This window comes from Erpetoichthys calabaricus, chromosome 2, assembly GCF_900747795.2.
Source record: "Erpetoichthys calabaricus chromosome 2, fErpCal1.3, whole genome shotgun sequence".
NCBI lineage: Eukaryota > Metazoa > Chordata > Cladistia > Polypteriformes > Polypteridae > Erpetoichthys > Erpetoichthys calabaricus.
Window position 1 is genome coordinate 85,632,300 of NC_041395.2, and position 505,575 is coordinate 86,137,874.

At 37.8% G+C, this 505,575-nt stretch overlaps 5 protein-coding genes and 1 long non-coding RNA gene across 19 annotated transcripts; 5 read left to right on the forward strand and 1 right to left on the reverse strand.

Moving 5' to 3' along the window:
* The first annotated feature begins 3,638 nt into the window (after positions 1-3,638).
* Positions 3,639-31,127, forward strand: LOC114642671 (membrane-spanning 4-domains subfamily A member 12-like). Of its 2 annotated transcripts, XM_028791528.2 has the most exons (7): positions 3,639-3,763; positions 13,571-13,751; positions 19,917-20,024; positions 24,784-24,840; positions 27,637-27,816; positions 30,035-30,148; positions 30,665-31,127. In XM_028791528.2, the coding sequence occupies exons 2-7, from the start codon at positions 13,590-13,592 to the stop codon at positions 30,812-30,814; spliced, it is 771 nt and encodes a 256-aa protein (XP_028647361.2). In that variant the 5' UTR covers positions 3,639-3,763; positions 13,571-13,589; the 3' UTR covers positions 30,815-31,127. The 2 variants fall into 2 exon arrangements, with proteins under 2 accessions (XP_028647361.2, XP_051778430.1); XM_051922470.1 differs by lacking the exon at positions 19,917-20,024.
* A 33,505-nt stretch (positions 31,128-64,632) lies between these two features.
* LOC127526608 (uncharacterized) lies at positions 64,633-110,415 on the forward strand. The gene is made up of 7 exons (XM_051922492.1): positions 64,633-64,936; positions 84,853-84,951; positions 87,484-87,689; positions 88,245-88,352; positions 96,220-96,276; positions 109,895-110,005; positions 110,135-110,415. The coding sequence occupies exons 1-7, from the start codon at positions 64,633-64,635 to the stop codon at positions 110,282-110,284; spliced, it is 1,035 nt and encodes a 344-aa protein (XP_051778452.1). The 3' UTR covers positions 110,285-110,415.
* A 2,811-nt stretch (positions 110,416-113,226) lies between these two features.
* Positions 113,227-325,696, forward strand: LOC127526521 (uncharacterized). The gene is made up of 2 exons (XR_007934021.1): positions 113,227-113,542; positions 325,136-325,696. It is a non-coding gene; the product is annotated as an uncharacterized LOC127526521 (long non-coding RNA).
* Positions 135,222-322,512, forward strand: LOC114646048 (membrane-spanning 4-domains subfamily A member 15-like). Of its 12 annotated transcripts, XR_007934020.1 has the most exons (8): positions 135,222-135,338; positions 137,111-137,316; positions 139,258-139,365; positions 225,188-225,244; positions 232,909-233,034; positions 236,731-236,841; positions 236,977-237,342; positions 322,281-322,512. XR_007934020.1 is itself a non-coding variant. In XM_051922113.1 (7 exons), the coding sequence occupies exons 2-7, from the start codon at positions 137,134-137,136 to the stop codon at positions 322,036-322,038; spliced, it is 735 nt and encodes a 244-aa protein (XP_051778073.1). In that variant the 5' UTR covers positions 135,222-135,338; positions 137,111-137,133; the 3' UTR covers positions 322,039-322,512. The 12 variants fall into 12 exon arrangements, 11 of the variants coding, with proteins under 11 accessions (XP_051778073.1, XP_051778077.1, XP_051778070.1 ...); XM_051922113.1 differs by lacking the exons at positions 225,188-225,244; positions 236,977-237,342 and adding an exon at positions 147,243-147,299 and having other exon boundaries at positions 321,889-322,512; XM_051922117.1 differs by lacking the exons at positions 225,188-225,244; positions 232,909-233,034; positions 236,731-236,841; positions 236,977-237,342 and adding exons at positions 147,243-147,299; positions 317,404-317,529; positions 321,644-321,754 and having other exon boundaries at positions 321,889-322,512.
* A 7,584-nt stretch (positions 325,697-333,280) lies between the features above and the next one.
* LOC114645289 (membrane-spanning 4-domains subfamily A member 4A-like) lies at positions 333,281-356,897 on the forward strand. Of its 2 annotated transcripts, XM_051922729.1 has the most exons (6): positions 333,281-334,191; positions 338,085-338,192; positions 338,565-338,621; positions 347,820-347,996; positions 351,077-351,187; positions 356,115-356,897. In XM_051922729.1, exons 1-6 carry the CDS (start codon positions 334,066-334,068, stop codon positions 356,172-356,174), a joined length of 639 nt encoding a protein of 212 aa, XP_051778689.1. In that variant the 5' UTR covers positions 333,281-334,065; the 3' UTR covers positions 356,175-356,897. The 2 variants fall into 2 exon arrangements, with proteins under 2 accessions (XP_051778689.1, XP_051778690.1); XM_051922730.1 differs by lacking the exon at positions 338,085-338,192 and having other exon boundaries at positions 333,284-334,191.
* A 35,668-nt stretch (positions 356,898-392,565) lies between these two features.
* On the reverse strand, positions 392,566-458,427 carry il6r (interleukin 6 receptor). Its single transcript, XM_028794028.2, has 10 exons — positions 457,877-458,427; positions 426,739-426,993; positions 415,237-415,360; positions 414,093-414,265; positions 413,568-413,728; positions 407,542-407,683; positions 404,661-404,707; positions 403,643-403,679; positions 396,255-396,363; positions 392,566-395,314 (listed from the first exon to the last, which is right to left on the reverse strand). The coding sequence occupies exons 1-10, from the start codon at positions 457,959-457,961 to the stop codon at positions 395,053-395,055; spliced, it is 1,395 nt and encodes a 464-aa protein (XP_028649861.2). The 5' UTR covers positions 457,962-458,427; the 3' UTR covers positions 392,566-395,052.
* Positions 458,428-505,575: the final 47,148 nt, after the last annotated feature.

Here is a 505,575-nt window from a genome sequence, read left to right on the forward strand (position 1 = left end):
AGTGTCATGGTTGGGTGGCACGGTGGTGCAGTGGTAGCACTGCTGCCTCGCAGTTAGGAGACCCAGGTTCGCTTCCCGGGTCCTTCCTGCGTGGAGTTTGCATGTTCTCCCCGTGTCTGCGTGGGTTTCCTCCCACAGTCCAAAGACATGCTGGTTAGGTGGACTGGCGATTCTAAATTGGCCCCAGTGTGTGCTTGGTGGGTGGGTGTGTTTGTGTGTGTCCTGCGGTGGGTTGGCACCCTGCCCAGGATTGGTTCCTGCCTTGTGCCCTGTGTTGGCTGGGATTGGCTCCAGCAGACCCCCGTGACCCTGTGTTCAGATTCAGCGGGTTGGGAAATGGATGGATGGATGTCATGGTTCAAATTTAGCTTGAGTGAAGTCAATTCGACCTATATATTTTGTATATAGTATTTTCCTCTTTAACATGTCCTATGGTCACTTCTGTCGACAAACAGATCCCCAAGCAGCTATTTAAATGACCAAAAAGTTGATTGATTTTGCTGTCTGTACACCCGTGTCAACAGCAATGTGGTGGTCCGAGTAAACCTCCGTTACACACCTCATGACAAAATATCTAACAAACAAAAATGAAGTATATAAAGAATAAAAAATTTTCCAGCTTTCCACCAATTCATCAACCCACTTATCCAGAGCAGGGATATGAGGAAGCTGGAGCCTAATTCAGCAAACACACACCACGCACAAACATCACAGGAAAGTTTTTCAAAACAGTTAACCCAGTCCAAGAACACATTACGCAATTCATACATATTCCAACTTGTTTAAAAATAAGAAAGTCTGTAGTTTGCCTCAAGTACAATAAGCACATAAAAAAGTTTTTTTTGTTATTTCAATATCGTTAACAGAACTTGTGCATTTTTTCATCATTTCAGACTTTTAAACGCGTTAATGTAAGTGAGATTTAGGTTATAATATAACTTTATATTACGAGTAATTTATATGTGACTTGATACATTATGCAAATATGTAGCAGCACGGTTACGACTCTTTAAAATGCATATGTTTCGTGTGCCAGCCCTCCCCGTATCCCCCATAGAGCTGTCAAAGTGCTACCATTAGCCACTACCTATACCAGGGGTACTCAAAGTTTTTGAATGCCAGTCCACATTCAGTTAGCCACCAACTATCGGGGTCCGCTATAGCCAGGTTTACCGTGTAGGTCTGTAGGACTGTAGGTGTAGGTCTGTAGGAGGCTAGTAATAGATTCAACGCAAATGATAAAATTTTTACAGAAGACCAAGACATGCACAAAACATGGAAAACAATTCAAAAAAGTCACATGACTACTTGCAATTAACACACCAATTACAACAGTTAGTACATAAATGATTGTCACTCAGTGTGAAGTGTGGAACTGTTGTTTCGATTTCATAATGGCAGCATAGTTCGGTGAGTAACCAGTCAGTGCAATTCTTACTGCATTCCTGAGGTTCTGGTCGGTAAATACACTTCTATGTTTCGTCTTGATAGTGTTCATAGTGGAGAATGCACACTCACAAGAATATGTTGAACCAAACATAGTGAGCACGGAAATCGCCAGTTTCTTTGCAGCAGGATACTGAGAATCTGGAACAAACTTTGACCAAAAAAATTGTTATGCCGACTTCGTTCAATTTTGCTTTCAAAACGTGAGAAGCTTGCAAATCAACTGCTTCCATTTGCAACAGTGACAGGTTTGAGTCCATTCACCGTCAGGCTGGACAATGAAAGGATCAGCAACAAACAAAAACACAGGCTTCAGTTTTTTTGAAATCCTTAAAACGTTTATCAAACTCGACCTTCAAATGATGTAGAAATGTGGAAATCAACTGAAAACATGCCTGTTGATCAGCTGTCATGTAGCTCCTCAGGTTTGGGAAATGCAGCATCTTGCCACCTTCCATGTCATTGATGAAAATGCTGTTTTGTTTCAAAGGCACAACATTTTTCTTGCAATTCGACAACGGTTTTGTCTGCACCCTGAAGTGACAAATTCAGTGTATTTATATGTCCCATAATATCAACAAGAAATGCCAGTAGTGCGACCTTGTCACTGTCTTGAATAAATGTTAAAAATTCTGCAGCTTCTTTGTATTCAAGGACTGCAGGAAGTCAGCTACATCTTCACGGAGATTCCAGAACCTTTCCAACACACGACCCTTGCTTAACCATCTGACGTCATTGTGAAGCAGCAAATCTCCAAATTCTGCAGACATCTCTTCAAGAAAAGAACGAAACAGACGATGCTGCAGAGACGAATTACATCGTAAAAAATTCACTAATTTCACAAGAGTTGACATCACTTCCGCCAGTTCGTCACAAAGTTTTGAACAGAGGGCAGACTGATGAATGATGCATTGATAAGCAACAAGGTTGGGCTGAAGTGCCTTCATATGAGTGACAAGTCCTCTATCTTTACCAGTCATTGCTGGTGCCCCGTCTGTTGTAAGGGAAACCATTTTTGTTACATCCAATCCAGCTGCGTGCATAAACTGCGATAATGCTGAAAACACGTCCTCACCGCGGGTCTGTTTTGCTAGCGGTAGTAATGTCAGAAACTCTTCAACAAAATTATGGCCATCACAAAATCTTGTGAACATACAGAGTTGAGACATGTCAGTTTTATCAGTGGATTCATCGCACGCGAGAGCAAACAATTCAGCCTGTTTAAGATCTGATATTAACTGACCACCGACCACATGTGAATTTCCCATTGGGATTAATAAAGTATCTATCTATCTATCTATCTATTGTCAGAAAGGTCATCTGCACGACGACTAGCAGTACTGTCTGATAATGGTATCTGCTGAATCAGTTCAACACACTTTTTGTCGCTAAACAGAACCGAAGAAGCAGACATCATGCATTCTTTAACAACCTCTGCATCAGTAAATGCTTTCTTATGTCTGCCAAGAACCCAAACAATGCGTAGCGAAGCTTCTGTAACATTTGATTGTGTGGTGGTCGCTTTCGTCATCAGTGATGAACTCGCTACCAACGACGACTTAAGGGCGTCGATCTTATGCGAACGGAGCTCTGACTTTGGTGGATAATTCGCATTGTAAAAAAGACCAAAAAATGCCAGTAGACCAAACGCAAATTTTATATGCCAAACAGTTTTCAAAAATGCCAGATTTCAGTTATTTGGCATAAAAAATGCCAGTTGGCAACCCTGCTACAGAGTAAATAATAAAACAACAATAATTTTGGTGCTTTTATATTCGGACTTTTGACTTACGCAGAAGACAGTCGCGGTCCGCCAAAAACGTCTTGGCGGTCCGGATTGTGGACCGCGGTCCGCCGTTTGAGTACCCCTACCCTAACCTATACTATAGTGCACCTAGCATCTGCTCCTAAACTGCCAATGCTGATCCTGAAATTGCAGTCTTCTTATACTACCGGTTTAACAAGTAATACAAGTAATTCTTTCTTTCTTTCTTTCTTTCTTTCTTTCTTTCTTTCTTTCTTTCTTTCTTTCTTAAAAGAGCAACAATAACAGTCACCATCTGTTTATCGTAAATTTTTCGTGCCATTCTGTATCGTCTTTATCAATAAACTTTCTAGGGCTGTCACCCGCTTCCTCATTCTAATCATGTTTCTTTAATTGCAGAAAGAAAAGAAACTTTCTAGGGCTGTCACCCGCTTCCTCATTCTTATCATGTTTCTTTAATTGCAGAAAGAAAAGTGAGAAGTCTAGAAGGAGTCGAGCAGCAAATTATCTGCACAGAGGAGTATCTGCGATTCCACCTCATTTTCATCAGAGGTAAGTAAACTCTATATTTTTTTGTTCAACCTGGCGCCCTATGCTAACTGGAATCGGCTCCAGAACCCCGCGACCATACTCAGAACGAAGCGACTTAGAAAATGATGGACGGACTCTTTTGGCATTTTCCAGTTGCTGTTCATGAGGACTCGTCACATTCAAGCCAGGTCTGCATATCGTGTCTAATCCCCCAAAGCTAAAGAAGGATTTATTAGGTAAACTCTGAACTTGAGAAACATTTTAAGAAAGAAAGAAACTTCTTATTATTGAAATATAACAAGTATTAAATGCATTTGAAAGTCTCAAAAAGAATGTTTACGGCGGCGGTAAATTGCAGTTTAACAGCCAAGTATTAAAAAGAAAACTTAACTGCTTAACAAAAAACTGCTTAACAAAAAGATGATTAATAGAATTAATATGCACCTAATAATGCAGAATTATTCACCAGGTCAATAAGCCTATTTTTAAACAGTTTTTCTCGTCATTCTTCAGTCGACCCATGTTTTATGAATTGCTTAGATGTCTTGACTTAACAACACGTTTTTCAGTTTTCACTTACTATATATTTTTATAATTAAAATCGTAAAAACACAGGAGTGGTGTCATTATAACAGAAAAAAATTATACTCACTCATGTAATCACTTTAGAGGTGCCTGTAAACTAATATTGTAGGCATGTTTTTGGGGATGTGGAGGGAAACCCACAAAAAGTAAAGGAATTTACCTTTTCACTTCGATGTTACACAGTTTATTAAATGATTATAAAACGATGAATGCACTTGTTTGACAAAATCAGAATAATTATATTGACAAATAAAAAGGATAGTTTTCATATACCTATAAAGGATTATTATAAAATTATGAGGACAAATCAGTGTTTTATGAAATATGTGATTACCAATTATTGAAACATGTTTAAAGCTGAGGTACAGTACTAATCAAAGTCTAGCAAAATTTGAATATTCTTTTAAAATGCAGTTACACTGCATCCGGAAAGTATTTACAGCACATCACTTTTTCCACATTTTGTTATGTTACAGCCTTATTCCAAAATGGATTAAATTCATTTTTTTCCTCAGAATTCTACACACAACACCCCATAATGACAACGTGAAAAAAGTTTACTTGAGATTTTTGCAAATTTATTAAAAATAAAAAAATTGAGAAAGAACATGTACATAAGTATTCATAGCCTTTGCCATGAAGCTCAAAATTGAGCTCAGGTGCATCCTGTTTCCGCTCATCATCCTTGAGATGTTTCTGCAGCTTAATTGGAGTCCACCTGTGGTAAATTCAGTTGATTGGACATGATTTGGAAAGGCACACACCTGTCTATATAAGGTCCCACAGTTGACAGTTCATGTCAGAGCACAAACCAAGTATGAAGTCAAAGGAATTGTCTCGAGGCACAAATTTGGGGAAGGTTACAGAAAACTTTCTGCTGCTTTGAAGGTCCCAATGAGCACAGTGGCCTCCATCATCCATAAATGGAAGAAGTTCGAAACCACCAGGACTCTTCCTAGAGCTGGCGGGCCATCTAAACTGAGTGATCAGGGGAGAAGGGCCTTAGTCAGGGAGGTAACCAAGAACCCGATGGTCACTATGTCAGAGCTCCAGAAGTCCTCTGTGGAGATAGGAGAACCTTCCAGAAGGACAACCATCTCTGCAGCAATCCACCAATCATGCCTGTATGGTAGAGTGGCCAGATGGAAGCCACTCCTTAGTAAAAGGCACATGGCAGCCCATCTGGAGTTTACCAAAAGGCACCAGAAGGACTCTCAGACCATGAGAAAGGAAATTCTCTGGTCTGATGAGACAAAGATTGAACTCTTTGGCGTGAATGCCAGGCGTCACGTTTGGAGGAAACCTGGCACCATCCCTACAGTGAAGCATGGTGGTGGCAGCATCATGCTGTGGGGATGTTTTTCAGCGGCAGGAACTGGGAGACTAGTCAGGATAAAGGGAAAGATGACTGCAGCAATGTGCAGAGACATCCTGGATGAAAACCTGCTCCAGAGCGCACTTGACCTCAGACTGGGGCGACAGTTCATCTTTCAGCAGGACAACGACCCTAAGCACACAGCCAAGATATCAAAGGAGTGGCTTCAGGACAACTCTGTGAATGTCCTTGAGTGGCCCAGCCAGAGCCCAGACCTGAATCTGATTGAACATCTCTGGAGAGATCTTAAAATGGCTGTGCACCGACGCTTCCCATCCAACCTGATGGAGCTTGAGAGGTGCTGCAAAGAGGAATGGGCGAAACTGGCCAAGGATAGGTGTGCCAAGCTTGTGGCATCATATTCAACAAGACTTGAGGCTGTAATTGCTGTCAAAGGTGCATCGACAAAGTATTGAGCAAAGGCTGTGAATACTTATGTACATGTGATTTCTCAGTTTTTTTATTTTTAATAAATTTGCAAAAACCTCAAGAAAACTTTTTTCACGTTGTCATTATGGGGTGTTGTGTGAAGAATTCTGAGGAAAAAAATGAATTTAATCCATTTTGGAATAAGGCTGTAACATAACAAAATGTGGAAAAAGTGATGCGCTGTGAATACTTTCCGGATGCACTGTATGTAATGTAGTGAACAGAGCCAGCCAACCTAAATGATAAATGCTTTTATTATTATTATTATTATTATTATTATTTATTATTATTATTATTATTATTATTATTATTCAGTATTTATGATCTCATGCCATTTTATTCACTTGGTGACTTAATGATTACCTCTAAAGCTTTACAGGTACAAGAGACTTCAAATATTTGTCTAATAGCTGTGTGAATTTTACACATCATTCCTGTGTGTGTGTGTGTGTGTGTGTGTGTGTATGAAGCTTTTTATTAGGTCTTATCTCCACATTACAGAAACATGTATGCTACATTAGTTGACAAAATGTTAGTATCTGCAGAAGGAGTAGGCCCTGTCTTCAGCCCAACACTGCCTTGTTATGATATCATCCCTTAATTCAAGACTGTATCTTTAGACTAAGCAGATTTAGAAAATTAAGTCCTGGACTAAAGTAATATCCTCATTTATAAATGGCACATTGTTTAAAAATGTGTAGTGCCAGCATAACACAGTTGCCAAATGTTTTTGTTATTAATTATTTAAAAATAAGTGACATGTGAGACAGAACAATGCTGGCAGCCTTTGCACAAAGCAATATTAAAATACTTTTGAAATGCCTATAATTGCTGGTAAATCCAGAAATTCCAGTTTTCTGCTTAACTTAAAGCATGAAATAACATTTATAATAACTTTTCACATTTCAAAGGTGTCATTAAAGTCATCAACCATGGCAATCAAGTGAATTAAAAAGAGAATGCATACTTTTCATAACAATGTTGTTCTACCAGCTTCAAAGAGCATAAAATGGATCTCAGCATCATCATTAGAGAAGAATATTTTTGCCACAATGGAGACTATCCTTACTGAATACATAATCTTTCTAAGAAAGATTTAAACACTCTGACAATAGATACAAATAATTCCATTTTAAAGTAAGTCTGAGATGATGAGACTGCTCCACTAGACATGTACAAATCAGATTTACTCCATATCTATGTATTACACACATCAAAGATCTTGTTCCTGCTTAAGGACAGCGCAGCTTAGCCTTACCAAAGATCAAACAACCGCTAAAATAATTATCTATGGACCTAATTCTGTCAGTACACCATAACAAGTTCACATGTTAAACATTATTATCACCAAAATTAAGCTGATTAACTCTTCAGATATATTTTAATAAGAAAACATTGTGGGTTGAGTGTAGACTAGTGTTTTCCAAAATGTGTGTCTGGACAAACTGGTGTTTCAATTTTGACTTTTATTACAGAACAAACAAATCTGCAATAGGGCTACCAAATTAGCCAAATATTAACCATTGAATCCTCATATTGAAAATAAGTATTGTATTGTGAACGGTGGTTCCAGGAAGATGGACAAGAGGCCATCACAATGAATTGACAGTAAGAGATGGCTTCCCTGAGATGTCTTCCCCTAGTACACTGTGTGGTAGCATCCCTCTGATAGAGCTCTCATTTGTGCACCTGCAGGGCAACATGGGAGCTGTAGTCGCAATGTAGGCTCTTTTGGGATATTTCAGTGCTGCCAGAGGGTTGCTATCCTGTCCTAGGGAATCTCTGCCTGACCTCAGAGCACTTCTTGGTGACAGTGTCGCTGCACTGGAAGTACTCCCAGGTTTAGATTGAAAAGGAACTGCCCTGTATCCCCATAGTAGTCAGAGTTGGGAGTGCAGTAGGGCAAAGCTCACTAAGTAGGAGTAGAGAAGAAAGAAAAAGATAAAGTTGTATTGTGGAACACAAACAAGTATGTTCAAAGTATTTTGTCAAATAAAAAATACTTGAACCTGGGACCTGTGTGGGTGAAGTTGTATCTGGGGTTTGGGGCTCTGCTATGCCCTCTAGGGGTGATAGTATATATCCGAGCATAGATTAAATATTCTGGATACTGCATACCGTTAGTATCAAATGTTTTACTTTTTTGCTTGCTGTGCATATGAAAAGCATGTGATGCTTGCAACTCATGAACAGCTGCTTAAAATAAGCAACAGAAAATGGCAGCCTTCAAATTAATGTGACGCTTAAAAACACAGTCCTTCACAAAAAAACAGGAGTCTCTGTGCATATAAATGGTGTGATCAACTGGCAATGGATGCTAGCTTGAGTGCTGTGGGAGTCAACACTCAACGAATAACAAACAGGACAAAACTACAGTAAATTCAGTTTCTCTTTATTCACCCTTTACAAGTTGCTGCAAAAATATAGTACAGATTGTTATATATATTTTTTTTTATCACGCATTTGTTTTAGGCATTGTGTCTCAAGCCAGCAGCCACATATGACACAGGCTGTGTGTAAAACAGTTTGTTGCCCTAGGTAGATAAATGAGCATTGCTGACATTAAAACAACTCTTTGTAACTGTAACTTTGAAGCTGTTATAATGACAAAAAAATGAGAAATTTGGTACTGTATTACAGAATTAAAAGGCAGGCAGTTTACACATGTGTAATGAAGGAATGCAATTTAACTTAACTCACATAGTACACACTATTAGCAAAATTTGTAACTCTCTCCCATCACATGTGAATCACTATAGAAAATATTTAATTAAAAATTTATGAATGTAAACATGGCAATTTTCTGCTTCCCTTCTGAAACCTAGCTATGCATGTAAATCTACAGGCTTCTTATGCTGGGTGTCAAGCAGTAATCTGGTGGGATGCTGGCGAAAAAAAAGTTCCACGGGTTCCAAGTCCAAAGATTCACCCAGCCCTCGGCATTCTACCAAAAATAGATGTGCTAATGTAGTTCATTACTGTTATGACGCAGTGTCCTAAATGACTGGTATGTCTACATTCCTTCCAGTTTCACGAGGCCACAGAGTACGTTGATCAGATGAAAGTGTTGTGTTAAACTGGAAAAGTAAAAAGAACAGCAAAGCTTAGTAATGATTGCAAATGTATGAAGTACTTGATATTGCAATACATATTATTACCTAGCCAACTTTAAAAAGGTTTTAGGAGATTTTTTAGAAGTCTTCCATGATATTAGCCTGGTGTATCTCTTTTGGTAAAGCATTTCAAATTTTTGGTGTTTAACAGCACAAGACTGCTTCACCACTTTTTTATGTGTAGCTCTTTAAAATAATAAGCAAACGAGCATTGTAGGATCGAATATCATGACTGGGAATATAAGGGGTCAGTCATTCTAAAATATAAGGAGTGGAAAGATTATTCAGAGCTTTATATATGACTAAGTATACTGGCCTCACTGAATCTGCTGTTCAGTTATCCACCAAGCTAAACACCTTTATGCAATAATTCCCAGAACCACAAAGTGATGTTGAGAATGTTTAATCACCTAAAATACAAACAAAACAGTAATAAGTACTTGTATAAGAGTCATATACAAACTTAAGGTAAGTACAGCAGCATTTACAGTATAACTAAGAGCTTGCAGCTGAAAGCTCAGAAAATTACATGTTGAAATATGACATTTACTTTAATATTCTCTGACCAAAGTTACTTAAATAAAAAGTATATAACTAGAAAAAGGTTAAAACCTGCAGGGAATGCCTTCACAAGAGCTAACTAAGCAGGATGGCTAAGGATTGTTTGAGAGAACAAACACTGTGATAACAAAAGCACCATGCCTACTGCTGCTGCACTCACTTACTAATTTCTGTCAGATTGGCTTCCTGTTTCCTGCAGCTGTAGCTGCATAAGTATTAAGATTTACATGTTAAAATTACAAAAGTTAACCAAACAGAACATATCTGGTAGTGCCAGAACTGTAAGAATATTTTAAAATAATCTCTAACTGACACAGGTAATCAATGTAATGATGCTGTGGGATGTGTTTACACTTACTTTAACTGGATAAGATTCTTGCTGCTGCATTTTGAAATAGCTGCACTTAATTTATGTCCATAGGTAGTCCTGTTTTAAAGTAAGTACCGACATAAAATTGTCTAAAACAAAACCATGAATAAATTTGCTGTTTTATGAAGAGTTATCTTTACATAAAGATAAGAGACTGGATGTTGTATGTTTCTAGCTAAAAGTACTGAATAGTCATATACCCATTTTCTGAAACTGGTTGGTTACTTAGAGCATTGTGAGCAGTGTTTGCCTAGAGAGGCAGCCCTTGATAAGCAACAGACTATTAAAGAGTATATTCAAGTACACTAATCCATTGGCAGACATCAGACCATCTTTGAGTTATCTGTTTGCTTTAACCTGCACATCTTTGGCATGTAGGAAAAATGCATTGTATTCACAAACAGCAATGAAGCCGAGAGCTGAATGAAGCACTCTTGAGCGTTGCAGAAATAGCATTAGCTGCCTTGTCACTGTGCAGTTTAAAGGTATGGAAATAAAACTGTCACAAATGCAAGCCTTATCAATGAATGCAATTACGATGCATTTTTTTATTCAACCTGTGCTTCTTTTTGCTCAGCAGAAAACTCATCACAATGGGTATCACATGACACTATCCAGAGTAGCACAATATAGCATATACAGTAATATGAAAAAGTTTGGGAACCCCTCTTAATTCTTTGGATATGTGTTTATAATTGGCTGAGCTTTCAAAGTAGCAACTTCCTTTTAATATATGACATGCCTTATGGAAACAGTAGTATTTCAGCAGTGACATTAAGTTTATTGGATTAACAGAAAATATGCAATATGCATCATAACAAAATTAGACAGGTGCATAAATTTGGGCACCCCAACAGAGATATTACATCAATACTTAGTTGAGCCTCCTTTTGCAAATATAACAGCCTCTAGACACCTCCTATAGCCTTTGATGAGTGTCTGGATTCTGGATGGAGGTATTTTGGACCATTCTTCCATACAAAATCTCTCTAGGTCAGTTAAATTTGATGGCTGCCGAGCATGGACAGCCTGCTTCAAATCATCCCATACATTTTCAATGATATTCAAGTCAGGGGACTGTGACGGCCATTCCAGAACATTGTACTTCTCCCTCTGCATGAATGCCTTTGTAGATTTCAAACTGTGTTTTGGGTCATTGTCTTGTTGGAATATCCCACCCCTGCGTAACTTCAACTTTGTGACTGATGCTTGAACAATATCCTGAAGAATTTGTTGATATTGGGTTGAATTCATCCGACCCTCGACTTTAACAAGGGCCCCAGTCCCTGAACTAGCCACACAGCCCCACAGCATGATGGAACCTCCACCAAATCTGACAGTAGGTAGCAGGTGTTTTTCTTGGAATGCAGTGTTCTTCTTCCACCATGCAAAGCGCTTTGTTATGACCAGATGACTCAATTTTTGTCTCATCAGTGCAAAGCACTTTGATTCCAAAATGAATCTGGCTTGTCTAAATGAGCATTTGCATACAACAAGTGACTGTTTGTGGCGTGAGTGCAGAAAGGGCTTCTCTCTCATCACCCTGTCATACAGATGTTCTTTGTGCAAATTGCACTGAATTGTAGAACGATGTACAGATACACCATCTGAAGCAAGATGTTCTTGCAGATTTTTGGAGGTGATCTGTGGGTTGTCTGTAACCATTCTCACAATCCTGCACATATGCCGCTCCTGTATTTTTCTTGGCCTGCCAGATCTGGGTTTAACAGCAACTGTGCCTGTGGCCTTCAATTTCCTGATTACATTTCTTATGGTTGAAACTGACAGTTTAAACCTCTGAGATAGCTTTTTGTAGCCTTCCCCTAAACCATGAGACTAAACAATCTTTGTTTCCAGATCTTTTGGGAGTTGCTTTGAGGATCCCATGCTGTCACTCTTCAGAGGAGAGTCAAAGGGAAGTACAACTTGCAATTGACCACCTTAAATACCTTTTCTCATGATTGGACACACCTGTCTGTGAAGTTCAAGGCTTAACAAGCTAATCCAACCAATTTGGTGTTGCAAGTAATCAGCATTGAGTAACATGCAAGTAACATGCATTCAAATCAGCAAAATTACAAACGTACCCAAATTTTTGCACAGCCAGTTTTTCACATTTGATTTAATTTCATACAACTAAATACTGCTTCACTAAAAATCTTTGCTCGGAAAACACCCCAGTACTCAGATGTTTCTAGGAAATGAAAGACATATTACTGTTATCTTTTTTGTTGAAAGTACAGTAAATTATTATGCAGGCTGAGAGGGGTTCCCAAACCTTTTCATATGACTGTATATATAATATAGTAGCACAATACATTCAATAGCATTAAGAATTATATTAAATAGCATATAATAAAATTATATTGAACAATATAAAAGTATTTAATAATGATTTATTTTTGTTTTGATTTAGATTTTTTTTAAATAACTTTTTTCCAGTTTAGAAGCATTAGCAGATAATAGTAAAACTTATTTTAAATAAAGAGGCAAAACATTTCATACCAATATGACTATACTTCCTTAGAATGCTGGTGTCTTTCAACATCTGCAATAAGATGCTGCAGATGTTCTATCAGACAATTGTGGCGAGCGCTCTCTTCTACGCGGTGGTGTGCTGGGGAGGCAGTATAAAGAAGGGGGGTGCCTCACGCCTGGACAAACTGGTAAGGCTCGATTGTAGGCACAGAGCTGGAAAGTTTGACATACGTGGCAGAGCAACGGGCGCTGAGCAGGCTCCTGTTAATCATGGAGATTCCACTGCATCCACTGAACAGTATCATCTCCAGACAGAGGAGCAGCTTCAGCGACAGACTGCTGTCACTGTCCTGCTCCACTGACTGAGATCGTTCCTCCCCCACACTATGCGACTCTTCAATTCAACTAGGGGGAGTAAACGTTAACATTATACAAAGTAGTTGTCTGTTATACCTGCATTTTATCACTCTTTTAAGTTAATATTATTTTTTATCAATATGCTGATGCTGGAGTATGTGAATTTCACCTTGGAATTAATAAAGTATCTATCTATCTATCTATCTATCTATCTATCTATCTATCTATCTATCTATCTATCTATCTATCTATCTATCTATCTATCTATCTATCTATCTCGTATAGGCCATCACAAGATTGTGGGAAAAACAGCTATCCTGACAGCATTGGCCACAAGCCCAGAACCTTATGTAGATGGGACAACAATTCATAAAAGGATACACACTTACATTTACTCTTGCTGGGCCATTTTAAAGAAACCTAATATGCAGTATGTGATTTTGAGAAAAAGGCATGAAGAACAGTGTCTATAATAAACCTGCACCCAGACCGAACTATACTTATAAATAATGTCAGATAATTCTTGTTGCAATAAACTTGTGTTGTTTTGTTTCTCTCAGCCATTAGCAACTGAAGAAAATGATTCCATCAGGCACCCCAGCTAATGGAATGTTTGTCATCACTCAAGTCCCCCCCCAGAATAATACTGATCGTGCTAATGCTATTACAAAAGGAAGTAACTTTGGCTCGTTGTCACAACAATTAGAAAGGTTTCTCAAAGGTGAACCAAAGGCATTGGGGGTAAGTCTGTTTAAAATTATGACCTTTATTTAAGTCTGAAGACCTGTCTTGTTTTAAAATAACAGAATTTCTGTGTGATATCCGTGTAAAATTACAAGATCTAAATATTCAAAATCTTGCTTTGTAAAGGAAATTATATATATATATATATATATATATATACAATAAGCAATACCTTATTAAATATATTCAGTACTCTTTGTGGGTTGTTCTAATAGTCATTCAGTAGTATAATTGTTTATATATAATCCAAATGCCTCATATGTCTTTAACAAAATCATATATGGCAGGATAGGCACTGTAACTCAAATATAAATTATTTCTACCAATAATTTTGTCTTACACTATAATCTTCTAAGTAGTCTTAAAACATGCTGCCAATCCATCTTTTGTTTATTGACTAATGAATATTTCTAATTTTGCAGTCTTTCCTAATAGTTAGAAACAGATAACATTCCATACAGTCAAGATACATTTAACAAATCAAAGCAAAATTCAACCCTCACCCAAGAGAAAGAGAGAGGAGCCAGCAACCAAAGCTACTCTATAACAGGAACAAGAAAATAAGGGTATACTTTTCTTCAAAATGGAAGCTTATTCTAAAATGTTATTGATTAGATCCTGACATATTTTTAAAAAAGTTTTGAACAGATCCTCTAAGTGAGAATTTGATTTTTTAACCAGTTTCAAGTAGTATAGAACATTGGTTACCTATAGACTTAAAAGAGTGGTGGGGAGGGATTCTTCCAGTTGAGCAAGATAAGTCTACGTGCTAGTAGACTGTTTGTTTGTCCTTCTCCACTTTAAGGCCATCTGGGAGTACACCAAACACAGCTGTTAATAGGTAAGGTGTGATTGTGACATCAATTCTGTCTCAGCGGCATGCAAAACATGTGGCCCAGTGAGGCTGGAGTTAGACTGCAATGTTCATGGGTTGAATCTTGCCATGGAAACATTTTGAACAATGTTAAAAGTGTTTAAATGCACTTGATAAAAGATAGAGCTCGAGTGCATGGCTGCCTACTACTCCTTTTCTGAAATATTAAATGACAGATCCTTTCTCCAATGTACTCTGGGGTCTTTGAAAGGAAGAGACTTTAAAATATTTTTATAAATTGTAGAGATTCTATCTGTGTCTTTAAAACTGATCATGAATTATTCTGGAATAGAATAAGGAGGAAGGTGAGGAAAATTGGGCAGGTTCTGTTTAGCAAAGTTTCTAGCTTGAAAGTAGTGGAGGAGAAGTTGTATTTGAAGGGTAACTGTTCGTAGGATGTAAAGACATTACCTATGTACAAGTCTCTAAGTGTTTTAATCCCGGACATTTTCCAGACATTGAAGAGAGTATATGTTTGAGAGGGTGGAAAAACGTGGTTATTATGTAGAGGTACAACAGATAAAAGCTTTTCTATCTTAAAGTGCTTCCCACATTGGTTATATATTCTGAGAGAATGAAGGGTATTTGGATCTTTAGTGTAATGATGGTAGTTTGTATTAACTTCAGCACAGAGCAGGGAATATAAAGAAGTACTGCAAGATTTTATTTCTATTGCTTGTTAATATTCATCAATGTGTGTCAATGTCCAGGTCTTTATTATTGCATCCGGCGCCGCCGTGAGTGGCAGCCTTTTCAGCAGCTCCGTGTATGACTGTATATGTATGTGTACTTTTCTACTTTTATTTTTCTATTTTTATTTATTGATCACTCCTACCACTTTATTTTATGTGGATTCCTTCCCTGGACACACTTACTTTTACAACGTGGGCATGGATTTTAACACGCCGAGACTCGCTTTTTTTTTTCTTATTATTTTATGTGAATTTCCCATTGGGATTAATAAAGTATCTATCTATCTATCTATCTATCTATCTATCTATCTATCTATCTATCTATCTATCTATCTATCTATCTATCTATCTATCTATCTATCTATCTATCTATCTATCTATCTATCTTTATAGCTTGTATATTTACAGCCCTGTAATAAAACTAAAGGTTGGGTAGTGCCATACCCCCTTCTGCTTTAGGTCATTGTAGAGTTGCCTTTTGGATGTGTGGATGTTTCGAATTCCAAATAAATGAAGATATGATTGAGTCAAATTTCTTAAAAAAATATTTTTTTTACTGTATATGGCCATGCTTTGAAATAGGAAGAGTAGCTTGGTAAGGGTGGTCATCTTAACAATGTGGATTCTCCCTGTTAATGTAAGGTGGGGGGTAGACCATCTAGTTACATCTTGTTTAATTCTTTTCATGTAGACAGCAAATTTCTGTTGAAAAAGAGCGTTATATTTACTTGTAATATTTACATCTAGATATTTAAACTGATCTGCTAAGACAAGTGGGAAGATGTCCAGTCCGATATCACATACTAGAGAATTCACTGAAAAAAGCACATTTGAGTCAAATTGATTTTAATACCAGATCTCTTTTGAAAATATGCTAATGCTTTTAGGATTGCTGGCACAAAATTTTGTGGATCTGATATATACAGTACCATATCATCTGCATATAGTGATATTTTCTGTTCAAGCCCTTCTCTGAAAATCCCCTTTATCTCTGATGTGTTTCAAAAGTATACAGACTGCAGTTCAATGCTGATTGCAAAGAGCAGAGGTGCTACTCAACCATATCAAATGCTTTTTCTGCATCTAAAGATAATTAAATCTCTGGGGTGTTAGATATAATGAGTGAATATATTATATTAAACAAACATCGAGGGTTAGAAGTTGAGTGTCACCCTTTAATAAATCCTGTTTGGTCTTGTGATATTACAGAAGGAAGCACTTTCTCAATCCTTCTGCCTAGAACTTTAGAGGGTATCTTAACATTGTTATTCAGAAGAGAGATTGGTCTGTATGATGCACATTGTAGTAAGTTATCCTTGTTCTTCTTAGTAAAGATTGTAATTAATACTTGGCGAAAGTTTGAGGAAGAATTTTTTGTAGTGTTGCTTATAATAATGGAGCTAACTTATCTGAGAATTTTTTTATAAAAGTCCACTGGGTAGCCATCAGGGCTGGCTGCTTGGCCAATATGAAGTGATTTTGTAGCATCTAGTAATTCTGAAAGTGTCAGAGGTTTATCCAGTTCCACAGCACTAAGAGTATCTAGCTGTAGTATCTCTAATTAATCAAGAAACTCATTAGATTGGGTCTTATCTTCTTTAAACTGAGAGTAATATACAGACTTATGGTATTCTCTTAATGTGTCAGTTTTATTTTATGATCAATAATTTTATCTCCATCTGTGTTGTTAATTGCTGTTATTACATTACAAACTTCCTGCTTATGGATTTGTTGGGCTAAGATCTTATTGGCCTTTCCTCCGTGTTCATAATAATAATATCACAATTTAAAGATAAACTGTTTAGTTTCTTTAGTAGTCAAGAGGTTAAATTGTGATGGCAAAACCTGTCTCTTCCTATAGAGTGCCTCATTTGGAAACCTGGTGTATTCTAGATCTATTTTGGTAATTTTGCTGATTAACTCTGACACTTTCTTGGTTTCCATCTTATTTTTGAGAGGAAGATATGAAATAATCTGTCCTCTTAAAAATACGTTCAGAGTTTCCCAGAGTATACCTGCTGAGACCTCTGAGGATGCATTTGTCTCAAGAAAATAATCAATTTGCTTGGATATGAACTCTGTACAGTTGTCATCAGCTAATGACAGTGGATTAAGACGCCAGCTACAAGATTAGTGTGTAGGATGCAGTAATTTAAGATACATGATCAAAGGGGCCTAGTCAGAGATTACAATAGCGTTGTATTTACAAGATTTGATAGTGGGCAAAAAAATATTGTCTATGAGGAAACAATCAATTCTTGAGTAATAATGATGTACTGGTGAGGAGTATGCACTTAGGTTAGGATTTAAGAACCTCCATGGGTCAAATAAGTTATGAGAGTGATTAGAGATTACAAACTGTGTCATTGTCTTTGCAGTATTAGATGTTATCGCTGTTGTATCTGAGGATCTATCCGAGGCTGGATTTAAAACAATTAAAGTTTCCGGCCATTATAATTTTGTGTTTACATTAGGGATAGATGCAAATACATTTTGGATGAAAGGTCTATCATCCATGTTAGGTACATAGATATTAATCAAAATCATTTTAGTATTAGATAAATTGCCCGTCACCATGATATACCGCCCTTCAGAATCTGAAATTGCACCTGACACTACAAATGGAATAGTTCTGTGTATTAAGATTCCCACACTCCTGGTTTTCTTTGTATTGCTAGATTAGAAAATTTGGCCAGGCTCTCTTTGCAAACGAAACTAGTCTTTGCTTAATAAGTGAGTCTCCTGTAAAAATACTATCTTGGCATATTATTTGTTAAGTGTGAGAGTACTTTCTTTCTCTTTAATTCATGATTGAGTCCCTTGACATTCCAGCTCACAAAGTTCACTATTTGGTCATGGAAATATTTCTTCTGAACTTTTGTTGACATTTTGTAGTCTTAGGTTAAAGTAGTACAAAGTACATACGATTACTTTGACATAGATTTCATATTTTTGCCATGTGATACAGCTCTGAAGCGTATTGTTATATTATCATTAACAGTTATTGGGGTATAAGGGATAAAATAAAAATAGCATCAATCTCTTTCTCTCTTATTTACAAAAATTATCTCAGCTTTCTCTCGGAGAAGGGACATGAGATTTTGTTTGGCTTGTAGTTTCTAGAAACAGACAATTAGGCTTTTTGGTTTAGAGGCATTTGATCCGTGTATACGGTAGAGATCTCAATGTCCAATTTAAAGTCCTCTCCAGTTATTTTAGAGTATAGTTCATTGGGTTTGGACTTAGACTTAGACTTCAATTCTGGTGTTCGTCCTATATCTATCTTCCATCTTTGACAGTTTGTCCATGAACACTTTGCATTCTGATTTTGCAGCCGTTGCTTTTTCATTCATGGTGGAAGCCAATTGTTCAATTATTTCAACACGGGCTATGAACGTTTGCTTAACATCTTCAAGCTGAGCAGCAACTACTTTAAATTTCTCTTACTCGTATTTTCCTGTATTTTTGTAGCATTTCTGTCTTTTCTAATACTTAATGTGTTTTAGAACACATATATCATGTGTTGAAATATTTGGAGGCATTCATGCATTTTGCAATAAGTACAGGTCATTTTTATGGATTTCTCCTTCTCTCTATAATGTATGCAGACTGTACACTTAGGGACACTTGGTTAAAATGACTTTCAAGAAGGTCTCATCTTAAACAGCAAGAACTTTAAAAAGTCATATTTTGAAAAAGATACCAGCAGTAAATCCACTAAAATGAAATTTCATTCCTTTTTCAATGCTCTTTTGTCATGACAATTCTGGTAGGGCCAAATCTTAATTAAATCATTGTTATACCTTCTGGTATGGTAATCTTCTGATGAAATACAGCAACATAGGTTTAACTGTTAAGTAAACTGAGAGCCTTTATTTATTTTTGTAACTTCTAAAATTTTAATTTCCTCTAATTTCCCCTAATTCATTTCTCCCTAATTTTAATTTCCCCTAGGGGACAAAGTAATGTATAATCTAAATGGTTTTGAGGTGTAGAAGTACCAGTCAGAATAACATGGAAACAACAAGCAGACTGCACACACTGACATATGTAAGCACAAGTCTCTCGGGTTACCTGGTAGCAGCACTAACCTCTGTGCAGACAGGAGATTTCTGGACAGTGCAAGGCCAGCAAATAATTGAAAAAAATATATTTTCTACATACCTGTCATTTCCATACCAGGATGGAGCACATGTAAGGTTTCTGACACACAGTCCTCCTTAGTGGTGGGTTGAGATCAAGATAACACTCAACTTCATCAGCATAATGTATTGTTCTTGCTATATTCCTTATGGAACTGCTTTGTGTTCTAAAAAATTGCTCTGGTTATCTTTAAGAAAGAAAATCGTGACTCAGTGGCCTTTACTGCAGAAACACTACTGCATTTATTTAACTTAAGTCTTTATAATGATAGATTTTTTTTCCTTTTTTGTGCTATATAAATTGTCAGTTTTTTGCCAACAAAAGAATATAAAAAAAAAATAAAGAACAGTGCAGTAAAGAGACACTATCATTTCCTGTTCTGTTAAATACAGACTTGACTTTTTCTTTATTAATGTCTGTCACCTGATGTTTACTATTATGCTTTCTTTACAGACTGTTCAAATCATGATTGGACTGTTAAGTATTGCATTCGGGATAATCTTGGAATTTTATGATTCAATTGCTGCAACAGCAGGAATTGTATTTTGGCCTAGTATCATGGTAAGATTCTGCCTTCATGCTGAATTCTCACAATTTTTAGATATTAAAAACCTGTAAGAACTGAATTTTGTTTTATGTAATCTAAAAGAAGTACATACAGTGGTACCTCGGGTCACGAACGTCTCGAAACACGTACAAATCGGGTTACGACCAAAACGTTCGCCAAACTTTTGCATCTGTTCACGACCACACACTCAGGTGACGAGCAAGCCAGTTTCCCTTGCGGTTCGTACGCTCCAATGATTTCCACACGTGTTCAGTCTCTCCCTGTGCATTCCCTGTGCTGCAAGCGCGAGAGAGAGAGAGCGCGCGAGTGAGTGAGTGAGAGAGAGAGAGAGAGCACGAGCGAGCGAGAGTGCGCGAGCAAGCATATATATATTTACATACAGCTTGTACGGTCCAGAACAGATTAATTGTATTAACATACAATCCTATGGGGTAAATTACTTCGGGTCACAACCAAATCGGGTTGAGACCAGAGTTTTGGAACAAATTACGGTCGTGACCCGAGGTTCCACTGTACATCAAAAGGTATTTCAGATATGTAAGATTAAAAAACTGTGACCGTTGCTCTGTTCAAATGCATATATATCATATCTTTATATATAATATGCTACTGTGGCTGTTCATTTGTCTGTCCAGGATTTTAAATCACCTATAGCTCACAAACCGTTTAACCTATTAACCTGAAATTTGGTACACATATACTACGTGACCCCTACTCTCCGCTTTCAGGGTGATGATTGACCTCCAAGGTTAATCCTCTTTTTATGTTTATTTTATTGTAGAATCAACTCTTGGCAGCAGCCAGCAGGGCGGCCGTGTGGTGAATGCATAAGGGCGCCGTTCTCATCCATACCACCTTCGCCATAACTTCCCCTACCTCTTCATATCTTAAATCATTCTTGAGGCAGATTGAAGACTTAAATGCTAGCTTAAGTGAAAAATTAATGAAAATGTAATAAGTAATTGCAAAACAAACACTGAGTTAATCAGTTTTAACATGAAAAGATGCCGACGAAAGAAGAGAAGAAGTGGACCACTAGGGTGGATAAAAGAAGAGCTGCTCAGGAAACAGCAAGCACATCAGCCTCTGAGCAAATGAATGCTAAACGTACACAGAGAGTATGAACACTATGAATGCTCAAGTCAAGTGTATTCACTGCACTTTATCATGCAGTGCAGTGTTACTGGTATTGTATATTCTTATGAGGTGCCCTACCTAATTTAGAGTGTCTCATTGACCTGTCTTTCATGTTTTACAGAAAACCATGAGTTAATCTTTCAGCCTGAAAGAGGAAAGAATATCTTACAAAAAGGCTGTAGACACAGCTAAAGGAACAGAGGGGAGGGAAAGTCACTAATTAGACTGCAAGCTATATGTATGCTTAGGTTGTGGGGCTCATGGAAAATATATGGGACATCAGGAAGGTCAAACTGCTTTTCCTATACTACAGGATAAGGGTGTCCTTCAAAAATTTCCAGTAGCAAGAACTAGTAGGAGCAAGACTGGCCTTACCCTTGAATGCCAACTACTTTAAATGGGTTCATGGGCATGGAGACACTAGTTTGCACACTGACCTGATCATTCTAATACTTTCAAGAGATGATCCTAAATTCAAAGCACAGGAAGGTGCTGTTTAGCTCTGTGTTTAGGAAGAAGGGAATAACTGCACTATGACAGAGAGAAAGTTTGGACAGATAGAAAGTAAAAACCAAAAAACATGTGAGAAGTGAGAAAAACAGCAGGTACACTTGGAAAACAAAACACAGCACAAAATTAAAAAGGGACCCTAATACTTGTCCTAGCAGGCCCTTACACTGTTGATAGGTTTTGATTTTTGTGTGTGTGGTTATTCCCCTCTTCCTTATTTTATGCAATAAGAACTCAAGAACATTATAAATTTGACAACACAAGATATTATTCAGTCCATCGGATCTATTTAATTAAACAATAACTAAGTCATACCAAAATATTTGGAAAGTTGTCAAGATTTTTGCCTTAACTATTTAATTAAATAACTTGCTCCAAATTCCTATGAGTCTTTAATTTCCACAAATGAGGATGTGATTCAATATCTAACTGGAAGATTGTACTGGACCAAATTTATTAATGTGTCTGAGAGAACTGAAGTCCTAGATTTAGACTCCACACAATTGTCTCTGTCATAAAGAGATTTAATTCCCTTAGCTAGTCAGAATGTGACAAATCCTTTAAACCAATGATACACACGGTTCCTCTTTCACAAGTTTATTATGTAAAAATCAATGTTAGTAATGTAAATTAAAGCAAAAACCAGTCAGTGAACACAGCCCTGAAGGATCCTACCTCATATGAAGACTTCTCCTAAGTGGACTCTTTTTTTCCCTTGAAATCCAGTTTCATTAGTTAAGATTAGGTATGTTTTCCACTTATGTCAGTAGTGGACATCTCTCATCTTATGGGAGTAAGCATATATTCTTATGTATACCTAATTTAATAGAATGAGAGCAAAACTGGGCTGTCTAATTAAAAAAAAGAGTTCAGATTATGACTGTAGTGGCATCTGATTATTACAATGAAAAAAGTAAGAGCAGAAGCCATTGAGGTGGCTCTGAGGCTAAGGATCTGCACTGGCAATCGGAAGGTTGCCGGTTCAAATCCCATAAATGCCAAAAGGGACTCTGCTCTGTTGGGCCCTTAAGCAAGGCCCTTAACCTGCAATTGCTGAGCTCTTTGAGTAGTGAGAAAATCGCTATATAAATGCAAAGAATTATTATTATTTAATATTTATGGCTTAAGGCATGATGTACTTAAAAGGCACAATAAATCAGAACAAACATAAAGATAATTTGTGTTCTAATGCTATGGTATCAATAGAGTTCCAAAACTATTAGTAGGGATTGTGGTATTTAAGAACCTGAAAGGTATTTCCAAGAAGATCTTACTATTAGGACTTGGATTTTCAATGTTTCCTGCTTGTGTGACAGGTCTTGCCTTTTTGTATTGTCTACTATCTCCCTGTCTCTCTCCCTCATTCAAATCACATACAAATTATACATACCGTACACTATGAAGTGAAATCTTTTCATTCTTTCCCAGCTTGTCCATCATTGTTTATGAGTTTGTTTGATTACTAACTCTGTGTCTTTCTTGTGTGTACTTCTGTTCTGTTTTCTTGCAGAAACTGTATTTAGAAGAAGATTTTGATAGCCAATAGAGGAGAAATGACTACCTGTGTGGAGTGTTCATGACAATTTAGACAATATTCACTTCAGCTTAAATATGTAAATAAAGAAATAGTGTCTAAAGCATTATGACATAATTTTCCTGTTGCAAATATGAAGTCATATGTGTTCAAATATAAATGCTAAATTATGCTGTATAACAGTTATTGTGACTAAGAGTATGTCACACTCTATATGTTTTTACCCATTATGCAATTATTAATGAATTTAACATTTTTGTTAGGTATTGGGTAAACCTGTATCTCTCATGGTTCTAATCACTCAATTAGTGTCATCCTCCTATATGAAGACAGTTCTGTTTCAAGCAAGTAGACAAGCATCTCAAGTCCTGCTTTGGAGAGTCAGGGAAGAATGGGCATGTAGTGATGTGGGGCATGTTTTTCCTGCAAACACTGGATTTTCTGATATGAGTACAGCAATGTTTGAGTGGACCCTTGACATAAAGATCATTGCCCTCTGAGTGGCTAGGTATTTGGGTTCAAATCTGGACATTTCATATTAGATTTTTATATTTTATGCCTGTGTCCATATAGGAGTTTCTCTAACTATTTCTGCACCTTCCATTTCACATATGTTCAGGTTGATTGTTGTCTCTAAACTGGCTTGGTATAAATAGCCAAGTCCTGTAATCTGTCATACTGTCCAGGGCTAGTTCCTGTTTTGTACTGAACCCCGAAACTGCACTGAAATAAGTGAGTTAAATTTAAAAAGGAAATCAATTAACAGGTAAATGAATGGATGTCACTATTCATTATCATTTTGACAGAGAATCCCACCATTTGCTGAATGGATGTCACCATTCATTATCATTTTGACAGAGAATCCCACCATTTGCTGATTATGTGTTCAATTTTTTATTAAATGACTTGGCTTTCCACAATATAAATAAATGCATTTATCTGTAAGAGCTATTTGATTGTAAAGCTTGCTATACTGCATTTTTAGGGAAGAATCTTCCATTTATTCATTTTCTGAACACAGTGTTATCAGTACAGGATTGCAAAGGGCCAAAAATAAAAGATGTAAAAGATGTGATCTTACAGGTCCCATCATAGGGTACCACCAACACACAAACTAACACCTAGTTATAACAACCCAGTTTCTAGTCATCATTATCCTAACCCATACTTCTTTGACATGTAGATTGAAATGGAAATGCCTGGAATAAAAAACATAGACAAAGAATAGAAAGTCTAAGGACTACATAGACAGTGATTGGACTCTGATATCAACACATCTATATTGAGCTTTGAGCTAGCTGTGCTAGCTAATACTATTTTTATTATTGTTTTTAAAAGCTAAAATTGGATCAGTAAAAATAACTAACTAAACAGTCAGATTTGGGAACTGAATCAGTGCATGGTCCAATAACTATACTGAGGTGTAAAGTTAATGCATCACTTCAGTATTATACTTAATTTGAAGATGTTTTCCTTTGCAGTAATTTGTCACTTAATTATCAGGAAGAAATTTACTGTACACGGTTTTTCTTCAAATGATACAATCACTTTTGCCTTTGATCTTTCTACAGTACATAATTTCTGGAAGCCTCTCTGTTTTTGCTGCCAATAAGTTACATCCTTGTCGTGTAAGTATTAAGATCCTTTCATCTTTCTGTTTGTTTAGAGGACAAGTGTCAAAAGGCACTCTGCTATTACAATGACTATGTCTATCCCTATACTGCAGATACAACATCTAGATTATCCTTCATGGAGTACTGGCCTTACCAGATTTGTTGTTATGTTCTTTAAACTAGCCAATAATCAGCTCGTACTGTATGTGCCTTGAATGATTCTTTTTCTGAAGATATTCAGAAGCTTGTCCACCACTGGACCAAGTAAATTCAAAATTATCTCAGAACTTTCTAAGTTCATAAATGGTGCACTTTTGAATTCAGTTACTGTAAGTAAATGCAATGCAGATCATTTTTGAATTACACTCTTGAGTATGAACAATGATCATTCTGGAGCTCAAATCACCATAGGATAGGCCTACAACTTGGGGATAGATCTTTTTTTAAATTTATATTTAACAGCTGTTGATGTTGCAAAATAGTAATAATTATCAATAAACAAGGAAGCAGCATCATGTTCAAAGAGAAAAAGTGAGTTTTTATTTCATATAAACCTGTATTGTGACTATACAGTTAGGTCCATAAATATTTGGACAGAGACAACTTTTTTCTAATTTTGGTTCTGTACATTACCACAATGAATTTTAAATGAAACAACTCAGACGCAGTTGAAGTGCAGACTTTCAGCTTTAATTCAGTGGGGTGAACAAAACGATTGCATAAAAATGTGAGGCAACTAAAGCATTTTTTTAACACAATCTCTTCATTTCAGGGGCTCAAAAGTAATTAGACAATTGACTCAAAGGCTATTTAATGGGCAGGTGTGGGCAAGTCTGTCGTTATGTCATTATCAATTAAGCAGATAAAAGGCCTGGAGTTGATTTGAGGTGTGGTGCTTGCATGTGGAAGATTTTGCTGTGAACAGACAACATGCGGTCAAAGGAGCTCTCCCTGCAGGTGAAATAAGCCATCCTTAAGCTGTGAAAACAGAAAAAACCCATCCAAGAAATTGCTACAATATTATGAGTGGCAAAATCTACAGTTTGGTACATCCTGAGAAAGAAAGCAAGCACTAATGAACTCAGCAACGCAAAAAGACCTGGACGTCCATGGAAGACAACAGTGGTGGATGATCGCAGAATCATTTCCATGGTGAAGAGAAACCCCTTCACAACAGCCAACCAGTGAACAACACTCTCCAGGGGGTAGGCGTATCCATATCCAAGTCTACCATAAAGAGAAGACTGCATGAAAGTAAATACAGAGGGTGCACTGCAAGGTGCAAGTCACTCATAAGCCTCAAGAATAGAAAGGCTAGATTGGACTTTACTAAAGAACATCTAAAAAAGCCAGCACAGTTACGAGATACTGAATTTGGGACTTTCATTAGTTGTCAGTTATAATCATCAACATTAAAAGAAATAAACATTTGAAATACATCAGTCTGTGTGTAATGAATGAATCTAATATACAAGTTTCACTTTTTGAATGGAATTACTGAAATAAATCAACTTTGTCATGATATTCTAATTTTATGACCAGCACCTGTATTTGATCTCTTTTCGATCTCTTTTCTCTGTTCCGTTATTTCACCAAGTAATATTTTCCGTTTGTTTGCGCTAATGCGATCATTACTATCATTTTTTTGAGACTTGAATTTGAGTACTTTCATTATCTCTAACCTGCTCTGCATGTGTATCACACCAACATTTTTGAATTCTTTACGATGTTCTACTTTGTCATCTACTCGGGTGTGGTTAAATCTCTTGGCACAAAGTCTTGTGAAAGTATCTCTCTGAAAAGGTCACGTCTCATCCAAGGCTAAAAAGTCTCGTCTCGTCCCAGGATTTTATTACTATAATACAGAGATATAAAGCTGTTGCAATTCCTTCAATAATAGGTAATCAAGATGCAGAGTACATCAAAACTGAGCATTACATTGATTTACAATTTATAAGTATGACGAGGGAGAAAAACAGCAAAATAACAAACATGTAGTACCACCTAACAAGTGATGTGAACTCTAGGCATATTGACTGTTTCCCAATTTTATATTCCTTTTATCAAAGATCTTTAGACATAATACCAACTTTTGTACTTGTAGGCATTTCTGCAGTTGCAAATTGCTTCCTATATGCTGGCACTTGGGTGTTGAATACGAGTGACTGCTTTTGGGCCCTTTCACTTATTCAAAGGATGCAATTCCTCTTCGTGGACCTAAATAATGTAATGGGTATAAGACCCAAAAACAGAACCCTCTATGAATGTCATCTATGACATTTCATTTTTTGTAGGGTTATTGCGGGCACTTAAATCTTCCTTTGCTCAATTACAATTATGTTCTTTTAGCTTTATTGTATTTATTGAATATAACTACAAGATGATTTATTTAATTGGTAACATTGTTCATTTTTTAAATAAATATTTAATTGTAAAAGTTGCTGCAAGAAATTAACATTGGTTCAATGAGGTAAAATATACTTGTATCAATACTTGCCAAACTTATTAGCTCACGTGCTACATGTATCTTATAAAATCCAAATAAAATAAATTACATAAATACAATTTATGTGCAGGTATGTCATGTTTAATCTAACATAATACCACAAAATAATGTGCACATAATCAAAATTATATATTTATTCAATTAACAAATGCTTTTCATGTGCATTGTCTAAAATACTTTTTAAAAAGCAACAGTGCAATTAAAAGTTACATGACCAAATATAATTTGTTAAATGTAACTACAACCTGAAGCTACTTGAAGAGCCAAAATTATATAATCACTGACAAATATTTGTATGTTTTCAGGTTAAGGCAGTCATAGCCATGAACATTATCAGCACAATTTTTAGCTCCATTGGAATCATCATATACGCCATTGATCTGCAATATTCTACCTACAATTTAGAAGATATTGATAATTATAATTATACTTACAATTATGATTATAATTTTAATTCTGATGGTTATCTTGGAAACACAATCCAGGTAAGTTTTGTTTATGACTATACATTGAGAATGTAAACTGTTTTTATGATGCACTTTCTTCTTGAAGCCAAATTAAAAAGCCACAGTATATATAACAGTAAAATCTTTTTTTAACTAGACTTAAAATATTCATGTTTTCCTTTTAACCTTCTGCTTTTTTTTGTGAATTGACCATGGATAACAAGGTATTCTGTCTTTGTATATGGATATTTAAAACTGACATTTTTGACAATGCTAACACTACAACAAAATGAGAGCCCTTCCAAACCATCTAGAATAGGGGTGCTTAGTTAAGGACCTGGAGATTCACAGTGGCTGCTAGTTTTCATTCCAACCACTTTCAGAATTAGAAGCCAGGCCTAACAGATCATGAAACTTGGTATTTAATTATATTCCTTGTTAGTGCTTTCATTCTTCCAAGACAATTCTTTACCACGTTGTAGATTTTTTGTTTTCTGAGAACATTACCCATAAGAATCTCTTTGTCCTTCCCTTCTCTCTCATTTATTTCAAGCAAATGTATCAACACACTTACTTCATGAAGCACATTCATAGGTTTAAATGGAAGCACATTGACTGGACAGCTGGTGGGTCCTCTGTCATTTATACCTCATTATTAACTGATGGCTGGTTAAGTAGATGGGCAACAATTAAAACCTTAATTGAAAGCTTAAAACTAAAATAGACAATTAAGGGTTCTAAATCATAAAAAGGAGTTAACTAAAACTAAGCCTAAAAAACATAATGTTTTAGTAGTAAATAAATTGATTCTAATTTAGTTAAACCAAAAACCTGCAGCCACTTGGAACCAGAGATGAGTAACCTGATCTAGAAAAAGTACATACTTGATAAAACATCTGAAGCATAATATTTTTTCACCTAACAAAAATAAAAGCAATCAATAAACAGTCAACATTTGACAATGTGAATAGTGATAGTGAACTTGGACTAAAACAGACAGTCAGAAATCATTCAGAAATTAATGTGTGAAATAAATAAAAATCCAAGAATAACAGTTAATTAGATAAAAAGTGAAAGACTTCAAAGACAAAGAAAAGCTTTGATGCTTGATTGATGCCAGCTGTAGAACGCTAACTGTTTTTATGAATAATTCAATGTGGATTGTGTGGGTATAAAATTATGGGGTAGTAACTGTGGCATGAAAAAACAATGATTTAACAAGATTATGTTTATCAGTTTAGTTTGAGTGGCAAAGAGAAGTAACAGGATGAAGAGAATGACAATGAAAAGAACTAGTAATCAACCAGAAACTATTTTAAAAGGGCAAGGCAACCCTAATTATCAAAAGTACAAAACAAAGTTGAAAATCTAAATTTCTATTTTTTTATTTAGCATAGTGTTTGATAATTATTTTACCTTATTTTCTGGTGAAAAGACACTTTAGGTCCTTTAATTATATGGCAGCAGGTAACATTGCTTGTGAGTGACAGGACTTAAGAGCATTGTCAAAAAGAAATGAAAGCTCTAACCAACATCAATGAGCATACAATAACAAAGAAATTATTTTAAATATGTGTAAATATGACAGAAAGCTGTCCACTCTGTCTATCCATTAACTCACTATGTGACCCTGTGTAAGTCACGTTAACCTGCCAATAGTCCAGTAACAGGAACTCTGTAACAATGTACAATCAATTACATTTTGTGACAACTGTAGTTTAGCACTACTCATATGTTACTTGACAAACTGAAGCCTTTCTGTTCCTCGGCACAAGACATGGTAGGCTCAATAGGCTTCTTTAAGCAAATGCTTTCCTTGTACCACAATCTGACTGTTGGCTAAATACCAGATTATGATCTCCTTGTGCCAATCTAAGATTTTTGAAAAATATCATAGTCATGTATTATGTCGTTAGTGATTAATGCAATGAATTATATGAAAACTTCAAGTAAACAGGTGATTCAAACAAATTTGCCACTCACTGATTTATGGAGAATATCTTCCAAGAATTATTTGTTGTAATCAATCATATTAGAGTATGTTTCCTTATAGAAAATGAGTGATGTAACAATTCCTTTCTCAGCATTAAACATGTCCTTTGTTTATAAGCTGGATTTCACAAGCAATAGGTGATGGGGGAATTATAACAGTATATTTGTTTTGTCTTAAGCATTAGTGCCTCCTGTTTATTGTGGGTTTCATTAGCAATACAATTTATAATGTAGTGTACACAGTATGTTTTTGTTATTTCCCTAGAGCACTGGAGAAGGACTCAAGGTCGTTCTACTGATTTTTACCGTACTTGAACTCTGGGTGAGCTTAATTACAGCAATTGTTGGATACAATGCAACCTGTGGAAACACAGAAACGGTAAGCCAATATTCCACATTGCACAGAGTGTTGTAAATAGGCTACAAAACACAAACAGAAAGATATGGTGGATCCATTCATTTTATCCCCTTTACTGGCTAAAAATGTAATGTTCCAGAATTCAAAGTCACAAAAGCAAACTGCAAAGCACAATCCATATTCCTAATGTGGTCTTTTTGCTCTCTCTCTCAGAAGGCCCTTATGTGATACTTTGTTGGGTTGGTTAGTCGAGTTAAGCCATGAAGACTTTCCTTTATGAATATCAGTGAGGCTTACTTAAAAGGAAATGGACAAATATATTAACTTTCTGACTTGAGATTCTAGTTCCCCTCTGTGCTTCCTTGTTTTCATTCCTAGTAAAGGCAGCTCCATAGTCACATTTGTGACTCATTTCATATAATTATAAATAAGTTTGACCATCATGTTTGACCTTTTATTCAATATTTTATGTGGATAATTTAGTCTTTTTTCAAAATTCTTAGCATCCTTTAAATTTTGTTTTCTGTTTTCTTTCAGACTGTAGTTAACACCAGGCAAAATGAAGAACTTGCAGGCATTCCTGTGCAGAACCCACCATATAGTACAATTCTGGAGAATGTACCTGTGACAATGCCTTACAATGAAGTTACAGTGAGGTCAACTTTTCCACCTCCATACACTTTTTAAAAGCTCTCCTATTAAACATTAATTGACAATTAAAGCTTTGGGCAGTTGTGGAAAACTTTCACTTACATTACATGTTCTCAAACAGAAAAATCTACTTTAACATTGTTACCCCAAAAAAGGGAAAAAATATCTTTTGTCTTATGTGTTTCAATGATTGAAGCATCTCCTTATTGAAATCTCTGCTTCTTGTATTCAGACATCTGTATCTTTGTGGATCTTTTTGCATGTTATTACTTCTTTTTTCTGAATAAGAGGTGTTATACTATAATCGTATAACTACATTATATTTTACAAAGACTAATATAGTTTTATAAATATATTTTACAAAGGGTAATTCACAAGATATTAAAGTTTTTTCAGTACTCAAGGAGTAATTTATGCCTTTTGATAAATGCTGATAAGCCAGCAGCAGCAAAAGAAATATATGATGCATTTTTTCTTCCATTTATTTATACCTGTAACTCTTCATACTAGTCTCTGTATATTTAAAGCTTTTTCACTTGATTGACTTGTACATTTAATATAAATTCTGTTATTTACATTGAAGTCCACAAAAACTGAGCTAAAAGAATGTTGTTCTTTTTGTGAAATTGAAAAATGTAATAATACTAGACAAAATTGAAAAAAAATTCCAGAATGTTCCTTAGCATTTGTAGTTTATATATATATTTGTAACAATACAGTGATTTCATCTCATTTCTCATCTGAAACACTAAACTTTTCTATCAAACAAATAAACAAGTTTCAATGTATTGCATCAATTTTATTATATTATCCATCCCAAATTCTAAAACATTCTTAATTTAAGAAAATGTTTAAGATACAGGTCATTAAGACAGGTTCAGTTTTTTTTTTTTTTTACAATTATAGTGATACACTGCAAGTCAGTTCAAGTGCTGTCTCTTAAAACATTCATAGTCAGAGAGTTGCTGTTCTTATGTCCGGCCGGTGTGTAAGACTGATAAAGAATAGAGGCAGCACATGCATTGAACTGGTGTCAGCTTCACAAAGGAGAATTAGTTAATTAAATAACTTTCACATTAAACATAAAAGTGTAAGACAGACAGGTGTTTAAACTTGCTAAAACTCTCTTGATTGCAAGGTCTTCAAAATACTTTGTTAAATTATTGATAATATGTTGGATTTTAACCTACATTCAATGGATCAGAAACATAACATTAAACACATTCTTGAGGAAATGCAGTGCACTACATTAAAGTCAAATTGACAGATTAAGCCAAATTTAAATATTTAATAAGCTAAACAATGTCATGGGACTGCATTAAAGCTAAGCATATAGCACATGGACATGTCATATAAGCACTTACAAAATCCCCATAACACTAACCAAAATATCATTAAATAAATACAACTTTCAATGTGAAATAAACAACATCATGCACATGCAACATTAGACATAAGAATTAATTTAAAATATGTATTTTGAGAAGAAGGAGGAACACAGGGTGACATACAAGAGTGGAGGAAGATGCACACAAGTCGTTTATATTTTATGCATTAGGGTCAGTCTGATGGAGAATGACACTGCAAAGTGGTGGCAGGGGAAAGAATAGTTAGGCAGCATAGGATTGTAGTTTGTAATATGAAGTTGGAGATCAAGAAGAGAATGAGAGTGAGGGAAGAGCCAAGGATCAAATGGTGGAAGTTGAAAAAGGAAGACTGTAAGGTGCAGCTCAGGGACGAGGCTACAGCAGAAACAGTAAATGAGACAGCTAAAAAGGTTACTTGGTGTGACATCTGGACAGATGAAGGAGAACAAGGAAACCTATTTGTATTTGAGAATTATAGGAGAGTATACAGAGGAGGAGATTGGCGAAGAACTAGTGGGATAATCAGAGAAATAAAGAAAGTAGACAGAGTACAGGGAGATAAGGCATAAGGTGAACAGAGAGGTGGTGAAGGCTAAATATGAGGTGTATGATGAGTTGCATGAGAGTTTGGACACTAAGGAGGGAGAAAAGGACCTGTACTGATTGGCTAGCCAGAGGGACTAAGCTAGGAAAGATAAGCAGCAGGTTAGGGTGATAAAGGATAATGACAGAAACATACTCACAAGCAAGGAGAGTGTGTTGAGCAGATGGAAAGAGTACTTTGAGAGGCTGATGAATGAAGAGAATGAAGAGAAGGTTGGATGATGTGGAGATAGAGAACCAGGAATTGCAACAGATTAGCAAGTAGGAAGTAAAGAGAGATATGAAGAGGATGAAGAATGGGAAGGCTGTTGGTCCAGATTACATATCTGTGGAAGCATGGAGGTGTTTAGCAGAGATGTCAGTGGAGTTTTTAACCAAATTGTTTAATGCAATCTTGGAAAATGAAAGAATACCTGAGGAGTGAAGAAGTGTACTTGTACCGATTTTTAAGAATAAGGGGGATGTGCAGAGCTGTAGTAACTACAGAGGGATGAAATTGATCAGCCACAACATAAAGTTATGCGAAAGAGTAGTAGAAGCTAGGTTAAGAAGGGAGGTGATGATTAGTGAACAGCAGTATGGTTTCATGCCAGGAAAGAGCACTACAGATGTGATGTTTGCTCCGAGGGTGTTGATGGAGAAGTATTAAGAAGGACAGAAGGAATTATAATGTGTCTTTTTGGACCTGGAGAAAATATATGACAGGGTGCCTAGAGAGGAGTTGTGGTATTGTATGAGGAAGTCAGGAGTGGCATAGAATTATGTAAGAGTGGCAGAGGATATGTACGAGGGAAGGATGACAGTGGTGAGGTCTGCAGTAGGAGTGATGGATATGTTCAATGTGGAGATGGGACTACATCAGGAATCGGCTCTGAGCCCTTTCTTTTTGCAATGGTGATGGACAGATTGACAGACAAGATTAGACAGGATTCCCCATTGACTATGATGTTTGCAGATGACATTGTAATCTGTAACAAGAGTAGGGAGCAGGTTGAGGAAATCCTGGAGAGGTGGAAATATGGCCTAGAGATGGGAGGAATGAAGGTCAGTTATTTTAAATAAATAATTGCACCCTGTGTAGGTGCAGGCTCCAACTGGGTGCAAGGGTGAATAAGTGCATTTCGCTCAGTGGATAGTGGAAACACTGGCTGGCCATGGAGAATATGCTTACGGGGGGGCAGTCAGGTACCTCAATAATGCCATAGAGGTAGTGGCTTCTCGCACCTGCATCCAATTAGGCAGCAGGTTTAAAAAGAGCCTGCACGAATCAGGGGAAGAAAGAAAAAAGAAGAGTCAAATAGAGTGGAGGTTAAAGGACAGGAGAAGAGGCAGGCAGGAAAGAGAAAGAGAGACAGAGAAAGAAAACAAGCTGGTGTAGAGAACAGAAGCAGGTGGACAGAAGTAGAGCCCCTAGGAGGAGGAGCGTGCAGCCATCGCTCAGGAGGGGGCTGTGGGTTGCTCCTGTTGAGGGACTTGGGAGCAGGAATGACCATTGTGCTCGGGAGGGGCTCTCACTGGGTAGACCCAATGGCACCGGTAGGAGTATAGAGCACCCACGCTGGGTGGAGCCAGAATCAGCAGCGGTTTGGGTGGAGCATGGCTTGGAGGGTGCCTGCGGACGCCGTGGGATTGGTGGCGGGGACATGGGCCGTATGAATTGGGTGTATGCACCTGTTGGTTAACGTCTTTCTGGGCTGCAAGATCCGAATAGGATAAGCTGGAGAGGTGTCAGCTTTAAAGGATGGCACCAGGGCTTGTGGATTTTAAATTAATTTCCTGCACTGTGCTCTTTTTAATCTTGTTTTTAATGGATTTTGTACTTATTGGATTTAAACCTCCACAGGTTATTTATTTATTGACATTTTGAGCACAGCACTTTTTGAATATTTTGATTTTTTAACTGTTTTTAATAATAGCACTGAGCACTTTTTACACCATACCCTTGCTTTGTGTGTGTTTGTCCTCATCTGCCAAGCATATCCGGTTACGTTATCAATGGGGTTGGGTTCAAGAGGCTCGAAGACCAATGTGGGAGCAAGGAGCCAATCCGCACCATCACATACAGGGAGTGGAGTTGACGAAGGTGGATAAGTTTAAATACTTGGGATCAACAGTATAGAGTAAGGGGGAGTGTGGAAGACACATGATGAAGTGAGTGCAGGCAGGGTGGAGTGGATGGAAAAGAGAGTCAGGAGCAACTTGTGACTGATGGGTACAAGCAAGAGTGAAAGGGATGTTCTATAACCATCTATGTTATATGGGCTGGAGATGGTGGCACTGACAAAAAGACAAGAGTTAAAGCTGGAGGTAGTAGAGGTAAAGATGTTAAGATCTGCATTGGGTGTGATGAGGATGGACAGGAGTAGAAATGCGTACATTAGAAAGTCAGCTCAGGTTGGATGTCTTGGACACAAACCCAGAGAGGCAAGATTGTTTTGGTTTGGACATGTGCGAAGGAGAGATGCTGGGTATATTGGGAGAAGGATGCTAAAGATAGAGCTGTCAGGCAAGAAAAAAAAGGAAGGCCTAAGAGGAGGTTTATGAATGTGGTTAGAGAGGACATACAGGTGGTGAGTGTAACAGAGCAAAATGTGGAGGACAAGAAAATATGGAAACAGATGATCCACTGTGGTAACCCCTAACATGAGCAAATGAAAAACAAGGAAGTAGAAGAAGATCAATGGCAACAGTCCTCATTTGCCCAAAAATGTCAATATTATGCTGTGTTCACAAGAATGTCTAGTTACTCATTATCGTGGGATCACACTTTAATCATGTCAGTACCACTGTCAACATTGTTGTGTAGAAATATATCGTTCCATCATTTGACTGCTAAAAGAATGGTTACACTGTCAGAATATTATACTCTATATCTTTTGATACAGAAAAAATAAAACAACTTTCAGTCCATGTCAGTTGCGTAGAGTTTCAATCAATATAACATTTAAAAGCAGCATTTCAAATAAAACAAATGTAAATAAAAATAAATATATAAAAAATAAATAAAACATGTGAAAAAATAATTAGTATTCATTTAATAAAGTGGCACTGGTTAAAGGCAAAACTCACTAGAAGTAGAGTTTTTCTTTCATGTGAGAAAGTTGTGTGTTGTCAAGCTCTCCCGAGTAGTCTTGCAATTTGCTATTGCAGTTTTTCACAAAGGCGTGCAATCTAACCATCATGCCAAATCTCTGAATCACAAATAAAACTGACGCAAGCAGCCATGGTTCCCGCCTTGAGTTCAATCAATGTGTTGTAAATATGGTATCCACATCTCACAATGCAATATAGCATAACTAGGGGGCTCTGCCCCCTGCTCGCTTCGCTCGCCAACCCCTGGCGTTGGGGCATGACAAAGAGTGAGATGTATGAATTAGATATAGAATAGTGTGCAGGTTTGGATGATGCCTATATAAATACAAAATAGAGTGTTTGGCAAAGAGTAATGTTTTATTGGAATATTTCTCTGTATACAACATTAGTAGTAAAGATGGTGTCTTGTCTTTGAATGAGTCTTCCTTGGCATGGATCATTTTTAACTTTAAGTTTAATGTGAGATGAACGTTGAACACATGAGAAGGCAACATAAAGTTGTTCATGTCCAAAAACGGGTTCAGAGAGGTAGATGCCAACTTTGTCCATGGTTTGTCCTTGTGATTTGTTGATGGTCATGGCAAATGCAGCTTTAATGGGGAACTGTCGGTGTTTCATTGTAAAAGGTAATTCCAGGTCAGAACTCGTAAGGTCAATTCCAAGAATGAGAACAGTATTGTTAGCATGTGAATCTGAAAGAACTGTTACTTGAATAACATTGTGTGTCATGGTGTTGACGACTAACCGTGTGCCATTGCATAAACCCTGTTTAGTGTTAAGGTTTCCTAATAGCATGATTATTGTTCCGTTTTTAAGGGTAAGGTTGTGTTGTGGTCATCCGTCCGGGTTAATAGTGTTCAAATATTCTAAGGGGAAATTCAGATGTTCATTGTCGTCATCAGAGTCAACTTTGTCAGAGCTTAGAAAGAGCCGTGTATCTCCAGGAAGTAATGAAATGACCTGGTTAATAATGTGATTAACATTAATATTTTTTGGACATAATATAGTGCGTTGTGTTAACCACATATGCGAAAGCAGTATGGGCCATTGCCTTTTGGTGGCCTGATATGTACTCCGGTAGATGCAAAAGCAAATGAACTATTGTAGGATCTAATGCAGTTCATAAAGTTTTTACTTTCAGGCACATCCTTAGTTAGAAGCTTCTGTAGATATTCAGGATATGAATGTAAAGGAGGCTTTCTAATCTGCCCCTTTTGACAACAACGTGTAAATTCATTATTTGTATTGCCAGTTGTTTCTTCTGTGAAGTTAAGTGAATGACAATGATTGCAAATGACATTCATTAATCCCAATGAATTTTCCTCAATAGTGGACTCATTATTGAAAGCGTTGTCAGCCAACTGGCGTAATCGTTTAGCCGGTGTCTGGTGTTGATGTCCGCGACGGGCATGTTTTGCTTGTGGCGTTTGAGTGCCGCGTTATTGCATGTCCATTATTTGTGACGCGCTATTTTTGATTTTTAATTGATTCGCCTCCGCTTTGCGCAAAGTCCGTTTCACTCTACGTCGTGCATTGTTTGTATCGTGCCTTGTCCGTTTTTGCATGTCGGTCAGTTGAGCTTTCTGCTTTTTGAGTCCCGCTTGCTTGTTTTCTGGCCGGTCATATGCGCGTTGCTTTGCTCTCTTTTTTGTATGTCTGAGTCGCGAGCTCTTTCTTTTGAAATCGTGCTTGTTTCGATACAGCACTTTGAGACGCGCGCTGTATGCATCTACGTTCAATGTGTCTGTTCATTTGGGCACGTCTCTGTAACGGGGTTACTTGAGCTTTGCGTTTTTTGATCCGAGACATTTTTTCTCACGTATTTTCCGAAGCGCGTTGTATGCGCCGCCGTGTATTGTTTTGGTTTCATTCGTGTTCGTGTGTTTGGTCCTGTTATCCGATCCGAATCGTTTTGTACCCGTGACCGTGTATGCATGACTTGTTTGTTCCTCAGCGTGCGAAATATGTATAAGTAATAAGGAGGATCGCACTCACTGTTAATATGGAGCCTTTTCTCCAGTTGAATGGTTAATAGTGCTTTATTTTAATGAGATCCACCTATGCTGCCTAGTGTGAAGGTTTTGAGATGACGTATGTTTAATATGGACGTTTCCTTTAGATATGTGGCTTTGGGTGTCACTTATTATTGATTTGGGGGGGGGGGTGAGGATTGTTGTTGCGCGAGCGTCTTCTTTCGTTTTGTGTTCCAGGGGCTTGTTGAATCCCCCACTTGGTGTGTGTCCCGTCCGGTGCCTGTAGGGGGGAGAGCCTTGCCGTTGTGCGCGAGCGTCTTCTTTTTTTTTGTGTGCTAGTTTCGTGTGCAATGGGTTTCGTGCGGTGCCTGCCTTTGACTACATTTTTCTTTGCCTTTTCCCTTTTTCTGTGCTTGCGGCGTCTCATTTCTTTGTCCTCTTGTTTCTTTGCTCACTCCTTTTTTCTGTGGTCTTGTCCGCCTCTCGCGGCCCCTCATCCGCCTCTCGCGGCCCTTTCTTGCGCCTGCGCAGTACGTCTTTTTGCAGCTACGGCCCATGGCCGGATGTGCCTGCGTCCATCATCCGGTTTAGCATTCTTTCTTTGCTCACTCCTTTTTTCTGTGGTCTTGTCCGCCTCTCGCGGCCCCTCATCCGCCTCTCGCGGCCCTTTCTTGCGCCTGCGCAGTACGTCTTTTTGCAGCTACGGCCCATGGCCGGATGTGCCTGCGTCCATCATCCGGTTTAGCATTCTCGGTTAGTAATATGGATGTCCACTGCTCACTCAGTGTGCAAGAGCCGAAAAAGAGTGTGCATCTGAACTGGAATGAAGCATCAGAGTATAATCTTAATTTCTGGTCAAGATCGTTTCTCATATGTTAAAATAGTACTGTCATATTTAATATTAAAGTCATGGTGTGTTTTTTTTCTTCTTCAAAAATAAACTTTTTATAGTGCTGTTTTTAGATTAAATTAATATACTACTTTATTGGACCTGAGAGGAACGTTCAAGTGAAACAGCAATTTAAACCTAAGCAACATGGAAACATATTGACATCTGAACTTGCTACAGTGATCGAAGCAGGCAAGTGTCACTTTCACCGATGAAAATAAGACTTTGTGTTGCAGGTTTAAAAGGTCAAGTGGCAGTAAGAAAGCCATTGCTGAATAGTCAGATGTTTTAGAACACTGTGATGGCCCAGGTTAGCTGCACTTAGAACATAGGACTGTTGATAGTCATGTCCGAGGATGAGCTATGCAATAAGGACACATAAAAAGCAAGGGTAGGCAAAAAACAGTAGTTTCTGCTTGTATTCTTTACAAAGTACAAAAGTGCAAAGAATAATCATTACATCAGTAAATAAATAATCAGAATAACAAAAACAGTGTCTGGTGGATGATAATAATCTAATAAATAAGTTAAAATCCATACAGGAGAGGTAAACCCCATTTCATTCCTTTTTTCTCTTTCCTTGTCCTTGTCAGGATTCCCTCAGATACAGCCCATCACATACCCACGATCCACCACCTCTGTCAGCACTTAGAGACCCAAACTGTCTCCTCCACCAGTACCTGCAGTTCTGTGGGTGTCATGCCCATCCTTAAGTACCACTGTTTCAGAACCTCTTCCTACCTTAAATCAGCTCCCATGGCCTTTCTCCCTCTTGCCAGCCCACATTTCAGCTGTTCAGCAAACAATAATAATTCCACCTCTCTGGATGCTCCACTCAGCCCTCCTCCTGCTCTATGCAACTTAATTTAATCAGCAAGATGCATGCCTCGCAGTTCATCCTCCTGCAACTCTACCTCTCCTTGGCAGTGATTGCATTGTCTCTCTTCTTTTTCCTTTCCCTTTTGTCTGCCAAATTAGTCCCACATAGGCTTCCTTTAAAACACAGGTGCCTAATCATGCACCCCGGAGTGTTAATGAGGAAACTGGCCAAATTGCAAGTGTCTGCATGTGAAAGCTTGCTTCACCAATACCCCTATCAACACCTCAGGGCTCCTTGTCCCTGTTACAATATGTACTTACACCCACCCTGAACCTAAGTGTACTTTTTTAATTAAAAACCAGCACACTGCCACAGACCCAAAACATACATCACCCCTCTTTCCAGTTTTTATTGAAATGTACACAGTTTACCGTCTCAATATACTTTGAAATTTAAGCATAGAAAGTGAGACTTGTTTACATTGACTACTACAGTATTAAGCTGTGCTTGAAGCTGTTATCCTGTGAGGCACCTAGCATGCAAGCAGATGACTCTCAGATTCTTATCTTTTGATTCTGTTATGGTTTTGGTCTATCAGACCTGTTCCTGTCAGAGTTTCCTCCAATTTCTAAATTCCTTTTGATGATGTAGAAAGCTGAATTCACTGACACATTTGCTTTCTTTGCAATTTTTCTAAAAGTAAGAGCTACACTTTTGTTGGTAATAATGGTCTGTGTGTCTTCCTTTGTTAATTGTCTATTTCTTGCAATTATGATAGTAACATACAGTGCAACAATGAGTCCAAACAATGCTTCAGAGGGTTGAGTAACACAGTTTTTTTTTTAACATTGCTTTTCAATGCAGTATATAATTAAATATGAAACAAATTTTTAAAAAAATGTACAATCGCAAAAATTACCAAAAATATTTCAAATACGTAATTTATTAAATTAAGAAGAAAATTCAGAATCTAAATCAAGAAAAAAAACATAATTAAAAAATAAGGTCTAAAATCTACAAAGTATAAAACTCAAAATTCAAAATACAAAAATCAAAAAGAAAAGAAAAGAAAAGAAGAATCAAAATGAAAATTTCTTAATGTCAAAATACAAAAATCCAATATCAAGAATCTACATATTGAAAGTTGAAAGTCAAAACCTTAAATATGTTCCAATCATCTAAATATATGGTGTATTTTATTTATTTTAAGAGTGATGGCTAAGAAAGATATTTAACTTCAAGTTCTCTCCCAATGTTTCTAATAAAATATACTTCAAAAGGACCGTAGGAGCAAACAATATTAATAGCTTCATGAAACCTATTAAATCCATTTGAATGCTCACAATGCTGAAAACAATTAACTAATTTTGCTCAAGCTCCATTAAATACATACTTCCTGTTAAGGACAATATTGCATGAAAGTGAAACACATTCAAGCAAATTTGACCCTTTGAACTGAAGACAGGACTCTTGTTCGGCCAATGAGGGGGATATCAAAAGTCCTCAAAATTGCAAAAGGGAGCCAGAGAACACTGTTGGATACAACAAGCAAATATTACAGCAAAGAAATTGTGATTGCAGATGAATTCAGCAGTTCTTGGGTAACTGCAAGTTATTGGAGCACCTGACAGCTGTAACCAGATTAAAGACAAAGCCCTAGCAGATAAGAGACACAATAAGGGGTGAAATAGTGAAAGATTTGGGTAGGTCAGAAGAAAACAAAGCAAAATGTAAAAAAGCCAATTGAGAAAAAATTATAAACAGAAAGGAGAGATTGTGAGAGATAGATGTCTAGGATGGAGCTCCATTAGGAGTGGTGTTACTTTATTTTATATTTATTATCATCCTGAGGTATCCTGTATTTACTCACCAGAAAGGATTTAAGAACATTATATAGAAGTATATATAAGGAAAAGGAAAATCCGTCTAAAGCATTGTTAAAATTTAAACTGGACACAAGTTCACAGTACAGTCTGCCAGAGATTTGACATGGAACAGACAGGCAAAGGAAGAGATTTGCCAGGACATGACGCTGCAGCATCGGCTTCACCTGAGAGTGAAAGTAGGAGTGAAACTGTGAGATAGATAGATAGATAGATAGATAGATAGATAGATAGATAGATAGATAGATAGATAGATAGATAGATAGATAGATAGATAGATAGATAGATAGATAGATAGATAGATAGATAGATAGATAGATAGATAGATAGATAGATAGATAGATACTTTATTAATCCCAATGGGAAATTCACATTTTCCAGCAGCATCATACTGATACAATAAATAATATTAAATTAAAGAATGATAATAATGCAGGTGAAAAAAAAGACAGTAACTTTGTATAATGTTAAATGTTAATGTTTACCCCCCCGGGTGGAATTGAAGAGTCGCATAGTTTGGGGGAGGAACAAGGGGAATTCGTCGATTCCAGGAGGATAATTGGAACTAAGCATGGCCTCTTTATCCCCACTGTCAACTACAGCTAATACCCCCCCATGAGTCAGCAGCATCAACCCCAGCTCGATTCACAACTCTGCCTACAAAGCATGGAGAAGACTCAAACACACTGTCCGAGCTGAAGGGAATGATTGCCGCACTTGTGTGGGAACATAAATAATATAAAGAGTGATATAAAGAAGAATATAAGTGATATAACGAAACATATAAAGGATATAAACAAGACAAATGAGAAACAGATTCAGGATATAAAAGACCTGGAGGAACATTTAAGTACTAACTTTACTGCAACCTTTAAATAAATTCTAAAAGGAATTGATGAAAACAAACAGGAAAATATGAGTAAGTTTGAGAATAAAATTGGAGTACTTGGTGCTCAGCTTGAAGATATTAGGCAAATGTATACGACTCATATTGAAATAGTGGAACAACTGACATCCGCTGCTGACAAAAAAGCAACAGATGCAAAATCAAAATGCACAGTGCTCTGTGACAAACTGGTTGTGCCTGAAGATAGATATAAAATGAACAACATCAGAATCGAAGGTCTCCCTGAAAATCGTGAATATCCAAATCCAGTGAAATTCAAACCTGAACTGTTCTCTAAAATATTGGAGAGAACTTGAATGCCTTAAAACTGAGAAGCCCGATTGTCCATTTTGACAAACTACAAGTTAAAGAAAACTTGATTTCACTTCTCAAACTGAAACAGGAGATTATATTTGAAAATATCCACATTCGAATATTCCCAGATTTCTCCCCTTCAACAGCTGCTAAACATGAAGCATTATACAGCATTAAACAGTGGTGACACAAAGCCAAAATAAGATACAGCCTCTTGTTTCCTGCCAAAATGAAAGCGGGTATTGAAGACCAGTTTTACATTTTTGCATTTTTAGTTCTCCGCATGAAACAGAAAAAGTGCTGAGAAGTCTGATCCCGACATCCTTTTGAAATGTGATCATTTGTCATATCTTGTCCTAGCAAGGCAAAAAAGATTCTGTTTTGCATTTGTTCTATTTGTAATGTGACATTTCCCATAACATCACATTATATTTCCTTTTCCGCCACTTTTTTTAAAATATGTACATTTTTGGTAACCACAAAGTAAGTAGTTACATGCAGATTTCTTTTTTTTTCGTTAAATTTCATACCCTTGGTTTATTGTATCGAGAATGTACTATCATATGTTATCTCAGCCTCCATGGGAACAGTTTAACAAAATTCCCTAGGTTCATTATATTGGGATTAAGATCAAGTCCTAGGTTTATTGTATTTGGACTGTACTATCATAAGATATCTCAATTTTAATTAAATCTACACTGATGTTGATGGGTTTGCTTGTTTTGGATGTGCTCTGTCTCGTGGCATGTCCGAGGACTGGGACTTCGTCAAGTGTTGTCTAGCCTCACTTGGGAAGGCAAAATGCTGGGTTGGGGAGGAGAGAAAGAGATCAATGCTATTTCTTATTTATCCTTTCTAATCCAATAACTGTAAGTGGAAACATAACAATAGGTTCCATACCTATAACACCTAGCAATAATATGAAATTAAGGTCAAAGCTATCTTATGTAACAAAGTACTACCTTAACATAAGACAACAAAATGTCAACAAAATTTCAGAAGCAATGTCTCTATGACCAAACAATGAACTTAATGAGCTGGAATATAAAAAGTCTCAATCACAAATTAAAGAGAAAAAAAGTATTCTCTCATCTAACAGGTCTAAATGCCAAGATAGTATTTTTTACAAGAGACTCACTTAATGAGTAAAGACCAGTTTCAGTTGCAAAGGGCTTGGATTGGCCAAAATTTTCACTCCAGGTATACAAAGAAAACTAGAGGTGTGGGAATCTTAATACACAGAACAATTCCATTTGTAATATCAGATGTAGTATCTGATCCTGAAGGGTGATATGTCATGGTGATGGGTAATTTATTTAACACTAAAGTGTTTTTGATAAATACCTATGCACCTAATGCGAATGATAGAAATTTCATCCAAAATGTATTTGTATCCATTCTAAATGTGAACACTCATTAAATTAAAATAGTCTGAGACTTTAGTTGTGTTTTAAATACAGACTTGGATAGGTCTTAAGCTACAGTGGAGATAACATTTAATACTGCAAAAATAATCACAGTTTGTAACTGATCATAACTTATAAAAACCATGGAGATTTTCATATCCAAATTTAAAAGCATGTTCCTTCTCGCCAGTACATCATTGTTACTCAAGAATTGATTATTTCTTCATAGACAATCATTTTTTGCCCACCATCAAATCTTGCAAGTACAACACTATTGTTATCTCTGACCATGCTCCTCTGATCATGGAGCTTAAATCATTGTGCCTTACACACTCATCTCATAGCTGGAGTCTTAACCCAACATCATTAGCTGATGAGAACTGTATAGAATTTATATCCAAGCAAATTAATTATTTTCTAGAGACAAATACACCCTCAGAGGTCTCTGCAGGAATACTCTGGGAAACTCTAAAGGCATTTTCTCATATCTTTCTCACAAAAAAAAACTGAAAACCAAGGTCAAAGTTAATCAGTGAAATTGCTAGAATAGATCAGAATGCCAGATCTCCAAATCAGGCACTTCATAGGAAAAGACAGGTTTTGCAATCAGAATGTAACCTCTTGACAACAAAAGAAAGGGAACAATTCATCTTTAAATCATGACATCACCACATCACCACAGGTCCGCCATGCCCTCAACCCTCTGCAGTTCGCATACCAGGAGAAGGTGGGAGCAGAGGATGCCATCATCTACATGCTACACCGATCCCTCTCCCACTTGGACAGAGGCAGTGGTGGTGTAAGAATTATGTTTCTGGACTTCTCTAGCGCTTTCAACACCATCCAACCTCTGCTCCTTAGGGACAAGCTGACAGAGATGGGAGTAGATTCATACCTGGTGGCATGGATTGTGGACTATCTTAAAGACAGACCTCAGTATGTGCGTCTCAGGAACAGCAGGTCTGACATTGTGGTCAGCAACACAGGAGTGCCGCAGGGGACTGTACTTTCTCCGGTCCTGTTAAGCCTACAGTGGTGTGAAAAACTATTTGCCCCCTTCCTGATTTCTTATTCTTTTGCATGTTTGTCACACAAAATGTTTCTGATCATCAAACACATTTAACCATTAGTCAAATATAACACAAGTAAACACAAAATGCAGTTTTTAAATGATGGTTTTTATTATTTAGGGAGAAAAAAAATCCAAACCTACATGGGCCCTGTGTAAAAAAGTAATTGCCCCCTTGTTAAAAAATAACCTAACTGTGGTGTATCACACCTGAGTTCAATTTCCGTAGCCACCCCAAGGCCTGATTACTGCCACACCTGTTTCAATCAAGAAATCACTTAAATAGGAGCTGCCTGACACAGAGAAGTAGACCAAAAGCACATCAAAAGCTAGACATCATGCCAAGATCCAAAGAAATTCAGGAACAAATGAGAACAGAAGTAATTGAGATCTATCAGTCTGGTAAAGGTTATAAAGCCATTTCTAAAGCTTTGGGACTCCAGCGAACCACAGTGAGAGCCATTATCCACAAATGGCAAAAACATGGAACAGTGGTGAACCTTCCCAGGAGTGGCCGGCCGATCAAAATTACCCCAAGAGCGCAGAGACGACTCATCCAAGAGGTCATAAAAGACCCCAGGACAACGTCTAAAGAACTGCAGGCCTCACTTGCCTCAATTAAGGTCAGTGTTCACGACTCCACCATAAGAAAGAGACTGGGCAAAAACGGCCTGCATGGCAGATTTCCAAGACGCAAACCACTGTTAAGCAAAAAGAACATTAGGGCTCGTCTCAATTTTGCTAAGAAACATCTCAATGATTGCCAAGACTTTTGGGAAAATACCTTGTGGACTGATGAGTCAAAAGTTGAACTTTTTGGAAGGCAAATGTCCCGTTACATCTGGCGTAAAAGGAACACAGCATTTCAGAAAAAGAACATCATACCAACAGTAAAATATGGTGGTGGTAGTGTGATGGTCTGGGGTTGTTTTGCTGCTTCAGGACCTGGAAGGCTTGCTGTGATAGATGGAACCATGAATTCTACTGTCTACCAAAAAATCCAGAAGGAGAATATCCGGCCATCTGTTCGTCAACTCAAGCTGAAGCGATCTTGGGTGCTGCAACAGGACAATGACCCAAAACACACCAGCAAATCCACCTCTGAATGGCTGAAGAAAAACAAAATGAAGACTTTGGAGTGGCCTAGTCAAAGTCCTGACCTGAATCCAATTGACATGCTATGGCATGACCTTAAAAAGGCGGTTCCTGCTAGAAAACCCTCAAATAAAGCTGAATTACAACAATTTTGCAAAGATGAGTGGGCCAAAATTCCTCCAGAGTGCTGTAAAAGACTCATTGCAAGTTATCGCAAACGCTTGATTGCAGTTATTGCTGCTAAGGGTGGCCCAACCAGTTATTAGGTTCAGGGGGCAATTACTTTTTCACACAGGGCCATGTAGGTTTGGATTTTTTTTTCTCCCTAAATAATAAAAACCACCATTTACAAACTGCATTTTGTGTTTACTTGTGTTATATTTGACTAATGGTTAAATGTGTTTGATGATCAGAAACATTTTGTGTGACAAACATGCAAAAGAATAAGAAATCAGGAAGGGGGCAAATAGTTTTTCACACCACTGTATATACAGTACATCAGACTTCCAATACAACTCGGAGTCCTGCCATGTGCTGACGACACTGCTATCGTGGGCTGCATCAGGTGTGGGCAGGAGGAGGAATATAGCAATCTAATCAAGGACTTTGTTAAATGGTGCAACTCAAACCACCTACACCTGAACACCAGCAAAACCAAGGAGCTGGTGGTAGATTTTAGGAGGCCCAGGCCCCTCATGGACCCTGTGATCATCAGAGGTGACTGTGTGTAGAGGGTGCAGACCTATAAATACCTGGGAGTGCAGCTGAATGATAAATTGGACTGGACTGCCAATACTGATGCTCTGTGTAAGAAAAGACAGAGCCGACTATACTTCCTTAGAAGGCTGGCGTCCTTCAACATCTGCAATAAAATGCTGCAGATGTTCTATCATACGGTTGTGGCGAGCGCCCTCTTCTACGCCGTGGTGTGCTGGGGAGGCAGCACAAAGAAGAGGGATGCCTCACGCCTGGACAAACTGGTGAGGAAAGCAGGCTCTATTGTAGGCATGGAGCTGGACAGCTTGACATCCATGGCAGAGCGACAGGCACTGAGCAGACTCCTGTCAATCATGGAGATTCCACTGCATTCACTGAACAGTATCATCTCCAGACAGAGGAGCAGCTTCAGCGACAGACTGCTGTCACTGTCCTGCTCCACTGACAGACCGAGGAGATAGTTCCTCCCCTACACTATGCGACTCTTCAATTCCACCGGTGGGGGTAAACGTTAACATTATTCAAAGTTATTGTCTGTCTATATACCTGCATTGTTATCACTCTTTAATTTAATATTTTCTTTATCAGTATGCTGCTGCTGGAGTATGTGAATTTCCCCTTGGGAGTAATAAAGTATCTATCTATCTATCTATCTATCTATCATTATTATGAGCACTGAAAGAAGTCTAATAAGATCTTAGCTCAAATAATCCACAAGCAGGAAGTCCACAATGCAATAACAGTAATTACCAACAAAGACAAAGTTAAAATCATTGACCATAAAAACATAACCCACACATTTAGAGAGTACTGTAAGTCCTTATATTCTACTGTTTAAACAAGATGAGACACAATCTAATCAGTTTTTTGATGCATTACAGATACCACAGCTAGATATTCTTTGTGCAGGGGAACTGGATAAACCTCTGACATTCTCAGAATTACTAGACGCTCTAAACTTACTTCAAAATAGTAAAGCAGCAAACCCTGATGGCTACCCAGTGGAATTTTATAAAAGAAATTTCAAATAAGCTAATGCCACTCTTATTAGCTATATTTATAGAAGCTAGAGACAGCAAAATTGTACCTCAAACCTTTTGCCAACCATTAATTACGGTCTTTCCTAAGAAAAATAAGGACTCACTACAATGTGCATCATTCAGAACAATCTCACTTATGAGTAATGATGTTAAGATACTCTCCAAAGTCCCAGCTAGATGGATTGAGAAAGTGCTTCCTTCCGTAATAAGTATGCAAGTGTGTCAGCCATCAGTCAAAAGTGTATAGTTCTGCCCCATAGAGGAGGTTCTGTGGCGATACCTTTACTTCATTCTCAAAAATATTAAATCAGACAGTTATTTTATATAAATAGCATTTTTGATTGTTCTACTTGTTCATCAGTCAGCACAGATGGAATCACGATTACATTTTGTAAGTCCATTCAGCCCTTTTATCACTCTACTGTTGATGTATTTATACACTTCACACTGTAGTTTGTTATATATCATTTTAATTTGTGTATAAACAATTTTTTTCATTGGGTAATGAGTAAAGTTGCTGCACATTGCACTTTTTTTTCATTTACAGGATGTTTTTGGTAGTTCAATTTTTAGATGAACAAAAATCTGTGTCTGTTATATCACAATTCTGGTCTAGTGATGGCACAACCTTTTGGCCAAATTATAAGAGTGATCAAAGACTCAACAACGCAACAAGATATGCTGAGGAGCCAGGCCCAGACTGGACCAAGCATTATGTTTGGTGTACTAGAGTCCTACGGTAATTGAAATGTTCAAGGTATGTCCCGACTTAATCCCTTTCACCAGAGAAATATTGCTGTAAAATATTGGTTTCTTGCTATGTTCATTTTTTTAAAATAGAAAAGCAATAAATATTTGTCTAAAGCTTTATTTTCATGTTGCAATCATGTCATTTTTCACTGTCTCCTGGCCTCTTTTCCAACAACCTTCATCTGTTCATACTAGTGTTCATGAGAAATCAGGGACCAATTCACACCTTTCATTAACATGCATCTCTAGTGATTGCATTTATCCAAATTGAAATCCAATCTTACTTTCTCATGTAGGTCTCTTACAATTTTTCCTAGTTTCACTTTGGTGGTTAAATACTATCCAACTGTGATGCGATTACAAAAAAAGAAAATACAGTGGAACCTCGGTTCACGACCATAATTCGTTCCACAACTCTGGTCGTAAACCGAGTTAGTCGTGAACCGAAGCAATTTCTCCCATAGGATTGTATGTAAATACAATTAATCCGTTCCAGACCGTAGAAACTGTATGTAAATATATACATTTTTTCAGTTTTTTAAGCACAAATATAGTTAATTATACCATAGAATGCACAGCGTAATGGTAAACTAAATGTAAAAACATTGAATAACACTGAGAAAACCTTTAACAACAGAGAAAACTAACACTGCAATAGTTCGCGCTATAGTGCTAGGAACCCATCCATCCATCCATTTTCCAACCCGCTGAATCCAAACACAGGGTCACGGGGGTCTGCTGGAGCCAATCCCAGCCAACACAGGGCACAAGGCAGGAAACAATCCCGGGCAGGGTGCCAACCCACCGCAGGACAGTGCTAGGAACCGCTCTCGCTAAAAACACTTTTTTTAATGAGTTTTAAGCACAGGGGGAAAAAGGAACATTTGAAAAATCCGTAATTTAATAAACCACCAAGAAAAGTAACACTGCAACAATGCAGGCTACGAACCGATCACCGGAAACATAACTGAAAACAAAAACAAGCCTTCTCTAACTTATGCGTCCCTCAATCGCTCTGTGTGTGTGTGCGTGCGTGCGTCTCTCTTTTGCGAGCCTGGAGCGCTCCTGTGTGTGTGCGTGCGTCTCTCTTTTGCGAGCCTGGAGCGCCTGTGTGTATTGTCACGCTTGGGTCACAGATTTGCACAGAGACACAGGAGGTTGTAGAAAAAAAGGAACTTTATTCAAAGCACTGCAAACAAACATTTGTCTCTTTTCAACAGTTTAAACGTGCTCCATGACAAGTCAGAGATGACAGCTCCGCCAGGAGCACAGATTGTCTGAGAGAGAAAGAAGGAGAAGCAAGCAACCAATTTAACAAACTGAAAGAAGCCCGTGCAGGCTTTTTAAGAAGGCGGAGCACCGCACGAGAGGCATATTACGCGACAGAGCCGGCAAGAAGGGAAAGGAGGAATGTGAAGGTAGTCTGTCCATGTTTCTTAGGGGTTTTCCCAGGGGCGTCTGTATTCTCTGGGGGTGCGATCAGCTTTGCAGCTCAAGCGCTCCTGTGTGTGTGCGCACACGCCTCTCTCTCGCGTGTTCCTGTGTGTGTGTGTGTGTGTGTGTGTGTGTGTGTGTGTGTGTGTGTGTACAGCCCTCTGTCTCTTGCGCTGCCTCTCTGTGTGTGCGTGTGCGTGTGCGCGCGCGCTCTCTCTCGCTCGCTGCACAGGAAATGCACAGGGAGAGAATGAACATCAACAAACCGAAAGGGAACCTGGCTTGTTCGTAAACCGAGTGTTTGGTCGTGAACCGAGGCAAAAGTTTGGCGAACTTTTTGGTCGTAAACCGAGTTGTACGTGCACCGAGACGTTCGTGAACCGAGGTTCCACTGTATGTGAATGCTAGGTGTAAATGGGGCCTAGGTCATAGTGATTTAAAAGATCACAGAAGTGATAATGTTATATTGCACATTGTTTACATCACCTGACGTTAACTTTTTGAAACACTTTTAGAAGATTACATATCTGCATGGCAAGAGATGAAGAAGTCTTTGACGTGTCAAACTTCAGACTTGTATTCAGATGATGAGGAGGGTATAGGCAGGGTAAAACCAATATAAGTTTGATTCGACTTCACCTGTGTTTTGTTGAATGTATGAAGCCTTTGTTTTGAGTAATATGTACACATTTAATCTTCTGTAAACAGCCACTACTATGGTGACACTGACTATGAAAGTTAACACAAAGACTTAGCTAATAAAACAAAAGTTCCCTTGACAAGATCTTCAAAACCTCAACAGTCAACTGGACCTCACATGTTATCCCCACATTCTGCACCTCAGGTGCCATCACCACCTCTACCATCTGTGCCACCTTGTCGCTCACCACCACATTCTTCGCTTCAGGTGCCACCTCCTTACCAGTCACTATTGCTCTTTGAAAATACATCTCAACAAATATCCAGGAACCTTCCAAAAATGCAGAATACTTCTGAACTCTTCAGGCCTTCTTACAGAGCAGGTCGATATGGAACAGAACCAATACCTTGCACTGGTAAGTTATGATCAGACTATTGATTGTACTTGTTTCACATATTCAACAACCTTTTGAACATATCGGAGCATAAGTCAACAAGTTATTAGTTATGTTACGGTATTTGTTGTCATGTTCATTTTGTGCCAGTATATTCCTTGATTTTTAGTGTTTTGCTTTTTAAGATGTCAAATTTCATATACATATATGAAATACTTTAACCATTGTTTGCATAAAGCTGTAGTATTTACATAAGCATTATCACAAATTTGCACTAATATAGTTGTTTTAGCTGTTAGGTTAGGTTATCTGTTACAGGATGTTTATTGTGTAAGGAACCATGTTTAGGAAAATACTTAATAGCTCTACAGTGTCCTACAGTTACAAGAAAACTTCCTTGTACAATAACAAGAGTTGCAAAAATAAATGATGTCAATTGAGCTTTATGAACATCACAATCCATGCATTTTGTACTTCGTTATATACTATTATTATTACAAAATTAATGTCTACTGGATTGAATTACGGTTAACATTATGCTAACATTATGCTTATTTATGAAACAAATATTCAGCTGTTTTTCTTTTTTTACTTTGGAAAATGTAACTTTTTAGCAGTATTTGTCAGAATGCCAATCATCACATCAAAGTCAAAAGACATATGTTTCAGAGTGACCATTGATGCTGTTTCTGCATATATTTTAGTATTTTAATTCTAAAGCCACAGCCTGTATATTATCTTTTGTCCTTGTAGATTTCTGTACTGGCATCTATTGGAGGACAAGATACCAAGCGTGTCACATGGAATATTCTTTCACATATCTTTGGAGATGGATGTTGCAAAAAATATAAACTGGAAGGGAGTGAATGAAAAATGGGCCTTCAGTCAAATGGCAAGCAAAACTCTTATTATGCGTAAGTATCCATCCATCCATCCAAATCCAATTTCAGTATATGAAATTAGTCTAATTGTATTAAGATATTACATTTTATGCCTTTGGTGTCTCAGTGGTAGTGCTGCTGCCTTGCAGTAAGGAGACCAGGGTTTGCCTCTCAGGTCCTCTCTGTTTGGTGTTTGTATGTTCTCTCTGTGTTTGCTCTGGTTTCCACCCACTGTCCAAAGGCATATAGGTTCAGTGTATTGTAAAATGGCCTTTGTGTGTGTTCACCCTGCGATGAACTAATGTCCTGTCCAGGGTTTGTTCCTGAATGTGCCCCAAAGCTAGCTGGGAAAGCTCCAGCCCCCCATTACCCTGGTCTGAATTAAGCAGGTTAGAAAATGACATGACATATTATTTTAAGATATAGCCTAAGTATTACAGATTTCTGGAAAATAGCAATTATTAAATAAAAGAATTTTCCAGGTCTCTCTCTAACACCTTCTGCTCCTCCTAAAACTCTTGCCACATCCTTAGGAGTACTTGGAGTTTCCTCTATAGCAAGAAAGAGCATTAGTAGTGGGTTTCAGGTTTTTATGCATTTATAACACAGATTCATGTATTTAACATGAGCTAATTGTACTATTTTATCCACAACCCCAAATAATAAGTAAAGAATAAGAGAAAAACTGCAACCTTAATTCAACCTTACAATTGAATTGTTGTCAATATTTCCATATTAATTATTTTTACACTTGCTCCACAAAAAAAATCTTGAGGGTGTGAGTAGGTCAGTCCACAACCTGTTCATAGCTTTTATCGATCAGTATTAAAAATAAGTTCACTTAAATCAAGCATGAATGCTTTCTTATTATTAGTAAAACTTTTGCCTATCCTGTATTAAAAAAACTTTGCTGTGTGGTCATTATGCAGTAGTGCAAGTCCCAACCGTTATTTCACCATTTCTATTACTGTGGGAAATGCCTTAAAGCAACTGTTTGCCAATTAATGTTTCTGATAATTATTTTTCTGTGTTTGCCTGTAGGTGCAGTTCACCACAGTCACGGGGCAGCCAAAGCTACAGATGTGGACATTAATAAATTTGCCATTAGGTGGTTCAATTTGGCATCTGACCGTGGTGGTGGCTGCAAGGAGCGCTGCAGGAGAGTGCAGGCAGCAGTGCCTTCTGAATCAGGACTGATGTAAATACACTTTAGTAGTCGAGCTTATTACTGTTTTACTGTTTTGGGTAGATTTCTTCATTTTTGTACTTGCATCCTACACTTTTGTGCAAATGTGTTAATTTTATTTTTCTATACTTTAACCATGTTACTGGATATTTGAACTGATAAAATACTCAATATATTAATGTATTATGTTTGTTTGGAATTTAATTACATGTCGGGAGCTTTGATCCATACAACTGCATTGAGTTTACATAACATGGTAATAAATTAACCAGTTATATACTGAAAGTTGTCATTCAGTTATTTTTCTCTCCTTAACTTTTCATACTAGGCACTTAAATTTTATGTGGGAGATAGATAGATAGATAGATAGATAGATAGATAGATAGATAGATAGATAGATAGATAGATAGATAGATAGATAGATAGATAGATAGATAGATAGATAGATAGATAGATAGATAGATAGATAGATACTTTATTAATCCCAATGGGAAATTCACATTCTCCAGCAGCAGCATACTGATACAATAAATAATATTAAATTAAAGAATGATAATAATGCAGGTGAAAAACAGACAATAACTATGTAAGGGAATATGGACAAGAAAATACTATTTAACTCAACAGGACATGTAGGAGACATTGCTATAAATTAAGTATGTCATGAGTTTTTTTTTCATGCTATGTGTTTGGAAAGTGTCACCAGCAAAGGTATATACTCTGCCAACTCAACTGGAGTTGAAGTAAGCTAGCATCTCTGTAGAATGCTATTGAGACCTTGATTAGCCCATTCCTTGATTTCCTAAGGCTGTTCTTATCGACCATGGCATAATTAGGTATAATTAAATATTAGAAGGATGACCCTGTATTACTCATTCATTAAGGCAAGGTCATCATTTCAACTACATTTTTTTCAACAATTCAGCAGACGTTAGCCCTATTTGCCTTATCCAGATTAGAAGCTGAGGTAATTTTAAGAACTTGGCTGTACGGGGGCCAGATTTCGCACAGAGTCAGTCTGGGGCTGTAATGGATGTGTGCCAGAAAAGGCACGGATTTTAAAAAAATTATTTGATGCTGGCACAGCTCTGGTATAATTCTGGCCCAGGTAAAATTCCTGATCTGTGAGGGTATTGGGCCATTGTGCAAAAAGACACTGGACCAAGGTCTGTATGCCAGATCTGGTCCTGATCTTACAGTATATCCGGGCCATATCTGGAACTGTGTCCATTTGCTGCCCGATTCACCATTCTTATAACTGCACTGTTGTTGTCAGTTCCCTGATAACTAAGCTTCCAATTTGGCTTTTAAAAGAAGTAAACACGCATAAAGTACAAGTGCAGAAATATACTTTCGTGAGGATAGTTCTGTCATATGATTAAAAATACTATTCAGTGCATGAAAATGTAATTAAAATATAGTATCCAATCTACAAACGATACATTTTGAAGTCGAACAAATTGTTATTTGTATTTCTTCAAAATCTAAAATCCACCAGCAAAACTAAGTCGAAGCATATTTGCATCAACGTTAAAAAAGCAAGAAATTATGCGGCGAATCTTCAGACTACCTATCTAGCAGTACAGTAAGGAGGCTTTAAAGCTAAATAATGCCATTTTATTTTATCTACCTTTACTGTTATAAAATATGGCTAGCGGTATAATCTCTTAACATCGAAATGTGCCAACTAACACCCATAATGTAACACACACCGATTTCGACTGTGGTACAATTGAAATTGACAATACCCATAAACACCTTTATACATTATAAATAAGGTGACAAAGAAACTAACCATTTCCCAAAATTTGCTTCCGAATACAGCGATCTTTCATTCGAGTGGACGAACCGCTTCAAGAAAAAACTTCATGATTGGCTGTCTCAGACAGAAGCATGCTCATTGCTCCGGATATTATTGTTTGAGTTATTTTCAACATTTTTTTGCAAATGCATTATTTTAATTTATAACACAGCATGTCCTAATTCAAGTCTGTAATGCAATTCTTAGGTGTATTGATTACAGAGGCCCAGCATTACCAAGCGATCACTGGCCAATGAGGAGTTTACTGATCAAGTAATACCAGCAATTAACCCATCTTGGGACGCTAGAAGACTTGTAAAGGGGCCCCTTGTATCAACCTCCACACTGGCCCAGTGTTATATTTTATTGGAGGCTGTCCTGGTCCACACTGCCCATTGGCTATCCACATTGTGACACTGTGTGCATGTTTGGTATTTCCAAAATGCGCGTAATTTTCAGATGAAGAAATGAAATCTCCTGTTGATATTAGGATTGCCGTTGTAGTGACTCATAGTCACGTGAATCGAACCTCTTCTTGCATTCCCTCGCGACTTCCGTAGTTTTGTAATTCCTTATAAGTTTACTTGAGGTAGTGAAACTGCGACATAATTCATTTAGAGTTGGATAGTTCAGTTACAGTTCCATTTCAGTCGGACAGGGTAAGAAAAAAGTTAACAAACGGTATTTTTATTTTTCTATTCAGAGATAGAGTACCGACGATGTAATAAGTGACAATTTTCAGTTTACACACTGATAGAATAATATATACTAAAGAGAAAATAACGAAGGAAACATTTTAAATGAAGACATTTTTGGAACATTTATCGTACATTTAGCTGTGCAGAAAACAAAATGAATCCACAGATCACCCAGAGAAAGTAAGCACCACTACTGTCCCAGATTGTTTAAGCAATAAATTAAAGGTATTCCATCGTTTCAATATATGGCTGCGCCAGTCTGCCCTGCACGTCCTTACGGCTAACATCTATACCTGTTTTAAACATACCTTCATTACTAACATCTAGTGGTCATTATACATATCAATACAGTCATTATAAAAATTAATGTCATGTATTAAAATTAAGCAAGAGTTCGTAATTTCTCTCTGATTTCTCCAGGAATCGAAGCAAACTATCTTTATCCATTAACATATACTAGAGTCATCAGCGAGAAAAAGAAAGGCTTTTTTAATGTCGGTTTTATAAATCGGCAACAGAAATTTGATATTTTAAAAAGACAAACGGAAACATAGTTTAATATACAGAAAGTGGTCTTAGTAGTTAAAAAAAAGACTTGTTTTGAAGGTTCTGTGCCTTCCTTTACAGTTAGGTGCTACTGAAAAATATGCAGAATAAAAAAATGTATAAGATCAAATGAGGCTCACATCTCTTCCTCTTCACAGACATAACGTTTGTTTATTTCGCAGGCTTTTCGACGGTGGAGTTGGTTACCTCCATTATATCCATCCATCCGTTTTCCTAACCAGCAGCGAGAAGATTACAGTGTAGTAAACTTAATTTCTAAAATTTAAGTAAAATGCAATACTTAGAGTTGTCAAGGCAGAGTAGGGTTTAATTCTGTTGTATTTTACAGAAAAACGTCTTATTATTATCTTTGAAACTGCAATGTCTTCTGTTGTCCACATAAATAAAAGATAGAGTACTTAAACAATACCCAGAAGGCTATCAGCAGACATTAATCTGATCAATAGCTCGGAATGTTCCAAATGTTGAAATCAGCAAGTTTTGTCAAAGTCGCTAGAGAAAAAAATAAGCCGTCAATAAGAGTACAACATGAAAATCATTAAACTGTTGTATAAATATATGCACAACATTTACTGTAAAAGGCCCCCTAATGAGAGCTGGCAACATTATTACCCATGCCTTCAGCAGGTAATTTGACTTGTTAAATACTGATATGAATAGCATGATCTCAGCCCTGTCACTGCATGAGGTTTGCATTTTCTCTCTGTATATGCTGTTTTCTGTAGTAACACATCCCAGAGAATTACAGGACAGACTGATCATCAACTATAAATTGTGTAAAACGATAGTGACTCATTCAGGGTTTAACCTCCAGTGTTTGTGCCCACTGCTGAAATTCTTTCACTCTTAAAATAATGGTTCCTTATTGGCATTTTATTGGGCTGTGTGGCTCCTTTTAGAACCACTGCTTGAAAAAGAACCATTCATATCTTGGAAGGGTTCTTTGTATATGAACTTGGTTATTTGATCTTTAAAAAGGGCTCCTTGTACACTGAAAAAAGGGAAATGGCAGGTTGTTACATTTACAAGAATGTATTTACTTTATATTACACGTATTGTTTATGTTCCACTTTTGAACATAACTCGATCATGTTTAATTTATTGAATCTTGTGGGATGTGCAATATACTAATTTCAGTCATTTATGTAGAATTCAAAATAGTTATATTATAGTGAGGACACCGGAAATTACGCACCAAGCGGATTTATCATCAGCAGAGGGTGGATAACTTGACGGTAAAGTCATGTGACTTTCAAAGACGCAACAGGTTTTTCGTTTGAGTTATTGTAGGTGGTTAAGAGCAAAAGGTTAGTGAAATAAAAGTTTAAAAAAATAAAAAACACACACAACGAGAAATATTCAGATATTCATTTAAAATACTTAATCACACAGACCAACGTTATTCCGTTTTGCGTTTTTCTTGTGTTCTCTTTTAATGGTACAATGAGAGTGGCGTAGTGGTAACGCTGCTGCTTCGCAGTAAAGAGACCGCGGTTCGTTTCCCAGGTTATCTCCTGCGAGGAGTTGCTTTATTAACATGAGCAGGGGTGGTCGTAGCCTGTTTGGTTCCCTGGGCGAACACCCCCTCTGGCGCCCCAAACACACACACACAGACACATATTAAGGATTGTACATTAACATATTTTATTGTAAAAAATGTTGTCGAAAGCATACTGAATTTAACCACATAAATAAATAAATAAATAAATATATATATATATATATATATATATATATATATATATATATATATATACAAACATAATAACTTACATATAAATTGGAAGAAATAGAACTTTAAATATAAATCAAGCACACACAGAAGTCAAAATAACACATACATATAACAATTATTATATTAAATAGTTATAAAATGCAAATTCAATTAAAATAAGGCATTCCTAAATTGCACAATTAACATGATTGCACTTCGCACAACACACACTAATATGGAATAATTGTCATCTAAATCAGGACCTTTCTTGCCTTCCTTGATGCAAAGTCATCAATAATGTCATCATGTGAAATCCGGTCAGCAATTGCATGATTGATGCTGATGATGGCAAGGCCAGTGAGGCGTTCCTGAGACATAGTGGACCTCAGATATGTCTTCACAAGTTTCAGCTTTGAAAAGCTCCTCTCTGCTGGAGCCACAGTTACAGGTAGAGTAACTGCAATTCTCAGAGCAGTCCACAAATTTGGGTATATTTCTGAGAGTTCACTGTCATGCACAAAGTTCAGCAGCTCAAGAGAGGTCATAGATTTTGATGGTAAGTCAGGCAAATTCTTAATCTCCTGTGCAAGCTCTCTAGCATCCAAGTCTGATTGGTCCTGAAAAAGCAAAGTAGCACTGAGGGCCTTACACTGTTCAGTGAGGTCATCATTTGAGAGATTTGGAAAATGTGTCAGTACTCCAAATTTCTCTCACATTTTCCAATGTGGTGAATCCCTTTTGGATGGAAGACACTGCAGCATCAACAATAACATTAAAAAAGGTCACCTCCAGCTTCTTTAGGGCATCACTCAATGGCTCATCAAATGATTCGTAAGAGAAGTGCCGCTTTGTAGATCTCAGTCTTTTCTGTTGCAGAACAGCCTCTACGTTCATGTCCTCACACATATCCTTGGCTGACATTTGTGCAGATGCAAAGCCTGTTGCCCTTTAGTTGCAGAGACCTCTCTCTGTCTTTTTGAGGAGATTGACCGCTACATCCACAAGCATGTTGGGAGACTGCATGAGCTTGCTCACATGGTGGGTTTGGTTCAGGATGTCATACCACACCACTGTACAAATGCTGAATCTGTATGATCCCACCTCCTCAGACAAAGACTGGGCCTCAATATTTATGACTGAGTCTTTGGTGTGGTCTTTCACCTCAATCAAAGCCTCTCTCACTGTAGATGCTTGGTACCTCAGGGGCTCAACGCTGTTGATCTTACTTTCCCACCTTGTTTCAGACCACTTCTTCAGTGTAATGTTAGCATGTTTTTTTCAGGATGGCCCATCTCTGAGTGGAGGCTGAAAACAAATTGTAAAGTTTTTGCAAAATCCCAAAGTAACTTGTGGCATCAATAGATCCCTTTGCAGCATCAGCCACAACCAAATTCAGTGCATGAGCTCCACTGGGAACAAAGAGAGCTCTAGGATTCAGTTCCAGGAGCCTGGCTTGAACGCCCTTGTTTTTTCCCCTCATGTTGGCCCCATTGTCATATGACTGACCTCTGCAGTCCTCAAAAGGAATTTTCAGCTCTTCCAGCCTGTTTAAAATCATGGATGCGAAATCTTTCCCTGTGGATTCGTCAGCTTCCAAAAAACCTATAAAATACTCCTTAATATGGGGCTCCTCTTGTAATGACACAATCCGAATCACAACTGACAGCTGTTCAGTGTGGCTAATATCTGGAGTGCAATCTAGAATTATGGAGAAAAACTTTGCCAGTTTGATATCATCAACCATTGTTGAAGTGATCTTGCTACTCAACAAATCAATGAGTTCATTTTGTACATGGTGACCGAGATAGCTGGTGTGACTGCAAGTGCCTTTCCGGACACGGTTAATGTGCTCTCGCATTATGGGATCAAACCTTGCCATGAGTTCAACTTCTTTTAGAAAATTGCCATTTGATGGAGAAAACAATGTTTCTGTGTTTTCCCTTAGTGCTAAATCTCTGATTGCGAGAGACTGAATGATAGCAGTGAGACGAGTCAGCACCGCTCTCCATCTTATTTTCTCAGCCTACAGAAGTGCCATCTCTTGTTTGTCAATTGTTTCACCTTTTTTAATCCTCACTACCAGTTCTTTCCATGCTTTCATGGAGTTGTGGTGTTCAGGACTATTGTCATGTGAGGTGAGAAGAGAACTGGCATGCTTCCAATCTGTCAGTCCAGAACTTGTTAAATTGATGTGTCTTTTAGAAAACAGCTTGCAGTAGAAGCAAAAAAAACTGTTGTTTTTCTCAGAATATACTAGCCAACTTCTAGGTATCTTTTCACCGCTAACTAGTGTTTTCTTAAAATACTGGTGGTGGCAAGTTCTTCCATCACCCTCATTTCTAGGGAAAACAAAGTCAGGTGCTACCTTACTTGGTCCTTTGCAAACCAGCTGTATTCGAATGCTGTCAGTGATATCTGAAGGCCAGTTTGCAGGGTCCGTAGGCAGGGGCTCATCCTCAGGGGGTTCAGCTCCAGGCATTCCTATGAGCATACATTTGCATTAGTATACACAAGTTATTTGGAATACACAGTATTCATAGTGGTGGAACAGTCTTTGCAAAATATTATGCGACACACACTCAGGCTACACACAATCACACCTGAAGTGGCCACAATTGGGTCTTAATCCTCGGGATCAGACATTTGTGGAGACACATATGTGGCTGAGGAGGTGGATGGCTCCTCATCTTGGGCAGTGGCAGTGGCAGAGGGTGCTCCAAAATATTTCAGTAGTGCCCTTGAATAGAAACTCAATATAAAACTCTGATACATGCATGCATCATTTTCATAATTAAAACAAACATATAATTTTGCCCAATTTATCAAATATTCAGAATTATATGTATAACAAGCATTTTATTGAATAGGCTATCACAACATCAGTATTTGGAAGTAATGCATTACTCTGCAATTACAGTAAGATAACTTTCCTAAATAATGTAGCCTAATAGTGTAAAGGGATTTTTTTTTTTGCTAAGTCAGCTAGACCAGGGGTAGGCAACGTCGGTCCTGGAGTGCCACAGTATGTGCAGGTTTTTGTTCCAACCCAGTTCCTTAACGAGAACTTAATTATTGCTGATGAAGCACATATTGCTTAAGTGACATTTTGATGCTTCATTTTAGTGGTCTTGCTTGTTAAGGTTCTCCAACCTTAATTGCTTATTTCAATCTTAAACTGCTGCATTCAGTGTTTTAATTGCTCCTTATTAGCAATAAGATGTAAAAGACAAAGCAGCCAGCAGTTCTCCAGCTAGCTTTTTTCCAATTGCATCTGTGTGTGTTCATCATGCACGGTTTGATTTAATAAAACACTTAACAGAAAAATGTGACAGACTGAAAATGATCTGTTTTAGGCTTCAAATCATTTGGATGATATCCTTGGAAAGGAAAAAAATCTACGATATAAGAGCTTTACATTGCACAGACTAACAAGCCATAAAATTAAATAAGGTCTGAGATTTGCAAGGATTGGTTTCTAATTAAGCAATTGGGTTGGAATGAAAACCTGTAGCCACTGCGGCTCACCAGGACCGACATTGCCTACCCCTGTTTTACATCTTATTGCTAATAAGGAGCAATTAAAACACTGAATGCAGCAGTTTAAGATTGAAATAAGCAATTAAGGTTGGAGAACCTTAACAAGCGAGACCACTAAAATGAAGCATTAAAATGTCACTTAAGCAATATGTGCTTCATCAGCAATAATTGAGTTCTCGTCAAGGAACTGGGTTGGAACAAAAACCTGCACATACTGTGGCACTCCAGGACCGACGTTGCCTACCCCTGAGCTAGACTACAATAGAATACTATCGTCCGGTTTTAGCGTAGCATAGTATGCAAACGGCTAACAAACAGCCATTATAATTCGTCATACATTGAGAATAGGAGACAAATCAACAATACACCTCTTCCTTAATGGCTAATTAATATTATGCTGAACACGGTCCAAAAGATTCAGTAAGTCACATCAGTGTTTACTGTCTGTCTACTGTTTACTATCATAGCCAAGTGGCTAACAAACGTAAACAGAAGTTTTCCCTATCCCTACTAATTAATGTTATCTTGTTTCAGGATACATGTCATGCATAATACCTGCCATTATCCAATGACACATCTGCTTATCTTTATCTTTTGCTCGTTTCTCCTCCTCTTCTTTTCTCTTTTTTCTAAACTGTGCACCTGGTGGCTTTGCCCTTTTCTTGTCCATCTTCCATCGGTGTTAATTTTGCATTCCAGTATCAACACCTATCCCCCAACCCGAGAATCACCACAACGTGAACTAATAGACCTACACCTTAGTGCGCAGATTCGGTTTGTATAGGGATTTTTTTCTGCGATTTCGCACAACCCAGGAAAAATGAATTGTGACATAATGGGCTTGGATTGACAATATTATGGATGAAATCTGCCTTATTTGGAAACACCCGGCCCCCCTGCCCTTTCGACAGGTTGTGTGTGAGACTTCAGCACAGCAGCAGCAGCAAGCCGGCACACCGAGGGCCCTCGCACTCACTTCCCACATATATGGGTGTGATAGGATTTAGAAAACACATCGGTGCAAATTATAAGTCTATATCATAATGTCTGGTGCACTTGTGTTTGTTTTTATTTTGTTTTATTTTGCGAGCTGGTTATTAGATGCCGCTCCAGCCAGCCAGAGAGTCCCCTGCCGCCCCGCCCCTCTCCGCAGCCAGACCCTTTTGGCGGCAAGCAGCAGGCGCACCTTGCAAATGGAGGGCGCCCTTACTCCCCGCAAATGGGCAATAGAAAACCGATCGGTGCCCATGCAATCCCAAAAATGCGCTGACATGATGTCGGGGCAGCATGGGCGCGCGCAAAAAAAAAAAAAAATTTCCGCCCCACCAAGATGCCGCCCATGTCGATCCATATCAAAAACCGCCACTGGATGAGCCATGTTTATTTAACGTAACATAATTAATTTAACAGAGAATGAAAAAGTTACATTAATTTTATATAAAAATAGCATGTTGTTTCAGAATATAATAATTTAGTGCATTAAGCATAATTAAATTTTTTTTCATTAAAACAATTTTATTATGTGCAACCAATGTACATATTTTTTTATTTTAATCTGACATGCCATTTTTTCAGTGTATATGGACAAAAAATAAATATATGGTGTATAATAGAAGACCTTGCAGGGTACCAAGAGATCAAGAAAACCTGAGCTTAGCCTGTGTGATTGTATGCAGTAAAATCATTTAAAAATCAGAAACCCATTGGTATGGCACACATCTGTTATTGTCTGTTTATTTTTATTGAACCTGTTAGCGATTTAAATTAATAAAGGTTCTTTCTGGAACCTTCATGTGAGTACTATTAGGAATCAAAATTTTTTCCACTATGGCACTGGTGTGAAGAACCATTTCAGCACCTCTATTTTTAAAAGTGTGTGTGCTGATATAATTTAAAGTCACCACTCAATGTGTACAGGATTACACAACCACGCGATCCGACTAGGACAGGGCTACAGCGGAGGCGTGACCACGGGGGAGCTGGGGTGGGCACTGCCCCCCAGAGACAAGCCATGCCCACCCTGCAAAATGAAAACTCTGGAGAAGAATAATATTTGATTTTCAAAACTGAGTTGCTTTCCAATTGGCCCGTTTGAATTTGGGGCATATCCGTCAGTGCCTCCTGCACTAGACAGGCACTGTGCTGCTCACAGTTCTCTTCGCCGCACATTTTGCAGCACGTTTTGAACCTGTTGACTGCATTCTTTAATTAAAACAGCGTATACGTTCCATTCTTCTTTTATTTTCTGGTTGGTAACACCAAAGGCTATGCATAGGTGGCTTATTAAAAAGCAGACATCTTCAACCTCTGTCCCTCCGCAAGCTGCTGGCTCCATGGTTGAGCCCAGCACCGCTGCTACCAACACGGAGCACAGCGCACCCACGTCAGGAACTGAAACTCCAAAAGATGTAGATAAGCCTACACAATCCTCCAGCTCTGCACCCGTGTCGGGTACTCCAAACCTCTGCCTTCAACAAAATATACAGTCCGGTCTGCCGGACTTAAATATGGATAGCCCATCCCAGCCCATTTTAATTAATGATCCCAAGTGCGCATTCGGAAAGACCCTCAGATGTCTTAGTGCAAGCTGGTATCAGTCTCGACCATGGCTTGAATATTCTGTTGTCCGAGATGCCAGCTTTTGCTTTGCCTGCTGCAAATTTAGTGTTTCCAATTCGGACCGCGGGGACATTTTCACCAAACACGGCTACACTAATTGGAAAAAAGCTCTAGAAAAAGACGGTGGCGGCCTCCACAAACACGCGTCTAATATCCCGCACGTCAGAGCCATGTCTACATGACAAGAGTATCGGCGCCGGGCAGAGACGGGTGAAAGCATAGTTCAACTACTGGGTCCAATAGAAAAGAATAGATATTATGTGAAAAGCATTGGGGGCCGTTCAGTTCCTTGCAGTCAATGAACTGGCTCTGCGTGGTCACAATCACGAAGGTGGGGAGGAGGGACTTTTCCTTAAGTTCTTTGATTACACGATCAAAAAAGATGCCAAGCTTGCAGAAATTGTAAAATACATCCCAGACAACGCAAAATACACATCCAATGTAATTCAAAATGAAATAATTGAGACTCTTGCCAAAATGGTGGTAAAAGATATCAGGACCAAATACGAAAATGCTGACTCTCCTGGACTTTGCATTAAACGTGATGGTACCAGAGATCGCTGTAACATTGAGAATTTGTCTGTAGTGATTAGACTTGTCCAGAACTCCATCCCTGAAGAACACCTGATTGGCTTAATTAAACTGAATCAGCTTGATCCTGAATATATTTGTAACCAAATTCTGTCACATTTCTCTGAGCTAGGTTACAGCCCAGACAATTTAGTTTGTTTTGATAGTACTTCTGTCATGTCTGGGGCAAGGGGTGGTGTTACCAAAGTTGGTAAGTACACTCCCACTGCTACAACCACCAGCTCCATTTTGCAGTGATACATGCAACGGAATCAGAACCTCTGGCTAAGAAGTTCATTGACTGGTCAAATTCATTGAACACATTTTGTCACAGACATTATGTTTCACACACATACAATACACACACACTGAAAAGACTTCTAGAAATACGATGGACCAGTCATTATGATGTCACAAAGTCCATTGTCAACAATGAGGAAGGTATAAGGGGGCTTCTCTCAGAGGTAGCAGAGGCTGGCACTGCCCCTTTTGACATTTGCATAGAGGCATGTGGTCTTTTGACCCAATTAAAAAAGCAGAATTTCTTCAATACAGGAAAATTCCTCCTTCATGTGCTTGGTGTGCCGAAACCAGCCAATGCAATTCTACAGGCACATGCAGTGGATTCTATGTTGCATTCACTATATGTCACAACACTCATCATTGGTGTGTCTTGAGTTGCATGAGAAAGCTCTTTCTCTACTTTGAACCGCATTCTCACTCCACTCTGCCGAACAATGCTGCATTCAAGGAAGAGAAATTTAGTCTTTCTGTCACATGAGAAAAACATCACAAAAAATCTAGACATGAATGAATTTATTTCAGAATTTGTCAAGAGTAATGGCAGACTGGTCCTGTAGATAATATCCAGGTTAAACACTGGAAACTGATATCCTATAGCCTCCCTAATGACTACAATGAGCCACGTTTCTGTTCTTGTTCTCATATGTTGTATACATTTGACTTTATTGATATTTACCTTGTAGATGTAGTTCTATATTTGTTCACAAAAAATAATAATACAAGTTCCATTGCCTCTGTTAATTTTATTGAAAAATAGGTTATGATTTATGCCACAATTTTTGCTTTTATATGTTATATAAAACTATGTTATTATTATTTGACCCCCAAAAATAGGGAAGGATGGATGGATGGATGGATATTTTTTGCCCCAATACCCCCCTAACACCCCCCCAAGAGACAAGCCAAATGCCCATCCACACATGATGTTCTGGTCACACCTCTGGGCTACAGTATGAAGATTAAATAACTGCTTGGTTCTTGACCCAGGAACTGGGGACCCACTCATTTCTTTTTTGTAGACCTTTTGCTATTACCAGGGCTGTTATCTTCGCCGTTTGCTTCCGTTTCTATTCTGCTGCATTAGAATTTCGAAATAAGTGTATTCCACAATTAATCATTCAGTATTCGATATATCCTAATCGTGGGAAGTAAGCAATTTCGGCATTCCATTTAGTGCACCCCATCTTAAACTGCTCTAAACAACAAACGCATGTTGTGATCAAGCATGAACACTAAAGGCGAATGCACTGGCGGATCAGTAGGACCAACGTGCTGTTAATTTACTAAACGCATTATTTAGTCTGATCCCGAACATAAAAACGTGAGTGCATTTTTTTGTTTGCAGCAGCATTACATTAAAAAATTGAGAAGTAAAATGAATTGTTAAACCAAGATTACTTGACACTTTTTAGATGTTAAAGAACCAAAATGAAGATAATTGTCCACATTTTGGACATATTTTGTTTTCTAAAGATTACTGTGCAAACTGTTAAAACACTGCACGCAGAAACGTATATGACCATTTAAAATTCAGCCACATGGTCTAGTATGAAAAGTGCATGAAAGCTTGACTAAGCAGCACAAAGTCCCAGTAATGTTTGGTCTGCGACAAGACTGATAATTAACTGCGTATGCTATAACGCATGTCCGTGAAGCAGGGTATCGAAAATAAAATCAGATAACAGTAGTAATCGTGTTTTATTTATCAGAAGGCAAGACTATGATTAAAACTGTGCGGCAAAGATTTTAAGAAATGATCAGCACTTAAGGTCAGATAAGTCATCAGTTCCTGTTTACGCTTCCGAAGTTACGTTGCCTTTAAAAACAGATACAAGTGTTGCTTTAAGTAACCACGAACGATCTGCAGTTCAGTAGAACTATACACAAATACTGTGAAATGTGAGCATAAATAAATGTGTCCTGAAATATTTTTTTTGTTATTTATTTATTTTTGTCCATAATATTCCTCCAAATGTAACCTTGAAATAACTAAACAGAACTTATATTTTGAACTGACTATTTCACCCTTGTTTTACAAGTCTAAAGTCAGGTGCATACGTATTTGCAGCTACTTTTTTGAACAACTTTACAGCTCCAATCAATGGCAAACAAGATCAGTTACAAAATATTAGTTGGTGCTGCTTTGGGCTTTTCGTGTCAAAGTGTCTAAACTGATACAGGTGCAGCTCAACTTATCTCGCACTGGCTCATTCACCTTGTCTTCTGTGAGACACCATATAGATCAGCAATCTGTCATACTTTTAAACTGCTTTAAGAAATGTTCAATTGACTCAGCTGGAATGCCAAAGGATGGGCATCCAGGGCAGGTAACTTTGTCACCTGAACTGGCGTGTAGCCTCGTCTGTTGCACTAGTTCTTTATGGTTTCAAAAATAGTTTAATTGATATTGTAGTCTAAAAGGGCCACCAACATTGTAATTTCTTCTGATAAATCTTCAGTTTTTCTTTCTGAAATATGTGATAACTTCAGCAAAATCCATTTCATCAGCAATAGTAAGCATTTTTCTAATTAATGCCTGTGCTGTTTCATTTACCTCCATCTTCTGTACAGATGTGTTGCATTAGGCACGAGCAATCTACAGAGGACGATTCACTAATCAAAACATAGTATGTGCTAGTGCCCACCCTCTCAACTTTGACGAGTGAAAGTGCCAGTTTTATTTCAAGCCGCATTTCATGATGCGCTTGGGGGAAAATTATGGATAAAATTAAATAAATAAGCAACAAAACAACATGTTTCATGAGACATTTACTTATGCTCATGATTCACAGTACTTTTATTTATTTGCACATTTATTTTTGTCCAAAATATTCCTCCATAGTAGACGCCTAGACAATAGCAACTAAAAAAAGATTGCTTACATTATTTAACTATATAGGAGCTTTTCTGGGTATTTGGCAGAGATATTGCCTGCTGCTGTAGAATGAAAATGTACATGTTTGCATTAGTGGTCTATATTCAATTAAGTTTTATTCAGGTTGAATTTAATAAGTTTAGTATGGAATGTTTTAGCATAGACAGAGTGGTACTACAGAGCTGTCTTTCCTACCTTACAATACCAGTTTCTGAATGGAGTTTGCACATTCTCCCCATGTTTTTACAGATTTATTGGTATCAGTGAGCATCAGTGAGTTTATTCAATCAACAATGTTGTCTTTGGTTCTTTTATTTCCATCTCCTCAACAAGAGTGATTCATTATGTGTTGAACAATATGATAGTTGGCTTGTGGCGCTTCATTCAGTATGGTTTGGCTCCATCACACACTCTGCTTTTTTCATTTGCTGATTTTTTTTTTTTTTTACCTTGCGTGCACACTTTAAAAAAAAAACAGTGTGCAGTGTAATCAGTTCATTTCAGATTTTGTTATTTGTACAAAATGAAACTGTGATGTGCACTTTTCATTGCCACACTGTAACTCTGCATAAATTTCATTCTATAGGTTATGTAAAAGAAGGTAATAGATGAAAAGTAGGTGCCATTTAGGAAAAAATTCTATGATTTGAATGCATGTTTAAGTTATTACAAGCAATGTGCATTATTGTGATATTTGTGAGACTTACCAGGAATGTTTATTTGGTTTATCTACTCTTGCCACACATAGATACACACATAGCAATCCTATCCAGATAAAGTCTTGAGTGGAGCCAATTGCCAATCATTATGTAATATTCCACATATGTCACAGTTACATACACATACATATAGCAATCCTAGCCAGACAAAGTCTTGAGTGGACAAATTGCCAGTCACTCTGCAATATTCTGGGTAAGATTCTCTATACAGGGACTCTAACAAACATGCGGGTGTCATTTTGACACACATACAACCACAACTGTTTTTTTATATGCTGCTTACTAACCAAAAAATGTCCTGCTTTTACCACAGTTCTTCTAAAAATTGACAAGCGACTTCAATCACCTTGATAAACCCTGTGAATAGAACAGTAACCATCTAACTCATTTACATTTATTTGCTTAGCAGATGCTTTTATGTAAAGCAACTTACACAAGAGGTAAACAATCGAGTAACATTAGACTAGAGTCTGTTTGTTTAGCAAGTGTAACAGAATGGGTAAAAAAAGTTGATTGCCACAAATGTAAAGATGTAATAAATAATACATTTAAAATCATAGGTTACAATCAATAAAGCAATTAAACAAACAAATTAACTAAGAATATAAAGTATCGCAGACAAAAGTTTTTTTTTCCTTCATCAGTTTCACAGATAATCACAGAACAGATGGGTAGCTCATTTCACCAACTACTAACTACACAGGAAAAGAGTTTGGATTGAGACTTGATGCTATGTAGTGGTTACATCACCAGATGCTGTTCCATAGCAGACCTGAGTGGTCCAGAAGGAATGTAGGACCAGTGTCTCCATACACTCAGGTGGTGACTCACTGACTACTCTAAAGGCAAACATCAGGAATTTGAACTTAATGCATGCTGCTACAAGGAGCCAATGTTGTGACCTGAAGAGAAGAGTGTCATGTACCCGTCTCGGATTGTTAAATACAAGATGGGCTGCTGCATTCTGCATCATCTGCAGCAGCTTGATAGCACACGCGGGTATTCCTGCCAAAAGTGAGTCGCAGCAGTCCAGACATGACAAGACCAAAGCCTGGACTAACAGTTGTCCTGCATGCTCTGCCAGATAAGGTCTGATCTTGAGGATACTGTACAGTGTGAACCTTCATGAATGTGGTCAAAAAAGATAGCTGCTCATCAGTTACCACCCCATCTTTGCATACTGACTTGGCAGGTATTAGCAACAGTGAGCCAAGCTGTATGCCAAGCTGTATAGAGATGGGGAGATGAACAGACTGGCTGGCCGAGATCACAAGAAGCTCTGTTTTTGCCAGGTTGAGCTGTAGATGGTGGTTCTTCATCCAGGTTGAGATATCAGTAAGGCATGCAGAGACTCTAGCTAATACAATATTGCCCTCTGGCGCGAACAACAGGTACAGCTGTGTGTCATTGACATAGCACTGATAAGAGAACCTGTGGGATTGGATGATGGAGCCCAGCGAGGTGGTGTACAGAGAGAAGAGTAGAGAACTCAGCCCCATCCCTAGGGTACACCAGTGCATGTCTGGTGTGCCTTTGACAACTCTCCTCGCCAGGTGTATCCAGCAGGGGTGTTCTTTCTCCCTTGGGATGTGTATCTTTTTGATGCAAAATTGACTAGAACCAAATACTATACCTGTTGTACCCAGGTCGAAAATAATTACAAGAGAGAGAAATATGGTACAAAAATAGATCCATCCATTCATCCATTATCCAACTCACTATATTCTAACTACAGGGTCACGGGGGTCTGCCAGAGCCAATCCTAGCCAACACAGGCAGGAAACAAACCCTGGGCAGGGCGCCAGCCCACCGCAGGGCACACACACACCCACACACCAAGCACACACTAGGGACAATTTAGGATCGCCAATGCACCTAACCTGAATGGTTTTGGACTGTGGGGGGAAACCAGAGCACCCCGAGGAAACTCACACAGATACGGGGAGAACATGCAAATTCCACATAGGGAGGACCCAGGACGCGAACCCAGGTCTCCTAAATGTGAGGCAGCAGGGTAACAATTCATTCCTTTGTATATATAAAATCATATACATATATAAACATGCCGGAGAGAAGCAGAGGGAAATCCTAGCCAAGTGGAAGATTTCAGATGTCCCTTCCAACTGGGAATGTTGGGAACCTAGGTTAGCTTCTGAAGTCATGCTGGATCCCTGTCCTTATAAATACTCACATGATTACATATTCATAGAATTCATGTTAGAAACCAGAATAACTAACTTGTTATTAATACCCTCACCAGACCCCAGGTTCTTAGCCATATTGGTCAAGCAGACATCAGCACTTTAAAATAACTTGCTTGTGTGCCCCTAATACACCTTCTGTCAATCTAACCTAACTTGCAGCTGTCATTTGTCCATCTCTGGCCATCTCTCTCTCAGCTGAATTGCATTAAATAATTTTCATTTTCACAAATTAAATTTGCACAATTAACCTTCTTATTACACCAGGACACACTGTAGGTAGGCTTGCCCACAATGTAGGGCTTAAACCATCTGAGAGCAGTACCAGTTGATGCCAATTTCAGGGAGGGTGGCAAAAAGGATGTTGTGGTTGACTGTGTCAAAAAAGAGAAGTGATGTAGCAGAATCAGGACTGATAACATGTTTGTAGCTCTAGCATTGCGTATCTGATCGACCACCATGAGTAGATCCATCTTAGTTGAGTGATTCCTCTTGAAGCTAGACTGCTTGGTATCAAGTATGTCACTCTTTACAAGAAAGGAAGATATCTAATTAGAAACAGCACATTCAAGTGTTTGGGAAACAAAGGGAAGGAGAGAGACAGGTCTGTAGTTTTTAACTTGGGATGGATTGAGTGTTGGTTTTTTGAGAAGTGGGGTAATCAGAGTGTATTTGAAGATGTTAGGGAATGTTCCTGAGCTGACTGAGGTGTTAATGATGTATATAATTGCAGGAATGAGTGAGGGGAGATGGTCTGAAGGAGATATGAGAGTGAGTATGTGTCAGTGGTGCTGTTAATTCTAGTCTGGTAGAACCGTATCTTCGCATTGATGGTGGCATAAGAAAAGAATGCAAGAAGCACTTGATACTTATCCAGATACCTGTGGAGTGCGATAAACAGCAATAATCTTCATGTTAATTGGGAGGGAAAAAGTAATAGCATGGCATTCAAAGGTAGTGAAGTTGCATACATTACCTAGAAGGGTAAATTTCCAGCACTTTAATATAAGAATACCCGTCCCCTCGCTCATACCAGTGGAGCAGCAGAAGTGGGAGAAGTTGAAGGTAGAGGATAGTGCTGTAGATGTTATTGTGTTTTCTGGCTGAATCCATGTCTCTATTAGAGACAGCTCTTGGAAACGCCTTTGGGTGGTGAAATTTGGAATATAGTCTGCCTTGTTGACATTAGACTGGCAGTTCCACAAGCCAAAGGAGAAGAGAGTGTCAGAAGTGGTGGCTTGACCTGGTTGACAAAGGTTGTCTGGGTTTCTCCCTATCCTGATAAAGGGGTGAGAGAAACATCATGTGTTAAGGACAGGATTGAATTGTTGACACTTGCTTAAGATATTAAAACGTGAATGTGAAAGGTACTTTAGTCAAGTAGGAGTGTCCTTTGCCTTGTCCTTGCCTTGTCCTTGCTTGGCAGACTTGCGGTCTTACCTGTCTTTACACTACTAGGTCTTCACACAAGGGCTGATGTTTGCACAACAGTGCCTTAAGTCTCCTTAAGTAGGGAGCAGCAGTGAGCACAGCTGCCACTGACCAAGCAATTAGCAGGACAAGCAAGTTGGTGGCCCTTGTTAAACAGAGCGAACTAGGCATTAAGCCGGCAGCAAACAAAGACATGGGTCGATCGTTAGATTTAATGCAAAATGAGAAGTCGAGAATAAATTTAGTAATGCTAAAGTAGTTATGCTCAGAGAATGATAAGTTGAGCACATGTACAATAACTAAAAGAAACCCAAACCTGAAAACACTTACCTCTTCAGAAACAGATACCTACTGTAGGAACCCAGAAGTAACTCACATTTGGTACCCATTTATTATTTCAGTCACTCTATAGAAAAACATAAAAGCAATATGGTATTTATTAATATATATCAATACCAAATAGAACAAAATATAATAAATAGAAAACAAAAAGAAATAGAAAATAAAATAGATAGCAAAGTCTGGATCTAAACAGTTTTAGAAAAACTTACTGAAAATCAGAAATGTCAAGTGGTTAACATCCTGGGCAGTTTTAGGTTTAGCGATCAATGTTATTTATAGGTTATGCTTTCTGATGTCTGAATCAGATGATCTCACATCATTTGATCTCTGACGTTGCCCTTCTGTCATTGATTTTTCTTCTTTCTCTTCAGTTTATCAGACGAGCCATATTTATGTTAAAATGCACACATGGTATTTCAGGACATGTGACATTGCAAACATTTGATTGACTTATCTTATCCTGATCAAAGTGTTTGATTTTTTAAGTACCACAGCACTCCTTCCTTTCTTAAGCTATAAACTAATTTAGTAATTCCTAGTCCTGTCATCTGTTCCCTGGATATAAATGAATTAAAACAGTTTCTGTGGCTCTGTAGTATATACTTGCCTTCTTTTCTCTCCACCATTTAGTTGTAAACCAGTCAACACAGACTAGTACAACATAGGAAAAGTATAAAAGAAAGGAGTTTGCAATGCACCTAATTAAAGTCCTATGAATTCAGTTCATCTTGGTTAGCTTAAGCAACATAACTAAAATTTAATACTGTATAAACAATTTGCGGTTTGAAAAATTGGAAGATTTTTCACACAAGAACACCATGGCGGAACATAACTGCTGAAGAAACAGAATTACAGTAGCAAAAGTGGTATAATAAGCAGAATATAGCTTGATAAAGGAGGGGAGGGGGAGTCGTAACCCCACCCTGGATGCCTGTGGTAAGCTTAAAGTCTGTGGATGTATTTGGTAAGTTTAAAGGCTTTTCTTCCACATGGGGTCCCTGTTACCCATTAGCTCCATTATTATATAAAATGCAACAGCAGGCTAGGTATTTTTTAAAACTGACAAAATATGCTTCACCTTATTGAAAAATGTCATATTATAATTTTTTATGCCATGACTGTAAATAAATAACATCAATTTGAACAATACCAAACATATCCTTTAACTCTGCACACATTCTCTAATTGGGTTGGAAACATTGGAGGTATAGGTTTCACTTAAGTTTGACATTTCCTTTCTGTTAGAGTTTGTCACGTTATTATTAGAGTAAGGCATCAAGATATAATGGGAGTTAGGAAGATAAAGTTTTGAACCATTAGCAAAGAAAATGTTACTAAGCAACACAATGGTTTAAAGGAGAGGTAAGAAGTACTGGAAGGGGGCCAGGGTGCATGATAAGTCATTGTAACTGCTTTACAATTAGTATTACTCATTATATTCAACTCTTTTAGCATATCCTTAATTGATCATTTTATATGAAACAACAGCTCAGAAAGTGTCAGAACTGAGCAAACACTTGGAAAATACAGTTTAATGTAAGCAATGTGCAAAAAGTGTTAGGTTATATCATAAAAACTGCAGAATATAAATCAACGGACATTATGCTCAGACTATACTTAACACACTTGTAAGGCAGCATTTTCAGCCTTGTGTACAATTCTGGTCACAAGAAAGACATAGCAGCACTTCAAGTTGTGCAGAAGAGATCAACCAAGTGCATCTCAGGACATAAGGAAATGTCATACTCTGGCTGACTCAGAGAGTTAAACCTATTCTGTTTCGAGCAGATGAGACTGTGTGTGGACCTCATCTAGGTCTGGACAACTCTCAAAGGTGCAGATAAAGTTAGTCCAGCAGTATTCTTGCAAGGGTGCAGGGTATTGGCAGTTTAGATATGGGTTAAAAGATAGCCAAAACAGAAACAGCTTTCAGTTTGTTAAGTTTATTTATTATTTTTTTATGTATTTATTTTTTGCAAAATGAAGGCCACTCATGTATTCCTAAACAGGGAGACTACAGTTTCTATATCTGCTATTGAACAAATTAATGTTGCAATTTTGAACTAAGGAAGTAATGTATATGTTGTATAGTGCATGATCTTAATATTACTAAAGTCCTGATATGTGATTATGATGATCATTTACTTTGCCCTAGGCCAGAATGAGTGTTTGTCGAGATTTGGAAAACTTACTGAATACTTCGAGGAAGACAAGCCATCAGACGCCATCAATGATAGTGTGGTGAAACTCACAAAAGGTGTAGTCAGCCTATCATTCCCAAAAATGGCTGATTGTCCAAATACATGTTTCTGTATATATATATATAAAAAAAAAACTTTCTTGGTCTACAGGTGTGAACTGTTTTTGTCCATTCACAATTAAAATAGGATGAGGGTTGGAAAGTTGCTGAGGCATCATCTATAAGTGCCTTATTACAAGATTTGTTCACTTAGACCTCATCCTTAGTAAGGGTACTGATTCATTTCTTTTAGCTCTCAGAAGATTCATCACTCATCATGGTATGTCTTATAAGATTAATAGAGGAACCCACTTCCAAGGTGGAGACTGAGAACTTAAAGAAATGTTTGCTGCCATGGAGCTTGCACTTTTGAAACAACTTGGAAGGCAAAGATAAAGTTTTATCATAATCTGCCCCATGAACCTCCTTTTGGAGGGGTATGGGAATAAGAGGTTGGATCAGTAAAGAATTCCTGTGATGTTGTCCTCCAAGTACAAAACTGTGTCAGAAGAAGTTCTCCAAGCAGTGATGTTTAAAGCAGAGGTAATACTCAACACCAAAACACTTGGATACTTTTTCTTTTCTCATATAGCTGATCCAGATCCAGTTACCCTGAATCTCTTGCTCATGGAGTGACGGGATGCTTCTCTAACCGCAAATAGTGTATGCAGCAAGTGATTTGTTAGGATGTTGTCATTGGGATTATAGCCAAGTTCTGGTTGATCGGCTTTAGTCCAGCTTTACCATGTGCTATTTACATGACTTCCAATAAGACATAAATGGAAGAACTCATCCTCTCTGAGTGTGGGGCAAATTGTTCTAATCATTGATCCAGAGCTACTGTACCTAGAGCCTTTAGGCCTATTGGAAAGGTCACTAAGCTTATACCTACTGATAATGGAAAAAATTGTGTTGATGAAGTTAATGTGAAGGATCATATTTAGTAAGCTTATAGAGCTGCCAGAAATACCAAACAAATGACACAGACTCATCTGTTGACATTTTAAGCATCTTGAGATTTGCTGCACAAATTTGAGGATGGCTATACAAAAGTCCAAGCTCAACGTCTTTTATGTCATCACAAACACAAATTAATATTTATCATTACAATGATCCTCATTTTGAATATGTTCAGCAGTTAATTCATTTGTTATACTGCAACTCTGCTTCATCCGTCTTACTGGGGATTTGGATATGACACAACACACAGCAGTATGACGCACACATTGTTCAACAATCTGTTCAGAGTTTTGAAGACTACCACTTCAAACTACAGTATATAATAAAAACAATGTAAAAGCTCAGAAAGTTACAAATTTCTTCAGATAATCACTGAACTGCTTCATTGGATGTACCCAATGGCATATACTATTAAAAAAAAGCCATTGTCACATTACTGATGTACATGCTTGCTGTATATAGTTCATCTTCAGTTCTCACTAGCTATTTAATAAAAAATCAATTTAATATATGCACAACAGATTAAGCTTTACATTAGTAAATATCATGGGGTTTAGCATATCTATCAAACACCTTTTTTAAACATTTCAAGTGTCCAAAGTGTGTGTGATCAGGTCCCAGTATAAATGAGAATATATTCTTGGTTAATTTAGTTTTTCCATGATATGGCTCTTATAGAAGTGGACAATTGCGTCTAATATTTCAGAGATCAAACTTCTATTTTTCTTAATTCAAACATCAAGCATCAGTTTTATTATTACCTAAAAAAAACAATTAAAAACTGGAGAAATAATTATGCAGTGGTGCTAACTATGATGAGACAGTTTGAAGATCCACAAACCAAATATTACATTTTATGGTGCCCTACGCTTGCTGTGGGTATGGTAATAAAAGAACATGAACTGAGAACATCTTTAAATGAGTAAAAATGATTAGTTGCACTGTTTCTAGTACAACATCTTTGACATGGGGGAGTTTAGGGGGGGCTCACATTAGTGGCTGAACAATGACACTTAAATAAATCTCAAATAAGGAGCATTTTTAATCAAATAATTTAAAGACCACAGCTACTGTAAATAGGTTAATAATCCTCAAATACAATATGATGATTACATTCTTTGCTCCCTGTCTTGCATGTCTTTTGTATGGCTTGCAGGAAATATGTGTTTAATAGTCAAATCTGCAGCTAACAATTGTGAGTATTTGAAAGTTTATTATCATCCATCTATCCATTTTCCAACCCGCTGAATCCGAACACAGGGTCACGGGGGTCTGCTGGAGCCAATCCCAGCCAACACAGGGCACAAGGCAGGAACCAATCCTGGGCAGGGTGCCAACCCACCACAGGACACACACAAACACACCCACACTAGGAACAATTTAGATCGCCAATACAGTAATCCCTCGCTATATCGCGCTTTCCCTTTCGCGGCTTCACTCCATCGCGGATTTTATATGTAAGCATATTTAAATATATATCGCGGATTTTTCGCTGCTTCGCGGGTTTCTGAGGACAATGGGTCTTTTAATTTCTGGTACATGCTTCCTCAGTTGGTTTGCCCAGTTGATTACATACAAGGGACGCTATTGGCAGATGGCTGAGAAGCTACCCAGCTTACTTTTCTTTCTCTCTCTCTTGCGCTGACTATCTGTGATCCTGACGTAGGGGGTGTGAGCAGGGGGGCTGTTCGCACACCTAGACGATACGGACGCTCGTCAAAAAATGCTGAAAGATTATCTTCACGTTGCTACCTTCTGTGTGCAGCTTTTAAGTATGCTGCAAGGTGCTTCGCATACTTAAAAGCTCAAAGGGCACGTATTGATTTTTTTTTATCTGTCTCTCTCTAACTCTCTCTCTCTCTCTCTCTGCTCCTGACGGAGGGGGTGTGAGCTGCCGCCTTCAACAGCTTTGTGCCGCGGTGCTTCGCATACTTACAAGCCAAACAGCCCTATTGATTTGTTTGCTTCTTTGAAGAGGAAGATATGTTTGCATTCTTTTAATTGTGAGACTGAACTGTCATCTCTGTCTTGTCATGGAGCACAGTTTAAACTTTTGGAAAAGAGACAAATGTTTGTTTGCAGTGTTTGAATAACGTTCCTGTCTCTCTACAACCTCCTGTGTTTCTGCGCAAATCTGTGACCCAAGCATGACAATATAAAAATAACCATATAAACATATGGTTTCTACTTCGCGGATTTTCTTATTTCGCGGGTGGCTCTGGAACGCAACCCCCGCGATGGAGGAGGGATTACTGTACACCAAACCTGCATGTCTTTGGACTGTGGGAGGAAACCCACGCAGACACGGGGACAACATACAAACTCCACGCAGGGAGGACCCGGGAAGCGAACCCAGGTCTCCTAACTGCGAGGCAGCAGCACTACCACTGCGCCACCGTGCTGCAGTTTACTATCATTTAAATACTATTCACTAAAATTTGTTTAATCCACTCATTTTGACATAGGCTAAAGAGAAACAACGTCCTACTTCTTGTAGTCACATTTTTTTCCAGTAATAACTGTATGGACATATCACTGTTTTGACCTTTTTCTTGATTCTAAGAAAATAGACACATTTAGTGATTTCCTAAACATCCATCATTGAGTGTGACTTGTGAAAACAATGCTGCAACTGCAACCACATCATCAAGTTTGCGGATGATACGACGGTGCTGGGACTGATAAGCAGGGATGATGAAACAGCATACTGAGATGAGGTGGAACGGCTGTCTGCATGGTGTGAAGACAACAATCTATCTCTCAATGTCGACAAGACAAAAGAGATAATCGTGGACTTCAGAAAATCACATCCTGCCCACATCCCACTTAGCATCAACGGTTTAGATGTGGAGACTGTTAGGAGTACCAAGTTCCTCGGTGTGCACATAACTGAGGAACTTACGTGGAAACATAACACCTCATCACTAATCAAGAAAGCCCAGCAGAGACTACACTTCCTGAGGCGACTGAAGTGAGCAAGTCTTCCCCCTTCCATCCTCACCATGTTCTACAGAGGCACCATTGAGAGTGTTCTGACCAGCTGCATCACTGTCTGGTATGGCAACTGCAACATATCCGACCGCAAGTATCTGCAAAGGATAGTGAAGACAGCAGAGAATATTATTGGGATGCCTCTCTCTTCACTACAGGACATATCTTACAGACGTAGTGTCCGCAAGGCCTGCAGCATTGTGCAGGACCCCTTACACCCCTCACGTGGACTTTTCACACTTCTGCCATCCAAGAGAACACACTGCAGCATCAGAGCCAGATCTGCCGCATGCAGGAGAGTTTTTAACCCCAAGCTGTTAGACTCCTTAACACCAGGCTGCCCCCTGGAACCTTCCACACGGCCTCAACCACCTCTAAAAACAGAACTTTTATACATGCAAGCCACTTTCCTGCAAAGATGAGTGTGTATGTAGAGAAGAACTGAAAATCTCATACTGACCTTTAAGTATTTCGACACTCTTGTTATCCTTCTGCTGTGAAACATTCTGACCTGTCATTGTTTACACATGTCTTAAACAACTATCATCATACACTGATAATTTCTGTATTATCTATATCTATAATTTTTATTTATTTATTATATTATATATCTTACACATCAATATTGCTGCTCCTTCTTTGTCTTGTCTTTGCACAAGGTCTTGTCTTGTTTGTGTTTTAATTTTAAATTTAAATTTTAATTCTATGTTTAATTTATTATTTGCACGTCATGTTGTTACACTGTGGACCTTGAGCTTCACAATTTCGTCTATCTGTATACTTGTATATGGTTGAAATGACAATAAAGTTCACTTTGATTTGATTGATTTTTATTTGATTTGATTTGAACTGTAAACCAAGGGCCATTTGTGTCTGGATCAAGCCAAGTACATATGAGTAAATAAATAACCAGTGTTGTTGCTGATCATTCTTTCTGTCATTGCCCATGTTTTTAAAAATGACACATAGTACTTTTACATCATTTTGATATTTACATACAGTATGTTAATGTAAGTGATATTTACTTTAAAATTGTAAATGTATATTACAAAAAATTAATGATATCTGACTTGGGATGTAATGTAAATATTCAGAAGTATGGCTTGATTTTAAGAAAAAAAAATGCAATTTTTTATAGTTCATCTGTATCCCCAAGCTTAAAAACCAAGCTTTGCCCATGGTCTTTGTGTTAGTAACAATTACTAGTTTTGCTGTTTTTCTCAGTAGACATTAACAGAAACCAATAATATGATCTGAGTTGTGACTAACTGCAAATTTAAATTAACTTTGAATTATTTTTAATAATCATTATTGCATAATGAACATTGCTGCAGGTGCTGTCCTATGTTCCATCTTGCACCAATATCTACATATCCACAATTGCTGCCCGGCTGAAATGTCTGTGATCTTCTTCATAACATGTAGTGAAAGACTCTGAGTGATTATAAGCATGATGGTTTTCTGAGATTATTGTCTAGTTGTCTACAAAACAGAGATAGAAATTCAAGTAAACAATGAATAACAAGTTTAAAACGGTTTTCCATTGTTTTATCATCAAAACTATCATATTGACACAAAAGGCACCTTATTAGCTAGCCCCTTAGGTTCTGTTTAATTGATGACCAACAGAAAATTCTGCTATACTGTACCTTAGCTTCATAATCATATTTTACATGTATGCCGCATAATACTCCCTCCTGAAAACCTTAGCAATGACAGACTGAGGTTTTCAGGAGTAGATATTGCAGGGTCTTGCTGGGAGCAGTTAATATTAATTTGTTTTGTGCAATTACAGAGTTTGGTGAATATTACAGGTGTCAAAAGCCAGAAAAGACCACTCTTAAAAATAAATGTGCCACAGTGTTCCTTCAGAGCAATCCCATAGGGGAACCATCTTTGGTTCCAAACAGACTCATCCAAATAAAGGTTCCAGAAAGAACCTTTATTTATTTAGATCAGAGGGTCCACATATTAAATAACCTTGAATAGATTATAACATATTCGTAAAATACCAATAGGTCATAATTTTAAAAGGATTTTTGCTGCATATAATAACGCAGGCTAAATCTCGATTTTCTTAATCTGTTAGTACCCTACTAAGTAGATTACCATACATTAAATAATTTAGTTTTTTTTATCTACAACCCCAAATAAGAAAAAGCTGGGCCAGTATATGGAAAATGCAAATAATAATAAAAAAAAAACTCAGTGATTCTTAAGTTTACTTTGACTTTAATTTCATTGCAGACAGTATGAACCCAAACATTGCATGTTTTGTCTGGTCAACTTCATTTAATTTGTTAATTTAAAACCATTCCTGCATTTCAGGTCTGCAACACGTTCCAAAAAAGTTGGTACAGTGTTGCCATCACAGAAGTATAAATTATCTTTGCCAAGGGCATTGACACAACCCATACCATGACATGCACTGGCTTTTGGACGTGTTGCTGATAACAGCCTGGATGGTCCTTTTCGTCTTTGGGCTGGAGCACACAGTGTTCATTTCCTACAAAAAAGATTTGTAATACTGACTTGTCTGACCACAATACACATTTCCACTGTGTGATGGATGGTCCTTCCCAGATGACTCTGAGCCTAGAGAAGTTGACACCACTTCTGGACATGTTTGGCAAAAGGCTTCTTTTTTGCACAGTAAAGTTTTAAGTGTCATTTGTGATTACAACTCCATATTGAAGTGCGTGACAAAGGTTTGCCAAAGTAATCCCTTGCCCATGTGGTTATGTCAGCTATTGATGAGTGATGGTTCTTGATTCAGTGCCGTCTGAGGGATTGGAGATCATGTGTGTTCAGCTTAGACTTGTAACCTTAGCCCTTTACGCACTGAAATTTCTCCAAATTCCTTGAATTGTTTCATGATATTATGCACTGAAGAGGATGAATTATGGAAATTCCTTCCAATATTTCTTTGATAAATATTGCTTTTAAACAGCTCAATAATTTTCTTATGCATTTGTTGACAAACTGGAGATCCTCTGTCCATCTTTGCTCCTCAAAACCAAAGACTCAGCCTTTCATGGAAACTGCTTTTGTACCAAATCATGATTTCAATCTCTTGTTGACATCACGTGTTTAAAATCACAACATTATTTAATTATTTTACCTTACCACTGGTCCTAATTTTAAGGAAACAACAAAGAGGTGAGCAGACTGTTTAAGGTGGCAGCATTGTAGAGGGCAGTAATTGTCTTTTGTTGGACTGTTGTAGTGATTTAGACTTTTAGCACCCCTCATGAGGTAGGTGACATACTGATGATATTTATGGAAATGTATCTTAAATTTGCTTCAGGTAAAAAAATCTAAAAAGTGAATTAGAGGTCTGACATTTTCATTCTGGTTAAATGGATTTAAATTATAAACATTATGGAAGTATGTGAAATTATAAAGAAATTAATCAAACTTAGTGCTTGTTCTTCAGTTTCAATATTTTTTTCATTAAGGACACATCAGTACAATTCAAATCTGATTACAGACAGATTTACATACGTTATTGGAAGTTCTTTTTTAAAAAAAAAAGATTTGGAATATTATTGAATGAATCACAAAGTAGTGGAATGTAATGCAGTAGTAATATTATCATGTGCAGAAAGTACAGTGAAATTCTTACTTGTATGTCTGAGCAACCGTTATCACTGTCTGGGTCCATGATAAACAACAATGTGTTTTTTAAACTTACAAAAATTTGTTTTACTCTAGGACACAGTTTCATGTGGTAAATTGGTAAATTTCATGAATGTGAAAAAATTAACTTCAACATTGAAAATATTTTTTGTAAGACAAATCAGATCTTACACAGATCTGCAATCTGTAACAAGAACCAAAACACCTTGCACTTTTGAACAGCATCACGAAGAAGAACCACTTTTTATCAAACACACAAATTTGGATGTTGTGTGTGCAATACTAAAAGGTCTGTTTCATCATCTTGATTAAGATAATTCCCTGCAACACTGCAGCAGACTAATGATGGTCAGCAATCTCTGTCAGTTTCTGTTGTCCATCATCACCCTCTTCAGCATCATGGGAAAAAAAGCACTAAAGGCTGTGTTGGGCTTCTATTTATACTTTTTCTCTAAAAGTCTCTGCCTTCTCTATTAAATCCTTGTCTTGTTAAATGATTCACTTCCTTCACTGCTGGATGGACTATAGCTTCTGAAGCATCAAGCTCTGCTTAGCCTAAGTGAATCTTTTTGGAAATGACTGGGAGAATGCCATAAACCAAAGGCGTGCAAGGTTCGAAAACCAGGAATCAAAATGATCTTTTGTCAGAACAAGGGCAAGGCAAGAATCTTAACCAAGAGTTCAGAAAAGTAAGTCTTGAACAGTAAGGCACTAAAGAAATTATTGCAGGTATTTTAACAAGGTTTATCCCATTTTGGATAAAGAGTAAATAGGGTGCCAAAATACATATGGTCAAGTCAATGACATCACATGTAGCACAACCCCATAAAATCATGGGACCCGTTGCCATAGCAACCATCCATCCATCCATTATGCAACCCACTATATCCTAACTACAGGGTCACGGGGGTCTGCTGGAGCCAATCCCAGCCAACACAAGGCACAAGGCAAGAAACCAACCCCGGGCAGGGCGTCAACCCACCGCAGGGCACACACACACACCAAGCACACACTAGGGACAATGCAACCTAATCTGCATGTCTTTGGACTGTGGGAGGAAACCGGAGCACCCAGAGGAAACCCATAGCAACCATCGACAGAATATTTGCGACATCCACAAGAAAAACCAAATGCCGATGCGGTATAATGATAAAAAAGTAACTTTCTCAGAAGACTTGAATCACATAATAAATGTCAAAAATGAATTCATTGGGTATTAAAACCTCTTCAATGATGTGTAAATTGACACCGACATTTCAAAAAGATGATAGAAAAATTAAATAAAATAAAAACTATCACAACACCTTGCCACCCAGCTAGCCTGCTGAGAAGGATCTAACTCTTCAACATTACTCTCAATCTGGCCACTGATATCACAACATTCCTGCTGATGTTGTGTCTGCCAACTGCTGCAATACTTTCCCCCAAACTAAGTAATGAGCGACACTAATTTAAATATCACAAAACGGAAAGTTTTCAAACCTGCTTTATCCGATTCGTGAACTGAAACATCGAGCGCAAAACACGGAAGGTTTAATGTAATATCTAACGTGCACGCCATTGCGACGTGAGAGAAATATTCGAGTACGAGAAAGAAGCCACTCGGGAGAACGTGCAGTTTGCACAGACAAGGTGGACGGGGCAGGACTGGAAGTAGGAATCGGGGGTGCAGCACCTCTAATCTCTCACCACGGTACTGTGTTGAGTAATTTCAATGTCTTTACTGCTCTTTCAGTCTCCCCTTCGTACCTTTCACAAAACCCGTGTCATATGTTCCAGAGTTTCATAATAACACTTTGAGAGAAGAAGGAAAGGTTACTTTTGGCTTAATTTTTAAAACAGAGTGATCCAAAATCAAGATCGAGGATGGAAAGGCGCTAAACGTTACTTGTAAAGGTTTGGTATTTGTTAAAATTTACCTATTCTTGTATGCATTTATATATCCTTATCCCCGAACGATGGTAAATAAGGAGGGATCCCCAATTCCATCCATCCATCCATCCATTTTCCAACCCGCTGAATCCGAACACAGGGTCACGGGGGTCTGCTAGAGCCAATCCCAGCCAACACAGGGCACAAGGCAGGAAACAATCCCGGGCAGGGTGCCAACCCACCGCAGGGATCCCCAATTCGCTGTTAAGATTTCTGCATTAAAAAGGGAATTTATTTTCTGTCTCGCCCATGAGACGAATTGCATCTGTGTCCGAGCAACACAGGTAAAATCCATAAATCACTTGTGCCGCCATGCACCTAGCTTTGCAAACAGGCATATCGAAATCGACTGTCATAAATTTAAATATGTTATGAATTACGATTTTTTCCCTGTTGAAGAGATTGAATAATAATTTTCCCCATATTTTCCCTTTAGCTCATAAAGGAATAGAAACGCATGTGGATCCGGAATTCCGTTTCGATTTTTTTTTTAAGCTACAGAGAAATGTAGCCACACCTGTCTGCTCGGAGTCCGTCACGTACATTTAGTTGGAGTCGGACAGGACAGTACCAGTTCCTCGATTGTCGGAGAAGGTACCGGAAAACTTTACGTAAGGTATCTAATGAGTACATAGAAATGTTTTCTTTGTTTTTTTTTTTTTCTTTTTTTAATTTGTGTACTGAAGAATTGAGAGTGTAACGGTACATAATTTCGTTTGATGCATTGACTTTAAGGTAAAAGTATACATCGAAAAGAGAAAAATAAAAACTGGAGGACATCGTTTTCACTGTGCTTTCTGGTAAAGTATACTTCTGCAAACGAGAGAATTAACAAGTATCAATATCTTAATCCAGACTATCTGGCATCAAATTTAGATTTATAACACACTGCTGGTACGTGAAACTAAACATAACGATATCGTACCGTGTTCTAAAGATATGTCGGTGGATTTCTCCATGCAGGAACTAAAAGCATACTGTGCATTGTACTTAAGAATAAATGAACAAGATAGATAGATAGATAGATAGATAGATAGATAGATAGATAGATAGATAGATAGATAGATAGATAGATAGATAGATAGATAGATAGATAGATAGATAGATAGATAGATAGATAGATAGATAGATAGATAGATAGATAGATAGATAGATAGAATATCAAAGCATTATTCTTTTTGATGATTACAGATCTCTTTCCACCCTCACAGGAATAGCAGATAATGGTAAATCAGGTCAAGCAACTTAAGTTTCCGGCACAAATCGCTGCAACATCAGTGCGAACAGATATTGTCATTCAGTCAGAAGTCTCAAATTAACTTGCCTTGTTAGAATTGACTGTGCCCTGGGAAGATCGTATAGAGGAGACTTTTGAGAGGAAGTACAAGGCTATAGGTACCAGGGGCTTCGGAAGGATTGCCGGAGAAAGGGGGGGCGAGCACATATTTTATTTATGTAGCGAGTTTATTTAAAGATTACAAAAGACTGACTGCCTTATGGTTATATTAAAAATTCTCAGCTTTTTCACACAAGCATGCTTTTTTTGTTTTGCTGGCTTTTTGCTAAGGTTAAGTTAGGCTTCATCTTAAAAGGTATAAATGATTAAGGAAGAAAGACAGTTCTGTGATGTTGGAAATTACAGTATTTTACATGAATCTCTCAATCTAAAAGGAGAAGATACAGATTACTTAAATGACCGACTAAAGGCTACCGAGTGAAACCAATAGTCTCAATGACATAACAAAGATAAAACAAATGAAGAAAGAATATTACGATAAAGAATATGGAAATTTAAGTGTGTTAAGCAATTTTTTAATTAAACTTTTCTTTATATGATGTAACTAACTTCATGTTGTAGTATACAAGCAGATAATGTAAGTAATAAAAAAAGAGTCTCTAGAGGTTTGCATGTGTTTTAGTTCTGTCGCCAGATAATTCATTTAACATGATTTAAACATGCAAGGAGGAATGTGAAAATTATACAGGTTTGTCTTTATACAGATTCATATGTGTTTAAAAGTGCTATTCAGTGATGGTCAGTTTGCTTGTATTTACAATATGGTTATTTGTGAAGTGAATAATTTTTTTAAAGAAAGAGCTACTGTATGTTGCATATCCCAATGAAATAGTGGATCTTATACACAGAAATTGAATAGTGGGTAACAAAGACTCGAGACACTAAAGTTGAGTCTCTTGGTGTTTGGCCACAGTGGACAGTCACTATGGAGTCACCCAGTCTAGACTTTTTTTTCGGTCAAAAGACCAGAATTGAACATCACAGCAGCATTCAAATAAATTTGCAGCATCGTCAGCAAACGTGAAAACATTTATAAAGCAACTGTCTTCATCTGGGCAGAGGATTCCAATCATTGTATTTGAAAACATTTTAACATAATACCTTTTTACCTAAGGAAACATACCCTAAGTGAATGTTATTGCAGAAGTAAATGCATGCATGTTGTTTTAGTAAGTCTGTCCTCACTGTTCTTACAGTTCTGGATTCTAAAACAAAAGTTAAAGAAGCTACCTTTTAACCCGTTCCATTCCAGGCCACAGACACACACTGAACGAGAGTGTATCCCCTGCTAATATTTCATCTCTTTGGCTATTTAATGTCATACATTTGCATTGCATTCTGCCTATTGCTGTGCACTTTTGTATGCTGTGATTTTTTTATTCTATATTTTATGAAGTTCATGGCAAAGAGCTGAGCCTTTGCTAACAACCAGATTTCATGTAGATAATAAACAAGAGAAATACATTATCTTTCAAGAACATAACTTCCCCATACACCAATTACGGAACTGTTCACAGAGACCAGATTTTTCACAAAAATACATAAGAGCATTTCCAGAGAAAGTTTATGTTTTGATCTCCAGGCAAATGTATAATGGATTGTCCGACAATAAAGGTTAGCATGTGAAGAATGGAGACAAAAAATGTAGTGATTTTTTTTTTTATTAACAATTAAATAATTAATGTTTGTATATGTTAATCTCCTTGATATTATTCTGAATTAAAAAATCACTATTTGAGTATCCACTCCAGTTCACAATATAAAATAAATCAGCATCTTTGTATTTGGAAATGACTTTTTATGTTTGTCTTTTTTGTATTTCATTTTAGCAAACCAGCAATATCTGAGAAAGATGAGCACATCATTCACAACTGCTAATCGGATGCTTGTCATCAACCAGGTCGTCCCTCAAAGTATTTTGCAGGGTGCAATTACCACAACTACGGTACCTGTGCAAGTTGCCACAGGAACTAACTTTTGTCCAGTGCCACAGAAATTACAAAGGTTTCTCAAAGGTGAACCAAAGGCTTTAGGGGTAAGAATATTTAAAACCACATCTTTTACTTTGGTTAAAAAAATACAACTAAAAAGCAGTATCTTACCTCACAAGAATGATTTTTTTCATGATCATGTTTTAAACATTTTTACTTTTTACTTACTAGAACGTGAGAACATTTTGTAGCAATGTTAAACATTTAAGCGTGGTATGGTACAGTGATAGCTCTACCTGTCTGGATCCTTGGTTCATTAAATGCATTATCCTGCCTATTGGAAAAATCTTCTTTATTTTGAATCTTTGAAAATTAATTTTATTTTGTTAATGTTCCTTTGTTTTCTTGATGATCTCATGTTGCAATTCACATTACCTTTTGCAATTCAGTTTTTTATGACAGCATTTCACTGTGCATACTTTAATTAAGGGCATACTGAAAGCAGCCCTTTCTCTACCACAGTTAAAAAAAAAAAGCTGAAAAGTCTCTTTTCAAAAATTCTTTCAAAGAAAGGCTTTTGTTGAGAATGTTAACTTTCCAACTAAAAGAATGATGTTTCCACAGATGTCAATCCATATTTTTGGTAATTTTTATTCCAGGTGGTTCAGATCATGATTGGAGTGATTAACATTGGCTTTGGGATAGTCCTGGCATTTTCTGGATCACTCGCTGCAATTTCGGGAATTCCATTTTGGGGAAGCATAATGGTAAGATGTTGTTTCAATGCTTCCTACCTTATTCTTATCAAAGTTGTTAATTCTGCATCATTTGCTTTAGGAAAGACATGTCCTCAAAACCTTCAAAACATGTACATATCAGAAATACAGGCCAAAAAAAAAACTGTCAGATTCATTCATTTGCAGTTTCTAAAGATTTTAGCTGCTTCAGATAGATATTGTAAGCTAATTTGATATGTCATGAGAGGAGTTCACTTACAGTCAAAGTGAGAGTATAGCTGTGCTCTGAAACACTCCTTGAAAGCATTTATAATCCTTCTTGCTCCCTGACACATATTTTCTTAATCCCTTTCTAAACTAATTGCACACTGACAGTACAAAAAGAAGAAATAGAACAACATTAATCAACTAAATAGAAACACGAAAATGGACATGCAGGGCCCATAGTTAACACAAACCAGGGATTGATCCTAAACTATATTGAAAATGAAGCAGCTTGCAGAATGAACTTTGAATGTCTTGTACGTTATGAAAAAGTATTACAGTGTAGGTGCCATGATGGTCTGCACTGCTCTCCTCACAGTCTGTGTGGAATTTCCTCATTTTCTTCTTGTTTGTATGAAATTCTTCAAGGCACCTGATCTTATTTAAACATTCTGGAGATATTCATGTTAGTTTAACTAGTGACATTACGTTAGTCTTGTATGACCAAGTGTGGGTGAGTGTGTCATGAGATCAGGGCATACCGCCTGGCTCCAATGGTGTATACTGTGCACCCAGCAACTTTGAATTGCAATAGGAAAATTTTTTAAATAAATGAACAAACATTCAACATTGGGTGGCACGGTGGCGCTTTCCGGGTCCTCCCTGTGTGGAGTTTGCATGTTCTTCCCTTGTCTGCGTGGGTTTCCTCCAGGTACTCCAGTTTCCTCCCACAGTCCAAAGACATGCAGGTTAGGTGCATTGGCTATCCTAAACTGTCCCTAGTGTGTGCTTGGTGTGTGTGTGTGTGTGTGTGTGTGTGTGTGTGTGTGCACCCTGCCCGGGGTTTGTTTCCTGCCTTGCGCCCTGTGTTGGCTGGGATTGGCTCTGGCAGACCCCCGTGACCCTGTAGTTAGGATATAGCGGGTTAGATGATGGATGGAACATACTCTACATTATTAACTTTATGTATATGAGAAAATAAAGATCTGTAAAATATTATATCCATTTTTGAAAATCTTATTTCACCTCACGGTATTTAGGTACGAGTATGTACAAAATTGTTGTAAACAAAATATTTTTATTTATATATTTTTAATGCTATTTCCTGAGTTCACAACTCAACTTGTTTACACTGATGAAAAGGAAAATTCAAGATGATCAGTGTTGCCAGTTAATGAATGAAGAGCACTGTAACATCTTTCATTCCATTCTGATTGAAATACCAAATGGGACTAAGCATAAAGCAAGGCCACTTTGTGCTCTACAATCATGGACAATAGCTGCACCTTCACGTAAGTTCAGCCTGCATATAAAATTCAAGCTGAAATCATCAGTTCATTGTATAGCTGCATATACCAGTGCAATTATTCAGTGCATTTACTTATGGAATTAGTTATTTAAATTATTGGTGGACATTTAGTAATACCTGTAAAATCTACATCTCTCTATTATAAATGAAAATCTTGAGATGAGACTATGGCCAAGAGATTTTTTCAAGTCCCGCCCTCTTCTCAACGATTTTTCAACCACGCCCACAGTCCTCTCACCTCTCATTCATATAAATGCTTTTGTCAGACACAGTTCCTGTGCTCTCAGCTCTTATAAATTTTTACGTTTTCTTGACTTTAAGTTCCCAAAATAAGAAGACTTATTACTTCCTAATCTTATTGAAGAATTTCATCCCGAAGGGTTTTCAACAGAAGAAATGAGTACACAGGCAATCCTAGCACTGAGAAACAATGAAGTCAAATGAATTAACATGAAAATTGTCGATTGGTTACATGGCAAATTGGTTAAATGCGTATCAATAGACTATGCTCAAACAGTTGGCGGTGATGTTGCGGAAGATAAAAACATCAACTTACAATATCCCGTAGAATATCTACAACCATTAACAACATCCGGTCTTCCTGTTTTAGTTGTATTCAAAATTGGTCGAATAATTCTGACATGTAAAATTTTAGCACGCGACAAGAAAGGTAATGTACTACATCTGTCACAGATAACATTTGATGCCAAAGGAGATCTTGATATGCCATTTGTATTAAAACATTTACAGTTTCCTGTTCAAATAGCCATTGCTATGACAATGAACAAATCACAGGTACAAACATTCGAAAAAGTCGGTTTATTTATTAGAGAGAAGGAAATGATATTCACTCACGAGCAGTTGTCATGCGTTGTCATGATGTAAGTCCAAACACGGAATCAAAATTCAATGCGATATTGATGAAAAATTAATTTAAAAAATTGTTTTTACTGAAGGTTTACAGTAAAAGTGTAAGTTTAAAAAGTATTTGCGTATTAATTTCAAAGGCAAACAGAACAAAAACGTATAACGCAACATGAAACATCATTTTCTTTCAATTTATTACGTTTTACTATTTTTTACTATGGTTAATTACTCGCTGTAATGTAAAATAGTTAGTTCTATTATGCATATGTAACAACTCCCATGAAAATAACAATCTGTTTAAATTGTACATCCGCTTCCCCATACGTGAGCAGCAGATCCGCGAAGTGACTAACACGTAGTACCCACCTGGGGGTTGGCAAGCGAAGTGAGCAGGGGGCAAAGCCCCCTAGTTTATTTAGAAAAAAGTTTTTTTTTTACTTAACTTTATAAAAAATGAACATATGAGAGAGCATGAATATTTGCAATCTGTAAGACAATGTGCCAAAAATATAAAACATCTTTCAATATGTATTATTTATCAATTAACAAACTCTTTGAGCCAGTGGTATAACATAATAAAATCCTAACAATAAGAATCACAGAACAAATAAGACTGATAGTATAAAATTCTAATTAGAAAGAGAGTAGAGAACAACAATATAAAGATGTTGCTTATAATTTAGAAGAGGCATCACAGTGCTAACAGTGTGGTTGATCAAGTTCTTTTCTGTTTTTTTGATTACTTATCTTTTGGGTTCACTATTGATTCTTAGCTGATACAAGAATAGGTTTTGGTTGCCTGTGACTCTATACTTGGATTATGTAGATGTGCTGTGGATATACTATTATAAAATAATAGTATTTTATTAAGGAAACATTTTAGACTGTTTAATGCATAATCCAATCTGCATAATAGGTGCCAAGATACTCTGTTAAAGGTACTTCCTGGAAAATAGCAGTGAGGAACTTTAGAAAACAAAAAAGCCTGTTTCTGTAATTGGGAATGCATCTGATGGGCACAGATTCCAAAAACCCTGAATTTGTTTAGACAGGATTGTTAATGGATGGATGGTTGGACAAAACATGTAATAAATAAGGTGGATAAATTTGCAGATTACACAACACAAAGTGGAAAATGAAACACAAACAGTAATATCTATTTAGATGGTCCTGAACATAATTCAGATTTGCACCATTCAGATACAACTAATTCAATATAGGTGTGCAGTGATTGTGTAGAAGAAAAGCACATCTTAAGAGAAACACTTCAGAGATGTACACGTAATATGCAATAAAATATCACTGTCCTTAACGAGGAACTTTATAGAAAATAATTAGAAGACTAATTGTGTGTTTGCATAAGCAAGGTTACACTCAAACAGGTCACATCTGGAATACTGGGTATAGCTTTGATCTCTGTATTATGAAAACATCCTTACAGCTTCACAGTTTGTCAGAGAAAATAATATACAAGATTTTTATCCCTGTCACTGCAGGGTGTGTCGGCTTTACAGATTTATAGGGTCATTACTCACAGTGTACAGAGTACATGGAAACTCTTAGTTTCATGTGCTTATCACTGTTCTGAGTCATGATTAGTGAGTAGAACTACCTTATCTCAAAACCTCTGTCTTCCTTAACTGAAAAATTCAGAGCAACGTTGAAATCTTGAAGGATATGAATATTTTCTGCGTAAGCACATGAAGTTAAAGAGGTGACTTTAAACTTTGTTTAAAATTTTGAAGGAGTAGGATGAGTGGATGCCAAGTTACTTAAAAAATAAATAATTGAATTTTATTAGAGGTAAAATGTATGGAGTTGTTAAGAAGTCCTTCATATAGGACTGAAGTTATCTGTAACACTATCCATGTACAGTAGTGTAACTGAGCAACTTTCAAATCTCAGCTCACTTATGTTTTGGAAATTATATGTGAATATCAGATGCGCTGAATGGCCTGGTCTTTTCTTAGATTAATAATTCATTGGTTAGATTCTGTTAAACTCGCTGTGACTGGCAGATGCCTATGTAATCTCTTACTGTTTTTGTTGGTTGTGGAGTCATACAAAAAAAATGAAAATCATCTAGGATACTTTTTAATTCTTCACTGGATGATGTTCATTTTTATATTTTTGACACAAGCTTGTAACACGAACAGGAAGGAATTATTTCTTAGTGACTGGAAAGTTTATGTATACAGATAAGCCTTTTACTGGTTTCTAAGTGGTCTCCCTAACAAGGAAGTACTCTTGAAAATGAAGTATAGTCTACGGGAATTTACAATGAATCTAATCAACAAATTCATATTACACTTGGCAAAGAACCTCAAAAGATAAGATGTGAAGATACCAAAATCTTATTGTAACCGTACAAAAGACTTTCTGTTACATATCAGTAACATGTATATTCAATTATAAGTGCCAATCATTCCAAACTATGTATGTACATGTGTGTATGTGATAAGCAAAGGCGTACTTTTAGGATCAAGTCAATTTTACAAGCATTATTTACTTTTCAATGCTGCCTTGAATAAAACTCAATCTGTCCCCCAAATGCTTTTTAGGTGTTCATATGGTCCTTCCACTCTTTTTTGCCCTGTATAGGAATATCCTGGTGCTTACATTTCTAGTGCAATATTTACACTGAACAATACAGTAACACAGAAACTGCAGTTCTCAACTTCTGCTTTAGTGGTCTGATTGGTGTCGTGTGGGTAATATTAAAAGCATTTGTGAATGAAGGTTTGAAATCTGATATTTGAAATGATGAGTTTTTTATACATTTTAAAAATTCCTTGTCTGTTTGTGCTTCTTACAATGGGTCCATAGGTAAATGAAAAAGCCATAAACTTAGCAAATATATCCACTTCGAAGCAGCAAACATTTCAGTTTAGGGAATTGTCTTTTCCATTTATGAGGCATCCTTCTGATAACATATGAAACTAGAAATAATTATTTCATTACGGATTCTTGCAACTATTTTTCTTAAGATAAGAATACATTTTCTTTTTGCTTGTCTGCTAACAGCTTCCACTGTAGGTGGAGTTATAATAATGCGACAAGCACCAAACTATTCTCTGCTCATAATCCTACTTTTGTGTCTGCAATTTTACTCTTTCAACAGTTATATTCTGCTATAGCTTTTAATTACAGACAGATGCGCAATCACATCATATGATTATTTTTTCCTAAACTACACCTACTTTTCTCCCGTTACAACATAGTCATTTTACATAGCCTACAGAGTGAGATTCACACTAAGAGACAGCGTAGTATGCAGAACAAATAAGAGTTTTATTGTATTTTATGCAAATAACAATCAATCTGTAAGTAAATGGGGAGGACTTCCAAAACTCAGGCAGACCTTAGTACTATGAGACAGGAATGACAGCTCTGTGCTATCTGCAGAAGCTGGCATAAAAGGAGCGCTGCGAGCAGTGAGGACAGCAACAGTGCTGACAGTGAGGGGGCAGAAGTGCAGACCACAGACAGCACTTGCTGAGCCTGTAATTCATCATCTTGTTTGGTGGCTCCATTAACTGTATCTCACTTGACAGATTACTAGTGCTTGCATGTCTGGTAGAAAAATACACACTAAGATTGTACTCTTCATGCATAACCACCGACGAAGAGCTGGGGGAAAGAGTTATGAGGGACGTTCAAAAAGTTTCCACATTTCTTTTTAACTATTTATTAGGAATTTCAAAAACAAATTACATCACTTTTCTACATAGTCACTTTCATTTGTGATGCAATTTTCACAGCGTCGTATTAACTTTTTAATGCCCAATTACTACTCCTCCCACCTTCACTATTTCCAACAGAAATATAAAAGTGCAGAACATTTTTTTGAACATCCCTCTGTGATATAGCTGGTCCATGGCTCAGAATAAAAACCCCATTTTTAAATAAATAATTGCCGCACTCACGGCTTAAAGAGGGGGCATGGTAGTGTGGTCGGAGCAGTTCTCGGACACTACGTGAGGCGGATGTTTCCTCGCTTAAGTGCATAGGTGAGGAATCGTCCGCATCTGTAATTAAAGCCGGGAGCCACAACTGAGCCATGTTCCCAGGATAAATAGGAGAAGCGCGAGGTGGAAAAGGAAACAGTAAAAGAAAGGAAGATGCAGAGAGCGAGAGAGCAGCATTGGGGGGAAATAGAGTGGATGAGCCAGCCACCTGAGAAAGAGTAAGGTCAACACAGTCAGGGGTCCCAGATAGAGCGAATGATCGGCACTGTTGGAAAAGGGTTGTATCCACTGAGTTAATAGAAGAGTGGGTACAATCGGAGACAAGTCTGCCCTAGGGATCTGAGGGATGACTTCAAGTGCGAGAAGGAAGATGGGAGGACAACTGACCCTGAGCGGACAGGCAGATTCAGTGATGACAGAACAGATTTAATATGGTCTCTTTTTCAGCCATGTCTACATATCCTGCCTTCAGCATTTTATTTATGCTTCAGATTTTTTGGGCAGTCTACAATAATTCAGTTCCAATCCTCCAGATGAGAGAAGAAAAACCCTGAATCAGCAGGCAAAATGAATCAGAGTAAATAACATAATGTCTCTAAAATGAAAGAAACCAGCCTTAGTGAAACCATTAGTGTTTGATTTAAAATACAAATCAGATTCCACGTCTAATTTCTATTGTACAGGTCTGAATTGTAGAACCATATTTATTGGCAGATCATTGTGTTTCTCTTTATATTTCAGCCAAAAATGTGACTTTATTTAGTTTTTTAAAAAGTACTACTTTACCAAACTAAGAAGACAGTTTATCATTGTATTTATACAGCCAGTGTCATTTGGCTATTAGCAGGCTGAATAAAGGCAGTTAAACTGGGCAAAGTATAGATTTCTGAAAAACAACAAATAAAATATTCATTTTTCAAACACAGTCATCATCTCTTAACTGAATACTTTCTACCAGTTCAGGGTAGTTCCATAAAGGACAATCCAGACATACAGTCTGTTCAGAAACGTGCTGTGGTCTATATTTAAATTTCACAAATACAAGTGCTGGGGTATATTTCTGGTCGCTGTTTTAGTCACAGACCATTTAACCTACACTCTTATTCCTTTGTTTTATGATTTAGCTGTACTTCATTCCTATAATCTTCATTTCCACAGTGTTGCTCATGAAACAGAAGGCAAGACAAAGATTTACAGTATTTGTCTTTAATTGTTCAGATCCTCATGTAACCACTGCCTTTTCTACTATTAAATGACTGATACAGCAAACATGGAGCCCTTTGAGTACTGGAAACTGTTTTGCTTATGTTAGTTGTAAATAGTTCAGAGACTGATATATTCTAACAGTAGGAGAAAGTATAAACGTCACACATGCAGTGACCCAGTAAAGGATGTAAACCCAGGATGCTAAAGCTGTGAGCCAGCAGAATAAACCACTGTACTAAAATGATCCCTAATGTTAAATTAAGAATATACTAAACTTTTTGTTTTCAAGTCATGCCTTTCCATTAATTGACTTTTTCAAGTTTCACTTTTTCTCTTTCCACAGTACATTATTTCTGGAAGTCTCTCTATTTGTGGTGCCGATACGATTCAACCTTGTCAAGTAAGTATAAAGATCTGTCTAGTTCTTTATTACAAACTGGTCATTTATGTCTTATCAGCAACTATAGGATTATCCTTCTTCTGCTTTGTTTTACTATTAATAGTACAATACACAGAATATATAATAAGAGACACACTCAGCTCTTTAGAGATTTTTATTTGTTGTATTTTCACCCATGATTAAACCTTTCCTACAGCTTTCGAAATGCCACTTTGTTTATAAACCTTCAAATCAAGGACCAGGAGATTTGTAGATTCATTAAGGTTGTTTTTTGTTAAGTAATTTTTCAGCATTTCTAAGATAAATGAAAATGGCCTTTAGACAGTTTGCACATGTAATGTGCAGTACATCCACCACATCTGGTCTTAGGTTCTAAACAGCCTCATTCATGTCATAAATTGTGACTGTATCTGGTTTCACATTTTACACAAGCGTTGTGCTTCATGTGATTGATTTTCACATTATTTGGTTTTTGATCTAATATTGTGTCAAGATGGAAATTATGTGACTGGAGTGTTGTTGTCACATGATCATTGTATTCTGAATAGTATGAAGATCAAAGTGGTAAAAAGACCAAGAAATGAAAATGTGGGTTAAAGGGAGATCCAAAAGATTAATAAAAATAGAGAGCCTAAGGTCAAAATCAGGAAATACAATACCGATTGACAAAACCAAAACAAGAGACAGGAATCATGGTCAAATTGCAAAGCGAAAGTCATGGCTATGCAAAGAGCCTTTCTTATTAACTAAATGCGAAACAAAGATTTGTAGTTTAAGAGTTTGTATCCCGTAGATGCCCCAGAGGGTGGATGGGCATCCCACCCAGGATTGAGATGAATCCCTCACCCAGCTGAAATGCCATAACAGAAGGATGGACTAAGTACGGACAATACCTGGCTGGGATGCCTTATGATTCCCATCCTAAGTGGGATGCCTGAAGGCTACATGAATCAGTAAAAGAGGATGGCAGGGAGCAGTTCATCCCCCACTATAATAGCTGGCCGTATCCCTCATATACAGTCCCTGTTTGGAAACCCACAGGGCCGCATGGTAGTTTGAGTCCAGAGGTGCAGCTGTAGAGGTCCGGGCAGACAATAGAGGGCACTTCTGAGGGCCTCCCTGGCTTTCTTATGACTCAGAAGTACTTCCAACTGGCCATGTTATGCTACCGTAAGTGTTCCTGGGCCCAGCATAAAAGGAACCCGCTGCAACACATGATTGAGTCAGAGGGCTATGCTCTTGAAAGAGAAAAATAGAGAGAACTTAAAAGTCTGTTCATTGGCTGTAATTGTAAATGTATTGACCTGTCTGGATTAAAAATCTTTACATTAGCACCCAGAGTTGTGTTGAGTCATGTGTGTCTGGGGTTTGGGGCCTTAATGGTGCCCCCTACTGTTCACAATTGTATAGCAGCAGTATCATGCAGTCATAATTTATAGGCATGCATTATGATATCACATATATCAGCATGACTGGTAACAAGTTATATTGCCAACAAGAGTATTGCCATAATCATGAGGAAATTCCACAAATCAAATTTACAAAATGGCACTGAAATGATGTCATTAAAAAAGTGATATAAAACAGTGGTTCTCAACCTTTACTGCCCCAGGACCGAGATTTAACTTTCTAAGTTTATTGATGACTCACACACAGCAATTGAGGAGTAGGGTGGTTGTCCTTGGTGAAACAAACACTTAAAAGAGAGGGTGAGGGTGCTTGCCCCATTGGAGAAATAAGTGATTATAAATGAGAAAAAATATCAATTCTTGTTGATTCCTTGTAACCGTGAGAAACTAAGTTGATGAAACAGCTTTTTTTTTTTTCTTGCATCCATCCAAAACAGGGATGGCCACTCTCTATCCAAGAATGGCAACCTGCAGCCCAAAGTGGGTCGTGACATACTGATTGAGAAAGACTGATATAAAACTTTACTACAAAATACATAGAATAATGAACCAAAAATAGATAAAACAAAGTAGAGTACAGACAATAAAACCAGTATTCAAAACAGCAGTGTCTTGGTGGCCAGTCTCACAAAAGTAATCATGCAGTAGCTTTTCCAATATTTGTATTATTTTTGTTTTAACAAATAAACAAGTTATTACCTTAAAAACACATTCTTCTTCCTCTTCATCTTTTCCCACTTCTATGTGGGGTCAATGTGCTTGATCAACATTCTCCATACAGCTTCGTCAATCAAAACCTTTACCTTCAAATTCTTCTTTTACATAATTAATCCACCTTCACTTTGGCTTCCCGTATTTTTTCTTCCCAGGTACTTCCTTTCCCATTACTCTTTTGCTCACATATTCATTGTTTCTCCTCATCATATGTCCATGCTATCTCAACATACTTTCTTGTACTTTCTTTCATATTTGTCCCACTTTTGTTGTATCTCTGATTGTCTCATTTCTTATTCTGTCCTTTTTTGTAACTCCACACATCCATCTCAATATTCTCGGTTCTGCCACATCTTCTGCTGTGCTTCATTTACTGCTCATGTCTCAACTCCATACATCATTGCTGGTCTTACCACTGTCCTAAAAACCTTACTTTTAACCTTCAATGTGAATCTCCACAATGCTACTGATACCTTGCTTTCAATACAAAAGAGTTTAGTTTATATAACAGGTGCCAATGTTGCTTATGCCCACTGCACTGATTGACTTGGGTGAAGTAATCCCTTGGAAGCTCATCCTAGAAAAAACAGATAATTACTCTTTTCCTTTGAAGTTAATATTAGTATCTCTGAGGACATTTTACACGACCTGTTATTAGATAGATAGATAGATAGATAGATAGATAGATAGATAGATAGATAGATAGATAGATAGATAGATAGATAGATAGATAGATAGATAGATAGATAGATAGATAGATAGATAGATAGATAGATAGATAGATAGATAGATAGATAGATAGATAGATAGATACTTTATTAATCCCAAGGGGAAATTCACATACTCCAGCAGCATCTTACTGATAAAAAAAACAATATTAAATTAAAGATTGATAATAATGCAGGTAAAAACAGACAATAATTTTATATAAATTTAACGTTAACCCCCCCGGGTGGAATTGAAGAATCGCATAGTTTGGGGGAGGAACGATTTCCTCAGTCTGTCAGTGGAGCAGGACAGTGACAGCAGTCTGTCGCTGAAGCAGCTCTTCTGTCTGGAGATGACACTGTTTAGTGTTTGCAGTGGATTTTCCATAATTAATAGGAGCCTGCTGAGCGCCTGTCGCTCTGCCACAGATGTCAAACTGTCCAGCTCCATGCCAACAATAGAGCCTGCCTTCCTCACCAGTTTGTCCAGGCATGAGGCGTCTTTCTTCTTAATGCTGCATCCCCAGCACACCACCGCGTAGAAGAGGGCGCTCGCCACAACCGTCTGATAGAACATCTGCAGCATCTTATTGCAGATGTTGAAGGACGCCAGCCTTCTAAGGAAGTATAACTGGCTCTGTCCTTTCTTACACAGAGCATCAGTATTGGCAGTCCAGTCTAATTTATCATCCAGCTGCACTCCCAGGTATTTATAGGTTTGCACCATCTGCACACAGTCACCTCTGATGATCACGGGGTCCATGAGGGGTCTGGGCCTCCTAAAATCCACCACCAGCTCCTTGGTTTTGCTGGTGTTCAGGTGTAGGTGGTTTGAGTCGCACCATTTAACAAAGTCATTGATTAGGTCCCTACACTCCTCTTCCTGCCCACTCCTGATGCAGCCCATGATAGCAGTGTCATCAGCGAACTTTTGCACGTGGCAGGACTCCGAGTTGTGTTAGAAGTCCGATGTATATAGGCTGAACAGGATCGGAGAAAGTACAGTCCCTTGTGGCGCTCCTGTGTTGCTGACCACAATGTCAGACGTGCAGTTCCCAAGACGCACATACTTAGGTCTGTCTTTAAGATAGTCCACGGTCCATGCCACCAGGTATGAATCTATTCCCATCTCTGTCAGCTTGTCCCTAAGGAGCAGAGGTTGGATTGTGTTGAAGGCGCTAGAGAAGTCTAGAAACATAATTCTTACAGCACCACTGCCTCTGTCCAAGTAAGAGAGGGATCGATGCAGCATATAGATGATGGCATCCTCCGCTCCCACCTTCTCCTGATATGCAAACTGCAGAGGGTCGAGGGCGTGTTGAACCTGTGGCCTCAGGTGGTGAAGCAGCAGCCTCTCCATGGTCTTCATCACATGTGATGTCAGAGCAACAGGCCGGAAGTCATTCAGCTCACTAGGACGTGATACCTTTGGGACTGGGGTGATGCAAGATGTTTTCCAAAGCCTCGGGACTCTCCCCTGTTCCAGGCTCAGGTTGAAGATGCGCTGTAGAGGACCTCCCAGCTCCGATGCACAGACCTTCAGCAGTCATAGCGATACTCCATCTGGACCCGCTGCTTTGCTGGCACGAAGTCTCCTCAGCTCTCTGCTCACTTGCGCTGTTGTAATTATGGGTGGGAATGTCTCTCCTATGCGGGTATCAGCAGAAGGATGTGTGGAGAGTGCAGTACTCCGAGGTGAGAGTGAGAGTGGGTTAGGGTGGTCAAACCTGTTAAAGAAGTTGTTCATTTGGTTTGCTCTATTATCTTTTCATTACTGAATTCCTTGGAGCCTCAGCAGCATGTTTTAAGCATGAAAATATTTTTATGAGTGTGCTGGTCATGACAGCTTAATTGTTACATGTTGTTCTATTTCTGCATAAAAAAACTTTTCTTCATAGTATGACTGTCTACTATGTAGTGCTGGTCTTTCTCCTTCATGTTTATATTTCCTTCAACTCAGTGACTTTGAGCTGAGGGAAGAAATTCATATGATGTATTTCTGAAGAGATTTTTTTTCTTGTATTCAAAAGCTTGTGCTACAATGGTTTGCAAAACCAAAAAGAATCCATTTTCATTCATCCTGTAATCATAAATTTGGTTTCTAAAACAATAACCCCCTCTGCTTTATCATTCCAGAATATTGGGGTGAAAAGTGAAAAAAAAAGTTTATAAAATCAGTTGATAAAACATTTTTTAAATATTATTTCACACAAGAATGTATTGTTCAATTTAAATGAGTTAATTGGGTTGAATATCTTTTGTTTTTAGATTAAAGGAGCCTTGGCTACAAATATCATCAGCACAATTTTCAGCTGCATTGGAGTCATCATGTATTCAATAGATTTAGCAGTTCAATGTTGCTGGTATGGTCCATATTGCTACAATTGTTCATTTGAGGTAATTTTCTTTATGTTTTTTCTGAAGTATTGTCTGGTCAGGGCTTTTTCAAGAATATAGTAGCATTTGCATTTCAAGAAGTAGCGCTAGCCATCTGAATTTTTTATGTATAAGAATTTTCTGCACTCTTGAACTCTTTGCCCAAAAGGTAATCCATAACTGTTAATGTTACAATTCTATAGATTTTTTCTTTCTAAAGCACTTGGATTGAAAATGGAAACTGATGGAATCAAAATAAAATCAAAACTAGGATGGGTGGTAGATTTCAGAATAAAAATAATTAGCATAAAATATTTAAGGATTACTCTAAAATTGTCATTGAAAGAACATATTATTAAATATGATACTCAGGAGAATAGAGAATGACAAAAGAGTGCTCTTTAAACAAAGTCCAGGAGTACTAAAACTTCCAGTGCCCACAAGTATTTTTTTATAATAAAAATAAAAATCCACACAGCAGTTAGGTATTCTCTTGTGATACAATCTACAATGTAATCAGAGCATAACATATATACAATTTCTGAAAAACCTAACATAGCTTAACCTTCTCTACATTAATCTAATTCATCTTTCTTAATCCAGCTACCTCTAATAGGAAAAGTGAAATGCAACACATATATAGCATAATCAGTCTGAATGCTAAATGTTTTGAAAAGGATCATTCCATGTTTAAACATTGATTAATATAATTTGTACAGAACATAACTAAAAGTGGGTCCATTCAATGTAATAATGTATGCTACTCAAAGGCAAACCAGATACCAACACTGAAATCAAAAAGAGAAAGATAAAAACAATAAAAAAACAATCACTGAGATTAATTAAACATCAACACAAAATGACTAGTGTGGGATTCATACCCAGTACACTGAACTCATGAGGTGGCAGTGATAACTTCTGTACAATCCTCACTAAAACATATTGTACTTAAAATGTCTATGAGTACAATAGAAGGGTAAGCATGTATGTTTATGCAAAAGTAAGAAAAAAAAAGAAAAAGCATTGTATTTTACAGGAAAACACAAGAAAAGCCCCTAACATCAAGAGAAAATAATATAATTCTTCTATGTTTAAAACTTGTTATGTATGTATGCACAATAGCTATGAAGCTTTTTTCTTCTTTTAAGGTGACAAATTCCTGCCCCATCTCTCCTATAAATAAGAAGAGAAAATCCCTTTGCAACCTACTATGGGAAAAAATATTTAGATTTTAGCAGCAAATGCATTGACCTGCAAATCTAAAGGCTATCAGTTCAATCTCTTCTGCTGTCACTAACCATGTTAACTAGGGAAAGTCCCTTTGAGCCATTTATACCATATGTGTATAAATTTGCAAAAAATTATACCTGCTCAATAGAAGAGAGGCACAGATTCATTTAATGCCACAGTGATCAGTCTATCAAAGGGTTGTTTCAGTGATATGTATGTAAACCACAAAGCAATCTGCCAAACCCTAAAATAAGGAACACTTTAGTTTTCTCATGTGCTCATAACTTTAAGTTAATTAGCTGCTTTAGTGCCCTATGTTATCTGGAAAAGGGCAGATTTGGCATACTGTTTGTAAACTGCTTTTGGGAAAGAAAGAGTCTAGAGCTTTAAACTTAAGGTGAGTATTTTACTTGTATACTGGGTGATTGTGGAATTGTTAAGTAAGACAACATATTGGAATTTCAACTTGATTTGGGAAATATTATGAATAATGGGTAATTTACATGAATAAATTACATGAATCTGGAGACCATGTGACACACAAAGCTCACTGAGAAAGAAGGCAAAGGAAAGTGGGAGAGGTTAGGTTTGGTGCATGCCAGACAATGGCGTAGCTGGGGGGGATAAGGGGGGACATCTGTCCCCAGGCGCAGCATCTAGGGGGCACCAAATTGATGTTTCTTTCCCTTCCCCATTGCATTTTGGCAAACAGGAGGGGGCGCAAAATCTTCAGTTGTCCCCGGGCGCTGAAAACCCTAGCTACGCCTCTGATGCCAGAGAGCAGACATGTGAGGCACAGACTCAGATGTACAAATCTATGAGCAGTGAAACTGGCTTCTAGAATGTGGACTATTAATTTACTGTTGAAAGAGGGGGCCTTGGCTTACATCTGTTGAGATATGACCATATAAAATGAAACTTGTATCTACATAGAGCATTGAATTGGAAAAAAGGCTTTTTTTATTTGAGGTAGTCTCTTTGGTACTTTGCAGCTTCTGAACATGAAGGGCTCTATTCAGTGGTGCAATAAGGAGTATATTTGGCTGTCTTCAGGCTACAACTGGGAATATCATCAAGAACTAAACAAAACACTTTGAGGAATCCCAGTGCAATTAAAAAGTTGGAAAGTAGTTCAACCTTTGACCCAACAAGAATAATATGAAGTCTGAGCCAGCCATAGAGTAGATGAATTTGAGTGGTTAAGCATTTGACAGTCCTTCTCACATGCTTTGTGAATTTGGAACAGGCATAACAGTGTGTAGTCTGTGGTATCTTGTGGGAGATGTTACATTGGATTCTAGGACCACTGCTGTATTCCAATTAGTCCTTGAATTTGTGGAGGGCAAGTTGTATTTGTATTATTAACATTTGAAAAAATATATTTAAAAGTTGATGTAGAAGAGTGCAACACATGCTTTTGACATTCTTCCAGACATATTGATAGATGAACAGCAAGCTATTAACATGATGGGCCACCTCCATCTTTAGACAGTGTGGTAACTCTCCCAAACTTAAAAAAATAATACACCAAAGCAACCTCAATCATATGATTTCTTTTTTGTCTCTATGTTAGACAGACAATGTGGTGTAGTGATTAGGAATTTTGCCTTCACACCCTGAGGCTGTAGGTTCAAATCCCGTTACTGACATAGTGTGTCCATGGGGAAGTCTGCCTGTGCTCTGATTGTAAAAACAAAATGAATGTTGCCAATTGTATCTAAAATGTCAAAGGTAATCTTGGATAAAGGTGTCAGCATAATAATATTGCCATTTTGATTAAGTCCTCCTCCCACCTCTACACTCTGTGGTCACTTCTGAGCCAAGCCCTTTTGGGATAGTGGATGTCCCACTTTGGTTACAGAGGCATCTTTGTTTAACAACAAATTTTATACTGTAGTGTCAACAATGATCCAGTTAGTGTGGAGTCAAGATTATTTTAAGCATCAGAAAGACTGCTGATAAATCTTATTGCCTAAGTAATAGAACAAAACAAAGTGTAAAGTCAGAATACAAATCCAAAAGTCAGGTACCAGAAAATTAAAGATAAAACGCACACAAATATTTTATACTTAAAAGTTCCAACAACAACAACAACATTTATTTATACAGAACATTTTCATACAAAAAAGTAGCTCAAAGTGCTTTACATAATAAAGAAAAGAAAAATAAAAGACAAAATAAGAAATTAAAATAAGACAACATTAGTTAACAAAGAAAAAGAGTAAGGTCCGATGGCCAGGGGGGACAGAAAAAAAAAAAAAAAAAACTCCAGATGGCTGGAGAAAAAAATAAAATCTGCAGGGGTTCCAGGCCACGAGACCACCCAGTCCCCTCTGGGCATTCTACCTCAAATAAATGAAATACAGTGATCCCTCGCTATATCGCGCTTCGCCTTTCGCGGCTTCACTCCATCGCGGATTTTATATGTAAGCATATTTAAATATATATCGCGGATTTTTCGCTGCTTCGCGGGTTTCTGCGGACAATGGGTCTTTTAATTTCTGGTACATGCTTCCTCAGTTGGTTTGCCCAGTTGATTTCATACAAGGGACGCTATTGGCAGATGGCTGAGAAGCTACCCAACTTACTTTCTCTCTCTCTCTCTCTCTCTCTCTCTCTCTTGCGCTGACGTAGGGGGGTGTGAGCAGGGGGGCTGTGTGCTGCTGCTTCCTGAAGGACATGCTGCACGGAGCTTCGCATACTTAAAAGCTCAAAGGGCACGTATTGATTTTTTATCTCTCTCTCTAACTCTCTCTCTAACTCTCTCTCTGCTCCTGACAGAGGGGGTGTGAGCTGCCGCCTTCAACAGCTTTGTACCGGCGGTGCTTCGCATACTGAAAAGCCAAAAAGCCCTATTGATTTTTTTTTTTGACTGCTTGCTTTGCACTCCTTTGAAAAGGAAGATATGTTTGCATTCTTTTAATTGTGAGACAGAACTGTCATCTCTGTCTTGTCATGGAGCACAGTTTAAACTTTTGAAAAAGAGACAAATGTTTGTTTGCAGTGTTTGAATAACGTTCCTGTCTCTCTACAACCTCCTGTGTTTCTGCGCAAATCTGTGACCCAAGCATTACATTCTAAAAATAACCATATAAACATATGGTTTCTACTTCGCAGATTTTCCTATTTCGCGGGTGGCTCTGGAACGCAACCCCCGCGATGGAGGAGGGATTACTGTAGTCCTCTTTGTATTTAAGGTTCTCACGGAAGGACTTGATGATGATGGTCACGCAGACTTCTGGATTTTAATCCATCACTGTTGGAACATCACGGTGCTTTAAGTAGATGGTGGTGACACAAGGCACCACCAAAAGGACACCGGAAAAGGAAACAGAAGAGAGAGTAGGGGTTAGTACAGTTTTTAGAGCCACCATGAATAGTTATTATAATGAATTGGATATACAGAGTATCAGGATTAAATTACAGTGAAGTTATGTGAAGGCCATGTTAAAATAATGTGTTTTCAGCAGTTTTTTGAAGTGATCCACTGTATTAGCCTGGCAAAATCCTATTTCATCACCTTCTTTTGAAAACACAGTGCTTAGATTTCCATGGCACAAACAATTTCTGCAATTACATAATTTCCAGAGCAAAAGAATGTGTTACAATGCTCTTCATCTAAATTTATTAATGATATTAATAATCAAAGGAAAAGGCTTTCTGATTATTAATTACAAGAGTGCCGAGTGTTGCACAAAATTCATCTCATTAACGTGTGTGGATCCATGTAAAAAATGTGAACATTATTTTAAAGATAATATTTAAAAAGTCATAATATGTTAAACAAGCCTCTACACACATGGTGTGTTTATTCTTTACATCTAAAAAGTACCTTCGTTGTAAATAAGGGTAACCAAAGGCATTCATCCATTTTATTAGAAGACTGCTTGTGAAAATGAAATGGTACTGACAAATCACAAACCAGCACCAAATATCTTTTCTAGATTTTGAAATATTTAAATCTGCCACCCACTTAAGGTGGTGGTGATGTGGTGAAGGGAAATAGTGAGTGAGAGCACTAGAAATTACCTACAGTATTTCAAAAGGGATATGTAAAAAAATAAATAAATGCATAAAAAAATTAAAAAAGGTAAAAAAGCATAAAACTGCATGCATTAAGGGCAGCACGGTGGCACAGTAGTGCTGCTGCCTCGGGGTAAGGAGACCTGGGTACACTTCCTGGGTACTCCCTGCGTGGAGTTTGCATGTTCTCCCCGTGTCTGCATGGGTTTCCTCCCACAGTCCAAAGACATGCAGGTTAGGTGCATTGGCGATCCTGAATTGTCCCCTAGTGTGTGCTTGGTGTGTGTGTATGTGCCCTGTGGTGGGCTGGCACCCTGCCCGGGGGTTTGTTTCCTGCCTTGTGCCCTGTGTCAGCTGGGATTGGCTCCAGCAGACCCCTGTGACCCTGTAGTTAGGATATAGCGGGTTGGATAATGGATGGATGAAAGAACTTCCTATGCCTTCTGACTGTTACCGTAGAGGGCAGAATGGTGGCTCTCTGGCTAAAGGATCTGGGCTGGTACCTCAAAAGTTGCCAGTTGAAATCCTGGCAGTGAAAGAAGGAATGCTCCTCCATTGGGCCCTCAAGCATGGCCCTTAACCTGCAATTGCACCAAAGGTGCTGTACAAACAGCTGACCCTTTGCTCTGAACCCCAACATCGTGTGCCTCTGGAGAGTAAGTTGAGGTATGCAAGAAATGACAAATTCCTAATACAAGAAATTGAATGTGGTGAACATATAGGGTTTGAAAATCACTTAAAAAACAAAATAAAGTGGATGCAAAATGTGGTTGGCACACAGGCAGTGCCAACGATGGAAAAAGGCTCTTTTTTAATATATTAGACATTTTAATTAATTGATATTTTTGGCAGTGTACTATATGAAAGTAGCAGTCTGACAGTCAAAAAACAAGTTAAGTAGCCACTTGCTGAGTTTAAAGGGAATTGGGGGCTGGGGTGCCAGACCCATCAATATATATACTAGTCAGGGGTTTCAGAAGACCAGTCCACAAAAGAGTCATCTGCCGGGTCTGCAAAAAGATGGAAAGATCTACTATTTTATTATGCTCTTTATGTTGTCAAACTTGAATTGTATGCAACTCACCTGTATGTTAAATTGTTCAGAAATTGTAACACAGTATGCTGCTTTAAAGTGTCATCATAAAGGCACAATCATTATTACTGGCTTATTTAATTTTGTAGCACCAGGCCACAGCGGTGCTCACCAACAGCAACTCACAGTGGACAATTAGTCTTCTTACATTGCTTTTTTAGGTAACTTGCTTACCGTTTCCGTATTAGTTAGAATTTTAATGTGACTTGCCATTTTTATTGGCTCCTCTAGAGCTAGCACATAACTGGAATGCCAGCTCATACAATGGACAACTCATCCGTCAGCAATGTAAAGAAACAAAACAATTTTCCTTCATTTCGCATATTAAGGTTAATTTATTTGTTTGCACACAGCACAATATTGGCACAAGCCAACTCTGAGATGTGGATTTAATAACAAATGCTGGTCAGTGAAATGTGTAGTTTTTCATATAAAAGTAGAAAAAGTAATGTTTGTAAAGCATTACATTTTATAATAGCTAACTATGTAATAGATTTAGTTTACTTTTTGTGAGTAACGAACAATGTAACTAAGTTCCACAAGTCTGATGGGCATTACATCAAGAGCTGGTTTATGGCCTGATTTGTACAGGGAAAAGTACATTTACTAAATATATTAATATCAGCCAAACACTTTAAAATGTCAAAGAAAATATACAACTTAATTTTTACAGCTGTATAACACATTCTGAAGATGATTACAGACAGATCTGCAAAATAATACTCGTATCAATTTCCAGTGATGTAAAGTCACAAATTACATTCACTTCCGTTATGGTTCTTCTGTAGATTATATACAGATTTTTTTTTTTTTTTTTCAAGCATTTTTAAAATCATACATAAGTACTTTTACTCTTTAATTATGTTTAGTTGTGATTCTGCTTTGTTACTTTTTTTCCAGGTGGATTAATAAAAAATAAAATTAATTGACCATGTTCAAAATGTAAAATTCATAGCTCAAAATAAGACTGCACAAAAACTATTTTCGGGGTTGTAGGTCATGATCTTGCCACACAAATTGTTTTAGTAAATAATGCCATGACTGTGTAGTTCACCCCAGTAATATAAGTGGTTGTATCTCAGTGTATCAGACCCTAGTGTATCGTCCAAGAGCTCAAACTTATGAACAGACATGGAAGTATGTTAATTTTTTAAACTAAGCAGTGGTATTTAATATAAACACAGCAAAAATGCTAAAAATCACAGCTGATTGCACAGAAAGATACCACAATAAAATATTGGTTACCTCATGCTGTTACCAAACAAGTTTCCAGTTTTCCAAAAGCATAAGCCACAATAACAGGCAGCATTATTTTTTTAAAAAGATGTTTCCCTTCAGTTTATAAAACATAAGTCAGCTGTATACAGCACATACATCATTTCCTAAATCTGTACACATTTTCTTAATGTACATTGGTAAGTTCAGCAAATTCAGCAGACATCTTCTGTATATGAATATGGGCACTCATCTATTGAGAAAAGCATTTGTTTCCCTGACCAGAACAAAATAGTCCCAACAGAGAACAGTAATGGTGAGGGCAAGGAGAGCTGTTGGCCATAGCTGCATCCCCTTATAAGCAATTTTTTATGTTGATAATACAGTGCTGTATATGTCTAGGCATATATTTCAAATGAAAAAAATGTACAAGAATTATACACTCTAAGTACTTCAAGTCAAGAATGATCAGTGACCATTTTTGTCTAAAACACTTCCTGCTCCACCAGAGTACAGATTTTTTGTTTTTCATTTTCAGCTCTTGCATGTAGTTGAAGATGTGTGGCACAAGCTCCAGATTCTGAGTTTTTTAAAATTTGCTTTTATAAGCTGTGCTATTCTGATTGTAATTGCCTAATATTTACTAATTTTATTTTTGTTTTTCTGATATAACTAAATAGTATTATTTACTTGAGTAATTTTTTCACAGACCACTTTTTTTACTTCTACTTGAGTGGTTTCCACATTTTAAACCATTACTTTTACTGAAATTAATTTTTGACTAATTAATAATACTTTTACTTGAGCAGAATTTTTCAGTGCTCTTTTTATCTCTGTCAATTTCCAATAAGGCTACACAAGGAATAAAGGGTATCCTGTTGAGTTTTACTATTCTCGAGTTCTGGTTGAGCTTGTTCACATCAATCTATGGCTGCAAAGCAACCTGTGGAAACCCAGACCAGGTAATACTTTTACATAATATTCCTTTTCATTCAGTTTTACATTAAATTTGTATTTGGCACCCTGCACTAAACACCTTATCGATGTGTCCAAAGTTCTTTCTTGTTAATTTGTTTATTTTTTTCTTACAGCCTATAATTATCATCCAGCAGAATGTCGACCCATCAGAAATTCCAGTGCAGATCCCACAGTATAATGTTCCACTGCAGACTACTCCTATCACACAGCCATATGATCAGCCTCCAAATATGCCATCTTACCCTCCTCCATATGCTAAGTAAAAGAGTGATTCAGCTCTACAGCACATGACATTGACGAAAGTGACTGTGGAAAGGGTTTTGCCATCAAAATGCAAGACTCAGATCTTTATTTTTATTAATCAACATTTAACTCAAATATCTTTTATGTTTCTTTGCTTAAAAAAGGACTGATTTAGTTTATTTTGATTGACACTGAATTCTCAAGAATCTCTGGATGTGAATCTTTGTGTTTTCTGTTAAGAGATATATAAAGTACAGTGAAAGTGTACATTTTTTTTTACTAATATGACAATTTCCTAGATAAAAAAAATAACGACATTGTGATGAAAATGATGATAATAATTTGGTGCTTTTGTAAGTCTTTTAATATCAGAAGGGATTATATTTTTGCCTAGAAATGATTTAATTATACATTTACTCAGTTTCCTGTAATTTATTAACTACCCATGTCAACTCAAAGAATTTTGATTTGCTAATTATTAACAAACATTTTTATTTCATCTTCCTCGACAACCAGATGACGTGAACAACAGGGATTTTCATTTTATTTTTTCTTGTTCGCTCAAGGTCTAACTGCTCTGCTCTGAGGTTTTTGAGTGTGCACCAGTGAAGGTACAGTATAGGCCTCTCCTTCACCATGACATCTCATGTAATTTCACACAATACAACACTCTTAGTCTCTCTGAAGTCAGACATTTTATATATATACGTCTGGAGACAATCATGAGTGAATGTTGAATAAAATTGGATGGGAACAATTCAAAGGCTCATTGAGTATTACATTTCTAAATGAATCCAAAGCCCCATGAACGTAAACTTCAAAGTAGGTACAGTGATTAAGAACTGCAAAGAGCAGCGGTGCTCTTGTTAATCTGGTCTGACAGAGAGTAAGCTGCTGATTATGCGAAAAGTTGAAAAGTCTCCAAAAAACCCTATTAAACATATAAATGTGCATTGCATGTGCAAAGAGCACATTGCACATGTTAAAAATATACATAACCTGATGTAAGCGAGAAACCTTTCTGTAATATCAGATTATACATTGGCATTTGAAGACATCAATGGACAATTTGTAAATAAGAATGATACCTTGTTGCAGGTGATGTGTGTGTCTCTGTTATTCACTGTTACAATGATAGTGAAGGAGTCAATGTGAGTTTAAAAGAACTGGCAGCTACAGTATGCTTGTGATAATGTAAACTGCAAAGTATGCCTTTGAAATAAATGGTGTGTCACACCTTGTCAAATGGACTGCCGTTATGAAGTGCATAGCAAAAAGTCAGAGCAGACACAGATTTCAGTACTCAAAACACACAAATCAACAAAATCTGCCTAATGACAACAATAAAGCATGGACAAGGCTGCACAGCACTCATCTTCTGACTGTACATTCAAATGAGTAACTGAAGGAAGTTAACATTACTGTCTAATTGGGAATGCAAACATACTGTACCATGCCAGAATATAGCCACTGAATTTTAATACACAGTTGATATCTAGGCCACAATGCTTATCTAAACTCTGCTGTTGTTATGCCACATAGTGATGCAGTACTCAAAATGACAGAAAAATATGACAGCAAACAGAGCTCTTCTCAGATGTGTATAGCTATGGTGGTTTACATATGTGTGTATGTTTGCATGTGTGTGTATCTGTCTGTCTTCACTGTGACATTACAATGTACAAATTAATCATTAAGCTTTGACTACCTTGTGTTACTGAGCCCCTGAATGAATAAGGGCAGTTTTAGCTTCTATTTCCTTTCAGCATCAAGTCTTTTTCCAATTTTCTTTAATCAGTCCCTGAACCCCAACAGTTTAGATTAGTGCATGGACTGAAGGAATTAGGGGGTGAGTGTTTTAGGAAGAAGCCCTGTGGGTGTAGCTATTTGCAGCGCTGGATTTCATCACTATTCGTTACAGATTTTGGACTGGGCTGGCCCCAGATATGTATTCTCATTTGAGAATCATATCTGGCCCTGTGAGACTTCAAAATTTCTATCACAATGTTTGGGCTCTGGAGACAAGCACATATTTTACTACTAATTTCTTACTTTGAATTTGGATTGGGGTTAAATACTTAGACTAATGTGACTTTTATAAATTGTTCTGTCCTTCACATTTGCTCCATCTTTTGTGAATATATAACCTGCTAATGGAAAAATATCAGTGTACTCCAAACTTAAAATGTAGCGTAGAATGCAAATAGAAACTGTTACCTGAGAAACCTTGTAGGTTGATAACCCAATTTGAATGTCTGTTTCTCCAATAAAATTAAAAATACAGCAACTATTGTTTGCTGGTGCTTTAAGATATGTTCCAAATATATTATATTCAGTTGGCAAAACTTCATAATTTAAGTTCTCTAATTATGGCTGAACCATCCTTTGAAATGCTTAAATAACATTTTTTTCACAATATCCAACAATTCTTCATTAGTAAGCCAGACAGAGTTATGGCTAAAGGAAAGAAACCCTTCAAAATAACTGAAGAGAGCCTTTGAGTACACAGTATACATACACACTTAAATCACACAGACATGAAACTGTGCAAAAATGCTAAACAGTCAACTTCTTTATCATCACGGAATGTCCTGGTAAAGCCTATACAAACATTGGTTTACCAAGAATATGTCATGTTAGATTATATTATTAACACAAATGCTATTTCACCCTGTCATTTTAGTTTGTACATTTTTTAATAATCCATACAACCATGCATCCATCAAGTCAGTCAATCTGATTTTTCAATTTATGAGTCAAGGACAACCAGAATAATAAAAGGGAGGCCAAGATGAATGTAAAGAAACTATCTATGCAAAAGAAAATAAAAGATGGAGGAATCAGCAAAAGGAGAGCAGCCTTAATTAATTACCACAAGTTGCTGATTCCCTTTTCCACCTTCATACTGCGTCCTCTGCTCTGTTTTATTGAACTCCCATTCCTTACTCTGTTTTTTATTTGGCCACGTTTTGTCCTGCCAGTCAAATGACTTGTCTCCAGCTCTGCTGCTGACTATACACTCTATAAGCCTTTAAAAATGTATGGTTGAAGAAGAAGGAGAATCCCACAGTAGTATTAAAGACACCGATGCATAGCTTAACCCAGGTGCCACTGCAACCATTCTAAATAAGGAACCATATACTGTGTTATACCCATATTTTGAGCCATGCACACTCTAGAGGTTAGGAAGTGTTTTCACAGCTTCTTTCTTCTTTTTTAATGTGTGGTTTGGCACTTCTGCCAGTTGTTGAGGCTGCCCAAACCTCAGAGTACAGAAGGTGTTATTTATAAAGTGGCCAGAGATTTGAAACTCAGGCTTTATGTGATGTGGATTTGCCTACACCTGTGCTGGGACAAAGTAGTGACTGCTTGTGTGTCATCCACCAGTACTCATTTTTCAAGACCCTAATAATGCAAAGATGAGCTACCTGTGCATTATTTAGAAATATCAGGCCTTGCTGTACCTGTTTGGGGCCACATTGCTCTAATTTTTCTAGGTTTGTTGTTTCATTAACAAGCTACAATGGGTATACTCTTCTACTCATTGAATACTTTTGTAAGTGCTACAAGAAGGAAAGGAAATATTTAGAAGGTACAAAAAAAGAAAACTTTGGTAATGTAAAGAACTGGAGAAAGGCTGAGAACATGAATATTTCATGTAAACAAGAATGCAACATATAAATACACATCTGAAAAGAATTTAGATATTTATGTTGATATACCTTTGGGCAGTATGAAGAAACTTATAGTATATTTTAATGTCTGTAAAATATAAATCAAATAGTATCCTGTGTTCGATAGCCAATTCACATTTAATGTATTGTGTGTAGTTCTTCTCATTGTCCATAATACATGACACAATTGCAACTTCATAGAACAGCAAACAGGCACATCCCTGTAATAAAAGTAATATCCTACTGTAGTAGATTTAGAGCAGTGGTTCCCAAAGTAGGGGTCGCGACCCTCTGGGGGGTCGTGAGACATTGGGGGGGGTCGCGAGATGATTTCCAAGAAATCAAATACTTTTTTAAAACTTTTTAGAAATTAATTAATCCACCCATCTCATTAGGTGAGGTGTTTTGTTGAAATTAAACGAATGAGTAAATAAGAATTTTTTAAAAAGTTATATGGTTGTTAGAGCGTTATGTTCTTTTTTGTTGTCATGCTCTTGTTTGGATAGGATATTTTGTTGAAATTAAACAAATGAGTAAATTACTATTAAAAAAAATTATATGGTTGTTAGACCATTGTGTTCTTTCGTGTTGTCATGCTCATGTTTGGATAGGCCTATTGGCGCATGTGCACCGTTGCGCGCAACATTTGTATATTTTAACCACTTCCGAGGATAGTGGGGGTCACGAGTCACTGGCACGGTTATTTTGGGGGTCATGAGCTGAAAAGTTTGGGAACCCCTGATTTAGAGAACATATCATTCTTGAGCATAAGCAATTTGGGAAGTGATCACGTAGCTCTCCTATTCAATGACAATGTGAATCAACAGTCTATAAAGCATGCATCACGTGCAGTACGGGAGGCCAACAGAGGATGAGTGAATGTACATAAGATTTCACCAAACGTTCTACCTGCCAAAGCTTGCTAGGCTATGAAACAAGCAAATGCTTGAGTAGTACAGCTGACTGTTTATAGTATACAGGCATAACAGATATTACAAGACCAAAAAATGTAGTTGTTGCATTTTTTTTTAATTGAAGCACTCTGATCTCTCAGCTAGAAAACAATTTCACCAAATGATATATCAGTCATAATTTTCACGGACCATCAACTGACTTTGTTACCTGGCAAGTTTAAGGTTAACAACACAAAAGCCTGGATGCAAAATAACCAGCAGATGAGGAAAGGGAAAATACTGCAAAAATCAATTGATTTAAGAACTGATGAAGCTTTAAAGCTACACTCATTGACCCTTTTGCAAATGACAACTTTTTAGCAAGCCATGGTTTTACTCTCACAATTAAAGCCAGTTAATGGTTAATAACAGAGTTTTTGCTCAGAGCATTTGTGCAACAAAATTCATTGCAGTTCCCTCGTAACATGCTAAAAGGCCAGGAAGGGATGAAAGTCATCATCTTCACAAAAGGAACATGGCATAACGTGTAGTAATGTGTTGCAAAGAAAGATGTTTGCCTTTACATTTCAGATGACTCAGGAAGACTGGTGTAGTCTCTGGTCTTTGTATTATTAAAGGAGAGAGGATATCATTCAACAGAAGAAAAAATGGCTGCTGAACTTTCACATTGACCCTTTATAAGCTTTAGTTAGGGGTTCCTTACTTTATTAAACAGGCAAGAGTTACTGACCTCCAGTTTTGTGTTATTTTTTTTTTTCTTATCTCTTTAGTGTGTTTTACGATGAAATAATCCCAGCAAAATATCAGCCTGTGTTGTTCAGTAAATATCTGAGGTTGTTTATACTTTGTTGTTTCTATTTTTTTTTTTTTTGCTTTTATATTCATGTTTAGGTATTGCTTTGATGCTAACTACCAGGTTGTTTTTAAACTGTTACTGATGATAAATTGCTTTTGCACATTTTTCTTCAACATATAAATTGGTTCATGTTTCTGTTATTTGATTCAGATTACCTACCATTTTTGAAAACATTTTACATTTTTCCATACTACACTGTGGAGGTGAGACCACTGATGCCTTTTAAAATTCAAAGATATGCTATAGTATCATGCCTGGATCTAGACTGCTCAGGTTGGAGGGGGCAATAAGAAATTTTGAATGGGCAGCTTTTCTTTCAATTGACTATACAACAGCTCAGTAGCAGTTTGTAACCAGAGAGTGGGGCACATGGACATAAATATTTTTAATGTTTATGTTTTAATATTTTAAACTCTGCATTATGCTCATAGTTATCTCCATTCAAGAAATACATATTATTATTATTATTATTATTATTATTATTATTATTATTATTATTATTATTATTATTATTATTAATATTATTATTATTATTATTATTATTTAGTGATTTCTCAAAGGTAACTTAGATAGATAGATAGATAGATAGATAGATAGATAGATAGATAGATAGATAGATAGATAGATAGATAGATAGATAGATAGATAGATAGATAGATAGATCCACAATCACCAAATTCTTTTTCCTGTTATGTAGCATGGTGCAATGGAAAGGGGTCAGGACACGTGACAGTGAAAAGAATTATCTAACATGCAGCTGAGGATACACTCACCAATGTAGTTACAAACATTGTATGAAGTTAGGAAATGCTTCCTTTTAAACCTACATATGGTGGCACACAGTTGAAAGGCTTACATAACTGTCAGGGCAGTTCTGTTACAGTAGGAGTCTGACAGGCCCACTGACATAGACACACAGCATTATTAGTCACTTGAATACTACTCTCCATCTCTTTCATTACGGTGGACAACTTTCACAGTAAAGGGCCCAAAGCAATTCACTCCAGTGCTCTAAAATGCTGCTTTTAACAAACATAGTCAGGCTAGGGGCAGATCAGCCATCTTAGGAACTTGATTTCGGCAAATAATATTCTGGTCCAGGCTAACTAAGTTGTTCATCAAATTTTTGAATTTGCAATTTTGTCACAGGGTGAGAAGGATCCAGTTCAATTGGATGCATTGCATCACATTCCAACTACTCAACTCACCACAGCCTAACACCAACTTCGATAATTCCACTGGAATGGTCAAATTCTGGATCAGTCTGCTAGTAGAAGAAGTAGATTTGCCTTCTTGTACTTGATTGAATTCATCAGGAAAGCTACCTATTTGAGCTCTTCGCACGAGTAGCAATTCAGCTTTTAGGTAATCAGAGGCACAAGGTTGATGATCTTGTCCACCTCCTTCAATTAATCTCACAGTGGCTTCTACCAGCTCACTAAAGGTGCGAAACTGACTCGTATCTGGAACAGCTGGTACTGAAAGTAGGAGGACTGCACAGGGTCTAGGAGGCTATAATTCGGCTATATCTTCAGTAATATTGGTGCCATTCATTTCAGGCCAATCTTTTTGGTGTTGGAAGAGAAAGGGTGGTCCAAATCTCCAGCGACTTGGTTTTGCTATCTCTACTAGTGTCTTCCATATAGTAATGTCATCTGTGGGGCTATTAACCGAGTCTACGTAGCACCAGGTATCATGTTCTGTTAGCTATTGAATCTTGGCTAATCTGGTGCCCACAAAATACCTTAAATTGGCATGAATTAGACTGTAAGCCAATTAAGTACAGGTGTTGAATTTGTCCACAAAGTGACACTGCTGATCGGCATAGATATTTCTGTTTTGAGTAGCTTGCAAATTTGAGCCCCTGTCATAGCAGCACAAAATTCTAACCTTGGGATTAAAAGGTGATGTTTTGGGGCTACTCTGGATCTAGCAATTACAAAGAAAACCTGCCGGTTGCCTTTATAGTCTTCCATTCTGAGATAGGCCATTGAGCCATAGGCCCATTCTGAGGCATCACAGCATATGTGCAGCTCCTGTCTGGATTCTGTGACATCCATATCAGTTGTTTGGTAGCACTGGGGAAATGTAAGCTTTGATAGGTGAATAAGCTTTGCCTCCCATGAGCACCAGGCCTGAAGATGGTCTTCAGGGAAGAGGGGGTCAATGTCACTCTGTTTGCCATAGCTGTTGAACTAACACCTTTGCTTGAATAGTGAATGGAATGGAACCCAAGTGGGTCATACTGGCTTGCTAAAACTCTATCAATGTTCCGTAGTATTGGGCCTGTTATACTTCATTGCCTGTAGCCTAAAGTGTCGGTAGAGCAATACCAGCATATACCCAATGTATGCTTTGGAAGATGTATTCAATCCTGAGCCAGCCACAGTTCACTCGTTTCAAACTGTGCTTCCTTTCTTAGGTGGTCTATTACAATAGGAGTGCTACTGGCCCACTGATGTATCTGGAAACTTCCAGAGGCAAGAAGGTTTATTAATTTATCCACAATGTCCTTAGCTTCTGCAAATGTGAATAAACTCCATAAAAACTGTCAACACAGAAATGCCTTTCAACTGCTAATTTTATGTCCTCAACAGGTTCAGTATGATTATGAACGTGAGTCTGCAGGGCAAATGTAGCACAGCACGGGCTACAAGTTGTGCCAAATGGCAAAACTTGCCACTCATAGATGTCAGGATCCATCTTTTGTCTAATATCTCACCAAATGAATCAAAGGAGGACCTTATCCTTTGCTAACAGGCATACCTGGTTGAACATAGCCCTAATGTCCCCACTGTCAGTAACAGTATGTTCTCTAAACCAGATTAGCATTCCTAGTAGTGATGGGCCTAAAGTGGGTCCAAGCAACAAATACTCATTTAAGGTTGACCCTCTGAACTGAAATGAGCAGTTGAAAACCAACCTATTCGTACCATTAAGATGAACCATATGATGAGGGATGAACCACGATTCTTGACTAGTCACTACTTCCTTTGTTATTTTAGTGACATATCCTGCTTGGTCCAGTTTCTCTTCTTCCATAGTGTAGATTGCTGCAAGTTTTGGATTCTTAGCTAGTCTTTTCTCTGTATTTCTGAGACTTGGCATCACTGCTCCCAATGAAGAGTACAGGCAAGGCATGTCACTTCTTTGTAAGAAGGAGGTTGCATATCACTGAAGTCCATCCACTTCTATCCAAATAGTTTGACTTTGAAGGAGTATGTCACTGCACACTCTGCCAGCTTCACATGACTGTTCCCCAGCACCTTAAAGACACATGAGCATTTTTCACAAGAGCATTTTACTGATGTGATAAACAAAATTATTGAAATGCATCACACAGCATCATCATAGCACCCAGACTCTTAATAGTCCATCCCTCCAAACTAAACATCAGACTGAGACACTGACTGGTAGGGGAGGATACTAGAAATCCAACCGTTCCTCTCAGACATTTGCAGTGCTCTTTGGCTGAAACTGAAGTGAAGGTACAGGGGTCCACAATTTCAAGAGTTCTCCATAAAACAGGCCTCTGCAGGAGGGTAGCAAAAAAGAAGCCATTCCTTAAGATGGTCCTCATAAATGCATATGTGGCATTTACCACAAACCATGAGAAAGACACAGTTTAAGATTTGGGAGAAGGTTTTATGGTCAGATGAGACCAAAATAGGACTTTCTGGCCAGACTTCACAGAGGTATGTGTGGCATAAAGTGAACAGTGCCTATGCCTCAAGAAACACAAAACCTACAGTGAAATATGGTGGTGGCAGCATCATGCTTTGGGGATGTTTTTCATGTGCTGGGACTGAAAATCTTGTCACAGTTGAAGGGACAATGGATGGGCACAAATACTGCACAATATTGCAGGATAATTTGTTCCAGTCTGCTATGAATCTAAAGCTCGGGAGAAGATTCAGCTTTCAACACGACATGACCCTCAACATTATGCCAAAGTAACACTGGGATGGCTCAAAAACAGAAAGTTGAATGTTTTGGAATGGCAAAACCCTGATCTTAACCCTGTTGAGAATCTGTGGCACTATTTGAAAACTGCTGTTCAGAGGTGCCATCCCACCAACATAGAGGATTTCTAGAAATCCTGCCAAGACGAATGGGGAAGAATCACTCCTTAACAATGTGTAGAACTGGAAGTTCCAGCCAACCCACATCTTGAGTTAGTCCCGTTTTGTACTCTGCCCAGGGAGTTACTCTGTGCTTTTTATTTTGCAAGGAATTGTTTTGTGTGTCAATATACGGGGTGGATACCCAAATCTTTTTGCTCTCTCCCTCTCTTCTTTAACAATAGATACTTTATTAATCTCCTCAGGGAAATTCAGGTGTCCAGTAGCTCAAGCACATCAGTAAAAACTGTTATAATTTATGAAAAAAAAGCAAGGAGAACAAAACAAATAAATAAATAGTAATAAGTTCAAACTGTCAGTTTTTACAAGTTTGGAAGGTAGAGTGGTGACGAGGTCATGAATCACTTGCATTTACAATGGAGTTATAAAATCTCACAGCAGTAGGAACAAATGATCTTCTAATGCAGTGGTGGGCAACCTTTATTCGCACTAAGGCTACTGACGACTGCTTTAACTCAAACAAGGCCGCACCATTATGAAGTCATTAACAACATATATAGGCATGCTTTTATTAATTATTTATTATTAAACTTTATACTGACCCCAAAGTGTGTAAAAGTGTAAGAATAATCCATACTCGTGAAAATCTACAGTGCGCGTGCACTCAATCCACAGTAAACATCTAGCTTGACTGCTATTGGCATAACTTCCATTCAGTTTGGCTGTATTTCGTTAGCTGTCATTGACCATTCCATCAGGTATGAATGCGGAGACCAAACAAATCTTCGTTTACATTGTTTGTTTCGTTGAACATTTTCGGCTAGTGTGAACAATCCAAAAGGCCGCAATCACTTGTTTCACTGATACCTTCATGACGGCCACAAAAAAAGACCTTGAAGGCCGCACTTGCCCACCTCTGTTCTAATGTATTCTGTTCTATAGTGCAGTGAGAGAAGACGACTGTTAAATTTATTTCTCTGACCTGCCAAAATGTTGTGGAGAGGGTGACTGCTATTGTCAAGGATGGCCTGTACCTTCCTTCCCATACACGTTTCCACCACCATTCCCAGTGAGTCCACAGTTCTACCTAGCACTGAGCCAGCCTTCCTCACTAGCTTGTCCAGCCTCTTCATTTTCATATATGTCATACTGCCTTTCCAACACATGGCAGCAAAGAACAGGACACCAGCAAAAACTGTCTTATAGAATAGAGACATTTCACTACATACGCTAAATGATCTGAGGAAAAAGAGCCTGCTCTGCACCTTCCTGTAGACGACATCTGTGTTCACAGATCAGACCTGTCTGTCATCAGTGCTGACAACTAGATATTTATAAGTCTGCACCACCTCAATTCCCTCCCCTCAGATGTTAACAGGCTGAAGGGGGAACTTAGACCTGCGGAAATCCGCAATTATCTCTTTGGTCTTCTTGGTTCTTATTGCTCTAGTCCAGTGTTTCCCAAACTCGGTCCTGGGGGACCCCTGTGGCTGCAGGTTTTTGTTCCAACCAGCTTCTATATTTAATTGAACTCCTGGGTTAATTAAGTGAACTGTTATTTCCCAAGGTCTGTGTTTAGGGAACCATATAGAAATTAGAAAACTAAGTTTGCTAAAAAAAAAAATATTAAAATGTACCAAGCAGTTATATAGGAATAATGTATTTTTTCTTTTTAACAGTATTTTCATCTTGATTTTCATTCTACTTTTCTAGGTCTTCTAATTGTTTAATTAATCCATTATTTACTAATTAGTGGGACTGACTGTAAAGCAGTTGCAGCCTTTGATTATTTAATGTTGTTTGCCTTGGTGTCTGATCTGCTCGTTTTAAATTGTCATTATTAAGATACAATGAAGGGGGAAAAACTGCACAGAGAAATGGCAAAGTAAAATGAAATCAACAAAAGAGAGTTAAGCATTTAAATCTATAGCAAAAGCAGAAATATTTCTAAATGTCTTATAAATGTAAAAATCATGCTGCTATGCTTTTCTGAATGTCAAATAAAAGAATAAAAAATACCAGCTAATTAAATGAGATCAGTGCTATCAGGGTGTTGTCACTGATTAGGAATCCGGTTGGAAAAGAAGCCTGCAGCCACAGGGGTCCCCCAGGACCGAGTTTGGGAAACACTGCTCTAGTCTCTGAAAGAATCCAATCAGATCCCTAAATTCCCCTTTCTGTCCATTAATTATGCATGCTACAATAGCTCTATCATTAGAGTACTTCTGAATGTGGAAAAATTCCAACTTATATTTAAAGTCTACTGTGTATAATGTGAACAGGAATTGAGCCAGAACAGTCCCTTGTGGGGCCACAATGTAGCTCACTACCATCCCTAAGACATGGTTCCCCAGTTTGACAAACTGCAGCTGTCTAGTCAGGTAGTTATGAATCCAGGAGGGGAAAGTGGAATCCACAACCATCCTCTCCTGCTTATCTTTAAGAATGGAGGATTGGATAGTGTTGAATGTACTCAAAAAATAAAAAAAAACATAATCCTCACATAACCACCCGATTCATCCAAAAAGGAGGGGGTCTAGTATAGCATGTAGAGGACTGCATTCTCAACACTAATGTGCTCCTAGTATTCAAATTGCAGGGATTCCACCACTGTTCATCCCTTTATGTGAAATTCTAAACCTGGCCTGTCATAACCTTTTTGACTCCTAATCCTTGACTACCCTACTCATATCCTTCTTCAATATATTGACACAACTTCTCTTTAAATGTGAGCCATTACAGAGGAAAAGGTGCTGTCTTTTCTAGAAAGAGTCCCAGTGTTCCATAAACCTATACTTTTCTATCCTACTCCAAGGTTTAAACCATGTGTTAAATGTTTTAAGTCTTCAGTCTTACATGGATGGCTCTGCAGCACAGGAAGACCTTCAGAGAAATCTACTTTGTCAATTCTATACCTCAGCTTGGCACACCTACATTCCATTTCCGTTATTTGTTCCAACATGAACAATGACATCTAGATCCATCCCTACTCTGACCAAGAGCTTATCCATCCTTTCAGAAGACAATACACCATACAAATGTCTGCTCCTGGAGCAAACCTTCATTTCGATACATCTACAGACTAAGTTCACCATATACCTGCCTACCACCTCAGAGTTTTCAGAGTTATTGTCCAGTTATGGAAGTTCATGAAGACGGTTTAACATTTCCAATTCTGGGGTTCATGCGCAAGAATAGGGTGCATCCTTTACTTGTGCTTATGTCTTACTGTGACCCACCTAGCTCTACCTCAAATAAAGAAGGACTAACTCATCCAAGCCACACTACAAAAGCTCTGACATCAAACAGAACTGGTCAATAGACTATATGTGGTACTGAAAGGAAATTTTCATAATGTTCAAGGAAAACAGTAAAAGTAATTAATGAATTAACAACAAAAATAGTATAACATATTCCAAATAAGGTCCTATTCAGAATATAAATATTCAGAATTAGGTAACTGGCAATGACACCTCAAACGTGTGACTATTTCAAATGCTTACTCCGAATCTTGCATGCTATTACGTTGTGTCTGTGTGAGACTTCAGAAGGACCCCTGGAAATGCAATGTGCAGATCTGTGAGAACATAAAGTGCACAGGCAGTGAGCTACAAAAACTGGGTGGCTAAGAATACAGTAACTCATCTTATATTCAATTTTTCAGTAAAGTGCTTCAGGTCAAAATCCTCCATCTGTCAGAACCTTCCTATAAACAATATTTTTCCCAGGGCTGGCTCTAGCATTTTTATTGACCAAGGCACCTCAGTAAATGGCACCCCATTCTCAATCATATGACCCATTGTATAACATAATATCTCATAAATGTAGCATTATTGCTATTTATGGTAGCACTTTACAGTAAGTGTCCATAATTAAACTGAAATTACTATGTAATTACCTGTATAAGTACAATGTAACTATGAGTTATTACTCTGTACTTACTGTGTAATACAAAGTAACGCTGTAGTTAATTACTCAGTTGTCATTGTTATTCCACAGTTTATATAATTACAATGTAACAAATCACTGATCCAGATACAAGTGTACTTACATAGTTTCACTGTAGTTGTATTTTAAAAATGTAATTAAAAATCAGGGTATGTGACTATGGGCAGCACGGTGGTGCAATGGGTAGCTTCCCGGGTCCTCCCTGTGTGGAGTTTGCATGTTCTCCCCGTGTCTGCGTCAGTTTCCTCCCATAGTCCAAAGACATGCAGGTTAGGTGCATTGGCGATTTTAAATTGTGCTTGGTGTGTGTGTGTGTGTGTGTGTGCCCTGCCTGGGGTTTGTTTCCTGCCTTGCACCCTGTGTTGGCTGGGATTGGCTCCAGCAGACCCCCGTGACCCTATAGTTAGGATATAGTGGGTTGGATGATGGATGGGTATGTGACTACAACTATGTAACAGATGTTCCATGGTCTGTGCAAATTTAATGGAGAATTGCAGTCATAACTGCATAGGTTTTCAATGATATTTCAAGATCTATTTTAAATGGTGAAAACACCTTTGCAAAGTGGTTAAGGCTTTTGCCTCATGGATCCATTATCCTGAGATGGAATTCTGTCTGAAAATATGTGTGTGAAATTTGTACATTCTACCCATGTCTCCCTATGTCTTCTTCATGGGTTTATCTTTCACATCCCAAGGACATGTAGGATGGGTTACGTGACCATATGTGTGAGAGTGTGAGTGTTGGTGGGTTTGTCAGTGTGCTGGCAATGGGATGGCTCTCCATCCTGGGTTGTTTCCTCCCTTGTACCTGGTGATGCTTGGAATGGCTCTGCGACCTGTGTACCTTAATTGGATGATGCAAATTTGGCAGTATTATAATAGGGATGGGTATAATAATAGCCCAGAAATATCAATAATAAATAGTGTAACAAGAATGTGAATAATGCTTGTTTAAGCAGAATATGTTAAGGATGATTTTGCACCTTTCAGCAATAAACACATCTTTTGGAAGCAATTTTACCAGCAGGATCAGTAACCATAATATAATTGCTTTCAGTCTTTTGCCAATATTACAGTGGAAAAGTATATTAAGGTCCATAAGAAATCACCAGCCATCTGATTTATGATTTTGTCACTTAAGATGCCATTAACAAAGCACACAATCCAAAAGGGCCAGAACCTTACATTCCATTGGAGTGGCCATTATTTTTCATGGACTTCTCGGAAACATCATCAATTTAAGTAACAGTTACTAATCTCATGACATTTTATAGCAGTGGTCAGAACGAATTACACACTAGTGGAATGAGAGGTGGAAAACTATCCATATGTTTAAGTTACCAGTAATCTTTCATGATGCACTAAATAACAAAATATAATACAGGACATATAATGAATGCCTGTGTGGTTTCTAACTGTAGTTACATATGGTAGGATGCACTGAGCAATGGATTAGGCAGGAGTTTTGGGAGATGACTGCAACATATTTGCAAGAAAATAAATGTCTGATTTTTTCATTTTGATTTTCAAGTATTTTTGATTAGTTATCTCAAATGTGGATACACATCCAGGTGAATTTATTTTTCCAGAGGCTGGTAATCAAAGGCAAAAAGTCTACAAGCAGAGAGGCTCCAAACATAAAATGGTTTAAGCACATGCCCCAGTGTTTAGACTCAAAAAGGACATTAAGATTGCTGACAATCAGGGACTGAGGACATCTAAAACACACAGCATAAACAGAAACAGCTGGACTGGAAGAAAATTCAAGTACTCAGTGGTTAAATGATACTCAGAAGGGACTTACAGACTGAAAGGTAAATGTCAGTATGTTGTGCGTATACATTACTTACCTAGGAACTGCCTACTTGTAAAATGTAACATCTTTGGGAACATAATGTACTTATGTATTTACTCTGTACTTGCACAGGAATTGCCTACTTAAGGTGAAGTGTAACTTGTTTAGGAACAGAATATACTTAACATGTAGTAAATGTGTACTTACACAGAATGAAGCTACCATGTTTTTATTTAATGCTTAGGCAAGACAGATTCTCGTTTCCAACTTGGTCTTCTCTTAAGCTTTTGGGGAAAGGACCTAAGAGTTTGGGAAGAGACTAGTGAGAAGAGCACGAGTGAAACTCTCACCGTTCATTATCAAGAAACTGACCATAAATCTAAATGTCTACATATAATGTTTACATTGGGCTCAATTACACTGACTGCCCAGTGAGATGCCAGCTTTATAACGTAACACCTGAAGAGGTCAATAAACTGTTGCTAAAGCAAGTCTAGGTTTAGGGTATAACAGTGTCTTCAATTTCTGTAATGTGAAGTGAGGTAATTGCAGCATATCCTAAGAAAATATAAGAAACTAGGTTGACGTGGTCTGGACATGTAATAATGACAGACAATGAATATGTGGGAAAAGAGTGATGAGAATGGAAGTACAGGGGAAGAGAAAGCAAAGGAGACAAAGCGCAGGTGGATGGATGAAGGAAAAGGGTGTGACCTGGGAAGAGGTGCAGGACTGAACTATATGGAGAATGGTGACCAAGCACATTGACCCAACATAGACATAGGAAAAGATGAAGAGGAAGAAGAAGAACAAGTAGTAGGATATACTGTACAGTTATTTTTGAAATGATATACTGTGCGATAAGAAACACATTATTGTATTAAGGTGTTTGCATTGAATTGTATTAGAAATTTGGTTCATATGGGATAGTTGATTTGAACATTACACAACTGCACATATAACTGCACTGGTTCCAGCATGACAAAAAACATTTTGGGGCTATGCATATAAGCCAGGAACACTATTATAACTGTTGCTTTGGTTTATTTCCCATTTTCTGGAAGTGCTTTATTGTCTATACCTGGTCACATTTTATAAAATCATTTATGGTCACATATGCACTCAAACTTGTACAGTTCATCTTCAGGTCTCACAAGCTATTTCATCACAGCTTACTTTTATAAATGTATATATAATCTACAAAAAATTATTTCAATGTTTATGGCTTTTCTACTACATCCTAAAGACATTCCATTTAGTATGATTGCTGACTGTAAATTAGTTTGATGCACATAAAGGTATGTTAGGATTTGGACCCAGTCTCCTGGTCCTGTGAGACTTCCCAAATCCTTAAAAACAGAGTATGGCAAAAAAGTATACAGTGGATTCAGAAAGTATTCAGACTCATTCACTTTCTGCACATGTATTATGTTGTGGATTAAATTTTAAATGGGTACTTTTGTATTTTTTGCCCATGAATCTATGCTAAAAACTCATAATGATAAAGTGAAAACATGTTTTCAAAAACATTTGCAAATTTATTTAAAATAAAAAAACAAATTCCTCATATAAGCATTTGCTGTATACCCTTTAATTCAGTTGGTTGGGTAACCCTTTTGCAGCAGTTACAGCTTTAAGTCTTCTTAGGTAAGTCCCTACAAGCTTTCCACAGCTAGATTTGGGCAGTTTATTACATTCTTCCTAGCAGAGCCTCTCAATCTATATTAGATTATACGTGGGAAGAGTCTGTAAAATTACAATGTTCAGGTCTCTCCATACTGCATATGTTTGATAAGGTTTAAATTTGGGCTTTGGATGGGACATTCCAGGACTATCAGAGACTTTTTCTGAAGCAACTCTAGACAATGCTGGAGTCTTCTGGTCATTATCGTGGTGCAAGGTGAACCATCACTCCAGTCAAAAGTCACACGCACACTGGAGCAGATTTTCTTCAAGGACCTCTTTGTATCTGGCTGCATTCATCCTTCACTCAATTCATCTCGCTGTTTCTGCTACTGAGAAATACCCCTATAGCATGATGCTGCCACTACCATGATTTACCATAGTCATAGAATTAGGTGGGATGATGAGCACTGCCTGGTCTTCACCAGACATAGTGCTTAGAGTTCTCCCCAAAGAGTTCAATTTTTGTCTCATCAGAACAGAGATTCTTTTCACTCATGGTCTCATAGTCCTTTAAATGCTGTCACACACCTTTAACACTTATGTCTAGTCACTCTGCCATAAACACCAGATTGATAGAGTGCTGCTGAGATGTTCATCCTTCTGACAAGGTTTTCCATCTCAGAAGAGGACTTCTGAAGCTCTGTTAGAGTGACCATTGGGTTCTTGGTCTCATAAAAAATCTATGGACAGACCAGAAGATGCCATTTTACAGACGCTTCTTATCCAATCTAATAAGAGGATCTGTCAGGATGCATGGAAAAAACTGCTTAAATCCAAGTGTGCAAAGCTGGTAGAGATTTACCCAAAAAGGCTTGAAGCTCTAATTGCTGTCAAAGGGGTTACTACAAAGTACTGAATTGAGGGTCAAAATACTTACATGAATTAATTATTTCTCTTTTTGACATTTAATAAACTTGCAAATCTTTCTGAAAAAGTTGTCACTTTGTCATTTTTGGTTGTTGAGTGTAAGATGATAGAAAAGACTTATCCATTTAAAATTAAAACTATAGCACATCAAGGTTTGCAGAAAATGAAGCGTATAGTCAAAGGCTAAATCTCAAAAAATGTATTGCATTTTGCTTTTTTCCTTTCTAAAATAACATGTATATACTGTTTTACAGTATGTGTACAAAAAAAATACTCGATAACACTCTTGGCTAAAAAAGATAGATGTATTCAGTAACTTTAAGGCCTTTGTTTTCATGTTTGGACCCCAGTACCATATACCTCCCTCAACAGGCTAGGTAATTTTTAAACTTAAAAAATATGTTTTACTTTAGAACACAATCTCATGTGGTAATTGGTATATTTCATGATTTAGAAAAAATAACTTCAACATTTTTTTGTAAGATAAATCAGATCTTACACAGATCTGCAATCTGTAACAAGAGCCAAAACACCTTGAACTTCTGATTAGCATCACGCAGAAGAACCACTTTTCATCAAACACTCAAATTTGGATGTTGTGTGTGCAATACTAAAAGGTCTGTTTCATCATCTTGATTAAGATAATTGCCTGCAACACTGCAGCAGACTAACGATGGTCAGCAACCTCTGTCAATTTCTGATGTCCATCATCACCCTCTTCAGCATCATGGGAAAAAACAGCACTAAAGGCTGTGTTGGGCTTCTACCTTTTCTCTGAAAATCTCTGCCCTCTCTGTTTGATCCTATCAAGTCTTGTTAAATGATTCGCTTCTTTCCCTGATGGATGGACTATGGCTTCTCAAGCATCAAGCTCTGCTTAGCCTAAGTGAATCTTTTAGGAAATGACTTGGCAGAGTGCTATAAACCAGAGGTGTGCAAGGATCAAAAACCAGGAATCAAAATGATCTTTTGCCAGAACAATGGGCAAAACAAGAATCTTAAATAAGGGTTCAGAAAAGTACAGTATGCCTTAAAACAGTAAGTCAATAAAGAAACATTTGGAAGTGTTTTAACAAGATTCATGTCATTTTGGATAGAGTGTAAAGGGAGTGCCAATATATATGTGGTCGAGTCAATGACATTATACGTACCACAACCCCAGAAAATCCTGGGACCAATTGACAGAATATTTGTGACATTCACAAGAAAAATAAATGGTGGTGCAGTATAATGATAAAAAATAATTAAGTTTCTCAGGAATACTTGAATCACAAAATAAGTGTCAAAAAATTAATTAATTGCACATTAAAATCTTTTAAAGTGTAAATTGACCCAAATATTTCAGGAAGTGATAGAAAAATAAAAAAAAACAATCACAACACCTTCCCACCCAGCCTTTCTGCTAAGAATGATCTAACTCTTCAACATTACTCTCAATGTGGCCACTGATGTCTCAACATGCCTGCTGATGTTAAATAATAACAATAATAATAATAAGTTTATTTATGTAGTGCCTTTCACACACTCAAAGACACTTCACAATTCAACAAAAACACATTAACAAGACAGTAGAAGTTACATACCAGAAAACAAATAATACTCTTTGAAAAGATGTGTTTTTAAGAGGAGTTTAAAATGAATAATAGATTTTTCCTTGTGAAGAGTGAGAGGAAGAGCATTCCAAATTTTAGGGGCCATCACACTGAAAGCTTTGCCACCTATTGTTACTAACCTGTATTTAGGTACAATGAGTTTGTTAGCGTCCAGTGATGCATGGGCAGGAGTATAAGGAAGCAGCAGCTCAGACAGATAATGAGGGGCTAAACCATGAAGGTCTTTAAGGGTGATGAGAATAATTTTATATTTGATTCTTGAAGAAACTAGTAACCAATGCAATTCACTGAGGACAGTGATGTGAGCAGATTTTTTAGTGTGTGTAAGTAAACGAGCAGCAGAATTCTGAACACACTGTAATCTATTGATATATTTAGTCGGGAGGCCATAAAACAATGCATTGCAATAGTCCAGACGGGTAGTGATGAAAGCGTGCATGAGTGTCTCAATATCCTTCACACTGAGCAAAAAATGCAGATGAGCGATGTTGCGGAGATGAAAAAAGCTGTCCATGCTCTATTGAGCTAGTGTGTGATTGAATTGTTGTGTCTGTTAGCTGCTGTAATACTTTCTCGTAAACCAAGTCATGGGCACAGAGTGTTTTATAACAGCGTAACATGATTTTGAAATGTTAATGATCACCCATCAGTTTTGATTTTCAGGCATTCAGGAAGTGCAAAGAGTTAATTAGGAAGTCCTAGACCCACCAGTACTCATTGTAGTTTGGACTATGGCAGCGCTATCTCACACTGTTATGAGATCTGATCGATGTGCATTGCATGGTCTGTTTGTGTTGGTTTGAGCTTTTCATCAGGTTCTCTCATTTCCTTGCCACAACCCAAAGATGCGTATGTTAATTTAGAGCTGAGTGTAGGGGCACCTGAATATCCACAGTGATAAACTGACACCATGTTCTTGCCCGGATTCGGCCACTTCCTGGTTATGTTACAGTTCCACAGCCCTGAAATTAATTTAACTGCTTTCAGGATAGATGAACTTTGGATTACCAGACGTCCCTTGGACATGTCCCATATTTGATCATTTTGTCCCCTGTGCCGTACTGACTTTTCAGGGACACCCAAATGTCCCGTATTTTGTTCATTTTCAATTTTCGTAATAAAAATATACTTTTACTACCTTCTTATGGTACTTAGTTGTAACTTTATAAGTAATTATATTTTTTTTCTCAGATTCTCTTGATGAAAATAACCCAAATGTAACAAGGAAACTAATGTTTGCTGCCTGTTCGCAACTCATTCAGTTGCTATGGTTGGCTGAGGAAAGCGACACTGTTACCGTTTAGGTCTCCAGCCGTGCTGCTGTGCAGTTCTGTATCAGCATTTTAACATACAGCATCAACAAAGTGTGTTGTTACTACTTGCCATGGACCACTTTTTTGTTGAACTGCCTGGTAATAATAATATTTCTTTGTTGTCTATATTAAATAAATATTTTCAAATTATTTCACTTTTACAGATTTTTTTAGCTTGTATTAAATAATTTTCAAACGATTTTAGTTTTGTTTTCCTTATAACCCATTAAAATCATTGCTTTATGTTTTTAACTTATGTCTCTACTTTTATATAATATATTGGTCTGGGTGTGTAGGGGGCATGTATAAATGTATATACTGTATATAGTAATACTGTATAGAGAGAGATTTCAAGAGTGTCCCGTATTTCTAATTTTCTAATCTGGTAACCCTAGATGAACTGAGGTGTGTAGTCACTAATTCAAAGTCAAAGTCAAAGTGAACTTTATTGTCATCTCAACCATATACAAGTATACAGATAGACGAAATTGCGAAGCTCAGGGTCCACAGTGTAACAACATGATGTGCACATAATAAATTAAAAATAGAATTAAAATTTAAATTTAAAATTAAAACACAAATAAGACAAGACCTTGTGCAAAGACAAGACAAAGAAGTAGCAGCAATATTGATGTGTAAGATATGTAATATAATAAATTAAATAATAAATAATAGATATAAATCATACAGAAATGATCAGTGTATGATAAGTTGTTTAAGACATGTGTAGACAATGACAGGTCAGAATGTTTCACAGCAGAAGGATAACAAGAGTGTCAAAATACTCTTTTAGTAGGTTAGTATAAGATTTTCAGTTCTTCTCTACATGCACACTCGTCTTTGCAGGAAAGTGACTCGCATGTATAAAAGTTCTGTTTTTAGAGGTGGTTGAGGCCATGTGGAAGGTCCCAGGGGGCAGCCTGGTGTTAAGGAGTCTAACAGCTTGGGGGTAAAAACTCTCCTGCAGCCTGGCAGATCTGACTTTGATGCTGCAGTATCTTCTCTTGGAAGGCAGAGGTGTGAAAAGTCCATGTGAGGGGTGTAAGGTGTCCTGCACAATGCTGTAGGTCTTGTGGACACTGCGTTTGTAAAATATGTCCTGTAGTGAAAGGAGAGGCACCCCAATAATGTTCTCTGCTGTCTTCACTATCCTTTGCAGGCGCTTGTGGTCAGATATGTTGCAGTTGCCATACCAGGCCGTGATGCAGCTGGTCAGAACACTCTCAATGGTGCCTCTGTAGAACATGGTGAGGATGGAAGGGGGAAGACTTGCTCGCTTCAGTCACCTCAGGAAGTGTAGTCTCTGCTGGGATATCTTGATTAGTGATGATGTGTTATGTGTCCACGTAAATTCCTCAGTTATGTGCACACAGAGGAACTTGGTACTCCTAACAGTCTCCACATCTAAACCATTGATGCTGAGTGGAATGTGGGCAGGACATGATTTTCTGAAGTCCACGATTATCTCTTTTGTCTTGTTGACATTGAGAGATAGATTGTTGTCTTCACACCATGCAGACAGCTGTTTCACCTCATCTCTGTATGCTGTTTCATCATCCCTTCTTATCAGTCCCCGCACCGTTGTATCATCCTCAAACTTGATGATGTGGTTGGTGTTGTGCGTGGCTGTGCAGTCGTGAGTCATCAGGGTGAACAGCAGTTGACTAAGCACGCAGCCCTGTGGTGCTCCAGTGCTCAGTGTGATGATGCTGGAAGTGTTGCAGCCCATCCAAACTGACTGGAGCCTCTCTGTCAAGAAGTCCAGGATCTAATTGCAGAGGGTGGTGTTCAGGCCCAACCTGCTCAGTTTTACAACCAGCTTTTGAGGGATGATTGTGTTGAAGGTGGAGCTACAGTCTATGAATAGCATCCTGACATATGTGTCTTTTTTATCCAGATGTGTCAGGGAGAGGTGAAGGGCAGAGCATACGGCATCCCCAGTTGACCTGTTTGAGTGGTATGCAAACTGAAGAGAGTCAAGGGAGGCAGGGAGCTTAGTCTTTATGTGTGACATGACTAACCTTTCGAAGCACTTCATTATGATTGGCATGAGTGCAATGTCACTGATTCATTCAGGCATGTCACTGATGACTTCTTCGGCACTGGTATGATGGTGGTTGACTTGAAGCATGCTGGGACTGACGACTGGCTCAGAGATGTGTTGAAGATGTCTGTGAGGACACCAGCCAGTTGACTGGCACATTCTTTGAGCACACGACCAGGTATGTTGTCAGGTCCTGCAGCCTTGCGTGGAATGACTCTGGATAGAGTCCTCTTCACGTCATTTATGGAGAGACAGAGTGCCTGGTCAGTGGAGGGAGGTGTTGCTTTTCTCGCCGGCTCTTTGTTCTGTGCCTCAAACCGTGCGAAGAAGTTGTTCAGCTCATCCGGAAGGGAGGCATCACCATCGCTGCTGTGTGGGTTGGGCTTGTAGTTTGTAATTGTCTGAACGCCCTGCCACATACAACGTGTGTCTCTGGTGCTGCTGAATTGTTTGTTGATCCTCTGCACGTATGCCCACTTAGCTCTCCTTATAGCGCGAGACAGGTTGTCTCTGGTCATCCTGAGGACGGCCATGTCTCCAGATCTGTAGGATGCATTTCTGATCTTGAGCAGCTTGTGCACTTCTCTTGTCATCCAGGGCTTTTGGTTGGCTCTTGTGGTAACATCCTTGGTAACAGTAACATCATCTATGCATTTGGAGATGTAGCCAGTCACAGAGTCTGTGTACTCCTCCAGATTGATGGAGTCACCATTCATAGCAGCCTCTCTGAAAATGTCCCAGTCTGTCAATTCGAAGCAGTCTTGGCGAGCTGAAACAGTACCATTCTGCCACACTTTGATGCTCTTGCGGGCTGGTTTAGTGCACTTCAGCAGTGACTTGTATGCAGGGACCATAAAAATGCTGATATGATCAATTAACAGTAAGTCCAATATTCTGCTATAAAACTTGTAAGTTAACAATTATCTAAGTAACATTTAGCGGAAGCCATGCAATCTTTGAAGCAACTTCATTAAGTCTAATATGCTTTTCTTTCGTTCCTGCCTTAACCTGAGCCCACACTGGACAACCCTGGACTGAGTTAAACGGTTGTGATATTATTTTATATAAATGCTTATGTAAGGTTAATATACTACAAGACTTACCAACACTACACAGCCCAGTTGGGGCTTAACTTAGATCTCAAAACGTCAGGTTTGGACCCTTTGAGAAAAGTGTTTTACACATACTGTAATTTGCACTGTATTGTTAACGGCAGTAATTAGCACTTGTTACACTCCTACCGCGTTAATTCTTATTGGCGCCACTAGTTTAAATATCACAACATGGAACGTTTTCAAAGCCGCTTTATTAGATTCGGAAACTGCTGCATCGGGCGCAAAACATAGAAGGTTTAATGTCATATCTAAGGTTTAATGTCATATCTAATGGGCACGTCTTTGGGACGTGAGAGTTAAATTCGAATGTGAGAAAGAAGCCACACGGGAGAACGTGCAGTTTGCACAGATATGGTGTACGGCGCAGGACTGGAAGTAGGAATCGCAGGGCAGCACCTCTAATCTCCTGTACTGTGATGAGTAATTTCAATGTCTTTAATGTCTTTACTGCTCTTTCAGTCTCCCCTTCGTACCTTTCACAAAGTCCGTGTCATATGTTCCAGAGTTTCACAACAACACTGTCAGAGAAGAAGGAAAGGTTACTTTTGGATTAATTTTTAAAACAGAGTAATCCAAAATCAGGATCGAGGATGGAATGGCGCTATAAGTAACGTTGTAAATGTTTGATATTTGTTAAATATGCCTTTATATGCATTTATATATCCATTTATATATCTATATACACGGACGATGGTAAATGAGGACGGAAGCCCCTTTTCGCTGTTAAGATTTCTTCATTAAAAAGGGGATTATTTTCTGGCTCGCACCATGCGACGAATTGTATCTGTGTCCTTGCAACACAGGGAAAATCTATAAATCACTTGTGCCTTGTAAACAGGCATATCGAAATTGACTGTCATAAACTTAAATATCTCGTGTATCATTTTTTAACCACTTTTGTTGAAATTGTATAATAGTTTCCCCATGTTTCCCCTTAGCTTCGTAAAGATATGCTAACACCTGTAGATCCGGAATTCCGTTTCGGGTTTTTTTTTTCAAGCTACAGAGAAATGCGACGTCATGTGGATCAATATCCACACTTCACCACCTCCCTGAATCAAAAGAGTTTGTGATCATAACTGCGCTTTTTTTCTGCTCGGAGTCTGTCACATACATTTAGTTGGAGTCGGACAGGACAGTACCAGTTCCACAACAGTCGGAGAAGGTAATGGAAAAGATTATATACTGTATTTATACAGTACATAGAAATGTTTATCTTTGTGCTTTTTATTTTTTATTTTAACTTGTGTACTGAAGAATCGAGAGAGAAGCGGTATATTATTTCGTTTTATACAGTACATTGACTTTAAGGTAAAATTATACATCGAAAAAATAAAAATAAAAACTGGAAGGCATTGTTTTTCACTTTGATTTCTGGGAAAGTTTACTGCTGTAGAGTAAAGAACAAACAAGCATCAATAACTTAATTCAGACGATCAGGCTTCACTTTGAGAATAATAACACATTGCTGGCACATAAAACTAAACATAACGATGTCGTACCGTGTTCTAAAGATTAATGACTATGTCGATGGATTTTTCCCTCTTCAGAACGAACGAACGAACGAACGAACGAACGAACGATAGATAGATAGATAGATAGATAGATAGATAGATAGATAGATAGATAGATAGATAGATAGATAGATAGATAGATAGATAGATAGATAGATATCAAAACATTTTCTTTTTGATGGTTACAGATTTCTTTCCACCGCACAGAACTTGGCAGATAATGGTAATTCAGGGCAAGCAACTTAAGTTTCCGGCACATAAAGCGGCAAAGTCACTGCGACCAGATATTGTCATTCTGTCAGAGGTCACAAATCAATTTGCCTTGATAGAATTGACTGCCCTATAGGAAGATCGTATAGAGGAGGTGTTTGAGAGGAAGCTGGCTAAGTAGCAGGTACTTCAGGAGGATTGGGTGGCTCAGGGGTGGCAAGGACACTGCCATCCAGTGGAAGCAGGCTGCAGGGGCTTCGCAGGCCACTGTCTCTACAGATTCAACACCCTGCTGGGCATGAGTGAGCCGCTCAGGACAACCAACAGCCGACTGCGAACGGAGGCAACAGAAAGAGGTTCCCGGTGGCTATGGATTGCGAGGGGTGAGCCGTGGCTTAAAGCTGCTGGGGCGCAAGTCGGGGCTTGATCAACCGGCGGTGGGTCACCTGGGCGAGGTTGTATGATGTTGTGAGACCCGAAGCACCCTATTAATCCGTAGGGCGAATCTTCCACTTCAAAGCATTATTCTATTTGATGGTTACAGATTTTTTAAAAAGTTTAAAATAAGCAAATTTGAATACATAGACAATGCATCACCTAGTAACAAAAAATGGATATAATTCAGTAAAATTAAACCATTAATTAATTAATTAATTATTATTATTATTATTATTATTATTATTAATAATAATAATAATAATAATAATAATAATAATAATAATAATAATAAATATCATTTATATAGTGCCTTTACTTAAAGATTACAAAAGACTAACATGCCTTATGGTTAATATTTAAATTTTCCAGCTTTTTCCCACAAGCATGTTTTTTAGTTTTGCTGGCTTTTTGCTAAAGCTAGGTTAGGCTTCATCTTAAAAGGTATAAATGATTAAGGAAGAAATAAAGCTCTGTGATGATGGAAATTCCATTATCTTACATGAAGCTCTCAATCTAAAAAAAGTACAGATTAGTTAAATGACCAACTAAAGGCTAAAGACTAGCAAGTGAAACCAATAATGTGAAAATTACACAATTTTGTCTTTATGCAGATTCAAATGTATTTAAGAAGTCAATATTTTCTTAAATAAAGTGCTACTGTATATTGCATATTCTGAATTGAAGGATCACTATTTGAGTATCCACTCCAGTTCACAACATAAAATAAATGAGTATCTTTGTCTTTTTTTAAATTTTTTTTTGTGTTTCATTTTAGTAAACCAGTAGTAGCTGAGAAAGATGAGTACATCTCTCACAACTGCTAATGGGATGCTTGTCATCACCCAAGTCGTCCCTCAGAATGATGGGCAGGCTGCAAATACCACAACTACGGTACCTGTGCAAGTTGCCATGGGAACTAACTTTTGTCCAGTGCCACAGAAATTACAAAGGTTTCTCGAAGGTGAACCAAAGGCTTTAGGGGTAAGAATATTTAAAACCACATCGTTTACTTTGGTAAATAAAAACAATACTGCTAAAAAGCAATGTCTTATCTCAAAAGAATGATTTTGTTCATGATCATGTTTTGTGCAGCACTTTTGACTTACTAGAAAGTGAAAAGTTTTGTAGCAATGTTAGACATTTGAGCGTGGGGTATAGTGATAGTTGTACCTGTCGGGATGCTTGGTTCATTAAATTTATTATGCTGCCTATTGAGAAAATCATCTTTATTTTGTATGTTTGAAATTTTTTTTTTTTTATGTTCATTTGTTGTTGCTCATTTGATGACCTTATGTTGCAATTCACATAAACTTTTGCAATGAAGCACAGTTTCTTATGACAGCTTTTCACTGTGCATATGTTAATTAAAAGCATATCAGGAGCGGATAATTTAAGAGATGCAAAACAACTCTTTCTCTGTCACAGTTTAAAAAAAAATGGAAAAGTCTCTTTCCAAAAATACCTTCCAAGAAAGATTTTTGTTGACATTTTTAGCTTTCCAACTTAATACTCCATGTTTTGATTTCTAGTTTATCCTTTAAAAGAAAGGTTGCTTTAATGTTTGACCCTCATTTGTCCCATACTATGTTTGTTTAGAATTTTGAAAATCTCAGACACCTGAGGCACCTTTTTATTACAAATTGCTGTTCTGTTGAGGAAAGCTGCTGTCTCTGATCAGACTACCCCTTAGAGAACATATTTTTTTACATTGTACATTTTTGTAATAAAAAAATGTGTTTCTTTGGTGTTTCATGATGCTCTTGTATATTCACTTTTACCCATACGTTGGTTTTGTCATTTGGTGTGGACAGCAAAGAAAGAATTTCATTGTACAGGGAAACGGGTTTCCTTACTGTGAACATGACAATACACTTTGAAACTTTGAATTTGAACTTGTGATGGCCACTGCAGTTTTCTACACTGTGGTGTGCTGAGCTGGTAACATCACTTCAGGAGAGGCTCGCTGAATCAACAAGCTAATTAAAAGGGCAAGCTCAGTTACAGAACACACTCTGGATCCCTTGGAGGTCATAGCAAAGGAGAAAATTAAAACAAATCTGAGTGCCATTATGAACAATGCTGCATATCCTCTCTCTGACACCCTAACACTGAGGACTTTCAGCCAACAAAGTATTCAGCAGAAGTGTGTTAGGAAACGCGCCTGGGACTCCTTTATACCAACAGCAATACACCTGCATAATGTCTCACTGTGACAGCCAAGTCAGAATTTTTCTTTCTTTTGAATTGTTTTTCTTTACAGTCATGCTGGTGTATGTTCAGACCAAAGTGTGTGTATGTATTTATTTATTTACTGACATATCTACCCATATATGTATTTATTTATTTAAAGAGCTTCTGTAAAAAGCCAAATTTCTCCCTTGGGACAAATAAAACATCTATCTATCTATCTATCTATCTATCTATCTATCTATCTATCTATCTATCTATCTATCTATCTATCTATCTATCTATCTACGTCTCCTAGAAAAGCATGTAACTTGTGTGGCTGAGGCTTAAGTAAATAAAATAAAATCAATTTAAAAATCTGTCAAGATTAAATAATTGTAATTCAAGAATTTCTAAAGAGGTCTCATTAAATATTGTTACCAAAAAGATTGGCCATTTTTCAGTTAGTAATGACTCTTTAAAGACAGAATTATAATGGGCCAACAATTAGTAGAATATTGAATGTTTTATTGTTTTTGTTCTTGATGTCACCTACATTTTTTGTTCTATTAGTGTAAAAGCTGGACCCATATTTCCATGAGTGTTTAATCTCAATACAGACAACATCTAATGGCCAGGTCTGTGATGGAGGTTGAGAATGATTTGGTGTCCCCATCTGAAAAATCAAGATTAAAAAGAGAATAATTAGGTGTTTCCACAGATGTCAATCCATATTTTTGGTCATTTTTGTTCCAGGTGGTTCAGATCATGATTGGAGTGATTAACATTGGTTTTGGGATAGTCCTGGCATTTCCTGGATCACTCGCTGTAATTTCAGGAATTTCATTTTGGGCAAGCATAATGGTAAGATGCTGTTTCAATGCCTCCTACCTTATTCTTATCAAAGTTGTTAATTCTGCATCATTTGCTTTAGGAAAGACATGTCCTCAAAACGTTCAAAACATGTACATATCAGAAATACACACCCAAAAAAAAAAAACTGTCAGATTCATTCACTTGCAGTTTTCAAAGGATTTAGTTGCTTCAAATAGATATTGTAAGCTAATGTGATATGTCATGAAAGGAGTTCATTTACAGTCAAAGCGAGAGTACAGCTTTGCTCTGAAACACTCCTTGAAAACATTTAAAATCCTTCTTGCCTCATATCTTGGTAATCCCCTTTGAAACCAATTACACATATTAAAGAATTAAAAAGAGAAGTAGAACACCATTAGTCAATTAAATCGAAACACCAAAATAGACATGCAGGATCCATAGGTAACACAAACTAGGCATTGACACCAAACTATATTGAAAATGAAGCAGTTTGCAGAATGAATAATGCATGTAGGTTACAATATGAAAATGTATTACAGTGTAGGTGCCATGATGGGTCTGCACTGCTATCCTCACATTTCCAAAAGACTGGAATCTAAGCAATGCTTTGTCACCACCTTTGTGAAATGTCCTCTTGTCTGTATGAATTTTGTGCAGGAACCTGATCTTATTTAAACATTCTAAATACATGCAAGTTAGTTTAGCTGATGACATTACATTAGTCTTGTATAACCAAGTGTGGGTGAGTGTGTCATGAGATCAGGGCACACCGTCTGGCGCCAATAGTGTAGCCTGCAACCAGTAATGCTGAATTGAAGTAGGACAATTTTTAAAATAAATGAGCAAGCATACTCTACAACATTAACTTTATGTACAGTATATGATATAATAAAGATCAGCAAAATAAATATTTTAATTTTTGAAAAGCTTACTTCACCTCAGGGTATTAAGGTATGTAAAATATTGTTGCAAACAATATATTTTTATTTGTATATTTTTTAATGTTATTTCTTGAGGGGCACAACTCAACTTGTTTACACTGATGAAAAGGAAAAGTCAAGATGATCAATGTTGTCAGTTAATGAATGAAGAGTATTGTAACATCTTTCCTTCCATTCTGATTGAAATACCAAACAAGAGATAAAGCAGAAAGCAAAGGCCACTTTGTGCTCTACAATCATAGAGAGCAGCTGCACCTGCACATAAGCTCAGCCTGTGTATAAAACAAGGACATTATAAATCATCAGTTCATTGTATAGCTGCATATACTAGTGCAATTATTCAGTGCATATACTTAAGGAATTAGTTATTTAAATTAATGGTAGACATTTAGTATTACCTGTAAAATCCATGTTTATTTAGAAAAAAGTTTTACTGTTTTTAACTTATCTTTATAAAAAATGGACACATGAGATCACATGAACATTGGCAACCTGTTAGACTATGTGGCAATGATATAAGATAGATAGTGTAAAAGTCTACTTAGAAAGAGAGTAGAGAACAACAATATAAAAGTGTCATTTATAATTTAGATGAGGCATCACAATAGTGACAGTTGGTTCATCAAGTTCTCTGTCTGTCTTTCTGGATTTTTTTTTTTTAACTTAACTTTTGGGTTCACTGTTGATTGTTAGCTGATACAAGCATAGGTTTTAATTGCCTGTAACTCTATACTTGCATTATGCAAAGGTGGTGAGGATAGCCTGTAGTATTTTATTAAAGAAACATTTTAGACTGTTTAATAAAAAAAAAAGCACTCAGGCAATTTGTGCTAAGGAACTCTGTTAAAGGTACTTCCTGGAAAATAGCAGTGAGCAACATTAGAAAACAAAAAAGCCTGTTAGTGTAATTGGGAATGCCATCCATAAGTGTTTGTTAAAATAAATGAAATGACATTTGTCTGCTTACAAATGTGTGTTTTGCACATACTATGTACATTACCTCTTGTAAGGGTAAAAGGTGAGAACCACTTATTCACCACACTTTGCCCAGCCTCTTGTTCACTTCTACACATTCCCCTGTATTATTTACGGTAAATATGAGGTAAATATGAGGTTACAGCAGTCAGGTTATACTGTATTTGACAAATATAAAATACATTTTATTAGGAGGCAATAAATGTGTTTTGAGTACAGTGCTGCATGTGACATTGTTGACCATGCATTTTTTATGGGGGCCTGTGACTTATTACCATACAGGTGGCATGGAATAAAGATTTTATGTAAATGTTCTGAGCAAAGAAAACACAAGGTTAGGTGCTAGCAACATTTTCAACATTAGGTTAGGTTAAAAGTGAAATTTCACAGAATTCACAGCACAAAATGTTCATCTTTTTTTAATGGGCATTGGCTTATTTGAATGTGGATGTGCCCTGCAATGGACTGCTTTCTAGCTTGCATCTGATGGGCACAGGTTCCAAAAATCCTGAATTTGTTTAGACAGGTCTGTTAATGGATGGATGGTTGGACAAACATGGAATAAATAAGGTGCAGAAATTTGCAGATTACAGAAAACACAGTGGATAATCAAACACTATAAAGACAGTAATATCTACATAGATTAAACTGAACATAATTCAGGTTTGGACGTATATACAGACAGAAAGCCCCTGTGTTACAAACATTTTCCATTCCTGATGACATTCATAAACACATTTTGTATGTAAATTGGAACCTGCACTGAAAATGTCCATTTAATAGAAATACTGTATTGGCAAACATGCAAAATGCTTTATTAGTTGCTTTACACAAAAACATTTCAAACTTATTAATAAAATGATAGTGTAGCAATATTACTGTACTTTAAATCACAAAACAGGAATAATGTAAACTATAATGAACCATGTGTATGTATGGTTGATTTTATGTTTAAAAAATAAGTTTGGTATTTTTCAACTCAAAGTTATTTCTTCACAATCATAGTATTTATTCATTTTCGATATAAAATTTTGTTCTGAAATGGTGTTTTTTATACATTTTAAAAATACCTTGCCTGTTTGAGCTGCTTACAATGGAATCAAAATCAACAAGTGGGTCCATAGGTAAATGAAAAAGCCTTAAAACTTAGCAAATATATGAACTTTGAAGCAGCAAAGTTTTCAATTTAGGGAAATATGACTTTTCCATTTATGATGACGAAGGAAACTAAAGATAATTATTTTACCACAGATTGTTGAAACTATTTTTCTTGAGATAAGAATACATTTTCTTCTCACTTGTCTGCTAACAGCCTTCATTGTGGATGAAGTTACGACATACCAGCAAGCACCAAACTATTTTTTCAAGAGTTATCCTCCACACTTGCTGAGCCTGTAATTCATCACCTTGTTTGGAGGCTCTATTAGCCATACCTCACTTGACAGATTACTAGTGCTTGCGTGTTTGGTAGAAAAATACTGACTAAGGTTGTGCTCCTCATGAGTAACCACCAATGAAGTACTAGGGGAAAGAGTGACAAACGGGTTGCCTCTGACCCTGGGTTAGTGTAAGGAGGCAGCTGTGTGTGTTGCCACATGGTAGAAGCAGCCGCTGACATAATGAAATCAGCTTCCATATAGTGAAAGAATCTAAGCAATCTTAAGTGTGAATTTTTCAGTTATTATTGTATAGTAGTCTACAGAATAGAGACAACAATCCATATCAGATCATCAACAGCGCTTGGTGATGACTTTCTGAGGTGAATCCCTGCCCCTGGCCCTGAAAGATGCTTTTAAATGGCTGAATGTCACAAAAGTGTTTTGATTTGCACTTTTTTTCCTTTATAAAATGACATGGATACCCTGTTTTGTAATATGTATGGAATCTCAAGAAGTGGATCAATACTCAAAAGAATTTTAGCTTGAAAAATGGACATTCTGTACGTTTCTAGACTTTTTCATTCATCTATGGACCCATGGATCTATTAGCACCATTGTAAAGTGTAAGAAGAGACGTGGAATGTTTAAAATGTATAAAAAAAAATGCCTCACTTTACAGCACAATTTTATGTGGCAAATTAATATATACTATGATTGTGAAGAAATAATTTTGACTTGCAAAATACTACACTTATTCTTTAAGCATCCAACAGTCTTTGATAAAGACACAGTACCTCGAAGAGATGAAAAAGCTTAATAATGGCAGGTAAAGCTACCACTAACTGATGATTTGACAACTAATCCTTCAGCAGAGTCGTGTTTTCTTTGCTGAGGGCCTGCGGGTGTCACATCCTCTTCTCAGTAGGAGATATTCCCTGGGATGGCACAGCTGGGACGTGTACTTAGAATGATGGGAAGTACAAGTAACAGGATCTGCCTCTCATCAGCTAAACAGACAGCTCTCTATCTACCTGCTTAGCTGTAAAAGAGCATTCAAGTATTGCACAGACACGCCTGCTGCAAGTTACATTCAGTGACATGTGCACTGTAAAAGCCTTCTCACTTTGCACTAAGGAATATTATCAATTTGTTCATTTTTATAGCATTTCACTTATGCTTGTGTTAAGATGGCAGTTAAAAGTGAAATACTGGCTACAGGAACACTGACAGAAGCTTGTCATATCATACAAACATAGGAACATTTTCATTCAAACATCAGAAAATATTTTAGCGTGCAGTCACAGGAAACTTTCATATGTACACATATCAACTGTTAATAAAACACACTGCCTAACACACTGTTTGATGTGACTACACAGTTACACTCTACAAAAATGGATATTGGGTAGATTATAAAAGTATACATTGAGACCCATGTCTTTGGATCTGTGAAACCGCAGCATTAACCATTTCACTACCTTGAAGTAATGCTCAGCTAGCTATCCACAGCTACTTATTAGCTCTCAGCCAGCTTCTTATTCGTACAACATACGAGAGTTGTACATATACCACATTTTGACTGCATGCAAGTTTTTCCCAGTCCAATGTAGGTACAGTACCAATGCACTGTGGTATTTGCATAACTAAGGAGTAAAATAACATTAGGCCACTGAAATTGTCATTGTTTCATGACAAGAGACAATACCTTTGTTAAAATGAAATTAATTTTAACTAGCCAAACTTGAAAATCCCAGTCACAAATACTGGCAAACCTGGCACACTAAGTCATCCATTACCCTATACAGACAGAACTGCAATACATAATAGGTAGAGCAGAGAATTAAATTGTTTTGTCACTGCTTTTTCTGTCATGAGATATTTTTGCTTGCACATGGGATATCTAATGATGCACATAAGAAGTAAGATTTTTTTTTGGGACCTTGTTCTTTCAGGGGCTTTATCACATCTCCTTTGATAGTGGCATGGTTCAGAATCCTTCTTGGTGAATGTGATTAGCTTCCAAGACCCAGCTGATTTAATTTTCATTAGGGCCTCTCCTGATGACAACAAGAACTGTGAACCTTTACAACAGTCATCATGCAGTCCTCCTGTATCTTATGTAGACACACCTTGCAGCCACTACAGTTTGATAGTTTTGCATTTCTCTAAGGTCAGCAGCATGTAGTCTGTCCCTAACTGTCTCGTCACCACTGCAAGAGTTGTGTCTGCTGTCAGTTTTGGTAGCAGTACAGGTTTTTGATCTGAAATGACAAGTCTGATGTATCTATTCTGCTTTGTTGTGGCCATTTGAGCAGATTTTGGACCTTTATCTGTCCTTGTCTGCAGTTGGAAGTGATAGAGTGGAGAAGTTTAATCTATAGTGCCTGGCAACATTGCCACATGACATTCCAGAAGACACATTAGTCTTCTATAGTAAAAATCAGGTATATTAAAAAGTAAGTTAAGTTACTACAAAGGGGCACAAATGGATGTATGAATAATTATAATAAACAAACTAAATTTCAAAATTGTGAATTTCATATCTCTAGGGACACAGGCATTTTTCAAGGTCTGGCCACACTACCTGTGTGTAGTTTGCATGTTCCTCAAACATCACAGAGACGTTTAAGTTAAGTTTATTGGTATCTCTAAACTAACCAAATATGAATGAATTTGGGTTTGTGCATAAGTGTGTCCTGAAAGTGGGCTGGCATCTCCACCAGAGATAGTGCCTTTCCTGTGCCCATTCCAGCTAAGACAAGTTCTGGTTCTTTCCTGGCCACATAATGAAAACAGGTGCGTAGGAAAATTAGTGATGGATGGATGACTAGCTATGCAAAATGCAGATGAGCTACAAATAATAACATTGGACAGGCATATGTCAGAACAATATTGCTTTACTTGGTTGTGCTATCAGAAAGAAGTGAGCTGAAAATAACTGTAACATCATGAAACTGCTGTAGCAGCATTAATCTCTGTGCTACAATACCTCCAATGAATCATTTAACTTTATTTTGTATAGAAATGTGTAGAGTGCATACCATTACTGTTTTTAAAATGTGCATTTTGTCACAAAATCACACCAGGTCAGTGGTGCACTGTAATACCAATACATTTTCAATGTACTGTCATATGGGACCAACTAGTGTCCTGGTATCCGTTGGCAGAAGGCAATTATCAATCTATCACAAAGCACACTCATGGATACATTTATACTTAAATGGTGTTAACTTGGAGACGCCAAGTCCTGCCACCTCACAATTATAGAAAATTAGATTAGACATCCAGGCTAGACACTGTTTGAGTAATAGTTGCATGTTCTTACCATGTTTGTGTGGGTTTTTCTGTTGTTACTCCAGATTCCTCTCTCTGTCCAAAGATGACCATGTGCTGAAATGTGTTCACCAAAACCTGTTGGTATGCTTTGTTCACTGTTGTAGGAATGCTATGTTTTTGCAGTATTTTACCATTTTCTTTGTTTTTAATCAGAAGGGTATATAGGGATAAAGAGCTGAATAGTCCCAAATGAGACAGGAATTTAATGCAGTGATGACATAACAGGTTTAATATGGTCTCTTTTTCAGCCATGTGTACATAGCCTGCCTTCAGCATTTTATTTATACTGTACTTCAGATTTTTTCAGCAGTCTACAAAAAGTCAGTTCCAATTCTACAGGTGAGAGAAGAAAAACCCTGAATCAGCTTGCAAACTGAATCAGAGTAAATAATGTAATGTCTCTAAAATGAAAGAAACCAGCCTTAGTGAAACTGTCAGTGTCTGATTTAAAACACAAATCATACTCTATGTCTAATTTCTACGGTACAGGTCTGAATTGTAGAACCACATTTATTGTCAGATTACTGTCTTTCTCTTTATATTTCAGCCAATAATTTGACTTTATTTAGATTTTGTAAAATTACTACTTTACCATGCTACTGTAAGAAGACAGTTTATCTGTGTATTTATACCGTCAGTATCATTTGGCTATTAGCAGCATGTTTAAAGGCAGTTAAATCGGACAAAGTATAGATTTCTGAAGATCCAAAAATAAAATATGAACACAGTCATTATACATTAACTGAATACTCTCTACCAGTTCGGAGTAGCTCCATAAAGGACAATCCAGTCATAAAGTCTGTTCAGAAACATGCTGTGGCCTATATTTAAATTTCACAAATACAAGTGCTGGGGTATATTTCTCATCGCTGTTATAGAGAATCTTCATTTCCATCATTACTCATGAAATGGAAGGCAAGACAAAGATTTATTTGTCTTTAATTGATCAGATCCTCATGTAAACACTGCCTTTTTTACCATTATATGATATAGCAAACATGGAGCTCTTTGAGTACTGGAAATTGTTTTGTTTATCCTAGTTGTAAATTTATCCTACATCCAGTCCAGGACTGATATATTCTGACAATGGGAGAAAGTATAAACCCCACACATGCAGTGACATGGTAAAGCATTTAAACCCAGGATGCTGAATTTGTTATACAGCAGAATAAACTACTGTACCAATATGATACCTAATATTAAGTGAACAATATACTAATATACAATTTCCTTTAATTGACATTTTCAAGTTTCATATTTGCTTTTTCCACAGTACATAATTTCTGGAACACTCTCTATTTGTGCGACCAATAAGATGCAACCTTGTCAAGTAAGTATAAAGATCTATCTAGTTCTTTGTTTCAAACTGGTCATTTAAGTCTGATCAGCAACTATATGATTCTCCTTCTTTTGCTTTGTTTGACTATTAATAGCACAATACACAGAATGTATGTCAAAAGACACAATTCGGCTCTTTAGAGATTTTTTATTTGTTGAATTTACACCCATAATTAAACCTTTCCTACAGCTTTTGAAATGCCACTTAGTTTTTAAATCTTCAAATCAAGGAACAGGAGACTTGTAGATTGATTAAGGTTGTATTTTGTTTGTAAGATAAATCAACATGGACTTAGACAGTTTACACATTGTAAGAGCTAACCCGGCCACAGACAGATACGACACCGTAATGTACAAAGACACACACGTTTATTCCACTATTTATAAAACTATTTACACGATTGGACTCAGTCCTTGGTCCTTTGGGCCGCCTCCATTCCTGCCTCACAAACTACGTCCTCTTCCAACTGACTCCGGCTCCTCGAATGGAGTGAGGCGGCCCCTTTTATAACACCCCAGATGTGCTTCAGGTGCCTGATGATGAACTTCCGACAGCACTCTCCAGTGTTGGGGAAGTGTTGCCCTTGCACCCGGAAGCACTCCGGGCATACAACATCCCTGGTCTGTCAGCACTTCCTGGTGTACCGGAAGCGCTGTCCCCCAGGGATCAAGGACCGTCCAGGTGCCCAGGGAAGAGAAGTGCTGCTCTCCTGGTCCCTCCTTCCTCCAGGCGTCCTGGCGGGGCAGGGTTCCTGGCCGTCTATCACGACATATAATGTAGAGTACATCGGGCACATTTGATCTTAGTTTCTAATCAGCCTCATTCATTGCCATTGTGATTGTATGAGGTTTCATATTTCACACAAGCATTGTGCTTTATATGATTCATTTCCACATTATTTGGCTTTTGATCTAATATTGTGCCAAGATGGAAATTATGTGACTGGAGTGTTATCACATGATCGATGTGTTCTGAACAGTATGAAGATCAAAGTGGTAAAAAGACTAAGAAATTAAAATGTGGTTTATAGGGAGATCTGAAAGATTAATAAAAAGATAGAGCATAAGATCAAAATCAGGAAGTACAATACCAATGGACAAAACCAAAAAGCGATACATGAGTCATGGTCGATTCACATAGCAAAAATCGTGGCTATGCAAAGAGCCTTTCCTATTAACTAAATGTGAAACAAAGACTTGTAGTTTAAGAGTATGTATCTTGTAGATGCCCCAGAGGGCATCCCACTCAAGATGGAGATGGTTAATTTATCTGGCCGAGATACCATAACGGAAGAATGGATTAAGTGCAGGCAATACATAGCCTTATGATCACTGTCCTGAGTGGGATGTCTGAGGGATACAGGAATCAGTAAAGGATGATGGAGGGAGCAGTTCATCCACCACTATAATAGATGACAGTGTCCCTCAAGTAGAGTCCCTGTTTGGACACCCATAGGACTGCATGGGAGTTGGAGTCCAGTGATGCAGCCGTATAGGAGTACTTGGCGGATGATAGAGGGCGCTGCAGGGGAGGACCTCCTTAGCTTTCTTATGACCCGGAAATACTTCCAACTGAGAGCATAAGTGCTCCAGGGCCTAGCATAAAAGGAGCCCGTTACAACACATGGATGAGTCAGAGTTGGGTGGCAGAGGGCTATGTACTTGGAAGAGAGTTGAGAGAACTTAAAAGTCTGTATATTGGCTGTAATTGTAATTGCATTCAGCTGTCTGGATTAAAAATCTTTATATTAACACCCAGAGTTGTGTTGGGTCATGTTTTTCTGAGGTTTAGGGGATCAGTGGCACCACTTGCTGTACACAATCCATAAACTGGTATAGTAGCAGTATCATGCAGTCATCATTTATAGGCATACATTATAATGTCATGTATATAATTCCACAGGTAAAATTTACAAAATGGCACTGAAATGATGTAATTGAAAAAAATTAACATATGAAACAGTGGTTCTCAACCTTTACTGCCTTGGGACCTAGATTTACGTTCATTGATGACTCACAGACAGCAATTAAGAGTAGGGTGGTTCTCTTTGGTGAAACGAACGCACTTACAAGTGAGGGGGGAGTGTGCTTGCCCCATTGGTGAAACAAGTGATTAAAAATGGGTAAAAATATAAATATAAGTTTGTTGATTCCTTTTAACTGTGAGCAACTCAGCTGACGAAGCAGCTTTTTTTTTCCTTGTGTTTATGCAACCCAGGGATGGCCACTCGCAATCCAAGAATGGCAACCTACAGCCCAAAGTGGGTCATGACACACTGGTTGATAAAGACTTATATAAAACTTTAATGCAAAATACAGTAAATAATCAATCAAAAATTGAGAAAACAAAGTAGAGTTCAGACAATAAAGCTAATATTTAAAAAAATGGCACTGGCTTTGTGGCCAGCCTCATAAAAGAAAGCCCGCAGTAGCTGTTCTAATATTTGTATCACTTTTGTATTTAACTAATAAACAAGGTATTACATTTTAAAACTCCTTCTTCTTCATCTTTTCCCACTTCTATGTGGAGTCAATGTGTTTGATCAGTATTCTCCATACAGCTCCAACCTGCACCTCAACCTTAGTCAAACCCTTTCTTTACCTTAAGATCTTTTTACTTTAATAATCCGCCTTCACTTTGGCTTCCCTTGCTTTCTCTTCCCCTGTACTTCATTTCCCATCACTCTTTTGCTCACATGTCCAGACCACCTCAACCTACTTTCCTATACTTTATTTGATATCTCGTCCACTTTTGTTGAACCTCTGTCTCATTTCTTATTCTGTCCTTTTTTGTAACTCCACATATCCATCTTGACATTCTCACTTCTGCCACATCTTCTCCAGTGTTTCCTTTAATGCCCATGTCTTAACTCCATACATCATTGCTGGTCTTACTACTGCCTTAAAAACCTTTCCTTTAACCTTAAGTGTAATTCTTTGATCACACAATACTCCTGATACCTTCTTCCATATGTTCCATCCACACTGCATTCTATGGGTCATTTTCCATCTTGGGCTACCACTGATCCTAGATATTTCAATTTTTTCCACTCTTTCCAATAGCCTTTCCTGCAGGCTAACTTCTGAATGCAGATCATCATTAAACTTGAAATATTCTGTCTTCTTCCTATTTATGTTCAACCCTCTGTCTTCCAATTTCCTCTCCACTTTCTTTTTTCTGGTGCAACATAACACAATGCCAGCAGCAAAAACATACACCAGGGGTATTGGTCTTTTATCCTATGACTCATGACATCCATAACGAGATCAAAGATGTAAGGACTTAGAGGAGACCCTGCTTCTCTATGAGCTATATTAATGCAAAAACTGCATCAGTTGTCCCTCTCTCTGGCATTAAAACCAAACTGCTCCCCCCAAATGTTGTTATTTTTTCTATTAAATATCTCTATAACCCTTTCTCAAATTTTCATTCTGTGCGACATTTTATCCCTCTATAGTTTTCCACAATTCTTAATATTGCCCTTCTCCTTATAAATGGGTGCAATCACACTGTTCCTCCACTCCTCTCATATTCTCTCCTGTTCATAAATACTCTGCATTAGATACCACATCTACTCTTTCTTCTCCTAGACTCTTCCACACTTCTAGTGGTATTTCATCCTTTCCATTTTTCATTCTTTTCCGTGCCTTCTTTATTTCCTACCTCCTTATTCTTGGTACTACCACTTCATTTGAAATTCCATCCCCAAATACTACCCTTTCCAAAGTACCTCTTCTATCCATGTATTCTTGATTCTTTGATGCTCACTCATATTGTTCACCTTTTATCTGCTTTATCTGGCAAAATCCTTCCCAGCCTTGTTCCAAAGGTATTCTAGAAAACATTCTCACTTCATCATTTTCTGCAATTTTTCATGCACTTCCTTCAAAGCTTGAGCCATTGCTATTGCCATTACCCTCTTTGACTCTAATATTTCCCTATATTCCTCCCTCCCTGATTAGTACCATGTCCTCTTTGCCTCCTTCTTAGCCTTTACAAGGGGGCTTTGCCCCCTGCTCGTTTCACTCGCCTACCCCCGGCATTTTGAACCCGTGCCCGCTGGTCAGCCGTAGTTTCAGACGTGCGTTGTAGGAGCTTGCGTTGTTTTGAACCTGTGCTTGACCTGCTTCTGCGGTTTGAGACGCGCGTTGTAGGCGTATATCCGTCAGTCGAGCTCGTTCGGTTTGAACCCGTGCCTGCTTTGCCTCCACAGTTTCAGACGGTGGGTCGCGTTCGGCGTTTTGTACGATCCCAAGCAGCACATTATTCCTAACTTCACTCCGCAGTAGTGCCACGCACAATATGGCGGTGACGTCTGCGCCTTTACTACGCAGTAGTGCCACTCACAATATGGCGGTATCGCCTGTGCCTTCCGTATTATGTCGGGTTTTACTATGCTGTGTAGGCGCCTTTGCCTTTCGTACTTTCCCGCGCCTTCCGACGCGCGATGTAGGCGCCTGCACCTTCCGGGTCTGCCTCCGCTTTGTGGTGTGGACGTTTAACTGTCGATTTTTCTGCCTTTATATTCTGTATCTCGCTGTGCATGTGTTTCGTGCCTAGGTTTTTTTGAAGCTGTTGCATTCCAGTTTTCATCATCTGTAACCTGCTCTTCATGTGTTTGGCCCCGTTCTTTAACCTCTTTATGACGTTTTACTTTGTTTCCTACTCTGTCTTTTATTTCTGACCTCGCTTTATCCTGCTTGTGGCATGTCAGACGGTTCGTAGTCTCTCCCGTTTCGCTCTGGGGCGGGAGGGTTTTGTGTGGCGCCTGCGCACGTTCGTAGTCTCTCCCGTTTCACTCTGGGGAGGGGGGCTTTGTGTGGCGCCTGCGCACTATGTCTCCTGCGTCCACGGGCAGGTCCCTGCATCCATATCCGATTTACCATTCTCGGTTAGTAATATGGATCACATCCTGCACCTCTCTGTTCTACCACCATGTCTCTTTGTCCCCAGATGAGCTCCTTCCTGTCATCCTACCCAACACTGACTTCACCTACTCTTAATACAATTTTACTATTCTTCTCCCACCATTCCCCCACTTTCTAAAATGACTGCACTTCATTTAAAAATGTCTCCCTAAATCTGTTCTTAAGCCCTTTTTTAATCTCCACTACTTTATCCTTGGTGCTTGCTTTCTGCTCTGGTTTTATGCTCCTATTGTTTCTGATCACTCACTTCCTCACCAACAGCTGTTTTGTTTTATCAGCACTTGGATTTCTTTTCATGCATTAGAGTTTCGTTTATATGGACAGGTGCCAATATTGTTCAAGCCCACTGCACAGGTTAACCTGGGTGAAGTCCCTTGGAAGCTCGTCCTAGGACAACCAGATAATTACTTTTTTTTTTCTTTGAGCTTTAGCATGTGAGGACCTTTTACACCACCTGTTATTTACTTTCATTTCTGATCCTTGGAGCCTCAGTAGCATGTTTTAAGCATGAAAGTATTTTTATGAGTGTGCTGGTCATGACGGCTTAATTGTCACATGTTGTTCTGTTTCTGCATGAAATGTCCTTTCTTCATAGTATGACTGTCTAATATGTAGTGCTGGTCTTTCTCTTTCATGTTTATATTTGCTTAAACACAGTGACTTTGAGCTGAGGGAAGAAATGCATATGATTGTTTTTCTTGCATTCAAAGGTTTATGCTAAAATGGTTTGCAAAACCAAAAAGAATCCATTTCCATTCATCCTGTAATCATAAATTTGGTCTGTAAAACAATAACCCATCCATCCATTATCCAACCTGCTATATCCTAACACAGGGGTCTGCTGGAGCCTATCCCAGCCAGCACAGGGCACAAGGCAGGAACAAATCCCAGGCAGGGCACCAGCCCACCACAGGACACACATACACAATTTAGGATCGCCAATGCACCTAACCTGCATGTCTTTGGACTGTGGGAGGATACTAGATGACCCGGAGGAAACCCACACAGACACAGGGAGAACATTCAAACTCCACGCAGGGAAGACCCGGGCAGTAAACTCAGGTCTCCTTACTGTGAGGCAGCAGCGCTACCCACTGTGCCACCGTGCCGCCCAACAATAACCCTCTCTGCTTTAACTTTCCAGAATATTGGGAAGAATAGTAAAATAAAAAGTTTATAAGAGGAATTGATAAAATATTTATTAAATAGTATTTCACACAAGAATGTATTGCTTAATTTAAATAAGTTAACTAGGTTGAATATCTTTTGTTTTCAGATTAAAGGAGCCTTGGCTACGAATATCGTCAGCACAATTTTCAGCTGTATTGGAATCATGATGTATTCAGTAGATTTAGGAGTTCAATTGTGCTATGATGATTGCTATTACTATTATTCATTTCAGGTAATTTTCTTTATGTTATGTTTTTTCTGAAGTATTGTCTGGTCAGGGCTTTTTCAAGAACATAATAGCATTTGCGTTTCAAGACGTTTTTAATTCAGTATATCTAGCCACCTGAATATTGTACATATAGGAATTTTTTGCATGTTACTTTGAACTCTGTGCCAAAAGGATAACCCATAACTGTTAATGTTACAATTCTCTAGATTTTTTTCTTTCCAAAGCACAACAGAAACTGATAGAAACAAAACTGGGATGGATGGCAGATTTCAGAATAAAAATAACTAACATAAAATATTTAAGGATTACTCTGCAATTGTCATTGAGACAGCATATTGTTAAATCTGGTACTCAGGAGAGTACAGAATGTCAAAAGATTGCTCTCTACACAAAGTCCAGGAGTACTAAAACTGCCAGTGTCCACAAATTTCTTTTTATAATAGAAATAAAAATTTACACTGCAGTTAGATATTGTCTTGTGGTACAATCTAAAATGTGATCATAGCAAAACACATATAGAATATCTGATAAACTTCACATAGCTTAACCTTCTCCAATTACATTAATATAATTCATCTTTCTTAATCCAGTTACATCTAAGAGGAAAAATGAAATGCAACACATAAAGAACATAATCAATCTGAATGCTAACTGTTCTGGAAAGGATCATTCCATGGGTAAACATTGATTAATTTAATTTGTACGCAAGATAACTAAATGTGGGTCCATCCAAAGTGATAATGTATCCTACACAAAGGCAAACCAGATACCAACACTGAAATCAAGAACAGAATGAAAAAAAGGATCAAACACAATCACTGAGATTAATTAGACATCAACACAAAATGACTAGTGTGGGATTCATACCCAGTACACTGAACTCATGAGGTGGCAGTGATAACTTCTGAACAATCCTCAGATAAACATATTGTAATTAAAATGTCTATGAGTACAATAGGAGGGTAAGCATGTACATTTTTGCAAATGTAAGAGGAAAAAAGCAAAAGCATTGAATTTTACATGAAAACAAGCCCATAACATCAAGAGAAAATAATATTATTCTTCTCTGCTTAAAACTAGTTATGTACTGTATGTATGCAAAATAGCTATAAAGCTTTATTCTCTTTTAAGGTGACACATACCTGCCCTATCTCTCCTATAAATAAGAAGAGACAATCCCTTTATAATCTACTATGTTAGAAAATATTTACATTTTGGCAGCAGGGTCTGGTAGCAAACACATTAACCTGTAAATTTAAAGGCTATCAGTTCAGTCTCTTCTGCTTTCACTAACTGTGTTAACCAGGGTGTTGTACCGTGTTAGCCATTACAAATGTGGTGAAAAGTCAAGCAGATAAAGGGGATTATCAGAGAAGGACTTGAACAGAAAATTTCTCTATATGCAGATGATATGGTACTGTATATATCAGACCCACAAAATACTGTGCCTGCAGTCTTAACAGCACTTACAGAATTTCAAAAGATCTCTGGTCTCAGAATTAATTTGAATAAAAGTGTGCTCTTTCCATTGAATTCACAAGCATACAATATTAGATTGGGCACCTTCCCTTTTATTATTGCAGATCAGTTCAAATATCTAGGGTAAATATCACAAGTAAACATAAAGCTCTTTATCAACAAAATTTTGCCGTCTGTATGGAAAAAATTAAGCAAGACTTGCATAGATGGTCAACCCTTCATCTCACTCTAGCTGGAAGAATTAATGTTGTTAAGATGAACATCCTTCCTAAGCTTCTCTTTTTATTTGAAAACATTCCAATATACATCAATAAATCATTTTTAAGCAATTAGATTCAACCATAACCTCATTTATTTGGAACTTAAAACATCCACGTATTCAAAGAGCGACCCTACAAAGACCTAAGGCAGAAGGTGGCATGGCTCTACCTAACTTTCAGTTTTATTACTGGGCAGCAAACATACAAGCTATAAAAACCTGGACATGGACACAAACTGATGAACATACACAGGCTTGGTGCGCAATAGAAATAAAATCCTGCAGTACTTCTTTATATTCCCTGCTCTGTGCCCCTATTAATACAAGTTATCACCGATATACTAATAACCCAATTGTGCTTCACTCACTCAGAATATGGAACCAATGTAGAAAGAATTTTAAGATGGAGAAGCTTTTATCTGTGGCACCTCTGCATGAGAACCACCTTTTTAACCCTCGCAAACATATGCAGTTTTTAATATCTGGAAAACATTTGGGATTAAATTACTTAGAGATCTTTATATAGACAACATCTTTGCATCCTATGAACAATTACATTCCAAGTTTAATTTTCCAGCAACACATTTCTTTCACTATCTTCAAATTAGAAACTTTGTTAAACAGAACCTGCCCGATTTTCCTCATCTCCCACCTTCCTCTATGCTGGAAAAAATATTGCTCAGTTTCAAGGACTCAGACAGCATTTCTGCAATATATAAAATTATTTTACAGTCCCTCCCTTTCAAAGATCCAAGAGGACAATGGGAAAAGGATCTCTCACTCAACATATCAGAAAAGGAGTGGAAGGTAGCAATGCAAAGAATTCATTCGAGCTCCATATGCACAAAGCATAACATTATTCAACTCAAAATTATATATCGAGCACATCTCTCTTGTTTAAAATTGTCCAAAATGTTTCCAGGGCAAGATCCAACCTACAAACGCTGCAATCAAGTTCCAGCCTCACTGGGTCACATGTTTTGGGCCTACACCAAATTAACATCATTCTGGACAAAAATTTTTAAGTGCCTTTCAGACAGCCTTTGTGTCACAATCCCTCTTAACCCATTAACAGGTGTGTTTGGTGTTCTTCCAGATGGGCTTAAAGTGGAGAAGGACAAACAAACTGTGATTGCCTTTACTACACTATTGGCACGCAGCCTTATTTTGATAAACTGGAAGAATCCTAACTCTCTTCTTTTAAGTCATTGGGTAATTGATGTTTTAGATTATTTGAAACTGGAAAAAATCAAATTCTCACTTAGAGGATCAGTGCAGAACTTTTTCAAAACCTGGCAGGATCTAATCAATAATATTTTAGAATACACTCTTAAAGCACTGAGGAAGCAGATTCTCTCTCCATTTCTTTTTCTTCTCCATTTTTCTTTATCCACCTATTAAACTCATCAATTTATTTATTTTTACTAGCTTTAAGTTTTACTCCATTGGCCATGCTCTCTTTCTCAGGGGTGGGGGTTGATTTGTTTTCAGTCCTATTTTTTGTAAAAATTGATCTATTTGTATGGAATGATTAAAATAAAATCAATAAATTTAAAAAAAAATGACACCTTTTATTAGCTAACTAAAAAGATTACAATATGCAAGCTTTCGAGGCAACTCAGGCCCCTTCTTCAGACAAGATGACCTGACGGGCAAAAGTTATTGTCATTGAAACTAGCTACGATGACATTAGGGAAATACTTGCTTCCACTAACTCAACAAGAAGGAGCCGTGCTGAGGGATTAAAATAGTATGTTATAGACATTTTATCAACACTTGCTTATGATAAATCAATGAATAATATTTATACATTCTACAAAATTTTAATATAACTAAAATAATGTGTCGTGGCCAGAGAGAAGTGAGAGATCCAAGTCAAAGTAGCTTCTTGCAGATTCTCATATTTTGACTCATTGATATTTTTAAATGTTAAATAAATGTAGTCACACTAGGCACGTTTCTTCTGTATTATACCCAAGCGTGATTGTCCTTCCCTCTCTACTCCCCCACTGGCCTGTTCTCACATTACGCTTAATGTTGTGGGTCCAGGCTCGCTTTCACCATGACCATGTGACTTTGTGTAAAGCCAAAACAAGATCCAAACACGGAGTGACAGCAAGCATGTCAAAATGGTTTTACTTATTTTGTGGTTTAATTTTTTTGGAGTCGTCTAGGGCAAGATAACACTTTACCCTTTTCCAGATTTATTGAGTGTGCAGCACAGCGTTTTGCTGTTAATCATGCTGCACAAATCAGATTTTTACAGTGACAAGTGATGTTAAGGGAGGAATTTGCAGCTTTTCTTGCCAACTACAATTCACATTCATGTGTAAGGTGAGAATAAAAACATGTTTTTAACTCAAATGGTATTGTTTGAAATGAGAATTGCACTCTCAGACTTGATGTCATGTCTGTTTTCCATGCTCAGGCACGTTCAGCAATCACACTATTTCCGAATTCTACTGAACCATGCTCAGGCGTACCTCTTCCAAGCAGGCCAGGGCAAAGCAAGCGATTACACTATTAAAATGAACTAGACTTTACAGGTATACATGCGGACAAACATGCTAGAAGAGCGTTGCTGAATGGCCCGTTGTCATCAAAATTGTTCTTATACTCTTATGACATGTACATGAAACAAGGCATGCGTTATCTAAAAAGTTGCCACTAGAAGGTCCATTACAGACAAACTGCATAAATTAGAAATCTATTTAATGTGTAACTTTGAGTGTCACTGAAGAAGGTTCATAAAATCAGAAAAGTGCTTTACAGTGAATCCTTTCCCAATTAAAAGCATTTCAAATTACTGACATATTTGTACCGTTGTAGCACAGATCAGGTAGGTTTAAGGTGTTCCATTTGTAGTTCAAAGTGATTGTTATGTATACATTTTTCATTGAATATTTTATTTGCATAGCTCTCATAGACTAGTAACAGTTATAGAATCTACGATGAACAAAAACGTAAAAGAGAAATGATTTGAGGGGAAAATTAACAGAACTTAGTAAGCCATCTAAGTTTCGTTCCTGATACAGAATCAGATAGGTGCTACACTTTTATACCACCATTGTTCTATATGGAGGATTATCATCTGTTAACACACACCTTTAAATATATTGTTCTTATAATTGTATACTATTATTTACATTAAGAATTGACAAATAGCTATTGTGATATTGTTCTTAAAAATAAATATGACTAAGTTTGGATCAAGTCATCGTTCTTAAAGAATCAGGTCAGGTTGGGTAAATGAACATTTATTTGTGGACTGCAGTTGAGTGCAGTTTTATTTTTGCAGGTACATGTTGGGTACAGATCTTTAAAAAGACACTCTATGACACATTGCATGCCATGAGATTAGAAATGCCAAAGCAACTGTCAGTTTTAAGACCATGAGTGTCTCGTGGTTGAGAGGCGTATTCATTGCAGTGGCCCTTAGATATGATGAAGGGTTTTGGACCCTTACACTCCTGGTAACATTACATTCGGCAAATCTGCCTAGAAGGGGATGTAAACTAAATGATAAAATATAAAACATCCGGTTCACACTGAAACTAATCAAACATCACCCTGAACAGTGATAGGGGAACCCCTTTTGGATCCACACCTATTGTGTGGTGTTGGAAATTGAACATATGGAGGCCATGTGACACACAAAACCCACTCAGGTACAAGGCAAAGGGAAGTGGGAGAGGTTAGGTTTGATGCATGCCAGATAGCAGACATGTGAGGCACAGACCCCGATGTACAAATCTCTGACCACTGAAAATGGCTTTTAGAAGGTGGACTATTAATTCACTTTTAAATGGGGGAGCCTTGGCTTACATCTGTTGACTAGATAAGACAATATAAAATGTAACTCTTGTCTACATACAGCATTGCCTTGGAAACCAGGCTTTTTTATTTGAGGTAGTCTGTCTGGTACTTTGCAGCTTCTGAACATGAGAGGGTCTATTCTGTTATGCAATTAGGAGTATACGTCATTTGGCTGTCTTCAGGCCACAATTGGGAATATCATCAAGACCTAAATAAAATACTTTGAGGAATTCCAGTGTAATTTGGGAGAAACAGTAATGAAAGGATCTTCGGCTAGAGATGCAAGCCTTCAGCACTGGAAAAGATGTCACAAACATGTTACAAACACTGGATACTTTGGGAGTATCCTTGTTAATGTCCTCATCAATACTGCACGGAAGGTGATGACAGTAACTGCAGATTTTCAGAATTGGATGGTGCTCTACATTCTTAACATGAGAGAGCAGAGGTTACATTTCCAATTATTGTGACATCACTTTGTTTACAATCACTGACAGATCTTATCTTTATTGTGCTATCAGTGCAATAAAAAGTAGCAAAGTTCAACCTTTGACCCAGCAAGAATAATATGAATTCTGAGCTAGCCACAAAGTAGATGAATTTGAGCGGTTAAGCATTTGACAGTCCTGCTCACATGCTTTGTGAATTTGGAAAATATATAACACTGTGTAACCTGTGGTATCTTGTGGGAGATGTTATATTGGGTTCTAAGGCCACTGCTGTGTGCCATACAGACCTTTGAATTTGAGGAAGGCAAGTTTTATTTGTATAATTAACATTTCAAAGAATCTGTTAAAAAGTTGATGTAGGAGAGTGCAACACTTGTTTCTGACATTCGTCCAGACATATTGGTAGTGCAACAGCATGCTATTAACATGATGGGCTGCCTCCAGCTTTAGCCAGTGTGGTGACTCTCACAAGCCACTAGTCAGGGGTTTCAAGACACCAGTCCATGAAGAGTCTTCTACTGGTCTGCAAAAAGATGGAAAGATCTACTATTTTATTATGTTCTTTATTTTGTCAAATTTGAATTATATGCAGCACACCTGTATGTTAAATTGTTTGTGCCATCACAAAGGCACAATCATTATTACTGGCTTATTTCATTTTGTAGCACCAGGCTGCAGTGGTGCTGACTAAAGGCAAGTCCCAGTGGATTATTGCTCTTCTTAAATTGCTTTTTAGGTAGCTTGTTTAACATTTCCATATTACCGGTAGTTGGAATTTTAATGCGATTTGGTCAGGCTTGACATTTTTATTGGCTCCTTTTGAGGTGGCACTGAATTGGAATGCCAGCTTATACAATGGGCAACTCATCCTTCAGCAATGTAAAGAAACAAAACAGGCTCCTTCTTTTTGCATATGAAGGTTATTTATTTGCTTGCACACAGCACAATATTGGCACAAGCCAACTCTGAGATGTTGATGTAGTAACAAATGCTGGTCAGTGAAATGTGCAGTTTTTCATACAAAAGAGAAGAAAGTAATGCACTGTTTGTGAAGCATTACATTTTAAAATAGCTAAATATGTATTGGATTTAGTTTATTTTTTGTGACTAACAAGTAATGTAACTGAGCCATTTTTAAAAGTTGCACTCCACAACACGGATGGGCATTAAAGTCAGGAGCTTGTTTATGGCCTGATTTGTGCAGGTTGGAGTACATTTATTAAATATACAAATATCAACAAATCTTAACATTAAAGGTACTTAAGAGTCAAATAAAATACACAACTTAAGTATGTATAATGCGTTCTGAAGATGATTATAGACAGATCTGCAAAAAAATACTCATGTATCAATTTCCAGTGATGTAAAGTCACAAATTACATTCCCTTCTCTTATAGTTCTTCAGTAGATTATATATGAAATTGTAGTTTTTAAAGTATTTTAAAAATCATGCATAAATACTTTTACTCTTTAATTATGTTTAGTAGTTGTTTTGTCTTGGTAGAGTAATACATTACTCTGCTTTCCCCTTTTGTATTATTAATATGTAGCCTTTGTAAGAATGCCTCAGATTTCTCAGACTTACCACTGTTTATAAGGTATTGTACCATATAACTTCTCCCCACCTTCCTTTCTACATGTATAACCTCAGGCAATTAGGTGTAGTAAAAGACAAGCAGGAGTTAAGTTACAATTTAAACAATGTATTATTGATAATATTCATAAATAATAACAATATGCAAAGTACATTTGAATATTTGCAACCATCAAGTCAAGTCAAATCGGGGAGCATGCACTGGTACAATACGTTGCTGCACCCACTACACGATAAAACAACTTGGGATCCCAGTTGGCAACCCCCCAGGCAGTCACGTGGTCCAGTCCCACCCTCCAGAAATGACCCTCTTTCTGCCGCAGCCAGGTGTAACATGGGTGACCCCTTGGACTGGTCCAGCCCCTCAGGTCCCCAACAATGAGGACCTTACGAGCTGGATCACCATCATGGAAACACGCCACATGGCCGTAGTGCCGTAACTAACACTCCCTCACAATGCAGGTAGTGTGCCTCATTCAGGACTCCATGAGCAACCGCTCATTCGACACAAAGTCAAACCAACAGTACCCAAGGATTTTCCAGAGAGACACAGTACCAAAGGAGTCCAGTCTTCGTCTCAGGTTACTGGATAGCGTCCATGTCTCACAACCATATAGCAAGACAGGAAGCACCAGAACTCTAAAGACTTGGACCTTCGTCCTTTTACATAAATATCGGGAGTGCCACACACCCCTTTCTAGCGACCTCATGACCCCCCATGCTCTCCCAAACTATCTACTGACTTCATAGAAAGAGTCACCAGAGACATGAATGTCACTGAAAGGTAAGTAATCCTCTCAACAAGGTTGACACTCCGCAAACTGACACACTGCTAATGGCTGTGCCCAAGAGGTCATTAAAGGCCTGGATCTTTGTTTTTATCCAGGACACTTGCAAGCCCAGGCACTCAGACTCTTCACTCAGTCTCTCGAGATTGGGTGGTTCACAGCTAATTGGAGGATCAGCCTCAAGGACCGTGGACCCAGAGATATCCAACGTCCTAGATGGAGGACCAGCTTTGAACAATTGCTCAAAGTAGCCAGCCCAGCGGGTCATAACTGCAGTGTCATCCATAAGGACTGTTCCGCTCTGACTGCGACTCTCCGAAGAACAGATTCGATTGTGCGTAATGCTTCGATTCCTCTGTAAGCAGGACATGGGTCGCTAGACCACAGATGGTGTGTCACTTGCTCACAGATTCCTCTAACAAATGCCTCTCCTAGAGCCAATAGGGCGTCATAGTACTTAAAGGCTTTTGATACAAGCCAGTTCCAAACAGCCATACTTCAGACCAATGGGGGGATAGAACACCTTCACACTTACCCCCATGAAGCTTGCCAGTTAGGCAGTCTGACTTTCCTGTGGGGGTTGACTGGGAGTCCTGCAGAGAAATATTAATCAAACTTATTTGAGGCACTTCCCCCAACCCTGTCGTAAAATTACAAAGAGACTCATTCCTAAAAGGGGGAAGGTGTTCTTAAACCATCAAACCATTGCTGTTATTATCAATAATGTAACACTAATATTACATTGCTTTGTCTAAGTTACAAAATATGTATCAACTTGTATGCAAAATTTCACATCACAACAGTAGTGATTCAGCTTTGTTACTTTTTTCAAGGTGGATCATTATAAATTACAATTGATTGCCTCTGTTCAAATTGCAAAGTTCCATCCATCCATCCATTATCCAACCCGCTATATCCCAACTACAGGGTTATGGGGGTCTGCTGGAGCCAATCCCAGCCAACACAGGGCACAAGGCAGGAAACAAACCCCGGGCAGGGCGCCAGCCCACTGCAGGGCACACACACACACACACACACACAGATCAAGCACACACTAGGGACAACTTAGGACCGCCAATGCACCTAACCTGCATGTCTTTGGACTGTGGGAGGAAACCGGAGTACCCGCAAGAAACCCATGCAGACACGGGGAGAATATGCAAACTCTACGTAGGGAGGACCCGGGAAGCGAACCCAGGTCTCCTTATCTCGAGGCAGCAGCGCTACCCACTGAGCCACCCCAAAATGCAAAAAATATTGTTGGGGATGTAGGTCATGATTTTATAGTACAAATTGTTTTAGTAAATAATGCCATGGCTGTGTAGTTCACCCCAGCTATATAAGTGGTTGTATCTCAGTGTATCAGAACCTAGCGTATTGTCCAAGAGCTCAGACTTATGAAAAGACATGGAAGTATGTTGATTTTTTTAAACTAGCAGGGTATTTAATATAACACAGTATAAATGCTAAAAACCATAGTTAATTGAAAGATACCACAGTAAAATACTGGTAGCCCCATATTGTTACCAAACAAGTTTCCAGTTTTCCAAAAGGATAACCCATAATAACAGACAGCATTATATAGAAAAATAGATGTTTCCCTTCAGTTTGTAATGCATAAGTCAGTTGTACACAGCACATACAGTCAGTCAGTCATTTTCCAACCCGCTATATCCTAACACAGGGTCACGGGGGTCTGCTGGAGCCAATCCCAGCCAACACAGGACACAAGGCAGGAACAAATCCCAGGCAGGGTGCCAGCCCACCATGGGACACGCACACACACCCACACACCAAGCACACACTAGGGACAATTTAGGACTGCCAGTGCACCTAACCTGCATGTCTTTGGACTGTGGGAGGAAACTGGAGTACCCGGAGGAAACCTACGCAGACACGGGCAGAACATGCAAACTCCACACAGGGAGGACGTGGGAAGCAAACCCAGGTCTCCTTACTGCGAGGCAGCAGCGCTACTCATCTTTTGAGCAATGCATAGGTTTCCCTGAACACAGCAAAATAGTCCCAAAAGAGAACAGTAATGGTGAAGACAGCTCCCATGGACATGGAGAGCTGTTAGCAATAGCTGCATCCACTGTCAAGCAATTTTATATGTTGATAACACAGTGCTGTATATCTAGGAACAGATTTCAAGTAAGAACTAAAAAAAATGTACAGGAATTGTACACTCTAAGTACTTCAGATCAACAGTAATCAGTGACCGTTTTTGTCTAAAAAACTTACTGCTGCACCTGGGTACAGATTTTTTGTTTTTCATTTTCAGCACTTGCATATAGTTGAGGAAGTCTGGCACAACCTCCAGATTTTGAGTTTCTAAAATTTGCTTCTATATGCTGTACTATTCTGATTGTACGTTCCTAATATTTACTAATTTTGTTTTTATTTTTTAATATAACTAAATAGTATTATTACTTGAGTGATTTTCTCACAGATATTTTAAACCTTTACTTTTACTGAAATAAGTGTTTGACTAATTTACAGTATAATACTTTTCGTTGAGTACAATTTTTCAATGCTCTTTCCATCTCTGTCAATTTCCAATAAGGCTGCACAAGGAATAAAGGGTGTCCTGTTGATTTTTACTATTCTCGAGTTCTGGGTGAGCTTGTTCACATCAATCTATGGCTGCAAAGCAACCTGTGGAAACCCAGACCAGGTAATACTTTTACATAATATTCTTTTTCATTCAGTTTTACATTAAGTTTGTGAAAGTATTTGGCACCCTGCACTAAACACCTTATTGATTTTCAGTCCAAAGTGCTGAGCTTTCTTGTTTATTTTTTATTTTTATTTTATTTTTTATTTTCTTACAGCCTATAATTATCATCCAGCAGAATGTCGACCCATCAGAAATTCCTGTGCAGATCCCACAGTATAATGTTCCACAGCAGACTACTCCTATCACACAGCCATATAATCAGCTTCCAAATATGCCATCTTACCCTCCTCCATATGCTAAGTAAAAGTGTGGTTGAGCTCTACAGCACATAACATTGACGACATTGACTGTGGAAAGGGTTTTGACATCAAAATGCAAGCCTCAGATGTTTAATTTTATTAATCAACATTTAACTCAAATATCTTTTAATTTATGTTGCTTTGCTTAAGTAATAATTTACTTTACTTTGTTTGACACTCAAGAATCTCTATGGAAGTGAATCTTTGTGTTTTCTGTTAAGAGATATATAAAGTACAGTGAATGTGTACATTTATTTTTTTACTGATATGGTGATTTCCTAGATACATTCACTATGCTGATATAATTTGAGGTTTTTGTAAATCTTTCAGTATCAAAAGAGATTATATTTTTGCCTGGAATTAATTTCATTAAACAGTTTCTCAGTTTCGTGTATTTGATTAATCTGAGGTAGAGTTATTGTAGATATAAATAAAGATAGCCTCGCTACCCACATCAACTCAAAAAAACATTTTTATTTCACCTTCCTCAACAATCAGATGGCTTGAAGAACATGGATTTTCATTTTATTTTTTCGTGTAACCTCAAGGTTCAACTACTTTTATATATATATATATATATATATATATATATATATATATATATATATATATATATATATATATATATACAGTATCTTCCATACGGCTACGATACATGATCTTCACATTAAGATCATGGAAGACACTTAAAAGACCCGCGAGACTAGAGAGATTGGCCACGGAGCGTCTCGCGGGGACCTTAAACATGAGACTTTGTGCCAAGAGGTTGACCCAGGACCATCTCGCAATGACATAGAACATGAGATTCTTGCAAGACACGCCCCACTTACAAATAAATAAGAGCAAGGGCAGCCAGCATCACACTCACTCGTGTTTTAGCTTTGAGCACACACAGATCCGGGGCTCTCAGCACATATAAAGCGTATAAGGACAATACGTTATTAAATGAAACATAGACGACAAAGCGAAGAAGAAAGCAGCGTGGAGAAAAGAGACTCCAAAGCGTTGAAGAGACAAAAAAGAAAAAGAATAATCAAGGTGCAAATTCAGAAAATAAGGAAAGCAATTATCAGCTCGGAACAAGTGGAATTGAAAAAAAAGTATGTCCAATTGGGATATTGACGCTATACACGTGCAAAGCAGGTTAGAGATTATGAAAGCAGTGGAATTCGAAAGGCAGAAAAAAAGTAGTTTGCACATGTGGAGAAAGTTAAAGAATATGAAAGTAGGAAAATTAGTAAGTATAAAAAAAAAGAAAGTAAAGATCGCAGGAGCGCAAACAAATGGAAAGTATTACTCGAAAAAGGGAAAATAATCACCACAGACCAGGTGTCATTAAAAAAAAAGCAGGATAAAGCGAGGTCAGAAATAAAAGACAGAGTAGAAAACTTTTTTTTTCTTTAGTGTGTTTTACGGATAAAATATTCCAGCAACATATCAGCCTTTATTGTTCAGTAAATATCTAAAGTTTTCATGCTTTGTTGTTGTTTTTTTTTTTTTTTTGCATTTATGTTCATGTTTAGGTATTGCCTTGATGCTAACTGCCAGGTTGTTTTTAAACTGTTACTGATGATAAATTGCTTCTGCACATTTTTCTTCAACACATAAATGTGTTAATGTCTCTGGGGGGGTTGTGCAATAAGAAATTTTGAGTGGGCACTTTTTCACTCATACAACAGCTCAGTAGCAGCTTGTAACCAGAGCATGGGGCACACAGACCTAATTATTTTAATGTTTTAATATTTTTTACTTTGCATTATGCTCTTATAGTTCTCTATGATCAAGAAAGATATACTGTATTATTATTATCATCATTATTATTATTAGTGATTTATCTAAGTTCGCTTAGATAGATAGATAGATAGATAGATAGATAGATAGATAGATAGATAGATAGATAGATAGATAGATAGATAGATAGATAGATAGATAGATAGATAGATAGATAGATAGATAGATAGATAGATAGATAGATAGAGCCACCTTAGAGCCAAAATCACCAAATTCTTTTTCTTGTCATGTAGCATGGTGCAACGGAAAGGGGTCAAGACATGTGATATCGAAGGGAATTAACTTACATGCAGCTGAGGATACACCAAACACCAATGCAGTTACAGACATTGTATGACGTTTAGGAAATGCTTCTTTATAGTCCTTTATATGGTGGCACACAATTGAAAGGCTTACATAACTGTCAAGGCAGAATTTCATTAGCAGCATTGCTTTTGCTAATGGAATTTCATGTTGCAGACTATTGGTTAAAGCATCGATGTCAGTGAGGGTTGGGGGGCTAAGAGTGCCAAATCTAGAAAAGAATTTGACTGAAGAAGGAGACAATTTACAACTCGTATTAGGTCAAGATTTTGTTTTCTTTGAAAATCTATTTCTATTTCTTCAATAACTCTATCCAGAATGTTCAGAAGGAATTTCTTCAAAGACTGGCTAGGAGTGCTTAAAGAATTCGAGTCAGTCTGACCAAAAGTGAAGAGAACAATGCTGTCTGTAAGTAGTTTGGTCATGTTTCTCTTTCTGTGTGCAGCAGGGGTGTATCTGCTGATATTTCAAAATCCTCATGAACCATCTCCTCGGATATCTTTCAGTGCTTCCAGTGAAGTACTTGTGGCAGTGCTACCACTGGAAGGACTCCATTTCCCAACAACCACGAAGGGTATTGTGTTCATTGGATGTCTGAAACAGATGCAAGGGATGCTGGGGACAAGAAGGGCCATCGGGAAACTTGAAAAGGGGCAGACAAACCAGCAAAAAGGAGGTTTGTGTGTCTGTGGATCCCTGTGAACTCGTTTAAACCCTGAATCATTTCTCACAAGGATGGATAGTCTGTCTCGTGCCTGCCTGTCATGTGAATAGTGGTGGATTAGCTCCCACAAATCTCACCCCTCTCTGACTCAGGACTACCAGTCAGACTGTTTAATTAATTTCTTATGGAATCTGTTCCCAGGATCGTCATTATCATCTTTACTCCATATCATTATATTTGATTTTACACTCAATATTTAAAAAAAAAAAATCACCATCCTATCGACAGTATGAATCTGAGCAGCACTGGACTGCTACACACTGATAACCTCCCAGCATTTACGGGCTTTAATAAACTAAGAATTTTTAAGGAATTTTCCAACATCAAAAACAAAATGATGCAAATATCCATCGTAGCCCCACTGTCTTCAGAAACCTCAGACAAAATGTACAGCATAGCCTCCTGATTCTCACCAAATGCTTTGTGTTACATCTTAGTGACTTGTCCACCACATTTCCAGTAACCTTTTTAGTGAAGGGCGATTATAATTCTGGACTACATAAGAATGAAGTGACCCAGAGAGGCCAAAGAAGTTTTTTGTACATGGCTTTCCCTGAACTGCATGAATCACTGTTAAGTACAGTTGATGGTTATAGCAGTGCACATATGGAATGTGCCTACCAAGCTTCTGTTGCAACAATGCCTGCACCCCACCCTTGTCCTCAATCAGGACTGAGGCCCCATCATAAAATTGGCTGATTATATTATTGGGACAGTAACGCTCAGTGGACATGTGCTTGATTATTTCTGTGGTTATATTTTAAGCATATACTGTAGCTGAGTCAAGTCCAGCAAACCATTCAAAAACGATATCACTATTGACAGATAATCTGTTTCATCTACAGTTAGGTCCATAAATATTTGGACAGAGACAACTTTTTTCTAATTTTGGTTCTGTACATTACCACAATGAATTTTAAATGAAACAACTCAGATGCAGTTGAAGTGCAGACTTTCAGCTTTAATTCAGTGGGGTGAACATAACGATTGCATAAAAATATGAGGCAACTAAAACATTTTTTAACACAATCCCTTCATTTCAGGGGCCCAAAAGTAACTGGACAAATTAAATAACTGGAAATAAAATGTTCATTTCTAATACTTGGTTGAAAACCCTTTGCTGGCAACGACAGCCTGAAGTCTTGAACTCATGGACATCACCAGATGCTGGGTTTCCTCCTTTTTAATGCTCTGCCAGGCCTTTACTGCAGCGGCTTTCAGTTGCTGTTTGTGGGCCTTTCTGTCTGAAGTTTAGTCTTCAACAAGTGAAATGCATGCTCAATTGGGTTAAGATCAGGTGACTGACTTGGCCATTCGAGAATTTTCCACTTCTTTGCTTTAATAAACTCCCGGGTTGCTTTGGCTGTATGTTTTGGGTCATTGTCCATCTGTATCATGAAACACCGCCCAATCAATTTGACTGCATTTAGCTGGATTTCAGCAGACAGTATGTCTCTGAACACCTCAGAATTCATTCGTCTGCTTCTGTCCTGTGTCACATCATCAATGAACACTAGTGTCCCAGTGCCACTGGCAGCCATGCATGCCCAAGCCATCACACTGCCTCCACCGTGTTTTACAGATGATGTGGTATGCTTTGGATAATGAGCTGTTCCACACCTTCTCCATACTTTTTTCTTGCCATCATTCTGGTAGAGGTTGATCTTGGTTTCATCTGTCCAAAGAATGTTTTTCCAGAACTATGCTGGCTTTTTTAGATATTCTTTAGCAAAGTCCAATCTAGCCTTTCTATTCTTGAGGCTTATGAGTGGCTTGCACCTTGCAGTGCACCCTCTGTATTTACTTTCATGCAGTCTTCTCTTTATGGTAGACTTGGATATCGATATGCCTACCTCCTGGAGAGTGTTGTTCACTTGGTTAGCTGTTGTGAAGGGGTTTTTCTTCACCATGGAAATGATTCTGCGATCATCCACCACTGTTGTCTTCCGTGGACGTCCAGGTCTTTTTGTGTTGCTGAGTTCACCAGTGCTTGTTTTCTTTCTCAGGATGTACCAAACTGTAGATTTTGCCACTTGTAATATGGTAGCAATTTCTCGGATGGGTTTTTTCTGTTTTCGTAGCTTAAGGATGGCTTCTTTCAACTGCATGGCGCGCTCCTTTGACCGCATGTTGTCTGTTCACAGCAAAATCTTACACATGCAAGCACCACACCTCAAATCAACTCCAGGCCTTTTATCTGCTTAATTGATAATGACATAACGACGGACTTGCCCACACCTGCCCATGAAATAGCATTTGAGTCAATTGTCCAATTACTTTTGAGCCCCTGAAATGAAGGGATTGTGTTAAAAAATGCTTTAGTTGCCTTACATTTTTATGCAATTGTTTTGTTCTCCCCATTGAATTAAAGCTGAAAAGTCTGCACTTCAACTGCATCTGAGTTGTTTCATTTAAAATTCATTGTGGTAATGTACAGAACCAAAATTAGAAAAAAGTTGTCTCTGTCCAAATATTTATGGACCTAACTGTATCTCAAGTCCCATCACGTTTGATACAGAACCCAGGAATGTCTGCCTTTTCAAACTGGCAAGAGTGTCAATAATCTCATTTTGTATGTTTTTTGATATATACTTTGTGTTTTGAGGAATGGTTTTTGCTATTTCAGCAAGTTTGGAATCCTTGGACAATAGATATTCAAATAAATTAATGAAAATACCAGCAGAGATGTCTACATCATTACTTGTGCCAGACTGGATGGATTCAGTGCTATCACAAAAAGAATGCTCATTCACACAGAGAATCTGTACTACTTCCCCTGTGCTTTTAATGTAGTATTGATTTTGCTCGACCAGTGTTTCTCCCAATAAGCACGATATAGTTTCACCAGCTTTTCCTCTGTATTTCATTTGCCCATTTCTTTCCCGCTTTTAAATGCATTGACAAAATGTGGGCTTTTGGAATATCCTTTCCTTTCCCAGTGGGCATTCCAAATAGTATACCTTGTCTTGGTGAACACCACGGCTCTTGTTCAAAAAGCGGACACTACTTGGTTGTTTCACACGGACGCCACTTGGTTGTTTCACAATAATTAAGATTAGGTATATAAGTAGGTTTCATATTTCTGTTATCATTTTAGCCCTAAAATAGTGACTTAACATCAGGGACCTATTTTATTGACCTTAAGGTTAGTGTTTGGGAAAGGGGAAGGCCGTCTCAAGTGGCGTCTGCTTTCTGAACAAGACCCTTATTTAGATCACTTAGATAATTATCAGCCCCAAGCGCAATACCGCTACCTGCACTGTATTAATACCAAATGGGCAGGGAAGTTGTAACATTACTGCTTGAACTGCCCGCTTGATCTGAAGGCATCGGTCCTGAAGTCTGGGTGTTAGAGCTAACAGGAGCAGTGCCCGAATTGCTGGTAACAAGCTTTGGTTTGGGAAAAAAAATCACTGCATGGTGTTTATGGCTTCTTTAAGAGACGGCCAGCATGGGCTATTTTCTTTAAACTGGGCACTAATATCTACGGAAGCTCTGAACCGCACAGTGAAAAAAATTATGGGATAACCCTTATCTTGTACGTACGTAAAACTATCTTGTACGTACCTGAAAATATTTTGTAAGTATGTAAAAGTATCTCGTACGTGTGTGAAAACATCTTGTACGTACGAGATAAGGGTTATCCCATAATTTTTTTCACTGTGTGGTTCATTGCTTCCGTAAATATCAACTTTTGTAAATGTATTATTTTAAATACTTAAATGTCAATTAGTGTCATTGTGAGCTAGAAAGCTAACAATAACTTTAAAACTTAAAGCAGTGGTTCTCAAACTTTGTTCCGACCCCCCCTAGGGGGGCGCTAAGTAACAAAAAGGGGGGCGTGAAGATGTGAAAAAAAGAAAACAAGAATCGAAAATATGAAAAATACATCTATTGAAACCAAAACAAATTAACTTAATCTATATTCTGATACTAGAACAATAAATATAGAGTTAGATAAATGTCGATTGCTATTAGTGGGCTCCTTTCAAAAAAACGTTAGGGGGCACGCGATTAAAACTGTTATGAAAACTCGGGTCGCAAATACTTAAAGGTTGAGAAACACTGACTTAAAGTAAACAATCTTATTCAAGTCATACAAATGTAATGAATTATTATTATTATTATTATTAAAAATAAAACAATACACAGCAACAATAACAGAACTTTTAACAAAAAAAAAAACACTCGATTAAGAACAGGCGCCCACTCGTGCTCTGCAAAATGACGTGGGAGGATCAAGGCAGCTCCCTTATTTATTCTGTTCAGTCAGCAAGAACAAGACTAGAAACAGGAACTCAAGGACCGGTAGAATGGTGGAGCGTGAAGAGAAGCGGATAGATCTGCATTAAAACAAGGCAGTATTTTCTTTTTCGCACAATATGGTTGAGAAAGGACTTGGTGATAATTATCACTATTTAACAGAATCTACCCTTGAGTCTGTAATGAACACAAGGCTGAAGTTAGGTTCATATTTGGCCATCTTCTTCATGTTCATGTTTGCTCGCATCCAGCCACTGTACTTTTACACACAGCTTTTGAAACCAGTTACTTATTCTAAAGGCAAAATATTCTACATTTACGACTGACGCCTTTATCCAACATACAACATTTAGATACTACTGGTTACATTTCTTTTGTCCAGTGCCCCCTACACCGCACAGATTGATGAAGTAACTTGCCATTGGTCACACTGTGTCAGTATCAGGACTTGAACCCACGAACTCACGGCTTCAAAAGTACATATTTTTAAACACCACACCACAATGCTTTGTTAAAGTCGAGCTTAACTTTCAACCCATGCAAGTCCAACATCTGGAATATTTATTTTTTTCAAATAATGGATCAGTTTGCCGATTAGTGTACGCAATGTAGAATATTTTTTGCCTTGCTATTAACACAGAAGAAGAGCATATATGTAGCTAGGAGTGAAGAAAAAGCCAGCTGAATGCGTCCCGTGATCATTTCAGATATTAAAAATAATTACCACCAAGCCCTTTCACAAACATACAGTGGCATGCAAAAGTATTCAATCCCTGTCAAAGTCATAATTTTCTGCAAGATAAAAGATTTGTACACATATTTATTCATTATTTTTTCTTATGCAGTAACAAAACATTTACAAAGTTAAAATAAAGCATTTTCTGTAGACATTTAACTGAAGAAGAAAAACTCCAAAGTTAGTGTTTACATAATTATTTAAACCTCTGTGCTTTGGAAGCTCCAGGTTTACACCAATGACAAATGAATTACAAAGCTGACAGTCATTTCACAGTCACAATTAAACATAATGAGGTGCTACTTATGAGTCCTTTCTATCTTTCTGAATATAAAAAGTCCCCTTTTTAAAGGCCGTAGTCTTTGTAGGACAGTCACTGCAAAATGAAGACAGGAGCTATTGTAAAGGTAGCTTTAAAAAGTTAGAGAAGGCTGACTTGCAGTTCGCTGTAGTCACTGTGGTGTGTCAGTTAGAACACTGGAACTAATCCAACCATTGCAGGAAAAATGTTTTAATGTTGAAATGCCAGAAATGCACATGAGGTAGAACAACTGTACAGGCAGGGTTAGGTACCGTAGGTGAGTGTGATCTTTTAGTATATGTACTAAATGTTTTATTTTGTTGTTTTGCCTTTTTAGAGCCAAAGGCAAAATAACAAAATAAAACATTTAGTACATATACAGTACAAATGATGTTTCGCTATGCAATATTGAAAACGTCCAATAGATGGCACTATAGCTAAACACTATCAACGTAAGGTATTTGCAATTACAAACTCAAAGTGTTCGATTCCCGGGTCCTCCCTGCGTGGAGTTTGCATGTTCTCCCCGTGTCTGCGTGGGTTTCCTCCGGGGGCTCCGGTTTCCTCCCACATTCCAAAGACATGCAGGTTAGGTGGATTGGCGATTCTAAATTGGCCCTAGTGTGTGCTTGGTGTGTGGGTGTGTTTGTGTGTGTCCTGCGGTGGGTTGGCACCCTGCCCTGGATTGTTTCCTGCCTTGTGCCCTGTGTTGGCTGGGATTGGCTCCAGCAGACCCCCGTGACCCTGTGTTCGGATTCAACGGGTTGGAAAATGGATGGATGGAACTCAAAGTGGCAACATAACAGGTTTATAGATAGATAGATAGATAGATAGATAGATAGATAGATAGATAGATAGATAGATAGATAGATAGATAGATAGATAGATAGATAGATAGATAGATAGATAGATAGATAGATAGATAGATAGATAGATAGATACTTTATTAATCCCAAGGGGAAATTCACATCCATATTAATACAGAACATCCCTTAAAGATTTAATATAATATCCCAAAAATGTACAGGCTGAGTATAAACATACTCTATTTTACTGAATGGTATTGAAGGTATTTACGGTAATAATAAACAGTAAGTGATGTAAAATATTCCATCCATCCATCCATTGTCCTGATACTGACACTGTGTGACCATGAGCAAGAGACCTAACCTGTCTGTGCGGCTCGGTGCAGGGTCGCTGAGCATAAGAAAAGCAATAAGTAGTACCTAAATATTGTATGTTGGATAAAGGCTTCAGTTGTAAATGTAAAATATTTTGCCTTTAGAATAAGTAACTGATGAGAATGAGATGCTGAGATAATAGAATTTTGACAAGTTCATTAGCTTGTAGTGACCCTGATGACAAAATCAGCAAATAACATTTGTAAATGCTTAGTATATTCTTCAAAATGCTAGCTCTGTAATGAAATCAAAAGTTACCACTGTTATAAAAAAATGTAATTTTCTGTACATTTCTTTCAATGTTAGGTATACATGGGTAGATTCATCATTTTATACCATAAATGTCAGACATCTGGACCTTGTGTTAAGAAATCTATGAGAGCAACACATTATATGTTTAACATGGTTTGCTTTAATATTAAGTCATAGAATTTTAAAACTAGATATCACATAAAAACATTTCATGTTCATGGTACATATTCTTTAAAATTTTTTTAACATAAAATGTTATAAAGGATCAAAAGCCAAAATAGACTGATTCGCCTGATTTGAAAGAGGCAAATGTGGCAAACATATGTCAGATGAAAGTATTTCTTCCAGTTAACAATGCAGCTATTAACATGTACTTCTTCTAAAATGGGCTGTTATGATATAGTGGTAATACTGTACAGTAATTCAAATAACAAAAGACATTGTACTGCTTATTCACCGAAAAAGTAACAGTCCACACAATGCAATTGTTCTTAATAAAGAGTTACAAATAAAGAGTAAGTCTTATAACAAACATTAAAACAGTTATGATGGGAATAGTCCATTCAGCCCAACAAACTTGCCAGTCATTTGCACTTGAATTCTCCAAAATAAGATTCAGTTGAGTTTGGAAGGCCACAAAATAGGCTGCTGTCTATCCTCTACTTGGTCTCTTATTCCATGTGTTGTTCTTTGTGTGAACGTTGGTACAAAATCTACCCTTACTTGTTTTCCTTCCGTCTCCATTTCTTGAAGAATCCACTGTACTAATTCTTTTCACAAGTAATTAGGAAATGTCAATCATATGATACTCTATTCTAGTCTTTTCTCATAAGTCATAGCCTTTACCTGGAATCGACCTAGTCAATTTTCACTGAAGGTCTTATTAGCATTGCTATGTGTTTTTCTTATCTTAGATTCCAAAACTGTACACAGAACTCCAGAAGAGGTACATAACTTATTTATAAGCACTTCTGATTTATACAAACCATGGCTTCTTTATGACTTTTTCACAATGTCTGGGTATAGATAATAGGGAGGTTTGAACATTCAAACTTAATTTATTTTACATTAAATTTAATTTAAACTTTTTTATGTCAGATAACTTTCACTTATATTATAATTTATCTTACGATATTGCTTTTACGTTATCAAAAACATTCTGAAAATTAACTTAAATTTTGTTGTATGCATCTCCCTGATCATTAATATTAGTGAAACTCAGCCTTCCCCATCTAATCCCATATTGACTGTTCACTAAAATTCTTGTTTTTGTCATGTGATGCTCTATCTGTTCCTTAATAATTCCTTCTGTTAATTTACCCATGCTGCATATTAGTTTTTTTGTCTCAGTATCAGTCCCCTATCCTTAATGTTTTTTTCATCAAATACAAACAAATTCAGTGAGTAGTGGCTCACTATTTACTTGAAGTCAACTTCCAGATAGACAGATAGATAGAAATACAGTGTCACTTACTTGCAGATGGGAGGCAGTCTAAGGGCTTGACTGAGAGTAAGATGCAGAGTCGGGGTTGATGATGCGCATTATCGTCTTTTCTCCTTCTCCTACAGACCACCAGAAGGGAAGCTAAGATTAAAGAACACCAGCTCCCATGTCCCCTCCATAACCACACCTCCAACTGTCATAACCTCTGGCTTTGAAACCACCTCTTTCTGCCTTTTTCCTATAAGTTCCAACCAACCCACATCTTGAGTTAGTCCCGTTTTGTTCTCTGCCTAAGGAGTTACTCTGTGCTGTTTTTTGCAAGGAATTATTTTGTGTGTCAATATACAGGGTGGATCCCTAAATCTTTTTGCTCTCTCCCTCTCTTCTTTTATAATAGATACTTTATTCATCCCCTCAGGGAAATTCAGGTGTCCAGTAGCTCAAGCACATCAGTAAAAATTGTTATGATTTATTAAAAAAAAAGGAAGGAGAACAAAACAAATAAATTAAATTTGTAAAAAGTACAAACTGCCAATTGTTACAGAGTGGTGACAAGGTCATGAATCACTTACATTGAGTTATAAAATCTCACAGCAGTAGGAACAAATGATCCTCTAAAGTATTTTGTTCTACAGTGCAGTGAGAGAAGACAACTGTTACATTTACAGTACTTCTCTGACCTGCCAAAATGTTGTGGAGAGGGTGACTGCTATTGTCAAGGATGGCCTGTACCTTTGTTTCCATACACCTTTCCACCACCATTTCCACTGAGTCCACAGTTCTACCTAGCACTGAGCCAGCCTTCTTCACCAGCTTGTCCCGCCTCTTCATTTTCTTATCTTAAACTGTCTTATAGAACAGAGACAACATTTCACTACATATGCTAAATGATCTGAGGAAAAAGAGCCTGCTCTGCACCTGCCTATAGAGGACATATGTGTTCACAGACCAGTCCTGTCTGTCATCAATGGTGACTACTAGATATTTGTAAGTCTGACCTTAGAACTTAGACCTGTGGAAATCCACAATCATCTCCTTGGTCTTCGTTGTGTTCAAAACCAGGCAGTTCTTATTGCTCCAGTCACTGAAAGCTGCAGTCAGATCCCTATATTCCCCTTCCTGTCCATTCGTTATGCATGCTACAATAGCTGTATCACCAGAAGTTTTCTGAATGTGGCAAAAGTCCAACTTATATTTAAAGTCTGCTGTGTATAATTTGAACAGGAATGGGGCCAGAACAGTCCCTTGTGGGGCCCCAATGTTGCTCACTACAAACTACAAACTACAGTCATCTATTCAAGTGGTTATGAATGGAGGAGGGGAAGGTGGAATCCACAACCATCCTATCCTGTTCATCTTTAAGAATGGAAGATTGGATGGTGTTGAATGCACTCAAAAAAAATCCTCACATAACCACCCGGTTTATTCAAAAAGCAGTGGGTCTGGTGTAACATGTAGAGGACTGCATCCTCAACATCAAGGTGATTCCACCACTGTTCAGCCCTTTATGTGAAATTCTAAACTTGGCCTGTCCTAACCTTCTTGTCCCCCAATCCATGACTACCTTACTCATATCTTCCTTCAATATATTGATACACCTTCTGTTCAAATGTACAGTCATATGAAGAAGTTTGGGAACCCCTCTCAGCCTGCATAATAATTGACTCTACTTTCAACAAAAAACATAGCAGTGGTATGTCTTTAATTTCCTAGGAACATCTGAGTACTGGGGTGTTTTCCAAACAAAAATTTTTAGTGAAGCAGTATTTAGTTGTATGAAATTGAATCAAATGTGAAAAGCTGGCTGTGCACAAATTTGGGTACCCTTGTAATTTTGCTGATTTGAATGCATGTAACTGCTCAATACTGATTACTTGCAACACCAAATTGGTTGGATTAGCTCATTAAGCATTGAACTTCATAGACAGGTGTGTCCAATCATGAGAAAAGGTATTTAAGGTGGTCAATTGCAGGTTGTGCTTCCCTTTGACTATCCTCTGATGAGTGACAGCATGGGATCCTCAAATCAACTCTCAAAAGATCTGAAAACAAAGATTGTTCAGTATCATGATTTAAGGGAAGGCTACAAAAAGCTATCTCAGAGGTTTATACTGTCAGTTCCAACTGTAAAGAATGTAATCAGGAAATGAAAGGCCACTGGCACAGTTGCTGTTAAACCCAGGTCTGGCAGGTCAAGAAAAATTCAGGAGCGGCATATGCACAGGATTGTGAGAATGGTTACAGACAACCCACAGATCACCTCCAAAGACCTGCAAGAAAATCTTGCTGCAGATGGTGTATGTGTACATCGTTCTGCAATTCAGCGCAATTTGCACAAAGAACATCTGTATGGCAAGGTGATGAGAAAGAAGCCCTTTCTGCACTCACGCCACAAACATAGTCGCTTGTTGTATGCAAATTCTCATTTAGACAAGCCATATTCATTTTGGAACAAAGTGCTTTGGACTGATGAGACAAAAATTGAGTTATTTGGTCATAACAAAAAGCGCTTTGCGTGGCGCAAAAAAAAACACCTGCTACCTACTGTCAAATGTGGTTGAGGTTCCATCATGCTGTGGGGCTGTGTGGCTAGTTCAGGGACTTGAGCCCTTGTTAAAGTTGAGGGTCAGACGAATTCAACCCAATATCAACAAATTCTTCAGGATAAAGTTCAAGCATCAGTCACAAAGTTGAAGTTACACAGGGACTGGATATTCCAACAAGACAATGACCCAAAACACAGTTCGAAATCTACAAATGGCATTCATGCAGAGGGAGAAGTACAATGTTCTGGAATGGCCGTCACAGTCCCCTGACTTGAATATCATCCAAAATCTATGCTCGGCAGCCATCAAATTTAACTGAACTGGAGAGATTTTGTATGGAAGAATGGTCAAAAATACCTCTATCCAGAATCCAGACACTCATCTAAGGCTATAGGAGGCTTCAAGAGGCTGTTATATTTGCAAAAGGAGTCTCAACTAAGTATTGATGTAATGCCTCTGTTGGGGTGCCCAAATTTATGCACCTGTCTAATTTTGTTATGATTGCATATTTTCTGTTAATCCAATAAACTTATTGTTGCTGCTGAAATACTACTGTTTCCATAAGGTATGTCATATATTAATAGAAAGTTGCTACTTTGAAAGCTCAGCCAATGATAAACAAAAATCCAAAGAATTAAGAGGGGTTCCTATATGACTGTAAGCCACCATAGCAGAAAAGGTGCTATATTTTCCAGAATGAGTCCCAGTGTCTCATAAAGCTATATTTTTCTATCCTACTTCAAGTTTTGAGCCATGTGTTAAATGTTTTAATGTCTTCAGTCTTACCTGGATGGCTGTGCAGCACTGAAAAACCTTCGTAGAAGTTTACCTTGTCAGTTCTAAACCTTACCTCTAAACCTTATTTGTTCCAACATGAACAATGACGTCTAGATCCATCCATACTCTTGCCAAGAGCTTATCCACCCTTTCAGGGCATTACCCCACCTGTGGACTCAGAAGACAATATATTGTACAAGTGTCTGTTCCTGTAGCAAACCTTCATTTCGATACCTCTACGGACTAAGTTCACCATATACCTACCTACTACCTCAGGGTTTTCAGAGTCACTGTCCAGTTATGCAAGTTCCTGAAAATGCTTTGAGATTTCCAATTCCAGCATTCATGTACAAGAATAGGGTGCATCCTTTACTTGCACTTATGTCTTACTGTGACCCAAATAGCTGTACATTAAATAAAGAAGGACTGACTCATCCAAGCCACACTACAAAAGCTCTGACATCAAACAGAACTGGTCAATACACTATTTGTGGTACTGAAAGGAAATGTTCATAATTTTCAAAGAAAACAGTATAACTAACTAACTAACAATGAAAATAGCATAACATATTCCAAATAAGGTCCTAGTCAGAATATCCATGTTCAGAATTATGTAGCTGGCAATTGCACCTCAAACGTGTGACTATTTGAAATGCTTATGCCGACTCTATTGTGTTGTGTCCATGTGAGACTTCCGAAGGTACCCTGGAAATGCAATGTGCAGATCTGTGAGAACATAAAGTGCACAGGCAGTAAGCTACAAAAACTGGGTGGCCAAAAATATAGTAACTCATCTTATATTCACTTATTCGGAAAAGTGCTTCAAGTCAAAATCCACCCAACTCTCAGAACTTTCCAATAAACAATATTACTCCCAGGGCCAGATCTAACATTTTTGTTGCCCAAGGGATTTCTGTAAATGGCACCCCATCCTCAATCATATGACCCATTCTATAAAGTAATATCTCATAAATGTAGGATTATTGCAATTTTACACATTGATATAGTATTACCTATATAAAATTGTGTTTGTATTCTGGTAGTTTAAATGGATTATGAACTGATTTAGATATTCATATTCATGTTTGCATTTTACGAGCACTACAAATATACATGTACTGTATTATAATGAATTTCACAATTCTTAATAATTGATGTCAAAGAAAACTAGCAGTTTACTATGGATATTAGGTAAATGAATGTAAATTTGACTTTGTATTTTAGTACTGAAAATATTTTATTTACAAAATTCGTAAACACAAATAATATAATATACAAATAAACTGGTTAATTGCTTGATGATAGTGTCATTTTACAAAGGGAGTTTTAAAATGTAAATAATAATATGTTAAAAGTCCTTTGCAATTTTAAAATACATTTCCCTCAAATTCAGATTTTGTCTTGACTTCATCTTTGCAAGCTTAAAAACAATTTCTTTAAAAATCATTTTCCTCTTACTAAAGGTAGTTATATTAGATAAGGAAGACAGCAGCTTCAAGATAAAGAAGGCACAAGGTTCGAGCAAAGGTTGTTACATTCACTACTCATAGCACCAGAAAGATGTAGCATGTTGATTAGCACATGCAAGAAAGAAGGCGCTCCATGTGTTGAGTTTGCATGTTTAATGTGTATCCATGTGGGTTTCCATTAAGTGGTCCAGTTTCCTCCCACAGTCTAAAGACATGCAGGTTAGGCAAACTGGTGTTGCTAAATTGTCCACAGTGAGTGTGTTCATCCTGTAATGGGCTGGAACCCTGGTGTTTAATGGGATATGTGCATCTAGAAAATTTATGCATGGATGGATGGATGGATATATATTTTATTGTGTATGCATCCCACTACTGTATGTAGGGAAGGACTGTTCCAAACATCTGGTTTCTCCCAGACCATCCATTATTTTTCCACCCTGACACACACATATACACACACACACTCATGAAGAATGTTAAAAACACCAACAAAGCTGTATGAACATTTTTTCTGTACTTTTCACACATTACTGACATTAATGCTAATAGAGTAAAATATTAGTATTATTTCATCAGGTTGCCTGGAAACACTGGAAACACTCGATCCTCACACTGCTCCAGTTTTAACAACCTGGGCTATAGAAACTTTGGAACTCTAGAGAGTTCGCTGTCAACCAGGTTGCTGCCCATGTAATAAAACTGCATATTTATAGCCCCATGAGACTGGAGCAACATTTATTCTGCTGGCAGCTAAAATAATAATTATACAATGTTGTGATAGTGTTAAATATGCCTAATATACGTAGTATTAAATATGTAATTCAAGAAATGCCAAGGTTGTAAACTGCATGGAGGCCATTTCAGTAATTGGGCAGAAATCTGGCATTGGATAATTTTTCTTCCTCATCATTGTGCAGTTAAATATTGTGAGAATTAATAACAGGCATAGATTCGATCTTTCTAAAATCACTAGTAAAATGCTATGCTCACAAAAGAACAACAAAAATGTATTCAAAATCTGCAACCAAATATTGATATAAGGATGGAAAATAAAGGACAAACTCCAAGAAAGGAAAACAAAAGAGAAACAAAAGTAGTACTGCACACTTGCTCCTGAAGAAAATAAAGGAAACAAGGACGTTCAGTTTGAAGGGCTCATGTAGGTTGTCAGACATTAAAGATACATAAAAACAATGTAACAGAGTTAACAGGAGTTGAACAGTTGTATTACAATTCAATTTATTTATGTATAGCCCAAAATCACACAAGAAATGCCGCAATGGGCTTTAACGGGCCCTGCCTCTTGACAGCCCCCTAGCCTTGACTCTCTAAGAAGACAAAGAAAAACTTCCAAAAAAACCTAGTAGGGAAAAATGGAAGAAACCTTGGGAAAGGTAGTTCAAAGAGAGACCACTTTCCAGATAGGTTGGACATGCAGTGGGTATCAAAGAGAAGTCAATACAATACAATACACAGAATAAAACACAAGTAATCTTCAGTATAGCATAACAGTAAAATAAAAATATTTAACAGTAGATGATATCACATAATATGATTTGGATTTGTTTAGAGTCCTGGAGACCTCAGCCATCAAGCTGCCTCCCCCAGTTGGTCATTCCACAGCTGAGAAACCACTGGGCCAGCCAATCTGATGAAAGGACCCCTCTACCCAAGATTCCTGTGATTTTCTATCAGAGATGACTTTACCTTAGGCAGGCAAAACCACTTGGCAGGTGTGCAGTGGCACCAAGTGCCATATTTGAGTACTGAGAAAAGAAACAGAATAGGTAAGGGTTAGTAACAAATTATAACTATCTTATTACTTATGTTTTAGTGCTAATGACCAACAACAGAGATGCAGTCTGTACAGATAATCAGCAGCTTTAGTCAGGATATGCTAAACTACACTAGTGAGTCTTCAGCCGGGATTTTAAAGCTGAGACCGAAGGGACATCTCTTATAGTAGCAGGCAGACCATTCCACAGTTTATGGGCCCTGTAACTAAAAGCTCGACCCCCCACTGTTATTTTATTAATCCTTGGAATCATAAGCAGACCTGCATCTTAAGATCTTAATGTGCACTCTGGTTTGTAAGTCATGATAAGTTCAGACAAGTAAGCCGGACCTCGGCCATTTAAGGCTTTATATGTTAAAAGGAGGATTTTGAAATCTGCCCTAAACTTAACTGGGAGCCAATGTAAGGATTTAACAAATGGAGTTATGTGTTTATATTTTCTTATTCTTGTAATAATTACAGTAATCCCTCACCTATCGCGGGGGTTACATTCCAGAGCCACCCGCGATAGGTGAAAATCCGCGAAGTAGCGACCTATATTTATTTTATTATTTATACATATTTTAAGGCTTTATAAACCCTTCCCACACTCTTATAAACACTTCCTATGCTCTTAAACACTTTCTGCATTCTTAAACACTGCAGACCAGCACTGCACGCAGCGATCAGACGTCGATGTGTCTGCACTCGCTTTGTGAAGGGGGGCAGCTGAACTCACGCTGAGCAGAAATGGACTTTGTGCTGCTTCTGCCAAAATGCCTGCTTGTCGCTCTGCCCGTTCAGAAGGAGGGGGTGGAGTGGAGGTGTGTGAGGGCTGAACGCACGTTTGCTCAAACCCCCCCCTCCCCGGAGGCGCAGTAGGCTCCTGCCAGTTCGCATTGTCAAGGGGGTGGGGAGCTGAATGAATGCTAAGGAGAAGTGGACTTTGTGCTGCTTGTCGCTCTGCCTGTCAATAATTTTAAAGCCTTGTATTTTCCTGTCTCACTGTCTTGTCTTGCGTGAAGTTAAAATGTTTTATAATAGTGAGATGTTACTCATATCCTTAGCCCGACATCCACATATCATATGTGTTAACAAAGTGTGTTTTATAAGTTTACATGTGTTTAAAGCATGTGGGATGGGTATTTTAAGGCTTAAACTATAAAAATGTTTATTTATATGGTCTTTCTATATCGCGGATTTTCTCCTGTTGCTGATGGGTCTGGAACATAACTTCTGCGATAGGCGGGCAATCACTTGTATTTAAAAACCCGCGAAGTCGTGAATCCGGGAAAAGTGAACCGCGAAGTAGCGAGGGATTACTGTATTGCAGCAGCATTTTGAATTAACTGGAAGCTGTATAAAGAATTATTTGAACATCCAGTGAACACAACATTGCAGTAGTCAATCCTACTAGAAATAAATGCATGAATTAATTTTTCAGAATCATGTGTATTTAGAAAGCACCTTAATTTCCGAACATTTTTAAGATGGAAGAAACATGATTTGGACAACTTTGTAATGTATGCTTTAAATGACATGCTAAAGTCAAAGATAACTTCTAGGCTGCAGGATGATTCAATAAAATTAATGGTGATTCCAACTCAGTTAAATGATAAAAAATATTGTTGCGATCAGCATCATTCCTTCCAATAATTAACCTCTCTGTTTTATTTGTGTTTAAAGATAGGTAGTTCTCATCAATCCACTCCTTTAATTCACTAACACAACTAATTAAAGACAACATTGGAGAAACTTCATTTGATCTAAAAGAGGTATAACTGGGTGTCGTTGGCATATGAGTGAAAATTAACACTGTTTCCTTATGATAGATCCCAGTGGAAGCATGTAAAGTGAAAACAGTAAAGGTCTCAGTACTGAGCCCTGCGGGACACCATATCTCACTTCTTTGTAAAATGATGAGAGTACTGTCAGCACATTTCTGTATATATTGGAATCGATTTGATAAATAAGAACTAAACCAAGCATGCACAGTGCCTGTAAGCTCAAAACATCGTTTTCTAGCCTGTGCACTAAAACAGAATGATCAATGGTATCAAATGTTGCGCTTAAGTCTAACAACATAATTACAGTGGAGTTTCCTTCATCAGAGAATATTAGAATGTCATTTACAACACGCGTTAATGCCATGTCTGTACTATGACCAGTGCAGAAACCAGACTGGAATTTCTCAAATAGGTTTTTTTATATTTTTTAACACTATCTGTCCATGCAATTTAAAAGACATGCAGCTTTGTTGCTCTCAATCTGTGTTCCAGTTTTTGACTCTGTAATTTAAGAGCTCGAGTGTTTTCATAAAACCAGGGTGAGTTTCTATGTGCTTTGATCACTTTTGTTTTAAGGGGATCCACTGCATCCAGAACATCTCTCAAGGTCACATTATAATGTGATTTTAGCTGATCAAAATTGTTTCCATGTTTACATTTGATGTTAACAGATCTAAATGGTTTTCCACAATTACACTCGACTTACTCAAAGTATTTATAAATTTTGAAGCAGAATTACAATCTAGATGTCGCACTGTCTTTGTTTTAATCTGTGAGTTTATTGGTAAGGACAGGACTAAATCAGATGTAATTAAGTAGTGATCAGAAATAGCTTCATTTAATGCAGTAATATTTAAATTTTGAATTTCAACTTTGTAAGTTATAATTAAATCTAATGTGTTGTTATGATTATGAGTTGGACCTTTGACAATCTGACAAAATCCTACTGAATTTAACAAATAAGTAAAACATTTGCTAAAAGTGTCAGTTTCAACATCAATGTGTACATTAAAATCCCCCATCAATACTATGTGATCATAATTTTTAGCCAAATCAGATAAAAGGTTGCTAAATTCAGTCATGAACAATGAATATGGCCCTGGTGGTCTGTAGACTGGCACTATAATTGTGTTGGAATCTGTTTTAATATTTAAATTGAATGCCTCAAAGGATGTGAAGTCACCTACATTTTTAGAAGTGATTTGCATTTTGTTACAATGAATTATTCCAAGGCCTCCACCTTGACCAGAATCTCTAGACTTACGAAGGAACAAGTATCCATCTGGTGACGCCTCAGCTAGGGGAACAGTGTCACATTTACTAAGCCAGGTTTCAGTGAGAAGACACAGATCAGATTTTGTACTGATTTGTACTGATTTTGTATGGAGTTCGAGTGTTTGTAACTGTGGGTTGATATTTTTTTTTAATTCTGCCCTAGGTGTCCATGTATTTTGCCTAAATGGTATAGCTGGCCCTGATTTTCCCTATGTGCTAGACAGTTAGGTCCACTTTTTAAACTTTACATTACATTCTCCTTTCTGTTTACTCATCTCCATTTCTTTTCTGTCTATAGTGTGGCCTTACTTTCAAGATGAATGATTTGCTCCATTTGTCCTCTGGTCTCTACCATGAGATGACTTTAAAGAGAACCTTTACAGAATCTGCAGATCTTGCACTGGGCAATTATGTGCCAGTGCAGTGTACTGGTTTTATTCCATTTCTTCGGCTGAGTACCAGTAGTACCAGTTGTACACCCCTGGCCCCAACCTGACTCTTTTAGCATACTCTAAACTCCAAGGGGACCCCACCCCTCTCCCTTCTGTAATATAGTATATACATTTATCTGCATGCTCAAAGCACTAAGGTGCCAGGGGTGGGCAAAGTCAGTCCTGGAGGGCTGCAGTGGCTGCAGGTTTTTGATCCAACCCAGTTGCTTAATTAGAAAAGAATGCTTGCCAATAATTAAATTTTATGGCTTGTTAGTGCTTTAACTCTGCCACGTCTGTTCATCTGAGATTTTGTTTTTCCTTTCTTCTTTTTGAAGTCTAAAACGGAGGAGTAATTCTCAGTCCTTCACCTTTTTCTCTACAGTTTCCTTCCAAGGCTAGAGATCTGCACTGGCAAGTGGAAGGTTGCCGATTTGAATCTCGGAAAATGCCAAAAGGGACTCTGCTCTATTGGGCCCTTGAGCAAGGCCCTTAACCTGCAATTGCTGAGCGCTTTGAGTAGTGAGAAAAGCACTATATAAATGCAAAAGAATTATATTAAGTATTTAATTAAACCAAATAGCACAAGATAAATACACACAGGTGTAAATGGTAATAAGCTAAATGGAGAAATTCTGCTTTCCTTTGCCATTTGCATCTTATTGCTAATAAGGAGCCATTAAAAAACAAGAATCCATCTGTTTAAGACTAAAATAAGCAATAAGGGTTCAAAATCTTAACAAGCGAGACAACTAAAATGAAGCAGAAGTGTCACTTGAGCAATAAGCATTCCTTATTAGGCCATTGGGTTGGAACAAAAACCTGCAGCCACTGCGGCCCTCCAGGAATGACTTTGCCCACAGCTGCTCTTGACTGTTCACTGTAATATTGTGTATCAGCATGCTTAAAACCCTAAGGGACACCCCCCTGCCTCTCCTCCGCTCTTTGATATTACAGTAATCCCTTGCTATATCGCACTTCGCCTTTTGCGGCTTCACTCCATCGCGGATTTTATATGTAAGCATATTTAAATATACATCGCGGATTTTTTGCTGGTTCGCGGATTTCTGCGGACAATGGGTCTTTTAATTTCTGGTACATGCTTCCTCAGTTGGTTTGCCCAGTTGATTTCATACAAGGGACGCTATTGGCAGATGGCTGAGAAGCTACCCAACTTACTTTTCTCTCTCTCTTGCGCTGACTTTGTCTGATCCTGACGTAGGGGGATTGAGCAGGGGGGCTGTTTGCACACCTAGACGATACGGACACTCGTCTAAAAATGCTGAAAGATTATCTTCACGTTGCTACCTCTGTGCAGCTGCTTCCTGAAGTGACATGCTGTACGGTGCTTGGCATACTTAAGAGCTCGAAGGGCACATATTGATTTTTGCTCTCTCTCTCTCTCTCTCTCTGCTCCTGACGGAGGGGGTGTGAGCTGCCGCCTTCAACAGCTTTGTGCCGCAGTGCTTCGCATACTTAAAAGCCAAACAGCCCTATTGATTTGTTTGCTTTTCTCTATCTTTCTGACATCTGCTCCTGACGCGCACTCCTTTGAAGAGGAAGATATGTTTGCATTCTTTTAATTGTGAGACGGAACTGTCATCTCTGTCTTGTCATGGAGCACAGTTTAAACTTTTGAAAAAGAGACAAATGTTTGTTTGCAGTGTTTGAATAACATTCCTGTCTCTCTACAACCTCCTGTGTTTCTTCGCAAATCTGTGACCCAAGCATGACAATATAAAAATAACCATATAAACATATGGTTTCTACTTTGCGGATTTTCTTATTTCGCGGGTGGCTCTGGAACGCAACCCCCGCGATGGAGGAGGGATTACTGTATGTACATCTATCAGCACTTTCAAAACATTTCAGTAAATAAAGGACTCAAACTAAAACCAGATACTTCTGCATAGAAGTATTGAGATGATTAAGTAATTAACATCCAATCATAATTCTGAACTTTTGTAAAAATGGGCAGCAGACCAGTTACATATTATTTTAGCCTCTATGGATCAAAAAAAAAAGACTAGTGTCTTTCAGAGATAATTGCAGGAGTATGTTTAGCAAGAGCTTCAGTGACAAAATTCTTCTCAATCTTTCTGAAATTTCATAAGGAAAATGTTTAAAGGTAAATGTCCTTTAAATGGCATGTAAGTCTGTGAAAAAGACACCAGCCAGTGGCAGACATGGATTGAAACGCAAATGTTTTGAACATGATTTATATACATTCAGTTTCCTTAAAAGTATGGTAATGCCAGTAACTATAAGCCAGTTCTGTAATTGTGTTCATTACAAGGTGAAACAGTTATATTCTAATGGTAGTGGAGTCTTTCAGAATGACAATTACCCTGTACACAGACAAACAGTCAAAAAATGGATTCATGTGCAAGATAACTAAGTTTAGTGGAGTGTAAAATGAGTGATATCCAGCATATAAGTTAATAATTATATGTCTTTGTTTGTAAGCTTGACAAACAAAATGTAATACTGCATAGTGTTTTTAGGAGGCATGTTTTACTTTATTAATAAAAACAGCAGTGCATTGAAGTTTGCCTAACCAACCTCTCCCCCTTGCCCCCAACTCTTTAAGACTTACGCAGGATGCAATATTTATGGTGGGGAGGACTGAGCATGTATCAAACGAGTGTGGCAAAGGTGAATATGTTTGGACTTATATGAGCCTATAAATAATCCCACGCAAGAAGACCATAAACTGCCAGCTAGCACAAACAAGCAACAACCAAAAATGTACAACAAAAATTGCTTCCGTTCATCTTGTTGCATGTATAAAAGTGTGCATGAGACAAGAAGATTCAATACAATCAATTAGCAATATCAATGAACATGTCTGGCAATTGTATTCCACTTTCTCGTCTCTGTCATGCAACAATGCTCAGTCCCAGAAATGTGCTTTTCCTATTGTCATTATTTAATGTTAGAGGTATTAGCTATTCTGCAGCCACAATGAAAGTAGGTAAAATGGCCACAACCATGCATTTTTTGATTGGGAAATGTCTGGCTCTGTTTGAAAATATGGAGTGAGTTCAGTTGGCTGCAACTTTGGACCCAAAATGTAAACTTCACTAATGTTTGGGTGGTAAAAGACAAAACATCAAAGACATTCTAACAAAGAAGGTCCTTTCACTCTCTTCACCAAAAGAAGCAACTACAAAGGATTGATCTTCACCACCAAAAAAAGAACAGAACTTTTTGCATTTATGGATACCCAAGTCCCATCCACATGTACAAAGTTACCAGCATCAGAGGAGGTACCAAGTTAACTAAGCCTTCAATGCCATAATGAGGAGTCTGATCCTCTTCTGTACCGGAGGAACAACCAGAACCAGTTCCCCTATTTGGCTCAAATTGCATGTCAATATTTAGCTATTCCTGCTTCATCTGCTGCTGCGAAACGTATTTTCAGTAATGCTGGCAAGATATTTATGCCTGAGAGATGCAATCTTACTGATCCCAAATTTCGGGAAATGATGATTATTCAATGCAATAAAAAGTGAATGTAAGTAAATGACATACCTAAATGAACAATTCTAATTATTTTGTTATTTGACACATATATCATGAGGTAGCATTTATCACATTGAACTGGTAATCATATACTGGTATTAACAGTATTTTCAGATACTTAGGGCCAGTGTCATTCAACATTTATTAATTGTTAATGTAAAGTTCTCAGCTTTATTTACTTACATTTCATCAACTATTTTTCATACATTACTTGGTATTTGTAAGGTGCCAAAAATAAAGTTCACATATATGTCCCTACATGTAATCCCAAATAAATGCTCAGAAACAGCAATAAATGGAATTCGGCAGAATTTCACTGAATTCAATTCCATTCACTGATACTCCAGTTCAGTTTCCTGTAGCTGTTGTTGAATTCCAATTCCAGTTCCATTTCCATGTTTCTATTTTAAATATAATACATAATGCATATTTAAGATTACTGCCAAATAAAAAATGTACTGCATTTCACAGATCCACATCTTCAATATTATAACAATCAGTAGCTTCTATTATAACTCTCACTATTGCAGAATATGTAGAATACATAAATATAATTTCTGAAAAATCCATGCTAAACATTTCAGATGGTTTGGATTTTGAAAGCAAAGCTATGAAGCTGATAAAATTGATTGACTGACTAAAATTTAACTCTGCCTGTCTCAATCAAGAGAAAAACAGTGAATAAAAATGGTTAGCAAGTAACTCTTTCTGGTGAAACTTATTTAAGACATAAAATACTTATTATATAATTGATTAATAGAAGCAAAGTGCTGTGATATGGTTTGTGTATTTGTAGCTGGAAATCCACAAGGGGAGTCACATATCTTAAATTATTATTTTTTATTCCTAAGCTACCAGGAGACAACATCAGAGGAAGATGATTAGACAAACAGGAATCCAAGTCAATATATAGCAAATAAGGAGGAGAGTGTAGGTGGGTGTTTTTCTTGGGGGGATGCGAGTGTTTGGGGGGAGGCTGGGGGTAATTAATGAGGTGGGGTTCAAAGGGTCTTGGTCATTAGGTCTTATTTATTATTTGCTTGTTCTTCTTTTCAAATCTGCATATGCTGGGGTCATGTCCAAATGTCTATTAGATAGATAGATAGATAGATAGATAGATAGATAGATAGATAGATAGATAGATAGATAGATAGATAGATAGATAGATAGATAGATAGATAGATAGATAGATAGATAGATAGATAGATAGATAGATAGATAGATAGATAGATAGATAGATAGATAGATAGATAGATAATATAAAAATCCATGTTAAAGTAGTAAAAAGTGTCCAGGGAATGAGACCACATAAAAGAAAGTGGTAGGAGTTAACAGTGAAATAGAGAAAAATACAGAAAAAGGTATAAAGATAAAGTCATACACGGAGCTGCTGGAAAGGCTGCCACTCGCGGTGGTGCCTGAGTCATACTATAACATAATATTAAAGGCGTTGTCATTGGATTCACCCAGCTTTCTGGCACTATTAGTATTAGTCCCATTTAAACATGAGTGTGGTTGAACTTGTATGTGCATAATTCAGAGATCGTGGGTCCTTCCATCTTACAGAGCTACGATCTTCTTGAAAATGATTTGTGCTCTCTGCACTGTATTGACAACCAAAAGTACAAATCTGATTGAATATCATATATGTATTAGCAGGATCTAAGGGTCCAATTTCTTGAATGCCTATCATCAGTCAGATTACTCCATTAAGATGACCCTGCGAGGATCTCCCTGGGTTTCTCAAAATGGGGGACACCCATGAATGTATGCAACAATTGGTATAAGCTCTCACTGGCTCAACAGGTGGTGAGGAATTGGTATGGTAGAATCTACATCTTTTCGGCAGATGGAGAACTACTGTATTATTCTTCACTGTCTGGTTAACACACAAAAATATTCTTAAACTGAAAGACACACCACAGAAGCAAATGAAATGCAAAAGAAATATTTAAAATATATTTAATAACTAAGCAAGGAGTAAATAGTAATGTAGTGAGAACCAAGATGAAAAGACCAACACACACATCGAGCTAAACCAAATAATGGGTTTGTTTATTTAACGACGCATGATTCACAGAAGGACTTCTAGCAGAATCATCATTTGCTGTTAAACACTCCAAAAAAATGACAGTCACTTAAGTAAACAGGATTTTCCACTCTTGCAGTGTTCCCAAACGTTGTCCAGCACTGTGCGTAATGTCCCTTTCCATCCACCCCGTTATCATTCTGCAAGGCTGTATTTATAATGTCCTAGGAGTCTCCACCTTTCAGGGATTCCTGGAAAGCAGAGCTCAGCACACCTGCGAACATCCCTGTGTCAATCACCTGTCCACCCCCCATCCATCTCCAGGGTAACAGTGCTGGCTAGTACAGTATTTTTAATAGAAAATTTACGCTCTAACCTTCATCTAAAAGATAACAAAAGTGCCATTCATTTTACAATAACAAGGAAGTTAGTATTGAGTAGGCCTACTTCCTCATTAATCTACTTAGTTTCCAGTATCTGCAGAGCTCTGATATGTAAAGCATCATAGCGTAGAATCAGGTTGTAAACTGTTTCTTTAAATAATTTATGCAGTAATTGTATATCTGCAGGCTTAATATTTAAATGTTCTTTGTGCTGTAAGGTTGCATCTATTTACCTTAACTTGGTGGCTTCTGTATTGTGATTAGTTGTATGATGGATAAAGGAGAAAAGGTGAGACAGAAAATTATTTTTTTTTTATTTTCTGCTGTAACGTGAACATGCAATGCCAAAGATAAAGTGCTGAGATGAGATGACTTTCTCCTCTGTTTCTGTGCCTCTAGCCTATATCAAACTGATGCATACTTTTATAATACAAAATAGAATGGCTATCAGTAAAAGAATGTTTATGTGCACAGTGACACAGTGTTAAATAAATACTTTTATGTATTGTACTTTTACCTTTATGTGTAAATATGGGTCAACTCTTAAGCGGTTACTTTAACTCTATCAAAGTTATAATACTGGCAATTTTAAAATACTGTATGCAATTTGTAGGTTTTCAAATACTGATTAATTTGATTGATGAACTGATTTTGCTTCCCTTCGATGGACTGGTGCCCTGTTCTGGGATTGTTCCTGCATTCTGTCAGATGCTTACTGGGACAGGCTCCAACTTTAATGCAACCCTATTTTGGATAAACTGGTTTAGAAAATGGATGGATGTATTTCCTTCCCTAAATGTTCAAATCATCTGAGACAGGAACGTTGTCTGGAAAGTGGCCAGGTGCTACATAAACTGCGTCAGAGCTTTGCATCACTTCTGTATTCTCAGAAATATTGTGATGGCATTGCTGTAGAGATTGGATTTAAAATTTCATTATGCCTTGCATGCATACTTCATTTACTTTTATTTTCACAATCCATATTTTGAATGCCCTTATACTATAATTTTCAGTTTTTTTCAAAGGATTATTGTTTTAAACTGCTGCTTTCACCAAAAATTCACACAACCACAGCTCTTTAAGGGATGTTTTTTTAAGGCGTGGGTTCATTTCACAAGTGATAGATTCTCGCTTTCTACTTGGTCTTTTCTTAACCTTTCAAGAAAAAGACAAAAGAGCATGGGGAGAGACTAGTGAGAAGAGCAAGAATGAAACTCTCACCGTTTGTTATCAAGAAACTGACCCTAAATCTAAATGTCTACATATAAGGTTTACATTAGGCTTGATTACACTGACTGCCCAGTGAGATGCCAGCTTTATAACGTAACGGTTAAAGAGTTCAATATACTGTTGTTAAAGCAGTCTGGGTTTAGGGTATAACGGTGTCTCCAATTTCTGTAATGTGAAGTGAGGTAATTGCAGTATATCCTAAGAAAATATAGGAAAGTAGGTTGACGTGGTATGGACACGTGGCAATGAAAGACCAGGAATATGTGGACAAAAGAGTGATAGGAATAGAAGTACAGAGGAAGAGAATGAAAAAGAGGCCAAAGCGGAGGTGGGTGGATGAAGGAAAAGAGTCTGACCTGTGAAGAGGTGCAGGACCAAGCTGTATGGAAAATGTTTACCAAGCACATTGATCCAACACAGACATGGGAAAAGATGAAGAGGAAGAAGAAGAATCTATAATATGTTATACTATACAGTTAATTTTTGAAGTGGTATACTGTACAGTAAGAAACACATTTTATTGTATTACAGTGTTTCACAATTGTGTAAGACATTTGGTTCATTTGGGGTAGTTGATTTGAATATTACGCATGACAAAAAACATTTGGGGCTATGCATGTAAGCCAGGAAAACTATTATGTTGCTTTGGTATATTTGCCATTTTCTGGAACTGCTTTATTGTCTATACCCAGTCACATTTTTTAAAGCATTTATAATCACATTATTTATGCACTTAGGCTTGTACAGTTCATCTTTCGGTCTCAGAAGCTATTTCATCACAACTTACTTTTACAAATGTATATATAATCTTAGAGATCTGCCCAAAGAGTTCAATTTTTGTCTTATCAGAACAAAGAATCTTTTTCCTCATGGTCTCATAGTCCATTAAATGCTGTTGTACACCTTTAACGGTAAAGTCTAGTCCTCAGCCATAAACCCCAGACTGATGGAGTGCTGCTGAGATTTTCATCCTAATGAAAGGTTTTTCCATCTCAGAAGAAGACTTCTGAAGATGTGTTAGGGTGACCATTGGGTTCTTGGTCTCATAGAAATTCTACGGAGAGACCTGAAAAGGGCATTTTACAGACACTTCTTATCCAATCTAACGGAGCTTTTGAGGATCTGCCAGGATGCATGGAATAAACTGCCCAAAGCCAAGTCTGCAAAGCTGGTAGAGATTTACCCAAGAAGACTTGAAGTTTTAATTGTTGCCAAAGGGGTTACTACAAAGTACTGAATTGAGGGTCAAAATACTTACATGAATGAGTGATTTATTTTTTTGACATTTAATAAACTTTGTCATTTTTGGTTGTTGAGTGTAAGCAGATAGACAAGTCTTATCCATTTAAAATTGAATCTATAGCACAGTAAGGTTTGCAGAAAATTAAGAGTATAGTTGGTCACCTTATAAAAAGGATAAATATCCAAAAATGTATTATGTTTTGCTTTTGTTTTCCATTTCTAAAACAAAATGTATACACTGTTTTCCAATATGTGGGCAATCTCAAGAGGCAAATCAATACTCGATATCACTCTTGGCTATCAAAATAGATATATTCAGTAACTTTAAGATCCTTTTTTTCATGTTTGGACCCCAGTACCCTATACCTCCATCAACAGGCTAGGTATTTTTTAAACCTACAAAAAAATTCACTTTAGAACACAATTTCATATGGTAAACTGATATATTTCATGATTGTTGAAAAAAAATAACCTAAAATAAGACAAATCTGCAATCTGTACCAAGAGCCAAAACACCTTGAACTTTTGACCAGCATCACGCAGAAGAACCACTTTTCATCAAACACTCAAATTTGGACATTGTGTGTGCAATACTAAAATGTCTGCTTCATTATCTTGATTACGATAATTGCCTGCAACACTGCAGCAAACTAATGATAGTCAGCAATCTCTGTCAGTTTCTGTTGTCCATCATCACCCTCTTCAGCATCATTGGGAAAAAAAGCACTAAAGGCTGTGTTGGGCCTCTATTTATAACTTTTCTCTGAAAATCTCTGCCCTCTCTGTTTAATCCTATCAAGTCTTGTTAAATGATTCGCTTCATTCCCCGCTGGATGGACTTTAGCTTCTCAAGCATCAAGCTCTGTTTAGCCTAAATTAATCTTTTTGGAAATGACTGGCAGAATGCCATAAACCGGTGAGCATGGATCGAAAACCAGGAATCAAAATTATCTTTTGTCAGAACAAGGGTGAATCTTAAATGAGAGTTCAGAATAGTGCAGCATGTCTTAAAGCATTAAGGCAATAATGAAATGATTGTATTTTAACAAAGTTCATGTCATTTTGGATAGAGTGTAAAGGGCGTGCCAATATATATACTGTATATATGGTCGAGTCAATGACATCATATGTAGCACAACAGCAGAAAATCCTGGGATCCATCGCCATGGCAACTATGGACAGAATATTTGAGACATTCACAAGAAAAATAAAAGTGTTGCAGTATAATGATTAAAAATAAGTAAGTTTCTCGGGAAGATTTAAATCGCAAAATAAGTGTCAAAAATTAATTAATTGCATAATAAAACCTCTTAATGTGTAAATTGACCCAAAAATTTCAGGAAGGTGATAGGAAAATTAAAAAAAAAAAAAAATTATCACTACACCTTCCCACCAAGCCTGTCTGCTGAGAAGGATCTAACTTTTCAACATTAGTCCCACTTTGGCCACTGATATCTCAACATGTCTGATGATGTGTGTCTGTCAGCTGCTGCAATACTTTCTGGCAAACCAAGTAATGGAAACAGAGTGTTTTTTTACAGCTTAACATGATTTGAAAATTTAATGATCCCCCAACAATTTTGATTTTCGTGCTTTCAGGGAGTGCAAATTGTTAATTTGGAAGTCCTAGACACACCAGTACACATTGTAGTTTGGTTTATGGCAGCGCTATCTCCCACTCTTCCAGGATCTGATCAGTGTGTATTTTGCGTGTTCTCTTTGAGTTGGTATGAACCCTTCTTCAGGTTCTCTCATTTCCTTGTCACAACCCAAAGATGCGTATGTTAATTTTGAGCCGAATGTAGGGGCACCTGAATATCCACAGTGATAAACTGGCACCATGTCCTTGCCAGGTTTCGGCCACTTCCTGGTTATTTCAGCCCTGAAATTAATTTAACTGCTTTCAGGTTAGATGAACTGAAATACTGTATGTAAAATGTCACTAACTAACAGTAAGTGCAGTATTCTGCTATGAAACGTGTAAGTTAACAATTATCTATGTAACATTTAGCGGCAGCCTTTTTTGAAGCAACTTCGGTAAATCTAATATGCTTTTCTTTCGTTCCGGCCTTAGCCTGAGCCCACACTGGACGACCCTGAACTGAATTAAACGGTTGTGATGTTATTTTAGATAAACGTTCATGTAAGGTTAATATACTATAAGGCTTAACTAAACTACACAGCCCAGTTGAGGCTTAACAACATCAGGTTTGGGCTTCTTGAGAAAAGTGGCTTTATACACACACTGTAGTTTGTATCGTATTACTAATGGCAGTAATCAGCACTTGTTACACTCCTAATTCTTATTGGCGCCACTAGTTTAAATATCACAAAATTAAACGTTTTCAAACCCGCTTTATCTGATTCAGGAACAGAACCATCGGGCGCAAAGCATGGAAGGTTTAATGTCATATCTCACGTGGGAGGAAAATTCGAGTACGAGAAAGATGCCACTCGGGAGAGCGTGCAGTTTGCACAGGCAAGGTGTACGGGGCAGGACAGGAAGTAGGAACTGGGGGGGCGGGTTTTGGGGTGCGGATTCAGCACCACTTATTTCTCACCACGGTACTGTGTTGAGTAATTTCAGTTTATTCAGTGCTGTTTCAGTCTTTCCTTCGCACTTTTCACAAAGCCCGTGTCATACAGCATTTCACAATAACAGTATGAGAGAAGAAGTAATGGGTATTCTTGGATTATTTTTTAAAACGGCGTGATCCAAAATCAGGATCGCTGATGGAATGGCTGTAAACGTTGTTTTTGTAAATGTTTGATATTTGTTAAAATATGCCTAATCGTGTATTAATTTATTTACATTAACGATGAGGAGGGAAATCTGCTGTTAAGATTTCTCCATTAAAAAGGGGATTATTTTCTGGCTATGCGACGAAATGCGTGTCTGTGCAACACGTGTAAATCTATAATCACTTGTGCCTTGCAAACAGGCATACCGAAATCGACTGTCATAAATTTAAATAACTCATGAATACGTTTTTTTTAACCCTATTGTAGCGATTGTATAATAATGTTCCCCATGTTTCTTCTTAGGTACGTAAAGAAATGAGAACGCCTGTAAATCCGAAATTCCGTTTCGGGTTTTTTTCAAACTACTCTGAGAAATGCGACGCCTCATGGATAGGAGCCAGACTTACCGTCACCAGCACCTGAGTCGAACATTTATAATCCTTACTGCGCTTATTTCTCTGCTTGGAGTACCTCGCATAAATTTAGAGGGAGTCGGACAGGATAGTGTCAGTTTCACAGACTGTCGGAGAAGGGTAACGGAAAACTTTATGTACTGTATTTATACAGTTCATAGAAACGTTTTTCTTTGTTTTTTATTTTATTTTTTTAACTTGTTTACTGAAGAATTGAATTGACTTTAAGGTAAAATTATCCATTGAAAAAATAAAAACTGGAGAGCATTGTTTTTCACTGTGCTTTCTGGGAAAGTTTATTGTTGCAGAGCAGAGAACAAACAAGCATCAATAGCATAATCCAGACGATCTGACAACATATTGAGATTATTAATACTGCTGGCACATAAAATTAAACATAACGATGTCGTACCGTGTTCTAAACATTAATGACTATGTCGGTGGAATTTTCCCACTTCAGAATAAACGAACAAACGATAGATAGATAGATAGATAGATAGATAGATAGACAGACAGACAGACAGACAGACAGACAGACAGACAGACAGACAGACAGACAGACAGACAGATAGATTTCAAATCATTATTCATTTCGATGGTTACAGATTTCTTTCCACCGCACAGAACTGGCAGATAATGGTAATTCAGGGAAAGCAATTTAAGTTTCTGGTACATATGGCGGCAACATCACTGCGACCAGATATTGTCATTCTGTCAGAGGTCTCAAATCAACTTGCCTTGATAGAATTGACTGCACTAGGAAGATCGTATTGAAGAGGTGTTTGAGAGGAAGCTGGCTAAGTAGCAGGTACTTCAGGAGGATTGCCGGACTCAGGGGTGGCGAGTACACAGCCATCCAGTAGAAGCAGGCTGCAGAGGCTTCGTAAGCCACTGTCTCTACGGACTCAACACCCTGCTGGGTATGAGTGAGCCGCTCAGATGGACAGCCATCAGGACTGCGACGGAGGCAACAGAAAGAGTTTCCCGGTGGCTATGGATTACGAGGGGTGAGCCGTGGCTTAATGCTGCTGGGGCGTAAATCGGGACTTGGGTCAACTGGGCGAGGTTGTTTGATGTTGTGAGATCCGAAGCGCCCTATGAATTCGTAGGAGGAATCTTCCACTTAAAAGCATTATTCTATTTGATGGTTACAGATTTTTGAAAAGAAGCAAATTTTAATGCATAGACAATGCATCACCTAGTAACAAAAAATGGATACAACTCAGTAAAATAAAACCACATTTAATAATAACAATATGAATAGTAATAATTATAATGATACATTTTATTCATATAGTGCCTTTACTTAAAGAAAGACTAATATGCCTTATGGTTATATTAAAACTTCCCAGCTTTTTCCCACAAGCCTGCTTTTTAGTTTTGCTGGCTTATTGCTAAGGTTGGGTTAGGCTTCATCTTAAATGGTATAAATGATTAAGGAAACTAAAAGTTCTATGACGCTGGAAATTACAGTATCTTACATGAAGTTCTCAATCTAAAAGAAGAAGATACAGATTACTTAAATCACCAACTAAAGGCTGCCAAGTGGAACCAATAGTCTGAATGACTTAAAAAAGAGAAAACAAATGAAGCAACAATATTAAGATAAGATAAAATCTTGCCTGAAGAAAGGGCCTGAGTTGCCTCCAAAGCTTGCCTATTGTAATCTTTTTAGTTAGCCAATAAAAGGTGTCATTTTGCTTGGATTTTCTCTACATTCATAATGGCTAACAAAGAATATAGAAATTTAAGTCTGTTGAGCAAATATTTTAACTGAAATGTTTTCTATTTAATGTAACTAACTTCATGTTATACTATAAAAGGAGGTAATACAAGTAATAAAAAAATCTCTAGGGGTTTGCATGTGTTTTAGTTCTGACACCAGATAATTCATTTAAGAGGATTTAAACATGCAGGGAGGAATGCAAAAATTACACAAGTTTGTCTTTATATGGATTCATATGTCTTTAAAAGTTCTGTTCGGTGATAGTCAGTTTGTTTGTACTTATGTTATGGTTATTTGTAAAAGTCAATACTTTCTTAAAGAAAGAGCTACTGTATATTGCATATCCCAATGAAATGGTGGATCTTGTTTTCAGAAATTGGGTTTTAGCTCTGAGTAGTGGGTAACAAAGACTCGAGACACTAAAGCTGAGTCTCTTGTTGTTCAGCCACAGTAGACAGTCACTATGGAGTGCTGTACCCAGTATGTATTTTTGGCACCCAAAGCATACTTTATGCACAATGGGTGGAGGTTGGAGTACAAAATGTCTCTGAACTAGAGCGAGGCAGTGTCCTAATCCAGAAGTTGGTATAAATAGCTGCATATTGCTGTGACAATTCAAACATGGAGGGGGGGCGCAGATACATAAGTATTGTTATGACAGCTATGCTCTTAAACATAAAGGTGCCAGAGCGATTCTTCCGAGTGATGCCAGAGGGAAACTGATTTTTTGGTTCCCAAAAAACCCATCCACATGAAGATTTCAGAAAGAACCTTTTGTTTATTTGGATGATTAACAGACTCCATATAGTAAATCACAATGAATAGATGGTAATAGATTTGTAAAATACCAATGGGTCGTGATTTTAAAAGGACTCTTGCATGCACACAATCACACAGGCTAAGTCCAGGCTTTCTTAATCTGTTAGTGTCCTGCTAGGTAGCCTATCATACATTAAATGTTACAGTTCTTTTTTTACTTAACAGGAAGTTTTTCAAAGAGTAAAGAACCAGCATCATATTAAAAAGAACCCTTTCCGGAAGTAAATGGTGCGTTATCAAGTATAATTCTATGAGTGAAAACACAACCCAGTAAAGAACCATAAAATGCCATTGATGAACCATTATTTTTAAGAATGTATGTTACTCCTAGAGATAAAGCAAGCTGATTTAATGAAATATTAAGATTGTCCAGTGGTTTAATCGTATGTATATTGCTGTCATTTCATTTATTTTTTTTTATTATCAAGAAGTATCTTGTATTAGGTGAGCCTAAAGTATAGGTACATGCTGCTATCAAATTTGAGAGATTTGGACCAATAGCAGAGAAAACATGCTTACAAAACATTTTTTCATTCTAGGAAGTGGAAGAGATGATCCATTCACGAGGCTAAGGCAGTTGTAGTTATTGTCCCGTACCTGCATATCCTGCTACAGACAGTGCAACAAATGCATAGCAAGTCTCACCTGATTAATTCACAGCGAGACACAAAGGGCTTTTGTGTCTTCTGGAGTTAGTATAGGGCTGTATCAGTGTGGAAAAGGAATAAAAGTTGAAGGCTATTTCCATACTGAAATGGAAATTACGAGTACAGTGATCCCTCGCTATATCGCGCTTCGCCTTTCTTGGCTTCACTCTATCGCGGATTTTATATGTAAGCATATTTAAATATATATCGCGGATTTTTTGCTGGTTCGCGGATTTCTGAGGACAATGGGTCTTTTAATTTCTGGTACATGCTTCCTCAGTTGGTTTGCCCAGTTGATTTCATACAAGGGACGCTATTGGCAGATGGCTGAGAAGCTACCCAACTTACTTTTCTCTCTCTCTCTTGCGCTGACTTTCTCTGATCTTGACGTAGGGGGTGTGAGCAGGGGGGCTGTTCGCACACCTAGGCGATACGGACGCTCGTCTAAAAATGCTGAAAGATTATCTTCACGTTGCTACCTTCTGTGTGCAGCTGCTTCGTGAAGCGACATGCTGCACGGTGCTTCACATACTTAAAAGCTCAAAGGGCACGTATTGATTTTTCACTGTTTTGTTTTCCTCTGTCTCTCTCTCTCTCTCTCTCTCTTTCTCTGCTCCTGACGGAGGGGGTGTGAGCTGCCGCCTTCAACAGCTTTGTACCGGTGGTGCTTCGCATACTTAAAAGCCAAACAGCCCTATTGATTTCTTTGCTTTCCTCTCTGTTTCTGACAGCCTGTGCTCCTGACGCACACTCCTTTGAAGAGGAAGATATGTTTGCATTCTTTTAATTGTGAGACAGAACTGTCATCTCTGTCTTGTCATGGAGCACAGTTTAAACTTTTGAAAAGAGACAAATGTTTGTTTGCAGTGTTTGAATAACGTTCCTGTCTCTCTACAACCTCCTGTGTTTCTGCGCAAATCTGTGACCCAAGCATGACAATATAAAAATAACCATATAAACATATGGTTTCTACTTCGCGGATTTTCTTATTTCGCGGGTAGCTCTGGAACGCAACCCCCGCGATGGAGGAGGGATTACTGTATAGCCTTGGTTAGGTGTTTAATCTGGTTTACACAGCAGACTGAAACCAAGTATACTGAAAATGGTGATAAACCCACTAAGTTACCAAGATATTGTGTGAACTACACAGTGGACACAAACCTGGACAAGATTAAAGGAAGTGGTGTGCACTGTAATTTGAAAAATCCCAAGGATGCACCTGCCACCGACTCCTCCGTATTCTGTTTATTAACCTAGGATTTTTTTTGGTCAAAAGACCAGAAGTGAACATCACAGCAGCATTCAAAAAATTTATAGTATCATCAGCAAACATGAAAACATTCATAAAGCAACTGTCTTCATCTGGGCAGAGTTCAATCACTGTAACTGAAAGCATTTTAACATATTCCCTTTTTACCCAAGAAAACATAACCTAAATGAATGTTATTGCACAAGTAAATGTATGCATGTTTTTTGGTAAGTCTGTCCACACTGTTCTTCCAGTTCTGGATTTTAAAACAAATGTTAAGAGAGAAACTGCTTTTTAACCTGTGCCATTCCAGGCCACAAATACACTCTCGTTCAGTGTGTATCCCCTGCTAATATTTCACCCCTTTCACTATTTAATATCATACATTTTAATTGCATTCTTCCTATTGCTGTGCACTTTTGAATTTGGTGATTTTTGTATTCTATATTTTATGACGTTCATGACAATGTGCCGAGCCTTTGTTAATGACCTAAGTTCATGCTGTCTCTTATGAAGTTAACAGACAATAAACAGGAGAAATACATTGTGCTTTATCTTTCAAGAACATAACTTCCCCATGCAACAATTATGGAACTGTTCACAGAGACCAGCTTTTCCACAAAAATACATAACAGCATTTCCAAGGAAAGTTTATGTTTTAAATTGTGAAGTGATCTTCAGCCAAAAGTGTAATGGATTGCTTGACAATCGTGAAGAATGAAGACATAAATGCTGTATATTTTTTTCATTAAAAATTAAATAATTTACATGTATATGTTGAACTCCTTGATATTATTCTGAATTGAAATATCACTAATTGAATATCCACTCCAGTTCACAACATAAAATAATTGAGCTTCTGTGTCTTTGGAAGTGATTTTTTTATATTTGTCTTTTTTGTGTTTCATTTTAGTAAACTAGCAATAGCCGAGGAAGATGAGTGCATCAGTGACAACTGCTAATGGGATGCTTGTCATCACCCACGTTATCCCTCAGAATAATGGACAGGCTGCAAATACCACAACTACGGTACCTGTGCAAGTTGCCACGGGAACTAACTTTTGTTCAGTTCCACAGAAATTACAAAAGTTTCTCAAAGGTGAACCAAAGGCTTTAGGGGTAAGAATATTTAAAATCACATTTTTTACTTTGGCAAAAAAAAAATACCACTAAAAAGAAATATCTTATCTCTTAAGAATGTTTTTTTTCATGATCATGTTTTGTAAAGCACTTTTTACTTACTAGAAAGTGAAATGTTTTGTAGCAATGTTAGACATTTGAGCATGGTATGGTACAGTGATAGATCTACCTGTCGGGATCCTTGTTTCATTAAATGTATTGGGAAAATCATCTTTATTTTGTATGTTTGAAAATTAAATTTATTTTATGTTCGGTTGTTGTTGCTCCTTTGATGACCTTATGTTGCAATTCACATAACCTTTTGCAATGAAGCACAGTTTCCTATGACAACATTTCACTGTTCATACATTAATTAAGAGTATATCGGAAGTGGGCGATTCAAGAATTCCAAAACGACTCTGTCTATATCACTGTTTAAAAAAAAAAACACTGAAAAAGTCTCTTTCCAAAAATACTTTCAAAGAAAGATTTTTGTTGAGAATTTTAGCTTTCCAACATACCACTCCATGTTTTGATTTCTGGTTGATCCTTTAAAAGAAAGTTTGCTTTATTGATTGACTCTCAGTTGTCCCACACTATATTTGTTTAGAATTTTGAAAATCACAGCCATTTGAGAAACCTTTTAATTGCAATTTGGTGTTTTGTTGAGAAATGATGCTGTCTCTGATCAGATTGCCCCTTACAGAATATATTTTTTTACATTGTGTATATTTGTAAAAATTCAATCACAAAAAATCTTTGGTATTTCATGATGCTCTTGTACTGTATGTTCAATTCAAGCCATAAAATAAGAATAAAATATAGCTTGCTTCAATTCTGTAATTTTACTTAGCAGAATATCCATTGCTTTACATATCTGAACTTTGTTAATTATGTCTTGGTATATAAAAATCACAGAATGTAAAAAAAGGAGTATCTAGGTCTCTACATGATTGCGTCAATCTATCTATCATAATGGTACATTTATATTTTCACTAATTATTTATATATTTATGTAGTCTCTTCAATTTTAATTACTTTCTTTACAAAAATAGATTCACATTTATTATACTATTAAACTGCTTAACTTGTTCATGTTTATATTTATATTAAGTTAACAGGAGGGTTTACTAACATTAATGACTGGTTGGACTGGTCTCGAAACACAGAGGAGCTATATAAGAAAGGGCAGAGCAGACTCATTTTCCTTAAGAAACTACATTCTTTTAATGTGGGAAGTGACTTCCTCCACATCTTCTATAACTCTGTGATGGCCACTGCAATTTTCTATGCCGTGGTGTGCTGAGCTGGTAACATCACTTCAAGAGAGACTCATTGAATCAACAAGCTAATTAAAAAGGGCAAACTCAGTTATAGAATGCACTCTGGACCTCATGGAGGTCATAGCAAAGGAGAAAATTAAAAGAAAACTGAGTACCATTATGAACAATGCTGCACATCCTCTCTCTGACACACTAACATTGAGTACTTTCAGCCAACAAATTATTCAACAGAAGTGTGTCAAGAAACACTACTGGGGCCCCTTTATACCAACAGCAATGCCTCACTATGACAGCCAAGTCAGAATTTATCTGTGTTTTGAATTTTTTTGCTTTACAGTCATTCTGGTGTATGTTCAGACCAAAGTGTGTGTATGTATTTATTTATTTACTCACATATATACCTGCTTATGTATTTATTTATTTACTCACATATATACCTGCTTATGTATTTATTTATTTGAAGAGCTTCTGTAAAATGTCAAATTTCCCCCTGGAGACAATATGTTTTATCTATCTATCTATCTATCTATCTATCTATCTATCTATCTATCTATCTATCTATCTATCTATCTATCTATCTATCTATCTATCTCTCTCTCTCTCTCTCTCTCTCTCTCTCTCTCTCTCTCTCTCTCTCTCTCTCTCTCAGAAAAGCATGTAACTTGTGTGGCTGTGGCTTAAAGAAATAAAATAAAATCCATTTTAAACTCAGTCAAGATTAAATTATTCCAATTCAAGAAATTCTAAAGAGGTGTGATTAAATATTGTTACCAAAAATATTGGCCATTTTTCAGTAAGTAATGACTCTTTAAAGACAGAATAATAATTGGCCAACAATTAGTAGAATATTCAATGTTTTATTGTTTTTGTTCTTGATGTGGCCTATGTTTTTAGTTCTATTAGTGTAAAAGCTAGACCCATATTTCTATGAGTGTTTAATCTCAATACAGACAACATCTAATTGTCAGGTCTGTAATGGAGGTTGAGAGTGATTTGGTGTCCCCTTCTGAAATATGAAGATGAAAAGATAATAATTTTCAAGTGTTTCCACAGATGTCAATCCATATCTTTTGTATTTTTTATTCCAGGTGGTTCAGATCATGATTGGAGTGATTAACATTGGCTTTGGGATAGTCCTGGCATTTTCTGGATCACTCGCTGTAATTTCGGGAATTCCATTTTGGGCAAGCATAATGGTAAGATGCTGTTTCAATGCCTCCTACCTTATTCTTATGAAAGTTGTTAATTCAGCATCATATGCTTTTGGGAAGACATGTCCTTAACACATTCAAAACATGTACATATCAGAAATACAGGCCAAAAAAAAACTGTCAGATTCATTGATTTGCATTTTTCAAAGATTTTAGCTGCTTCAAATAGATATTGTAAGCTAATGTGATATGTCATGAGAGGAGTTCATTTACAGTCAAAGCGAGAGTACAGCTGTGCTCTAAAACACTCCTTAAAAACATTTAAAATCCTTCTTGCTCCATGCCTCATATCTTGGTAATCCCCTTCTAAACCAATTAATAATAATAATAATTCATTACATTTATATAGCGCTTTTCTCAGTACTCAAAGCGCTATCCACACAGGGAGGAACCCGGGAAGCATTGACAGTATATAAAATAGAAGTAGAACACCATTAGTCAATTAAATAGAAACACCACAATAGACATGCAGGGTCCATAGGTAATACGAACTAGGCATTGACCCTGAACTACATTGCAATTGAAGCAGTTTGCAGAATGAATAATGCATGCCAGTTACACTATGAAAATGTATTACAGTGTAGGTGCCATCATGGGTCTGCACTGCTATTCTCACATCTCCAGAAGACTGGAATCTAAGTACTGCTTTGTCACAGTCTGTGTGGAATGTCCTCTTGTCTGCATGAATTTTGTGCAGGAACCTGATCTTACAGTAAGACATGCAAGTTAGTTTAGCTGGTGACATTACATTAGTCTTGTTATGACCAAGTGTGTTTGAATGTGTCATGAGATCAGGGCACATCTCGCCTGGCTCCAATGGTGTAGACTGTGCACCCAGCCACTCTGAACTACAATTGGAAAAATTTTAAAATAACAAGAACAAGAATACTCAGCATTATTAAATGTATGTGTATGAGAAAATAACAATCTGTAAAATATTACATACATTTTTGAACAACTTACTTCACCTCAGGGTATTAAGATATGTAAAATATTGTTGCAAACAATTTATTTTGATTTGTATATTTTTTAATGTTATTTAATGAGGGGCACAACTCAGCTTGTTTACACTGATGAAAAGGAAAAGTCAAGATGGTCAATGCTGCCAGTTAATGAAAGAAGAGTACTGTAACATCTTTCCTTCCATTCTGATCGAAATATTAAACAAGAGATGAAGCAGAAAGCAAAGGCCACTTTGTGCTCTACAATCATGGAGAGCAGCTGCACCTGCACATAAGCTCAGCCTGCGTATAAAACAAGGGCATTACAAATCATCAGTTCATTGTACAGTATAGCTTCAATAAGCTGCAATTATTCAGTGCCTATACTTATGGAATTAGTTATTTAGTATTACCTGTAAAATCCATATTTATTTAGAAAAATGTTTCACTGTTGTTTACTTATCTTTATAAAAAATGGACATATGAGATCTCATGAACATTGGCAATCTGTGCCAATGATATAAAACATTTTTTAACATGTAATTTTTTATCAGTTAGAAAACTCTCTTTGAGCCGGTGGTATGACAAAGCCTAATAACAGGAATCACAGAACCATTAAGACAGATAGTGTAAAAGTCCAATTAGAAAGAGAGTAGAGAACAACAATATAAAAGTGTCATTTATAATTTAGATGAGGCATCACAATGGTTACAGTGTGGTTGATCAAGTTCTCTCTCTGCCTTTCTGTATTTTTTTTTAACTTAACATTTGGGTTCACTGTTGATTCTTAGCTGATACAAACATAGGTTTTCATTGCCTGTGACACTCTATACTTGCATTATGGAAAGGTGCTGAGGATAGCCTGTAGTATTTTATTAAAGAAACATTTAAGACTGTTTAATAAGAAAAAAAACACTCATTCAATTGGTGCTATGGAACTCTGTTAAAGGTACTTCCTGGAAAATAGCAGTGAGCAACTTTAGGAAACAAAAAAGCCCATTAGTATAATAGGGAATGCCATCCATAAGTGTTTGTTAAAATAAATGAAAGGACATTTGTCTGCTTACAAATGTGTTTTGCACATACAATCTACATTTCCTCTTTTAAGGGTAAAAGGTGAGAAACACTTATTCACCCCACTTTGCCTAGACTCTTGTTCACTTCTACATATTCCACTGTATTAATTACAGTAAATATGAGGTGAATATGGGGTTACAGCAGTCAGGTCATACTGTGTTTGACAAATATAAAATTAATTTAATTAGGAGGCAATAAATGCATTTTGAGTATAGTGCTGCACGTGACATTGTTCATCATGCATTTTTTAGGGGAGTCAGTGACATATTACCATACAGGTGGCATGGAATAGAGATTTTTGTCTAAATGTTTTGGGGAAAAACAACACGAGGTTAGGTGCTGACAACATTTTCTGCATTAGGTTAGGTTAAATGTGAGAGTTCACAGCAGGAAATAGGAACCAGTTCTTCTTTTATTAGTTGGCATTGGCTGATTTGAATGTTGATGCATCCTGCAATGGACTGATTTCTACATTGCATCTGATGGGCACAGGTTCCAAAAACCCTGAATATGATTAGACAGGTTTGTTAATGGATGGATGGTTGGACTAAAGATGCAATAAATAAGGTGGATACATTTGCAGATCACAGAAAACAAAGTGGATAATCAAACACTATAAAGGCCGTGATATCTACATAGATGGACCTGAACATAATTCAGGTTTGGACAAATATACTGTATAACAAACAACATTTATTATAAACGGTTTACACAGAAGAATACAATTAATTCAATATAGGTCTGCAGTGGAGAAGTGGCTGCATAGAAGAAGATCATACTTTAAGAGAAAGACTTCAGAGATGTACACATAATATGCAATAAAATATCACAGTCCTTAACTAGGAACTTTATAGAAAAAAATTAGAAGGCTAGTTGTGTGTTTGCTTAAGCAAGGTTATACTCAAACAGGTCACATCTGGAATACTGGGTATAGTTTTGGTCTCTGCACTATGAAAACATCCTTACAGCTTCACAGATCGTCAGAGGAAAAAAAAAGATACAAGATTTTTATTTTAGTCACTGCAGGGTTTATAGGGTAATTATTAACAGTTTATAGAGTACAGTAAAACTTTTAGTTGCATATGCTTATCTCTGTTTTGAGTCATGATTAGTGAGTAGAACTAAATTCTCTCAAAATCTCTGTCTTTCTTAACTGAAAAATCTCAAAGTAATGTTGAAATCCTGAAGGAGCTAAATATTTTCCTCTTAAGCAAATGGAGTTAAAGAGGTGACTTTAGAGAGTGTTTAAAATTTTGAAGGAGCAGGACGAGTGGATGCCAAGTTACTTGTCCTCACAGGTGGCACAGTGGTAGTGCTTCTGCTTTGCAGTAAGGAGACTGTGGAAGATTGTGGGTTCGCTTCCTGGTTCCTCCCTATGTGGATAGCGCTTTGAGTACTGAGAAAAGCGCTATATACATGTAATGAATTATTATTATTATTATTACTTGAAAATAAGTAATTGAAGTTTATTAGAGTTAAAATGTGTGGGGTTGTTAAGACGTCCTTCTTCACATGTAGAACTGAAGTTATCTGGAACACTTGCCATTTGGGATAATTGAGCAACTTTCAAATCTCAACTCACTGATGTTTTGGAAATAACAGGTGAATATCACATGCAGTAAATGGCCTGATCTCTTCTCAGATTAATACTTCATTGATTAGATTCAGTTAATCTCACTGTGCTTGGCAGATGTCTATGTAATTTCTTACTGTTTTTGTTGGTTATGGAGTCATCTTATACAAGAAAATCAAAATCTGGGATACATTTTTAGTTGCTTACTGGATGACGTTCATTTTTGTATTTTTGGCACAAGCTTGCAACACAAACAGGAAAGAATAATTTTGTATTGACTGGAAAGTCTGTGTATACTGACAAGCCTTAGGGCTGTGCAAACATGTTTCACAGGTTTCTAAAATTTTCTCCCTAACAAGGAAGTACTCTTGAAAATTAAGGTGCAGCCTATAAGAATTTACAGTGAATCTAATCAACAAATCCATATTACACTAAGCAAACAACCTTCACAAAAAGTTAATTTGCAAAAACAGTGCACTAATTAAGAAAAGGGTTAGAATGAAAACCTGTAGCCACTGAGGCCCTGTTGTAGAGTTTGCATTCAAAAAACAATATATTGCTAATCTGGATGCAAGCCCCAAAATATGTATAACGTGTAAAGAATTTGCACATTGCTTTAGTTTGCATGATTGCAGAATTTGTCTGTGTATTCACCTCCTAACCTGCCTGTCCGTGGCTGTGCATATACTGTACACACTGTGATGGTTTTTGTTAGACACTACAGTCTCCTTCCACATCTCAAAAAATAAATTGCCATGATTAAAAGTACAGTATTTGGTATAACTGACAGTGGATACACTTTTGTACACCGTCTTGTGAACACTTTCCATTTACAGTGACCAAAAATTGTGTTATTTGAATGGAATAACATTGCCAGGGGCCCACCTTTCTTTTAATTCCATTTTCATTTAAATTAGCTCATTTCACATCACAATAACACATATAAGGTTTTTAAACTCCTACTTGCTTCCTTTTGTTAATGTTTGGTTCATAATTATTAGAAGCCAGATGGTCCTTTCTAACTATTAAATTAAATAATGGGGGCTCTGGACAGTTAGTTTAAGACGCTTTGCCTAGGAAGTAGCCAACTAATTTGGAAATAACCTGGCAGTAGGCCTGGATTCTCTTTACTTGGCAGACCACTGGTATCCTATGTTTGCTAGTTGCTGGGAAAGGTCAGTTCACGCATTTCCTGTTTCTTGCTCTCTCTTTATGTTTTAATTCATAGGATGGCTGGAATGAAAGTAGTTTAGTTTAACACAACTGTTTAACTAATTAACACAGAAATAATAATTTGGAAACTTCCAGGCTATCTCTTCCAGATGTTAGTTTCTCATTAGTTTCTAGTTAGGCTGAAATGTTTGTGTATTCTCATGTGACACAGCCATTAAATATGTTCACCTGTTATCAACCATTTTTCCATATCTCTGCAGCCTGGAACCTCTGCCCTGGAGCTCTAGGTAGGTGGGGTTGACTCCAATGGGCGTCAAAAGAGTCTAGCTACAGACCTCCAGAGCTCTGTCCGGTTACACTATGGTTAAGATTAAGGTTGTGGGATGGGTTAGCTGACTCAAATAATGTAGTCTGTCCATTAGGTCAGCTCCATATACTTGGAGGTCCAGGATGGAGATTCTTGGCTACAATGATACCTTTGTCCATTTTTCAAAATCAGTAATACTAACAATACTTCTAAACTATACTCAGGTGGCATACAAATCCAATCTGTGTGTAAACCTTAGTGTAGGAAACTGTTTAGCCCACTGTTTTCAGTTCTTCTTTAGGGATCTTCATCAGCGGTGTGAGAAAATCTCTTGTTTTCTTACATATATCACACTTCCAGTGTCTAGGAAGTCAGAACGTTCTGTCAAAGTATGCCACCACATAGTAAATCAAAATGTTATTTTCTACTTATAGAAAAAATGTACCATACAGTATATGTTCCTGCCCTTCAAGGCTTGGTTGTGTTTCACAATTCAAAAAATAGCCTTCTGTCTATATACTACAATTTCAAAACTTTTTTTTTTTTTGAGGGCTGGACATTTTAGTAATATTAATACAAATATTTTAACTTTATAACTCTATTCCTCACTTTTGAACATATATATTAAAAATAATCCACAAAACAAATGCGTAATACTTAAAGCACCATTCTCCTAAGCTATTATTGTCAGCTGGCTGTAGCACAACCATCATACTCAAACTACTTGCACGCTGAACATTTCACCATTGCAACTGGTGATCAGTTATAGCACTAGACAGCAGTACACCTCTGTCAAGTATTATTCAGGCCTTTAGCTCAAACAGAGACAGCCCCTGTATTACAAACGTTTTCCATTCCTGACAAGATTCGTAAACACATTTTGTACGTAAATTGTAACTTGCAATGTCCATTTAATAGAAATATTGGCAAACATGCAAAATGCTTTATTAGTTGCTTTACTGAAAAACATTTCAAACTTAATAATATGATAGTGTAGCAATATCACTGTACTCACAAAACAGGAATAACCTTGATAAAGAGGGAAACTAAAGATAATTATTTTACCACAGATTGTTAGAACTTTTTTTCTTAAGAATACATTTTCTTTTCACTTGTCTGCTAACAGCCTCCATTGTGGGTGGAGTTATGACAACCCAACAAGCACCAAGCAATACTCTGCTTATAGTTCTATCTTTGCTTCTGCAATTCTGTTTTTTCAATAGTTACGTTCAGCACTTGCTGAGCCTGTTATTCATCACCTTGTTTGCAGGCTCTATTAGCCATACCTCACTTGACAGATTACTATTGCTTGTGTGATTGGTAGAAAAATACTGACTAAGGTTGTGCTCCTCATGATTAGCCACCAATGGTGAGCTAGGGGAAAGAGTGACATACGGGTTGCAGCTGTGTGTGTTGCCACATGGTAGAAGCAGCCGCTGACATAATGAAATAACCTTCCATATACAGTAGTGAAAGAATCTAAGCAATCTTAAGTGTGACTTCACTTATTACTGCCTAGCTGTCTACAGAACAGAAACAACAATTCACATCAGAGCATTCAGATTCACTATCAGCGCTTGGTGATGACTTTCTGAGGTGAATCCTTGTCCCTGGCTCTGAAAGATGTTTTTAAAATGGCTGAATGTCACAACAGTGTTTTGCTTTGCACTTTTTTCCTTTATAAAATGACATGGATGCCCTGCTTTGCAATATGTGTGCAATCTCAAGAACTGCATCAATAGTCTCACTTTACAGCACAACTTTATGTGGCAAATTAATATATACCATGATTGTGAAGCAATAACTTCAACTTGCAAAATAGCACACTTATCCTTTAAGCCAAGGGTTCCCAACCCCCGGTCCGCGGCCCACTACCGGACCACAGACATCTAACATTCAGGCCGCGAGAGAACTGCCGGCAATGGAGACTCACTCAGACTTTTCAGAACGCTTGGCGGGCGGGGCTTTGCAGCGGCGCAGAGAGAGGAGAGAGACCGAGGTGAGAGAGTATTACAACAAAGTACTGTATTTTGGTGGTCCCGACAGTTTCCTCATATGACACGAGTCTATAGAAATCTCGTTACTACGAAGTACATTCAGCAGATTTACATTTACACTTTCATTACAATGAAGTGACTTTGAAATGCTTGAATGAATCGTCTGCAGAGCAGTTAGATCTGTGGTCACAGCTCAGATGTGCACATTTGCACAACGATCCCCAAACAGAAACATTGTAAAAAAAAAATCTTTCTTCGAACTTTCCTCGTACTGTTTTTTTTTTTTTTTTTTTTTTTGCTGTTTTTGTTTTCTGTGGTTTTCAGTGATACCCTTTGCTTATTGCATGTCAACATCTGAAAAACATCCATTGGAATTTAAATCATTGTCACCCTGCTATAGAAATGGCAGACACGAAAAAACGATAACAGTGTTAATGTTTGTGATGTGCAATGCATATGTCTTTGTTATATGCAAAAAAAGAAGAAAAATCTCAGGTTGCAAACGTATGCGAACTGCTTAATAACTTAATAGAAATGTAATGTAAATTGTGTATAAAACTGCCCTAAGAACCTGCCCTGAATCCTCAGAATCCCGTCCCCAAACCCCCAACCCCCAACCGGTCACTGGAAAAATTTGCTTCTAGTAAAGTGGTCCTTGCTGTCAAAAAGGTTGAGGACCACTGCTTTAAGCATCCTAGAGTCTTTGATAAAGACACAGTACCTCAAAGAGATGAGAAGGCTTAATGATGGCAGGTAATGCTACCACTAACTGATGATTTGACAACTAATCCTTCAGTAGAGTCGTGTTGTCTGTGCTGAGAGACTGCGGGTGTCACTTCCTCTTCACAGCAGCAGATATTCCCTGGGAAGACATGGGTGGGATGTGTACTTAGGATGATGGGAAGTACAAGTAACAGGTTCTACCTATCATCATCTAAAGAGATAGCTGTTTATCTAGCTGTTTAACTGTAACAGAGCATACAAGTATTTCACAAATACGCCAGCTACAAGTTACATTCAGTGACAGGTGCACTGTAAAAATGCTTTTATTTCACAAGAACTAATTGTAAATAAAATACTGTTGATATTAAGCATTTTCATAGCGTTTCACTTATGTGTGTGTAAAGATGGCAGTTAAAAGTGAAATACTGGCTACAGGGACTCTGACAGAAACTTGTCTGATATCATACAAACATTAGCACATTCTCATTCAAACATAAGAAAATATTTTAGAGTGCAGTCGCAGGAAACTTTCACATACATATATCGACTGTCAACAATACTCACTGCCCAACATGCTGTTTTGATGTGACGTACACAGTTACACTCTATAAAAATGGATATTGGCTAAATTATAAAAGTATACATTCAAACCTATGTGTTTGGATCTGTGAAGCAGCAGCATTAACCATTGCATTACCTTGAAGTAATGCTTAGCTAGCTACCCACAGCTACTTCTTAGCTCATAGCCAGCTTCTGTGGAATTGGAAGCAGCCATTGCAGAATCTGATGCAAAATTGAGAGTGCTTAAAGGGCGCAATTGCAGCCCAAATAGACTGGATCCTTATAATGTGCCTCAGAAATCAGATGTAAGAGATGTAAAACCACATGATATAAATGATTATAACTTTCCGAATATGAATGAAAGTAAAAATAATCCCCAGCAATCACTTTATCAGCAACAAAATAAAGCGCTACCACCTTTTCAACAACAGCATTATGGACAATGTTATGATCAACCGCAAAACAAGGCACAAGCGCCTAATATACCCCATATAAAAGTGCCAATATTTGATGGCGATCCACTGACTTATGTGAACTTTATAAGGGCATTTGATCGAACCATCGATTAGATGATGAGCAATCCTGGCAATAAATTAGAGTATTTAATACAATTTACTAGAGGTGAACCTAGAAGCATTGGGCAGAACTGCGCATATTTACCACCAGAAGAGGGGTACAGAAATGCAGAGAAAGAATAGAGACTGTTTATGGAAATCACATACAAATAGGAGATGCCTACATGAAGAAAATCAGGATGTGGCCACAAATAAAAACGGGCGATGGAGAAAGCCTAAGGGCATACACACTCTTTCTTGGTAATTGCAAAAGCGTTATGTCGGGCTTAAAGAACGGACACAAATTTGATAACAATTTAAATATTCGTACTATGACATCAAACCTTCCCCAAGAACTAAGAGAGCGCTGGCAAAATAAAGTAACAAATATCGAAAAAAGAGAAGGAAGAAGACCAGGACTCGCTGAACTATATGGCTTTATAGAAAATCAGCTTGTATCTTCCTTAGATCCAATGTATGGCGTTTCATATCAAAGTACTTTCAAAAGGGAAATAGAAAAGACTGATTATGAAAAATATCCAGTAAAAGGCGGAATGAGAAAGGGCAACTTTGTCTCAAATTTTGTCGCTACCGTAAAAAAGGGAGATAAAACGGAGAAGACTGAACGTATACATGGTAAGCACTGCCTTTTCTGTGACAAAAAGCATGATCATAATGACTGTAATGCAATTCAGAAACTAACTTACGAAAGTAGAATTGACTTTTTAAAATCCAAAGGCTTATGCTTTAAATGCCTTAAACAAGGACATCTTAGTAAAAATCGTGAAGAAAAGATTAAATGCAGCAAATGTTCTCATTTTCACCCAGTTATTTTACATATAAATAAAGAAAAGAATTCTGATGATAAAGTTAAATCTCTTAAATAAGAAAAAGCTAAATCGATACAGAAAAGCATCTACAAATGCGCCCATAATATCGAAAGAGTCTTGTATGGCTACCGGGGCTGGAAATGGTGTCTTAGCTGTGGTTCCAGTTAAAGTTAAGTCCAAAGGGAACAAAAAATATATTGAAAAATATGCTTTGATAGACCCATGTAGCTCAGCCACATTTTGCACAGAGAACTTAAGAAAGCAATTAAACATCTCAGGAAGAAAATCGAACCTATATCTTGACACCCTAGAAAATCCAGAAAAGCCATTAAAATGTAAAATCCTATCCGGTATACAAGTCTGCGAGCTAGAAAACAATACATTTTATGACTTACCAGAGGTGCATACAGCAACTGTTATACCTGGACATAAAAAAAAAATTCCTACTCAAGAAGATACTATGAAATGGCCTTACCTTAAAAACGTGCATCTACCCCAAATAAATGCAGAAGTAGGTATGATAATAGGCACAGACTCGCGTAAAGTCATGGAGCCATGGGAAATCATTCATAGCGAAGGAGATGGACCTTTTGCTAATGAGAACAGTCCTAGGATGGATCGTTATTTGCTATGAGAAGGAGTCGGACAACGAAAAAGTAAAAGATGTTCAGTTAATTATGTGACGAAAAAGGAGGTGGAGCAAATGTTACTCCAGCAATACAATACAGACTTTCCAGAACGCAACTGTGAGGAAAAGGAGGAAATGTCACAAGAGCACATTAAATTCATGCGCATAGCTTCAGATACTACAAAAGAGATAATAATAGATGGACACTATTATATTAATCTGCCCTTTAAAGATGAAACTCTTGAAGTGCCAAACAATCGCTGTGTTGCAAAACAACGCGCTATTGGACTTAAAAGGAAACTTACAAAGCATCCAACATTCCATGAGGATTACAAAACTTTCATGAAAGACATTTTAGACAAAGGATATGCTATCAAGGTACCCACTGAACAGCGGACCCTTGAAAAAGAAAGAGTGTGGTATATCCCTCACCATGGAGTATATCATCCAAAGAAAAACAAAATAAGAGTGTTTTTTGACTGTACAGCCACTTACCAAGATTTTTCTCTAAATGAACAGTTACTGAAAGGACCCGATTTAACTAATACACTCATTGGTGTTCTTACAAGATTCAGAGAGGAACCAATCGCTCTCATGGCAGACATTAAATCAATGTTTTACCAAGTGAAAGTTCCAGAAAAAGACATGGATCTTCTTCGTTTTTTGTGGTGGCCTGAGGATAATCTAAACAATGAACTTGAGGAATACAAAATGACAGTGCATCTTTTTGGTGCTACTTCGTCGCCCAGTTGTGCCTCTTATGCCTCAAGAAGAACAGCAGAGGATGCAAGAGGCACAGCTTCAGAAGAAGCAGTTAACACTGCGTTAAATAATTTCTATGTTGATGACTGTTTAAAGTCAGTTGCTACAGAAGAACAAGCCATAAAATTGGCCAAAGATCTTCAAGCCCTGTGCTTAAAGGGAGGATTTTATCTTACAAAATGGATAAGTAACAGCAGAGCAGTCTTGCTGTCAATCCCTGAAGAAGACAGGGCAATAGATCAAAAAGATTTGGACTTAAGTAATGACTTGTTACCAGTTGAAAGAGCCTTGGGTGTTCAATGCTGCACACAAACTGACAGTTTAAAGTTTCAGGTAAAGCTGCAAGATAAGCCGGCTACAAGATGTGGTATTCTGTCTGTGGTCAGTTCAATATATGACCCACTTGGATTTTTAGCGCCAGTCATACTGCCTGCCAAGCTTATTCTAAGAGAACTGTGTAAAGATAAATATGCTTGGGATCAAGAAGTGGAAGTTAAGTGTGTTCGGCAATGGAAAAAATGAATGGATGATTTGCAGTTACTTGTGGATTACAATGTAGACAGGTGCATTAAACCGCCTGGATTTGGTCAAATGATGACCGCACAAATGCATCATTTTGGAGATGCTTCAGAAAATGGGTATGGCACTGTTTCCTACCTTCTCCTAGCTAATAAAGAAAATGAGAGACATTGTTAATTTCTAATGGGGAAATCAAGAGTGGCACCACTAAAACCTGTCACTATACCAAGGTTAGAACTCATAGCAGCAGTGGTAGCAGTCAAAATGGACAAAATGTTAAAACAAGAACTAAAAATTTCCCTGCAAAAATCAATCTTTTGGACTGGCAGCACCACAGTACTATGGTACATTGTGAATGAAAGCGCACGCTACAAAACTTTTGTTGCCAACAGAGTCACAGTGATAAGAGAGCACACACAACCCTCGCAATGGAGGTATGTCGTATCTACATAAAATCCAGCAGATCAGGCATCGAGAGGATTGACAATAGAAAGCTTCATCATAATTAAGACTTGGATACAAAGCCTAAACTTCCTGGTACAACCAGAGCATGAATGGCCTAAGAGATGAAGTGGACCTGTCTACTAGCGACGATCCGGAAATCAAAAGGTGTATAGTAAAATTTGCAATTGTAGAAGAAAAAATCGAACCAGTAAAAAGACTTGTGGAGTACTATTCAAAATGGTTCAATTTAAAGAAAGCAATAGCTTGGTTCCTTAAGTTCAAAGAATTGCTAATGTGTCTGAAAGAAAAAAGAAAGGCAATTCAATATACAGTCAGTCAATCTGGACACAGCCCAGAGAAACAAAAGACATTAACCACAGAACATATGAAGGAATACAAATTAACAATGAGGCAAAAGCCATTGTCTCTAAATGACTTGTCTAAAGCAGAAGACGAACTTATTCGCCTCAGTCAACTACAAGCTTACCCAGAAGAAGCTAAAGCCTTGCACAAAGATCAGCTTGTAAAGAAAGGTAAAATCATCAAACTGGACCCAGTCCTGCCAGAAGGAATATTGAGAGTTGGAGGAAGACTCAGCAAATCAGTTATGCCAGAAGAGGCAAAACACCCTGCATTTTTTCAGAAAAATTCACATATTGCTACACTCATTCAAGTTCATAAAGAAATTGGACATTATGGGCATAATTACAAGATGCTACACCCTGTAACTCCTGGGTAATGGGTCGAGTCATCAAGACAATGCCAGATGCCAAAGGTGCAGTCAGAAGAGTTTGTGTGCAAACCAAAAACAGCACACTAGATAGACTCGTAAATAAATTGTGCCTGATCCAGGAAGAATCAAGCAGCAAATGACTGAAATGATTAATTTTTCTTTTTGCATGCTTAATTTCTATTGTGTTTTTTGTTGTTATAGTAGAATTTAAGTTTCTTAAGTTTTAAGTAAGGTTTAAGTTTAGCAAAGAAATAAATGCTCTTATTAAGTAAAGTTAAAGTAATTGATTTCTGCCCCAGCATAAACAATTAGGGGCCGGATATGTAAGAGCCATTTTCCGAGTTCTATAAGATTTATGAATATTTATTAGATGACAATGCATAATAAGTTTGAAGTCTGGCTGCGCCGTAAGATGGCTGCACCGACGAGAGCTCCGATTCATCTCAGCAAAAAGTTATTATTTATTTTCTTACTACTCACTCTCTTTGTGCGTACTACTTTATCACACTTTCAATATGACCGGAAAACACTATTGGAATTACATTCATCAGCCAGTTCGGATTTTACCACAGTTTTTGATATTGCGGACACTGTACTGCCTGGAGTCTCTTGCTTACTCGCGCGACGCCAAAGGAAAACAAAGAGGGGGAAACGCGCCGGAGTTCTGTGCCGAACCCGACAGAGAAACAACAAGCCTCCTTTGCCTAGCATCCTGCTCGCTAACGTTCAGATTCTGGACAACAAATTAGATAAGCTGCGCGCACAGATAAAGCACCAAAAAGACATCACGAACTGCTGCGTTTTGGCGTTCACAGAGACATGGTTGGAGCCCAGCGTACCCAACTGCGCAGTCACACCAGACGGGTTCACAGTTTATCGGGGAGACAGAACGAAGGACTCAGGCAAGTCAAGGGGAGGGGGTGTGTGTTTTATGGTTAACTCTTCGTGGGCTACGGATGTGTGTGTCTTAAAAACGCACTGCTCACCAGTTCTCAAGCTGCTGACCATTAAAGTTAGACCCTTTTACCTCCCGAGGGAGTTCAGTTCAGTTCTCCTTTCAGTTGTTTACACCCCCCCACAAGCTGATAAAGCTTCGGCTATGGATGAACTGTATGATGTTATCAGTGGACTAGAGAACGCTAACTCAGAAGTAGCATTTATTGTGTTGGGAGAGTTTAACAGAGCAAACATGAAGAAAGTTCTCCCTAAATACTATCAGCACATCTCTCCCCCCACAAGAGGTGATCAAACACTGGATCATTGTTACACCTTATTCAAGGACTCCTACAAATCTCTCCCTCGACCAGCTTTTGGAAAAGCAGACCATTGCTCTATATTGCTGCTGCCTGCATATAAAAAAAGACTTAAACAGGAAAAACCGGTTTACAGGGACATCTACAAATGGGACAGTGAAGCTGAGGGGGTCTAACAGGACTGCTTTGAAACAACTGATTGGCAGATGTTTGAGAATGCAGCTGATGGCAACATCAATGAATTCACAGACTCTGTCACAGGATATATCAGCAAGTACATTGGCGATGTTGTCACCAAATCCTCCATTTGCATATATCCTAACCAGAAACCCTGGGTAAATAGGGAGATTCAGGCTAAGCTCAAGGCGCGGACCTCTGCCTTTGGCTCAGGGGACTCTGATGCATACAAAGCAGCCAAATACGACCTCCGGAGGTCCATCAAGAAGGCCAAATGGGACTACAGGGACAAAGTGGAGTAAAGCTACCACAGCTCTGACACCAAGCGCCTGTGGAATGGACTGTGCTGCATCACTGACTATAAAAAGAAAAACACAGTCAGTGTTCAGCCCACTGCATGTCTTGCAGACGAGCTTAACACTTTCTATGCTTGTTTTGATGCAGCCAACAAAGAACAGGTGCTATATCCTCAAGGGGGCAGTGAGTCTGTCACTCTGATCCTTGAGACGTCTGATGTGAGAAGGTCCTTCAAAAAGGTCAATCCTCGCAAAGCTCCGGGACCAGATGGCATCCCAGGCTGTGCCCTCAGGGCATGTGCTGACCAGCTAGCAGATGTGTTCACCAACATCTTCAATCTCTCCCTGAGGCAGTCAGTGGTCCCCACTTCCTTCAAGGCATCCACCATCATTCCTGTCCCAAAGAAACCGGTGGTCTCCTGTCTGAATGACTATTGCCCGGTTGCACTGACAGTTGCTTCGAGCAAATGGTCAAAGGTTACATCTGCTCCTCCCTCCCCGACACACTGGATCCTCTCCAATTTGCTTACAGAGCAAACAGATCTACAGAGGATGCCATTGCGCTAACAATAAACACTGCCCTCACCCACCTGGAAAGAGGAAATACATATGTAAGAATGCTGTTCATAGATTACAGCTCAGCATTCAACACCATCATCCCCTCAAAACTCATCTTGAAGCTTGACGACCTTGGGTTGGGACGACCATCTGCAGATGGATTTTCTCTTTCCTCACAAACAGGCCCCAGGTGGTGAGAGTCGGAAAACACACGTCCTCATCACTCATTTTAAACACAGGAGCGCAGGGCTGTGTGTTTAGCCCCCTCTTTTGTTTACCTTGTTCACCCACGACTGTGTTGCAAAACACGGCACAAACACCATCATCAAGTTTGCAGACGACACAACATTCATAGGCCTTATCACTGACAACGATGAGACGGCCTACAGAGAGGAGGTGCTGGCATTGAGTAATTGGTGCCTGGATAACAACTTGTCTCTTAACGTCAGCAAAACCAAGGAGATGATCGTGGACTATCGGAAACAGCAAGGCAGAGAACACCAGGCCATCTACATCAGCGGCGTAGAAGTTGAAAGGGTTAACAGCTTCAAGTTCCTCGGAGTAAACATCACCGAGGATCTCTCGTGGACCCGTCACATAGACACTGTGGTTAAGAAAGCTCGCCAGCAGCTCTACTTCCTGAGGAGGCTGAGGAAGTTTGGCATGAATGCCAACATCATATCAAACTTTTAGAGGAGTGTGGTCGAGAGTCTGCTGACGGGCTGCATTACTACAGAGAGTGGTGAAGGCAGCAGAGCACATCACGGGCAAGAGTCTCCCTGCCATTGAAGAAATTTACCTACATCGGTGCTTGCGTAAGACAAGCAGCATCATAAAGGACCACAGCCATCCATCATACCAGCTGTTCTCCTTGTTACCATCTGGCAGACAATACAGGAGTCTGGCTGCTCGGACTACAAGACTTAAGAACAGTTTTTACCAAAAGGCCATTCGACTCCTCAACAGCAACACCTGAACACTTACATACACTTATATTACACCTACATTGCATTACATCTACATTGCACTACTCACACACAAACTGTACCTGCACACACTCTGAATACTGACTGGAACATGCATCTGCACTTTATGGAATATGCATCTGTACTTATAAAACATTATCTGTGCAATAACTGTCATTTGTACTTGCTGCTCATTCAACTCATATTGCTCTATAACTTCTTTTAAAATGTACACATTTTATTTTATATGGCTTGTCTATTTTTAACTTGTAATTTTTTTAAATTATTTTTTAGCTTTATTGGATCTAGGCTGAGTGACTTGTTTTTCTTGTCATACACATTTCATTGTATGTTGACCCTGTGTTAACCTATATATGACAAATAAACCTAAACCATAATCTATGGGAGGTTCCTATAACCCCCGTAAATAGAATTGTATTGGCACATTCTTGCCATTTCTAACAGCTTGGAGTAAGCATTATTCTTCAGTTAGTGACAGTCATGCCTTGCATAAGGTGTAGAGGCATACGGTTTTTAACCGTGACCGTGCTTGATGGCCTACGGGCTCTTTGAATGTGTGAAGTAACACGTAAAGAAAACTTGTTTATTTAAGTACCATACCATACGCTTAAGGCATACAGAAGAAGAAATGAAGAACCTTTAAGCAGAGAAATAACTAAAGTTTTTCAAGAAAAGCTAAGTTTATAGAAGATACATTTTTCCTTTTTTTTGCCCTTTATTCTACGTGTGTAACTATTTTTTCTTTTATTCTTGTGTGGATTATTTGCTTTTAACTTTCACTAAATATTTTCAAAACGAACTTTTGGACTGTGAGAATTCTTTTGGCACGCGTTTTACCCGTGCCTAATAACACCTTATATCCCGGTAGCTACGGGATATATGAACCTTCTTCTTTCGGCTGCTCCCGTTAGGGTTTGCCACAGCAGATCATCCAAAATTGTTATCCGCATATTCATTTGGCAAAATTTTACACCGGATGCCCATCCTGACGTAACCCTCCCCATTTATCTGGGCTTGGGACCGGCACGAAGAAACACACTGGTTTGTGCATCCCCTGTGGTTTTGTTACAAATGGATATATGAATAATTATAATCAGGGGTGATCATAATTGGTACGCTGTTACGCATGCGCGATAAAAATTGTAAATGCGTAATGTCATTTGTGTCCCTACGGCGCCGGTGCGTACCTGATGGTCAGAGAGGGCATCAACACCTCATGTTGCTAATACAGTAATCCCACCTCGATTGAGGGGGTTGCGTTCCAGAACCCCCCGCGAAAGGTGAAAATCCGCGAAGTAGAAACCATATGTTTATATGGTTATTTTTATATTGTCATGCTTGGGTCACTGATTTGCACAGAAACACAGGAGGTTGTAGAGAGATAGGAACTTTATTCAAACACTGCAAACAAACATTTGTCTCTTTTTCAAAAGTTTAAACTGTGCTCCATGACAAGACAGAGATGACAGTTCCGTCTCACAATTAAAAGAATGCAAACATATCTTCCTCTTCAAAGGAGTGTGCGTCAGGAGCAGAGAATGTCAGAGAGAGAGAGAGAAAAAAGCAAACAATCAAAAATCAATAGGACTGTTTGGCTTTTAAGTATGCGAAGCACTGCTGGACAAAGCAGCTGCAAGGAAGGTAGCAATGTGAAGGTAGTCTTTCAGCATTTTTTAGAGGCGCGTCCGTATCCTCTAGGCCAGTGTGCGAACAGCCCCTCTGCTCACACCCCCTCCGTCAGGAGCAGAGAATGTCAGAGAGAGTGAGAGAGGCAGAGAAAAACAAACAATCAAAAATCAATACGTGCCGTTCGAGTTTTTAAGTATGCGAAGCACCGTGCAGGAAGCATGTCGCTTGACAAAGCAGCTGCACGGAAGGGAGCAATGTGAAGATAATCTTTCAGCATTTTCAGACGAGCGTCCGTATCGTCTAGGGGTGCAAACAGCCCCCCTGCTCACACCCCCTCTGTCAGGAGCAGAGAATGTCAGAGCGAGAGAGAGAGAGAGAAAAGCAAACAATGAAAAATCAATACGTGCTGTTTGATCTTTTAAGTATGCGAAGCACCGTGCGGAAAGCATATCGCTTGACAAAGCAGCCATATGTGAGCCCAGCAAGGAAGGGAGCAATGTGAAGGTAATCTTTCAGTGTTTTTTGAGGAGCGGCCGTATCCTCTAGGGGTGCGAACAGCCCCCGTGCTCACAAAATATTTGAGGAGTTTTATTTAATATGTAATACGCGCTCTGGTTGGGTAGCTTCTCAGCCATCTGCCAATAGCGTCCCTTGTATGAAATCAACTGGGCAAACGAACTGAGGAAGCATGTACCAGAAATTAAAAGACCCATTGTCCGCAGAAATCCGCAAACCAGCAGAACAGGTTTAATATGGTCTCTTTTTCAGCCATGTGTACATAGCCTTCCTTCAGGATTTTCATTTACCCTGAATTAGCTTGCAAACTGAATCAGAGTAAATAACGTAATGTCTCTAAAATGAAAGAATCTAGCCTTAGTGAAACTGTCAGTGTCTGACATGTCTAATTTCTATGGTACAGGTCTGAATTGTAGGACCACATTTATTGGCAGATTACAGTCTTTCTCTTTATATTTCAGCCAATAATCTGACTTTATTTAGTTTTTGTTAAATTACTTCTTTACCATACTAAGAAGGCAGTTTATCTGTGTATGTATACCGTCAGTATCATTTGGCTATTAGCAGCATGTTTAAAGGCAGTTAAAGCAGACAAAGTATAGATTTCTGAAGATCAACAAATAAAATATGAATTTTTCCAAACATAGTCATCATACATTAATTGAATACTCTTTACCAGTTCGGAGTAGCTCCATAAAGGACAATCCAGTCATAAAGTCAGTTTAGAAACATGCTGTGGCCTATATTTAAATTTCACAAATACAAGTGCTGGGGTATTTTTCTCATCGCTGTTATAGTCCCAGATCATTTATTACCCACTCTCTCATTCCTTTGGTTTTATGATTTAACTGTACTTCATTCCTATAGCCTTATTTTCCACAGTATTACTCATGAAACGGAAGGCAGAGAAAGATTTATTTGTCTTTAATTGTTCAGATCCTCATGTAACCACTGCCTTTTCTACCATTACATGACTGGCATAGCAAACATGGAGCTCTTTGATTACTGGAAATTGTTTTGTTTATCCTAGTTGTAAACATATCCTTCATCCAGTCCAGAGACTGATATATTCTGACAGTGGGAGAAAGTATAAACTCCACACATGCAGTGACCCGATAAAGGATTTAAACCCACAATGCTGAAGTTGTGAGCCAGTAGAATAAAATACTGTGCCAACATGATGCCTAATATTAAGTTAACAATATACTAGAATGTTTGTTTTCAATTCATGCCTTTCCTTTATTGACATTTTCAAGTTTCCCTTTTGCTCTTTCTACAGTACATTATTTCTGGAAGTCTCTCTATTTGTGCTGCCGATAAGATGCAACTTTGTAAAGTAAGTATAAAGATCTGTCTAGAACTTTGTTTCAATCTGTTCATTTAAGTCTGAATAGCAACTATGAGATTCATCTTCTTTTCCTTTGTTTGACTATTAATAGTACAATACACAGAATGTATGTTAAGAGACACGATTCAGCTCTTTAGAGATTTTTACTTGTGTTTTCACCCATACTTAAACCTTTGTTGCAGCTTTTGAAATGACATTTTGTTTTTAAATATTCACATTTTGGAGCAGGAGACTTGTAGATTCATTAAGGTTGTACAATTTGTTCACATATTTTTCAGCATTTGTAAGATAAATTAACATGGCCCTTAGATAGTTTACATATGTAATGAACAATCCATCCGGCACATTTGGTCTTAGGTTCTAATCAGCCTCAATCATGTCATTGTGATTGGATCAGGTTTCATATTTCATACAAGCACTGTACTTCATGTGATTGATTTTCACATTATTTGGCTTTCGATCTAATATTGTGTCAAGATGGAAATTATGTAACTGGAGTGTTATCTTGTGGTCAATGTGTTTTGAACAGTATCAAAATCAAAGTGGTAAAAAGACTAAGAAATGTAAATATGGTTTAAAGGGAGATCCGAAAGATTAATAAAAGAGAGCATAAAGTCATAATCAGGAAGTACAACACCAAAACACGAGGCATGAATCATGGTCGAATCACAAAGCAAAAGTTGTGCCTATGCAAAGAGCCTTTCCTATTAACTAAATGTGAAACAAAGACTTGTAGTTTAAGAGTTTGTATCTTGTAGATGCCCCAGAGGGCATCCCACCTAGGATGGAGTTGTTTCCCTTTCCTGGCCGGAATACCATAAAGGAAGGATGGATTAAGTGCAGGCAATACCCGGCTGGGATGCCATGATTCCTGTCCTGAGTGGGATGCCTGAGGGCTACGGAAATCAGTGAAAGATGATGGTAGGGAGCAGTTCAACACCACTATAATAGATGGCAGTGTCCCTCAAATAGAGTCCCTGTTTGGACACCATAGGGCTGCATGGGAGTTGGAGTCCAGAGGTGCAGTTGTGTAGGGTTACCTGGTGGTGATAGAGGGCGCTGCAGTGGAAGGACCTCCTTGGCTTTCTTATGACCCTGAAGTACTTCCAACTGGCCATGTCATGTCACCATAAGTGCTCCTGGACCCAGCATAAAAGGTGCCCACTGCAAAACATGGACAAGTCAGATTAGTAAAGCAGAGGGCCACACACTTTGAAAACAGAAGAGAGAACTTAATAGTCTGTATATTGGCAGTAATGGTAATTGTATTGAGCTGTTGTTATGGTGTTTAAAATCTACAAATGATTCTCTATATTTTTATTATTATATTTTACTCAATCCCAACAAGATGAATTCAGATGTAGGACACTTGTGTAGGAATTATAATAAAAGGGCATATCCTCTTCCCTTACACCTCACTTTTATAACAGTTGTTCACAGCATAGTACTAAAATGGTTTTACAGCCTCAGAAAGGAAGACTGAGCCGATATCTCAGGATATTGATTACTTTATGGATGGACATCTGGGACAACAATTTGGTTTACAGTCTGGGAAAAGATAGATTAAAGAGTTTGAGCAAAATTCATCCATCATATTGACAGACAGCCAATCAGGTACATGCAACAATCATTTGTTATGAAACCACGGCATGAAACTTTGTAGTAAATATGCCTCATTTTGAAAGCAACATCAGAAGAAGAGAAACAGTGACGATGGAAGAGTGACATCAGAGAAGAAAATAAAGACACATGTGACCAGTTTTCATCCGATCGTCAGTTAACAGCATTTTCATGAACATCGATTGCTAAATCAAACGCTGCCTGGGACATTCATCCTTGACATCACTGATTCCTTGTCATCTGTAACTTTTTTGTGAGCTTTTTCTAAAGACTATATATATCCAGACTTTTCTATCAGTACCTATTTTCTATTATTCTTTGTTCCAGTGGTATTATTATTATTCCTGTAATAAATACCATGCTGCCTTTAACTTTCTATGCTTTGTCTTAATGTCTATAGAGTGATTGAAGTAATAAGTTAGATTTCTTTGAGCACCTGGTGCAGCCGGAGATTTTCCATTATCTCTGTGCTGCGAGGTTTATTAAGGCTGCGAGTGAGAGCTCCACTCAGTAGTAGGGAACAGTACGTAAAGTAAGGTATTCTTGGCTGATAAATGGCCTATAGTCAAGAGTGCTGAGCCTTTGTACGTTTAAATGTATTCTTGTAGACCAAAAGTAATATTTAGGTCTGAGATATCATTAAAACATCATATGTTGTCTCTTGAAGTGCTGAGTGACAGGCTGTGTTATTCCTAAAGCACTTGTGTGGTTTAAAGTGCTAAAGGTTAATCAGCGTGTGAGTGTGTCATTCATGGGGCACTGTTGTGGTTAGGGTCTGTGTGTATGTGTATGTGTGTATTCATCTTAAAGTGCAACAATAGACCAACCCGATAACGAACTTGATGAGTACATTTACCCTTGAGAAAACAGGTAAAGGGTAAGTAGAGGGAAATACTATGATAATACAGTTGTCTGGATTAAAAATCTTTACATTAGAACCCAGAGTTGTGTTGGGTCATGTTTTTCTGGGGCTTAGGGGCTCGGTGGCACCCCCTACTGTTCACAATCCATATACTTCTACAGTAGCAGTATCATGCAGTCATCATTTATAGGCACAAATTATGATGTCACATATATCAACGTGACTGTTGACAAGTTACATTGCCAACACGAGCATGGCCATAATCATGAGGAAATTCCACAGATCAAATTTACAAAATAGTACTGAAATGATGTCATTGAAAAAAATGATCATATAAAACAGTAGTTTCAACCTTTATTGCCCCAGGACAGAGATTTAACTTTTTAAGTTCATTGATGACCCACAGAAAGCAACTGGAGAGTAGGGTGGTTCTCCTTGGTGAAATGAATGCTCTTACAAGAGAGAGGGGAGTGTGTTTGCCCCTTTGGTGAAACAGGCGATTTAAAATGGATAAAAAAATAAATGTAAGTGTTGTTAATTCCTTTTAACTGTAGGCAACTCAGTTGATGAAGCAGCTTTTTTTTCTTGCATTTATGCAACCCAGGGATGCCAACATGCAATCCAAGAATGGCAACAACAGCCCAAAGTGGGTCATGACACACTGGTTGAGAAAGACTGATGTAAAACTTTAATGCAAAATACAAAAAATAATGAATCAAAAAATGACAAAACAAAGTAGAGTACAGACAATAACACCAATATTAAAAAAAAAAAAAAAAAACAAGCCCTGTCTTTGTGGCCAGCCTCAAAAAAGCCCACAGTAGCTTTTCTAATATTTGTATCACTTTTGTATTTAACTAATAAACAAGGTATTATATTTTAAAACTCCTTTTTCTTCATCGTTTCCCACTTTAATGTGGGGTCAATATGCTTGATCAGCATTCTCCATACAGCTCCATCCTACACCACCCCCTCAGTCAAACCCTTAATCGTCAGATCTTTTTACTCTAACACTTTACCTTCACTTGAGCTTCCGTTGCTTTCTGTTCCTCTGTATTTAATTTCCCATCACTCTTTCCCCACATATTCATTGTCCATGCTACCTGAATTTACTTTCTTTGATACAGTGCATCCGGAAAGTATTCACAGCGCATCACTTTTTCCACATTTTGTTATGTTACAGCCTTATTCCAAAATGGATTAAATTCATTTTTTTCCTCAGAATTCTACACACAACACCCCATAATGACAACGTGAATCATGTCCAATCAACTGAATTTACCACAGGTGGACTCCAATTAAGCTGCAGAAACATCTCAAGGATGATCAGGGGAAACAGGAAGCACCTGAGCTCAATTTTGAGCGTCATTGGCAAAGGCTGTGAATACTTATGCACATGTGATTTCTCAGTTTTTTTATTTTTAATAAATTTGCAAAAACCTCAAGTAAACTTTTTTCATGTTTTCATGTTCTCTCCCACTTTTGTTGAACCTCTGTCTCATTTCTTATTCTGCCCTTTTTGTAACTCCACACGTCCATCTCTACCCTCTCATTTCTGCCACATCTTCTCCTCTGTCTCCTTTACTGTCCATGTCTCAACTCCGTATATCATTGCTGGTCTTACCACTGAATTAAAAAAAACATCCCTTTAACCTTCAACATAATTCTTTGATCACACAATACTCCTGGTACCTTCTTCCAATTGTTCCATCCACACTGTATTCTATGGGTTATCACTGCATCTCATTTTCCATCTTGGGCTACCACTGATCCTAGATATTTGAAGTTTTTCACTCTTTCCAATAATGTTTCCTGCAGGCTTATGTCTGAATCCTAATAATCATTAAACTTCAAAATATTCTGTTTTCTCCCTATTTATATTCAACCCTCTATCTTCCGAAGCCCTTGTCTATTCTTCCAACTTCCTCTCCACTTTCTCTTTTCTGGTGCTACATAACACCTTGCCAGCAGCAAAAACATACACAAGGTGTATTGGTCTTGTATCCTATAACTCATCACATCCATAATGAGATCAAAGATGTAAGGGCTTAGAGAAGACCCTGGTGTAGACCCACTCTAACGGGGATTTTGCCTGTTACCAAAACACTGCTTTTAGCCAGAGTCTTCACTCCATCATACATATCCCAAACAATCCTCACGTACTTTTCTGGTACTCCTTTTTCTCTCATGCACCTCTTGACATGGCACTGTATCATAAACCTTATCTTAAAAAAAAAAAAAAAAAAAAAAACACCATATACAAACCTTTCTGCTTTTCATGATGCTTCTCTATGAGGTATATCAATGCAAAGACTGCATCAGTTGTTTCTCTCCCTGACATAAAACCAAACTGCTCCCCCAATGTTGGTCTTTTCCCTAAAACTGCTCTAAAACCCTTTCCCAAATTTTCATTCTGTGTGACAGTGACTACTTTATTTCCTACCTTCTTGTTCTTGGTACTAGCCCTTCATTTGGGACTCCACCTCCAAATACTACCCTTTTCAAAGAACCTCTTCTATCCACTGAAGAAATAAATGTGAGAAGCAAACAGATTATGGGTTGGGGAACTGTCCCTGTGTATTGTACCAAAATAATTCAGTATGCACTCAAATAACGGTCAGGTTCTTAAATGAAACAATTGACAAATGAGTCCATACAAACAGAGGAATTTATATGATTTAAATCGGAAGTCGATGGAAGGAGGGGTTGACGTAGTGAGAAGGTGACAGAGGTGATGTCATCAGAGGGCGATGAGATGTGACATCATCAGAGCTGGACGGATGAAAACACGGAAGTTTCTTTATGAGACGGAGCGATGTTTTCTGGTGTGGAATTCAAGGTGCGGAAGGTTTTTCTTCCTTTTTTTCCATTGATGAAAAGAGAAAAGCAGTAATATGCTGTCTTAAACTCCGCTCCGGTGTGTTTTTCGCACTCCGTCGGGCCCTTCAGCTGAAACACGTGTGTGTAACACTTTGTATTCTTGATTCTATGATGCTCACTCAAGATCACACATTGCTCACCTTTTTTCTGCTTTATCTTACTAAAATCCTTCCCAGCCTTGTTTCAAACCTTTGCTATTCTAGAAAACATTCTCTCTCCCTCGTTTGTCTCCAATTTTTCATAAACCTCCTTCAAAGCTTGAGCCTTGGCTATTGCCTTTGCCCTCTTTGCTTCCTTTTTTGTCTGTCTATATATTTCCCTATTTTCTCCCCTCCCTGATTAGTACCATGTCTTCTTTGCCTCCATCTTAGCTTTTATCACATCCTGCACCTCTCTGTTCTACCTCCATGTCTCTTTGTCCCCAGGTGAGCTCCTTCATGTCATCCTACCCAACACTGACTTCACCAACTCTTAATACAATTTTAGTATTCTTCTCCCACCATTCCTCTACATTCTCAAATGACTGCACTTCATTTAAAAGAAGTTTACCTAAACCTGTTCTTAAGCCGGGCGGCACGGTGGCGCAGTGGGTAGCGCTGCTGCCTCGCAGTTGGGAGACCTGGGGACCCGGGTTCGCTTCCCGGGCCCTCCCTGCGTGGAGTTTGCATGTTCTCCCCGTGTCTGCGTGGGTTTCCTCCGGGCACTCCGGTTTCCTCCCACAGTCCAAAGACATGCTGGTTAGGTGGATTGGCGATTCTAAATTGGCCCTAGTGTATGCATGGTGTGTGGGTGTGTTTGTGTGTGCCCTGCGGTGGGTTGGCACCCTGCCCAGGATTGGTTCCCTGCCTTGTGTGCCCTGTGTTGGCTGGGATTGGCTCCAGCAGACCCCCGTGACCCTGTGTTCGGATTCAGCGGGTTGGACGATGGATGGATGTTCTTAAGCCCTTCTTATTTTAATCTCCACCACTTTATCCTTGGTGCCTCCTGCTCTGGTTTTTTCTCCTATGTTTCTAATTGCTCACTTCATCACCAACAGTTGTTTTGTGTTATCAGCACTGGTGTTGCTTTCGATACATTACAGTTTAGTTTGTATAGACAGGTGCCAATATTGCTCAAGCCCACTGCACAGGTTGACCTGGGTGATGTAATCCCTTGGTAGCTCATCCTAGGACAACCAGATAGTTACTCTTTTTTCTTTCAAGTTAACATTAGGATGTGAGGATTTTTACACCTGTTATTAACTTTTCATTGAATTCCTTGGAGCCTCAGCAGCATGTTTTAAACGTGAAAATATTTTTATGAGTGTGCTGGTCATGACAGCTTAATTGTCCCATGTTGTTCTCTTGCTGTATAAAAAGACCTTTCTTCATAGTATGACTGTTGTGAAAATAAGGTGCTATATAGGCGCCCAACCTGGCACAGATTCACACTGAGGCACGTGTGCAAATAACAAGGCTTTATTTTTTTCTTCAGCACATCTTCTCCGTGTCCCACAGGCCCAACACAGTCCCAAAGCACCTCAATACCAACACAGCAATCCTTCCTCTGGCAGCACCACCACTCCTCTCAAGCAACCTCGTCCTCTTCCTCCCGATTCTGGCCCCTGAGTGGTGAATGCTGGCCCTTTTTATAATCCACCCGGAAGTGCTCCAGGTGCTTAATCACCTGTTGCTAATTGCACCTCCGGGCAGGACTGTAGAGGTGTCCAGGTGGGCTCTAGAATCCATGCAGCACCCCCTGGCAGCCATCCAAGATCCCCACAGGGTTGTGGAGAACTCCATCTCCCATGAAACCCTGCGGGAAACTGAGGCACGATCGTCAGCCAGGGAGGCTGCCACCAAGCGTCCCGGGGGAGGTAGTGAGACGCCCATGGTTGATCCCCCGGAACATTTGTGGAAGGGGCGTCCCGGCATGGGACCCGGCCGCCCGCCACACTGTCTACTATGCAGTACTGGACTTTCTTCTTCATGTTTATATATACGGTGACTTTGAGCTGAGGGAAGAAATTCATATGAGCTATTTCTGATGTGATTTTGTTTTCTTGTATTCAAAAGCTTGTGCTACAATGGTTTGCAAAACCAAAGAAATCAATTTCCATTCATCCTGTAATCATAAAGTTGGTCTGTAAAACAATAACCCTCTCTACTTTAACTTTCCAGAATATTGGGCAGAAAAGTAAAAAAAAAACTTTATAAAAAAAATTGATAAAATATTTATTAAATAGTATTTCACACAAGAATGTATTGCTTAATTTAAATAATTTAATTGGGTTGAATATCTTTTGTTTTAGATTAAAGGAGCCTTGGCTACGAATATCATCAGCACAATTTTCAGCTGCATTGGAATCATCATGTATTCAATAGATTTAGGAATTCAATTCTGCTTTGATGAATGCTATTACAATTATTCATTTGAGGTAATTTTCTTTATGTTTTGTTTTTTCTGGATTAATTCATAATTCTTGGATCAAAAATAGAAACTGATAGAATCAAAACAAAATCAAAACTGGGATGGGTGGTAGATATCAGAATAAAAATAATTAACATAAAATATATAAGGATTACTCTAAAATTTTCATTAAGACAGCATATTGTTAAATCCGATACTCAGGAGAGTAGAGAATGTAAAAAAAGTGCTCTCTACCCAAAGTCCAGGAGTACTAAAACTGAATATTTAATGTGTAACTTTGAGTGTCACTGAAGAAGGTTGAATAAAATCAGAAAAGTGCTTTACTGTGAATCATTTCCCAATTAAAAGCATTTCAAGGTTCTTTAATAATAGAGCCTAAAATTACTGACATATTTGTACAGTTGTAACACAGATCAGGTATGTTTGAGGTGTTCCTTTAGTATTTTAGGTATATTTGATGTAAAGTTGATTGTTATGTGTTCATTTTAGATTGAATATTTTATTTGCATAGCTCTCATAGACTAGTAACAGTTATAAAATCTACAATTAACAAAAATGTAAAAGAAAAAGCCATCTAAGTTTTGTTCCTGATACAGAATCAGATGGGTGCTACATTTTTATACCCACCATTGTTCTACATGGAGGATGATCATCTGTTGACACACACCTTTAAATATATTGTTTCTTATAATTGTATACTATTATTTACATTAAAAATTTACAAATAGCTATTGTGATATTGTTCTTAAAAATAAACATGACTAGGTTTGGATCAAGTCACAATTCTTAAAGAATCAGGTCAGGTCTTGTAAAGGAACATTTATTTGTGGACTGCGGTTGAGTGCAGTTTTATTTTTGCAGGTACAGGTTGGGTGCAGGTCTTTAAAAAGACACTCTATGACACGCTGCATGCCATGAGTTTAGAAATGCCAAAGCAGCTGTCAGTTTTAAGATCATGACTGTCTCATGGTTGAGACGCTTATTCATTGCAGTGATCCTTAGTTATGATGTAGGTTTTTGGACCCTTACACTCCTGGTAAGATTACCTTCAGCAAATCTGCCCAGAAGGGGGTGTAAACTAAATTACAAAATATATTGTCAGTGCAGTATAAAGTTGCAAAGTTCAACCTTTGACCCAGCAAGAATAATATGAATTCTGAGCCATCCACAAAGTAGATGAATTTGAGTGGTTAAGCCTTTGACAGTCCTGCTCACATGCTTTGTGAATTTGGAAAATGCATAACACTGTTGAACCTGTGGTATCTTGTGGGTGATGTTACATTGGGTTTTAAGGCCACTGCTGTGAGCCATATGGACCTTTGAATTTCTGGAGGGCAAGTTTTATTTGTGTAATTAACATTTGAAAGAATCTATTTAAAAGTTGATGTAGGAGAGTGCAACACATGCTTCTGACATTCATCCAGACATATTGGTAGTGCATCAGCAAGCTATTAACATGATGGGCCACCTCCAGCTTTAGCCTGTGTGGTGACTTTCACAAACTGATAGTAAGGGGTTTCAAGACATCAGTCCATGAAGAGTCTTCTAAAGGTCCACAAAACGATGGAAAGATCTACTATTTTATTATGTTCTTTATTTTGTCAAATTTTAATTTTATGCAGCTTGCCTATATGTTAAATTGTTCAGAAATTGTAACACATTATGCTGTTTTGATAGTGACATCACAAAGGCACAATCATTATGACTGGCTTATTTAATTTTGTAGCACCAGGCCACAGCGGTGCTCGCCAACGGCAAGTCCCAGTGGACTATTGATCTTCTTACATTGCTTTCTTAGGTAGCTTGCTTAACATTTCCATAATAGTTGGAATTTTAATGCGATTTAGTCAGGCTTGCCATTTTTATCAGCTCCTCTGGCAATAAATTGGAATGCCAGCTCATACAATGGGCAACTCATCCTTCAGCAATGTAAAGAAACAAAACATTTTCCTTCGTTTTGCATGTGAAGGTTAATTTTTAATCTTGTGCACAGCACACTATTGGCATAAGCCAACTCTGAGATGTGGATTTAATAACAAATGCTAGTCAGTTTTTCATGCAAAAGAGGAAAAAGTAATGCACTGTTTGTGAAGCATTACATTTTATAATAGCTAACTGTGTAATGAATTTAGTTTATTTTTTGTGAGTAACGAGTAATGTAACTAAGTCATTTTTAAAAGTCACACTCCACAATGCTGATAAACATTGATGTCAAGGTCTTGTTTATGGCCTGATTTGTGCAGGGTGGTGTACATTCATTAAATACACAAATATCAACAAATTTTAATTTTAGAAGCACTTAAAAGTCAAGGAAAATACTCAGCTTAATTTTTTTAGCAGTATAACGCATTCTGAAGATGATTAGAGAGCGATCTGCAAAATGATCATGTATCAATTTCCAGTGATGTAAAGTCACGAATTACATTCACTTTTGTTGTGGTTCTTGAGTAGATTATATATGAAATTATATTTTTTTAAAGTATTTTTAAAATCATGTATAAATACTTTTACTCTTTAATTATGTTTAGTAATGATTCTGCTTTGTTACTTTTTTTCAAGGTACAGTATATCATTACAAAATAAAATTAATTGCCTGTGTTCAAAATGGAAAGTTCACAGTTCAAAATAAAACTGCACAAAACATATTTTGGGGGTTGCAGGTCACGATCTTATAGTACAAATTGTTTTAGTAAATAATGCCATGGCTGTGTAGTTCACCCCAACTGTATAAGTGGTTGTATCTAAGTGTATCAGAACCTAGTGTATTGTCCAAGAGCATAAACTTATAAAAACACATGGAAGTATATTGATTTTAAACTAGCAGGATATTTAATATAATACAGCATAAATGCTAAAAATCATAGTCGATTGCACAAAACAATATCACAGGAAAATACTGGTAGCCACATTTTGTTACCAAACAAATTTCCAGTATTCCAAAAGGATAAGCCATAATAACAGAAAGCATTATTTTGAAAAAAAGATGTTTCCCTTCAGTTTATAATACATAAGTCAGTCGTACACAGCACATACATCATTTCCTAAATCTGTACTCATTTTCTTAATGTACATTGGAAAGTTCAGCATATTCAGCAAACATTTTCTGTATATGAATATGGGCACTCATCTATTGAGCAATGCATCTGTTTCCCAGACCATAGTAAAATAGTCCCAACAGAGAACAGTAATGGTGAGGGCAGCTCCCAAGGACACGGAGAGCTGTTGGCCATAGCTGCATCCCCTTACAGCCAATTTTATATGTTGATAACACAGTGCTGTATATCTAGGCACAAATTTCAAGTAAGAACTGAAAAAAATGTATAGGAATTATACACTCTAAGTACTTCAGATCAATAGTAATCAGTGACCATTTTTGTCTAAAACACTTCCTGCTACAAATGGGTACAGATTTTTTGTTTTTCATTTTCAGTACTTGCATATAGTTGTGGAAGTCTGGCACAACCTCCAGATTTTGAGTTTCTAAAATTTGCTTCTATAAGCTGTGCTATTCTGATTGTACCTGCCTAATATTTACTTATTTCATTTTTGATTTTCTAATATAAACAAATAGTATTTTTACTATTACTATTATTATTTATACTTGAGTGGTTTACACATTTTAAACCTTTACTTTTACTGAATAATACTTTTACTTGAGCAGAATGTTTCATTGGTCTTTCCATTTCTGTCAATTTCCAATAAGGTTGCACAAGGAATAAGGGGTGTCCTGTTGATTTTTACTATTCTCGAGTTCTGGGTGAGCTTGTTCACATCAATCTATGGCTGCAAAGCAACCTGTGGAAACCCAGACCAGGTAATAATTCTACATAATATTCTTTAACATTCAGTTTTTCATTATGTATGTGAAAGCATTTGGCACCCTGCACTAAACACCTTATTGTTTTCTAGTCCAAAGTGCTAAGCTTTCTTGTTTATTTTTTTCTTACAGCCTGTAATTATCATCCAGCAGAATGTTGACCCATCAGAAATTCCTGTACAGATCCCACAGTATAATGTTCCACAGCAGACTACTCCTATCACACAGCCATATGATCAACCTCCAAATATGCAATACTACCCTCCTCCATATGCTAAGTAAAAGTGTGGTTGAGCTCTACAGCACATGACATTGACGACAATGACTGTGGAAATGGTTTTGCCATCAAAATGCAAGCCTCAGATCTTTATTTTTATTAATCATTTAACTCAAATATCTTTTCATTTATGTTGCTTTGCTTAAGTACTGATTTACTTTATTTTGATTGACACTAAGAGTCCTCAAGAATCTCTATGGAAGTGAATCTTTGTGTTTTCTGTTAAGAGATATATAAAGTACAGTGAATGTATACATTTATTTTTTACTGATATGGTGATTTCCTAGATTCCAAGGAGAATAAAATTCACTATGCTGATATAATTTGAGGTTTTAGCAAATCTTTCAATATCAGAAGGGAGTATATTTTTGCCTGGAATTGACTTCATTACACGTTTTCTCAGTTTCCTGTACTTGATTAATCTGAGGTAGAGTTATTGTAGATATAAATCATGATAGCCTCACTACCCATATCAACTTCCTCAACAACCAGATGTCTTGGATTTTCATTTAATTATTTCTTGTAACCTCAAGGTCCAAGCACTTATATTTATTTATATATATATATATATATATATATATATATATATATATATATATATATATATATATATATATATTTATTTATTATTTATTGTCACAAAAATGACCATAAGATGTTGAGAAGGGTTGGAGCAGCCAACCGTATCATTGTTCCCAACTGCAAAACTGATTCAAAAACAAAGACATGTTCATTCAACTGAGTTAAAAACAGAACTGATTCTCTTGAGAGAAGGTGGCGGCTTTAAAGGCCAGCTAATGGAAGTGATGTCATCAATACCGGAACCGGAAGTGATGTCATTGGCTGCCCCAGAGCCGGGCAGGATTTCCCTAGAATGGTCTGCAAAAGATCGAGAGGGAAAATTAGTGCACTTCGCTACCCCCTGGTCTGGCATGGAATCACATGTATTCAAGCCCTTTAGTTATCTCCTAAACACACGTGTGTGACAATATATATATATATATATATATATATATATATATATATATATATATATATATATATATATATATATATATATATAGTAATAAAGACATGACAATTATAAAGGTTTGGGGTTTTTAGCCCCGTATACTGTAAAGTACATTCGTCAATTGTTTTTCTCAAAAACTCAAAAGACATTGAAGGGAGGGAGGACGGACAATTTATGGTGGCAGACCGGATATTAAGGTGAGGAATGCTGGGATAGTTGTGGTGGATTGTGGGAGCATGACGTCATCAAGGGTAAGCAGAGGGAAGAAATAAACCCGGAAGTGTGCGTTTTCTAGAGCCATCTGGGCGCTCTTTACAGCTGCAACGTCTCGACCTTTCTAAGGAAGCAAAGAAAGAAAGATTAGTGTCCCTGCGGGACTTGTTACGAAGCAAACTGGGTCGATCAGCTGCTCCCCAAGCGCTCGTGCATGACAATATTTATATATATTTATATATATATATTGTGGAACCTGGCCCGGACACAGACAGACAGACATCATTTTGTCACCCAGCACACGTTTATTTACAATTATTTACAAAATTCAATCACACACAAACCCAGTGTCACAGCACCAATCACTCTCAGTCCAGGCCCTCTACACAATGCCTTTTCCTTCTCTTCAGGCCGCCTCTTTCCTCTCCTCCCGAGCTCTGTCCACTTCCACCCGACACCAGCCATCGAATGGAGGGAGGCGGCCCCTTTTATAGCCATCCAGATGTGCTCTAGGTGCCTCCCAACAATCTTCCGCCGGCACTCCTCAGTGTGGCATAAGTGCCGGCTGCGCACCCGGAAGGGAAAGTGCTGAGGTCCAGGGCTCCCAAGGCATTGGGGCACCCCCTGTCGGTGACCAAGGGCCCCTACAGGGTTGAGCTTCAAAGCTCTGTACCCGTGGTCACCATAGGCACCAGGGCGGTCACCCCCATATGGTCTGGGGGAGGCGTAAACCCTCCTTCGGTCCTTCCAGGCTGGGTACCACCCCCAGCCACCTGTGACAATATATATATATATATATATATATATATATATATATATATATATATACATATATATATATATATATATATATATATATATATATACATATTGTGGTGGGCGGCCGGGTCCCATACCCTGCCGGGACGCCTTTTCAACATATGTTCTGGGGGAGCAACCATGGGCAGCTCAATACCTCCCCCGGGATGCTTGGTGGCAGCCTCCCTGGCTGACAGTGGTGCCTCAACTTCCAGCAGGGCTCCATGGGAGATGGAGTTCTCCACAGCCCTGTTGGGATCTGGGGTGGCCGCCAGGGGGCGCTGCATGTGTCCCTGAGCCGGCTGGACGGGTCATCAGCCACTCCCGGAAGTGGAACCGGAAACAGGTGATCAAGCACCTGGAGCATTTCTTTGTGTTCTATAAAAGGGGCCAGCAACCATCACTCATTGGCCAGAGTCCGGAGGAGGAGTTTGACGGGAGGAGTGGTGGTGCCAGAGAGGAGTGTGTTTTTGTGCTTGTGCTATTTTGGACTGTTTTGTGCCTGTGGGGTACATGGGGAAGACATGTATATATTGTTAGAACAAATACTCTCCAGATATTATAAAGGTTTGGGGAAGCCACCCGTATATTATATCCTGGCTGCAAAAGTTTGAAAATAATTGAACAAAGATGTTCACAAGACTGAGTCCAAAACAGAACTGCCAGACTGGAGGTAAGATGGCAGTTTTAAAGGACTGGAGAGGAAGTGACGTCATCGTAGCCGGAACTGGAAGTGACGACATCCAAGGCGCCAGAACCAGAAGCGACGTTGTCCAAGGCACCAGAACCTTGTGGAATTTCCTGGGAATGGTCTGCAAGGAACTGAGAAAGACAGTCAGCACACCTTGCCGCCTCTTGGTCTGATATGGTATTATCATTACTCAGGCTCTTTAGCTGTCTCCTATTCGCATGTGTGTGATAATATATCTATACTAATAAAAGGCAAAGCCCTCACTGACTCACTCACTCACTGACTGACTGACTCACTCATCACTAATTCTCCAACTTCCCGTGTAGGTGGAAGGCTGAAATTTGGCAGGCTCATTCCTTACAGCTTACTTACAAAAGTTAGGCAGGTTTCATTTCGAAATTCTACGCGTAATGGTCATAACTGGAACATATTTTTTGTCCATACACTGTAATGGAGGAGGCGGAGTCACGTATCGCGTCATCACGCCTCCTACGTAATCACGTGAACTAAAAACAAGGAAGAGATTTACAGCACGAGTCAAACGCGGGAACGAAGGTAAATGACGTTAATTTTTGACTGTCTTTTAATACTGTGTAAGCATACATATTAACACATGTGCAATTAAACGTGTGCATTTACGGGGTGATTTCTCAGGCTTAAAAGCTCGCCTTTTATCAAACGCAGGAACAAAGGTAACTGACGTTGTTCACTGTCTTTTAATACTGTGTAACCATACATATTAACACATGTGCAATTAAACGTGTGCATTTACGGGGTGATTTCTCAGGCTTAAAAGCTCGCCTTTTACTAAAAAGGTAAATGCAAAACTATTTTCAATCAGTTTAATGAAACGCTCCCGTTAAGGATTGCAATAACATATTCGCGAGATAAAAGAACGAAGTAGGGGGAAATGACGGAAGAGCCTCAAACAGCGAAGAGCAAAAAATTAATTAAACAATTGAGAAGGGAGCGAGTGAAGCATTCAAGCATGTTCATAAGGGAAACAAAGCACGGTGTAAAACGTAAGTTTAAATTAAGTTTATAGAAACGCTCCCGCTGCGGATTGCAATAACATATTCGCGAGATAAAAGTTTAATGAGAAGACACGAGGTATAAACGAACCACACGCCGTGGCGCAACGTTAAGGGCAACAGTTTCAACCATTCTATGATCTGCTTCTCGCAACTGAAAGACGGCACATGGCGGATGTTAGCCGACTTGCTGACCGCAACATTAGGGGCTTCAACTCTGGCGCTGACGCCACATCTCAGTGCCAACACTTTCCAGACTCTACTTAAAAGACACGCCCTCCTCACTGGACAGTTAAAAAGACCAATCAAACTAACGATGACATAAAGTATTACCCAATCAAAAGTAGGAAAGGAGGCATCTTCATAAAATGCGTGTGGGATGATTTGCATGAGACGCTGCTTAAAAAAAAATGATAAAAAAAATACGGGAGAAATCCCGTCCAGTATTGATTCAAAACGGGACGCGCAATTTCATTCTCAAATGCGGCACGATTCCGTATTTTAAAGGACAGGTGGCAACCCTACAGTGCCAGGTAACCACCCATACAATCAGATTGTGATTCAGACTAGGAGTGCAATGAATGTAATTACCCCGATCTACATACAAGGCGAAAGTCTTGCAACATTCAAAGATGATGGTTTGGGATAAGTACACCATACAACATAAAAGAGCTTATGAAGCCTTGAACCGAAAAAAGCAACATCTCAGAGATCGTAAAAAAAAAAAATAGGAGGTAATGTCGTTTTACTCGCTGTAGATTTTATTCAAACATTACCAGTTATTCCACGAGGGAGACCAGCAGATGAACTCAACGCGTGTTTAAAATCCATGCTTCTCCCACGCTCGGTTATATGTCGCGTGTTCTCGGGTAGGTACACCAAAAAATGTATACATTTAAGCATGTAATGGGCAAACAAAAAATGAGGTATACCCGAGGGCACTGCAGTAGTACTTAATCTAACTTTACTTCTTAAATGTTAATGTTTTACTGTTTAATAATTTATACGCTTCTTATATGTTGTTCAAATTCTTTTATCAAAATACCAGTGACAGCGCAATGCACGATAACATGGAGTGAATACACCATACGCATCCGCCCACGGCCGCCCTGGTGTGCGCAGATAGGAGTTGATTCTACAATCAAATAAAATAAACATAAAAAGAGTAATACAATCATCGCCCATAAAGCGGATAGTAGACGTGACGTACTATATGTGTACCAGATTTCAAGTCAATAGGTGAAACGGTTTGCGAGCTACAGGTGATTTAAAATCCTGGACAGACACACAAATTGCCACGGTAGCAAATTACAGAAGAAGATTTTACTGTTTAATAATTTATATTTATATGAAATGTGCTTCTTATATATTACTTCATATTCTCATATGATAATGATGTTAATATTTATATTGATTTCTATGTTATTGAAACTGCATGTATGTGTGTATATGTATGTATATATATATATATATATATATATATATATATATATATATATATATATATATATATACTAGCAAAATACCCGTGCTTCGCAGCAGAGAAGTAGTGTGTTAAAGAGGTTATGAAAAAAAAAGGAAACATTTTAAAAATAACGTAACATGATTGTCAATGTAATTGTGTTGTCATTGTTATAAGTGTTGCTGTCTTTTATATATATATATATATATTATATATATAATATACACACACACATAAACATTTATATACATATACATATATATACATATCTACATATACACATATCTACATATATATACACACATACATAAACACACACATAAGACTTATTGACTGAAACGGGCTTTCACGAAAACAGTTAGGGCTTTGCTACAGGATACACCCTCCACAAGTTAACCAAGTAAAAATAAAATATATATTTCTGTTTTATTTAAACCTTTTAAGTTCATATGCATAGCCCCATTTGGCTGTTTAATTTTTTTTTTCTTTCTTCAGTAATATTTAATCTCCTTAAAGAAAAAGAACATATCCATTTTACTTTTTTTGTATCTGTGTAGTAATATTTTAGTGTAAAAGAATAACCAGTATTTAAACCTTTTATGTTACTTTATACATTTATTTTACACAATGTTGAAAAATTAATAAGAAAGCTACATATTTTGCCAGCTGCTGCTTTCATTTTCAATGAAATGAAAAAAGCTCTCCAAGAGAAAACGTCAATGAAGAAGAAACAGTTTGCACTATCTAAAAAGGAGAAACCCTCATTTATAAAAGTTTGCTGCAGATGACTTAACTGAAAATAAATGAATAGTTCCTATGTGTATAATACATATTTATCTATTTGACTTATGCCTTTATTCCAGCAACTTACAACATCTGAAGTACAATTTGTTACATTACTTTTGTTTTTTGCAGCACAGGCAGGTGAAGTGACTTCCTCAGGGTCACACAGTGGTGTCAGTACCAGGATTTGAACTGACAAGCTCCGGGTTTGCTGAAATATTACTGAAGAAAGAAAAAAAACGAAAATGGGCAAATAGGGCTATGCATACAAATGTCCATCCATCCATTATCCAACCTGCCATATCCTAAATACAGGAGCCAATAAGTAGATATGTATATATACAGTATATATATATATATATATATATATGTGAATGTATGTATGTATATATCTATGTCTATATATATATATATATATATGTAGATATGTAAATTTGTATATGTATATATATGTTTATGTGGATGTGTATATACGTATGTATATGTAGATATGTGTATATGTAGATATGTATATATATATATGTTTATGTATATATATGTTTATGTGTGTGTGTGTGCATATTATATATATAAAAGACAGCAACACTCATAACAATGACAACACAATTACATTGACAATCATGTTACGTTATTTTTAAAATGTTTCCTTTTTTTTTCATAACCTCTTTAACACATTACTTCTCCGCTGCGAAGCGTGGGTATTTTGCTAGTATATATATATATATATATATATATATATTCTGTATATATTCTGTATATATACTGTATATATATAAATATATAAAAAAAATGCTGGCCAGTTGCTCTGTGGTTTTTGGGTATGCACCAGTGAAGGTACAGTATAGGCCTCTCCTTCACCATGACATCGCATTTAATTTCACACAACACCACACTCCTAGTCTCGCTGTAGCCTGACATATAATATATATACGTCTGGAGACAACCACAAGTGAATTTTGCATGAAAGTGGGTGGGAACAATTAGATGGCTCACCGAGTATCACATTTCTAAATGAATTCAATGCCTAATGAAGGCAACGTTCAAAGTAGGTACAGTGATTTTGAACTGCAAAGAGCAGCGGAGCTCTTGTCAACCTGCTGTACCTGACACAAGGTAAGTAACTGATTATGCTGAAGAGTTGTAAAGTCTCCAAAAAACCCTACTCAACATATAAATGTGTGATGCATGTGCAAAGAGCACATTGCACATGTTAAAAATATACATAACCTGTTGCAAGTGAGAAACAATTTCTGTAATATTAGATTATATGTTGGCATTTGAAGACATCAATGGACAAATGGTAAATGTGAATGATACCTTGTTGCAGGTACTGTGTGTATTCGCTGTTACAATGATAGTGAAGGAGTCAATATGAGTTTGAAATAATTGGCAGCTATGCTTGTGAAAATGTAAACTGCAAACAACAACAACATTTATTTATATAGCACATTTTCATACAAAAAGTAGCTCAAAGTGCTTTACATAGTGAAGAAAAGAAAAATAAAAGACAAAATAAGAAATTAAAATAAGACAACATTAGTTAACAAAAGAGTAAGGTCCGAAGTATGCCTTTGAAACAAGTGGTGTGTCACATCCTGTGAAATGGACTGCTGTTAAAAAGCTCATAGCAAAGAGCCACAGGAGACGCACATTTCAGTACTCAAAACACACAAATCAACAAAATTACCAAATGACAACAATAAAGCATGGAGAAGGCTGCACAGCACCCACCTTCTGACTGTTGTGATAATAATGAGTCAAAGACATCTTAAAGATTTGGGGCAGCCACCCGTATATTTTCCTGGCTGCAAAAGTTGAATTAAAGTAGCAGGATGTGCACAGAGCAGAGTCTAAAACAGAACTAATTATCAGAGACAAAGATGGAGGCTTTAAAGGTCCATAAAGGAAGTTACATCATCAAAAGGGCCGGAATCGGAAGTGATGTCTTCTGGACCGGATGTGACGTCAGCGTAGGGCCCGGCACCGGAGATGATGTCATCTGGACCAGAAGTGACATCAGCAAAGGGGCCAGCAACAGAAGTGAACCTTGCAGGATTTCCTGGGAGAGGTCTCTTGGGAACTGAGAAAGACAGTCAGCGCACTCCGCTGCCCCCGGTCGGATGTTTTATTACAATTACTCAGGCCCTTTAGCTGCCTCCTACTCGCACATATGTGACACTGTACATTCAAACGAATAGCTGAGGGAAGTTAACATTACTGTCTAATTGGGAATGCAGACATGCCATGCCAGAATATAGCCAGTGAATTTTAATACACAGTGACACCTAGACCACAATGCTTATCTAAACTCTGTTATGCTATATAGTGATGCAGTAGTCAAATGATAGAACTACTGTAGCAAACAGAAATCCTTCTCAAATGTGTGTAGTTATGGTGGTTTACATGTGTGTATGTGTGTCTGTCTGTATTCACTGTCATTGCAATGTACAAATTAATCATTAAGTTTTGATTACCTTGTGCTACTGAGCCCCTGAATGAATATGGGCAGTTTTAGGTTTCTATTTCCTTTCAGCATCAAGTCTGTTGTTCTGTTTCCTTTACTCTGTACTTGAACCCCAACAGTTTAGATTAGTGCATGAACTGAAGGAATTAGGTGTGGGTGGAGCCATCACTATTCATTACAGATTTTGTAATGGGCTGTCCCCAGATATGTATTCTCATTTGTGAATCACATCTGGCCCTACGAGACTTCAAAACACCCATCACAACATTTGGGCTCTGGAGAAAAACACATATTTTACTATTAATTTCTTAGTTTGAATTTAGGGTGTTGTTAAATACTTAGACTAATATGACTTTTATAAATAGGTAGATTACTTCCTATGCAGAAGAGTCAATCTGAAGGAAATTTAAGACTGCAAAATGATGACAAGGGAGAGGGTAGTTAGGCAGCATAGGATGGTGGTCTTTAGGATGATGTTGGAGATCAAGAAGAGGAAGAGAGTGAGGGCAGAGCCAATGATCAAATGGTGAAAGTTGAAAAAGGAAGACTGCAAGTTTGAGTTCAGGGAGTAGGTAAGACAGGCACTGGGTGGCAATGAATAGTTACCTGACAGCTGAGTAACTACAGCAGAAGTAGTGACAGCAAGAAGGGTGCTTGGCATGACAACTGGAGAGAGGAAAGAGGAAAAGGAAACCTGGTGGTGGAATGGGGAAGTACAGGAGAGTATACAGAGGAAGAGGATGGCGAAGAAGAAGTGGGATAGTCAGAGAAATGCTGAAAGTAGACAAGAGTACAAGGAGATAAGGCACAAAATGAAGAGAGAGGTGACAAGGGCTAAAGAAAAGGCATATGATGAGTTGTATGAGAGATTGGACACTAAGGAGGGAGAAAAGGACCTGTACCGACTGGCTAGACAGAGGGACCGAGCTGGGAAAGATGTGCAGCAGGTTAGGGTGATAAAGGATAAAGATGGAAACATACTCACAAGCGAGGGAGGATGTGTTGAGAAGATGGAAAGATTACTTTGAGAGCCTGATAAAGAAAATGAGAGAGAGAGAAGATTGGATGATTTGGAGATAGTGAATCAGGAAGTGCAACAGATTAGCAAGGAAGAAGTAAGGACAGCTTTGAAGAGGATGAAGAATGAAAAGGTCATTGGTCCAGATGACATACCTGTGGAAACAATGGAGGTGTTTAAAATAGAGATGGCAGTGGAGTTTTTAACCAGATTGTTTAATGGAATCTTGGAAAATGAGAGGATGCCTGAGGAGTGGAGAAGTAGTATAATGGTACCTATTTTTAAGAAAAAGGGGGATGTGCAGAGCTGTAGTAACTACAGGGGGATAAAATTGATGAGCCACAGCATGAAGTTATGGGAAAAAGTAATGGAAGCTTGGGTTAAGAAGGGAGGTGATGATTAGTGAGCAGCAGTATGGTTTCATGCCAAGAAAGAGCCCAACAGATGCAATGTTTGCTCTGAGGTTGTTGATGGAGAAGTATAGATAACACCAAAAGGAGTTGCATTGTGTCTTTGTGAACCTGGAGAAAGCATATAACAGGGTGCCTTGAGAGGAGCTGTGGTATTGCATAAGGAAGTCAGGAGTGAAAGAGAAGTATGTAAGAGTTGTACAGGATATGTACGAGGGAAGTGTGACAGTGGTGAGGTCTGATGTAGGAGTGACAGATGTATTCAAGGCAGAGGTGGGATTACATCAGGGATCGGCTCTGATCCCTTTCTTATTTGCAATGATGATGGACAGGTTGACAGACGAGATTAGACAGGAGTCCCCTTGGACTATAATGTTTGCAGATGACATTGTGATCTGTAACGAAAGTAAGGAGTAGGCTGAGGAGACCCTGGAGAGGTGGAGATATGCTTTTGAGAGGAGAGGAATGAAGGTCAGTAGGAATAAGACAGAATACATATGTGTGAATGAGAGAAAGATCAGTGGAATGGTGAGGATGCAAGGAGTAGAGTTGGTGAAGGTGGATGAGTTTAAATACTTGGGATCAACAGTACAGAGTAACTGGGAGTGTGGAAGAGAGGTGAAAAAGAGAGTGCAGGCAGGCTGGAATGGGTGAAGAAGAGTGTCAGGAGTAATTTGTGACAGACGGTTATCAGCAGGAGTGAAAGGGAAGATCTACAGGACGGTAGTGAGATCAGCTATGTATGGGTTGGAGACAGTGGCACTGACCAGAAAGCAGGAGACGGAGCTGGAGGTGGCAGAGTTAAAGATGCTAAGATTTACATTGGGTGTGACGAGGATGGATAGGATTAGAAATTAGTACATTAGAGGGTCAGCTCAAGTTGGATGGTTGGGAGACAAAGTCAGAAAGGCGAGATTGTGTTAGTTTAGACGTGCAGAGGACAGATGCTGGGTATATTGGGAGAAGGATGTTAAAGATAGGGGTGCCAAGCAAGAAGAAAAGAGGAAAGCCTAAGAGAAGGTTTATGGATGTGGTGAGAGAGGACATTGCGGTGTGCTGGCGCCCTGCCCGGGGTTTGTTTCCTGCCTTGCACCCTGTGTTGGCTGGGATTGGCTCCAGCAGGCCCCCATGACCCTGTAGTTAGGATATAGTGGGTTGGATAATGGATGGATGAGAGAGGACATGCAGGTGATGGGTGTGACAGAGCAAGATGCAGAAGACAGGAAGATATGATAAAAGATAATCTGCTGTGGCAACCCCTGACAGGAGCACCCTAAAGAAGAAGAAGATGTAAACAAGAAAGCAACATATAAATAAACATCTGAAAAGAATTTAGATATTCATGTTGATATAACTTTGGGCAATATGAACAGGAAAATTAAAGTATATTTTAAAGTCTGTAAAATATAAATCAAACAATGTCCTGTCTTAGATAGGCATTTCACATTTAGTATATTATGTGTAGTCCTTCTCACTGTCCATAAAACATGACACAACTACAACTCTGCAGTGGGCTGGCGCCCTGCCCGGGGTTTGTTTCCTGCCTTTCGCCCCGTGTTGGCTGGGATTGGCTCCAGCAGACCCCCGTGACCCTGTAGTTAGGATATAGCGGGTTGGATAATGGATGGATGGACAACTACAACTTCACAGAACAGGAACCAGGCACTACTGTAGTAGATTTACAGAACACATCATTCTTGAGCAGAAGCAATTTGGGAAGTGGTCATTTAGCTCTCATATTCAATAATAACATGAATGAACAGTATGTAAAGCATGCATCACGTGCAGTACAGGTGGCCAACAGAGGACAAGTGAATGTACAAAAGATTTCATCAAACATTCTACCTGCCAAGGCTTGCTTGGCTATGAAACAAGCAAATGCTTGAGTAGCACAGCTGACTGTTTATAGTATACCGACATAACAGATATTATAAGACACTAATATATAGCTTTTTTTTTATTAATTGAAGTGCTCTGATCTCTCAGCTAGGAAACAATTTCACCAAATGATATATCAGACATAATTTCCATGGACCATTCACTGACTTTGTTAACCGGCAAGTTTAAGGTTAACAGTTCAACAGCCTGGAAACAAAATAACCAGCAGATGAGAAAAGGGAAAAAAATAAGTGCAAAATCAATCAATTTAAGAACTCAATGAACTTTCAAAGCTACACAATGAGACCATTTTGCAAGTGACAACTTTTTAGCAAACCATGGTTTTGCTCCCACAATTAAAGCAAGTTCAGGATTAATAGAGAGTTTTTTGCTCAGAGCAATTCTGCAACAAAGTTCATTGCAGTTCTCTTGTAACATACTGGAAGGCCAGGAAGAGATGCATTTCATCATTTTCACAAAAGGAACATGACATAACATGTAGTGATGTGTTGCAAGGAAAGATGTTTGCCTTTACATTTCAGATGACTCAGGAAGACTGGTGTAGTCTCTGGTCTTTGTATTATTAAGGGAGAGAGGATATCATTCAACAGAAGAAAAAATGGCTGCTGAACTTTCACATTGACCCTTTATAAGCTTTAGTTTCATTAAACAGGCAAGTGTTTAATCTTTATATATAATCTTCATTTGGATCTTGATCTTTGTTTGTCTGTGAATTCATGTTCCTCTGACACTGCCTTGTGTGGTGTTCCTGCTGTGTTCAGTAGAGGGCAGTAGTGATGGAGGAGGAGAGGAAGTGAGGGGGAGGATCGTTGGATGAGGTTGGAGTGTGGTGATTAAAGAGGATTGAACTAAAGGAGACTACGTGCTGTTTGTACTGGCTGAATACACAACACCTTGGTTGTTACTTTTGTTTACAAACACTGTCGATACCACTCTTTGTGTTTACATCTGGTGTCGACACCGTGCTTTGTGTTTAGATCTGGTGTCGACACCTGCTTCGTTGTCGAGACTGTGGTTTTTGTGTTTCTATCGACCGTCGTTGGCAGCACTTCGTCCAAATCGAATGTTCACCCACTTCTTCTGTGATTTTCCATCAGTCAGCGTTTGGAGTTCAAGAAAGAAGCATTGGTTCTTCCTTACTCTTTGGATTGCCACAAAGCAACCTGCGAGATTGGAGAAAGGTTGAGAAGAGATCGTGAGAGGAAACGACAGCGTCATGAAAATGAGACGGACTGTGAACGGAGAGAAGCAGAAATGCTCCTCCACCACCACATAATTACTATTCGGACAGTGATTCCGAGTAGGCCGTTCCTATCGAATCAATGTCCAAGGGTTTTGTTTTGTAATTTTGTTTCCCTTATAAAAAATCATAATGCTGTGCAATGAAGGGCCCAGTTCACGACTGGCAGCCGCGTTTAAACAGGGAGCTCTTCACAAACAACTTTGACACGCCCAATGTAGTTGGGCGCACATGGCTAGTGAAATTAATATTGTTCTTAAATCTTTAGTGTGTTTTTTATCATTTATCATAATTTTTTATCATTTATTATAATTATCATTATTATTAGTAATTTCTCTAAGTTGGCTTAGATAGATAGATAGATAGATAGATAGATAGATAGATAGATAGATAGATAGATAGATAGATAGATAGATAGATAGATAGATAGATAGATAGATCAAATTAGAGCCTGGTTCTCTTTCTGTGTGCAGCAGGGGGGTATCTGTTGATATTTCAAAATCCCCATGAACCATCTCCTCAGATATCTTTCAGTGCTTCCAGTGAAGTACTTGTGGCAGTGCTACTACTGGAAGAACTCCATTTCCCAGCAGCCCCAAAGGGTATTGCCCTCATTGGATGTCTGAAACATGAACAAGGGATGCTGGGGACAAGAAGGGCCAGCGGGAAATTTGAAAAGGGGCAGACAAACCAGCAAGAAGGAGGTCTGTGTTTCTGTGAACCCCTGTCAACTCATTTAAACCCTGGATTGTTTCTCAAAACAATAAATAGACTGTCTCGTGCGTGCCTGTCATGTGTATAGTGGTGGTTTAGTTGTTATGTGTCTTTGGAGGGAGCGCTTCCACAAATCTCACCCCTCTCTAACTCAGGACTACCAGTAGGTCAATTTAATTCATTTCTTATGGAAGCTCTTCCCGGGATCGTCAATGTTATCTTTACTCCATATCACTATATTTGATTTTACACTCAATATATTTTTCACTCATTTGTTTCAGTCATGTCTCTGTCTGAGAGTGTGAGGTGTCAGGTTGTGCCAAAGCTGGGTGTGTTCCTGGAATCTACCCCCAAAAAAATAAATAAATCATCATCCTATTGACAGTATGAATCTGAGCTGCACTGGACTGCTACACACTGATGACCTCCCCAGCATGATACACATACTGTATATAGACTGAGCTTGCAACATGGAATTTAAAGGCTTCAATACACTAAGAATTTTTAAGGAATTTTTAAAACACTTTTCAACAAAATGATGCTTCCTAAACTGTACTAGGAGCCCTGCTGCTGATGCAAATATCCATTGTAGCCCCACTGTCTTCAGAAACCTCAGGCAAAATGTACAGGATAGCCTCCTGATTCTCACTAAGGCTTTGTGTTACATCACAGTGACTTGTCTTCTAGATTTCCAGTAACCTTTTAAGTGAGTGGCTATTATAATTCTGGACTACATAAGAATGAAGTGACCCAGAGAGGCCAAAGAAGTTTTTTGCACATAGTTTCCCCTGAACTGCATAAATCACTGCCAAGTACAGTTGATGGTTATAGCAGTGTACATATGGAATGTGCCTACCAAGCTTCTGTTGCAACAATGCCTGCACTCCACTGAGGCTCCATCATAACATTGGCTGATTATATTATCAGGACTGTAACCCTCAGTGGACATGTGCTTGATTATTTGGTTATATATTAAGCATATAGGTGAGTCAAGTCCAGCAAACCAATCAAAAACCGTATCGCTATTGACAGATAATCTGTTTCATCTATCTCAAGTCCCATCACATTTGATACAGATTCCAGGAATGTCTGCTTTTTCATATTTCTTTTTCATCTTTTTCACTTCATGCAAAACTAAACTGGCAAGAGTGTCAATAATCTCATTTTGTATGTTTTTTCATGTATACTTTGTGTTTTGAGGAATGTTTTTTGCTATTTCAGCAAGTTTGGAATCCTTGGACAGTATATATTCAAATAAATTAATGTAAAGACCCGCAGAGATGTCTACATCATTACTTGTGCCAGACTGGATAGATTCAGTGCTTCCACGAAAAGAAAGCTCATTAGTGAGTCATTCCTATCTCTCTGGATATAAAATCCCCCTTTGTAAAGGTCGTAGTGTTTGTTGGACAAAAAAAAAGAAGACAAAGGAGCTATTGTAAAGGTATCTTTAAAAGGCAGGCAGCATAAAGAAGAGGGATGCCTCACGCCTGGACAAACTGGTGGGGAAGGCAGGCTATATTGTAGGCACGGAGCTGGACAGTTTGACATATGTGGTGGAGCGACGGGCGCTGAGCAGGCCCCTGTCAGTCATGGAGAATCCACTGTATCCACTGAACAGTATCGTCTCCAGACAGTGGAGCAGCTTCAGCGACAGACTGCTGTCACTGTCCTGCTCCACTGACAGACTATGCGACTCTTCAATTCCACCCTGGGAGGTAAACATTAACATTATACAACGATTTTGTATGTTACACCTGCATTTTTTAACTTGCACTGCATTTTTATCACTATTTAATTAATATTGTTTTTATCAGTATGCTGTTGCTGGAGTATGTGAATTTCCCCTTGAGGATTAATAAAGTATCTATCTATCTATCTATCTATCTATCTATCTATCTATCTATCTATCTATCTATCTATCTATCTATCTATCTATCTATCTGTCTGTCTGTCTGTCTGTCTGTCTGTCTGTCTATCTATCTATCTATCTATCTATCTATCTATCTATCTATCTATCTGTCTATCTATCTAAAACACAGGAGAAGGTTGACTTGCAGTTCGCTGTAGTTGCTGTGGTGTGTCGGTTAAAACACAGGGACTAATCCAACCATTACTGGAATATTGCTTTAATATTGAAATGCCAGAAATACACATGAGGTAGAACAACTGTACAGGTAGGTTTAGGTAGGTGAGTGTGTGATTCTAACAAGGCAAACAAAATAAAAAATTTAGTACATTTACAAATGTTGTTTCATTATGTAATACAGAAAATGTCCAATATAGGGTACTATAGCTACCCACTATCATTAATTTGCAATTACAAGCTCAATGTGGCAACGTAACAGGTTTATATACATATTAATACACACCATCTCTTAAAGATTTAATGCAATATCCCAATAATTTATACAGGCTGGGTCTATATTAAATAGAGTATTAACATCCTCTATTTAACTGAATGGTATTGAAGGTATTTACGGTAATAATAAATACTAAATTATGTAAAGTATTAACATGACTATTAATTCAGAACAGTTTCCTCTCTAACATTTAACACTTTACTTCTAAACATGTACATAAGAACTTACATTTGGTCAACAAACAAACAAACTTAAACTTTCTTTAGCGTCTCCAGTAGTTCTGGCTTTCACATTTTACATATGTCAAACTCACATGCTGACTGTACACTCTGCTAGCTTTTACGTGACTGTGTCTCAGTGCCTTAAAGACACACAAGCCTATGTCAAATTTGACTTTTTATATCATTCTGAAGGTCTGTCACTGGAATGTTCATCATCAGGTATTTTTGGAAATTCTAAAAGTTGGGCCACAGGTCAAGTGTACACTCTTCCATTAATCCTATACTTCAGCTGTTCGAACTCGTCCATCAGCTCCAGGTTTAATACGCAACACTCTACCTACAGGCCATGAAGCTCTGGGTAACTGTGGATCAAGAAGCATTACTACTTTTCCATCTACTAGATTAACTGGCTCTTTCTACCACTTCTGATGTGTCTGAAGATTCAGTAGGTAATACTTAAGAAAGGATGACCAGAAATGATCCACCAGCAGCTGGCTGTGTCTCCATCTCCTTCTAGTCAAGAGATCTGATTCAGGATAGACGATCTGAGGAAGGGATGAATCAGGCTGCCCCATAAGCAGAAATCTGGGGGTCACTGTGTCCAGATTGGCTAAGTTTGAAGAAACATACCCTAAAGGTTTTGCATTTAAGATTCCTTCTACTTCCACTAAAACTGTTCTCAACACCTCTTCAGTAACTGTTTGGGAACCCAGGGTTATGTTAAATGCAGTCTTTATCAAACAAATCTCCCTCTCCCAAGTACCACCAAAATGTGTTACACCTGGTGGATTGAATTGGAACCTAATTTTTTGTTTGGTGAGAAGCAACTTAAGATCACCTCCACAAAAAGTTTTCCTTGATCACAAAGCAGTTCATACAGTTTTCCTCTGCATGGGATAAAGCGTTGAAGGGCCATTAAGAAAGTGTCTGCTGTTAAATATGTTCAAATAGACACACTGGGTTGTTATACACTTGAATACTACTCTCCATTTCTTTTCATTACGGTGGTCATCTTTCACAATAAAGGGGCCAAATCAACCTACTACAGTGTTATAAAATGCTGGCTTAAACAAGTGGAGTCGGGCTGGGAGCAGATCGGCCATCTTAGGAACTTGAGGTTTAGCTCATCATATTTGACAGTCTCTGCAAACATGCTAATGTTTCCTAATTACCTGCTCCTCTCAAATAAATTTTCTGGTCCAGGCTGATTAATTGAATCTGCAATTTTATCGCAGTGTGAGAAGGATCCATTTCAGTTGAATGCATTGCATCACATTCCAACTGCTCACCTTGCTGCAGCCTACTACCAACTCCGATAATTCCACAGGAATGGTCAAATCCTAGAGAGAGGGATACCAGTCTGCTATTAGAAGAAACAGGTTTGCCTTCTTGTAGTTGATTGAATTTGTCAAGAAAGCTACCTATTTGAGCTGTTTCTACAAGTAGGAATTCAGCTTTTAGGTAATCAGAGGCACACGGTTGATGATCTTGCCCACCTCATTCAACTAATCTCACAATGGCTTCTCACCGAAGGTGCGAAACTGACTAGTATCTGGAACAGCTGGTACAGAAAGTAGAAGTACTGCACAGGGTCTAGGAGGCTTTAATTCTGCCATATCTTCAGTAATATTGATGCCATTTTTTTCAGGCCAATCTCTTTGGTGCTGTAAGAGAAAAGGTGGTCCAAATCGCCAGTGACTTGGTTTTGCTATCTCTACTAGTGTCTTCCCTCTAGTAATGTCATCTGTGGGGTTATTAACCGAGTCTACATAGTGCCAGGTATCATGTTCTGTTAGCTCTTGAATCTCGACTACTCTGGTGCCCACAAATACCTTAAATCGGCATGAACTAGAATGAAGCCAGTTAAGAACAGTTGTTGAGGCTGTTCACAAAGTAACACTGCTGCTCGGCATAAATATTTCTGTTTTGAGTACCTTGGAAACTTGAGCCCCTGTCAAAGTGTCACAAAGTTCTAACCTTGGGATTGAAAGCTGACGCTTTGGGGCTACTCTGGATCTAGCCATTACAAATGAAACCTGCCGGTTTCCTTTACATTCTTCCATTCTGATATAGGCCACTGAGCCATAGGCTCATTCTTAGGCATCACAGCATATGTGCAGCTTCTGTCTGGATTCTGGGACATCCATATTAGTTGTTTGGTAGCACAGGGGAAATGTAACATTTGATAGGTGAATAACCTCTGCCTCCCATGAGCACCAGGCCTGAAGTAGGTCTTCAGGGAAGAGGGGGTCATCTCAATGTCACTTCATTTGCCATAGCTACTGAACTAACACCTTTGCTTAGGCAGTGAATGGAATGGAACCCAAGTGGGTCAAAATGGCTTGCTAAAATTCTATAAATATTCTGTAGTGTGGGCCTGTCATACTTAATTACATGTAGCTTAGAGTGTCAGAAGAGCAATACCAGCACAAACCAAATGTAGGCTTTGGAAAATGTATTCAATCCTGAGCCAGCCACAGTTCACTTGTTTCAGACTGTGCTTTGTTCTTAGGTGGTCTATTACAATAGGAGTGTTACTGGCCCACTGACGTAGCTGGAAACCTCCTTAGGCAAGAAGATTTATTAATTTATCCACAATGTCCTTAGCTTCTGCATATGTGGAGAAACTCTGTAAAAAATAGTCAACATAGAAATGCCTCTCGGCTGGTAATCTTATGTCCTCACCAGGCTCAGTATGATTATAGACATGAGTCTGCAGGGCAAATATAGTGCAGCACGGGCTACAAGTTGTGCCAAATAGCAAAACTTGCCACTCATAGAGGTCAGGATTCATCTTTTGTCTAATATCGCACCAAATGAATCAAAGGAGGGCCTTATCCTTTGCTAACAGGCATACCTGGTGGAACATAGTGTCTCCACTGAGAGCAACAGTATGTTCTCTAAACCAGATTAGCACTCTTAGTTAGTGATGGGCCTAAAGTGGGTGCAGGCAACAAGTTCTCATTTAGGGTTAACCCTCTGAACTGAAATGAGCAGTTGAAAACTAGCCTATTCTTACCATTACGATGAACCTTATGATGAGGGATGAACCATGATTCTTGACTAGTCACTGCTTCCTGTGGTATTTTAGTGATATAGTGTAGATCGCTACAAGTTGCAGATTCTTAACTAATTTTTTCTCTGTATATCTGAGACTTGGCATCACTGCTTTTAATGAAGAGATCAGGCAAGGCATGTCACTTCTTTGTAACAAGGGGGTTGCATATCATTAAATTCCATCCACTTCTATCTGAGTAGTTTGACTTTGAAGAAGGAGTATGGCTTCTTTATCCTACTTGGATCGAGTGATTAACTCAACATTCCTATAAGGGAAAGAGTCTAACTGTTAAAGCTTTTCCACATTTTTAAAAAGTTCAGTATCTATGGACTGGAAGGAGGAAAACAAGCACTGTTTGGTTGACATCTGATGTTTAAGTCTTCATACAGGTCCTAACAATGTCCATCCCAATGTAGTCTTGATTACTGCTGGTCCCTATGGTGGGCCAAGGAGCACAGGTTCTAGTGGGGTGAGTAGGTGGAGATGGTCGACTCCAATGAGTAAAAAGGGATGGGCAATTTTAAAATGAGGAATATTAAGGCCTTTAAGTTGTTGATACTTCTCTTGAAGAGTGGTCATTGGGTAGGAATGCACACCCAATGCTAGCCACATTGCAGTAAAGGTATGCTGGATCCTAAATTTTCTTTCTGGATGTGCTGCAGGAGTGAGCATAAATGAAACTGATGTGCCATCCAGTGTCTCAATGTCCTGTCTAACTGTCCTTAACGATATCTTCTCAGATTCTCCCTCTAAACCAAGCTCTTTGGATGCTGCTGAAAGCAAAAGAGTACATTCTGAGCCATCATCTAAGGGTCGGTTTATACTTTACGTTTAGAATGCGTACGCGCACAAATCATGGCTGCCATGCATTCAATTGATGCATCCTCCGAGCACATCCTCAGAAATTAGCATGACGTATGCACGAGTTGCAGTACCAGCAAAAAGTCGGGGATATGTGTTCACAGTGTGAGCAAGTTGGAACGTGATGTCAGAGTCTTTGTTTACTATCTACACATGACAGAAAGCCACTTTATGGATCCCACAGGTTCAATATGCCCACTTCGATGTTTGATGAATGGTTCAATATGGTGGACCAAAATACTGACATACAAATGCATTTGTGGTGCTTTTATATTCAAGCATCGCATATTCCCCAATGTAATGACACCCAATGGTGTACATTCAACCTGCTTGTGTCATGTCATTAGTTTGGTGGGAGAGACCTGGCAGCACTATAAATACTTTACTGAGGCTGCATCAGGTGGAATACCTGCTTCAAATCAGTGGGGTACCTCGCTGAATGTATTCACCTCTACAAAAAGTTCTTTCTGGCCGAGAACACATCAGCTCAGGCTGTAACAAATATCCTAGACCCTAAAAGTGAAGTTAACCTTCATCTCAGAAGGATGTATCAAACTAGTAACAGCTCTTACAATTCTGGAGGGCACTCACTGTCCTACTGCAGTCTCAGCATACAGCATCATGGAGGATCTGCATGGGCTCATCCCTAATGAATGGAACTGCAAAATAAGGTTCAGTTGTGCTAGAGTGTGGTTTCATTAAAAGAAAGTGTGATTTCAATATTGTTTGCTTTGTTGTAGCTGTTGCTACTTACAGTAAAAAAAAAAACAATAAAAACCCAAAAATCAGAATCAAGGAAAAATAAAACAGTGAAAACCGAAAATCAAAAAAAAAAAAAATGGAATTTGTGAAAAACTAAAGAATTCCATACAGCCCTAAGCCAACTGATGAGGTTGTCCATATTTCTCAGTGAGAGCTACCATGGTGTCAGTATAAGAGTAAGGAGAGTTCAGGTGTGCATCTGCTATTAAACGGGCTTCCTCCAGCTTCAGGTACTCAACCAAAATCTGGTACTTGAATAGCTATGTACTGTTTGCAGGGAGAAGGTTGGTTAGAGCTACCTTGAGCCGTGCAAACTCATTGGGATCTTTGTGGATGAAGTCTGGGATTGAAGGTTTAGGTCCCCTGTAGAAGGTCTCTTGTGCCTGTCAAAAGTACTCCTGTTGGGGTTGGTCAAGGATGTACAGATCACATTCTGTGGTTCTAGAAAGTTGCAAGATATACTATTGAAGTGGCTGCTGAAGAGGCTGGTTGAGGCAGACGAGGAAGAGGATTAGGAGCAGGTGTGTTAGGATCCAGACTGTACTGATGTAAGGGTGGATGTTGCTGTGTTGGTGTCTTTTGAGGATGTGCATCATGATTCAAATGGGGAAAAGAATCTAGTCTAGGTGGAGAAGAATAGTGTGGAGTTCTGGTTTGTCTACCTTGGGTTCACATTTCACACATCCGTACCATCATCTCTTCCAGCAGGTCAAACATGGCATCAATCTCCTGGCTTGGTTGTGGACCCTCCCACACATAGACAGGTAATGAGGGAGCATTAATTATTGTAAAGGTAGCTTTAAAACGTAGGAAAAGGTAGACTTGCAGTTCGCTGTAGTCGCTGGGTGTGTGGTTAGAACACAGGAACTAATCCAACCATTGCAGTAACATGTAATGTTGAAATGCCAGAAATACACATGAGGTAGAACAACTGTATAGGTAGGTTTAGGTAGGGGAGTGTGTGGTTCTAACAAGGCAAACAACAAAATAAAACAGAGCACCACAGATGCAATGTTTGCTCTGAGGATGTTTATGGAGAAGTTTAGAGAAGGCCAGAAGGAGTTGCATTGCGTCTTGTGGACCTGGAGAAAGCATATGACAGGGTGCCTCAAGAGGAGCTATGGTATTGTATGAGGAAGTCGAGAGTGGCAGAGTACATAAGAGTTGTACAAGATATGTACGAGGGAAGTGTGACAGTGGTGAGGTCTGCGGTAGGAGCAACGGATGCATTCAACGTGGAGGTGGGATTACTTCAGGGATCAGCTCTGAGCCCTTTCTTATCTGCAATGGTGATGGACAGGTTGACAGACGAGATTAGACAAGAGTCCTCGTGGACTATGATGTTTGCTGATGACATTGTGATCTGTAGCGATAGTAGGGAGCAGGTTGAGGAGACCCTAGAGAGGTGGAGATATGCTCTAGAGAGGAGAGGAATGAAGGTCAGTAGGAACAAGACAGAATACATGTGTGTAAATGAGAGGGAGGTCAGTGGAATGGTGAGGATGCAGGGAGTACAGTTGGTGAAGGTGGATGAGTTCAAATACTTGGGATCAACAGTACAGAGGAATGGGGATTGTGGAAGAGAGGTGAAGAAGAGAGTGCAGGCAGGGTGGAATGGGTGGAGAAGAGTGTCAGGAGTAATTTGTGACAGACGGATATCAGCAAGAGTGAAAGGGAAGGTCTTCAGGATGGTAGTGAGACCAGCTATGTTATATGGGTGGGAGATGGTGGCTCTGACCAGAAAGCAGGAGAGAGAGCTGAAGGTGGCAGAGTTAAAGATGCTAAGATTTGCATTGGGTGTGACGAGGATGGATAGAATTAGAAATGAGTACATTAGAGAGTCAGCTCAAGTTGGATGGTTGGGAGACAAAGTCAGAGAGGCAAGATTGCGTTGGTTTGGACATGTGCAGAGGAGAGATGCTGAGTATATTGGGAGAAGGATGCTAAGGATAGAGCTGCCAGGGAAGAGGAAAAGAGGAAGGCCTAAGTGAAGGTTTATGGATGTGGTGAGAGAGGACATGCAGGTGATGGGTGTAACAGAACAAGATGCAGAGAACAGAAAGATATGGAAGAAGATAATCCTCTGTGGCAACCCCTAATGGGAGCAGCTGAAAGAAGAAAAAGAAAAGTAAGTACATACTGTATATAAATGTTTGTTCACTATGCAATACAAAAAATGTCCAATAGATGGCACTATATCTACACACTATCAATGTAAGGTCTTTGAAATTACGAACTTAAATTGGCAACATAACAGGTTTGTATCCATATTAATACACAACATCTGTTAAAGATTTAATGCAATATCCTAATAATTTACAGGCTGGGTCTATATTAAACAGAGTATAAACATCCTCTATTTTACTGAATGGTACTGAAGGTATTTACTGCAATAATAAACACTAAGTGATGTAAAATAGTAGCATAACTATTAATTCAGAACAGTTTCCTCTCTAACGTTTAACACTTTAATTCAAAACATGTAAATAAGAACTTATGTTTGGTCAATAAACGCACAAACTTAAACTTTCTTTAGCATCTCCAGTAGTTCCGGCTTCACGTAGTACATCTTTCACGTGGTACATCTCACAAACTCACATGCTCACTGCACACTCTGCCAGCTTTCATGTGACTGTGCCTCAGCACCTTAAAGACACATGAAGCTTTTTTACAGGAGCATTCTACTGATGTGATGAACAAAGTTATTGAAATGCACAATGACTATAAACATATCAAAGAGTTTGAATATCCCATTGCGCATAGTTGGATCCATCATCAGAAAGTGGAAGGGTCATCACAGCACCCAGACTCTTACTATAACATGCCGTCCCTCAAAACTAATCATCAGAGTGAGATGTCAACAGGTCAGGGAGGCGACTAGAAATTCAACCGTTGCTCTCAGACGTCTGAAATGCTCTTTGGCTGAGACTGGAGTGAAGGTGCAGGGAATCACAATTTCAAGAATTCTCCATAAAACAGGCCTTTCCAGAAGGGTAGCAGGAAGGAAGCCATTTTTTAAAACGGTCCAGATAAAAGCATGTGTGGCATTTGGAACAAAGAATGAGAAAGACACAGTTAAGATGTAGGAGAAGGTTTTATGGTCAGATGAGACTAAAAATAGAACTTTCTGGCCTGACTTCAAAGAGGTATACTGTATGTGGCATAAAAGAAACAATACCTACGGTGAAATACATTGGCGGCAGGATCATGCTCTGGGGATATTTTTTATGTGCTAGGACTGAGAATCTTGGCAGAGTTGAAGGAACAATGGATGATCACAAATACCGCACAATATTGCAGGAGGACTTGTTCCAGTATATTATGAATCTAAAGCTCGGGAGAAGATTCAGCCTTCAGCACAACATGACCCTAAACATTATGCCAAAGTAACACCGTGATTGCTAAAAAACAGAAAGGTGAATGTTTTGCAGTTGCCAGGTCAAAGCCCTGTTGGGAATCTGTGGCACTATTTGAAAACTGCTGTTCAGAAGTGCCATCCCTCCAATATAGAGGATCTCTATAAATTCTGCCAAAAGAAATGTTGAAGAATCACTCCTGAACAATGTGCAAAACTGGGGAATACTTACATACTCCAAAAGAATGAAGGCTGTTACAGCAGCAAAAAGGGTTCTCAACAAAGTATGAATGTGTTGGGCTTGAATACTTAATGCAAATACTCATTTTTGGAGTTTTTCTTCTTCAGTTAAATACCTACAGAAAAGGGTTTTTTTGGATTTTGGAAATGTATTGTTACAGTACAAGAGTTCATGGGGGTATTTTCCGTACGTCGCTTAAATCATACGAGATCAGATGCCTCATCTTGGATGAGTTAATGCCAGTGAAGCTCATCTGGGATAAGTCAGTTTTTCAAATGCAGCCGTGTAGTAGATTAGTTTAGCTGGATCTAATCATCCGAGATAAACGCGCGCGCCCGCACTGATTGAAAAGCCCATATACAGTATATTGAGTCTAGAAAACATGATCAGCAAGTCTTTGATAGGCTGTAACAAAATGACGAAAGAACGGACACATTTTTTTTTTTCACACAAGCGGAGCAAGACCTTTTATTCGAAGGATATGAAGAATTTGAAGATTTAATATGCACAAGGGGTAACACTGCAAAAGCAGCCCAAACCAGAAAAGACAGCTGGCAAAAAGTGGCCGACAAATTAAACGCGTGTGTATTGTACTTACTGAAAGCAGCGTTTCATTTCCTATGTGTCAGATTAATTATTATTTAATATGTCATAATTCCAGATCAAACATAAACACAAGGAGAACACGGGAACAGGTTAAAGTGAAGTACAAGAATATACTTCAAACTGGTAAATATTGGTATATAACTATTTAAACAATTGTTGACATAAAGAATCATATATAATGTAAAGAACATTAATTTTAAAGCTAATAAGAAAGCAGACAAGCAAAAAACAGGTGAAGGTCCACGCGGTCCAGACCTATCACCTGCAGAAGAGTTGGCTCTCCAGCAAAATGCCCATCGCCCTGTTTCTGAGGGCATTCCAGGGGGAAGCTACTCCTCAGAACCAGTGGCAGGATGCAGTGGTCACTTCATTTCAGGTAAAGGATGGTCATTGCATATACAGTATTTGTCCTCAATGTGTGCCATAGGTAGGTTCCATATAGCCCTCTTTTTTTGTTGGGTCAGTTGCAGGGAATGTCATATCCCTAGAACCTGTGTCTGACCAACGAGATACTGACGAAGGTCAAATATTTGATGAAGACACTGTGTCTGATTATTCATCAGGAGGAGATGTACATTTTCCAAATAATGTTTGATCAAACTCCACTCTGATCAGTCCCATGTGCCCCAATCACATTTGGAAACCCTGGGTAATGAGAATGTTAGGCTGATTATGAGATTCTTCATGGAACTGTGGGTGTTTTTGCCTGTGTTGCCTACCTGCAATGGCATGAAACGCCTCTTTTGTTGTCTGCGCACGCAGGTGTCCAGGAAACACTATGAAAACCCGAAGGAAAACTTTTAGCGCAAAAAAACCTAACTTTACGAATTACCTGGCAAACTGCACTTTTAGATAGATTCTCCGCATTGCCTACAGTATATAAAAAAGTGGCGCTTGCAAAAAACTGCTTACTATCTGTGTGGTTGTGAGAGCCCGACTTCGCCGAGTTTGACTTCGAATACAAGGTCCTAATAAATTTTTGAGGTACAATATTTCCTCTCGGCTAAAGTGGTATGTTTCGAAAAGAATTTCCTCTGTGAGGGATGGCCGGCCATTTACCCCGGCCAATACCCCCAGGCCGCTAGATGGAGCCCTCCCTGTAGCATGGAAGTGCCCCGAAGACCAGCAGGGAATTATGGACAATGGAGTTTTTATTCCCAACCCTGCTGGACACCATGGGGCCCACCAGAGGACGCTGCAGGGAGGCTCAAGGACTCTTACGTGCCCTATAACCTGGAAGTGCGTCATGATCACATGACAGGAAGAAACAATGTGCTTCCGGGTTGAGGAAAAGGACTTTTACCCTGACCCGGAAGTCATAAGGACGTGTGGGATTGTTGGACAGGAACACCTCCGGGTCAGGGAATATAAAAGGACGATGGGAAATCCCAGACGTTGAGCTGAGCTGGGTGGAAGGGTGGCAACGCGTCTGGGAGTGGAGGATTATTTATTATTGATTGATTATTATTGGTGATTTATTGGAGTAGTGTGGAGTAGTGGTGCTTTGTGCACATTATTATTATAATAAATTTAATATTTGGATTTTTATCTGGTGTCTGACGTCTGGTCTGAGGGTTCAAGGGGTCACGGAAACCTTAATCTGTCATACCTCCTGGAGCAATGAAGGATCTTGCCGATCGCGCAAACCCCTCTCTATATGAAATTCTCTTCTTATAATTTGCGTACCGATATAAATTGGTCGCTCATTCATGAACGGTGAAGTCATGACTGAATGAATTCCACGCTCGGACACTGATTAAGTGTGTGAGCTAATCCTTGTTTACATAGAACAAACCTGCTCCGAGCAGGTTTGAGGATTAGGATGTGTTGCTATGACAACACATCCAGCAAGAGTTTTGAAAAACCGACAGATCCAGGATCAGGCCAAATCGTCAACAATTACATCCGGCTAAACGAGTAATCCACGTACGAAAAATACCCCCTACATTAAAAAGACTGAATGAATAAATATGTGGACAAATCTTTTGTCATGCAGAAAATTAGGAAGACTTTTAAAGGGATTTAATACTTTTTCATGTCACTGTATGTTTGTAGAAGGGCTTGGTGGTAATTATTTTTACCAGTATTTTCCCTTAATTCTGAAATGATCACAGGGCTGAAGTTTGATACACTTTCTGCTGGCTTTTTATTCACTCCTAGCTACATCCAGTACACGCTTGCAATCAGCTACTTATTCACTCAGCTTTTGCAAAGAAGCTTCTTATTCTATTATAGCAGTAAGGCAAAATATTCTACAGTGTGTACATTAATCAGCATCATTACAAAATTATCCATTATTTGAAAAAATAAGTATTCCACATTTTGGTCCTGCATTGGTCAAAAATGTTAACCTCAACTTTAATTTAACAGAGGAATCTGTTTTGTCACAAAACTGTAAACATGAAGGTGGTCCAACATGATTTAACCCTTTACAGTGCCCATTAAATATCACAGAAATCCCATTTATCAGATATTGGAGTGGGACTACTTTGTCAGTTTCACCCAGGTACCTGCACTGGGCAATTCAAAACTCGGCTGCATCTTAAAAATCGCATTTGCCTTGTCACAAAACTGTGAAAGGTATGGTGGCCCAATATGATGTAACTCTCCCATGCAGGTCCTAAATATGGAATATTTACCATTTCAAAGAATTGACACATTTATATTGTGTCAAATAATATACATAACCTCTCTGTTAAATACTGCTGCACTTTTTTGGATTTCTTCAACTCAAAAATTGAAAAAAATCCACCAGCAACTTGCTTCTTCTATTTCTGCAGAAAATGACATACTCTCCACTATCACCCATATTCCCTCACCTGAAAATAATATCTCGGAGCTTATAACAAAATCTAATTCTTCCACATGCCAATTAGATCCAATACCTACAAGCTTTGTTAAGTCCTGTCTGTCACATATTTCCCCCATGATAACTACTATAGTTAACTCTTCCCTTACTACAGGCACGGTACCCCACTCACTAAAAACAGCCTCAATTACTCCAATTCTGAAAAAACCTGGTTTAGACCCAAATATCCTTAACAATTATCGGCCTATTTCAAATGTTCCATTCATATCTAAAAGTTCTCGAAAAGATAGTTGCCTCCCAACTCCAGTACCATTTTTCAAAAAATAACCTCTTTGAACAGTTTCTGTCTGGGTTTCATCCTAAACACAGCAAAGAAACTGCCCTGGTCAAAATCACAAATGATCTTCTCTGGGCAGCTGATATGGGACTTTTATCAATTCTTGTGCTTCTTGTCCTCAGCTCCGCATTTGACACCATATCCATCAGATACTTTGAAACAACTAGCTAGTTTTGGATTCCATGGCCTTGTCCTCCAGTGGTTTTCTTCCTTCCTCACTGATAGGAGGCAGTTTGTTCAAATAAAGGATCCTGTTTTGGGGCTGCTTCTTTTTCTCATTTATATCTTCCCAATAGGTAATATCTTCTGGCACCATGGTATTAGATTTCATTGTTATGCTGATGACACACAGGTATATCTATCCAATAAATCCACTTCTGTTTTCCCTCCAGATACTCTTATGGCATGTCTCCAAGACATAAAGACATGGATGTCTCACAATTTTCTCCAACTAAACAGCAATAAAACTGAGGTGCTCCTCATTTGCTCTAAATCCACACTTGCTAAGGTTAACCAGTCTTCTATTTTAATTAACAATATTAACACAAACATCTCTACCCAGATAAAGAGCCTGGGCGTCATTCTTGACAGTACTCTCTCTTTTTCTTCCCATATAAGGAACGTTTCTCGGACTGCCTTTTTCCATCTCCGAAACATTTCTAGACTTCGTCCTGTTCTTACATAACACAATACTGAAGTATTGGTCAATGCCCTAGTCACTTCATGTATATATTACTGTAATGCCATTCTATCTGGCATCCCACAAAAACGTACCTATCGCTTACAACTTATTCAAAACTCTGCTGCCAGGATAATAACTTGCTGTTCTAAATCCACTGAACATATTACACCTATTCGCTCTCAACTTCACTGGCTCCCTGTTAACTACAGAATACAATACTAAATACCGCTCTTAACATTTAAAATTCTCCACAACCTCACTGATCTCCTACAGACTTACACTCCCTCTCGCTCACTCAGCTCCTCATCTGCAGCTCTACTTTCTGTACCGCACATCAAACTCAGTTCTATCGGAGCTCGAGCGTCTCTCATAGTGCTCCTCAACTCTGGAATTCTCTTCCCTCTCATATGTGTCAGCTCGATTCAATAACACAGTTTAAAACTGCCCTCAAAACTTATCTTTTCAAACTGGCATACCAATTGTGAATTTTGCACTGTTACTGCCTGTTATCTTTGTCTGTTTGCTAATTATTGCTTTTTGATTTATCATTCATTGTTTTTATTTTACTAATGTTGTTTAATTTCTTTGTAAGGTGACCTTGAGTGCCAAGAAAATAAAATGTACTATTATTATTATTATTATTATTACATGTTGTAGATGCTCAAGCATTGACTCATTGTGGTTAGGGCTTTGCACTTTCAACCCTGCATTTGTGGGTTCAAGTCACTGTGTGACTATGAGCAAGTCACCTCAGCTGTCTGTGCGGCACGGTGCGTGGTCGCTGGGCATAAGAAATGTAACCAGTAGTAACTAAATGTTAAATTATGACATCAGTCATAAATGTAGAATATTTTGCCTTTAAAATAAGTAACTGGTTTGCAAAAGCTGTGTGAAAAAGAACAGTTGCGGGTTGCAAGCAAGCATGATGCTGGTAGTGAATAAGAAGACATCCAAATACGTACCTAACTTCAGCCTTGTGTTCATTGCAGACTTAAGGGTAGATTCTGTAAATAGTAATAATTACCACCAAGTCCTGTCACGAATGTATTGTGCAGAAAAATAAATTGCACTGTTTTAACGCAGATTCGATTCTTACCCACCTCTTTTTACACTCCATGACTCATAGTACACACAAACAACCAATTGAGTTCAAGCACAAAACTGACATGTTTAACCACATCAAACCAATATAAGATGTGGATGAAACCAATAGAGTCCATACACAAATCCATTGTTAGACCGGCAGTGAACGCAAGGCAATATGGTTCATACGCAAACTGATGCAGTTCACTCACAAACCAATGCCAAACATACTATAAACGTGATATACATACGCAAATCAATATAGTTCATGTGCAAACCAGTGGTATGCATATACAAACGATTATATACTTTAGAATCACATCATGCCCTGGCAAGGCAAAGAAGACTTTACCTGCAATTTGGCTTATTTGCAATGAGACCTTTGCCATAATTATAACATTTCATATATTTTATTACACATTTTATTTCCTTTCCAGCTACTTTAACATTTGAATTACAATGATAATTGTATATGTATGGGGGTGTGTATGCATATATATATTTTTATTTTTTTCTCCAGCTTTCTGGAGTTTTTTTTTTTTTGTTTTTTCTGTCCACCTTGGCCATCGGACCTTACTCCTTTTCTATGTTAACTAATGTTGTCTTATTTTACTTTCTTATTTTGTCTTTTATTTTTCTTCATTATGTAAAGCACTTTGAGCTACTTTTTGTATGAAAATGTACTATATAAATAAATGTTGTTGTTGTGTTATATATATATATATATATATATATATATATATATATATTTTTGCATATATATGAGTGTATGTGTGTGTATATGCATATGTACACATTATGTGCATTTTTTTATTCTCCAAACAGGACTGTTTAACATCACACCTTTGGTTTATTGTATTAGGAGTGTACTACTGTGTTATACATTATCTGCATCTCTGTGGGAACTGTTTAACATTATACCCTGGGTTTATTTTTTCAAGACTGTTTAAGATCATATTCTAGGCTTATAGTATTTGGACTGTACTGGCAATAGATATCTACTGTATTCCTTCTACACTGCTGCTTGGGGGCTTTGTTTATTCTGGATGTGCTCTGTCTCTAGGCATGTCAGAAGACTGGGACTTTGTGAAGTGTGGTCTAGCCTCACTTGGGGGTGCAAAATGGTGTGGGGGGGGGGAGGTTTGGGGGAAGAGAGAAAGAGAGCAAGCTATATCTGATCTATCCTTTTCATCCTCCCACAATTGTAAGTGCTATCACAACAATAGGCTTCATAGCCATAACTCAATGCAATATTGGAAATTAAGATAAAAGCTATCTTATGTAACAATGTACAACCTTAATTTAAGATTATAGAATTACAGCAAAATTTCAGAAGCAATGTCTTTATGACCAGACATTAAACTTTGTGAGCTGGAATGTCAAAGGTCTTAATCATGAACCAAAGTGGAAGAAAGCATTCTCTCCCCTAAGAGGTCTAAACACCAAGATGGCGTTTTCACAGGAGACCGACTTATTAAGCAAGGATTAGTTTCAGTCTGACTGGAATGACCAGATATTCCACTCCAGTTATCTCCCCGGAAAACTAGAGGTGTAGGAATCTTAATTCACAGAACAATTTCATTTGTAATATCAGTTGTAGTATCAGATCCTGAAGGGCACCATGTGATGTTTATGGGTAATTTATTTAATTGTAATGTGATTTTGAAAAATATCTATGCAGCCAGGTGGCGCAGTGGTAGTGCTGGCAAGATTGTGGGTTCGCTTCCCGGTTCCTCCCTGTGTGGATAGCGCTTTGAGTACTGAGAAAAGCGCTATATAAATGTAATGAATTAATTATTATTATCATTATGATTGAGATTTCATCCAAAATGTATTTGCATCCTTTCCTAACTTGAACACTCATAAAATTATAATGGCCAGAGACTTTAATTGTGCTTTAAATCCAGACTTGGATAGGTCTTCAGCTACAAGGGTGACAACATCTAACACTGCAAAAATAATTGCACTGTTTTTAATTGATCATAATTTATCAGATCCATGGAGAATTCTAAATCCAGACTTAAGAGCATATTTCTTCTTTCATCATTGTTACTCAAGAATTATCCATCCATCCATCCATTATCCAACCCGCTATATCCTAACTACAGGGTCACGGGGGTCTGCTGGAGCCAATACCAGCCAACACAGGGCACAAGGCAGGAACCAATCCCCGGCAGGGTGCCAACCCACCGCAGTCAAGAATTATTTATTATTTATTATTTCTTTATAGATAACAATTTCTTGCCCATGATCAAATTTTGCAAATATAATGCTATTGTTATCTCCGACCATGTCCCTCAGACTATGGAGCTCAAATCACTACATCCCACATACTCATCTAAAAGCTGGCGTCTTAACCCCCTGTTATTAGCTGACATGAACTGTACAGATTTAATATCCAAGCAAATTGATTTTTTAGAAACTCTGAAGGATTTTTTAAGAGGGCAGATTATCTCATACAGTATCTTTCCCACAAAAATAAATTGGAAACCAAGGAGGCATCAGAGTTAATCAGTGAAATTACCAGAATAGATCAAGAACATGCCAGGCCTCCAAATGAGGCACTTTTTAGGAAAAGACAGGTTTTGCAATCAGAACTCAACCTCTTGACAACAAAAGAAACAGAACAAATCATTTTTAAATCACAACATCATTACTACAAACGTTTGCGATGGTCTACTTTAATGATAAAATAAACTATGAGATTAAAGTGGACATTTCAAGATTAAAGCCGAAATTTCCACTTTAATTACAAAATACATCTTTTCACTGTGTCCCTAACTTTTTTCTCTGTGGCTCAAATACGCCGCCAAACATTCTCATGCTGTTGTGAAAGTGCAAAAAAAAAAAAAAAAAAAAGGGAATATGCGACGCTTGATTATAAAAGAAAATCATTGAATCACGCACCTCAGTACTGTACAATCTGCACAGCAGCTTTCTGTCACATGTAGATAGTAAACAGCGACTCTGACATCATGTTCCAACTTTATCACTCTGCACCCCCCGAGTTTTTCCTGCTACTGCAACTCGCACATATGTCACGTTCATTTCTGAGGATGTGCTCAGAGGACGCATCAAATGAACTCTGGGAATGCTTTACAGTAATCCCTCCTCCATCGCGGGGGTTGCGTTCCAGAGCCACCCGCGAAATAAGAAAATCCGCGAAGTAGAAACCATATGTTTATATGGTTATTTTTATATTGTCATGCTTGGGTCACAGATTTGCGCAGAAACACAGGAGGTTGTAGAGAGACAGGAATGTTATTCAAACACTGCAAACAAACATTTGTCTCTTTTTCAAAAGTTTAAACTGTGCTCCATGACAAGACAGAGATGACAGTTCCGTCTCACAATTAAAAGAATGCAAACATATCTCCCTCTTCAAAGGAGTGCATGTCAGGAGCACAGGCTGTCAGAGAGATAGAGAAAAAAACAAACTAATCAATAGGGCTGTTTGGCTGTTAAGTATGTGAAGCACCGCGGCACAAAGCTGTTGAAGGCGGCAGCTCACACCCCTTCCATCAGGAGCAGGAAGAGAGAGAGAGAGAGAGAGAGAGAGACAAACAAAAATCAATACGTGCCCTTTGAGCTTTTAAGTATGCGAAGCACTGTGCAGCATGTCGTTTCAGGAAGCAGCTGCACAAAAGATAGCAACGTGAAGATAATCTTTCAGCATTTTTAGACGAGCGTCCGTATCGTCTAGGTGTGCGAACAGCCCCCTTGCTCAATCCCCCTACGTCAGGATCAGAGAAAGTCAGCGCAAGAGAAACAGAAATGTAAGCTGGATAGCTTCTCAGCCATCTGCCAATAGCGTCCCTTGTATGAAATCAACTGGGCAAACCAACTGAGGAAGCATGTACCAGAAATTAAAAGACCCATTGTCCGCAGAAACCCGCGAAGCAGCGAAAAATCCGCAATATATATTTAAATATGCTTACATATAAAATCCGTGATGGAGTGAAGCCACGAAAGGCGAAGCGCGATATAGCGAGGGATTACTGTATACAATTTTTATGGACAATTTATGTGCCATATGTGGTACATGTGTTGACCATGATGGTGAACAGGTTGAGACATTCCTGTAAATCATCTTGCACATATGAAGTATGCTTTTTGAATAAATTGTTTCTGCTATTCAAATGTTAACATAATTTTGACTCACCCTGTGTATATCTATCTATTATAAAAAGAAATCCTGTCCCCTGTCCTGATAGTCTACGATACGTGATCTTTCTCGGAAGATAATTTAAAGACCCGCGAGACGAAAGAGACCTGCCACGGTGCGTCTCACGGGAACATAGAACGAGAGTCTTGCAAGACACATCCTACTTACAAGCAATATAAAAAAAACAAATCAGTAGTGTAAAGGCAGTCATGCAGCACACACAGCTCCAGGGCTCTCAGTGCATATAAAGTGTATAAGGTCAATACGGTAGAAATGAAATGAATAGGGTAGAAATGAAACATCAATGATTAAACGAAGAAGAAAGAAAAGCGTGGAGAACAGAGACCCAAAAGCGTTGGACAGAAAAAAGAGCAAAAAAGAATAATCGAGGTGCAAATTCAGAAAATAAAGAAAGTAATTATCAGCCCGGAACAAGTGGACTTGAAAAAAAAGCACGTCCAATCAGAATTAAATGACAGTGAGTAAAAGACAAAGTAGAACTTCATAGAGATGTTTACAAACGTTGACGCTAAACACATGCAGAGCAGGTTAGAGACTATGAAACCAGGGAAATTAGAAAGGCTCAAAAAAAAAAAATGTTGGCGCTATACAGTACACATGTGGAGAAAGTTAAAGTATAAAATATAAAAAAGTAAAGATCGCAGTAGCGCAAACAAACAAACTGCCTCATTTAGCTATGCACCAGTCTAACTTTGGTTTTGCACAATAATAGATAGATAGATAGATAGATAGATAGATAGATAGATAGATAGATAGATAGATAGATAGATAGATAGATAGATAGATAGATAGATAGATAGATAGATAGATAGATAGATAGATAGATAGATAGATAGATAGATAGATAGATAGATACTTTATTAATCCCAAGGGGAAATTCACATACTCCAGCAGCACCTTACTGATACAAAAAACAATATTAAATTAAACATTGATAATAATGCAGGTAAAAACAGACAATAACTTTATATAATGTTAACGTTTACCCCCCCGGGTGGAATTGAAGAGTCGCATAGTTTGGGGGAGGAACGATCTTCTCAGTCTGTCAGTGGAGCAGGGCAGTGACAGCAGTCACTGAAGCTGCTCCTCTGTCTGGAGATGACACTGTTTAGTGGATGCAGTGGATTTTCCATAATTGATAGGAGCCTGCTGAGCGCCCGTCGCTCTGCCACAGATGTCAAACTGTCCAGCTCCATGCCAACAATAGAGCCTGCTTTCCTCACCAGTTTGTCCAGGTGTGAGGCGTCTTTCTTCTTAATGCTGCCTCCCCAGCACACCACCGCGTAGAAGAGGGCTCTCGCCACAACCGTCTGATAGAACATCTGCAGCATCTTATTGCAGATGTTGAAGGATGCCAGCCTTCTAAGGAAGTATAACCGGCTCTGTCCTTTCTTACACAGCGCATCAGTATTGGCAGTCCAGTCTAATTTATCATCCAGCTGCACTCCCAGATATTTATAGGTCTGCACCCTCTACAAACAGTCACCTCTGATGACCATGGGGTCCATGAGGGGCCTGGTCCTCCTAAAATCCACTATGCATGTGAGAAATAAAGAATCTTGATAGTTTCAAAAACGGAGTTTACCGCACATGCATTTATTGGTTACTTTGTTAATGTATATGTATTTATCTGTCTGCTTATTTAAAAACCTAAATTTACCTCAGGAGTCAAAAACGTTCTGTCTAGCCCTTGTACAAAAACCTAGACAAAAGCTGGGGTATCACCTTGGTAAACCCATGTACTTTTGGAACTGTGAGAGGAAAATAGCACGACTTTACAGACAGGAGTCCAATGCAGAACTCTACCTACTTTGTTACTTTGTAAAAAAAAAATTATTAAATGCTGATGATGTAGATCGTTTTGTCTATGCTGAAATTCCAAACAGAGAAACCTATCCTGACCTCATTAAAAAGATTTAGCATATTGGGACTCGCAAGATTACAAATATTGCTTTTACAGAAGTTCTGAAATAAAAGTGAAACTAATGAAATAGCAACAATTCAAAGAAAAAAACAATCTTAAAAGTGTGTATCTGGAAAACCAAATACGGGGGTTGGCGAGCGAAGCGAGCAGGGGGCAAAGCCCCCTAGTACATATATATGAAAAGGAAGAAAATTTAACTTTAACTTGGTAGTCACAGTCACATGATGCTGAATAGAATTAATATTGTTTGATGGATGGCTAAAAAGAAAAGGTAGGCTAGGAATAGGTCTGCATTCCACATTTATTTCAAAATAAAATTCCTCTTATTTCTGCTGTGTTATTGCTTGACTTGTGCCACAATGTTAAAATAATGTCCCTATTAGACATGGCATTTCATTCTTTAACCTTTGTGGAAGTCATTCCATAAATCAAGTCTGCATGACAGCTAAAACAATGGCCTGAGAGAAAACAGACTAGGAGCAAAATCTGCATAGTGAATTAGATTTTCATTTCAAGATGTTAAGTTTGTCCCACGCTGCAGCAGGCAGCCTATGATGGTCAGCAATTTTCTTTTTATGTTTTTGTAACATGTTCCATGCATCAGTTAAGCAAAGGCTTAGTGAAGGCAAACTTGTTATGTTTATGCTGAACAGGAAGGCCAACACCATAAAAACTTTTCTCAGTCTAATAAAACTTAAGATTCTTATTTAAATTTGATTTATTTAACAATAATTTGTTTCAGCAATAATGTACAGATTAATGAAATTAAACAATTTAAAAACTCAAATTAACTATAATTAAACAAAAAAAAATTCCACCATGGACTTCAGGAAGAACAGAGGAACAAATAATAAAAAATTAAATACTTAATTAGAACATGATCAAATTTGACAGCTAACAAACCAAATATTACACAGAGGCAATGATATCAGAAACAAACTAGGGAAAAGAAAGCTCTCTGGCGTTATTCTGATAGCTTTGTATTGATACTGCATCACCCTCAAAAATGTATGCTGACACTGCAATCTGGAGCACTACCGTATGTGCTTATTAATACTGTATATACATATGAAAGAGGAACAAAATGAAAAAAAAAATCTCTCCCAAGCACCAATGCCCCCAATTTGGGGGGGAATTCAACATCATAAATGTTAACAATAATGTACTTTTATATATTTTGTGTCTTTGGGGGGTGTCTTATCACTATTGTTGAGTACAAATGTGACAAGGCCAAGCTTTACATACAACTCATCAGTGGTAAGGCACTAGAACTATCTGATTCATTGCAGACTCAATCCTGATATGTCACACAAAAATGCAAAAAAAAAAAAAAAAAAAGAAAAAACTTGAGGAGTAAATGAGGTGACTCCATCATGCCTATTAATTTGCAGCGATGCACAGCTCAAGTCAGGGCATTGGTCTGGCTGTAATTGTTAGATCTGAAGAGAGCATCAGATCTAGCCATTGAAATGCCGATATCTTTCTAATGTTTGGCTCTAAAACTATGTAAGTACCATGGAGGACGGACGGGCAAGATATCAGTGTCCATAAGGTATAATAAATGGACTGGATAAATGTGGATACTGGGAGCAGTCCTTATCCCCACACGGAAGGTGGCAATGTTCGTCTAGGCTGATCCCAATCAGGACACACACAAGGTTGCATGGGAATTAAGGTACAGAACATTGGTTTCCATGTAAACCAGAAGTCCTCCCGGCATGCAGTGCAGTGACACCGGAAGAGCATTCCCGGGTCTAACGTGAAAGGGAGTCTGTCATCTCACATCAGCGAGTCAGGAGGCAGCAGGCAAAACTAACCAGGAGGTGTGGAAGGAGCAGAAGACAATTAAACAGTGGTATTGTGGTATTTATGGCTGTCTGCTCTGGAAAAGGAGGCTGGCAAAAATAGAAATCTATTATTTTAAATCCGGAGTTGTGCTGGGTGTTATTGTGCCTGAGGTTTGAGGCCATTGGCACCCCCTGTTGTTACAAGCGATAATGAAATGTGATCTTATTCTATTTATTGTTCCGTATTATCATGAATGATTGTAACATCTATATTTACAACGTATACTCCCACATGTAAGCATACATAAACTATGTTATTTGTTCATTTTCCTGTTTGTTTTTTAATTTAATTCGGAATCAACTGATATTTGGTGTTTAAGTCTGATATTACTCTGTGTATCCTGTGTTAATAATTTTATCCTATATTTCTTAAGTGCATGGAGCATAGGAAAGGTGCTACATAAATGAAATTAATAATAATAATACTTGACAGTATTGCATCCCTGTATGGCACCAGCTCAGCTCAAGACTGCAAATCATTGCAAAGGACAATGAAGTCGGCTCTACATATCACTGGCTCACAATTCCTTTCTGTTCAGTATATACATGCAACACATGCACACTTCATCCCACCACAGTCACTTTTCTTTCGTTCCTCTATTTTGGCAAACAATACAGGGCAATCAATAATTGCACCACTACATTCTGGGACCTCAGATCATTGGGATTCTCAGTACCTGCACATTATGACAACTACATGAATGTGGCTGATGTGTGATTCCTATCCTGTATCTATTGCCTGATGTTGTATTTAATGTAGTATTCATTACATTAATTGTATCATAATTTTGTCACAGGTCTGTAGAGCACATGCAAGTTAGAATTTCTTTATCTTCTGTAGGCTGTAGCAGTTGAGGTTCTGATCCACCTCTTGAACCCTCAGGTACCACTCCAAACACCAGGTAAAAGTCCAAATATTACTTTTATTTAGACAATAACATGCACAAAGCACCCTCCACTCCACAATACTCAAAAGTCAATAAACACAACAATACTCAATCCTCCACACTCCCAGACACTTAGCCACCCTACCTCCCAGCTCAGCTCAGTGTCGGCTTTCCCAGAGTCCTTTTATACTCCCTGACCCGGAGGTGTTCCTGCCCATTACCCACAAGTCCTTATTCCTTCCGGGTCAGGGTAAACAGTCCTTATCTTCACCCCGGAAGCATGTTGTTTCTTCCTGTCATTGGATTATGACGCACTTCCGGGTTATAGGGCATGTATGAGTCCACGGGCCTCCCTACAGCGACTCCCAGTGGTCCCCATGGTATCCAGCAGGGCTGTGCATAAAAACTACACAGTCCATGAGGCCCTGCTGGAATTCGGGGCCCGTCCATGCTGTCGGGAGAGCTCCTCCTGGTGGCCTGGGGGTGAGTGCCGGAATATGAAGCCGGACATCCATCACAAGGCATAATAATAAACTTGAGGCCTCTGTGCAATAGTAACAACACATGGTATTCCTCCATTTTCTCTTTCTCCTTCTCCACTTCTCATTAGATAATGAAAGAGTTTCCTGTACAACATCCTTTGATTTCTAATCTCCCCCTTTGTGTGGTAATCATAATAGCATGGGGCTCCTTGGTAAACTTAATCTTTGAAATTGTACCATCCTTGTACATGGGGTAAGTATAAGAGTGGGGTCTCCAGGACCCATTGTACTGGTGAAATAATATCACCCTTAAACAATAAATTAATAGTGTTCTCACATATTCAGAAGCATTATTATTAAAAAGAGTTGCTTTTAAACAACAGGCTTTGTAGCTGAAATTTTGAAGGGCTTATACGGATCTTAATATTAGTGATGTAGTATTTTTCAAGACATAAATCACAGGGTCAGAGTGAATCTGAGCCACAGTGTGAAATGGAAGTACTGTACAGCCATGATGCGTGCTCGTAAGTGTTCTGAGCATGAAGTATAAACCCGCCCTAAGGGCTTGACTGAGGTGAAGCTGCAGAGCCGGGGTTGATGAAGCTCACTAACATCTTTTCTCCTTCTCCTACAGACCACCAGAAGGGAAGCTAAGATTAAAGAACACCAGCTCCCATGTTCCCTCCATAACCACACCTCCAACTGTCATCACTTCCAGCATTGAACCCACCTCTTCCTGCCCGTCTCCTATAAGTTCCAACCAACCCACATCTTGAATCACTCCCATATTGGACTCTGCTCAAGGAGTTACTCTGCACTTTTTTTGCAAGGAATTGTTTTGTATGTTAATATACAGGTGGATCCCCATATCTTTTTGCTCTCTCCCTCTCTTCTTTTACAATAGATACTTTATTCATCCCCTCAGGGAAATTCAGGCGTCCAGTAGCTCAAGTGCATCAGTAAACATGGTTACGATTTATTTAAAAAAAAAAAAAAAAACACAAGTAGAACAAAACAATAAATAAATATTAAAGAGTACAAACTGCCAATTGTTATACTGTTGGAAGGTAGAGTGGTGACAAGGTCGTGAATCACTTGCGTTGACAATGGAGATATAAAATCTCACAGCAGTAGGAACAAATGATCTTTTAAAGCAGCATTTCTCAACCTTTAAGTATTTGCGACCTGAGTTTTCACAACAGTTTTAATCACTCCTCCAAACGTTTTTTTCAAAGGAGCCCACTAATACCAATTTTTTCTTTTTTAATTAATGATATATCATAAATGCATATTTTATTTTACCTACTTAACTTTTATCGACATTTATCTAACTCTATATTTATTTTTCTAGTATCAGAATGTAGTTTATGTTAATTTGTTTTGGTTTCAATAGATGTATTTTTCATATTTTTGATTCTTGTTTTCTTTTTTTCACATCTTTGCCCCCTTTTTTTGTTACTCTAGGGGGGCGCACCCCACAGTTTGAGAACCGCTGTTCTAAAGTATTCTGTTTTACAGTGCAGTGAGAGAAGGCAATTGTTACATTTACTTCTCTTACCTGCCAAAATGTTGTGGAAAGGGTCACTGCTACTGTCAAGGATGGCCTGTACCTTCTTTTCCATACACCTTTCCACCACCACTCCCAGTGAGACCATAGTTCTATCTAGCACTGAGCCAGCCTTCTTCACCAGCTTGTCCAGTCTTTACATTTTCTTATCTGTCATACTGCCTCTCCAACACATGGCAGCAAAGAAGAGGACACTGGCATATATAGAAAAGAGACAACATTTCACTACATAAGCAAATGATCTGAGGAAAAAGAGCCTGTTCTGCACCTTCCTGTAGAGGACATCTATGTTCACTGACCAGTCCTGTCTGTCATCAAGGGGGGCAACTAGATATTTATAAGTCTGCACCACCTCAATGTCCTCCCCTCAGATGTTAACAGGCTGAAGGGGGAATCCACAAACATCTCCATGGTTTTGTGTTCAGAACCAGGCAGTTCTTTTTGTTCCAGTCACTGAAAGCTCCAATCAGACCCCTATATTCCCCCCCTCTGTCCATTCCTTATGCATGCTACAATAGCTGTATCAACTGAGTACTTCTGAATGTGACAAAAGTCCAACTTATATTTAAGGTCTGCTGTGTATAATTTGAACAGGAATGGGGCCAGAACAGTCCCTTGTGAGGCCCCAATGTTGCTCCTACCGTCCCTAAGACACAGTTCCCCAGTTTGACAAACTGAAGTCATCTAATCAGGTATTTATGAATTCAGGAGGGGAAGGTGGAGTCTACAACCATCCTCTCCTGTTTATATTTAAGAATGGAAGGTTGGATGGTGTTGAATGCACTTGAAAAATAAAAAAAATGATCCTCACATAACTACCCGGTTCATCCAAAAAGGAGTGGGTATAGTGTAGCATGTAGAGGACTGCATCCTCAATACCAGTGTGCTCCTGATATTTAGACTGCAGGGATTTCACCAGTGTTCATTCCTTTATGTGCAATTCTAAACCTGACCTGTCCTAACCTTCCTGTTCCCCAATCCTTCACTACCCTACTCATATCCTTCTGCAATATATTGATACACCTTCTGTTCAAATCTAAGCCATCACAGCAGAACAAGGTGCTGTCTTTTCCGGAAAGAGTCCCAATGTCCCATAAACCTACAACCCCAATTCCAATGAAGTTGGGACGTTGTGTAAAAAGTAAATAAAAACAGAATACAATGATTTGCAAATCCTTTTCAACCTACTGTATATTCAATTGAATACACTACAAAGACAAAATATCGAATGTTCAAACTGATAAACTTTATTGTTGTTTGGCAAATCTTCACTCATTTTGAATTTGATGCCTGCAACACGTTCCAAAAAAGCTGGGACGGAGCATGTTTACCACTGTGTTATATCAGCTTTCCTTTTAACAACACTCAATAAGCATTTGGGAACTGAGGACACTAATTGTTGAAGCTGTGTAAGTGGAATTCTTTCCCATTCTTGCTTGATGTACAACTTCAGTTGCTCAACAGTCCGGGGTCTCCATTGTCATATTTTGCGCTTCATAATGCGCCACACATTTTCAATGGAAGACAGGTCTGAACTGCAGGCAGGCCAGTCTAGTACCCGCACTCTTTTACTACAAAGCCACGCTGTTGTAGCACATGTAGAATGTGGCTTCGCATTGTCCTGCTGAAATAAGCAGGGACGTCCCTGAAAAAGACATCGCTTGGATGGCAGCATATGTTGCTCCAAAACCTGTATGTACCTTTCAGCATTAATGGTGCCTTCACAGATGTGCAAGTTACCCATGCCATGGGCACTAACACACCCCCATACCATCACAGACGATGGCTTTTGAACTTTGCGCTGATAACAATCAGCCTTGCCGCTTACGTGCAGAGATTTCTGAAGATTCTCTGAATCTTTTGAAGATATTATGGACAGTAGATGATGAAATCCCTAGATTCCTTGCAATTGTACGTTGAGAAACGTTGTTCTTAAACTGCTGGACTATTTGCCCACACAGTTATTCACAAAGTGGTGAACCTTACCCCATCCTTGCTTGTGAATGACTGAGCCTTTTGGGGATGCTCCTTTTATACCCAATCATGAGTTTCCAATTAACCTGCTCACCTGTGGAATGTTCAAAACATGTGTTTTTTGAACATTCCACAACTTTCCCAGTCTTTTGCTGCTCCTGTCCCTGCTTTTTTGGAACGTGTTGCAGGCATCAAATTCAAAATGAATGAAGATTTGCAAAACAACAATAAAGTTTATCAGTTTGAACATTCGATATCTTGTCTTTGTAGTGTATTCAATTGAAAATAGGTTGAAAAGGATTTGCAAATCATTGTATTCTGTTTTTATTTACGTTTTACACAACATCCCAACTTCATTGGAATTGGGGTTGCATATCTCTCTATTTTACTTCAAGGTTTGAGCCATGTGTTAAATGTTTTAATGTCTTCAGTCTTACCTGGATGGCTGTGCAGCTCAGGAAGACATTTGGGGAAGTCTACCTTGTCAATTATATACCTCAGCTTGGCACTTAACTCTTTAAATTTTGACTGCACACTGATAACCACCTTCATTTATGTTATTTGCTCCAACATGGACAATGATATCTAGATCCATCCCTAATTTAGCCAAGAGTTTATACACCCTTTCAGGGCATTCCCCTACCTGTGGACTCAGAAGACAATACAATGTACAAGTGTCTGCTCCCAGAGCAAACCTTCATTTTGATACATCAACAGACTAAGTTTACCATAAACCTGCCTACCACCACAGGGTTTTCAGAGTCACTGTCCAGTTCTGCAAGTTCACTTTTTCACCTCTGTTCCACAATCCCCATTACTCTGTACTGTTGATCCCAAGTATTTAAACTCATCCACCTTTGCCAACTCTACTCCCTGCATCCTCACTTCTCCACTCCTCAGACATCCTCTCACCTTTCAAGATTCCATTAAACAAGCTGGTTAAAAACTCCACTGCCATCTCTCCTAGACACGTCCATGCTTCCATAGGTATATCATCTGGACCAACTGTGGGAACATAAAGTGCACAGGCAGTAAGCTACAAAAACTGGGTGGCCAAGAAAACAGTAACTCATGTTATATTCAATTATTTGGTAAAGTGCTTCAAGACAAAATCCACCCATCTCTCAGAACCTTCCAATAAACAAAATTTTTCCCAAGGCTGGCTGTAGAATTTTTGTTGCCTAAGGCATCTCTGTAAACAGCACCCCATCCTCAATCATATAACCCATTCTATAATGTAGTATCTCATAAATATAGGATTATTGCTATTATACACTTTGATATAGTATTACCTATATAAAATTGTGCTTGTAATCTGGTAGTTTAAATAGATTATGAACTGATTTAAATATTCATATTCATGAATGCATTTTATGAGCACTACAGATATACATGTATTATAATGCATTTCACAATTCTTGATAATTGATGTCAAAGAAAACTGGCAGTTAACTCCAGATATTAGGTAAATGAATGTAATTTTGACTTTGTATTTCAGTACTGTAAATATTTTATTTACAAAATTTGTAAACAAAAATAATATAATAAATAATAATAAACTGGTTAATTGCTTGATGATAGCTTTGTTTTACAAAGAGTTTTAAAAATAATAATGTTTAAAGTCCTTAGCAATTACAAAATACAATTCCCTCAAATTCAAAACAGGTTTTTTCTTGACTTCATCTTTGCAAACTTAAAAACAATTTCTTTAAAAATCAATTGTTGAAGCTAGTTTAGTCTCCACTGATAAGGTTGCTGAGAATTGTATGAATCATAAGGACACACACACATTATTAGTTCCTACAACTGGACATTTCCCTTAGTTAGTCATTTCAGATGAGGAATACAGCAGTTTCAAGGTAAAGAAGGAACAAGTTACGAGTGAAGGTTGTTACATTCACTAATCATAGTACCAGAAAGATGTAGCATGTTGATTAGCACATGCAAGTAAGAAGGAGCTCCCTCTGTTGAGTTTGCATGTTTTCTGTGTATCCATGTGGGCTTCCACTGAGTGGTCTATCTTCCTCCCACAGTCCAAAGACATGCAGTTTAGGCAAACTGGTGTTGCTAAATTGTCTGCAGTAACTGTGTTCACTCTGTAATGGGCTGATGCTTAATGGGATATGTCCATCCAGAAGATAGATGCATGAATGGATAGATGGATATTTATTTTATTGTGCATACATACACGGCTCTGTAAAGTTGGGAGGCCTTCATGCAGCAGTGGCCCCCTGGCAACTCCAATTCAGTTTCCTGTAGTTGTTGTTGAATTCCAATTCCAGTTCCATTTCCTTGTTTCCTTTTTAAAGGTAGTATATAATGCATATTTAAGATTACTGCAAATTAAAAAATGCACTGCATTTCACAGATCCAGATCTTCAATTTTTATATATATTATAATTCTCACTACTGCAGAATATGTAAAATGCATAAATTTAATTTCCGAAAATCCATGCAGAACATTTCAGATGGTTTGGATTCAGAAAGCAAACCTATGAAGTTGATAAAAGGGATTGGCTGACTAAAATGTCATTTTTCCTGTTACACTCAAGAGAAAAACAGTGAATAAAAATGGTTAGCAAGGAACTCTTGCTGGTGAAGCTTATTTAAGACATAAAATACTTATTATATAATTGACTAGCTCTCCCCCGTGGCTCCGCTCATGTAGTAGTGAAACAGAACAAACTTTAAAAATCAATTAGAAAAATAAATAAATAAATGTAATAATTTGTATTGAGATGAATTTATATTGATAGCTTTCGTATCAAAGAGCCTCTTGATATACAATACTTTTGGTTTTGCTATCGGGGCAAGAATGTAGCTGTGATCTCTTTGCCAAAAATGTAAAAATTTGGCAAGGTATCTCTGTCCAAGGGGAAGGTAGGTATGCTACAATGTCAAACACTGCCACTGTATCTGATCGTGTTCAGCTCTGATGGAAGAGCGTCTCCCAGCATGGAGAGAAGAGCATGTGGCTATGATATCTCTACCCATGAGCAGGTACCCTCTAAAACACATGTACCTGTGATCTCCCTCTCAAAAATGACAAACGTTACTGTTTAATAATCTCTAGATGATAATGTCTGCTTAACAAACAGGTATCGCTAGCTAAGTGAAGCCAAGGTACGGTCCAACACATGGTGAGAGGTACAGTGACACGACCTGAGGCTGGCGCGTGAGTGAGAATGCCCTGCCCAGCTCCCTACTCTTGAGGTCCCGCCTCTCCCTCCCCTCGGTCCGCAGCCTGTCTCTCGAATTCGCGTGAATAAATCAGTGCCACAAACTGAACTATAATACTTAGCGTAATGAGAAAAGTCGCAAAATCAACTGGAATGTTCAAGCAAATTATAGAAAAAAACCTGACTTAAATCCATTAAGTAGTTTTCTCATGAAAACCATACAGTAATACAGGCAGACATTGGATTTTATATATATGTACAGTATATATATATTGTCACACACGTGCGCATGGGAAGCAGCTAAAGGGCTTGAGTGAAGGCAGTTCTGAGGCATGCCGGGATGTGGCAGAGTGCACTGATTTTTTTTCTCCCTATCGTGTAGACCATTCACGGGAGATTCCACCTGGCTCTCTTGACATCACTTCCGGGAACGGGCCAATGGAAGGAGACCTTACCAGCTCCAGCCCCTGTGATGTCACGTCCGGGCTCGAACCAATGGTGGAAGAACATGGGCCTGATCCTTATGACCTCACTTCCTGTCTTCCCCTTTAAAAGCCTGCCCCTTTTCCCTATTCCCTCAGTTTTGTTTTGGACTCTGTTGTGAGCATATCAGTGCTATATTTCAAAAAAAAGCAACATTGCAGCCAGGAGAACAAATTATACGGGTGGCTGCCCCAAACCTTTATGTGACTATGTCTCATTTTTGTGACAATATATATAAGGCGCCTTTGCCTTTCGTACTTTCCCGCGATGTAGGCGCCTACACCTTCCGGGTCTGCCTCCGCTGTGTGGTGTGGACGTTTAACTGTCGTTGTTTCCGCCTTTATATTCTGTCCCTCGCTGTGCATGTGTTTCGTGCCTAGGTTTTTTTGAAGCTGTTGCATTCCAATTTTCATCATCTGTAACCTGCTCTCTATGTGTTTGGCCCCGTTCTTTAACCTCTTTATGACATTTTACTTTGTTTCCTACTCTGTCTTTTATTTCTGACCTCGCTTTATCCTGCTTGCGGCATGTCAGACGGTTCGTAGTCTCTCCTGTTTTGCTCTGGGGCAGGGGGGGGGGGGGCTTTGTGTGACGCCTGTGCATGTTCGTAGTCTCTCCCGTTTCACTCTGGGGAGGGGGGCTTTGTGTGGTGCCTGCGCACTATGTCTCCTGCATCCACGGGCAGGTCCCTGCGTCCATATCCGGTTTACCATTCTCGTTTAGTAATATGGATATATATATATATATATATATATATATATATATATATATATATATAGATTAATAGAAGTGATGGTCTGTGATATGGCTTGTGTATTTGTAGCTGGAAATCCACAAAGGTAGAAAACTAATCATGTATCTTAAATCATTTTTTTTATTCCTAAGCTTTCAACTCCTATCAGGAGTCATCACCAGAGGTAAATGATTAGACAAACTGGAATCCAAGGCAATATATAGCAAATAAGGAGGGGGGGGGGGGGGATGAGTTTATCTTGTGGGGATGTGTGTGGGCTGGGGGGGATAATGAGGTGGGGCTCGAAGGGTCTTGGTATTAAAGTCTTATTTATTACTTGCATGTTCTTCTTTTCAAGCCTGCATATGTTGGTTTCATGTCCAAATGTCTGTTAATGGCATTTTCATTGGATATCAATGATTCAGCCAGTTCTCTGGCACTCTTAGTATTAGCCTTGAATTTTCACTTGCACTGAGTCCCATTTAAATGTGAGTCAGGCTGAACTTTTATGTGCATAAATCAGAGACCGTGGGTACTTCCTTCTGACAGAGCTGCAATCTTCCTGAAAATGATTTGTGCCGTCTGCACTGTATTGACAACCAAAAGTACAAATCTGATTGAATATACATATTAGCATGATCTAATGGTCCAGTTTCTCGAACGCCTATAACCAGTCAGATCACTCCATTCAGAAGATCCTGCGAGGATCTCCTTGGGTTTCTTGAAATGGGGGACATGCATTAATGTATGTGACAATCTGCATAAGCTCTCACCGGGTCAATAGGTGGTGAGAAGTTGGTACGATAGAATCTACATCTCGCCAGCAGATGGAAAACTGTTGTTTTATCCTTCGTCTACTTAACACACCAAAATATTCTTAAACTGAAAGACACACCACAGAAGCAAATGAAAAGAAATATTTAAAATATATTTACTAACTAAGCAAGGAGGAAATAGTATTGCAATGAGAACTGAGATGAAAAGACCAATACAAACAACGAATGGGAGTTAAACCCAATAATGGGCTTGTTTATGTAACAACGTATGATTCACAGAAGGACTTCTAGCAGAATCATTGTTCGCTGTTAAAGCTGTGGGAAACGCCCCATAAAAATGACAGTCACTTAACTAGACAGGATTTTCAACTCTCGCAGTGTCCCCAATTGTTGTCTAACACAGTGCGTAATGTCCCTTTCCATCCTCCCCGTTATCATCAGTGAGGCTGTATTTACAGTATAATGCCCTAGGAGTCTCCACCTGACTTCTTGAGCCTTCCTGGTGCAACAAGAAAGTTTCAAGGGTTCCTGGAAAGCAGAGCTCAATCACCTGTCCACCCCTCGTCCATCTTCTAGGTGACAGTGCTGGCTAGCACAGAATTTTTAATAGAAAATCTATGCTGTAACCTTCAACTAAAAGGTAACCAAAGTGGCAGTGATCCCTGACCCCATTCATTTTTATAATATTAAGGAAGATAGTAATGAGTAGGTCTACTTCCTCAGTAATCTACTTAGTTTCCAGTATCTGCAGAGCTTTGATATCTAAAGCACCATAGTGCATAGTACATAGTGTAGAATCAGGTTATAAACTGTTACTTTAAATAATTTATGCAGTATTTATATACAGTATTTGCGAACTTAATGATTACATGTTCTTTGTGTTGTGAGGTTGCACCTATTTACCTTAACTGTGGTGGCTTCTGTATTGTGATTAGTTGTATGATGGATAGAGGAGAAAAGGTGAGATGGAAAATGAAATGAGGTTTTTTTTTGCGTGTTGTATGGTGAACATGCAATGGCAAAAATAAACTGCTGAGATGACTTTCTGCTCTGTTTCTGTGCCTCTAGCTTGTGTCAAACAGATGCATCCTTTTATAATAAAACATAACATGGCTATCAGTAAAAGAATGTTTACGTGCACAGTGACATAGTGTGAAATAAATACGTTTACCATCCATCCATCCATTATCCAACCCGCTGAATCCGAACACAGGGTCACGGGGGTCTGCTGGAGCCAATCCCAGCCAACACAGGGCACAAGGCAGGGAACCAATCCTGGGCAGGGTGCCAACCCACCGCAGGACACACACAAACACACCAGGGCCAATTTAGAATCGCCAATCCACCTAACCTGCATGTCTTTGGACTGTGGGAGGAAACCGGAGCGCCCGGAGGAAACCCACGCAGACAACATGCAAACTCCACGCAGGGAGGACCCGGGAGGCGACTGCGAGGCAGCAGCGCTACCCACTGCGCCACCTGTACTTTTACCTTTATGTGCAAATATGGGTCAACTCCTAAGTGGTTACTTTAACTCTATCACAGCAATTTTAATGAATGCGCTTTATCCGATTCGGGAACAGAATCTTCGGGTGCAAAGCATTGAGGTTTTAATGTCCTATCTAATGTGCACTTCACTGGGACGTGGGAGGAAAATTTGAGTACGAGAAAGAAGCCACTCGGGAGAAAGTGCAGTTTGCACAGGCAAGGTGGACGGCACGGTACTGTGTTGAGTAATTTCAATGTATTTAGTGCTGTTTCGGTCAACCCTTCGCATTTATCACAAAGCCCGTGTCATATGTCCAGCGTTTCACAATAACAGTATGAGAGAAGAAGTAATGGGATCTTTTTTTGTTAATTTTTAGAACAGCGTGATCCAAAATCAGGATCGCGGATGGAATGCGCTAAAGTTTGCTTTGTAAATGTTTGTTATTTGCTAAAATATGCCTAGTCTTGTATGCATTTATTTACCCGAACGATGGTAAACGAGAAGGGAAGCCCCTATTCTCTGTTAAGATTTCTCTGTTAAAAAGGATATTATTTTCTGGCTCGCACCATGCGACGAATTGCATCTGTGTCCGTGCAGCATTGGGAAAAGCTATAAATGATTTATGCATTGCAAACAGGCAAATCGAAATTGACTGTCATAAATATAAATATCTCGTAAATCAGTTTCTGTTACCCCTGTTGTACAAATTGTATAATAATTTTCCCCATGTTTCCCCTTAGATTCTTAAAGAAATGCGAACGCCAGTGGATCTGGAATTCCGTTTCGGGTTTTTTTTTTTTCAAGCTACTGAGAAATGCGACGCCGTATAGATAAGAGCAACACTTAACAGTCCCCAGCACCACTTCCCTGAATTTAAATAGTTTGTGATCCCTACTGCGCTTATTTGTCTGCTCGGACTCGGTCACATAAATTTAGTTGGAGTCGGACAGGACAGTACCAGTTCCACGACTGTCGGAGAAGGTAACGGAAAACTTTATATACTGTACTGTATTTATACAGTACATTGAAGCGTTTTTCTTTGTGCTTTATTTTATTTTTTTAACTTATTTACTGAAGAATTGAGAGCGCAACGGTATATTATTGCGTTTTATACATTGACTTTAAGGTAAAATTATACATTGAAAAAATAAAAATAAAAACTGGAGAGCATTGTTTTTCACTGTGCTTTCTGGGAAAGTTTATTGCTGCAGAGCAGAGAGCAAAGAAGCATCAATAATGTAATTCACACGATCTGACGTCATATTGAGAGTAATAACATACTGCTGGGACATAAAACTAAACATAACGAAGTCGTACCGTGTTCTAAACATTAATAACTATGTCGGTGGAATTTTCCCACTTCAGAATAAACGAACGAACGATAGATAGATTTCAAAGCATTGTTCTTTTTGATGGTTACAGATTTCGGCAATCCTCCGAATACCGGTCCCAAATTATTTAACAACTCTTTTCCTATCGAGTGGACAATACTACACTGAAAGCCGCGAAAAAACATTTATTGCAAGACAATAAGATGTATTTCCAATATTTTGTATTAATTCCAGCACAACAGCTGCAACGTTTCTTAGTGGTAACGGTTCAACACGGAGCAACTAAATGTTGTAGTTATCGCTGAGCAAATGCATATAATTGCCGAAAAGATTGCGTTTGTGGCAGTTGCGCCACTGAAAGTTCGACAAGTAACTGGCGAACAGTCCACGCAACCTATATTTTTAAATAAGTAAGCTGGTTATAACTAACCTTATTGCTCCCGCTCCTAAATATTGCCCACTCGATAGGAAAAGAGTTGTTAAATAATTTGGGACCGGTATTCGGAGGATTGCCCAGATTTCTTACCACCGAACAGAACTGGCAGATAATGGTAATTCAGGGCAAGCATCTTAAGTTTCCGGCACATATAGCGGCAACATCACTGCGACCAGATATTGTCATTCTGTCAGAGGTCTCAAATCAACTTGCTTTGATAGAATTGACTGCCCTATAGGAAGATCGTATAGAGGAGGTGTTTGAGAGGAAGATGGCTAAGTAGCAGGTACTTCAGGAGGATTGCCGGACACAGGGGTGGCGAGTACACAGCCATCCAGTGGAAGCAGGCTGCAGGGGCTTCGGAGGCCACTGTCTCTACCGATTCAACACCCTGCTGGGTATGAGTGAGCCGCTCAGAAAGACAGCCATCAGGACTGCGACGGAGGCAACAGAAAGTATGAGGGGCCAAACAGGCCAAAAATCATATATTTTTGTACGTAAAGTATTGGTTTACGCATGAACATTATTGGTTTATGGATGATTACTATCGGTTTGCGTGCATACTTAATTGGTTTGCGTGCGAACAATACTGGTTTCATTCATATGAACCATATTGGTTCGTGTCCGTATATTATCGGTTTGTGCGTGAACTATATCCGTTTGTATATGCATAGCACTGGTTTGCATATGAACTATATTGAATTGAACTTTATTACTGGTTTACGTGCGTTTGCTATCGGTTTGTGAGGGAATTGCATTGGTTTGCGTGCGTATGCAATCGGTTTGCGTATCAACTATATTGGTTTGTGTTCGTATACTACTGGTTTGCTTACGTATAGCACTGGTTTTTCATATGCACTATACTGGTTTCACGTGGGTAATATATTGGTTTCGCATATGAACGCTATTGGTTTTGTGTATGCACTACATTGAGTCCTTGTCAGTCTTCTACCGGTTTTATGTGTGCGTACTATGCCGGCTTTGTGAAAGTAACATGCTGGATTTGTGTGTGCACTATATCGGTTTTGCGTATGAAACATACTGGTTTGCGAATGCACACTATTGCATGTTGTGTATGAACTATATCGGTTCTGCGTGCGAACTATATCGGTTGTTCACGTGATCTTCAGCGTAAATGGGCGGGGCAAGAAATAGGACCTCAGGGGCCGGTAGTGTCATGGAGCGTGTAGAGAAGCTGACAGGAGACGGATGTGGGTTTACTTTAAATAGCGGCGTATTTTTTTCCGCACGATAGGTTTGGAAAAGGACTTGGTGGTAATTATTACTATTTAATAGAATCTGCCATTGAGTGTGTAATGAACACAAAGCTGAAGTTAAGTACGTATTTGGTCGTCTTTTTATTCGCTTCCAGCTACATGCTCGCTTCCAACCCACGAATGTACTTTTTCACACAGCTTTTGCCAACTAGTTACTTATTCTAAAGGCAAAATATTCTACATTTACGACTGACGCCTTTATCCAGTATAACATTTAGTTACTACTGGTTACATTTCTTATGCCCAGCGATCCCGCACCATGCCGCCTAGACAGGTGAAGTGACATGCTCATGGTCACACAGTGTCACTATCAGGACTTGAACTGACAAATGTAGGGTTTAGAGGACAAAGCCCTAACCACAATGTCCCACTGCTTGCACATCTGCAACGTGCATATTATTTGACATGATACAGTATGATCGTGTCCATTCTTTGAAAAGCTAAATGTTCCATATTTAGGACCAGTATATGTGAGTTACATCATATTGGGCCATCTTACCTTTCACAGTTTTGTGACAAGGCATATGCGTTTTTTAAGATGCAGCCGAGTTTTGCCCTGCCAGGTACGAGTACCTGCGTATTTCCACTCCAATATCTGATAAATAGGATTTACTGTGCTATCATGGGCACTGTAAAGTGTTAAATCACGTTCGGCCACCTTAATTTTCACAGTTTTGTGACAAGACAGATTCCTTTGTTATATTAAAGTTGTGTTTAACATTTTTGACCTGTGCAGAACCAAAATGTGGAATATTTATTTTTTCAAATAATTGATCAGTTTGTAATGATTCTGATTAATGTACACGCTGTAGAATATTTTGCCATGCTGTTAAAATAGAATAAGAAGCTGGTGTGCAAAAGCTGTATGAATAAGTAGCTGACTGCAAGCATATACTGGATGTAGCTAGGATTGAATAAAAAGCCAGCAGAATGTGCACCTCACGTCAGCCCCGTGAATATTTCAGAATTACGGGAAAATACTGTTAAAAATAATAACCACCAAGCCCTTTCAGAAACAAACAGTGACATGCAAAAGTATTCAATCACTTTAAAAGTCATCCTAATTTTCTGTATGACAAAAGATTTTTCCACGTTTATTCATTCATTCTCTTTAATGTGAACTCTTGTGCTGTAACAATACATTTCCAAAGTCTAAATAAACCATTTTCTGTAGATATTTAACTGAAGAAGAAAAACTCCAAAGTTGGTGTTTGCATTAAGTATTCAAGCCCAACACATTCATACTTTGTCAAGAACCCTTTTGCTGCCATAACAGCCTTCGTTCTTTTGTAAGTAGGCCCCAGTTCTGCACACTGCTCAGGAGTGATTCTGCCCCTTTCTTCTTGGCAGGATTTCTAGAGACCCTCTATGTTGGTGAGATGGCACCTCTGAACAGCAGTTTTCAAACAGTGCCACAGATTCTCAACAGAGTTAAGCTTAGGGCTTTGACTTGGCCATTCCAAAACATTCACCTTTCTGTTTTTGAGCTATCCCAGTGTCACATTGGCCTAATGCTTAGGGTCATTATCATGTTGAAAGATGAATCTTCTCCTGAGCTTTCATAGCAGACTGGAACAAGTTCTCTTGCAAAATTGTGCAGTATATGTGTCCATCCATTGTCCCTTCAACTCTGACAAGATTCTCAGACCCAGCACATGAAAAACATCCCCATAGCATCCCCATGAGACTGCCACCACCATATTCCACTGTAGGAATGTTGTTTCTTGAGGCCTGAGCAATGCTAGTGTTACACTTCACATACCTCTTAAGTCTGTCCAAAAACTTCTATTTTGGTCTCATATGACCATAAAACCTTCTCCCACATTTTAACTGGGTTTTTCTCATGCTTTGTGGCAAACGCCATACGTTGTTTTATGTGGACTTTCTTAAGGAATGGCTTCTTTCATGCTACCCTCCCATAGAAGCCTGTTTTATGGAGAACTCTTGAAATTGTGGACCCCTGCACCTTTACTCCAGCTAAAGATCGTCGCAGACATCTGAGAGTAACAGTTGGATTTCTAGTCGCCTCTCCCACCAGTTGATGTCTCACTCTGATGTTGAGTTTTGAGGGACAGCCTGTTCTAGTCAGAGTCTGTGTACTTTGATGAACCTTCCACTTTCTGGTGATGAATGCGACAGCACGCAATGGGACATTCAAACTCTTTTGATATTTTTATAGCCATTCCCAGTCTTGTGCATTTCAATAACTTTGTTTCTCACATCAGTAGAATGCTCCTTTGTTTTCATTTTTGCAGTGACTGTCTACCAAAGATTACGGCCCTTACAAAGGGGGCTGTTTATATCCAGAGAGACAGAAAGGACTCACAAGTAGCACCTCATCATGTTTAATTATGACTGTTAAATGACTGTCACCTTTGTAATTAATTTGTCATTGGTGTAATGATGGAGCTTCCAAAGCACAGAGGTTTAAATACCTATGCAAACATTAACTTTGGAGTTTTTCTTCTTCAGTTAAAAGTCTACAGAAAATGGTTTATTTTGTCTTTGGAAATGTTTTGTCACAGCATAAGAAAAATACTGAATGAATAAATATGTATAAATCTTTTGTCTTGCAGACAATTATGACTTTCAAGGGGATTGAATAATTTGTATGCCACTTAATGTTTGTGAAAGGGCTTGGTGATGATTAGCGTTTAACATCTGAAATGATCACGGGACTTAAGTTAGGTACATATTCAGGTGGCTTTTTATTCACTCCTAGCTACACATATGCTTGTAGTCAGCAACTTATTCACAAACCAGCTTCTCCTTCAATGTTAAGTGCATGGCAAAATATTATACAGCATGTACATTAATCTGCAAACTGATACACTATTTGAAAGAATAAATATCCCAGATTTAGGACTTGAACGGGTTGAAAATGTTACACTCAATTTTAACAAAAGAATCTGTCCTGGACAAGATTATATTATGTCAAATAATATACACATTGCAGATGTGCAAGCATTGGGGCATTGTGGTAAGGGCTTTGTCCTCTAAATCCTACATTTCTCGTTTAAAGTCCTGATAGTGACACTGTGTGACCATGAGCATGTCACTTCACCTGAATAGGCGGCACGATGCGGGATCGCTGGGCATAAGAAATGTAACCAGTAGTAACTAAATGTTATACTGGATAAAGGCGTCAGTCGTAAATGTAGAATATTTTGCCTTTAGAATAAGTAACTAGCTTGCAAAAGCTGTGTGAAAAAGTACAGTCGCGGGTTGCAGGCGAGCATGTAGCTGGAAGCGAATAAAAAGACGACCAAATACGTACTTAACTTCAGCTTTGTGTTCATTACACACTCAATGGCAGATTCTATTAAATAGTAATAATTACCACCAAGTCCTTTCCCAAACCTATTGTGCAGAAAAAAATACTGCACTATTTAAAGTAAACCCAGATCTGTCTCCTAGAGCCACTTGTCTTTACACTCCATGACACTACCGGCCCCTGAGTTCCTGTTTCTTGCCCCGCCCATTTCCACTGAAGATCACGTGAACAACCAATATAGTTTGCACGCAGAACCGATATACTGTAGTTCATACACAGAGTTGCAATAGTGTGCGCACGCATAACCAGTATGTTTCGTACGAGAAACCGACATGGAACACACATACAACCAATAGAGTTCAAGCGCAAAACCGATGTGTTACCCACATGAAACCAGTATAAGACGTGCATGAAACCAATATAGTGCATACACAAATCCATCGTTAGACCGGCACAGAACGCAAGCCAATATAGTTCATACGCAAACCGATAACATACAACCGAAAACCAATGCAGTTCACTCACAAACCAATAACAAACGTACTGGAACCACTGATATACACACGTGAATCAATATAGTTCATATGCAAACCAGTGCTATATACAAACGGATATAGTTCACGCACAAACCGATAATATACGGACACGAACCAATATAGTTCATATGAATGAAACCAGTATTGTTCGCACGCAAACCAATTAAGTATGCATGCAAACCGATAGTGTTGATACGTACACCAATAGATTACACACAGAAATATATGATTTATGGCCTGTTTGGCCCCTCATAAGAAAGAGCTTCCCGGTCGCTATGAATTACGAGGGGTGAGCCGTGGCTTAATGCTGCTGGGGCGTAAATCAGGACTTGATCAACCACGGCTGGGTCAACTAGGCGAGGTTGTTTGATGTTATGAGACCCGAAGCGCCCTATGAATTCGTAGGAGGAATCTTCCACTTAAAAGCATTATTCTATTTGATGGTTGCAGATTTTTGAAAAAGTTAAAAAGAAGCAAATTTTAATACATAGAGAATGCATTGCCTATTAACAAAAAATGGATACAACTCAGTAAAATAAAACCACATTTAATAATAACAATATGAATAGTAATAATTATAACAACAATACATTCTATTTATATAGTGCCTTTACTTAAAGATTACAAAAAACTAATATGCTTTATGGTTATATTAAAATTTCCCAGCTTTTTCCCCACAGGCATGCTTTTTAGTTTTGCTGGCTTATTGCTAAGGCTGGGTTAGGCTTAATCTTAAATGGTAGAGAAAAGCCAAGCAAAATGACACCTTTTATTGGCTAACTAGAAAGATTACAATATGCAAGCTTTCGAGGCAACTCAGGCCCCTTCTTCAGGCAAGATGTAATCTCTTAAATGGTATAAATGAATAACGAAGCTAAAAGTTATATGACGCTGGAAATTACAGTATCTTACATGAAGCTCTCAATCTAAAAGAAGAAGATACAGATTACTTAAATTACCAACTAATGGCTGCCAAGTGAAACCAATAGTCTCAATGATTTAAAAAAGAGAAAACAAATGAAGCAAGAATATTTAGCCAATAAAAGGTGTCATTTTGCTTGGCTCCCTACAAGATAAAGAATATAGAAATTGAAGTCTGTTAAGCAAATGTTTTAACTAAAATGTTCTCTATTTAATGTAACTAACTTCATGTTATAGTATAAAAGGAGGCAATACAAGTAATACAAAAAATCTCTATGGGTTTGCATGTGTTTTAGTTCTGACACCAGATCATTCATTTAAGAGGATTTAAACATGCAGGGAGGAATGCGAAAATTACACAAGTTTGTCTTTACAGTATACGGATTCATATGTCTTTAAAAGTTCTGTTCGGCGATAGTTTGTTTGTACTTATGTTATGGTTATTTGTAAAAGTCAATACTTTCTTAAACAAAGAGCTACTGTATATTGCATATCCCAATGAAATGGTGGATCTTGTTTTCAGAAATTGGGTTTTAGCTCTGAGTAGTGGGTAACAAAGACTCGAGACACTAAAGTTGAGTCTCTTGTAGTTCAGCCACAGTAGACAGTTACTATGGAGTGATGTACCCAGTATGTATTTTTTGCACCCAAAGCATACTTTATGCCTTTAGGCACAATGGGTGGAGATTAGGAGTACAAAACGTCTCTGAACTAGAGCGAGGCTGTGTCCTAATCCAGAAGTTGGTATAAATAGCTGCATATTGCTGTGGCAATTCAAACATGGAGGGGGGTGCAGATACATAAGTATTGTTATGACAGCTATGCTCTTAAACATAAAGGTGCCAGAGCGATTCTTCCGAGTGATGCCAGAGGGAAACCAGTTTTTTAGTTCCAAAAAAAAAAAAAAAACCATCCACATGAAGGTTTCAGAAAGAACCTTTTGTTTATTTGGATGCTTAACAGACTCCATATAGTAAATCACAACGAATAGATGGTAATACATTTGTGAAATACCAATGGGTCGTGATTTTAAAAGGACTCTTGCATGCACACAATCACACAGGCTAAGTCCAGGCTTTCTTAGTCTATTAGTGTCCTGCTAGGTAGCTTATCATACATTAAATGTTACAGTTCTTTTTTTACTTAACAGGAAGTTTTTCAAAGAATAAAGAACCAGCATCATATTAAAAAGAACCCTTTCCAGAATGAAATGGTGTGTTATCAAGTATAACTATGAGTGAAAACACAACCCAGTAAAGAACCATAAAGTGCCATTGATGAACCATTATTTTTAAGAATGTATGTTACTCCTAGAGATAAAGCAAGTTGATTTAATGAACTATTAAGATTGACCAGTGGTTTAGTTGTATGTATATTGCTGTCATTTCATTTATTTTATTTTGTTATTATCAAACTGTATCTTGTATTAGGTGAACCTAAAGTACAGGTACATGCTGCTATCACATTTGAGAGATTTGGACCAGTAGCAGAGAAAACATGCTTACATGGAACTGTTCACTTGGACCAGTTTTCACAAAAATACATAACAGCATTTCCAAGGAAAGTTTATGATTTAATGTGTGAAGTGATCTTCAGCCAAAGGTGTAATGGATTGCCTGACAATAAACGGTTGCACAAAAAGAATGAAGACAAAAAAATGCTGTGTATTTTTTTATTAATAATTAAATAATTCAATTTTTGTATATTCTGAACTCCTTGATATTATTCTGAAGTGAAGGATCACTATTTGAATATCCACTCCAGTTCACAACATAAAATAAATGAGCATCTTTGTCTTTGGAAATGATTTTTTTATATTTGTCTTTTTTGTGCTTCATTTTAGTAAACCAGCAATAGCTGAGGAAGATGAGTGCATCAGTCACAATTGCTAATGGGATGCTTGTCATCACCCAGGCCCCTCAGAATAATGGGCAGGCTGCAAATACCACAACTACGGTACCTGTGCAAGTTGCCACGGGAACTAACTTTTGTTCAGTGCCACAGAAATTACAAAAGTTTCTCAAAGGTGAACCAAAGGCTTTAGGGGTAAGAATATTTAAAATCACATTTTTTACTTTGGTAAAAAAAAAAACTTTTTATCTCACAAGAATGATTTTTTTCATGATCATGTTTTGTACAGTACTTTCTACTTACTAGAAAGTGAAAAGTTTTGTAGCAATGTTAGACATTTGATCATGGTATGGTACAGTGATAGGTCTACCTGTCGGAATCCTTGTTTCATTAAATGTATTGGGCTGCCTATTGGGAATTTTGTATGTTTGAAAATTAAATTTATGTTATGTTCGGTTGATGTTGCTCCTTTGATGACCTTATGTTGCAATTCACATAACCTTTTGCAATGAAGCACAGTTTCCTATGACAACATTTCACTGTGCATACATTAATTAAGAGCATATTGAACTGGTTGATCCTTTAAAAGAAAGTTTGCTTTAATGATTGACCCTCAGTTGTCCCATACTATGTTTGTTTAGAATTTTGAAAATCTCAGCCATTTGAGAAACCTTTTAATTGCAAATTGCTGTTCTGTTGAGGAATGATGCTGTCTCTGATCAAGCTACCACTTACAGAACATACTGTATTTTTTACATTGTTTATATTTGTAAAAATTCCAACACAAAAACGTTCTCCTTTGGTATTTCATGATGCTCTTGTATATTCATGTTCATATACTGTAGCTTGCTTCAATTCTGTAATTTTACATAGCAGAACATCTATTGCTTTACATATCTGAACTTTGTTAATTATGTTTTGTTATATAAAATCACAGAATGTAAAAAAGGCGTACCTTGGTCTCTACATGAGTGCGTCAATCTCTCTATCGTACATACATACGTACATTTATGTTTTCACTAATTATTTTTATATTTATGTAGTCTCTTCAAGTTTAATTTTTCTTTACAAAAATAGATTCAAATTTATTATTCTAATAAACTGCTCAATTTGTTCATGTTTATATTTACATTAAGTTAACAGGTGGGTTTACTTACATTAATGACAGGTTGGACAGGTCTCAAAACCCAGAGGAGCTATATAAGAAAGGGCAGAGCAGACTCATTTTCCTTAAGAAACTGCATTCCTTTAATGTGGGAAGTGACTTCCTCCACATCTTCTATAACTCTGTGATGACCACTGAAATTTTCTGCGACGTGGTGTGCTGAGCTGGTAACATCACTTCAAGAGGCTCACTGAATCAACAAGCTAATTAAAAGGGCAAGCTCAGTTACAGGACACAGTCTGAATCCCATGGAGGTCATAGCAAAGGAGAGAATTAAAACAAAACTGAGTGCCATTATGAACAATGCTGCACATCCTCTCTATGACACACTAACACTGAGGACTTTCAGCCAACACATTATTCAGCAGAAGTGTGTCAAGAAACACTACTGGGGCCCCTTTATACCAACAGCAATACATCTGCATAATGCCTCACTGTGACAGCCAAGTCAGAATTGTTCTTTCTTTTGAATTATAGTCATTCTGGTGTATGTTCTGAGCAAAGTATGTGTATGTATTTATTTATTGTCTCATATATCTACCTATTTATGTATAAATGTATTTAAAGAGCTTTGGTAAAAAGCCAAATTTCCCCCTTGGGACAAATAAAGTTTTATCTGTCTATCTATCTACCTACTTCTCCTCGCAAAGCATGTAAATTGAACGACTGAGGCTTAAAGAAATAAACTAAAATCCATTTTAAAGTCTGCCAAGATTAAATAATTTTAATTCAAGAAATTCTAAAGAGGTCTCATTAAATATTGTTACCAAAAAGATTAGCCATTTTTCAGTAAGTAATGACTCTTTAAAGACAGAATAATAATTGGGCAACAATTAGTAGAATATTGAATGTTTTATTGTTTTTGTTCTTGATGTCACCTACATTTTTTGTTCTATTAGTGTAAAAGCTGGACCCATATTTCTATGAGTGTTTAATCTCAATGCAGACAACATCTAATTGTCAGGTCTGTAATGGAGGATGAGAGTGATTTGGTGTCCTCTTCTGAAATATGAAGATGAAAAAGATAATAATTTTCAAGTGTTTCCAAAGATGTCAGTCCATATTTTTGGTAATTTTTATTCCAGGTGGTTCAGATCATGATTGGAGTGATTAACATTGGCTTTGGGATTGTCCTGGTACTTCCTGGATCACTTGCTGTATTTTCGGGAATTCCATTTTGGGGAAGCATAATGGTAAGATGCTGTTTCAATGGCTTCTACCTTACTCTTATCAAAGTTGTTAATTCTGCATCATTTGCTTTAAGAAAGACATGTCCTCAACACATTCAAAACATGTACATATCAGAAATACAGGTCAAAAAAATACTGTCAGATTCATTCATTTGCATTTTTCAAAGATTTTAGCTGCTTCAAATAGATATTGTAAGCCAATGTGACATGTCATGAGAGGAGTTTGTTTACAGTCAAAACGAGAGTACAGTTTTACTCTGAAACACTCTTTGAAAACATTTAAAATCTTTCTTGCTCCATGCCTCATATCTTGGTAATCCCCTTCAAAACCAATTACACATTGACAGCATAAAAAAAGAGAAGTAGAACACCATTAGTCAATTAAATAGAAACACCAAAATAGACATGCAGGGTCCATAGGTAACACAAACTAGGCATTGACCCTGAACTATATTGCAATTGAAGCAGTTTGCAGAATGAACAATGCATGCCAGTTACACTATGAAAATGTATTACAGTGTAGGTGCCATGATGGGTCTGCACTGCTACCCTCACATCTCCAGAAGACTGGAATCTAAGTACTGTTTTGTCATAGTCTGTGTGGAATTTCCTCATGTTCCTCTTGCCTATATGAATTTTGTGCCTGAACCTGATCTTAATTAAACACTCCAAATACATTCATGTTAGTTTAACTGGTGACATTACATTAGTCTTGTTATGTGGGTGAGTGTGTCATGAGATAAAGGCACACCACCTTCTGCCAAGACTAATGGAGTAGACTGCACCCAGTAACCCTGAATTGCAATAGGAATTTTTCTTAAATAAATGAACAAGCATACTCTACCTTATTAACTTTATGTATATAAGAAAATAAAGATCTGTAAAATATTACATTCATATTTGAACAGCTTACTTTACCTCAAGGTATTGAGGTATGTAAAATATGGTTGCAAACAATATATTTTTATTTATATAATTTTTAATATTATTTCATGAGGGGCACAACTCAGCTTGTTTACACTGATGAAAAGGAAAAGTCAAGATGATCAGTGCTGCCAGTTAATGAACGAAGTGTACTGTAACATCTTTCCTTCAATTCTGATCAAAATACCAAACAAGAGATGAAGCAGAAAGCAAAGGCCACTTCGTGCTCTACAATAATGGAGAGCAGCTGCACCTGCACATAAGCTCAGCCTACGTATAAAACAAGGGCATTACAAATCATCAAGTCCATTGTTTAGCAGAATATACCAGTGCAATTATTCAGTGAATATACTTATGGAATTAGTTATTTAAATTACTAGTAGACATTTAGTATTACTTGTAAAATCCACATTTATTTAGATCAAAGTTTCACTGTTTTTTACTTTTCTTTATTAAAAAATGGATATATGAGAGCAAATGAACATTGGCAATCTGTTAGACTATGTGCCAATTATATAAAACATCTTTCAACATGTATTTTTTTTATCAGTTAGAAAACTTTCTTTGATGCAGTGGTATAACAAAGCCTCACAACAGGAATCACAGAACCATTACGACAGATTGTAAAAAAGTCTAATTAGAAAGAGATTAGGGAACAACAATATAAAGATGTTATTCATAATTTAGAGGAGGCGTCACATTGTGACAGTGTGGTTGATCAAGTTCTCTCTCTGTCTTTCTGGATTTTTTTTTTTTTTTTTTACCTTTGGGTTCACTGTTGATTCTTAGCTGATACAAACATAGGTTTTCATTGCCTGTGACTCTTGTCACAAATTGGACACAAAGACATCAAGAAGGTTTGGGGCAGCCACCTGTATATTATGTTCTGGCTGCAAAGGGTTAAGGTTTTGCACAGATCTTTACAGATCAGAGTCCACAACTGAACTGACTCTTGACAGTAAAGATGGCGTCTGTATATGCCAGCACTGGAAGTGACATCATCGGAGGCACCAGGACCGGAAATGACATCATCTGAGCCCATCTACCCCACCCCCCCAAACCAGAATCCCCTCCTCCTACACACACACGAAACCAGAAATTACATTGTCAGAGGCGCCGGAACTGGAAGTAACGTTATCACAGGAGCCGGAACCCAGCAGGATTTCCCGAGAATGGTCTGCAAGGGATTGAGAAAGACAGTTAGTGCACTCTACCCACGTTGGATGTGGAATTACCATTATTCAGGCCCTTTAGCTGTCTCCTACTCGCACGCGTGTGACACTCTATACTTGCATTATGTAAAGGTGTTGAGGATAGCCTGTAGTATTTTATTAAAGAAACATTTTACACTGTTTAATAAGAAAAAAACACTCAGACAATTGGTGCTAAGGAACTCTGTTTAAGGTACTTCCTGGAAAATAGCAGTGAGCAACAAAAAAGCCGGTTAGTGTAATTGGGAATGCCATCCATAAGTGTTTGTTAAAATAAATAAAATGACTTTTGTCTGCTTACAAATGTGTGTTTTGCACATATTGTATACATTACCTCTTTTAAGGGTAAAAGGTGAGAACCGCTTATTGACTCCACTTTGCCCAGACTCTTGTTCACTTCTACACATTCCACTGTATTAATTACAGTAAATACAAGGTAAATATGGGGTTACAGTAGTCAGGTCATACTGTGTTTGACAAATATAAATTAATTTTATTAGGCGGCAACAAATGCATTTGAGTATAGTGCTGCACGTGACATTGTTCACCATGCATTTTTTAGTGGAGCCTGTGACATATTACCATACAGGTGGCATGGAATAAAGATTTTTGCCTAAATGTTTTGGGCAAAGAAAACAAGGTTAGGTGTTGGCAACATTTTCTGCATTAGGTTAGGTTAAAAGTGAAGTTCTAAAGAGTTTATACCAGAAATGGCACCTTAAGAGAAAGACTTAAGAGATGTACACGTAATATGCAATAAAATATCACTGTCTTTAACTAGGAATTTTACAGAAAAATATTAGAAGGCTAATTGTATGATTGCTTAAGCAAGGTTATACTCAAACAAGGTTATACTCAAAACAGGTCCTGTCTGGAATACTGGGTATAGTTTTGATCTCTGTATTATGAAAACATTCCTACAGCTTTTGTCAGAGAAAAGATACAAGATTTTTATTCTAGTCACTGCAGGATTTGTAGGTTTTATAGGGTTATTGGGTCATTATTAACAGTGTATAGAGTACAGTAAAACTCTTAGTTGCATGTGTTCATCACTGTTCTGAGTCATACTTGGTGAGTAGAACTACCTTATTTCAAAATCTCCATCTTCCTTAAATGAAAAATCTCAGAATAATGTTGAAAGCCTGAAGGAGCTGAATATTTTCCTCTTAAGCAAATGGAGTTGAAGAGGTAACTATAAAGAGTGCTTAACATTTTGAAGGAGCAGGGCGAGTGGATGCCAAGTTACTTGAATATAAGTAATTGAAGTTTATTAGAGGTAAAATGTGTGGGGTTGTTAAGAAGTTCTTCTTCACACGTAGAACTGAAGTTATCTGGAACATTTACCATGTAGTATAATTGAGCAATTTTCAGATCTCAACTCACTAATGTTTTGGAAATTATAAATGAATATCACATGCACTAAATGGCCTGATCTCTTCTCAGATTAATAATTCATTGATGAGATTCAGTTAATCTCACTGTGCATGGCACATGTCTATGTAATCTCTTACTGTTTTTGTTGGTTATGGAGTCATCTTATACAAGAAAATCAAAATCTGGGATACTTTTTAGTTGCTTACTGGATGATGTTCATTTTGGTATTTTTGGTAGATGCTTGCAACACAAACAGGAAAAAATTATTTCATATTGACTGTAAAGTTTGTGTATACTAACGAGCCTTAGAGCTGTGCAAACACGTTTCACTGGTTTCTAAAACAGTCTCCCTAACAAGGAAGTACTCTTGAAAAGTATAGTCTACAGGAATTTACAATGAATCTAATCAACAAATCCATATTACACTAAGCAAATAACCTCAAAAGATAAGATTTAAAGATACCAATGTCATGTTGTAACTGTACAAAATGTTTTCTGTTACATCTGAATAATGTGTATATTCATTTATAAATGCAAATCATTCCAAACTGTGTATGTGTATTTGCATTTGTTTGAGATTCAGCAACACAAGTGATAAGCAAAGGGGTACTTTCAGGATCAAGTCAACTTTACAAGCATACTTTTCAATTCTACCTTGAATAAAACTCAACTAGCTAATTCAAACTTATTACTGTAATAAACTATGAGATAACTTTTCAGTCTATTCAAACCGCACTTTTATTATGGCCTTGCTAAGGTTTGTTTTTCTTTGAAATCCTGGGCCTGATTTGCTCTCCTAACATCTGCTACTGTATGTTTCCTCTGGAGTGTCTGGAGAAACCTGTAGGAGTTCTTTCTCTCCCTCAAAGAAGATGGGCAAACTGCCCTGGGCTTCTTTCCTTGGGAAGAGGTAGTCCTCTTCTGTTGCCCTCCCTAATGTTCATATGGTCCTTCCACTTTTTTTTGCCCTGTTGAGGAGTATCCTGGTACTTACATTTCTAGTGCCTAGTTACAAATGCTGAATAGTACAGTAACTACAGAAACTGCAAATCTCAACTCCTGCTTTAGTGGTCTGATTGGTGTCCTGTGGAATATTAAAAAAAATTGTTAATGAAAGTTTTGAGACTCACCAAAACAGGTAAACTGTTTTGTATATAATTCACAGCTTGTTTTCATCTTTCAAACAATTACTTTGCAGTGCTCACATAGATATTTCGTGAGAAATCCTATTAAAGAACATTAATGTTCATGAGCAGGAGTCCCCAGCTCCAGTCCTGGAGGGCCCCAGTGGCTGCAGGTTTTCATTCTAACCCTGTTCTTAATGAGTGACCTGTTTTTGCTGCTAATTAACTTCTTTTGAATTCATTTTAATTGACTTGCTCTAATTGACTCAGACCCCTCAATTGCTTCTTTTTCCTTAATTAGGAAATTTTTGTTTTGGTAGAGTGGTATATTACTCTACGTTCCTCTTTTGTATTATTAATATGTAGCCTTTGTCAGAATGCCTCACATCTCACAGACTTACCACTGTTTATAAGGTATTGTACCATATAACTTCTCCCCACCTTTCCATCTACATTTATAACCTCAGGCAATTAGGTGTAGTAAAAGACAAGCAGGAGTTAAGTTACACTTTAAATAATGTTTTATTGATAATATTCATAAATAATAACAATATCCAAAGTACATTTGAATATTGGCAACCATACAACCTAATAAATGGTGATGTGTAGTTTCAGGTGGGACACAGACATGTTAGTTACTTAAAATGTCTCTATTTAAGTCCTCATTTTTGGTTAGCTTTTTTCAGAACAGGCCGCATGCCTGTCTCAATATGGCTGCTGAGCTGTGTTCTTCATTGTATTGTCCTTTTCAGTTCATGGTGGTTGTGATGCTCTTTCATCAGTATGGTGTAAGAGAGCGAAGGGTAAAGAAAGCAAATTTATAAATTCTCTGTCTAACCCCTACAGCCAATAGGGCATCGTGGTACTTAAAGGCTTCTGATACTAGCCAATTCCAAACAGCCATGCTTCAGACCAATGGGGCATAGAATACCTTCACACCTGCCCCCAAAACCATTTGTTAAGGTGAAGTTTGACAGCTAGGCAGTCTGGCTTTCCTGTGGGGGTTGACTGAGAGAGCCCTGCAAAAGAAACACTTGCCAAACTTGTTTGAGACACCAACCCTGTAGTAAAATTCACTATCCTGATTTAGTTGGGGAGTCTGGTAAACATGAATGCTTCTCACTAATGAAATACAATATTACATTGCTTTGCCTAAGTTACAAATAAAGACATACAAAATATTTATCAACTTGTATGCAACATTTCACACCACAACAGCAGCCAAACAATAATGAGATACAAAATGAACCAAAATACGACCAGCAAACCATATCTATCATACAATATCTGAAAAGATAGAAAGATGAAGATCTCAGGGATGCTGATCCGCTCAGGTCCCCAAAACATTTTAATTGTGTTCTATTCTATTCTATTTTATCCTATTCTATTACACAATGAGAGCAGCAACAAGCCATGAAATAAAAGAACAGGTTTATTTAATAACACGAATGTGAGCCTAATGAAGCAACTGGTTGGAGTTTCAGGCCCTGATTTAGTTGGACTTATGTTGGCTCACACATTTACATTTGATTTCTGAAAGAAAAGAAGCAATTCAGAGGAACAATGAAGAAATTCAGATAAACAAATTAAAAAAAAAAACAAGTCAATTAAAATGAATTCAAAAGAAGTTACTTAGCAGCAAAAATGAATCATTAATTTAAAAAAGGGTTAGAATGAAAACCTGCAGCCACTGGGGCCCTCCAGGACCAGAGTTGGGAACCCCTGTTCTAGAGTTTGCATTTAAAAAACATTTTATTGCTAATCTGGATGCAAGCCCCAAAATATGTATAACGTGTAAAGAATGAGCACATTGATTTAGTTTGCACGATTACAAAATTTGTCAGTGTAATCACCTCCTAGCCTGCCTGTGTGTGGCTGTGCATATACACACTGTGATGGTTTTTGTTAGACACTACAGTCTCCTTCCACATCTCAAAAATAAATTGCCATGCTTAAATGTACAGTATCTGGTATAATTGACCTTGGATACACTTTTGTACACCGTCCTGTGCACACTTCCCATTTACAGTGAACAAAAATTGTGTTATTTGAATGGAATAACATTGCCTGAGGTCCATCTTTCTTTTAATTGCATTTAAATGAGCTCATTTTACATCACAATAACATATACAAGGTTTTTAAAATCCTACTTGCTTCCTTTTGTTGTTTGGTAATGTAAGCCAGATGGTCCTTTCAAACTATTAACTTAAAAAATGGTGGATCTGGACACTTAGTTTAAGATGCTTTGTCTAGGAAGTAGCTGATGCAATTCCAACTAATTTGAAAATAACTTGGCAGCAGGCCTGGATTCTCTTTACTTGGCAGACCACTGGTATCCTGTGTTTGCTAGTTGCTAGGAAAGGTCAGTTCACACATCTCCTGTTTCTTGCTCTCTCTTTATGTTTTGGTTCATAGGATGGCTGGAATGAGAGTAGTTTAGTTTAACACCACTGTTTAACTAGTTAACACACAAATAATAATTTGGAAACTTCCAGGCTCTCTCTTCCAGATGTTAGTTTCTCATTAGTTTCTAGTAAGGCTGAAATGTTTGCGTATTCTCATGTGCCACAGCCTTTAAATATGTTCTCCTTTTATCAACCATTTTTCCTTATCTCTGCAGCCTGGAACCTCCGCCCTGGAACTCTAGATAGGCAGGGTTGACTCCAATGGACGTCAAAAGAGTCTAGCTACAGAATTCTAGAGCTCTGTCCGGTTACACTATGGTTAAGATTAAGGTTGTGGGATGGGTTAGCTGACTCAAATAATGAAGTCTGTCCATTAGGTCAGATCCATATACTTGGAGGTCCAGGATGGAGATTCTTGGCTACAATGATACCTTTGTCCATTTTTCAAAATCAGTGATACTAACAGCACTTCTAAACTATACACAGTTGGCATAGAAATCCAATTTGTGTGTAAACCTTAGTGAAGGAAACTGTTCAGCCAGCTGTTTTCAGTTCTTCTTTAGGGATCTTCAGCGGTGTGTGAAAATCCCTTGTTTTCTTACATACATCACACTTCCAGTGTCTCGTAATTCAGAACGTTCTGTCAAAGTATGCCACCACATAGTAAATCAAAATGTTATTTTCTACTTGTAGAAAAAATATGCCATATGGTATATGTTCCTGCCCTTTAAGGCTTGGTTGTGTTTCAAAATTCAAAAAATAGCATTCTGTCTACATACTACAATTTTAAACTTTTTCTATTGAGGGCTGGACATTTTAAAAATATTAATACAAATACTTTATTTTTAATATATATGCTCAAAAGTGAAGAATGGAGTTATAAAGTTAATCAACAAAACAAATGCTTAATACTTAAAGCACCATACTCCTAAGCTAAAATTGTCAGCTGGATGTAGCACAACCATCATACTCAAACTACTTGCACCCTGAACATTTCACCATTGCAACTGGTGATCAGTTATAGCACTAGACAGCATTACACCTCTGTCAAGCATTATTCAGGCCTTTAGCTCAAATTGAGACAGCCTCTGTATTATGATCGTTTCCCATTCCTGACAACATTCATAAACACATTTTTGTATGTAAATCTTAACTTGCACTGAAACTGTCCATTTAATAGAAATATCGTCAAATATGCAAAACACTTTATTAGTTGCTTTACAGAAAAACATTTCAAACTTATTAATAATATGATAGTGTAGCAATATCACTGTACTTTAAATCACAAAACAGGAATAATGTAAACATAATGAACTACAGGTATGTACAGTATATTGATTTTATGTTTAAAACATAAGTTTGGTATTTTTCAACTCAAAGTTATTTCTTCACAATCATAATATTTATTAATTTTCCATATAAAATTGTGTTCTGAAATGAAGAGTTTTTTTATACATTTTAAAAATACCTTGCCTTTTTGTGCTGCTTACAATGGGACTAATGGATTCATGGGTCCATAGGTAAATGAAAAAGCCTTAAAACATAGCAAACACATCCACTTTGAAGCAGCAAAGGCTTCAATTTAAGGAATTATGTCTGTTCCGTTTATGAGACATCCTTCGGATAACAAAGGAAACTACAGATAATTATTTTACCACAGATTGTTGGAACCATTTTTCTTAAGAATACATTTTCTTTTCACTTGTCCCCTAACAGCCTTCATTGTGAGTGGAGTTATGACAACCCAACAAGCACTAAGCTATACTCTGTTTATAATTCTACCTTTGCTTCCGCAATTCTATTTTTTCAACAGTTATTTTCAGTGATCCTGTAATTCAACACCTTGTTTGGAGGCTCTATTAGCCATACCTCACTTGACAGATTACTAGTGCTTGCGTCTTTGGTAGAAAAATACTGACTAAGGTTGTGCTCCTCATGAGTAGTCACCAATGAAGTGCTGGGGGAAAGAGTGACATACGGGTTGCCTGGGTTAGTGTAAGGAGGCAGCTGTGTTTGTTGCCACATGGTAGAAGCAGCCACTGAAGTAATGTAATAACCTTCCATACAGTGAAAGAATCTAAACAATCTTAAGTGTGAATTTTTCAGTTATTATTGTATAGTAGTCTACAGAATCGAGACAACATTCCATATCAGATCATCAACATTAACTGTCAATTACAGCACTTGGTGATGACTTTCTGAGGTGAATCCTTGTCCCTGGCCCTGAAAGATGCTTTTAAAATGGCTGAATGTCACAACAGTGTTTTGCTTTGCACTTTTTTCCTTTATAAAATGACATGGATACCCCGTTTTGCAATATGTGTGCAATCTCAAGAAGTGAATCAATACTCAAAAAAGTTTTATCTTGAAAAATGGACATTCTTTAAGTTCTAGACTTTTTCATTCATCTATGGACCCATGGATGTATTAGCACCATTGTAAAACTCCAAGAACAGACAAGGAATTTTTTAAATAAATTTTAAAAAATGCCTCACTTTACAGCACAATTTTATTTGGCAAATTAATATATTCCATGATTGTGAATCAATAACTTGTTGCAACTTGTTGTTGACACTTTGCGACTGTTGCAACTTGCAAAATACCACACTTATCCTTTAAGGATCATACAGTCTTTGATAAAGATTCAATACCTCAAAGAGATGAGAAGTCTTAATGATGGCAGATAAAGCTACCACGAACTGATGATTTAACAACTAATCTTTCAGTAAAGTCGTGTTGTCTGTGCTGAGAGACTGCGGGTGTCACTTCCTCTACCCAGCAGCAGATATTCCCTGGGATGGCACAACTGGGACTTGTACTTAGGATGATGGGAAGTACAAGTAACAGGTTCTGCCTGTCATCAGCTAAACAGATAGCTGTCTATCTAGCTGCTTGGCTGTAATAGAATACGTATTGCATAGCTGTGCCTGCTGCCAGTTACATTCAGTAACATGTGCACTGTAAAAAATGCCAGCATTTCACAAGAGATAGATAGATAGATAGATAGATAGATAGATAGATAGATAGATAGATAGATAGATAGATAGATAGATAGATAGATAGATAGATAGATAGATAGATAGATAGATAGATAGATAGATAGATAGATAGATAGATAGATAGATAGATAGATAGATAGATAGATAGATAGATAGATAGATAGATAGATAGATAGATACTTTATTAATCCCAAGGGGAAATTCACAATTAACTGTCATTGTTCAAAATAAAATGCTGTTGATATTGAGGGACATTTTCAATTTGTGCATTTTCATAGCATTACACTTATGTGTGTGTTAAGTTGACAGTAAAAAGTAATACTGGCTACAGGGAGTCTGACAGAAACTTGTCTGATATCATACAAACATTAGAACATTTTCATTCAAACATAAGAAAATATTTTAGCGTGCAGTCGCATAAAATTTTCACATGTACACATAATGACTGTTAACAAAACTCACTGCCAAACTCACTGTTTGATGTGACGTACACAGTTACACTCTACAAAAATGGATATTGGCTAGATTATAAAACTACAGTATACATTCAAACCCATGTCTTTGGATCTGTGAAGCTGCAGCATTAACCATTGCACTACCTTGAAGTAATGCTTAGCTAGCTACCCACAGCAACTTATTTGCATACCATATGAGAGTTGTTCAATGGAGTGTGGTATTTGCATAACAAAAAAGTATTATCGCATTAGGCCACTGAAATTGTCATTGTTTCATGACAAGAGACATGCCTTTGTTAAAGTGAAATGAATTTTAACTGGCCAAACTTGAATATCCCAGTCACATACACTGGCAAACTTGGCACACTGAGTCATCCATTACCATGTACAGGCAGAACTGCAATACATAAAAGACACAGCAGAGAGTTTAATTGTTTTGTCACTACTATTATTGTCATGATATTTTTACTCGCACATGGGATATCTAATGATGCGCATAAACAGTAAGATTTTTGTTTTTTCTGGTCATGTCCTTTCAGGGGCTTTATCACATCTCTTATGATAGTTGCATGGTTCAGAATCCTTCTTGGTGAATGTGGTTAGCTTCCAAGACCCAGCTGGTTTCATTTTCATTAGGGCCTCTCCTGATGACAACAACAACTGTGAACCTTTACAGCAGTCATCATGCAGTCCTCCTGTATCCTATGTGAACACACCTTGCAGTCACTTCAGATTTGTACCTCAGAGCCAATGATCTTCTCAATCAGAAATTGTCAAATGTTATCCCATTCACGTAGAAGTGCCTAATGAAACTCTTGGCCATTGACAGGCAAAGGGTCAAGTCTCAAGAATTTGCAATTTATGGCATCCCAAAGGTTAATTTTGGGGTTGAGACAGGAGAGAAGGCAGGCAGCACTTGAGTAACAATATTGATTCCCCAGGAGAGTTGTAAATGCTGCAGCTGTGTTTGGGAATGCAGGATCTTGTTTTACGAACAGGTTGTGTAGGTGGTGTAAGTAGAAGGCCTCTGATAGTTTTGTATTTCTCTAAGGCCAGCAGCAGGGAGCCGGTCCTTCACTGTCTTGTCACCAATGCAAGAGTTGTGCATGTCGTCAATTTTGGTAGCAGAACAGGGTTTTGATCTGAAATGACAAGTCTGGTGTATCTGTTCTGCTCTGTTGTTGCCATCTGAAAGTGAGCAGATTTTGGACCCTGATCTGTCCTTGTCTGCAGTTGGAAGTTTAATCTATAGTGTCTGGCAACATTGCCACATGACATTCCAGAAGACACATTAGTCTTCTATAGTATAAATCAAGTCTATTAAAAAGTCAATTAAGTTACTAAAAATGGTAACAAATGGATATATGAATAATTACAATAAACTGACAAAATGTCAAAAATTGTGAATTTCACATCTCTAGGGACATGGGAATTTTTCAAGGTCTGGCCACACTACCTGTGTGTAGTTTGCATATTTCTCAAACATCACCAAGACATTTAACTTAAGTTTATTGGAATCTCTAAACTGACCAAATATGAGTGAATTTTGGTGTGTGCATAAGTACATCCTGAAAGTGGGCTGGCGCCTCCACCAGAGATGGTGCCTTTCCTGTGCCCATTCCAGCTAAGATAAGTTCTGGTTCTCTGTTGGCCACATAATGGACAGAGGTGCTTAGGAAAATTAGTGATGGATGGATAACTATGCATGCAAAATGCAGATGAGCTACAAATAATAACTTTGGACAGATATATGTCAGAACAATATTGCTTTACTTGGTTGTGCTGTCAGAAAGAAGTGAGCTTAAAATAACTAACTTCATGAAGCTGCTGTAGCAGCATTAATCTCTGTGTTACCATACCTTCAGTCAATCATTCTAACTTTATTTTGTGTAGAAATCTTTAGAGTGTATATCATTACTGTTTTAAAAATGTGTATTTTGTCACAAAAACACACCAGGTCAGGGTTGCGCTGGAACACCGAAAAATTTTCAATGTACTGCCATATGGGACCAACTAGTGTCCTGGTATCCATTGGAAGATAGTAATTATCAATATATCACAAAGCACACTCATGAATAAATTTACACTTAAATAGTGTTAACTTAGAGATGCTAAGTCCTGCCACCTCACAATTATAGAAAATTAGATTAGACACCCAGGCTGGACACTGTTTGAGTGATAGCTGCATGTACTTACCATGTTTGTGTGGGTTTCTCTCTTGGTACTCCAGATTGCTCTCTCTGTCCAAAATGACCATGTGCTGGAATGTGTTCAAAACCTGTTGGTACACTTTGTGCACTGTTGTAGGACTGCTATATTTTTACACTATTTTACCATTTTCTTTGTTTTTGATCAAAAGGGTATATTGGGATAAAGAGCTAAGTAGTCCTAAATGAGACAGGTATTTAATGCAGTGATGACAGTACAGTTTAATATGGTTGCTTTTTCAGCCATGTGTACATAGCCTGCACTTTATTTATACTGTACTTCAGATTTTTTCAGCAGTCTACAAGAATTCAGTTACATTTCTCCAGGTGAGAGAAGAAAAACCCTGAATCAGCTTGCAAACTGAATCAGAGCAAATGACGTAATGTTTCTAAAATGAAAAAAAACAGCCTTAGTGAAACTGTCAGTGTCTGATTTAAAATACAAATCAGATTCCATGTCTAATTTCTATGTTACAGTTCTGAATTCTAGGACCACATTTATTGGCAGATTACTGTCTTTCTCCTTATATTTCAGCCAATGACTTTACCTTTATTTAGTTTTTATGAAAATTACTACTTTACCATGCTAAGAAGACAGTTTATCTGTGTATTTATACCGTCAGTATCATTTGGCTATTAGCAGCATGTTTAAAGGCAGTTAAAGCAGACAAAGTATAGATTTCTGAAAATCAACAAATAAAATATGAATTTTTCCAAACACAGTCATCATACATTAACTGAATACTCTCTACCAGTTCGGAGTAGCTCCATAAAGGACAATCCAGTCATAAAGTCAGTTTAGAAACATACTGTGACCTGTATTTAAATTTCACAAATACAAGTGCTGGGGTATATTTCGCATCGCTGTTATAGTCACAGATCATTTATTACCCACTCTCTCATTCCTTTGGTTTTATGATTTAGCTCTTCTTCATTCCTTTAACCTTCATTTCCACAGTATTACTCATGAAACAGAAGGCAAGACAAAGATTTATTTGTCTTTAAGTGATCAGGTCCTCATGTAAACACTGCCTTTTTTTTACCATTACAAGATATAACAAACATGGAGCTCTTTGAGTACTGGAAATTGTTTTGTTTATCCTAGTTGTAAATTTATCCTTCACCAGTCCATGACTGATATATTCTGACAATGGGAAAAAGTATAAACTCCACACATGCAGTGACCAAGCAAAGGATTTAAACCCACAATGCTGAAGGTGTGAGCCAGCAGATTAAAATACTGTGCCAACATGATGCCTAATATTAAGTTAACAATATACGTACTAATATCTTTGTTTTCAATTCATGCCTTTCCTTTAATTGACATTTTCAAGTTTCCCTTTTGCTCTTTCTACAGTACATTATTTCTGGAAGTCTCTCTATTTGTGCTGCCGATAAGATGCAACCTTGTCAAGTAAGTATAAAGATCTGCCTAGATCTTTGTTTCAATCTGGTCATTGAAGTCTGATCAACAACTATGAGATTTTTCTTCTTTTGCTTTGTTTGACTATTAATAGTACAATACACTGAACGTATGTTAAGAGACACGATTCAGCTCTTTAGAGATTTTTACTTGTGTTTTCAGCCATAATTAAACCTTTGTTGCAGTTTTTGAAATGACAATTTGTTTTAAAATATTCACATATTGGAGCAGGAGACTTGTAGATTCATTAAGGTTATACACTTAGTTCACTAATTTTTCAGCATTTTTAAGATAAATCAACATGGGCCTTAGATAGTTTTTACATGTAATGAACAATCCATCCAGCACATTTGGTCTTGGGTTCTAATCAGCCTCAATCATGTCATTGTGATTGTATCAGGTTTTATATCTCATACAAGCATTGTACTTCATGTGATTCGTTTTCACATTATTTGGCTTTTGATCTAATATTGTGTCAATATGGACATTATGTGACTGAAGTGTTATCACATGATCAATGTGTTCTGCACAGTATGAAGATCAAAGTGGTACAAAGACTAAGAAATGAAAATGTGGTTTAAAGGGAAATCCGAAAGATTAATAAAAAGATAGAGCATAAGGTCAAAATCAGAAAGTACAACACCAAAACTTCAGACATGAATCATGGTCAAAACACAAAGCAAAAGTTGTGGCTATGCAAAGAGCCTTTCCTATTAACTAATTGTGAAACAAACACTGTAGTTTAAAAGTTTGTATCTTGTAGATGCCCCAGAGGATGGATGGGCATCACACCCAGGATGGAGATGGTTCCCTTACCTGGCTGGGAGGCCATAACAGAATGAAGGATTAAGTGCAGGCAATACCCATCCGGAATGCCTTATGATTCCTGTCCTGAGTGGGATGCCTGAGGACTACAGGAATCAGTAAAATATGATGGCAGGGAGCAATTCAACACCACTATAATAGATGGCAGTGTCCCTCAAATAGAGTCCCTGTTTGGACACCCGTAGGGCTGCATGGGAGTTTGAGTCCAGAGGTGCCGCCGTGTAGGGGTACCTGGTGGATTATAGAGGACGCTGCAGGGGGAGGACCTACCTGACTTTCTTTTGACCCGGAAGTACTTCCAACTGGCCATATTATGTCACCATAAGTGCTTCTGGGCCCAAAACAAAAACACCATATACAGTGCATCCAGAAAGTATTCACAGCGCATCACTTTTTCCACATTTTGTTATGTTACAGCCTTATTCCAAAATGGATTAAATTCATTTTTTTCCTCAGAATTCTACACACAACACCCCATAATGACAACGTGAAAAAAATTTTACTTGAGGTTTTTTGCAAATTTAATTAAAATAAAAAAAACTGAGAAATCACATGTACATAAGTATTCACAGCCTTTGGCTCAATACTTTGTCGATGCACCTTTGGCAGCAATTACAGCCTCAAGTCTTGTTGAATATGATGCCACAAGCTTGGCACACCTATACTTGGCCAGTTTCGCCCATTCCTCTTTGCAGCACCTCTCAAGCTCCATCAGGTTGGATGGGAAGCATCGGTGCACAGCCATTTTAAGATCTCTCCAGAGATGTTCAATCGGATTCAAGTCGGGGCTCTGGCTGGGCCACTCAAGGACATTCACAGAGTTGTCCTGAAGCCACTTCCTTTGATATCTTGGCTGTGTGCTTAGGGTCGTTGTCCTGCTGAAAGATGAACCGTCGCCCCAGTCTGAGGTCAAGAGCACTCTGGAGCAGGTTTTCATCTAGGATGTCTCTGTACATTGCTGCAGTCATCTTTCCCTTTATCCTGACTAGTCTCCCAGTCCCTGCCGCTGAAAAACATCCCCACAGCATGATGCTGCCACCACCATGCTTTACTGTAGGGATGGTATTGGCCTGGTGACGAGCGGTGCCTGGTTTCCTCTAAACGTGACGCCTGGCATTCACACCAAAGAGTTCAATCTTTGTCTCATCAGACCAGAGAATTTTGTTTCTCATGGTCTGAGAGTCCTTCAGGTGCCTTTTGCCAAACTCCATGCTGGCTGCCATGTGCCTTTTACAAAGGAGTGGCTTCTGTCTGGCCACTCTACCATACAGGCCTGATTGGTGGATTGCTGCAGAGATGGTTGTCCTTCTGGAAGGTTCTCCTCTCTCCACAGAGGACCTCTGGAGCTCTGACACACAGAGGACCTCTGGAGCTCTGACAGAGTGACCATCGGGTTCTTGGTCACCTCCCTGACTAAGGCCCTTCTCCCCTGATTGCTCAGTTTAGATGGCCGGCCAGCTCTAGGAAGAGTCCTGGTGGTTTCAAACTTCTTCCACTTACAGATGATGGAGGCCACTGTGCTCATTGGGACCTTCAAAGCAGCAGAAATTTTTCTGTAACCTTCCACAGATTTGTGCCTCGAGACAATCCTGTCTCGGAGGTCTACAGACAATTCCTTTGACTTCATGCTAGGTTTGTGCTCTGACATGAACTGTCAACTGTGGGACCTTATATAGACAGGTGTGTGCCTTTCCAAATCATGTCCAATCAACTGAATTTACCACAGGTGGACTCCAATTAAGCTGCAGAAACATCTCAAGGATGATCAGGGGAAACAGGATGCACCTGAGCTCAATTTTGAGCTTCATGGCAAAGGCTGTGAATACTTATGTACATGTGCTTTCTCAGTTTTTTTATTTTTAATAAATTTGCAAAAACCTCAAGTAAACTTTTTTCACGTTGTCATTATGGGGTGTTGTGTGTAGAATTCTGAAAAAAAAAATGAATTTAATCCATTTCGGAATAAGGCTGTAACATAACAAAATGTGGAAAAAGTGATGTGCTGTGAATACTTTCCGGATGCACTGTACAAACCTTTCTGCTTTTCATGATGCTTCTCTATGAGCTATATCAATGCAAAGACCGCATCAGTTGTTCCTCTCCCTGGCATAAAACCAAACTGCTCCCCCCATGTTGGTATTTTCCCTAAAACCTCTCTAAAGCCCTTTCCTAATTTTCATTCAGTGTGACATTTTATCCCTCTATAGTTTTCCATAATCCTTAATATTTCCCTTCTCCTTATAAATGGGTACAATTAAACTGTTCCTCCTCTCATATTTTCTCCTGTTCATAAATACTCTCACAACACATCTACTCTCTCTTCTCGTTAATTCTCCCACACTTCTAGTGATATTTCCTCCTGTCCTATTGACTTTCTACTTTTCATTCTTTTCGATGCTTTCTTTATTTCCTACCTCCTTATTCTTGGTTCTAGCCGTTCATTTAAGACTTCATCCCCAAATACTACCCTTTTCAAAAGACCTCTTCTTTCTACGTGTTCTTGATTCTATGATGCTCAGTCAAGACCACACATTGCTCACCTTTTATCTGCTTTATCTTACTAAAATCCTTCCCAGCCTTGTTCTAAACCTTTGTTCTAGAAAATATTCTCTCTCCCTCGTTTGTCACCAATTTTTCATACACCTCCTACAAAGTTTGAGTCTTGGCTATTGCCTTTGCCCTCTTTGCCTCCTTTTTGTCGGTCTATATATTTCCCTATATTTCTCCCTCCCTGATTAGTGCCATGTCTTCTTTGCCTCCTTCTTAGTCTTTAACACATCCTGCACTTCTCTGTTCCACCACCATGTTTCTTTGTCCCCTGACTTCATCTACTCTTAATACAATTTTACTATTCTTCTCCCACCATTCCTCCTCATTCTGAAAATGTGTACTTAAACCTGTTATTAAGCCCTTCCTCTTTTAATCTGCACCACTTTATCCTTGATGCTTCCTGCTCTGGTTTTATTCTCCTACTTGTTTCTGGTCACTCACTTCATCACCAGCAGTTCTCTTGTTTTATCAGCACTGGGGTTGCTGTTGATACATTACAGTTTAGTTTATATAGACAGGTGTCAATATTGCTCAAGCCCACTGCACAGGTTGACCTGGGTGAAGTCCCTTGGAAGCTCATCCTAGAACAACCAGATAATTACTCTTTTTCTTTGAAGTTAACATTGGCATGTGAGGACATTTTATACCACCTGTTATTATCTTTTCATCACTGAGTTCCTTGGAGCCTCAGTAGCATATTTTAAGCATGAAAATATTTTCATGAGTGTGCTGGTTATGACAGCTTAATTGTCACATGTTGTTCTGTTTCTGCATAAAAAGTCCTTTCTTCATAGTATGACTGTCTAATATGTAGTGCTGGTCTTTCTCCTTCATGTTTATATTTGCTTAAACATGGTGACTTTGAGCTGAGGGAAGAAATGAATATGAGCTGTTTCTAAGGAGATTTTTTTTCTTGTATTCAAAAAACTTGTGCTACAATAGTTTGCAAAACCAAAAAAATCAATTTCCATTCATCCTGTAATCATAAATTTGGTCTGTAAAACAATAACCCTCTCTACTTTAACTTTTCAAGAATATTGGGCAGAACAGTAAAAAAAAACGTTTATAAAAGGAATTGATAAAATATTTATTAAATAGTATATCACACAAGAATGTATTGCTTAATTTAAATAAGTTAATTGGGCTGAATATCTTTTCTTTTAGATTAAAGGAGCCTTGGCTACGAATATCATCAGCACAATTTTCAGCGGCATTGGAATCATCATGTATTCAATGGATTTAGGAATTCAAATCTGCTTTAATAAATGCTATTACAATTATTCATATGAGGTAATTTCCTTTATGTTTTTTCTGAATTATTGTCTGGTCAGGGCTTTTTCAAGAACATAGTAGCATTTACATTTCAAGAAGTTTTTAATTCTGTAGCCACCTGAATTTTCTATGTATAGGAATTTTCTGCATGTTACTTTGAATTCTTTGCCCAAAAGATAACCCATAACTATTAATGTTACAATTCTCTAGATTTTTTTCTCAAAATCTGAAAATGATAGAATCAAAGCAAAATCAAAACTGAGATGGGTGTTAGATTTCAGAAAATAGTTAATTAGCCGAAAATATTTAAGGATTACTCTAAAATGTCATTGAGACAGCATATTGTTAAATTTGATACTGAGAAGAGTATAGAATGTCAAAAGAGTGCTTTATGCACAAAGTCCAGGAGTACTAAAACTGAATATTTAATGTGTAACTTTGAGTGTTACTGAAGAAGGTTCATAAAATTAGAAAAGTGCTTTACATTGACTCCTTTCCCAATTAAAAGCATTTCAAGGTTCTTTAGTAATAGAGCATAAAATTACTGACATATTTGTACAGTTTTAGCACAGATCAGGTAAGTTTAAGGTGTTCCATTTCTATTTTTAGGTATATTTGATGTAAAGTTCAAATTGATTGTTATGTATACATTTTTCATTGAATATATTATTTGCATAGCTGTCATAGACTAGTAACAGTTATAAAATCTACAATTAACAAAAGCATAAAAGAGAAATGATTTAAGGGCAAAATTAACAGAACTTAGTAAGCCATCTAAGTTTTGTTCCTGATACAGAATCAGATGGGTGCTACATTTTTATACCCACCATTGTTCTACATGGAGGATGATCATCTGTTGACACAAACCTTTAAATATATTGTTTCTTATAATTGTATACTATTATCTACATTAAAAATTTATAAATAGCTATTGTGATATTGTTCTTTAAAATAAACATGACTAGGTTTGGATCAAGTCACAGTTCTTAAAGAATCAGGTCAGGTCTTGTAAAGGAACATTTATTTGTGGACTGCGGTTCAGTGCAGTTTTATTTTTGCAGGTACAGGTTGGGTGCAGGTCTTTAAAAAGACACTCTATGACACACTGCATGCCATGAGTTTAGAAATGCCAAAGCAATTGTCAGTTTTAACACTATGAGTTTCTCATGGTTGAGAGACTTATTTATTGCAGTGATCCTTTGATATGATGTAGTTTTTTGGACCCTTACACTCCTGGTAAGATTACCCTCAGCAAATCTGCCTTGAAGGTGATGTAGACTAAATGACAAAACATCCAGTTCGCACTGAAACTTATCAAACTTCACCCTGAATGGTGATAGGAACCCCTTTTGGATCCACATTTATTGTGTGGCGTTGGAAATTGAACATCTGGAGGTCATGTGACACACAAAACCCACTCAGGCATGAGGCAAAGGGAAGTGGGAGAGGTTAGGTTTGAAGCATGCCAGATAGCAGACATTGGATTATGCTCTACATTCTTAACATGAGAGAGCAGAGAGTACATTTTCAATTATTGTGACATCACTTTGTTTATAATCCCTGACAGATCTTATCTAAAGTTGCAAACTTCAACCTTTGACCAGGCAAGAATAATATGAATTCTGAGCTAGCCACAAAGTAGATGAATTTGAGCAGTTAAGCATTTGACAGTCCTGCTCGCTTTGTGAATTTGGAAAATATATAACACTGTGTAACCTATAACGTGTAACCTGTGTAATGGGTTCTAAGGCCACTGCTGTGTGCCAAATACTGTAGACCTTTGAATTTGTGGAGGGCAAGTTTTATTTGTGTAATTAACATTTGAAAGAATCTTTTAAAAAGTTGATGTAGGAGAGTGCAACACATGCTTCTGGCACTCTTACAGACATATTGGTAGTGCAACAGCAAGCTATTAACATGATGGGCTGCCTCCAGCTTTAGCCTGTGTGGTGGCTCTCACAAACCGCTAGTCAGGGGTTTCAAGACACCAGTCCATGAAGAGACTTCTACAGGTCCGCAAAAAGATGAAAAATTTGAATTATATGCAGCACGCTTGTATATTAAATTGTTCAGAAATTGTAACACAGTATGCTGCTTTTATAGTGTCATCACAAAGGCACAATCATTATTACTGGCTAATTTAATTTTGTAACATCAAGCCACAGTGGTGCTCACCAATGGCAAGTCCCCGTGGACTATTGATCTTCTTACATTGCTTTTTTAGGTAGCTTGCTTAATATTTCTATACTAGTTGGAATTTTAATGTGACTTGGTCAGGCTTGCCAATTTTATTAGCTCCTCTAGAGCTGACACTGAATTGGAATGCCAGCTTATACAATGGGCAACTCATCCTTCAGCAATGTAAAGAAACAAAACATTTTCCTTCTTTTTCCATGTGAAGTTTAATTTATTTGCTTGCACACAACACAATATTGACACAAGCCAACTCTGAGATGTTGATGTAATAACAAATGCTGGTCAGTGAAATGTGCAGTTTTTCATACAAAAGAGGAAAAAGTAATGCACTGTTTGTGAAGCATTACATTTTATAATAGCTAACTATGTAATGGATTTAGTTTATTTTTTGTGACTAACGAGTAATGTAACTAAGTCATTTTTAAAAGTCACACTCCACAATACTGATGGGCATTAAAGTCAAGAGCTTTTTTATGGCCTGATTTGTGCAGGGTGATGTACATTTATTAAATGCACAAATATCAACAAATCTTAAATTTTAGAAGCACTTACAGTAAAAGTCAAATAAAATACAAAACTTAATTTTTATAGCAGTATAACACATTCTGAAGATAATTAGAGAGCGATCTGCAAAATATTAATGTATCAATTTCCAGTGATGTAAAGTCACGAATTACATTCACTTTTGTTGTGGTTCTTGAGTAGATTATATATGAAATTATATTTTTTAAAGTATTTTTAAAATCATGTATAAATACTTTTACTCTTTAATTATGTTTAGTAATGATTCTGCTTTGTTACTTTTTTCAAGGTGGATCATTACAAAATAAAATTGATTGCCTGTGTTCAAAATGCAAAGTTCACAGTTCAAAATAAAACTGCACAAAAAATATTTTGGGGGTTGCAGGTCACGATTTTATAGTACAAATTGTTTTAGTAAATAATGCCATGGCTGTGTAGTTCACCCCAGCTATATAAGTGGTTGTATCTAAGTGTATCAGAACCTAGTGTATTGTCCAAGAGCTGAAACTTATGAAGAGACATGGAAGTATGTTGATTTTTTTAAATTAGCAGGGTATTTAATATAACACAGCATAAATGCTAAAAATCACAGCTGATTGCACAGAAACATACAACAATAAAATACTGGTAGCCACATTTTGTTACCAAACAAGTTTCCAGTTTTCCAAAAGGATAAGCCATAATAACAGAAAGCATTAATTTCAAAAAAAAGATGTTTCCCTTCAGTTTATAATACAAAAGTCAGTTGTACAAAGCACATACATCATTTCCTAAATCTGTACACATTTTATTAATGTACATTGGTAAGTTAAATATATTCAGCCAACACTCATATTTTGAACAATGCATTTGTTTCCCTGACCACAGCAGAATACTCCCAACAGAGAACAGTAATGGTGAAGGTAACTCCCAAGGACATGGAGAGGTTCAAGCAATTTTAAATGTTGATAATACAGTGATGTATATCTAGGCACAAATTTCAAGCAAGAACTGAAAAACTGTACAGAAATTGTACACTCTAAGTACTTCAGATCAACAATAATCAGTGACCATTTTTGTCTAAATAACTTCCTGCTCCATCTGAGTTTTTGTTTTGCATGTCCAGCACTTGCATGCAGTTGAGGAAGTGTGGCACAACCTCCATATTTTGAGTTTCTAAAATGTGCTTCTATATGCTGTACTATTCTGATTCTATGTGTCTAATATGTACTAATTTTGTTTTTGTTTTTTAATATAACGAAATAGTATTATTACTTGAGTAATTTTTTCACAGACCACTTTTTTACTTCTACTTGAGTGGTTTCCACATTTTAAACCATTACTTTTACCGAAATAAGTTTTTGACTAATTAATAATACTTTTACTTGAGCAGAATGTTTCAGTACTCTTTCCATTTCTGTCAATTTCCAATAAGGTTGCACAAGGAATAAAGGGTGTCCTGTTGATTTTTACTATTCTCGAGTTCTGTGTGAGCTTGTGTACATCAGTCTACTGCTGCAAAGCAACCTGTGGAAACCCAGACCAGGTAATAATTCTACATAATATTCTTTTACATTCAGTTTTACATTAAGTATGTGAAGCATTTGGCACCCTGCACTAAACGCCTTATTGTTTTCTAGTCCAAAATGCTAAGCTTTCTTGTTTATTTTTTTCTTACAGCCTCTAATTATCATCCAGCAGAATGTCGACCCATCAGGAATTCCTGTACAGATCCCACAGTATAATGTTCCACTGCAGACTACTCCTATCACACAGCCATATGATCAGCCTGCAAATATGCAATACTACCCTCCTCCATATGCTAAGTAAAAGAGTGATTCAGCTCTACAGCACATGACATTGACGACAATGACTATGGAAAGGGTTTTGCCATCAAAATGCAAGCCTCAGATTTTTATTTTTATTAACCAACATTTAACTCAAATATCTTTTATTCTATGTTGCTTTGCTTAAGAAAAGTACTGATTTACTTTATTTTAATTGACACTCAGAGTCCTCAAGAATCTCTATTGAAGGGAATATTTGTGTTTTCTGTTAAGAGATATATAAAGTGCAGTGAATGTATACATTTATTTTTTTACTGATATGGTGATTTCCTAGATACCAAGGAGAATAACATTCACTATGATGGGATAATTTGAGGTTTTTGCAAATCTTTTAGTATCAGAAGAGATTATTTTTTTGCCTGGAATTGATTTCATTAAACGTTTCCTCAGTTTCCTGTATTTGATTAATCTGAGGTAGATTTATTGTAGATATAAATTATGATAGCCTTGCTACCCATATCAACTCAAAAGAATATTTTTATTTCACCTTCCTCTACAACCAGATGACTTGAAGAACAGGGATTTTCATTTATATTTTTTCTTGTAATTTTTTTTTTAATATATAAATGCTGGGCAGTTGCTCTGAGGTTTTTGAGTATACACCACTGAAGGTACAGTATAAGTCTCTCCTTCACCATGACGTCTCATTTAATTTCACATGATACAACACTTCTAGTCTCGCTGAAGTCAGACATATAATATATACGTCTGGAGACAACCATGAGTGAATTTTGTATAAAGGTGGGTGGGAACAATTAGACGGCTCACATCTCTAAACGAATCCAACACCTCATGAAGGCGATACTCAAAGTAGGTACAGTGATTAAGAACTGCAAAGAGCAGCAGTGCTATTGTTAATTTGGTCTGACAGAGAGTAAGCTGCTGATTATGTGGAAGAGTTGAAAAGTCTCCAAAAAACCCTATTAAGCATACAGTATAAATGTGCATTGCATGTGCAAAGAGCACATTGCTCATGTTAAAAATATACATAACCTGATGCAAGCGAGAAACCTTTCTGTAATATCAGATTATACTTTGGCATTTCAAGACATCAATGGACAAGAGGTAAATGTGAACGATACCTTGTCGTAGGTGTGTGCTCTCTGTTGTCCAGTGTTACAATGATAGTGTAGGAGTCAATGTGAGTTTGATAGAATTGGCAGCTATGCTTGTGAAAATGAAAACTGTAAAGCCTGCCTTTGAAATAAATGATGTCACACCCTGTCAAATGGGCTGCTGTTAAGAAGCTCATAGAAAAGACCCACAGAAGACAAAGATTTCAGTACTCAAAACACACAAATTAACAAATCTACCTAATGACAACAGTAAAGCATTTACAAGGCTGCACAGCATCCACCTTCTGAATGTACATTTAAACGATTAACTGAAGAAAGTTGGGAATGAAAACATTTCATGCTAGAATATAGACCCTGAATTTTAACACTAGACCACAATACTTAGCTAAACTCTGCTTTTGTTATGCCATATGCAAACATTAGCCCTTCTCAAATGTGTGTAGCTACGGTGGCATACATATGTGTGTATGTGTGTAAGTCTGTCTTCACTGTCATTACAATGTACAAGTGAATCATTAAGCTTTGATTACCTTGTGATACTGAGTCTCTGAATGAATGAGGGCAGTTTAGCTTTCCTTTCCTTTCAGCATCAAGTCTCTTTTTCAATTTCTAATACTCTGTCTTCTGAACCCCAACAGTTTAGATTAGTGCACAAACTAAAGGTATTAGGGGTTGGGTGTTTTAGGAAGAAGCCCTGTGGGTGTAGTTATTTGCAGCGTTGGATTTCATCACTATTCATTACAGATTTTGGAATGGGCTGTCCCCAGATGTGTATTCTCAATCGAGAATCACATCTGGCCCTACAAGTCTACAAAACTCCCATCACAAAGTTTGGGCTCTGGAGACAAACATATATTTTACTATTAATTTCTTAGTTTGAATTTAGGGTGCGGTTAAATGCTTAGACTAACATGACTTTTATAAATTGTTCTGTCTTTCATATTTGCTCCATCCTTTGTGAATATATGCCCTGCTAATGTAAAAAAATGAGTGTACTCCAAACTTAAAATGTAGCATAGAATGCAAATAGAAACTTACCTGAGAAGCCTTATAGGTTGATAACCCAATCTGAATGTCTGTTGTCTTGTAAATATTGTTTTCTGATGCTTTTAGAGATGTTCCAAATATGTTATATTCAGTTGGCAAAACTTCATAGTTCACTAATTATTGTTGAACCACCCTGTGAAATGTTTAAATAACATTTTTCTCACAATACGTACCCCACAGCATCTAACATTTCTTCATTAGTAAGCCAGACAGAGTAACTGCTAAAGGAAAGAAACCATTCAAAATAACTTAACATACACACCAAAAACACAGTCAGCTTTCATTTTTATCATCATGGAATGTCCTGGTAAAGCCTATAAAAATATGCCATGTCAGATTATATTATTAACACAAATGCTATTTCACCCTGTCATTTTAGTTTGTACATTTTTGAATAATCCATTTATCAATCAAGTCAGTCAATCTGATTTTTCAATTTCACAGTCAAGGACATCCAGAAAAATTACATTCATCTTGGCTTCCCTGTTAAGAAACTATCTATACTAAAGAAAATAAACCATGGAGGAATCAACAAAAAGGAGAGCAGCCTTAATTAATCATCAGAAGTTGCTGGTTCCCTTTACCAACTTCATACTGCGTCCTCTGCTCTGTTTTTTTAACCTCCCATTCTTTACTCACTTTTTTATTTGGCCTCATTTTGTCCTGACAATCAAATGATTGTCTCCAGCTCTGCTGCTGACTATACACTCTATAAGGCTTTAAAACTTGTTGAAGAAGGAGAATCCCACAGTGGTATTAAAGACACCGATGCATAGCTCTCCCCAGGTGCCACTGCAACCATTCTAAATAAGGAACTATATACTGTGTTATACCCATATTTTGAGCCATGCACACTCTAGAGGTTACAAAGTGCTTTCCCAGCTTCTTCGTTCTTTTTTCAATGTGGGGTTCAGAACTTCTGCCAGTTGTTGAGGCTGCCCATCCCTTATAGTACAGAAGTTGTTTATAAAAAGAACAGAGATTTGAAACTCAGGCTTTATGTGATGTGGATTTGCCTACCCCTGTGTTGGGACAAAGTAGTAACAGCTTTTGTGTCACCCAGCAGTACTAATTTTTCAAGATCCTAATAATATAAACCTGGGCTACCTATGTATTATTTAGGAATATCAGACTTTGCTGTACTTGTTTGGGGCCACATTGCTCTAATTTATCTAGGTTTCCTTCACACATGCTACTATACAAAAGTCATGAAAACAATCTGACAGAAAGTGGTATGAAATTAAATTTTAAGATGATTAAAGGACAGGAGCATGAGTTTTAAGACATGGTTTAGAACAAACATAACAAATTCTATATCTATGGAGTCTGCTGTAGATCTGTCTTGGGACCATCATTCTTTTTTGCTTTTTGTTTCTTTAACAAGCTATAATGGGTATACTCTTCTACTCATTGATTAATTTTGTAAGTGCTAAAAGAAGGAAAGAAAATATTTAGAAGGTGCAAAAAATTAAAATGTAGGAAATGGCAAGAATTGGAGAAAAGCTAAGCAATGCAATATGAACGCTTCACATAAAAAAAGAATGCAACATATAAATACACTTCTGAAAAGAATTTAGATATTCATGTTGATATAACTTTGGGCAATATGAAGAAGTAAAATTAAGGTATATTTTAAAGACTAAAATTTCAATCAAACAATGTCCTGTCTTAGGCAATTCTTATTTAGTGTATTCTGTGTAGTTCTTCTCACTGTCCATAATACATGACACAACTGCAACTTCATAGAATAGCAACCAGGCACATCCCTGGAATACAAGTAATATGCTACTGTAGTAAATTTGGAGAACACATCTTTCCTGAAGGGCGGCACGGTGGCACAGTGGGTAGCACTGCTGCCTCGCAGTTGGGAGACCTGGGGACCTGGGTTCGCCTCCCGGGTCCTCCCTGTGTGGAGTTTGCATGTTCTCCCTGTGTCTGCATGGGTTTCCTCCCACAGTCCAAAGACATGCAGGTTAGGTGGATTGGCGATTCTAAATTGTCCCTAGTGTGTGCTTGGTGTGTGGGTGTGTTTGTGTGTGTCCTGCGGTGGGTTGGCACCCTGCCCAGGATTGGTTCCTGCCCTGTGTTGGCTGGGATTGGCTCCAGCAGACCCCCGTGACCCTGTGTTTGGAAAATGGGGTGTAAAATGGATAGATGGATGGATCTTTCCTGAGCCAAAGCAATTGGGAAGTGATCATTTAGCTCTCATATTCAAGGACAACATGAATCAACAGTATATAAAGCATGCATCATGTACAGTATGAATGTACAAAAGTATTCTACCTGCCAAGGTTTGCTAGGCCTTAAAACAAGCAAAATGCCTGAGTAGCATAGCGGACTCTTTATAGTATACAGACATAACAGACATTACAAGACCATAAAATATAGGCTTTTTTATTGAAGAACTCTGATCTCTCAACTAGCAAATAATTTCATCAAATGATACATCAGACATAATTTTCATGAACCATTGACTGACTTTGTTAACCAGCATGTTTAAGGTTAACAATTCAAAAGACTGGATGCAAAATAACCAGCAAATGAGAAAGGGAAAAAATAAGTGCAAAATCAATCGATTTAAGAACTCATGAAGCTTTCAAAGCTACACAATAAGACCATTTTGCAAGTGACAATTTTTTAGCAAGCCATGGTTTTACTCTCACAATTAAAGCAAGTTAAGGGTTAACAGCAGAGTTTTTGCTCAGAGCATTTGTGCAACAAAGTTCATTGCAGTTCTCTTGTAACATACTGGAAGGCCAGGAAGAGACGAATGTCATCATTTTCACTAAAAGGAACATGGCATAACGTGTAGTGATGTGTTGCAAATAAAGAGGCTTGCCTTTACATTTCAGATGACTCAGGAAGACTGGTGTAGTCTCTGGTCTTTGTATTATTAAGGGAGAGAGGATATCATTCAACAGAAGAAAAAACGGCTGCTGACCCTTTATAAGCTTTAGTTAGGGGTGCCTTACTTCATTAAACAGGCAAGTAGGACTGACCTTCAGTTTTGTGTTAGATTTTTTTTTAATTTTGTTCTTATGTCATTAGTGTGTTTTACTGATAAAATATCTCAGCAACCTATCGGCCTGTGTTGTTCAGTAAATATCTGAAGTTTTTCATGCTTTGTTGTTTCTTTTTTTTTTTTGCATTTATATTCAGGTTTAGGTATTGCCTTGATGCTAACTGCCTGGTTGTTTTTAAACTGTTACTGAGGATAAATTGCTTTTGCACATTTTTTTCAACACAAATTGTTTCATGTCTCTGTTATTTGATTCATATTACCTACCATTTTTTAAAACATTTTAATAACATCTTATATTTTTACACACAATACTGTTGAGGTGAGGCCAGTCAAAGAACTGCCTGGATCTTCACTGCACAGGTTTGGGGGGGTGGGGGTGGGGGGCAATAAGAAATTTTGAGTGGGCACCGTTTCACTGAATTGACTATACAACAGCTCAGTAGCGGCTTGTGACCAGAGAGTGGGGCACACGGACATAAAAATATTAAAATCCATCCATCGATCCATCCATTATCCAACCCGCTATATCCTAACTACAGGGTCACGGGGGTCTGCTAAAAATACTAAAACATAAAAGTAATTATTTCTGCATTATGCTCTCATAGTTATCTTTCCGATAAGGAAAGACATTATTATTACTATTATCTGTGGTTTCTCTAAGGTGCCTTAGAAAGATAAATGATCCTGCTGCAACCTCTAACCAGTCACTTTAAAGCACCAGTCTTCTGTTTCTGAGGCAAAAGCTCTAACAAACTCTTCCATGTCTATGCCCTTTGTTATTAATTTTCCATGAGCCAAAATCACCAAGTTCTTTTTCCTGTCTTATACTGTATCATGATGCGACAGAAAGGGGGCAGGACACGTGACAGCATAGAGAATGAACTCTCACATGCAGCTCAGTATACACCTATCACCAATGCAATTACATAAACTGCATGAAGTTTAGGCAATGCTTCGTTATAGACCTGTATACGTTGGCACAGTTGAAAGGCTTACATTATTGTCAGGGGAGAATCTTTAGCAGCATGGCTTTTGCTAGTAGAATTTCATATTGCATATTAGATAAGCATCCATGCCAGTGAGGAGGGGAAGCAAAGACTGTCAAATTCAGGAAAGAATTTGGCTGAGGAAGAAGAAATTTTACAACTCTCATCAGGTCAAGATTTTTTTTTTTGTTTGAAAATCTATTTTCCTTTTCTTCAATAACTCTATCAAGAATGTCCTGAAGGGATTCAGGGAGAGAACAATGCTGTCTGTAAGCAGTTTGGTCATGGTTCTATTTATCTTAAGTTTGGGGATCTGTTGATATTTCAAAATCTCCTCAGATATCTTTCAACATGGAATTTACAGGCTTCAAGACACTAAGAATTTCCCAACCTCAAAAACAATTATGCTTCCACAACTTTACTAGAAGCCCTGCTGCCTTCTGCTGATGCAAATATCCATTGTACCCACTGTGTTCAGAAACCTCAGACAAAATATTCAGGATACCCTCCTGATTTTCAACAAGGCATTATGTCACATTATATTGACTTGTCCACTGGATTTCCAATAACCTTTTAAGTGAGTGGCAATTATAATTCCAGGCTACATAAAAACAGAGTGACCCAGAGAGGTTAAAGAAGTTTTTGCATATGGCTCCCCCTGAATTGCATGGACAATGGGCATCACATGTGGAATGTGACTACCAAGCTTCTCTTGCAACAATGCCTGCACTCCACTCTTGTCCCCACTCATGACTGATGCCCCATCAAGACACTGGCTGATTATATTATCAGGACTGTAACCCTCAGTGGACAGATGTTTGATTATTTCTGTGGTTGTATATTCAACATTTAGCCTAGTCAAGCCAGCAAACCAATTAAAGATTTGCACAAAAAACGTATCACCACTGATGGATTGTCTATCTCTAGTCCCATCACATTTGATACAGAATCCAGGAATGTCTACCTTTTCATATTTCTTTTTCACTTTATGCAAAACTAAAATGGCAAGAGTGTCAATAATCTCATTTTGTATGTTTTTGATGTATTGTATATGTTACCATGCTTTTTGCTAATCCAGCAAGTTTGGAATCTTTGGACAATGTATATTTAAATAAATGAATGAAAAGACCAGCAGAGATGTCTTCATCATTACTTTTGCAAGACTGGATGGATTCATTGCTTCCACGAAAAGAAAGCTCATTCACACAGAGAATCTGCATTACTTTGTCTATGCTTTTAACGTAGTATTAATTTTGTTCAACCTGTGTTTCTCCCATTAAGCACAATACAGTTTCACCAATTTTTTCACTGCATTTCATTTCTGCTCATGTCTTTGCTACATTTTAATGGCATTGACTACATGTGTGCTTTTGGAATCCCCTTTTCTTTTCCAGTGCAGCTTTCCAATTAGTTTCTACTGTCTTGGTGAACACCACATCACTGTCAGTTGCACCAGCAAATAAGTTCTAAGAGGGAAAACAAAAGCTTGACTGAGCTTGACTGAGTATGCCAACCACAGCAGTAAATGGTACCAGTTTGGATTAAAAGTCCGAGACGAGACGTCTGACTAAACATTTGTTTAGGAAAGACTTAGTATTGGTTGGGATGGTTCGCCACTATTCTGATCATCTAGATAATTTTCAGCCCCAAGAGTGATACCGCTACCTGCACTGTATTGATGTGAAAAGTTCAGGGAAGGTGTGACATTACTGCTTGAACTGCCCACTTGATCTGAAGGCATCAGCCCCAAAGCCTGGATGTTAGAGCTAACAACAGCAGTGCCCGAACAAGCTTTGGTTTGGGTAACACAAATCACTGCATGGTGTTTATGGCTTCTTTAAGAGACTCCCAGCATGGACTCTTTTGTTTAAACTGAGCACTAATATCAACGTTTGTAAATGTATAATTTCAAATACTTAAATGTCTGTAGTACTAGGGTGTTGTACCATGATAGCTATTATGGATGTGTTGAGAAGTTAAGCAAAATGACACCTTTACATCTTGCCTGAAGAAGGGGCCCGAGTTGCTTCGAAAACTTTCATATCTTTGGCAGGAGTAAGCCCATGTAAAGATTTAAAAAGTAGCAACAAGATTTTAAAATCAATTTGAAAACTGACAGGCAGCCAGTGTAAAGAAGCTAATATTGGAGAAACAGAATAGTACTTTCTTGCCCCAACCAGAAAGGGAGCAGCAGCATTCTGGACCAACTGTAACCTGCGTATCAGGGATTTGCTAATCCCAGAATACAGCAAGTTGCTGTAATCAAGGCAAGAAAAGATAAAACCATGAGTAGCTTTCTCAAGATCCCTAGAAAATAAAAAAGGCTTGATCTTACCTAATAGAAGAAGCTGGCAAAAGCAACTCTTGACTACAGAATTAACTTGTTTCTCAAAAGAGAGGTTACTGTCAAAGATAACACCAAGATTACGGACTTGAGGTTTGCAAAAGACAGAGAGAGCCAAGAAGTCCAAGACCAATTTGGGCTTTAGCTGATGAACCCACTATAAGCACCTCCGTTTTATTTTGATTCAGATCAAGAAAATTATTAGCCATCCAGGATCTTAGTTCAGAAAGACAGTTGTGCAGTTGATTTATTGCAGAATTGTAGATGGGAATATAAACCTGTGTATCATCAGCATAGCAGTGAAAAGAAATGTTAAATTTCCTAAAAATAGCTCCAATAGGGTGAAGGTATATAGAGAATAAGATAGGACCCAAAATGGATCCCTGAGGAACACCACATTTAAGAGGAGCAAGAGGAGATTTCTTTCTGAAGAGGAGAAAGAGGAATTTAAAGTCACTGAAAAGTGTCTACCAGTTAGATATGACCTGAACCAGTTAAGAGCAGCCCCTTTAAGTCCAACAAGATGTTCAAGCCGCAACAACAATATCTCGTGGTCAACAGTGTCAAAGGCAGCGGACAGGTAAAGGAGGACAAGGACTGCACCGCCACCTGAGTCAGTAATAATAGAGATGTCATTGAATGCTTTAAGGAGGGCCTTCTCAAAACCATGATAACACCTAAAGCCAGATTGGTAGATATCAAATAGATTATTGGAGTTAATGTGATCAACCAATTGATTATAAATAATTCTTTCTAATATTTTAGCCAGAAATGGCAATTGGGAAATCGGGTGAAAATTGGCTAAAACTCCAGGATCTAATCCTGCCTTTTTTAGACCAGGACGCACTGCAGCATGTTTAAAAAATGAGGGTAACCCCCGCACTACTAGAATCATTGATAATGGCTAGTAAAGATGGGTCCAAAACATCAAAGTCTTCCATTAAGAGGCGTGGTGGTACAATATCCAGAGGACTGGGGGCTGGTTTAAGGGTGTCAATAGTTCTTTTTAGATGTGAAAGTGAGACAGGATTAAAAGAATCGAATATAATACCATGATTAACAGTAGGAAGTTCATAGGCAGTTGGAACAATACCACAGTGAATTTTATCAATTTTACTGATAAAGAATGAAAGAAATTGCTCACATGAAAGAACAGTGCTATTTAATCCCATCACAGAATAAGGGTGAATGACCGCATTAATTGAATTAAATAAGACCATAGGATTCTTAGAATGACGGGAAACTAAATCAGCAAAGAAATCATGTTTAGATTTCTTAACTGCAACCTGGAAGTTGAATAGAGAAGTCCTAAAAATCTGTTTTGAAACAATCAGGCCATCTTTTTTCCAACGCCGTCCCGCAGTTCGACAGGCGCAGCGATCGCGTAGTTTCATTTAGCCAGGGAGCAGGTCTTCCCTTATTACAGCGTGTCTTGAGCAGAGCAATTGAGTCTAATACCGTTTTACAAGAAGAATTAAATTCTAAGACAGAATCATAGATACAATCATATTGGACATGCACATCAAGACTAGAGAATATAGTTTTAAATATAATAAAAAAATGTAAAAAGCGAGATCAGCGTGAAGCACAATTAGTAGTAGGGACATCTACAGTAATATTCAAATCCATCATTATAGAAAAGTGATCAGTAAAAGAAACATCGCATAAATCAATATTATTAACTGAAATATCACGTGTAAGAACGAGATCAAGGGTGTGACCAAGAGAGTGAGTTGGCATATTAATATGCTCGATAAATTCAAATGATTCCAATAGTGATAAAAAGTTATTAACCAAAGGTTTCGATTGACAACAAATGTGAATGTTAAAATCATCAACAATAAGTACTTTATCATGGGAGAGGGTGATATCAGCGAGCAGAACAGAGAATTCAGAAATGAATATATCATTAATTACAGGAGGTTTATAAACCACAGCAAACAACAAAGAAGGGGAGCTGCACACTTCGAAAAGTTGCAGTTCGAAGCTACTAAACGGGCCCTTTGCAAGGCTCCGACACAAGAACATACTTTTAAAAACAGTGGCAATGCCCCCACCATGACGAGTCAGACGAGGAGAGTTTTAAAATGAATAACTTGATGTTACCAAGTCAGTAAAACATGAAGAGTCACCATTTACAATCCAGGTCTCAGTGATGACAAAAAAATCCAGATTATTTGAGATAATAAAGTCTAGGAGAATAAAAGTTTTATTAGACACTGATCTCACGTTCAAGAGGGCAGCCTTCATAGAAGTAGAAGAGCTCGCTGCAGGATGAACACGGGTGAGCGTGCGAAGATTAGCAGTGTTTACTCCCCGAGAACACACTGAGGAAAAGTGATGCCGCCTTGAAATGGAAAAATTAAATCCGGTGTCCAGTGACCATGAACCAGGGATGGAGTCCTGTGCAGGAGAAGATGGGTCGTAGGCAACTCGCAGGCATCAGGAAACCAAGCTCTGGGACTTGAGTCACCATTGTTTAACAGCAATACCGGCTCTTTTTCCACATCGGCGGCAGGTGTTTGCATCTCCTAGAGGCATTCAGGTGAACACCGGTGTCCAGGTAAAGAAATCACTGATGAAAACAAAGATGGAGGATCACATAATATCCCAACAGAAGATGAAAATTGAGAGGAAAGCAAGCAAGAAAATATGTTAAGTAAAGAATCATGATCGTAGGACAGTGGTCGTTGGGATAAACTAACACAAAAAAAACAAACATAAAACATAGATTAGCAAGACGATCAGACGGCCAGCCACACCAGTCTTCAGGATGCCTTGAAATATTTAAATACATCTATAAATGATTTTTGGCTTGTCATACAAAACTGCAGCCACTAAGCCACACCGTCAAGTTACTTTGCACCTTCAGCATTACTGTATATTATGGGCTGTACTAATTACTAGGGGAGGAATCTTCTCTTCAGAACTTTTATGAATAGTTTAAGGTCTATTTTACTGTATATATACTAAACACAAGCAAATAAAGTGGCTAAGGAATGAATGTGCCATCTTCACGCACCAATGCCAGGATGAAGTGGGCCAAACAGAACTACATATCCATCGTGTGACTGTGCCTGCCTTCTCATGAGCAGTTCTGGTGGTCACCTTGCTTTACATCGGTTTAGCACGTTTACCGATCCTAGTGAGCCCACAGACAACAAAGTTGTAGTTTTCAATATATGTAGATTACCTACATTCAAATGTTGCAGATTTACTTATCAAGAAAACAAAGAAAGAATGCATCACTGTACAGTACAATAGTTTTGTTTTGGTTTTTTTACTTCAAATAACATTAAACATACAGCAACTACACACAAAGATGTGTAATTTTTAAGATGTTTTTAATATGGACTAAGAATTTATAACCCACTGTTCTGCAACTATGCAGTTGTCAACTAAAATATTTTCTCACTATTTATGGGTATTTTGTTGCCTCTGAAATTACAGTGTATAATAGATAAACCCTTTAAACAAAGCCACATATTTTCCAGGAATAAATTGAATTTTCAGTGGACAAGGAATCATTTACTCTATGCCAGAAATCACCCAAAGCATTACCTTTGAAAACATGACACCTGTAAATGGAGTGGTCACTCAGGTCACAAACACCAGATCAGTTTTCAAGAGGTTCCTCAAAGGAAAGCCAGAGGCACTTGGGGTAAGTTAATGGTATACTAGGTTATAAACCTGAATTTAATTTATGATTGGGAAACCTTCTTGTAATAGAAGATAGAAGTTTTAAACACCTACAGTAGGTTTCTTTTTATCATTATGGTTTAGCTGCAATGGCTGGCTTAATTTTATTTTTTCAAAATATATCTTATATACTACAGCTTTTGTTCATTGACAATGTAGAAGAACCAAGTCAGATTGCTCTCATGAAGCAGACAAGAAGCCTATGGCTATAGGTTATATTACGTTTTAGTTTGTATTTAGTATATTAAGTTGTTGATGGCCAGAAAATGGCAAAGCTGGAAAAATAATACATTCATGTTTGATGGTCACGATTATTTTTATGTATTTCAGTTGCAGTCGTATATCCTTATAATTAATTTTAATATGCACTAAAATTGATCTTTTAAGTGTATGTCTGCATGTATCCAGATTCTTAAAGTGCCATGATGTATCAGAAAAGATAGACAGACAGATTTTAAACAGAATTTTATTTACAATTATATTAACATACCCTACTCTATAACATACTGTTTCACATTTACAACTCTCAGGCTTTTCTATTCACATTTTACCATTAGACATTGATTTTCACAGAAGTTTTTGCACATGGCTCCCCCTGAATTGCATGGACCACTGCTAAGTGCAGTTGACCGTTATACCAGTACGCATACGGAATGTGACTACCAAGCTTCTGTTGCAACAATGCCTGCACTCCACTCTTGTCCCCACTCATGACTGATGCCCCACCAAGACACTGGCTGATTATATTATCAGGTCTGTAACCCTCAGTGGACAGATGTTTGATTATTTCTGTGGTTGTATATTCAACATTTAGCCTAGTCAAGCTAGCAAACCAAATAAAGATTTGCACAAAAACCGTATCACTATTGATGGATTGTCTATCTCTAGTCGAATCATATTTGATAAAGAATTCAGGAATGTCTGACTTTTCATATCTCTTTTTCACTTCATGCAAAACTAAAATGGCAAGAGTGTCAATAATTCAATATAATTAATTTTAATATGCACAAAAATTGATCTTTTAAGTGTATATCTGCGTGTATCCAGATTCTTAAAGTGCCATAATGTATCATTCAGAAGAAGATTAAAAAAAATCATTTATACCCCAAATTTTTCAATATACAGTCATGGCTGAAATTATCGGCACCCTTGTAATTTTCCTTGAAAATGCACCATTTCTCCCAGAAAATTATTGCAATTACAAATGTTTTTGTATATACATGTTTATTTCCTTTATGTGCATTGGAACAACAGAAAAAAACAGAAAAAAAAGCCAAATCTGACATCATGTCACACAGAACTCCAAAAATGAGCCGGACAAAATTATTGGCACCCTTTCAAAATTGTGGGTAAATCGTTTTATTTATTTCAAGCACATGATGCTCATTTGAACTCACCTGTGGCAAGAAACAGGTGCTGGCAATATAGCAATCACACCTGAAGCCAGTTAAAATGGAGAAAAGTTGACTCAACCTTTCTGTTGTGTGTCTGAGTGTGCCACACTAAGCATGGAGAACAGAAAGAAAAGCACAGAATTGTCTGAGGACTTGAGAACAAAAATTGTGGAAAAATATCAACAACCTCAAGGCTACAAGTCCATCTCCAGAGATCCTCATGTTCCTTTGTCCACTGTGCACAACATAATGAAGAAGTTCACAACACATGGCACTGTAGCTAATCTCCCTGGACGTGGACGGAAGAGAAAACTTGATAAAAGACTGCAACAAAGGATAGTCCGAATGGTGGATAAACAACCTCAATCAACTTCAAAACATATTCAAGCTGTTCTGCTGACTCAGGGTGCAACAGTGTCAGCTTGAACTCGACATCTGCACGAAATGAAACGCTATGGCAGGAGAGCCAGGAGGACCCCACTGATGACACAGAAACATAAAAAGCCAGACTGGAGTTTGCCAAAATGTACTTGAGGAAGCAAAATCCTTCTGGGTGAACGTCTTGTGGACAGATGAGACCAAGGTAGAGCTTTTTGGAAAAACTCATCATTCTACTGTTTACAGAAAATGGAATGAGGCCTACGAAGAAAAGAACACAGTACCTACAGTCAAACATGGTGGAGGTTCTAAGATGTTTTGGGGATGTTTTTCTGTCTCTGGCACTGGATGCCTTGACTGTGTGCAAGGCATCATGAAATCTGAAGACTACCAAAAGATATTGGGGCGCAATGTAGGGCCCAGTGTCAGAAAGCTGGGTCTGCGTCAGAGGTCATGGGTGTTCCTGCAGGACAATGACCCCAAACATACCTCTAAAAGCACTCAGAAATGGTTGAAGACAAAGCGCTGGAGAGTTCTGAAGTGGCCAACAATGAGTCTGCATCTAAATCCGATTGAACACTTATGGAGAGATCTCAAAATTGCTGTTGGGAGAAGGCGCCCTTCAAATCTGAGAAACCTTGAGCAGTTTGCAAAAGAAGAGTGGTCGGAAATTCCAGTTGAGAGGTGTAACAAGCTTGTTGATGGTTATAGGAAGCGCTTGATTTCAGTTATTTTTTCCAAAGGGCGTGCAACCAAATATTAAGTAGAGGGTGCCAATAATTTTGTCCAGCCCGGTTTTTGAGTTTTGTGTGAAATGATGTCAGATTTGGCTTTTTTTCTCTGTTTTTTTGTGTTGTTCCAATGCACATAAAGGAAATAAACATGTGTACAGTATACCAAAACATTTGTAATTGCAACAATTTTCTGGGAGAAATGGTGCATTTTCAAGGAAAATTCCAGGGGTGCCGATAATTTCGGCCATGACTGTATATTTATTTATTTAATTAGTTAGTTTGTAATATGTAAATCAAACTTCAATCCTTAACTTCTTAAAGAAGCATCCATCCTTATTTTATAAAACTGCCAATTTAGCTTATTTTTCCTAGAGACAGACATTCTAAATAAAATAATGGGGTTGATGAAACAAATCATAGCTACTCAAACAATAAATTCAGAGAAAAGTTGTATTAGTCTGGCACTGTACACAAAGGAATGATAAATGGTTTGTGTCTAAATTCAAAAGGGACACTGTTTTTTAAGTACTGTATAAGCAGCTGTTGAAACGTAAAATTATCCACTAACAACAATAATAAACATATAATGCTTTTCCCATGCCCAAGGCACTGTAAGTTTCCTAGTCTGTTTTCTGGGAGGTTTATACAAAGTCCTCCATACAGGAGCAGTTGTGGCAAGTTACACCAAAGTATTCCTATAGAGGGTATGTGGCACACCCTCTAAATTAATAAAATGTTATACTTTTAAATACCTCTCATACAGGTTTTTTTTATATCTTGGAATAAAATAATTCAAGAGACTAATAAAACTGGCAAAATCATTCACACTTGTTTTAATTATCTCTCATTCTGTAGGTTTTGTCTGTTATAAGATGACCAAAAAAAAATCACACAGGGAACCTGCACCCAAATTTATTAAAATGTAATAATTATTAATAAATTTAAAAAAACTTTAACAAGTGATCATCAAAATCAATAGGTTATGAAAAAGATAGACAGAGACAGACAGACAGACAGACAGACAACTACACAAACCAAAATCTAAACAAAACACACAGCAGCCTTATTGGTTTCAAATTGCAATTATCATTATGCACCTCTAAGAAACTTGGCTTTTCATTAACTGTAAAGTGCTTCATTTTTTAATAAACAAGCACAAAAATAAGAGCAAATCTTTTATTAAAATTAAAAAAACATTCCATACATGCAAGTCAGGTTTAACAAAACTGGTTTGAAACAAATCCATCCCCACCCTTGAGAAAGAGAACAAATCTTTAGATATATCCTACAAACAACTGCATATACATAATAGAGCCAGACACTAAATGTATTTTGTATTATTTTTGCAGGCTGTACAGATCATGATTGGTTTGGTCAACATTGCTGTTGGTCTGGCTCTAGCAGTAGCTGGACTGATTATAATTGTCACTTCTACTCCATTTTGGACAGGTCTTCTGGTAAGATGAGGTTTGATTATAAAAAGTCTTTCATAATAAAAAGATTTCTGAGCACCATTTAAAAATTACTTTAATGGGATTTGCTGTAAGAATAAATAGGTAAAAGAAATTGGCATTGATCAAAAGTAAAAACTCTGAAGGTATGAATAACAGTCACTGAAATATAAGAAATTTCAGATTTTCTTTATTTCTACTTGTTAGTTAGCTAACTTATAAAACATTGGTGTATTATTTGTCAATTTATAATTATTATAATTTTAGACTTTCTAGATTGTTCTTTTTAAAATAGTTTTATGGCATAAATAATATTTAATTTTTGAACAGGTAAACAAACATTTTGCATACATGACCACTCATTCTTTCTCTCTACAGTATATAATTTCTGGATCTTTTTGTGTAATTGCAGCCAAAACTACACAGATTGGTTGGGTAAGAATTCTCTTACTGCTTTTTTATATGCTCTCTCTGGAATAATTTACTTATGTAATGTATAATTGCAAAGCTTATATACAGTATAATATACATACTGTATATTATAATTGATTAAGGTATCTTTTAAAGAAAGTTAATAGAATAATTTCAAAGTATTTATCTCTTGCTCTGCCTGTACTGTGTGGTGTTGAGGTGTCACCCATTGCATGGCTACACTCTGGTCCCAATCCAGGTGGTTCATTGTGTAGTGGCAAGGCGTTGTAATCCATGCATGCTCCCAACCAACCTACCTGTACTTGCAGCACCTTTCCTCTGTATTTGCATGTGACTGAACCTATCTTCACCTGTGCTCCCTTTCCTGAGCCTGAGCGATCATTATTTTTAAGGTGTCTTTCTCACCTCCTATCTGGTTTTATACTTTCTGCCTTTGAAGGTGACTCTCTCTATTTAATCCATCTTGTGTATTTCACACATGTACTTCCTCTTTCTTCGCATCCCCAAAGCCAAGCTGACCAATCACACCAAAGCTAAACCAATCAGATTGCTCTGAGGGACCATACACACAGACCTGATGTATGTATATGATTTTTTTTTTAAACTTTATATATGATATGCAAGAAAACTTACAGGTTAAGTGAATCTGCCACCATTCAGTTTAGATTGATAAGCCCAGTATTGGTTGGTAGCATTCAACTGTTGACATATTGTCATTCTCCTCACTTTTTCTTAAGCACGTTACAAGCTATTGCAACATCTGATTTTATTTCTTCATTATTTCATACATATTTTTTAGTCCAAGAGCCTTTCCTTAATGTTCTTTTTAACCATAATTATTTACATTCAATTAACACAAAAGTCACCTCCGATGCCAAGGTGAGACTGACATGAGAATGTCATGACTCAGCGGCCTGGGTCAATCTATGATTCATTTATTCTGAGGTGAAGTAGTATTGAACAGACAACTTGCTAATAGTGCTGAACATGATGACTAGCTTATTGGTAAGGTAAATAGATGAACCCTCATTGTCCTAAATGGCCTACGCTATTCATTGTAACAGCAATTATGTCATGACATGTAACAGGTGATAGTAGCTACCTGGTTTGACGCTGACACCTTACACAAATTCCCCAACTTCCAGAACGCAGATGAGAGGCTCTTCAATGCAGTTCAGAGCGCACCATAGGACTCCTCAGAAGCAATTGGCAAGGGCTAGATGCATCAGATGGGAGACTACTGTACCTGCAAATGAATGTTTGCAGCATGGTGATTGAATATGTATGAGGCTCATTAGAATAGTCTATATAAGATTGTTTCAGAGTGGCAGCCAGAAGGGGTTTGAGGCTAGTTCACATACGAAAATTTACAAGATGATTGTGATTTAAAAAGGTAAACTGTTAGAAATGTGTGGAAGCCAGGTTTTATAAAATATTTTGTTGTATAGGGAAGTTCCAGTTTTTTTGGCATATGCATATTTTCTAATGTGAATCCTCTCTAAGTTTTATAAATGAGACCTTAGATCTTTGTGATAGATCTTCAATTGGCTTTTATAATCAGCAGCACTGTTAGAGAGATATCAATTATAAAGAGACACGGATCACATTTAAAAGGTGCACCTCCCAGCATGCACGAGAGTGTCTATTATGGGATGTTAAAAAAGTGAAGAAGGTGCACGAGTGCCGCAATAGTCAATTCCGCATAGAGAAACATTTGTGTTATAAGTAAGAATCAGCAGTGTACCAAGTTAAGATAAGTGTGCGTTGATGACCAGAGGTGGGTTCGTTTGCATTTCCCTTGTATTTTATGTTTTTATATGTTAAGATGTAAAGTCGTTTAAATGTACTGATTACGTTATTGATTTGGATTCTATACTGCCGGTAAGCTAGTGCTTAATTTCAGTAATACTGCCATCTAGTGGACTTTGTGCACTTTATCAATAAGTTTTATGTATTCTTTTTATTGTAGACCACACATACAAATACACCTATACCTATTCGAATGCAGGTGTATATCTCCAAATAAATGAGTTCAATTTCAATCTAAGCTGCTGTGTGGAATTCTCTGCATCATTTGCCAGTGTCCTGATCGACACTCCGGAGTGAACACTGTAAGTCCTGAACATACTAAAGATAAAGTGGTCCTTTGCTACAAGCACTCTAGGAATCGGCAGTGATTTGTGACCAATCCTTCAGTCTTTAATCAAAAGCAATTAACAAATGTTGATTAAGCAAAATACAAAGTTATTGAGAAATTGACATTTTTCAACAAACTTTACAACTTTGACTTTGCACATGGTCACAGAAACTTGGTGGACATGTTAAGACTAATTTACCAGGTTTACTAGGTTGTGCCTGGCATGAATAGGATGTGCAACGTCATTCATTTCCACCTACAATGACCTGAAAAGGGCAGTATTATTACTACAATGTGGCATCCAATAAGAATAACTGAAGAGAGAAAGGGTTGATCTACAATAATATTGAATCAGCAAAAAAAGAAAACTAACTACACAAGCCTGATTCAATAAACAAAACAAAGTCAGAATCAAGATTCAAAAAGGGTCCAGAAAACAACTGCCAGCAAAACTACTGTAGTTGCAACAGGGTTAAAGAAAAGCATTCTCTTCGAAAAAAGATCAATGACAGAACATTCTTAAATAAGGTAGCTGCCATGACAACACACAAAAACAGGTACATGTAGGACACAGCTCTAGCAATCAGGAACAGAGTGGCCAGCAGGAGCACCAGGAGATTTTCCAGTGGGCCAGTGACGTTTCTGGTCAGGTCGAGCGTCCATGCACATCTTTTCAAATTCTCATAAATAAATACACAAGTGATTAGTAAATACGTAAAAACACACCCCATTCTCAGGTGGTACGACCCCGCTTTGTTTGCAGGTATCCATTTAAAGCAAAAGAAAGACACCCCCTTCACAAATGGTAAAACCCCACACGCGAGATTGAAACTATCCATCCAACTGTTTTGTATCACACTAACAGCATTTAGCCATTTTACAATGGACACCAAAGGTAACAAGAAATTTTGTGCTGGGAAAGCAGGGATTAAGAGAACAGAAAGGAACTGCAGGAGCATACAGTGAAATGTACAAAACTTTACAACATTGCATTGGGTCACGACTTTAGTAACACTAGGTGACAGCAAAGTAGCTAGTTACAGGGTCAAATGTGACTGACCTTACAATCTGTAATATTTCCCAGAGCCAGTCAATCCTAAAGGCATCATAAGCAGCCACCTATCAAGTGCGCCATTCTTGAAGAATAAGGGACCCGTGCTTTGAACGGTGTGGACAGCCATTTATTTAAGTTAAGCAGCACATGCTCAGGACCTCCATTTTTGTAAGTTAAGCAGCTCTCTGGAGGACCTCTCCGCCAATGACCTTTAACTTGGACAGATACTGCCTAAAACGCAGAGCTGTCTTAACATATTGGCACAATGGGTGCCGGCCGGGGGACCCAGGAGCATACGGCCCAAGTTGTTTCTGATGCCTATGTATGTTCCTGTTTTGCTGTCAAAACAGCGGCCCCAGTGCACTACTTTGCCTTGGGGCCCATGATGTTGTTAAGACGGCCCTGAAACAGAGTTTCTAGTGTAAACATTTAGTATCTGGCTGACGCTGACATTGACACTTCACATGACAACACAGTTAACACCATTTACTAAATAACTTAGCAGCTAACAAGAGTAGTTGTAACTTAGCTCCACTACTTAGATTTTGTTGCCAGCTTTAGTCCTTAGAATGTAGACTATGTGTAGCCCATTAAGAAAGGGAAAATGTTTAGTGAATGCACAATGCAAGTATTAAACAACCGAACCGCAACTGACTAGTAATGCCCAGAGAGAACAAAAAGTAGCTCTGTGTCCATTCTGCTCCTATCAGCAGCCACAGAGAGTCAGTCCAGTGATGGTAATTAGGGAAGGGACATAAGGTAGTAAAGAAAGGACAGCAACAGGTATTTGCAACATTGCAGCGTGGTAATAGGAATGGCGGTTTGTGGGTGTTTTTCAACATTACAGAAAATTATATGACAAGTGTGATATATTATTATGACTGTAGGAAATGAAGAATCTATCTACAGAAAGACATGCAATAATCTATAATAGCTATACAGGCATAATGTATTATCAAAGTTATCTATAATACAAAGTACACAGTCCAACTGGCACCCTGTCCAAGGTTTATTCCTGCCTTGTGTCCTATGCTGGCTGGGATAGACTTCTGCACCCCCTGTGACCCTGTTCAGGAATAGAAATGACTGACTGACAGACATAGTACACATTACATAAGTCCTATTATTTACTTAATTTCTTTATTATTTAAGTTGAAGCTGGTCCTGTGGGAAGGAAGAAAGTTAGCTCAACTGCAGGATCCATGCCAGGGACAAGAGAGGGTTGTACTTCTGGGTACAAGCTGAGGAGGATAAAGAAAGATACTCAGGCAAATGGAAGGGCTCCTACAAGCTTTGGTTATTCTGCATATCCCCTGCCCATACATCTTGATCTGGTTTTCTGCTATCACTTCCAACAATCCCTAAGATAGAATGTGTTGCTGATGTGGTAACAGTGATCGGAAAGCTATCAAGGGTATAAAGCTGAAGCTACCTGTGCTCCATAATACAACCCTCTTGACCTTGGCAACTTGTTGCTCCAACACCTACATGAGTACATTGAAAAAAACAAGAGACAGCTGGTTTGGAAGTTGTGCATCTCTCTGCTTTTGTTGGCAGTTGCCATGGTGACCTAGTAATAATGCCCCCTCTGGAGTAAGGGTGGGCTGGTCTGTATTATGTCACTCCAGGGCTGAAAAACAGTCCCACTCCACCCATGCTAGCAATACATGTCACTATCTAGATCTAAATGGAGGAGTAATAACAAAATCAACATGTGACATAAAAATGGAAAATAAAGATAGATGATAAGTTATGACATTTGACAGCATCCAGTTTGAATGGTGACTCTAAATTTTGAGTGTTGATGTGTAGTAAGCATGCCTTGCTTATGGACTGGAGTCCCTATCCAGGGTTGCTTCCCACCTTGTACCAAAGGTAGGTCAAATTCAAGCACCTGTCACAAACCGGTAGACACAAAAATGAAAATACATTTTCTGGTGTCATACTAAGAAAACAACAGGTTGAACAAATCAAAGGAAACGAGACTTAGTGCAGGGGACTGCAAATTAAGTCCTGGGGGTTTCAGGTGGCAGTCGAGCCTTGCTGACAACAGAACTTATTTCTTCATTTCATATACAGTATTGTAAGTGTTTTATACTAAAATCTTAAGTCATTCTTATGCTATACATATAAGCAGATATTTCTGTTTTGAATATCATCCAAATAATTTCTGAACTATACTTTTTTCTCTTCCATTTACTTCCAAATATTTTATTAACATGGATAATTCATTCATTCACAATGGAAAATGGGACCAGGTGAAAAATGGTGAACTTTTGATCTTTGTCTTTTGCAACTCTTTGTTAATTGGTGGCTGTTTAAGAAAACAAGTGTGAGTTAAAACTGTGAATGAAAGTAAGCAATCAAAGGCTTGAAATACTAAGGAGCATGAAACTACTGTAACTAAAATGAAGCACAAGCAGATAATTGAGCAATAACTAGGAAAGGGATGATGAAGCCCAGTCAAGCTTTTGAGGCTTAATAATAATGGAAAAAGATCTGAAGTTTCAAAGTTTTGAAAACTTTGAAAACAGTAACTTCAGAAACCCGAGCAGCCTTGAGCTCAAGATTTTCAAGAGAAGAAGCTCAAATAGAATCCTCTTTCTGATGGCATAGCTTCAATCTCATAGAGAATACTCTGTGTACTCATTTTGATCTTTATGACATTCAATGAAATGCTAATATAAATGCACATGCTAGTATGTGTGACAATGATAGATAGATAGACAGACAGACAGACAGACAGACAGACAGACAGACAGACAGACAGACAGACAGACAGACAGACAGATAGATAGATAGATAGATAGATAGATAGATAGATAGATAGATAGATAGATAGATAGATAGATAGATAGATAGATAGATAGATACCATACCATACCATATTTATTTGTTAAGCGCTTAAAAACACAGCATTACAACCGACCAAAGCGCTGTACAGTTAAAACAAACAGGACTAAAAACAAAATATTAAAAGCAAACATTAGGAGAGAATTTGAACTAAGAAACTAAAAACAGGTCAGAGGACCCAATAAAATAGAGAAAATAGCAAAAAACAAGTAGAAAATGAAACAAGTTAAGAATTAAAAGCCAATGTGAAGAAGTGTGTTTTTAAGCGTAATTTGAAAGTGACAACTGAAGTGGCTTGCCTAACCACTAAGGGTAGGGAGTTCCAAAGCCTGGGTGCACCGACGGAGAAAGCCCTTTCACCACGAGCTTTGAAACATGCCTTGGGAACGGTTAGAAGCAGCTGATCTGCGGATCTAAGAACGCGAGGGGGATTGTATCGATGGAGCAAAACACTAAAATAGGCGGGGGCTAGACCATTTAATGCCTTATAAGTTAGGAGGAGTATTTTAAAAATTGATTCTGAATCTAACCGGCAGCCAATGTAAGGTTTTTAAAATTGGAGTAATATGTTGGCCTCTGCCACTCCCTGTTAGAAGCCTTGCAGCCGCATTTTGAACCAGTTGTAGTCTAGAAAGAGTGGCTTTGCTGATGCCATAAAGGCAGGAATTAGAGTAATCAAGCTGGGACGTAATAAATGCATGGATTACTGATTCCAGGAGATGGTTAGACAGAATAGGCTTGAGTTTGGTGATACGCCTCAGCTGGAAAAAACAGGATTTTACTGTGCTGTTGACTTGAGCATCCATTTTCAGGAACAAATCCATTTTGACTCCGAGATTAAAGACAGACGAAGTTACTGGAGTGGGAAGAGAGTCGAGGTCAAAAGATGGAATCTGTTTGTAGTCAGGACTAAAAACAATGACCTCGGTTTTTGAATCATTCAGGTGGAGGAAATTTACAGCCAGCCAATCCTTAATGTCAGATAGGCAGTCGAGGAGAGGTTTGGTGGACTCAGTTGCCTTAAGGGAAAAATAAATTTGGCAGATAGATTTAGATAGATAGATACTTTATTAATCCCAAGGGGAAATTCACATACTCCAGCAGCAGCATACTGATACAAAAAAACAATATTCCACCCGGGGGGGTAAACTTTAATATTTAACATTATACATAGTTATTGTCTGTTTTTCACCTGCATTATTATCATTCTTTAATTTAATATTATTTATTGTATCAGTATGCTAGGGCGGCACGGTGGCACAGTGGTAGCGCTGCTGCCTCGCAGTTAGGAGACCCGGGTTCACTTCCCGGGTCCACCCTGCGTGGAGTTTGCATGTTCTCCCCGTGTCTGCGTGGGTTTCCTCTGGGCGCTCCGGTTTCCTCCCACAGTCCAAAGACATGCAGGTTAGGTGGACTGGTGATTCTAAATTGGCCCTAGTGTGTGCTTGGTGTGTGGGTGTATTTGTGTGTGTCCTGTGGTGGGTTGGCACCCTGCCTGGGATTGGTTCCCTGCCTTGTGCCCTGTGTTGGCTGGGATTGGCTCCAGCAGACCCCCGTGACCCTGTGTTCGGATTCAGTGGGTTGGAAAATGGATGGATGGATGGATCAGTATGCTGCTGCTGAAGAATGTGAATTTCCCATTGGGATTAATAAAGTATCTATCTATCTATTAAATTAAAGAGTAATAAAAATGTAGGTAAAAACAGACAATAACTTTATATAATGTTAACGTCCCAGATGGAATTGAAGAGTCGCATAGTTTAGGAGAGGAACAATCTCCTCAGTCTGTCAGTGGAGCAGGACAGTGACAGCAGTCTGTCGCTGAAGCTGCTCCTCTGTCTGGAGATGACACTGTTTAGTGGATGCAGTGGATTCTCCATAATTGATAGGAGCCTGCTGAGCTCCCATCGCTGTGCCACGGATGTCAAACTGTCCAGCTCCATGCCAACAATAGAGCCTGCTTTCCTCACCAGGCGTGAGGCGTCCCTCTTCTTTATGCTTCCTCCCCAACACACCACCGCGTAGAAGAGGGTGCTCACCACAACTGTCTGATAGAACATCTGCAGCATCTTATTGCAGATGTTGAAGGACGCCAGTCTTCTAAGGAAGTATAGCTGGCTCTGTCCTCTCTTGCACAGAGAATTAGTATTGGCAGTCCAGTCCAATTTATCATCCAGCTGCACTACAATCTGCAATTCTACAATCAAAAATGTTTAAGTGTGTTGACCTAAAGATAAAATTTGTTACCATAACAGCAACTATTATGAATACATAATAAGCCACCATTGATTCATAATTATGTGACTACTTTTTTTTTTTTTTAGGTAAGAGTAGTTTTGCTACGAGGCAATATGAAGGATTAATAACTGGGTTTAGGGTAATGTGTGTGTGGAACAGGACAAAGTGAAAGGGACCGTGTAGAAGGGGATTTAGGGAATGTGCCCACGGAAGCCTACTTTAGGCTACTAATGGCATGTTGTAAATTCCACTACAGAGGAATTAAATAGTATAGTATTTAACTTTTTGTCAGATAACAGGTTGAAATGTTCCCATGCCACTAATCACTGACCAGTTCTGGACTCCATATTTAATTCAATAATGGTTCACCTATGGCATCACTCGGAAGAATCACTCTGGCACCTTTATTTTTAAGAGTGTACATCCAAATTTTTCTGCCATTTTTCTGTTTCTGCATGCAGTTTTTTTGTCTTCCCTTCCTTTATATGTAAATATAATAACAGATGTCAATTCTGAACAAACTTGCCTGTCAAAATTCTACACATGAATTAACCACCTTGATTTTTCAGTATTTCCTAAACTGAACAAAGCAGGTTTTAGAAAATGTAGTAATTTGGCTACCAATGTTAAATCTTGGATAACACCTAAATGTATGGACAATATAGCCATAAAAATTGTCACTTACATAAATTTAATTTTACCAAGTCAATTAGCATACAACTAAATGGACAAAAATAATTTCATTGATAAATACAGTTCAATGTTGTCAGCATGTGTAATTAGGGTAATGTTTCCAGCATATGTTTCTGAATATTAGCACATAACGAAAAAAGAATTGATGAGAAAGCAAAACCATTGGTTGATCAATAAGCCATAATATGAGAGAACAAGCTGAACTTTAATATTCATTTTTTGACAGATCAAAGCAGCCTTATCCATGAATATCACCAGTGCTGTGTCTGCTGTATTTGCAGTTGCTATGTATTGTGCAAACATTTCTACAAGAAATTTAAGTGACAGAGGCAAACATTTCCGTTCAAATGACACTGCAGATCTCGATCATGTGCACTGGCATCAAGGATCTTACATCCTACTGGTAATTCCTTTTCATTTTTTTCTCATTACAAGTAATTTCTTTAATTTTTTTCTGCATAGACTAGAATCTGTCAAAACCTCTTCTAAAGCAGGTGTTTACACTGCAGACTTACTGTGCAAACATTCTCATTTAATACATTAAAAGTCTGTGGCAAACCATAAAGTGGAACCAAGAATAATGGAATTTTACAACAATAGATCTCACCAAAGAGCTCTAATTATTTAAAGAGCATGTGGTTCAAATAGTTATATGTTGAAATGGCAGATGAAAAGTATAAATGAGAGCCTCACTTTACTATAATTATGACCTTAGTCTGTATTAATTAAAGTGGCTTGCCCAGATGACCAACAGTAAATTCCAGTAATGCTCATCTAATTTATATTTTCATGACAACAACAAATATTTCATCCTGTTATCCATTTATGATCATACTTTTACCCAGCTCCTCATTTTACTTTTATGGAGCTAAAAGCTTCCTTTTTGTCTCACTTGAACATCTCATACTTTTGAGGTAGAGGTCTTTTCTAGGTGTGTTCTCATATAATGTGAAAAGCACCTGCTGCAGTATCCTTATCTGTCTGTCTGTCTGTCTGTCTGTCTCTCTGTCCGTCTGTCTGTAACTTGGCTAACAGTGGACCAGTTTTGTTGACATGTGGCTTATTATCAGGGACATTTGTCAAGATGGTTCCATTTTGTTTGACGACACTGCACACATTTTTAAAATTTCAAAACCCCTCACTGAAAAGCATTGGTGAATCTCCACACTTGTTTATCTTTGAATAGAGAAACATTCTGTATGACTTCAATTACTGATATTCTATTTAATTCATAACTATACAAGGTATCGTCCCTGACTGTACGAATACAGTGGGAGGTCTTATTATAACAGTCTGCTTTCTGCCTCTACCCCATCCCATACATGTCCCTGGAGCTGCACAGAATCCTGCAAAAACCCCACCTTGTCCTTAAAACTGAAGCAGGTAAGTAACATGGTGTTCTTTTAGGTAAAATTAAAAGCAAAATGCCTTGGAGACACTTTATGCTACAATGGCTAAATGTGCATTCAATATTTCTGTTACACTAAAAACAACCTTATGGCTGCATTATCTAAAGATTACAATGACTCAGTATTGCTCTGACACTGCAATTAATCAGCAAACCACCACAAAGTTTCACCGCCTATCATGTTCAGACATAGCTAACAATTTTAGCATAAGATATCTGCACAGATTTTAAATCTCCATCAGATACTTTGTATGGGAAAGGCACTATATAAATAAAATGTATTATTATTATTATTATTATTATTATTATTATTATTATTATTATTATAATTATATATACTCCTAAATTTTACAGTTAAGAAATTTGAACTCCAATTAGCCACAGACCCTCCACACCCAACACTATCAAAAGCACATGGGTCTTTTCATCATTTAAACTGGAATCCGCTGTCTATTAAAGTAACTTCAGCCATAAGATATTGTAAAATGGTATCAAAAACATGTTTTATGTACACTTTTAATGCATGCAATTATGTTCCATTATCATTGTTAGCTGTGCTACACATCTTAGACAGACTGAAATCTAAACAATCAACATAGACCTTAGTGTAAATGTTTGCAGTGCACCATCTGGTGGATAACATTTTGTAATGCATGAGTAATACAATGCATTGCATTTATCAGTCTGGAACACATGATAAATATTTGTAGTAATAAAATGCTTTACTGCAAAGGATTATGATGCACCATCTGTTGGAATGACAAATGCAATGTAAATGTCTCTGCTATATGCCATTTAATATGGGATTCATAACAGCAGTGTTAACATTTGTGATGTGCCATCAGTTGGACAAATGCAATGCATTGTATTACTCCAAATGTTTCTGATGCACCAACTACTGAAATGAGAGAGACATAGCAACTGGACGGGCACAAACATTTATCCATTTATTAAGGAGATTTTTAAATATGATTTACATTTACAAAAAAAAATGCAATAAAAGTTGATGAAGTGATTATAACATTTAAACATGCTCCAAATTTCAAACTGGCTAACAAAGTCTCTGAATGCACCTGAATGTTATGCCATGTGCACATTTTCTTACTTGTTTATATTACAGAAGATGTTGCCAGACCAGTTTGTCCTTGCCTAGATAATTTATATGTTCTCCCTTTGTCTGTGTGGATTATTTCTGAGTACTTTGGTTTCCTTGCCTAAGGTGAGTTAAATTGTAAGTATATGCATGAGTGAAAGCTGTGACAGTATGGTGCCTCAATCAGGGTTGAGCCCAAACCTTTCAGTGTAGTCTCAAGTCCATCTTGTGACCCTAAAGTGAATTAAATGGATTCATTAAACACATGTAGCTGTTACATTTAAATAAGCTGAGAATATAAATGTAATGATAAAAATAAGTCAGAATATACTTGGTTAATAGAAAGGTTTCAACGTTACTAGAAGTACAATAATTTTGCCTTTCCAAGTACACTCTAGTTCTTTATAGTACTAGAAGAAATATTAAACTATATAAGCTAAAAATACTATAAATAAAAGTTTGCCCCGGTCATGTGATGACACAAACACATTATTGTCATGGTTTCTCGTGGTAAATATTTCATGTGTGGAGTCAAGTAATTTCTTATCTTAATTTTTATGTAATTGCTCCGTCCCGGGTATGACGTTAATCTACACCCAGCCCTGTAGGTAGGCCCTCCAAGCTGCAGGGAAAAACCTGGGGGTTGGTGGCAGAATTGGCACTCCAGCCACCATTAAAAACCTCACACTGGTTCCATTCCAACTGAACTAGTGTGGTGCTGAGGTGTCACCCATTGCATGGCTGCACTCAGGTGCTAACCTGGGGTCCTGAGTTGGTTTGTCATGTGGTGGGCGTGACAATGTGCTGTATCAGCGCGTGCTCCTAACCTCCTCCTCCTATTAACACTGGCAATAAGTACAGTAGTTATCAACACTGCCTCACAGCTGTACAGACATGGATGCAAACTTGTCAATGCATTTTGCAGTCTTAAAGTTGAGTCGATGAGAAATGAAAATTAACATATGGTTTTATATTTTGCCAGAGTACAACAAATGGAATCCTTGGAGTGTTACTCATTTTCACAGTGCTGGAGTTCCTAGTGGCCATCTCCATGTCAGTTTTTGGATGCAAAGCTGTTTGCAAGAACACTATGGTATAATTTGTTTAATACAATGAATTTTTCATTCACACTGTGGAATTTTTTAAAGCTGTCCAGTTCAGTGATGCAGTTAGCACCTTGGGCCCTGAATGTTGTTGCAGGTTTTCTTATAGGTAACAACACCCTAACATGCTTTAAAGGTACAATAGACCTTTGTTTTGTTTACATACTATATGTCTGCAATTAAAGTGCCAGCTGGTTAACTGATGAATGAATATGCACATAAAGTACACATTATTATAACTGTTAAAGTATCAGGTCAGGTCGGGGAGTATGCACTGGTAGAGCGCATTGCTGCACCCACCACACTACGAAACAGGTCGGGATCCCGGTTGGCAACCATCCAGGCAGACACGCGGTCCAGTCCTACCATCCGAAAATGACCATCTATATGCCACCGCCAGGAGCTACGTGAGCGTCCCCTTGGGCTGATCCAGTCGCTCAGGTCCTCAACAATGAGGATCTTGCGAGCCAGATCACACTCAGGGAATCGTTCCACATGGCCGTAGTGTGGGTGAAAATAAAACAGAACTCAGTTACCAGAAGCTGAATGAGGAGCCTTCACGTCACCAAGACAGACGAGTACGCGCAGAAGTGCAGGAATGTTTAAACTGAGTGGACTGCACGTGAGCAGGTGTTGACGTACGGTGCACGTCCTGACGTGCGGTTTATTGGGAAACCGCGGGTAACGTAAATAAGGATTGATGGACAAAAGGTTCTCGCGGTATAAAACTATGGTCCGAACGTCAGGGGCTCGTCATTTGACCAGGTCTTAAGTGTAAATCTGTGCTGCTGGTTTGCTTAGCTTAGTAGTAGAGATGCATACTGACCTTTGTATATAGTAGGTGCTAAGATCAGATTCACTTAGTTTGGGTGGAAGGATTCTTTGTCCTTATGCTTAGTTTTTCATTTTTTTATTATTCTTCAGCCTGTCCTTCATGAACTGTCTTGTAGCTGGAGGCGGGTCCGTGTACTTTTTGGTATTTGAAATTTCATTTTAGAAGCAAAAACGAAAATACGAAAAATTAAAGGAATTTTCAGATTTTTATTTTTGATTAAAGAATAAAATAAGGGTAAATAAGGTATTTTTTAATTCAGTGGTAACAAATAGCAGTCATAAACTTAAAATTACACATAATTTTCTGGATTTATTTGTGATTCAAATAATGATAGTGTTATAGCTCAAAAACAATAAAACAGACACATTTTCGTTGTCTGAAACCGGAGGTACTTCTTCTGCACGAATTTTTGACAACACTTGCGAACAGTCCTCCTCACAACACATCGACCGACGCATGGCATCTGCAGAGGATGGACCATTACGTTGTTTTTCAGAACAGTAAAAGAGTGACACTCCGGGACGAGGCCATGACTGCAGAAAAACTGAGTCGCATCTTTCAAGTAAAAATACAATCTTTGCAAATTTTGCTTCATTGATGTAGCAGTTCTTTTAAGAAAATTATTGTTATTACTTACTGTGAAACAGCTAACATTTGGTGATTTCATTAACTAACACTAAGTCTGGCAATTTTTATAGTGGTAGCATTTTGAATGTGTGTAAATGTGTGAATGGTCGCTCATTGACAAGTGTGACACATATTAAGAAAACTTTCTGTAAATCACGTTGCTCTCCTAACGTGTTACACTTTGCGCACTGTTAATACTCGAAACGTTTACTTGCTATAGTAGCCGGTAAAAGTCAATGAGCAACCATTCAAAATGCTAGCACTATAAAAATTGCCAGACTTAGTGTTAGTAAATGAAATCACCAAATGGTAGCTGTTTCGTAGTAAGTAACAACAATAACGTTCATATAAGAACTGCTAAATCAGTGAAGCAAAGTTTGCAAAGCTTGTATTTTTACCGGAAAGATGCGACTCAGTTTTTCTGCAGTCATGGCCTCGTCCCGGAGTGTCACTCTTTTAGTGTTCCGAAAAACAACGTAATGGTCCATCCTCTGGTGTTGCCAGTGTAACTTCAAGGCCGTTGGTCGATGTGTTGTGAGGAGGACTGTTCGCACGTGTTGTCAAAAATCGCGCAAAAGAAGAAGTACCTCCGGTTTCAGACAACGAAAATGTTTCTGTTTTATTGTTTTTGAGCTATAACACTTTCATTATTTGAATCACAAATAAATCCAGAAAATTATGTGTAATTTTAAGTTTATGACTGCTATTTGTTACCGCTGAATTAAAAAAATACGTTATTTTCCCGTATTTTATTCTTTAATCAAAAATCAAAATCTGAAAATTCCTTTCATTTTCATTTTTTTCGTTTTTGCATCTAAAATGAAGTTTCATCCCCTGATCAATTTTTTGTAAAGTGTTCAACTCAGTTGATCGAGCTGTCTTGTGGGATATCCTCAGACTTCGCAGGATCTCCTTGAAGTTGTTGGATGTCATGGCCAGTCTGTACACTGGTACTCTCAGTGCTGTACAGAGTGGAGGCAGAACCTGTTAAAGTGTGTCCAAAGAATTCTGAGGAGTTATTTTAACCAAGAAATGAGGATTGCTTGAGTGTGGAATAGTTAAACAACAAGCAGGGGGGCAGTACCAAAACAGAAAATATCCAGGCATCAAAACCAAAATCGCAATCCAAAAATCAAAGTCAAAAGTTCTAATCTCTGATCTAATCTACTTTCCTTAACTCAGTATAAAAATGCACAAATTCAATGAAAAGTCTATTTTCTTAAGGGCGCTATAGGGTAGAAAGTGTTGAGAGTTAAGGGAAAAGAGAAAAAAAACAGATTAGGCAATGAAAGAACAATGAAGTATTTAAAAATTCCTGGTCAGAAGTAAGGTAAAAAGTCAGAAAAACAGAAGGACTAACAAAAAGACATTGTCCAAACAAACATCACAACACAAATGTATTGCCCACTAAACAAGTTTGCACACAAGGAAATCTAATGTTATCTTGGGTTTTTTACCTTAAAGACTACTAAACAGAAATTATATTTATGATCCAAAGTAAAGATAGTGGACATGGATGACACCATCTTTTACAGGCAAGACAACATTTCACACAATTGCCATGTCTTTTGATTGGTGACAGGCATGGCCACAGCATACAATATGACCACAAAAATAGAAAAATAATGCAGAATAGCTGCAGCTGTGAAAGGTCTCCAACACAAAATAGTTACATGGTTAGTGTGAAAATTTAATAACTACACAAATAAAAACTATAATAATAATAATAATGAAATAAACATTTCGATCAAATATAAATACTGACATCACTAAGGAAAAGTTATAACATCTTCAATCCAAACCTAGGATGCCTCCGATTGTGAGCCACCATCTTTTATTATGTCAATGATGTCACACCTAATCGTGTGATAGCATTGCTAATCAATTGTCAGATACAACTTGGCAATAACCATGAAGAAACACTAGAAAATGTAGTAAACTTCAGGGAAATAGTACATGAAATAGCATTAAAAATTAATGAAAAATATAAATCCATATCCATATCTGTCTGACCTCCTTCATGTTGCCATTCCCTCCCGTACCCTTAGATCCTCTTCTTCCATCCACTTGACTGTCCCCTTCATCCGTCTTACTACAATGAGGAGCAGAGCATTCAGTTGTTCTGCTCCCCAGCTCTGGAACTGATTACCACCTGAGCTTAGAAATATTGAATCATTTTCACTTTTCAAATCTAAACTTAAAACTAATTTGTTCAAGACTGCTTTTTCTCTTTGATTACAGTTGCTCTGTCTGATTTTAATTTTTGTATTTTAGTTTTGTTTATAATGTGTGTTTTATCTATTATTCGGTGTCCATGAGTGTTTAGAAAGGTGCCTACGAATAAATAAAATGTATTATTATTATTAAAAAACAAAGTTAAACAAAATTTGGAAATACCATATAGAAGGCAACAACACCTTTCTGTAGATGTCTGTGTCTAATTGCTATAAATTTAAATTTTAGGTCCAACCTTTAGATCTTGAGAGTTCACTGTTCTTTTGAATTTTTTTTTGTATCCTTTGGCACTTCAGAGTTTCTAAATAAGAATAGAATTGCCTTCTAAATTCACATATTGCATTTATGTGATATATAATAACATATATAAAACAATAATAATAATAAAAACATATTGACAGTTTTTATTAATTTTAAGGTGATTAAACTAATAGCTACACTTAACAAACCACTTTTAGAGTGCCACAAAATGGAATCTCCTTCATTGTGTACTGTACTGTGGATTAGTGTGCAAACTGCTGAAGGAGCTGTTGGGTTTGGTTTTCATTTTCAGCACCTATTTAAAACTCAACAGTGTGGAAATGTGAAGCAGCAGTGCTAACCACTAGATCACTTTGTTGCTTTCATTTGAATATTACAATTTTAAAGTATTAATGGACTCACCAATTTCATTATCATCATATCATAAATCTGAATTAAAATATGTGTTCTAGGGCACACAAAAGCAAGTAACTCAGTAAATGTAAGGTTAATGTAAATAGCCTTATTAAGCGAGACCTGAAATAATTAACTGGAGACTTTTTTATTGTTTTTCATTGGTGGAATATTAAAATAAATCTCTAGTTTATTTATTATAAAATTTATAATTTCTAGGATATACAATAAAAATATAGATTTGATTGATAGCAAGAGGGTGCAGTTTTGGATAAATACTTGATGATAACTTTTTTAATTGGATGTTTTTAAAGTATAAAACTTCAGTAGGTAAAGGCACCATACAGAATGATACAGAATCAAAGTGAAACTGCAGATACTATAACTTATACTGTATCTCAACCTTTACAGTGTTTGCCTTACATCCAGATATCATCTAACCAAATGAGACAGCGGGGATGAACTTCTTAAATTCAGTTAAATTTCATTTTTCAAAGTAAATTAATTTTCAATCATTTAAAAACAATTTTAAAATATTCATTTTTTTGTTTTCATTTCTGTTGCAGCCTGTGATTGTCATTCAACAAAGCTCACTTCCAGAGGCAGCTTTTGTGGTTAACATGTAATTTATGTTGATCCTTTACTGTGATTCTATGGTGATGCTCAAACACATCCTTCTCCATTTCCCAGTGTTCAACTAAGGAAAATAATAAAGCTTCAAAGTTTTTTTTTATAAGAAGAGATCTGCTTTTTTATTGTTCACCACCAGGAAGGTCAGGATTTCTTGGGAGTATCCATGCTTGAATTGACTCCTTTTCCCCTCAATGTTGTCTGGTTTATTGCTATACTCCAAAGTACAGTATACCTTTGAAAGTTGAATTGTTCCATTGTTAAAGTGAAAATGTTTGTTTACTAGAACCCCATCTATTCACCATATTACTCCGGTCTTGCAGCAGCTTCATTGGCTCCCGATTAAGTTTCGAATTGATTTTAAAATTCTGCTGTTAACATTTAAGGCCATTCATAACCTTGCCCCTCCATATCTGTCTGACCTTCTTCATGTTGCCATTCCCTCCCATATCCTTAGATCCTCTTCCTCCATCCATCTGACCGTCCCTCTCGCCCGTCTAACCACCATGGGGAGCAGAGCATTCAGCCGTTCTGCTCCCAAGCTCTGGAACTCACTACCTACTGAGCTTAGAAATATCGAATCATTTTCAACCTTCAGATGTAAACTTAAAACCCTTCCTTTTTAAAATGTCTTTTTCTCTATGGTTACAGTGGCTTTGTTTGGTTTTAATTTTTATATTTTCTGTATTTTCTGATGTTTTAAGTTTTGTTTATAATGTGTTTTTTATTTATTGATTGTTTGGTGTCCTTGAGTGCTTAGAAAGGCACCTTGTATAAATAAAATGTATTATTATTATTATTATTTAGGTGTGTCTGAGGCATAATTTTAAGGTGAATTATAGCATGTTTTGCACAGTTTGATGAAAACTAATTTAATATTGTTAAAATGAACATCCTTCCAAAACTCTTAATTTCTTTGCAGAGTATACACATATTAACAAGTCATTTTTAAAAAGCACAATACTGTTATGAGCTTGTTTATGAAGAAGGGGAAAATGCCAAGGGATGTTTCAAGGGATAACACTACAAACACTGGAAGCAGGTGTAGCATGGTGCTACCTAAAGTCCAGCTTTACTACTGGCTCAGGTAATGAAAGGAAGCAAAATGTACTGAGAATGCGACTGTTTGACCATCTCTGTCGTAAATATGGAATTTCCACACAACATTTATTTTTCTATTATTATAAATAGGAGGAGAATATTTCCAAACAGCGTCAATTGGTGTCATGGTGCTCACAGCTAGAAGACCTTACACAAAGTTGGAGGCAAGGATTGAAATTTGATTAGATTAATGAACAACTTTAAAATAATATCAAAATCTCTATAATAAAGTAAATTAAGGGTGTAAGAGTGTATTCTTAAGTTGTGCAATGCATCTCAAACACATCGTGCAGTTTACGTCTCCATTTCATAAGACCAGTGGCGTTTCTGAATTAAGGGCCAGTGGGACACCAGATGTAGTGCAAAATAAGTAATGAACTTCTCTCAGTAATTTAAATTATTAAAATGTTTAATAACAATCTGTAGTATTGTATTATTAAGCATTTTCTATTATATACTTAATCAAGAAAAAAATACTGATTTTTGCTTGTGAAATTGTCTTACATGCCGGTTGCTACAAGTCTGTTTCTGCTCATGAGGCCCTGCAGTATTCTGTTTATTATTAGGCATACATGTGTAACTTGTGCTTTCAGTTTAGGAATGGGACTTAAGGGTAAGAGCTCTTTATTCTTGTGGATAATTTTTCTCTCCTTTTTTTTATTGGACATTCACACTTTCAGTTTGAGCTTTTCCTAATCAAGGCAATGCAGCACCCTCAGATATTGAAGAGATACAAAAAGTCTAGTATTTTGCTGCCTTAAAGATAGTTTCAGTACTCTGAAAAAAGAGCACAACGCAGATCAATACCAGGAAGGCATCAAACACAAAACATTGTACTACATCATCATTTCCATCCCGTACTGAGAAGGTGTCATGAACTTAGGAGAATAGCATACAATCTCAAAAAAGCACCAGCAATTGAAAGGATCCTTCAACCTTTGGTTTGTAGATATACAGTAAAGTGGCACCAAGATCCTTTATAAATGATAATCTTTGTTCCAAAAAAAGTTCTTCTAAACAAACACCCCAAGTAGCACAAAAGGCATAGGGCAATCCCAAAGCTAACAAAGTCCCAAAAACACAAATCCAGAGAGAATGATCAAAAAAAGAGCAGAGGTCACAAAATCTAGAAAGGAATCGCAAAACAACAATAAATCACAATAACTCACTGAAATCACTAAGCATATTCAGATGAACCCATTTGACCCATGCATCTCCTCATCCTTTATAGGGCATGAGGTGGTTCCACACAGAGACAGACAGGTGGCCCCACCTCTTGGGGAATGACCTACTAAACACAAGAAATATAACAAGATTACATAAATCAAATAATAGATAAAATATATAATAAGCGAAAATATATAATAATAATAATATATAATAAGAAAAATTATAAAAATAATTAACAGTATAAACAGAAACAAGGGGCAGCATGGTGGCGCAGTGGTAGCGTTGCTGCCTCGCAGTAAGGAGACCCAGATTCGCTTCCCCATGTCTGCGTCAGTTTCCTCCGGGTGCTCCGGTTTCCTCCCACAGTCCAAAGACATGCAGGTTAGGTGCATTGGCGATCCTAAATTGTCCCTAGTGTGTGCTTGGTGTGGGTGTGTGTGCCCTGCGGTGGGCTGGCGCCCTGTCCGGAGATTTGTTCCTGCCTTGGGCCCTGGGATTGGATCCAGCAGACACCGTATGTTAGGACTGGAAAACTGGAAATGACTGACTGATGACAGAAACAATTGTCAATAATGAAAAAATAAAACAAATGAGACATAAAAGGAAATTTAAACATAAGGCAGAGGAGGAATCCTGGCTTAAACATAACATCTGAGCATTGTCCCATTGTGATTTATCAAGCTGTTTAGCCTTTGGACCTTTTCTCTCAATCAAGTTACATGAACTAACATCAACAGACAAAACAGACCTGTTGTATCTGAGACGTTTGCCTTCTGACACCTTGACAGTCATTTGTTTCAGGAATTGAAATTAGCATCAAGGGCATGCTAAGTGCTATTTTTTGTTTTGTCTTTCTGTCAACTGTTTAGGGTTGGGTGTTCATTCTGTGAGAGGATAAGGGTAGCCAGCAAAGGTCACACAACAAAGTGTGTCTTACTACAAAATGCCCTTATATGAACACATAGAGAACATGCAAACTCTACACACATAGTGAGTGGGCTGAGAACAGGACTCTGTTTCCTATAGCCATTGTGGCGGACAGCTGGGGATCCATGGGGGCTACGGAATCAGAGCTTAGAAGCTCAACCCTGTTGGGGCCCATGGCCACTGCCAGGGGGCGCCCAGAAGATTACAGAGCCTTGGTCGGCAGCACTTCTGCCACAATAGGAGGTGCTGCTGGAACAGGAATCAAGTACATCCTGAGTGCTTCTGGGTGCCCATGCAGCACTTCCGCCACACCAGAAAGTGCTGCCAGAAGATCATCACAGAGCACCTGGATCACATCCGGGGCAGAGGACGGACCTTGCGAGGAGAGGAAGTGGCAAAAGGATTGAGAGAAGAAAAAAGGAAAGAAGGAACTGTGAGCTAATTGTAGTTGATTTAGTGCATTTTAGTGGTGCTGAAAAGGTAAAAAGGGAATTAAACATGTATGTTTTGGACTTCTGTGGTCTGTCTGTCTGTGTATCAGGGCTGATTCTCCACACCATGCACCTTTAGTGTGAATCCCTGTACTACTCCAGTATGGCTAGTCATCAATGCATCCACTGTTGTATCAGTTTAATCTGATTAGATGTCATGGGGGCCAGAGTTTATACTGGCAACATTGCAAGGAAAGAATCAGCTCCGGACAAAACACAACTTCATTGCTGACAGGCTTAAAAAATAAATATTTGAAATATTCATTATGAATTAATCATGTATGCTCCCTAAAGATAGGCCAACTTCTTATCATATTACTTCTTATTATAGTATAGGCCAAGTATTTATAGAAGTGCACCACCTCTGCATCCACTCCCTAGATAATAACTAGACATAGAGGGTCTTTGGTGCAGTGAAAGTCAAGAACCAGTCCCTTGGTTTTGCTGATGTTGGGATCCAGACTATTTTGTTTACACCAAGAAACAAAGTTCTCCACCTGACTCCTATACTCTGTCTTATCCCCTTTATTAATACACCCCATAAGTACTTAAATGGAGATATTAAATTTAATTTGTCTTGTATATACCAGAATTAAGTGTAAAATTCTAAGGACAAACCTGTTAAAAAAGTTGTTCATCTGGTCTGCTCTCTCCATATCTCTCTCGATGGTGGCACCCCACTTCGAGCTGCAGCCAGTGATGATCTTCATCCTATCCCACACTTCCTTCATGTTGTTATTCTGCAACTTCTGCTCCAGCTTTCTCCTGTACTGCTCCTTCGCCGCCCTGAGCTGGACTCAGAGTTCCTTCTGAATGCGCTTAAGCTCATGCTGATCACCGCCTTTAAAAGCCCTTTTCTTCTGGTTCAAAAGGCCCTTGATGTCACTTGTAATCTATGGCTTGTTGTTAGCATAGCAGTATGTCGGCAATCAAGCACCTGGAGCACTAATAAAACGAACCAGCAACCACCACTCATTGGCCAGAGGTGGGAGGAGGACAACATTTAGAGGAGGAGTGGTGGTGGAAGAAAGAGAGGAGTGTGGTGTTTAGTTGGTGTCCTGATACATTTCGGACTGTGTTGTGCCTGTGGGGATTACGGGGAAGACATACCCCACAGGTGAAGAACAATAAAAGTCTTTTTATTTTATATATGCCTCCAGTGTGAATCTGTGTCGGGTCGGGTGCATATATAGCACCTTGTTACACTGTATTATTCTGTTGCCCTTCAAATTGTTTTTTATGTCTTATCCAAATTCTTGCTGTACTATGAGGTTTTCTTTCTATTTCAGATAATTATTACAAAATCATTTCCCTTAAGTCAACATTGAATGAGCTTTAAAAAATGAATTACTAATTCCTATCAATATCTATATTTTAAATACTTTTGATGCCAATATTGTATTCTCTGCACAGAACAAGCCTCTATTAGATTTAGAATATCCTGAAATATTTTGTATTGAAAACACTTTCATAGCTTTGCTGTAGAGTATGTGTCTTCATAAATTAAAATTTGATTTATCATGTCTATCCCATTATCATGGAACTGTTGAGAAGCCTCACTGTGGTATTTCACAACAGTCAGTTTCACATCTGTCAACTGACCACAACAACCCCTTTCCCACAGATAAGCAGCGTCTGCTGTGACAGGAAGTTACTGGGACTCATCTCAAGACTATAAGTCATGTCTCCTACAACATTAGCTAAAAAGTTTGGTTTCCTGTTGTGTTTCCTAATCCTTAGTTTGAAGCACCAAGGTCCTTGTAGGTCTTTTGTTATTGGGGTTTGTCTTTAATCTTTTAAAGTTACAATAATTCTTTTCTAGTTGAAGTTCTCAACTTCTCAGTGTCAACTGTGGCTTCTTATTCTTTCCACCTGCATGTAATCACCTCTTGGAGAGTTCACATTTATTTTATGATTACAAGTCCATGGAGCCAGAACGTTTTTTTATGTTGAATTCTCTGTTTGGAAAAATAACAGAATATACGTAAATCATAGCCTAAATCATATAAATCATGCACTGTATACAGCTTCAGGTGGTAAGGTGTATGTGTGGTCAAAGAAGATGAGGAGGGCTATAGTATTTTATCACATGGCAATCATTATCACATACAATTTAACTTTGTAAGAGGAGAACAGGCACCCCAACTGGGAAGGAGGAAGATTTATTACACAGACAGGAGGCCAGAGAAGAATGATGGATGGATTGGCTGCCGGGATGAAAAAAATAACTTTGTGCCCAGCCAGTATAAAATAATGGATAGACCAAGAGAAGTTGGAACTCAGGAGAAGTTCCATCTCCCATATGGCATGTGGCAGTGGTCCTTGTGTGGCAGCTCAGTTGGCACACCCGCAGAGATGATTGGGAGTTGGAATCTGGAAGTGCAGTCCTGTCTGGGACCCTTGGTGTCAATAGAGGGTGCTGTCAGGGGAGAACTTCCCTACATTTCTTACAGCCCAGAACTGCTTCCAGGAAGATATGGCATAGCACTGAAAGAATTCCCAGGTCCAGCTTAAAAGGGAGTCCTCTGCCTTACATCAGGGAGTCATATTCAGCAGGCAATACTGCAGAAGAATTGGTTTATTTTTGTGTATTGTGGCTAATTTTTAGAAGGTGGATTGGATACATGCTTTGGAGTGAAAAAATATCCTTCATTTTATTCTAAAACGTGTGATGTATTGCTGCATCTTGGGATTGGGACTCAGTGGCACCCCCTTGTAGTCATACTTTAGATCTTTTTAGTAACAACACAGCAAAATGTTTCCACACCTGCTTAACAAACCAGCAAAAAGAGATCTGCACACTAGTTTTGAGGTGATCTGTATTCTGAAGTCATCCATCAATGTTTCCAATATTAGGTAATTCAAGATTGTTGAACTCTGTTGTCTAAATATTTTTTCATCCATTTTCAAAGCCTTTTATTAATCTATTTGAGAAATCTACCTTGGAAACCTTGGGCACAAACCAGGAATTGGCTCTTAACAGAGTGCCAACCCATCTCAAGGGACATTCTTATGCATTAATATGGAGGCAGTTTAGAGTCCAAAATACACTTAAATTAATGTAATTGAAAAGCAACTATATTCATACCGAAGATTCTGGAGTCTTCAGGTAGTAGTGGTAGTAGTAGTAAGAGCAGTAGTAGTAGTAGTAGTAGTAGTAGTAGTAGTAGTAGTAGTAGTAGTAGTAGTTGTAGTAGTACTTTTGTCACAGATCAGAGTTAAAATTCTCACTTGTATGTCCAACCAATATGCAACATATCACCATACTCTGGTACCATGATAAAAAAGGCTAATTAAAATTTAGATCTTCTTTTTATTTAAAAGAAAACACAAATCACCTTACCAGATGCACTCTTTACCCTGTTTAATGTACTATTGTGGCCAGAGGAACTTCACCAAGCAACATTCAGCAAAATCCTCATCTTGAGGACTCTGAGAGTGTGAGACAGACAGTATAAAGCTTCTTAAATCTTTACGTGGAAGTGAGGTCATTTTCAGCTTATATTGTAAAAGAATGTCATGGTTTAGTGCCCTTCCAAAGATGAAATCTAAAATTAAAGTCATATTTTTTTTCCAAAAAAGAATAGAATATATTTGAATTTGTTTCATATTTCCATTTTACTAACTAAAAAACATTTCAAATGTTGAAATGAAGAGTCTTCTTTCAAAGAAAGCATTTTAACTGGAGAAGAGTACAATGATGGTATCTCTTCTTTCCTGGAACTATGTGAAGAGAGGCACAGATACAAAAATACTCATTATTAACAAAATACACAACTTGCAAGTAGTTGTCTGGGGTGGCTAAGCTACTCTCCCTCCCTTCCTTCCCATCTCTTTGCCCAAACAACACTTACAAATGCACTGCCACAATGTTATTTACAAGGTAAAGTTTATTTTGATATATCTTTATTTATGGATGCTTATACAAAGTACTGTATTCTGAAATATCTTAAAGACCACAGTACACAAAGTGGAAAAAAATACAGTAAAACAATTTAATATGAGAGCATTGCACTTAGTATATTATTGTAACAACCTCACTGACAAATGGACTACCACACGGGCAATGCTGGATGTTAAGGGTTATTGGACCCTAAAAATGATCTTTTGTTAAGGCCCTGTCACATTATATGACATTTTCAGCAATTTCAGTAGTTGGCTTCATTTACATAATCTTTTTTGTATATATCCATCCATCCATTTTCCAACCCGCTGAATCCGAACACAGGGTCACGGGGGTCTGCTGGAGCCAATCCCAGCCAACACAGGGCACAAGGCAGGAACCAATCCTGGGCAGGGTGCCAACCCACCGCAGTTTTGTATATATATAAAGATTATATATAAAGATATGTACAGTATATGTACAGTGGAACCTCGATTATCCGGTCTTCAATTAACCGTGCATTCTGTTATCCGGGATCACCTAAACAAAAACTGCTAGACATCACAGGACCACCAAGATTTCGCCGCCAAGAATTCCGACTACAGGAATGTACACTACGTGTGTCACAGCTTAAGTTTTCTTTGTCGATGGGTTTCTGAGAATTATTCTAAAAGGATTGAAAGTATAGCATCTGTGCACCAGCCAGGCAATCCCCTGCTGTGAAAAACCATTAGACTTAATCCGATGCAGAGGACTCGTTCCGAACACTTTCCCTCCCCTTTTTCCAAATTCCGACGACTGTCATTCATCAATAAGTTTTGACATTTGTCTTCTGCTTCAACGCTTTTCTTGGAAAAGATTGTGTATGGGTTGCACCGTCCGTGTGTGTGACGCCTTGTTCCGAGTTCATTCAGTTGGCGTCCCCACCTCGAGGTTAGAAAGCGGCTTTGTGTAAGTTTGTGCCGATATGTCGGGGTCCAGTGCGGAAGTGAAAAGAAAAGAGGTGTTTTATCAATTGCTACGAAACTGCAAATTGTTGAGCGTGCCAAAAAGGGGGAATCAATTGCTAAGCTTTCATCGGAAATTTAACTTCAGAAATCAAACAGTGCATGATATTGTTTGGAAGAAAGATGAACTCTGCGCAACTTCATCTGATAAATTTAATGGGACGAGTGCGTGCAAGACAACAAAGGGTTCAAAATTTGATGATCTGGATAGAGCTGTGTTTGAATGCTTCAAGCAAAAACACGCTGAGGGATGTCCTGTATCCGGGCCATTGCTGTTCAAAAAAGCGAAATGGTTTCACTGTGAGATGAAGATTCCTGAACCATTTGCTGCATCTCAAGGATGGCTGCAATGTTTCAAATCTCGCCACAGAATTAGACAGTTGGATATCCAAGGTGAGAAACTAAGTGGTGATTCTGACGCTGCAGCTCTCTACGTAACAGAATTATTGTTGAGGCTCATGATCTTTCACCTGACCAACTGGTCAGTACTGGAAGGCTTTGCTGTCAAAAATGCACGTATCAAAAGAAGAAAAGTCTGCTCCAGGTCACAAGTCCAGTAAGGAACGAATAACAGTGTTAGCATGCGCTAACGCTAGTGGTTCGCACAAATTGAAACTCGTATGCATTGGAAAGTCTAAGAATCCACGATCATTAAAGGGAACACAAATGTGCAATTTTCCTGTCCTTTACTACAATCAGACCAAAGCATGGATGAACAGAGAGATTTTTAAAGATTGGTTTTTTAAACATTTTGTTCCTGCTGTTCAAGACCATCTACGCTCCAAAAATTTGCCACAAAGAACTGTATTACTGTAGTCTGACATACTTAGCGAATCCGTTCATACAGTCTGTGACTCACCCCGACAAATTAAAACAGGTAATAGATAGTGATAGATCTCTGTGTGTGTGAGAGCTGACAACAAATGAATACTCAGACGGAAGTACACAGCATATAATGCAGTGACGAGGAATAAAGAACGTGGGTGTTTTGGACCTTGCAAATAGAATACTGGTTTGTCTATTTGATGTTTCATTACTTATGTACTATGGCAAAATAGAAATAGAAAAAGATTTTGGCTGAATATGCCGTGCCTGGAGAGCATTTTTACAGCACCACCTTTGTCAGATGACACGTTATTAGATTATTAACAGATTATGGTGACCTGAAATGGGAGAACCATGTATAAAAAGTGTTGTCATTCTTACATGGCGTGACCAAAATATATGCAAATACCCTTAAATGACAGTCTGCAATGTGCACTTTAATCACATCTGAATTGTTTGATTTGTAATTTTAAATTGTGGAACAGTGTGGTAAATCAAGAAAAAATGTGTCTTTGTCCCAAACATTATGGAGGGCGCTGTATGTGTTTGCATGACTCAAATTGCAATTGCAATTACAATACAAATTTCAGCTCTTTTTAATCTTCATTTTTGCAAAGGAGGGTATTTATGAAATTTTTAGGATATATATATTTTAAAATAATACCATTGGTACAGTACCAGCACACTCCTTATAAATCAAGGTTCCTCTGAGCACTTATTGCAGATGAATGCATTTTCTCCTAATTATAAAATTCTAGATAAGTAATTACAAATTAAACTTACACATTTTAGGCATATGGTATCAAAGCATGGAGACTGGAATGGAAACCAAAAACTTTCATCCTTAAATAAGCCCTGCATTTGTTAGTTTATTGATATATATACATTAAAAGAAAAATAATCAGGAATGGAAAATGTCAAACTGAGTCATAATTTTTTAACTGAGTAATGAAGTGACATTTAAAAACCGTCTGTTTTTATCTTTGTAAGTGACAATAGGAAAGTTTATCAAACTGAAAATGAATTAGGCATTACAAAGTATTAACCCAATAGAAAAATACCACAAAAGATTGCACGACCCTCACATGTACTCTGGAAATGATGCAATGTCAGCTTTGGACTATAAAAATCTAAATAACACATAATTCAAATCTAAATTAAAATCTGTAATTAAGCAAAAATATGGTACCCAGAAAATGACGAACGAAACAGTAATAAAATCATCGAATGGACAGCTAAACCCTTGCAGGGGCCTTACGTTGTTTTGATTAGAATTGAATTTGTCTTAGCTCTGCTATTCAATCACAGTATTCAAGTTCATGTAGATGTAGTTTATTGTCACATGTAAGGAGTACTGTATAGTGAAATTTTTACTTGCATGTCTGAGCAACATGCAACACATTTATGGCATCATGGGCATTAAGTAGTGCAAGTAAAATGTGAACCTTATCTTGTAACATCTGGATTCTTCTTTTCCCAAATCATATTTGAGAGCTAAAGTGACAGTCAAGAGATAACTGAGTTCAACTGCATAATTTATACCCTATAAGTGCAAAATCCACACCAGAATAAGAGTCAAATCATGTTTTGCAGATGGCTGCTTTGAAATAGAATCTAAAATGCTAATGGTCTTAAATAGCTCATATGTGAACATAAAGCTGCATATCTCAAAATATTATCAATTAATTAAAAAGTAATATGATATACGGTAAATCTGATGTTTTTTTAATCCAAAATTCAGTTTCATAAAATATTCACCCATCCTATCCCACCAGTGCAAGAGAGAAAACAGCCCTGGATGGGGTGGCAGTTCATCACAGGGGACAAAATATTTTTATGAACCCTTTTTTTCATTGATTTGAGAAATGAGAAATGTCATAAGTATAAAAATTGGAGGAATGAAAAGTCCCCAACCATTACACCCCACAATCAGCCAGAACCCACCCAGAGATGACTGACAAACAGCCATCATGGAAAATGTTGTGCTGACACCACACCACCTCTACACATCCCAATTAAAGAAAAATAAACAGTTCTTAATGAGAGCAACTCACTTACCAATAGATTATATAGTCAATGAGAAGGTAAAAATGCTACCAGCTGAAAATTCCAAAAGAATAAAATTATCCAGTAAATTCTCCCAGGTGTGTATTGAACACAACTCCTGGTTTTTCCGGCATGTTGTCAGTAGATCTTGGCAGCCACAGAGCATAATAAAATCCATCCATTCATCCATCCATTATCTACCGCTTATCCGAGGTCGGGTCGCGGGGGCAGCAGCCTAAGCAGGGAAGCCCCAACCTTCCTCTCCCCGGCCACCTCCTCCAGCTCCTCTGAGAGGACCCTCAAGGAATTCCCAGGCCAGCCGGGAGATATAATCCCTCCAGCGTGTCCTGGGTCTGCTCCATGGCCTTCTCCCAGTGGGACATGCCCGGAACACCCCCTTCAGAGAGGCGTCCAGGGGGCATCTAACCAGATGCCCGAACCACCTCAACTGACTCCTCTCAATGCAGAGGAGCAGCAACTCTACTCCAAGTCTCTCCTGGATAACTGAACTTCTCACCCCATCTCTAAGGGAAAGTCCAGCCACCCTGCAGAAAAAACTCATTTCGGCCGCTTGTATCCGTGATCTTGCTCTTTTGGTCACTACCCACAGCTCATGGCCATAGGTGAAGGTAGGAACGTATAATGAAATCAACTTCTTAATAAAAGATAAGAAAGAGCACAATGAAAAATCCAAAGATAGAAAAAGCTGCAAAGAACAGGGAATAGTAACATCCAAAGCAAACAAAAAAGAGGTGGAAATGGAGAACCACAAAGACGTGGATGGAGGACAAGACCAGAACCTTCATGAAAAAACAAAACAGGAACTTCAAGAGAACATAAATTGCAAATATGGTCAAAGGCTAACCCATTAAAAACCTTTTCACTTCAAGGGTGGATGGGGGTGTGTATGTCCTATGAACAATTTAAATGAAAAAAAAAACCAGACAATTGCGAATTTTGCGGAAATATTTGACCTCTTCTGAAGATTAATCCCAGCTCATGGGCGAGGAATGTGCCAGATCTGAATCCCATATTAGTGTGAAAGAAAGAGGTTTTTTTGTCTGCATCACAAAAATGTGCATACAGCACAGAGACTGGTTTGAAATGGATTCCTTCCCACTTTATTCCTTGTACACCAATGACTGCAGGTCCATTGATCCTTCAGTTAAAATCATTAAGTTTGCTGATGACACTACCGTTATTGGTCTAATTACTAATGGCAATGAAATAAAAAAGAGGTATCTCGTCTTGTGTCTTGGAATGCCTCCAGCAACCTAGTGCTCAATACCACCAAGAAAGTGGAGATGGTTATTGGCTTTTGGAAATAGCAGTTACAACCTCTCCTACTAGAAATTAATGATTCTGCTGTCAATATGGTGAAATCCTTCAAATATTTGGCCACAACTATCACAAACAATCTCAGCTAGGACATTAACATTACTTACATCACTAAAAAAGGCACAGCAGTGATTGTACTTCTTACGCCAATTAAAGAAAACTGAAATATTTCCCAGCCAATCCTAGTTCAATTTTACTAAGCCATAATTGAATGTGTAATCACGTTCTCCATTGTTGTCTGGTTTTGTTCACTCCAAATCTAAATCACAGTGTGTTGTGAGGTCTGCTGAGAAAATAATTGGCTGTGCTCTTCCACTTGTGGCAGACCTGTAGACATCTCAGGTCACTAACCATGTCAAAAGGATCATCATGCACTCATCTCACCTAGGTCATCATTTATTCCAAAAATTCCTCAATAGTTTCTTTCCTAGAGCCAGAGCCCTATGCATTCTGTCATATACTTATGAAAGTGTGTGTCTTTACAATGTACGTACATGTATGTGTGTGTACGTGCATACACAATGCATACTCACACTTTCACTTGTACATCATTATTTGCATATCTCCTTTATAATTGTATTATTCTGCAACTTAAGCTGTTTATGTTATTTGTATGTGATGTTATGTTCCATAATAAGCAGGTCCAAATCTACCAAGTCAAATTCCTGTACATTAAGTACTGGCGAATAAATTTGATTCTGATTCTCTTTGATAGGAAACGAGAAGACAAAGAGATGGCACATGTTTTGAGGTCCGACCTTAGATGTATGGAGAAGAAAAGTAGTAAAAGTAAATGAGAATTTAGAGCAAAAGTTTTGAAATAAAGGAGCCCTGACTTCTGAAAGAGATCACTGAATGTACAGATTCCTTGAGTGATAAGCACTGAAAGGAAATGTGGGCACACATCAATACTGAAGACATTATTATAAAAGATAGGAGTCTGTATGCATATAGTCTGCATACTAGAAAAATGTCTGAAATACAGCGACTGGATTATATTCAGTGGAAAGCCTTGTGAAAATGGGGAAAAAGGCAATAAGGAAGAAACAACAAAACAAATGCCCAATTATAAAGTTTGAAACTGGGGAAGGAGAAGGCCACACCTGCTATGATCAAATACTATTTATCACCTGGTTTGCATCCCAAGGATAAAAGCTGCAAGCATATGGAGAAATAATTTGGAGAAAATTAAATACATATGTAAATAAATAAATGTATTATAAGTGCAACACTAAAAAACATAAATGATATGTGAGCATAAATTAATAAAATTGTTGGAGGCTCATAGTCACAACTTTAAGCATGTGCTTTGCTTACCTTGGGTATCCTGGTCTAAACTGGTGTGTCTCTCAGAATAATTAAACCAATCACTAAGGCCTTGTATGTTGATGGGTGAATTTGACAGTTTTAATTTCATGACGTATATTATGTTGCATGCTCTATCACTAAAACAAATAAATGAAGATATAATTAAATGAATGCATAAAAAAGTAAGAAGTAAAAAATAAATATTGTCTACATGTAACTATCTATGCTCATATATCATTTTATTATTTAGTCGCTGTCACATTTCACAACACATTTATTTATTTGCTTATTTATTTAAAATGGTCCTGAAAAATTCCTCCATAAGAGTGAATATCACATCAGAAATGAGACGGAAAGGTAGGGTTAGCATTGCACTCATAGTTTAAGTATTGGAGTATATTCATCTCAATTATAGACAGAGATTGAAATGAATAGGTAAAATTGTTCCAAGAAGTGAAGGATTGTTTAACCTCTTCCAAAACAGGGCAAATGTTTTATACAGCAATATGTTTAATAGTGAGGGTTATACAGTAGTAATATCAAGGTATCTGAAAGGGATTTGAGCAAATAGATAAAGGTCCACTGGAGACATTTGAGAGAAGAAGAGCATAGTTTCTCAAATTTATGAAAAAAAGTTTAAAATATAAAGTAAATTATATAAGCCATTTCCTAGAAATATTTAAATTTTGGGGTCGGCACCCCAGAAACATGGAAAAAGAACAGAAGAGAAAGTAGAGGTTAATACGGATTTTGGAGCCACCATGAATAATAATGATAATTAATTGAATATACAGAGCATCAGGATTAAACTAAGATGAAGCTATGAGAAAGCCATGTTAAAGAAATGTGTTTTCAGCAGTATTTTAAAATGCTCCACTGTATTAGCCTGGCAAATTCCTATCGGCAAGCTATTCCAGATTTTAGGTGCATAACAGCAGAAGGCCGCCTTACCACTTCTTTTAAGTTTAGCTCTTGGAATTCTAAGTAGATACTCATTTGAAGATCTAAGGTTACGATTTGGAGTGTAAGGTGTCAGACATTCCGAAATATAAGATGGAGTGAGATTATTTAAGGCTTTGTAAACCATAAGCAGTATTTTAAAGGCAATTCTAAATGACACAGGTAACCAGTGTAGTGACATCAAAACTGGAGAGATGTGCTCGGATTTTCTTTTCCTAGTTAAGATTCTAGCAGCTGCATTCTGCACTAGTTGCAATTGATTTATGTCTTTTTTGGGTAGTCCTGAGAGGAGAGCGTTACAGCAATCTAGTCGACTGAAAACAAAGTGTGGATTAATTTCTCAGCATCTTGCAGTGTTATAAGGGGTCTAACTTTTGCTATATTTCTTAAGTGGAAAAATGACACCCTAGTAATCTGATTAATATGTGATTTAAAATTCAGGTCAGAGTCAATATTTACCTCTAAATTCCTTACCTCCATTTTGACTTTTAATCCTAATGCATCAAGTTTATTTCTAATAACCTCATTATATCCATTATTGCCAATCACTAAAATTTCTGTTTTCTCTTTATTTTTTTTGAAAAAATTACTACTCATTCATTCAGAAACACAAGTAAGACATTGTGTCAGTGAATCAAGAGAGTCGGGGTCATCAGGAGCTATTGATAAATACAGTTCTGTGTCATCAGCATAGCTGTGGTAGCTCACATTATGCCCCAAGATAATCTGACCTAATGGAAGCATGTAAATCAAAAAGAGCAGCAGACCCAGGATAGAGCCTTGTGGAACACCATATAGAATATCATGTGTATTTGAAGTATAATTACCACAACTTACAAAGAATTTTCTACCTGCCAGGTAGGATTCAAACCAATTTAAGACACTGCCAGAGAGGACCACCCATTGACTAAGGCGATTTCTAAGAATATTGTGATCAGTGGTATTGAATGTGGCACTCAGATCTAAGAGGATGAGAACAGATAAACGGCCTCTGTCTACATTTACCCGCAAGTCATTTACTACTTTAATGAGTGCAGTTTCTGTACTGTGATTTGTTCTGAAACCCGACTGAAACTTATCAAAAATAGCATGTTTATTGAGGTGGTCATTTAGCTGCCTAATGACTGCTTTCTCTAGAATTTTACTTAAGAAAGGCAGGTTAGAAATACGTCTAAAATTTTCAAAAGCAGAGGAGTCAAGATTATTTTTCTTGAGCAGGGGTTTAACTACAGCAGTCTTAAGACAGTCTGGGAAGACCCCTGTATCTAATGTCCTATGTACTACATCAAGAATACTATCAATTAGCACGCCCGATACCTATAGGGGAAAACAAGTGTGAGTCATATAAAAGAAAAAAGAAAAACTCCAGTGAATGAGTAAACAGCATAGGTTAGAGGCCACAAGTCCTCATTCACAAGGCGAGATTGGTCCAAGTTGGAAAGAAATGATGCTTTGGGGTTTCAGTAAAGTGTCTTAATCATATCAATGAAGGGGTCACCAAAGCCCATCACATGTACAATTTTACATAGATAATGTCAATTCAGTCTGTCAAAGGCCTTCTTGGCATGTAGTGAAAATATCTGTATCTGTATCTGTAGCCCGGGAAATCAGCATCATTCTGAGGGACTGCTGAAGGTTGCACAGAGGCAAGGAATGCATGAATTGCTTGCAAAATTAGCAGCAATACACCTGGACAAAAATTAGACAGGTTATTAGAAATAGTTCTTGATGTAGTCCTAATGTATGACACAGAGGAGAAAGTCTCTTGTTTGTAAAGACTCAAAGTTAATCATTTACTTGGCTTGAGTTCTGATAAACAATAATTATCACATGCATGATGTGATATGATGTGTTCTTTAACAGGCAGTCACTGAGCTCACCCTTCACCTGAGATATGCAGGATTCATACTGAGAGTTGGATTTTCATGGGCAAGCACTCTGAAACTTTTTTAAATGGTACTTAACATCAGATATAACTTTAAGAGTCTTATGAGTATGGTCAGCAGTGAAAGCTATAGAGAAATCCCTTCTTCAACTTTTAATAGCCATCCATACAAAAGTCGGGTCAAATGCCAAATTTACATTGAAGTTAAGTCTTAGTGTTACATAGAAAGTCATTCAATGAATGCTGTGCACTGTAAGAGGGAGGCATTAAAACAATTGTGCACAGAAATGGAAAACAGAAGTGGAAGGTGAATGTTGTCACGCATGAGCAACAAAGGGTCACATTCAGGGCTCATCATAGGTAAGCCCTACCACCTGGAACACCAAGTGGTGCAATTGCTAACCACCTTCTCTCCTTTTCCATCCACAGCTCCGGGAATGCGCAAAATGAGGGCAACTGGCTCTGCCTCTTCTGGTCCACGAGCTATAAAAGCAAGCCATTCCAGGAAGTAGGCGTCTCATTTAGGAGATGAGCAACCTTCAAAAGATAGCTCTGAACCTAAAGCCTGACTGCTATACGCAGCATCCTTACTTTAGTTATATTTTTGTTAGTCTCTGTGCCATTGAGAGCCATTGTTTAAAACCCTTTTGAGTAAAAGGCAGGGACAGGTTGGCAAACTGACATGTCTTCTGAGCTCTGAGTCCTTATTACCATTTGACAACAAGGGAAGTCGATAGTAAAGATTTGTTGACAGTAAATGCAAGTGATTTGGTGATAAAATTGTAAGTCTAGGAAGATATTTATAATGTTTGGAAAAATGAAGAAAATGATTTCACAGATGGGTTAAAAAGGTGATAAATTGGAAAAAAATTTGGCCAAAGCAGAAGAGGCAGAAGTAATACAGTGATTGATCAGTGGAGGAGCTTTATCTAAAAATGGATTAATAATGGAATTTGTATTAATACCTGTAAAAAGTCTAAAGACGTCAAATGCTAAAATATTTTTAACTATATCCAAAAAGATATTATGTCTGTATGGGGTGGAGACATAAATTAAGCAGCAAACTGGTTATCCTCTCATTTTCAGTATTTGCTTTGGAGAGTTCAATTTTCTGGTACACTTTTTCTTTATTAACACCCTTCTTCTTCATCACATATTTCATGCTAATAAATTTCTCCATACTCCACCTTTCTGAAACCTGCTGATTCCTTCTCACTTGAAATCCTACTTTTTTTAATTTGATCTTTTAAGAACTCTCCATGTTGGGGAGTGATAGAGTATCGGGTGCCTACAATGATAAATGATCTGAAATTACATAATCACCCCAGGTCTGGAAATCAACTAGTCTGTGCTCTGTCTTTGCAATACAATCCATCCATCCATTATCCAACCCGCTATATCCTAACTACAGGGTCACAGGGGTCTGCTGGAGCCAATCCCAGCCAACACAGGGCGCAAGGCAGGAAACAAACCCCAAGCAGGGTGCCAGCCCACTGCAGCAATACAATACAATTTATTTTTGTATAGCCCAAAATCACACAATGAGTGCCGCAATGGTCTTTTCCAGGCCCTGCCTCTTGACAGTCCTCCAACCTTGACTCTCTAAGAAGACAAGGAAAAACTCCCAAAAAAACCCTTGTAGGGAAAAAATAGAAGAAACCTTGGGAAAGGCAGTTCAAAGAGAGACCCCTTTCCAGGTAGGTTGGGCGTGCAGTGGGTGCCAGATAGAAGGGGGTCAATACAGTATAAAAATAAAAATTTTACAAGTACAGACCAGAATTTAACAGTAGATAATATGATTTGGATTTGTTTAGAGTCCTGGAGACCTCAGCCATCAAGCTGCCTCCCCCATTTGGCCATTCCACAGCTGAAACTAATGCTTGCCTGCTCCTCATTTACTGGTCCGCTCAGGCTTTCTTTTTAACACTAAGAACTTGCTGTACCAACAGAGCTGAGGGTTGGCTGCGAGGGGAATTTAATAGGTTTGTGGTGTTAAATTGCATCATGGATGGGTTACTAGCTTATTACATGTTAAATCTGATGTATGCCCTTTTAATGTTTTTCCCATTATGTTGTATTTAATAAAGATTTGATTGCAAAAAGTTATAAAAACTGTATTAATTTTTTTCTGTTAACATACTGTATGTAACAAACACTGGTTCAAGGTTCCCTTACATGTATTTGTATATCTGAGGATGGGGTGTTTGGGTTCCTTTCATTGCCGTGCAAGTTGATGCACTTCTGCACCAGTCCTCTGCTAAAAATACTCATCTTCATTACCATAAGTCAAATGGTTATCATTAGGTCACTTGCTTTCATCTGCTTAGTCTTATTTTCATTTTACATTTGCTTAATGTCATTTCAACTACTTTAAGAATATTTTGGAATATTGCTAATCCAAATGGAATTAATGACCAGCGAATATTAAGACTTTCAAAGATATCCAGAAGGATGGTAAAAGGGATAACCAAAGCTAAAGAACATTAAAAGAGAACCCAACCACCAAAACCAAACTGTGAGTTTTTCTGACTTTGACAGTGATGTTGTATGTTAAAACTGACCATGAATGCTTAAGGGTTCATTTTCTCAAAGACTGATGTTGACTGGAGCTTTTTATTTTTCTCTCTTCTGTTGTCAAGTGGTCATAATGTTAATGTATTTGTATTTTTATTATTTGTTTATGTTAATCACACTGGAAGTGCTCTGTTTTGCTGTGTTTTTAATGTAATCTGTGCATTTCCTGTTATTGCATTATAATTATAATTGTGATCAGATGCTCAGAGTCTGAAATGAGTGGAGAAAACTGCACAAAAATTAATTGAACTGAATTAAAATTGATTGCATGGAACAATGAACTTAAAAAGGAAGTCTGCCTGTGTATTTCACTTCCTGTTTATCACTCAACATGTAATTAAATCTGCTTGTGCTAAAGCTGTAAAATATGAATTGTGATATATCATTACTTGGTAAGTGAGACAAATATTTAAGAATAATAACAACAGCGTTCATTAAGCTGGCACCAACCGAACAGTTATCCACTTCCTTTTTTGGTCAAATTTACAACACAACTGTTACTTTCTTTGATAGTCTGTGTCCTTGTTTACATTGATGTTATTCTAATCTTTTCCAAGGCAGGTGCTGTCTGCTTGAGAAAAACTATGAATTTGTGAAAATGAAAAAATAAAAGTTCCATAAGTTCTAAGTCATATTTTAGAGTATCATGTCATTCAGTCTAGTCTCAGTATGGACTTAACTAAAACTGTAAAATACCACATGGTTGAGTCTGGTGCTCAGCCTATTTTTTCACATTACTTCAAATTATTTGAGATATTTCGTATTTTATTTTTCCTGATGTGGTTTCTGAATGACACAGAGAGCACAATGTCCAAAAAAATGAAAAAGAACAGCATGAATTTAAAGAAAATGACATGTCAAATAACTTAAAATTTGTCTGGGGTGGATATGCAGGAAAGAAGTGAAGGAACATAAAGGAAAAATAAATGAAGTTAATGAAAGCACTCATAAATATCTGAGCAATACAAATGAAGATATGAAGGATAAGGTGACTCACTCAGTATAACCATGCTGAGTACAAACTAGAGAAAAAAATTAGAAAAGATAGAAAGTGAAACAGAGAGCAGACGCTCAGCTAGATGGTCTGAAACCTACATTGACAGCTGAGATTGAAAATCCCTTTTAGTCAGATGTCAAAAGAAGAATTACTACCTTAGGAAGCATATGTTAAATACTTTGTAATAAACTTTTAAAGTCTAACAATAGATTGAGATGAAAAATAGACAAAATCTCTAAATTCTAGATAATGTTACTGTATTAGGGATTAAAATTTTATTAGTTTCACTACTTCAGATTTGTGTTATTTTTTCATTTTTTGGTTTGTGCAATGAATTAGAGTTTGAATGGAGTTTAATAGGCTATTTATATTTGTTTTAGTGGTTGCTCATTTTTTATCATTTCTAATGACCCCCGTGTTGTGTTTTGTTCTGTCTAACTATCGTTGCATGGCTGTGGTCATGTTGTTTGATGTTGCTACACCCATTGCAGGCCAAATGACACAGAAGTAATAGCTTGTGTCATCATTTCCTGCCTATATAAGATGGTGGCACATGGCTTCTAGCATTCAAATCTTTAATTCACAATTGAAAACAAGAACATTTTGTGTAGAGTTAGCCATGGGGCAATTAAAGCCAACTAGTGTGAGGACCTTAGCAACATTACTCTGATTTCAATTATGAGTTGATGTTTCTGGCTTTGACAATTGGCTTTGTTTGTCTCATTTGGTATTCCACTGTAGAACCATGTTTTTGCCTGTTTAATTTTGCTTAAATTTTTATCTCTTGGTCATTTTCTTTCTCTCTATCTCTCACCTTCTCAACATGTTTTTTGTGATCTTGATTCTCCTTTAATTTGCTTCACAATAGTTAGAAAAGAACAACTCCAAAAGCTTATTTGCACTAGCACCTTTCCAAAACACATTCAGAACACTATTCAGAAATTTAGAGCTGCAGACTCAACATTAACACCATAGAATGGACTGGGACAATTAGCAAACCAATAGAATCTATTTCTACTTTCATTAGTACATCTATTTGTATGAAATAAATGAAGTTAATATTTTTACTTGTGCTTCGGACAAAGTTATAAAAAGGTCAACTTCAATGATATTCTCTCAAGTGCCTGGCCCCTTACATTCATTTCTGGGAGAAACCATCTTGATTCAGCTATTGTTCTCATCTGGTCCAGTTCACTGGTCTCATTTATCTCACTCTTGTACTGTAAGATGGATTCACTAGCTCAAAAGCTGTAAATGTGGAGGACTCCAGCTGACTTACAATGTCTCTAATGAGTTCAGAATGTAGATACTGACTGCCCAAAATCAAGACATGACACTCAAAATTGTTATTTTGACCATCCATCATCAAAGCCGGAAGACCAAGAAATTTTTCATACTGACTGGGGAAATATCTCAGACCTTGTTGACATTTGCCACCCAGCAAGCCCTGATACTCTCAGCTGAGTTTGGAATGGCAAACTGAGTAGTTGTGCTTTAATTAGTACTTGCTGTCTTAAGTACATTTGTTTTTTATGCTTGCTTTTAAGGTTTTTCATGTGTTTTTTGATATTGTGTATTTTTTTAAATATTGTTATGTATTGTGTATGTGAGCCACACGACTATATTCTTTGTTTTTTGTGAATGGATCTCTAAGAGGTGGGGCTCCATGACATCATTGCTTTGTGACAACCTTTAAAGTTGGGTTTGGGGAAATGGTTACAGCATATATGCATTGTGATTTCTGTGGAGTACACTTCAGCTTTAAGCATTCTTGTTGGATTTTTCTGGTTATTTTGGATTCTTGCCTTGTTTTTTGAACATTCTTGTCTGGATTATGATTTAAACTTTTTAGTCTTAGAAAGTATTTTTAAGCAAACCATGTTTGCCCATTTTAAATTGCCTTACCATTTCAGCACTCCTTTTCATTTAAATAAATATTTTATAAAGATACTTTGTTTTCTGGCTCTCTGGCAGTGTCTTAAATTGGTTTGAATCCTACCTGGCAGGGAGAAAATTCTTTGTTAGTTGTGGTAATTATAATTCAAAGACACATGATATTCTATATGGTGTTCCACAAGGCTCTATCCTGGGTCCACTGCTCTTCTCAATCTACATGCTTCCATTAGGTCAGATTATCTCAGGACACAACGTGAGCTACCACAGCTATGCTGATGACACACAGCTGTATTTATCAATAGCACCTGATGACCCCAAATCTCTTGATTCACTAACACAATGTCTAACTTGTATCTCAGAATGGATGAATAGTAACTTTCTCAAATTAAATAAAGAAAAAAACGAAATCTTAGTGATTGGCAATAATGGATACAATGAGGCTATTAGAAATAAACTGGATGCATTAGGATTAAAAGTCAAATCGGAGGTAAAAAGCTTAGGGGTAACCGTTGATTGTAATCTGAATTTTAAATCGCATATTAATCAGATCACTAGGACAGCATTTTTTCACCTAAGGAACATAGCAAAAGTTAGACCTCTTATATCATCGAAAGATGCAGAGAAATTAGTTCATGCGTTTGTTTTCAGTCGGCTAGATTACTGTAACGCACTCCTCTCAGGTCTACCCAAAAAAGACATCAATCGTTTGTAACTAGTGCAGAATGCAGCTGCTAGAATCCTTACCAGGAAAAGAAAATCCGAACACATTTCTCCAGTTTTGATGTCCCTACACTGGTTACCTGTGTCGTTCAGAATTGACTTTAAAATTCTGCTTATGGTTTATAAAGCTTTAAATAATCTCGCCCCGGCTTATATATCGGAATGTCTGACACCTTATATTCCAAATCGTAACCTCAGATCCTCAACTGAGTGTCTCCTTAGAATTGTAAGAGCAAAACTTAAAAGAAGTGGTGAGGCGGCCTTCTGCTGTTATGCACCTAAAATCTGGAATAGCCTGCCAGTAGGAATTTGCCAGGCTAATACAGTGGAGCACTTTAAAAAACTACTGAAAACACATTATTTTAACATGGCCTTCTCATAACTTCACTGTAATTTAATCCTGATACTCTGTATATCCAATTCATTATAATAACTATTCATTCAAAATCTGTACTAACCCCTACTCTCTCTTCTGTTTCCTTTTCCGGTGTCCTGTTGGTGGATCTACCCAAAGCACCATGATGTTCCAACAATGATGTATGGATTAAAAGCCAGAAGTCTGTATGACCATCAGCATCATGTGACTCCGTGAAAAACCCGAACTACAAAGAGAACTATTTCATTTATGTTAGGTAGAATGCCCAGAGGGGACTGGGCGGTCTCGTGGCCTGGAACCCCTACAGATTTTATTTTTTTTCTCCAGCCTTCTGGAGTTTTTTTTTTGTTTTTTCTGTCCACCCTGGCCATCGGACCTTACTCCTTTCTATGTTAACTAATGTTGTCTTATTTTAATTTCTTATTTTGTCTTTTATTTTTCTTCTCTTCATTATGTAAAGCACTTTGAGCTACTTTTTGTATGAAAATGTGCTATATAAATAAATGTTGTTGTTGTTGTTGTTTCAGTTGTCAAAAAAAACCCAAAGGTTTACAGTTTCTCTCTCCTGAATGGCAATTTTGTGTAATTAGAACATTTTAAAGTATTTGTGAACTTGTAAAGCCTGGGCCTCATTTTGAGCTTGATCAGGCCTTGTAACCTGCCTGATAAGGTTCATGCAGGCTGCCTGGGGTGAGGTCTATTTCTAGGCAGACCAGTGAAGGTCAGGTTTTGGTCCTTTTTTGAGGTCTGTCACCCCCTTTTCATCATTTTGTGTACTGTTATTTAAAACTTCACACATGTGCACTAGTAGGTAACCAAATGCAGTGATCTTTTCTGTTCGGTGCATGTGGCCATTTGCCTTTAGGTCTAGTTTCAGCATACTCCTTCTTGTTCTCCATTGTTTTAATATTTTTGCATGCAGAAGTTGTGCCACTCCCAGCATCACTTCATCTTGCCTGATATCTTAGCCATCGAGTATGTCAGCTGGTTGAGTGCATTTTGTGCTGTTTTTGACTTTTTCAGTTTTCCTTTTTTTTAATGTAAATACTTTACCAGGCATAGTCATGTGATCCTTTGTTAGTGGTCACTTAAATAGCATGGGAGGTTGTAGGGCATGATCACATGGTGTGTTGAGCATGGTCATGTGTAGTCACAGCTCTAGACCAAAATGGTAAGAGAGTCATCTGAAATATTAATTGGGGCATGGTGTGATAAACTTCCAAAAGTCCACTAAATAACAGTATACACAACAGTACTTGAGGTCAAAAATTATATTTTTGGGGGTAGGCTTAGTGCAACTAAATGACACTAAATGACCTTCACTATGCAAAGGTATGAAACTATTTACATCTCCTTAAAAATAAATAACCATATGTCATCTTTTGATAAAATCTACTTCTTAGCTATTTCGTTTACTACTTTTTGATCGAGTGTTTACAGACTTTTTTGTGCTTTATTTTTATTTGATTTTCTGTACTGTGCTAACTAAGCAGACATTCATATGGGTTGCATAAGTTCAGGTGGTTTAAGCAAACTCCAAAGTTAGTGCTGGGATCAGCAAGGAGTTTAAATTACATGCTGTCTTTAGCTCTTCTGCCTGTCACAGCTACAATCTGAATGACTCAGCAGAACATACTTTGTAGCTACTGTTATCTTAAGTTTTATGCTGCAACAGAGTTGTGATCGTAATGACCAGTGCATGCCTGAAAGAGATATGTGAATCTGCTTGGCATGATGACACAGTAAGTATCCTAATGAATTGACTTATTGCTCTGCTAACATCTGTTATGGCTTCTCTAGCATTTCTTTTTTAACTCTGTTAAAAAAAAGATTTTTACTGCTCTTTACTGAAATTATTGATGCTGTTCCTATGATCATTCCCTTCAATAAGCAAAACACAATCCAATAATAATCAAAACCCATTGGCAAAATCAAGAAAGAAACCACAGAAAAATCAAGAGAGATTAAAAGCCAAGGAAAAGAACAAAACAAAACAAAAATGGCCAAAAGGCTAATAAACACAAAAGGGATGAAAGCACAAACAGGAGCCAAACAGCAAAAATAAAAATTAGCTAATACTTCAGCAATTTGCCTAATGCAGGAAGTGCGTTAAATAGGGCTTTCATCTCAAACCTAAAAACCCTAAGCACATAATTATGGAGAAATGGACTGGAGCTAAATTTCTCAAAAACTCAAAAATGTGAACAGAGAACAGACAAAGGAGAGGGAGGAACATTAAAAATTTTACAAAAAACAAACAAATTTACAAAATTAGGATACAATCAAAACTGTAGTATGTATGCAAACAACTCACAAATTGGAAACGTGTCACAAAACTATTGTAAGACTGTTAATTGTTGCTACAGTGGCTGTGAATTATCATATATGCACCTTTGAATTAAAAGAAGAAAAAGAGTCCAGCTGTGGTTCCTTGCGGGAACAAGAAAGAAAGGGATGTTATGGTTTTAATCTTTCATTGGCTCTGAAGAGTTATGAATAAAAGTGCCAGTGTTGCTGTAAATTGGGCTCTCTGCATTTCTTGCTGTTCTCAAGTCCAGCTGCCTCAGGTCACTCAGGTACCCTTATACTATCAATAATAGTCCTGGTAAAAATATTAATTTTCTGATTAATCATTATATTTTGTTTAAATGATTCTATATTCATTAATTCCTAAAGTCTCAGGGTCGATCTTGTGAATCTCTATCCTGGTCAATTACTATATGTAGATTTTTGCTTATCTTTGTTTTTTGTGTCCAATCCAGTAGATGTCGCTAATGTGGCTATTAAGGCTTTCTACAAAAAAAGCACTTTACTACAAGTAGCCCTCGCTACAGGATATGGGATGGGGAGGAGATGGAGCTCATGGGGATGGGGTGCAGACATCTAACTATGCAAACACAAGTAATGTTACAAGAGTGGATATGAAATCCTAACCCCACGCGAGTATGTGCACGCCCCTCTGAGCACTGCACCCCATTGACCTGAGCTTCAGTAGCCCTAACAAGCAACAACAACAACAACATTTATTTATATAGCACATTTTCATACAAAAAGTAGCTCAAAGTGCTTTATATAATGAAGAAAAGAAAAATAACAGACAAAATAAGAAATTAAAATAAGACAACATTAGTTAACATAGAAAAGGAGTACGGTCCAATGGCCAGGGTGGACAGAAAAAACAAAACAAAAAAACTCCAGAAGGCTGGAGAAAAAAATAAAATCTGTAGGGGTTCCAGGCCACGAGACCGCCCAGTCCCCTCTGGGCATTCTACCTAACATAAATGAAATAGTCCTCTTTGTAGTTAGGGTTCTCACGGAGTCACTTGATGTTGATGGTCATACAGACTTCTGGCTTTTAATCCATCCATCATTGTTGGAACATCATGGTACTTTGGCGCCACCACCAAAAGGACACCGGAAAAGGAAACAGAAGAGAGAGTAGGGGTTAGTACAGACTGTACAAGCAACAGCTGAACATCCAGGTCAGCAGATTCCGACATGACAGTCACATCTTACTAAATTAAAAACGACTGGGCACCTGTGCTGGATGTGTTGCAGTCAAGCATGCTACATGCCAGTCATACCAGGAGCACCTTCACTGTAAATACAATATGCAGAGCTACTGAGATGGATGGCTGGTTGTTGTTCCAAAAACCTTTCTAGCATTTCCAATGCACTGTTCCATTGTGTGACCACATCAATCGCAGGTTTGTGTGTTGGCAAGTCTAATAAAGGTTGCTTCGCTTTAAGCATGTGGCTAGTTGTACTGCTACAGTGGAAACAGTTTCCAACGCACTTCACCCAGCCAGCCTGCAATACCAAAATGAGCGTGTGTGGAAAGCAGCTGACGTGAAGTAACTGAATATACTGTACTAGCCAACCCGCAGCGTAGCATACGCCGCATAATTATGTATTGATGGATGAACACTTCCTGAAAGACACAGTTGTCCAAATGGGATGGGTTTGAGGATATGACTGTAATTGAATGAAAAGATGGAACTCTGAAGAGAGCAACATACAATTGTCCGTGACTGAAAACTGGTTTTGGCAGATACAGGCATATCATTTTGAAAGTGTGTCCCTGTGCCTTATTAATTGTCATTGCAAATGCCAATCTAACAGGAAATTGTCTGCGTGTAAACGTAAAAGGCAAATTTGAATCTGATGGGGTCAGGGATTCTCTCTCTCGCCTGTGTGTGTGTGTGTGTATGTGTGTGTGTCTCTCTCGCGCGCCCGTGTGTGTGTCTCTCTCTCCCGCGCCTGTGTGTGTATGTGTGTGTGTCTCTCTCTCTCTCTCGCGCGCGCCTGTGTGCTGTAAGTGAATGAAAAGATGGAACTCTGGAGAGAGCAACATACAATTGTCCGTGACTGAAAACTGGTTTTGGCAGATACAGGCATATCTTTTTGAAAGTTTGTCCCTGCGCCTTATTAATTGTCATTGCAAAGTCCAATCTAACAGGAAATTGTCTGTGTGTAAAAGTAAAAGGCAAATTTGAATCTGATGGGGTCAGGGAAATTCGGGGAATATGGACAGTTTGTGAGGTAGGAGCTGCAATTGTTTTACACTCCAGTGCATTGCGGTGAATGCTGAGAACAGTCAGTCTAGTGCCTTTACAGAGACTTCTTGCTGGCATGAGGTTTCTGAGAAGCATGACGACTGAACCAGTTTTAAGTTTGACTTTATGCGGAGGCATGCCAGTGGGAGTAATGGCTGCCCGGCGGGTCATGGGAATAACGCCGCTGGATCGCCAGTCGGCATCGTTTATGGTCAGAACTACGACTGTATGTGATCTTCTTCGAACCTCCAACTTTCGATCTTGATTAATGAAAACATTCTTGGCAAATGCTTTCACTGTTGCGCAAATTGTTGGCTCTGTAGTGCGTGTGCCATGGTCGGCTGCTTAGTGAATTGTTAGTGGGCGGGGCTCGGTCTTGCTTGCCATGGACTTAGTGAATTATATATATAGATCATATGGATCATATTAGCGGGTTTATCAGTCACAATGGTTGGTTCTTTGTTTTTTATATTAAATTCATCCAACGCCACTGTCAACAAGCATCAGCTCTAGATCCTCATTTTAAAACACTTCCTTTTAGTCTGAGGAATAACTGTGATGACACGTTTTCAGGAATGATTAATGTGACTGCTACACATGAATAACTGAAGATATGTAACTCATAGAATTAAAGAAAGACACAAGTCTTCTCGCTGTATCTCTAATTTCTACTAATTCAAGATTATTATTTAATGTCCAATAGGGGAATACATTTGGCTAAAGCTTTAGTTGAAGGGTGTCTACATGGGGATTCATAGCACATACATAGGATATAGAATAACATTTATTATTTAAAAAACAATATCTGATTATTTTATACAGTGATCCCTCGCTATATCGCGCTTCGCCTTTTGTGGCTTCACTCTATCGCGGATTTTATATGTAAGCATATTTAAATATATATCGCGGATTTTTTGCTGGTTCGCGGATTTCTGAGGACAATGGGTCTTTTAATTTCTGGTACATGCTTCCTCAGTTGGTTTGCCCAGTTGATTTCATACAAGGGACGCTATTGGCAGATGGCTGAGAAGCTACCCAACTTACTTTTCTTTCTCTCTCTCTTGCGCTGACTATCTGTGATCCTGACGTAGGGGGTGTGAGCAGGGGGGCTGTTCGCACACCTAGACGATACGGACGCTCGTCTAAAAATGCTGAAAGATTATCTTCACGTTGCTACCTTCTGTGTGCAGCTTTTAAGTATGCTGCAAGGTGCTTCGCATACTTAAAAGCTCAAAGGGCACGTATTGATTTTTGACTCTCTCTCTCTCTCTCTCTCTCTCTCTCTCTCTCTCTCTCTCTCTCTCTCTCTCTCTCTCTCTCTCTCCCCCTGCTCCTGACGGAGGGGGTGTGAGCTGCCGCCTTCAACAGCTTTGTACCTGCGGTGCTTCGCATACTTAAAAGCAAACAGCCCTATTGATTTGTTTTCTTTACTCTCTGTTTCCTTTGAAGAGGAAGATATGTTTGCATTCTTTTAATTGTGAGACAGAACTGTCATCTCTGTCTTGTCATGGAGCACAGTTTAAACTTTTGAAAAAGAGACAAATGTTTGTTTGCAGTGTTTGAATAACGTTCCTGTCTCTCTACAACCTCCTGTGTTTCTGCGCAAATCTGTGACCCAAGCATGACAATATAAAAATAACCATATAAACATATGGTTTCTACTTCGCGGATTTTTTTATTTCGCGGGTGGCTCTGGAACGCAACCCCCGCGATGGAGGAGGGATTACTGTAATAATATTATTGGCATGTTTTGTAAAGTAGATGTCATTGCATTGTATTAAAACAATATGCGTGGACTCATCTTGTGACAACATATATGTTAGTTAAATTATGGTGAATTTTGAATGCAGTGCTGTGAAAAAGTTTTTTTTTTTAAAGAAAGTGATGATATTTTGTTCCACATCGTTCTGTTAACTGTTCATTACTAATTAAGTATTTCTTCTTAATTGTCATTCCATGCTTATCCAGATGTTATGAAGTCACTATGCAGACACCCTTCAAATACAAGTGTCACTGAAATTTGTCACATTATATCAATGTTCTGTATACATGGTTAATTAATCTCTTAAAAAAGCCAGCACTTCAAATATATCAGTGCACGCTAATTCTGTCAAGATAAAATCAAAATCAAATCAAATTGGGACGTTAGTGCTGATACTCAGCTCTGCTCAGTAACAGTTAAAAAATAAATGGATAACAGTAAGTGTAACTTAAAAACAAAGCAGCTCATCATTTAACTCAGTATTTAACAGATTTGACAATAGTAGTAATGAGTGACTTCCTACAATTACTTAAACACATGAATAACTATTACAGTTTTTTTGGGGGGTGGAGGAGGTAAGTTAATCAAAACTAGACATTACTTTTCTAAATTAAAACGGTAGTGTTTGTTGCTCCAAGCCACTTCTTTCTCCTTGGCTCCTCCTATCATAGTCTGTTGCTATGCAACATTAATTACGTGACACACCTGTGATGGGAGGGGCAAAAGATTTAAAAGAAGAAGCTTGCAGAAGTTCTTTGCAGTAACTTTATGTAACCTACTTTTGTGAAAGCCTCTGTTTTAGCTTTTTAGTATTCCAGTGTTTAGTGCTTTTTGAGCCTTGATGGCTATTTCCAAGTTTTGAATTTTTCCTAGTGTTTTTGAAGAATATGTCTGCATGTGCTGTCTTTTTGTATGTTGTTCTCCTGGCTGTTGTGTTCATTTCAATTAAACAATGCTTTATATCACATTGTCTCATAATTTTCTGTTTTTCTTTTCATTTTTCTTCAATTGGAAGATCTCCTAAAAACTCAAAACTGTCACATCACAATGGCTGTCTCCTTCCATTACAGAGCAAAGGATAGACTGTCTTTAGCTCTGCAGGTCTTATGGGATTATTTAATTCACGTGTGAAAAGATCTGTGACTAGGCTGCTTGCCTTCAATGTCCTAAATCTCACCAGTTTACAATACATTTATTGTTCATGAACATTTCTAACTTTTTGAATTGGCACTGTAGTAAGAAATCTAATTCCTATTGATAATTGTGTAGGGCTGTAACCAATCATTCTGCAGTGGAGTTTTTCTATAGTTAGTAACTAGTTTCTATAGTCACCAAAGTCTGTATTACTCATTCTGCTTCTCCATTACCATGTGGAAATCTGGAACTACTAATCCTATGGCTGACTCTATAATTGTCATTGAGTGACAACATCTGACAATTTATATTGATCTGATCAATATACCCTGAGACGTAGTCTGCACACTCACAAGTACTGGCCACCTTTCAGTGTGAATACATCTGTCCCTAATTGTAGCCAGGATCCATCTTAGTGCAGGGGTGGGCAGATTCAGTCCTGGAGGGCCGCAGTGGCTGTAGGTTTTTGTTCCAACCCAATTGCTTAATAAGAAGCCCTTATTGCTCAACTAACACTTCAACTTCACTTTAGTTGTCTCGCTTGTTAAGATTTTGAACCCTTATTGCTTATCTTAGTCTTAAACAGCTGTATTCTTGGTTTTTAATTGCTCCTAATTAGCAACAGCATGCAAATGACAAAAGAGACCAGCATTTCTCCATTTAGCTTGTTTTCATTTACACCTCTGTGTATTTATCATGCACTATTGGGTTTAATTAAATACATGGAAGGAAAGTGAAGAGAAAAAAGTGAAGGACTGAGAATAACTTGTCTGTTTTAGATTTCAAATCATTTGGATAATAACCTTAGAAAGGAAAAAAATCTAGGATATGAGAATTACTTGACATGGCAGGGCACTAGCAAGCCATGCAATTAAATAATTGACAAGGATTGGTTTTTAATTAAGCAACTGGGTTGGAACAAAAACCTGCAACCACTGCGGCCGTCCAGTACTGAATCTGCCCACCCATGATCTAGTGGATTGGTAGGCATTAATGGTTCTCTCTTTGTCATACACTACAGTTTAAAGTCAGTTTTGTTTTTTATCTGACTGCTGACACTTAGTAATCACATGGTTTATTTGGCTTAACGACTTCAGTGTTTTCCAGTTTGCATTCTTCCAAGCACACTATTACTCAAGTCTGCTTGTAATCTTGTATCTAAACTAATCCTGTATCTCAAAGGAAAAACTCATTGTAAACAGTCTGTCTCTTTGTGTTTTAGACCACTTTGCAGGCCACCCCACCTGTGTGAAATTCTGTCACTTTAGAACACACATCGTCTTCTTTCAGTCTGTTTTCTTAGGTTTGTCAAGTTCTCAGTGCTTGCAGGTGTGCTTTCAATACCTGTCAGTATAAATATTTATTGTGTTATATTAGTTCTTTGTCCACTTACTGTAACTCCCACTGTCTTGCAAAGCGATACAAGGAACATTGGTATCCATTAAATACTTGCCTGTGACATGTCTTATGTTATATCAGTGTCTCATCGTTAGTTTCATATGAAATCTCTGGATTCTTGGAGAACATTATCAAGGTTTTGATCTTGTCAGAATAGATAATTAATATCCAATAAGACACCCATCCAGGGGGTATGACAATAAATGTTAGAAATGGAAATATGCATTTTAATTTGGTTAATTATCAGTTCTCCCTGGTAATTAAGCAAATAATCCAGCAAGGCTTTTACGTTCTTTATCTTCCATTTCTCTGTTCAGTCTATGACCTTTAAACTGAGGCACACTCATTTAATTTAATTTAATTTAATTTAATTTCTCCTTATTGGATTAAAGTCACTTCTAGTTACAAAATCAGTGTTTTCTAATTCTTGCTTGCATCCATTTAGTACCTTTTGGCTCCAGAAGTCTGGAGAGGGTGTCAGTGCAACTCTGATTTACATCTTTCTATCAAATGAAGTTTAGGCAGATCCTGGTAAAAGCTGGAGTTCAGTCACTTAATTTGGCTGCTGGATGCCTGCCTTCCTGTTAAATCTGTTTTCTTAAAAACATTATCTCCCAAATGGAGTGGCAAATGTGTTCACTAGGTCACCTGACAGCCAAATCTCATGTTTGCATCTAACTTGCTGAAAACCTGAGAATCAGCTACCACACTTAAGAGTATTCTCTACAGCAGTGTTTTTCAACCACTGGGTCGCAATTCCATTTTTGTGTTGTGGGATCTCACCAGTGGGTCACAAGTTGCTCTGTTTATAATGCTAGTGGGGTTAGAGTGGGTCGATTCTCAAACGATCTCACTGGATTCACAAAGGGAGACTCCAACGCTCTCACAATCGGAGCTCAAGTAACCAAGAAGATTGCAACAACAGAAAGGTTAAGAAACACAGTGGTTTTTTTAAAAACTTCCACATTGTATTTGTCATATCCACACAAATAACAACTGAACATACTTCTTGGGAGAACCATCATTCCACAATACCTATCTGTGGGCTCTTCTGTTTTGCTTATCACTCCCATCTGTTCAATTTATTCCGTCTCCTGCATCGCTTTCTCCATCACATGTAAAGGAACTCTCCGTGGCATTTTCATTGAAAAGGGTATGGCATTCATGTACATTTTGTAAATAATATCAAAGTCTAACATAGTTTCCTCATCTCACCGTACACTTATTACTACAATTACTTCATACTCTACATATTGACATCTGTAATGCCCTCATGTACTTCTTCAGAAATGACTGCAATATCTTCTCCTATGTCGATGTTAAATTTACACCATTGTCTCATTTACAGTATGTGTAGACTTCTAATCGATGGATTATCTTCAGCTTTCACTGAGTACAGGAATAAGTTTTCTATCTCTCTAATGGGAAACATGAATTTCATTTTCAACAGAATTTGGCCTAATGTCCTCTTCATCCACACACTTGACATGTACTTTTTCCTAGCTACATACTTCCACTTGGTTTCTTGCCACATGAGATGCTTGCACGCCTGTTAATGTTTTCCCTTGCTCATTTCATTTTAACTGTATTTTGTTTGAGACTTTTTCTTATTTTTGCCACAAAAGCTTTGAGATATGAGTTTTTGCTAATTTTGTTTATTTCTTCCCAAAAATCATTTCATTTTCATTTAATCTCTTCCAGTTGACTTGCCATATTGGTAGCTTTATCAAGTGTCAACATTCTGACCAGCTGCAGCCTCTCTGATAGTATTGCGTCTCTTGGGCTGGCCACTAGCCAGTCTCTGATAAGTTCATCATGAAGCAATCGATACATGCAGTTTTTAGCTCATGTCTATAATGATGCAACAAAGGAATTTATGGCTTCATTGGCCTGTTGTATTCTTTAAACCTAAGCCTTTGTAAATCACATTTCTCTTGAACACAAAACATTTTTAAACCACGCTTCACTGACACATACAGTACCTCTGCAGCACATGTTCTTCCAAGTTCAGCCAAATGCACATCATCTCCCTGGAGGAAGCTTGAGGTTGCTCGAGAGTTGAAATAACTCAAATCATCACATCCATTGCTCCCTTTTCTGCAGTGAAATCCAAAGGCTCCAGAGGATTGAATTGTGATTTTTGCCCTTGGGGGAGAAGTCATCCTCCCTAAACCTCAATATATCATGGCCACAACTCCCTCCATTACAACAAATCAAACTTGCTTTTTGTTGGTTTACAGTTTCTGGATTTTAGCTTTTACATAAATATCACATTTTAAGTGACATTTTAAGTAACTCTGAAGTCTTCAGCTAATCTGGGGGGGCATGCATTGTCTGCTGAGTCTTGCTGGCCATCTGTGTGTCGTGACTTTCGTGGCAAAGTGTTGCACCACTGCTGTTAAGTCGATAAAGTGGTGTGCTGTTGATAGTTTTCAACTGAAACGTAAATGGGTAAGTCAGAATTACTTCATGTGCCAAAGGAAATGAGCCACAGCATGCCTGTCTTCATTTGACAAGTGAAGCATAACCATGTGTTGAAATAACTGGGTACAAATCTACAATCTTCTATTTTTATTTTCTGGCTGCAACCTGAGCAGTTCTTATGAAGAATATAGTATGTATGAATAGAGAGGGTTATAAGGTGACAACAAAACATTTCGAAAACCGAGCAATCTCTTAAGAATATAAAGTTAAGAATATAATGGGCAACTGTGACTCAACATGGATGTTAATCTTTCAGATTTATGCCACAAGAACATCATCTCATGGTAAGATTTTAAAAAATTTACCAGGACCACATTTAACATTCCAGACCTTTCTGATGATAGCTGTTGTCTGTTTATACCTCAACAACTCAACATAGACAATACCTTTATGAGAGCAATTAAAAAAAGAAAGAAATGTCAGTTCTCTTTCTGTAATTTGCATTATTCCATAGATTTACAAAGAACTGTTCTCCAGATGGAAATATCTAAAATTGATTGCATTATCCGTAATAAAGATTTTCACAAAAGCAGGTCATAGGAGGGTCCCAGCACAGGCTTCAAGATAGGGTGAGAATCTATCACATCCCACACTGTTGCAAACACTCACTTTATATTTTTATGGAGTAAGTAAAGAAATAACTGCAAAGACAAGAGGAGAATATTCATACAGAAACAGAGCTAGGATTAAATCCTGAGCTCTGCTGTTGTGAAGCAGCAGCCCATTTTCCACAACAGAATTTAGAAATTTACTGAAAATAGGTGTGATGAGGTAGAGTGGAAGATAAAAATGATAAGTGAGCAATCACAGTACTATCATAGATTTCACTCGTTCTTGAATCCAAAATGATGGACATCAGTAACACAGCCTTTTCGCATTTAAAGAACATTTCCAGGCTGCATTCTTTTCTGATATAACCCACTATCGAGACTCTCATCCATGCTTTTGTTACATCTTACTTGGAATATTGTAATACTCCTCTGTTTGGTGTTTCATTCCACAGGCTATGGGGATTACAACATGTACAGTACTGTATTCATTTGCCAGAATGTTTCCCATAGCAAGCAGTAGTAGACAATACTACTACAATGGATTGTTTTACTCATGTTTAAGTCCCTTTATGGCCTCATTCCTACTTATCTTTGCAGACTAAATCAATTATACATTCCGTAAAATTTGCTGTCTTCACTCCATGAAAGATGCAGTGTTCAGTGTTACTGGTCCAAAGACCCACCTCTTACTGTAAGTGTATCTACAATTTTAACTTCTTTTGAGGAAAATCTCAAAGCTTACCTTTTTAGACAAGCATTCTGTCTGTTTACTGTTGTCTTTCCTGTTTCATTTATGCAATTATTTTCATTTTTGTCACTTTTATTGTTTCTTTTGTCTTGCATTTTATTGTGCTTGCTTTCATTTTTTATTCAGCTTTGTATAATGTTCAATGGTGCCTTATCAGGCAATTTTAAATAAAATAATAATATGCTCATTTGGATTAAATTGTGTTATTGAAATCCACAATAGACATTTAACACATTTATACTCAGGTTTTTTACTGGCTTTATTATTTGTTGAACAAACAACATATACAAACTCAAACTCAAGATGGTAAAATATATAATCATATAATTACAATGTATTTCTTAATTTAATTTAGAAGCATACAAAAATATGTTTTTCTTCCTTATATCTACGACTAATTTTCTGCAAACAAGACCTGAGCTCTACACATCCCCATGTAGGCTCGTGTTCCACTTTATCCTGTAAACACCCCATGATTTCTTGAGTTAATAAATTCCTGATGATTGGCTTCTGTATCCTAGAAATCAACATGATTAAACTCATGTAAGATTTCTTTCTGAGAATTAGTCATTGTGCTCCTGGCGAGGATGTGTTAAGCTGGTCAGTTGGCAATGAAATATAAAACTACTGTATTTATTTCCAGTATGTCAAAAAGCACATTTGGTCACTGGAAAGACCTGCTTTCAGACCATCTCAGCTAGAAAACCTAATTTAAAATATATAATATATTCATACTTCAAATAATACTACTTTCTTCTGTATTTCATGTTTAATTCTCTAGTCTGGCAAAAACTCACCAATTAAAACATATATCGATTTAATAAGCAGCGATACTGATAAAAAAAAAGAACCTTTAAAAAGCAAAAAAATTACACATTAAAAAAATTCAATAATCTGGGCAAGGCAGTTTAAGAATGAAACAATCACCTACAGGTTTGCCTTCACAGTGCCAAGGTGCTTGACTGACTTTGTCTAGTGCAGCAGGCAGCTCTCATGACCAGTGATCCAGATGATCAACAACATACTATAGTTGGAAAAAGTTTCCAGAAACAGTGCGAAGAATCCTGAAACATAAAAAATGCCACATGTGCAAAGGGCAATACTAAGGCCAGATCTGTTCTATGTAGTGCATCCAGAAAAGCAAGGTCAATTATAAAGAATTGTCTTCGCAAATGACCACCTATTGAGTGGACAGAAACACCTTTAAAGAAAAGCAGAAACATAAGATATGCATGTACTGTTAATGACTCTTAAGGTCCAAGCAAAATTGCCATCATTACAGAAAATCACTTTACGGTCATGAGCCTGAATAACAGGAAAGATAAAAGTACACTTCTGGATGATATACTTTATTCCCTTGGTAAAATCCATCAGTTAGTAAACAAGTTAAACAGCAGCATGTACAGTACATGATATGTTTTAACATATACTGTACAAATACAATGTACGCTTAGCAACAGATATACTGTATATACGTATGGTCATGTTTTGCACATATGCTCTAAATTCCTGGTTGAGCTGCACTTATAACACACTACTTGCGCCTGCTGTAATATGGAGGCAGGTATGTAACTTAGTACAAAGTTTTTAATTCTCTTTTATGGTTTTGGAAAACCAAAGTCTATCCCTGTAGAATCATCTGCAATCCAAGAACCAACCTTGGATGGGATGAATTCTCCAATGCAGAGCATACTCACACACACCCAAACAATTTAGAATAACCAATTAATGTGTAAGGAAGCTAAGAAAACCCCCACAGACAGTAGGAGACCATGAAAACTCGACACTGACTTACACACTGTTAAAGCTGGCCACTGTGAGACAGCAGCACTATGGCATGGTGCCATCCCATCCTAGTTATGTAAGCTCATTAGCTCATTTTAAATTACTGTTGGTGAAGCCAATAATATATAAGGCTTGAAAACTACCAAACAGCCTAATTTCTTCCTGGTCACTTTTGTACATTGTTTTAGTCACAGCATAGGAATCTTTATAAGTACACTTAACAGGGCTCACATTCCTGGAAGTTCATATCCGGTGTAGCTTCAGGTGATTCATTATACTTGACACTGAATGCTGCTGTTTTTCAAATATTTACCCAGCCTCCTCAATAGGTTTTCTCCATGTTATGGTGGAGCTGTTTTGGTTTTTGATATCTGATTAAACCAAGTACCCAACAGTCTGTTTGTTTGTGCATAGTTTTGTTTTTCTGGACTTTTTTGTTTATGGTGAAATACAGTTTCAATTCTCTTTTTCTTATTTCTATCTTCAGATAGTATATAATGGAAAGTTTCATTGTTTTATTGTCTGCATGACCACACTCACAATCGTTCCAGGTGTCTTTAGTTGAAACAAATAGGCAGCAGCTGTTTTTCAGTTACAAGATTAATGTGCAACTGAAATTTCTGCTCAGGCATCAAGTACAGACATGCTTTACTATCAGAGAAAACTGTATTAGCTTTTCAAAACATAATCTTCGTGACAGTTTCAGGACACACCTAGGATGATAAAAGGTTTTGTGAGGACACCATGAAGTATAATCCTGGACATCTTACACACTTCCAGAAAGAATAAACCAAAAACCTTCTGTAAACTCAAAACCAAAAACTGTAATGCGTCCATACAGTACTTATTGTTGTCCAAAACATCAGAGATTTCTTCCCTGCATTTTCAAGAGGCTGCAGTAATGTCTATGAAATTGATGAAACTGAACATATAGCTGAAATTGTTGCTCTGATCATCGGGGTACTAGGAAGTAGCCCATATTCATGACATGAATGGGGCCAGGAGACTCTGTAATAGAGCTGTCCAGGGCCTCTTCTACTTTGAGAGCAGCATCCTCAGCAGGCTGTGTGTCCACTGGGGACGTGGGAGGAGATTCCACCGCGATCTCTCTATACTCGGCTTTGTCTACTGTTATTACTCTGATTGTGGGATTCAGTGTTGAGGCCGAGGAGCCAATCAGCTTTAGCAGCTTTGCCCGCAACTTCTTGTTGAACCTGCAAAAATAAGATTGGTACACATATTGAATAAATGATTAGATCTGTAAAAGACACATGAAATTCAGTGTTACTCATAAGAAATCTAACATCTTTAACAAAGCTTTAACAATAAACTCCAAGTGTGACATATTTTCTCTTTTAGAAAACTATGCACATTTCATAATTTGACTAAAAATAAAACATAAGATACTAAAACAGTCTAAACAACAACAGCATTGAAATTCAACACAAATAGACAATTATACTACTGCAATAGTAATGTTTAACTTGTAATCTAATATCAATTTGCAGTGATTTGAATCTTCAAGTTTGTACGGTCCTTTGAGAAAAGAAGTTACCAATAACAGTAGATTTTATTTGGTAAACCAGGTACATGGACCGATTCAAATAAATTTGATTGAATTCTGTTTAATTTTGTAAAGCTCTCTTCACGGAATGCAAGTTCACAGCACTTTAACAAGTTCACATACATGCAATTATAAACTTCACCAATTGTTAATTGCATGATGAGTACATATGAATAGCAGATTTGTTTAAACAGACAGGAAAATAGAGTAGTTCCAAACTGATTAATATAAAACGTATCTAACAATATCTGTCCATTAACATTATTGTTAAACAATGACCAGTTGACAAAAAACAACTCCAGTTAGCAGCATCCCTGGAGTAAATAAGCCTCTGAGGGATCCTTGGTCAGTTATAACACAAAGTCATAGATACAGTGACACACAGTTACAGTCCTCGATAGCTCGGCCAACTGTCTACCCACTCCCTCCTGGACAATCTACAGTGGATTTTGCACTGGGCTTCCTAATATGATGACAGAATCTTTCTATCCATTGATTCCATGGCTCCACATGTTTCAGTTGTCTTTCCGTAGGCAGGTAAACAACTTGAATCCAAACAAGTTAACACAGAAATTAAGGTCTCCACATACCTGGCTAAAAAGAGGAAGAAGGTAATTAAAGTTGCTAGAAGACTACCGGCAACTATCCAAAGGCTTATTGAAGAGGATGGTGTGGCGTAGGTATCAACTGAAGCCTGCACTGTGAAACAAATAAAGAAATTAAATAATTTTACATTAAAATTCTGCTAAATAGTTTCATAAAGTGACAGGAAACCTTTTCAGTACTTAATAAAACATTACAAAAGATGAGCATTTTATGTGAATGTATATCAAAATCTCATTTGCTAAGATTATCAATGCATCATGATGGAGAGATCTGTATATCTAGAAATCTTTGTGTTACTGATAGGAATAAAGTGGTCTAAGTGAAGGATGACAGTCAAAGAATAATAACAAATTAAAAGCACCTATAGTCAACATAAAATAAAATTAATAGAACTATGTAAGTTGGTCACAATTTGTCTTATAAAACTGCACAGAGCTTGTATGCTAGCTAGCTTACAGAAAGGTGAAGTCTGGGGGTCAGGTGCAGTGCAGTGGTCGATATGTGCCATGAGAGATTCATTCGTTATAAGTAAGTGTTTAAATAGCAATTATACAGGATGCTTAGCCTGCTGCCACCACAACCCACCCCGTAAGAGCAGTTTCAGAAAATGAGATGAGATGCTTCATGGGGAACAGACCCATGTATTAACTTCCCTGCATTCAAAGATTTTGAGTGGAAATTACAGAAGCAAATCTGTCTCCCATCTCTGATCATTTTGTACTTTTCAAACCACCTACTTTAGTGTCATCTACAAATGGACCAAGCTTGAAAAGATACTTTGCTATATAGATCTTTAATACAGATTAAAAAGAGTAACAACTCCATAAATCTCTGAAGAATCTCACTTTTAAAAGCACAGAATTCAGAAAATACGACTAATTTCCTTAACTTCTATATTTTGTTTATCCATTTTTTTTAAAACTGCTTATTACACTATTTTCCCAAATACAAATATGTTAGACCAACTGGTAACTCTAAGACACTCAATGATTGTCTTGCAGCCATCCAGTGCAGAGTTCCTTCCTGCCTTGTGTCTAGTGCTCCCAAAATACACCTATGACCCTCAATAGCAAAAAGTAGATTCAGACCACAGATGGTGACATGCATGTATAGCACATACTCAAATTATATAGGTGAAAGATGAAACACAATATTTTAGCTTTTCACTAAACATCCATCCATCCATCCATTTTCCAACCCGCTGAATCCGAACACAGGGTCACGGGGGTCTGCTGGAGCCAATCCCAGCCAACACAGGGCACAAGGCAGGGAACCAATCCCGGGCAGGGTGCCAACCCACCGCAGGACACACACAAACACACCCACACACCAAGCACACACTAGGGCCAATTTAGAATCACCAATCCACCTAACCTGCATGTCTTTGGACTGTGGGAGGAAACCGGAGCGCCCGGAGGAAACCCACGCAGACACGGGGAGAACATGCAAACTCCACGCAGGGTGGACCCGGGAAGCGAACCCAGGTCTCCTAACTGCGAGGCAACAGCGCTACCACTGCGCCACCGTGCCGCCCATTTTTCACTAAACACTAATTCTTTAATCACTAATTTTTCAGAGTGTAACTAAGTTCTAATTTTTTTTATTCTTTTAGTACAACCTGCCTTAACTCCAAAACATATTGGAAGAGGTTTGTTCCAGCTTCACCATGTGATGGTGCGGGTCGGCTACACGCTACAGGGTGCCACCGGGAGCCTCTTGAACCCGCCACCACCGATAATGTTTCTGAAGGAGAAGCCAGCAGATGAGGACAAACGCACACTAAGTATGAGAGAGTGTAAAACTGCTTTTATTAAAACAATCCAACAAAAAAAAGTATCCAAAAAGTGCTGTGTAAAATAGTCAATAAATAAATAAATAAATAAATACTCCATAAAAAGGTTTTTCTGTGGAGATTAAAATGAAAATAAATATTCCTTTAAAAATGATGTTAAAACACAGGAAGCTGACTTTAAAAACCCTGAGCCCCAGTGCAATCCTTTAAACCCTGGCCATCTCCTTGACTTAACCCAGAGCAAGTCCTTGCAGCCAACAAGGCAGCTACCCAGCAGCTCAACCCACCTCTAGCGCTACTCCTAAGCTCTGAACATTCTAGCTCTCTGGCTTCAGGCAGGGCACCCCATTGTGCCTCCGACTCCCGCTGCCAGACTTGCATCTCTGTGGTCCTTGGCACTACCCGCAGAACGCCTCTCAGAGCCTCTCCTTCCCCTGCAGCCTCACTGCCTCTCTGGCAGTCACTACCACTGAGCAGCATTGTGGCCATTCCAGCTACCCAGGTTACTCAGCTGGAGTGGCCATTAGTCCCTGAGCACCATTCAATTGCTCAGAGGGACGTCCTCACGACTGTCTGCCTTCTCCACCTTCCTTCAACTCACTTGCATTGGATCTCCACTTCCTGCCTTCCCTCCCTCCATCTTTTAACCTCCTTTTGTTTTCTCTCAATCTTTTTTCTTTCCTTTTCCATCAGTCGGTTTCCTTTCCTCCAATTCTCATGCCATCTTATTCTTAAGGCTTTGTGGGTTCAGCATCTCAATCACGTACCGCAGGAAGCCAATAAAGCAATTGAGAAAGAACACACTTTCATGTGCAATTGCATCTCGCCCCAATTACTCCACCGACTCCCCGCAGTTGCATGAGCGCCCCATCCCCTTCCCCTTGGAGGGGGCCGGCCAATTGATTTTCAATTTATTAAAATAGCCACTTTTTCCTGATACGTGGACCCGCTATACCGCACACCAGCCTACAACCAGCTCTCCTTCAATGAAGAGGAATAAGCAGCTTAAATTGCTGAGGTACAGGAATGTCCCTACATGCCACAATTACTTTTTGAAGAATGTCTATTGCAACATAATTCTGGAACAATACATTTTAAACACAGTAAATGATGAGAATACTGTACATGAATCCGGAATGAAGAATTTCTCCTACTTTGATTTGAAAATTATTTATTCTTCCACATACAAATATGTTGAAAGAAATAAACAAAAATGGAAGCTCAATAAAATATAGACTTACTCAGAAGATACATAAAAAGAAAAGTCACAAATACAATAATATGAGGGAGAAAGAGAGACACACAGAGAGGTTGGGATCATGGGCTCAGTACAGTGCATTGCTGCATCCACCACACGATGACTAAGTCTCTAACCTATTTTTTCAATTTGCTCACTCACTTGTTTTGTTACAGAAGCACAAGGCACCAAAGATTGTCTCTGCCTCAGCACTTGGCACTCAGCAGAATGGGAACACTGGTAGGTACACTCACACATCCATAATCAATCACATGTCACCCATAATAACTCATTTGCCTAACCAGCACCTCACAAAATCCAGATTGAATGCTTAGTAATATGTTCGGCAAGAAAAAGGCAGATACAAATGCAAATTGTTTTTAGCTCAGTAAAATAGACTTAGTCCCATGTTGTAGGCATAAATTCATTAGTTTTTAATGAACTCATAAGGAATGTTTAATATCGCCTGCTTACTCCTACTAAACATTTTAATATATCCATTTTTTCAATAAAAATTAGATGAATTCTTATTCACTAAGCTAACAAAACAAATACAAAAAATCTTATAAGATTAGGAAACTAAGCATGTCTAAATGTATAGTGACAAAATTAAATTACACTGAAACAAGTGACCTTGACAGGGTATATTTGGGTAGTTCACTCTTGTTTGGAATTTGTATGTTCTTCATGAGTGTATATGTGATATTTTTTTTAAGGTTCTCGGGTTTTCTTCTACCATCCCAAGATCTGTGTGTGTTAGATTAATGGAAACCTCTACTGAGGGAGTGTGATGTGTGTACAGTTGTGTCCTGTGATCCAGCGATGTCTTTCATCTTGCATGCAATACTGATGGGATAGGCACTATCCCTGAACTGGAATAACTGGATGATTAGATGAATATTTGGGAAGGGGAGAACTTACTGAAATAAAGAAAGTACAGACAGACCTACAAGAGAAAGTAAATAACTGTAGATTATGTTTTGATTTCTCATCTGCAGTTAAGAACCTCATTCAAGCAAGGAGGAAACTGATCAAGGCAAGTCCTTTAACTCCTTACAGATTTCCTCTAGTTGTAAAAAAAAAAATCACTACATGGCCTGAAATGAGAAAGCAACATTACCATTATATTATATATCTTTTTCTTTTTTTTTCAATTTTTGATGTATGTAATGCTAACTAAATATATGTATATCACCTTATGTGCAATCATTCAGTTTGCATGTGCCCTTAGCAAGTAATATACAGGGCTCTCTAATTTTCCATTATACTGCTAAATCACTTCTCATGTGCTCATATTTAGTTGCTGATATTTTAAATAGCTAACTTTTCCTTGTGTCTTGTGGTGAAGCAGTTCTTGGGATGGAATTCCATTTAATTGCTATCCCTAAAAGACGACTCGTATCCAAACATCATATCATATCTGCCGGCAGGTGTACTGGACTATGAATATGGGTTAAGGCAACACTAAGCTTTTCAAAAAAATGGAAGCTGAAAGAATTTTACAGAGTTTTTCTTTATTTGGTATTTAACAAACTTCCTTTACCTATAGTAAATGGTCCGAAAGTAAAAGCAAATAGCTTGGTCATTGTGCAGAAAAATCAAACATACTTTAATATGGTGTCAAAATCCAAAAAAATCATCTTGGAAGAAATTACTTTACAAAATAATAAATTCATGAACTGATTAAAATGAGACATTAATTCTAGACTAGTGAAGCCACGAATATTTAACTATGTTAGCAAAAACAGAAAAGGAAGGAGGTGACGTTTAATAAAGGGAGAATTAAATTGTACTGATTAGAGGAAAAACTAAATTAATTTAAGATTTTTACAGTTAAAGAGAACAGTAATCTGCCAATGACTACAGAGAAATTCAGGCTGAAGTGTGTCAAGCACACAATTCTTTGGGAGCATCTTCAAGACTTAAAAAAATGTAAACTGTACCACCCCGAGTAGAGCAGGGCCATTCTTGCTAATACCATCTCCTTTTCCATCCACAGTTGAGATGCTCCTTAGCTGGACAATGAATGACCCAGCTTCCATTTTTGTTGTGAAGCCCCATCCCTTCAAGGTCAGTGATATAAAAACATTAAGGCCAACAAAAACTGGCATTCACTTGACCAATGGATAAAATGGAAAGATCGGCCACTTTCACTGGCTTTATGCCAATTGTTCACACTCATGCATGCATTTTTCTTTGCCCTTTTTCATCCCATTTTTCATTAAACAGGGTCACCAGCTGGTACCCCAACTCTTTTTACATTCCCTGCTTAGTTTTTCAGATGACAAGAAATTATAGGAAATGAAGGTGCTACAATATTAAAAAGTCTAAAGTATTCATTCTATAAACCTCTAAACTAGAGATGTGCTGTCCCAAAAGAAACTGCTATAGCCTTTGCTGTTTTAGTGCATACAAATGGTTAAAATAGAAGTTAAACAAACAAGTACAGTAAATAAGCAAATAACAATAAGTTAGCAGAACACCACAGAATCACATAAATCCCTAAAGAAAGATTTGGACAATAAAAATTAAAATGTATTAGAAAAACAAATTATTTTTGTCATTAACTGTAGATAAACAGAATAATTTCTCTAAGAGTGTCCTCAAAATCAATACATTTGATCCCTTCATGAATTGAATTTCGGAAAAGTGTTATTTGCAGTAAATTTGCTGCGTTCATGTTCGCCCTGGTTATTTACTGATAATTTTACCAGTTTAGCAGAATTTTTTTTAATACCAGCGCCCCATAATGCTTTGTGAAGCCAGTACGACATCCTCTGGAGCTGTAACAGCCAACATTGATGGGTATATAATACTGATCATCTGCATTACAGGCTCTGCAGGACAAGTTATCTGTGCTTGTAGCTTAATGTACTAGTCGATTGTCGAGTTCCACGTCAATATAAGAGAAGGGGGCGTGTTCTTTATACATGCATAATAATTAGCCACACGGTAAGAGTGAGAACAAACCTTTAAGGAACCTGAACAACAGAGGAGACTCTATTACATAATAATAATAATGAAAGATTTATTACTATTTACAAGATGTTTCTATCTTTGATAGATGAAAAAGTGCAAAGCATCAGCACACAGTTTAAAGAGCCTTCAGCACAACTTCAAAAAACTAGAACAAGTCATGCATCTCAGTCATAACACGTCACTTTAAATTTTCTGCCTTTAAAAGACCTAAATAATTTTTCTGACTTTTAACTATGACTTTGGCATTTCCGCTTTGTTAAGATGAAATATACAATAGCGTGTCTCTGACTGTGTTCTTTCTTCTTTGATCTCACAAAGGCACAGTGTTGCAATGATAGGCACTGCTGTCACACAGCTTAGGTCACCTTTTTGGTGACAATAATCAGTGCAGTATAGATGGCAGACGTTTCCCTAGCCCACAGGGACACTTTAAAGAAGACTGCATTATTTTAATCCAGTCAAATCTAGTTCTGTTAGTCCTTCCCCATTAGTTTAAGTGGCAAGTCTGTATCACAAGATCAAATAAAAAGCTATGCAACTCAAGAAGGTTAGAACTGCTGCATCAAATTTTCAGAATGCTGGGAGCCAAATGTGGACTCGTCACTGCCTGTGTAGAGTTTGCACATTCTCTAGTGCCTATTTGGGTCTGTATTTCTAGGACAGAAGTCTGCAGGATTTTGTTTTAATGAACTTTTTAATTATAACCCATATATTTACTACTAAAGCAATGTTTTTTGGGTTTAGATTTAGTTAACTCTTTTGTTACGTTTCAGAACCGTTACATGGTGTTTTAGTTTTAAACAGCTGCATTAAGGTTTTAATCACTGGCCATTTTCTTAACCAGCCATTGGTTAATAATGAGGTGCAAATGACAAAGGAATCCCCAGCTCTCCAGCTAATGTGCTTCCATTTAAACCTGTGAACGTGCATCTTGAAGCTGTGTTAATACAATTTTTGAAATAAATGCGAGGGAAGGGAAGGACCAAGATATACAAATCTGTTACAGATGACAAAACATATGGATACTGTTCTCAGGAAAATCTACATATCTACAATATGAGCAAGTTTTGTCTTGGAACAATGAAAGCACTAATGAGCCATATAATTAAATACCAACTTTCATTATAGGCCTGGCTCGTAATTATGAAACTGGTTGAAATGAACGCCTGAAGCCAATGCGGCTCTCCAGGACGAGAGTTAAGTACCCCTGTTTTAGGGCTTCCTCCCCCATATCAAAGGTGCACAAATTGGCCCTCTAATTATAAATGAGTGAATGAGCCTTCACTAAAATAGATTAGCACCCAATCCAGGGGTGCCTCTGACTTCTGCCTGTTGCTAGGATAGGATACAGCACCCATACCTACCATTATCAGAAGGTTCGTCCATCCCAGAGCCATCCATCTGATTAAAGGAGACAAAATGGTTTTCATTACTGGTATCTGATAATGTCAGTATATATAAAACAAAGATAAATAAAAGTAACGAGTGGCAGTGCAAAAAACAAAAAGAAATAAGGTGAATTAAATATTAGCCTCTGGATTAAAAAAATAATAATAATAAAACAAACGCATGGAAAAAAACCATACTATACATTATAGTAGTGTTACAGCAAACACGTTGTGGTAAATTCAATATACTGAAATATCAATCCTGTGTAATCTTAAAATATTATGTGTACTAAACTTACAATTTTATTGGTGTGAATTTTTATGAAGTTAAACAGTGTTTAAGGAAATATGTTTAGCCATATAATGTTGTCCTAGACCAAATATTTAAAGACATAAATCTTCTTCTTTTGGCTGCTCCCATTAGGGGTTGCCAAAGTGGATAATCTTTTTCCATAATTCAAAGACATAAATAAGTAACTAAAAATCTTGCAACAGTACAATTCATTAATTTGTCTATCATCTTCTCTCTGTCAACAAAAACAGTGTTCAGAAATCTAGTTGTATTTTCTGCTCTCCTACAGGAGGGGAAGTATGTTGGACAGGACACACTCTGGAGGCTCTGGTAGTTGGCCCCAGCACAAGAAATTAAGGGGTCTTTGTAGAAGGGACAGACAAAAGATTAGTTAGTCTGCAATATTTGTAATGGATGTAATTCTGCCTGAGAAGCTGTTCCAGACACCCAGGATAATAAAATACTCTCAGTTAACTGGAAAGACATTTCCTTTTTCTGACTGGCCTCTAAGACTTTTGCATAGTTAAAAGAATTCTACTGTTTTAATCGGAGAAACATTTCTAATTTCCTGACATAAAACATTATGCAATTAAAGTATCCAAAATATCTAGTATATATAGTTGAAAAATCTGTTTCTTAATTAATTAATGTGTACATAACTAACCTTTATAGCTTATATAGTAAGCTTTCAGTCTACTGTACCTTGTATTCTGTGCTTGGAAGGGGAGTCTTAACCAGGATCTTTGGATCTGAAATGAAAAATGGCTAAAGTCTAGTGAGATGCTTTATGATCAAGCTACAAAATAATTTATTGTGCAAGTTCTTTTCCACTTGAATTTTATTATATAGATTTACTTTATATATTTCTGGGTTTGCAAATAACACTTTGCTCATATATTCAGCTCATTAATGCATACTAAACATTTAGATTTTAGACATCCCTATTTTAGAGTACTTCCAGCTTCACAAACATTTACTGTTTACCTCAATGTGTATTCTGTGGAACAGCAGACATCCAACAAATATGACATGAACACCAATAACAGCTCAGTTTCATGCAGATATCTGTGTTGATGGCCTACAAAATGCCGTTAGAATTTGCCCGGATGACACTACAGTAGCTGCAATTATATTTTCTGTGAGTACATAACCCAAAAACAGGTAGCAAATATGATGTAATAAACGTATTGTGCAGATCCCTGTTTGCTAAGGTACAATACAATGCTGGCTTTGTCAAGCTACTCATTGGCTACTACCAAAACACAATAAACCTTCAGTGAGATGCAGTAATATCAGTGTTACAATTAATATTTTCTCCATTTATTAAAATATTTGTCATCTCCAGCAAATGAAAAGCCCCTAGTTTATCTTTCTTTTTACATACGAAACACAAGTTCTTCCTTTGCTGTTTTTAATCCATTCGTGGGGATTCCCCACTGGTGGGCTCATATATGGTGAAACTCATTCTGGCATGCTTATTGTTTTCATTTATCAGCCCCCCAACATGAGCATGTTCTATGACAAGCAGAAACGATGATTCATTTCATAACTTGTGGTACTGTTAAACAGGGGACATAATCAGTTGACCTTTCCGTAAGATATGTCGTTAAGTTCACTGCTATGCAAAAACCTGAGATGACTTCCCAGCAATGGCTTCATCACGATATATACAGAGTGTCTCCAAGGAACAAAACCTTTAGGCTGAGTCAGTATATGCAATTGGTAAACCATTACTGATCTGTAGTTTTTACATTTGCTTAAATATATTTCCCTGCTTTTAAAATTTGGCTTGTTAATATTTCAGGAGGTTCCTGTTACTCTACTATCAAATTAGTACAGCAGCAAAATACTGTAAATTACAGCATGAATAGTATTGTTATGCACATACATATGTTTTATCTTCTTACATGTGTGGACAACTGCCTGGTGATTCACCCTTTTGGGCCATTAATAAAGTAACTTTTTATTTGTATATAACACTGTCAAATAAATACATCTTCTCTTAATATAGATATAGATTTCTCAGAAATATGCCCAGATTCAAGTTAAGCGAAAATCCATTTTTTAAACCTGTATAAAACCTTCTGGACAATGATTCACAATAAACAGACAATATTACTAATGTAATATTGGCTTCTGTACACACCATTGGTTCTCCAGTTTGTATTTACACCTCCAGTAGTGCTGCTTTCAATAAAAAGTACAGCATTTTCATTTACTCCCTGAATCCAAATGTGGTCAGTTGAATCAAGTTCCTTTCAGCCTCAATATTGTGGTATCCTTCCAGATTTTGTACTGTCTACATGTTTACATTCTGCCACTGAGTTATCTGATGAACTCTCATGACTTTATGTGTTAGTCCTGTGCTTGAATTTGGAAATTACCCCCACACAAATATTTGCTATGGAAAATCTGACAGCAATTTTGAAGGCCCACAAATTTATTCAGATTCAACACTAAAAAAACAGAACTTCTAACTGTAGAATCATCCGGATAATTCAAAGAACTCTGTGTCCTTCTCACTAAACCTCAGTTTTTGCTAAGGTACAGAATCATCCTCTACAGCCATTCTTGGAGTTGTACTTGACAGTAGGACAATTTTATAATCTCACATCACTGCTGAATTCAAAGCCTCATTTCTCATCTTTCTCATTTCTATCATCTTTTATATTCCTTTGTCATTCTTTCATCACTTCAAAGTTGGGTACTGCGATACTTCATCAAGGAGGAACATTAAAAAAAGTATCAACAGGTTATGAGAGGTTCAGAATGCAATAGTCAGAATACTTATCGAACAGCTGGCTCATTTACAATGAATTTTCTGAAGAATATGAAACCTTCTTCAAAATACTGCTAGTTGCAACACCTGTCTACACTATTTTACCACAGAAACGTTTTAGGCAACCTGGATTATCTGATGCTGGTAACTTGTTTCAAAACTCCACTGCACAACTCTCAGCAAACACATATTCAGCTTTATGACTCCTGCTTTCATATATCTCTTCATGAGTCTCCAACCACCTTGAATAAATAGTAAAAAGATTCATTCGAAACGTACACAATTTAATCTAATAAGATCAAGTCCATCCATCCATCCATTTTCCAACCCGCTGAATCCGAACACAGGGTCACGGGGGTCTGCTGGAGCCAATCCCAGCCAACACAGGGCACAAGGCAGGAACCAATTCCGGACAGGGTGCCAACCCACCGCAGGACACACACAAACACACCCACACACCAAGCACACACTAGGGCCAATTTAGAATCGCCAATCTACCTAACCAGCATGTCTTTGGACTGTGGGAGGAAACCGGAGCGCCTGGAGGAAACCCACGCAGACACGGGGAGAACATGCAAACTCCACGCAGGGAGGACCCGGTAAGCGAACCCAGGACCCCAGGTCTCCCAACTGTGAGGCAGCAGCGCTACCCACTGCGTCACCGTGCCGCCTAAGATCAAGTCTTCATTTTAATTAAGACAAAATCATACTTATACTTGTGTATAGCTATTCAGCTGCTATTGGTTAATTCAATTAAGAGATGCAAAGTGTGCAGCCACATTATTCCATTTTAGAGGTGCTTACCTGTCCAGGTGGTTCCATATACCTCCTGACTCCATTCACTCCAATTGCCATTGAACTCATCTCGTGCTCTCACTTGTACCATATAAGTAAACCCAGGTAAAGCATCGCGGACCATTAAAGATCTCTCTTTGATGTGCGAGTGCTGTAATACAAGGAAAACAAAATAGTCTGTTGTATAGCCCATTTCAATATCACACAGTCTTCAAATCTAACAGACTTGAAAAACTAGGGAGGCAAACTCATGGTCTTTCAAAAAATTTTTACAACCAGATGAAGAATGGGAAGTTAAACTCATGCTAAAATGTAATAGTTTACAACATGGATTGAATAAAGACAAGAGTTTTATGGCCAGATATGAGGATTGTTTACATCTCTCAGAATGACAGACAACCTGTCTACAGACCGACATTGTTTTGAAAAAACTCATTACAAACTTCAAAAGACTTTGTTGGACAGTTATCTTATCCAGAGATCTTGACAATACATTGTTCTTTTCTCTCTTGTTAAATTAACCCTAGCCTGAATGAATCTATTAATTTTTTACATTTAAAATTTCTCATTTAAATATTTACCAATGTTGTTTCTTGTCCTAGAGTGTGTATATAAACATAGGAAACTTCAGTTTCTGTATTACATCTTGCCTGAAGAAGGGGCCTGAGTTGCCTCGAAAGCTTGCATATTGTAATCTTTTTAGTTAGCCAATAAAAGGTGTCATTTTGCTTGGCTTTTCTCTACAACCAGATGAAAAGTTAAATAAAATTACCTGTATAATTTCAAACTATTCTACTAGATATTTACAATTATGAAAAAATGACTGCTATGCTCTAGTTCAGGGGTCCCCAAATCTGATCCTGAAGTTGCTCCAGTAGCTGTAGGTTTTCATTCTAACCATTTTCTTAATTGGTGACTAGTTTTTGCTGGTAATTAACTCCTTTCATTTCATTTTAACTGGCTTGTTTTTTAAAGATTTGTTTCCCTGAATTTCTACATTTTTCCTCTGAATTATTTAAATTCTTTCCTTAAATGGCTACCCAAAAAGAAATTAAATGTGAGGTGAGTGAGCCAACATAAGACCAACTAAGTCAGGGACTCAAACTCCAACCAGTTGCTTAATTGGGCACTGATACTTGTTGTTAATTAAACAAATTCTTTAATTCCATGGGTTGTTGCTGCTCCTCATTGTGCAATTTCATACATTTCCAAAATTGTTGATTTTCTCTTTTCTAAGAGGACTGATAAAATGTTTTGGGGACCTGAGCAGATCAAAATTCCTCAGACCTTCATCTTTCTTAGTTTTCGGATATTATACAATTTACACAGTTTGCTGATCATGTTTTGGCTCATTTTGTATCTCATTACTGTTTGGTTACTAATTAAGGAAAAAGAAACAATGAAGGATTCTGAGTCCTCAAGAGCAAGTCAAATACAATTAATTCAAAAAGAAGTGAATTAGCAGCAAAATAGGTCACTAATTAAGAAAAATGTTAGAATGAAAATCTGCAGCTACTGAGTTGAGGACCGCTGCTCTAAATAATTTGCTCACCTGTCACAACCAAGACTGCTGTTTAATGAGCAAAAACTTTCAAACTTCCATTGTATATCTTTGAACTTCTTACGATGTTTTCCTAACTAGATTTCTAGAGTGCAGGGTCATACAAATCAAGACCCCATCTTAACAGCAGAATATGCATGACATCAGCGCATATTGGATAGGAATCTCATCCTTTCAGGGTGGAGTCATATAGCAGCTACAGCCCCATTCAGAGACCCCAGTCAACCTAATGGTACATCTTTGAACTGATCCTACTGAGACATATTTAACTAATTTGTTCCAAATTCTACAAAATAAGCCTGTGTTGGCTATACAAACTACAAACTTCTTAACAGCGAGCATTAGAGAAATCTTAGATTGTTTTCTGCAAATTCATGTGTGATATATTTTGACATTGCTAATTTTATTGCAGCATATTAAAAGGGCAAGTAAGAGCAACCTTCTCATGTTTAATAGGTTTGTTCTCTGACTTTTCAGTGCTTTGTTTGGTTAGTTTTTAGATGTCTTTATAGCAAACTTGGGTAAACTGCATAAACAGTAATATTTATTTGAAGATATACTTCACCCAAATTTTAAAAATATATATTGTCATCCTTTCAATAACTGCCAATGGTCAATTAAATTGATTCCAGACTACAGTTTGCCCATTGAGATGATCTACTACTGCCAGGGCTTGCAAAATTTCAAAATCCCTGGTAGCCATTCAGGCAGGTACTCTTCAAATTTTGGTAGCCCAAAAAAAATTTAAGAAAAAAAAGACAATTTCTTAATGTAGAAACTTAGATATAGTCAAAAACACAACACAACACAAATAGCAACAATCATACAAAAATATTCAAGATCAAGTAACAATCATCAACATCAATTAACACAAATATGCATTGGAATCTAACTGAATTGAAAAACTTGTACGAACAATCTATATATATAATTCACAAAGTCGCCGCCAGAAGGGGAAGACACCCATGAAAGCACGCACACCAAAACAAGACACCCTTGAAAGTACGCAGGAAGGGGCGTGGATTCACTAAGCCGCCGACAAGTAGGAAGGAGCCATGCCCACCAACTCTATGACCATTGGATACGACGACAACTCGCAGAGCCACGCACACCACCTCGGACGCGTGCCTCAGAAAAAACGGCGTCATTTATGTTCGTCTGTGCAACAGTACACATGGACCTCTGAGCCACGTTGACTTTTCATTAGTCAACCTCAGTGGAACCTTGGTTCACACAGATGCAGCGCCAGAGAGAGACAGAGGCACATACAGGCAGCCCAAGAGAGAGAGCCACGCACACACAGGCAGCGCGACAGGTAAACAGAGGGACACACACAGGCAGCGCGACTGAGAGAGCCACGCAATCCTTTAAAACTGAGGTTAAAACACAATGAAGGAAGCAGTCTTTAAAAAACAATAAGCCCTGTGCCTCTTTTTCATTAGCGTCTCACCTGCTTCACCGCCCTGCAACAGTCGAGACGCTTTCTCAGCAGCTGACCTTCTCTGTGCCTGACTCCACTACTGTCAGTCGCCTGATTAAAAATGGTGAACTCCTGCAATGTTACTATCTTGGTTGGCTTTTAAATAAAGTTCGGATTTGTTAAAATGTTCCTTTTTTTCCCCCTGTGCTTAAAACTCATTTTAAAAAAAAGTGTTTATACAACTGCTGCAATGTTACAGAGAGAGAGAGGGCTCCCGTGCTTCTGAGAGACAGAGGGGGAGGGGGCTCGCGTGCTGCTAAGAGAGAGAGAGAGAGAGAGGGGGGGGGGGGGCTGGGGGAGGCTCCGTGCTACTGAGAGAGAGAGGGGGGGGGGCTGGGGAGGCTCGCTGTGCTACTGAGAGAGAGAGAGAGAGAGGGGGGGGGGGCTGGGGATGCTTGCGTGCTGCTGAGAGACAGACTGGGGGGGGGGCTGGGGAGGCTCGGGTGCTGCTGACGGAGAGAGAGTGGGGGGGGCTGGGGAGGCTCACGTGCTGCTGAGAGAGAGAGAGGGGGGGGCTGGGGAGGCTCGCCGTGCTGCTGAGAGAGGGAGGGTGGGTGGGTGTTTGTGTCAGTGTTATTCAATGTTTTTACTATTACACTGTGCATTCTATGGTGTAATAATTAACTATATTTGTGCTTAAAAATCTTTAAAAAAATATATTTACATACAGTTCGTACGGTCTGGAATGGATTAATTGTATTTACATACAATCCTATGGGGGAAATTGCTTCGGTTCACGACCAAATCGGTTTACGACCAGAGGTTTGGAATGAATTATGGTCGTGAACCGAGGTTCCACTGTATATTGAGTCTAGAAAACATGATCAGCAAGTCTTTGATAGGCTGCAACAAAATGATGAAAGAACGGACACATTTTTTTCTCAAAAGCTGGGTGGGTGGGTTAGTTAATTAGTTACTCGAAGGATTTCAAGATTTAATATGCACAAGCAGTAACACTGCAAAACAAGCCCAAACCAGAAAAGACGGCTGGCAAAAAGTGGCTGACAAATTAAACGCGTGTGCATTGTACTTACTGAAAGCGGCGTTACGGATTTTGCAAATGTTCATTTTTTCCCTCTGCTTAAAAAACATTAAAAAAAGCGCGTGATTATGCGGCGTAGTATACGCCGCGGGTTGGTATGCTGCGTTTAAAACAGTTTGTCGCGGATAATTTGCCTTTTACTTTAACACGAAGACAATTTCCTGTTAGATTTGCCTTTGCGATGTCAATTGATAAGGCACAGGGCCAAACTTTCAAAAAGATGTGCATGTATCTGCCAAAACCAGTTTTCAGTCATGGACAGTTGTATGTTGCTCTCTCTAGAGTTCCATCTTTTCATTCACTTACTGGTATGCCTGCAGGAACACGTGCAGCGAGCGAGCGACACACACACGCACACAGGTGCGCGAGACGATCCCACTTTCAGTCACAGACAATTGTATGTTGCTCTCTCCAGAGGTCCATCTTTTCATTCACTCACAGTGGTATCCACAAACCCACCCCATTTGGACAACTGTGTCGTTCAGCAAGTGTTCACCCATCAATACATAATTATGCGGCGTATGTTACGCCGCGGGTTGGCTAGTATGATGAATTAAACATAAATCAGTCTGTCGGATCTGAATCTAAAATCTCAACTGAAATCACAGATGAGAAAGTGCCACTTGACGTTGAGGGCACAGTTTCATCATCCTTGTCCCTTGGCTTCTGTGCATTAGTCTCCACTTCTGTAGTGCGATATGCAAATGAAACATCTCAGTGAGAGGGGAGGTCCCGTGGAAAAGAGTGGAGTGTGGAAGGTGCAGGAACGGAAATACCCTATCTCCATGTTGGTCAGAAGGAGGGGAAGCACTATGGAGTAAAATCGCTGTCAAAAATAACTCGTAATAATTTAAGTCAAAGTTACATTTCACATGTGTCACTTATGCTTGCGCTTCTGAAAGTTACTCTTGCTTCTGAAAATTTACAAGTACTGTACAATTCTTACATGTCTCAGCAGACAAATCATCAGGATTAAAGAGTTAAAAACATGTTTGTTTCATGATTGGTTTTTTTTTTTTTTTTCAAATAGCAAGTCATGAGAGCAGAGAAAGCGAATAAAGTTGGGAATTTCATTTCATTTGGAGTATAACTTCAGGTAGCACGTCGGGCAGTGCGGTGTTACAGTTTGGTAGCACGATTGGAAAAGTTAATAGTCCAGGGACATCAGTTATTGATTTTGCGAGCCCTGTGTTGCTAATCCAATAAAAGGATTTAAAAGAGATAGAAGACCAAAATCTCCAAAATGAAATACTTAATCAAATTTCTTCAACATACACCAATAGACATTTTAAAAGTGAAGGCAATATACTAACTGAAATTAAAATTTAAAAATATGTTTGAAAGGTATCCAACATTATGCCATCTGAATGAGGGTAAAGTCAGTTTGTATTGTCTATGATTTTAAAAATAACAACTCTTCTCTACAGCAAAATGACAGCAAAAACTGTAAAACAAGGTGGGGATTTTAATTTGCCACAGCACCCTTCCAGAAAAACAAAGACTCTGTTAATAAAAATATTGTTTTAATGCATAAGCCAAAATTTTGTATTTAAGAAATGAAATGGTTTTTTTAAAGTATCACTTTCTTTCATTTCAGTTTTATTATTTTACTTATGGTTTAAATATCAATCACATTGATTGTTGTGTTAGTTCACAGGGTCCTTTAAACATAAATAAATCTGAGTTCTGTAAATAATGTGACAGAACAGGAAATAGTCTTGTCAGTAAATTGCACTGCAGAAGACATTGTTTTGTATTTGCTTTTAGTTCCAATTCTTTTTAAAATAAAACACATTAATTTCAACCACTTTTTTGTCATGGGTTATTATATTCATATTAACACATAAACACTGCTGAAAATGTATTTATTTTTTTATCCGGATATATCGTAAGTTCTACTTTCACAGATGTAATGTCACTGTTTGCTAAGATAATCCAAGTCTATCACTTACCTCTATAAACGAGTACTGGATCTTGGTTTTATAGCGAACTTCGTAAATCAACTGATAGAATACCGTCTTCCAGCTTGTAGGTTTTGACCACTGAATATAAAGATGCCGGGTGTTTTTGTTCACTCCTTGAACAGACACATTGATTGGTGGATCTGGCTTGACTGGTGAGGAGAGGAATACACCACAAAATAAACTAAAACCACCTTCTTGTTTTTCTTGGAGAGATATTTTATTATCACAGCTGAAAATGTGTATCTAACACTCTATCTTAAGTACAGATTAGCAGATACATGCTTTAGTAAATAATGTTTAGTCAAAAGGTATGCACTCTCATTTAAAAATGAAAAGGAATACAGCAGCATCTCTGATAGAAGTGCAGTCACCTATGGACGAAATGAAAAACTCACTGGTTTATAGATATGAGTGAAAAATATGAAATTCAGTGGAAAAGCTCCATAATGTTTTTAGATCAGCATCCTGCTAAAATGAATTAAGGATAGTGCATTATATTGCTGTCAGACTCACCTATCTTGTCAGCATGAAAGGAGAACTGGTCAGAGGTGGAGCCCACACTATTGGAAACACAGAGGCTGACCATGTAAAAATCATGGTCGCCCTCTATGTGGGGCAGGATACAAAAGCATTTCTGCTTAGCGGTGGAGTAACTGCAGTTGTACCGGGTAATGTTTCCAATCATCCTATGGGAAAGACACTGTACATTAAATGTTAAAGAGTAAAACCAAACCAGTTTTAATAATTTCAAATCAATTTATTTCATTTGCCGAATACAATGCACAGCAGCAGTTTTCAAATCAGGGTTATTTCTTCCATAATGAACTATTTGAATGTGATTTTTTTTTTTTGATGCTATTAATATCCACTAATTTGTACATGTTTCACATAATGCATTATTATTATTCCAGGGAAAAGTAACTAAGTATTATTTTTAGAGATTCTAGATGATAATATGTGCATCATGAAGTTTAGGAACAACCAAGTAATGACAATCTTTTTCACTCAAAGTGTAACTTCTTCCTTTCCTTTCTGTGGATTTACAACTTTCCGTTCAATAAGCTCACAAATGCACGCACATACACTCGCATATAACTGTCACTTCCTGGCTTGTGGCCTGAACCCCTCTGTCATCATGTCTTACTTTTTTGTTTAGCATTTACACTGGACCTTAAACCTTACACTTTATGCCCAGACCTGTAAGCAGAGTCTAAGAAACTTGTAAATTACATATTAAGTAAATAATTCTAAATTAATAGTGTTAATCAGTACATTGGATTCCGATCAATTAATGTTTGTTAGCAAAATTTACTAATATGTTATAATTTAAATGAGGCTGTGGGATATTTTTAATATTTCTGGAAGAATTGTCCATTCGGACCAATATATCAAATATATACTGTATACATATTTAAATTTTCAGTTTTATGACACTTTAACCACATCTTTAAACACCTATATTAAACATACCTCAACAGAAAAAAAATAATACAAACTGATGCTCAAAACAACATAACACAAAAATTGTTGGAACAGCACTATGACTCAATATCATATTTGAATAAAGGAAATGGAAAACAATTTGCTATTGAAAACACTGTCAACTGACTTTAGCCATTTATTTGCTTGCTCAGTTTTAAGAACATTAGAAACCTACCCTTTCTTAACACTTAACCAGCATTTCGGCAATGGAGTAATCTTGTTCTGAGATATCCACTCACATCTGATATTGTTATTGGGTACCTTCTGATAACATGTCATGCTGACCGTGCTTGGAATCACTAAAAAAAAACAAACAAAATAAAAATACAAAGAAAACTACATAACAAATACAAGGGCCATTGTAGCCCTCCAGGACTGAATCTGCCCACCCCTGCTTTACACTATAAACTGAAGTCTCCAATTAAATACAAGACCTTTCTTTTTCTCTAATGTATACTTTCAGTTATTCACTCATTTATTTTGAATTTGTTTGTATAAGAACATAGAGAAAAACTGATCATTTTATTACAATTAACTGGCAAACATTTCTCCCTTTCTATTAAACACAATCCTGGCTATTGCTGTATTATATTTTGAATTACTTTCAGCTAACATATACTGCAGATTTTAATAATACTTTAAATTTCAGCATTTCACATATTCATTAAAATGTAATTCATACTGTATATTATTACAATTGTGTTTTGTGTAACTTTTCTATTTTTTATTTTCTAAATCTTTGCATATTTTAGATCAAATGCTATATGTTCTTTATCAAAACCCTAATAAGATTTCCAAATTTTATGTTGTTGTGTGCAAAAAGAGTAATTAGCCCAATGATTCAGGAATGATTTCACTCACATTTAGCTGCAATAACCGCATTCAAACATTTTCTGTGATTGTTGTCCATGTTTTTACATTACCGTGGAGAAGTTGTAAACATTTATTTCATGGTGAAATACTGCACAAGTGTTTCTTTCTCATATCTAGCATGCACTTCAGATACCTAAAAATCACTTATGTACAGGATAAGAACTGGATTTAGAGTTGTAACTTCTTATTTGTTTAGTTTGTTGCTATTTTTAGAGAATTCCGTGATTCTAGGCAGAATTCTTGGCTGCTTTAAAATGTCAGGTTGTCCAGGTACCAAGCTGGAAAAGCATCCCTTCACCATTACACTATCGCCACCTTACTTTATGGGATGTATGATTTCCTTATAATGTCTGGATTTCACCAATCTTAATGCAACTCATATTACATTTTTGACTCATTGGTCCATAAACCAAGCCTTCACGAATGTTTGTTTCCTTTTGGAAAACTGTCCTTGATAGTGACCCACTATTATGCTAATGTCCCATTAGTCCTATTTTATGGGTGCCATGCAATAGAAGTGCTAGATCATATATTTGGTAATTGTATCATTACATCGACACAAAGCTCTTTGATCTCTGTTGTTAAACTATTCCAGTTATTCTTTGGCATGAGAAAATACATGCAGTAAATTATATACATCACGCACATCACTCAGGAGATACAGATGTCATTTCTGTGATTGTGTAGTGATGCTAACATCTATAATATCTCTTTTAGAAAATCTTTTAATTTACACCAGAAAAATATAGCAAAAATGCTGTTAAAAGAAAGTCGCCAACACTCCCTGCCCTTTACAAGAGTCACAGTTGGTCTAAGCAGTCTAATACACTATTCACGGCTCTGTCTTACTGGACTATTGTCTACATCCTTCTGCGGTCTATCAGCTCTGTAAATTTTGCTTCTTCCCAGGTGGAAGTGTCCACTTTTTGTAGAGGTTATGTACTAGCAGGTGATTCCATCTAATACCTCACTAGTCTTACCTCAGGCTATCAAAACACCTTTTTATTATCATACATATCTACCTTGGGCAAGAGTACATCATTTGCTGTTTTCTGTTCTAGTGATGTACCATCAAAAGATGAATGTTTTACATTTGATGTTGTACTTTAGTCACCAGTAAGTCATTTTTCAGAAAAAAATCAGTTGTAAGAAGGAAACAACTTTTTAAAGTGATTACTATTTCACTACATTCACCAAAAAAAAGCAAAAGTGTTTCATAAACAGTCACTTGTCCGTCAGAAGAGAGGCAGAAATTGAAATTAAGTTAATGGCACGTAACTTCTTCTTCCCCCTCTTTGTCTCTGGCTCAATGCAGACTGAAGCCTATATAGACCATATAATTTCTAGCAACCATAAGAGTAAAAAGAAAGCAAAATGATAAAATCACTGAAAAAGTGATCACAATATAATTAAATACAATGTAGTCTTTGAAATTAGAATAACATTTTCATATTATGTTATATTATTATATACAAGTCTACTTTGGAGACCTCAAAGTCAATATCTGGTTAGAACAACTTTATTGTCACCAAACCAACTACAGTCCCTCAACATAAACTGCTAGTTGAAAGTCATTAGATAGCATCTCAAGTGGGCATCTGAAATTTGACTGGGGTAACTAAATTTTCTTTTTTTAAGTATTCTGATGCAAACTTAGTCATTGTTCTTTGAAAAATGTCAAGTTAATAAGGCACTGACCAAGCAAAGAATCTGTAAATTACAGAATGACCACTTCACTGCTTAACCACTGATACAAGGTTCTTACTATTGAGTGTGGCTTTGCATTTTATCATGATATTACAGAGTCGATGTTTCATCTAAGTAATACTGTTGTAAAAATCTCCAAGATATCAATCTAAACCTTTGGGTAGCAAGGAGTGGTTTTTGCCTTGATACTCCCACAGATCTTTCTAAAAATGAGGACAGGTCTAATGGCCTTAGTCTGGTGGTAGATCATTCAGTATTGTTTTTGGTGCTCTTTAAATTTCCAGGGAAACTTTTATGCCTTGAACAGATCTTAGAAAAACTGCTACTCCTTCATATCTGCAAAGATTCCTGACTGAAAAATCTTTATCATTTGGAAAATATGAATCTTAATGTGGCCTGGTAGAGCCTCAAAGATTCAAAAATGTCTTTTGTCATGCATATGTGTCTATGGATCGGGCTCATCTGAGATTTGTAATACCAGCCAGGCGCTCTTGTTAACCTTCTCTTCTTTTATTTCCTGCACAGTACAGAGAAGATGCCCAGTAAGGGCAACTGACTCCGCCACCTATAAAGCCCACAGCTGCTGGAAGGAGGCGTTCAGTTTGGAACAGACTGCACCTCAGGATGGAGCTCCTTTCACCATGACCAGATCTCAACAATTTATTTAGCCAGACAGCTTTCTTTTATTTAATATTTTTTTGAACATTGTACTGGTGTGCAAAGTGAGCCCTTTTCCTTGTTTCTTGGAGAGAATTAAACAGGTACAACTGAGTTGGTGCCCCAACATATGTGTGTGGAACTTGTAGTACTTCACTCAACCTCCATCTCTTGACGGACTAAAAGACACTTTATCAAGAGGTCTTCAAAAAATGTCTTTTCCTATGTATATGATGTGCTTCTACAACTTCACTTTGATGGCAAGAACCAAGGAGAGGTTCTGATTGAGCTGAACTAGTGTAAATTTAGCCTGATTATTAACTGTTGCATTCAAATAGTTCACCATAATTATTAATTTGATTCTCCTGAGTTTATTGGGTGCACTGGAGATACTGTATTATATAAATTATATAATTTCCAAAATCTGCTAGAAGGTAAATATTTTGAATTAAACTTTACAGCCCTTATTTATAAGCACTATAAGACATGCACACCAACTATCTGATTTCAGACTGTTTACATTTGAGACAGATAAAAACCACTACTAACTTTATTCAGTGAAGTTTTTCTAAAGAAATATATTTTGCTTAGTTTGCTTTTTCTTTTTCATTGTATCTTCTTTTTCTTGCCAAAACTGATTTCAAGGAACTTGACTGAAAGTTGCATTTCATGTTGCCCAATGCTGCCATTTCCTCAGAGCTTCCTCTCACAAGTTAATGTTACAAGCTGCTACAATCCTGGGGATTCTGTAGTGTGTGAGTTAAAGTACACTTATGTGAAAATGGTCAATTACACTTTTTAATAGCATTTGCCTGCTTATCTATCACACCAGAGATTCTTCATGTCCCACAGTCTATAAAATATGACATCACTTATTCTTCACTTCAGTGAAGCCAACAATATAAATTACGAAATAAGACAATGTAAAATTAAAAACACTCACACAGTTACTGTATGTATCTTAGAGAAACGCTACAAACAATAAATTGAAAGTTCTTCAAAACCTCCTATATTAATTGGAACAAAAGTAAACTTGTTTTTGCAATATAGTTTCATGGAGGTAAAATTGCCACTTTAAACAAAACAATTTTTCACCAAAAGTGAAAACAGCAGTTCCCTGGCCACTGTAAAGAGCAAACGGCTTTAATTCCTCTGATGATCCATTCAAAGACAGAATGAGCAAGAGCTGTCTAGTGTTTGTTACAGTCATTTAAGACTTGTTTTAGTACTAGTAATCAATATTAACATCTAGAGGAAGGATGAACACTGTCACTGAGTTAATTTCTAAATGACTTCCCATTTTATGTTTACAAATTCATCCAGTGTTTCAAACTCGCCTTGAATGCCACCTCATCAGTTAGACAGGAATTAAACCACAAAACCACCATTACGCAGGTGGTGAATCCAAGATTATAATGCCATTTATTTTTCAGCGTGGCACTGAAGCATTTCATTCTTTGAGGTTAAGTAACTGAACATCCTGCAGGCAGCTCATGCTGTTTGTATTTTATTGCCTGCTGATATGTTCTAAAGATCAAGAGACTAATGATTTTGTTCAGTAACCGACTCTGTACTTACATGAATATTATTGCTACAAAAATGTGTGGTTAATTCATAAAATGTTTATATTTACTTGAAATATGTGATTAAATATGTGATTAAAAAAGAATTTCAGGAAATTAATACTTAATATAGTCTACACATTTCAGTCACAAACACATATACTGTATTTACCATGTTTTATCCTCATCTTTTTATGGCAATGCATATTAACAAATTTTTAATGCACCAGACCCTTGTGTTAACAATTAATTTGCTTGTAAAACAGTGTAAAGAAGTTTATCTCCATGATGAAATCACTGTAACTTCACTGTACCTAATAACTGTTTTCAGAGTTGCAAAGTGCTCACATTAAGATATTAGAACATTAGAAAAATTGTGAAGACAACAGCTCATTCAGCCCAACAAGCTCATCCATCCTAGTCAGCTCAGCAAAATTCTCTCTAATAACATCAAGTATTCATCAAAAAGTATACATAATGAATGCAAACTTGTTTGCAAATGCTATAAAGCCATAGTAAATATTTACAAAAAGTTAAAGGAGGTGAGAGCCACATCCGCCCTACATATTGTCACATAAGAAATGCAGTGTATACCCCAATTCAGCCTTCCCTCAAATACAGGGTGAGTCAAAATTATGTTAACACTAATGGATTATTTTTATCTCGACCACACCTTTCCAGGTCAATGGATAGGTCATGGTGGACCTTTGCCATGGCCTCCACACTCCCCTGATTTGACACCCGGTGATTTCTGGTTATGGGGTATGGTGAAGGAGTACGTGTATAGCAGGAAAGTTTGTGATATCAATGACCTAAAGGATAGAATATGGACTGTGGTATCATCTATCCCCATGAAATGCGTGTCCGGGCTTTATGTGGTACTGTTGCTCATTGGTTTTTGTGAGTTGAACATGATGGTGAACAGGTTGAGACATTCCTGTAAATTATCTTGCACATATGAAGTATGTTGTATGAATAAATTGTTTCCACCATTCAAATGTTAACATAATTTTGACTAACCCTGCATATTTCTACGTCTAGGACTGGTACTTACTTTTGAAACATATTATACAAGGTATTACATTTCGAGATTTTCAACTGAAGATAAGGATAAGTTCAGTATTTTCCAAGTCAAAATTATTTCTTCACAGTCATGGCATGTATTACATTTGTCATATTATATTGTATTCTGAATAATTTTTTATAAATTAAAAAAAAAAAAAAAAACCTAGCCTGATTTTGTATTATAAAATGGAACTGAATTGAGGCTAGTGTCCAAATGTGAAAGCAAAAGCCATAAAACTCACCAAATATAACCAGTGTGAACAGCAAATGTTTTGATTTAAGAAAATGTGGCTGCATATTTTCCTACTTTTGTCTTTGCAGTTCTGTTATTTTTTTCATTCTGTTACGGCTTGTAACAACTGATGCTCTGCAGAAAACTCTGCTGAGTGCGTGATATAGCAACATAGCTCTCAGTACATCAGGAACATCATCTGAATGGAGCCACACATCTGCCATGATTCACTATGCCCACCAAAACCAAACATTTTCTCCTAAATAACATCTAATTCTCTCTCTCCTATTACATTTGATGCAGTTATTTTATGTAGCCTACAGTGCAAGATTCACGCTAACTGGCAGCATCGTCCTTTTGGTGAAGGGTCAACCTAAGAGTTTCATTGCACTGTGCATACATAACTATAATCTCAACTGAATCAATCACAATACATTGCATGTTTTATGAAAGCCTCAGATTTTTGAAAGGGCCAAGCCACCTGCACTTAGTTCACAGTGCAAATCAACATTCAGCATCACACACTTTCTTTGGCATGTTGTGTCCACGTACAATATAAAAATACTGGGAAAATGAATAAGACAGATTATTCAATCAAACCAAGCCATTATGAAACAGATTTAAGTGACACAAACTAGTTATCAAATTTATAGCACATGCATGCTAAGTGATCATGTGACTATTTCAGTGATTATTGTCTAGTTATCTGCAGTACAGAGACAGCAATGCACTGGGCATCAACATTTAATAATGTCAATTGTAACAGCACTTAGACGCAACATTCTGAAGTGAAACTACGCATCTGGGGCTAAAAGCTTGCCACAGCGAAGTGAGGAACACAGCCAATCTCTTTTTCTAAATGACTGAATCTCTAAGTTTTACTTTTTTTTTTTTTTTTTATCCGTAAACAAAATGGATATGATACTTTTCAGTATGTGTGCAATCTCAAGATGTGAATCAATACTTGGTAAAACTTTTGGCTTGAAAAATTGATGTATTTGGTAAGTTGTAAAGCTTTTGTTTAACTGTTTGGACTCTGGCCCATATCACCTCCACTTTAAAATGCTACGTAATTTTTAAAATTTAGAAAAAATGCTTTACTTTAGAACACAATTTCACATGGCAAATGAATATATACCATGACTCAGCTCTGGGTTTGATTTTGTTACTTTTCCTCATAACAACCCTACTAGGTGCATGCTTATGAGTCTGAAAAATAACTACAGTAACTTATATATTAAGGAGACAATACATTATGAAATTATACAGTCATTTTGATGACCCGGTACCTTCCAAATACAAAAAAAGGGGGGAAAAAAACAGAAAAAATATGACGAAACAATAATCAGGACACACAATATACAGACCCATTTCAGGGTCTGTAGAAAACAGCTAGAACATAAAAAAGCAAACAATAGTTTAGCAAATAAACCAAATAACCTCCTTGCCATGCCATACATTATATCATCAGAGCAAAAATGTGCAAAAGAAAGCACCCAGTATGGCCCAGTTCAGAAGAGTAATGGATTTATGACCTAATATTATCAATCAACCATGGGATAAGGAATGAAACTTGAAGATTCTAGCAAATCCACTTCAGAAATCACAGGTCTAACCAATCGGACAAATGCATAAGAACCAATAACACACTGTCTCATTTTTGTAGAGATTAAACAATGTGCAAAGATGAAAGAACTTACTGTGTACCTACACTATGAGACCTAACAAGTACGAAGGAGGACTGTGATATCTGTGAACTTAAAATGGGCAGTAAAAAAAGTTAAATGATTTAACCATAGACTAAAACATGTCCCCAATTACTGTGTACATATTATAAATGCCAAGCAAGATAATCTGCCATTCCATCCGGGATGGGTATGGGAAGTTTGACCTGGAGGTGCTTCCATCGGGCTATGCCGTGGCACTGGAAATACTCCTAGTTCTGTCATAAAAGGAAGCTGTCCAGCCTCCTTCAGGGAGTCACAGTCAGAAGAAAGGAAGGCAACCTTCACTGGGGCGATGTGGATGGAAAGAGAAGAAATAATAATTTGATGGGAATTGTGTTTGTGCAACGTTTTCAGGAAACCTTTTTGAGGTATTTGTATAATAAAAACTGCACTGGAAACAGTGGTCCCATTAGACAGCCCTTTTGATTCCCATGGATGTCGCCATCAGGAGCTGTGTGAAAGGACTATCCCCATTTTGGGGGAAGTGCTGGAAGTGACCTGGAAGTGCTTCCATCAGATATTGTCTTAGAAATAGAAGTACTACCAGGTCCAGGATAAAAGAGGTCACTATGCTTGTGATTAGTTGTGCTTTGAAAAAAGAACCAGAGAAAGGTACTTTGTATAATAAAAATATTTTTATTTAAACCCTTGACTGTGTCTGTGCACTTGTGTTTAGAGTCTGGGGCTTTAACACACCCTGTACTTGTCACAGTATATGTACCTTATGTACAGCAATCAACCACAGCGGAGCACAATGGATAACTAAGATGAGAGCCAGTATCTAAAAGTGCTGGTTGTCAAACAGCAAAAAACAGGGCTTGCTAACAACTGAGCTTTGCATCGTCCTTGAGCTTTTCCTCAATTTAATAATAATAGTAATAATTCATTATATTTATATAGCGCTTTTCTCAGTACTCAAAGCACTAACTTTTCATGATCATGCCTCTTTTTTACTGTCTAGAACACCACTCCGTCTTCAGTCATCCATCAATCCTATTGGTTAGTGGGGTTATTCGCATGACCTGTCAATCAATCCTGCTGCATCATTCATTTGCATAAAGCATGCTTGCAGCAAAGCACAGAGCATGTACAGTAAGTTAGCATAATATTAGTAAATATTGGCAAATTAAAAAATGTATTGATAAAAAAAAAAATTGTTTTTTCTATAACGTCACCAGTTTTCAATCAAATCTATCAAGACATTTTTTGACATTTTGAGGTATTTTTTTCAATTGTGGAGGGGAATTACCAACAAATATTGATACAAAATATTGAAATGTAATTTCTTAGCTGATGCCTACTGCCCTATATGTACCATCCTGCTAAATTTCAGGTTTTAGCTAAATAGGAAATAGTGAGTGAGTCAACCTTGCATTTTGTATAAAATATATATATGCACAATAGACTCCTGTATTAAACAGCTCTGCCATAACAAACATTGCCAGTCCTGTGTATTCTGTTTTGATATACAGTTTAACAAAATAAAAATGAAAGTAACCTAAATTTGTACCAGAGGTCTGTGCAGTGTGATAATTTAATTAACCGGCCCTTATGAAAGTGAAAGCCTGTGAGTTTCAACTCCTTTTGGAGAGCTTTTGCCATTTAGTGTTGCTCAAAACGTCAGATTGTGGATATCTTTTGTATACATTGTGGCACCCAGCTGGGGGTCATGCCCGGCCGGGATGCCCAAGAGGACCGGAGGAGGGCTTGTGCCTCCTCCAGAACACGAGGGGGCGACCGCCCTGGTTGCTTTGGGGGCCCGTGGCCACCGCCAGGGGGCACCCCAATGCCTTGGGAGCCCTGGACCTCAGCACTTCCGCCACACCCGGAAGTGCTGGGGGGAAGAGGAGCAGGGACACCCGGAGTCCTTCTGGTTGCGCAGCCGGCACTTCCGCCACACAAGGGAGTGTCGACGGAAGAGTGTCGGGAAGCACCCGGAGCCCATCCGGGGGTGAATAAAAGGGGCCGCCTCACTCCATTCAATGGCAAGAGTCAGGTGGAAGTGGACGAAGCTCAGTGGAGAGGAGTGGAGGCGGACCAGAGATGGTGAAGGCATTGTGTTGTGTGGCTAGGACTAAAGGGGTGATAGGTGCTGAGGCACTGGGTTGTGCACTGAAAGACTTTGTAAATATTGTAAATAAACGTGTGTGTGGTGAAACCATCATGTCTACCTGTCTGTGCCCGGGCTGTTCCCCACTACATGTATATCTAAAATTAAACTAACAAATGTTGTCTGTTTAGCTTCAAGTAAATCAACCGCATAAATAAACACCTCATTTTCTCTCTGCAGAAAACATCATTTATTTTGCAAGCTATGTAGCTTTAGTTCAAGATAAACCTCAAATGTTGGGCTAAACTAGGCCTAAAGTTTGGTTTTATTTTGTTTCTGTTGGTCTCCGTCTCTCTTGCATAAACAGGAAGTAAGCAGCACAGAAGATTAACAGTTCAAGTGATGACAGTGAAAATCGAAGGAGAAAAGCAGATATAAGAGAACAGCTGAGGCAAGGGGACCTGCAATAGTACTTGTAATGTGTCACAAATCTCTTATTTTAGGTTGATCTGAAAAAAGCTGGTTCTAGTTTCTATTGCAGCAACATTTCTCTGAAGATTTAGGTGTTGCACTCACTGCATTTGTTTTTTTTTTTTTTTTGTGCATCCTCTTTTGCATAAGACATTTGCTAGAACCATACAGCACCCCATCATTCGCATAATTAAACAATTATTAATAAGTATTTATTTATAATAATTATTAATATATTAATATTATTATATTATAATATAATAATAAAAATTATTATTATTATTATTAAAATTTATATTAATTATAATATTAATATTATCTATATATATTAAATCCCTATGTGCGTCCAGGTGTCCGTGTGTGGGTGTCTTCTGATGAAGTGCGCATGCGCGGGGCACGGTGCGATATTACTGTCAGAGAAAGTTAGAGGCGTTTTACGGAAATACAAACCAGTATTACTGCGAGAGGAAATTAAAGGTACACAATACAGTGACGCATATTACAGCCACATACAAGCCAGTATTACTGTCAGAAGAGATTAAAGGCATATTACCGACGCGCACGCCTGTATTACCGCCAGAGAAAATTAAAGGTATATTACGGACGTACAAGCCAGCGGACGTACAAGACAGTATCCTTCAATAAGGGTGCGCATAAAAAGACGAACCTCAAAAGGGCGAACTCGATTGGGCGCAGCGAATAAAGGCGCGCTCAATTGAGGTCACCTTTTTGAAGGTCGCCTTTTTGTGCGCGCCCTTATTGAATACAGCCGTACAAGACAGTATCATTGTCACAGAAAATTAAAGACACACAATACACGGTGGCAGCCCACGAAGAACGGTCAGCTCAGCAAGTAAACATCAACATAAGAAAGGCTGAAAGAAAGAAAAATACGACCAATAAAAAGAATGAGGTCAAAGTCCCTTGCCATTTAATATAGACTGTTCCTACTAATGTTTATGCACTACTGTTCTAGCGCCCGTTATTATAACGGGCTAAATGACTAGTTAATATAATAATAATGTAATAAGCACAAAAATAATGCTAGCACATAATACTGTACTCGTGGACAAGCCCATTAGCCACTTAACTGGAACTCTTACTGTTCTGCATTAGATCATTACTGTAGGCTGTCAGAGAGGCGAGTATTACTGTTTATCATTATGAATAATGTTAGGATTCATAAGGATATTCCATTCAGTAAGTCGATGTCAAGATACTAAAAAGCTACAATAGTGACTCTGATGTGCTGCCTAATAAGAACATGATGCAAAAACTTAAAGTAAGCAACATAAATAAGTAAACAAAAAATAACTTATGACTGAGCCATTACCTCCAACAGATATATTCTGTGTGAATACTAGGCTGCCATCTCTGAAGCAGGAATAACTCCCAGAATCATTAAGTCTCGTGGAAAAAATATTCACTCTGTCTCCATCGACTGTTCTCTGTACATTAGATTTCATAGGTCTCCCATTAAGCTTCCATTTTGTTGTGGATAAATTTCCTCTTGCATCACCACTTACAGGTGCACAATCCAGAGTCATATTTGTACCTGGTACCACCAATTGGGTATTTGTAAATTGCACTGTGGGGAGAGAAAAAAAAAACACTTAAAAACATAACTGAAATGTTTCAATTTTCTAAATCAAACACTCAACTAAGCACTTTGCTGTGCAAGTCACCATTCAGTGATTCTTCATCACAGGTTCATTCAGTACATTGAACAGTGTATAGTACAAGTTACATTTATTATCACACAATAGTATAACAGAGCTTTTGAAAATTGAGAAGATTTCACAATTTCAGTTACCATCTTTCAGGGGAACAATTAAACAATTACATTTAGAATTTTAAAAGGGCATGCAAATGAAATACTTTTGTCATCTGTGTAACTGGCAGTGGCTGGACCACTCACTGGCCAAGAATTCACCACTGGTGTGTTACTATGCCATTACATGTTTATAGGAGCAGGAAGTAAGACATTTAATTGAAATGGAAATGTAAATAAAGCAAAAATGACATGTTTCTTGTTGGCTAGAAAAACAATGGCATAACTAAACAGTCAATTTGAGCATTTATCACAAATCTTTGTACTGATATTTTACATTTTGATTTGAACCTTATTTTATTGATTTTTTTCGTTAGTGTTTGGAAAATAAGTGTACACCAAAGTTCCAAGTCCTTTACAGAATTTTAGAAATTTTTCTTTTCCTTTCCTCCAGGTCCAAAGGTAGAGACGCATCGCTATTTTGCGACACTACCACTATCACAGAAGGAATGGTTTTCTCAGAATGATGTCAAATGTCACTTTGACTGAGGTAAAAAATACTATTAGTTATGTGAGGCCGTAGAATCTTATTCTGCTTGGTTTCATTCTACTATGGGCATTCTGGAAAACTATAGAATATTTTTCCAACAGTGGATTTTCCTTTCACCAAAATTTGAGATGTATTGGAGTATTTGATGTCTTATACATCCTGTGTCCCACCTGAGACATTAAGCACTACCAGGAACCTTAAAAGATCCTTACAGAAATCCAGGTGTGCCATAATCTGTACCTCTGTACTACAGGTGGAGGCTAGTACCTTAAAATATTCCTCTAATCCAGGGGTGTCAAACTCTAGGCCTGGAGGGCCACAGTGGCTACAGGTTTTCATTCTAACCCTTTTCCTAATCAGTGAGTAGTTTTCACTGCTAATTAACTCCTTTTCCCTTCATTTCAATAGCCCTGTTTTTAAGGATTTAGTCCTCTGAATTGATTTGTTTCTTCAATAATTGGCAGCCAAACAGAAATGAGACATGAAACAAGCCAACAGATGAACAGCTAAACTGGGATTTCAAACTCCAACCAATTTCACTCCAAACAGTTTCTTCATGAGAAGCTGATTCTTGCTCTTAATTAAGCCCATTAATTCAATGGCTTGTTGCTGCTCTCATTCTGTCACAGCAGATTTTTCCAAATTTGTCGATTTTTTTCTGTTTTTTCTAAGAACACCGTCAAAATGTTTTGGTGACCTGAGAGATCAACCTTACTGAGACCTTCACCTTTCTTTATTTTCAGATATTTTGTGATGGGCACAGGTGAAGTGGTCATATGGTGGCTTGTTTGGCTACTAATTAAGGAAAAAGAGACAATTAAGGGGCCTGAGTCAAGTTAATTAAAACTAAAGCAAAAGAAGTTAATTAGCAGTAAAAACGGCTCACTAATGAAAACATGCAGCCACTGTGGCCCTCGAGGACCGGAGTTCGACACCTGTGCTCTAATCAGTGGGTATGTCATACACAAAAGGGTAAATACATACAGAATATACAAAGTCAGTCACTGTCTATTTTTCTTTAAATTATTTCTAACTATTTTCAAATTATCTGAAAATTTGGATTTTCACTTGACCGTTTCAGAATTTCCTTCTGTGGATTAAAAGAAAGCTATCACCATTTAATGCATTAAGAGTCCACATTTAACACAATTAAAGGTAAAAGGTTTAAGGGTATAAATAGTTTTATGGCCACTGTACTAAAAAAAGGGAGTTCACCTAACAAAACATGTAGGAATTTAACACTTGCCCTAATTTGGGCTGAGCAGGATTTAGCACACTATCAGGTACTTGAAGCTACTCCATTTTTCATGCATATCTCTTCCCATCATCTCAGCTATCTGATAACTTAAAGACTGCTTCTGCCCTCCTGTGCATTTTGCTTATGAGACACATATAGCTGTGGACGATGCTCTAACTTACATGCTCCACCGAGCCAACTCCCACTTGGACAAAGCTGGTACCACAGTTAGAATAACATTCTGATTTTTCCTGTGCTTTTAACACCATGCTGCCTCATTGACTTGGGGGAAAAGCTCAAAGCTTTGAATCTTGATGCCCCCACAATTTCCTGGATGATGGACTACCTGACCAACACAAAGCAGTTTGTGAGGTTGAGAGACTGTGTGTCAGAAATAGTGGTGTATAATACTGGAGCACATCAGGGAATTGTCCTGTCTCCCTTCCTGTTTAGTCTCTACACAGCAGACTTACAGCACAATAATAGTGCTTACCATCTACAGAAATTTTCAGACTACCTTGTCATAGGTTTCATTAATAAGATAGATGAGTCAGAGTACAGGAAGTGTGAGGAGGACCTTGTCTTGTGCTGCAGGTACAGCAACCTGCAACTCAACATCAGCATGACAAAAGACCTGGCGGTAAACATCAGGTATGCCAAGGAGCCTCTGAGACCAAGTCACTATTTAGAGGTAGGACGTGGAAGTAGTGCAGAGCTACAGGTACCTGGGGTTTAATATAAACAATAAAGTGGACTGGTCTGACAACACAGTGACGCTATAAAAGAAGTGCAAGAGCAGACTGTACTTTCTAAGGAGACACAAGTCTTTTGATGTATTCTGTATAGCAAACTGCTGGAAATGTTCTATTAGTTCATAGAAGCAGTGTGTTGTTCTATGCTGCGGTCTCCTGGGGAAGAAACTTAAGCTCAAAAGAAGCACAATGTCTGAAAAGACTTATCAGGAAAGTCTGCTCATCACAGGGCGAATGTGTTGTGAAAAAGAGTATGGTGGAAAAACTGGATGTCATCATGAAAAATCTCTTCCATCCCCTCCAGGAATCGGTCTCTTGGATCACTTTTACCAACAGACAAATTCCACCATACTAAGAAACGCCTCTGGGGAACTGTTTGTCCATTGCTATCAACCAAATCAATGCTTTGTCCAGATGTACTCATTAAGTTTATTTTTAAATATTTGCACAATATATATTTATTTATGTGTTTATTTAGTTTACTTACTGTAATTAATTGATCAAGTGATTCATTGGTTACATTATTTGTCCTGTGAATCTGTATCCTTGCTTTTAATATTTCTGCAGCTGTATGCATCTGGATTTCTCTATAGGATTAATAAAGTTTATCTAATCTGAAGGTTATAACCATTCAACCCATTCAGCCACTAGACAACACTGTGTTCTATATTTATTTGATCCCTTGTTCTCAAATGTTTTAAGGTATTTGGGCCTACTTTTACGATTACAGTTCAAGTCTTTTTGTCACTCTTGTGATGTGAAATTTTGCATACAAGTTGATAAATATTTTGTATGTCTTTATTTGTAATGTAGACAAAGCAATGTAATATTAGTTTTACATTATTGATAACTAGAGCAATGGTTTAAGAACCCCTTCCCCCTTTAAGGACTGAGTCTCTTTGTAATTTTACGACAGGGTTGGGAGAAGTGCCTCAAACAAGTTTGACCCATATTTCTCTGCTAAAGTCTCTCAGTTAACCCCCACAGGAAAGCCAGGCTGCCTGCCAAGCTTTAGCTTAACATGTTTTGGAGGGCAGGTGTGAAGGTGTTCTATCCTCCCATTGGTCTGAAGTATGGCTGTTTGGAACTAGCTTGCATCAAAAGCCTTTAAGTACCACGACACCCTATTGGCTCTAGGGGTTGGACAGAAAACATATAAATTTGCTTGCTTTACCTCACTCTCTCTCTCTTTCCAACCTGATGAAAAAACATCTCACACCATGAACTGAAAAGGCCAACACAATGAAGAGCACAACTCGGCAGCCATACTGAGACAGGCATGCGGCCTGTTCTGAAGAAAGCCGACCAAAAATGAGGACTTAACTAGACATTTTAAGTAATTAAAAAGTCTGTGTGCGGCCTGAAACTACACATCACCATTTATTAGGTTGTATGGTTGCCAATATTCAAATGTACTTTGCATATTGTTATTATTTATGAATATTATCAATAATACATTATTTAAATTGTAACTTAACTCCTGCTTGTCTTTTACTACACCTAATTGCCTGAGGTTATACATGTAGAAGGGAAGGTGGGGAGAAGTTATATGGTACAATACCTTATAAACAGTGGTATGTCTGGGAGATTTGAGGCTTTCTGACAAAGGCTACATATTAATAATACAAAAGGGGAAAGTAGAGTAATATTTCTCTACCAAGACAAAATAGTCACACATAATGTCCCCAACTCAACCTTGATTCAACCTACTATTGCTACGTTATAAAGGTCTTACTAAAGCCTTACCTATACCATAATTTTCAACAGGCCCACCACTTGCCACTTCGGCTTCTAGGTGATCTGTGAACTGCTGACCCATTTCTTATTTCTGAATGTGTACTTTTTCCTCTTGTGGTGTATGGCTGGGGCCCTTGCCAGGCCAAGATGCCTACATAGTGGAAGGACATGGGGAGAGAGCATATTCAGGGCATTACCTCCCCCTGGAACGTGGGACGGCAGCTCATCAGGGTTGCAGCGGTGTCTCTGACTACCATAGGGCTCCTTAGGAGTTGGAGTTTGGAGCAGCCCTGCTGGGTTCCATGGGCGCTGCCAGGGGGCGTTGCAGGAATGGCTGAGCCCTTTGGTGGAGCACTTCTGCCACACCTTGAAGTGCTGCCAGAAGAAGATCACTAGACACTTAGAACATTTCCAGGTGCCCTATAAAAGGAGCCAGCTGCTACTACTCCCTTAGTCTGGAGGAAAAGATAAGAAGCTTGCCAGGAGGAGTGGAGGCGGACTGAGAGAGAGCGCGACAAGAAAGAGAAAAGAAGAGAAGTGCATTTGGTGCTGTGTAATGTGCTTTGGAACTATGCTTTGTAGGTGGGAAACAAGGGAAGGCATTTCCCACAAAGAAAAAGAAAAAAAATCAAAACATGTGAAAATTAAAATGTGTGTGCTGAACTTGTGTTCCGTGTTTGTCTGTGTCAGGTTTGGGTGACCCTCAGCAGGCCACACTCTTCATAACCAAAAGTCCACTTTCTGTTTGCCTCCTATGATAAACAGAAGCCAAGATAGTCATGTTAACTCAGAGGCTATGTGGTCAGAAAATTTGTACATGCGGAGTCTCTAGAAGAATTCGATGTACTGACTGATGCTTTGTTATACTTTCTGTCGGAAGATCATCAAGAACATAGGCATTTTAATCCAGCTGCGAAGAAAGGCCTGGAAGAGCTTTTCTATATATGGTTGAAGATCTACCTTAATTTTGCACCTTAATCACCTAGGAGGCTCACCCACTAGGTTGTTCAGTGATTATCACTCACCATTCTCTGATTTAAATTTGTATAAACCCTTCAGGAATGCGTTGTCTTTGTGTCTTAAGACAAAAAATGGCATATTCACCCATAATGAGTATCAACAGGATCAGGTAACAGAAGGAAGTTTAGTCAGAGTGCAGCCCAGAAAGGGAATTTAAAATGAGAACCCCCAGTTTTTTAAATCACTATTGTAAGAATCCTGGTTAAAGTGTTAAGGCAAGGCAATAACCTTTCCAGGGGGATACATACTATGAGCTTAAACTCATTCTATAGACCAGCAAAATGACAAATGAGAATGCTGGTGATGATGTTAGCCAGAGTAATTCACGGTTACTCTTCCACTGCAGGAAGAAAATTAGACCTACAAAGTTAAAGAGGAATTAGAGTTATTGGAGAAACCTTTGAATATTGCATTGTTCATGAGGAATGCTCTAAGCAGCGCAGAGACAAATCATGCACTGTAACAAGTTTTTCCTTTTAATGCTATTTTTGTCAAAAGAAGCAAATTTAGAATCATTATTTAATCTAATATATTACAGATGTAGGTGGAAAAACTGAGTAACCAGAAAAAAACAGAACACAGACCCAGGGAGAATGTACAGTAAGAACTCTCAAACTACATAGGAATGAGATTTGAACCTTTGAACAGTTAATCTGTGAGGCAGCACTGCTGACCACTGCTCTACCACCCAAATAATTTAATTTGGCTTACTTTAAAAATATGTTTAATTTTTTATCTTTATCTTATTTTTTCTTTGAGATACAGTAATTAAAGTTCCTATACAAAAACACAGAAATTTGAGACTCTCGCAACTGTGGACATAACTTTAGTTGCACACGGAAATGCACAGTATGGCACATAAATGCAGGCAATGGACATGACCATCTTTTTCATCAATGCTAAACCACTGCTGTTTATCCTCCTTGAAGAGCAGTGCACAAACAAAAAATGTTCAGCTACCAGGTCAACAAATAAAGCTGGTCTAAATTACACAGTTATCTTTGAAAGCAAGTATTTTGTAAATATTTATTTCCCAGCTTGGAGTACAAGGGTACACTTAATTTTAGTGAAAAACAAAAAATAAATAGCTTGCAGTAAAACACAAATTAGAGTACAGCATGATGTTAAGATACATTTTTTTCCATTCAAACTCTGTTTCCCTGTTCAACTTTAGAACTAGCCTTCAAATATACTGTATAAATTTAAAGGCACTTGTCTATTCTTATTGTCAGGTATCCTAGTAAAGCCAATCATTTGGAACACAAATGTGTACACTATTCAAAACCCTTGGTTCCTGGTCATGGTGTAACTTTTAGTTTGTTGGCATTTGAAGTTCAAAATGATCTCCATAAAATCAGCACATGTGCTCTCAGCTTTGTGACTAAAGGCACTTTTTAATATTATACTTTAATGGGCCTCCAAGAAATGATGTGTACAATTACGGTAGTTGTTTTGTCAGTCCAGTGTTCCAATCTTTATTACTGCCCATAATGTTTTATATTTATAGCACCTCAGCACTTAGGCATCAAAATCATTTATATAAATTAAACAAAGCTGTAGTGCCAGACCCTTGCAGAAAACCACTCTTGATCTCATCTAACTGTAAATAAAAATAGGTGTTGATTTTGCACCTATCTGTAAACAGTGTCCAAATTCTTTGCTTGTTGTAGCTTGATGACTGATATCCTATGAGTACGTCATGAAAAGAATTTGGGATGTCAATGTGGATAATACTTTTGCTCCTCTCAAATTATAACTTTAGTGTATTAGCCAAAGATAACCCACTCTTCCATCCAACTCTCTCCAAAAACACCTGCACTAAATATGCATTTCTATATTTTGACTTTTGCATCTGCTTCTATTAGTATATCTGCAGTACATGTTAATCTAAATGGGTTATAGTCACTATGGTTAACATGATCTCCTTTTTTTTAATACTTCTTGACTGATGCTAGCTCACACTCTTTCAGAATTTCCCCTGTATGAAGTGAATCCTGAATAAATACACATCCAAAGTTCACATACTGTAAATATATAAAAAAATCACTAACTTATTTGAGAACTCTTGGGTGTAAATGTTATTCAGTCCCATCGGTTCTCTTGTTTTGTCCTCTTTAGTAATTAAAATGTACTTTACTTTCTGCAAATCTCTAAAACCTTTGAGTCTCTTCTTAATGCTATCTATAGCTATTGGCATATTGCTGACCTAATTTATTAATACCTGTATAAATCAAGCAACTTTGAGGTCAAACTCAATACTGTAATATACTATTGAGATCATTTCTGGAGTACTGTGTGGATTTCTGGTCACCACTATACAAAAAGGCACAGCAGTATTAGAAGCAATGAAAAGACGAACAACCAAACACACAACAGACTCTGATAAGCTCAGCTAAATGAACCTCTTTATGCCAGGTGGCAATATGGGAACCTAAGCCAGGCCTTAAAAATTCTCAAAGGCACTGATAAGGTGGACTGTGCAGAATTTTTTGAGATGGAAAGTACATCATATACTCAAGGACACTGCTGGAAATAACAGTAAAAGGAAGTGCATTCATTGAAGGAAGAACTGTTATACAAAGGGTCATGGGAATCTAAAATAAAATGCAAATCATGTAGCTGAAGAAGAAAAATTAACAGTAAGGTTAAAAGGTACTATATCTGAAGGGGGAACTGGGAAACTTCTAACTAAATGTGCTTGGTGGACTCAATAGTCTTCTCTTGTTTGTCTGTCTTCTTGTGCTCTTATATTCACAGTTGAAAATTCAATATTTTCTTTTTCACTATCCTTGTGATAATCGTAATATATCTCACCTCTTTCTTAACTATTTTCTTATCAAAATAATGAGACTAACATTTTTTACATTATTAGTTCCAATATTTGCTAAATTGTGACACTGTCTTTAGTTTAGTACTTACTTACGTATTATTATTTGGGTGAAGCCTTTAACCAACATTTGGGAGATACAACTGGTTACTTTTGTTTTTTTTTTTTTTTTTTTAAACAGTTGCAGCAGTGACAGGTAAACTGACTTACTCAAGATCACACAGTGTCAGTAGTAGGATATGAACCCAAAACCTCAGGGTTTGAAGTTCAAATGACTATAATTGAGAAGGCTATCATACCATTCTAAATAGAGAACTTAACCTCACTGTACTTGCTTCAAGAAGACACCATAATGCCCATAATATCTCACAAAAGTGACATATGTACCATATAGGACGTTTTACAAAACTAACACTCCAGGGTCTGGCCACAAATTACACTTCATTATACTTGATCTGAATAAAGTACAGACAGCATAATAAAAGAAAATCTTATTCAAATAACCCTCTTAATATTTGTCATGCACAAACAAAGAAAAAAAAATTGTGGTCTGCTAGAAACTTTTACATTCTATAAAATAATATAGGGAAATTAAACGTAAAAAGGTTCAGTTCTTCAAATGAATAGCTGTATTTATTTTGAAATTATATTATTCCAAAGCAAAAGTTCAGTCTGAGCATCTGTCTTTAAACTTCTTACATCATTTCTCTTTTATACTTCAAAACTTAAGGTGTAAAATTTCCAATTTCAGCCTAGTTATTGGCGGTAGAGACAATTAGGTTGTGCCGGAGTTTCTGTAATTTTTTGTTGGCATATTCCTATGGGGTCTCTGGGAAAACAGGTACTGCAAAGCAGATCTCTGACCTGGTGAAAGTGATTTCTTAGGGAGCAGTAAGTATGGCATTAGCTGGAAGAGTTTGGTGAATGCTCAACTGGCGGGAGGAAATGAAGCCAGAATATAGAGGCAATAAAGGTGAGGAAGTTTAATTAATACTTGTGGTAAGCAAATGACCTTGGCATTACGCCCAGAAGAAAGGGGTATAATAACTGTGTAGCCAGGTCCAAGAGACAAACAGGACTTTTTTTTTGTTTTGTTCAGTTCCACTTTATTGTTATTTTGATTTGTAAAACAACTTTTTGTTTTACATCTGACTTCATTGTCAATACACTGGGTTTGAGGGGAGGCATCATCTCAATGTGATCACCTAGTGGTCAACAACATTTACAAAGTAAATTTGACACTCTAATATATAGCAAGTAACTCAAAACCACCACAAATACCAAATTCCAAAAAACAATAAAGTTTGGACACATAATGATTTTTATTATTTTCTTGTGGCACTGGCAATTCAGTGGCACAATCTTTATGTATAATATGCTACCGTGGCTGTCTGTTTGTCTGTCCAGGATTTCAAATCACCTGTAGTTCGCAAAAAAAGAGAATGAGTATGAAAACTATGAATGCTCAAGTCAAGTGTATTCACTGCACATTATCGTGCAGTGTGCCGTTACTGGTGTTTAATATTGCTGAGTCACTGTTCTAGGAGATAGGGTTCAAATTTTGACCCGTACACAATTTGAGTGAAGATAGTACTCTGGGGACGTTGAACAGGAATCCAGGTGGCTTTGATCTGCCCCGATGTCTCTGGTGTAATTTAAATCACATTAGAACAAAACATGGGCAATGTGCAGATTCTGGGGTGAAATGAAGTAACAGGGTATTAACTCAGTGCGACATTACAAAACAGATCTGTTTGAAAACGTTAAAGAAAAAAATTAACATTCTTGCATTAAGCTTAAATTTAACACACTCCCCTATTTTTCATCCTTTGAGATACAACATAGATTCCTATAATAGTCAAACATGATTCTCACTATTTTAGGGTGCTGCCTGAATCTGTAACCTTTATATAAAGGCCGTGTCACATTACATGACTTTCAGAACAATTTTCAGTAGTAGACTTCATTTGCACAATCTAGAAGAGTCGGCGGCAGTAGTAGCATCCAGTGACTCACTCCAACTAGTCCAAAACTTTACCTGGAACAATCAAACAGGCTTGATTTTGTCTGAAGTTATAGGGGCAGGCTCTGTGCACCAAGTGCGGACAACCAGTGAATGCTCATCTGGAGTCATGAGGTGTGAAAATGCAATTCTCAGAATGAACCTGAAAAAAAAAAAAGGTGTGTGTATATCTGTGCATTAGTTTCTACCTTTATCTTTGAAGTAATCTCCTTCTGCAACTGTGTATTTGATGACATTGCCTTTGCTGGAGACATACCTGGAACTTTGTTTCTGGAATATCCTTGAGTTCCTTTGCCATGTTATGGCAGATGTCAGAAATGTTTGAAAATCTTTCTTTTCATGGCAGTTTTTATTTTTAGGAAGAGACAGAAATCATAGTGTGGGGGGGGGGGGGGGGGGGGGAGGTGGGGGCTAAGTTGCATGAATTGGGTGATGATCCAAGGAAGCCAAGAACATTGAACACAGCATGGCTTGGGCACTGCCATGATGGATAACTCACTTCTGTTGACATCGTTCACATCTTCTCATCCCACTGAACCTTTTATACTACTCAAATATAGTTGACTTTTTCATGGTGTCCTTACCATATTCTACTTTAAGCAGCTCCAACATTTCAGTAGCACTTTGTGGCATGGGTGACACTATACGACCAGTCTGGGAATTATATTTTCACTCTTTGTACCATGCATATAATGCAGGGATGAAGAATAAAGAATGTGTGTGTTTGGACCTCACAAACAGAAGAGGAGCTCATCTTTCTCATGTCTCGTGTTTTATGCAGAGACTGTGGGCTGACTATGACCACTACTAAGAAGTGTATTTTTTTTTTAAATCTTATATTGTAATTTGCTGTGGTAAGAAATTATATATACTGTCAACTATTCAAAAGCACAAAATAAAATTGGACAAATTTACTGTATAATGAGCCGGATGTTCTTTAGTGTGTACTACCAATGGTAGAGCAAGACTTCTAGTTGGTTTAACTGGCTACAATTTTTTAACAATCCAGTAAGGTATAGGTATAGCCATTTTCATGGGTGCAAGGTAGGGACTGGCACTACAGGCACCAGAGAGCCAGGAAGAAAAGTGAAGTGTCACCTTGGTAGTAGAACATTTTAATAGAGCAATTACTAAGGAACTGATCTTTGGGTCGGGTATGGTGGATTCTAGAAGAAATGGCCAACAAAGTTCCAGGTGTCAATCCTGACTTCAGAGGCGTTTCCTGGCCAAGGCCTAAATGGTTCCTACTGACCTACATTGAATTTGGAGCTGAGGGATTTACAAAAGGGTAGAAGTGAGGTCAAAAGGTCATGCAGAGAGAAAAGGAAAGAAACAAAGGTGGGAGAGATGTGTGTTTATTTGTAGCTAATGACGGTGGAGAAGTAGACAATCAATCCCAAGATTACACCTTTTTTTTTGTTTATTTTGTACTCTTAATGCAAATCACCTTTCTTGTGTCTTTTATTTATAATGAAACACTTTTTTAATGCTTAGGCCTACTTGGAATTTATTGTTGATTTGGGGTGGCTAAAAAGAGTCCCCTCTTGTCCATTTCAGTTAATCCATTACCGTACTTAACAATTTAATTTGTTTTCAGTTTTAAAATATAATACATTGGTCACAGAGTGATTTGCAGTTTGTTGATTTTTCTGTTGTGTTGCGGGAAGGAGTTGGCACAGGAAGAGAAACTAAAGGGGAAAAAAGATCCCAGATGACATAAAGCTTTATGGAAATTGCTTAAGAACAGTTAGACCTTGCTACGTGGTGTCACAGGAAGTGTGCAAGACTGTTGATGTATCTACTTAGTGTGAATGTGTCTTCCAAACAGCAGCAAAACACTATTAAAGTTCCAGTCAGAGAAGACGGAAATAGTTTGAAGCTTCTAATGTTTGATGACAAGGAAACTGAAGATAGGGCTGAATTGTCTGTCTCAGTTAACTGTATAGCTGTATAATGAAAGAATGCATCAATAACCAATTTCCCAATTTATTTATATGATCTCAACTACAATGGATTTAAGTAAGATACAAAATAGCTTCATTACAGTCATTGGACTGAGAAATGAAACTTGCTTTAAGCTGAGGCAGTACTTTCCTAGAGCACAGCAACCGTACAGCTAGCTTACAGAAATATCCATCTAATGTATTAATCTGGCGCCCAGAAGGTCTAATGTATTTCTACACACAAAGTAAACTGGTGTCAGCTAGCTTAGGCTTATCTGTCACAAAATCAATTCTCCTTTTATTTAAAAGTGTTCCACCATGTGTTAAATGTTATAAATTGTACCTGGAAGTAGTAATATTTTGTCCTGAAAAGCACTGCTCTCTTAGATTTCTCTAAATTGTAAATTAGTCTTCTTAATGAACACATGCATTAACGTTCAGGGCAAGGTTAAGTAATAGACAGCCCATACTTATTCATATGCTGCTGCATTTGGTTGTATTAGCAAAATATTAAACAAACAGAAAATTTAATAGCACCTTAAAAAGGTGTGATAACAGTCTGTCACACTACATTTAACACCGTTTGCATCTGAAGCAGCACATCAGGAGTAATTCACCAAGAAGCACATCTCTAGTGTCAATTGTTAGGTGGCAAAGTTCCTCAACAAAAGGCAACTGTAGAAAGCAGTAAAATTAATTGATAATTACTAGTATATTATTTTTATGTGTTTAATGGCTTTATCTTTTCATACACATACAAAAGTATATAGTTTGTACTAGAAAAAACAGGACAAGGGTGGACACTTTCCTATGATATAAATCTCCAGTCACAGACACACTGCAGGAAAACAGATAATGCCATAGGTCACATACAGTTCTTTCATATAACCAAGAACTTGCTAGAGTTTTCCAGATACTGGGAAGAGCAGAAACCAAGAGTATTTAGTCCAATAAAATGTTATTTATTCTGATATTTCAAAAACAACATATCAGTTAAAAAGAGTGACCACAACAGCCTAATGCCACTGTCATCGCTTTCGTTTTGACATCCAGAATACAGCAACACGATTAGTGCGTTCTATTTCTCACTTCAACTACATTACATTTCCTTTTTGCTCCCTCCACTAGCTTCCAGTTGCCATTAGATTCCAAATTAAAACTCTTGGCCTGACCTATAAGTTTCTGTATAGTTCTGCTCCCAAGTATCTTCTTTTTCTGGTCTTTCCATGTGTCCCTACAAGAATTCTCCATTCTGTTTCAGCCTGTCTGCAGAGTGTCCCTTCCATCTCATCAGAGATGCTAAAAACTGGAAGAAATCTCGCATCCACATTGCGGAATGTACCTCTCATGACCATCTAAATTGCTTCCAATCCGTAAATGTTTGAGTACTTTGAAAAAGATGCATCTCTTTTCCAAGTATCTTGGGATTGCTTAGATTTTCTACTCTGTTGCAACTGTTGGAGCACAAGGAATCATCAAGTAAGTTCAGTATTGCCTGAGTTGTAGTATGCATCGAGCCTGCACTGCTTGTTAACTTTGTACTTTATTTCAAAACTTTTAAGTGACAAGAAGAGTATTTGTTTTATGTAATTTGCTATAGATAAAGGCATTCACTTAATAAAGAATTATGATAAAAACAACAGCATTTGACTAGCATTCAGAATGGCACACAATCTTGAGACATCTTTTCTATAAATCAAGTTACCACAACAAAGTTAAGCAGCTGAGAACTCAACAACAGACAAGATGTTTACAGGCAAGAAGTTTATATATGTTGCTGCTTTTCCTGATAGACCATACATTTCTTTAATGATTTTGATCATGAAGGGCATCTTGTACCTACAGCTGCTTTTGCATGCAAACGTAAACCAATGTTGAAATGAATGTCTTTTGCTGCTGATTGACAGAATGGAATCAGGCTTGTTAGCTGTGGTAACAAAAAATAATTATTTTTCAGAAACCCTGTGCCTCCTGTAAAATATAGCAGAATAATTAACAAAAGTATCTAGTAACCAAAAAAGAAAAATCTAACGGTTTGAGAATAACATTCCAATATATAATAAAGAACACGACTTCTTGTCTTGAAAACAGATTGTCTTTCATTTAGCCATTTGTTAATTAGACAAGAAGCCTTGTTTAGAACTATAGTAAGATACCAAAGTACTAAGAAAAAAAAAAGTCCAGCATTCCAGCCTGGATTCAAACAAGTGGTCTGGGGCAGTGCCATGAACTGTCACTCTACTTAACTCACACATTCTTTCTTTTGTGTTAAATGAAAGAATTATAATATTTTAACCATTTATAATTATAATAATGAAAAAATAAACAAATTCCACTCTCCATACTCTCATCAAATTTACCAAGATATTAGACTTATTAGAGCCATGCATAAAGTGGGGCGGAGTGGTGGCTCTGAGGCTAAGGATCTGTGGTGATATCCCAAAGGTTGCCGGTTCGAATCTCCGTCACTGCCAAAAAGAGATCCTACTCTACTGGGCCCTTGAGCAAGGCCCTTAACCTTCAATTGCTCCAGCGGTGCCATACAACGGCTGACCCTGCTCTCTGACCCAAAGGGGTATGCAAAAACTAACAAATTCCTAATACAAGAAATTGTATAAGGCAAAATAAAGAACAAAAAAAAAAGTGATCGATCCTTTTTTGTAGTGGGACTGTATTTTAGACTGTTCTGCTGCTGCTGCCTGAAAATTTAACCTCATACTTGGGAATTCAGGTATTAACATTTTAAAATCTTTTTTGCTTTTTCTACTCTACTATTCTGTTTTGCCCCTTCAAGATTCCATGTTTATTTGACAGACTACAGACAGCTGGAATTTAAATTTAATGGCCAAGCTAATAACTAAGATTTGTGTTTTCTAGTTAGGCTGCAATAGTTTCTTCAAGGAGGTACTGTCAAACAAATCGTTAACAAATTGTGACACAAGCAAGTATCCACCCCGAGTGATTACGTGAGAATCCTACATCTGCAACGTGCAAACTGAGCACTTGACAGTCCTATCTGGAAATGCATTCATTTCAGATGTAAACTAGGAAAATGAAGCAAGGAGCTTTACTTATCACTGGATAATCTAGGATTATAATGGAAATGTATTGTAAAGCACACCGCTATTTCTTGTGGCACAATTTTATAGATAATGCTTTCAGACCTGTCATGTCAGCTGCTACCACCTATCTGTTTATCTTTGGGAGTCCAACAGCTGATAGGTTCAAGTATCTGAGGTAGTGTGGGTTCCACAGACATGTGAGTGCCTATCTGAAGCTGGATGCTGTTGGTTTATCTGGAATGTACAGTAATCCCTCCTCCATCGCGGGGGTTGCGTTCCGCGAAGTAGAAACCATATGTTTATATGGTTATTTTTATATTGTCATGCTTGGGTCACAGATTTGCGCAGAAACACAGGAGGTTGTAGAGAGACAGGAACGTTATTCAAACACTGCAAACAAACATTTGTCTCTTTTTCAAAAGTTTAAACTGTGCTCCAAGACAGAGATGACAGTTCCGTCTCACAAGTAAAAGAATGCAAACATATCTTCCTCTTCAAAGGAGTGCGTGTCAGGAGCACAGGCTGTCACAGAGATAGAGAAAAGCAAACAAATCAATAGGGCTGATTTTAAGTATGCGAAGCACCGCGGCACAAAGCTGTTGAAGGCGGCAGCTCACATCCCCTCTGTCAGGAGCAGACAAAGAGAGAGAGACAGACAGAGTTTGTTTTTCAATCAAAAATCAATACGTGCCCTTCGAGCTTTTAAGTATGCGAAGCACTGGGCAGCATGTCGTTTCAGGAAGCAGCTGCACAAAAGATAGCAACGTGAAGATAATCTTTCAGCATTTTTAAACAAGCGTCCTTATCGTCTAGGTGTGCGAACAGCCCCCTGCTCACACCCCCTAAGTCAGGATCAGAGAAAGTCAGTGCAAGAGAGACAGAGAAAAGTAAGCTGGGTAGCTTCTCAGCCATCTGCCAATAGCGTCCCTTGTATGAAATCAACTGGGCAAACCATCTGAGGAAGCATGTACCAGAAATTAAAAGACCCATTGTCCGCAGAAACCCGCGAAAAATCCACGATATATGTTTAAATATGCTTACATATAAAATCTGCGATAAAGTGAAGCCACGAAAGGCGAAGCGCGATATAGCGAGGGATTACTGTATTTGCATAATGTTTAAACTTGAAATCAAGGTTCAAATGCAAATTAAGTTTTGAAAGAGAATGCAACCAGAAGATGGGCATAGAAAATTCAGAACTTAAGCAGGGCTGTAACCAAGGGGACAATAATTGAGTAAACAAATGCTCTGGACGTTTAGCCAAAAAACATAATTAAAGCAGAGTGGTAAGTTATAAACTAAAAAGGTTACACCTAACCAAAGCCAAAAAGACAAAGATGCAAGTCATAAGCCGATGGCAGAAACATGTAGTCAACAAATTTAGTATTAACAATAACAAATTATGGTAATGTTTTTGCTTTCAAGATTCCAATCTTCAATGACCAGGAAGTTAATTATTCTGACCTTTAAGCAGTTATGGTCACACATCACACATTCCTGATAATTCATTTTGGGCATCATACTAATAACTGCAAACAAAACAATTCCAAAAATTGTTCATAAGTGAAATAAGATGGTACTGCAGGAAAATATCAACCATTTTTAAGAGTGACCATACGTGAATGCCTACTGGTCACCTACACAGCTCCTGCAAGGTAAGTGATTTTACCCTGGGAGCAACTGTTGTTGCTGTCAATAACTCCCTTTTCTTTTCCTTCCACAGTTCTAAGGGGGAAAAGCCAGGATGACATGTGACATCTCCTCTGCCCAGCTGCAGAGACTCTGCCCATCTGGGGAATACCACTGAAAAAAATATCACTCAAAAAATATGGTGTTCACAATTGAACTAGGAGATTACTACTGCGAGAGACATTCAATGTATACTATATATTCCTTCTTTTTCCTTGTACATTATTAAACAAGCTCATCACAGAGGTGCCCCAACTCTTGAAGCCATGTTTCTCTTGTCCTTAACAAAGTATTAAGAACATATGGGAACAAAATAAATGTAACCAAGAGATTCATTGATCTTCAACACCCCAGGAACTATATACTCAAGTAATTTTTAGAGGCCATGGTGAAAAAAAATTTAAATTATAAGACAGATCATAACAAGCATAAAGCACCATACTTAATAATCTTCTGTGACCCTGGTGATATATTCACATTGTCTTTTTAAAGAGTAGAATAATCTGACTGACTGCTAGCATTTTTGGTTGTTAAAACTAGAAAAGTTATAAAGACATGCAGCTGATATATTAAAGAAAAGAAAAACTTCTAAATTTAGCATCATTTATATCATACGAATATATACAAAAACAGGATTTTAGACATTTTTGCAAATTTATTAAACCTAAAAAAATCTTAAATATAACATTGACACAAGTACAGTATTCAGACCCTTTACTCAGAACATAGATGAAGTACCTTTCACAGTGATTATGGCCTGGAGTCTTCTCAGGTATGATGTGACAATCTTTGCACACCTGGATTTGGAGATTTTCTGCCTTTCTTTTCTGCAGACCCTCTCAAACTCCTTCAGGTCGGATGGAGACAATCAGCAGATATCTATTTTCAGGTCTCTCCAGAAATATTTGATTTGGTTCAAGATCGTGCCCTGGCTGGACAACTCAATCACATTCCTAGGGTTCTCCCTAAGCAACACCTGAGTTGTCTTTGCTTTCTGCTTGCAGTGATTGTCCTGTTGGAAGGTAAACCTTTGGCCCATTCTGAGATCCAGAGCACTCTGGAGAAGATTTTTATTAAGGATATTTCTTTACTTTCCTCGGTTCAGTTTTTCCTTGACTATGTCTAGTCTCCAACTCCCTGGTGTATAAAAAACAACCCTACAACATGATGCTGCCACCACCATGTTTCACCAATGGAATAGTGATGTGACATGTGATGAGCAGTACCAGGATTCCTCAAGAAACAACACTAACCTAAGAGCTCTTTAGGTGCCTTTTTGGTGCCTTATATATGTTTTTAATGAGGAGAGGCTTTTGTCTGGCAACTCTGTCATAAAGGCCAAATCTGTAGAGTGTTGTAGTGATAGTTTTCTTTCTGGAATTTTCCCCCATCTCCACACAGGTTCTCTACAGTTCAACCAGAGTGACCATCAGATTGTTGGACACCTCTCTTGGCTTGGTTTTTGCTCTAATATGCCTTGTCAACCGTTGGAACTTTATAGAGACATTGGTGTGCCTTTTCTAATTATGTCCAATCAGTTGAACCGATCACAGGTGGACTCTAAACAAAGTTTAGAAACATCTCGATTATGACTGATAGAATGGAATGCAGCTAGCTCAGATTTCAAGTGCCATAGCAAAGGGTCTAAATACTTGTGTCAATGTTATATTTCAGTTTGTTTTTTTTTTAATTGCAAAAATTTGTAAAATTCTGTTTTTTCTTTGTCATTCTGGCATATCAATTGTTGCTTGATGAGGGAAAAAATTATATTGTCCGAATTTACTGTAGATGGCATTGTAATCTGTCTTCTTTATAACTAGTTCCTTGGTTTTGTTTACATTAATGGAGAGATTAGTATTCGCAAAATCATGTGAAAAGTCAAACATCTTCTTTGTTAGCCATCTCATAATTGTTGGTGAATTGGTGCTTTGTTTAGCTACACAGACATACAAAAGTTGATCAAAGAGTACAACATGATGCCAATCTCCATGTGCTGGGGTCTGATAGCTAGGAAGTCCACTAAGTCTTAACTCTTGAAGCTTAGTTTGATAATACAAAAGTGTTAACTGCTAACCTGTACTCTATAAGAAGAACTCGGAAATGGCAGTTTTTGTTAATGAAAATGAGCTATGATGGTATGAAATATAAAGAATATGGAATTTTTTGCAGACCACTTTTGACAATATGCAGACTGGAGAAGATCCAAACTATCTAAAATACTTAAAGTATTATGTCTCAGCACTGGTCTCACAAAACATTTTTTCACAATGTGAATGAATGTCATTGGTCTGTAGCCATTGAAACAGTCCAGTTGCATTTTTGTTTGCATATAGATTGCTTTGACAAAGAATTTAAAATGACAAAGAAAAAGCAAATAAACGGTCACCATAAGCTTTTGAAACAGCATGAGAATTCAGGAATGTGTGCCAATTATTAGATATCCAACATAGTCTAACCAAATAAACTGGTAAAATTCCAGGGATCTTTCAAGACAAAAAGTGTTTTTATATTCCCATTTACTGTATATTACATTATGGAATTAGTTCACAGATAAAAAATACACAATTTGTATATGCTTTAAGAGCACAGTGATGTGACCAATAAGCTGTTAATTCCAGTCATTTTAACTTGTAGCCTTAAAAAATTAGAAAGTACAGTGAACATAAAGTTATATTTATCTTCTGAATGTAATGAACATGGCTACAGATGTCCGTCTAATGCTCCATTCATCTTCTAATTGGCTTATTTGGTGCTGGGATTTGGTTAGCAGGTGCCTATCCTTTCATACATTTTCACTTACCAATATGGGGTCATCATATAATTTAACTTGCATTTCTTTGAAGTGCAGAGGTAAAAAGTAAAACTCAAGGCAAGTTTCAAACCAAGTGGCTATGTCTGTACCTGTGGCTAGTCAACAACAGTGAAGTAATGAGCTGCTCTATATATTCATTAGTAAAAATAAATCGCCAAACTGTATGTGTTGTTAGTTGGGTTTTTGAAGCCAAAGTAATGTTAATTAGTATAACACTAAAATGTGACAAACACAGCAAAAGCACATAGGATGCATATGTGAAAGTGAGAATATGAGAGTAAATTAGTTGCAGTAATTTAGAGTAATTGCTGCAGTCCAGGTCAATTCTGAAAATTGATTAATAATCGGTTGACAAAATTTTATCTCATAAAAGTAGCTTTAAAGCAAATGGTGGGAGAGATTTGGAAAATTAAATAATTATGAGCTTGTAATATTTTAAAATTGAATTAATTTTACTTCTCTTGTTAAATATTACCCTTAAGATAAGTGCCATTAACCAGCTAATTTCTCCTCCATATACTGATGTAAAGATATATCTCACAATAACAAAAGTCAAAAACCTAGCAAACTGACTTGCTGACAAAAATGATTTTAACAGTGTGTTGTCACAAAAGCACCTTTAAAGACTTTGCCGTACTGTGACAATGATATTTCAATTTTTATTTTTAAGCTATACTCATTTTTCAATTATTATTAAGTTATTGAAAAGAAAAGTCAGTGAATAAATTTAATATACCCACATGGCAAAATAAATCAGGTAGTCAACAAAGATCTTATCATTCATTATAGACCCAACTCAGAAATTCTTCAAAGTCTATAAAATAACATTAGCATTTCCTAAGCATTTCTAGTATTATGTTTTCATGACACCAATCATAAAATGCATAGGAATGTTCTGTAAATTATGAATGTCTCTGCTGATTCAAGGTTTCTTGGTAAGAAATGAGTAGATTGTTTACATAGGCATGTATTCATCTACACTTTTTTGATTATTCCAATTATGATGGCTGAAAATTCATCTAGAACTGAGAGGAAATGCTAAATATATCCCAATATACAGAATCAAAGCAACAGTTATATGTTTCATATACAGAATTTATACAAGAGTTTATTTTATAAAATTCTCTTCCATCCTGGGACCATTACTTTCTGATTTATATTAATGACATTTACTTTGGTATAGTTAGTACATTTTCAGATGACACTAAAATTGGAGGAGGCAGAAAAAAAAAATTTTCAAAAACACTAGGACAACCTTCATAACTAGATGAACACCTGGAAAGTGCAATTTAATGAAGAAAAGTGCAAAGTGCTACATGTGGGCAACATGAATTTCAATTATATATACGAGATGGAAGACATGTTTCTACAGGAAACCACCTCTGAAAAGGATTTAGGGATTTATGTTGACAACATTTTCATCACCTAAGCAATGTGTAGAAGCAATGTAAAAAGACAAATAAAATGTGAGGTTATATCATAAAAACTGTTAAATATAAATTGAGGAACATTATGCTTAGACTATATATTGCACTAGTGAGACTGTATCTGAAGTATTGTGTGCAGTATTGGTCACCACGCCTGCGAGAAAGAAATAGCAGCAATTGAAGATGTGAAGAGGAGAGCAAACCAGGTGCATTCTAGATCTTAGGGACATGCCATACTCTGACAGACTCAGAGAATTAAACATGTTTAGTCTCGAGCAGAACAGACTGCATGGGGACCTAATCCAAATTTTCAAAGTACTTATAGGCATTGATAAAGTAGACCAGCAGGAGTTTGTCAACTTAACTGTGAATCACATACTTGAGGACTCCAGTGAATATTAGGGGAAAGTGCATTTAGGGCTGGAGCCAGGAAGTACTTCTGTACGCAAAGAGTTTTTGGATATCTGGAAAAACCTACCAAGACATGTAGTTAAAGCAGAAACCTTGACAAGCTTCAAGAAGTTTCTGGGACAGCTTAGCTATTAACTAAATATATTAGCGTGATGGAATGAATGGTCTCTTCTCGTTAGTGAAGTTTCATATGTTGTTATAAAACCTAAACATGGCTCTTTAAATATTTTCACTTTCCATTTGTCTCTTATTATTTGTTAACATGAAGTACTTAATGTACATGTTATGACCTTATAGAGGAAGATGAAAATGAAGTGCATCCAAACCATCATCTTCCTGGAGAATGAAATGGTAGCATATAGGCTTCACCTACAGCACCATGACTGGAAATGCAAAAATATTACAGATGCTATCAGATTAACACAATTCAGATAGACAGCACTGGGAAGTTTTCAGAATGACAATCAGTTCTTTCTATCATACCTCATAAAAGAAACAACATTTCAGAAAAGCCCAGGTTGAATTCAGTCTTCCAGAGTATTAACACAACACAGGTTATTAATTACTTCTATAGTGTAATTTTTCCATTTTAAAATAAAACTTGAAAGCTGTAATTATTTTCTAAATGTAGCATATTTATTGTAGTATAAACATACATAAAATAAATTGAAGATAATTGTCTACTGGAAGCAAAAAACTCAACTACCAACTTTACTAATACAGTATTCCATACAGAGATAATTATTATACAGTGTCTTCTCTTGCCCCAGCACTATACCATCTTAAAATTAATACCCTGAAAACCTTTACACAGCTGACACAAGATCTAAAAAGTGTAACCATCTTGCACTTGAGACAAAATACAACAACTGATCAACTCAGGATTTCATGAATTCAAGACTCAATTCTTCTTCTTCTTCTTTCGGCTGCTCCCGTTAGGGGTTGCCATAGCAGATCATCTTTTTCCATATCTTTCTGTCCTCTGCCTCTTGTTCTGTTACTGGCATGTCCTCTCTCACCACATCCATAAACCTTCACTTAGGCCTTCCACTTTTTCTCTTGCCTGGCAGCTCTATCCTTAGCATCCTTCTCCCAATATACTGAGAATTTCTCCTCTGCACATGTCCAAAGCAACGCAATCTCGCCTCTCTGACTTTGTCTCCCAACTGTCCAGCCTGAGCTGACCATCTAATGTACTCATTTCTAATCCTGTCCATCCTCGTCACACCCAGTGCAAATCTTAGCATCTTTAACTCTGCCACCTCCAGCTCTGTCTCCTGCTTTCTAGTCAGTGCCACCGTCTTCAACCCATATAACATAACTGGTCTCACTACCGTCCTGTAGACCTTCCCTGTCACTCTTGCTGATATCCGTCTGTCACAAACCATTCCTGACACTCTTCTCCACCCATTCCACCCTGCTTGCACTCTCTTTTTCACCTCTCTTCCACAATCCCCATTACTCTCAAGATTCACCTACAGTAAGTGTCAGAAAAAGATGAACAGGCTACTCCAGAAAAAATGCTGGGTGGCCTTTTCATTGCTAATGGAAAGTCTTGAAAAAAAAGAACTGCAGATACAAACAGCTATGGTATTTGCAAGAAAGAGTGATTTATGTGGGAAAGGACCCTCTTATTTGATCATAATTAAAGGAATTAATGCAGTGACTGACATATGTCAAAACTCACCCAAAAATATCAGCATATGTAACAACCACACCTTAGGAATGAGTTTTCAGTAGTACTGTTACCCTTTTTCTTTCTTTCCTTAGAACTGATAAAGAACATGTAAACTTAAAAAATAAAAGTGTTTTTTCAGTGCCAGTCTGTAATACAGCCTATTGGATAAAATGTTAAAGCTGTTTGTTATTGTGGCAGGTGGCCAGGACACCCAGACTGTGGAAGGACTGGGAGAAAGAGTATTTGTGGGACAGTGTCTCCCCTGGGCCAATAGAGAGCAGCCCCCTTGGTTTCCAGTGGGGCCACAGGTTATGAGCATGGCCACCGCTGGGGAGCATGGACCTTTCCAGGGCCTTATTTGGTAACGCTTCCGCCACACCCGGAAGTGTGGCTGGAAGAAGCTAGTTAGGAACCTGGAGTCCATCCAAGTGCCCAATAAAAAGGAACCGCCTCACTCCATAAGTTGGCCGGAGTCGGGAGGAGAGGACAAAGCCTTAGTAGGAGTGGAGAGAAAAGAACTGGTGGCAAGAAGAGACTGAATGGTGTTGGTGTGTTGTGTTGACTGGTATTTTGGGCACATCAAAGCTGTAAATAAACGTGTGCAGATATTAAGATGCTTGATTTTTTGTTACTAACAGTGAAGAAGTCACACATTACAAAACCTTTTCAATAACAATCTGTTATTACTTTTTTCTCTTTTAAAGATGGTGACTTTAATAAATTACTTTTTAAAACAAATTATATAAACAAATTACTTATTGTCACTTTAGTCAAAATGCATTTACAGTAAAGCATTAGAACTCCACCTCAACTCCACCACTGCAAAATGCACGCTAGAGGGAGATATCACTGTTAACCCACAGACTGTAATAAGGGTAAGCTCTCAATCTTTATTAAAAAAAAGAAATACATTTTACACAATAAGGATTCCAATCAATATGAATTTCCAGTGACCACAAAGGCAAAATGTAACAGCCTGTAACACAAGTATCCAAATTGAAGAAAGTCCCAATAAATGTTCCAAATAATAAGGTCAAAACACAGTGCAGAAATTTGAAAAAAATCCTGAGAAATCACTAGGCATAAGGAATTTATAAAGCACAAGAATTCGCACTCCTGAAATGAACCGCCAGGAACTATGGAAGACATTCCGGATTTATAGGGCGAAAGGCAGTTATTGACGGTGATTAAAGTGGCCCACCTCTTGGAGGACCACTCACAAAACACATGAAACATAACCAAGGCATAGTAAACACTGCAGATTATAAACAAAACAAACATTAACATAAATAAATGATTCAAAAATTAACCTAAAGGACATAACACATGGATTTTAAACCTACCCAGGGGAGAAACCATGGCTAAAATATAACATTGGGTTCCATGCATGACTTTCATCTGTATAGAATTTGCTTGTTCTCCCTTTGTCTGCATAAATTTTTCTCATGTTACTTTAGTTTTCCTCCAACATCATTAAAAACTTGTATGCTAGCTGACTGTTAATTAATCTTATGCGAGTGTCAGCGTACGTGTGCCCAGAAATAGACCATTGCTACTGTTGTGCGTTATGTCCCTGTGACCCTGAATTCAGCTTATCAGGTTTGAGACCATATGGATACATGTATGTTTCTTAAAATGAAAGTGGATTGAAGTGTATTTAATTATTGATTTTACTTGTATATTGGACCTTTTTGGGGTATGCATGAGTGTATCCTGTGATGAACTGGCTATCTGTCCCTGAACCTTTGTCTCTGAACTAGATTTAAATTTAGATCATGTTATGAACTCGATCAGAACGATCTGTTAAGGCCATATTATTAATGTTACTTGTCTCAGCAGAGCTATTTTGGGTTAGGCATTGTGCTCTTATTTTACAATTAATAGAGCTGTAAAATTAAAAACAAAATATATTTTGAAAGAAAGTTAAAAGTATAGTACATTGAAGTTAACTATTTGAAATCTCACATTTTTATAATGGTCTACTCAATCAACACAGTGTATTCAAATTGTTACACAGAACATTCAATTGTGCCTCAAAATATAAAGAAGTTGCTAAAATGTTGAAATCAAAAAAACATTGTGAATCTGCATCTTGTCATTTTGAGAGCTGTCCTGTAATGATAAATAAATACTCACACAATATCAAGCTAAGTTGCCCCTGGTCAAAGTTGCCTGACACTTTCTAGTTCCTTATCACAATTTCTCCTCCATCATGTGATTTGCTGTGTTACTATTTAGTTTCTTCTTTTACAACTAATCTCATGTAAATTCTGCCGTGTTTTCCAAAGTTGGGATTAAGCAACCATTTCGTCACTTTACGCAACACAAGCTAAACAAATGTGACCTTTACTGCTTTTAAAGCATGCTTTTAGATGTCATCTGTATGATCAGGGTGACACAGTGCACTGTCCAAGGAGTGCACTTTTCAATATCTAGTCTTATCACAGTATGCGGAGTCTTGCAAGCTATCCTTGTGGTCACAGAAGTTCTTCTTGGGTTTGCCTGCTATGTGGCAACACTATTTTGGACTAATGTTTTTACAAGACTACTTTGTGGTACACTGGTGATCCTTTTAGGGTTGGATCCTATTTTTTATCAGACTGTCCCTTACGCAATAAAAAGGACCTGTGATGGTGGATGGTTCTTCATGATCATGGCAGCTTGGCTGATAAGAAAAGAAATCTGTGAGATTTTTCTCTGACTGTTTTTCAGACCGCAGTTTTAGTTATTCGTGGAGCATATCACATCATTATTTTGCAAGTCTGTTGTGAAAGCCAACTTGCATGTAAATGTGATCATTGCTACTTTGTAAAAGAAAGAGAAGTTCTCATGCATTTCTTCTGCATCTCACAAGCTCATTAGTCTTAAACCCAGAAATACTGTAATACAAATCACACCTGCTCACTAACTAATAGTCATCCAATAGGGCATGTTTTGACCAATGTATTAGATTTCAATACAAATTGGTTTGTCACCTGAGAGTTAAGACTTGAAAAAGAAGACAGCATTTGGTGGGCCTTTAAAGCAAAGAGCACATGCTAGAGTCAATATGTTCTTATTTTCAGAGAATTAATTTAAGAAATAAATCTGAAATCTAATTTCATCCACTCAAAGTAATATAAAGAAGTCTTTAAACTCCTGCTAAAAAAGAAGAAGAGATGCCAATAAGCTGGCTTTAATTTAAGCCATCTGGTGATAGGCTTTCTGCGGCTAGTTAGTGTCTGGAAAAAACATTGAGTTACGCAACATAAATATGAGAACACTCAGTTCTCGGGTTAGCAGTAACACAACCTCCCTTTTTATACTTCCCCGATTCTACCTCTGTCTTGCATGCAGGTAGAAGTCCATCTTAAGAAGAATGTTTACTCACAATGTAGCGATTTAATTTAATTATAAACTGTCCAGAAATGCTACCACATCTTTCAAAAACAGCTGAGAGGGAAAGCTATTAATAAACTGAAAAGATATTCTTTCAAAATCACTTATTGTACTTAAAAAAAAAAACAAAAAAAAAAAAAACCTTTTTGTAATAAAATAACCTGAAAAACACCATTTGTTCTAAAAATACATTAAAATCTGCAAAAATATTAAATATTCATAATCTTTTTAAACATATTTTAAATGCTATAATTTGATGTTTACCTTTCTAATGAATATATAACCTATAATATGACAGGAGGAGACGATGTAACTGCATGTCCAGATGGTGTCTTTCTCCCAATATGTTGCTCAGCCAGCTGTTGACAACAGCGGGAGAAATTTATCCAGCAGAAATAAAATACTGTTGACTTGAAAGGCTGGATAATGAAGCAGGCTTTTACTGTAAGTGCAAAATTAATTTCAGCCCATAGCATCAAGCATAAGACAGGAACCATACCTGGATAAAAGGTCCATCCTTTGGAGGGCACACTCCCATATTACCCACATTCACGCATATTATGAACAGCCATTTCAAGTAAAATGTGCATCTTTGAGCAACATCGTTAATTCCAAACCCTAACATTTCACTTCTCATTTAAAGAAGATGGTAGGATGTGCACAAGAAAAGGGAAGAGAAAACAGGGTATATAGTTTCTAATTATTTATTTTATCATTTGAACCGTCTCAAGATATGCAATACGGTTGAGGGCAGACAAGGAGAAAAGTTTTGTTACCAAAGAAACAAGCATTTTTGTCCCACATATCTCAGTCATAAAACTCAAATTTGGGCTAGGTGGTCCTTTATTGTGGAGCTCAGATAATCTCCCTGTTCTTGTGTACATTTCTTCCATGGATTCTATTTTCTTGTAAGACCGCATACATGTAATAACATTCTCCAACAATCCTGTCATCTCTTACATATAAAGGAAAACCAACATAATACGATACCACCACTCCCCTTTAGCTCAACATTCTTGAGAATCACTCCCACTATTCAAATTAAAAGTAATAATAATCAAATCCGCTCCCCACAATGAAGTGCCTCTGTGCTCATTTAACATGCTACTCCTCTAACATGACTCTTCCTTTATACTGGAATCCATTCCTGATTGAAAGGCACTCTTGTTTTATCTTCAGAAGTTTCAATATGGTTAGCACTTTTATTCAGTATAGTGACCTAGGGCCTTGACATAGACTAGTACCAGGGTTAGTTCCTGCCTTTGCACCCAATGCTGCTAGGTTAGGCTCTGTCCCTCTTCCATGAACCTGAATTGAATCAATGTTACATTATGATAAATGGCCTACTGAATTATTTGCATGCAAAGCATCTGAGTTTTGTTATTTTCAGCTATAAAGATTTAATATTCAAGGCTAAGGTTTGGATGTCTTCTTGTATCTGTGTGCAGTCCTTTCCACTGCTTATGGTTTCTTGTAAGATTTCAGTGAATGTTACTCAATCCATTGTTGTCAGCCAACTGCCCTGTGTTTGTGTACCCCAGGTGAGACTGGCACCCTTTCCATCAGGTTCTCTTAACCTTGTGACACCTACTGCCAGCTTTTACTCAAGCATTTTACCACCCTGAGACAAATAAGCAAGTTTAGAACAAGTGTTTTTACCTTTCTCACTGTTCATGCTGATTACAAAATACAGAATATGGACAGATAGTAGCTCTTTAAATATATACATAAAGAAGAAGAAGACACATACACACAATGGTCTGCAGATACACCAGAATGGATAAAAAAATAAAAAAAACAATTTAAAAAAGGAAACTTCTGACTTGCCAGTCCCAGTCCCAGTGAGGCATGAGCGCAATGTTATTGGCATAATGGGGCCCCGGTAACATTTCTTTAAATTCTTTTGCGTTAATAATTTGATTGATGAACGTCCTCAGTGTTAGTGTGTCCGAGAAATGATGTGCAGCATTCCTCATAATAGCTCTCAGTTTTGTTTTAATTCTCTCCTTCGCTATGACCACCACGGCTCCAGAGTGCATCCTATAATTGAGCCTGCCCCTTTAATTAGCTTATTGATTTGCAGGGACTCTCCTGAAATTATGTTACCAGCTCAGCACACCACAGTGTAGAAAATTGTTCAGGCCATCACAGAGTTGTAGAAGTTGTGAAGGATGTCACTACCCACATTAATGGAACACAGTCTCCTAAGGAAAAAAGAGCCTGCTCTGCCCCTTTTTATATAGTTCTTCTGTGTTATGGTATATAATATAAATACAAGTATAATAAAAATTAACATAATTTATGCCATTTTTTATGTATGTCGAATGTTGTGATGTCTTTAAGCTATGGGATGAATAACATATACAGTACATTACATCAAATAGTATCTCCAAAACATTTTAAAAAAACTATCAAACTTAAAAAGAATGGTGAAAATTTATTAAAAACAAAAAAGAAACTTGCCTATCTTTGAAGCAGTAGCCCTGTGTGAATAAATATAAAAAATATACATACTACATAAAATCTTAAAAAATACTCTCAAATACAAAGCACTAGAGTGTTGTGCTGTGTTTGCCAACTTTCTCCTGTCTCAAATACAACAAATACTTTGTAACTCTCCTATCTTAGTATGACAATATTTGAACAGAGTACATCAATTTTTGCCTGCTTATGTGAATCCCCAAATTTTCCCACTGACTTTTCAGTATGTGCCATTCACTAGTTTAATTATGTTTTAAAAATGTCAGTTTGTAAAAATCTCATCCATCCATTCCTTATCAAAACCGCTTAATTTATTTCAGGGTTGTAGGGGAATATCAAATAAAGAATACCATTATTTTTAACTGTCTTCAGATGAAAGCATAAATCACAGTAAAGGAAGTAGATTCTGAAAAAATACACCAAAATAAGTAGTGTGCAAAACTCCCCTGTTCCAAAGGTCATATGGGCCCACTGAATAACAACATATATCAAGCTGTACATCTGTTTTCAGAATCTGCCTATAAGAAATGCAGCTGCAGGGTGTCAAAGCCTATCCTGACATTATCAAGAGTAAGGTGCTGACGGAAAATCGCAATAGTGAGACTTTCGTTTAATGTATTTTATGTCTTTTCAAATCAACACAAAAGTGATTCTCATACACGAGAGACTGATTTAAATAAATAAACTATATTAAACGTTTGGAATAAAATGCTTCCAAACAACAAAGTTTAAATATGCCACGGGAACGGAATACGCCACATAAGTGACCACAACGCAGGGTGCGGAGGTTAATGACGGTGATAAAACTAATAACTTGCAACAGTAAACTGTACAATTTTATTGTACTTATGACTAGCAAAAAAGACAAATGTGTTTTTATAATATAGTTTGCTTTCATCTATACTCTTTACAATACATGTAATGCATATTTGATTTCTAGTCAAACATTTCCTACACGAGCCTACAGCATCCTTGCCGACTCACATGCACGACTGCAGCAATAGCTTGACGCTACACCGCCAATATTAAATTAACCCTTATTTAATAAAATATATATATATAGCGTATAACACTTGACATATTGCAGTGTGTCAAATGCATTAATAGTTCTTTGAACTCGTTAGAAAAATCAGTGAAAGGGAAGTAAAAAAAATCCCTTCAGTCAGCATACACCAGTCCATCCTCATGTCAGCCTTGTTTATATTATATTATATTATATTATATTATGGAGCGTCTACCACCACAAGTACAGCACTGGTGCACTCTGCAAGAACTGAACGAATTTGTAGTTTCAAAATGCTCGCGCTGGAAGAAATGGAATTTGGACTTTGAACCCATTCATTTGGTAGTTATTCGGATCTCGATCAATTCAGCTCGATAAACTGACGTGGGCTTGCAAAACAAAGTCGAGGAGCGTGGAGCGACTGTCAGGGCGCTATCCGGACTGGCGCCAGCTCTATAAGGAGGGTGGAGGGCAGGTGCACACCCCTGAACGTCCATTTAGAAACCCGTTCGACCCGCGAGCGGTCATTTAAAGCAGCTGGAGTTATGTTAACTGAACGAGTGTAAAAGAATTAGCAAAGAATCTTCACGTTACTTCGAAATACTGTTTAAATCAAAGTGCCAGGATGGCAGAGGACAGTGCAAGTGTAAAAACATGAATTCTTTCTTACCTGGCTGGGGACAAGTATTTTCAAAAAATCCTTCGATGACTGAAGTCCAAGTGGAGAACACGTAGCAGATAACAACTGCCCTCATGTTTGGTGTTGAATATTTTGAAATTCTTCTAAACAGCCAGTAGTTCCTTTTGCAGGTGATTTGATTATCCAAACTCCCCAGTTCGTTTAAATCAAAGCGTGTAAGCCCACACCCACTAAAAACAAAAATCTTGGTACTATATATCAGTCGGAATGATAATGAAATTAACGAAGAGGTTCGGCGCCTCACAATGGTTACTTCCCCTCCCAAAAGCGGTTATGTCCGCCGACTGCGAAATGCGTAGAGGGGGTTGATTGGCACAGGAGTGAAACCGGAGCGCGTGCAGAGTCTTAATAATTATCTGCGGTTAGAAAGCGCTCACTATGCGAGAGGCAGAAAAAGAGTCTCCCTTCTGGAAAGCGGGTAGAGGAGGCGGTCCGATCATCACGAATGCCTTTTCATCTAACAAGGGATACCCAATGCCAAATTTGAAATGCCTGAATATTCTTTACATGTAGCACCTTGTACTCCGAGACCGGTTCATGAGTCACTGCGCACAAAGTGCGTCGCCCTCAGCCTCGGATAACCGTCATTGTCCTTGGAGTGCCTGTGTGTGTACAAAAAAAAACACACAATGCAGACCGAGCAAGAGCAGGCGGCATCGGGTAAGACCCCGACTCAAATAGATACGTTGTCAGGTAGTGGTCTAAGACTAATACTTGAAACATTTTTGGTACTTTTCTATTATCGTGACACCAATCGTATTAAGACGGAAAATTTACTCCATTTGACTTTCTGATGGCAAGAACTCCTTTACATTTTAGCATGACTCGCAGTGGAAAGTACCACATTTTTTTAAAGAGTAACTTTATTCTTAGATATTCTAATTAGCCATTGGGTGTACGTACAAGGGAAAGTGTTTAGAAATGTGGGCGAGAGTGCTCAGTGACGGACTGTTGTCCCGTCCAGGACAAGCTTAAAGGTGTAGATATTATTTACTAGCTGTCTCCGCCCCCGTAGTAATGAAACAAGACAAACTTTTAAAATCAATAAAAAATGTAACTTGCACTGAGAAGATTGACATTGATAGTTTTGGTATATACAATATTTTTGGTTTTGTTATCGGGGCGAGGACATGTTTCTTGGGGATCTAACCCGGGAGAAAGCGACGTAAAGCTGAGCATGCAAGAAGCACGGTCTACGAGCTAAAATCAACCCCTGCCAATCTGAGTGTCTGTCCCTGGGCCTTTTTAATTGACATTGCAAAGTTTCACCGGGAACTGTAATCTCATGAATTGAAAGGGCATGTCCGTCACGATTAGAGAGGAATGCGAGGGATTAAAATCCCCTCGCCAATGCCATATCAGACCAACTCGAACGGAGGCCTCCGCCTGGTTCCCTCTCCCTCGGCCCGTAGCCCCTCACTTGGATTCACGCGAATAAATCGCTGCCACAAGCGAACTATGATACTTAGCCCGATGAGAGAAGTCGCAAAATCAACCGTAATGTTCAAGCAGATTATAGAAAAAAAACCCGATTTAAATCCGTTAAGTAGTTCTCTTGTGAAAAGCGGACATACAGACAGACGTGTTGTGTGTGTGTGTGTGTGTGTGTGTGTGTGTGTGTGTGTGTGTGTGTGTATATATATATATATATATATATATATATATATATATATATATATATATATATATATGAGAGAGAGAGAGAGAGGGGTTGATATGATATAATATAAAGGTGTTGGTATAAAGACCAGCGCGAATGCTTTTTACAGTTTGGTATTTTTCTGAGCGCTAAATATGGTTCCGTCAATATAACACCCCACGCCTCCCTAATGCACAAGAGGAATTTAGAAAAGAGGAGTCGAGTTTGGATATTTTTAACTATTTAGCTGCACGAGAACAAATCCGTGCTATTCAGTCAATGTTTATGCTAAATGGGAGCTTTAACTTGGCAAAACATCATAAAATCGTAAAACAAATAAGAATGCAGTTCTAAGCAGAAAAAGTGCAATGCACGTTCATTGAAGTCTATACATATATAAAACATTGATATTATCAACCACCAGGACAAGCAAGACAGGGATCAACACAATGATTATGCACAGAAGTGGACTACTGTACAGCAGAGCCAGCAATGGTAGAAAATAAGATACAAGTATAGTTGATCTAAAATGGAAGGGAGTTATAATTAATATTATTATTATAAGGGGAAGTCACCCCCTCCATCATTTAAACTTTTTTAAATTAGTTATGTAGTTTATTCAAAATGCCTATCAGAGAGGAGTGACCAAATTTGAAGTTCCACTTAGTTGCAAATGTATTAATGTTAAGTTTAATTTGAAAACTGGTATCTTGTTCATTAAGAGTCCCATTAATAATCTCTTCTAGAGCAGCAACAGTTTTTTTTAAGCAGCAGAGGTACAATAGCATCACTTTGTTTGTTCTCCCTTGAATGAATGGCTTTAGAGCCTTCTCTATAGAATTTATTGTTCTCTGGTTCACTGGGTGTTCCTCAAGTTATTCCAGTTTTCTTTCACAATCCACTAATTTCCTCTTTGATTGCTTGGGTCCAATGTAACTACATATTCCCTCTAACAAAATGATGCCTCATGTAGGACCACAGGAATAAGCTACTGTATGTATGGGGAAGCAAGGAGACTGGTAAAGAAGTGGGTAAGTGGACAAGCCACTTCATCAGCAATAAAGGGATTCAAGATCTATTTGTTTTAAGACAGAAAGGCAGCAGTTTTGATCTATGATTATTTTTGTATTCTTTCCTATGTTCATCCCCCTATTACGTTTGGTAGAAAGGGTAATCATTCCCTTATAAATAAATACTTATCGAGCATAGTGGACCTCAGTTTAACCAGAATACTCAAATCGGTAACAGAGTAAATATTTTCTTCTCATTTCATGATTTTTACTCCGTTAAATAATAATTATTTTTTCTTTTACATATTTATAGAATTTTGTGATTTTTGACTCTAATAAATAATTTTTCTTTTGTACATTTACAGATTTTACTAATATTCTATCCGCAACTGGGGGTTGGGCACCGAAGGCGCCTGGGGGTCTTGGCCCCCCTAGTATGTAATTGTTTTGATATTGAGTGTTTAACAAATATCATCTAATGTTACAGTACCTAGCTGATACATGGCTGAAGTTTATTTACTACTGGAATACATAACTCAGGACCTCTACATGTTGTTAAAGACTGATAACATTAGTCGACATATGAAGTGCTCAAAGTGTTGGTGAAATTTACAAACATATCTGCAATGCAATGGCACACAGACTCTCTTGCTTACTTCTAGTTAGTGATTGGCTGAATTGTGGAAAAGCACAACACAAACAACTTTGACATACGAAAAGAGCAAGTAGCTCAGAGTAACTTCAATTGTTGTTCAATTTTATTGGCAGCTAACACTGTTGATTTAGTTAATGCTTTATTGCCATCTCCTGTCATTGGAAGAACAAAATGAAGTTTACATAAATTCATAAGAGTAGATGATACATTCACCAGTTCATTTTTTAAATGTTAAGCTTCATTTTGACCCTTTATCTATTGCATTAAGTAAGTTTATTAAGCATGTTTAGTAGTAGTATTAGAATTTTTTTCTTATTGTTATTAGTTTTTAGTATTATATAATAGTAGTATTAAAATTGTTGTTTTACCACATGTCACAAGTGATACTATTGGCTATATCAAATAACAAAGAGTAACAATACATTGATGCCCTGGACGATTATTATTATTAATTAGGCCTTCATTTTTAAAGGAAACAAATCAATTCATATATCATTGCCATTAAATACCATTTAAGTCTAAATCTGTGGATTGCCCTCTGGATTTTAGCAGCTCTCCCTGTTACAGATGCATCAGCTGAACAAAATTTTTCAAAACTTAATCTCATCGCAACACACTTGAGGTCATCCATAGCACAAGAATGCATAAACAGCATACACTCAGCCATTGCACAGAAACAGGCATATGATGACTAAATAGATGACTGAACATTCACTATTAAGTTTTTATTGATAAAAAAAAAAGATTTTATTTGGCTATTTGAAAATGTTGCACAGTTTGTGATGTGTGCTTTGTTGTTTATTTTGTATATTTTTCAAATTAAAGCTGTTATAAGGAATACTAATGTAGTGGATTCTGGAAGGGGCGGGTGGGTGAGTTAGGTGGTTCAACAATAAGATTCTTCTTAGGGCCCTAGTTTGGCTAGGAGCACCAATGTGTATACGTATTGTAGACCATTGGGTCACATACAGCCACCCTAACCTGACACAGACAGACAGAGACAGCACACAACACACTTTATTCCAGTGGTGGAGCACTTTTTCTTTGCTCCCACAGTACAATACAACAAAGCACTACACAGTGTTTTCTTCTTTCTTTTCTTCCTTCCTTAATTCCATTCTGATTCACATTCTTTCTGCCTCCGCTCCTCTCTCACAAGCTTCATCCTCCTTCCTCCTGACTCTGGCTCCTTGAATGGAGTGAGGTTGCTCCTTTTATTCTACTCCTGGGAGTGCTCTAGATGGCTCATTAGAATTACCTAGAATCACTCCCAGGTGTGGTGGAAGTCCATTATAGAGCTCTGCAGCTCCCCATGGCGGCCCCCACAGAATCCAACAGGGCTGCACCAAACTCAAAAGTCCCAGCATGCCCTGCAGGAATCCATGGTGCCACAGCCATAGACATAGAATTACTAGACGCCGCATGACCAGCAGCATCGTACGTCAACGTCGCCGCCATATTGCAAGTGGCATTGCTGTGGAGTGAAGTAATGGATAAAGATGCCTCACGCATGTGCTGCTTGGGATTGTACAAACCGCTGTACGCTCCAAACCAGATCACAGGGATTACATTTCATAGGTAAAGCTGAACAATTGTTTTGGTTATATTTGGCCATTAGAAAATCATGTTTTATAATCTTAACTTTAGCAACGCCAGGCTAAAATAAGAAAAGCTATGCATTTATGTGCTCAAGTGAGCCTCCAAACAACGTTTTGGCTAAATGTATTTAGTCACTAACTGTAGATTGTTGTTAGCTGTTGACATTTCTCAAACTTTAAAGGTTTCCCAAAGAAATCCACCTCTGGAAGCAGTGGGAGGTAGCCCTTAGACGGGATTTTGAGAAAGCTGTCCTGTGATGTGTGCCATGCAAGTTTGGTAACAGATGCCGTACTGGCATCATATGATCAAAGCTATCACTTGCTCACATTAAGAAACAAAGGAGGTTTGATGATTCCTTCTAATTGTACAGTCAAGGTGGTCAATGTAGTTGAGCGTGTTATCCGACAGTCGACAATAGGACAAGCTGTCTTTGATCAATCAGTTTGTTCCGGCTGAAATTGGTTCAGATGATGTGTTTTTTCTCAAGGAGCACATTGAGGAAACAGTTTGAAATTGACAACCATCATTTTATGCTTATGTGTTTAGTTGTGTCTGCTCTCAAATTACAGAGTGGCAACACACGGAAAAAGCTATGTAAGAGAGTTCTGTTGCATGGATTTTAGATCCTATCCTGTATATATTTAAGTAACAATATTGTGTGTGTGTGTGAGAGAGAGAGATTGAGAGAGGAATGAGTGAAATGTTTTCAGAAATTAAGCCAATTTGTATACAATAAAATTGTTTATTTTTGTCATTGAGTGTATCATTTCACTGTTAAAAGAAAGACAAACAAAGATAACTGACAGTAACTGTGCAAAATTCACAATTGGTATGCCAGTTTGAAAAGAGGTTTTGAGGGTAGTTTAAAATGTGTTATTGAATCGAGCTGACGTATATGAGAGGGAAGAGAATTCCAGAGTTGAGGAGCACTATGAGAGACGCTCGAGCTCCCATAGAACCGAGTTTGATGTGTGGTACAGAAAGTAGAGCTGCAGATGAGGATCTGAGTGAGCGAGAGGAGTGTAAGTCTGTAGATTAGTGAGGGTTGTGGAGAGCTTTAAATGTTAAGAGCTATATTTTGTATTGTACTCTGTAGTTAACAGGGAGCCAGTGAAGTTGAGAGAGAATGCAATAGGTGCAAAATGTTCAGTGGATTTAGAACAGCAGGTTATTATCCTGGCAGCAGAATTTTTAAGAAGTTGTAAGTGATGGGTACGTTTTTGTGGGATGCCAGATAGAATAGCATTACAGTAATTTATACGTGAGGTGACTCGGGCATTAACCAATACTTCAGTACTGTATTGCATAAGAACAGGACAAAGTCTAGAAATGTTTTCGGAGATGGAAGAAGACAGTCCGAGAAATGTTACTTATATGAGAGGAATTATTTAACAATAATAATAATAATTATTATTATTTAATAATTGCCATTATTAGTGTTTAAATGGATATAAATAATTGCATTTAAATGATTCGCCAAAATCTGTTGTATATAAACAATACTCTTTTAGACGTTATTGTTTTTTCATCAGAAAACCCGGTTTCCACGTCTACCTATATTAGTTTAAATGGCACTTTTGCCACCCGCAAAAAGGCGGACGCGCTGACGTATCATGTCCACTGGGCAACACAGTGAATGTGGCGTCTATCTATATACTGTATGTCTATGGCCACAGCTGCCCAGGAGGGCAGCCCTCTAACGTCCCAGGGAAGGCATTGCCTTGCCGATGCTCTCTCCCCTGTTCCTTCCATACAGTTGTCATCCCAGCCAGGTAATGGCTGTGGCCACCTGTCACAATATATATTAAATATAAAAAAGACAGGTGATGAGTTAAAGATTTAAGGGGGTCTCCATAACAACACCATTTTAATAATGGAAAGAAGGAAAATGAAAATCAGGTACACCGACAGGGTCCATCAATTAAAAAGATCGCTTCTGCTAAGGAGTACTGTCTCATACAGGTGCTGGTTCTCAACTGAATGCCAATATCCGGGTTGATCCGGTATTATATTGTAGCAGAGGTGGGGCATCTAGTGTAGCAGAGGAGGCAGAGTTATTGCTTTTCAGGCTGTTCCTGGTCAACTCATGGATAGAGAAGGAGTCGGCAATCGCACACTCTCTTGAGAGGGAGTATGCATAAAAGTCTCAGAAGAGCCTTGGAAATCCCCCCTAGTGGCATGTATCTGACATTAAACATAAAGTGTATATATAATTATTTGTTTATTTATATTTTTATTTTTGATAGCTTGATAAGAGTTCCAGTCTAAACCTCCCTGAACTTATTAAATTGTACTCAATGTTATTGCCAGGCACCACAGAGTAGGTCCTAGAAATTAAAAAATGGTAAATAACAACTTTTGATTCACCTAAGTGGCTGCAGTAGGAAAGTACAGTATCTCTTTAGGTAATGAGTGTTTCACTCTGCCATTGGCCAGTAAAATTAGCTGAAGAAGATGGTCACTCATGTGACTATGGTATTTGATTATTTTAGCTTCCTGATCTGCAGTATGCACAGGTCCTGAATAGCACCTAGTTTTGGTGTGCAATTGTTTATAATCTTCGAATACCATACTGCCGTGTGTGTTTAAATTAGCTGACATACTGCCAAGAGCAGACTGTTACAAAGGAAGTGAGAATTCTCAAAAGCCTGTTTATTTTTAATTTCATTTTAATTATCCAAAATTAAATTAAACTCCAAAAATAGCTTTTTTTTAGTGGTGTGATCACATCACTACCCCATAATGCTACTATTTCCCCCTCTGGATCGGTGCCTCCATATTTGTTATATCGATGAACCCTGTTGCTATTCATGTGGTTTTGACAGGTCAAAACATTTGATGCTATGCTGTCACTAGAAAAGATGGTAACATGCAAAAGGAAGATGTCAAAAAACATTGTTAGAAAAAGGAATTTAGGAATTTTCATCTTGGACATATCAGACTTTTGGCTTTGGTTTCCCAGTTGAATTTTTCTCCATGTTCAGATTCTTCCTGCAAAGGACTATATTCTTGTCTTGTCCTTTTTGGCTCTTTTGCATCCTAGGCTCTCATAAATAAATTCATTCTTTTATAACAAGAATGTTTTCAGTGCTTGCCCCATAAAACAGGTGCATGGCTGAGACAAGTTAGTGGTCCATTTGGCAGAGAGAACATATTATTGAACTTTCTTGATAAGAAAAGTTATGTATTTATCCTATTCAAAACCCAGATTGTGAATAATAGCTGTGTCAAGAAATTTAACTGATCCAGCCCTTTGACAATGACACCATTCATTACCATTGATACAGGAAGAGGGGAATGTCACGTAACAACTACAGCAATTTCAGTATTGTTCTCCTAACTAATGTGGTATAGAGGCCATAGCTGCTTTGGTACATCTTCACAAAGCTGCTTGTAAGAACTTGTGAATATTCACATACTTTGCACTTAAACAATAAAGGTGTGGTTCAGTGAAAAGTACAAAGCCTGTTAAATATGCTTGAAATTAAGAATTTATCAATCTATATTGTTGTCTTTGGTAGTGATGGTAATGGTTTGTATTCCTGTCTTAGTTTTCCTCGATACAGGGATTTCAAAGATTGGTCACCAATAGGGTGCAACCTGCATATTCTTTCTATGTCTGGGATTTTTCTGCAGGTTGTTTGGTTTTCCTTGCACATTCCAAAAATGTCTGTGTTAGACGAATTTTACACTTTAAACTGGCTAAGTGTAAGTGGTTGCGCACTGTAGCCGCCAGTGAGGGGTTGGTTCCTGATGCTGGCAGAATAGACACCACCATAGATGGTTGGAACATTGTCACTGTACTCTGTAGGGTGATTTAATACAGCACTGCAAAAGCCAATGTTTCATACTTGATCCAATCCACATCATACCGGTAATATGGCATGGCTGAACGTCATTAGTTAATGAATTTATTGTTTGTGTCCATAAGAAGATACGGTCAACTACTGCATTACTAAATCATCCGGCCTTTGTAATGGGATTGGACAATACGCTTTTTGTCCACTGTATATAGCACCCACAAAGAAGAAAATCTTTTGTAGAGATTTCTAAAAATTGCTTTGCAAAAACAAGTTGGCACATTTGATTGATTGATCTGTAAAGGGATGAAATTTTAAGAAATGCATTCCTGAATGGAGAGAAGAATGAATCCTACGCTAAACTATAAACAACTGTTTTGATGTGTCTTGGCAAAAATTATTCAATCAATCCATCTGCAGACTTGTTTAATGCAATAGTAATCTTTGAAATGGTAGAGGAATTCCAGGGTCTGTAAAGGCTTTTTTTCTTTCTGAGTACTTGAGAAAAACATTCAGACTTTTTAGGGTTAGTGCCTAGCCCTGTCAACTGGAGCTGCTAGGGCTGAAAAACTAACAGCACTGTTGTACTGTCCTGCCTATATTTAAATAATTTCATTTGTATATTTGTAAGAATGATTTCTCAGGTGTAAGAGTAATAGCTTATTATCAATTTTCCTAATTTAGGAAACAGCTCATAACTTCGCCAGGATTTAGGAGGGCTTATGTGCTCTCATACATAAATTTCCCCACCACTCCACATGAGATAATGTTAAATCAAGCTGCATTCATGCAAATCGCTGGTTTTCCCAGAGTTGTTGGTGTGATTGATGACGCATAAAGGTTGTTGCCCCAAATGTGGGTGAGTACACATATGTGAATCGCAAGCAATCGGATAGTATCAGCACTTAGGTGGTCATGGGTGTTAGCTGTATTCTTGATATTGCGAAGCGGCCCAGTTCAATGCATGATTTTAGAGTACTGCATGATAGTGACATAAACTTTTTATTTGAACATAATTACATTCCCCCAGCGATGTCATCCTCTTATCCTCTTGGAGATAAGGGGTAATCCTCAGATGAGGTGACTGATGACTTCTTCATCAAATCCAACAGTCAGTGTTCAGATTTTTTACAAGTACAGTAAATCTAAGTTCAGAAATTATTGACATACTTTCTGTGTATAATTATGGGATTGTACTAAATATGTAATATCTGCCTCAAAATTAACATTGATATATGACTTAATTGGTAATTTTTTGGTAATTTGACAGAATTAAATGTTACGTGCTTTTGCATTTATGGCACCTTTAGAGCACACAAGACTACAACAAATATAACTGAATGGGGGGCTGGAAATAAAAGATCTAGATTTGTGATTGATGGAGAAGTGTGTCACTGTGCACAGAGGGTATGCACCTTCATTGTAACATGTGCAGTATTTCGCAACATGTGTTAATTACACAAAAATTGTTTCCTCCCAATGATGAAGAACCTGATGTTGATGATGACAATGTGCAAAATGAAGGTGAAGGAGGCTGCAGGTTTCACCAGCACTTGGCCAACCTTCACTTTAGTTAAGCATGGAAATCAACACCATTATCGCCATATGGTATATTAATCCTAAGTTACATATTGCTGTTTTGCTCATTGTACTTTTTATAGTAAATTTTAACAGTACCAAAATGAACAAATATGGCTGTTTTATTTCTTAAGTTTATTTTTTTTATTGAGTGATATTCCTCTTGTAATTTCAGTACTTTCAGCTGCATTTTTATTTTCTCTCTCTTGGGCTGATCCAAAGTCTGTTTGTCAGGATGTCACTGGAGGGTAGACTGGGCTTCTCTACAGAATCTGAACACACAGCTGTGTGAGTTCAACTGACTTGGGATTCCTGGGGGGAAAGGAATTGGATTATAATTGTATATTACAACATTGTCATTGCTGTTTTGAAAAACTTAAGTATATTTAGGTTTATTTTTTTGTGGCACAAATAAAGCCTCAACTTCCTTCTAGTTTGTTTAGTTGTAGCAGTGCTGCATCTGTACACCAGAGATGGTGATGTTGGTGAAGCTAAATACTCATGCACACATTCTGCCACCACACTAAGAGGTCTGGGTGGAAGGGTTATCTCCTGTACATAACGAACATGTTTCACTAAACAATAAAGAAGTGTTTTAGAGATGGATTTAGTAAGAAATTACTTCTTTGATCACTGGATTTGTTGAACACCCCAACTTCTGTGGGGTTTGTGGATGATCCTGCATTCCAATGCTCCTTTCATTTCTGAGATGTGCAGTTTTTAAAGTGGAAGAAAGCATTAATTTTATCAGAGGTGGCCATCCAAACATGTTGGCCCTATTTTGCTTTTTGTTTCAATTCTGAAATTACATACTGGTAAATTTCTTTAACTGAATGAAGCAGGAATTTAGATGCAAACAAATTCTTTTTAGTTTTTTGGTGTTTTTTTTTTTTTAACATACAGTGGTGTGAAAAACTATTTGCCCCCTTCCTGATTTCTTATTCTTTTGCATGTTTGTCACACAAAATGTTTCTGATCATCAAACACATTTAACCATTAGTCAAATATAACACAAGTAAACACAAAATGCAGTTTTTAAATGATGGTTTTTATTATTTAGGGAGAAAAAAAATCCAAACCTACATGGCCCTGTGTGAAAAAGTAATTGCCCCCTTGTTATAAAATAACCTAACTGTGGTGTATCACACCTGAGTTCAATTTCCGTAGCCACCCCCAGGCCTGATTACTGCCACACCTGTTTCAATCAAGAAATCACTTAAATAGGAGCTGCCTGACACAGAGAAGTAGACGGAAGCACCTCAAAAGCTAGACATCATGCCAAGATCCAAAGAAATTCAGGAACAAATGAGAACAGAAGTAATTGAGATCTATCAGTCTGGTAAAGGTTATAAAGCCATTTCTAAAGCTTTGGGACTCCAGCGAACCACAGTGAGAGCCATTATCCACAAATGGCAAAAACATGGAACAGTGGTGAACCTTCCCAGGAGTGGCCGGCCGACCAAAATTACCCCAAGAGCGCAGAGACGACTCATCCGAGAGGTCACAAAAGACCCCAGGACAACATCTAAAGAACTGCAGGCCTCACTTGCCTCAATTAAGGTCAGTGTTCACGACTCCACCATAAGAAAGAGACTGGGCAAAAACGGCCTGCATGGCAGATTTCCAAGACGCAAACCACTGTTAAGCAAAAAGAACATTAGGGCTCGTCTCAATTTTGCTAAGAAACATCTCAATGATTGCCAAGACTTTTGGGAAAATATCTTGTGGACTGATGAGTCAAAAATTGAACTTTTTGGAAGGCAAATGTCCCGTTACATCTGGCGTAAAAGGAACACAGCATTTCAGAAAAAGAACATCATACCAACAGTAAAATATGGTGGTGGTAGTGTGATGGTCTGGGGTTGTTTTGCTGCTTCAGGACCTGGAAGGCTTGCTGTGATAGATGGAACCATGAATTCTACTGTCTACCAAAAAATCCTGAAGGAGAATGTCCGGCCATCTGTTCGTCAACTCAAGCTGAAGCGATCTTGGGTGCTGCAACAGGACAATGACCCAAAACACACCAGCAAATCCACCTCTGAATGGCTGAAGAAAAACAAAATGAAGACTTTGGAGTGGCCTAGTCAAAGTCCTGACCTGAATCCAATTGAGATGCTATGGCATGACCTTAAAAAGGCGGTTCATGCTAGAAAACCCTCAAATAAAGCTGAATTACAACAATTTTGCAAAGATGAGTGGGCCAAAATTCCTCCAGAGCGCTGTAAAAGACTCATTGCAAGTTATCGCAAACGCTTGATTGCAGTTATTGCTGCTAAGGGTGGCCCAACCAGTTATTAGGTTCAGGGGGCAATTACTTTTTCACACAGGGCCATGTAGGTTTGGATTTTTTTTTCTCCCTAAATAATAAAAACCACCATTTACAAACTGCATTTTGTGTTTACTTGTGTTATATTTGACTAATGGTTAAATGTGTTTGATGATCAGAAACATTTTGTGTGACAAACATGCAAAAGAATAAGAAATCAGGAAGGGGGCAAATAGTTTTTCACACCACTGTATTCTGGATATTTGCACACAAATATGCACACAAATGGATCACACTAACATCCAGTGTTAGTTGCCATCCTTTAGCAGTAAGTGTGGTTTGGCCTGGTGACTGCTATGCTTATCGTTAATTCTCAGCATTCAGACAATATAATTAAGAAAGTCAATAGAAAATGTGAATTAAAATTAAAACAATGTTAAGCATTGAAAGATAAGGCAAAACATGGTATAAATTCAAATCTAACACTAATGCACTTTTCTTGATGCAAAATAAGAAGATAAATAAAAAGGAGCGCTAATTAATCAATAATATTAAATTAAGATAAAAATGACTTGCTCATTGTAATGTTGGTTAGAACAAAATCCTGCAGGCACAGGAGACCCCAAGACTGAACTTGAGATCCCCAAGATAGGGTATCAAAATAAGCAGGAGAAAAGGTGTAAACTTTTAATTCATGCATTATAGATGAACTTAAAGTTCCTAAATAAGCCTAAAAAGAATCAAATCAGAGCAACAACATAATGCTAATAAAGCCTGGGATCTGTTCCAGGAGGAGAGATTAGCTATAGCGTGATTTCATACCATAAGATTATCCGGTGCTAAAATACCAGATTCCAGCCAGGAAATGTCATTTAATCCTGGATAAGTTGATACAGAATTATGCACATTTTCCATAAAATTTACAAACCTTTGAGTTGAGCAGTGAAGAGCTGATCAACCATGGACGAAAAATCTGAGAAACAGGCCAACTCTTTCCTTCATACCTGCAGCAAGAGGTGTAGGGGCAGTGCATGAAGATTATCAGCATATCCTCCAAAAGTGGAGCAATACAGAAACAGCAGCTGCAAAGGAAAGAGATATGGTATGGAGTAAGAGAACTGACAAAGTGAATGAACAAAACAGTTAATCAATGAATTCCTTGTAAACTTTGTACAGGAAATTATTGCATTGTGCAAAATATATCCCTGGTGATATTATCCTACTTGAAATATACTGCTCAAACAAATTAAAGGAACACTTTTTAATCGGAGTATTGCATCAAGTCAATGAAACTTCTGGGATATTGATCTGGTCAGTTAAGTAGCAGAGGGGGTTGTTATTCAGTTTCAGCTGCTTTGGTGTTAATTAAATTAACAGCAGGTGCACTAGACGGGCAACAATGAGATGACCCCCAAAACAGGAATGGTTTGACAGGTGGAGGCCACTGATATTTTTCCCTCCTCATATTTTCTGACTGTTTTTTCACTAGTTTTGCATTTGGCTATGGCCAGTGTCACTACTGGTAGCATGAGGTGATACCTGGACTCTACAGAGGTTGCACAGGTGGTCCAACTTCTCCAGGATAGCACATCAATACCTGCCATTGCCAGAAGGTTTGCTGTGTCTCCAAGCACAGTCTCAGGGAATGGAGGAGATTCAGGAGACAGGCAGTTACTCTAGGAGAGCTGGACAGGGTCGTAGAAGGTCCCTCACCCATCAGCAGGACCAGTATCTGTTCCTTTGGGCAAGGAGGAACAGCATGAACACTGCCAGAGCCCTACAAAATGACTTCCAGCAGGCCACTGGTGTGAATGTCTCTGACCAAACAATCAGAAACAGACTTCATGAGGGTGGCCTGAGGGCCTGACATCTTCTAATGGGCCCTGTGCTCACTGCTCGGCACTATGGAGCTCGATTCGCATTTGCCATAGAATACCAGAATTGGCAGGTCCACCATTGGTGCCCTGTACTTTTCACAGATGAGAGCAGGTTCAACCTGAGCACACGTGACAGATATGAAAGGGTCTGGAGAAGCCATGGATAATGTTATACTGCCTGTAACATCGTTCAGCTCAACAAAAGATTAACATTGGCAGACCGTAATGTATTAGTCAATTACTGTAAATGAATCTATATAATAACGCCTAACCAATTACACATCAGATTCAAGATAAATGGGTGGAGTAATGACAGGTGACAATGATTGGTTATCGCTATATAAGGTTTTCATCGTTCATTTGGTGTGTGGAGGACATGGAAACATTTCGTCATAGGAAAGCTTTTTACATGAAAAAATACCCACTTTCCTGGCAACCCTAGAGACAAACTCGGACCTCCACAGGCACCTGGGTGACTTAAGGAATAGAGTTCCTTAAAAAAGAGTTGATCATGCTTTTAACAATGTAGAGCTTCCAGACAGAATGGCAAACATGCTGTTTCATAAGCTCTGTTTGTTTGTTGAAAACATTTTAAATATTGTCTTCTTTAACAACAAAAGACTGCTGTTATTTGAAGTTTTTGTGAATTATTTTTGTCTGTAAAAAATGTAGTTATACCAAAGCCAAACCATTAGAAAAACACTACCGCTAAGGTGCTAGTTCTGCTTACCTACGCCACCAGTCCTGGGTTCTTGTTGAAAAAGCTTACGTATAAACAAAAAGAGGCTCAGAATATGTGTATGAAACTTCCCACACGTTGGGAGTTATAAAATAGAACTTAATGGGGGAATGTGCATATATTTACGGTGACTTTGAGCAATCTGTAAGCCACATTTCAGAGATACTGGGAAATGACAACACCATTGATCCAGCAGGGAAATACAGCCAAACCAGCTAAATGAAAACTCATGTGTACAGTATAATAATTCATATTATCAAGCCATTATTAGGATGTGCATTGACGTGAAAACATATTACATCTCAAAAACAATCAATATAATGTACAGACTTCATTTTAGTTCCTTTTTAAGAGAGTCAATGCTACATATTTGCACTTTACATTTTTGTTTTTTCATTGGTTTATATCAGCTACTTGTTGTCTTTTCTCATGAAACTGGCCAACGGGTCAGGAATATCTCAGCCAAGCTTCACTCTATCATACCTGCTATGCTGGAAACCATTAACTGACTAGTGAAGCACTACATCCAGTTCTCGTATGGTGTGTGTGCACATACATTAAACATAACATGTTTTTGCCGACATAAAAATGCAATTTGCAGCAATGTCTGGTTCTTCTAATGTAAATGGTGAAATTAACTACACTCATTGTAATAGATAGATAGATACTTTATTAATCCCAAGGGGAAATTCACATACTCCAGCAGCCACAGCATACTGATAAAAAACAATATTAAATTAAAGAGTGATAAAAATGCAGGTATAACAGACAATAACTTTGTATAATGTTAACGTTTATACCCCCCCCCGGGTGGATAAGTAAGGGCATCTACCAAAAACAAAGCTAATTTTGTTAACTGTAAGTAGTTTTTGCCATGATGTGGCAGGCAAAAATCATGGCTAAGTGGCCTGGTTCAGTCAATTATCAGTTTATTTTAAGACAAACTACTTTTGGCAGACTTAACAGTACTGTATGTGGTGAATGGCTCTTTGGTAAGGTAACTGGCTGAACCCTCAACTTTTCATATGGGCTGAACTAATCATTGTAACAGCAATCACGTCACTATATCTGTCAATAGTATCAGACAATGGTGCCTTATGCCTTTCCTAGAATCCCATAGCGCAGAGGAGAGGTGCAATAATGCCGCACATTATCTTATGCTCTCAGTAGCGATGCACGGTCAGATACTTTGGAATGCAGGTGGCAGGGTCTCAGTGTGTCAGATGGGAAGCTACTGCACCAGCCAATGAAGTTCTGCAGCATCGAGGTTGCATATATATGAGGATGATTAGCTCCATATATTTATGTTTCAGGGCAGTGTGCAAGCTGCATTCACATACTCATATTTAGGTGATTGTTGATTTATAAATGGTATATTGGGTTGAAATATGTGTATTACTGGTTTTATAAGTCTTTTTTTTTTTGGCTCATTCATTTTCCCCTTTTTGTTGGCATGCACATATTTTTACACCACACAAAGTTTAATAATTGAGACCCCTGGTGAGCAAGACATGGAAAGATCACCATCCTCTTCCTAATACTCTCAACTAAAATTCTGGTTCCACTCATAAAGCTGGGGAATGAAATTAAAGTATCAATTGCCATAATATTTGAAGCTGTGAATAATCTAACTGCAGTCATGCAAACAATTGAAAACCAACGGCTATTGTGTGCAGAAATGAGTAAGAGTCTAGAATTCAATGCAAAAGAAATTAAACATTGTAAGTTTAAAATTGACACCCTGAAAAAAGAGTTCACAAAGCTTAATACAGAAAATGCCAGCTTGCAAGTGAAAGTGATGGAGATAAAGCAGTAGCAGTGACACTGGAATTTGAAACTGTGTGGGCTTAAAGAACAAGAAAATGAAAACGAGAGAGAGAATTTTACGGATTATCTTCTCAGTGGTCCAAAAAGACTGAAAGTATAGTTGATTTAGTACACAGATTGGACAGAAAAAGAGGAAAGCAGGCATTAGTACATTGCCATCGAGTTCACAATGAGACATTTTTAAGATGAACAGTGGCAACTGACAAAGAGCTCCATGGTGTGTAAGGAGATGAATAGAAGGTTTGCGGAGTACTTACTACTGGTAAACTGGGAGCTGAGAGCAGCGTTTTAGCCATGAATAAAATAAACCAGAGTTCCAGGTCAGCATGCATATTTTGGAGCTCCAACCAGCTACATAATGTAATGAGAATTTTACTGCCTGAAACTGTCTTAATCATTGCTCAAATAATGTTATAATGGAAATATTTTTACTTTCATTTTTGCTTTCTTTCTAAAGTAAAGAAGGTCAGTTAAACTAATTTATAAAAGGAAATTGCCTTATGTTCACATTCTATAAATAGAATAGTAACTACTGGTTTTGCTAAAACTTTTTTAAGGTGTTCATTGTTCTATAATGCTTTCAATTTAGAGTTATGGTTTGTTTTGTCTTAAACCAAAGGGGTCTCAGAAATAATATAAAGAGAAAGTCATTTGTTCTCTTTTGTAATGGCAAGAAGCCACATGTTTTATTACAAGAAATTCACTGTAATGAAACTGATGAAATGTTTTGGTCCAATCAATGAGGGGACAAGATTTTATTTCTCCATTAAACCAACTGCTTTGGCAGGTACTGCAATTATGCTGAACATCTTTCCTGGAACAGTAATAGCTTTACAAAAAAGTCCAAATGGACACTAAATCCTTTTTGTTTTAGCAGTTAAACACTCCTTTGTTTATGAGTACTATCTATGGATAAAATAATGTAAACCAAAATAAGAATTTATTTTTTGAAATTGGCAAAATTATAAAAGAAGGCTATGTTCCCAACTGATAATACTATTTAGGAGTTGGTTTTAATATGGGACATGTCAAATGATTAGACTGATCACCCAACAACTTTGATATAGCCATCAATATAATTGTCATTTGATAAATTTCAATGGTAATCAAGTTATTTGACCCATAGTGTAATATGTATACTAACTTACAAATATTCCCTTGGTTTAAACTGGATGTTTCAAGTAAGTCCGAATTGATATTTGGTTAATGTAAGACAATATTAAAGAACTGATTACTGGCTGATTACTACACCATACCCACAGCTCTTTTATCCAATCACTGTTACATTAGCTTATCTTTAAAACCTACTAGTGCTTCTGCCTGAAACAAGAGTTACTGGAAATTCAGTGCTAGTTTATTATAAGGGATCATAGAAATTATTAATACAATATTTGAATATGTTATATTTTCTTCTTACATTTGTAAATGTGAATTTCTAAAATTACAGTGAGAAACTTTTTTTTATTAAAAAACTACAATTTTCAAATCAACTGGAAGAGGCAGAATTGAGTAGAGAGATTAATCTGTGCTGCAATAAAACCACACTTTCTGAGGATGAAAAAAAGGAAACTACTATTTTTGCAAATCAAATTGGATGAGAATTATACAAGAAAAGCAAAGGGATCTTATATTAGATTAAAAGAAAAATGAATTGAAGTGGAAAAGAGGAACTCAGCATATTTCTGTACATTAGACATTTGTCACAAAAAATTATGTGCAAATATTAATTATCTATAATGTAGAATGCTCTGACCCAAAGAAAATAGCCAATGAAATGTATTTATTTTATACTAATTTAAATTTATCTAATTTTTCACCTTATACAGCAGAAATCTTTTTTGAAAAAGTGAAAGAATTTATACCTTAAATAAATGAAAATTTTAAATTGAACTTTGACTTTCAATTGAGATCCTAGAGATTGCAATGAAACATTTGAAGTGATCATTCTCCATGCCCAGATGGCCTTTCAGCTAACTCTTCTAACCATTGCTCAGAACATTTTAAAAATATCAACACTTACAACTATAAGAAATGTGTAACTGTTTTGATTCCAAAACAGGGTAAAAATCCCACAAATTTATAAAATTGGTGACTAATAACACTACTAAATAATGACTATAAAATGCTAATACATGTTTTTTTCAAAATGTCTTGAAGGAATTTTTCAAATAATAAGTGATACCTGATCAGGTTTCATGAAAGGCAGATCTGTATATAATAAGATATGTTTAGTTCTGGACTTGCTTGAATCTTGTGATTTTTATAGATGATGATGGATTTTGATTTTTTCCTTGATTTTGAGAAGGCTTTTCATACAATTAAACACCTATTTATTTTTAAAGCATTGGAACTCTGTGGTTTTAGGGAAAATTATATGAATATTGTTTCTATCACAGCACAAGCAGCTCACTATCTTTAGCATGTGGTACTTCCCCTCATTTTAATATCAAAAGATGATTAAAACAGGGATGCCCAATCTCTCCTGCTGTTTTTCTAGTTGCAGCAAAAATGCTGACTGTACTTATTAAAAACTCAAAAATTGAACAGTTAAATGTTTATGGTAATCATATTGTCATAAGTTAGTTTGCAGATGATTTAGCTTTATTGTTGACAAATGTAGATCAAGTTCCCACGGCTATAAGTTTATAGAAATACAAGGGATGTTCAAAAAGTTTCCGTGCTTTTATATTTTGTTGGAAATGGTGAAGGCAGGAGGAGTAGTAATTGGCCATTTAAAAGTTGGTACAATGCTGGGAAAGAAGGTATGTAAAAAAGTGATGTGATTTGTTTTTGAAATTCTTAATAAATAGAGTTAAAAAAATCTGAACTATTACAAATTCATGATTACTTTCTCAATGGCTTATATTCCTGTAAAAAAAACCACAGTCAAATACTTGGGGTGTATATTACTAAGGATACAAAAGTTTGTCAATCTTTGAATATATGGAATAAACTAAAGGAATGTAAGTCAAAAATAGATAACTGGTTATACAGGTGCTGGTCATAAAATTAGAATATCATGACAAAGTTGATTTATTTCAGTAATTCCATTCAGAAAGTGAAACTTGTATATTAGATTCATTCGTTACACACAGACTGATGTATTTCAAATGTTTATTTCTTTTAATGTTGATGATTATAACTGACAACTAATGAAAGTCCCAAATTCAGTATCTCAGAAAATTAGAATATCAATTAAGACCAATGCAAAAAAAGGATTTTTAGAAATGTTGGCCAACTGAAAGTTATGAACATGAAAAGTATGAGCATGTACAGCACTCAATATTTAGTTGGGGCTCCTTTGGCCTAGATGACTGCAGCAATGCGGCGTGGCATGGAGTCGATCAGTCTGTGGCACTGCTCAGGTGTTATGAGAGCCCATGTTGCTCTGATAGTGGCCTTCAGCTCTTCTGAATTGTTGGGTCTGGCGTATTGCATCTTCCTCTTCACAAAACCCCATAGATTTTCTATGGGGTTAAGGTCAGGCGAGTTTGCTGGCCAATCAACAACAGGGATACCATGGTCCTTAAACCAGGTACTGGTAGCTTTGGCACTGTGTGCAGGTGCCAGGTTCTGTTGGAAAATGAAATCTGCATCTCCATAAAGTTTGTCAGCAGCAGGAAGCATGATGTGCTCTAAAACTTCCTGGTAGACGGCTGCGTTGACCTTGGACCTCAGAAAACACAATGAACCAACACCAGCAGATGACATGGCACCCCAAACCATCACTGACTGTGGAAACTTTACACTGGACCTCATGCAACGTGGATTCTGTGCCTCTCCTCTCTTCCTCCAGACTCTGGGACCTTGATTTCCAAAGGAAATGCAAAATTTACTTTCATCAGAAAGCAGCAGTCCAGTCCTTTTTGTCTTTAGCCCAGGCGAGACGCTTCTGACGCTGTCTCTTGTTCAAGAGTGGCTTGACACAAGGAATGCGACAGCTGAAACCCATGTCTTGCATACGTCTGTGCGTGGTGGTTCTTGAAGCACTGACTCCAGCTGCAGTCCACTCTTTGTGAATCTCCCCCACATTTTTGAATGGGTTTTATTTCACAATCCTCTCCAGGGTGCGGTTATCCCTATTGCTTGTACACTTTTTTCTACCACATCTTGTCCTTCCCTTCGCCTCTCTGTTAATGTGCTTAGACACAGAGCTCTGTGAACAGCCAGCCTCTTTAGCAATGACCATTTGTGTCTTGCCCTCCTTGTGCAAGCTGTCAATGGTCGTCTTTTGGACAACTGTCAAGTCAGCAGTCTTCCCCATGATTGTGTAGCCTACAGAACTAGACTGAGACCATTTAAAGGCATTTGCAGGTGTTTTGAGTTAATTAGCTGATTAGAGTGTGGCACCAGGTGTCTTCAATACTGAACCTTTTCACAATATTCTAATTTTCCGAGATACTGAATTTGGGACTTTCATTAGTTGCCAATTATAATCATCAAAATTAAAAGAAATAAACATTTGATTAAACATCAGTCTGTGTGTAATGAATGAATCTAATATACAAGTTTCACTTTTTGAATGGAATTACTGAAATAAATCAACTTTGTCATGATATTCTAACTTTATGACCAGCACTTGTATAGGAATCTTTCCCTTCTTGGTCACATTTATATAACCCAATTAGAGAACATCTCAAGATGCATTTTTCCATCTTTTTCCCTCTCCATTTCAAATGGGGCTTTAAAGGCAATCAATAGACCAACTTTGACTAAATTTGGAAAACAAACGACTTACAATATAAAGAAATAAGCCTTCATGAAACATTCTCGATACGGTGGTCTGCAAACCCATTGACATGGATTGTATTACTGGGACTTTTGGTATTACGTTTCAAGAGAAATATTTAAAGAGTTGGGTGGTATTGAATTTTTACTGTGCTGTGACTTTTCCATTGAAAATTACCTCTGAGATTGTCTTCCTTCTATATATACAAGTTCTGTTGTACTAGAAATTTTATATAAGCAATATTTAGCACCATACAATATTAGGAATTGCAGATGTATTCTTTTTAGAAATAAATCTCTATTTTTCATTGATTGGATAAAGAGGAACATTTGGTCCATTTCTCATTTGTTAAATGGTCATCTCTTATCCTTTGAAGAACTTTGTACAAAATTTAATTTCTCCTGCAATTGTAAACAATATGATAAGCTGAAGAGTATTCCAATTTCCTTTATTTTGATGATTAAAAACTCAATACCTTACTTAGATTCTCACCCCTAATATTACACCTTTATCTGTTGATCAGGATTTTATAAATAAGATTTTGCCAGATAAAGTAATTTATGATATTTACCAAAGCAATTTTATTGTAGAAATTATCTTCCTTTCAACTTTAGTTAATCTGAAGAAACTATGTATTTAATACTTGGAGTTGCTTCCAAAAGCCAAATAGGTTAGAAATTTTGTGTTATGAATATTGGGACTACAGATAATTTGTTTCTCACATGCTCATAAAGCAATATATTTTGGAATGATATCTTTGATTGGTTACATTCAAAATTCCCCTCTCTTTCCAATTTTACTAGAAATGATACAATCTTTAGGATTCTAATGGAGGACAGGAAGGTTCAGTGTTTGTTGAATGCCCTGTTTATTTTAAGAAAATATTATATCGATACTGCGGTGGGTTGGCACCCTGCCCAGGATTGGTTCCCTGCCTTGTGCCCTGTGTTGGCTGGGATTGGCTCCAGCAGACCCCCGTGACCCTGTGTTCGGATTCAGTGGGTTGGAAAATGGATGGATGGATGGATTATATCGATAAATGTTAATGCATTCAAATTAAATCATCATTAAAAGTTTTATTACAGAATTAAAATTGCAATGTAAATCATTAAAGTACTGTATATGTAAAAGAAATTAGGAAAAAAATACTGCACATTACTCTTAATTTATAAGTACAGTATTTGCTCTGGTTCATTACAAATTTGTTTAAATATAGACATTTACATCTGTTACTGTATTATTGTATGTTTTTGTTGTATTATTGTATTTTTTTGTACTTTTGGCATAAATAAAACCTCATTATTAAAAATAATAATAAGTCAAGTGTGGGATCCCCAATTCTGATTTCCTTGCGAAGTCCCAAGATCATTTCATCAAGCGGGCGAGTGCCACTGGCGATTACGCCTGCGGGACGCAGAATGAGGGCTGGATTAGGCGTCGGTGGGGTTGGATGTCTGAAAGTTACTTTAAGGTGTGAAAGTGAACTTTTTAATTTCAAGGTGTATTTTCTGTTGCGTTTAGAGGAATATTACAAACAAAAATAAATAAATCAGCAACAAAAAAATTTCAAACATGATGCTCACATTTCATGCTCTTTTTCTTCATTTATTATCACATTTCACAGTACTTTTATTTAAGTATTTGATTGTTTTATTTTGTCCGAAATATTCCCACATAAACTTGTACTGTTCATCTGCCATTACTTCTCATTTGAATTAGACATTTGCCGATCTTAAAATTGCGGCTCGAATCCGTTTTTCCAGATTCTTAGTCATTCGAAATCGCGAAATGTTTTTCCCTAAAACGTACTTTTTTATTTACAGTAAAAGATTGCTGGGAAAAACGCTTTGCAACTGAATTGTTCGGCAGATGCTTGCGCTGCAGCAGAGCCTTGTAGTTCTTTGTTAATGTATGTCTGTTCTCTCGTAGGCCTCTGGAGACAAACACAATTGACAGAGTCCTTGCAAGTTGGACATCCGCACATTTTACTATTAACCGTTCACTGTTACCTCACAAGTAACTCCAGAACGGTATTTAGGTTTAGTGCATTCGTGACTGAACATGGCTACAAAGACTGCGTGACGGAAATTCACAGAATTAGGTCTAATAACTTTAATGTCCAGTATGCCAAAGTTTGCTGCATAATAGTCAAAATGTGCCAGATTCATTGAGCATAGTTTTTATAGACACCACATTTGTACGCCTAAAATAATGAACAAAATTACACACGTCCGAAAAACTCGTTTTTTTTGTTACTCCCGTGAATGTTTCAACCACATTTGAAAATTTTCGAATGAATAAGGGTATGTGTGATTTTTAGAAATGGTGGTCAAGTGACTATTCACATTGCACGATCGAGTCCGATTGACATGCCACGATGTGAGTGCTCAGTGTACATGGACACAACAGGCAGTTTTAACCATTGACATTTTACAATAAAGCTTTGCCCATTCAAAATACCACAAACCTCTCAAAATGTCAGCAAATAAAAAAACTGCATTCGTTACGCTTTTTTCCACTGTGCCCTGAAAGTATGCAAGAATAGAAAAACACCCGGTGACTGAGGTGGGGACGATGCGGTCTGTACAAAGAGAACTTTAATTCACCGTTGTATGATTTTAGTTTCATCCAGAAAAAGAAAACTAAGTTTTGGTCATTTACTCTTAAAAATAAAGGTTCTAAAATGGAACTATACTGGGTTGGTTCTTCATATAACCATGGCTTGATGATTGTTTTCATTCTATGAAGGGTTAGTTGCCTATGAAATAGAATCTCTGGACGTTTGTAAAGATTCTTATGAAAAAATAAGAAAATGTTCATGTGAAGTGGGGCTAACTAGCAGAGTAGGGCACATCAAAAACGTGTCGCCTGTGTGATTGTATGTAGCTAGAGTCAGGACCGTTCTTAGACATAGGCAAACTAGGCGACCGCCTAGAGCCCCCACTGCCAAGGGGGCCCTGCCAGGTGTCTTTTTTTAACCAAATGGCCTAAAACTTACAGGTCTATATATTTCAGAAGTACAAATTTTCTGTGGTGGCGGAATTATCAATATGATTACGCGCGAACAAAGAGAAAACCGTGACGACAACGATAGGCAGAATAGAGGTGACGGAGTGGTGGGTGGGGCCTCAGTGGGAGGGCACTGATCATCCACCTCGCCTGCCTCCAAGCGTCTGCGCAACAAATCGATCACGCAATAAATAGCGGAAGCTGGGAAGATAAAAACCATTCCACAAAGAGATTCGACAGTGGGTGGTTTGTACAGTCCCTCCGTCTGCTCTGCTATAATTATACATGTAGGCTATGTTTTCCGTCGACTAGTCGCATTGGCATTAGTCTGTGTATACATGTTCACAAGTTATATCTGGCACTAATATAATCAAGAACACTGGTCTATGGTGTACTGTACCATCAGTATTTTTGTATGTTCAAGTGAGTAATCATTAGCTAATAACGCAACTTGATTTTGTCCTCCCTGTTTGAAAATGAAGCGAGCTCATCAGTCTGGTGCTGCTAAACGTAAGAAAAAAGCCGCTGAACAGGCTGCTTCGTAAAGAGGAGCACTGTTGAACTGTCACTTGCAAAGATGAAGGTTCTAGCCTTAACACTAGTACACTAGTATGAAGTCCATTTTGCAACTTAAGAATTCAGTTTTTTCCTCAGCTCCCGGGGTTTGGGGGGAATAGGGGACCCCCCCTTCCGGGCCCCCTACCTACGCGCCATGCCTAGGGCCCACAAAAACCTAAGAACGGCCCTGCTAGAGTTCTTTTAAAGTTTGGAACCCAGGTGTATTTTATAAAACTGCTGCTATCTATTCATGGACTAGTCTCTAAATAAATATTTATGCAACCTTCATGTGAATTGCTGTTTAGGGAACCAGAAATAGCTCCCTGACAGCAACACTCTGAAATAGGCCTACCGCTGTGGCACATTTTGTAAGACTGTTCGCCATTTAGTTGTATGCTCGTGTTGCTATGTTGAGATTTTTGAAATGAAAAATATGGAAATGATCATGCGATCGGAAATACGCATTGAACCATATACTGCCATCGATGCCCAATGAAATTTGATAGCAACATCACAAAATCGTGAGGCTGCCAACATGGCGGACAGAAAATAATAACTTGACAGAAAATGTTCTGATTGGACTGCACCTCTCATACTGCACTTGAAACGCTGGCCGACGAAAACGAAATTCGGGCGAACACCAAAAATCTATCGGTGACTGTAAATCACGTTTAGAATCGTGTCATAATCGTACAGCGTATGAATATGTCCGTCATCGTTAGAACCCTAAAGTAGAAAACTCGGGACTACAAAATTCTGAAGATGTTTTCTTTGTGAAAAAGATTGCATATGTTTGTGGAACGCGGACACAACGGAACAAAATCATTTGGACTTATTCTGGGAGGGAATTCCTCTAATATTCCCACAATATTATGAAATTATTCAGTCAATATTAACAAATCTGAACTCACGGTGATATCCCACGGATGTGTAGCGCCTGTCTGATGTCTCCTACATACCGATGTCGCCTGACTGATAGTTTATCCGATTATCATTCACAGGAAACTACATTTAGTTTGGCAGCCGGACAACTTTTTGCGCGAGGCGCCTTTCCTGATAAGATGATATAATCATTCACAATTGCCAATTATTTTTGGCCCTCAATAAAAGAGATGATTTCGTGAAGATAGTTTTAACGTGTTATGCTATTTACATCTTGTTTAAAATACAATTTGTAATGAGTAAATGCGTTGTCTCACTGCTTCAAATTTCACCAGTGAAATTGCGCTTTCGGAAAAGGCTAATGTTGGTTTCAGACGGTCGTTGATTGGATTAGCAGGCCTTGTCATGCACACCTTTATGTTTCCTATAGTACAGTAAAGTCCTGGTATGCAGATACAAAATAATCTGGTATAGTGTCATTACTGGAGATTTGTATTGATACGTGGCTTTGAAGATTCTTACAACAAATTTATCATCTGCGTCCAGACATGGGTGTTCCCATTGATTTTATCTTCTGCAAAATGTCACCGTGAATAATGTGTAACCTTGTGTAACCGCTATCTTATACAATAAAACACCAGGCGCAGGTAGGTGTCTAGTTGTCGATACACGCCTAGGTTGCAATTCTTTGTTAATGTTAGGTAAACCGTTTTCGAGTTTTGGCAGGAAGAAAACATCGATAGGTTTTAAAATCACTGCAGCAGCAACTGAAGGGAATCGTTCATTTTGTACGAATATACTGAATGCCAATTAGCGGTACACAGGCACACTGTCAAGGTTATAAAAACGGGATTCTTACCTGGAGACCGCGCGGTGTCACCACATTCGGGTTGCTCCGAGGATGATTAGTGTTTTTTCCCTGTTATTTGAATATAATATGTTCTGCCCGTGGGCGGCACGGTGGCGCAGTGGGTAGCGCTGCTGCCTCACAGTCGGGACACCTGGGGACCTGGGTTCGATTCCCGGGTCCTCCCTGCGTGGAGTTTGCATGTTCTCCCCGTGTCTGCGTGGGTTTCCTCCGGGCGCTCCGGTTTCCTCCCACAGTCCAAAGACATGCTGGTTAGGTGGATTGGCGATTCTAAATTGGCCCTAGTGTGTGCTTGGTGTGTGGGTGTGTTTGTGTGTCCTGCGGTGGGTTGGCACCCTGCCCGGTCCTGCCTTGTGTGTTGGCTGGGATTGGCTCCAGCAGACCCCCGTGACCCTGTGTTCGGATTCAGCGGGTTGGAAAATGGATGGATGTTCTGCCCGTGTAAGAAAGCTCGAAAACGGTTTACCATGTGGTTAACTTCCAAAACATGTTTAAATTATGGGCAATCAGAGCTACATTTCGTTTTAGTGATTACTGTGTATTTGTCACAATACAGTGAAGTTAAGTGATATTATTTACTGACGTATTGTGTGCTGTTTCTAATAATAGCATACAAACAAATCCTCTTGGCTATCACATCAACTCATTTATTTTGCGACAAAACGAAATCAGCAGATCTCATTCATTTGAACTGAATCTTACTTAGACATGCATGGGGACTGTTGTTATACCGTCCATTTTATGAAAAGTGTACACCCTTTTGTACTTAAACTATACGCCTATTTTCCCACAGTTTTGAACTAAAATATTACGCTTTTATGTTTATGGGCTTGACGACTTTGCAACAAGGCTGGTAAAGACGGACCCCCAATACACACACACCACCCAAACAGCAGGTTCTTTAACCTTTCGGGAAAATTAGATTGGTGCTAAGTAGCTATGGGGCTGGTTTTTTTTAAAAAACGTTTGTGCATTACATGGTGTATTTTTCTGTCTGAGTTCTGTTTATTTATTTTCAGTTTTCGATCTGCCACACAAACCTTTTTTCATTTCGAGGCAAGTTTGTTTGGATTGCTTTTGAAGAGTAACTAATTTACATGTGAGGTTTTCATATAACATAGTAATGTTAAAATCATTAGATAATCCTAAGCAAAAACTTGTTATTTCACTGTATTGATTTAGTGTAAATGATCGTTTGTCTTAAAGACCGTTCAAATGTCATTTACACCCGACGTGGGGACAGGATTACGCTAAAGTAACTGAAGTTATTTGTGTTATAGTTAACACTGCTATAACTGCTTTAAATAATTTTAACACAGAACTTGTTTTAGTGCACTTTTTAAAATGTTAAATGTGGAGCTTATCAATATTTTTTGCATTGAGCAGAAGGGTCCGTTTTATTTTTAATAAGCTATTTTCATAAGAAAAGATATTGAATTGTATGTGCATCGTGCTGGCAACTTTTTCTTTTTTTGGAATTTGTTTTCCGTATTTTGGACCCGATCTCTCATTTCGAGTACAAAAGGCTATTTTGTCCGTTTAAAAATATCTTTTTTTTTGTGCATTTAGTTTCAAAGTAATCCCTCCGCCAAAACGTGTCACACTTGCGCAATACACTTTGCACAGTGTGCTAAATCTTGACTTAATGCGCCCTCGTTTTAAGCTTATCTGTTACTGAAATTAACTCCCAATTCTTGCAGACATGCAATACTCATCACGAGAGTTTCTGGGGTTAACCAAACAAAAAATAAAAAGACATTTTCACTTAAAATATTCAATTAATTGTTCACATTCCACAAGAGAAAAAAAAATAGCCAATGCAGAAATATACAGCATTTGCATCTAATAAAATGAGCACAGAAGACCAAATTATAGAATTAAGCAGTGAGACTGCTTTCCAAAACTATTTATAACCTATTCTAATTTTTTAACATATGTACTTTAATAAAAATCAGATGTAATATTACCAAGTGACAGCACAAGTAACAGTAGCTGTACAACCAGGAGTACAAGCTTATGATGGCATGCTCACATATTATTGTGATCTAATATTAATGATGCTTGATAAAATTAAGATAGCATTAGAAAACTCGTGTCGCTATACTGCAGCAGTTTTTGGCACCAGTCATTTGAAGCTTGCATGCCTGTTTGTAAAGACTATATACATTTTTCAGTATTCTGACTTTTTAATGCACAGACTTATGTTGCACAAACAAAAAGGAAAAATAAAAGATGATTTACAGCTGCTTAGTATAAACTGTAGACGCTTGTAGTGCTTACCAGAGCCAACCCAATGGATTTTTGTTCATTTAGTTGCTCTTTAGGTAGTTTGCTATCCTTAGAAGAGCATTTTTCTCTAGAATGGAGATTGTGCGACAGTGGCAGGCTATCTGTTATGATAGGCTCCCCTGCAGCTGGTGCAGAAGATCCATCCATCCATTTTCCAACCCGCTGAACACAGGGTCACGGGGGTCTGCTGGAGCCAATCCCAGCCAACACAGGGCACACAAGGCAGGAACCAATCCCGGGCAGGGTGCCAACCCACCGCAGGACACACACAAACACCAAGCACACACTAGGCCCAATTTAGAATCACCAATCCACCTAACCTGCAAGTCTTTGGACTGTGGGAGGAAACCGGAGTGCCCAGAGGGAACCCACGCAGACACGGGGAGAACATACAAACTCCACGCAGGGAGGACCTGGGAAGCGAACCCGGGTCTCCTAACTGCGAGGCAGCAGCGCTACCACTGTGCCACCGTGCCGCCCGGTGCAGAAGATGCTCATTTGAAAAATGGAGCTGACACAAATTAAGGTGAGATTGATTTTATTTGTATATATTAATTTAATTACTGTCTCTGTTACTGAGCACCTGTCTGTCTCTCTGCTTTTCCTCCCTATAGTTTTTGTTAGAAAATCTTGCTTTGTTGTGGCCTACATGGGCTGTAAAATGTTTTTGCAACACAAAACTTGTTTTTTTTTTTAGTTTTAATGGGAAAAGGGAGATTCAGGTTTTTAATTTAGTTACCTGAACCCTGAAGAGTTTTTGCCTCATTCTGAAAGAATTAACTCATAAACCTTTGTGTCCTGAGTGCCCTGTCCAGGGTTTGTTCCTGCCTGGCGCCCTGTCCTAGTTGGAAGTGTCTCTGGTGCATCTAGCGACCCTGTTCAGGACTAAGAAGGGTAAAAAATGACTTTCTGACCTTTGTGTCCTGTATATGCCTTGCTGTTTTGAAATACGTACATACAAACAGGCAGTGCTGTTTTCTATCTAGTATTTAGGGTGTAATTTTCTTGTTAATGAAGCAAAATGCAGTGGGTGCCATCAGCAGCTAAATTTGAGAATGTTGCAACATCACCTGGAGGTGAACCTAGATATTCACTGCAAAAACCAGTTGTATATTGCACACCATATATTGTATATGCTTACCTTCATTAGTTTCAGCATTCTAATACCATTTTTCCCACTTTTCCTTTGATGGAGCTATATTGATAAGTCAGCATTTAATAAACAATGCACTAATTTACTAACATCTAGACAGCTGGGATAATTATTAATTTGACATATTGACATATTGTCAGCAGTTTTAAAAGGAATATTTGATAAAAGTCCATTTGCACCTAGAAAGTGGTATTATATAGTCGATGATGGAGAAAGCCCATCATAAACACATTACACCCTGGAAAGAAGAATGCAGGAGTGGGTTGATTTTTTTTTTAGCATCATATATCTACAATGCTGAAAATGTGCATTCTGGAAATTATTTCAACTTTCGACTTACAATTAGCTACATCTCTTTTGCTTTTCTAATTGAAGCACACAGTGTCGATAGATAGATAGATAGATAGATAGATAGATAGATAGATAGATAGATAGATACTTTATTAATCCCAAGCGGAAATTCACATTAGTAATTACTAGTAATTTACAGTAGTGTAATTTGAGCCAACAACCTCAGGGTTTTAGGTCCAAAGTCTTAGCCACTACACCACACTGCCTGCTATGTGTTGAAACTGCACATATCTGTATTTTAAAACAGATGATTGTGTACATCAAATTCAGTATATATTAGTTAACCTAATAAAGAGGCTAGGGTTGATTTGGAAGCAACCTACAGTATGAAATTGTTTGCCAAAACTGAGATAAACACATTAATTGAGGTTCTTGACAGTGTTGTCTTAAAACCTGCAATCTGATTGGCGTAGGATCTGATGGAGAAGCTGTCATGATTTGGGGAAAAAAAGGAGTGGCACAGCTGCTCAAAGATAGAACAGTTTGGGGCGGAGTGGTGGCTCTGAGGCTAAGGATCTGCGCCAGTATCCCAAAGGTTGCCGGTTTGAATCCCTGTCACTGCCAAAAGAGATCCTACTCTGCTGGGCCCTTGAGCAAGGCCCTTAACCTGTAATTGCTCCAGGGGCGCTGTACAATGGCTGACCCTGCGCTCTGACCCCAAGGGGTATGCGAAAACTAATAAATTCCTAATACAAGAAATTGTATAAGGCGAAATAAAGAACAAAAAAAAAAAAGAAAGACTTGTGGCCTGCTGTCTTCTGTATAAACCACCAACAGGCCTTTTCTAGTGTCCAAGCAGCTGCTCAAGTCCCTTATTTAATCAAGTGTAACAATAGTCTAAGGTATCTGTTTTTTCGTTTAGAATTCCTCAATCAGAATGACTGGTTTAACCAAAAAATGCAAAATATTCCTCAGATTAAACTTTAAATTGCTAGTGATGCTAAATGGCTCTCACATAATTCTATAGTACAACCGACAGTAAAGTGCATGGCGAGTATTATAACTGTACTAGAAAGAGACTATTGATCAAACACCAATCACAGCTGAAAGTTGAAACAGATGTATTAAAGCCTACAATGGTATTGATTCACTAACAATGCTTTCAAATGTGTTGCCTTTATTGTCTAGCCAGAAGAAAGCCCTATAGAAATTTAAACTCTTTCATGGAAATGGAAGGCACCTTGGCAGATATGTTCAGAACCAATAGGATCTTGTTGTTGAATGATGAGATCTTCACATTGGTTATTCCAATGCTAATGTTATCATATTGAAGACTAGTATTCACCTTAATAAAAGGATCAGTGTCTGTGTGCCAGTCTGTGTGTTACAAGGTTATTGTAGTTTTGCCTTTTTATATTAGTTTTTATTTCTATATTTTTTCTAACCTTACTTGGAAATTCAGTTTAGTTTTAGTTTTCCTTCATTTTGTATTTTTAGTTTAGTTTTTATTTTACAAAGACATTTCTATCAGTGGGCGGCACGGTGGCGCAGTGGGTAGCGCTGCTGCCTCGCAGTTGGGAGACCTGGGGACCCGGGTTCACTTCCCGGGTCCTCCCTGCGTGGAGTTTGCATGTTCTCCCCGTGTCTGCGTGGGTTTCCTCCGGGCTCTCCGGTTTCCTCCCACAGTCCAAAGACATGCAGGTCAGGTGGATTGGCGATTCTAAATTGGCCCTAGTGTGTGCTTGGTGTGTGGGTGTGTTTGTGTGTGTCCTGCGGTGGGTTGGCACCCTGCCCAGGATTGGTTCCTGCCTTGTGCCCTGTGTTGGCTGGGATTGGCTCCAGCAGACCCCCGTGACCCTGTGTTCGGATTCAGCGGGTTGGACAATGGATGGATGGATGGATTTCTATCAGTTTTAGTTTTAGTAATTATGATATGGTTAAAGAGCTACTATGGATTTTAGTTTTTGTGTCACAATGAGACAGAACTGTACACTTAACGGGTTTGGATATAGTATGAATTTAATGTTAGTGGAAACTTACTACACTACACTACACAACACAACACACTTTACTAGTACGAATTTGCAGGTGAATTACAGTCAACAAAGAGCAGGCACCTGAGAAATAAACTGAAACGTAACTCACTTATGATTTTTCTGTCCATACGGTAAAGTTTTTGTTGAGCAGCACATTCCGATTTCAGGAGTGTGAATTTTATCTTGATATGCAACAACTGCAAAGAAAGGCAGCACGTAAATCGCTTGCAATTCCACAGGCTTTACACGCGTATTCTGCTCGCTCTGTCACAGCAAAAGCAGTGTGAACACCCACACGCCATCACCAGCCGTCGTTCACTGGATGAATACGTACGGGCGGCTCATGGTGGATGTCCTTCAGTTTTAGAGTTAAATGTTATAAAGGTTAAAAACTAACAGCAAGAAAATTAAAACGAAAACTAAAATTATGTTTAGTAAGTTATTATTTTATTTCAGTCAGTCTTTTCAGCTACTTTAATAGTTTTGTTTAGTTTTAGTTTTCCATTTCAGTTTTGTTAATTATTTTATTTCAGTTTATGAAAATGTTTTTATTAATAGTTTCAGCTTTGATTTTAGTTTTCGTTAACTATAATAACCTTGGTGTGTTCATCCTGTTGCTATGTCTCTGTTATCCCAAAAGGTGCTCATCACAAACAGGTTAAGTAATAAAATCCATTGCTTTTGTCCTTCCAACAGATGGTGCATCACAAAAATTAACACTTCTTTTACAAATCCCATACCAAATGGTATATAAAAGAGACATGGGAACTGCAGATGTTAACAGTGAGGTCTACATTGATTAGATGGGGAAAACCTCCGGTTTATGATAGATATAGTGGGCACAATGGTTAAATAATGCAAGATTTCCTGTTGTGCCAATCATTTCCTGTTTTTTCAAGTGTGTTATGTTTAATTTTTTTTTTGTTTTTTAAGCAGAAAGCAATAATCAATGTGAGGCTATTGAGATTCTTTCTGATTATTATTCTAAAAATGGCTGACCTATACTTTAACCCTAGACCTGTGAAACATATGAATGGACAGTTCTGTTAGAATTCAATCCAAAACAAATACTGCACTGCTAAATTTAGCTTTGCTATGTTTACAACTTCTCTTCCCAGTTCAAGAAAAGTCTAATGTTTTGCAAGATTCTCCTCTTCTAAACCTATGCTAGCTGTTTCCTTCTTTTAGTGTCTGTTTTGTTTTATTTCCCTATACTGGTACAGAACTGGTTATAATATATTCAAAGTTACTTATTCAAATCTGTGGAAAGTCTGAAGATTTAAAACACATGGGTCTTCAGACCAGAGTTACTGCTAAGGGGGCCATCTACCTCTGAATTATGATGGTTCATCCCAGCAGTGGTGCACAGAGCCAGACTCGCACACAAACAAATCAGCAAATCAAGTTAATTCCCCCTGCTCCCGTCTAAGCTGTACAGAGTGGTCTAGAAGTTAAAGGTCTGGGTTTTTCCACATAACTCTGAAAGATAATCCTAACCTGACTGTTAGAAAGTTCTGGATACTTCTAAGGAACCCTTGGAATGCAATCACTATAGAAAGTGGTGTAAAAAATAAATTTTGGTGTTTTGCAAAGTTACTATTTACACTTCTCAAACATGCTCTGAACTTCTAAAAGTTTGTGCCAACTCATTGTGCTCTAAAGACCATTCAATTGTTCCAAACTTCACGTATGAAACAGCAATGAAAGTCGTCATTAAAAAAGGTGTGGGTAGTAAAAACCGAGTCTTAAGTCCTGAGATGGATAAAAATCGGTTGGGTCTAAAGTTTCTTAAATGCACAAAAAGCAAGTTCACTATTTTTTTTTTATCTTTATCAAAATAGGGAAGAAGCTTTTTTGCTTACACATTAGTTTGTTCTCTGCTGTACCCACACTTGATGCTATTTCTGGAGTTGTCGATTCATTCCTTTTTAACAAATGTGGGATGTAGATCTTGAGAAATCAACTCTATTTTTTTTTCACTATTTGTGTAAACACGCATAAAAACGAGAAGCCACATCATCATGTTTGTTTAAAAGCAACACCAGATTGTGTTATTGGTTAGCTCGCCATCAAATTATGAGAGAAGAAACGACCACCATGAGCACTTCTGCCAACTCCGGGTACTTTACCTCTGTCGCTAAACGTCGGTAGGGGTTGACCACATGTAGATGAGCAATAGCATTTGCTCTCACAGTCATCTTCAAGTTCAGGATAAAACATAAGGTGATGAAAAGTGGTCATTTATGTCTTAATCAGTTCTGTAGTGGTATATATATATGCAAAGACATGCAGTTTTAATTTTTTTTTTGTAGTTTGTTATTTGCCTTCTGCTAGTTGAACAGTTCTGCGGTGGGTTGGCACCCTGCCCAGGATTGGTTCTTGCCTTGTGCCCTGTGTTGGCTGGGATTGGCTCCAGCATACCCCCGTGACCCTGTGTTCGGATTCAGCGGGTTGGAAAATGGATGGATGGATGGATAGTTGAACAGTTAAGGGTGTCTCAGATAAAGCAGGCTAATGCCGTATTTAGAAAGTCTGTGCATTTCCCCCTGAAATGAACTGGTGCCCCATTGTATCCTGCCTTTTCACTCATGCTCTCCAGCAACCTGTGATGCTAAAATAAATGTATGTGTTTGAGATTCTTCTGACTTGTACCAATCAGACTAACATGATCCTCTTTCAAGTCAACTGGGCCTGGAGAAGACAATTTACATTCTACATAAAATAAAGCTCAAAAAGTTGGCATAGGCTACAAGACATTATGAATGGTACAAATCTGTTTTTTTTTTATATTGTACGGTGCAGTGGTCAGCACCTCTGCCTCACACCTTTGTAGTCCTGGGCTAGCCCTGTCACCTTTTTTATGCATGGTCTTCCCATATCAATGTGGGGTTTTCACTGGTTCCTGAAAAATTCGTTCTCCATCCTGAAGGCAATAATGCAATTAAATCGCTATTAATGCATTAGTGTAGTGATCCATAACCCTCTTATGAAATATAATTATCAAATACAATATATTGATATTTTCAACTCTGCAGTGAGATGGCACCCTGCCCAGGATTGGTTCCCTGCCTTGTGCCCTGTGTTGGTTGGGATTGGCTCCAGCAGACCCCCGTGACCCTGTGTTCGGATTCAGCAGGTTGGAAAATGGATGGATGGATGGATATTTTCAACTTGATTATGAAGTGTCCTTACTTGCTTTGTTTTATTATACAAATAAATTCTGGTCTTCCACTTATCAAAGCAGTGCTGTAAGTTATCTTCCATCAGTTGTCTCAGAAGCTCTGTCATTTTCTTTGTCACCTCAGTAATTGATTCAAAATTGATTCCATTGAGAGCAGACTTGACTTTAGGGAAAAGGAAAAAATTGCATGGAGCTAGGTCTGGTAAGTACAGAGGGTCTCTTCAAGTATTGCAAAGCATTTCTCTGCCAGTAACTGCTTCACTGAGATGGTTGTGTGAGCAGGTTCATTGTCCTGATGAAAAATGAAACCGTTTTTCCACAACTATGTTATCTTTCTTCTGACCCTTTCTTGCAACATTTCCAGAACCTGATTATAGTAGTCGGCACAGTGGAGCGGTGGGTAACACTGCTGCCTCACAGTTAGGAGACCTGGGTTCACTTCCCAGGTCCTCCCTTCGTGGAGTTTGCATGTTCTCCCCATGTCTGCATGGGTTTCCTCCCACAGACCAAACACATGCAGGTTATCTGCATTGGCGATTCTAAATTGTGCTTGGTGTGTGTGTGTGTATGAGCCCTGCGGTGGACTGGCACCCTGCCCGGGGTTTGTTTCCTGCCTTGTGCCCTGTGTTGGCTGGGATTGGCTCCAGCAGACCCCCGTGACCCTGTAGTTAGGATATAGTGTAGTAATGGATGGATGGATGGATGGATGGATTGTAGTAGTCTTAATTCACTGTTGCTCCGTCTGGATTGCCAAAGAAAGCAATCAACATGGCATTGAATTTGGACATACTTTGTGCTTTCTTCATCCATCGTGACGATTGTGTTCTCCATTTCATTGACTGTCATTTTATCTCAGGAATGTACTGGAAGTTCCAAGTCTCATTGAAGCGATGAGTTTTTTTTGCTTCAGTTTGCCTCCAAATATCGGCACAAATTCACTTGAGATTTTCTTTTTTGGTTGCGGTTAGATGTCTTGGAACAGCTTTTCAGAATGTAAGGCAAAATTTGCCTGACAATCTCTTTACTCATGTGAACCATTTCTGCAATCAATGTAATGCTGAGTCGTTGATCATTTTGAACGATTTCTTTTTGCACACTATGGTTGATTTTTGACATGTTTCAGGATGGTTATTTTCTTTCACATCATCTTGGCCTCCACAAAATCTTTTATGCCACTCAAACACTTGTTCACACAATATGCATTCATTCCTGTAAACCTTAGTCAGTGTCCAAAAAGATTCTGTAGCCATTTTGTTCAATTTCAGTAAAAATATCAAATGATACATTGCTAGATTTTTTGAACTGATCATTTTTCCAACACACAAGACTTGTTTATGTTTGTTCAAGGTCAATGTCCCCACCTAATTCTGGCCTGCATGATATGGTTGATCATGCAGAAGCCCAGTCTTGTTATTTAATAGCCAAAACTCATACATTCTTGCTTTTTTCTTTTCATTCTTACAATGTATCAGCAGTGTCAGCAGTCTCTGACAAAGCACTTCATGGACCCTACAAAGGGAGACAACAGGGAAAGTTCATTGTTTCCAAAGATATCTGGAAACAGCTCCTAGTCAAACACTGATTGGCATAGTCTACGAAAACAGTGCTATCTTGAAGCTATAAAATGCACGCATCACAACCTGGCATTTGAAAAACACAGCAAGTTTTTTGACTCCAAACACACAGGGGCACCACAACAGCTAACCTGTTAAACCATGGACCTTTAAATTACAAACCTCTGTAATCTTCCATCCTCCAAACTTCTATATGCTCTGATGGCACTAGGAAAAGATAATGGTGGGAATGCCCAAAGCACCTCGGCTAAAAACACCAGAAAGAGCAAATGTACTCACACACTGCAGCAACAGTCATCCTGGGTAAATTCAGATGGGGTTTCCCAGCAGATTCTGATCTAGGTTTATAGTAGAATGATTCTTTAATACAAGCTAAGTATAAAACTATTTGTGTTGTGATTTGTTTTGCTAAGGTTGTGGTTGTTTTGAACTTTACATGGAATGACCTTTCCACTGTGAGTTTTCCAACAGCTCCACAAGTGGATGGGGTTCTAACACTCCCTTCTGAAAATGAGTGAAAACGCCCTCATCTACTGTCACCCATCCAGGTTTTCTTTTTGCTTCATGCTTATTGTTGCCATGATTGGCACCACCTGAACTTGACTGTGCAGGACAGATAATGGATACGTCTTTTTGATATCAGAAAGTAAATAAAAAATATCCAATAAGCAGACTGAAATTACAGTTCTTGACAAATGCATCTGTATCATCCTGGATGGCCTCCTCAATGGCAGAGAGCTTCAAGAAGGCAGAACTGTTGAGACTATGTTGTCCAAAACCAGTCATGCTAGTGACCATCACTAATAGTTGGAGGCTAATAAAGAAGCAATGAACACAAGCTAAAGTGTCCAGTCCTACTAGAACACCACACAATTTATGTTTAGAAATATAATATGGTGTGGACGTGAGAGAGACACTGGAGCACCACAAGGTACAGTTCTGTTTCCTTTTCTCATAATGCTGTGCACCTTGGACTATAAATATAACACCAGGTTATGTCATTTGCAGAGATTCTCTGATGATTTTGCACTAATGTGGTGTATTGACATGGAGACTGAGACAGAGAAGAGAAGCCAGGTGGAGAACTTTGTTTCTTGGGGCAAAGAGAATTGTCTAAAAATTAAAATTAAGCAAATCAAGGAACTCTAAACCAGGTTACTATGTACAGAAAGATTAGAGATAGCTTGCTCTCTTTGTCTCCCAATGTCCCCCTTTTTGCCTCCCCACGTGAGGCTGGACCCCACTTCACAAAGTCCCAGTCCTCTGACATAACTAGAGACAGAGCACGTCCAAAACAAAACAAGCCCCTCAGCAGCAGCGTATGAGGATTAAAATTGAAATATCTATTGACAGTACAGTCCAAATACTAAATCCATAAAATATGATCTTAAACAATCATGAGATAGTAATCACAGGGAAAGTAGTTAAAAAGTAGTGGATATGCATAGTAAGCCCTAATAAAATAAACCAAGGGTATGATGTTAAGCAGTCTCCTTTTAAAAAAAAATAATTCTTTTTTTACACATACATACATATATACACATATTATTGTAATTGAAGCATACGCAAAAAGTTGGCAAGAAGGGAAAAGGATATACAGTATAATTACGGTACCAGTATCATTGCAAACACTTCAAACAGCCGGTAAGATCATCTTTGCCATTTCATGGCAGGATGCGAATCACAATCGTATTTTCAAAAAAGTGTTGGGATCAACACTGCCTGGGATTGGTTCCCTGCCTTGTGCCCTGCGTTGGCTGGGATTGGCTCCAGCAGACCCCTGTGACCCTGTGTTCGGATTCAGTGGGTTGGAAAATGGATGGATGGATGTTGGGATCAGTTTTTTTAGCTCTTTTTCTGCTTCCTCCATAGAGGTAAGGATGTAGTGCTTGCCTTGAATGTTCACTTTCAGTTTGGCAGGATACAAGAGGCTGTATCTGATCACATTACTTCAAGAGAGGCCCACTGAATCGACAAGTTATTTCTTACTATGAATTTCTGCACATTTAGCTATCGCTGTGTATGTTTTAATATTGGATTGTGTAGGTGCGGGTAGCGACGAATACTTCACACAACTGTTCCTCGAATGGGCCCATGTTTTCTTGTTTAGCGCGAGCGCAGTCGACATGCAAAGGCACGCAGAGGGCCACATGATCACAAAATTCTGAAGGCACATGGTTGCCAATGTAAGGGTCCACATATCAGAACTGCTGACAAAATTTACATCAAAAAAATTACCACAATATTATGGACCCTGGAGGGAAAGTGCACAAGATATAAACAGGCCAGAGCACTGAATACTTTCAGCCAACAAATAATTCAGCAGAAGTGTGTCAAGAAACATTTCGCTTTATGCTAATTAGGTAATAAGCCTGCAGAATGCCTCACTGTGACTGTGACTGCTCTTTTTATGTATAGCCAAGTTAGAAGTTTTCTTCTGTGTGTTTGAGGGGGTTGTTTTTTGTTATATTATTTCTATATTTCTTTTAGCTTCTGTATCTATCTACAGTTGAAGTACTCTGAGCCTATACACAATGAATGACACTATGATAAATTGAATTGAAACATCACAGTAAAACTGTTGCCATTTCAGCAATTTCATGTAACCCTACACTACTACAAGCTGCAAAGCACAAATACATCGCAATGTAGGAAGTGTAATGGCAGCAGTCACTTTCCTCATTATGTGGCCCACCTGCCCCTCACAAATAATCCTCTACTCATTCAGTGATATCAGAACATGAGGAAATGTTGTAATTTAAACCAGATAGGTCATTACTAGTGGATCATGGGTGTCTGTGCAAGTGAAAGAGAGAATAAGCAGGATATAAAATGTTTAACATCATTTTAGAAAGTGACCTTGTTGAATGTCAGACATTTTGACATGGGGATTCTGGAACAAATTGAGAGGCACCCTGTGAATGTGCCACAGAGTTTATGTCCACATGGAGACCATCCTTGGTTCAGAAACCAAGCAGCAAAGGAAGGAACCAATGGAGGCTGAGACAACCTGCTTGCAGCTGAATACATCTAACTGATCATATGCCAGCAGGGAGGTTTGAAGTCCCAGTCCGCAAACTAAAAGGTATGTTTAGGTTGGGGTGAAGAACACTAGGGACAGGCACTGAAGGACTAAAAGAAAAATCATCTCCATCTACTTTCTGATTCAAGGTGATTAGAGGACCAGGAAATGGCAAAGTTCTAATGAGTCTCTATGTCTCAGGCTAGTGGTAGCAGTGAAATGTCAGTATGTTTTTGTTACACAAACACTGGGTTTTGTAACGCATGGAGAACAACATTTAAATGCCACAGGATATGTGAACAGCATTTGCAATCAAGTGTATCCTTTCATGATGGCAGAGTACTCATCAGTGACTAAGCTTTCCTGTATCATTCATTATGCGTCACAGTTTTAGGGTCATGACAGTTAATTCAGATAAAAGAAGTGGCTGCCCAAGTAACAAAACCAACCATGTGATGGAAAGTGAAAATTGGTTGTTAGCTCATTTGCAACAGTTATGATACCCCTTAGAGTCCACACTTTTGACATAATGTTGAACAGGGGACAAACTTACCATTTGGCTGGATTAGTCAATAAAATGACCCTCACTGTGCATCCTTACAACATGTGAGACAAGTCAGGTATTCAGGGTAAAAAAAAAAAAGCTCAAACCTCCACAAAGAGAACATCCAAGCCCAAAAGTGAGCTGGGATGGGGCAATGTCAGAAATCTGACCCTTAACTTTCTTTTTTCTCCATTTCCTCAAGGCCCACATGCCATTCATAATAGTGAATTGTGATCTCATTTGGTGTTGTGTCCACTCTATTGTACGTTAGACCTGCAGGCTAGTGGTCATCTTTAGTTAGTCTTCCCATTCCTGAAAACTCTGAGTTTCTTCAACTGCTCACAGTCAGTAGAGCAGATCTCAAGATCTGCAGTTTCATGTAAAAAAAACAACAGCGTAGACGGAAAGCAGTTAGCTCTAACTGTTGTTTTTATTTATTTAAACGCTTACACATGCACACACACGCACACACACACACACACTCTTGCACTATTTATTTGTTATGTAAGGTTTCACAGTTGGGTGAAACTTTCACTGTAGACTCCCAGCTTGCAGTGCTGCTAACTTCCCAATCACCAAGCTATTCATAGTAAAGTTTTCAAATATATATTTATATGACTTAAACAGTTCTTTTCTAATTATAAATATACTTTCCTGTTGAAGGAAAGCAAGCGTGACGGATAAACGGAAAGTGGCACACACCTGGTAGAGAGCAGGGTGGCTAATCGTAATGCTGGATAGCAGACAGACGTGTATAACTGTCACTCTCAGAATTCATTGTTAAAAGGTCTTTAACAAGTTCCCTAGGGCCCTGCAGGAAGTCCGTGTTTTTTTACTTTCTTAAAAAAAGTGGTTAAAGTCTATTTCTAAATGTGATAAAACTTAAGACAAACTTCCATAATGACCTTTTTGAAAAAAATGAATCCTATGATTGGTCCATTAGCTGAATCTACAGCTACTTACAGGGTCGTGGCAGAAACTCGCACCAGCAAGGAGGCACACACTTGCCACTCATCCACCCTTTATGGCTATTAACACTCGTGTATGTCTAGGGTGAGGAAGAAAACCCCCGTGAATGTGCAGAGAATCAGCAAACTCAACACAACACAGATCATGACCGAGCGAAGAACCAATCACATGTCCCTGGAACTATGAGACAGTAGAACAAACCACAATACTGCCCAGATTTAAAGATCCAAATATGGGACATCTTTTATATAAGGAATAAGGAAAGGGCAGGGGTCTAAAACTCAGTAGTTGCAGTATTTCATTTATACTTTCTAAATTAGTAACCAACAGAACAGATTTAATGGCATTTGTTTTAATAGATTCACTGTTTAAAATTACCTAACCCAAATTCTTATTTTACCCTTAAGCAACTGCCAGTAAACAATAAAGACTGCGTTCCTCAGGGAGAAAAAACATTTGAATTTTATTAAAATATCAGAAGATCATCAATCTGATATGTGAGTAAGTGTGTGATACGCTGTTTCACAGGGCAGTCACAACATGGCAAGTGCGGATCAGTGAGTGTAGGAGTGGTCATGTACTTTAATGGGGGGGGGGGAGGGGGGGTTACTGCAGGGATCTGGTAATTTAATATGCATATGCAACTGAGGGACTGGCACAGCCGCCTGGCACTGACAGCTCTATGTGGCAATTCAAAGGGTGCCTACTCCACGTAGATACATTTTTTTGAGCAGTGACAAGGAAGGGGGTTCAAAGTTCAGAGAGAAGTTAAAGAAAGGAGATTGAGAGACGAGACCAGTCTAGAAAAATCTCCTGGTAGCATGCACTCTTAAAAATACTGGTTCTTTAAATGGCAACTTTATGGTTCTTTAGTGGGTTGTGTGGTTCTTCGTAGGACTGTTGCTTGACAAAGCAAAATTTAATCGTGGGAAGGGCTCTCTGTGCTTTGAAAAACTTCCTAATATGTAGAAAAAAAATGAAATCTCTAATGTTTAGTAGTCTACTATCTTACAGACAGACCTCAGTATGTGTGTCTCGGGAACTGCAGGTCTGACATTGTGGTCAGCAACACAGGAGCGCCGCAGGGGACTGTGCTTTCTCTGGTCCTGTTCAGCCTATATACATCGGACTTCCAATACAACTCGGAGTCCTACCACGTGCAAAAGTTGGCTGACGACACTGCTATCGTGGGCTGCATCAGGAGTGGGCAGGAGGAGGAGTATAGGAACCTCATCAAGGACTTTGTTAAATGGTGTGACTCAAACCACCTACACCTGAACACCAGCAAAACCAAGGAGCTGGTGGTGGATTTTAGGAGGCCCAGACCCCTCATGGACCCCGTGATCATCAGAGGTGACTGTGTGCAGATGGTGCAGACCTATAAATATCTGGGAGTGCAGCTGGATGATAAACTGGACTGGACTGCCAATACTGATGCTCTGTGTAAGTAAAGACAGAGCCGACTATACTTCCTTAGAAGGCTGGCATCCTTCAACATCTGCAATAAGATGCTGCAGATGTTCTACCAGACGGTTGTGGCAAGCGCCCTCTTCTACGTGGTGGTGTGCTGAGGAGGCAGCATAAAGAAGAGAGACGCGTCACGCCTGGACAAACTGGTGAGGAAGGCAGGCTCTGTCGTAGGCATGGAGCTGGATAGTTTGACATCTGTGGCAGAATGACGGGCGCTGAGTAGGCTCCTGTCAATCATGGAGAATCCACTGCATCCACTAAACAGTATCATCTCCAGACAGGAGCAGCTTCAGTGATAGACTGCTGTCACTGTCCTGCTCCACTGACAGACTGAGGTGATCGTCCCCCCCCCCATGCGACTCTTCAATTCCACCTGGGGGGTGGGGGGGGCTGTTGAGGGGTAAACGTTAACACTATACAAAGTTATTGTCTGTCTGTATACCTGCATTGTTATCACTCTTTAATTTAATATTGTCTTTACCAGTATGCTGCTGCTGGAGTATGTGAATTTCCCCTTGGGATTAATAAAGTATCTTATCTATCTATCTATCTATCTATTTATTGTTTTAAACTGTGTTTTATACTTCCCTTTTTGAGCACAGTGCTTTATTGAAAGTACTGTATTTATTCATTTCTGTACATTTACATGTTCTGCTTTTAATAAACAAACGGTATTTCATCCTGAAAACTTGTTATCTCCTCACTAGTCCATCCTTTGTTTCAAACTTCTAGATGCCTCAACAGAGGTTGGTGCCCATGGCTGCAGCGGTCACATCACAGAGTACATCTTCAAGCTATAATGCAGGGGTCTTAAGCTTCATTCCTACTTTATTTAATTATATGGCTTTGCAGTGCTTTTATGTAATTGGCTGCTAATTAAGAAAGTGACTGAAAGGAAAATCTGCAGCCCCTCTGGGGCCCCAGGATACAAGTTTGAGACCCCTGGTGTGCTTTAAGTTTATTTGTTTAGAAAGCATGAAAAAGAATGAAAACTTTCCTTTCTTCATCTTAATAGGTCTTGATGAGATACATTACTGGACTGGAACGTAAAGGAGGGCAGAATGATGATGTGGGGTCACAAGGCCCCTAGAATAGCATGGTACATTGGGGCAGTTATCAAGTTGGTCATTGCATCGAGTCATTTGAATAAAACAAGCACGATGAATAGAACTGTGCAATGAAAAATCTGTCAAGGACGCACCGGGCAAGCGAAAATCTCAGAGAATGTAACAAGAACAGCACCTTCTAGTAACAACAGTATCAACATGTGAATAAAAAAGCATCAAAAAGCGAGTAACACGGTGCAAAAGAACACCATGTCGCTCAATTATTTTACATATGTACTTTAATTAGTATTGTGATTATTTGTATAGTACTGTGAGCTGCATTTAATGTATGAAATGTGCTGTATAAATATGCGATTTTGGCATTCTTGGCATAAAACTTCTGATGAGACCATACCACAATTTTTCATAATGTATTCTGACCTCTCTAATTTGACATTAACGCACTTCACTAGTAATGATTGTCTCTGTATTGCTAACGGCTAACAAGACATGCAAGTTCAAGGCAGAAAAATCAACCAAATAATGGGATGCTGCTGCCTGAACTGACTTGATTGGCATCAGATCATTGTGTTACCATCAGATACCATCTTCGTCTGACAAAATACAGCCATATAAATTTAAACACTAAGTAAAATAAAAGCCTCACAACCACACACTGCTCAGGAACATGTACTGGGTATGAACTGTATAAATTGAAACAGCCAACACCCTCAGGTTTAGAATTAAATGACTTTGAGGTGAAAAGGTAGCAATAAATTAAAAGAATACACAGACAACACACACTACACAAGTCAGGCACGGGGCTGACCAGCAACAGTGTTAACCGCCATGTGTTTGTTGGACAGCAAGGCTTGAAAACTGTGACGATTTTCTACATACCTGTTCGTTCTGCAACTGGATTGTGTGCTTCTTTGAAACAAGGTCATCACACTGCTGGCTTTACTTGCACAAAGTAGAAGGTGCACATGTTGGGTTTCCTTGGTTGCTTTACCAAATTCACTGTGGCCAGGCAGTCTTCCACAATTGTGGGCTCAGCCCCATTCTAATCAGAATATGGTCTTTTTCTCAATGTATTCTTCACATTAGTCTAATTTTTCCAAATTACCTCCTTGCTGGTGTGTGCTGCATGTTCTCAACTTGGAAAAGCTCAAACTGGAAGGGCATATGTGCACACACACCCAATGGTATACTGAGAACGCTGAAGGGCAATAGAATGGTGACCCATCTACAGCCAGAAACAGGCTTGCATCAACTAGCATGAAGGTAATTTCACATACAACAAAATGCAATATTTTTCTACAGAAGAAATTAGCATATCATGGAAAATTGAAAAAAATAGCTTAACAGGTGAGAGTTGTTATGAACATTAATTACTAAGTGAACGGATTACTTATTTTGAACATCTGGAGAGCTGTGACCCCTGCCCTTATTACAGAAACACAACTAATTATTATTATAATAATGCCATGCAACTTAAAAATGTAATGTAAATAACCACACACAACAAAAAATGTGTATAAAAATTCACAGCAACTCTAATATTGTTTAGGAAGCCTATAGATTAAAAAATAGTTTTTCCACAATTTAGTTTAGTATGAAAACCACTTCTGTATGTCTTAAATTGAGCAGATACCATGGAGTCCATGTCTCAAAATGTCACAAGTCTTCACCATCAATTAGGGTGCTGCAGACCACACGTTTACACGCACACCTATTATCACCAAGTAAGATTAGTTGCTTTATTTAAGGACTGTTGCGGTCTGTTCTGTTCATATTTTGATACTTCCATACATCAAAGTTGCCAGAAGTTGAATGACTTATGTGCTATTAAAAGGTGCTTAGTTACCAAACAATCATGAACTTAAAAATGCTCCACCAAAAAAGCAATATATTTTTTAATGTTACTTACCCCAAGTAGTTTGTAGAGGAAGCCAAGAAAAAAAAAATGAATCTCATGATTTTGTGGAGAAATTACGTGAATTAAATGGGATCCAATGGTGACCAACGCTGGATAACAAGCAAATGATGTGGAAAATGTCCGTAGGAAAAAAAACAAAAAGACAAAAGATTCTCAGATAACTTGTTTTGTATTTTCCACATCTCCGTAATCCATTTGTATACACAGAAAATGCAAAAGACGTGCATCTTTGCTAAAATACTATTAATGGTTAATTCTGGAAAGCACAGCATACAATATAAACAGAAAAAGCAATTTAAAAACGCAATATTATGGGAATGTGAAGATTTATCTCTCCCCCTCACTCTTTAGTCAAGAATACGGTCTTTAATTCAATCGCATAGTATTATGGGAATGTGCCTTTCCCATTTTTGTAGAAGTATTAATAATATTTTAGCAAAAACATTGTTTTTTCTACATTCTGAGAAGAAGAATGGATAACAGATAAGTGGATTATGTGACACAAGTTACATGAGAATGCTTTTCCTTTTTCTCCAAGGAGGTTTTCAGTTTGTTTGCCATCATCCAGTGCTGGTCACTCTTGGGTCCGTTCAGTTACAATCTTTGTTATGTAATTTCTCCATGACAACATGAAATTAAAAATTTTTTCTTGGCCACCACTAAAAACTACATGAGATAAGAAACATATAAAACAATTTAATTTTTGGGTGGAGTATACCTTTAACAACCTTATTTTCTGAGAAAAATTAAACAAGATTTACTCCAATGTTTATGGTTTTGTAATTGCTTAAACCAGAACAACTTAAGAACATTTGGGGTCTTTTATTACTTAATTTTTGAGGAGCCATTCCAAAATTAAATTTTACATAAAAAGGTAGAAAAATTGTTGCAAAAGTTCAACAACATTCCGAATGTCAGTAAATTAAGTCCATGACAGTCAAGTGCAAAGTCCCACTCTCTTCTCCAAATCTGCTTTCACAGCAGTAACACCTTACACATATCTAATACTCTAAAGAAGGAAAATGCTTTTCAAATTTCAGTTGTGCTTTTAAGAGAAATAAGAAGATAAAAACAACTTGGCTTTCATTCTTTATTAAGTATTTGTTTCATCATTAACAC

Excerpts from the sequence above, each read along its gene's own strand:
- LOC127526608 (XM_051922492.1), top strand. The coding sequence starts at position 64,633 with ATGGTGGTAAAAGATATCAGGACCAAATACGAAAATGCTGACTCTCCT. Across the intron at positions 87,690-88,244 it reads GTGAACCAAAGGCTTTAGGG|GTGGTTCAGATCATGATTGG; the intron begins GTAAGAATATTT and ends TTTTTATTCCAG. Across the intron at positions 88,353-96,219 it reads CATTTTGGGGAAGCATAATG|TACATTATTTCTGGAAGTCT; the intron begins GTAAGATGTTGT and ends CTCTTTCCACAG.
- LOC114646048 (XM_051922113.1), top strand. The coding sequence starts at position 137,134 with ATGAGTACATCTCTCACAACTGCTAATGGGATGCTTGTCATCACCCAA. Across the intron at positions 233,035-236,730 it reads ATTACAATTATTCATTTGAG|GTTGCACAAGGAATAAGGGG; the intron begins GTAATTTTCTTT and ends ATTTCCAATAAG. Across the intron at positions 236,842-321,888 it reads CCTGTGGAAACCCAGACCAG|CCTCTAATTATCATCCAGCA; the intron begins GTAATAATTCTA and ends TTTTTCTTACAG.
- LOC114645289 (XM_051922729.1), top strand. The coding sequence starts at position 334,066 with ATGCCAGAAATCACCCAAAGCATTACCTTTGAAAACATGACACCTGTA. Across the intron at positions 347,997-351,076 it reads AAGGATCTTACATCCTACTG|AGTACAACAAATGGAATCCT; the intron begins GTAATTCCTTTT and ends ATATTTTGCCAG. Across the intron at positions 351,188-356,114 it reads CTGTTTGCAAGAACACTATG|CCTGTGATTGTCATTCAACA; the intron begins GTATAATTTGTT and ends TTTCTGTTGCAG.
- il6r (XM_028794028.2), bottom strand. The coding sequence starts at position 457,961 with ATGAGGGCAGTTGTTATCTGCTACGTGTTCTCCACTTGGACTTCAGTC. Across the intron at positions 413,729-414,092 it reads CTTTCATGCTGACAAGATAG|TCAAGCCAGATCCACCAATC; the intron begins GTGAGTCTGACA and ends TCTCCTCACCAG. Across the intron at positions 407,684-413,567 it reads TCCAGTACTCGTTTATAGAG|CACTCGCACATCAAAGAGAG; the intron begins GTAAGTGATAGA and ends CTTGTATTACAG.
- LOC114642671 (XM_028791528.2), top strand. The coding sequence starts at position 13,590 with ATGATTCCATCAGGCACCCCAGCTAATGGAATGTTTGTCATCACTCAA. Across the intron at positions 24,841-27,636 it reads ATAAGTTACATCCTTGTCGT|GTTAAGGCAGTCATAGCCAT; the intron begins GTAAGTATTAAG and ends GTATGTTTTCAG. Across the intron at positions 30,149-30,664 it reads CCTGTGGAAACACAGAAACG|ACTGTAGTTAACACCAGGCA; the intron begins GTAAGCCAATAT and ends GTTTTCTTTCAG.